The following is a 576,716-nucleotide window of genomic DNA, read 5'->3' as shown; positions in this document are numbered from 1 at the left end:
TTGTGGAAGAGAGAATGGGAGGCTGGCTGGCTGGCAGAGGAGCACTCCACGCTGCAACATTTTGTTACAGGAGCCATTTGTCCAGTCTAATTACCGTATTTTTTGCCCCATAGGACGCACTTTTTCCCCTCCAAAAATGAAGGCGAATGCAGGCTTTCGCTGAAGCCTGGAGAGCGAGAGGCATCGGTGCGCACCGACCCCTCTCGCTCTCCAGGCTTCAGGAAGCTATCCGCAAGCCTTGCAAGCCCAGCGGGAGTTCGTGCGGGCTCACAAGGCTTGCGGGCAGCAGCCTGCAGCCTCGGCGAGTGTCTGCAAGCCTTGCGCGCCCGGCAGGAGGTCCCGCCGAGCGCGTGAGGCTTGGGGTGGCAGCCTGTCGCCTGAAGCACGGGGAGCCCTCCGGAGGGTGCCCCGTGCTTCAGGCAGGTGTGCGCAAGGCTTGGGGCGGCAGCCGCGGTGGGGGGGGGAATAATTTTTTTTTATTCATTTCCCCCCCCCCCAAAAAAAACCCGAGGTGCATCCTATGGGCCGGTGCGCCCTATAGGATGAAAAATACGGTACAAACCTCATCCCTTTCCATATCCACATCCCCCTCAGCCTTTATGACTTATTTATTTATAAAAGATATATTTACAACAATGTAAAAACATAAAACCATACACCGTGTTCTGTAAGCCCTGCTTTTTATTTCCTTCCCTTGGTGCTCTAACTTGAAATGAAATACCCAGTTTTGACAACAGAACAAAGAAAAGCCCAAATGAATGGGACTGGAGCAAGATCTCCCTGGCAAATTGTAGCCCAAAACTGAGAAAACATGATAATGATTGTAAATTAAAGGCAGCTGTGCCTATTTAGCTATGCTGAAATGTTCTGATCTCAGAATGCAAGGGTAATTGCATTGATCATTTCATATGTAAAATTTTGTTTTCTGCTGAATTTGGGGCCATAGAAAGTATGGGGCACAATCTAGGTACTGCAACGGAGATGCAAAAACAGGCGGAAAACAAAACACAGAAATCCTCCTTTCATCTCTTTATTGCCTTTATTTGAAGCATTGATGACAACCATATCATCCAAGATCTTTGGTTGTTACATAAAAAGGTAAAGGTAAAGGACCCCTGATAGTTAAGTCCAGTCGCGACCGACTCTGGGGTTGCGGAGCTCATCTCGCCCTATAGGCCAAGGGAGCCGACATTTGTCCACAGATAGTTTTTCTGGGTCATGTGGCCAGCATGACTAAGCCATGTGGCACTTATTATAACATCTCCATGGTGATTACTGGCACCTTCCCCCCCCCCTTTCAATAAAAAAAGCCCAGCACTCAAGAGCATCCAGCGCAGAAGTAACCCCCTTTTCCTCCCTAGCCCCTTCCCCTGTTTCTCTTCCAGCCATGTTGTCCCTGTTGGAAACTTATCCCAACAGGGAGGCAGAAAAATACATTGAGGCTGGATTTTGCAACCGTTGCCACTTTCCTGTTTTGGTTTGCCTGTTTCTAGAACGCCCCGCTCCCCCCAACCAAAAGCCGTTGCCCTTTGCGTCTGGGAAAATCATTTCAGAAATTCCAGGGTTTGTTTCTGCAAGACAATCAAGCAGTGATGGAGCATTTCCACTAACTGGCACATGAGGCAGTGCAGACACCAGACAAGTTCCCAGTCCTCCATAAGGCTATAGGGGGCCTGTGGTGGCGATCCAAGGGAATTCTCAGGTCACTCCTTCCGCATTGGCGTGGCCACCACAGCAGATGGACTGTTCAGTTACGTCTCATGATGGGGAAGGGCCATAGCTCTCAGTGGGTTGAGCAAAGTAGCTGATAGGGAAGGTGGTCGTCAGAGAGCTGCTGACTGCCAGTCAATATAGCCAAATGGTCTGACCTGCTATACAACACTTCCCTTTGTACCCTATGATTTTAGTTCAGATGATCTACGCTGAAATTACGCATCTAAATCCCAGTTAAATTGTAGGGGGCGGAGAGAGTCTGTATTACAAAACGTTAACTCAGAAATTTGTTTATGATCTCGTTTAAACTGTTAAAACTTCACAGAATAATCACACAAGACAGACAAAGTTTGAAAGAATGGAAGTTATTTTCTTTAATACTAAAAAGAAGCTGGAGGTCAGCAGTATGACAAACTGTGGATTCTTTAATGCACATTTACTTGGGAGTAAGCCTCACTGAACCCAGAGGAATTTTCTTCCAAATAAATGCACATTGAATTGACCTACATGACAGAATGGTTTAACAATCAATTCCGCTTCCCAGGGAACTCTGGGTATTGTAGCTCTGTGAGAGAAATAATGGTCTCCAAACAATTCTCAGAAACCTTTGCAAGCTACCGTTCCCAGGATTCTTTGGGGGGAGCCATGGCTGTTTGAAGTAGTGTAATAGTGCTTTAAACATAATAGTGCAGATGGGGCCTCTCATACCTTGAAAGGAGGGCTGTATACCTTTTAAGGAATATATCACTACTTTCTCAAAACCAGTCAAAGAGGTTCTTTACAGACGTGTACAAAACAACTGTCTTCACTAGTGGTTCAGCATGTGCCTATCATCCCACCGATCATAGAAAATATTGGTAGGCCTGTGTTTTGCGTATAGGGGCTATATTTATAAATAATCTCTCACAGGTGGGACTCTTGTAAAGAGCTACAGATGTTTGAGCCAGCATGGACCACCACTGATGCCTGCTCTGAAGCCCCCTTTAAACCAACTTCTGCACTGGGCAGCTGGCTCTATGTTAATTTCCCACAATTCCCTAACATTACATCAGGGGCATTGTGGGAAATTAAAAAGATGGCAGCATCAAGGCCTTCAAGCCACCAGACAAGCCCACCAGGGAGGCCAGTTGACACAGAAAGGGGCTCAGCTGATATTACTTTGCCAAGGGACCCCAAAAACCTGAAGCCAACCCTGGGTGTGGGAGAGGGGTTATTTCTGTGAGGACCGTCTGCTTCTGGGAGCAGACTAAGTTCCCTAAGAAAAGCATGACCCCTATCATAATCCTCTGCCAATTCCATTCCCCCATTTTGATAAGGATTATATAGACCCTAGAGAAACCGCTTGATCTCCAAGTTGCGAGGAGTCTACTTTTTCCTCCATTTAAGGTTAATGCTTCTTGGGCTTCTGCTGCAAGAGGGGAAGGCGCTTTGGGTTTTAGGGAGCTGGTATCTGGAGGAGGCCCCATCCACCAAGTAGCTAAGACTCATGTGCATCAGTTGCAGCCACATTCCTCGATGATCATGTCGTCATGGTGGCGGACCCTCACTTTCCCTTTCTCGTAGTACATCATAGACAGCGGGCTCATTTTGACAGGGGCACAAGATGGGCAAGGCACCCGGTTGGGTTGGTATAACTTCAGCAAGCTCTGAAAGGGAAAGGAGGAAGAGGAAAACATCATATCCAGGAACTGGCATAGTGTAGTTAAGGGCAGTAGGGCAGGGCGCAGTGGGGCTACACTGGCCTCCCTAGCTGCTTCATACTACGACAGAGAGGGGCAAGTGAGGTGGTGAGGTCACTGCAGTGCAAATGCAGATTGGAGCACCAGATTGGCTCTGATGATGTGTTTGCACTGCGCTGAGCTCACCGCCTCACCTCTATCCATCCAGAACGCAGGAGCAACTCGGCTGGAGGGCAGTCAGGTAAGCAGTGCAGTCCCACCATGTCCAATTATGACCCGGCAGAATCTGGTGCACATATTTTGTGACACCCTACCCTACCCCACCCCAAATACATAAAAGAGTCTGGAATTTGACTAAGAGGAGGAGTGGCCAGCCCAATCAGAAAGACCAGTGCCATAAACTATGGAAGGGATTTGCCCCAGGCCCCTGATATTGAGGGCTTGTGACAGGCCCCCAAACAAGGAACCCCAGAGACAACACCCCCTAGGCTAGTTTCTTCTGAGGGACCAGCCTCTTCTACATCAAGGAAACCCAAGAGCAAAGAAGGAACCCAGAGGAAACTTGCTGATTGCTGACAGGGCTGGAGGACTTCCTCTTCAAGGCTCTCCATACTTCAGGAAGGAGCCAAGAAGTGCCACTCTGCCCCAAGAGGGATATAAAGCCTTGGCAGAGCTCCAGAGCTTATCGGAGCAAGCTGCTAACTTGGAGCTCTCTCTGGTGATGTGGCCATGCCTGCCTAGGGCATTCTTGTGCCTTGTTCACTGTCAAAACAGGATAAAAACACCTCCATTTTAGGGCTTGCAGGGCCAAGGAATGCACCAGCTCACAAGGAGCATTAATTTGCCCCCACTCAGAATGTTGTTGCTTAAAAATTAAAAATCCAAGGCTTTTAAAAAGCCAGTGAAATTTCTTCCTCAACAGTGAGAACCTCTTTATAGAATTGTGCGGGGGGTGGGGTGGAGTCTGTTCAAACCAATTTGTGACCTTCTAGAAGTTGGGACTCCAACTCCCATCATCCCCTGCCAGCACAGCCAACAGTGAGGGGTGAAGGGAGCTGTAGTCCAGCACCATCTGGAGGACCACAGCTTCCTCAACACCCCCCCCCCGCTGCTATATGTGCTCCCAGAGATGCTTTTGTTTTCTCTCCAAAAGGCACATTGGGGGGCAGATAGCCTTGGGGGCAGAGATGTGCAGTGCAATCCCATACCACGTCTATGCAGAAGTTAGCCCCAGTGAGTTCAGTGGAGCCTGTGTTGGGAATTCTATTCCACCTTTTGCTGCAGATATGTGGGATTGTTACATGTCACATGTCTGTTTACATTCCAGCACAGGTTGCTGGCCTGAGCGGAACTTCCGCTCTGTATTGCTTTTGTTTTTCCGTCTCTCTCTGAGAAGATGACAAGGGGAGAAGCCATGTTTTCTTTGTCCTGATTTATGTATAATAAATGTGTAGCCTTAGTATTGTATGTACACCTCAAGCTTCTCTGTTGCGTAGTTTACACTGCTGAGTAATGTGTGCTCAAGTATGCACTGCAGCTTGAGTCACTGACAAATGTCGGAGGAGCAGAGGTCGGTGGATCTCCGCAGCAGCTGAGAGGAGGGGCGCTCCAGCTGGGACCGAGCCAGTTGGCTTTTCGTCCCGAGTTCCAACAGCCTGAACTTAGGTAAATGTACAGTATTTAGGACCAAAGCCTTAACTTCTAGAGAGAGCTGGAGAAAGACAGTAATTAAAACAACAACAACCCACCACTAACAACATGTTAACAATTCATCCCAAAAAGCCAGTAGGGGAATAAAACAGGACTGACATTTCCGGATGGAGTGAGGGGACAAACAGTCAGAGGCTTAGGACACAATCGTAGCCCAGTGCAGTGTCACCCACTGAAATTCTTGGTAGGATAAGGCCTCCTTCTTATGGTCCCCCTGGAGGTAGCCCTAGGGTGGGACTCGTCATGCCCCCTCAGCCCTGCAGATTAGTAACAGATGGCTTTTGAAAATCATGCTACCCGCTGCTTTTTTTCTAAAAAAAAAATCTTTAGGGGTACAGTGGTACCTCTGGATACGAATGGGATCTGTTCCGGAGCCCTGTTTGCTTCCTGAAGTAAACGTAACACGCGACTGCGCATCTGCACACGCGCAGGTTGCGTTTCGCCGCTTCTGCACATGCACGTGACGTCATTTTGAGCATCTGCGCATGTGTGAGCGGCAAAACCCGGAAGTAACGCACTCCGTTACTTCCCGGTCACCACAGAGCGCAACCCGAAAATACTTAACTTGAAGCTACTTCAACCCGAGGTATGACTGTACTCTCATTATCCTACTCATATTGAACTGCTGCCCCTCAATGAGGCCAAACTTACATTCACAAAATGTTTAGGGGTATGCGTACCCCTGAATCCCGCCAGAAAAAAGCACTGATGCTACCTGTTGCCTTAGCTGTCCTTATGATCTTTTTAAATTATATCACTGCCAGTTTGTGCCAGTAATGCTGAGCTACATGGATCAATGGCCTGACTCCGTATAGAGCAGCTTCCTATGCAAATGTGTAAAAGGAGCATTTGCCGAATCTCAGTTTTTGAAAACCCAGCCTTTCCTGCACCTCCTCGTGCCATTTTCTTTCTCTTCATTTAAAGCCCTATACGGCCTAGGACCCTCGTACCTATGGGATCGCCTCTCCTGGTATGTCCCACAGAGGACCTTACGGTCTTCAAATAACACCCTGAAGATTCCGGGCCCCAGGGAGATCAGACTGGCCTTGACCAGAGCCAGGGCTTTTCAGCTGTGGCCCCAGCCTGGTGGAACGCTCTCTCACAAGAGACCAAGGCCCTGCGAGATTTGGCATCTTTCTGCAGGGCCTGTCAGACGGAGCTGTTCTGCCAGGCCTTTGGTCAGGGTTCAGCCTGACTCATTTTCTCTTTGTATAAGAACAAGCACAAAGGAGGTTCCCAGCCCGCTCATAGGTCCTTATAATATCAGTGGAAACAGTTGGTCCTGGTGAGTATTAACCGCTTCCAATTTTAACCTGAAGATTGCTACTTGTCCAGTTTTAATTTTAATTGTTGGAATTAATTGTGGGATGTATCTTAATTGATTGATTGCTTGTATTGTGCATATCGTCTTATTTATATGATGTTAGCCGCTCTGAGCCCAGGATACAAATAAAAATTAATTATTATTATTATTATTATTATTATTATTATTATTATTATTATTCAGTATCTATACATAAATGATCCCCAATGTTAGTTAATACAGTGTTCTATATGGAACTATGAGCTGAGCATACAAGCAACTAATGGATAGGAGAAAAAGAAAGGTTTTTGCAGGTGTATAGATATGGGCTTCACTTTCCACTGTTCTTAATGTGCTGTTTATAAAGCATATAAGACTGGACTGTGCAGCTGGATATACTGCATTGGACCCAGTTTCTGGTTTCCAAGACCCCTAAAATGCAAACATAAAGACAAACCTGAATATATGCATGATTTGTTGGTTTGAAGGTCTCATCAACAGGCAACGGGCACTCTCCCTCACACCGGTAGGCATTGTATTTCTTGGGGTGCACAATCCAACTTCCAAAGCCAGTCTGCTCAAAGTCCACAATCATATCTACCCTCCTGCACAGAGATCTCCCTTCTTTGCCAAAGTTGGCAGTGGAAATATTAGCCGCTTTAATCCTTTGCTTCTGCTTCCTGTTCCGCCGGTGCCGACGGCCCCCAGTCTCCTTGAAAGTGTTGTCCATCATGATGTACTTGGACATCTCCACCGTCCTGATGAGACTTGGACCCTGAGAGGGCTCCACCTGTTCCTTATCTTTGGAGAAGATAACCAGCAGGACTCTGTCAGTCATGCTATGGGTCAATACGTGGGCCTGTTGATCGTCATTGCACCCACATTTTCCCTGGAACCCACCAGCTGCTCTTCCATCATCGTCCTGAGATAGGTTCTCCTCCACCCAGTGCCGCTCCTGATCATCTGGAGCACCCATGCCAAATGATACCCCTTGGTGGAGCCAGAAGCGGAGTATGCTGGTGGCATTGAAGACTTTCCAGGAGGAGTGGCTGGAGTTCCTGCTAATAAAAGAACCAAGGAAGATCTTGTCTGTGCAGGTCTGGTTCCCATGACAGGTGCGCTCATGGCTGTGGTAGATGTTCAAAGTGACACTCCTGTACTGGGGGAAAGACATCAAGCAGACCCGGAACTCTGCCAGCCTCACATCAGAGCTGCTGGAAATGGAGGTCAAGTCAAAAGAGAAGTCCCAGTGGTCCTCAAACTGGAAATAATCTGGAAGGCAGAAGAATGGCACTGGTTGGGGTGAATGGAACAAAGGAACACCATTAAATATTAAAGGTTCTTAACTCTAAGACTCTCAAAAGGAGTCTTGGGGAGAGGGCAGGACAAGAGGACATGGGGTGGGAAAATAAAACAGCAACTATGAAGGCCAGGATAGAACTTTGCCCCCCATTGCAAGAGCATTTTCTTCACTCAAAAAAATTCCTCTGAACTTCTGTCTGTTGCAGCTGAAGTTGCCTGTGTGCAGTACTGATTGGCTAGCACCTCTCATGCCACTAATCTACCCACCCACTTTTCCCTGGAGTCTTTCAGCTTTTTCTTTAAAAAGGGGGGGGGGTTGTCATATTATTATTAAAGAAAAAAACAGCACAAACAAGTGAGAAACGGGTCCAAGAGAACTGAGGGGGACTATAGCACATTCGTTAAGCATGTGTTTTGGCATATAGTTCAGTCCTTGGCATCTCCAGTTAGAAGAATTATGCAGCAGGTGATCAGAAAAGATCCTCTCCCTGGAAAGCTGCTACCAGTCAAAGTAGATAACAATAAGCTAGATAGACAAATCAAATAACCTTTGTTCTTACAATGGGAAATTTGAAATGGACCTGTAATTCTTGGTATATTGTTGAGCGTAGCAGTGACTGAGCTGTTCTCAAACTGGGAAGAGGGGATTTCCAGGAGCAGCCAGGAACATATCTAGAAGAATAGGATATGAGCCAGCATGGTGTAGCAGTTAGGGTCAGACTACAATCTGGGATATTAGGGTTCAAATCCCCACTCAGGCAGGAAGTGCACTGGGTGACTTTGGGCCAGTTATTATCTCTCAGCCTAACCTACCACACACAACTGATGTGAGGATATAATGGGGTAATGAAACCTTGAGTTCCTTGGAGGGAAGGCAGGATATTAATGTACTAATTACTAAAAATTAGTAATAAAAAAATACTTCCCTTTCTTGCTGATAAAGAAAGACCATAGAAAATTAACAGACAGATAAATGAAGCTTAGATGCACAGGAAATGATCTGAATTCCATTAATATCAATGGGTGCTAAGTGAACTCAATTTTTTTGAAGAAAAATCTAGCCTTTACTGCCAGGTACCATGGAGCTGGTTTTTATGGTGGCAAAGAAAGTGGGATATGAATTAGTAATTTCCTTGCCTTAATGAAGCCACATCTATCCCCAGGAACCTCCCCCCCCCCCCGCAATATGGGGAAAATACTGGCCTCCCTCACAGGGTTCTTGTAAGTATTACAGGGCAGCTTATATGAATGGTTGTCGAAAACTGGAGTGGTATATAGAATAATAAAATTGTAGAGTTGGAAGGGACCCTGAGGCTCATTTGCATATACAACAGTGAGTATTATAATTCTCCATTTCTAAGATATGGGTATCTTAGAATCCTTACTCTCCTTAATGCGTGTCCCTAACAACATCACTTCCAGATTAGCTGCACAAGCTCCAGCTGTCCATGTTATCTTCCCCTGGCCCGGCTGTCTTGAAGACAGCTATTAACTCATTGCATCAGCTAGTTAAGTGGTTGATTGGGTTATGGAAGTTCAAAGACTAAAGGCACGTAGCTCATTAAACTTCATTGTACTCCTCACACCCATAGACCCTTTGATGCCCTCTCTTTGAAAGTGTTGATAACTAATTAGGACATTTAAAAAATACCTTTCTGCTTTTGAAGTGCTAACAAAAGACCAAGGGGAAACAGTTGGTATTGACTGTATAAAATTGTATTCCAACTCAAAAAGCTGAAACGGAAAAGCAAGAAAAGGAAGACAAATTGACCACCGCAGAGGCCATGACTGTTGCACATCATTTGCAAACATGCTCCAGGGGTTGAGGGGGGAGGGGAGGGTTGATATTGGGCTGAATGCACAATTAGTTTGACCTGATAAAAGGCACCTTCCTATGGTCCTACGTGGGTACAGTATAAATAAGTGGTGTTTCTAATCCCTAGAATAAAAACCAGCTATGGTGTACAAATGTATTCTAGAGTTCCTGAACCCCATAACCATCCACGGACTCAGCAAAGTGTGCAGCTGGGTCAGACAGAACACGCACAGCCATAATAGGAGAACAGTCAAGTCTGTACACAGAAATCTGTTCTCCCACCCCCACCCGTCTCTCTCCACCTGTTTTCCCTTTCTTTGAACGCAGCTCAGATAATAGCATCTCCCAGTACCCTTCCAGGGAAAGTTGAGGCGCCGCTTTCTCCTCCGCTGGCCATTTCCAGGTGCCTCACTCCTCCCCGAGTGTAAGGCAGCTTCTGGAGCATGGCAACCTCTAGCTGCACCCTTCCTGGGCATCATGCGACACCCCCAGCCTCGCTTCTGCCCCCTCCCCGCTTTCCCATCTGGTTCCTGCCAGATGTCCTTAGTACTAAGGGAAAAGGGATGTGGATTGCATCTCTCTTGGGGGGCTCCCTCCGTTGCAGACGTCTGGGGCCACAATCCACAAAAAAGAGACCCGGGAAGGAGAGGCGGGAGGCGGGAGGCGGGTTGACTTAAGGCCAGAAGGACCACCGCCGCCCTGCGCTCCCGGGGATGCTGATAAGCACCCATCCATCCATCAAGGATGTCCTTACAAACCCTAGGCAGGAAATCAGAATGGAAGTAACTCAAAATGGAAAGGGGTGAGGGGAGGCTTTTTGTGGGGGGACGGGGGACGGAAAGGGTCAACCGAGGCAAGGAGCAGGACTTACGTCGCGCCCCGAGGCTGAGGATAGTGTCGTATTCTCTCCAGGCGGAGGCTTCTGCGCTGGGCTGGCTCGGGGGGCTACCCACGACGAGGGCCCGGTACAGCTGCAGCATGTACACCGGGGAGCGGAGCGCCGGGGGCTGCGGGCGAGGGTGGGCCGGGGCTGCGGCCAGGCCGGCCGGAGAGGAGGCGGCGGGCCGGAGCTGGCCCTCGGCGGCCTCCTGCAGCAGCTCGACCGTCTGCGAGCAGGCTGCGCCCAGGAGGGCGAGCGCCCAAGACATCAGCTCCAAGAGCGAGGTGGTCCTGGGAGGCATCGCAGCATAGATTGCTCCGAAGTCTCTTTCCCTCTCTCTCTCAACTTCTAACCGAAGAGTCTGTTTTCTATCTTGTGTCACCTAAATCCCCGTTCTCTCTCTCCTGTGCTCAGATCCGAATTGACTCCGAATTCAGGGAACTTAAGAGGGTTGACTCGGGTCAGAATTGTCTCGCTCCCATTCTCCCTCTCTTTTTCACCCTCGTCTAAATGAGAAGTCTTCTTGCTTCTTTCTTTTCCTCCCTCTCCCCGGAGGGGGTGTCTGCTCAAGCCCCTTACTCCGCTTCTGCTCGCTCCGAATGCTCCTCTCTCCTTCTTCGAGATCAGCACTTTTATACCTGCGGCTGCCTAATCTTGCGAGTCTTTGATGTCAACAAGCTGTCAAACTTTCTCTTGCGTTTTTTCCTCTGGTCCCTATTCTCATGCAACTCCCCCACCTTCTCCCTCGCCCTCCAATGAGGAAAGAAACAGGCAATTAATGACCGCTCTCTCATTAGACATCAGCCTCAACGTGGAATGTGAGCGAAGTGACTCTTTTTCACAGATGCTTGAAAATAGCCAGATCCCCCTGGCGGGTGTTATTCCCCCCCCCCCTTATCCGACCCCCTCCTTCAGTCTTTGCATCCTGATTCTCTAATACCTTCATCTTTGACACTTGGCTGAGAAAGTCGAGATCTGGGTGGCAATGGATGAGTTCTGATCGTTTTTAATCGGGGGAGGGGGCATGTGAAATGAGGCGTTTGTCTCTACAAATCTTCATACGTTTCTAGGAATCCCCCCACCCACCCCGCCCAGTTTGTGACTGTGATTTCTTTTAAACTGTTTTTAATGTCGTATTCTAAATCGTTGCAATCTGCCCTGGGACCTTAGGGTGAAAAGCGTAGGGTAATAATAAGCCAAATAAATAAAATATTACTTGTTTTCCTTCCACCTTTCTATATGATTGCAGGACAGCTTGCAGTGGTGGTGTTGTTTTAAAAATAATTTTTATTAAAGATTTTCTTGGTTTACAAAAGTATGTGCATTGCCTCCTTTTTCAGGTTGTAAAGTCTTTTCTACAGCTCAGTTACATTTGTTATGAGACAGTAAGTGTTGAGTACAGTATGCACTGTTAAAACAGTTAACTTCCTTTCCTTCCTATACACTGCAAAAAGGTACAAGGGAAAAACCTGTATATTTTGACATTCTCCTCCAAAGGGAAATTTATTCAGGTAATGCAATCTTAAATCTCTGGTGACAACAGAAGCAGAATGACTGCCTTTGAAAGGGGAAAATAACCTATTATAATATATAACCTATTATATAATAACAGCAAATTCATCACCCCATGCTATATTTCTGCTTGGATGTTATGAAGAATGCAATAGACGGACAGAGGTTTTTGAGGATGCTTTTCTCAGCAACATACCACCAAAACTCCCACCACATGCATTTCTGTGTAGTGTATAGTGTACTCCTTAAGGCCAACACTTTTAAGGAGAATTAAATATGCCTTTGTTCTGAAATGCAAGGCTTCCTTTCTCTGCAACCTCATCCTGAGTTATCCACCCTTGAAGCTTGACCAGGAGTTTGTTTAGAACAGGAATGGGAACAGAGGTTGCCCATCACCCTCAGCTATTGGCCATGTTGACTGGGGCTGATGGGAGCTGGAATCTAGAGAGAGCCACAGGTTAGTCACCCTGATGTAGAGCAATGTGAGGTTAGAAAACTAGTATTAAAATATTAAATTTGACAAATTATTGCTTACCGTTAAACAATCTTCAGCACAGGATGAGTTACTTCCTTGAAGTAGCTCCCAAAGCCAGTTGTTGTTTTTTTGAAAGCATATAATGCAAACTTTTGTCATGTTTCACAATATTGTGAGGTGGGTTAGGCTGAGAGTTGATCACATTATCTTAGATCCCAGGGGTCATCTAGTCCAACCCCCTGCAATGCAGGAATCTCAGGCAATGACTGGCCCAAATTCGCCTACTGAACTTCATGGCCAAGTAGGGATTCGAACTCTAACCACTACACCACACTGGAGCTTAAGAAGGTGCCCTATAGGATGGCAGAGAGGACTGTGGTCATTCCTGGTTTGCCTATATGCAGATAACAGCAGAAGCTCTCGCAGCTCTTTGCTTCTCCCCTTCCTTACTGTTCTTCTCAATAAGAAGGTATCTCCCTTGTTTTAAATGTCTGGAAATTGACAGCACAAGCCTAGTCGATGTTCAGTGGGGTTTGCTCCCCTGTAAGTGTGCACAGGATTGCAACCTGTCACTTTGCAATCAACCTGCTCAACAGCTTGAAAGACCTTTCTGCCTCTTATTGGGACAGGTCCTTTCATCTCCAAAAGCAAAATCCCAAGGTGAAACAATGGATTTGCATTGATCTACTCTGTTGTCCTCCCTTTGATCCCAGCTGATAACATAACACCATCAGACCACCCATTCTGAACCCAGTCCCACCAACTGGAGTTGTGCTGTGCAAATTACTTATCTGGCACCCACAGCACACATACTCTTTATTAATTCATTCATTTTGAGCATTTTTATTACCCCAAGGGTTTCCCAAGAACCATTCCTGCACACAGGCTTTACAGTCTAAAAGGCATGACGCAAAAAGAAAAGGGGTTGGCAGGAAGGAGGAAAAATGCGAACTGGGGCACTAGCTCTGAGTTTCATATTTGGTTAGCTTCCAACAGATGAAGCACTTTCTCAAAAGTGGCTTCAGAGCAGATGAATATTGAGCAAAGATCTGACAATGTCTGGTCAGTTCCTCCAGGAAGTACTGGGGGGTCCAGGTGAGACCACACGCCCAGCCAGAACAGATGGGCCAGCTGTCACAGGCTGGTCCCAGTTCAAAACAGGCAAACCTCCAAGAAATACCCATGCATCACAAGCTTCCTGGGAGTGGCTGTGATGCAGCTGGAAGGTGGTGCCTTTGGGGGATGGGGGGGCAGGTGGGGACAGATGATGCCACCCACCCTAGAGCAGATGGTCCAGCTGCTCCCCCTCACAGGGCAGTTGGTTCCAGCAGCCTCTGTGAGAAAGAGAGACCCAGCCAAGTCTGCTGATAAAATCCTGTAGGCAGAATCAAAAAACTTTCAATATTAGAATGAAGTTGCTGAAAAAGAATGGGGGGGGGGGTGAACCAGGAATGGATATTGGTGCAGAAGGACTTGTGAGCTTCGTTCCAACACCGACCACAGATTTCTGGCCTGAGCATGTGCTCAGAGGCACACTGTTCCGTAAAGGTAAAGGTAAAGGGACCCCGTGACCATTAGATCCAGTCGCAGATGACTCTGGGGTTACAGCACTAATCTTGCTTTACTGGCTGAGGGAGCCGGCGTACAGCTTCTGGGTCATGTGGTCAGCATGGCTAAGCCGCTTCTGGCAAACCAGAGCAGTACACGGAAACGCCGTTTACCTTCCCGCCGGAGCAATACCTATTTATCTACTTGCACTGCGTGCTTTTGAACTGCTAGGTTGGCAGGAGCAGGGACCAAGCAACGGGAGCTCACCCCATCATGGGGACTTGAAGCACCGACCTTCTGATCGGCAAGCCCTAGGCTCTGTGGTTTAACCCACAGCGCCACCCGCATCCCTATACCCTGTGCCTTAATTCTTTGCAATTGTCTAAGCAGAGCTGGTGTTTTGCACCCAGATCTGGTTCTAGTAAAAATCAAAACAGGATACTTTGTCAAATCAAGGAAAATTCATCCATGGCCCATGGATGAATTGAGTGTTAAGGACATCGCTAAACCCTGTTTGGATGTTTCTCTGAACAAGTAAGTGCTTGAAACGTGGATGAGGACAGCTATGACCCCAATGCATTTATTTATTTATTTATGACCCTCACACATTTAGGCTTGTATCTGGTGTAGCATTTTAAGCACCCCATCAGTGCAAAGATTTCCACTTGCACAAGAGGCCTTCCTCTCCCTTCCCCTTGCCCATCCCTGTGCTACCTCCAGATCTAGCCTGGGTTCCCCGCTGAATCCATCAGAGCAGATTTGGGGAGGGTGTGGGGTGCACAAGGAGAGAGGGAGAGAGGGGAATGTTCTGTTGCACAAGCAGAAATGGCTGCACTGTTGGGGTGCTTACTTATCACTACATTGGGTACAAGCCTAAGTGCACACATCTGAAAAGATGATACGTAATCTGGTAAAGCTGGGACAAGTCATGCATACTCATAATGTAATGTGCTGGAGAGAATGTAATCAGAGAAATTCGTGAATTTGGTGGACTTATAAGCCAGTGGCACACAGTATTTCATGAAATTAATGTAACCACCTAAACCTAACAGACAATACCTTTCAGCTGCCTTAGCTGAAAAGAATGAGATTGCTACAGTAAACCCAAAGACTTAATAAGCTTTAGGATATCGGCAGCTTGACAGGTCACAGTGAAAAATTGGAAGATGCCTGACTGCTTAACTCTGACTCACAGGTAACAGGAATTATGGCAAGGAGCAATTACTGATACACGAGTGTTGCTCAGTCAAGGGAGAGGCAGATGATTTACATTTCTACACTGTATTGCATGGCTTCATAATCTTTTTCTAAACAAATAAAAAGCAGGAGTTCCAGCATTTTTCAGAGGCAGTACTGTATGCATCTGAATAACAGTTTCTGGAAACCAGAGGAGAGAAGAGTGCTATTGCGTTCAAGTCCTGCTTGCAGGCTTTCCCAGGCATCTGGTTAGAATCATAGAATCATAGAGTTGGAAGAGACCACAAGGGCCATCGAGTCCAACCCCCTGCCAAGCAGGAAACACCATCAGAGCACTCCTGGCATATGGTTGTCAAGCCTCTGCTTAAAGACCTCCAAAGTAGGAGACTCCACCACACTCCTTGGCAGCAAATTCCACTGTCGAACAGCTCTTACTGTCAGGAAGTTCTTCCTAATGTTTAGGTGGAATCTTCTTTCTTGTAGTTTGGATCCATTGCTCCGTGTCCACTTCTCTGGAGCAGCAGAAAACAACCTTTCTCCCTCCTCTATGTGACATCCTTTTATATATTTGAACATGTCTATCATATCACCCCTTAACCTCCTCTTCTCCAGGCTAAACATGCCCAGCTCCTCATAAGGCATCGTTTCCAGACCTTTGACCATTTTGGTTGCCCTCCTCTGGACACGTTCCAGTTTGTCAGTTGGCCACTGTGAGAACAGAGTAACGGCCTATCTGCAATGCAGCCAAGAACCATACAAAGGTGATACGAGGCAAACTCAGGATGGAGAAGGAAAACAATACTATAAGCAGTGCTTTTTTCTGGGGGGACACACAAGCCTCTTTCTCTACGAGACAGGAAGATTCAAGCTCAAATGGTACACAGATCAGTACTATTTGAGGGGGCTCTGTGGGTCCCAGAATATCTCAAAGACAGTTTGCAGACCCTCCTTCACACTCTCAGTTGTTCTTCTTCTTCTTCTTCTTCTTCTTCTTCTTCTTCTTCTTCTTCTTCTTCTTCTTCTTCTTCCTTTGAAACAGGAGCAGAGGTATTGTTATTTATGGATTATTTTTTACTAAAGGAAATTAAAAATAATAATAACTCCTTTGTGAAATGCATTTAGGGTTGTATCAAACTATCTTTTACTCAGAGTAGAGCCATTGAAATCTAATGAATTAGAAGTTGGCCATGTCTATTAATTTCGTCGGGTCTACTTTGAGCGTAACTAGTATGCGATGCAATACTTATACACCACTCTGGGCAGCTCACACCACAAAACATTGCACTTTTATAAAACAATTATAAAGAAGAGCTTTATTATTTTTTTAAAAAATGTTAAAAACACTGCTTTCTCATAAAATAAAAGCCATTCAGATTAAAAGGGCATGCCATGATTGGTGAAAAACAGTGAGGAAGGGGGCAGGGTATTCTATAATGAACTACTGAGAAGATACAATACTTTCTCTTTTTCCACTCAGCCATGCTTCAACTCTAAATATACAACCTGCTCCTGCTCTCACCCCTTGCACTTTCTGTATTCCTAGATCTAAACTTTCATGGGATATATGTTTACTGCCACCAAGTGGTTCAATAATTTCCTTCCTTTTCCTGGCAAAAATGTGTGAAGATTTCACCACTTCACCCCTAGACCAGCATGTAGTAATTTGCCTGAGTTGACCCAAGATCAACCACCCCCCACCAAAACAAACAAACAAACAAAAAAACACCCACCAAATATTTCCAGTCAATATTTGTGTTGTTGCTATTTCTGTTTATTAAATCTCAGTCCCATTGCCTCTGGGATGCTCTCTGGGGATGTTGTGTAATGTGATCAAGCACCACAATAGCTACTGACAACAGCTTTAACTACTCTGGAGCATGGAAGAGTTTTGCATGACCAAATGTGCTCACATGTGGGGTTAGGCAAGAGGAAACTGGTGGTGTTACCTCTCATGCTAATTTCTTTCTGTTGTTGAACATTTAAAACATCTTGATTATAGGAGTGTGCATAATCACTAGGTTTTAATTAATACTAGCAATATGCCAGTAGTGGAAAACTTATTAACAGTGACAAGTGGAATTCTAATAACTTTCTGGATTTTCTTCTTTGGAAATATTTATATTTAGAAGGGGGAATCTGTGGCACTCCAGATGTTGCTGGATTCAAACTCCCATCAGCCCCAGCCAGCATAACCATCATTCCTGACCATGAGCCACAATGAGAGTTAAAAGTCCAACAACATCTGGAGGATCAAAGGTTGACTGCCCTAGATCTATGTCAAAGAGAAGGCAGTCCAGTGTAGTACTGACAGTCAACCAATATGGGTCTGAGGTGCAACAGGAGATGGAGCATCAGGTACAAGGTTTGCAGGACCACGGACAGATCCCTGGCTACAAGGAACTTGATTCAACTCCAAATGATGCTCCATGTGCCTGGAACTGAGCCCTTTGGCTCCTATTTCTCACCCAGTGAGCTGCAGAGCAGGCGTTGGGCGGATTAGGAGGTGTTTGGCATGATGGGAATCAGTTCCTCTTGCTGAAGAGTAATTGTCTCTGATACCATCTTCCCACTAATGCATAAAAGACTAAAAGAAGGTGCATCTGAAGCTCTAGTGAAAACTTCAGAAGACACTTAGGGTTGTATCCAATGTTAACCCTGCTCAAAACAGACCCACTGAACTCAACAGATTTAAGTTACTTTTGCCAATTGATTTCAATAGGTCTAATCTGAGTAGAACTAGCATTGAATACAGCCTTGAATTAATGTGCACAGGGGATTAATCCTCTCCCCAGACCATTAACCTGCTGACAATTCCCTACCCAAGCTGCTATTTTCCTCTAAAGCATTGCTACTATCTTCTCCCCCTCCTTTCATTTTTTTTTTTTTTTAATAAAGTTTTATTGCTTTTTTCCAGGGTAAAAGAAAGGTATATCATCCATAGCACATCAAAAGCAGTTTTACAGAAAAGAAAAGAAGTTATAAGAGAAAAAAAAGAAAAGATTCACATTTTTCACATCCATTTTCATGATCGATCAGACTTCCCCATGTCCCCCATCCCCTGTTTTCTTTACAATAAAAATAAACAGCAAATTAATACCTTATTTCATATGTTTTTGTGTTTTCCTTTAGTTATATAGTCCACAATTTATACATTTCGAAATCTTAACTTAATTTTCAACATTTACCAAATTCAATACTGAAGCATGTTTTTCCAGAACATTTAGCAAATTCTCAACATTCATATAGCTTATAATATTTTTGTAAATAGTCCTTAAATTTCTTCCAGTCCTCTTCCACGGCGTCTTCTCCCAGGTCTCGGATTCTGGCTGTCATTTCAGCTAATTCCATATAGTCCATCAGCTGCAAGTGCCATTCTTCCAGCGTGGGTAACTCCTGTGCCTTCCAGTGTTTAGCTATAAGAATTCTTGCTGCTGTGGTTGCATATAGAAAGAAAGTTCTATCTTTTTTTAACACTCTCTGGCCCACAATGCCCAGGAGGAAGGCCTCTGGTTTCTTGTGAAAGGTGTATTTAAACACCTTTTTCAACTCGTTATAGATCATTTCCCAGAAGGCCTTCACCCTCGGGCATGCCCACCAGAGGTGAAAAAAGGTTCCCTCAGCTTCCTTACATTTCCAACATTTATTGTCAGACAAATGATATATCTTTGCAAGTTTGACTGGGGTCATGTACCACCTGTATACCATTTTCATGATGTTTTCCTTTAAGGCAGTACATGCCGTAAATTTCATACCGGTGGTCCATAACCTTTCCCAGTCTTCAGACATAATGTTGTACCCGATGTCTTGTGCCCATTTTATCATAGCTGATTTAACTATCTCATCTTGAGTGTTCCACTTAAGCAGCAAATTATACATTCTTGAAAGCACTTTCGTCTTAGGTTCAAGTAATTCTGTCTCTAATTTTGATTTTTCCACCTGGAAACCAATTTTTTTGTCTTTTTTAAAAGTCTCTAAAATTTGGGCATAATGAAACCAATCTCGCACCTTTCCTTTCAGTTTTTCGAAACTCTGCAACCTCCAAGTGTCACCATCTCTTTCAATTATCTCACAATATTTCAACCAGCCAGTCTCCATATTACGAAATTTTACGGCCTTAGCCTCTACCGGTGATAACCACCTCGGAGTCTTACTTTCGAATAAGTCTTTGTATTTAGTCCAGACAATAAGTAGAGCTTTCCTGACAATATGGTTTTTAAACAGTTTATGAGACTTTGCCTTGTCGTACCAGAGATATGCATGCCAACCAAAAGCATTGCTATGCCCTTCCAGATCTAGGACATCAGTGTTTTCTAACAAAAACCAATCTTTCAACCAGCAGAGGGATGCAGCTTCATAGTACAGTCTTAGGTCCGGCAGGGCAAACCCCCCTCTTTCCTTTGCATCTGTTAATATTTTAAATTTTATTCGGGGCTTTTTGCCCTGCCAGACAAACTTCGCAATGTCCCTCTGCCACTTTCCAAAACATTCCACTCTGTCCACGATCTGAAGGGTTTGAAACAGAAACAACATTCTTGGCAATACATTCATTTTGACTGCAGCTATTCTGCCCGACAAGGTAAGTCTCAGTCTCGACCATGTTTCTAAATCCTTTTTGATTTCCGACCAACATTTTTCATAATTATCTTTAAACAAATTCAAATTTCTCCCAGTCAGGTTAACCCCCAGGTATTTCACTTTTGGAACAACATTTAATTCTGTTTCCTTCTGAAACCCATCTATTTCTGAAGGTGTCAAGTTTTTAGCCAAAACCTTGGTTTTTTGTTTGTTCAGCTTAAATCCCGCCACCCGACCAAATTCAGAAATTAGTTCTAAGGCTCTTTTTGTACTAGCTTCTGGCTCCTGTAATGTCAAAACCAGGTCATCTGCAAAGGCCTTCAATTTGTATTGTTTTTCCCCGACCTGTATTCCTTCCACCCGCTGGTCCTTCCTAATCATGTTCAGCAACACCTCCAGGACAGAAATAAATAACAAGGGTGATAAGGGGCACCCCTGTCGTGTCCCTTTTTCAATTTTAAACTCCTCAGTCACCACGTTGTTTACTATCAATTTAGCTTTTTGCTCTGAATAGATTGCTTCAATACCATTTTGGAACGCCCTTCCCACTCCCATCCCTTCCAAATTTTTCTTCATAAATTTCCAAGATATGTTATCAAAGGCTTTCTCGGCATCTATAAATATCAGAGCTGCCTTCGTGTTCAGATTTGTCTGTAATAACTCCAAAACATCAATGATATTCCTAGTGTTGTCAGACATATGCCTGCCAGGGAGAAAGCCTGCTTGGTCTTTATGAATTACTTCATTCAAGACTTTTTTCAATCTGTTTGCCAAAATGTTAGCAAAAATTTTGTAATCCACATTTAGGAGTGAGATAGGGCGATAATTCCTGAGTTGAGTCTTTTCAGATTCCAATTTAGGAATCAAGGTGATGAATGCCTCTTTCCACGATTCGGGTGCCCCCTTTCCTTCCATAATTTGGTTACATACCTCCATTAATGGCTGAACCAAATATTCCTTCAATGTCTTGTAGTATTTGGAGGTAAGCCCATCTGGACCTGGAGATTTGCCTAATTGCATGTTCTGAATGGCACTTTCAATCTCCTGTTGTGTTATTTTGTAATTCAGGGCTGTTTGCTTGTCTTGTGTTAATTTTTGGAGGCCATAACTTCCTAGAAAATTATCTATCTCAGTCTCCACTTGGGGTCCTTGAGTAAACAATTTTCTAAAATATCTCTGGAAGCACTTTCTAATATCTTCTGGTTTCTGAATACATTCTCCCTCAACCTCTAGATTGGTAACAAAGTTCAACTTTTGTCTCTTTTTCAGCTGCCATGCCAGCAGCTTCCCACATTTATTTGCCGATTCGAATGATCTTTGTTTCATTTGTTTAATTTTCCATTCAACTTCTTGATTTATCAATTTTGCATATTGTGCTTGATGGAATTTTATTTCTCTTAAAACTTCTTTTGATTTTGGGTTTAGTCTCAACTTTTTCTCGCCATCTCTTATCTTCTCCAAGATCTTATCCTTTTTACCATTCCAGAGTTTTTTCTTGATAGAGTTCTGCTGTATCAGAAATCCTCTCATCACAGCTTTACTTGCGTCCCAGATTGTTTTCTTTTCCACCAAAGTATTCAAATTTATTTCGAAGTAATCTTTCAGCGTTTTTTGGGCCTTCTTCACAATCTCCTGATCTCTAAACAAATAGTCATTCATTCTCCATCTGAAGGATCCAGCTGGTGCCAGTCTTAAATCTATTTTCAAGGCGTTGTGGTCAGAGCAAGTTTTAGGGCAGATCTCGACTTTTTTTGTCTTAGGTGCCAGTCCTCTAGATGTCCAAATCTGGTCGATTCTTGTCCACGAAAGATGGGCCTCAGAGAAAAAAGTTCCCTCTTTACCTAGAGGGTTCTTTGTTCTCCAGATGTCAATCAAGTCCATATTGTCTGTAAGTTCAAAAAAAGTCTTTGGGAGTCTGCCATCTTTGGTCAAGTTCTGATTTTGAGACTTATCCATATGTGTGGAGACAACTCCATTCATATCACCCATCAGGATGATGTTAGTATAGTCAATATAGTCCAACATTGTCTCATGTAGCTTCTTATAAAATTCCGATTTCCCATCGTTTGGTGCATAAATTCCTACAATCAAAAATTTCTCTCCTTGTGCTTGAATTTCAATCGCCAAAATTCTTCCTTGTTCATCTTTAAAGATCAATTTTGGTGCTAGAGTCTCCTTTGCATAAATCACTACTCCTCTTTTTTTTACCTTATCTGATGAGATAAATTCTTGGCCTAGTCTCTTGTTAATTAGTACTCTCCTATGGAGCCTAGTCACATGCGTTTCTTGAAGGCAAATAATGTCTAATTGTTCTTTTCTCAAAATATGAAAAATCTTTTTCCTTCTTTCGGGAGAATTTGCGCCATTAATGTTCCAACTGAGAAGCTGTAGAGACATCTTGGACTAATTATTTACCTGCTGGGGTGTCTCCTTTTTCGTTTTTGTCTGGAGGTGGAACCGGATTCAATCCAGGCGGAGGAGGTGGCCAGGCACCTGCTATTCCTTTCCGAAGGTCTTCCCCGTGGTCGTTTAGGAACTTTTCTTGCTCCTCTGCTGTTCTGATTCTTACCCTCACCCCTTTCAAGGTAAAAGATAATCCTTGAGGGAATTCCCACCTGTATGGGATTGTGTTGTTTCTCAGTAAGCTTGCTAGGTCTTTATATGTGGCTCTTAAGTCCAGAAGTTGTTTTGGTATATCTCTAAAAATTTCTGCCTTTTTTCCCTGGATCACCAATGGATTTTTAAAATGCAAGCCGAGTATGGTTTCTTTTTCTTGCCTAGATCTGAAAATGATCAGGCAATCTCTTGGTTTATCCTTCCTAGCCACTCTTCCTAGTCTGAAAGCGGTGACAATTTTAAAGTCTTTTTCCTCTGCCACACCCCAGAATTTGGATAATTCTGTTGTCAAAAATCCAATCAAATCCTCCTTTTCTGATTCTGGAATGTTTCTAATTCTGAGGTTATTTTCCCTATTTTTCAGCTCTGCAAGGGACAGATACACTTGTTGTTCAGTCACCTGTCTACTCAGTGGTCTGACTTCGCCTCTTAATTCCTCTATCCTCTTTTTATTTTCGTCTGCTTTTGTATTTGCTTCCTGTGCCAGTTTCCGATTTTCTGTTGCAGTCTTTTCAATATTATCTATGGCCTGAGAGTTTTTAGAAACTTGGTCTGTCAATTTGTTAATTGAGGCTGTTACCTGGTCAAGTTTAGCAGCTTGTTCATCAAACCTAAGTGCTTGTTCATCCGCTTTCTTGTTCAGTGCTGCCAACTGCTCCAATATTTCTTTAGATACGGAGTCTATCCCTCCAGCAGCCATCTCTCCAAGAGTAGGCTGTATAGCTTGTCCTTCCTGCAGGCCTGTCACAATTGGGACAGATGATCTGCGTGGCTGCACAGGCAGAGTTAATTGCAAAAGTTCAGTTTGTTTTGCTTTTTTTCTTTCTGCAGCCCTTGTTTTTGCTGTGCCACTCATTCCACAGCTGTCCCAGTATCAAGGTCAAATTGTAAATCCCATGGGAAAGTTAATTCCAGAAAAAATAAACATCCGGGCAGGAAAATTCCAAGACTAGTAGCAGTTCTCAAATACTATTAAATCCACAATCCAGCAGGGGGAGCTCCCTAAAAATTAGGGAGAAGGATAGGAAATTTCCACCAAAAGTTCCCTTTACACACAAAAGAAAAATATTATCCAAAACAAGGGGGGGGAGCCCCTCTCCTTAAGCTTAAACTGCAGAGAATAAAGGTTCTTTACCAAGGTGCTTGCAACAGTTCCTTTTCCCGGTTACAAAGTAGCCCAATGTTACTTCTAACTTTGTCTACAGTTACTGCAGACCGATGTTACTTGTATCCAGTCAGACCGAGAACAGGGTTTCAAAAATTTGTAATCCACAAGGTAAAAGAAAGAGGAACATAAAATTGTCACTTATAAAACTGTTATGTCCTTTCTTTAACTTTTAATCAATCAAGGTCGAATTTGCAGATAAATTCCAACTCTTTTAAGATTCCTTTCAGCGCTTCAGCTTTAAAGGGGCTTTGCTCAATACTTTAAACAGAGCCGGGAGACTGACTTCCTTTTTAGCGTCTCCCGCTTTCAGCCAGATTTCTCCAAATTTAGTTCGTACAAAGCTTCAAATTTCCTACTCACGAGTAAGTTGTTTCAGTTCGATTGTTGAAGGAAGAAAGGTCAGCGCTGATCAGCAGCAGCCGCGCGGCTTCACTTCCGCGGAAAGAGCGATGGATCCACAGCACCGCTACCCCCTTCACGTTCCGAAACCCCTTACGGGGTCCCTTCTGCGTTTCGGAGGTCGCTCCTGGTGCCCGCCGAATCCCACGGCCACTGGCTCACTCTACCAGTGGTTTTTCTTCATGGGTCGTCGCTGTGCCGCAGCGCACGACCCTTTTCCGCGGAGCCCCTCTTCAGCAACTGAAGAGGACCGCCATTGCTGAGCGCGCCGCCTCCGGAAGTCTTCTCCCCCTCCTTTCAGAACAGTGCCTATTTGGACTGGAACCATCACAGCTATTATTATTATTATTTATTAGACTTGTTAGTCTTTTGTGACCCAAAGGTCTCCTAGCAACTTACAATGCTGTTAAAAACACAAATAAATAAACAAAATTAACCCGAAAACAACCCACCAAAACAGCCACAGGAAGTTTGAGCAGCACTACAGTGGTACCTCAGGTTACAGACGCTTCAGGTTACAGACTCCGCTAACCCAGAAATAGTACCTTGGGTTAAGAACTTTACTTCAGGATGAGAACAGAAATTGCACAGTGGCAGTGAGAAGCCCCATTAGCTAAAGTGGTACCTCAGGTTAAGAACAGTTTCAGGTTTTAAGAACGGACCTCCAGAACGAATTAAATTCTTAACCCAAGGTACCACTGTAATAGCAAAACAGCAGCATCTCAGTCGATCAAAAGCCTGGGAGGAAAGGTAAGTTTTTATCTGGTGGCAAAAGGACTTCAAAGAAAGTGAGGATGACATGACCCTCTCCCTTGTCACCACTCTCTGAGCCTCCCACAGAAGATATTGTTGATTTAAAAAAGAAAAGATACGGGACTCTTGGGTGCATTTAATGCCATTGTCCCACTTTACCCTCAGTCAGCGATAATCAATTCAATGCACCTCAGTAACTTAGTCTTTATAATGAATTGGTACTTCAAAAGATTCCTGCAATGTTCTAGACTCAGAAACAATGGTAGTTATCAGTAACTTCAAAGAGAAGCCTAATGTATGAATGAATTAGTGAAAATGAAGCAATTTGAAGACGAAAGCTGCTTTCAGAGGCAATACATTTGTTATTGGATGATTGCCTGCTAGTGACTGAATATTCCTAGTAAGATTATGAGACCAAGCTGTAGGGATGAGTCACTTCCCCGGGGGGGGGGGGGAGGTATCTTTGAAAATATAATTTAAAAATCCAAGCTTTCTCCTGCCTACATCCTAGAAACCGTATCTTCACATCTTGATACCATAATGGTGTATGGCTTTTCTTAAAAAAGGGAAGGCCATGGGTCAGTAGGGGAACATCTGTTTTGCATATAGGTGGTCTCAGGTTGAATCCTCAACATCTCCAGTTGCCAGTCGGTGTGTAAATAATATTGAGCTAAATCGGGTCTGATTCATTATGAGGTCGTTTACTGCATACCTTACCATATTCTATGTTTTTTAAAAAAAGTAAAAAAAGCAAAACGATCTATTTAAACATCTAAATATAAAGCAGTACAGAATTCCCAATTCAATAAAGACACAGCGTTGTATCTAATACTAGTCCTATTGAGAGTAGACCCACTGAAGTTAATGAACAAGGCTGCCTTGGGTTCCTTAATTTCAACAGGCAGACTCTGTGTTGGGCTAGCACTGGATATGACCCCAAACAACAATTTGAGTTACAGTTAGGCTTTGCTCTAAATAGGCCCTTCTGGTTGTTATTATTTTACTAAAGTGGTTGTGTTTTTATCAAGGCAGCCTTTAAAAACATTGTTATACAATCTCTGGTTTATGAAAACTGCAGGAAAATAAATGGTATTTTTTTTATTACAGCTACGTATTGATACTGGAACTGAATAAAATGCAGAGGTTCAATGAATCCTCTAATCTCTAGAAGCTAGAAGCCCCCCCCCCCCTTGATGGGAAGGAATGGAAAAGAAAGCAGAGGACTAGGAGATTCGGTGGGCAGTTAGCTGCTTCTGTTACCTGACTCCCTTGAAACTGAAAGGTGCTGCCTTAAGAGCAAAAGGCCTGCTCAGGAGTATGGGACATAAGCTAGAAAGTTTCTCCCGTTGTCCAGTTTTCTGGGTGGCAGGGAATTTTGGAGGAATGGGGAATGTAGAAAAACGTTGCATGTAGTGAGCCTGCATCTGCAATCTGAAGTCTAACACTGTGGTAAGAACCTGTCCAGTGCTGGTTGTTTGAACTTTGAAATCACCAGTGCAAAAATAAACTCTTCAAATAAATAAAAATAAAATAGATCACTTACTGGCCTTAACCACAGCCTAATATATATAGGAGCTACTTTGCTGACTTGTTGCAAGGTAAGGGTGATAACCTGTGGCTCTCCAAACAAACCACAGCTCCCATTCTTCTCAGATTGGCCATGCTGACTTGGGCTGATCGGAGCTGGAGCCCAAGAACAACTGGAGGACCACATATTCGCCTCCACTGTTGCAAGAATTACTGAGATAACGTGTAGAATCAGATCGCATTGAGTTCGAGCAGCAGGCTGAAAATTGATGGCACGAATGGCACTACTGGAGCCTGGAGCTGATTCCTTATGAATCAGCGCAATTCTAGGTAAGTCTACAGAAAATTAAGTCCTGTTGGGTTCAATGAGACTTAGACCCAGGATCAGGGGGAAAGTTTTAGTCACTGCATTCAGCTTCAGATGCAACGTTGAGGGGGTGCTGTTTTTATTGTAATTATTGGTATGGCTTTAATAGATTTTTTATATCTACAAAATACGTGCGCGTATGTGTGTAGTTTTAATTCTATGAATGTTTAATTGCTTTTAATGCTTATTTCCCCCCTCCCCTTTATGTTCAGATTGTTTTCTTTAAGCCGACTTGGGTCCCTAACAGGGAATAAAATAGGATATTAATAAATATATAATATTACTACATTCCCGCCCGCCCCCTCGCTATAGTTTAATTGCTGCGGCATCCCAAGTCCAGAGACTTCGCGGCAAGCCCGCAGTGGATCGCATCGCCCGTTTAAGAAAACGAGAGTGACATTGCCCCTTTAATATAAAGGGGGGAGGGAGGAAGCGTTTCAGTGAGAGAGTATCTCGCGAGAGTTCAGGCAGGAGTTCTCGCGAGAACCTGTTTCCAGCGGGAAGATGGCGGCGGCGGGAGCGGCGGCTCCAGCGCCGGACGAGGGAGGAGAGGAAGAGGCTACTCCTCCGGCGGCTCCGGAATCTACAACCGGGGAGGCCTCGGGCTCAGCGGAGCAGGGGACAGGGGACTCCGAGACCGGGTGAGGCCCGGCGATAACGGCTGAGGGAGAAAAGCGGGCACCGCCGCTGCTATTGGCTAGGGAGCCTCGGCTCCCGCCGCCTGCTCCTATTGGTCGGGGCTCTCGGGCCTGCCTCTCATTGGTCAGAGCAGTGCCGTCCTGCCCAATCAGCTGCGTCCGCCTTTCTGCCCGCCCCAACCTTGCAGCGATTCTCCCTGTGCTTTTCTCGCAGGCGCTGTTCTTGAACCCAGAACCCATTGCTGCTTCCCAGCCGGTGTTCATGCTGCCTGCAGGCGCCAGCTTTCTGCACTGCCTCCCCCCGCCCTAGGAATGGGGCTGTACCTGAGCAAGAGAGTTCAGTCATGGAATTGCAGGGTCGGAAAGGGGCCCCCAGGGGTCATCTAGTCCAGCCCTCCTGCAATTCAGCAATCTTAACGAAAGCATCCAGGACAGATGGTCGCCCAGCCTCTTGCTTAAAAGCCTCCAGTGAAGGAGCCTGCCACCCTCCTAGAGAGTTGGTTCCACATTGATGGAGCATCTCCTATGGTCAGAATGTTCTGCTTGGAATCTTCTTATTTGCAATTTGAATCTGTCGGTTCGGGTCCTGCCCTCTGGAGCAGCGGGAAATGAGCTTGCTCTGTCATCCATGTGGCATGTGCTCACCCTGCCATTCTCTTGGCCCTGTTCAGAGAAATAACAGTAAAGTTAATCTCCACCTATGGGTGAGAAAGTTCCTTCCACAGAAACCCGAAAAAGCCAGAGCCATTCATTCTAGATTTAGAAGTTATCTTAGCTAAGTGGGCCTGTGTTCTGATTCATTCTAAGGCCACTTGTTTCCAAGCGTAATCAAGTGTGATGTAATGGCTGGAGCATCAGGGTGGGGTAGGAGGTACCCAACTGCAAATTCCCACTTGGCCGTGGAGCTCAGTGGGGACATTGGGTTGGTTACTATAATTAATAATAATAATTTGTACCCTGCCCATTTGGCTGGGTTTCCCCTGCCACTCTGGGCGGCTTCCAACAAAGATTAAAAATACATTAAAATGTCACACATTAAAAACTTCCCTGAACAGGGCTGCCTTCAGATGTCTTCTAAATGTCAGGTAGTTGTTTATCTTATTGACATCTGGTGGGAGGACGTTCCACAGGGTGGGCGCCACTACCGAAAAGGCCCTCTGCCTGGTTCCCTGTAGCTTTGCTTCTCGCAATGAGGGAACCACCAGAAGGCCCTTGGCGCTGGACCTCAGCGTCTGGGCAGAACGATGGATGGCGACCGCTCGGGAGTCGCATAACTATCTCTTGTGTTGCCTAACTCACAGGGTTGTAAGAATAAAATCAGGGTGAGGAACCATATAGTAAGCCAGTTTATTTCACATTTTCCACAGATACTTTTGCGCTTAAAGCAGTTTGTAGAAAATAAAGCGGTAGTAGAGTAACACTAATAAAAATTAGTAAGGGAGGCTTGGAGGATGTTGACAAATCAGGGGGCCTTCTTAGTTGTGGTTCCCTGTGTGTGGAATGCTTTATCCAATGAAGTCCACCTGACACCTTCACCAACATTTTTTGACCCCAGGTAAATACTTCCCTTTTCCCCCCACCCGGTCTTTAGTGTGAGCAGTCTCTCCCCCCCCCCCAAAAAAAAATGTTTATGCCTAAACGCAGAAGATCAGAAACCCTCTTCCATTACTAGCTCTGTCCTGAAGGCTCCTAGTGCAGGAGGGTGCAGGATTTCAAGTGGAGCAGCCATCCTTGCATGACAGCCTGTTTTCTCCACTACATATATGCTGCCTTGAATGCCGTGATAGAAAGACAGGGCATAAACGTAATGCTGTTGTGCATGCCTGATTCAGCAAGTATGCGTGTGTAAAAGGAAGTTTGTGAGTGCAATTTCCCTTCCTAGATCAGAAGCAAGGACAAGAGATTTGATGTGCATGGGCAATTTTTTTTTCAGTGGAAGAGCACATGTTTTGCATGCTGAAGATCCCAGGTTCAGACTCTAATTCAGTTGATAGGTGATGGGAAAGACCTCCACCTAACACTCTAGCAGCGAGCTTCTGCCAGTCGTGGTGGGCAGTGCTGGGTCAGATGGACAAATAGTTTGACATGGTATAAGGCAGTTTCCTTTTTCCTATCCTGGCCCCTGTGTATGCTTACTGGCTCAGGAGGCAGCCAAGTAAACTGTACCAAGGTACCAAAGCTGAGTGAGACTCCTATCTCAATGTGCTCTCTGGACAAGCATCTGACTACTGAGTATGAGAAGGATCCTGATGACAGAGAAACTTGAGATAGCTCAAGATTTTCCTTTTCTTTTAAACTTCGTTGAAGAAGCTTTCTGTTCTAGGAATAAAGGCACACTTCTACATTTAGGCCTCCTTTTCACTTTGTGGACCTGTGTCAGGTCAGGGTTAATCTCTGGTTAACAATAGATTCAGGTCAGATAGGGTCAGCAAACTTTTTCAGCAGGGGGCTGTTGCCTAGACCTTGTGGGGGGCTGGACTATATTTTGAAAAAAATATATGAACAAATTCCTATGCCCCACAAATAACCCAGAGATGCATTTTAAATAAAAGCACACATTCTACCCATGTAAAAAAACACGCTGATTCCCAGACCATCCGCTGGCTGGATTTAGAAGGCGATTGGGCTGGCTCCGGCTGCCGGGCCTTACTTTGCCTACCCATGGATTAACTACACGGTTTTGAATGATGCAGAATGGCTGAATGGACAGTAGAGTGGTTTTTGTGTGTGCCTTGCTTTTTTAATGTATGTTCATTTTCATAGCTGTCCTGCATATCAACCTATCTTGGAGGTTTTAAAGCAGCGGTTGGGTGGCCATCTGTTATGGATGCTTTAGTAGAGATTCCTGCATTGCAGGGAGTTGGACTGATGACCCTCCAGGTCCCTTACAACTCTGTGATTCTATAATGCATAAAAAGTGTACAAAACATGATGATGACTTTCTGTGTCCTTCAGGGGGGAGGCATCCCTGGCCGATGTCACCGCCACCATGGAGACGGAATCTTCCAGTGGAAAGGATGCAATGGTACGTGAACTGAGTCTACTCTGCTGGGATACCACATGCATGGGGAGAGCTATGTGTCCTGTGAATGAGCTGTTTGGGGATTTGGAGGTAGTCTTTCAGTCCCTGGATGTCATATTGGGCACCACAGAACAGTAATGCATCCACAAAGCCTGTTAAAGGAGCCCCTGGCATGATTAAAGCGCCAGTCGTCATCATGTTTGTTGCTAGACTATTTTGTAGTCAGTGAAGGAAGGGAAGGCATGTTCTTCAGCTCTCCAAAAGTAAAGCAAAATATTCATGGCACAAATCTCATGCACTTCTTAGGCTACTTAGGGATTGCTGATGTGTTGTGTTGCAAAGGAACAACATGGTTATTATAAAGAAATGGGAGAAGATGAGAAGGTTTTAAAGGTGAGAATTTTGACTTATTGGCAGATTGCCTTTTAACCAGAAGGATAGCAGCATACTGGGGCGGGGGGAGGGTTTGAGATTCCACATTGCTTACCACTGGACAGATGAATCAGATGAATTATGCACTGTTCATGGTGGGGTTTCTAACACTTTCTATTGTAACATGCTTTGTACTGGTTTTTAAAAACCATCTGCCAAAAAATGTTTAACTCTGAAAACAGCACCCTAAGGTAAAATTTGGCCACCTGTCTATGAAGTGCAACGTCTTTGTCTTTTACTGCTCCTGGATAGTGGGCTAAAGTGGATCCATGTATTCCTATCCCAAGGTGGAAAATTATTTCAATGTGGCATGCTAATGCAAACCTAGACAAAGTGAATCCCTGAGCCTCTGTAGGGTTGGTGTGATCAAAGTTTACCCACAAACTTTTCTTCTCTTACTTCACTATATAGTTTGTTTTTTTATGTTTGTTTGTTTTCCATCCAATTTATACACTTATATGACTAGAAAATTAAATAATTGCACCTTAACACAGGGCAGTCTCTAGTCGACTTACAATTAATTTTTACAGTTACAAAGTTGTTAAAAACCAGAATTTAAACGATCAAATTAATACATAAAACAGCAGCTTTTATAGGGTTCTGAAAGTTTGGAAAAGGAAGCTTATTGTACCAAGATGTAGAAGTGATCTCTTTCTGTATCATGGAAAACTAATGTTTAAAAAACCCCCACACTTGTTTCAATTGTTCTTAAATGAGATGAATGTCATAACTTGTGTCTTCCATTCTGGCAAAACTAGCCTAGCAAAAGGCATTGAAATGTGTCCATTAGTGTTGGACTAGGACTGTAGAAATCACAGCCATACAGTTCATGAAATGTTTGGATCTCTCAGCCCAACCTACCTCATAGGGTTGTTGTGAGGATATAAAGCAGGGGAAGAGCTGTGTGTACCACTTCAAGTTCCATGGAGGAAGGGTGGGATGGAAGCATAATAGATGTTGTTCTTAGCTCTTCCTTTGGTACACTTGCACTGATGTTGTTACAGGAGGGTGTTGGTGACAGTTCTGAAGTTATGGATAATCAGACCGGCTCAGTAGATGAAGAGAACGGACGACAGCTGGGAGAAATAGAGCTGCAGTGTGGAATTTGCACCAAATGGTTTACGGCAGAAACATTTGGCATTGATACCACGTATGTAGTATTTGCAGTTTTCCCTCCTTTTTGAGCCATGTGATTCCCGTTTGTACTTGGATTCTAGTTTGGTCCTCCTAATAGACACATCTTAAATAACTTTATAAATGTTCTGTCAATTTCTGTATGGAAAGTTTTGTAATTCCAGAAGAGGGCAGTATGAGCTCAGCTACCTAATCGTTTTCTAAATGCATTTACTTGGAAGTCAGCACCACTGAATTCACTGGGGCTTTAATTTTTTATGACAGCACAGTGTTAGTTTTTTCTCTCAAAGCAGTGCTTATAAAACTGCTAGCCATAAAGAAAAATGCTACCTAAGGCATTGGGCAGGATTCACCTAACAGGTCTTGTGTGAGGACTTCTGCTTGCATCATAGGGCTTCCCCGTGGCTCTCATGCCCCCCCAATTGGCTCTGGGGCAGCTTCCCCAGAACAGTGCATGGGGGGGGGGGAGGAGGAGAGGGGAGATTGTTTTGTCTGGCAGGTTGCAATGCTTGTGCAGATGGAATGTTCATTATTGAAAGTGAAATACTTTATTGTCACTTGTACAACTTGTATACAGTGAGATTACACAAGCACCCCCCACTCAGCTCTCTTAGTACCAGTTTTGTGTGTGAGTAGGTGAAGTATTGGGAGCTCAGAGCCGCAGCGTATGAATGCGCCGCCAACTTGGAACAATTATAGTACTGCATGGAATACTGCTCATTGGCTTCAGTCCTATACCTACCTGCGAGAAAGCTCCATTGAAAATACTGATCCTTCTCCCAAGTAGTCATGCACTGAGTTATGCTGACTTTAGAAATTCTATTTCTGAATCTCTCTCTTGCTTTTTAGCCATATGCCTTTATAGCTTTTTTTGTGAATACGTGTGCAGCAAGGTATTCTTAACATAAACACCAAAAGACTAATATATGATAAATAATTTTTCCACTGTAAAAAATAAAAGGAGGGAACAACAACACAGTAGCAACTGATTTTCTACACAGAAATAATAATCCCTTAGACAAAACTTTGATTCTGTTTTGCTGAGTTTTGCATGTCATTTTCTTGATGTCCATGCTGAACATTATTGAATAGTTCATGGTACCAGTTAATAACCAGTGGTTAAACTGCAGGCTTCCCCAAGAATTCTTCCAACTCTCAGCTTGTGAAAGAAATACACAATATCCATTCTTTTATAAATTTTCAATTAATTTAACCTTAAGCTAAAACCTCGGTTTTATCTTAGCTGGCGTGTGATTTGTGAAGCGGCAAACGTTTTATAGGACTGCTGGGTAAAATAGGCATTAGTTTTATGATTTCTTTAAGTAATATTCTGCTGCCTAATGTACTTGCTGCATAATGAACTGTGGCAATGACCTTGCTTCTCTTGTGTTTGTGTAGCATCGAGCACACATAGAACTGAGAAGTGATAATAAAACAAATTGTGCCAAACACAACGCTGTGGAGCTGCAGTCCTTAACCTACTTAATTTGAGAAAACCCATCTATTTCAGTTATCCTGAGTATACTGTTTATGAATTACAGTCCTGGATGTTTACATTTTTTTGTAATTCCATGAAAATTGAATTTCTATTTGCTTGCTGGTATTTCCCTGAAATGCTGACAACCTTGGCTTAAACGGAGCGAGCAAAGGCTATTTTGCTGGCTCATTCTAAATAAAAGGATCCAAAGAGGTTGAGCTGAATTGCAACATTCCATGGAGTCAGTAAACAAAGTGGGGCTTGAAAAATATTTTTGTAGCTATGTGAATTTTAATGAACTGGTCTTAAAGCTGTGGTTTGTAGGCCATCTACTCGGCTCACTTGATCTGAAATTGAAAGATTGGTCCCACAAAGTTAGTATTTTCCAACTCCATCATTTGAAGCCATTCTTTTCCAACTTTGCACTGCAACACAGCAACTTTCATGCACCAAAATTGATGTTAACCAAGCAGGGGCTTCAGGTGGCTCAAGCGAGTGAGTCAGCCTGCAGGCTGTGTTGCAAGATAGCAACCCCCAAGGTACAGTCTCTCTTGTGGGGTTGAGGTGGGAATTCTTTGCTGCATTGAGACTAGGCACTTGCTTAGACCTGGAACACAGGAAGCTGCCTTTATACCATTGGGCCACTTGCTTAGTATTGACTATACTGGGTAGCAACACTCCAGGGTTTCAGGCAGGGGCTACGTCAGGAGTTACCGGGGACTGAAACCGGGATCTTCTTCACGTGAAGCAGAGCTTGTCACTGAGCTACTGCCTTTCCCCAATATCTGGTATATTTAAATGCAGGTACATTATCTAGATTGTAGATCAGTGCTTGACCTACAAGGAGATTGGGGTGGGGGCAGTCAGCCTATTCGCCTTTTGTGATGGCTTCCTTAGTTTTTAGAAGAATCTGGGGTTGGGATTACTTGGCTAAAATGGGAAGAGGTTGAATATGGGTCATAATTTGAAGAGCATTATGCATAGATTAGGCTATATCTCAGTGTCTTTGTGGGAAAGTTGCATGAAATTTTGATATATTTTGTTTCTTAGTTCTGCCTCTCTAGACACTTCAAACTCACCCTAGAACCCAAACTTCAAGAGTGGTTAAAAATAGGATGGGGAGGCTTTAAGGTAGTTTTCCATCTTAAATCCTTTAGTATTGTTAGCTCTAATTCTATAAAATTGATGGGGATTTTATTCCTCTGTCAGAAGCCAGTACTCATTACTTATTTTAAAGTAAGAAAAGGAGCACTGCATTTTTGTTTTCCAGAGCCTGCCTGCCTTTTATGACCAACTACAGTTTCCATTGCAATATTTGTCATCACAGTGGGAACACATACTTCTTAAGAAAACAAGCAAGTAAGCAAGCAAGGGGGAAATGTCTTGTCTTTTATTTGTTCCTATACTTCTAAATCTATAACCTTCAAAAGGTGGGATTATCATGATTTCACCTTTTCTCATTATGTATATGACAGTCTTCAATATAACTGTGAGAATATCCTCTTTCATGGCAGAATGCTAACCTGTTGAATCTCAAAAATCCTTGGCTAGAGATGATTTCAGTTAACCAGGATGAAAGGTTTTATGATATGAATCAAAGACCGTGTTGCTAAAAGCTGCTGATAACCCAATTCTAATATGCTACCTTGAAGTCTCTACCAAATGCAGCAGATTCTAAAATGCCTCATGCTTTCATTTGGAACCAGATAAAATAAGTTTCCAAATTCTTCCAAAGCTGTGCCACTAGAAACTCCGATTTCACTTAAATATTGAGTGTTTTGGTTACATTTTCTCTCCTTGTTGATTTTATATAAAAATTGTTCACAGGAAGAGTCAAATGAGCCATGGCCCTTATGTCCGGCCTTTATGCCATTTTGAACAATTTCGAATCTTCCATTGTGAGTTTTGTGTGACATTCTGGGAGACATCGAGCTAATTGCCAAAAGCAAAGACAGCTTGAAGCATTTCTCATCTGACCCGGCATTGTAGTTGCTGCATTTGGAAGAAATTCCAGAACTATAAGATGTGTAGCCCACCCGATTGCTCCTTTCCTGTCAAACTATTTCACCAGCTCTCTACATCTTTCCCAATTCACCAAAAGCCTTTTCATCACCTGATGCTTCCATAATAGTAGTATGTTTTGCTTGTGCAGGGCAGCCAAAGATAGCCTGCTTCATTTCTGTATCTGTTCTTTCCCTGAAGATCTGAAGGAAATGTGTCTTAGTGCGCTGGCAAACTTAACCTGGCAATCGAGGACCCAAGATGAACACCCGAAAACAATGTTTTCAAAAGATAAGGTAGGGGTCAATTGTCACAGTTGTAGCTCTTGGCATTCTGTATGCTTTGAAGCACGTGGAAGAATTTAGGGGACAGCTAAGATAGAACTCATCTCGCAGATACCAGAGGGAATTTTTGCCTGTGGAGGACGGTTATGCAACCCCTTATCTTCCATATGAAATGGTACAGTTCAAAACAGGGGTGCCATATCAGTGAAAACTAAACCGTATCCTTGTACAAGGGAACCTCGGTTTTTGAACATTATCCATTCCGGAAGACCATTTGACCTCCGAAACGTTCGAAAACTGAGAATCAAAGGGCTGTTCGCAAATTAAATGGGGGGGGGGGATGAGAAACATGCCTCAGAAGCCATTTGATTTCCGAGGTGCATTCAAAAAAGGAAGCATTCACTTCCGGGTTTTCAGCGTTCGGCTTCTGAAACGTTTGGCAGCCAAGATGTTTGAAAACCGAGGTTCCACTGTATTTGGTATGTACGTTTGCTATCCTCACAGAGAGCCTCAAATTATCTCCATTATTTTAGTTCGTGGAAACTGTCAAAGGCCTTGGTTCTTAACTGTGCCTTCATCAGTAATGTGCTTTTTGCATTGGAAAACACAGATTATACCCTGCAAGTTATGCACACTGCAGTAAGTTTTCATGGAACTGTACCTTGGTGAATTTAGTTCATGTTCTTTAGACTTTGCCCGCTAATATATTTTGTCCAGTAGCTTAAATGCTAGAAATAAGTAGATAATCATGTAGATTGGTGATTCCCAAATGGTGGTCTGTGTAACCCACCCAGGGGGTCTGTGGCACCAGTCACATAACAAAAACTACCATAGAGATATCAGAATTTTCCAAAGTAGGAGGTCCATGGCTTGACTTCTGAAAAACGGGGTCTGCAGTACTTAGCTGATTGGGAACCACTGGTATAGATTACCAAGTTTCTCCCCAAAGTCCCATTTTATCTGTTTAATAAAATACTCTGCCTTTTTGCCTTTGATTTCAAACAGGATATTATACCATTCATTGATAAGTATTGGGAGTGCATGACGACACGACAAAGACCAGGGAAGATGACTTGGCCGAATAATATTGTAAAAACAATGGTGAGTCATGATGATGATGATGATAATTAATACCCCACCCATCTGGCTGGGTTTCTCCAGCCACTCTGGGCAGCTCCCAACCAGAGCCGTAGCTAGGTGATTTTGCACCCCTGGCAGAACCGTCCAGATTGCACCTCCTAGCCATGGACAAATTAGCTCTTCTTTCTGCCTCTCCTCCAACCCCCCGCTCCACCCATTCAATTCACCGTCTATTTAAAACCATGTCTTATGAGGCAGTAATCAATATTTATATTTATGGACATATTTTTAGCCGATTTTGCTCCTGCGCCCCCCCCCCCCATCGCCTGCGCCCCTGGCGGGGGCCCACCTCACCATTCCCTAGCCACAGTCCTGCTCCCAACAGAAGATTAAAAACACGATAAAACATCAAACATTAGAAACTTCCCTAAACAGGGCTGCCTTCAGATGTCTTCTAAAAGTCAGATAGTTGACATCTGATGGGAGGGCGTTCCATAGGGCGGGCGCCATTACCGAGAAGGCCCTCCGCCTTGTTCCCTGTAACCTCACTTCTTGCAGTGAGGGAACCACCAGAAGGCCCTCAGAACCGGACCTCAGCGTCCGGGCTGAATGACGGGGGTGGAGATGCTCCTTCAGGTATACTGGGCCGAGACAGTTTAGGCTTTAAAGGTCAGCAAGAACACTTTGAATTGTGCTCGGAAGCGTACTTCAAACATATGTATGAAGTGGGACATGCACAATATTGCAAATTTCTTTTTATTAAAGCTTGGTTAAGAAGCTGGGGTTTTTTTTAAAAAAAATCATTTGTTTGAAAATATACCTGTTGCATTACTGTACCCTTTAATTTTTTAAAATCAAGTCATCAGTCAGCCTCTATTTTATCTCAGCCACCATAAACGCTTGTCTTTATGGCAGGAAAAACCCCACTACATAACATCCCAGGTACTTTTGACTATGCCATTAGCACATGATTTTGTTTGAATGTTCTACTCTAGTGTAAAGAAAGGGACGTGTTTTTGGTAAAAGAGCATCCAGACCCAGGAAGCAAAGATCCAGAGGAAGATTACCCCAAATTTGGACTCTTAGACCAGGTATGTCATGGGAATAAAGTGAGTAAGGTTTATGCATTTTTAAAGCACAGTATGCCTGCAACCTATGTGGGGGTTATGTTATGGGAATTGCTCCTAAAGCCAGAATTATGTATAGTCAAAATACACTGGCAAGTGGGATTTCCAAAGTCCCAGACGCATGGCCCCTTTATACCCCTTTTTAAATTTTGTGAATTTTTTTTGGCCAAGTTCATAAAACTGAATGTGTGCAAGTTAAATGTGCTCAAGTTGTGGGCTTGCTGTATCTTAAGATTTTTTAAATGCTAAAAAAATAGTCCCTGCGCACAGAGTGATAATCCAACTGATACAAGATGAAAGGAAAAACGGTTGGGGAGGGAAGAAGAAAGTGAGTCTTAGAGCAGCTGTGCCTTTCCTTGGTTGAGAGATACGGCCAGGTTGCTCCCCCCCCCCCCTTGCCATGATGATATTCCTGAGAGGCAGCCTCTCAGTGGCCCTAGGCTTCTGACTGGTGACAGAGGTCAGCATTGGCCCCCCTTCAGCTCTGCAGTTTCAGGATAGTGATGTTTGCTATCTCAGTTACTTGATCATTTCAAAATATTGCTGAATTATTATTTGTCAATGCTTTTGAGCAGGTTGCTTTAATGATCTATTGAACAACAGGAACTTGGACACTTGGGGAGATGAGGCCCTTTGTCGGACAGAAATCATTTGTATTGTTACATTTAACAAATTTACTTGGCACAGCTTCAGTCCTAAACATACTTAACCTGGGAATAGCCCCATTGAATACAGTGGGATTTCCTTCAGAGTCAATACGCTTGGTGGGATTGTGCTGTAAAAGACCTGCTTTATCTTTGAAATGCTCAGATCTTGAGCAGTGAGATTTGATCCAAACAGCCTAAGGCATGTAACTTTTAATGGTGTGTATTTGATTTTTCCTTCTTTTAGGATCTTGCTAATATTGGCCCTGCGTATGATAACCAGAAACAGAGCAGTGCTGTATCTACCACCGGAAGTCTGAATGGCAAGTTCCTTTTCTTTTCCAAGTGGGGAAATCTGAATGGCACATTTTAAATTCTCAAGCCCTAACAGCTTCTTCATTGCTCAAATGGCATCGTCTTTACATGGCATTCCTGTGCATGTTTCCTTGAAAGTGCCACTATATTCAATGGGGCCAACTCTCCAGTAGCGTCCATGGGATTGCAGCCATAACTAGCTTAATCTTGAGATACCCTAGAAGTCTTACTAACTGAGAGATACCCTTAGAATATTAAATTTGACCACTTGGCCCCCCAGAATTTAGCAAAATGAATCTGTGGTTGTATTTCACTGCATGCAGCTATGTTTTCAAGAATTTGTAAATGCTGAAAGCTAGAAATTTCTCAACTCGGATTTGGATTTTCTTTTTAAAAAATTAGCATGGCTGTGCTCTTGCACATCTCCCATTGATCCCAGAGCAGGCTGTGCAGGCAAACTTTCCAGAGGCTTGTGCTTCCTGTAAGCTGAGCCTAAAGTACTGCAGGTCTTGTTCAGGAACTTCGATATAGATGGGTGTCTTTTTCTGATATTTAGCAACTTGCCTGGTCACCGTAGCCGGAATTCTGTGCGAGCGAGTGGATGGGCTGCTGGGAGAGGGAGGAGTCACTCAACCTCTTGTCTGTTGCCTGTGGGTTTGCTGCATTTCCATACTGGCCACAGAGGGAAAGTGAACCCTTTGATTTGCTGCCTTCACAGAAACCAAAGAGGTTCTCGGTGCAGAGATGCCTCCCTCCTCTATCAGCTCACTTGGTAGAAGTTAGCAGGGGGAAATTGAAAATCAGGCAGATAGCTTTTGCAGACTGGTAATGTGCAGGGCTAATATAAGTGTTTTTATCTCCATTTCATGCTGTGGTGTTTTCTTTTTTCTCTCATTAAAACTTGACAACTACATGGTGCAACTTCTGTTCTTTCAGGTGGAGCCTCTTTGGGAGGTGAATATTTACTTTTCAGCTTCTTAAAACTTAAGTATTGTGGTTCACAAAATCTTTTCTTTCTCTTTTCCTTCCTTTCTTGTTTGCCAATCATTTTACATGCTAAAAATAATTAATCCCAAGGCTGTCATATACATTTATGGGAGTAACCGTTAAAAGGGCACATCAAATTACACATTAACGTGAAGCATCAAAAGCTTTAAAGGTCACATTCTGCCTTTCACTCGTCACTTAAACTACATTTTCTCCAAGTTTATTTTATTCTGCTCACTTGGCCTCTGTTGGGAGGCCTTGAGATGTTCCTGGCTCTTCAGCCTCAGCAACCGTAAAATAGGAATACTGATAATCTTCCCTACAGGGTTGTTTCAGGGCAAGGAAACGCTGATGCCCATTTTGAGCTGAAACAATCAAGCTGTAAGGATAAATAAATAAATAAGAAATGCATGGGGGAAATGGCTTTTAAGAAATTGATTTGAACATTTGCACCTTTTGGTTTTCTGCCTAATTAGAGGTGTTAAAACAATTACAACTAAAACCAAGTTTGTGCTAACACTGACTTTTGGATTCAGACCACCAGTTTTTACTTTACTTATTTGATGAGCTTTGCTATAATCACTGTAAACTAGGTTGTCCTGAGAAAGAGTTTGTTATTCTTAGGCTCAGGACACCTTGGTGAAATCACTGCTCCGTGTGACAAGTCCCAATTTCTCAGCCTAGCCGATTCCTCAGGATTGTTTTGAGGCTAAAATTCATACCCCCAGTGTTTCTTGCTCAGAGCTCATTGAAGGAAGGCTGGAGTACAAACCTGATGTTGATTCCAAAGTCCAGTTTGGGGTTTTTTTAATGAAAGCTGTTTTCACGGTTTTAGAATAGGAGCCAGTCATATGCTGGATAGTTACCTTTCTCAGAGGTTCCCATTCTGCCGTGCCGAGAGAGAACTGGTTCCCTGGTTTCACACTGAGAAGGGGCACTGTATAGATAGAAAATGGAAGGTCTCTGTTTTGATTTTTCACCCAAATTTAGAAAGCTAGAACAAGCATTTTGAGTCATGGTTGTGCAAAATATAATACAACCTTCAAAGGCCGCATTTTCTTTCATTTCTAGAGAGATACTGATTTCAAAACTTGCTACACTTGTAGTTATGGCAACTTATGCTACTGTTTGAAGGTGGTTGTCTGCACTACAAAAAACTTTTAGCTCTGGGTTCATCAGGAGCAGGGAGCGTACATAATGGAGACGTCTACTGTTGATGCTCATATTTTATGCACATCCCTTCAAATGAATCCAGAACAGTTCAACACTCATAGTCATCTAAAGTGAATTGGAATCGCCCTCTGAACATAAGCATGGGGGGGGGGGAACCTGGAGCAGTCACTTCTTCCATTCCAGTGACTCAGTACAAAACTGGTATTAAAAGAGACAGTCACATGCATGTGGCAACACGGAATTTCCTCCATGTGATGCAATAAGTGTCACGATTGTGACAAGTTTGGAAGCTGATGGCTTGATTCCCACGTCACAAACTTGCAGGGTCTCAGAGAGGAGCACATAGCTGCTTTTTGCGTCTTCACTGAGCTAAGCCAACGTTTGGTTGTTACGTTGTCCAGGCCTGGCCTTGTGATTGAGCTCCTTCCGGACTACTGTCGTGTACTCATGTACTTTTTGAGTCACGCTTTTGGGAGCACACAGGCTTGATAGCCTCACATAGAGGGACATGGGTTCTGTCTCATTTCTCATAAAAACCACCCCAAAATATGTTATGGTACAGGTAATCAACAGTTAAATAATTTTTAGTATGATTCCTTTGGCAATCTTCTTTGGCACCTTTCAGTTTGCTAGCAGCTTTTTGTAGTGTATACAGCTGTTTATACCTTCTCCAAGTCCTAAATGGTCTGAGCCCGCCATCTCCAGTATTGCTGCAAATGCTTCCCCCACAAAGTAGATGCTGTCGTTTCACTGGCACACACACAGGTGCATACATACCTGCAAGGCCCTTGGATAAGCAAGCACAAGAAGGGGCGGGGGGAGAGTCGCATGGACTATCAAGCAGTTGGTACCACCAACGATCGGCTTCTAACACTGCAGAGAAACATCTTGTGCTTTTGGTTTTTCTCGTTTGCTGTCTTTGAGTGGCGGGTGCTTATAGTTGATGCGGAGATTGTGTGTCCAAGTGTATCTTAACTATTTTGTGCAGTGCTCAAATTACAGGGGGACTTGAGCGGGTGGCCATCTTACCTTTTGTGTTGGTCCCCTTAGTAATTGTTTTTAGAAGATTGCCCAGGTCATGGGAAGGCTTTTTTGTCAAAACCTGGAAGGCGTCATGGCGTAAGGGTTGTGGGTTTCATTAAGGATCCCCTGACTTTTTCTCCCCATGATTTGAGCACTGATTTTGTGTAGTGTTGAAATGAATGACAATCTGATTGTAGCTTATTTATTCCTCCTCCTCTTCCCTTACTGACTCAATTCCCTTTTTTCATTTTATGTGTTTCGAATCTCCATGAAAGGGATGACAATGACTGGCTTTTAAATTAATACGTGCCTGGTGGCACTTGATGCGTTAAGGTTCTTCTGTCTTAGTCAAAATGCCGCTTTGATTGATGCTATACTTAGTACAGTCCAAGAAGCAAACAAAATGTAAAGTTTTAGATATGAAAATTCTGCTTCTGCTTGAAAAATGTCTGGTTTTGTTGAGATTCAAACGCATCCAGGGAATGTTGAATTGATTCATTCTCCCTCTCTCTCTCTCTTTGAGTTGTATCTTCAAATGACAGACATGTTTGTGGCATTTTCTTCCCCAAGGGGGTATTGTGGCAGGAACTAGTGGGAAAGGAAGAGGTGCCAAACGCAAGCAGCAAGATGGAGGGACTACAGGTGCAACCAAGAAAACCAGGAGGTAAGAAGGAAGGAGATTGTCTTTAGTATGCAGATAATCAGGGAAAAGGAATAACTTGTCCACATGGTCACCTTTTTAAATAATTTATTGACTACTGTTGTATATTACTTTTGTGCTAAACTACACAAGATGGTTCAGTTTAAACAGTAGAAAATAGGGGAAAGTCTGTGATAAAAGAAAATGCCAGGCATTCTAGCTGGTGCAAAATGCAGCCCCAAAATGCTAGTAGCAGGGACGCGGGTGGCGCTGTGGTCTAAACCACTGAGCCTAGGGCTTGTCGATCGGAAGGTCGGCGGTTCAAATCCCCGCGACGGAGTGAGCTCCCGTTGCTCGGTCCATGCTCCTGCCAACCTAGCAGTTCGAAAGCACGTCAAAGTGCAAGTAGATAAATAGGTACCACTCCGGCGGGAAGGTAAATGGTGTTTCCGTGCACTGCTCTGGTTTCGCCAGAAGCGGCTTAGTCATGCTGGCCACATGACCTGAGTGCCGCAACCTGAGTGTTCGCGACTGGACTTAACTGTCAGGGGTCCTTTACCTTTACCTTTAGATGCTAGTAGCAGCCAGTAGATTGAACATGTGACACTACTTTTGAACCAGTTGGACTGTGATAAGGCCAGATTCCCATAAAGACCACCTGCCATGATTTGGCACTGCCTATGATCTGGGTTAAACCTCAGCGCCTAGGACTTGCCGATCGCATGGTCAAATCCCCGCGGCAGGGTGCGCTCCCGTCGTTCGGTCCCAGCGCCTGCCAACCTAGCAGTTCGAAAGCACCCCCGGGTGCAAGTAGATAAATAGGGACCGCTTACCAGCGGGAAGGTAAACAGCGTTCCATGTGCTGCGCTGGCTCACCAGATGCAGCTTGTCACGCTGGCCACATGACCCGGAAGTGTCTGTGGACAGCGCTGGCTCCCGGCCTATAGAGTGAGATGAGCGCACAACCCTAGAGTCTGCCAGAACTGGCCCGTACGGGCAGGGGTACCTTTACCTTTACCTATGATCTAATATCTGCCCCGAGGTTCTTTGTATGCCCACTGGTAAAATAAATTGAGTTGGCAAGCCCACAAGAAATGGCCTTCTCAGTGGTGGCCCCACAGCTGCTATTGGGTGACAGAGAAATGGCAGAACTACTCAACACCTACTTTGCCTCTGTCCTCACCCAAAAAGAAAGCAATGCCCAACCTGGTGATAACACAATAAATGATGCAAGGAAGGAGCTGCAGCCCAAGATAGGAAAAGAGGTAGTAAGGGAACACCTAGCTACTTTAAATGTATTCAGATCTCCAGGGCCTGGTGGTGGACTCTCATTCCTTGGAGGTTTTTAAACAGAACGTGGATGGCCGTCTGTCATGGATACTTTAGCTGAGATTCCTGCATTGCAGGGGGTTGGACTAGATGACCCTCGGGGTCCCTTCCAACTCGTAAGATTATGTGATTCTAAAGATTGTACAATTCATTGCAAATTTAAAAGTGCCGTATATATTTTCTTAGGTGATCTTTGGGGTTTGATATGCTCTGTTTCGTGCCTGCCTTTGCTGCAGTTGTTTGCTTGGTAGTTTGGGACGAAGCATCCTGCAGTGTTGAGCATGCTTCTGAAACGAAAAGCCAAATACTTGATGATGCACTCTTGGGGGGGGGGGCTTCCTTCTTACATCTATATAAGTAATAGCAAAAGCAGGGCAGGGGCTCAGGGAAGAGAAATGTTGAATGACCAACTTTTTTTTCTTACTTCCCATCAGCTGTGCTTCCATAGATTTTCAATTCCTCTTTCTCCATTTCCCAGCGATCCTATGTTCTCCGCCCAGCGTCTTCCGCCCCACGGGTACCCGTTGGAACACCCCTTTAATAAAGATGGATACCGTTACATTTTGGCTGAGCCTGACCCTCATGCCCCTGACCCAGAGAAGCTAGAGCTAGACTGCTGGGCAGGCAAGCCTATTCCTGGAGATCTCTACAGAGCCTGCCTGTACGAACGAGTCCTCCTGGCTCTGCATGACCGAGGTACGGAATAGAGCTCTTTCCACACTTATAGGTCAAGGCTGCAGGAGATGTAGCACTGGTGCAAAACTGGGATAGATTTTCTACTTCTTTACCACTGTGTTACTACAGGCTACCAAGAGCTTTCTGCATAGACGTTTTTCAGACTTTGCGTGTCTGTGTGACATTTACAGGACGCAGGTGGCGCTGTGGGTTAAACCACAGAGCCTAGGACTTGCCGATCAGAAGGTCAGCGGTTCGAATCCCCGTGACGGGGTGAGCCCCCGTTGTTCAGTCCCTGCTCCTGCCAACCTAGCAATTCGAAAGCACATCAAAGTGCAAGTAGATAAATAGGTACCACTCCGGCAGGAAGGTAAACGGCGTTTCCGTGCGCTGCTCTGGTTTGCCAGAAGCGGCTTAGTCATGCTGGCCACATGACCCGGAAGCTGTACACCGGCTCCCTCAGCCAATAAAGCAAGATGAGCGCCGCAACCCCAGAGTCGGTCACGACTGGACCTAATGGTCAGGGGTCCCTTATGGCTTATATGGTGACATTTACAATGATGATGTTGATAATGGCAGCATGCCTAACTTGACTCCACATGGTGTCACAAGTCAGCACCCATCCCCTGGCTATTTCTGCTTCAAATATCCAAGCTGGAGAGGTGGTGTGGCCCACATTGAGAGGAAGCTGAAGGATTCAAAATGGCATCCTGTAACAGAGGCAAAGGTCTCCCTGGGATGTCTGTGTGCACACACATTACTTTAAATCTCATTCCACAGCGTCAGTCTACAGTGTGCTGCAGTTTAGTTTGTTACCCAGTGCAGAGGAATGGGTGCTGAGCTCTGTATCTGCAGCCTCCCTATCCGTCTGCAAGTAACAACAAGAATAGACTCAAGTTGCACAGATAAGACTGCGGCCTCAAACAGCCTTGCTCTGCACATAATTTTAAAAGCTGCTCTTGAAGAAACTTGAACTGGTCCAAAATACAGCAGACGGATTACTGACAGGAGGTCCTTTTGAAACTCATATAACCCATTTCTCTTCAGCGTTTTAAGCCCTAAATGACTTGGGCCCCAAATATCTGAAAGATAACATCCTTTCCTACAGACCCTCTCAGGTGTTAAGATCAGTAGAGGGGGCCTTATTGGTAATTCCACCACCCTCAGAAATTAAGGGGTTGTTGTGGCCCAGAAGATGGCATTTTCTGTGGAAACTCCTGAGGAATTGTGAAATTCCTCAGAGGGGTGTACCTGGCACCTTCATTATATCATTTCTGATGAATAGACCTGAGACCTGTGTTTTCAGAACCCACCTTACCCCTGTGACTGCAGTTGGTTTTCACTGAGTTTAATATTGAATTTATAATTGTTGTAACCCGCACTGAGACATCATGATGATGATGGTGCAGATGCAACAGAGAAGAGATCTTAGAACATTTCAGTCCTTGGTGCTTGCTTCACTTGCTCACAGTTGATAATTTAAACACGCAGAAGGCTTTAAGTATTCTTCCTCTCTCCCTAACTCCAAAAAGTGAAGATATAGGGAACCAGGCAGAGGGCCTTCTCGGTAGTGGTGCCCACCCTGTGGAACGCCCTCCCATCAGATGTCAAGGAGATTATAACCTTTAAAAGACATCTGAAGGCAGCCCTGTATAGGGAAGCTTTTTCATGTGTAATGTTTTATTATGTTTTTATATATGTTGGAAGTCGCCCGAGTGGCAGAGGCAACCCAGTCAGATGGGTGGGGTACAAATAATTTATTATTATTATTATTATTATTATTATTATTATTATTATTATTATTATTATTAATTATTTATAACAACTGCAGCTCCCCAATTGAAGATCTCAGATGACAGATTGACAGTCATAGGAGAAAAAGGCTACTCCATGGTACGAGCCTCACATGGGGTGCGGAAAGGAGCCTGGTACTTTGAGATCTCTGTGGATGAGATGCCTCCTGAAACAGCTGCCAGACTTGGTTGGTCTCAGCCGCTAGGTAAGCCCGCCGGCCCTGCGCTTTATTTACTGACATTTAGTACCTGGCCTTTCTCTCATAGAACTCCAAGGCAATGTGCTTTGTTGTTGTTGTTTAGTCGTTTAGTCGTGTCCGATTCTTCGTGACTCCCTGGACCAGAGCACACCAGGCACTCCTGTCTTCCACTGCCTCCCGCAGTTTGGTCAAACTCATGCTGGTAGCTTCGAGAACACTGTCCAGCCATCTCGTCCTCTGTCGTCCCCTTCTCCTTGTGCCCTCCATCTTTCCCAGCATCAGGGTCTTTTCCAGGGAGTCTTCTCTTCTCATGAGGTGGCCAAAGTCTTGGAGCCTCAGCTTCACGATCTGTCCTTCCAGTGAGCACTCAGGGCTGTGCTTAAGGTTCCCAAATAGTCTCCCATCTTGGCGCTTACCAGGCCTGCTGAGTAAGGTTGCTGCATCATACGCCTTCAAGCCTTGCTGTGGGATCCATTCTAGGATCTCCAAAGGGCTGTTGCATCAGCGCAGCTAACACAATGGCAGTCCTCTGGGGACTGAGGCATGACTCTTCCTGCATGCTTGCCCTCACAGCAGGGCTGCCATGGTACATCACTGCAGGCAAGGAAATCTGGGCCAGCACCGCCACCTCCCCCAGGTAGAAATTGGCGATAAACTTTTGTCCTCATTCCTTCTCCCCCTTCCCAGGAGACCTCTGACTATATATAGATAGCATGTAAGTCCAGGCAGGTACTTTATTGTGAACCTCCGGTTTTCTGCAGGAAACCTTCAGGCTCCCCTTGGCTATGACAAGTTTAGTTACTCCTGGCGCAGCAAGAAAGGCACCAAGTTCCACCAGTCAATTGGTAAACATTATTCCTCAAGCTACGGCCAGGGAGACGTGCTTGGTTTTTATATCAGCCTTCCAGATGAAACCGAAACTGCCAAATCGCTACCAGATACTTACAAAGATAAGGTAAGGAAGGGGTGTGCACTTTTAAAGGGGAGACTTGAGCCAAGCTTTGACCTTGATCACTGTGTGATCTGTCCTGAGAATACATATGCTATAATAAACTATTATAGTAGACTCCTCGGGTCTCTTACTAAGCTCTAATACATATTTGGACTAGGTAGTTCCAGTCCTTCCACTTCATGGCAAAAAGGCTGAATGGGAAAGGTACAGAAGGTAGCATTTTTTGGTGGTCCATCTCTTCAAGTACACACACTTTTCGTTTTTGCCTTGCCTTGCTTTTCTCACAGTCCCATTGTGCATTCCTGGTGTTACCACCTCAACCTCCGAGTCTGTCATAAACAGCAAGTACCATCTCACTGAAGTGTCTTGAGTTCCACACAGGATTTGGCAAACGTGGAGGTTTTCTGCCTCAATAGCCAGTGTTTGTGCTTCACTATTCTAGTTGCGTTTTTGTGCCTTGACTCGGTGTTTGTCCTACTCCACTGCTTACCTTCTTAGGCTTTGATCAAGTTCAAAAGCTACTTGTACTTCGAAGAGAAGGACTTTGTGGATAAAGCTGAGAAGAGTTTAAAACAAGCTCACGGAAGCCAAGTAAGTTGGCATTTGGAAGGAGAAGCCTGCATGCAAGCCCTGCCCAATAAAGGAGAACTGCAAGCCTCCTCGTGTGATCCCTGTCTGTCTCTTTTCAGATAATCTTCTATAAAAATGGTGCCAGCCAAGGAGTTGCATACAAAGATATTTTTGAAGGTGTTTATTTCCCTGCCGTCTCTCTGTATAAAGGCTGCACGGTATGTACCAGTGGGAGGCTGATCATGAGTTCATCTGATAACTCTTGGATTTGAAACAAAGAGGGTTGTTTGGATCCTTAACAAAAACCAGGCCCACACTGGCATGAACGTTAGCTGTGTGCTTGTGGTAAGCAGGTGTTTCCAGCTTTTCGCAGTTGACAGGTCCAGGTGCTAATGTGCAGGTGCCAGATTCTCCCTGGTCTCTCTTCCTCACCACCTGTTTACACCAGTGCCAAGGGCTAAGGGGCCTGGCCCCTGGGATACTCTCTCCTCTGGCTGCCCATTTGGTTTCTACACCGGTGGGAGGGCCCTGTTCCTCTACCAGCCTGCTCTCTGGCCTGCATGGAGATCTTTGTCACTTTATGGCTTCCAGACTAGCACTCGTTCTCAATTAGGTTTTTTCCTTCGGCATCCCTAAAGGAGGTATTTAAATTGTGCTTAATTGTCTACTTGCGTGCTCCCCCCCCCCCCAATTCTTCCTTTTCCTATTTTACTAGCAGTTATCCAGACTCACCGAGCCTGTTAAAATTTCTATAAAGTATCCTCATCAACTGGGTGTCTTTCATAGCACCATTTCCCCCTATAGCACTAAACTAATAGGTCCTTTTCCTTTTAAAGGTTTCTATAAACTTTGGACCCTACTTCAAATATCCACCAAGAGATATCAGTTACCGCCCGGTAAGTAGGAATATGAGAATGATTTTGACATGTGACTTTCTTGGGCAATGGAAACTTCAAGTCTTTGTGTGTTGAGAGTTTAAGAGTCTGTGTGTTAAAAAAAATAAATCCCAGATTCACTGACCCAGAAACCTAAATTTCAGCAGTAGGAGTAAAATATGTGAGTTAGACCAAGGATGTTGAGCTACAGGGATGAAGGAAGGAATATGTGATAAATGAAACAATATCCCGCAATATGTCGTGTTCCTAAGCATTTTTCATGAGAGCTAGAAACCTATAATTGGAGCTCGATTCCAAGGACTTGCGGCAGTTGCCAGATTCTGTAGACAGTAACTTACTCAGCCATGCAGAATTCCTGTATGTACATAAAGATGCAGTCATGCTCAGAGTAGACCCATGGAAATATATGGCTAATGTAGGCCTGTTCATTTCAGTGAGTTTTGCTCTGAGTAAATGCTAGTTGTATACAATGTATACTGCATTGCACTTCAGAAACACTGAGCAAAATTAGCTCTGGATAATGATTGAATTGCCACCTTGAAAGAAGCACAGATTAGGTGTTACACTCCAGGTCAGCTCTTCCCTTGACCCCAAAGAGCGTGTGTTTGTGACAGGCAGTTTTCATTTTAGGGTTAGGTCCCTCGTTGTGTTGCTGGACCTCAACTCTCACTGTCCTCAACTGCTCCAGCCAGCAGGAGTTGGGAGTCCAGAAACATCTGGATTCTCAATGCTTGTTTTAGAGCAGGGATCTCCAACAGGTCAAGCAGGATCTACTGGTAGATCCCCATGAGGTTTTGGTAGATCGCGGGTTGATTTCTGGCTCCCTTTCCTCAGCTCAACAACTTTGACCTGAACCGGAAAAAAGGGTAGATCATCACCAGATTTTAATTCTGAAAGTAAATTGCAGTCTCTCGGGAGTTGGCCACCCCTGTTTTAGAGGAACATTCATTGGATTCTGATTGTTTTAAGAATCCCATTTCAGTTACCACCTGGCAGGGGGAAAAGCTTGGGTTTTGCCTGGGTAGGTGTGCAACAGGCCCTCCCATCAGCTGCTGCCAGCATAACCCATTCATCGAGAAATGATGGAAGTCGCAAGATCTGCAGGACCACATGTTCTTTGCACCTGATACAGAAACTTGGAGCATGCAGGCCAAAATACTACTCGCCTCCATTACTCTTTCCAATCCCCATTGCAACGGGCCTGTTTCTCAGTCGTGGGAGCCACTTGCCCACAGAGCCTCCGTTTTCCTGGCATCCAAACTTAAATCTATTTGCCCTCTCTCAGCCAATTTCTGCATCCAGACCCTGGTCCAGGGCCAATTCTGATGGAGATACTGCGGCAGAAAAATAGAGCTGATAGTTACCAGGTGGTCCTTTGCCCCAGTTCTCCTGCTGATCACTTCTAGTGCCTGCATACAGATACTAAATAGCACTGGAAATGGATGGCCCATCGGTCTTCTGCTTCTGCTTTTTTATCATCTGTAGTTTCGCTTTCACCAGAACGTTTGGTTAATTAGATGTTGTTGGTGTGCAAGCCGCATTAGATGCTTAATTAACGGAAAGGCAGAATTTAAAAGTTCAAAATAAGCTATGGATGGGGAAGCTGTGGCCCTCCAGACATTTGATATCAACTTCCATCAAGTTTCAGCCAACATGGCTAATGGTCAGGGATGGTTGGAGTTGTAATGCAACAAGACAGGTCCCCTGAGATAGCTGACTCCTTCTCTCCCACCCCCCTTCCTTCTCCACAGATCAGTGACATGGGCTGGGTCGCTGTGGTGGAACACACACTGGCAGATGTCCTCTACCATGTAGAAACAGAAGTTGACGGGAGGCGCAGTCCACCTTGGGAACCTTGAAAGACATTGTATATATTGGGTTTTTTGTTTTTTGATTTGTTTTTTTGTTTTGTTTTTACAAAAAAATAAACAGTATCACTTGATGTAAAGTGGAAAAGAAATAAATTTTGGTTTGGGGGTTTTTTTAAATTTCTGGACTAATAGCTGCTCTCTAAAACCTCCAGTGGAATGCTGGCTGAACATGGGGAGGGGAGATGGAGTATCCTGAAAAGGGACATAGCTGGCTGGTGGGAATCTTGAACAGGAGCAGCACACAAGGCAACAACAACAACAATAATAATTTATTATTTGTACCCCGCCCATCTGGCTGGGTTTCCCCAGCCACTCTGGGCGGCTTCCACAGAAACCAAAAATACAGTAAAATCACACATTAAAAACTTCCCTGAACAGGGCTGCCTTAAGATGTCTTCTGAATGTCAGGTAGTTGTTTATCGCTTTGACATCTGATGGGAGGGCGCCACTACCGAGAAGGCCCTCTGCCTGGTTCCCTGTAGCTTTGCTTCTCACAATGAGGGAACCGCCAGAAGGCCCTCGGCGCTGGACCTCAGCGTCCGGGCAGAACGATGGGGGTGGAGACGCTCCTTCAGGTATACTGGGCCGAGGCCATTTAGGGCTTTAAAGGTCAACACCATCACTTTGAATTGTCCTCGGAAACGTACTGGGAGCCAATGTAGGTGTCAGAGCTGCTTGAAGATCCTAGCTCACAGAGGATCACGCTAGCCAGCGATCATTAAGTAAAAGTCTTTATTGAATTACAGTTTCCATTCTCACGCTGCTGCGCGCAAACTCTACGTCTAGTAGCTAGATCGGCGAAGCTCCGTCTGAGTCTCCGCCCCGTGAGCACCAACTTAATATCCTAGCCTTGCTCCACCTTTTCCGCCTGACTGTCCTCCTCTGGGTCCCTCTACCCCCCGGGGCCTCCTCCTTCCGGGATTCTTCTGACGCTGACCCGGACCCTCCTGCCTCCTTGCGCCGGGCTTTAGGACCTGGTTCCCTTTCGGGGCTGCTTACTGCGCCGCCTTCCTCTGCATTTGAACTTGGCGCGCGCGCCCAACCTTCCACCTTCCTCTTAACCGTTTCTTCGCTCCCCGATGGAGGTGTGGCCACTCCTGACTCATGCCCTCCCTCCTGTGGTGAGCTGCCCGCGCTTCCCCCCTGGCTCCCTTCCTCTTCCCTGCTTCCTGGCGGTGACGCTGGTCCCGATTTCCAGCTGCTCCCCCCTGAGTCCCTTCTGGCTCTATCTTCCTGGGGTGCCCCCCTTGCCCTGGCCACTGGTGCTCCTTTCTGTGAATCCTCTGATTCACTGGAAAGACTAGGAGATCTCGGGTCGTCGTCATCACTCATCTTTTCTTCTGCCTCCTCCCCTTCGCTCTCTGTTTCCTCCCTTGCCCGTGCCTCTGCTCCTAAACCCCTGACAGTAGGTCTTTCAAGACCGGTGTTATGTGGTCTCAGCGGCTGCCCCCAGTCACCAGTCTAGCTGCCGCATTCTGGATTAGTTGTAGTTTCCGGGTCACCTTCAAAGGTAGCCCCACGTAGAGCGCATTGAAGTAGTCCAAGCGGGAGATAACTAGAGCATGCACGACTCTGGCGAAACAGTCCGCGGGCAGGTAGGGTCTTAACCTGCGCCTCCATGGACAGCTGTGAGTCCAAAATGACTCCCAGGCTGCGCACCTGGTCCTTCAGGGGCACAGTTACCCCATTCAGGACCAGGGAGTCCTCCACACCAGCCCGCCCCCTGTCCCCCAAAAACAGTACTTTTGTCTTGTCAGGATTCATCCTCAATCCATTAGCCGCCATCCATCCTCCAACCGCCTCACACAGGACCTTCACCACCTTCACTGGTTCTGATTTGAAAGAGAGGTAGAGCTGGGTATCATCTGCATATTGATGGACACCCAGCCCAAACCCCCTGATGATCTCTCCCAGCGGCTTCATATAGATGTTAAAAAGCATGGGGGAGAGGACAGAACCCTGAGGCACCCCACAAGTGAGGGCCCAGGGGTCTGAACACTCATCCCCCACCACCACTTTCTGAACACGGCCCAGGAGGAAGGAGCAAAACCACTGTATAACAGTGCCCCCAGCTCCCAGCCCCTCTAGACGGTCCAGAAGGATGTTATGGTCGATGGTATCAAACGCCGCTGAGAGATCCAGCAGAACTAGGAAACAGCTCTCACCTTTGTCCCTAGCTCACCGGAGATCATCAACCAGTGCGACCAAGGCAGTTTCAGTCCCATGATGAGGCCTGAATCCCAATTGGAAGGGATCCAAATGGTCTGCATCCTCCAGGCGTGCCTGGAGTTGTTCAGCAACCACTCGCTCAATCACCTTGCCCAAGAATGGAAGATTTGAGACTGGGCGATAGTTGGCCATACTGGCCGGGTCTAAAGATGGTTTTTTAAGAAGCGGTTGAATGACCGCCTCTTTCAGCGGATCTGGGAATGTTCCCTCACAGAGGGAAGCATTCACCACCCCGCAGAGCCCATCACCCAGTCCTTCCCGGCTAGCTTTTATAAGCCAGGATGGGCAAGGATCAAGGAGACAGGTGGTTGGTTTCACGCATCCAAGCAGCCTGTCCACATCCTCGGAGGTAACAGATTGAAAGGCTTTGGTACGAGTCCCAGTTGTAGTGGGCAGTAGAGGGGTCCCGTTTATCAGACATGGATGCATGCTTCAGTCAGAACAACAGCGGTTTGCTCAGACATAAATTCCTGAGCTGCAAAGTGAAGTCGCAGTAGAGAGGAAAGGAGGAGGAGGAACTTGTATGATTTTAATACTACTCTTGAATGCTGAGAATTCCTGCTGAGAATCTGAGCGTCCTGCTCCTGCCTCCCTCCACCAGGCCTAGTGTGGGGCCTGACAGGCTACAAAAGGACTGCTGCTGCCCAGCAGAGCATTCTGTTTACTTTCCTTTAAGCTGCTTTTTAATTGTAGTTTTTCATTTTTAAAAAAATTGTTTTAAACTATTTTTACGTGTGTGTGTTTTGGCGGGAGGGGTTATTTGGCTGTTTCTGTTTATATTTTGATTATATATTTTGTGTTTTTATGTTGTAATTTTATCTTGTGAACCACCCTGAGACCTGCGGGTATAGGGCGGCATATAAATTTAATTAATAATAATAACACAAGCTATACAGTATGAACTAGCAGATAACATTTGAGAGAGGTTGCTGTAAAACAAGTTTTTTCACTCTGGCACAATATGCACTTTTACAAATGTTTAATTCTCTCTCACAGAGTGTTTGTTGTGGGGGAGGAAGGGAAAGGAGAATGTTAGCCGCTTTGAGACTCCTTAAAGGGAGTGAAAGGCGGGATATCAAATCCAAACTCTTCTTCTTCTTCCCTTTTACCACTGAAGTGTCATGGAGATGGAATTCTTTGCTTGCGTTGGGAGATTAGGAGCTGCCTGACACCGTGTACTCCAGTATTGCCCATTCCATAATGCTTCTCCATAAGCCTTCTTAGCTTACTGTTCTTTTAACTAGAGGGGCAGGGTTTGTCCTCTAGAAACTGCTACCCTCCAGGTGCTGTGGACTACAGCTCCCTTCGGCCTGGCCATCAGTCCTGGCGCCTCAGGTGATGTAGTCTAGAACATCTGGAGCGTGGCAGGTTGGGGAAAGCGTGCGCTAGAGGTGAACCTGCAAAGTGAAAGTGCCCTGCCACTGAGCTTTGGACCCAGATGGTACATTGGCCATCCACGTTCAGAAGCTGCAAGCTATAGAACAGGGATGAGGAACCTGTGGCTCTTCAGCTGTCATTGGACTCCAGAGCCCATCTTCCATGGCAGTTGTCCATGCTGCCAGGGGCTGATGGGAACTGGAGTCCAATAACATCTGGTTGGTCACAGATTCCTGTAGCATACAAAATAAAATTCATTTCTCCCTCTCTGTCCTAATTCACTGACTGGGTCGTCCCTGAATCAGGGGCAGACCTTTTCAGTTACATGAGCTTCAAAAGTCTTAATCCTGTAGGCAAAAAAGAGAGCAGTGACATGGAACATTTTAAATCATACTTTTATTTTCAGAAGTACATAAACTTTCAGCACAGTTTTCTGCTACTCTTGTTAAATACAATTTTCAGTGTCTCAGATCAAAGAAGCTGTTATTCATTTTCACCTGGCATTAGTGTCTAAACACACAAAATCTTCACACTGCACCATCTGCCAGTTCTTGAAAAGATGTTAACCGAGAATGCAAGAGTAAAACAGAACAGGCTTTTCATGTTTAATATACCTGACTTGAATAAATATTAAATAAACATTTTGTCCAACTGCAAACAAGGGAAGAAGATACCTACAGGTGTTTTTTAAAAAAAACAAAACAAAACAGGTTGTTATGAGTAATGGCATATTTAAGGGTTTTGGTAGCTGAAATAATAAAATCTGTTGTGAGGCTGGATAATGTGCCAACACCAAGCCTGAGGTCAGACTTTGGGGATTACAGATTCACAAAGTGAGTTTAGGAGCATACCTATCTTATTTTAAGCCTAACAACAAACAATATGGAATACATATTTGCATTGAAACTAATTTGTTTTTAAAGTAACTCATCAACCAGGGAGAGGCTGCTAGTTACTGAGATTTGTGTTTTTGTGTGTGTTTTTGTGTGTGTGTATTTTAACTGCTCGCCTGCTATGGTCCTGAAGAATATAGTAAGCTGCCTTATGCTAAACCAGACCCTTGGTCCCTCATAGCTCCATATTGTCAACACTGACTGGCAGCGGCTCTCCAGGATTTCAGACAGAAGCCTGAAATTAGATTAGATGTAGAACTATCTGCATGTAAAGCAAATGCTGTCCTACTGAGCTTATTGCTCTTCCCTTAAAACACAAGGGGGTGAATACAGTGCAGTCAACCAAAGCTCGTATATGTGGACAGGGAGGGGGAGAAGGAGGAAAGGCCTTGGCCAGAGAGCCAAGAGACTGGTGGGGAAACAGAGATGCTACAAATGCACTATTTTTATTCAGCAGGGTTTTGCTCCGTGGTGATCGTGGCTTTTAAGCTACAAAGGATGGTTAGCAGTTAGTCACTTGGTTTTAATGCATGGCCTGCTGTTATGGACATTAAACAAAACAAGTGCCTTGCTACCAAGCCCACTAAGATGAAGGGTGAGTTCAAACTGCATTGATCTACAGTGGTACCTCGGGTTAAAAACTTAATTCGTTCTGGAGGTCCGTTCTTAACCTGAAACTGTTCTTCACCTGAGGTACCACTTTAGCTAATGGGGCCTCCTGCTGCCACCGTGCTGCCGGAGCACGATTTCTGTTCTCATTCTGAAGCAAAGTTCTTAACCCAAGGTACTATTTCTGGGTTAGCGGAGTCTGTATCCTGAAGCAGCTGTAACCCAAGGTACCTTGCGTGTTGGATGTAGGTTACAGCCAGCAGTGTTTGGCTCATGCCCATGACCCATCCTTGGAGATACTTTGCCCTGCTGTTCCTGGTTGCTGGTGCTGCCTTTTTCCCTGTGAGAAAGCAGCAACCTCTGTAGGCCTTGTTCTGGTGCAGAAGGGCCTTCCCGGGGGGGGGGGGAGACATGGGGCGAGGCAGTAGTGACACTGGAGAAAGTAGGTGTACTCAGGGTGGGGGACACATGCAGAGACGGGGAGAACATCTTGCACCAGGTTCCCCTGGAAACCTGGAACAGGCACTGGCTCTTTTCTGATCCCATGTACAAAGGCTTTCCGATAGGCTGTCACTATGGGCACAATACGTAAGAGAGAGTTAGGAACATAGGCAGCTAAGATGGAGTTCCGACTCCACTGTTGGCAGGAGCATGCCTCTGAATGCCAGCTTCTGGGAACTGCAAGTATGGAGAGTGCTTTTGTGCTGAGCTCCTGCTTGCGGGCTTCCCAGGGGCATCTGGCTCGCCGCCATGCCAGCAGGATCCTAGACCTAGATGGGTCTTTGGCTGCTCCAGGAGGGCTTTCCTTACGCCCTTCCGTTGCACAGTAAGGCGGATAACTTGTCCAACTAGCCTAGCCTTTTTTCCTCTGGCTGGCAGTGCTTCTCTGAGATCTTGGGCAGAGGTCTTCCATGTCATCTGCTCCCTGAGCCTTCCTCATTTGGTTGGCAGGTCCAGGGACAGTGCAGGAGGCCTTCTGCATGCAAGGCAGCAGCTCTGCCACCCAGCTGAGGTTCCCTCAACCAGTCAGTTCAGCAGAGGCCAGCTGAGTGTAAAATAGGAGGTGTTGCATGAACAGACATTCACGAACTGGCCCAAGCATACTGATTCTAAATCAGGTATGGCGAACCAGTGCAGTGGGTAGAGCACTGCCAGATTAGGCTGCAGACACCCTGCTTCAAATCTCATGCAGTTCTGAGACACTCTGGTGGACCCTGGGCCAACTGCTACCTCTTGAGGTTTCTCCAGGCTGTTACTGTTTTGTAGGAGGGATTCAAGTGCACACCTGGAAATTTAGACTTGTTCCAATGAAGGGGATTAAATGAGGATGAATGCTGGCTGTCACCACTCCATAAACAAGTCTAGAGGAATCCTTGGTAAACTTTGTGTAAGCAAATCAATAGGCTGCAGTGGAGGAGCTCTTACTCAAGCCTAACCCACCATTATTAGGAGTGGGGAAATGGGGGGAACATGCATACCCCATGCTCCTGGAACAAAAGGGTGGGACAATAAATGCACTAAATTAAAATATAGATGGCACTAAATTCTACTGGTTTTTAAAAAGTAAGATCATAGCTTAAGTTGTTCTGTGAGCTCAATTAACTTGGCTCTGTTTTTGGGGTATTTCAGATACACCTTTCAAAAGGAAACCTCTTTAACAAACCCGGGGCTGCAAAATGTAGTCCTGCACTTTGTCATCAAAGGATCAGTGAAGCACCTAGGATGAATTTTTATGCTCTTCAATCCTTTGAACCTTCAGCCCATCTGCCTAATTTCAAAAGATTTCTGAAAGCAATCATTTTGAACCTCTGAGAAGAGTGATTTGTCCCTCCCCTTGCAAGCTTAAGAGAGAGATCACAGCTACGCCATATCACAGCTACTTTAATACTCAAGGAGAATCCTGGGAGCTGTAGTTGGTCAAGGGTGGTGGGAAGTCAAGTTCTGTGAGATCAGCGCCCTTAATAAAGCACAGTTCCCAGGATTCTTTGGGGGAAGCCCTGACAACGAAAACGGCGTAAGTGCTTCAATGTATGGTGTGGATGTGAGAAAAGAGAGGGGGGTGAAATGAAGGAGGGAGACAAAGGTGTGGCCTACTCTGCCCTTTGGCTCTGGCAATGACCACTGCTGAAATGTGACCCACAACAGACCACCCCTGAGCACAAGAACCACCAAGAAGATTTCCCACTCTTGCTTTGGGGAGAGGTTAAATAAAGCTGCCTCAGAGGAGCAGGCAGGAAGCTTGTTCTATTGGCAGGAAAGATGGATGTCCCTGTACCCATTTTCTGGAGCAGGAGCCTCAGCTGCCAGGGGAAGAGCCTTGAGCAAGTGGTCCATGAGCTGGGAAAGGGATTCATCAGCCACAAGGAGTGTCTTGCGTGTGTGCGGCCACTTCAACAGCGCACGGCCTGCTGCATGGAGGCAGAATTGCTGCTCAAATGGTTGCGCAGATGCTTAGCGAAATCCACCTGGGTTTGAGAGAGGACTTGGTTGATGAGGGACTTGGGCAGCCATCCCTGGGAGAGAAGGGGGGAAAGAGCAACATCATTATGTGTTCAACTTAAAGGGTTAATTCTGTGAAGGTCTCCCTGCTATACACAAGGTCTGGAGTAATAAAAAAGAGGCAAAACCTCTCTGTTCATCCCCCCCCCTCCCCCGGTCTCCTCAGTAAAGTGGTATCAGGATTTATTTTTCTTTCTGGACTCTGCGGGCGCAGCCCCTTTTACACTTTTCCTGCTTCTCCTGCTTGTCTGCACTTCCTAGGCATGGGTCCGAGAGGTTTTCCCATGGTTTGCCATAAGCATCAATCTACAGGAAGCCCAATTCCGCAGCAAATAGCAGGTTTTCGCAGGAAAAGTGGCTGAGCAAACGAAAATCCTCTCGGAACCAGGCCTAGACAGCAGAGACAAGCAGAAGTGTGGACAAGCCCTCAGAGCAGTTTTACAGTCTATCCCTCTTCCCAGGGAACTTTGGGAATAATAGCCCTGTGAGGGGTGTATGGGTCTCCTAACAACTGTCAGCACCCCTAACAAATTACAGCTCCCAGGATTCATTGGGGGGGGGGAGCCAGGAATGTTAAAGTAGTATCGTTGTGCTTTAAATGTATGCAGCCGCAATTCATCTTATCATCAAATGATGGAGAGTGGCAGGGGGGGAATGCAGGAGGAACCCTTGGCACAGCGCTATGTATCTTCTTGCACAGTTCATCTAACTAAAAAATACCCTCTTAAGAGCCCCAGAAAGTGGATCCCTCTTAGTGACACCTGAGACGACTCCCTGCAGAGCTGAATGCACAGCTGTTTATGAAAGTTGCACCACCCAAATCATGGCAAGAGGATGATCTCTGGCAAAACCAATGGATGCAGTGATTTAGCTCAGTCCACCGTGTGCCTGTACCTTGAGGTCGATGCTGAGAAGCCAGGTTAACTTGGTCTGGGACGGGTCACCAAGGAGAGGCCGAAGAACCATACACGTGGGGCCATTCTCAGCTCTGTGGGAGGACAGGAGAGCATCATGTTAGCATATTACACAAAAAACGGAGTACCCCAAATTCAATCAAGGAGAAAGCAATCGAGAGGGGGACGACTCTTTACCTAATAACCCCTTTCTGTTCAGGCATCGCTGCATAGGTGGTGGACATGCCAGCCAGGACACAGGTTGAACCTCTCCTCTTGGAACAACGGACACTCACAAAGTCTCGTGGCCCAACGATGTTGCCAGGGGTTGGGGCTGCAGTTTCGTGAGTGATCACCGTGTCGTTGCCGATCTTCTGCAAGATCTGGAGAAAGATGGCCAATGAAAACAAAGGGTTGTCATTTTTCATACAGGGATACTTACTGCACCTCCTTGCTGGTAGCTGATGCAATTCCTGCTATGGCCGACAAATTCCTTTCCTGCCTCACTTTTGGGAGGAGCGCAGTGCTGATTACTTTGGGGAAGGGAGAGACAAGAGGCAGAAGGAGACTTCCCTTTGTTCCTAACACGTGATCGGTGCTACCAACATGGGCAGGAAGCACACAGTGTAAAGGTCACCAGCCACAGCCGGGTGCGTAATGGTGGCCCACAAGATGTAGCAATGGCATCAACTTGGATGGCTTTAAAAGCAGTTTTGATGAGTTCATGGAAGATAAGGCTTTTAAGGCTACTAACCATGATGACTAGGTTCTGCCTCCAGTGGGAATCATGAGGGGGCCTTTCTTCTGTCCTTTGAAGGAGGGAGCAGGAGGGAGCCAATTCCCCACGAGCCTGCGTGGCCTATGAGCCTTACAATGGAGATACCCCACAAATACCATAATGCACCCATGTCTGCATGATTACAGATCTGAGACACTTAACACTAGAGTCTAAAACTGGCCAGAAGCGCTGCCCAAACACCTCATTAATGCTCATGTTTTACAGGTGTGGAACACTGAGATCAAGACATTGGTTAGCTATGCTGAGATTTGTTTTAAAGACTTGAGATTTTAATTTGTTGTCGTTGCACCACAAGAAGCAAGCAACGCTTGGTGATTTACTGTGAATCATCCAAGGAATCTTTCAGTAGATCCCAAACTTTCTTCAGACCACCCCTCCTCTACAATATACTTTTTCTACTAATAGCTACGCAAAAAATCACTGATCAGGCAAAGCAATGTGCTTTACAACTCGTTGCAGAGTTGAATGCGTAAGCCATTGGCACAGTCTCCTTTCGCCAAGAATGCGTTTCTGTGTGTGTTTACCTTGACTTCTTTGACATTCGGGTTCCAGTCTCCCATCTGCTCCATCCTTTCCACTAACTCGCTATAGACGCAGTCCAGGGGTTTATCAACCACCACCTCTAGCCGGAATACCTTCCCCACATCCGGGAGTACTTTGCTCAGGACTTTGTCACCATTGGCCTGCAGAAAAAAGCAGAAGGGGGTCTAAATTGTTAGCATTGCTGGCTTGCATAACCCAAAGCATGAGAGCTAAGCCCATTATTAGGTAGTATGTTGCATCCAGCCCGATTCCCACGTGATAATCTCACAACAGGGCTTTTCCAATGTGCTCTGTATGGGGCTGGCCTTGAAGCTACAACTGGCCCAGAATGTGCTAGCCAGGGGGATGGCTAATGTTAGAAAAGGGCCATAGCTCAGAGGTAGAGCACATGCTTTGCAGGCAAAAGGACCCAAGTTCAAGCTCTAGGTAAGGCTTGTCTGAAATCCTGGAGAGCTACCACCAGTTGGTGTGTGGACCAGGGATGGGGAACCCTGATGTCCTGCAGACGTTGAACTCCACCTCCCATCAGCCCCAGCCAGCAGGACCAATAGTCAGGAGTGATGGGAGCTGAAGTCCAGGCAGCATCTGGAGCACACCATGTTTGACTATGCCTGAATCAATGGATTAGGGTCTATAAAAGTTGCATCAGTAGGACCACAATATTTGCTCCTTTTTTAGGGTAGAAAGATGCAGGCGGGGTGGAAGAGTGAGCAGCATGAAGAAAATTAGGCCCATTTCGATGCAAAATAATGAATTACCACTAGAAGGACCAGCTGCAATAAGCCACCGGCTTGCATGACACACTTTTTTTCCTTTTACACTTGTGAGAAGATCAGAAGGAACCCTTTCCAGCTTTATATTAACCACAGTTCCTCCTAACATCCAAACTCAAAAAACAGTTGTTTGTTTAAACCTGAACCATGGAAAGGGATGAAGGGAAGTCATTGATATCTTAAGGATGTAAAATGTGTATTTGAAATTGTAAAACAGAAAACTTAATAAGAATTATTTTAAAAAATAAAAGATACCTTGGTTTGTGAATTTTAATTTTAATTGTGAATTTGAAATGATATTTTGACCCTAACTAAAATTCAGCTCTCCATCTGAAGGCTGCAAAGTTGGTGACCCCAACTGACATCTTCCCTGATCCTTTGCAAGCAAAGTAGAAGGAAACACCAAACAACGACCCCCATGAACAATGCAACATGCATACCATCACTGTCTCTGTTTTCCAGCCCTCCTGCTCTCCAAGAATTTTAAGTGATTTCTGAAGCGCCTCATCTCCTTGCTTGATGTAGGACATCTCCATTTCATTGAAGAGATTCTCTTCCAGTCTAGAACCTGTTGGAAGTTGGAGCAGGTTTTAATTTAATTTAATTTTTATTTAAAAAACAAAGCTTGTATTTTCAATGCCACCAAAAATTCAGCAGCCCCAAAATGCAAGGATAAAACATGCCCAACAAGAGCTGTGCCTCATTATACGTACTTAGCAAAGAGCTCCTTCTGCGCACATTATTGATCCACTTGCTGGGACCAGGCCTGGTAACTGCAAATTTATTCAGCTCCTGGACAATTGCAGCAGCTGCTTGTCTCTTTAAGCCTGAGGAGAGGAAAGCATAACAGTGGTATTAAAAGCCATATCTGAACCCGTAGAAGCAGGCCCTTTGAGGTCCAGAGAGGCCTGGGATACTTCCAGCTTTCAATGTTCCTAACCATCATTAAAAAACAACAACACAGAAAAATAAAGCACCCAAAAGAGTGAGCTGATCTGAGAGGACATGTTCAACACAGTCTACTCTTGTGCCACCAGAACCAATATATTTTTATTAATATTTATGAATATTTTAAACTCCTTAATGTGACAAGATTTGGACAGTTAACACAGAGAGAAATCTTTTACTAAGTCTAATCTCTTACTTGCTTAAATTTGCAGCTGTAAACTGAGGGCTGTAAATTGAACTGATGTACATACAGTAAAAGCAAGTTGTGAAACTTAATCAGAAGCCGAAAAATTAACTAGTGTACAGATTTGAGCCCTTTGAACTTGACTGCCCTTCCACCCACTCCAATTAGTCCTGAAGAGAATGACTGCCAGTGGTTCTTCATGCAACCCTCCTCCCCGAACCCACCTGCACCTCCAGCTGTTAAAAAAACCCTAAAACTAAATCAGCAGTGACAGCCTGTGTCAGGAGTCCTGTTTGCATTTTATTGTTTAAAACAGTTCTTGACTCCCCAGATGTTGTTGCACTACAAATCCCACCATCCCCAGCCAGCTTAGCCAGTGGTCAGCTCAGGGATGATGGTAGCTGTAGTCTGACAACATCTGGGGACCCAAGATTGTTTTAAACGCTGCTGGAACATTTCTCCATTTCCAAGTTCCTTTGTTGCCTTCTTAGCTTAAGAGGGGAATCCAGGTACAGTAGAAACACTACTCTGCTGATTTTACTACAAAGCTGCCAAACTGATTTCTCCTCTGCTCCATTTGAATGAGAACATTGCACAAATTCTGGTAAAGGCATGTTTACACTGTAAATTATGTACCTCTGTATCTCTTGCTTATTTCTTCAAAGAAAGCACTTAAAGTGCCTTTAATTTATCAGAGTTGTGCAAGAAATCAGGATGCATTACAAACATGCACACAGATTTATGACTATAAAGGCTTTTAGAAACAAGGAACCATCATATGAAAACTGACTCCATTGACCCCCTAGAAAAACCTTAAAGAGCGTGAACAGAATTCGTGTCAATATAAACCAGCGGTGGGGAACCTGTTGCCCTCCAGGTGTTTGTTTGTTTTTTCTTCCTCACCACTGATATTTAATTGCTAAGAATGCAGAAAATATACAAATAGTTGTTACCACCACATTTATACCAAAAGCCATTTTTAAAATTTCCTGCACTTTTTTCCCCTTCTCACATGAGCCAATGCTATCTATCAAAAGCTGCTTTTCAGAACTAAATATCTGCAAGATCAAACAGAGGAAATCTATTTTCTTTGCCTGAAAACGCCTAGTCCTGAAAGTCGCAGAACCCCTTCAAGTCTCAATGAAGTGAGGCCCTCCAGGTGTTAATTGACTAAAGTTCCCATCATCTATGATCATTTCCCATCCTTTTAAAATATTTTATTTATGACTTTCAGTTTTATACATGTAAATAATTTTACAGTCATTTTAACATTTCAAAACTTGACATCCTACCCCTTCTTTCTGCGGTTCCTTAATTTTTTAAAAAATATTTCCTGCATATCCAAATTAACTTAATTTCCTCATTTATTCATCTACTTTAAATATATACACTTATAGAACTGCAGGTTATTACAAGAATCCTGCCAATGTTCTTATCTGTTTACAGTTTGTAAATATTCAATAAACCATTTCCATTCTTTTATAAAAAGTTTGTTATCTTGACTTATTATTTTTTTCGGTTAAGTTTCACCATTTCTGCATATTTCATAAGTTTTTTGTAGCCATTCTTCTTTTGCTTGGACTTTCTTCCATTTTGGGGCAAGTAACATTATTGCCATTGTAGTCGCATACACGAATAAATTTCTATACAGTTTGGGTAGTTCTCTCCCTATAATTCCCAAAAGGAATGAGCATTCTGGCTGGGGCGATGAGAGTTGAGTCCAGCATTTAGAAGACATCGGGTTCTCCAACCCCGATTTAAACTCTCTACAGCTGGGGAGGGGAAAGTACGCCCTAGTTACATTCATAGCCCCCTTAGCTGAGATACTTTAACTAGACATGGAAGCTGTGACCTTCTGCATGCTGCAGCTGAGCTCATCTAAAACCCGTAGAGACTGGCCATTTTTTCGAGGAAATGGAGTACAGTACTTTCTCACCACCCTCAGCCTGCCCTTAGCCAATCTCTACCTGCCTGCTTTTCCTCCTCAAAACCAGTCCAAGGGTTTGCATGGCCTCTTTAGGGATGTACGGTAATTGGAGACAAAACTAGAATTCCTTGCTCTGCCTGTCATTGGCCACAGCTCTCCCTGCTGGTGGTTTCCCTGCTTTCCGCCTTACTTGTCTCAATGGGCAGCAGCCACCACTAGATTCCCCTGAACTACAAAATGTAAGGTTTCCATTTCTGCATGCAACAGACAGATGCATCTAAGGGCATGGCTGGGTTATTTAAAGGCACATGACACACATTTACATGAAATGTACATAGGCTAATGCACAAACATCAATGCCACTGGTAGATAAGGAGAGTTGCGTAGCTATGGTCAACATTACAGTGCACCCTCCCACTATAAGCAAAGTCCCCCCCCCCAAAAAAAGAAAAGTTCTAAAAAGAGGGAAAGGGCAAAAATCCGGGAGCTCACTGCAAAAGACCCTATGCTTCCCAGGCTAGCCATTAACAACATGTCAAGCAGCCAGAAAACGCGAAACATCCATGATAACTTTTTATTCGCTACAACAAAAATTGCTCTTTTAAAGTTATTTACACTTATACATCAATATTTCACCCACTGGATCCCAGAAGATGGCTTGCTAGAAAAGGTTGAAAAGCAACACAAGGAATGAAAAAGCTACTAGCTGCAGCCGTTCAGACAGGAACTGCAGCACCAGGGGAGAGGAGCCGTTCATCATTTCCTTGATTTCAATTCTGTTTGTGCCACAGTAAGAACATACAGAAACAACTTTTAAATCTGGAAAATAGCAGGGAGGCAAAGGGTTCAGCCCTTGCACAATGGATGTGATCTGAATAACCCCCCAAACACACACCAATAGTTGCTATTACCTTTAAAAGAAACTGTAGGAGATTCATCTGATCACATTTACACTGTGTACCCACTATAAGTCATGTTTGAAGCACATTTTCCCCCTCAAAAAGATTCTGATTCTGAAGATGATAGTAATGCTGTTTGGTTTGTACTCACCCATTGTGCTGTGCAGGTGTCTGTAGGAAATGCCGGCACACAGCTTGAAAGTCGCAGGCAGCATCACAGAAGTCTGAAAGAGTTGCGGAGGATCCTGGCTTCCCTGTGTCTCTGAGCGCCTCTGCTGCTGTTTTGCTGGTGTCGCCTCTCCCCTCTGCTCTTAAATAGCCAGCGAAGGATGCTGGTTTGTCAGCAGAGAGATAAGAAAAGACATCACTTACAGCAGGCTGGCTGACACCAAGGCCAAACCCATCGCCTCATGAGCTTGCGGTGGGGGCAAGCAGGTGGGAGGCGTGGATCTCGCAAGAGGGCAGAGGGCAGGCTGCACAATCCCCAAACCCTTCAAGCTGGTTTTCCTGCATTGAAGGTTGCCAGATGCCTTCCTGGCAGAGTTGCCATGCTTTTTAAGCAGCTCTGTGAAAAAGCCAATTACAGCAGCCAAAAGTTTTTCCTTTCTCTCTCTGAGTATCTTGAGCAAACTTTTTCAGCAGGGGGCCAGTCCACTGTCCCTCAGAGCTTGTGGGGGGCCAGACTATATTTTTTTGGGGGGGATGAACGAATTCCTATGCCCCACAAATAACCCAGAGATGCATTTTAAATAAAAGCACACATTCTATTCATGTAAAAACACGCTGATTCCCGGACCATCCGTAGGCCGGATTTAGAAGGCGATTGGGCTGCATCCGGCTCCCGGGCCTTAGTTTGCCTACCCCTGATCTTGAGCTTCTCAGGCAAGCGGGTGGACACAGTGCCCAAAGCAAAGCTGGCATCAGAAACAGCAGTAGGGACTGGTGCCCATTGGGACAGGTAAGGCAGAAAGCAAGGAGCCGAAATGCAGTTGGAGTCAGCGCCAAGTGCAGACGGGGCGGAGCAAGCCTTCAACAGGGAGATCCAACCAATGCAGGCTTTGTCCCCATCCTTCTCGCTGCTGAGCAAAACGACCGTAGGACAATTCCCTGGAATACTTGTAAGTAAGAAGGCAAGCAAGTTGAAGCAACTGAGGTAGCATCCCATTCCAACAGCAGGTTAAATACAGTGGTACCTCGGGTTAAGTACTTAATTCATTCCGGAGGTCCGTACTTAACCTGAAACTGTTCTTAACCTGAAGCACCACTTTAACTAATGGGGCCTCCTGCTGCTGCCGCACCGCCGGAGCACAATTTCTGTTCTTATCCTGAAGCAAAGTTCTTAACCTGAAGCACTATGTCTGGGTTAGCGGAGTCTGTAACCTGAAGCGTATGTAACCTGAAGCATATGTAACCCAAGGTACCACTGTACTTCTGCTGGAAGTACTGAAGCAGAGACTCTGGGCTTACCCACACTAACCTTTTGCCCCTCTCTTTCCAGGCACACATCTGCGCTTTAAAGTATCTGATGGCTTTAATTCTTTCTTTTTATTTTGCCCTGGAGCTTTCCCCATGAAAACCTGCCCTTTAGAGCTCGGTCAGAGCAAATGGCCATTCAGTTTTTCCATGGATTGCCATTTGCTCTTATTCAGCTTTAAAGAGTGGGTTTTCACAGGGGAAGTTCCGTGGGTGGGGGATGCACTCTGACATAAAGCTTTAGAGCTTGGATTGTGCCCGGAAAGAGTGAGGGAAGGTATGTGTTTATAAGCCCTCAGCTGGCCACCTGTCAAGGAAGCTGCAGCAAACGTACATAGGAAGCTGCCTTTTACTGAGTCAGACCACTGGGTCCATCTTGGCAGTGTCTCCACTGACTGGCAGCTGCTCTCCAGAGTTTCAAATAGGGTTCTCTCCCAGCTCCACCTCTACACAAGGAATTGATCCTGGGACCTTCTGCATGCAAGGCAGGTGCTCTTTTGCTAGGGGACCCCAAGTTATTATTAATATTATAATAATTTATTATTTATAACCCGCCCATCCAGCTGGGTTTCCCCAGCCACTCTGGGCGGCTCCCAACAGATTAAAAAAATAGTAAAACATCAAACATTAAAAACTGCCTTCAGATGTCTTCTAAAAGTCAGATAGTTGTTTATTTCCTTGACATCTGATGGGAGGGCATTCCACAGGGCGGGTGCCACCACTGAGAAGCCCCTGTGCCTGCTTCCCTTCAGTCTCTAAGATTCTACCTGTGGTGTCATGGACGGAGTGTTGAAGGTTGAGTGGGTGAGGCCCAGAGTTCAAATTCCTGCACAGCCATGAAATCCACTGGGTTTTACATGGTCAACAGAGGCTTGGGTCCAAATAACATGAGATGCTAAGGATACAAAGCACATTTTTCCCTTCAGAGAATTCTAGGTGCTGTTGTTCACTGTGGGCTGCTGGGAATTGTACCTCTGTGAGGGATAAACTGCAGAACCTAGAATTCTTTGAGGGAGGGGAATGTCATTTGAATGTGCTTTATTATTATTTTTTAAATAATATTTATTACTTTTCCAACAAATTAAACACTAAAAAGACAATACCATACATTAAGCTAACAAAACAAAACAAAAACAATAAAATAAATCAAACAATTTCATTATCCCATCTTTCATTCACTTATTTCCTCGACCTCCTCACACCTCCCTTTTTGTATTCCACTTCTGTTAATTATTTCAGCAATTCCTTTCCATCTTCCTCTGTTTTCTATCCTATAATTATCTTTACTCATTCTAACCTTATTTTTTCCTTTAATACTCTATTAATCTATTTATACTCAACTCCTTATAACGTTTCTACTAAAGGCATATAACTTCATTCCAACATTTTTCTGTCATTTGAATGTGCTTTAAAGGTATTCTTCTTCTTTGGCGATCACTCGTAGCCGAGTAAGATTGTCTTCCATAAACACGGTTTTAACAATGAGTCCTTAGGTGACTGTGGAGGCCAATTCTGGATCCACACGTGCTTCCACAGTGGGGACATTGGTTTCCTGGTGGGAGTTGATCACATTGTGGATTTGCCAAGCATGCCTTCCTCTTATCACGTTTCTCCCTTGTGTCTTGAGTTCAAGTGTCTTCAGCCTTTGGTAACTGGAGCGCTCGCAGGCCAGTGTTTCCCAGTTGTCAGCGTTTATACTACATTTTTGTAGATTTGCCCTGAGACAGTCGTTAAACCTCTTTTGTTGACCACCAGCATTACGCTTTCCATTTTTAAGTTCAGAATAGAGTAGTTGCTTTGGAAGACAATCATCAGGCATCCGCACAACATGACCAGTCCAACAAAGTTGATGTTGAAGAATCATTGCTTCAACACTGGTGATCTTTGCTTCTTCCAGTACACTGATATTAGTTCGCCTGTCTTCCCAAGTGATGTGTAAAAATTTCCGGAGACACCATTGAAGTAATCTTTCGAGGATTCCATATATTTAAAGGCATAGTGTATACACAGCCTGGATGTGTCACTTGGGAGATTGTTTTTTTCTAAACAGATTAATAGCGGTCATGGGGCCTCCCCTTCTCTGCGTTTCTGACAATAGTTCATACTCCTGATGGGATCTTCACCTCTCCCCACCCCACCAGGCCTAACAACTGCTTGGGGGGCTGTCCCTGAGTGCTCGTGTTATGAGAGAGGGAAAAGAGCTTTTCTCTGCTGTAAGAAGCGGAGCCAATTTTTGTTGCATAACATTCAGCCAAGGGCACTGCCACAGGCTGAGAGGTGCTCCAGCCGGGGCTCCAGCCCAAACTGCAACATCAGAGCCCCCGAGCTGTGCAGAGCCCCAGTTTATGGCAGGAAGGGGACAATAGAGAGGTCTTAACATGGGGAGGGGCAACCTGGTGCCCTCCATATGTTGCTGGAATACAAGTCCCATCAGCACCAGTCAGCATGGCCAGTGGTCCAGGATGATGGGAGCTGTAGTCCAGCAATACCTGGAGGCCACAGGACCCCCACTGCTGTCTTAACCAGTAGGGCAGAATAGAGCATTCTTGCTCAAGGGGAAGAGCTTGTCACTATTTTTATTGCAGTTATTTATATACTTTCCGAGAGTCATTTGTTTTTGTTTTTTAAAGCTGCTTGTCAGCTATATAATTTACAAAGTGGTTTACACGATCCAAAACAAAAGGACAATGTGATGGTGACTGTTGCATGATACATCATTAGAACTGCTGTGCCCATGAATAAGGGTTTGTTTTGGCCCAAAAAACTTCCATTGTGTTCCAGTGGTGACACGTTATAGTCATACAAGCAATGCAAATGTAGCTCACGAATTGCAAGGCGGATGGATGGGGGATTAGAATTACATCACAGTCCTACATGTGCCTACTAAGAAGTGAGTCCTACTGAGTTCAGTGGTGCTTACTCCCAGGTAAGTGGGTATAAGATTACAGCCTTAAACTTGGTGCAGTAAGAAGATAGGAAACTGCCTTGTTCTGAGCCAGACAGTTGGTCCACCAAGCTCAGTATTGTCCTACACTGACTGGTAGCAGCTCTCCATGTTTTCAGGCAAGGTTCTGCTCTAGTCCTACTTGGAGACACAAGGGATTGAACCTATGACCTTCCACATTCAAGGCAGGTCTTCTACCACTGAGCTATGGTGCCGTTAGGGCAAGACTTTGGGGCAGACATCCAGAGATCCACTCAGCAGAATGACCAGAAGCACCCTCAAACAAAGCAGAGTTGACTGGACACATTTTGCATTTAACCACATTGGGAGCCTTTTTTTGCGAGGATATTCTGCAACATGTCATTGATGCAATAACATTGCTTTGGTTGCCCATCCACAAATTGTTTAGTTGTGCTGCAATGCTCCCCCATGGTCACTGTACAACTGCCTCTGGAGGAGCTCTTTTGCACTACAGTGCAACAAAAACAGGACAACAAACCAAAACCCTAACTTGGACCATTTGGGGTATAAGCAACTATAGTGTTCCAGAGGGAAGTTAACTAACTGGAAATGAAGCAGTATGTCTTCCCTTAAACTTTTGCAAGTGCAATCATGGTTGAATATAGGATTGCAAATAGCCTCCTTCATTCCATCATGAGCACAAATCATCATGAATGCACCATAAAAGGACATATTGAGAATCCCATTGCCATCCAAAGAGGGAAGGGGGCCCATAAGACCATCATTTCACAGTGGCATATTCAGTCTGTGTAATAAAAGTTGATCTAGGCAGTCTTGTGCAGCAAAGCTTATTTCTTCTGTCTCAAAAGCCCCTTCCTTTTTTGCAGCAAGGAAAAAGGAAATGCACTGGAAAGTGTGGAATAACAACTGCTTGATGCAACGTTATATAACCTTTCCGCAAACAATTCAGTATGAATGCTGAATAAATAGCCAGTGTTGTTTAATTGGTCCACAAACTTTATGCCATCACATCAGGATGAATTCTCTTTTTTTTGGGGGGGGGGCATCTGTCATGGATGCTTATATATATATATATATATATATATATATATATATATATATATATATGATATTTATTAAGATTTTTAAGATATTACAAAATGAAAAAAGGAAAAAAGAAAAACACAAAATGAAAAACAGTTTTAAAAAACTCAATCTTTCCATTACTTATTTTTCATTAGCTTGTTTCCCGGACCTCCTCACGCCTCCCTTTTTTGTATTCCAGTTCAATTTGTTAGTTCAGCAAATCCTTCCCCTCTTTATTTATCCTAGTCTTTAATCTTAAAATATTGTAACATTAAATTTTTACCTATTAGTAATCCATTTTTCATATTCCCTTATAAAATTACAGCTAAAAACCACTTAATTTCTATCCAACATCGTTCTAACATTCATTAATTTTACAATATTTCTGTAAATAGTCTTTAAACTTTCTCCAATCTTCTTCCACCGACTCTTCTCCCTGGTCTCGGATTCTGCCAGTCATTTCCGCCAATTCCATATAGTCCATCACCTTCATCTGCCATTCTTCCAGGATGAATTCTCAAAGAGATCAGCTGGAAGCAAACTGGCTGCCCCTATGTCTTGACGTGCTTTCTTGTCTGGTATGCTACAAACTTTTCAATGGCTTGTATGGGTGATACTATGATGCACACACTCTTCCTTGTGTTGTTTTGCTTTTTCAAAGTAAATATCTGCCCACAAAGAGGACAGAGTGGTAAATGTGTCAGATACATTGCACCAGCTTGTTATAATGTTCCCATTTGCGTTTGTTTCGGTACATAAGCAGCTGGTACAATTGTGCAATTTGTGTTTGTGTAATGTTTTGTCTTTAGCTTCTTCTAGACTCTCTCCCCAACCCTCCAGCACAGGAGTTTTCAACTCTGGGACAGAAGAACCCAGATCAGTCACAACCTGATCTAAAATGGCTCACACCCAGAGCATCTTAAACTTCCAGGTCAGTCTTGGTCGGTCAGGGGGTCCAATATGGCCTACAATGCAATTTCCCCAAACCACACCCACCTGTCAATCAGCTGGTGTCACTGGGTGACCTTAGCCAATGGTAGAGGTCCAAGCCTGCTGGATGCTGTTTTGCCAGTGCCTTTCCTGCAGAGAACATGCTGGTGAAGCAGACCCGACCCTGGCGAGTCAACAATTGACAGGTACATTGATGCCTACTTCTTAGTCACCTGACATCATCATGACACCAGATGATTTTCATTAAAAAAAAAAATCTCTTATGGAACAATTGTTTCCATGCTAAATTTTAGCTGGCCAGTGGCTCTAGATATCTCTGTGTGTGCTGCAGGTGGGGTGGGGGCTGTGGATCACAAAGCAACAACGTGCCAAATGGGAGGAGAACCTCATCCTGCTTTTCTGCTTTGAATCCCACACGTGCACAAAATATCTGTGAAACGAGTGGGATTATCTCCCCACAACAGGCAAGCGAGATGCTGAAAGGGAGAAGATAACAGTCAAGGCTGAGTTGACATTTCGCAGATGAGTTACAGCAGAAGGGATGCTCTCTCCAAAGAGCCAATGAACCAACAGCTGCTTCCTTTGACGTCAGCATTCATGCGCTTTTGCTGGGAGCCTGACCTTCCAGGTCTCTGTCCCAAGAACTCTGGGAGTTGCCTAAGGCCAGCAGCTCCGTTTTCTCTGCAAAGTCAGAAAGCTGCCAGATGGGGGGATATGGTCTTCTTATGCAATTCCAGTATTAATTTCCCCAATTATTTTATCCCTTTAATTATTACTGTCCTGCTCCCATTTTGGTGGTGCAGACTTATCCCATCCCACTTTCCTATCAGCCTACCACATGTGTTACAGGAAGAAATGCATGTTCTCTTCTGCGTTGTGATGCTTTTGAAGGCTGCATTGAGCTTGCTAGAAGTATCCCCATCTGGAGGTACCATCTGCTTATTACTAGAGGAAAGTGATACAGAAATGCACTGAGAAGCATGGGATGAACAAAGGATTAATTGGGAAGATGTGCAAATACCACACAAGCAAATCATGATGAACACTCGTTGTCATGATCCAATCTGTAGGCCAACCGTTTCCCACTCCTGCTTGGTCATGTTCACTTATACAATATGAAGTGCAGTCAAAGTTTTCTGGACTGAGCTGTGAACGCTGTTTTGGCAGCTGGGCAATCCTGTGTGTTGGGCAGAGGGCTATTTTGGTCCCATTGACCTCTGTGGTTTCTGTGAATTTTAACAATCTATTGGTGTAAAGCACAACAAAGATAATTACAAAATTGTATTATTTGCAGACAATATCCGTTTATTTATTACAAAACCAGAAGATACAATTCCGAAAATTATGGAGAAAATAAAAACCTTTGGCAGAATATCGAGATATTCCATAAATTGGACAAAATCAGGGATTTTACCAATGGGGCCAAGGGCTACATTGTATAGAAATCATCAATTTCAGATGTGCAAAGACTTTATTAAATACTTGGGTATAATGATTTCATCAGATATAGACCAAATTGTAAAATTAAATTTGAATCAAATTATAAATGAGATTTCTTTTGATATTGAAAGGTGGGGACCTCTAAACCTCTCCCTTTGGGGAAAGTTAATGTCCTCAAAATGAATGTTGTTCCAAAGCTTTTATACATTCTTAGAGGATTACCAATATATATTCCCAAATTATACTTCCAAAAAATAAATAAAATAAATAGATCGTGCCTGTGGGGTACAAAGCCACCAAAAATATCACTACATAAAATGCAACTTCCAACTAAGCAAGGTGGCTTTGGGCTCCCAAATCTGGAATCATATCACCAGGCTTACCTGCTGAGTAAGACTAATTATTGGAGGAATCCCAACTGGGCTACTCTCGAATATAGTTTCTTTGAACCTCTTGTAGGGTGGACTAAACTTGGCTCCAATTTTATGAAATATCCTATTATCCTGGAGACTATTAAAGCACCTATAAAAAAATCGGATGAATATAAATAAAAATAATAAGGATGACCCCTATCAGCATGAGAGATTAACAATATGGGCCAACCCAAAATTAAAAATTGGAAATCAAGTAATAATTTGGCAAAATTGGATGAAAAAGGGTATTTTGACACTGAATAAATTAATTGATGAAAATTACAAATTTGTGGAATATAAGACTTTGCAAGTAAAGTACGGATTAACCAGTGAAACACAATGGCAATACATCCAATTGAAAAATACGTTGGAAAGGCAGTTTGGCCCTGTCACCATAGCAGTATCGGAAACACCCTTGCTGCTACAAGATTTAATCTCTGCAACAAAAACAAAAAACTCTACACTTGCACTATATAAAACCCTACTCAACAGGAAGAAATACGATTTAGAATATGATAGACCAAAATGGAGTGAAGAGTTAGGGGTACAGATAACAAATGATATATGGGAGTTAAGTATAAAATCAATAGAAATAGCCTCTCTGGATCTAAGACTAAGACTTATTCAACAGAAAATAATATTCAGAGTCTACTGGACTCCGGCAAAACTATACCAGAAGAAAATAACAAGTGCAGACAATTGCTGGAGATGTGGGAATAAAAATGCGAACTTAATACATATGTTGATTAACGGCCCGATGATAAGATCATTTTGGTGCGAGGTGAGGATATTTATAGCAAGAGTAATAAAAAGAAATTGTTATTTAGGGGAACTGAATTTAATTCTAAATTATATTCCGGAAACATGGGAAATTTCAAGGGGTAAAAAAAAATGGATGTACTGTGCTATATTAGAAGAAGAAAAAACTTGTTTTGATGAATTGGTAGAATGCATAACTTTGGTGGGATCATGCCTGACATTTTAACAATGGAGAGGGAAGGAAGACCTCTGGGTAGAAAGGGCTCCAGCTCCCACCAAGGAAGTCTGAATCCTGGCACCTATGATTGCAGGTACAGCAGACTTTTCCATTCCTACGTCTCAAGGTGGGAAATGCAGAATTTGCCCTAGAATGGTGGCATTGTTTTAGCTGCACATCACTGTTTGCTCAAACTTTAGGAGATGTCCATATGATACTGTGCCTAAGCATCTAACAGTTATCTTTTGTCTTTGTTTTTCTCCAGCATGCCTTCAACTGCCAGCCTTGCCTGTACCAAAGCTAAAGTACACAATGATGTCATCTTTACCTTCTATTCCATTGGAGCCATCATGGACTTAGCAACAGGAACATTTGTACTTATTTCCGTTTCATGGAATCTGTATTCTATACTGGCAAATGAAGGAATGAAGCTTCCTGAGTTTTGGGAGAGCCTCTCATCCCAAAGGGCCATCATGTTGGAATTTCAATTTATGTGGGGTTTATTGCTGCAGCTTCACAGCTCTTAAGTGGAACACTTGTTGCGTGTTGAGACCCCACAACCACCCCCTCATTGAAGAATAAAAACACACCAGGACAGAGACATTAGGTTAATGTTATTGGGCAAAATTTTGGCCACAACTTTATTGATTACAGAATGTGAGCGGTATTGGCTTAGGCATTGAATGGACCCAACTATATCTGACTCCTGCCCGTTGCGCAGGGAGTCCGGTAAGGATAAACCAACAGAAGGGGGAGTCCCATCAATGCAGACCAACTTGAGCTCCCCCAGGGGTTCCAAAGGGGGCGTGTCATGGCCCTAGCCCTGCCCCGGGCATCGGACAAGATCCACACCCCCAGATTCCTTTAACGGAATATGCTTAAGCTTGGAGGGGCAGGTGATGGCCACACCTCCCCTCCCCCATCACAAGGTCAAACAATGCCTAACCGCAAACCCTTAAAAAAGTTCAGATGATTGCTAAGAGGTAGGCAAAAACCAAATGGCCCATGCCAGTATTGCCACGTGGGAAAATTCCTACCAGGCCCCTCAATGGCAACCAACCAAGGCCCATAGCAAGGCCAATGAAGAAAACCTGCAAAATAGGGAGGGAGGGCTGGAGACTGAGGAAGTGAGCCAAGAGGAAGCCCTCCAGCTTGCACCTCCGTTTAAATGGGTCCCGGAGGATTGGCTGGCTGGTTACTGATGCAGCCAGAATCCCCCGGGTGAAGCGGAACTTCGACCCCCACACCTGGAGGAGAGTGGGTGGCCACGCAGTCCACTGCAACTCCTCCCCATGGTGAAGTGGAGCGGACTTCTAGGTGACAAATACTTTTGGGAAATCAGTGAAATAGACACTTCCAAGGAAAAAAATTTTCACCCACCCTGGGAATTGTAGTTCTGGGAAGGGAGCAGGGCTCTCCTACCAATTCTCAGCACCCTTAGCAAACTACTGTTCCCAGGATTCCTTGGGGAAGTCATGCCCGTTTAAAGTGGTATGATACTGCTTTACATGTATAATGCAGATGTGGTCTTAGTGCTTGTAAGGGTGCTTTCTAGTGTTCTGTGCACCTCGCTCAATAAACATTCTCCCAACATGTACACACACACACACACCTTCTTTTTTATCATTCCTAATATATGTAATAAATCAGGAGGAATGGAGAAGACAGCAGTGATGGAGCCTTCTGTGACGAGGGTGTGAAAGACAGGGCCATGGCGGAATAATCTGATGTCACACTCACATGTTTGCAGCAAGTTCGGTCATCTAATACATCATTACTCAGTGTCCAAAATTGCTTTCCTTTGGAACCCCTTTTTTCATGTGACCTCCCCTTTGACTCATACTGTTACTCATTTTCAACAAGCTTTCAATGTTTGTCAATACAAAAGATATTCCCCCGTGGGTATGAAATGGAGTTTTTACATTACAAGCAGGAAAAGATACATGCCAGTGTGTGTGTGTGTGTGTGTGTGTGTGTGTGTGTTGTGTTACATGTGACATCGTTGTTGTTGTGTATGGGGAAGACTCCATTCGAATAACAGGTGGGCTTCAAAGAGTAAAGACCATCAGACAGGAGCTGTTGCTGGAACCAAGATGAATTTGGCCTGACTTAGCAAGGGAGATCCTAGCACTGAAGGGGCTTCTTGGTGCTGTTGGATCAGGGAACTAAATCTTTGGGCACCTGTATAGCACTGCTCATTTACATGCAAGGCATCTAATGCAGTCTCCCACGCCCATTTGCCTGGCAAAGTGTGGAAGGGGGGGTGCATTTCATCTTGTGATAACGGGAATGTGCATCTTCCTTGGTGCTCTGAACGACTGCATGGGAGTATAAAAGGTGGACTTATACAGAATCCGACCATTGGTCCATAACTCAACACTGTCAGCTTCTACACTGAATGGCATTGGCTCTCCAGTCTTTTCCAGCCCTACCCGAAATTAAATAGCAGGGGTTTAACTTGGGACCTTCAGCATGGAAACACTTGCTTTGCTACCCAGCGACCATCCTTCCTCAGCAATAAGGGATGTAGAAAACTGCTTTATGTACTAAATCAGCTCAATGATCCATCAGCAATTTCTGAAGACAATATTCAGTGGTAGATTACCTGCTTTGTATTCAGAAGGTCCCAGGTTCAGTCCCTGGTATCTCTAGCTAAGGTTGGGAATGGCAAGATGCTGCCAGTCAGTGTAAACAATGCTGAGCTGGATGGACCAATGATCTGACTCTGTATCAGGCAGCTTTCTATGTTCCTATAAAAAGGTTGGCCACTCTGGGGGGGGGGGGGCGCCAGAGGGATCTTTGCACCACGGCGCCGGATATACTTAAGACGGCCCTGAATGGAACTTACTTCCTAGTAGACATGACCAAAAACATCCCATCACATCAATAATCAGCAAAAGGATGGCAAAACTCCCCCGCTGAAGTGGAATATTCCATCCCTGTTGGGGTTTGGGAATCATACTTCCAATCCTTATACACAATTAACCAACACCCACAGGCCCAGTTCCTACCTTTGAGTGATGTCAGTGCTGATTGCTCCCAGTGTCAACTGAAGAAGCCCTCAGGCTTATTCAATCCCTCACACCTGGCAAAGCTCCTGGCGCAAACAATATTCCCCCTGAACTTCTTAAGGCCAGTGTTGAATGGTGGGCCCCAGTGCTTGCTGCCCTGTTCACCAGCATAGATCAATCGGCTACCATCCCAGAGGATTGGGGACTAGCAATCATCAATCCATTATACAAGAAAGGGAGTAGATCTGACCCTGCTAATTACAGACCTATTAGTCTCCTAAACGTTATTAGTAAACTCTATGCTGCCCACTTTCGTAACAAACTTGAGGACTGGATGGAGCGAGAACATGTCCTTACAGAAGCACAAGCATCCATATCAACAAAGATTTCTTTAATTAAATATTGCCCCCCCAAAAGCAATTAATATCAGCAACGTTGCACCTGTTTCCTTATTTCTAAATGAGGAAAGGTTTTATTCCCCACGCTTTGAATTTTAAGATTGCCATCTCTTAGGGATAGAGGCTGTTAAACATGCAGAGATCTCCATATGAAACTTTCTCCCTCTCTTGCACTTGGCTCATTTGTCCTGTAAGGAAAGTCTAACAGCAGAGGCTTGGTCATGTGGGCTCAGGGGGCTCTGCCCCACCCAGCTCAGTCTGCCCTCAGCCAGCCCCCACCTGCCTGTCTTCTTTCTGACTACCAGAACCAGGAGTGGAGGGTCACCTTCCTCAGTCTCAGCCATGACCTTAGAGAACCCAGCAGGGAGAAGGACAGGTTCTGCCTCTCAATGGCTCTGCCTCTCTCTTATTGATGGTCTCCCTGCCTTTTGCACCACTGAGCTGTCACTGCCTAGGGAGTCTCAGTCCATTTTAAACAAAGCGTGTTCTCCTTCATGGAGAGCATGTGTTGCGGTGCGTCTAACAAGACACCCCCACTAGGTTACTGGGTTGAACCATTTGGATGGCCATGACTGTGATTGGGCCAAGTTGGGGAGATTTTGATGTTACCATTTAGAGGGTTGGCCCAAAGGTTATATATCCTTGGCATGCAGCTTTTTCAGCCTCTTTTGCTGCGTGCATCGGATCGCCTGCCCACCCTCCCAAATTTAGGGCTGTTGAGCTTGACCTTGCTATGCCTGTCATGGGGTCGTCTGCTTTGGGGGCAGGGGCCTGGTAGGAATTTTGTCCATTTGGCTGACTGGCTGGTGCTATTTGTTTTTTGCCTACTGTGTAGCAAATCGTCACAACTTGTAAGGCTGCGGTTAGGCATTGGTTAAAAATTGGTTGGTGGAGGGGTAAGGGCTGGCTGTGCCTGCCCCTCCAAGGCTGCTGCTGCAAGGTTATTCCAGTAAAGGAATCCAGGGGCTCACCATGCTTTTGTCCGAATCCCTGGCAAGGGGCTTGGGCCGCGCAAGCCCCTGGGAGCATGCGGGGAGGGGTGACGGTATGGTGCCTAGCCCCATTCTCTCCCCAATATTGTTTTCCCTTACTGGCTTTCGCTGGAATCCGGAAGTCAGTTCTGTCCCAGGGCGGGGACAGATAGTCATAACCATTGCCCAAGCAACCGCTCACATTATGTATTTTAATAAAGTTGTGGCCAAAATTATGCCAAAAACCTTAAACAAAAATTCTGAGTGAATTGTGATTTATTTAGGGGGGTGGCTTGGGGACCTCAACACACAACAGCATCCTGTTTGAAGGTACCATTCAGCAGAAGTGAGCAAAGGTTCTGCATGGTGGCCCAGGGTGCTTGCCTACTTGCTAGGGTGGCCACGTGTTCTGCATTTAAGAGGACAGAGAAGGTCTCTGGTTTTTTTGGGGGGGGATCCATAAGGGGAGGGCAGGGGTCTTGATGTCCCCCATCAACAGTACCTGGATGACAGACTGAGGACACTCGGTCACAGTCTTCGCCACTCTGCTGAGATGTATTTGTTTGCAAATTATAGTAGTTATTTTTAAATATTCACACACATACAAATTAGCATATACATGTAAGAGCTGTTCGACAGTGGAATTTGCTGCCAAGGAGTGTGGTGGAGTCTCCTTCTTTGGAGGTCTTTAAGCAGAGGCTTGACAACCATATGTCAGGAGTGCTCTGATGGGGTTTCCTGCTTGGCAGGGGGTTGGACTCGATGGCCCTTGTGGTCTCTTCCAACTCTTCTATGATTCTATGGTTCTATGTTTCGTGAAAATTCCTTCATTCCTTTTTATGAGGTGAAGGTGGCTGCTCTGTTTCTTGCAGAATATAGGACGTCACCCACCTGGGGTGAAAAAGGAATGCTATTTCCACTGAACCCGAGAAAGGAAAGAATCTATGCATATTTTATAAACATTAAAAAAACAAAACCCTGACAATGTGCTCTCATTCATGCATAAGGAATACAGTGGTGCCTCGCAAGACGAAATTAATTCGTTCCGCAAGTCTCTTCGTCTTGCGAGTTCTTCGTCTTGCGATGCACGGTTTCCCATAGGAATGCATTGAAAATCAATTAATGCGTCCCTAGGGAAACCGCCTTCAGACCAGGTCCGGGGACAGTCTGTCCCCGGACCTCTTCTGAAGGCTGGGGGGGGCAAGGGCTTTTCTTCCCACCCCCAGCATTTTAAAAAACCCCGGGACAGCGGAGGACTTCTCCGCTGTCCGGGCCATCTTCAAATGCTGGCGGGCGGCATTTTAAAATCGCCCTGGGACAGCGGAGGACTTCTCCGCTGTCCGGGGCAATTTAAAAGCCCCTGGGAAGGCAGGCAGGGGGGACAAAGACTTTCGCCCCCTGCCCGCCTTCAGAAGGTGTCCCCGCCCCCCCTCCCCGCTTCGGAACAGTGTTCCGAAGTGGGGCGGCTGGGGCAGGTGTCCCCGCCCCCCTCCCCGCTTCCGAACAGCGTTCCGAAGTGGGGCGGCTGGGGCAGGTGTCCCCGCCCCCCTCCCCGCTTCCGAACAGCGTTCCGAAGTGGGGCGGCTGGGGCAGGTGTCCCCGCCCCCCCTCCCCGCTTCCGAACAGCGTTCCGAAGTGGGGCGGCTGGGGCAGGTGTCCCCGCCCCCCCTCCCCGCTTCCGAACAGCGTTCCGAAGTGGGGCGGCTGGGGCAGGTGTTCCCACCCCCCACCCCCGCTTCGGAACAGCGTTTTAAAATGCTGGGGGTCGGCAGCGAACGCTTCGCTCCCGACCCCCAGCATTTTAAAATCTCCCCGGGACAGGGGGAGATTTTAAAATGCTGGGGGTCGGCTCCCGACCCCCAGCATTTTAAAATCTCCCCGCGACAGAGAAGTCTCTGCTGTCCCGGGGAGATTTTAAAATGCTGGGGGTCGGCAGCCCCCCAGCATTTTAAAATCTCCCCGGGACACGGGGAGATTTTAAAATGCTCCCGACCCCCAGCATTTTAAAATCTCCCCGGGACAGCAGAGACTTCTCTGCTGTCCCGGGAAGATTTTAAAATGCTGGGGGTCGGCAGCGAACGCTTCGCTCCCGCCCGCCAGCATTTTAAGATCGCCCGGGGCAGGCGGGGGGAAGGCAGGGGGGGAGCAAAGACTTTTGCCCCCCGCCGGCCTTCAGAAGAGGTCCTCTGGACGGCTGTGGGCGGCTGTGGGCGAAAGTCTTTGCTCCCGACTGCCAGCATTTCCCTATGGGCTTTCGTCTTGCGATGCAAGCCCATAGGGAAATTTGTCTTGCGAAGCGCCTCCAAAACAGAAAACCCTTTCGTCTTGCGGGTTTTCCGTCTTGCGAGGCATTCGTCTTGCGGGGTACCACTGTACAGGAATCTGTTTGGTTACCAAGTCAAACAGTTTGCCTGCCTAACCCGATATTGTCAGCACTGACTGGTGGTGCCCCCATCACCCAGGGTCCCAAGCAGAGGGTCTTTTCCCTTAACCCGGTCCTTTTGAGACCAGAGATGCTGGAAACTGGACCTGGGGCCTAGCACCTTTCTCGAACTTCCCCCTCTGGGTGAATCATATGTGCTTGAAAGCACACAACTGGCCTCTCAAAGCACAAAGGATGTTGCATCAAAAAACTAAATAATCTCCTTTCCTCTCACCACAGATAATTCCCTGCCAAACGTTTGAGGGAGCAAGTGCGCTTGGCTGTGCAGAGGAGGATAAAACGTTTTTAACAAGCAGATAAGAAAGCAGCCATTCTATTTGCCAGTTGCACAAGCACATTGCAGGAGAGGCCCATGGCGGATGGAGCTTCTTACACTATCAGCTCCTTAACTGTGAAAGCTGCAACGCTGGATTCAGCCTTCAGGAAGAGAACAGAAAGAATGTACAGTCATCACAAAATGCCCCCACATTGTCCAGTTGTGGAAATAGGCAAGCTTGGATCTTTCCCTGATAAGGACAATTCCTTCCCTTCCCTTGTATTTGCCTATGTGGGGATGCCTTGATAAAATTGCACAACTGTGGATTGCTAAAGCTGTCCTCCTTCAGAACAGAGTTCCCTCCTTAGTGCCTCTACACTGGGCCAGGGGCCACATCTAGAACTGAGAAAGCACCATGGGTGCCAGTCACAATATGGCCCCGGTGGGTGTGTGGCATCACACAAAATGGCTGCCTAACAGCTAAACATCTAACACAGCAAATCTGGCGAGAAACATGATTAAAGGTAAAATTACCAAACTTCTGGAAGAACAAAACTTCCTGTAGAAAAACCATCAAGGCTAATGACTTGGGGCCCAAGTATTTGAAGGAGCGCTTTAAATGTATGGTGCAAATGGGGACAAAGTCAGAAGGGCCTCCTCTGTTGGCCAAATAACCTTCAAATCCAGCAAAACAGCACAAAGGAAAGTTTGAGATTTCCCAATAGGCCTGGTCAGGGTAATTTGTCTTGACTGAGGAGGCAGCCAAGGTTGAGGTGCCTCAGAAAAGCTGGGCGGCAGGAAGCTTCTTTTTGCATCCTCTCCCCTGCCCCCACCCCCCAACTCATCATAGCAGAGCCGATCACTAAGGGATAACAGACCTGGGAAGTATGTTAGGGACATCGCTTTTTAAGATGTATCTACCCGGGGCTTGCCAACACCACCTTCCCTCCAAACCCTTGGCCAACCAACCTCCCCCCTACCTAGGGCTGCCATACATCTGGGGAAACCCGTACAGGTCCTCTTTTGGGGGGCCAACATGCCCATCTGGGGGTTGGGCTTGGGCAGCTCGGGTGACTCTGCATGCCACAGCTGCTGCCAGCCTGTTTTATCCTCCCTGCAACCTCATGATAATCATTGGCCCAGTGAGTTTCATGGTTGAATGGGGGCCACAGCAACACTACAAATCTGTTACTGGTGTTGACAGCTGTTAGGAGATCCTTATTCAGTGGTACCTTGGTTTACAAACTTAATCCATTCCAGAAGTCCGTTCTTAAACCAAAACCATTCTTAAACTGAGGCGCGCTTTCCCTATTGAGGCCTCCCGCCACCGCTGCTCTTCCACCATTCTTAGACCAAGGTAAAGTTCACAAAACGGGACACTACTTCTACTTTTGCGGAGTTCGTAAACCGAATAGTTCATAAACAGGGCTGTTCTTAAACCGAGGTACTACTGAAATGTTTCAATAGGGATTGATAAATGTGTCAGTTCTTTCCATTTTTTTATTTTTCCAATCTTAACTTCAGCTGTCCTATCTGTATCAATCTACATATTTTAATTTTAAAAATCCTCCTGAAAATTCATCGGCATCTTAGTGTGCAGTTCTCCTAAAATATACATTTTTGTATAGTTTTGAGTAATATACACATTTTAGTGAACCATTTCCCCCAATACAATGCATTTTGGTATGTTATTTCCATGACTGTATGCACACATCTTCCTAGTAAAGGTTTATTATACATTATTTGCTTGGAGAACTGCATTTAGAGAAGCGCAGATTTCATCATTGTGTTTCTGCTTTGCATAATGGTTCAAAAGGTAGTTCAGTTAGGCATTATAATGCCAGCAAAATCAAATTCCTCCACTATCCCTAGATATTACAAATAAATGTATGGCTGCTGTGGCTAAATGTTTCCAAGCACTTTACTTCCAAAAAAGCTGGGCCCTCGCGGCTGTAAATCTCAGCCTAGTGGACAGTTTGGCCTTGGCTGCTGAACTGACCGTCATCAGGAAGAACTTGACGCAAAAATCGGGAAATCCATAACAACAACAGCAAACCACATGAGGCATCACTCTTGTCTGTGCAAACAGCAATGCTGCTAGTTTTACCTCCAAGGCTCTGTGCCGCATCGCAGCCATTTTTTCCTACAAGTTAATCTATCACAGCCTCCTTACTACAGACTTCCGGGTGTCTTTTGAAGATCTCCTTATGCCAGCAGACCTATCCATTTATAGAAACTTCCTTGATTAGCCAGTCATTCATTCATTTACAATGACTATGTATGACTCCCCCATCACCCCAAGGTCCAGAGGCAGGTTGCAACAATCAAAACACAGCGCAGAAATGAAGATTGATGGATGACAACTGAACACTAAATAAGAAATGATGCAGCTGTGGGGGGGGAGATCGACATATGTTTGCAACAGGAGCGGGAAACCATATTTTAGGAAATTATATTAAAGTAATTTGGTTGGATTTGTAATAATTTGGAAAATTAATAAAAATAATTGGCAAAAAAAACCCACAATCGAAACACAGCATTAATGTGAAAACGAAATACTATACAATATAAAAAACCAGTTTCAAACAACTAAAAATTGCAGAAAATGGAGAGTTCCAAAACAACACGCCTCGTGTCAAAAGCCAGGGCATAGGGACACTTCTTCAGCACACCGGGAAAGCGGTTTCATGACAGTGCCAGACGTGCCTCTGAGGGGAGGGAGTGCCATAACTTAGGGGCTGCCACAGAATATGCCCTCTCCTTGCCCCCCATGCCCCTGAGGCTCTGAGGATGAAGGAACTACCAAGAGGGCCTCCTCTCTGATCTTGGCACTTGAGAGGGTCTGTAGAGAAGGAGGCAATCTGTGGATATTTGGGGATCTGAGTTGTTTAGGGCTTTAAATTTATTTATTTAGTTTGGTACCCAAAACCCCGAGGACACGGGTGGCACTGTGGTCTAAACCACTGAGCCTAGGGCTTGCCGATTGGAAGGTTGGCGGTTCGAATCCCCGCGATGGGGTGAGCTCCCTGCTCCTGCCAACCTAGCAGTTCGAAAGCACCTCAAAGTGAAAGTAGATAGATAGGTACCGCTCAGGCGGGAAGGTAAACAGTGTTTTCGTGCGCTGCTCTGGTTCGCCAGAAGTGGCTTATTCATGCTGGCCACATGACCCGGAAGCTGTACGCCGGCTCCCTCGGCCAATAAAGCGAGATGAGCGCCACAACCCCAGAGTCGTTTGTGACTGGACCTAATGGTCAGGGGTCCCTTTACCTTTACCTAATGATTTTGGACCCGGAGCAACCACCTGTGGCCCCCCTTTATGCCACTGGAAACAGCAGGATTCAAGGTTGGGTGTGGAATTCAGTTATTCTCCTTATTGCAAGCTTCTAGTCATCATAGATGCAAAGATATGCCTGGAAATGTGTAGGCAATGCCTCCTGGAAACCCAGTCTAGAGAATGAGCAGAGATTCAAAAGATCATAGCTTCAGTGAGCAAGGAGAGAAGGTGTGAATAGGTTGCCTGGTTGACTCAGCACACAGAACTCCGCTTTCATTGGTGCATTGTTTTATTTATTTCTTTTCAGTGCAGATTACACACAGCCCTGGGAATAAGTAACAAGGAGAACCCCCTCCCCAATAACCCTACTGTATATATTGTTCTGTAAAGAATTTTTAAAATCAGGGGGGGAGCCCAGTTCATTGATGTAATTTCCTTTCTCACCCCTTCCCTCCCCACCCAACTGGGATGAAGTGATACCCACCCTTCACTTAGAGAAGCTGAATCTTCCCCCACCCCCAACTTTCCCCCATTAAAAAGAGGGGGAAAAACATCCCTGCAACATCTGGGTAACATGACCACATGGCTTGGCTTGCAGCTTTTAAAGCTTAAAAATGTACACCTAGGCATTCAACATACAAATATTTACAACTGTACAAAATAAAAAGCCAAAATGTAAACCAAAATGCACCAGAATCAGAAATAAACAGTGAAAAAGGAAAATAATAATAAAAAAATAATATATCCTGCAACAACCAACCCTAAATACATGGATGCAAAAGGAAAGAGTGATGGAAATATAAGGTGGGGGGGGGTGTCAATGTCCTTTTGTGGAGATCTGTCCGGGGTGCAGAGAATCACCAGACCCACAAGAATTCCTTTTGGGGAGAGAGGAGATCTCATCCACACCACACAATTAAAGCTCTCCTGTTCCACTTCCAAGTGTTGTGGTTTCCTTCAGAAATCCCAGGAAGGGTTATGGGTGCTGATGACCTCACAGACCTACAATAGCAGCCTTAGCAACCTGCAGTTCGCAGGATTCTCCCATGATTTTTAAAGTGTGCTTTAAATGAGAGGTGCGGGTGTCACTCAAGGTTCTTTGTTTGACACGTATGAACATCACACGGTGGACCAGGATGGCTGGAGGAATGAAGGGGTGCCCCCCATAAGCTCCTGTTTGCATTCTTTTGGAGCATCTTCTTGTTCTCTTCCCACAGAGACCCACAATTTCCATTTTGGCAATTTAGAAAAGGCATTTATTTTTTATTTTTTTGGATGATAATCCCAATTGAAGTCTCTCTATCATATGTACAACCCACCCACCCACTCACCTCAAATCTGGCAGTGATTGGCAGAGAGGCGTAGAGGAAGTCTGGAAAGTTGCCCATTGGTTGGTATACTCTAAAATACATATCCTCACATTTTTATAGACACTGTATGGACTTCTATGCCCAACTTCTGACACACACTGAAAGATGCATTGTTGTTCTGTTGAGGACGGCATCCGACAGGTTTCGTAAACTATCCAGGCCTTGTCTCGGCCCAAGTGCACATGTGTGTGTGTGTTTATGTGTTGTGTAGAGGAATCAAAGCCTTAAGGAATACAAGGAGAAAGGAACTCAAAACACCCTAAAGCATCTACCTGCAAACACCTCTAACACTTTTTTTAAATCCTTAAAGCACCCTATCATAATCCCAAATCAGAGCTTCCCTTTTCTGTTATGTCGATCCACATTGTTCCCCGCTTTATTTCAGCCTAGAACCAGGGGGTGACATTTCCGGACCGATGCAGGAATCGCAGGTGTGCATGGTGCTGAAACCTCCAGGTAAAAGCCACAGGCTTGTTCCTCCTAGCTACAACAAAGGGTAATCTACCTGAGTTTAGGGCACAAAATAAATAAAAATCCTTCCAGTAGCACCTTAGAGACCAACTAAGTTTGTTATTGGTACGAGCTTTCGTGTGCATGCACACTTCTTCAGATACACTGAAACAGAAGTCACCAACACGGCTACCTACCTGTAACTAGAACTATGGAAGGCACCACATTGAAATATTGAAATACTTTATTGTCACTTGTACAACTTGTATACAGTGAGATTACATAAGCACCCCCCACTCAGCTCTCTTGAGCCGCATGAAATGGAAGAGTCCATCAACCTCACCAAGAAACTTGCACAGGTACAGACTGACATCTTCTTTCTGACTAAAGGCAAGAACCTGGACATTATACCTAAGGGTCATGGAATTAAGAACCCTCTACAACCCACTTATCCTACTGAATATGCAAGGAAACTATGCCGCACTTTCTCCACAGGTTTACCACACCTATCAGCCAATCACCCATTCTCACCACCCTTCTAAGTAATACCCCTCCCCACCCTCTCACTATATATAAGGGTCTGGTGACTTCTGTTTCAGTGTATCTGAAGAAGTGTGCATGCACACCAAAGCTCATACCGAGAACAAACTTAGTTGGTCTCTAAGGTACAGTGGTGCCTCGCAAGACGAAAAGAATCCGTTCTGTGAGTCTCTTCGTCTAGCGGTTTTTTCGTCTTGCGAAGCAAGCCCATTGACGGATTAGCGGATTAGCGCTATTAGTGGCTTTTAGCGGCTTATCGGTTTAGCGGATAAGCGGATAAGCGGCTTAGAAAAAGGGGGGAGGGGAAAAAACCCGCAGGAACTCGCAAGACATTTTCGTCTTGCGAAGCAAGCCCATAGGAGATTCGTTTTGCGAAGCACCTCCAAAACGGAAAACTCTTTCGTCTAGCGAGTTTTCCGTCTTGCGAGGCATTCGTCTTGCGGGGCACCACTGTACTACTGGAAGGAATTTGTTGTTGTTGTTGTTTCGACTATGGCAGACCAACACGGCTACCTACCTGAGTTTAGGGCAGTTATGCCACAATCTGGGAATGTGGGATCCTCTTACCACAACTCCTGCACTCACACATGCAAACTTTCACCCTGTGGTGAGTCTGTGTTGGAACCAAAAAGTTGGAAAGGACCTCCCAGGTCCCCTTGTCCAACCCTTGCAATTGCTACGGCATCCCTGGCAGACAGCCGTTCAGCAGGTGCTTCGCAGATGAAACTGCTTTTTAAACTGCAGAAGTTACATCAGGTGTAGGGAACCTCTGCCCCCCCCCCGATGCTGCTGAACTACAACTCCCATCAGTCCTGGCAAGTATGACCAACAATGATGGGCGTTGTAGTTCAGCAACATCGGGAGGAACAAAGGTTCCCCACACCTGCTATAAACTGACTCGTTTGAGAGCAAGCTACAAAACAGGGGTGGCCAGTCAGCTGGCTTAATGCAAATTTGCTTAATGCAAATTTTTCTGCCCCATACCCAGAAGACTGCACTGATTTTGGCAGGGGCAGCAAAAAAGGGGGGTAGAGCAGAGAACATTCTAGTGGGGATGCAAACAGCCCCCTCCTTTGATAAGTCAGGAGAGGGCAATAACCTGAATGCATCCTCATTACCTTTGGGAAACTAGCCAGAAGAAGGGGAGACATCCTTACTTTAGAGAGAAAGCCTGATTTCAAGGCACCCGAACTTGCACATTTTAATAACCACGCAAGGTTGAAGTCTGTTGCTATACCTCCAAGATAGAACTGCTGCAATAACAAAAATCCCTCCATGACGTACGGCTGCCAAAAGCACAGAACTGGCCCAGGCAATCAGCCTTAGGAGGGGGAAGTTTTGCTTGCAGGGGGTGTCATAGCACCCCACTGCCTCTGTATTTCCAGCACCAAAAAACCCCACAGGTGCCAAGACCTTTAAGATGCAAACTCTCTGTTGGGGTTTGCCATGGTGTGAGGTTTCAGTGCATATGTGTGTGATCTCTGCTTTTCTTATTTAAATAAAAAACTGAAAAGCTCAGTCTCTGCAGCACCCCAGCTTCCCGCCCCCACCGTCAGATAGTGATTCTGCCCCCCCATTTTGCAGCAGGGAGATAGTCACTCTGAAAAACCAGAGCGCAGCTCCTGTGCCCAAGGCTAACTGCCGGGGAGCTGGCACTTCTCCCTGGCACTTCACTCGGAAAGTCCTTCCTGCCCCAAGGCCAGATCTGTTGCTAAGTGAGTGGGGTGAAACCAAACTCCACACTTTGCACAGCAGGTCGCAAAACAGCAAAATGATAAGATAAAGAGGAGAAATTCTGGGTTTATCTGGGTCTAAATAGATCTATCTTCCCCCAGCCTTCGCAAAAATCAGTGGCCTCAAGCACAACGCGCTGGATCTGGCCCCCTTGCAAGTTGTTTTGGAAAGCAAAGGCTCTGCAGTGGCATTCAGCGTCAGAATGCCACTAAGAGCAGACCCATTAAAAATAACGGATATGCTTAACTTTGGTCTACTAATTGCAATGAATCTGGTCCACTAATTGGTCTACTAATTGCAAAGTCAGTGCTTTTTTTCTGAGGGGATGCAGGGGTACACATTCGCCTAAACATTTTGTGAATCTATGTTTGGCCTCATTGAGGGACGGCATTTCAATACAAGTAGGAAAATGAGAGTACCCCTAAACATATTTTTAAAGAAAAAAAGCACTGGTTAAAGTTATTTGGATACAGTGCTCTAGCTTTTTTGTGGGGGGGGGAGCACCTCAGCTTTTACCTCTAATAGAATCCATGCACTCTGTTGGCCCCTGGACTGAATTTTGTGGCCTCTTTCTCTCTATGGGCCCAACTTGCGCCCCCCACAGAGGGGAAGCAAGCGAGGTGTGTGTGGAAGGTTCGATTCCTTGCTTGGCTCACTGCTTGCTCACTTGGAGAGCAGGTCAGGTGGCAGGGTGGGTGGGGCACCTGCATCTCACACAGTTGTTTGCCCTCTTCTGAACACTTCCTCGCTCACTGATGAGCTAGCTTACTACATGCAGAGGTGGGAGAGAAGAGAAGCTGTGATCAGGTCCGTTGCACAACGCAAATCAGTTCCCAGGCCCATTTTAAACAGAACAAGCTGGTGGAATCCAGAGGTGGTTAAGTAGACTGTGCCACTTCAGATGGCATTGACTTATGTCCCCCTGTGGTGAAACGCCCCCCAACCCTTCATACAAGTAGAAAAGAAGCACATCTGAGACAATCCTCTTCCTGCTGTGCTAATTTTCTATTTGCGGGGGGTGGGGGTGCGGTATGTTTAATTAAATGTAGCACAGCATTCAAGAATATTATCACCCACCTGTCATTTCCTCCTCACCTCATCCCGCTACATGTTTAGAGTAGGCTTGTCTTCTGGGGTAACCCAGACAGGACTGGGCTGTAAAACACACACAAACACAATCACACTCAGCAGAGAACCTGCAATCAGTTAATTCATTGGCATTCAGATGTTGGGCTGAGACCCGAATCCAGGTGTGTTAACAAGCAGTATCACAACCTCGTTTTGACGGGAGACAGAGAAGGAGAAATGGGAGACAGTGAGAGAGACAAGAAGAAAAGAGAGGAGAAGGAAGTCAGTGGAGGAGATTCTGTAAGGAAAAATGAAAAGGGAGTCCTTTCGTGTTGCAGGTTGGGGTTAAAAGTGAGGTCTGGAAATGTTGACGGCCTGTTACGTTATCTGGCATGATGTACTGCCCACAGCTACTCTCGGCATGGTCTACCTCCACCAGTTTTAATGCTGATCCTTTGTTAATGCACTGATGCCTCCAAACGGGACTTGAGAGTGCTCTTCATGCCTCTTTGTCCCCCGCTGTCCTTTGGCACACAGCCCCAGGCTCTAGACTTGTCTCAAGAGGGTGGGATTCCTGAAAAATGCTCCATAAATGAAAACAAACCCGTCGTTTGATACACACACCTTTGTGTGTGTCTCCGTTTGGCATTCCGAGTTTCCAGCTCCACAAACAAAGGCCAGTGGAACAGCAAGAAGTCTTCAGCTTTGACCAGATGACGTTCCTCTTCTCTCTCACTCTTTCTGTCTGTCTCTCTCTCTTCCCATTTTTGGGCTTCACAATCTCCAAAGAACAGAAAACCCCTCCCAGGCACACCTGTGGTCTCTAATGAGTTGTGGTAGGAGCTGAGATGGAGAGAATGGAGCATGGGACAGGGATGGGTTCTCTAGGCAATCAGAGGGCGGAGGGCAAAGGGGGAAGACCCTGGTGGGGAGCAGCCTGGTTTCGGGGTAACCAAGTCATCCTCGGGGATCCCCAAGGGGGTGTCAGTCTGTGTCAGCACCAGGAGGCGTCGAAGGCTTGTTGCTGCTGCTCTGCCCATCCTGCCGGTCGGAAGGCTGTGTTGCCCCACCTCCTAGCCAGTAGTAGAGTCCAGCGCTATGTGGGGACGCCCCAGTGTCAGCGCTGTGCTGAAGGCAACCCTGAGAAGGCACAGGACAAGTGGTGGCTCCAGGGGCCCTCTGGGTCAGGAGGGAGCCTGTGCTGTGGGCCGGGCCGGCGAGGGAGCCGCTGACAGGTTGGAGTTTGCGTTGGCGCTGATGGTGAAGTCACTTGGCTGCGGGGAAGGAAGCAGAGATGAGAGGCAAGCTTTAGGGAGAGCCCGTGCTATTTTCTGGGGGGACGCAGGCATACGCATACCCCTAAACATTTTGTGAATCTAATGGGAGAAAAAACTAATTTTTTATAAAAAAATTAGTTTCTTCTCTAGCACGGTGAATTGTCAGTTCCATTGCTACCCCCGATGGCGGCCTCATTTCCTGTCAACGTGTTTCCTGAGTCTCAGACAGAATGAAGAAGAAGAAGAGTTTGGATTTGATATCCCGCTTTATCACTACCTGAAGGAGTCTCAAAGCGGCTAACATTCTCCTTTCCCTTCCTCCCCCACAACAAACACTCTGTGAGGTGAGTGGGGCTGAAAGACTTCAGAGTGTGACTGGCCCAAGGTCACCCAGCAGCTGCATGTGGAGGAGTGGGGAAGCGAACCTGGTTCACCAGATTACAGGTCTACTGCTCTTAACCACTACACCACACTGGCTCTCTGAGAGCACCCCTAAACATTTTTTTAAGAAAAAAAGCACTGGGGAGAGTCATTCAGGTACACCTGTGCCAACACTGGCAAAGGGTATCTCAGAATGCACAGGAATACTGGAGGGGTCTCTGAGGGACAGGGACCCATCCTGCCACTGCCATCTTCACCTTTACCCACTTGGTTTGCATCCCATATAATGAATACTACTTGCTAGGAATCACAAGCAGGGAAAGTGCTGGCTGCTCCACTCGGTTTGCATGCTGTTTCAGGAAGTGCTAATCAGGTAGAGTCCAGCTGAAAATGCAAACCAAATTTTTCTCCCCCGCCCCATCCCTAGTGGAGAGAGGTGGCAAGAAAAGAGCAAGGGGCCGGAGGGAGTGCAAGAGAGGTGGGCCTTACATTACGCCGGAAGAGCCTCTGCAAGAGGCTACGCTTGGGCGGGTCGGGGAGTTGCTTCCAGTCCAGGTCGGGGGAGCGGATGCCGTTTGGTCCAAAGGTGTTTAGATCTTTAAAGCATTCTGTCTCGATCATCTAGAGAGAAGAGGAAGCGGATGCCATTGGTGGAGGAGGTGGTCAGCTGAAGCAGCAACATCTGGAAGTGGAGACCGGGCTGGGCGACACCACACCTCAGGCTTATCTGCCAAGGCTCCCTTGGGTTAGCTTTCCCCAGACAGAGCTGGACACCCCCAACAGTGGGAAACAGCCCCGGCAGCTCTGCGGAAGAGCATCTCCTTTGCAGAAGGTTCCTGGTTAAATTCCTGACACTTCTGTATCCTGATCCCCAAAGAAGGGGTGGTAGCTTAACCCACCCTAAACCACCATTGTCCAATATATGTCACTGTCTTATCCTGAACTCACTTCATCAGCATAGGAATCAAGCTCAGAGAGCTTTCTCAGCCCTTTAAAAGGAGCGACTTGTAAAGTAAATGATTGCCAGATATAGTCCCCATGAACATGCATTTGGGGGAATAGCCAGTGGCTTTGGGAAGGCAGGCAGATGCCTGGCTTTAAAGACAATGTGACTGGGTGTTTTTATTTCACACCAACAGTCAGTCTTCTCTCTCACTTCTGTTATCGGTGGCTTCCATTCCTCTCCCACCCCCAGCCCAATTCCTCACCTCGTTCTGCCATGGAATGGAGACGCTGCCAGTGGCAAATTTGGCATAGAAGTCATTGTCGGTTTGGTCTAAGTTGACACCCTTCACAGTGGAAAATTGTTCAATGTCCAGCACGTCTTTGCAGTATACGGCTCGGGGCTGTTGGATAGAAAGATGGAGACTCAGCTAAGTTTCCAGTCTCAAGATCTTAAGTATCAAGATGTCAGTGGCTTGTGTGACATTAAATGGCTTAAGGTGTCATATCCCATGAGCTGCTGTGATGTCACAGAAGCCTGGTAAGGCAAGGCCAGAGAACCAGCTCTTAGGGAAACAGAGGCATCTTAGAAATGGAAGCCCGAGGTCTATAAGCAACTTCTGCTAAATTAAACGGTAGGGCTGTCCTTGACGACCAAGAGAGAAAGCAAGGCCCTTGGTGATAATCTTAAGGCCTGGGCAGGCGGCCCTTAAGATAACCTCATCAGAGGCCATTTAGGCCTAAATGTGTCAAGGTCAGGAGTGAGAGCAGCTGATGAGCACCTGCTCCCTCTTCCTCGCCGCAAGCTCATTCTTGGCAGAGCAGTTGTATGTGTGAACCAGCCATGGCCTACTTGGGCCTGCACTTACATCTGGCACAAAGGAGGGCTTCATGATCCCAGCTTCCAGGCGCTTGAAATTGATAGTCTTGAAGAAAGGGTGCTGCTTCACCTGGGTGGCCTCTTCTCCCTTCCCTCCAAGCCGCTGCTTGGGGTCCTTGGTCAGGAGCTGGGGAGGCAGAAAGGGGCCACAATCAGTAAGGGAAAGCACAAGAGCAGGGAGGGATGTGGTGTGCTGTGAAAGCTAGGCTGCTAAATCACACCTATGGGCTGCGGGGAGGCCACAGCTCAGGGGCAGAGCATTGGGTTTGCATGCAGAAGGTCCTGGGTTCAATCCCAGGTATCTCCAGGTCAAGCTGCAAGAGACTCCTGCCTAAACCCCTGGGGAGCTGCTACCGGTCAGTGTAGACAAACCTGACCTAGATGGACCAGTAGTCTATGTTCCTAAGGCTGGGTAGGTGTTTGCTTGCTTTGCAAAGGAGTGCTCCCCACCTCTTGACCAATGCTCTACTCATAAGATTGCGGAGGAGAAACTTTCCATGGGCTGTGAAAATGGCCAGGTAGCAGCTGTGGCTCTTGCCCTGTTGCCCTCCAGATGTTGCTGGACTACAACTCCCATTGCCAATGACCATTGGTTACGCTGGCTGGGGCTGATGGGAGCTGAACAATATGCAAAGGGCCAGGAGCAGCAAGGAACAGAAAGATGAGTAAGATGGCAAGATGAGTCTTGCTGGATCAGACTGTCTGTTGCAGCATCCTGCTCCTCCTCTAAGGCCTTTATGCTGCTTCTCGGTGCTCCCCACGCCATCTAATCTATTATCTCTTTAAAATGATTGTGTATCTTTCATTGTAAACTACTCTGATCATTTCCACTTGAAGGGCAATACATAATGTCAGGGGTTTAGGTGCAGAGGCACGGGCAAGGGAGGAAACAGAGAGCGAAGGGGAGGAGACAGAGGAAAGGATGAGTGATGACGACGACCCGAGATCTCCCAGTCTTTCCAGTGAATCAGAGGATTCACAGAAAGGAGCACCAGTGGCCAGGGCAAGGGGGGCGTCTAGGGAGGCACCCCAGGAAGATAGAGCCAGAGGAGACTCAGGGGGGAGCAGCTGGAAATCGGGACCAGCGTCACCGCCAGGAAGCAGGGAAGAGGAAAGGAGCCAGGAGGGAAGCGCTGGCAGCTCACCACAGGAGGGAGGGCAGGAGTCAGGAGTGGCCACACCTCCATCGGGGAGCGAAGAAACGGTTAAGAGGAAAGTGGAAGGTTGGGCGCGCGCGCCAAGTTCAAATGCAGAGGAAGGCGGCGCAGTGAGCAGCCCCGAAAGGGAACCGGGTCCTAAAGCCCGGCGCAAGGAGGCAGAAGGGTCTGGGTCAGCGTCAGAAGAATCCCGGAAGGAAGAAGCCCCGGGGGGTAGAGGGACCCAGAGGAGGACAGTCAGGAGGAAAAGGTGGAGCAAGGCTAGGATATTAAGTTGGTGCGCACGGGGCGGAGACTCAGACGGAGCCTCGCCGATCTAGCTAGTAGACGTAGAGTTGCAGACAGCAGCGTGAGAATGGAAACTGTAATTCAATAAAGACTTTTACTTAATGACCGCTGGCTAGCGTGATCCTCTGTGAGCTAGGATCTTGAAGCAGCTCTGACAGTAGGCTCCGTCTCTACATTGTGGGCATCTGCAGCCTCGAGGAGAGGAGAGAAACAGGCGCCCACTAGCGAGCTCACGAACGGCAGGAGACATGACGGCTGAGCAGCAGATAGAGGACCTCAGAAAAGCAGTGGCACAACTGAACGCCGAGGTTCTCGCATCCAGGAAGAGAGAGGACGAGGCAGCTGCCGCCTGCAGGGATCTCCAGGTCAGGTTAGACGTACTGGCAAAGCAACCACCCCGGCAGGAGGGAATTGGGTTGGCGAGACGGACAGGCGGGCTGCTCTCTCACTTCGATGGGAACCTGCAACAGTATCCCAACTTTAGAGCCGACGTACTGTGCGCACTGCAACTGTTGCATAAAGACTTTAGAGATGAACAGGAGAGAGTGGGGTTCATCATGTCCCATCTGCATGGGGAGGCGAAAGCATGGTTGCGCAATTTATGGAGAGATAACGATCCGGCGCTCCAGAATGTGGATGCCTTTATTAAAGCGATGGATGGGTGTTTCTTATCAAGTATTGACATTGATCTTGCACGGAAGGAGGTGCATGGGCTGAGACAAGGGAGGGCCAGCGTCAGACAGTATCATGCACGCTTTTTCGCCTTGGTCAGCGCCCTGGAATGGGACAGAGATTCGGCTCCTGTAAGAGACCTCTTTTGGGAGGGACTGCACAACTCGATTAAAGATGAGATAGCGAGGGGGGAGAGACCCCGAACCACCCAGGAGGTCGTTCAGAGGGCACTGGCCGTGGGGGTGAGGCTGGAAGGACGTCCGTGGAGCAAGGACGAAGGACGTGGAGGGCGCGAACCAGCCGGGGGCCCCTCCTTCTTTCCCAGAGAAGCAGCGCGAACGCAATCCACGCCTCCGCCAGGAGGAGGAGCCGAACCTATGGAGGTTGGAGGTGCAAGGGCTCAGTCAGCAACCAGAGCCCTAGCACCGGCAGCAGTGAAGGCGAAGCCTCCTAGAGGGACCAGGAAGTGTTACGTCTGTGAGCAGCCAGGGCATATGGCGAAAGAGTGTCCCCAGAGGCCCCACAAGCTTACTGCAGCCTCAGCAATGGTGACTGCAGCAACGCAGCAGGGAGGACCACAGCAGGGAAACGACAATGTCTGGCTGGAGGAAGAGGCACTGGGGCCCAGCCAGACGTGTTAGTGACGCAGTCCCCAGAAATTTTACAGCCAGTGAACCCCCTCCCGCCCAAACCAGTAGTGAGGCTCACAGCATCTCTCCAGCTGCCCAATGGAATCACCATGGACGTGCCAATCACCATCGACTCCGGCAGCAACGCGGACTTTATAGGGCAGGAATTTGTCGACAGGCACGCTGTGCAGTTGCTGCCGGCCACACTGCCCCTGCAGGTTGTCACGGTGGATGGCAGGGAGCTGCTAGGGGGGCAAGTGGTGAAGCAGACGCCACCAATGGTGATGCGACTTGGGAATCACAGGGAAGTCATCAGCTTCAACGTCACTCAACTGTCTGACACGCCCATTGTATTGGGTATGAGTTGGCTGGACAAGCACAGCCCAACGATGGCTTGGTTCCAGAGGCAGCTGGTCTTCGGCTCTTCCTTTTGTGCTGAACACTGCATCGTACCCAGGCAGGAAGGAGAGGAAGAGGAGTCACAGCTGCTGCTAGGCACGCTGCAAGCGATTCCCCACAAGTACGCAGAATTTCTGGAAGTTTTCTGCGAGAAGGAGGCGGACAGGCTACCCCCTCACAGACCATATGACTGCAAAATTGACCTGCTGCCGGGGGCGGCGCTGCCTAAAGGGAAGCTGTATTCCATGTCTGAGGACGAACTGCAGGAACTCAAAGACTTCATCGATCATAATTTGGAGCGCGGTTTCATCCGGGAGTCTAAGGCAGTGGGGGGCAGTCCTGTATTCTTTGTTAAGAAGCGAGACACGCCCCAAAAAAGACTCGTAGTGGATTACAGGATTTTGAACAGTGTGACCAAGCCGTCGGACTTCCCCATGCCCCGCATCGACGACCTCCTGGCGAAGGTACGGAAAGGAAAGGTGTTCACCAAGTTGGACCTGCGGGGGGCGTACAACCTCATTCGCATGCGGGAAGGTGATGAGTGGAAGACAGCCATGTTCACGCCACTGGGTACCTACGAATACAGAGTTATGCCTTTTGGACTACAAAATGGCGCTCACGTTTTTCAAGCATTTATGCATCACGTGTTGGCGGGACTTCTCTACAAGACGTGCGTCTGTTTCTTGGATGACATCCTGATCTTTTCGGAGTCGCAGCAAGAACATGACAAGCACGTCAAGGAAGTGCTGGGCAGGCTAAAGCAACACAGGCTCTACGCCAAGCTGGAGAAGTGCCAATTTGACGTGCCGGAGGTGGATTTTCTGGGCTACAAGCTGTCTGCCAAGGGGCTCGCCATGGACAGCGCCAAGGTTCGAGCGGTGTTGGATTGGAAGAGCCCACGCAACCGGAAGGAGGTCCAACGGTTTGTCGGCTTTGCGAACTTCTATCGCAAGTTTATCAAGGGCTTCGCGATGCAGACGGCGGCCATCACTGACACCCTTAGCTCCAAGAAGAAGAAGTTCATCTGGACAGAGCAGGCGGAGCAGTCCTTTCAGGCCCTCAAGCGTCTCTTCGCGTCGGAAGAGCAGCTGCTTCATGTCAACCCCAGCATGCCGATGAGGGTGGAGACAGACGCTTCGGACAGAGCAGTGGGGGCGGTCCTGCTGCAGAAGGACCCGCAGGGCGTGTGGCGGCCGGGAGCGTTTTACTCCAGGAAGCTCAGCAAGTCCGAGCAGAACTACACCATATGGGACAGGGAGTTGCTGGCCATTCATGCAGCGTTCAAGGCGTGGAGGCACTTTCTGATCGGCGCCAAGCACACGGTGCAGGTTTGCACGGACCACAAGAATCTGGAACACTGGCGCACGGCACAGTTCCTGAACCAGAGGCAGATACGTTGGGCTGAGTTCTTTGCGGACTTCGACTTCCGAATAGAGTATGTCCCGGGGGACACCAACATCATGGCAGACGCTCTCTCCCGCAAGCCACAGTATCTGGAGGACGCAACACCAGCGGCCGCCATGCACATCTTTGCACCGACAGTGTGGGCGTGCGCCGCGGCGACCGTGGACCTAGAGGCGGTGCGGCGAGCGTTGCAGGGGGACTCCTTCGCACAAACGAAGATGGCAGAGGTGCGAGGGGGCAAGGCAGCGGCCGACGGTTTCCAGCTACGAGATGGCTTGCTCATCCGTAAAGGGGCCATCTACGTGCCGGGTGACGAACTTCGAGCCAAGGTGCTACAGCAGCTGCACGACGCACCCACGGCCGGGCACTTTGGCAAGGAGAAGACGGTGGAATTAGTAGCCAGGGATTTCTGGTGGCCTGGAATGAGAGGGGAGGTCGCAGACTACGTAGCGAGGTGTGACACCTGCCAGAGGGCAAAGCCGGTGCACAAACCGCCGGCTGGACTGTTGGAGCCGCTGCAAACTCCGGTCGAACCTTGGGAAAGGGTGGCTCTGGACTTTGTCACGGATCTGCCCAGCTCAAGGGGCAAGACGGCAGTGTTGGTGGTGGTGGACCTGTTCTCCAAGATGGCGCATTTCATTCCGTGTGCTAAGGTGGCCACGGCGGAGCAAACCGCCAAACTGTTCATAGACCACGTGTTCAAGGTTCACGGTCTGCCACGGTCTATTCTGTCCGACCGCGGGCGGCAGTTCATCTCGAACTTCTGGCAGAAACTGATGGGCTTCCTAAACGTCAAGATCAATCTGGCGTCGGCGAGACACCCGCAGACCAACGGGCAAGCGGAGCGAGCCAATGCCATCATGCAGCAGTACCTGAGATGTTATGCAAACCAACAGCCTGCGACGTGGGTGGATTACCTGCCGCTTGCAGAGTTTGCCTACAACAACACGAAGCACGTATCCACGGGCGTCACGCCGTTCTTCGCCAACAACGGGCGGCACCCTAGAACCTTTCCGGGACTGGAATGCAGGGGAGAAGGGGAGCCGCAGTCAGCAGATGCGTTCGCGTCGGAGCTGCAGGAAGTCCACGATCAGCTGCGGCGCCACCTGGAGCTGGCTAAACACGCATACAAGGTACAAGCGGACAAACACAGAAGGGTTGGCGAAGAGCTCCACGTGGGAGACTGGGTCTGGTTAGCAGCCCACGCAGTGCCGGCCAGGTCGTTGGCCAAGAAGAAACTAGGGCATAAACAACTGGGGCCCTACCAAGTCGAAGAGCAGGTCAACCCGGTGGCTTTCAGGCTGGCGCTTCCGGAGGGTTCCAGAATGCATCCGGTGTTCCACAGATCGGTGCTCACTCCCTACAAGGCACCGCACAGGTTCCAGGAACCCGGAACGGCGCCGAGTCCGCTCAGAGAAGGAACGGGGCACGCGGGAGTGGCACAGGAGGAGCGCATCAACGAAGTCACGGAGATTTTGGACTCCAGATGGGGGGAAGAGGGAGTAGAATACTTTCTCGCCAGGGAGGGCACCCCGGCCAGTGCGAACAGCTGGGTGCCGGGCTACGCTTTAGACGAACCTCTGCTCAAAGACGAGTTTCATGCCCTCTTCCCACATAGACCTATGCCAGCAGACTTTTTCGACGACTGGCTTTTCACGCCCACGCTTTCGGACAGCACGTTCAGGGGGTTCGACTCGGACGAGGAACCAACACGAGACGTCCGTTCCCCGGAGGGGTCACCCTCGGGATCTGTCTCAGAACCCTCGTATTGGTGGGACGATAGGCCGGAGGAGCAGTTCCGCAGGAAGTGGCTGGACTGTTCCGGCCGAGCAACGCCGCCTGGAGGAAGTGCGGGAGAGACGGACATGGACATTTTCGGGGACGACCCTGGTTTCGAGCACGGCGGCACAGAGATGGAAGAGGAGGTGACTGTCGTCAACGAGAGCAGAGAGGAAGACCTGGAAGAGTTCCGCTGGAGGCCTGCCACGGGAAGCGACCGATATCCGACGTTCGTCCCTTTGCAACAGCAGCCCCCAGCTCCAGCACCGGAAGGAGGGGAGGGGGGACTGGGGGGCTTCGAGGGGGGGATGGATGTCAGGGGTTTAGGTGCAGAGGCACGGGCAAGGGAGGAAACAGAGAGCGAAGGGGAGGAGACAGAGGAAAGGATGAGTGATGACGACGACCCGAGATCTCCCAGTCTTTCCAGTGAATCAGAGGATTCACAGAAAGGAGCACCAGTGGCCAGGGCAAGGGGGGCGTCTAGGGAGGCACCCCAGGAAGATAGAGCCAGAGGAGACTCAGGGGGGAGCAGCTGGAAATCGGGACCAGCGTCACCGCCAGGAAGCAGGGAAGAGGAAAGGAGCCAGGAGGGAAGCGCTGGCAGCTCACCACAGGAGGGAGGGCAGGAGTCAGGAGTGGCCACACCTCCATCGGGGAGCGAAGAAACGGTTAAGAGGAAAGTGGAAGGTTGGGCGCGCGCGCCAAGTTCAAATGCAGAGGAAGGCGGCGCAGTGAGCAGCCCCGAAAGGGAACCGGGTCCTAAAGCCCGGCGCAAGGAGGCAGAAGGGTCTGGGTCAGCGTCAGAAGAATCCCGGAAGGAAGAAGCCCCGGGGGGTAGAGGGACCCAGAGGAGGACAGTCAGGAGGAAAAGGTGGAGCAAGGCTAGGATATTAAGTTGGTGCGCACGGGGCGGAGACTCAGACGGAGCCTCGCCGATCTAGCTAGTAGACGTAGAGTTGCAGACAGCAGCGTGAGAATGGAAACTGTAATTCAATAAAGACTTTTACTTAATGACCGCTGGCTAGCGTGATCCTCTGTGAGCTAGGATCTTGAAGCAGCTCTGACACATAAGTTTATTAAATACACAAAAGATGCTTTCCCCCATTTTAGGCAGCTTGTAAAAAACATTTTCTGTTTCAAACAGGCCCTTGCCTATGTTTGGTTTAGGTTTTTTTATTCCCCCGATGCCTCCCCATCCTGCCGCTCGCCAGGGAGTTATTGGCAGAGTCTGGCCTTAAACATCCAGATTGGAATGTTGCATCCCAGTAAACATCACTGCCGGTTGAGACAGGGTGGAGGGAGAGGACATCAAACAACAACAAAAATCAGAGTGTTTGTGCACACACTCCTAACAGGGCTCTGCCTTGCTTGAAGCGTAGGGCCAGAGACTGCCCCAACTGCATTCCAGGATCAGGTTTCTGATGTTTAGGTAGCAAGTGCCTATCTACGTGTAGCCAAAATGGCAATCTCCATGGACCAGAAGCGTTGGGGGAGCTTATAGGTTTGCAGACATACCCCCGCCAAAAAAAGAGTATTTAGGAAGCAAAGAAACACTTAAGGGGAAGTGGTCAACTCCCCCCAAAATAACCTAGTGAGGAGGACTAACAGGCTGTTGGGTGGGGGCAGAAAAAGAGGAATGTGCTGGAGTTGCTGAAGACCTGGAGAGAAGCATTCCATATGGAAATGTTTTGCTACAGTTCCCTCTCCTTTCCTTTAAAGTCCCTATAGAAACAAATGCTTCACACTGAAAACACCTGCAGGGTTGGGCTCTGGCGAGCATCAGTGGACAAACAGTTCCATAAGAGTAGGGCAAGCTGCATCCCTGCCTCCCACAATCCCTTGCTCCCACCCCAGGACATCTACCCTGATTCGACAGAGCTTTGCACAGCCTCTTGCTTTCCCCAGCTCACCGCCTTGCAGATGGCCTTGGCGTCTTCAGAGAACTTGTCCGAGTACTGCTCCTGGTCCTCCTGAACCCGCTTCTCCACTTCCTCCCTCTTCACCCGCTCCTTGCGGGCGCGGAACGGTGACTGGCCCTCAATCATCTCGTAGACAAGGCAGCCGAGCCCCCACCAGTCTGGACTGAAGGAGTAGCGCTCATTGTTGATCACTTCTGGAGCTGGAGAGGGAAGAACAGTCAGAGATGGGGACAAATAATAGAAGAGCGCATGTCCCAGATTCAATTTCTGGCCTCTCCAGGAAGCCAGTGATGGGGAAGGCCTTTGTCTGAGACCATTCTCCCCCTCAAATTGTGTTGACCAAACCCTGGATTCATGCAGGCCTTAATTAGGTCTCCTCAATCTCATTGCCTTAAACTGCAACCCACCCACCAACCCACCCTGGCTCCTAGTATAGTAAGACTGCCTTCTGCTTTCAGCAAAAAGGGGTATGCAAAGCTACCCCAAGAGGACTAAGCCAGCTCCTCCACAGGGCAAGAAGACCTGAGATTTTCCTTGACTACATACCCATGTAGCCAACAGTTCCAACACGGCCACGGATGGTGTCTCCCTCTGGAATCTTGATGGCCAGCCCCAGATCTGAGATCCGGATATGACCTATAGGGAATAAGAGGGAAAGGGGAGATAGAGGTCACGGTGTGAGCCACATGTGTCAGCAGCGAACAAATTGGGGCTCAGAGCCTCAGAGGGCAGCCTCAGCATCCAGTTCTCAACAAAAGAGGCTTAAAGACTCCCTCAAGGCAAATCTTTAAAAATGCAGTATAAACACCGACAACTGGGAAACACTGGCCTGCGAACGCTCCAATTGGAGAACAGCCTTTACCAAAGGTGTCATGGGCTTTGAAGACGCTCAAACTCAGGACAAAAGGGAGAAACGTGCTAAGAGGAAGGCATGCTTGGCAAACCTTCACCATGATCTATCCAGAAACCTATGTCCCCACTGTGGAAAGATGTGTGGATCCAGAATTGGCCTCCACAGTCACGTACGTACTCACTGTTAAAACCATGTTCATGGAAGACAATCTTACTTGGCTATGAGGGATCACAGAAGAAGAAGAAGAAGAAGAAGAAGAAGAAGAAGAAGAAGAAGAAGAAGAAGAAGAAGAAGAGGAAGAAGAAGAAGAAGACTCACCATCATCATCCAGGAGAATGTTCTCTGGCTTCAAGTCTCTGCAGCAAAGATACAGACACAACTCAGAATGAGAGGCAGGTAGACAGGTGAACTTCTAGGTTCAAGGTTCTTCAACCCTTTCAAGCACATAGGATATTTGTGGGGGGAAGGAGGAATGTACAAGTGGGTCCTAAACCAGCATATCTGATATAAGCAGCTGCTCCCATAATCCACCTGCTTCTGAGGTCCTACTCTTTGGGCCACCACCATGAGTGGTCAAATGAGTGAGCAGGAAAGATGGAGAGTTTTCAGCAATAGCACCAAGGCTGTGGAACGTCCTCACTCTGAAGATTCACCTGGCAATCTCCTCATTGTCTTTCGTTTGAGAATGCGGGTCCCGTCCCAGGTGGATGAGGCAGAGACTCACACAATTATGCCAGCTCGGGAGCAGTTTATTATAAGCTCTCCAGAAGAGATTAGCGTCCTGAACAGGGAGGGGAGCCCAAAAATGTCCAGCCCTTGTGGTACAGGAAGAAGCTCAAAGTTTCCAGGAACTAAGGCAAAATTTAAACACTGCTTTGGACAGAGGAAGCTTGATTCAGTAACTTACAGCTGCATACGGGAACAAAGTTTTGCTTATGGGTCTTTCTATTTCCACTGTTCAGTTTGTGATTGTTGTTACTAATGGAACCAAAATGGAACCACCATACTCTGGTTTCTCTTCAGATCGTATAAATTTTTCACTTTTTACAAAATGGAACCACCCATGCACAATAGGGAGGTTTCAGCAAAACTGGGGAAACCCAAAGTTTGCAGAAGTACCAAAAAAAAAAAAAAAGGCTGGGGGAGGGATCCCTAAAACAGCCCAATGAGGACTGACCACGCTCAGTGGGCACAGAACACTGACTGACTGTGGGAGAAGGAATGAAAAACTGGAGGTGGAGGAGAAAATTATTAGTAATATAAGTGTTAAGAACCCCTGACCTTAAGGTCCAGTCGCGGACAACTCGGGTTGCGGCGCTCATCTTGCTCTATAGTCCAAGGGAGCTGGCATTTGTCCGCAAACAGCTTCCGGGTCATGTGGCCAGCATGACTAAGCCGCTTCTGGCAAACCAGAGCAGCGCATGGAAACACCGTTTACCTTCCTGCCGGAGCGGTACCTATTTATCTACTTGCACTTGACATGCTTTCGAACTGCTAGGTGGGCAGGAGTAGGGACCGAGCAACAGGAGCTCACGCCATTGCAGGGATTCGAACCGCCGACCTTCTGATCAGCAAGCCCTAGGTTCTGTGGTTTAACCCACAGCGCCACCCGCATCCCTCAATATAAGTACTAGTATTTAGTATTTAGTATTTTTAAGATTTAGTATTAGTATACCGCCCTTCATCTGAAGATATCAGGGTGGATCTCAGCATAAAAATATAAAACACAAAATACATAATAAAAATCAGAACAAACCAAGTCAATAACATGCCCCTCCTCCCACAAACACATTTACAAGGACATAGACTGTTAATCAGGTTCAAAATGCAACCAGAGAGACACGGACCAATATGCCAGGCCTGCCACCCCTGACTGGGCTGACACTTTTCACCCTCCAGCCACACGTGCAAAAGACACGGAGGGTTTCTCCATCTTGCCCTGTGTCAGCAATGCTATGAGAAAGGCCTCTCCCACCCCTGCCTTCGCCCTGCTCCCAGGCTCTCCCTATGCCCCTCGCCTTCCTGGAGCCTGAGGAGCCTGACCGCTTCTCTCTCACCTGTACACGATGCCCTCCCGGTGCAAGTGCTCGAGGCCGCAGCAGATCTCTGCAGCGTAGAAAGTGACCCGCTCGTTGTCAAAGCCGGGGTTGCCCATGTTGTAGATGTGAAACTTCAAGTCGCCTCCGTTCATGATGGTGAGGACCAGGCAGAGGGCATCCTTGGTCTCATACGCGTAGGCTAAGCTCACCTGTGGGCATGCAGAAGAAGAAGAGCCTTGCTAGATCAGGCCAAAAACACCCCACCATCTTGTTTCATGCGGCAGCCAACCAGATCCCACCAGGAAGCAAGGCATGGAGGCAACAGCCCATCTTCGCTATAGGCCTCCCAACAAGTGGCTTAGGAGTAGAAGCTGTCTTGAGCAATGTGAGACCACTGGTCCAGCTAGCTCAATATTGTTGACACCATTTGTGCCCCTGGGGGGTAAAGCATCAGCAGGCAGTGGGTCAGAGGCCAAATCCAGCAGTGGGAAGCACCTGGCCATTCCCTCCCCACATACACAGTCTCGTCCCACTCGCCCTTTCCCCCATCTCTCCTGGTGCACTGAGATCACACTGTGCCTTGCTGCCACCTACTGGCCCAGTCAGGGGAGAGGAGGTGCTTAATGGGATCTCAGCGATGTGCCTCCTGCTGCTGGCCAGCTGACGGATACAGGAAAGAGTTGAGAGGTGCACAGATTAATGCGATCCTCAGCTCCTTCCAGTGGGGAGCCACTGTGGGATGTCAGAAGTCCCAGGACATCCATCCCTCTGGTTCCCAGCAGACTGATGATGGAAACAGATGTTGTCTTGAGAGACAATGGAGTGTGTCTCCAGGGATGAAGTATTTAGGGATGAAGTCAAACGGCTGCATGAACAGCATCGAAGTGACCAACTTTGGGTGCAAGCCTGGGCAGCGTGTATGGAGGTCCTGGGATGCCCCGAGGACAAGACCCCCCTCTCAGTCTTGCTGATGTGGTCCAAAGGAACGGAAAGCAATGCATTTGGCACCAGCTTGGCTGGAGTTGAACAGAAGGAGGTGTACAAGGCACAATCCAACCAACTTTGGGACTCCAAATTTGTGTAGGGTTTACTCCTTAGCCTTTCTTCTCCTGAAGATTAGAGTTCAGGTTCCGAGTTCTCCTTCTCCTAGATGGACCCCTTTCCCAGGCTGACAAGCCCCATCTGTCCCCTCTACAGCATGCCTTCTTGACCACTGGAACCACTCTTGGCCTTGTCCACTCGGTCCATGGGAGCCTGTCTTCGCATGCAGGAGAAGGTCCCTAACTCACCAAAGGTTTGTGGCCCGTTGGCTACCCTCACCTGATGTACTCAGCCAGCTGAAGCTGTTCCGTGGTGGGGCCAGTGGCCGCTGTTGCATGCTGACAGCTTCTAGGAGCCACAGGTCATTGCTGAGTGCAGGATGGGGACCAAAGGTGAACAAATTACCCCAGAAGGTGCACAATGTGCCCCCCACCAGAGGTCATACACCTCCCCTAACACCACATCCACACCCCTGGAATCAGCTGAGGAGTGTGGATCAGCTGTTTTCCAGCAGCATTCAGCGGAGGATTATGCCACCATGTTGCATGGAAGTTGGTCAAGTACTGCAAGCAGCTTGCAACCCCTACATGGTCTGCGTTGACAAGGAAGTGGCTCTCCAGGGTTTCAGATTGGAGTCTTTTACCCAGCTCGAATTACTGTGGTTTGAACCTCATATCTTTTGTAGGCAAAGCATGAGCCCTACCACCTTTTGCAGATGTGCTGCCTTGGAACTTGGGAGATTCCTCTTATATGAGGCATCCCCAGTGGGCATTAGCAAAGGACATCAGGGAAGCTCATGAAAACTGCAGGGCAGGAGTCGGAGGAAGGCGGCCTGCAAGCAGTCAGTCTTGGGCATGTGTGGGATATCAGCAGCATGCCAGGCACACACTCACCACGAACCGGCTGTTGACCTTCTCCAGGATCTGCTTCTCGTTCAGAGCCATGGCCTCCCCTTTCCGCTTCTTGATGCGCTTCTTCTCCAGCTTCTTGCAGGCGTACATCTTCCCTGTCGCCCGCACCTGACACGCGCACACCTGAGGACAAGGTGAAAAGTGGGCATGGCGGGGCAGACAGGTTTGGGTAGAGATCCATACGTGCTCAGACAAGGCACTATGATAGTAATAACAATAATTTATTATTTGTACCCCTCCCATCTGGCTAGGTTTCCCCAGCCACTCTGGGCAGCTTCCAACAAAGATTAAAAATACATTAAAATGACGCTTCTGGTCACTGACCGTATTAAAGATATTTGAATACATTAAAATGACACACATTAAAAACTTCCCTGAACAGGGCTGACTTCAGATGCCTTCTAAATGTCAGGTAGTTGTTTATCTCTTTGACATCTGATGGAAGGACGTTCCACAGGGCGGGTGCCACTACCGAGAAGGCCCTCTGCCTGGTTACCTGTAGCTTTGCTTCTCGCAGTGAGGGAACCGCCAGAAGGCCCTCGGCGCTGGACCTCAGCGTCCGGGCAGAACGATGGGGGTGGAGACGCTCCTTCAGGTATACTGGGCTGAGGCCGTTTAGGGCTTTAAAGGTCAACACCAGCACTTTGAATTGTGCTCGGAAACGTACTGGGAGCACTAGCACTCATTGAAGAAAAACAGGCAGCCGGGGAAACTCTGTTTACTCTTGAACCTCCAGAGTACAAGTTATTCCAGATGTCAGGTGGTCCAGGGAGACTCAGTAAGGATAAGACTCCTTCCCTCCTTGCAGATCCTTTCAAGGCACATGTGCAAACCACCAAGTCCTGCACTGGGACTCAGCGAACAATCCCCTTCAAATGTTGGTGCAAAGTGCAGGGGAGGCTCTCAGAAGTCTCCCCCCCCCCCGCAAATTTCACAGTCAGATGCAGCAAGAAACTCATGGCTCCCCTGCCCACCCACCAGAGTACTATCAGGCAAAACTGCACATTATACATGCAACTGCCGTGTAAGTGTAGCTTGATGAAAACCACTTCAGAAGCAAAGGGAGAGGTGGAAAGGGGCACACCCTTCTTTCCTTCCTCCGAATCAGCCCTCCAATGTTTCTGCAAATCTGCATTTTAAACCTGCAAGAGAGAGCAATTTGGAACAAGGAAATGGCAGACAGGGGAAGAATTGAAAGGAGCCCCGCTAAAACTGCTTTGAAAATTAAAGAGCTGTTAGTTGGCATTTCTACCTGCTGGCATACAGGTTTACCATACGTCTGGATTTTCCGAGACCGCAATCGGGAAAATCCAGACATATAGCAGCCCATGTTGGCAGTGCCATTTTTGCCATTTCTTGTTAAAAAAATGCTCAAAAACTTTGCAACAATTTTTCTGTCTGAATTTTCACTGTTTGAAATATGGCAACCCTAAGTTTTACCTTTGAACAGCCGTCAAGTTTCTACACGTGCTCATGCATCACTCTCTGTCCTCCATCTGAGTTTAAGGACACACTTCAGCCACCCTCCAGCTCTGCACCCTCCAGCTCAAGGGGGTGCAGAGCTGAGTCAGTAAGGTGTGTGGTCCAGGGAGAGTTCCAGAGTCCAAAGAGAGAGGCATGGGGTCCTTGGTCCTAGGCCTGAGGTTCTCCACCCTTGTCTTAGGCAGAGGTCTTCCCTGTCACCTGCTACCTGATCCTTTAAATGAAAGACATCAGGGATCGAACCTGGAACCTTCTGCACCGTGCCACCGAGCTATGGTTCCTTGCTATAGTCACTGCTACTAACCACCGTGGCAATTCGCCTTTTGACAGGGGTCTTAGCAGCCACTCCCAGACTTTGGAAATCCCTCCCTAGAGAAGCTCAGTTGGATTCCCCCTTGTCCTTCTGCCGGCAGGTGAAGGCTTTCTTCTTCCAACGGGCTTTGGGGCTGACTGACTGCTTTTAATGAAAGGGCTGGCGCTGTGCTGTTTTTATGGTAATTATTGGAATGGTTTTAATAGGTTTTACATATGCATATAGTTTTAATTTTATCAATGTTCTTTTTGTGTTTTAATAATTGGTTTTCCTGTGTTTTTAGGGGGAAAGGCAGGATATCAATAAATACATAACTAAAAGTAAGTAATAACAACACCAGTCAGATGGTCAGATATATGATAATCATGTATCCTGTGCCTTCGGGAGCCTAAAGCTTTCTGCAATGCCCCACACCAGAAGCAGCCCCTGTGGCTGCCAATCATCTCCCTACCTCTCCGAAGCCTCCCTTGCCAAGGATCCGGTATTGTCTGAAGGTGTCTTTGGTCACTGATTGTCTGAAACAACAAAGTACACGAAAACTCCATTCAGGTGAGCATCAGTTTGGCAAAGGAACAAGAGGGGTTTTGGGTGATGAAGAACGCCACCTTACCTCTCCAGGTACTTCCACTGGAGAAATCTGTCAAAATACATGCTGTCCTGGTAGTTCGTGAAAGGAGCTCCACTGAGGTACTCGTGTAGGTGCCTGTGAAAAAGACACAAATTAAGACTGGGCCGACTCTTCAAGGCTTGGAGATGGGCTGATGAAACAGAGTCGCAACTCCCAGAGCTGGTGGTACAGATTGTACCCACGTGTACATTTGCTTGGTGCTTGCCATCAAGATCAACAGAGCTCCTGCCCACCTTGGACTTAATCGGCAAAGAAATATAATTCGGTCCCTGCCTGTCTTGGCCTGCTAAGAAAGGTGAGGCTGCACTTATTAAACAGCAAACCCTGGTGAGTGCATCTGGGCATCACAATAAACCATGATATGATATGAACGTGGCCGTAGTACTGTAGTGTCAAGGAACGAAATTACCCGCCACTACCCACCCATCTCCCCAGGGCCTGGCACTCACTGCACACAGCTGCTGAAGAGGTCTTTGCAGGCGCTTCTCTGCAGATTCTCCGTGCAATGGTTCACGAGAGACTGGCTGATCTCTGCTATGTAGCCTGGGGACTAAATAAACAACAACACCAGCCATGAGTGACATACGCTTGAAGTGCCTTGAGTGCTGGACTTCATTTCTGCCTCCACCGCAGGCTCAGATCTGGAGCATTATCTGATCCCCACCCCCATTTGGCCCAGCTTCCACTCCTCCCCAGCTGATGTTCTTCAGGTGCTGTTGAACTACCACTCAATGGCAGAGAATCTGTTTTTGGGGTAATTTTCCATATTAAGTAGAATGCAAATGGATTTTCCCCCCTAGAAACAATTTGCACAGAAAGGCGTGCTAAGCTTCATGCCCACTGACCAAAAAAGGCTGGTAATCCTCAGTACAGATCCAACGCTGATCTATTTCATTTATGAATCACTTCCCATGAGTACATCCCAAAACAATTTACAATACAGCAACACGCACACACACTTGTGTGTGTGTTACATACATAAAAACAATTTTGTAAAACAATTAAAAATATAAAAACATTTTAAAACAGCAGCAGCACACACATAAACTCCATACAAATTCAAAACAGATATCAACTGGAATAAAGAGTTTGAAAGAGGAATGTATTTCGAAGGAGCCAGAAAGACAACAGAGGAGGCACCTGCCCGGTATGCAGTGGGAGGGAGTTCCAAAGGGCAGACCCGGTTCCAACATCAGCTTGATTATATCAGGACTGGGGCATGGAAAAGGGGCTGTAGTGAGTCAGGTCTAAAAAGCAAATCCTGATCTGTGATGGGAGGGCAAACTGGTGTCAAGAACAAAGAGCAAGGCTAGGTACACTAGAGCTCAGCATGGCCTTGTTAGCTCAGCAAAGCATTTACCTAGGATGCCCTTTTATACTTTTTCCTGCCCACGAGGAGTCAATGGCCGGCCTTGGTGGAATCAGCTCAGGAGCCAGCCCGTTTCCTGGGAAGCCGCAGTGAGGTGAATCACCACACGGGGGAGCCACCAGCAGTTCTCGACACACGCTTTTACCCTTGTCCCACAGAAATAATATACTTACCTTGCTGTTGAAAAAGTTGCGGATTATCTCTTCTCCCATTTCCTTCCGCTTCTCATCTGGGGAAACCTCATATTCTACCTGGGACAGGAGAAAAGGCAACAGGTTGATCAGACATGAGCTGCAACCTTGATTCTGGAGAACACCCACACATTCCTTTTCTCCTTCCTCCCTCTTTCCCCATGTATTTGCGTTCCTCTGCCCTGAATCCCTCCTCGCCTGCTGCTGGCTCTCTTTCAGCATTTTGGGTCTGGCACCAGGAGAATCCGTAGCTCAATAGCAGAGCACATGCTTTGCATGCAGAAGGTCCCAAGCTCAACCACCACCATCTCCACAGGCATGTATTTTTTAAGGAAGTGATGGGAGAGATCTCTTCCTGATGTCCTGGCGAGACGCTACCAGTCAGAATAGACAATACTGACCAAGATGAACTAACAGTCTACCCGATTAAAAGGATGCTTCCTCCGGCATGCCATTCCTGCTCCCATTTCCCTTTTGTTGGTCAGTTTGGCTGGCGCCCATTGGGACTGGTAGGATGGAAGGCAAGGAGGCAGACAGTAGGTGGCGCCAGACCCCAATGACAAACAGAACCAACTCCTAGTTTTGTCCCCATTCTCCCTGCTGAGATCTCCAAGGGCAAAACTGAAAGAAAGGGGGGGTAGCATGGTGGGCAGTGCCCCCCATGGGCTGGTTGTTAAGTAAGGAAGCAGGCAGGTGGGGGCTGGCTGAGACAGACTTGAGGCTGCTGGGGCACTGCCCTATTTGCTCAAAGAGACCAGCTCCACTGCTGCTGCTCTTCCCCTTATCATTTCAGGGCTTTTCTACACATAGTCCAGCGTTTGCAGACCTGGTGTCCTTTGTATGTTTTGGACTAGGCTTCCCATCACTCCCAAGCCAGCACAGTTGCCATCCAAAGCAGTTGGAGGGCACCAGGATGGCAAAGGCTGGCACTTATGAATGCATGCTATACATCAGCCTGGTACTGAACAACTCACCTGCTCATAGCTACTTTATGCTGTGACAGAGCTTTGGTGCCTCACAGTTTTTGGGTGCAGGAACTGGAAACCTTGCATGCAAGAGGTCCCCTTTATGAATACACACACACACACACACACACACACACACACACACACACACAACATGTTCTTTTCCCTGCTCTGGGGTCCACCTCCCTCCTTCCTGGCCCTTTTCCACAGGATGAAAGCTGTTTGCCTTGTACTACAGAGAGGAGCACACTGCTGCTATAAAAATCTGACCTGCAGCTCCCCTCCCAATTGTTTTGGAACACAGCTCAGTGCTAGGAGACGAGAGAGGGAGAGAAACAAGAAAACGCCCTCTCTCCCACCCACCCACCCAGCCAGCCTCCCTCTGCCACACACAGAAATGGCAGGGATGAGGAGCAGGCAAAGGGTTAATTGGCCTGGCATGTCCTGGACAGAACGGACCACAACGCAAGAGTGCATTCAAGTCCAATATGGAACTGGGGTGAATAGCCAGAGTTGAAGAGAGGAGAAGAGAGCAGCAGGTGTATAGAGTTTGGTTGCTCTTTTTTAAAACAACAACACAACCTTCCTCTTTCTTAAAAGCAGGACGTGCCCAAGCAGGAAGCATGCCAAAGGGCATATAGCCGGGATGGCTAAGGAGTCGTTGCCTTTCTCAAGGCTCAAGTGACATCTATGTTCTCCTTAATGAAAAGGCCGCAGCGTAGCAAATGGGAAGGAATGTGCAGCATCTCCTGTGGGCGTAGAAGAAAGCTCTCTGAGCTGACCCTGGGCTGCAGGGGTGCCTGTAAGGAGCTCCCTCTGTAGCCACGACGGAGCAGGGCCACCCACAGCTAGAAAAAAAGAGACAGGAGAGTACAGTGGTACCTCGCAAGACAAATGCCTCGCAAGACGAAAAACGCGCAAGACGAAAAGAGTTTTCCGGTTTTTGAGTCGCTCCGCAAGACGAATTTCCCTATGGGCTTGCTTCGCAAGACGAAACATCTTGCGAGTTCTTGTGAGTTTGTTTCCTTTTTCTTAAAGCCGCTAAGATGTTAATAGCCGCTAAGCCGCTAAGCCGCTAATAGCCGTGCTTCGCAAGACGAAAAAACCGCAAGACGAAGAGACTCGCGGAACAGATTAATTTTGTCTTGCGAGGCACCACTGTACAGTTGTTACTATTATCCAGTTGTGCCTATTCAATGCCCGGTGCTTCTCTTATTTAAACTCCTTGCTGTTGTGATGGGTTAATTCTGTTAGCAACAAAGTCAACTTCGGGGTGGGGGGATGTGTGGAGGTGTTGCTTAGGAACCAGGCAGAATAGCACGAAGTTTCCTGGGGCAGCGCACATCCTGATTGGCTAGGTAGCTCAAGAAGTTTTTCCTATGTGTGTTTGGTTGACTGTCACCCTGCCATGTACAAGGCCTGAAGTGAGAATGGCAAACCTCTCTGTTTATTGCTCTTCAGATTCTACACTGCTTTTGTGCAGTTTCCTTAGTAAAATGGTGTCAAGGATTTCCTTTCCCACTGGACTCTGTCTGCAATATTTAAGTGAATTCTTTTTTGGCAATGCTTGGGGGCACCCTAAGTTGTGTCCTTTTTTGAGAGCTCAGAAGGATAATTCACGTAGCACGCGGAGCACAAGGACCAGCTGTCTCTAAACACGTACAAGCGTTTGTTTGGAGGTGTGTACCCTTATCGATTTGTGCAGCTCAACTCTTGCAGACGCGGACTGTACACTTGTTCACAATGACCTACGAGTGTACCACTCAACCATTTGTGTACATGGGGGAACAGACTGTACATTCTTTGAATGTAGGTTGCGGAAAGGATCTCTGAACTTTGAGGAAGGTAAGCTGGTTCTTTCCAATCCTTCAAAGCCAAAGCATCCGACAAAAACTCTCATAACTTCCCTTGTAAAGAAAGGTCCCTGGCTCACAGCAGGTCTCCGAACCAAGTTTTTTAACACACTGCGAGTTTTCATCGCTAAGCCTTTTGCTAGCTGCAACCGTCACAGCCTTGTGGAGGATCGCTTTCCGAGCATGTGTTTCCCATTTAGCAGCCATCTGACCAGATCGGCATTCCTGTCATTCACAAGCAGCAAGCTTATGCAAATAAGAAAAAGGCCTAACTTTTGTGTTTAAAATTTGCTAGCAGGGCCTGTGACTTCTCCCTTTTACACGCTGGGACACAAACTGAAGTGGGTTCGACAAGCTGCCTTCAATGCGGACGGAGGAGGAGTTGGGGAGAGAGATGTTCAATTGCATAAACACAGTTTGGTAATGGGAAACACAGATCATTTTATGAGGCTTATGTTCCCTCTTAAACAGCATCCAAAAGTGCCTCTTGGCATCGTATAAGCTCAGAGTAGGAGCAAATGGATTTCAGATCAAAACTTTGTGTGAGCTAGCAAGAAGAAAGAAAGAAAGAAAAATAAATTTCCTTTAAGCTTAAAATGAGTTGACATGACCTGGAGCAATAGTTTGTTCTGCTGGATGCAAAAAATGCTTCCAGAACCAGCAAGCCTTGAAAAGAACGAAGGGGGTGGTGGGGCGAAGCTCATGAAAACACTAGGATATTATTTCGGATGAAGGGCTGACTTTTAAATTATACGTCATCTGAATGGAATTTTTGCACCGTTGACTTTAGAATGGGCGAGAAACACATCTCTCCCAGCGGGAAAGGTCGCTCTTCAGGAATTCATTTTTTCGCCTTCCCCTCATGAGCAAATCAGGAAGGCAGCAGCGGCGGGGAAGTGAATTTGGTGAAAATAACAGGGGAAAGGGGTCTGTGAAAAAAATCGAGATCTGAAAGAGTTGTGGCTTTCTATAGGCTCTTTTTCAAAACTGCCCATGGATTCTAGAAATGGAGGAACGATACACACATCCCAGGCAGGGGTCCAGAAATCCTACGAGTCTAGCAAAGTGGTTAGATTTAGGGCTGGCTCTACTGTTAGGCAGAGTGAAGCAGCTGCTTCAGGCAGCTTGATTTGGAGGCCATGAAAGAGCAGCAAATTGTATGTTATTCAGTTTATTAATACTGTGTTTTTACTCCAAATGAAATACAGTTTGGGGATTTTTCTGCCCCAGATGCCAACATAACCTGGTCAGCCTTGGGTAATACCCACCTTAATTCTGTCTGCGTTTTCTGTTTTCCCTCAGGCAGCAAAATATCTTGGGCCAATGCTGACTAGAATGTTATTTGCATGCAGGAACCTCAATTTCTAATCCCTGTTCACTATGAAACTCACTCAGCAGACTTGAAAAAAATCATTATCCTGGCTCAACCTACCCCATAGGATTATGAAAATATTTCATTCTCTTGTTAGTTGTGCTGTTTTAAATGTGCATTTTATATTTGACTTCATTTAGTAATGTTTACTTTTGAAATGTTTAAGATTTTTGTTTGTTAACTTTGTTGCGTTAAATGGGCATTCTGTAGTTGAACTCCTTTGTAATGTTTTCTTTTGAAATCTTTAAGGTAATATTTTGCTTTTCTGTTAATTATGCTGTATGTATATGTTACATTGGACTTTTTAAGTAATGATTCACTCTGGATCAATTGATTTATTTGATGTTTTAATGTACGTTGTAAACCGCTTTGAGATTCCCCCCCCCTTAAAAATATAAAGTGGTATAGAAATTAAATGAATGGATGATGATGTTGAAGAAGAAGAGGAGGAAGAGGAAGAGGAAGAGGAAGAGAAGGAGAAGAAGGAGAAGAAGGAGAAGAAGAAGAAGAAGAAGAAGAAGAAGAAGAAGAAGAAGAAGAAGAAGAAGAAGGAGATGAAGAAGGAGATGAAGAAGAAGAAAGAAGAGGAGGAGGAGGAGGAAGAAGAAGAAGAGCCCCTTGAAGAAAGGGTGTGATTAAAATAGAATAATACCTATGTCCTGAGGTGTACAGTGCACTACATATTCCACTGTGGTTAGGATAGGTAGAGCAGGAGTCAACTATCCTTTGGGCCCCCATTTGCAAACTGGAGAAACTGTTGTGGGCAACAGACACACCCTGCCATCTCGTCTATTCTATTGGCTAGTGCAGAATGCTTCTTCCAAGTCTAACTCTAGTGAGCAGAGGGAGCCCTGCAGATGTTGGGAGATGCAACAGCAGAGATCATTTCATGAGTAACTTAAGGGTTAATTCTCCTATCAGTAAGTCAGATAACCTAGAGGGATGGAGGTATCGCTTAGCAACAAGGCTGGGTAGCAAGATCTTCACCTGCTCCACTTGCTGTGTAGTTCTGAGGGAGTTTTTATTCTGTATGTTTGGCTGAATGTCTCCCTTCTATGTACAAGGCCTTACCTAAGAAAGGCAAATCCTCTCTGTTCCTTTCTCCTGAAATTATACACTTTTTTGCTCACTTTCCTCAGTCAGGTGTTAGCAACTTTTGTCTCTGGACTCCACCCATGCGCACAAGTGGGCACACAGCAACCCCTGAGTTAAGAGTGTGGGATCAAGACTGATTAAAAAATGCATGGCTGAATTCCCTACACCGTCATGGAGCACCATGCATGACTCCACATGGGCTTGTTGAGAAGTTAGAGGGGGAAAGCCATGTACAATGCATGAACTTCTTGGACGGGATATTAGCTACTTAATTCTCCTTTTATCCAGCTCTCCATCCAAGTAGTTCAAGGTGGCACCCATTTTAACATCACAACAACCCTGAAAGGGAGATCAAGCTAAGATATAATTTCCAACAAGATATAAATATTTTTAAAAGAAATAGTGGCCTCCCCAAGAACACCCACTGAGCATCTTGGCCAAGCAAGGATTCAAATCAGTTCTCTCCTCTCGGAGGCTGGGTTTGCATGTAATACTAAACCAAGCCATGGCTTAGCTCAAACTAAGACATGTGTGGGTTTCTAGAGCAAAGATTTTGGTCTTGGTATTCCTCCCTCAGTCCTGTCGCCACCACGCCATCAGGGGCTGAGCCACTCCGGACTGTGGTTTGTCTCGCTCCAGATAAACCATGAGCTGTGATAAAAATGGCTGTTTTCCACCTTCACGGTCAGAGGCAGATGCCAGGAATCACAAGTGGGAAGAACACTGTGGCACTCAGGTCTGGCTTGCAAGCTTCCCACAGGCAGGCGATCGGCTACCGTGAGAATAGGATGCTGTACGGCAAGAGTTTTGTTGGCCCAGAAATGGAAGCAAGAAGAAATACTGACGAAAGAAGAATGGCAGATGAAATTAACGGACTATGCAGAACTGGACAAAATGACAGGAAGGATTTGAAACCTGCGGGACCAGAGATTTACAGAAGATTGGAAGAAATATACGAGCTATTTGAAGAGCAACTGTAATCAACAAATAATGCTAGTAGGACTACAAGAAGTTTTGTAAGGAGGAATATACAAAATATTGGAAAGAAGAGAGATATTAGTTATGATATTTAAATGTACAGTGGTGCCCCGCAAGACGAATGCCTCGCAAGACAGAAAACTCGCTAGACGAAAGAGTTTTCCGTTTTGGAGATGCTTCGCAAAACGAATCTCCTATGGGCTTGCTTCGCAAGACAACAATGTCTTGCGAGTTCCTGCTGGTTTTTTTTCCTTTCTCTCCCCCTCCCTTTTTCTAAGCCACTAAGCCACTTATCATCTGATCTGATCAGTAGATAAGCCGCTAAAAGCCGCTAAAAGCCGCTAATCCGTCAATGGGCTTGCTTCGCAAGACGAAAAAAACGCTAGACGAAGAGAATCACAGAACGGATTCTTTTCGTCTTGCGAGGCACCACTGTAATAGTGAAAGTAAGAAATGTAAATTAAGTGAAAAAGATTGGAAATTTTTCAGATGTGATTGATGGAAGTCAAAAAATTGTATAAGATATAAAAGTATGTTTAATAATTGTTGAAAATGATATGCTAAAAAGCCTAACTTTATATATAGAGAGACCATATAAAGAATAGGATGCTGTAAGTTGGTCCTTGGCCTGATCTCGCAGGGCAGTGATGTGCTTAAGACCCTTTTAACCAGCAATATTGAGGATTGAACGTGGACCCTTCTACCCTAGTTCTACGCTCTACCCATTTCAATAGCCTTAAAAAGGTAAAGGTAAAGGTACCCCTGCCCATACGGGCCAGTCGTGTCCGACTCTAGGGTTGCGCGCTCATCTCGCTCAAGAGGCCGGGAGCCAGCGCTGTCCGGAGACACTTCCAGGTCACGTGGCCAGCGTGACGAAGCTGCTCTGGCGAGCCGGCACCAGTGCAGCACATGGAAACGCCGTTTACCTTCCCGCTATAAAGCGGTACCTATTTATCTACTTGCACTTTGACGTGTTTTCGAACTGCTAGGTGGGCAGGAGCTGGGACCGAACGACGGGAGCTCACCCCGCCGCGGAGATTCGAACCGCCGACCTTACGATCAGCAAGTCCTAGGCACTGAGGTTTTACCCACAGCGCCACCTGCGCCCCTCTTCAATAGCCTTATACAGTATTTAAACAGAGGCTCCCCAGAAAGCATCACACGAGCGAGCCCAAGGTGGACAGCTCTGAGCAGCAAACATGCCTCTGAGCCAGACCCGCTCTAGGCATGGCACTTGCCTTACCACAGCATCCAGGAAGTGGATACACCGGAGGAGCTCCAGCCGCGTCTCGCAGAACTGTCGGAAAAGCTGCCGGCCAATCGGTTGCTTGTCACACAAGCTGCTGTACTCTCGTTCTGCAAAGGAAGAAATGGAAGAATGGGGTTGTTGTTTTTTCACGGGCAGGTGGAAAATGACACATCAGCTGTGTGCACTGTTTTAACTGGAATACAAAGAAAGAAGCAGTTTCTCTACCCTCAAGAACCACTGTGATTTAGTGGGCAGACTACTGGGCCAGGAGCTACAATTCAGAACTTAACAAACTATTGCCCTCACAGAGCTACAGTTCTCTGAGTGGTTTAATAATCAATCTCTTTTCCTAGGGAACACTGGGAATTGTAGCTCTGGGAGGGGAACGGGGGCCTCCCAATTACTCTCTGTACCAGCGGTTCTCAACCTGTGGGTCCGCAGATGTTGTTGGACTACAATGCCCATCATCCCTGAGCTCTGGCCTTGCTAGCTAGGGGTGATGGGAGTTGTAGTCCAACAACATCTGGGGACCCACAGGTTGAGAAAGGCAGCTCTGCACCTTATGAAACTACAGTTCCCAGGATTCTTTGGGGAAAGCCATGCCTGTGCAGAGTTGGCGCAGCAATAAAACTGCTAGCACATTTGCAAAGCTAAGTGAGGTTTCAAATTGGATTCCTGCATTGCAGGGGGTTGGTCTAGATGACCCTCGAAGTCCCTTCCAGCTCTACGAAGCTGCTTAAATGCATAGTAAAGCCTTAGGGCAAGCCCACTGAGATGAATGAACACGACTAAGTTAGGGTCATTAATTTCAATGGCCCTGCTCTTAGTAAAACTTAACTGAATAGCATGCTATACATTTTGGGCCGTGAGTCAATCTGCAAACCCTGCTCTTTAAAGCTGCCCCGTGACTGTTAATGGGAGTTCTAAGGAATGGCCAGTCCCGAGGGGTGTGGAGAAGACAAACAAAATGTGAACTGTTAAGAAAGCGATAGCCCCTCCATCTCCACCCCACCCCACAAATATGCCCGCGTAAAGTCAGCGTGGCAGACGGTTCTCAGGGCTGCCTCCTCCTGGGTGTCGCACGGGGCAGCTGCATACTGTGCTCAGCTGCGCACTTGCGCATTCCAGGCCTGTGACCTCTGGCTGCCACAGGCATGACACGCTGCGCCTCCTTGCTGAGACCTCCGTTCCTGCTCCTCTCAGACCCCCTGCCCTCCCCCTTTGCCAAGGAGGAGAAGGGCCTCTGCGGAAATGCACGTCCGAGCCGCAGGAACATGCGCGCTCTCATATCCCAGCCCTGCGCCCCCCGCCTTGAGAACAAACTTCAGCACAGGGAGGGAGGCATGCGCAGAAGAAGTCCCTCACACTTCTCCAGAGCCTGGGAGAAGAGCAGGCGTCTTCGAAACACAGAGGGATAAAAACAGAGTCAGCCTAAGGCGTTTTGCTGCCTGAAGGGCAAGAGGGCACCCTAGGACCCATCTGCACTACACATTTAAAGCACTACAGTACCACTTTAAACAGTCATGGCTTCCCCAAAGAATCCTGGGGACTGTATTTCCTTTTTTTAAAAAAAAAATATATTCATTTTTCATTTTCATTCATTACATACATCTCAAATTCTTAATGTTCACTATATATTCCTCCCTCCCTCCCCTCCAAGATTTTCCCCAACTTGCATTTCTGGTTTGTTTCTATCTTCACCCGCTTTGCTATCTTTCAACAGAAAAGGTTATTAATAACGTAACATCAAACCTAAAAATGTAAAATTAAATACATCATCTTGTTTCACTATTTTCTAAACATTTTCTGATGCTAATAATGTGAATGTGTATTTAAATCCTGCCATCAAGTCTATTGCCTTTCTTTGTTTCTGCAAATATAATATGAATGGTTCCCACTCTTTTTCAAAGTCTCTGTTGTCTCTTTCTCTTATGATTTCTGTCATTTTTGCCAGTTCTGCATAGTTCATCAACTTCTCTTGCCATTGTTCTTTAGTTGGTGGGACTGTATTTCCTTAAGGGTGCTGGAAATGGCTGGGCGACCCCTTATTCCCCTACCAGAGTTCCCTGGGAAGAGGAGTTGATCATTAAAGCTGATCAATCTGGAACTGTAGCTCTGTGGGGGGGACAGGGGGGTCTCCTCACAACACACAGCACATTTAACAAGCTACACTTCCAGGATTCTGGCTGAAGCCGTATAAAACTGCTTTAAATGTAAAGTGCCGATGGGGCCTAGGATTCAGCACTGGTGCACTGAGTCCTCCACTACAGCAGAGGGCAGCAGGCTAGCTCAGGGGGCACAGAGCAGGCCATGTGGCAAATACAGCACCGCCTTGCAACACCTTGCCACCCCACCAATATCTGGTGCCTGAGGTGGCTGCCTCATTCTGCCTCTTGGTAGGGCCAACTCTCCTGGGCCCTTTGGGGTCAGAGCTGACATACATGCCTCATCTCCAGTTTGCAATGTTACATGTCAAACAGATGCCCAAAGACAGCTACGGTGGGCCTTACCTCTGAGTAGACAGGCTCTGCTAGTAGCACACCTTGTACAACATCCTCACATTAGCAAAGGCACTTAAATACCGTATTTTTTGCTCTATAGGACGCACTTTTCCCCCTTCAAAAATGAAGGGGAAATGTGTGTGCGTCCTATGGAGCAAAGACGCCATAGCCCCGTGACCCTCTCCCGGCTGGAGAGGTGACGCGCGGCTATGGCAGGAGCCTCTCCGCTGCGCCTTTCCGCTGCTCCCTGACCTGCTCTTTGGGGCTGGTGGTGGGCTTCCCCCCCCCCGCCAGCCCCAAAGAGCAGGTCGAAAGGAACCTGAAGCCTGGAGAGCGAGAGGGGTCAGTGCACACCGACCCCTCTTGCTCTCCAGGCTTCCAAGGTAGCCGCCTGAACGCACCTTGTTTTAGAGCGGGAAAACAAGAGGGGGAAAGTTCTCCCCCTCTCTGTGCAGCGCCTCCTGCTGCTTCGCTGAAGGGGCGCTGGGCAGAGAGGGGGAGAATTTTTTTTTTCTAGTTCTCCCCCCTCTAAAACAAAGTGCGTCCTATTGTCCGATGCGTCCTATGGTGCGAAAAATACGGTAATCCAGGCAGAGTCCAGAGGAAAAATAATAATCCTAATAATACTTGACTGAAGAAACTGAAGAAAAACGGCGTATGATTTGAGAAAAGGGAGGTTTTCTCTTTCTTACCTCAGGCCTTCTACATAGCATGGAGACAATCAACCAAACTACTGAGGAGGTCTCGCCTCAGAACTACACAGCCATCGGGGCATGGGCTACCTCGGCAAACATCATGCGCCCTATCGCTAAGCACCACCTCCACCTCTTGGCTTTAATGCTAACAGAATTAACCTGTAGGCTGCGTACAGAATGATCTCTGCTGTTGCACTCCCACCACCCTGCAAATCCTCTGGCGAGCAAGTCTGGCTGGTTCTTGCAGCACCCCTTTCTGCCACCCAGCCTCCATCTCCCAAACTCTGAATGAAAGCTCAGCTGGCTGGATGCGCCTGACTTTGCCACTTACCCAGGCCTTTCCGAAGGTCATCGCACTGACTGATGTGCGGGAACTTGAGAATCTCTCTCCATTTCTTACTTCTCCCTTTCCGCTTCCCTCCGCCTCCTGCAAAGATAGATGAGGATGATTAAGTTTTTAAAGGAGAAAAAAATATTTTTTGTCATTTTATTTACTGGAAATCTGTTATCTTCCCTCCATGGAGCCCAGAGTGGTGTTTGTCCAAACTCAACTTTGACCGGGACCATGTGGGTCTAGCTTTAGAAATGGGACTGCAGTTTAGATGGAGCCAGGAATGGTTTTCTTCTTCCGTACCAGCCTTTGCCAACCTCATGCCCTCCAGATGTCTAGAACTACAATTCCCATCAGGCCTAGCCAGCATATGCATATCATGGGTGTTATGCATCAGAACATCTGGAGAGGGCAGCTGGTGAAGCATCCTTTGCAAATCTCGTCCATCATTTGAGAGGCGCTTTCTGGGGTGCCTCCGTTTCAGAGGTTAATAATAATAATAATAATAATAATAATAATAATAATAATAATAATAATAATAATTTATTTATACCCCGCCCATCTGGCTGGGCCCCCCCAGCCACTCTGGGCGGCTTCCAAAAGAACATTAAAATACTATGATACATCAAACATTAAAAGGTTAGGCATACAGTTCCTGGAACTTGTAGATCTGTGGATTCTTAGCCAAACCCTATGAAAAGCCAGATTCTGTAACTTACAAAAATTATGGCAACAGCAAAGGATTGCGGGGGCCCCTTAGTGCTGTCTGGAAGCTTCAGTTTTCAGTTATCCACAGTTTAGCATTACATCAGAACCCTAAACTGTAGTTAATCTTACCTATAGTTTCTTGAAACAAGTCAGCTTCACAACTAGTGTTTTAAAATTGACTTTTTAAGAGAGAGGGGGGAGGAGGAGGAAGGACGGACGGACAGTATGTCAGTTTCGGGTAGTTGGCAAACTGAATATAAAAAGTAGAAGTGAAGTCTTTTGAACTTATTGAAGTCAGCCTGGAAAAGGAGAGGGGAGAGAGAGCATTTGAACCCCAGGTTTATTATGAAATCCAAATGCAGTTGTTACAGTGACAGAGTTGTCACTCATGAATTGATAGGTGTCACAATATGGAGGAGTCCCCTTTGAAGTAGGATCGTCCTTCCTCAATTGTTCGTAAACAATAGTACATTAGTGCTCACCCCCTTATATTAATTTCATATTTCTATCTTTTCCATTTTTTAAAAAAAAACATTCACTGCTTATTGGAATGATAAAATTACAGAAGCAACAAATCCATATTTATCAGGACAGAACAAGACAGCAGGCTTTTCAAACACAATAATTACAATATTTTTCTAATATTATTTTTATTATCAGTGGGGGAGGAGAAGAAATTTTGAATTTAAGGAAATATTTAATTTTTGAGCATTAAATATTAATGAATGGTTGGACTTTATAGGTAGATTATTTTATGCATGAAATACCATCACTTCATATTATTAGTAACACACACACATATAATGTGTGTATATAAATTTGAATAAATCCATAATATAATACACCCACAACTTATGCACATTTAACCTGTGTGCATCAGCTTGGCATTTTTAAAAAAAAGAATTTAAAAGGGGGCAGAAAAGGGATGGGCACCCAGGAAGAAAAGCTTTGGCAATCCTACCCGCCATTTAACCCAGTATGTTTTGACTATATGTGGGTTTGGCTTTAGGCGCTATCCCTGGAACATAACCCCTGCATAAGTTGCAAGCTTACTGTAATGTTTAAATTTCTATGTTACAATTTGTTCTCTGGTTTATATATTCAGTTAGAAATGTTCAAGATGGCATACATAACAATAGAATACAAGAGCACAACTAAAACAGACATGTAAATTGCCAAAACACACAAAGGATAAGACTTCAGTCCGGACGCTGTAGAACATATTCTTCTCTACTGTCCATTGTACAACCAGCTATGCAGACACGTGCTTTGCCCCTTTCTTGGATAGTCTAACATTGCGGCACAATGAAAATATCAGATCCTATCTGCCTGACACTAACCCGGACGTAACTGCAAGGGTGGTTGAGTTTTTGTCAATAGTATCTCTTAGAGCGGTGAATGGCACTATTTAGCGGGAAACCCTCATTATTACATATTTTACATGGCTGTTTATTTGTACATATTTTTAAAAAAATTATATATGGATGTTTTATGATGGACTGTATTTGTGATGCCTAATAAAGGTTTGGCGAAGCAAGTAAGACTTCAGGCAACAACACAAGGACACAGGGAGCTGCCTTATGCGGAGTCCGATCACTGGTCCATTTAGCTCAATATTCCAGACACTGACAGGCAGAGGCTCTCCAGAGGACATTCCCAGTCCTTACTATAGACACCAGTGGTTGAATCTGGGACCAAGCGCACCACCTTGACCCCATGACCGAGGGGGCTGGGCCTTTCTGGAACTGCAACAAGTGATCATCACCCTTTTGCTTTCAAGAGCGTTGCCTTTCGGTGACCTTTGGGGAGCTGCTCCGATGACAAGGGACTTCACTTTCACGGCTGAGCCTAGGAGTCAGAGATTAGAGGTGGTTCCCATTTCCTCTAAGAACAATGCGCCATCCTCTTCTTTATCTTGCTGGCTGCCTTGTGGAGACCCGGGGCTCGCCAAAGCGCTGCCTAGGAACTCACTGGCAACAATAACCCAATCCTAGCACTTAGTCACGACAGAGAGAGAGAGAGAGCAGAGACAGACTTATATTCAAATAACCCATACACATGTATATATTTACAAGACAGACATATATATGAAAAAAACACACCACAATAAAGTAACTGGGGTTTGCAGCACTGTAGGATTAAACAGCTCTCTTTCTCAATCTCTCTGTCTGTTGCCCCTTCTCTCTTTTTTTCATAATTGTATCTCCACTTTTTTATTTTTATGCGTTTTATTGGTTTTCTTACATGGTAAAGATTATACATTCCAAATAAAATAAAAAGAAACAACAGATTACCAGATAAACAAATATGTATAAAACCTTAAATTCCTAAAGAAGACTTGTATTATTTAAATCTTTTTCTTAATTCACAATTTCTTAATATCTCCATATAGGCAAACTACTATCAGTGTACTGGAAGAAGCAAAGATCACCAGTGTTGAAGCAATGTTTCTTCAACATCAACTTCGTTGGACTGGTCATGTTGTGCGGATGCCTGATCATCGTCTTCCAAAGCAACTACTCTATTCCAAACTTAAAAATGGAAAGCATAATGCTGGTGGTCAACAAAAGAGGTTTAAAGACTGTCTCAAGGCATTTCTAAAAAAATGTAGTATAAACACTGACAACTGGGAAGCACTGGCCTGCGAGCGCTCCAGTTGGAGAAGAGCCTTTACCAAAGGCATCATGGGCTTTGAAGACACTCGAACTCAGGGCGCAAGGGAGAAACGTGCTAAGAGAAAGGCACGCTTGACAAATCCACACCGTGATCAACTCCCACCCGGAAACCAATGCTCCCACTGTGGAAGGACGTGTGGATCCAGAATTGGCCTCCACAGTCACCTATGGACTCATGGTTAAAACCATGTTTATAGAAGACAATTTTGCTCGGCTAGGAGTGATCGCCAAAGAAGAAGAAGAAGAAACTTCAACCCTCCTTCCCCTCGGCAGCAGCAGCAGCAGCAGCAGGAGCTGACCGCTGGAGGCATGCTATGCTTGGCTCCACGCTGCTGGGACACTGGGCGGCCAGCAGAACAGATGCTTTACGACTGATCCGGGAATTGGTGTTGTGTTCTATGTGTGCCCCAGGATAGATGTTGCACCACTGAACTCAGGCGTTTCCCATAAACCTTGCCGATTCTCCTTCTCCTTCTTTACCTATTACCTGCCCCTTCCTTTCTGTTCCCCGCATCACCAGGACAACCAGCCAGAGGTGGTTTTAGGGTCAGGGCCATCTTTAGCATATGCACCACTGGGGTGCAAAGATCTGCCCTGCGCCCCCTTTTTTAGAGGGGGGCGAACTCAAACTTGTTGAGCTTTTTTAGGAGGGGGAAGCCAAAGTTGCTGACCCTTTTTTCAGGGCGGGATTGCTCTCACCTGTAACGACAACACAGTGGAAACAACTACTTTTGTTTGACACTACGGAGTAACAGGGCAACGGGGGGAGGGGGGGACTTTTGCTCCATTGCTTTTCACTGCCACCAATCGAGAGGGACCAGTATGCAGTAGGTATACCTTTTGCACCGCACCCCTTGGGTCCCCGGGTAAAGACGGCAGCTGTTTAGGGTAGCATGCCCAGTGTGGTCCATCTGGGTGCCACTCTGCAGGGGGCGCCACAACAACGCTGTAGAATGGAGTGGGGGGGCACCAAATTTTAGTGTCACCCAGGGTGCTGCTGAAATTTGAGGGCCCAAAGCAGCTGGATGTGTGTTGCTGGAAAGGTGTGGCTGAAACATGGGCAGCCATGCCATGTGGCAGGAGAGCAGGTCCATTACTCATTTCTGTGGCCTTCTCTGCAAAAACAATCAATCAATCAAACAAACAAACCCCAACCCTCCTTGAAGAGGGAGACGTGGGTTCCATAGGCTGCGTGCACACCATGCATTGGGTGGAAGACTGTAGCTCAGTCTAAGAGCATCTGCTTCCCCATGCACAAGGTCCCGGGTTCAATTCCCGGTGTCTCCAAGTAGGGCTCAGAGAGAAGCCTGCCTGAAAAGTGACTGCCAGTCAGTGCAGACAATAATGAGCTATATGGGCCAATTGTCTGACTCAGTATAAGGCAGCTTCCTATGTTCCTAACATACAAAGTGCACAACTTTCTCCAAGAATACTGGAACTGCAGTTTGTTAAGGGTGCTGAGAATTGTGGCTCTCTAAGGGGTAAACTGGGACGCGGGTGGCATTGTGGGTTAAACCACAGAGCCTAGGGCTTGCCGATCATAAGGTCGACAGTTCAAATCCCCGCGTCGGGGTGAGCTCCCGTTGCTCGTTCCCTGCTCCTGCCAACCTAGCAGTTCGAAAGCATGTCAAAGTGCAAGTAGATAAATAGGTACCACTCCGGCGGGAAGGTAAACGGTGTTTTTGTGCGCTGCTCTGGTTTGCCAGAAGCGGCTTAGTCATGCTGGCCACATGACCTGGAAGCTGTATGCCGGCTCCCTCGGCCAATAAAGTGAGATGAGCACCGCAACCCTAGAGTCGGCCACGACTGGACCTAATGGTCAGGGGTCTCTTTACCCCTTTAAGAGGTAAACTACAGTTCTCTCAGAATTTTTGTGGGTGGGTGTTTTAAATGTATGGTGTGTATGCAGCCTTAGTTTATTGATTTATTTTAAAGATCAGGAAATGGAAAAACCTGCCTGCTGGCTACGCCCGACCCAGGTTGATGTCACCATTTTTGTGCTGGGGCTTTTTAATTATTATTTTTATGTTTACTAGACGAGGCGACTGCTTGGGGGGAAAGGGGAGTGGGTGGGTGGCACCTTCCTACTTTCGTCATCGTTCTTCCTTTCCCCTTCTCTTATTCACCCCGAGGCCTAAATACTTCACATGAAGTAATCCCTGTGGGTAGGTGACATCAGCACTCCTCAGGAATGCTCAGGGCTGGTTGCCGGCCAGTAACAACCTCTCCCTTTGACCGGCTGCCATCGAAGGACCCGTGACGTCAAGGTAAGAAAACAGGAAGCGAAAGACCCCCGCCAAAGCAGACGCTGCTCTGCAAAATGACCGACGGTGCTCACGCCTGCCGCAGAATCCCTTCGCAAAGTTTGTGGAGAGCCCTTGTCTCTCCAGGCTCTCTGGGGAATTGACTGGGTATGAACTTCCTGCTGGAATCAATCCACTTCCTCCAGCATGAATAGGCTGAGCGTCAGAGCTGGAGCCAGCCCTTCTCAGTAAATACGTCTAGGAGAGCATTGTACACCCTCCGCTGATCTTGCTTTCAGGGCCTGTGCCAGTTCTGCCTGGTTAGAGGCAGTCATGTACCAAACTGGCATGGATGTAGCTATAAAGAACGTGGTGGCATGGGGTAAGAGAGTGCAGGGTTTTGGTGGGTGGACAAACAGATCAGTATCTGCCGGAGCCCTGGGCTCAGAAGGAAAGCTTTGTTGTTGTTGTTTAGTCGTGTCCGACTCTTCGTGACCCCATGGACCAGAGCACACCAGGCACTCCTGTCTTCCACTGCCTTCCGCAGAAGGAAAGCTTAGGCCTTACATATTAAGAGTCCTGTTGGATCAGACCAAAAGCCCAACAGCCTATTCTCAGAGCAGCTGCTAACCCCAAGCAGGGGCATTGGCAAGCAGCCACACAGCGTGAGACGGGGCTCGAGGTTCATGCTGGGCAACGGTCTATTGGTAGCACTATTGGTAGCATCGTGCCAGGCACTCACTAAGGACTAACACAAGCCTTGCTTGGCGCCTCCGGTAAAAGATCTTCACTAGCAAAGCTAGGAAAAGACCTTTGCTGCTAGTGGGAGTGAGTCATGGCAAGAACTCCTCTTTTTTGGCCAACAGTTAACATCAGCCAAAATATGTGGGCCGCTGAAGGTAAGCATAGCGAGGAGAGCAATGATCAGCACTCTTAAAGTGGTCCAATCTGAGCTCGCTGATCCACCAAAGGAGGGGGAAAGATAAGAAATTGCAGTCTGCAACAAATTGCAATCCTTTCAAAATATGACCAAGTGCATTTTGTACAATTCGCTGGGAAAGCAGGATCTGATATTGCTCTTGACGTCCACTCCTCCTGTGGTCTTTTCCTGCCCTCTTCATCTCCTCCCCACCCCCCACCCCATAGGCCCCAGCAGTGCCTGGCTCTTGGTTTATAACCTCCCACTCGTATGAATCAACCGCTGCTAACTCATCAAGGCAGATCAGAAGGAAAGAACAGCCTCTTTTGCCTGCCACGTTCTTCCAAATGGCTCCCATGTTCAGCTTTCCCTGCCTGACTGCCCCGGGGTTTGAATGTGCTCCATGGAGTAACTGATGAGGACATTGCCCAGTGCGCAAACCCTGCCGCAGAGGCAGGCAGACTTCAAGCTCGCAGGATCTACACTTTGTGTATGCATACAGGTATGTTCACACTGCACGAATATGTGCATTCAACACGGGATGCAGGTGCCTTTGGGGGGTAATGTACACATGGCATCATCCCCCATGTCATCGATGCACTTGTGCACATAGTGGTTTCCAACTGTGCACACCTTGGTGTGGTGACGGTATCCAAAGCGGCAGCTACTAGCCATGTTGTCTGCAACCACAGGTGGACATGTTTTCAGATCAGTGCACAGTGTTGTTCTCTCTTCCCCTCCACTCCTTCAGTGTTTTCACATGCAGTCTTTCAAAAGGCAGGGACTGGAAACCAGTGTGCTGATACACTGCTATGTGTCTCTCCATATAGATACGTTGGTATACAGAGGCAGCCAAATAGCTGCATCCTGTCCTTTTTTGCCTATTTCATTCATAGACAAGAGAAATATGGTGCGGAGGGGGAATGGCACAGCCCAACTGACAGTGATGGCATGGGCATGGTGCCATGTGAATTGAATTTTATTATTACGGTCACAGACCAGTTCCGGCTCACTTACAGTATCAGGAAAATCATAAAACACAACAGGAATTGAATTGCAATTGGGTATAACAGAGAAAATTCAGATACAGCAGCAGTTAAAAATATACATTAAATCTTGATCACTAAAATATAACCTAAAATTGTCATTTAAAACCTTAATCGTTTTGGTAGTACAGCTTGTTCCCTAAGTTTTTTGGCAGTCGCACAGAATTTGGCCACCCTTAGCGTGATCTCTAGATCCTTGTCCTCTACCAGGAGTTCTAGACATTGACATTCGGACCCATTTGGAGATTTTTGTATAACAGGAGTGATAAATACCGAGTGTATATCCCTGTAGAAATGGCAGCATAACAAGACATGAGAGACAGTTTCTACCTCCATTAAGCTGTAGGGGCATTCCACGTATGGCTTACCCTCAAATCTGCCCTGCAATAAGACAGATGGCAGCGCATGGAATCTAGCAAGGGTAAATGACCGTCTGTATTTGGGTATTTCTAATTTTGACAAATAATTGGTGCCATGTGTACCCAGGGTTGCCATACGTCCAGAATTTCCCGGAGATAGCTGGAATGCTGCAGTCAACAAATATGGACTCAAAAGAAAGCTCAATTCCAAAAGGTGCCTGTATCCAGCACTGAAGACACATTTCTCACTACAGTGGTACCTTGGTTTACAACCGTAATCCGTTCTGGAGGTCCATTTGTAAACCAAAACAGGTTGTAACCCAAGATGCGCTTTTGCCAATAGGGCCTCCCCCCCAAAAATTGTTCGTAATCCAAAAAAAATGGGTTGTAATCCAAAAAAAAGGTTGCAAACTGGGAAACACACTTCCGGGTTTGACGTGTTTGTAATCCAAAACGTATGCAAACCAAGACGTATGCAAACCAAGGTACCACTGTACATGCTTGAAAAAGAAAACCAGATGCAATAAGAAGGCACAATCCCTCTATCAGTAGTTATTATGTAGCATAAAATACATTGGTTGTTGCTGCTTTTTCATCCTAGCCTTATAAGCAACTCTTGGTTTGTTTGTTTGTTTGTTTGTTTGTTTGTTTGTTTGTTTGTTTTTTAAAAAAACCTCCCACCTTGCTGCAATTAAAAATCTAGGCTCTCTGCCTAAGTTTGCCTCGAAAACTATGGTCCACCAGAAATTGTTGGACTACAACTCCCATCATTCCCTGCCATAAGGCTCCATCTGCTACGGCTGATGGAAGATGCAGAGTCCAACAACATCTGGAGAGCCACAGGATTCCCCACCCCTGCCTTAAACTGAGAAGGAGAGAAAAACAACAACCTGGCCCATGTAGCACACCTAGAAATCAGAAGTGGGCCCTACATTGCTGTTGGGACCACGTGAGATTGAAGATTACTGGTTTGCGTCCACTTGCAGCAACAACAGAACAGCCAGCAGAGCTCAGAGGCCACAAGTCACTTGCATTTTCATATCTGCGGAACTGATAGGGAGCTGCACGGCACATGTGAGCTAAAACATTTGGCTGGGAAATCTGTGCCTTTGGCTTTCGACTCGACTTACGCACCACGAGGTTGCTAAATGGGCTTTTGGGTTTCCTTTTTCCTAACTTGCAACAATAGCAGGGCTTGTGCGTGCCAACTTTTCAGAGATCTCCTCTTCCCCCAGTCTCCCCCGCCCCATGCAAATGTAAAACCCTCAAGGCCCCTTCCTACCCTGGATCTTAATGGAAGCGCGATAAGGATCTTATTAAGGCCTATTCATACCTCATTTCTGTCGTAAGCACAGAGCCTCGATAAGAATGCAGACGTCTGGTGTTCTAATAAAACGACATTCTTCCATATGTTTTAAATTGATATTTTTTTTAATGGGAAAAGGGTGGGCATGGGTGGACTTTGCCAGGCCCACTCGCCCTTTCCTCCTCTTATTTTGATTTTAAGCATGCAGAGTTTTTAGAACAACACAGGACTTGCAAATTTGTTCCATTCCATAGGGAGGAGGTGGTGAACACGAGAACGACATACTGGGAAGGGGCTTAGACCATGGGTAGGCAAACTAAGGCCCGGGGGCCGGATCCGGCCCAATCGCCTTCTCAACCTGGCCCACAGACGGTCCAGGAATCAGCGTGTTTTTACATGAGTAGAATGTGTGCTTTTATTTAAAATGCATCTCTGGGTTATTTGTGGGGCATAGGAATTCGTTCATTTCCCCCAAAAAATATAGTCCAGCCCCCACAAGGTCTGAGGGACAGTGGACCGGCCCCCTGCTGAAAAAGTTTGCTGACCGCTGGTTAGACATTCATGGGATGAAAGGGGCTGTTGCAATTCCGCTCAACTTGCAGCCTCTGAAAGTTAACACAAGGTCAGCGTAAAGAACAATCCAGGAATTTAGGAAACTGTGGTGGCATCCATTTTATTTCATGCACATTTCTTCCCCCCTAAAAATCCAGGAAACTGTAGGGCTGCTGCCAGCCAGAGTGAAGAATACTGAGCTGTACAATAGTACCTTGGTTCTCAAACGGCTTAGTTGTCAAACAAATCGGCTCCCGAGTGCTGCAAACCTGGAACTAAGTGTTCTGGTCTGTGAACGTTTTTCCGAAGCCGAACATCTGACGTGGCTTCCGCTTGAGTGCAGGAAGGGCCTGCAGCCAATCGGAAGTTGTGCCTTGGTTTTCGAATGGTTTCGGGAGTCGAACGGACTCCCAGAACAGATTAAGTTCGAGAATCAAACTACCACTGTACAAACAAATAGGCAAGAATTCAATGTCACACTCTTATGTTCTTCAGTGAAAGCATTTCTGCTTGCCAGATGAAACAACCCCCCCCCCCACTTTTCTGGAGGTTCTCCCAACCCTCCAGAGCAAATTTTGGGGAGATCAGGAGGGGGCTACTGGGGGGAGCTGACTTAATCTGGTCTATAATCTGTTATGAGGCAGTTTATGATACTCCAAAGACACAACCAGAAGGCTTTCCAGACTTTCTCAAAATGTAATTTCCACTGAAATAGCCATGGGATCAGGCCTCACACAGGAAATTCACAGCTTAGCATAGACCGCTGCGAAACAGCAACAATTCATGCAAATGGACAATCTGTTTCTACGAGCCTTCAACGTAACATTGCCTACAAACTGGAGACCATGGTTTAAAATGGGCTTGTTTAGAAACCTGAGTAACATTTGTTTTGAACCAGCCTCAAACCATGGATTGTTAAACCAGCTTGTTAAACCCGCCAGAGCTCGCTTTAAACCACAGGCTCCGGTTCATATGAAAAAACAAGCCACATTTGCGGAGATGTGAAAGTAAAATTCTGTCGAAGTCCTTCTCCAGGCTGCATGGGAAGAAGAGAAGGAGAGGATAGCAGGGAGAACGAGTGAGGGGGTAGCTCCTTCCGGATTGTGCACCAAGTGTTAGGCCCTGGTTTAGTGTGATGGAACACTAAAGGAACAGATGTGCAAATGTAAAGTTTGTGTGGGCAACAGAGAAGTAAAACATGCATTCTAGAATTGTCTCCCAAAAGGACATCTTGGTTCATTCATGGGCCCCCAGACTTGGATTCTCTTTAACATCTTTCAACTCCCATTTCGTGTAACAGAAATTATATGTAACAGTTTTTCTGTTTTCTTTTCACTCGAAATCAGCAAAGGAAAAGGATACTGGTAGGTGGTTTTGGGTTTTTTTGAAGGAAAGAAAAACAGCTTTTATTTTCAAATCATATTTGCTGTCCCCACCCTCGGACCCCAAAGTGCTATTTTTGTCCGCTAAGGTAAGAGTAAATGAATAAAGAAATGTTGGGAGAGACTGATCACGGATCTTTCGCATCCTGTGTCGCTTCGCCCTGCAAGAAGAGGAAACTCACAAGGATGGGGACATATCAGCCACATTTCAAAAGATTTGTTATAATTTGGTAACAAGCAGAGGGGAGGCGGGGAAGCTGGTAAAAAGTAAAGTGGCGTCTGTGTTTGACTGCCTTTACGTCTCTCCACTGTGCCTTGGAGCAGGACAGGTTAATGGCCCATGTCAATGGCCTGCTGGCCACGTCAGTGCTGACGCCCAAATTTGCCTGTCCTGGACCAAATGATAGCGTGAGGAAGTCCCTTGGCTACCCTCCAAGTGATAGAGCTGCGTTATCGGCAGCAATCAGTGTCACAGCTAATTTGGCAGGATGCATAAAGGTAGAAGGCAAGTCGGGATTTCCTCCCCCCCCCCTCTCTTTTCAGCTGAGACTGCTTAATAGGTTGTGATTTCACTGAAGAAGTAAGAAAAGAGGAAACAGTGCTGTAACACTGAGCCAAAGGAAAGGACTTTGGATTATTATGGATCAGTCCCACCTGCCTGTCCTGCTGTGCCAAGCCAGAGTTTTAAAATCTTCCTTGCAACTCAACATGCTTTCGATACACATCAGAGCATCTACAGCAGAAATGGGGAAGCTGTGTGAGTGTTCCAGAGGTCCTAGGACTCCAACTCCCATCAGTCCCGGACAACACAACCAATGGCCAAGGAAGATGGGAGTTGTATACCCCAGCAACATCTGGAGGTCCCAAAGGTTCCCCAACCTCTGGTCCAAAGAGCCTTCCTCTTTGCCTTCCTCTGCAACCATTTCTCCCTCCAGCCTGGAGTTGGCTATCTTTCCAGAAGCAAAGGCCAACACAACATCCTTGGCCAACGGAAGTACCCAAGGCTAGAGCCTAACAGTGAAATCACAGGCTGGCACACAGGGTTCGTAAGGGCACCCCAGAAGGCCTCTGGTTATCAGAAATCACAGGCCAGATTAAGAAAAGAAATACTAAAAGGGCTGGATCCCCTCCTGAGAGGAAAGAGATCCTTCCATGTGCAAGATCAGGACATGGGCATGCCATTCGCAACAAACCTGTGCCCTGCCTTAGATTGGCAAGCAAGTCAGCAAAGTAGAAGTAACCTCACCTTCTGCTTCTGTTACTTTACCCGGAATATTTGAAAAGCACTAAACGTTGCAAAATACTGTGCTGCTGTACAAAATTAAAATGGAACACATAACAATAGATAAAACAATTCTCAAAAAGGAAATCAGATGTTTCCCACAAATCAACTCATTCTTCTGGGGAAACCTGTTCAAAAAAATTAAAAGCCTCTAGCATCCGACAAAAGTGTACAATGTTGGAGCCTGTCTACCTTCACTGGGCAGCGCATTTTACTGCCATAGAGAACCCTGGGAACAAGGAGGGCCCTGAAGATTCCTGCAGGGAATAGTCAGGTATATACAGGTGTCAAGTGTACACACACACACACACACACACACACACACACACAGGCAGGCAGGCAGGCAGGCAGCCTGGCCACTTATCCTGACCAAGCCACAAGCTCCCTCCGAGCAGAACACACTGGCCATTTCTGTGAAGCTGCTAACATCATGCGCAGAGTTAAGGTTTCCACACAGCACCACAAAAAAGTTTGGTTTTTGCTGCTGTTGCTGCTACATCTGCTAACCTTATCTCAGCATGTTATGAAACTGCCTCGTGGCCTTGCAAGTAAGTCCACAAAAGTTTTTCGCTTGCAAAACAAAACAAAATGCTAACCTGTTGTGGGCTGGCAAAAGAGAGGTGTGGAGTTCTGTCCTCCTTGCAGCAGCCTGCTTTTCTTATGCTGGCTAAGGGGGCTTCCCTCTTGGTTTCCACCCTGTCACACCTCCTCCAGCAGCTTGCTCGTTCACTCACTCACTCACTCACTCACTCACTCACTCACCTACAAGCAAATTCTTGTTGCCTTTAGCTGACAGTATAGAGTGGTATCTTGGTTCTCAAACGCCTGGTTCTCAAATGCTTTGGTCCTCAAACTCCGAAAACCCGGAAGTGTTTCGGTTTTCAAACGTTTTTCGGAAGCCGAACATCCGATGTGGCTGTCGGCTATTGTTTCTGGGGCACCTGCACCAATCAGAAGCTGTGTCTTGGTTTTTGAACATTTCGGGAGTCAAACGGACTTCCGGAACTGATTAAGTTTCACGCTTTTGTTTTTGCTATTTATTTTGCTTTTTTTTTTTGTTTTTGAGGCTTTTTCAATTAATTTGTTTTTGTGACTGTGTGGCACCCAGTTCAGCTACTGATTGTTTGTGCGGCTGCAGAAATGGATAAAAGCCCCCCATCCAAACAATGACTATCATCCGTGCAAGTAAGAAAAAAAAATAATTTAATTTTTATCATCTACAATACTGTAGTACAGTACATTGATTATTGCTTTCATTTTATGGATCAATGGTCTCGTTAGATGGTAAAATTCATGTTAAATTGCTGTTTTAGGAGTTGTTTTTAAAAGTCTGGAACAGATTAATCCGTTTTGCATTACTTTCTATGGGAAAACGCACCTTGGTTTTGGAACACTTTGGTTTTGGAACAGACTTCCGGAACAGATTAAGTTTAAGAACCAATGTACCACTGTATGCTTAAATTCAAGTCGGCCGACTGACTTCCGGTCGGTGCCAGCGCTTAATGGCGGTCCTACCTCCGAGCTCCGGAGAAGGACTGCTTCGCAAGTTCGGGTCTTACCCGCTACGGCAAGCGGGGGACCCCTAAAATCCCAGGCGCTGAAGCCTGAGAACAAGGAGACTCGGTGGGCACCTTCGCGCCCCCCGGTACCGTGAAAGAGCCTTTTTAAAGGCTACGGATCGACATCGGGAGTGAGCGCGGTGCTGAGAGTCGCTACCCAGCCTGCGAAGTGAAGCCGCGTCGCCATAAGCGGAGAGCGCCGATTCCTTCCTGAAAAGAAATTCGGACTGATTCCCCGTGAGTAAGAACTGAAAAATAACTGGGACTTTTTTAATTTTAAAAATTGGGCTAAAAACGGGGGAGATTTAAACAAAGGAAGTCTGCCTCCCCCCGACCGCATGAAAGTGAAAGCAACGGAGCTCTAAACCTGCATCCGTTTAAATTCGTCCTTTGATCAGCTAAACCGGACATTTAAACCTTTGATCTCCCCTCTAGCAAGCAGGGCAGAGGGGAGGCGAATCTGACCATTAACTGCATGACTTATTTGAAGGAAAAAACCTCTGCTATCTCATCTATTTGAAAGTCTGAAACGGTCTGCCTTCTTAGTACACTGAGCTGACTTTTCCCTGTGAAGTGACACCTTGATACAAAGTTTTCACAGTGCCTGACTTTTGTACATTTTAAGAAGAAACAGTATAAACAGTATACTGGGCAACTGTGGCAATTGGAAGCTATAAGACTTTAGTAACATTGATTTTGACTGGGTTAATCTCCTTTCTTTCTACATCTTGGATGGTCTCCTTTGTTCATGTATTTGGAAATTTCCTTCTATGGCCATTTTGATTTGCTCCCTCTAGAGGATAAAGTGAAGTTCAGCACGGCCTAAGACAGTGGAATTTTCCAAGGGAGAATAAATCCCGTGGGAATTGACCTTGACATGAGTGGGCCACAAGAAGAGATAACTACAAGAGCCAAGACCAAGCAACAACAACAGCAACAGCTGCAGCTGCAACAAGCAAAGAAAAGAGGTTCGATCTCAGGCGTAACAGCCGGACTAGCTGGAACAACAGGACAGGACAAAGGAGCAGCCGTTTCTATGGAAGCTGTGACAGAAGCTTTGCTTAAGATAAACCAGACTCTGGAGTCTTTGACAAAACAGACTTCAGAGAACACACAAAAATTAACAGAAATATCAACAAGATTAAACCAGAATACAGAATCTATAAACAAATTGGTCGAGGAAAATGCCACCACGCGTCAAATTGCCGAAGAGGCCAAAGCCACAGCTGGAGAGACGCAGGAGAAATTAGAGCCACTTGCCAAGAAGGTCTATGAGCATGATGCAACCTTGGCCTTGTGGGAGTTACAGAGGAAAGAGAGAAACTTAAAATTAAGACTGATTCCGGAGAATGAAAGTGACAACCTTGTGGAATATTTGACACGGGAGTTTGCGGATTGTTGGGACCTGGAGGAAGACGATTTCAAAATTACAACTGCCTTTAGACTGGGCAAAAAGCAAGATAGAAAGACACCAAGAGATTGTTTGATCACACTCAGATCTAAGGAGGAAAGAGATAAAATTTTAGGACTACACTTTGGAAAAGCCCTGCAAATTGGAAATTCAGCTGTACAGATCTTTAAAGACATACCAAAATATATCTTGGACTTAAGAAACTTCTACAAGGATTTGGTGCTTTTGTTAAAGAAAAATCAGATCCGCTTCAGGTGGGAATTCCCACAAGGACTGTCATTCGACTACAAGGCAAAGAAAGTGAAAATAAAGACAATTCAAGATAAAGACAAATTTCTGGCAAGATATCAGGAGGACCTACAGAAGGGGACTGTGGACGTACTTGCAGAACAGAGGAGAGCACTGGATATCCTGAATCTCTCGTTTGGACAAAAACCACCACCGTCAGAAGAAGAGCAACAACTTGGAGCTGTTGGAGGAGCCTTAAGAAAATAACAAGATGGCTCTGCAATTCCTTAGTTGGAATTGTAATGGACTGAATGGGCCTTTGAAGAGAAGACAAGTATTTCATATTTTGAACAGAGAACAATTGGATTTGATATGTTTACAAGAAACTCACATAACTAGAGCCCACAGGAGATTACTCACAAATAAAAGGTTAGGACAAGAATTCATTTCATCAGACAAAGTTAAGAAGAGAGGAGTGGTAATATATGTGAAGGAGAAATGGGCTCCAAAAATGATATTCAAAGATGAACAAGGGAGATATCTGGCTGTGGAGATACAAGTACAAAGAGAAAAACTTTTAGTTGTTGGAATTTATGCACCAAATGAAGGCAAATCTGACTTCTTTAAGGGACTTCATGAAACTTTGACGGACTATCTGGATTAGAAATTTCAGGAGGAAACAGGTTTGACAGTGGTTAAGAAAGTCAAATACCTAGGGGTTTATTTAACACCTAAGAATGTTAATTTGTATAAGGACAATTATGAAAAATGTTGGTCAGAGATTAAAAAAGATCTAGAAATATGGTCAAATCTGAAATTGTCAATGTTAGGCCGAATTGCAGCAATTAAAATGAATGTATTGCCTAGAATGTTATTTTTGTTTCAGACCTTGCAGATTCTTGACAAGATGGAATGTTTTAAGAGGTGGCACAAAGACATTTCGAAATTTGTCTGGCAGGGCAAAAAGCCCCGAATTAAATTCAAAATACTGACTGACGCTAAAGAAAGAGGGGGTTTTGCCCTGCCGGACCTAAAATTGTACTATGAGGCAGCAGCGTTTTGCTGGCTGAAAGAATGGATGCTCCTCGAGAACACGGACATCTTGGATCTGGAAGGCTTCAATAATGCTTTTGGTTGGCATGCATATCTTTGGTATGACAAGGTTAACAGTACCTTTAAAAATCACATTGTTAGAAAAGCATTAATTAATGTTTGGATAAGATACAAAGATTTATTGGAAAATAAAACCCCTAGATGGGTGTCACCAGTGGAGGCTAAAGCAGTGAAGAAACTCAATATGGAGGTCGGATGGCCGAAGTATTGGGAAATTTTAGAACAGGATGGAGACAAGTTTAAACTACAAAGTCAGGAGAAATTGAAGCACAAAGTAGAAAATTGGTTTCAATATCGCCAAATAATGGAATTTTTTAAACAGGATAGGAAAATCGGTTTCCAAGTGGAGAAATCAAAACTAGAGACCGAATTGCTAGAACCCAATACTAAGAATTTATCTAGAATGTATAACTTGCTGTTGAAATGGAACACACAGGATGAAACAGTTAAATCTGCTATGATTAAGTGGGCGCAGGATGTTGGACACAACATTATGTCAGATGACTGGGAATGGTTATGGAACACCGGTATCAAATTTACGGCATGTAATGCCTTAAAGGAAAACATTATGAAAATGGTATACAGGTGGTACATGACCCCAGTCAAGCTGGCAAAAATCTACCATTTGCCCGATAATAAATGTTGGAAATGTAAAGAGACTGAAGGTACTTTTTATCACCTTTGGTGGACATGCCCGAAGATAAAGGCCTTCTGGGAAATGATCTATAATGAAATGAAAAAGGTACTTAAATGTACATTTTCTAAAAAACCAGAGGCCTTTCTCTTGGGCATTGTCGGCCAATTGGTGACAAAGAAAGATAGAAATTTCTTTATGTATGCCACAACAGCAGCAAGAATACTCATCGCAAAGTATTGGAAGACACAAGATTTACCTACTCTGGAAGAATGGCAGATGAAAGTGATGGACTATATGACACTGGCTGAGATGACAGGCAGAATCCGTGACCAACGCAAAGAGATGGTGGAAGAAGAATGGAAAAAATTTAAAAGCTACCTTAAGGACTACTATAAACTCAACGAATGTTAAAATGTTGTGGTTGCTAGAAGTAACAGGGTACAGGGATATAAGGTTAGATAATAAAGGAGGACTAAGACGACAGAGATTAGAAAGTAACAACTGGGAGTTGCTAGTTCAAATATGGACACTGGGATGCAGAGAGGGGGGGTATGGGGAAGTCCAAGAAAAGAGGTTTATGAAAATATATTTGAAATTATTTTGTATGTTTGTTTTGTTTTTTGTTTGTTTGTTTTCCTTAAAAATGCTGTAAAACCAATAAAAATTTATTAAAAAAAAAAATAAATAAATTCAAGTCGGCCTTATATTAAATCGGACCATTGGCTCACCTGGCCAGGCCTCTCATCAGCCCCAGCCAGTGGCCCTGAAGCTTGAATTGTCCTGGAGGCCCCTTTGTAACTGGCACTGAGGTCCAGGTAACCACTGTTATCTTCTTCATTGGAGTTGTTCCACGACAGATCACCACACCTGTACAACATCTGTGCTACTGACTCTTAAACTTTGGGATTCTTGAAACATGTACAACAAAAAATTAATCAATTTGAGTCGTACCATTCAATCTGGGACTAAGGTAAAGGTAAAGGGAGGGAGCCGGCGTACAGCTTCCGGGTCATGTGGCCAGCATCACTAAGCCGCTTCTGGCGAACCAGAGCAGCGCACGGAAATGCAATTTACCTTCCCGCCGGAGCGGTACCTATTTATCTACTTGCACTTCGTGCTTTCGAACTGCTAGGTTGGCAGGAGCAGGGAGCGAGCAACGGGAGCTCACCCCGTCACGGGGATTCAAACTGTCAACCTTCTGATCGGCAAGTCCTAGGCTCTGTGGTTTAACCCACAGCGCCACCAGCGTCCCATGGGTCTACTAGACCCCAAATTTTTAAGCTATGTGGTTTCTGGGGCCCCTCTGGGTTTAGGGGCCTGGAAGTTTAAGCTTCCTTAGTTTTATAGTAGATCTGCCCCAGCCCTGCGCTATAAGATCTTTTTGGATATAGATACTAGAGAGATTGAATATGGGATCTTTGCCATGCAATACATGTGCTGAATCACAGAGCTCATGCTAAACTCAATCAATCCTGTCTGGATCTCATATACAAAATAAAATGACAACAATAATTACCGGTATTTTGATTTCCCCACCACCATTTACCCAATGTTAACAATTTAAAGCACACCAAAAGCATTTCAAAACAAATTGCAATCACAAGAACAGGGAGAGTCCTAAAAATATACAGCCCACCTGTCCAAGGCAAGGGTCAAGAGGTGCATCTTCAACATATAATGAAAACTGCACAGTGAAGGTGCCAGGCACACCTCTCTGGGGAGGGAGTTTCACAACTTGGAGGCTGAGCCAAAGAAAAACCCCTCCTGGCCACCAACTTCGGAGCTTCGGCTGGGAAGGCAGCCTTTTGGGGGCCTAAGTCATTTAGGGCTTTAAACACTAGGGCAAGCACCTTCCATAAGACCCACAAAGGAACTGGCAGGCATTATGGCACCTGTCAGGAGACCACTACATGACAATCAATTCAATTGCAATCAGCCTTTATGCGCAAATCCTTAACGACATTAATAGAAATAGCAACAAACAGTAACCAGTCCGTACAGGAATTGGAAGACATTTGCATATTACTAGCTTTATGCAGGGGAGAGCAGGAATCTACTAGCAAGATCTGCCTCTTCTGCTGCACCAGAGGGAAAATGTCTGCAAGGGGGAAATGTCTGCTGCACTTCTGGAGACTCTCTGCAATTCTGTACTATGATCCAGCAGAATTCACAGCCCTCCACAAGTACAAAAAGCCTTCCCCAACGTGATGCTCCCCAGATGTTTTGGATAACAAACCCCCCATCACCATCCCTGAGTATGCTGCCTATGTTGGCTGTGGTAGATGGGAGCCTTAGTCCAAAGCATATGGCGGACACCAGCTTGGGCAAGGCTGCAGCAAGCTCACTCCTCGTTTGCGGTGGAACATGTGGATGGCTGGTGGGGGGCACGACAGAAGGGGCAGAGCCAGATTATGTACACATTCTCCTCCCATTTTACTGTATGTGGAAAGCATCTGAACAGGATTGCTCATTGCAAATAAGCCTTGTAATAGTAGTCAACAACTAGGCCAGTTCCCCCCCCCCCATATTGGTGTCCTCTAGACATTTTGGACTACAACTCCCATTATCCCTAAGTGCTGGACATACTGGCTGGGGCTGATGGGAGTTGCAGTCCCGCTGCCATCTGGGAAGGCGAGCAAGACCGACTATAGGACCAACTTAAGATAGAAAACAAGGGTGAAAGATGACCAGCCTCATCTTCCTGGCACCTCTTCCTTTCATGGGAGGTGGAGGAAGACTTCACAGGATGTGTCCGTGGGTCTGTCCATGTGTTTCCAGCTCAGTTCTCTCCTGCTTGGGGCCAAACGAAAGGAGATTTTTGGCAGGAGCTAAAAAGCTCCTTTTAGTTATTACCATCATGAGACGTTACCACCCATTACGAGGTGCACTTGAAGGCCTCGCCTTGGGCAGTGAATTCCAGATGCAATTTAAGGGTAGTGAATTTTGCACAGGGCTTGCCCAAAATACGTCCCTGCTTGGGATCTTGTGTCACACAGCTCCCAGTGCTGACGGTGCAGAGGAACAACAACCAAATGTGAACTCTGTGAGCAGATTTCTTGGAACGGTTCCTGTGTCCAAAAGGTGCTGCTGCTAAATGGCAAGTTGCCTGCTGGATGAGCAATCGGCACTCGTGATCTTTTCAGAACAGAATTGTGGGGTTGGAAGGGACCACGTGGGTCAAAAAGCCCAACCCCTTGCAATGCAAGAGTCTTTTGCCCCAAGTGGGGCTAAAACCCACAACCCTGGGATTACTAATTTTATTATTTATATACCCCACCCACCCGGGTGCTCACTTTACCCACCCCACCCCACCAGTTCCTATGGACACATTTACCCAAAAGTGGTGGTAGGAAGAGGTCCAGTGTCCAGAATGGTTTAACCATCATTCCTCTTCACAGGGAACTCTGGGAATTGCAGCTCTCTAAGAGGGACGCGGGTGGCGCTGTGGGTTAAACCACAGAGCCTAGGGCTTGCTGATCAGAAGGTTGGTGGTTCGAATCCCCGCGATGGGGTGAGCTCCCATTGTTCAGTCCCTGCTCCTGCCAACCTAGCAGTTCAAAAGCATGTCAAAGTGCAAGTAGATAAATAGGTACCGCTTTGGCGGGAAGGTAAATGCCGTTTCCGTGCACTGCTCTGGTTCGCCAGAAGTGGCTTAGTCATGCTGGCCACATGACCCAGAAGCTGTACGCCAGCTCCAACCCCAGAGTTGGTCACGACTGGACCTAATGGTCAGGGGTCCCTTTACCTTTAAGAGGGAACAGGGGTCTCCTACAACTCTTGGCACCCACAGCAAACTACAGCTCCCAGAATTCTTGGGGGCAGCCAAGGCTTTTGAAAGTGTTATCACAGCACTTTAAACGCACGATGCACATGTGGCCATAGAGCTGGGGTCGGGGAAAGCCAGACGATGATCTCATGTCTCGTCCACCTCTGAAGTCTCCCCGCCATGTGGGGCCCCCACATCTGCTCCTGCTTTGCATCCTCCTCCCATGGGAGGCAGACTCGCTTGCTCCTCAAATGTGTGCCCTTAGACGCCGGGAAGGCCTACGATTCCTCCTCCTTCGTGTGGGAAAGACGGAGCAGCCAGAGCACAGACCACAAAAGCCACATTACTCATCCACACCCACTCGGGGGCCCCCAGCCACTAATCTCGGTCGCTGGAGAACCAAGATTCCTCTTAGAAGGTCTGCAGGCACCTCATGGCAGGGGCGAGGGAGAGCAGAGGTGACTGAAACAGGGAGGGCGGCAAAAAAGAAAGGCCTGTCCTTGCCCAACTCTGTCCCAGGAGCTGCCCCGGCAGGCTCCTTTGGGTGAGTCAGCCTCCAGCTCCTTCAAGCCACGGAAGGAGGAAGTGCAGAAAAGATCCCTGGCTGCTGGCTGATGTATTCCCAAGCTATCAGGTCTAGGCTTGGGAACGGCATTTCCTCCTCAAAAGGCAGTCAGTCAGGAATCCACCAGGGTTGTTCTGTTTTAGACTGCCTTTTTTGTGACGTAGGTGTGATGTATCTGAGTGGTGGTCTTAGGTTATACCCCTTCTGTGATGTATGTATGATGTTTCTGGGGGTGGGCTTGATCTACAGGGTGGCAATTTCAAAAGTCTTTATAAGGCCTTGCACACCATTTTTCTGGGTCCTCCTCCTTTCCTGCGTGTGAGGGGAGCACCCTGTTGCAACAGATCAATAAAGATCAGGCTTGCTAGCTGCTTTGCTTCTAAATATTCTCTGGTTGGCCTCTGTTATTTTCTCCTACCAATAGGGAACCTATGTAAGGACTCTATATGGGCTCTTGGATACCCCATAAGGGAAAAGGGGCAGATTTTGTTTACAACAGTGGCAGGAAACAATATTTGGAAGGAGATGTAGGACTGCGGTTTGTGAAGGGTGCTGGGAACTATAGCTCTGTGAGAGATAAACTACAGTTCCCACAATAAAAAAAAATTGGGTGTGTGTGTTTTAAATCTATAGCATGTAATGCAGTCCCAGGTTTGAGGGGCAAGTGGGCATCATCCAGGTGGCACTGCTATCGAGGGGCAGATTTCTACTAACATCTGCTGGGATATGAAGCCAGGGCATGGGCGCAAGATGTGCACATGCAAGAGTTTGGGCAAGGAGCAAAAATGCACGGGGTTTGGATTCACGTGCCAAACAGAACTATAAAAAAATGCATTCTGTTCTTAAAAACATGTGTAGGGCTCCTCACTTCACTCTGGCGGCATTTTGCACTTTTGGCTGACACGCAACCCACCCACCCCTCCCAAAGTTCGTCACATATAAAGAGAAACGCCTCAGGTAGCTCAATAAATAATAGCTGCAGTAACGACCTTTTACTTTTTAAACAGGCAAGAGAGAGAAAAGGTCGCGCACACATGTTCTAAAAGAAAACAGCAAAATGTCATTTTCCACATGAAGAAACATGAAAGCCAAATCTCTCGCAGAAAGGTAAAAAGATGCACCGTGAGTTACACAGCCCATTAATTCCCTCCAAGGATGGAGGGAATCTCTGTGGTGATGTGACATCAGACCACACGGCTTGTTTTCATGCTCTTAAGAATGCAGCTCCCCCCCATTCCTAGTGTGGGAGAAACCACCTTCACAACCCGAGAGCCAGGATGCTGAGTTTCTCTATGGCAACCACAATGATCAGGCAAGGGGGCAGCCAGGCAAGCACTTGCTCCATGTTATCCCACGTTTATACTTTGTTTCTAGAGACTGATCTTTATATGTTTCCCGTCCATGCACCAGATCCCCTCTCCTAGAAGTGCAAGTTCATGGCGTGTTGCACACACCCACTGCATTTCCACAAACGCAACAGCAGCAAAAATGATGATAATGACAATATAAGTGATATCCACTTAAATAATTCTGCTAGCGCAAACACATCTGGTGCCCAGGAGAGCATACGCGGTAAGCTCTACCTCTCTTTCAAATCAGAACCAGTGAAGGCGGTGAAGGTCCTGCGTGAGTGCCTGGAGGCGGCTGGAGGTTGGATGGCGGCTAACAAATTGAGGTTGAATCCTGACAAGACAGAAGTACTGTTTTTGGGGGACAGGAGGCAGACAGGTGTGGAGGATTCCCTGGTCCTGAATGGGGTAACTGTGCCCCTGAAGGACCAGGTGCGCAGCCTGGGAGTCATTTTGGACTCATAGCTGTCCATGGAGGCGCAGGTCAATTCTGTGTCCAGGGCAGCTGTTTACCAGCTCCATCTGGTACGCAGGATGAGACCCTATCTGCCTGCGGACTGTCTTGCCAGAGTGGTGCATGTTCTGGTTATCTCCCGCTTGGACTACTGCAATATGCTCTACGTGGGGCTACCTTTGAAGGTGACTCGGAAACTACAACTAATCCAGAATGCGGCAGCTAGACTGGTGACTGGGAACGGCCACCAGGACCATATAACACCGGTCTTGAAAGACCTACATTGGCTGGGGAGGCCCAGCCAGATGGGCGGTGTATAAATAATAAATTATTATTATTATTATTATTATTATTATTATTATTATTATTATTATTAGAGCAGGCTGGATCAGGCCAATGGCCCAACTAGTCCAGCATTCTGGTCTCACAGTGGACAAGCAAATACATTTGGGAAACCTGAAAGTGGCACATGAACACAAGAGCTCTTACTGCTCCCAAGGCTCCCATCAACTGGTATTCAGAAGCATTCATGCCTCAGACCCTGGGTAGGGAAACTAAGGCCCGGGGGACGGATCCGGCCCAACCTCCTTCTCAATCCGGCCCACAGACGGTCCAGGAATCAGCGTGTTTTTACATGAGTAGAATGTGTGCCTTTATTCAAAATGCATCTCTGGGTTATTTGTGGGGCATAGGAATTCATTCATTCCCCCCCAAAAAAAATACAGTCTGGCCCCCCACAAGGTCTGAGGGACAGTGGACTGGCCCCCTGCTGAAAAAGTTTGCTGACCCCTGCCTCAGACCATGGAGGAAGAGCTAGCAGCCAATGACATCATCAAATTCTTCCATGAATTTGTCCAAGGCTCTTTGAAAGCCATCTAAGTTGGGGCCATCACTGCCACCCTGTGGGAGCAAGTTCCATAGTTTAACCATGCGCTGACTGAAGAACGGCTTTCCCTCCCTCCCTCCCTCCCTCCCTCCCTCCCTCCCTTCCTTCCTTTCTTTTATCTGTCTTGAGTCTTCCAACTTTCAGGTTCATTGGACGCCCACGGGTTCTAGCGTTTCTCCGTGCCACGCATTATTTTACAAACTTCTACCGTGCCACCTCTCAAACGCTGCAGCCTTTCCTGGTAGGGGAGCGGCTCCATCCTCCGAATAATTTGGGTTGCCCTTTTCTGAACCGTTCAAATGCAGCTGCGCTATATATTTTGATAAACGGCAAAATGGTATTGGCGGTCTTATTGCACTGCACCATGTGACCTTTCTAACACAGCTTGGCTTTTAGTAACTACCAGTAGAGGGACTTCTTGGCGGCTGCTCCCAGGCTCTGGAAACCATGCCAAGGGAGACTGATTACCTTCTGCCAGCAAGCAAAGGTAGTTTCGTTTAGACAGGCTTTTGGACCATCGGCAGACTGACAAAGATGCCGAATCTGATTTTTCTAACAAGCTGTTTGCGTTATTTGGACTGATGCTATGGTTACCAGATATTTTTCAATGAATCCAGTCACACTTTTTTTTGAAGCTGAGTAGCAACAGGGAGTCAGTAGTGGGGATGGTGAGGCAAAAGACCCTGGGCCCAAGCACACATGCATATTGTATAAAGGTGCAAAGCCCTTCTTTTGCACCCTGTGAAACATAAATGCGCAGAGTTTTTAAAAAACTGGGCAACGGCCGTCCGCCTGCAACTCCCGAGCCTCCCCCAAGCAGTCAAAACAAAGGGGGAAGAGGGCAGGAGATCTGTACTGCCGGACGTCCCCAGTTCCCTTTCGGCAGTGGTGTCAGCAGTGGAAGTCATATGGGGACTTCCAGCAAGGGAAAATGGCGGGCGCCATGGCAGCAAGCAGCTCCTGAAGCCAGCCAGAGCCAACTGCGCTACCAGGCTGGCTCCGGGCTGCTGAGGCTGCCACTGCCATGGTTCCCAGGGACAGATATGCAAATCTGGGGACTGTCCCCAGTAACTGGGGACATCTGGTAACCGTAGCTTTACCTGTGCGTGCGGGGGGTGGGACTCCATAGTTTAACTGTGCCCTATTTGGGGAAGTACTTTCTTACAAAAGTGTTAGCCACCTTGAGCAAAGTACTGCAAAGAACTGATTCTTCAGTTTGGCAGCACTTGTCCTCTGGAACTCCCTGCCCATTGATATTAGTCAGGCATCTCTGTGGTGCCTGTTAAAAAAATATATTTAGGCAAGCCTAACCAGACAAATAATGTCTGTGTATTTGTGTATATGTGTGTGTAAATAGTGTGTGTGTGTGTGTGTCTGTGTGTGTGAACAAATTTAAAATGCTGATTTTATTTATATTTTGATAAATGTTATGTCAATCCTTTTTTAATGTGTGATTTTATTGGCATACTCTCTCTCTCTCTCTCTCTCCCCCTCTCTCTCTCTCTCGTGTTAAACGCTTTATATAAATAAATGTTGGTGGAAAGCTGGGATAAGAAATTAACAAACAAATAAGATAGCCGCAAACAGTTAGAAACTCAGAGCAATTAAGGACAACCACAGTATTTGGACCAACTAATGTCGAGGAATGTATGAAACAAGCTCTCTGAAGTCACACAAAAACAAGATTAACAACGTAGAATCCAGTATCTGTTGGTTTTAATTTGAGCGTGCAGAAGCTTGGCAAAATATAATCTGATTTATAACCGCAACGTTCAGAAAGTCAGAGAAAATCTTTCTTTAGAAAATGCCCCCCATGCATTCCTCCCAAAATATCGGCGGCGGCTAATATTCACATATTCTCAGTTGATGTGCTGATACAGAAGAATTGGGTCAGACCCAGGAGACACGCACACCATACATTTCCCCCAAAAGAGTCCAGGGAGCTGTTGTTTGTTAAGGGTGCTGGGAACTCTGTGACGAGAAAATGACAGAGATATGACAACAGCCAGTTTTCAGCAAGAGACCTCTCTGGCTTCGCTCCTCCTTGGGTCCACCTCACATCCTACGTTTTTCTGGCTTTGCCACCAGGTCTCAAAGTGTGGGGTCCCTGCAGTTGGCGCTGCACCCACCAGAACTGTTCTGCTAACTAAGGAAGCAGGAGAGCCAGGGAATGCTTGGGAGTTTCTTACGGCAGCAGGGAAGCTCTGACTCAGAGTCAGCTAAGCCGGTTTTGTGGATCAATCAGGCATCAGGTAGTAAAAGGGAAATAGGCAAGAGGCAAATCATTCCCTAATAGCAAACCTGGGCAGCTGAGTGCACATCAGGTTCAAAACAAAATAGGGAAAGTGACAAAATAAGGTAGGGAGCTTCCAGGATGCATGGAATGCCAGCAAAAAGGGGATGGAGAATAGGAGTTTGCAAATAGAGAAGGAACTGACCTGCTCAAGTGCGTAATAAAGGTAAAGGGACCCCTGACCATTAGGTCCAGTCGTGGCCAACTCTGGGGTTGCGGCACTCATCTCGCTTTATTGGCCGAGGGAGCCAGCGTACTAAGCCAGCATGACTAAGCCGCTTCTGGCAAACCAGAGCAGCGCACGGAAACGCCGTTTACCTTCCCACCGGAGTGGTACCTATTTATCTACTTGCACTTGACATGCTTTTGAACTGCTAGGTGGGCAGGAACAGGGACCAAGCAACAGGAGCTCACCCCGTCACGGGGATTCGAACCACCGACCTTCTGATCGGCAAGCGCTAGGCTCTGTGGATTAACCCACAGCGCCACCAGTGTGCCTAATAGCTGATAGTAAATCTCCTGAGGTGGAAGGTAGGGAATTAAAAGATGGGACAGAATGTGTAGTTTGCCCAACACAGGGACATTTCAGGAAGGAGCACACACACACACACAGAGAGAGAGAGAGAGAGAGAGAGAGAGAGAGAGAGAGAGAGAGAGAGAGAGACTTCCTTTTGCTGCTGGGATACAAATTAAAAACCCAGCTGGTGCCAAACATCTTGCTCAGACAGACAGATGCCAACAAAACAATAGTCTGTTTGGGGTGCTGAGAGTTGTTAGGAGACCCCTATTCCTCTCACAGAGCTGCAACTCCAATAGTTCCCTGCTTTAAATGAGCACTGCAGATGTTTCCTTCGAGAATGGATGGGGAAGCTGTGGCAGTCCAGGTGTTGCTGCCACGACAGCTCCTATAGTCACTGAATCTGCTGGCTGGGGCAGAGTCCAACAACATGTGAAGAGTTCCAGATTGGGGGATCCCTGATTTAGGGCTACTCCCAAAGAGCCTCTACAGACCCCTGAATTCAACAGGCACAAGCTACGTCATCTCTGACCATTTCAAGGGGCCTATTCTGAGAAAGACGAGCACTTCGACAGGATCTGGATTAAGCTTGTTGCAGCTCTTATTCAACAGCAGAAGCCTGGTATTGAACAAGGCCAGGGAGGAGTTACGCCTCTATAGCAAGAAGGAAGATTAATCCATGTTTGCTGAAAAAGAGCAGGGAGGCATCTCTCGACACACCCTTGCGGACTCTGCATGCCCAAACATGCCAGCTGCACAACCTTTATCTTTATGAAGAACACTTCACAGTCCCTCCTGCCTCAAAGTCGCAACAGAGATAGATATTTCCTGCTCATATAGTGCTTAATAAACACAAGCTGTCGGGGGTACTGTGGTCCGACCCGTGGCCCCCCAATGCTCAGCCCCAGGGCATATTTAATGCCAAGACCTCAGTTCTGAAGTGCTAATAACAAAGAGGCCCCAGAGCATGTGCAGAAAGTCTTCCTTCAGTGTTCTAGTTTGCATGTAGCCCTAAGACAAAGAGAAGTTCGGGGCCACTGCACCCCTCCCTCAGCCCTGCTGCTGCTGCTGCTGCACTGCCTGGGAATAGACTAAGATGTCTTACTCAGACCATTGGTTCAGCATTGCCTGCAATGTATTCCTGCACTGCAGGGGGTTGGACTAGATGACCCTTGGGGTCTCTTCCAAACTCCACAGTTCTGTGATTCTATGCCTACACTGGCAGCAGCCCAGTTGACATTCACCCATGACAGCGTGCCTGGTGAGCTGCGTCCTTCTCCCTCCTTATTTACTTTCAGGAGGAATTTTAAAACATTCCGGTTTACCCAGGCATTTTATGGCTGTAAGGCACTGTTCCTGGTAAGCTTGAGATCACTGGTCAAGATAATGTTCTTGCTTGCTGCGTTGAGGTGTTTGGTGCCCTGGGCTCCTAAAGGAGGGAGAGAGAGATATAAGCTTCCTGCAAGAGTCTCTCCCAGCCTTGCCTGTAGATTCAGGGATTGTACCTGAGACCTCCTGTATCTGCTACTGAGCTTATGATCCTGGGGCTAAGTCATGATTTGGCTTAACATTACAGTGGTACCTTGGGTTAAGTACTTAATTCGTTCCGGAGGTTCGTTCTTAACCTGAAACTGTTCTTAACCTGAAGCACCACTTTAGCTCTCTCTGGGCCTCTCGCTGCCGCCGCACCACCGGAGCACAATTTCTGTTCTCATCCTGAAGCAAAGTTCTTAACCCAAGGTACTATTTCTGGGTTAGTGGAGTCTGAAACCTAAAGCGTATGTAACCTGAAGCATATGCAACCAGAGGTACCACTGTACATTCAAACCCAAGTTCCTCTCCTGCAGACAAATAGCACATGGTAAGCCAAGAAAAAACCTGGAAACAGCTGGTTTGCTTTGTTGTCCTCAAGATTCTGGAAACACTTCTCAAGATTGTGACTTTTTTTTTATAAGTAGCAAAGTTTCTAGGCCATAAACCTAAAGCTGTCCACTACTGGAAATGAAAAAGGGGTACCTATACGAGGTCTGAGTCGGATCAAGAAATGGGACAGAGCTGGTTTTAGGTGAGTTCGGAGATGGTGGAGTCCAGGGCAAAAGTGTCCTTTCACCTAAGCTGCACACTTCCCTGGGAGCTAAGACCAGCCAGCATAGGCTGGATCAGTGGGAAGCAAGCAGCACTGCCTCTCATCACTGGAGTGAGCGAGCAACTGAATGAGGCTTGTTTGAAGCAGCCAGTGCTGTTTGGCACCAAGGAGGGAACACCAGGAGAAAGTCCTATCTTCAGAATGGGGCTGGTGCTCACTGCTCAAAGAGAGCAGGGGTGGGTGGGTGGCAGGGTCTGCTGCTTTGTGGCAACAAATAAGGAGTTAGCAGCAGCCCACCTGAGGGCACTGGGACCTCAGTGGCTGCCCAGGTATACTGATCTCTGGCACCAGCCCTGACCCTGCACTGTTCTTTAAATGAGTGCTAAGCCCATACCACCGCACAGTGTTCCCGATCCAAAGAGGAATGACCTACGTTGCCTGCAGAAGGCACCAGGTTAAATCCTAGGCATCTTCAGGTCCCCTAGCCGAAACCCTGAAGAGTCGCTGCCAGGCAGGAGTAGACAGCACTGAGCATGATGCACAAATGGTCTGTTTTTGTATAAGGCAGCTTCCAGTTTGGAATTTTTCAACACTGCTCAGTTGGCAACTAGGATGAGGCAACGTGCATCTTTCTCTTCATTTTGAAAGATGATTGCAATATGCAAGGCGACTGGGTTAAGACACAGTTAGCCAGAAGAGTTAAAACTCCACTGAGCTGGCCTGGCGGTGTCACATTTTGGAGCAGCTTCCACATTGGCAAACCCTGCCAAAAGGGCTGGATCATTAGCTGTGTGTGGCACATAAGGAAATGATGCCGGAACAGTTTCCCTCCTCTTGCCACCCTTCATTCTCTGCCCCTCCTCTGATTTGATTTTCAGTTCTGAACAGGAAGATCCTGGTCAGGCCTTTTCCATGCGAGAGGGAGGGAGGGAGGAGCTACGCATGTGGCGCAATGTACAAACAGAACACACACACAACTGCTCTCTCTATCACTCTTGCAGGGACAGCGGCTGCAGAGTAAATTCAGTGGCTTCACACGGGGAAATGGAAGCAGTAGGAGCCACAGGCCTCTTCACATCCATGACAATTTTCAGATAGTCACATTTATACAGAGCAGTTCTAGACTTGTTTACTTGGGGGAACAGCCTCCCAACAATATGCCCAGAACTACCATCTTTTTAAAAATTGTGTTGCATCATTCCTGTTTCCTTTCCAGAGCACCTGCGGACCTCAGGATGAGGCTCCTTCGCCCTCCTCCCAGCCCAGATTAAGGGAAGCTTTCTATTTACCCCCACTTCTTTACACTTGGGTAAAACGCAAGCAATTGGCCCATGCAGGGCTGTGCAAAGAGTCAACAGAGCTGCCAGCAAACCTCTCCCCACAAGCATAAACAGCCACAGGTGCCTCTGCCCAGCTGGCCCATGCAGTGTTTGCCTTTCTGATGTTTGCCTAAGGCAGGCACAAGACCCAGTTGGTCTCCACAGCCAGGTCTGAGCGGCACAACTTGGGGCACACATAACAAAAGACCAAAAGGGAGGAAGCAGGAAAAGCCCAGCCGACAAGTTGGGGCAAAGACCGTAGCTCAGAGGTGCACGCTTTGCGTGGAGAAGATCCCAGGTCCAATCCCTAGCACGTCAAGGTAAACCTGGCACATGGCAACCCTCCATGTTCTAAGGAACGCCCCAGCATCACCCTGAGAACTGAGAAGGAGCCAGAAGGAAGGACAGCCTCCACCAAGCTTGATGTCAGCAGAGAAGGAGGGTCCCACTGCAGACAAAACCTCAGCCAAAAGGATTGAGTTTCAGTTAAAAACCAATAGGCAAGCCTTGGCTTTGGTGTCTTGAAGAATAGGCAGCTTGTAACCATAGCAGCTTGAATCTGTGGTTGTGCATATGCCATACATTTGAATCATGGGACGCTGGTGGCGCTGTGGTCTAAACCACTGAGCCTAGGACTTGCCGATCAGAAGGTCGGCGGTTCGAATCCCCAAGACGGGTTGAGTTCCCGTTGCTCGGTCCCTGCTCCTGCCAACCTAGCAATTCGAAAGCACATCAAAGTGCAAGTAGATAAATAGGTACAGCTCCGGCGGGAAGGTAAATGGTGTTTCCGTGCGCTGCTCTGGTTTCACCAGAAGCAGCTTAGTCATGCTGGCCATATGACCCGGAAGCTGTCTGCAGACAAACGCCGGCTCCCTTGGCCTGTAGAGCGAGATGAGCGCCGCAACCCAAGAGTCGTACGTGAATGGACTTAACGGTCAGGGGTCCCTTTACCTTTACTTTAACCATAGCAGCTTGAATCTGTGGTTGCGCATATACCATACATTTGCATCATACCCCCCACCCCAAGCAACTTAGTAACTGGTAAAAAGTAAAGTTAAAGGACCGCTTGACGATTAAGTCCAGTCAAAGGCGACTATGGGGTGTGGCACTCATCTCACTTTCAGGCAGAGGGAGCCAGCATTTGTCCACAGACAGCTTTCTGGGTCTTGTGGCCAGCAAAACTAAACCAGTTGGGATGCAATGGGACACCTTGACGGAAACCAGAGTGCATGGAAAAGCCATTTACCTGGAACAAATAATGAATGTTTGTTGGAGATGCAAAGCATCAAATCTGGGTATGTTTCAAACTCCCATGTTAAACAAATGGAATATCAGATTACAGGAAGCAATAAATGTGGTCAAATTAAGTAGTATAATTAAGGTGAGAGCAGGTAAACATTTTGATATAATTGTTATCGCAAAATGAAGTATGTTTATCATCTATTGGTATAATAAATCACAAGTCATATACACTGTAAATGCTGGAATGCATAACCATGGAAAACTGGGAGCAATAAGCAGGCAAATGTATTATTTTCTTCTTTCTCTTCATTTTATCTTCTTATATATTTATGTTTTCATTTACTACTACTTATATGATTTATTTTTATTTACTACTATTGTATGAATACTCTGATATACTTGCATTTTTTGTTTTCCTCCGATACAGAATATTGTAAATAACTATATATTTTGGAATAAAAAGCTAAAACTGGACGAAAAAAGGGAAAGAAGAGGAAAGTGTTCCTATTAAAAGCAACATTGCTGAAATTTGCTCCTTTATAAAACTGTTAAAGGTACAGGAGCCCCGTCCTCTCTTTCTCTTGGCCAAACTACTGCAGAGAAAACACTTTGGGTTTTAGCCAATTCTGGTCTTACTCAGAGTAGACCTATTGAAGTTAATGGGCAGGACTAACTTAGGCTTATTCATTTCAGTGGGTCCACTGTGAGTAGGACTCAGTTGGATGCAGCCTCTTTAACTTACATGGTCTTCCTAACTGGATTATCCTTTCTATGAATTCTGGAAACATGACAACAACAAAATGCCCACAAATTATCTGCCACATTCCAGAGTGGGATAAAGGGAAGGGCCTCAGATGAAAGGCAGGCATATGCGGAATACTGTGTCTCCCAGTTGCAAAGATCAACATCATGGGAGAGGTGTTTCGAGAAACAAGGTGAAACTGTCAAACTCCTTTGCTATTTTTTGCTGTTGGATGTTGCTAATGCAATCTTGTTATATTTATAGCACTGAAATGTTGTTGCTGTATTTGCTTTTGTGTTGCTTTATTACGCTGTTCTGCAATTGTTCTAAGGGGTTTGATTTTGAGCTGCATTTCTGTTCCACAGAATCAAAGAACTGTAGAGTTGGCAGGGACCACAAGGATCATTTAGTCCAACCCGCTGAAAGGCAGGAATCTTTTGCCCAACGTGGGGCTCAAACCCGCAACCCCGTGATTAACAGTCTCATGCTCTACTGACTGAGCTCTTCCAGGTTTCCTTTGTTCTAAGCTGCTTGGAGCATGATTTCTTTTGTTGAAAAACAGCATACAAATAAAATGATGAATGAATGAAGCAGACTGTGCTCGATTTTGGAAGACACGTTTTAAGAGTGAGATTGATACACTGGCATGTCCAGAGGAGGATGCCCAGGATGATTAAGGTCCAGAAATGAATGTCTGAAAAAGCTGGGTATTTTGCTTGCATAAAAGAAGATTAAGGGGAAGGACATAATAGCAGTCTTCAAATATCTGGTGCACGGTCAATCAGAAGAAGCAGCAAACTTGTTGCTCTCTGCTGCTTTTCCTTCTTATTTTACTGCATTACATAGAATTCAGATCAAAATACAATATAAGAAACAAAAGAAGCACTAAAAATATAATTAAGAATCAGTACATGAATAGTTCATGTATTTTTAGTGTTAGATTTTATGACTTATGTGGAAATTGTTTTCTGTTTGGTTGTGTACCTTTTGATGTGTTTTATTTATTGTTTATGACTTACGTTGGTAATTACAGTATGTAAATCTTGTCATGTTGTAAGCCACCTTGAGCATTGTTTTAACTATGATAAGACGGCATGCAAATTAAATGATGATGATGTGGACGTGCAGCAGCTCACAGATCACAGACCACAATTTGGGAACCCCCTTCCCGAACTTCCCGAAGTTAAGAGCAGCTCAACAGTGGAACAGACTGCCTTGAGAAGGGATGGGCTTTCCTTCACTGGAGGCATTTAACCAGATGCTTCAGGTCCATCTCTCAAAGGGTGCTCCGGGGCCAGCCGAACCATAAGGCCAGGTGAGGCAACCACCTCAGGCAACAGGGTCCCCCGGGGCAGTCAATCTCGATGTCAATTTCTCTTCCCCAGCTTGTCCTGATGTAGATCTCCACCCACCCCTTCTGCCCAGCAGGGAAGAGGAGCACCATTTTTTCATTCGCCTCAAACACCAAAACGCCAGCGCTGCTCCGGGGGTGCAATCCCCACCTCCTTGTTTTCCTGACTGGATGTCCATCTGCCTAGGGCTTTCGTGCTACAATCTGCATGGATGTTTAAAGGTCAAGTCTCGGAGGAAGGAATCTGCCAATGCAACCACAGCATGATTTCGCGACAGTCGAGGCCCCAATTTGGTTTGAGCCCTGCAGCCTCCTTAGCCGTACAGTTCATCCAGCCTCAATCAGAGTGATGTGGTGGCTAATTGCTTGCTACAGTTACCAAGGATTTATTGCCTCCTGCATCAAGTCAGGCAACCCTTCCCCATTGCAAATGTGAAGCAAAACACATCCGGTTGCCAAGATCACCCAGGCCCACCCGCCAGAGCGTAGCTGATAAACCGGCGACAGGAGAGGATCCAGTCGCTTCCCCTGCACTCCACTCCCACGAGCCAAATGGTTGTTCCACTGCCTGTTAGAGCAATGACTCGCATGCAGAAGCACAGCAGCCAAGAATGCCTATGACCAAGAACACACCCATGGAGCAGATGGGAGCTGGGAGGTGACATTTCACATCGTCACTTCTCCAAGTGCTGACTATGCTAGAGGGCGGCTTTCAGTTGCTCCGATCCAAAAGTGCTGTGAGTGCCCAGTAAAGCAGGGGTGCACAACCTCTGGCCGAACTACAACTCCCATCAGCCCTAGCAGGCTCACTAGGGCTAATGGGAGTTGTAGTTCAACAATATCTGGAAGGTCAAAGGTTCACAGGAAGGATTCGAAACCTGTGGGACCAGAGATTTACAGAAGATTGGAAGAAATATACGAACTATTTGAAGGGCAATTGTAATCAAGAAATTACACTAGTAGGACTACAAGAAGTTTTGTAAGGAGGAATATATGAAATATTACAAAGAAGAGAAAGAAGAGAGAAATTCGTTATGATATTTAAATGTAATAGTGAAAGTAAGAAATGTAAATTAAGTGGAAAAGACTGGAAAATTTTCAGATGTGATTGATGGAAGTAAAAAAAAATTGTATAAGATACGTATGTTTAATAATTGTTGAAAATGATATGTTAAAAAAACTAATAAAAATATATATTAAAAAAGGAAGGCCAAAGGTTCCCCCACTAAGGTAGTGACGCCTCAGTTCAAAAGGGGCCATGGACTAGAGGAGCAGGGTTCCTGACACACATTCCCACCTGCAATATCTGCAATATCTGCCCAAGCCCTGACACACATTCCCACCTGCAATATCTGCTTGCTGTTCAGTCTGTGTGTCATTTAAATACTTAATGGGGGGAAAGGAAGGGAATGGGGAGAAATCCACAAAGCCTATAAACACTTGAAGCCGCTTCGTCTCTTCCTGCCAAAGATGATCATAGAAGCAGACAGGCTGTTGAATGTAAAATAAAACTGTCACTTGGGGAAGGAGGTGAAGCCCACACATGAAACAGCAAGGCCTAAGTATTCTTCCGTTGGTTAACATCAGCAAACCTGCTCACGATAGCGAAGCTCTCTCTGACTGCGCTTTGCATTACCGGTGCAGCTGTGCACGCAGGGCCACGCTCGCGTTCAAAGCTACCACAAGACAGGAAGTGCTGCAGAGACAAACCCTTCCTCCGTGAATCACACACACACACACACAACCTGCTCAGCCTCTTCAAATGCTCAGAGATGCTGGGAGACACAAGGTTCAGATTCTCTGGGAGAAATAAAAAACCAAATCAATGGCTTACACCAGGGCGGTGCTTCGCTGTGATGTTGCTGGACTCCAGCATTCATGGCCAATGGCTGAGGATTATGGCAACTGTGGTCTAACAGCATCTGGAAGGCCACAGGTTCCCCATCTTTGCTCTAGTGCCAGGGTAAAGGTAAAGGGACCCCTGACCATTAGGTCCAGTCGTGACCGACTCTGGGGTTGCGGCGCTCATCTCGCTTTACTGGCCGGTAAGTAAAGCTTCTGGGTCATGTGGCCAGCATGACTAAGCCGCTTCTGGTGAACCAGAGCAGCGCACGGAAACGCCATTTACCTTCCCGCCGGAGCGGTACCTATTTATCTACTTGCACTTTGACATGCTTTCAAACTGCTAGCTGGACAGGAGCTGGGACTGAGCAACGGGAGCTCACCCCGTCATGGGGATTCGAACCGCCAACCTTCTGATCGGCAAGTCCTAGGCTCTGTGCTTTAACCCACAGCGCCACCCGTGTCCCTTAGTGCCAGGGTGGTGGCTCCCAAATATCTGTGAGAAACAACAGCTCAACTCTCCATGCATGTAATTGCTCATCAGCCCCAGCCAGCAAGGCAATTGATCAGGGATCCTGGGAAATGCAGTTCAACAACATTTGGGGAGCCACCACCTAGGAGCCCCTGGTTTAAGACCTTAGCTTCAAACGAAGAGCTCTGCTGGCTCAGACCAAAGGTTGAGCTTGTCCAGGAGTCTGTTGCCCTCTGTGGGCAGCCAGATGCTTTCTAGGAAGCTCCCTGCACAGAGCGTGAAAGCAGACCTCTGAAGACGCAGGCTGCTCTCCAGCAGCTGACCTCTAAAACTGGAGCTCCTTTCAGCTAGAGGGGCCAACTTTGTGAGCATTCAGTCCATGCACTAAACTGGGACAGAGGCCTTTCTCGCGCTTGTGGAACAGGGATAGAGAACCTCTTTCCACCCAAGGGCTGCATTCCCTGGTGGGCAATCCCTGGAGGGCCACATACCATAATCCTTTGGGGCCGTAGGCTACATTCAATCTGCACAAAAGTCCCAAATTTCTACTCTCACACCTTGCTTCCATCAAGGCAAGCATCACAGTTCCCCAACACAGTTAAAGGACACATGACAGCCAGGCAAAAGAGGGGTTGCTGCTCTGTTTCAATATAACTATACTAAACTGTGGAAAGAGATTAAGGAGGAGGTGGAAGTATGGGGAAGGATGAAGCTTTCCCTAGTGGGTAGAATCTCAGCCATTAAAATGAATGTATTACCTAATATGTTATTTTTATTCCAATCAATCCTGATTGTCAACAGGTTGCCTCAAAGAATGGAAAATAGATATCTATAAATTTGTCAGGCAGGGGAAAAAGCTGCAAGTTAAACATAAAATTTTGATTGATACAAAAAAAGAGGAGGCTTTGCCCTGCCAGACTTACAATTGTACTATGAGGCTGCTTGTTTATGCCAGCTAAAGGAATGGCTTGTATTGGAAAACACATATATTTTAGATTTAGAAGGACATAACTTAAAGTTCTGGCTGGCATGCATGTATTTGATATGGGAAAGCAGAAATTTATAAAAGCTTTATGAATCACATTATTAGGAGAAATCTGTATAGAGTCTGGGAGAAATACAAAAATTTGTTGGAAAGGAAAACACCTTTATGGTTATCCCCCATCAAGGCAATCAAAATTAAGAGAATTAATATGGATAGGAAATGGTTGACATATAGAGATTTATTGGAATTTACAGATAGTGAACCCAGGTTGAAACCAATGGAAGAAGGAGCCAAGTTACAGATTGGTTACAGTACCATCAATTATATGATTTGTTTAAAACAGGGCAAAAAAAAAAAAGATTTATGGACCAAAGCTCACAATTTGAAAGAGAGTTATTATGGAATAAGGATAAAATATTGTATAAAATGTATAACCTATTACTAGAATGGGAAACAAAAGATGAGCTAGTTAAAGTTTCTATGACACACTGGGCAATGGATATAGGGCATAACATAGATTTAAACCTCTGGGAGAAACTTTGGAAGAATGATTTAAAATTCACTGCATGTTATACACTGAAAGAGAATTATATGAAAATGATTCATAGATGGTATTTAACCTCAAGTAGGTTGGGTAAGATGTATAAAGCAGAATCAGATATGTGTTGGAAACGTAAAGAAATGGAAGGAACCTTTTTTCATATGTGGTGGACGTGTAACAAGGTTAAGGAATATTAGGAGATGATTAATAAGGAGTTGAAAAGAATGTTCAAAACAACTCTCCCAAACAGACCTGAAGCCTTCTTGTTAGGAATAGTTCGAACTGAAGTTCCCAGATGTCACAGAAATCTATTTACGTACACAACAACAGCAGCCCGAGTTTTGCAAGCCCAAAGATGAAAAGTGAGGGAGGTCCCAAGTAAAGAAGATTGACAATTTAAGATTACAGAATTTGCAGAATTTGCAGGTTTAATTTATAGATTACGAGAACAAGAATTCTTATCTAAAGAGGAGTGGAAAACCTTTGCTGATTATTTAGCAAATAAGTGTGCACAACTGAAAATGGTGGCAGCACTATGATAAATTGAACAGCATGATTAACAACTGAAAGATGTAAATTGGAGAACTGACTAAAATTGTTACAGTAAAACATGTAGGAATGATAGATAAGTAAAATGACCCATGAAAGGAGAAGAAGGGAAGTCAATGGATATATAGCATTGAGCAGAATGTTTATTTTGAAATGCATAATTTGAAAATTTAATAAAATCCATTAAAAAGAAAAAAAGAGGGATTGCAGCTTGGCTGTTTAGGGACATGTCCTAGAGTTCAGCATTGCAGGGGGGTAGTACTGAGCGCCTGATGGTCAGGCCTGGGGTTCCAATGTGTTTATGCTGTACAAATATGATTTGTTTCTTATAATAAAAGTTAATAAAGATAGTAAACATTCAAAGCTGAACAGTTTTCAGGGCTACGTGGAGCGAGGTGGAAACCTGTTAAATGCCAGTCCAGGCTAGAACGTTTGTCAGTTTGCATTAAGCAGACACTGGCATTTTAAGGTCATTAGCTATCTTACTTGTATTCTATGCATCTCAATACAGTATCCGGCCAAAGCCCTCCGGAGAGGGCAGGATATAAACAGAAACTAGGTGAGCGAATTGATCAAAAGGTCTGGAAGCAACTTGACAGAATGGGACAGGGATGTACTAGCAGAAACTCTATTGCAATTTTGCCAGGGAGCTTTTCAAATTCTAGGTAAACAAATAGATTGATTCACCAATACTTGGGAAGCCAGAAAAGAGGGATGCAGGAAAAGAGGGATGGCAGCCATTCTCATGTCAGCGTAATATAGCAATTAGAGTGGTGGACTAGAACCTGAGAAACCAGGGTTCAAACCCCCACCAAGCAGAAATTCCCCGCCGGACCCCTACACTAATACTAGCAAAGCGTGCTTTGCTAACTTTGCTTCTAGTCTGCATCAGTGGTGGTTTCCCCATAGGACTCGGTCTTATCTAATATCTGCAATACAGCGATGATTCATTTATGAACCTGCTTTAGTTCAGTAACTAACAGGTGCAAAAGAATTGAGCACTATAAGGGTATTTACAGGTGTCCTGACAGAGCATTACTGCCTGAAGATGAAGGTGAAGAAGAGGTTCCAGCCCCAAATAAAATGTGGTTATTATGGTTTGGGCAATTCGCTTTATGCATGGAAACTGAGCGCATTCTTCCCTTATATAATCTGTGTAGCTGCTGTCCCTGACATTGCCTGCCATTAAAATGCTTAATAAACACATATGCCTAATGTGTCAAATTTCCCATTTTTCAAATTGCACATTGACAGCTTTCCAACGGCACATTTCCCCCCTGAACTCTGTGTTTTTGTGCCGAACTGCACACAAAAAACCCCACCTTCACTCAGTTATAAAACGCACTTGGCCAGTCACTATTTCGGAACCTAACCTACCTCGGACGGTTGTTGTGAAGGGGAAAGAACCACACACGGCGCTGTGAGACTCCATGGAGAAAAGGCAGGATTTCAATGCAATAAGAAAAACAAAATAGAAGTTACAAGGTATGCATGACTCTGTCTCTAGGACTATTCACATGACATGCAGCCTTTAGTCTTTAAAGCAGAGGAAATAGAGAGGGGATTTTTCTGTTTATGTGTTCTGAAGGATGATACTTCCTCTTGGGCCGTCTATCCAAAAGCAGATGGAAAACGGGAGGCTCAATATGGACTTTGAGCTAGAACAGAGAGAGGACAGCTGGCAGTGCCATCCTATGAAATGCCAGCAGTAACAGCACCCTGGGACACAGGCAGGGCACCATCTTGAGGAGTTTCAGGGCTGGTCTACGGACCGCAGCTGGGGCAGAAATTTAAAGGCAAATCTACCCATCTCCCACTTTCCAAAGCAATACGCAAACCGAAACACAGCCAGCCTTCAAAATTCACACTTCTCCAAACTTTGCAGTGCAATTCTCCAGCCAAGAAACCAAACAGCACATACTGAGGTAAATTGTGCATAGGAACATAGGAAGCTGCCTTACACCAAGTCAGACCATTGGACTGTCTAACTCAGTATTGTCTACACTGACTGGCAGGCAACTTTCCAGGGTTTCAGACTGAGGTATCGCCCAGCCCTACCTAGAGATGCTGGGGGCTGAACCCGGGACCTGTATGGAAAGGAGATGCTCTAACCATTGAACTATGGCTCTTCCCCAACTGCCTTATGCACAATCACTGCAACAGGAGCCAACTCCTATGCGCCAAGGTCCCTTTAGCCCCACATTAAAATATTTGAGGGGTACAGGGCCCCCAGTTGACGGGCATTGCCTTTCAAATGGTGTGTTTGCACTGCATCTTGTGATCAGTTATGGGGTTTACCTGGCCCGCAATTCAAGTTGGCACCCGTGAACACCACATCTGAGCTGTAATCAAGACCAGGGCTTTTTCATTTGTCTAGCAGCCCCTTTCCACGGATTTAGACAAAAGGCTTCCTAAATCAGGTAACACAGAGTACTGTATATCAAGGTTGTTGTTTTCTTAACCAGTGGTGGAGAACTTAAGACCCTCAAAACCTTGTTGGACTCCAGCTTCCATCAGCCTCAGTCTGTGGGTCCCCAGATGTTGTTGGACTACAACTCCCATCATCCCTGAGCTCTGGCATTGCTAACAAGGGGTGATGGGAGTTGTAGTTCAACAACATCTGGGGACCCACAGGTTGAGAAAGGCTGCATTAGAGTGTTCAAAGCACTCAAACATCATTCTCCACATCCCTTACATCCACCATGACAGGTAGGCAGGTATTATTGTCTGCATATTATAAAAAGAGAGGCTTTCCTGAAGCTACCTAGTAACTTTGCAGCACAGGTGAGAGTCAGGCCAGAACTTTCAGCTACACAGCTGTGTCTCAAAGCTCATCTGTTTGCAGCTGACGGTTTCAAGAGATCTGAGCTCAGAGGCGTACCTAGGGGTGGGCAAAACCAGCCCCCACTGGGGACGCAGGCCCACAGGTGCGTGTGCAAAAATTTACCTTTCTATCCCATTCCACCTGCTCTCATGCCCATCTGCGAGTAAGTGCCAACCTTTCTAAGCATGACGTTGAAGAAGCAGGTTCACTACGGCATAAAATAAGCACAGTTACATGTGTGTGTTTCACACCAGTGAAGGGGAAACTCCAGCCCAGGGGCCGAATGCGGCCCTCCAGGTCTCTCTACGTGGCCCTCGGGCCTCTTCCCTGCCACAGCCCTTCTCCCCAGGCCACAACCCTCACCAACTCTCTCCTGTGACTGTTTTTTCCTGGCCAGAATGCTTCTCTGAACTCTTATAATGGTTCTTGCTTGCCTAGACAGAGAAAATGGAGGGGAGAGGTAAATTAACTAGTTGCTGCACCCCCTTTTGCTCCTGGCTGCACCCACCATGGGCCTGTGTCCCTCAGAAGGTCACCTAGCAAGCAATGTGCCCCTCAGGCTGAAAAAGGTTCCCTACCCCTGTTTGACACCATCACAATCTAAAAACTCCCCTTTATTGGGAAAGGTGTCTGTATGCCACACAAACAGCTATTGATATGCATGAGATGCTCAATAAAAGAGTTGTTGTATTTTGCTGCACGGTGATCTCCTGATGCCTTCCTCTCCCACCCTAAAAAAGGTAAAAGCAAACCCCAGAAATCCTCACTCCAGTTATGCTGCTCTGTACAGATATTTGCAGGCCACCAAGGGAGCAGAGCTGAGAGTGCTCCTCTGGGAAGAATATAACTCACTACTATGAATAAAATGGCAACGCAAATTAATTAACGGAATTACATCTAGGGCATTGGAGAGTGCATGTCTTTTTCGATCCTTATCTGAGTCAGCTTCAACAGAGTAAAACCCTCGCTTAGCACAGGGAGGGGTCGCATCCCACTGCTAACACCAGGGGGCTAGGAGGGGGGTGGGGGGGGAAGAACGAATATTGGTGGGAAGACGGCCACAGAATAAAACAAAGGTGAAAAACTTCCAGGTTCCATTTGGAATCAGTTCAGCAGACCAGACTTAAGGAACATAGGAAAAGCCTTCACACCAGGGCAGACTATTAACCCAGTAACACAAGAAGATCCTGCAGGATCAGGCCCGTGGCCCACCTACTCAGGATCTTGTTCTCCCAGTGACCAACCAGTTGCTTGTGGGAAGCTGGGAAGCAGGACCAAAGCGCAGCAGCATTCTCACCACTTAACCTGAAACTGTTCTTAACCTGAAGCACCACTTTAGCTAATGGGGCCTCCCGCTGCTGCCGGAGCACAATTTCTGTTCTCATCCTGAAGCAAAGTTCTTAAGCCGAGGTACTACTTCTGGGTTAGCGGAGTCTGTAACATGAAGCGTCTGTAACCTGAAGCATATGTAACCCGAGGTACCCCTGTATATATTCATATTCAGCTCTGACAATCAATCGCCACATCTAGAAGAAATGTGAATTGCTTTGACAATCAACATTGTGTTGTGGCAAATAAGTACTTCCTTCGGTTGTCCACAAGCTACTGCCAACCAGTTTCAACTTTATTCAATGTGGGGGAGCTACTCCCTTTCCTTTTGCCATGGGGGGGCAACAAGTGAAGCAGAACAGTGACACCTGGATTCCTGCAAGGACAGGACTTTGCTGCTGGACCCAACTTGGGAGTATTATTTTTATTGATTGATTTATATACCGCCCTTTATCCAAAGAACCCAGGGCAGCGTACAACATTAAGCACATAATTTACACAGCATAATAATAAAAAAACCATAATACATAGCATAATAATAAAATAACCATAACAACAGTCCAGATTTACCAGGCCATAGATTATTTAATAGCCAAAGGGCTGGGTAAAGAGGCATGTTTTGGACTGGGGCCTAAAGACAAGTAACAGTGGTATCAGCCAAGCCTCTCTGGTGACAGCATTCCACACACGGGGAGCCACCACTGAAAAATTACTGGCTTGTGGAAAGGGAAGGGTGAACATACCTGGAAACTTGTGTTAACTTACTCCTGCACATGTCCCTACAAACCTTGAAAAGGCTGGGGTAGACCTTGCTATAAAGAGCCTGGCATAAGGGACAAGAACCCACACAATTTGTTGTCCAAAACTGATGACTCCTAAGAGGAAATTACACTGTTTTGCTTTACTGCTGTTCGTTTCCAGCAGTGGAAACCTCGGTTGTCGAACGCTTCAGAAGCCGAACAATCCGGAACCCGAACACCAACAACCCAGAAGTGAATGCTTCCATTTTTGAATGATTTTCATTCTTTGCCCACTGACTTTGCAGCCAGCCCTTTGATCCTTGGTTTTTGAACTTTTCGGAAGCCGAACGGTCTTCTGGAACGGATTACGTTCAAAAACTGAAGTTCCACTCTGATTCTTAAGGCTGTGGATATAGCAAGAGAGTGGCTGGGTTGCGCACACACACTTATTTAAAACCAGGGGTATCTAACTTTCTGCCCTCCATATGATTTGGGCTCTCAATTCTCATCATTCCCAGCAAGTAGGGTCAATGGTCAGGGACCATGTGGTCCAGAAACGAAAGACCCACCCCATATGGGTTAGCCCTGGTGTAACCTAATTCCTTGAGGAACGTCTGTCCCTGTAGCAGCCTGTCCATGGCTTAAGATCTGCCAAGAGGCTTTTCTCACTTATTATTATATCAGAGCAGACCAGCCAATGGCACTGAGAGTGACAGGATGAGCAGAGAGGAAAAGAAAACATCAAGAATGACCACGTTCTGAGGCTACTTCATGAGAGAAGGGGAAATATGCAGCTCTGTGTTCCAATGGAAATTTAACGATTTGCTTTAGTTAAAAGAAACATGCCAATAGGTGCTAAGGAGGTCATATTAGCAGAGTGACAATTCCCAAAAGTCCCTGGGAAGAGGGATTGATAAACTACTGTGAGAACTGTGAGGGAAACTGGGGTTTCGTAACAACTTGCAGCACCCTTAACAAACTATACTTCCCTTTGGGGGAAGCCAGGACTGTTAAAGTGGTATAACAGTGCTCTAAATGTATAGAACAAGTTGGGCAGTGAGGAAACAGCTAAGGCACAGCTAAAAGCTGGCCAACTCAGGAGGCAAATTCCTTCCAGCAACTCTTTTGCACAGAAGTATTCACTAAATACCTCAAGAAAAAAACTTCCCTATTCAAAATTCTGTTTGCAGCTGCAGGCATACATGGCGTATTCATTTTAAATGAACCGAGAGGGGGAAAACATACAGTTTTCAAAATATGAAAGCAGAAAGCTCCATCCTACAGCCGATGTGTTTGTAGCTTTCCATCACCAAGGAGACAGCTAAGCACATTCATTTCAGTGCATCCTTGGGATAGTTATCGAGGAACTAAGAAAGCAGACTTGGCTGGGTGTCCTGCTCCACGTTATCCTCACAACCCCCCACCCCCCTTAAGTGGGGCTTGGCTGAGAGATGGAGACTGGCCCAGTATCATGCAGTCAACCTTCTGAATCCAGCACTATTCCCTCTGCCACAATGGCTTTCTTAAGACTAGATTTAAATGCAGGTTTGGAGAGAGTGGAATCCAATCCTCTGATTTGCAAGGCAACACGAGTGTTAGCCAGTGGCAGCCTCTAGCATGTTGGCACATAGACCCATTCCCTTTCAGGACACACTCTTGTTTAGGAAGATAGAAGCTGCCTTGTCCCATTGGTTCATGTAGCTCAGCATTATCTACACAGGTTGGCAGCAGCCCTACCTGGCAATGTACAGGATTGAATTTAGGACTTTCTGCATATAAGGCAGTTGCTCTACTTCTGAGCTACAGTCCTTGCAGCTTTCTTACAGGTCTTTGATAACCTCCCAACTACACCACTTCTCCCTCCAAAGGTGGTTGAGAAGAAGACTTGGCTGCTTTCTTGCAACTACAATTTAGCTCCCTCCTTTCTAAGACTGGCTAGAATGGTTGGGAAGGTTGGGCCTGGTTGTATCACTTCAGGGGATGAAACTGCACCTGGTGCATGTCTTTCTCTCTCACACACACATCCATTTTACAATGTGTACCTATTGTGTGATCTTTGCTGGTCAAGGTTTCCCACTGTTTGCATATTCAGAGAATCAGCCACATTAGCTACAGCAATTTCCTCCATGGAAGTGACAGCTGCATAGGAAATGTGTTGCGCATGAAACATTCTTGAAACAATATCGCCCATTTGCCAAATGGGCGGGCATGGAACAGCCTTACCCACAGTCCTTTGAAACCTCTAATTTGTGTAGAACAAATAAGGATCGGTCCATAGCTCAGTGGTAGAACATCGGCCTTGCAAGCGGAAGGTCCCAGGTTCAATCCCTGGTGCCTCCAGACAGGCCTGAGAAAAATCTGTCTGAAACACTGGAGACTTGCTGCCAGTCACTGTGGACAAGGGGGAGATAACTGTGGCCTCCTGGTTTTGGACCTCAACTCCCATCAGTCTCAGCCAGAATGATCAAGGGTCAGAGAAGATGGGAGTTGTAGTCTAACAACATCTGGAGGGCAAAAGTGTGCCGCGGGGCAACATAGATAATACGGGACTGGATGGCTCAGTGGCCTGGCTTGGCGCAAGTCAGCTTCCGTCATTCTCTGTTCATATATCTAACTCAGGGCAGGACCCCATGGCAGAGGCTACCACTTCCAATCGCTCCATATGCTGCCAACATGCTTCCCACCTGGATTAAATTTTGGCTTTCCAGGAAAAGTGCCCTTCAAACCTGGAAAAAAATGTGTTCCTTGTTTCAGAAACACTGTAACCAGACAGAACTTATGGCTCTGACTCCCAACAAAATTAGTCATTCTAAGAGGCCTGAAGCCCAATTACAAAACCTTTAGGAATTCTGGAACTGCTTTATATTCTGTTTTGTAAAGGTTATGTAGGGACAACCCTTATTTCAGTAATGAGTTACATTTGCATCATATGCCCCATTCATTCCAATGGTCAAGAAAATGTTCTCCTTGAACCAGAGGGGTGGGCTTCCTCCGAATTTGCCCTGAGCATCCCGAAAAAGAACAATCCCGACAGACCCGCCACACATATCAACATGGCCAATGCAGCAAGTTTGCTGAAGTAGGGATACTCGGACCAAATCAACATGCTGGTGTTGCTGCATCTTGGTGGAGATTAATACCAATGTTGAGGAGGTGAAGATAAAGCTTGCAGCACCTGTTTCCCTGTGATTTAGGTTTTCTCCTTTATCTTGGAATAATCAAAGGGCTCTGCAAAGGTTACACACACTCTCTTTCTCTCCCAATATGCCAAGATTTTAGACAGAGCTGTGAGCATCAGGTAAAGCTTTCTAATTGCCATGGTAGTATTTAGCTCACTCATATAAGTGGCAGCATAGTTCTGACCTGCAGAGCTATGTGAAGTCTCCATCCCTAACCACCAAATGGCCATATAGATATATATATATATATACACAGTATTTACTGTGTTGGATGCAATTTATCTGAGAAATTTAGAATTTATTTTCATTGCATTCATCAGCACCAGTTTGAAGCATCTGAAGCACACCTCATCTGTGTAAAGCATGTGCCCTGCCTATACCCAATGTCATTTAAACCCTGGCAGCATGCGTGAACATAGGAAGCTGATGGATACTGAGTCAGACCATTGATCCACCTGGCTCAGTATTATCTACACTGACTGGCAGTGACTCTCCATGCCTTCTGGCAGGGTTCCCTCCCACCTGGAGGTGGCAGCAATTGCTTGAACCTGAGACCACCTGCATGCAGAACAGATGCTCTATAACTGATCCAGGAATTGGTGCAGTGTGTTATGTGGGCCCCAAAGTGAGATGCACTTTCTTGCTCTCATTTGCAAAAGGTGCCCAGTAAGGGCACCAATGATGATGATGATGACAATGATAATGTATGTCCAAAGCATCTTGTAGTAGTAGTGGTAGAAGTGATGAAGATGATGATGTATGCTTTCAGTGTCCAAAGTCTTTAATTTGCACATCCTTGCAAAGCATTATAAGACGATAGACTATGTTTAAAAGTCCCATTTTACAGATGGGAGTACAGAGGCTAAAAGATTGCACTTTAGCCTAAGGCCTACACACAGGTCATTGGCTGCAGTGGGATTTGAACCCTTGGGCAAATTCAAAATTTTGTCTATCCCCATTAATTTAAAAAAAAACCCTAATGAGGGGAGGGACTGGAATATAAAACAGAGTCCACCCCCATTTTTAAAGGCTGCTAAATTACCATAATGGTCACAGTATTGAGGCTATGATTCTGCACACACTTATTGGGAATAAGCCCCACTGAACTCCAGGAAGCCTGCTTCTAATCTAAAGAAGTATGCTTAGGGTCATACTGCTAATTTAAGATCTCACTTTCACAAAGAAGGCAGTGGCTCCTTTCTCTGGTCGTTTTCATTTGGGAAGCAAAATAATTCTTGCTGGTCCACCATTCTGGACCTGCTCTCTGCAGATGCCCCCTGGGCTCCCCCCTCCTTCCACTTGTTGGCCTAGGCCTGAGTTCAAATCCCTCCAGCTCCACCGGGTGCCATTGGACCAGTTCCCACCTCTGGGCACGACCTACCTGCACCGACACAAAGTTACACCCACGGGCGCACACGCTTTCTCTGGGCGCTCCGGGGAAACCCCCATCGCCACACAGGAACGGCCGGAGACAAGAGCCCAACTTTCTTTCTGCTAAAACCATTATGCCAGTTCTGGGTTGGGGGAAGAGAGAGGGAAGAGGGGAGGGGAGCGCCCCCCCTCACCCAGGAGCAAGACCCACGCCTGTACCACACGCCCCCCCCCATCTCTTACCTTCTCTGGCTTTGAGCAAGACTGTGTTGGCCACAATATTCTCCAGCTCCATAGTGCTCCAGCTTGAGTGATGCTGCTGCGGCAGGGTCGAGGGGAAAACGAGGCAGAAGGGGCAGCTGGTTTCTTCGAAGATCCTCTGCAAGGTGATTTTCCCCGCCTCCCGATTTTTTCCCCTTTTAAAAAGAGGCCGCCAGCATCCGAGTCCTCAAGGCAGCATAGTCATTCATATATATACATATATATTCCTTTTCCTTCCGAGGCGAAATCGAACAGATGATTAAAATGAAGAAAAAAAAAAGAGCGTAGAGGAAATGGGGAAGGGGGAGGGGGAAGGAGTGGGCAAAGGCTGGACGAAAAGGAGCAAAGCCTTTCTTTTCCTTCCTCCTAGGAGCAACAGCCGCAATGCAATGCGATCCAGGGATCCCTTGCCTCGCGCACCGCCCCCTCCCCTTGGAAGGAGGCTTTCCGGCGCCGGTAAAACCCCTCCCGGGGTAGGGATGGGGGGGCGGAGGGGGTCAGCAGCGCTGAGGAAAAGCCCCTTCACCCCCCTCCCCAGCGCACCATGCCCAGATGGGGGGAGAAGGAAACAGGAGACGAAGAGATCCTAAATCCAGTCCTTGTGATGCGGAGGCGCAGCTCAGAGGCTCGGTCCGTCGTTTCCCCCGCAAGCAGGATTTATTCTTGTTTAAGGGGATCAGGAATCCGGGGCCCCCCACGCAAGAATCTGGGGGGTTGGGGGGAGACGGCGAGCCAGAGCGCAGGAATCTTTCCACCCCCCCCCCCAGCGGCAGCAGGAAATAGCGTGGACGCGAGCGCGACTGTAGCAATCTGAAACTGGCTACCAAACGTTCCACGAGGGCGGGGCTCCGGGCCGGTGACGTCGCTCCCGCGGGGGCGGGGCAGCGATGTGTCAACGTTCTGGGACTTATGTAACCTCCTCTACCCACCTTCTTCCAAAAAAGAGAGAGAGCGTGCAAAAGTTTTGCGCTCCAGTGCATCCTGGGAAATGTAGTTCGCCGCCGTTAGGTTGAGCGCAGGGAGCATCCCGCATGGAGAACAGGCAGGCAGTCGCCAGTGAGGTCACACTAGTCAGGTGTGGGTTGCGGGGAGGGAGAAGCTCGGCACACACACACGTACAGACACACGTGTCTCAAATGTAAGCCCCTCTGTCTGGTCCTCAAGAGATTCCCCAGGACCAGTGGCGTAGCGTGGGGGGTGCAGGGGCGCAACATCTGGGGGTTAGGGTTAGGGGGCGCAAATCCACGGGTTAGGGGGCGCAAATTACTTGCCTTGCCCCGGGTGCTGACAACCCACGCTACGCCACTGCCCAGGACACATCCCGCCTCACCAGCCCTGATCCTTCTCCTCCTCAGGTGCTCTTGTCTAGCTGGAACATGTCCTTGAAACATAAAGTCTCTTGCTTGCTTGCCTGGATGGAGGGTGGAAGGAGATGGAGATGCAATTACAGGTGGGCCTGGAGGACTGGGGACCAGGGTTGGTGGGGTAGAGCCCCATTTGCCTCAATGGATCAACCTCCACCGTGTCTTCCGTTCTGATATATCACAACAATTACATTACAGTGGTACCTGAAGTTACATACGCTTCAGGTTACAGACTCCGCTAACCCAGAAATAGTACCTTGGGTTAAGAACTTTGCTTCAGGATGAGAACAGAAATCGTGCTCTGGCGGCGTGGCAGCAGCAGGAGGCCCCATTAGCTAAAGTGGTGCTTCAGGTTAAGAACAGTTTCAGGTTAAGAACGATTTAAGTACATAACCAGAGGTACCACTGTATTGTATTGATTCCAGATGAAAGTTTTCCTTTTATTCTCTGCCGTCCATTGTAAAGGCCTTTGCACTAAAATTGACAGACTATAGTCTTCTTATCACCCACATTTTCCAATCAGATGCTCCTCCTTTGCAGGGCATGATGAAGATGGTCCTTATTTTGTCACTGGCTTCTGGTACTCCTATTGTTCCCAGATGTGGAGGCTCATTTACATCTCTGAAGGGTAACAGTTGCTGCTTGAACTCTCCTTTTTTAATTCAGGTAGGTATCCGTGTTGGTATCTGAAGAAGTGTGCATGCACATGAAAGCTTATACCCAGAACAAACTTAGTTGGCCTCTAAGGTGCTACTGGACAATTTTTTTAAAAAATTCTCCTTTTTTAATGCATAAGACTTGACTTTTGCTAAAGCCACCTAAGCTAATAGCTGCTACTTAGCTTATTAAATTCACCCCCCCAAGACTACTTTTGTATTGCCTGGAGAAAGCCATTCTGTTGTGCTGAAGCTATTGGCAATAAGTGTCAGCGGATATCTCAGTCACTGGAAGAACATCACTTTTAACATCATGAGTTTTTTTCTCCGAATACATGGAGCTACTAGGTAAAATCTCACGCAGTACAATCCAGTTCAAGTTGAGCTATTTTAAGTTCCCTTGATTTCACTGCTTATAATTCTATCCTTACAACCAGTGGGAGAATTATTAACTTGACATAGGTTGTGTCCTGGCATGTAAGCTTTGCAAACTTGGAACTCTAAGCTAGTTGGCCTAATAGAAGAGTGTGAATGTATCACTCAAAAAGTTTAAATTCTATGTCTACCATGGAGAAAAGTAATTTTCAAAGCGTCTAATTACCGGTCCAGACTGGTAAGGTATGCAGATGCCTTCTTTTTTCTGTATCATCTGTTCAACTAGTGCTACTTCTGAAATGTTAAAATGGAATAGTCTGGGGTCATTAAGAGGTTCCAGCAACACCGAACAGTTACTCCAAGTTGTGACAACCTTACAAAAATCCTGTCAGAGTTCCTCTGCACAATCACATGAGTTTCTTATCTTTTTTCGATTGCGGCAAAGCTCATTCCCCACTGCTCCATTTATCCAGGAATAAAAAGGTCCAAGAACAAAATGCCTTAGATGGATTAGATGAAGAGCCACTAGTTTTGGGGTGCAAATTTGCTGATCTGCAACCACTGGCGGAGGAAGAGGAGTGCAGGGGGAGCGCACTGCCCCCGGCAGCGTGAACCTGGTGGGGTGCCATCGCAGCTGCACCCTGCCCGCGCTGGGCGACATGCCCCCATAGGCGGCATGCCACGCCCCCAGGTTGCGCACCACACCACCCCCGGGACATGCGCCAGCTCCGCTCCCACCTGCTCTCCAGCCCCGGTGCTGGAGCATGAAACTCCGCCACTGTCTGCAACACCCACAACTTGCGTCAAACTTTCTCCCTACAATTTGTGTGGTGTGGATGCCTTATAAGAAAACTTGGCATTCCACTTGGGTCCTACACCCTGAAAAATGTGCCTTTTCTGCGCTCTGCCCCTGTGGTCGTAAGCAACTGTTAAGGAAGGTGCAACTTCCTGTGCTTGCGGGTGTGGTGCCAGCCTGCCCCAAGTCAGGCCTTGGCTTGTGCACATACATACTGCCTGGAATGGCTGCCATTCGCTTCCCTCTGTGACAGGTGTAAATAAGTAGCAGCAGAAAAGTGCACAGGACAAAACTAGGTGTGTTTGTGATTAATGTGTCTGATCTTGCTTGTGTCACATTAGATGCAGGGCTCCACACCTTGCGCCTTTTTTAGCCAGTCTTTCTACATGTTTCCGTACACCCTGTTCCATCTCCCTCTTTCAGAAGATTGCCCCAGTTCAGACACTGGTCTCAGCACTGCCCGTGCTAAGGCCAGCTTAGCTTGAACAATGTACTGGCATTCTATGGCTCTGGAGTATAGTGGGTATGTTTTCTGCATTGTGGCTTCTTTCACATGCCTACACAATTGCTGGATGTGGATCACTCAGCCTTCCAATGGGTTGAAGGAGTGTCTCCACCCCCATCATTCAGCCCGGACACTGAGGTCCAGTGCCGAGGGCCTTCTGGTGGTTCCCTCGCCGCGAGAAGCCAAGTTACAGTGAACCAGGCACAGGGCCTTCTCGGTAGTAGGGCCCGCCCTGTGGAATGCCCTCCCACCAGATGTCAAAGAGAAAAATAACTACCAAACTTTTAGAAGACATCTGAAGGCAGCCCTGTTTAGGGAAGCTTTTAATATTTAATAGGTTATTGTATTTTAGTGTTTTGTTGGAAGCTGCCCAGAGTGGCTGGCGAAACCCAGCCAGATGGGCGGGGTATAAATAATAATAATAATAATAATAATAATAATAATAATAATAATTATTATTATTATTATTATTATTGAAGCCAATGCTAGCTGTACTCAGAGAAGACTCACTGAAATTAATAGGCATTGCTAACTTAGGTCCATTAATTTCATTGGGGCTATTTGTCAAGGTCCGGTCTACAGGCGATCGAAATCCTGGCTGAGGACGTCGGGACCAGGGGCAAGATGGCGGGGTGGGAGCAGGAACGAGAGTCCAGAAGCCAGGGGTCCAAGGGTCAAGAAGCAAGGAGTCACAAAGTCAAGGGTCCGAGGATCAGGAAGCAAGAAGCCAAACGCAGCAAGGCAGGAAAAAAGGCTGACCTTATATCCCTTCCCGGCTCTTGCCACCAGGTGCAGTGAGTTACCAAGCGGCCGCACCTTGCCTCTCCAGAACAAACTTAGGAAGGCCCCAGTCCTGCGAAGCCCTACCGGTCACAGGGCCTGGCTCCAGCACGCACTCCTGACACTATTATGAGTAGGAAACAACCCATAGCTTGGCACAATAGTAAGAGGTTTGTTTGTTTGTTTGTTTGTTTTGTATGTGGGTCATGTTTGCATTGCTTGGGGTCAAAAATCTTTGCAAAGATCCAGCCACTCCCCAAAGTTGGTTGGTTGTTGCTGCATCTATCTGTCCCGGGAGATAATGGAGGAGGAGTAGACCTTTGGGAGTGAAGTCAAACTGTTGAAAGGTTGCAGCAGCTGCTGTGACTGTAGAGACCAGCATGGAAAAGTTGTTGGTGCACAGCAATCAAATCATGTTTGTAAATACTAAGAATGTAATGTATATGAATCACAGTACATAAAAGCCAGAATTAAGGATGATTATTTTAAAAGCAGTAACATAAAGAATAGGAAAAACCAACTCAAGCATATGGCAAAAAGACAATAAAATTACCATGAAAGCAAGGCACCCCTTTGGCACTTTGGCACAGATCCTTGCAGTAGCTAGAGCAAGAGGAAAAACTGCAAGTCACAGAAAAGTCAGTATATTTTTTCTGGGATGGTTTTTGAGGGTAAGCCTAATAAAATAAAAAGAAGAAAAATTTCCAAATCCACAGTTGGGCAATACATTTATTGGGAGCCAATGAAATGTCACAAAAGTGTGACAAGCTTTCAGGTTCTCAAGAACTCTTTGCCAAGTAAGATGATACACAAAGCAGGAAGTGGGGCAGGGAGTTGATGTAAAAGTGGGTGGAGGGAGTTCAAGAACTAGTTCTGTTTTGTAACTGTCTCTCCAAGTTCATTTTTTGATTTTTAAGATCTTCCATCTCAGGATTTCTGTAAACCTATCTTTGTGGGCAATAAGGAGTATGACAATATCAACTACCAGTCATTGCCAATGACATAGTCTCAGAGGAGATAGCCACAAAGGCTTACATTAGCTTAAATTAACTGACTAGGAAATTCTGAAGTTGCAATTTTAATGCTGCCAAAAGGACCAGGAACACTTTGAACTTATATCAGAAAATGTGCTTTGTACATCAAGCCTATCTCTTGAGCTTAACATATGCATTGGGGTTGACCAAATAATGTGCACACACAACAATACAGTGATACCTCCGGTTAAGAACTTAATTCGTTCTGGAGGTTTGTTCTTAACCTGAAACTGTTCTTAACCTGAAACACCACTTTAGCTAATGGGGCCTCCCACTGCCGCCGCACAATTTCTGTTCTTATCCTGAAGCAAAGTTCTTAACCCGAAGTACTATTTCTGGGTTTCTTCAGGTCTGTAACCTGAAGCGTATGTAACCTGAGGTACCACTGTATTGGGAGTTTCTTATTGGTGGAGGTACAGCAGCAGGGATCATTTTGTGTACAACTTAAGGGTTAATTCTGTGTTAGTCAACTAGCCAAGAGAAGGAGGGGTGTGGTGTTGCTTAGCAAGCAGGCAGAATGGCATGATCTTAGCTGATATAGCATACTAGGTAGTTTTGAGAGTTTTTCCTCTATAGGTTTGGTTGAATGTCTCCAAGCTACATACAAGGCCTGGAGTATGAAAGACAAAACCCCTCTGTTCCTTTCTCCTTGAATTAGTATACTGTTTTCCTCAGTAAAGTGTTTTCAGGAGTTCTTTTCTCTCCACCTGCACAATATAAGTAACTTCAAGTAACAACATTTAGAAAACAAGTTTTCCAGGTTTCTTGAACCCTGGTCTCCCAGGTCCTAGTCTGACACTCTAATCACACTAGGGGGCAGAATTCACAACTTTCCCAAGAAATTATCCTCTAAGATTCCTCAGGCTGGAAAAGGTTTATTGCCCCTTATCTTTAAAATAACTTCCGAGATAAGTACTTAAGATTAAGTCACTTGGCAAACTGGTTGCTCATCTGTTGACTGTCTGAGTCTCTGGTGTTTCTTCCCAAAGATCGCAAGTTTGGTTTTTGAGCAGGTGATCTTTACACTTTCCTCTCTACTATATTCACCAAGCCTAGACAAATGCTTTTTTGAACTAACGCAGGCAAGAGATAGAACCATTTCAAATGCTTATAAAATATTAGAAGCTTCGTGGGGACCGATTCCTTAATATTTTTATACTCAATCTCTCTTCCATTAGGAAACTCAAAGCTGTGTATTTTGGGTCCACAAGCAGTCTCCCATTCTGGCACTGACCAGACCCAAACCTGCTTAGCTTCATTACTATATACGTAGATGATTGGGGTGGAATGTTCTGGCAACTTCCAGATTAATTAGTGAAATGAGCTCTAGGTGGGTCTTCCCTTAGGTCAGCTGTTCCCCAAAACACACACACACCATTGCCCAGAGACCACTTAAAAATGGTGTCTTGATGAACCACAAATATTTTTTGGCCTGTTGTAGCAATTTTGAGGGGCAGATGGGGCTCATCAACTTGGCCCATGTAGAAGGAAAACACTGTTCCTAAACCTGCACTGCCTTGCAGAACATCTTCAGAAGGAAAAGCTAAGGGGTGAAGCCTACACACTGGTTGGATAGCACCTTGTACTCCTCCTTCCAGCAACTCCTGCAGCCAACCTGTGCCAAACATGTTGCTCTGCTTTCCATTGGACCACATCTGTGAGGCCAAGAGGGCTGGTCTTGTTTGGGCAGCCTAGGACTTCCATACGCATTGCCCAGGCTTGTGTCATGGGAGGTCCCTTTGGTGCTGCTAATGAAATCAATGGTTTGACTCCACCCTTCGAGGCACACTCCATTGTCTCTTGAGACAGATGCCAACAAACAACAAAAAGGGTAGCAATTGTAATGCGCTGTGCTGGATGCTGCATGATTTTTGTGTTTTTATTGCTTATTTTGTATATGCTCTCTTAGCATTCAAATGTCATAGACTTCAGAGACACAGTGTGGACCACTAGAATGATGCTTGGGAACCCTGCCTTAGGCTCTACCCAGAATCTGTAGCCTGTGCAGAATACAGCAGCTAGGTTGCTGGATGGGCTTTTCCGACACCATGGAACACCTCTGCTGAGGGAGCTGCATGGGCTGCTCTGTGCATGTTTTGTGTTTAGCATTTAAAGCCCCAAGCAACTTGGGCCAAGGATAGCTAAGGGACGGCCTTGCCCTATGCCTGCCCAGCAACTGTGCTCCTCAGATGGGGCACAGCAGAGAAATCAGGCTCTTAGTGTTGCAGCTCCAGCCCTCTCAAATTCAACAACCAGCTGAAATCAGACAGGGTCTTTAGACAATACTGAAGAGGGTTTCGTTTTCAGAAGGCTTTCCCCGAGATATGACCCAATAATTTCTGAAATACTAACTGCACATTTGTAGGAATGGTTTTGTTTTTTGTTTGCAGAAATGGTGTTAACAGTTGTGGGAATTTGTCTTCTCTCTTGTTGATGATCTCAGGCTGTGAAGCCATTTATAAATTAGTTAAATAAACAAGGATAAGTATGAAATGAAGTATCTTTCGTAAGCTACTTTGGGACCACACAGGTGGCACCTAATTGCAAAGTGGGAAAGAACAAGCATCACCTACTGATGATGTTCCTCTTCTAACAAGCCTTTTAAGGAGAGTTTTTGTCCAGTCTGCATCTGTACTGGAGCCATTTTAGATGGACCGCTTTGTTTCCAAATGATTAGACTGTTATTGCATTTTTGTTGGCATTTTGAGCTGCTTCGCGTACAGTGGTACCTCTGGATGCAAACAGGATCCGTTCCGGAGCCCCATTCGCATCCTGAAGCGAACGTAACACGCAACTGAGCGGGTTGCGTTTCGCCGCTTCCACGCATGACGTCATTTTGAGCGTCTGCGCATGCGCGAGCGGTGAAACCCGGAAGTAACACGCTCCGTTACTTCTGGGTCGCTGCAGAGCGCAACCTGAAAATATTTAACCTGAAGTGTATTCATCCTGAGGTATGACTGTACATTCATGTGGAAAGGTAAAAGGTAAAGGTACCCCTGCCCGTACAGGCCAGTCTTGCCAGACTCTAGGGTTGTGCGCTCATCTCACTCTAGAGGCCGGGAGCCAGCGCTGTCCGCAGACACTTCCGGGTCACGTGGCCAGCGTGACAAGCTGCATCTGGCGAGCCAGCGCAGCACACGGAACGGTGTTTACCTTCCCGCTAGTAAGCGGTCCCTATTTATCTATATGTGAGGGCGATCTGGCTGCGACATCTGTCACCCCATTGATTGCCAGGGTTGATATCTACTTGCACCCGGGGGTGCTTTCGAACTGCTAGGTTGGCAGACGCTGGAACCGAACGACGGGAGCTCACCCCGCTGCGGGGATTTGAACCGCTGACCATGCGATCGGCAAGTCCTAGGCGCTGAGGTTTTACCCACAGCGCCACCCGTGTCCCACTCCACAGCGCCACCCGCGTCCCACTCCACATGTGGAAAAGCAGTGTACAAAAGGTAAATAAATAATAACCGCCCGCTTAGGTAGCAAAAATCATGCCCAGGGAGAGAACAAGGGCATGCTTCTCAGGATACCCTCCTGTTGCCTGTCACATGTTTTAAAGGCATCTTCTAAAGCGGGAAGCCTGTTGTAAAGCATCAGGCACCCTATGTGGTTTAGAGTTTGGTTGCTTGCAGTTGGCTCTCTGCTGCCACATTTATCCTTAAAGCCTGTGAGATACTCACAGACCAGGCCACAGTGGGACAATGGGAGGCTGGCCCAGGAAGTGTGACTCCACTTTCCCCCTCTGAATGATTATAATTGTGTATGGGAGAACGCAGCGCAGAAGGTCCCTTGTAGATATGCTATGTATGGTGCATGTAGAGGAATAGAAGCCATTTATCTATCTCAACCAACAAAAAGATTAATGCCAATACCAATGACTGGGAATTAATATTCAGAGATTCACTTAGTTGCCTGTTATTAAGCCTGCTCAGTCCCGACTGACAGACGGACATCTTTAAAGCGAGGATGGGGAACCTATAGTCAAGTCCTCCAGATGTCTTTTCGTACCACGATTCCCATCAGCCCTAGCCAGGGCTCAACTGTCAGGGGTGATAGAGTCATAGGCCATTGCAATGTTTATGGCAGGATCCATTGCTTGATCCAGACCAGGATGCCCAGAATGCTCTGGGTTAAGCGTGGACCCAGGATGCACAGAGAGCTCTGAAAGGAACACCACCATATGGAACTGTGAGAGAGGAGAGGACTCTAAAATAAATGTAACAAACATAGCCTGAGTCCAGGTTCTTATTTCTAAGTCCCAAGCTTCTGAACACAAGTTACCAACCTCTGGAAGGGCACAGATTTCCCACACACCTGCCTCCAATTCAGGCACCAAAATCTCCACCAGCCCAGTTTTTAAGAGGCAAAGGTGCCTTCACTGAATTCGCTTTACACTTTTAGAGAAAAGCTAAAAGTTGAAAAGGCGAGCACAAAACTCTCAAAGGGTTCTAGCCTAAGCAAGACCCGGGTTCGCAGAGTCAGTTTTTATTTACATGTCAGGGGAGGCTTAATTCCACCTCCTCCAAAGTCACAAAAGGAAAAAAGAAAGAAAGAAAAAAAAAGTTTCATCCCTAGCCAGGATTGTTGACAGCTGCTCCATCACCTTGGATTACGTAACACTGGGATCTTTTCAGGTCTTCGGCAACAATGATAAATCATGATTAAATTGTGTTTCGCACTCAGGGCGCAGGGAAAGGGGGGGAAAAGAGGTGTTGGTGGGGAAATGCACATCGCGAGGGGGCCCTAAATGCTAATTCAATCTTGGGGGCTGCTGTGATTGTCTGGACTGAATGCCTAGTATTCATCTAGTGTATCAGCCCGTGGAATGGAGAGGCCCCGCTCCTTCAGCGCTTGCACTTTCAGCTTCTCCGACTCCTGCTTGGCTTGCTGCTCTATTCGCTGCACTTCCAGGATCTCCTCAATCGACACTTGCTGCAAAGGTGTGTCGCTTTCCTTCTCCAGGTCCTGCAACAGAAAAGGAAGGCTCAGCTGCCACTCAAATTTGTCAACCCACACCACCTTTTTTGAGGTTGAGGAGAGGAGGGTTAAAGTATCTCCACCCCACTTTCAGCAGCGTAAGATTCTGGTGGGTGCACCACTGCCGAGTTTGCGTCGAGCACACAGCAGGAGTGACAAAGCTCAGGCCCAAGGGGCTGGATGTGGACCCCAAGACCTCGACACCTGGCCCTCGGAACTCCCTGCAGGCAACACTGCTGTTGTTTTGTTTCACAGTTTTGTTTCACATCCTGATTTAGTGTTTCTGCCTGTCTGGAATGTGTCTTTGGACTCTGACAATCCCTCTTGCTTGCTTGGCTTGGAGGATAGAGAGGGCTGCCCACTGTACAAAGGCCAAATGTACATGACTTGTTCTGGCCACTTTTGCCTCTGGCATCTAGCATGTAGCTCATGGGCTGGAAAAGCTTCCCTTCCCCTGGTACAGAGAATGGTAAAATGCCTAGAGAAGATTTTTCATTTCCATGAAAAGGACAAAAGGCAAACCACGACGAGATGCCTGGCTAATGAGGAAAGGGCCATTGATGCCAACACTGTGCCCTCCAAAGCTGCCAGCCACCTGCCAACCAAGTGATCAAAAGCAGAAGATGAAGACAAGGGACGTCTCCAATATCTGGTCCACAGAGATATGTTCGCTCTGAGGATGAAGGCTTTATTGAGCCATGATGGATAACAGCTGTTTGCAACAGCTCTTTTTAAACACTGGGCACCTCATGGGAGGAAGTGGGGCTTATACATTCTAAACAAACAAACAAAATGACCGTGTAAGTTGTCCAAGGTGTTTCTGTTGCTGCTGCTACAACAGATGACACTTTAGCAATGCATGAGATGGGGCGGGGGAGAATGAAAATTGCTAGTTGTCTCAAGGGCCAACCTACAAATGGGATAAGAACTCTGCCCTACATCCCAAATCAAATGAAAATTTTACACACACAACAGCCCAACTCCCCTTAAAAAAATGAGATAAAGGAGGAGGGTCTTTGTGGGCCCCAAGGGGTGTCTGAGGGAGCCATGTACCCAAGAGGTATCAAGTTGTGTCCCGTCCCCCCTTGAAACAGGATATAATCTTCCTGTCTAGCAATGAAATTGACAGGTTGTAAGGGAGTCTAGACACCAGGCTGCTCTCCACCAGGATAACATAGTAGATAGAGACTGAATGCAAGCAATCTGCATGGTTTGAGTAAAAGGCCTCAATTTGATTCAAGGCACCAAAATGGTGCAAGAATGTCAAAAAAGGGTTCTTCTGTTATGCTTAATGCAAAAGTCCCAGGGGGGAGGTAAAGAAAGATAAGAACCCCACGGCTCCTTGCCACTCCAAACTTTGCCCTTTGTCTGTTGAGATGAACTACAATTGCCAAGTCTCTGTGCTGACAGAAGAGCAAACAATTACAAGGACCCCCCCCCCTTAAACAGGGGGAGCATCATTCATCACAGTGGTTAAGGCGAAGCAGAAAAGAGCCTCCCAAAACGAATGGATGCAATGTTCACATGATTTGGTCATCCCTCATCCAGAAAAAAATGCAAGACCATCTAAAACTTGTGTGAAAAGTGCCTATGCCTTGGTTGCAGATGGGATCAGAGCTCGGATTTGAGAATGTGACGCATTCCATCAGACAAGGCTTTTGAATCAGGGAGGTTGCAATCCTGTGTCTTGTGCAACTCATAACAGGAATGCATTTCTTCACTTTAAAATAATATCATGCGCCTACAAAACTAACATTACCAGAGAGATGGCTAGGTAAAGGTAAAGGGACCCCTGACCATTAGGTCCAGTCATGATCGACTCTGGGGTTGTGGCGCTCATCTCGCTTTATTGGCCAAGGGAGCCAGGGTACAGCTTCCGGGTCATGTGGCCACTTCTGGAGAACCAGAGCAGCGCACGGAAACGCCTTTCACCTTCCCGCCGGAGCAGTACCTATTTATCTATTTGCACTTTGACGTGCTTTCGAACTGCTAGATGGGCAGGAGCAGGGACAGAGCAACGGGAGCTCACCCCATCGTGGGGATTCGAACCGCCAACCTTCTGATCGGCAAATCCTAGGCTCTGTGGTTTAACCCACAGCGCCACCCGCGTCCCTTTTAGAGAGATGGCTAGCCTAGAAGTATTTTCCCCTATTTTGGCCATATCTGCCCCATACATTTAAATCACTATGATACCACTTTAACAGCCATAGCTTCCCTCACAGAAGCCAGGGAATTGTAGCTTGTTAAGAGTGCTGAGAGGAGAGGAGAGTGTTGCTAGGAAAATCCTATTTCCCTCACAGAGCTACCATTTCCAGAATGGTTTAACAATCAATCAGGGAACTCTGGGAATTGTAGAATAGGGGAATAGGGGTCTCCTAACAATCCTCAGGACCCTTAAAAGACTGCTGTTCCCTTTTGGGGGAAACCATAGCTGTCAAAATGACATCAAAACACTCTGAAAGTATTGTGTAGGTGTGGCCTATGCTCGCCTCCAGCATTTGGAAGGTCCTGGAAGCCCATATTTCACAGGCATTCATAAACAGCCATCATTTTAAGTGGCCCTCTTTTGCTTGCATGGGATCACCTGGTCTCAGTGTTAGAACAGCCTTACAAGTAAGCCTACTAAAGTTACTAACCTGCCAACACACACACACATCTTCTGGTGAATGGCAGAGGAGGGATTGAGAACTGAATTTCTGTTTTGGTGTGGGAAAGGGGGCTCCACCAGCCTGCTTGGTTTCTATGCAGGGCACAGAGGACTCTCTCCTTCCTCTACAAGCCTACTCACTCGCCTGCACGCAATGCCTTGTGGCTACCAGGCTGGTGCTTATCGCGAAAGGAGGAACCTCTAACAAACCAAGAGAAGGAATTAAGAACAAACTGGAACCTGAACTTCCAAATGATGCAAACTAACATAGGACTCACATTAATAAAGCACTTTACATAACCGATATAAACAATTTTATAATTACCAGTTCTCTATTAATTTGGTTAGCATCATTTTCAAGTTCGGGTCGCAGTTTATTCTTAATCACTTGCTAGGCTAGTGTTTAACTGCAGGGCTGCACGAGAAGGAAAAATGGCATTTAGGACAAGCCTTTCTCCACCGACAAAACTGAGCACGGCAGGAGATACCACTGCCCAATAAGCCCCAAATAAAGTCTATGCGACAGGGTTTACTTACAATTTCTCCCAGAAGTACGACGTTCTCGCCTCTCACCACAAAGATGCCCCGAGGGATGTCACCGTACTTTTTGCCCACATGAATGCGCTCCACCGTCTGGTGCAACACCAGGTTTGCTACAAGGTTCAGGGAGAGACAGAGAGGAATGGAGATGGAAAATCAGACAGAAATTTGTGGCAATACAGGCATTGAAAACTGAATGTGCAGCTACCCGCCTTCAATATGATTCAAGCTTCTAAGAACCATCTTCTCTCAAAACGCCCCTGCCCCCGGTGTGGAATGGCACTAGAACCAAAAGACATAACCCCCTCATTTTCTGACAGCAATTTGTCAGCAGTCTTGTGAGTGCTCTGAGAGGGCCGTAGTTTGCATGCAGAAGGTTCCAGGTTCCACCCCTGTCCTCCCTCAGACATCCTCTAACTGGAAAGGCTCCTGCAAGGGACCACAGGATAGAGTACTAGGCAAGTTGAGCCAAAGGCCAGACAATCAAGGAGTAATGCCATGTTGATATCCCAAGCACTAATCTCCTCAGAGTATTGCGGAAGAACGATGTCAATCAGCATCTGATGATCTCCTTCTACCGGTCAATAATAGAAAGTGTCCTTTCATACTGCATCACGGTGTGGTACACTGGTTTGACATCAACTGATAGGAAGTGCCTACAGAGGGTGGTGAATACAGCACAAGATATTATGGGCTATTCCGTGAATCCACTGGATGAAATAGCGGAAGGTCGTTGCCTCAGGAGAGAGGAAAATTCTCAGGGATGATTCACACCCTGGCCGGCACTTTCTTGATCTCCTGCCCTCAGGCAGAAGATATAGAAGCATGATTAGTCACACCAACAGGGTAAAGAACAGCTTCTATCCATGGGCTGTTAGGCTGCTGAATGAAAAGATAACAACAGGGCAACTGACTTTCGGGTTTGGTGGGTGTGCGTCAGTAAACGAGGGGAATTAAGACTAAGAGAGCTGAGTGGGGGGTGCTCGTGTAATCTCACCGTATACAAGTTGTACAAGTGACAAAGTATTTCTAATTTCTAAATCACATTGGTGACCTTGAAGACAAAGTCCATGCAAGTCGGAAGCCAAATAAAATATATAGAGCCCTTCTAGATCACACCAAAGGTCTATCTCATCCAGGATCATGTTGACCAACAGATGCCTATGGGAAGCGTATGAGCAACGACACTCTCTGTTCTTAATCAGTATGTGCCAAGACCCATCAATCTCAGTCATTTGTGAAGTTAACATCAACCCCATGAAGGAACCCCCATATGGTTCCCCCAAAGCTCTCAGGCCTGGTGACCTGAAGGAGATGGCTGTTTGCCTTCCGAGGTTACTTGACAACTTACAGGACAACCATAAGTAAAGGCCATCTTGCTTTGGACAGCTTCAAAACTGGGGTGGAAGCTATATGGGGTTTGAATTTTACTGTCTCTACGTGTGTGTTGGGGAGTGAACATACTGAAGTGCTGTTGGCTTCACCTATGTATGTGGCACTTTGCGAAGAACAGGTACGGCCTTGCCCCAATCAAAGCAGATGCAGATCAGCTGCAGAAGGGGAAGGAAATTAAGCGAGGGGTAACACTACAAAGGGACGCAGGTGGCGCTGTGGGTTAAACCAGAGCCTAGGACTTGCCGATCAGAAGGTCGGCGGTTCGAATCCCCGAGATGGGGTGAGCGCCCGTTGCTCAGTCCCTGCTCCTGCCAACCTAGCAGTTCGAAAGCACCTCAAAGTGCAAGTAGATAAATAGGTACCGCTCCGGTGGAAAGTTAAACGGCGTTTCCGTGCGCTGCTCTGGTTCGCCAGAAGCGGCTTAGTCATGCTGGCCACATGACCCGGAAGCTGTACGCCGGCTCCCTCAGTCAATAAAGCGAGATGAGCGCCGCAACCCCAGAGTCGGTTACGACTGGACCTAATGGTTGTTGTTGTTTAGTCGTTTAGTCTTGTCTGACTCTTCGTGACCCCATGGACCAGAGCACGCCAGGCACTCCTGTCATCCACTGCCTCCCGCAGTTTGGTCAAACTCATGCTGGTAGTTTCAAGAACTACCAAGAACATTAGTGGTTCTATTAGGAATCCCTAATGGTTAGGGGTCCCTTTACCTTTACCATTCTACAGCCTTGTCCAATTCCCTTTTTTTCTTTCTTTTTAGCTTCTTCATTCTTTAATGAGACTTGCAAATACAAATATATATATATGGATAGATAGATTAGATAGATAGATAGATAGATAGATAGATAGATAATAATTAAAATTTAAAAACAGTCGTAAGAGCAAGATGAATAAAAATGCACAGACAGAATAACAATGTCCAGCTCTTCAAGGGAAAAATGCAAGTAAGCCAGGCAGCCACAATCTTCTTGGGAAGGCCCTTTCCCAGAGAAGCATCTTATCAAACATTCTATTCCATAGTCATGAACAACACTGCTTATTCTAGAGCAATGGCCTAGATGGTGTGTTTTTTTAATGATCGGGGATGGGAGGGGGGAAGTGTGTAGAGAAGAGAACTATTTCAGTCCTGTAGCTCTAATGTCACAACTGGCAACAGTATTTTTTTTTAAAGAACCAAAAAATCACGAGGACCTATTAGGCAGCTTTCAAGAGGTTTTAGCCGGCCAGAGAGTACATCCTGACACTATCTCCAGTGTTTACAAGGGCTTTTAAAAATTACTGAGCAATGTTCTTATGCGCTGCATATGACTAAAAACCCAACTATTTGCCAAGCAAGGCCTTAATTATAAACTAGTTTATCTTGAAGAAAGCCAGGAGCTCCCAGCGTGTAAAGTGAAGTGGAAGATTATTCAGATAAGAACGTTGACTGCTGGTTCCTGGCTACAGGCACACAGGCACTCATTCTGGAGACTTAGGGCACCCTCTAGATCAGGGACAGAGGACCTGTGGTCCTGCGGATGATGTTGGACTACAACTCCCATCAGCCACAACCAGCAAGACGACAGTGCTCAGGGATGATGGGAGTTGTATTCTAGAGCACCACAGATCCCTCATCTGTGTGTAGATACTCAGATTTCAAGATGTTCCGGGCCTGAGATTATTTCGAGGACTATGTCACAGCCCTGCTGCTGTGGGCAGAAATCAGTAGTCCAGCTCCTGAATTTATTTCTTTTCATAGGAATAAAAGAGGAGCCTGCTGAATGTTTTTGTGCACTATTTAATGCTAGTCCTACTCAGAGGAGACCCAGTGGAGTTAATGGATATGACTAACTGAAGTTCATTAAGTTCATTAATTGGTGTACTCTAGAGTAGGCCTTAGCTGAATGCAACCTTTGGATTTAACAGTTAAAACATTTTGGCATATATTTTGTCCCAGGAACAATGCAAAACAAACCCCACATGCTCCCCTTAGAAAAGGCAAGGTTTTATGCAGAATTTCCTCGGGAAATTATCATACATCTGTATTGTAATATTTGGATTTTTGCATATTAGGATTTTCTGGCAATGTGGCAGGTCTTCAAGTAATGAAGGGGCACGGAGCAATAGCCGGCAGCAGAGAAATTAGGTAAGGCAAGGACAGAGGACGCTTGCGCTCATGTCTGTGCCTTGGACAAAGCTTCATCTGGCACACAGTTGCCCATAGATTTCAAAACTTTTCTGAAAAACTAGGTGCTGCACTGGAACTGACAGCTGATCTTCAGGAATCCATAGCTCTCCAGGGTCTAAGGAGTATTTCCCAACTCTTCCTGGAGATGCCAATTATTGAATCTGGAAGCTTTTATGTTCAAAGTACGCATTCAGCCACTTCTTCAAAGCCCTTCTTCAAAACTAAAAAGTTTCAGGATGTTATTCATGTCAGGACAGAATGGGAAAGTATTAAACCCTTGTTCCCTAAGGAGGAGGATGACTGGACATCATGAGGCGGTCCATTTCAACTGGATCTCCTTCACATGTAAGGTCTGTAGCACAGTGGCCAAGTACATGGATACTTGTAGAGGTCCCCGGTTCAATATTCCTGGTATAAGTCCCAGGCAGAGCTGGGAAAGACTTGCTGAAAAAATTCTGGAGAGCTGCTGACAGTCAGACAGTGAGTAGTCTTCAGCCTTTCCCAGGACCTATCTATAGCCCAGCATAGACATGGAAGCTTCATTCCTTACTTCTTTTGCCATATATTTGTGTTGTGATAATGCTTCTCTTACGACCCACCTAAGGTCAATTTGAGACACAATATTGAGTTCCCTGGACCCGCTAGTTGAAAACCAATGATGTAAATATTAAGCAAAATGGACCAAATCTTCGGACTTCGGATTTTTAAAGCCAGATGTCATAATCCCAGTTTTGCTTTTCCTAGTGTAGACAGAAAACAGCCGTATGCAAATTCTAATACCCCCAAAGGAGCAAATGCAATGACCAAGATGCAGTAGAGACCTTACCAAAGCTGGCATCTATTATGGCTTTGCATTAGTTCAATGATACAAGCTTCTTTAACAAAGAAAGAGAACCCGTATTGTGAAATGATAAATATAAAGATGGCACAAACCTTGAGATTTTTCCTGCAAAACTCTATTAAACACCACAACATCACATTCGCCTTCCATTTCTGATCAAAATCAAGTTGGCTGGTTTTGTGAAGTCCACCATAGTCCATGACTTTGATTTCTATTTTTGCAGGGACATCCAATGGCTTTCTTAAAGTCATGATGCCACCCCTATGTTCTTATATGCAAAAACTGTTCTTCAAATTCCTTAGCTAAGTGTTGTTTCACATAACCCAACAAGACAACCAAAGGATTCACTGGCACAATATGACACATGATGTCTCTTATTAGTTCTATTACATTTGCGCATGGTAATCTGATTTTATAGCATGATGAGCAAGGCTGCATGAAGCCAGCATTAAGACAACACATTAAGACTAAACCCTTCCAGTTTAGTACTGAGGGATTCTATTCTATTATCTTCACTGTTAATATCATCAGTCAAATGCAATCAAAAAGGGGCATTTCACATTTGAAACTATAAAAAGGAGTTATTCAACATTCTGTGATGTATTGCTCCTTACTTTTTACACCAGTGCTGCCAAGGCCCAGCTCTCATTTCGTCTCCTATTAAACATCAACAGAGGCAATTCAAGAAAGCTAGTTGCTAAGGCATATAATAAATTGTCCTTAGAAACGCCTTAGTGTAATTGTTTTAACGTCATACAATAATTCAAAAATCATGGATGTATTGCAAGTCTATTTTTATATATTTATTCAATTTATTCAATTTGTATCCCACCCTTCCTGTAGCTGATCTAAGTAGTTCCTAGTTTATAAGTAACTGAGAAGATTGTGGAGGATCCATCCGAATAGGAATTTCCCTGTAAATTAGTTTCCGCTAGGCACATTCTGTTCAAACTTTGTTCATTCAAAAAACCCAATTTCTAAATTGCAGTGCTGGTATAAAGTTTGTATTTTGAACTGAGCAGTACAATGGTGGAAGAGAGGTTCTAAAAAACCAACAAGAATGAGTAATAATAATGATTTCTTCATCAACCTAATGGCTCTTGTTCAGCAGGAATTCAATGTGTTCTTAGCGAGAAATCTAATTTTCTGGCCCAGAGGAAAGAAGATGGGGACACAACAGGGTACAGAAAGGGTCCTGCGAGTTGTTAAGGAGACCCCTATTCACCCCTCACAGAACTACAATAACCAGTTCCTTGGGAAGAGGGATTGACTACTAAACCACTCTGAGAATCGTTGCCAAGTGATGGGAACAGCTCTATGCACTGTTAGCAAACTACAGTTCCCAGAATTCTTTGGGGGAAGCTATGACTTTAAAGCCGTATCATAGGGCTTTATAAATGTATGCTGTGAATGTGGCCGTAATATGCCTCTAAACACCAATAACTGGAGGCACTCCGTGAGAAAGAGCTATTGCCTTCAAGCAGAGCTTCTGGGCTTTGTGGAAGCATCAGACTGGCCATCATAGGAACAAGACGCTGGATGAGGTTCTCATATGGCTGATCCAGCAAGACTCTTCTTACCTCACCTTTCCTTCGGACAAAGGAAGCGGGCATAATATTATTTTACCGCCATGAGGGCTGGGCTAGGTTAGGAAGATGGAGCCGGACTTGCTCAAGGACAACCAGCCGCCTTTGTGGCAGAGCAGGGATTTAAAGTCAAGTCCCCTCAGCCCCGAACCCAACATCCATTGTGCTGGCTCTCAAGATGCAACTTTCACCCTTACAGGGAAGGAAGGCCTGCAGCCGAGTTTCTGAAGAGAGCTAGAGGACTGCATCTTAACTGCATTGTGTCAAGCTTTTAGAAGGGCACAATGCTAGTCCTGCTCAGAGCAGACCCAATGATTTGATCTGTTAGCTTAAATGGAGCAACTCTGAGAAAAACTCAGTTGGATGGAGCTTCATGGTTCCACTTCTTAAAAGGCCTACCCAGATATCTTAGGGCTGCCTAGTACAGTCATACCTCATGTTACGTTTGCTTCAGGTTGAGCATTTTCAGGATGAGTCCCGCGGTGACCTGGAAGTAACAGAATGGGTTACTTCCGGGTTTCGCTGCTCGCGCATGCGCAGGCACGCAAAATGACATCACACGAATGCGCAGAAGCGGCGAATCACGACCCACACACACGCAGACACGGGTTGCGTTCTGTTCAGGTTGTGATCCCGTTCGCAGCCAGAGGTACCACTGTACAAGGATTTAATCTAAAAAAGAGACTCCTGTTTTTCCCTGTTTTTTTCTTGAGTCAAAAGCTCCTTTTTAGGCATAAGGCTCCCTCTAGTGGTACAGGCTGACAGAGATCTCCATGGCTGTGGCACTTTTGTCCCCGGGTTCCAGTGTGGCATAGTGGCTCAAGTTTCAGACTAGGAGCTGGGAGACCAAGGTTCAAATTCCCCCCTCAGCCAGGTCACCTGCGGCCAGCCAGAGCCTCTCAGCCTGACCGACCTCACAGGGTTGTGGCAGGGATTAAATGAGGGGTTAACCGCATATGTCTCGCGGAAAAAGTTGGGATAAATCAGTAAGTGCAATGAAAATCTAATACAGTGGTACCTCTGGTTGCGAACGGGATCCGTTCCAGAGGCCCGTTCGCAACCTGAAAAGAACGCAACCCACGTTTGCGTACGCGCAGGTTGTGATTTGCCACTTCTGCACATGTGTGTGATATCGTTTTGCGCGTCTGCGCATGCGGCGAAACCCGGAAGTAACCCATTCCGTTACTTCTGGGTCGCCGCGGGACGCAACCTGAAAACACGCAACCTGAAGCAAACGTAACACGAGGTATGGCTGTAAAATAAACACAAGGTGGGAGCTGCCTTGCAACAAGTCAGACTACAGGTCCGCCTCATTTCTGACTGGAACCAGCGCTCCAGGATTTCACACAGCCATCTTCCATAACGCTTGACCCCTCTAACTAGCAGAGGTTCAACCTGGGACGTTCTTCATGCAAGCAGACTCCCCACCAGGGAATTCTAGCTGATCCCTACACATCCTGCTAAGCTTCAGAGGCAGTTTAGGCACCTCCAGGTCCTTGCACAGCCCTTGTGTTCTGAGTAGCTGTCAGGGCCTCAACCCCTCAGCTGGACCCACCAGCACCAATGTCTGTTGTGGGCTTTTCTTGGCTTCAGGCTTTCCTGGAAGCAGCAGCAAGCCGCTGTCATTTTAAATCCCCCATAATGCCCCAGGGCACTTAATTTAAGATGGCAGCTTCATGCATCCCTGCCACTGGCACCACATAAGCTCACTTCCTGGGAAGGGGGGCAGGCTATAGGAAAACAAAACCTTGTGTTTTTGTTGTTGTTTAGTCGTGTCCGACTCTTCGTGACCCCATGGACCAGAGCACGCCAGGCCCTCCTGTCTTCCACTGAAACCCTGTTTAACCTTGCATTAAAAATCCTGTTTAACCTTGTAGCCAGCCTTGGGAAGATCTGATCTCTGCTGAAGGCGCCACGTGAGGTTCAAGGATTCTCTGACCCTAATCTGATCGGGGGGTGGGGGTGGAGAGACACTCTCCCAGGCCTCAAGCAGTGTTTAGAAAGCAGAAAGCTGGCTTTTTCTTTCCCTAAAGAATGCATACACATACAAGCAGCACCAGGCTTCGTATTGATCATAATTAATTGAGGGAGGACAAACACACAGACCGCTCAGGCAAAACAGCAGCTGCTCAGTCTGACCTCCAACTCCATCACAACTGTGCAAGTGCAGATCTGAGTGTGTGGGCATGCTTTTAAGACAGGGGTGGAGAGCCTCAGGTCCAGGGGCCAAAGTGGCCCTCCAGACCTTTATACTTGGCCCTTGGGATTTCCCCCAGGCCACACACCTCCACAGTCTTACCCTACACCTTCCCTGAATGCTTTTAATGATTGGAATATGTCCTCAAACCATGAGAATGCCTCTTTGCCTGGATGGCAAAAGGAGAGATGTGGGAGCCTGGAGGGAAGAAGTGTGCAGAAACCTGACTTTTGTGGGGCTAAAATTCAGCCTATTGCTCAAAGCCATATCCACTATTATGACCACTTCTCCCTCTGGCCACACCAGCAGGTGGCCCCTGGAAGGTTCCCCAGCGCCCTGCTCCTAGATCAGAGTCTGATCTGCCATCTTTATTTAGCACTCCCTGGAGACTCCGCAAAACTTCTTACACAAATGATGAAAGTAATGTGTCATGAGAAGAGAGTGAAAAAGCAATGGCTTCCCATGCAGGGTCATCATCACACCTGCCACCTGGTCAAAACCCTCCAATACTTTCTAACATTCCATGAACTGCCCTACAAAAGATCAAACAAACCACACTCCATTTTGCTAAAGTTTAGTTTGTTTTCCAGCTGCTTTCATCTCATGCCTTGGTAGTTTGGTGAGTGTTTGGGGTGCAATAGTCAAGAAAAACATGGCTTCAGATTGTTGGCAGTAAACAAACCCCAGTTAAGCTAGGTTCACGTCTAGAACACAAAGCTGTGATTTAATAAACTGTAGTTTAATAAGCAGAAATTTTCTGCGATTTGTGAACTAGACTAGGCAGGGGACCTTCTCGGTAGTGGCGCCCTCCCTGTGGAACACCCTCCCATTAGATGTCAAGGAAATAAACAACTATCTGACTTTTAGAAGACACCTGAAGGCAACCATGTTCAGGAAAAATTTTAATGTCTAATGTTTTACAATTTTTAATGTGCTGTAAGCTGTCCAGAGTGGCTGAGGAAACCCAGCCAGATGGGTGCGGTATAAATAATAATCATCATCATTTTATTATGCTTAATGATAACACTAAGATAAGAGATTACTTTGACTTTATGTGACAATGGGAAATGGGGCTAAGGAAAGAATGGAGTTTTACTAAGTCAAACCTGATGTGTTCATGGAAAGGATGAGAGTCTAATCAGGGACCTCTTGATTTGTATCTCAAGTCTTCACAACTATTCCATAGCCACTCCCTTTGGGGACAGCAACTGCTGCAGTCCCCACTCAGCCATGAAGTTCACTGGGTGACCTTGGGCCCCTCGCCGTCTCTTATCCTAACCTACCTCACAGGGTTGCTGTGAGGGTGAAATGGGGAGGGGGAGATCAATGGATGGCACCCTGAGTTCCTTGGAAGCAAAAGGTGGCATATACAGTGGTGCCCCGCAAGACGGAAAACTCGCTAGACGAAAGAGTTTTCCGTTTTGGAGGTGCTTCGCAAAACGAATTTCCTATGGGCTTGCTTCGCAATATGACAATGTCTTGCGAGTTCCTGCTGTCCCCCCCCTTCCCCCCTTTTTCTAAGCCGCTAAGCCACTTATCAGCTGATCCGATCAGCAGATAAGCCGCTAAAAGCCGCTAAAAGCGCTAATCCGCTAATCCGTCAATGGGCTTGTTTCGCAAGACAAAAAAACCACTAGACGAAGAGAATCACAGAACGGATTCTTTTCGTCTTGCAAGGCACACTGTACATGCAATAAATAAATCAACACAGTCAAGTAAATCAGAATGCAAAGTTCTCCCTCCAAACACATGCATATTCCGTTGCTGGATTCCTGGTCATGGTCAAATACAGCCCACACAATGGGGAATGAAACAGGCTAGCACCCAAAAAGGTAAGTTTACGTTGGCATACCAAACTGATCAATGCTGCGTAAATATCCAATCAGCGTCCGACCGTCCCGGAGGAGAACCAAGTGTTTCTCTGGGAGAAAATAAAAAGGGAAAACTTCATTAGTGAACATAAGAATGTAAGAGGTTGCTGGATCAGGCCAAGGGCCCATCTAGTCCAGCGTCTTGTTCTTACAGTGGCCAGTGAGATGCCTGTGGGAAATCAGCAATCAGAACACAAGCCCTCTCCCCCCCATAAAAGGTAAAGGGACCCCTGACCGTTAGGTCCAGTCATGGATGACCCTGGGGTTGCTGCAATCATCTCGCTTTATTGGCCGAGGGAACCGGCGTGCAGCTTCTGGGTCATGTGGCCAGCATGACTAAGCCGCTTCTGGTGAACCAGAGCAGCGCATGGAAATGCTGTTTACCTTCCTGCCAGAGTGGTACCTATTTATCTACTTGCACTTTGATGTGCTTTTGAACTGCTAGGTTGGCAGGATAGGGACCGAGCAACAGGAGCTCACCCTGTCACGGGGATTCGAACCGCCAACCTTCTGATCGGCAAGCTTAGAGGCTCAGTGGTTTAGACCACAGCGCCACCCTCCCATAGTTTCCAGCAATCAGTAAGTGGAAGCATTAATGCCTCCAACTGTGGAGGCAGTAGCCACTGATAGCCCTCACTTCCAAGAATCTGTCTAACCGTCTTTTAAAGCCATCCTATTTGGTGGACATCACTGCCTCCAGTGGGAGCAAGTTCCATCGTCTGACTATAAACTGTGAGAAAAAGAAGAACCCACAAGTTCAGCTTTGCAGTAGAAGCAAGTTAGTGGCGGCCAGCGTCACCCACTCTGCCAACTAAAGGTTTGCTTATTAGATCACTGAAGTTTTTCCCACGGAAAATGCTGAAACGCCCGTTGTTGGGGAACATAGGTGAGAGAGCCGTATGCCCTGCTTTGGGCTTCCTAAAGATCTCTAGTTGGCTATGGGGAAAACCAGGTGTTGGGCCGGAAGTGTGATCCAATAGGGCAGGGTTATGGAAGCTGTGGCCCTCCAGATGTGGCCGGACTGCAGCTCCCATCGGCCATGCTGGCTGCAGCTGATAGGAATTGGGAGTCTAGCAACTTCTGGAGGGCCACAGCCTCCCCATCCTTGCAGAACTGATGCGTAATGGGGGGGGGGGGAGAATTGTGGATCAGTTGACAGAAACGCTGCTTTGACTATAAGGCAGCTTCCTATGTTTGGGGGAATGGGCTGATCCAAAGGAATCCCCCCAGCATCTCTACATAGGGCTTTGAATGTTCCCAGCCTGGAAGCCTGAGAGCGGCTGCCAGCCAGTGTTGGCAACACTAACCCAACGTGGTTGGGGAGGCTGTGTGCGTACTATACCACTGGTCTTTGGCTTGGTGAGTCACGGACTGATCTGAGGTACCACCTGACCAGAGGAGGAATGACTGCTGGGAGGAGTGCAGAGAGAAGCGCCCTGGTACCCCTTGCAGCAGCAAAGTGGGATGCCTTCATCTGCCCCACATGCAACAAAATGTTTTTGCAGCCACAGCAGGCGCTGTAACTCTCCAATGGTTTGACTTCACCCCCAGAGGCACACTCCTCCATTGTCTCCTGAGACAGACCGATGCCAACCACCCATGGGGTTTGAAACGGGACCCCAAACACGCGTTTGCAGTTACAGTGGTACCTCGGGTTAAGTACTTAATTCATTCCGGAGGTCCATTCTTAACCTGAAACTGTTCTTAACCTGAAGCACCACTTTAGCTAATGGGGCCTCCTGCTGCCGCCGCCGCGCTGCCAGAGCATGATTTCTGTTCTTATCCTGAAGCAAAGTTCTTAACCTAAAGCACTATTTCTGGGTTAGCGGAGTCTGTAACCTAAAGCGTCTGTAACCCGAGGTCCCACTGTAAACGAAACAGTGTCTGAAAAGGCTACTGCCTTATACCTCTGAATCGCATTCTTTCCCTCAAAGAATCCTGGGCGCTGTAGTTTGCCCCCTCACCTAATTACAGCGCCCAGCGACCCTTAGCGAACTACAGTACCCAGAATTCTTCGAGGCACCAGGAGCTGTGCTCCGAAGGTGCAGCGTGCGTGCAAAGATGTATTAGGCAGCCTCTGTGTTGTTTCCAAGCTGCGGGTGGGGTGGGGGGCCTGAGAAAGGAAAAAGGGGTCGCGAAGGGGAAAGGGGGCATAACGAAAGCGGAGAGCCAGGAGGGAAGAGGAGGCGGGAAGGAAAGGGCGGCGCTTGGCACGGCTTCCCGAGGAGGAGCCGCCGGTCTCGGGCGGCGGAAAGGCGCCCAGGCGCCTCGGTCGCGGCGCGGTACTCACTGTCGATGTCCTGGATGAGGCTGGCGGTGCCCGGCATGTAGTTCATCTTCCCCGCAGACGCCGCGGATGCTCCGCCGCCGCCGCCCGCAGCATCTGCCTTGGGAGAAGCGGAACCTCCCCGCGCCCTGTCCCCGCCCGGGCCGGAAGCGCCTGCTCCGGCGGGGCGGGGAGAGACGAGGAGGAGGCGGCTCTCGCCGGGGGGCGGCTGCATGCTGGCGGGAGAGGCTGGGCCGAGGCCGGGCCCAGGCTTAAGTACGGCCCCGCTGGAGCGCGGTCGGAGCTGCGGAAGCGCACGCAGCCGAGGGGAGAGGAAGCGGGTCGCTGGCAACCCTTGCAATGGCTTAGTTGCTCCTCCCGGCAGCCCTGAGTCTATGCGGGCTTACTCAGAAGGAAGCCTCCCCTGACACACACGCATACATACGGAGAGGGTCGCCGGTTCTCCCATCGTGGTCTAGCCTAACCCATCACGGGTGTATTTACAGTACACACAGAGAGAGCCGGTGCCAGACTGTTTTGCGCCCAAGGCAAGGCTAACTGCTCGCACCCCCTCATACTGGTAACCTCAGTTTTCAAAAACAGATGTCTTGTAGGAGAAATGAAAATATTATCAGAAAGTTGTAACAAAAACTAATTTGTATAAAGCTGGCCCTCAAATGTCAGTACTGCACCTCTCTGAGGTCTGTACTCTAGGCGGGTGCTCTGCAACAAAAATAAAACCAGTTTAAAACTATGCAATCACAGGTGTCTGTTGCTGGACTCGTCTTACCAGCGCCAGCCAGCCCTGTCTGTGAATTTGAAATGCTGGGAGTTGCAGCTCAGTAACATCTGGAGACCTGCAGATCCCATGCTCCTGAATTAGGCTTGTGGCCAAGAGGGCCTAGATTTGAAGCCTTGCAATCTTATGCCTTTGTTTACTCTGCATTTAATCTGTAAAATTTATTCCTTTTTATTGTGACAATATTTACTTCTCAAACAAGGTCTTCTGGACTCTACACAAAACCATTGAAAAGTGCACTCAGAGCATGTATCTTCTCTGCTGATATGGTTTAGCTTGCTTCTGGGTTTTGTATATGCACGTATGTGAGAGCTTGTCTTCATTTATTTATGTAAATGGTTTAGTTGCTAACATTACTGCAAATACTGATGGCAAATAAACAGTTGTGTTGTGTCGCTATTATTATTAGCACTCTTAGCATCATAACTCTTTTGAGGACAGACATGCTAGTCTCTTGCAGCAAAGACTAACACATTCATAATGGCAGAAGATTTCACTGAGTACAGTCGTCATTCCAGTAGCCACCTACATCCCCCCCCCCCAAACTATTTCAGGCTTGGTATTTTGCAGGTGGGATTAAGTTGCATATTCACAAACTGAGGTTCTACCATTAAAGCTATTGGAAAGGATGAAACGCCAAGGATTCCCACTACATTGTTACAGAGGGGCTTATTTTGGACTTAGAAATCATCAACTGACCTTCATAAGTATATGGACTAGATCAGGTGTGGGGAATCTTTGGCCCTCCAGATGTTATTGAACTACAACTCCCATGAGTCCTAGCTTGGCCAATGGCTAGGCATGATCAGAGCACATCTGGAAGGCAAAAGATTCCCTACACCTTGACTACCTGGTTAAGATACTCAAAATTGGTCTGTGTGTAATCTGTAATTTCTGAAGGGCTGAACAGCTCCCAAAGGTTTATTGTGTTTATATATGCTATACATTCTAAAACTTTAAGGGAAGTTTTAAGTACCATAGTAGTAGCAACACCTGCAGGGAATCTGAAAATAGAGCTTTCCAAGAACTTGTTCTGAGTCAGCACGGACTCCAGGAAAGCTCAGTACTTTCTGATGAAGTCTGGCTAATTTTGGATGTACGGTATGCATTTGCAGAAATAAACTTGCATTCCACATGCTTTTTATATTTAATACAGTGTGGTAGTTTCACTTTTATGCTCCTTTAAAGGTCAGTTTACTGCTTTTGAATGCCTGTTTTGGCATAATTGTAGGCTAGAATCACCAAAGACCGCAGATCTGCCCGTGTCTACTGGGCAGCAAAGCAAGCTCCTTTGAAGTAAATGGAACTTCCTCCCAAATAAGGTGTGCACTGCTGACCCATTCCATTTCTCTCCAGGTTTTCAAGGGTTACCCTAACGGGTTGAAGGAGGCGAAAGCTTTCCTGATTGGATGCTTTCGCGCGGGATGCTTCTGCGGGTCTCGTTCGCAAGACGTCAGCAACGGCTGGTGACGTCGCTCAGAGGCAAAAAAACAACAACACCCCCCACACAAATCTTTCAGAACTCCCCTCATCCGGGAATGCTATAGCTGGCGAAACGCCTGTTTACGATAAGGCAGGGAGGAGGAGGCGTGTCTATGACAGGAAGGAGATGCGCAGGCGCACTGCTTTCTCAAGGGGACTAGGAGAGAATTAAGAGCGCTTAATGGCGGCGGCGCTGAGGAGGCTGTTACACGGGGCGGAAGTGGAGCGGGCCCGGCCTGAGCCCGAGCCTCCTCCGCCACCGCCGTGGGGCGCGGAGGGCCGCAGGTGCCCGCGGCATCGCGGCGGCGGCGGCAGCGAGAGAACAGTTCGGTCCGGCTATGGCGGCTCTCAGGTAACGGCCGAGTCCCCCCCTCCTTTTTATGAGGGTCTGTGACGTAGGCGCCCCCCCCGGTGTCCTCGAGGCTTGAGCGTCGCCACGTGCGCCTCTCATCTGTTACGTCTCCTCTGCTGCTTTGGCCCCCTTGGGGAGGGAGGGGGAGCCAAAGCGGGGCGAGAGGGAAGGAAGACTGGTCCGCCCGGGCCGCCCCATCGCCGAAAGGAAAATGTGTGCTGGTTAATGCAGGGCAGATGCATTGGGTTTTCCTCGTTTCACGCTCAAACTGAACTAGGGACAGGCGACCTGGCTGGGTCCACATAAGGGAAAGAGGGGAGAGAAAAATAACAACAATCCACTTGACACTAGTAAAATGGTAAGTCTTGTACTGTATAACTGTCTTCTCAATCCAGGCGATTCCCCCCTCCCCTCCCCCTCCTCACGTACTTAAAAATTTGATTTGCCCTGCACTCCAGTCCAGAACAGATAACTGTTATTGACAGTTCCTGCCCCTCGGGATTACAATCTAAATGGCATGGCACAAAAGGAAAAGAAGTTGGAAGAGAAGTGGAGGAGGAGGAGGGTGAGAAGCAAACCTGATGGCTGTAATAGTGATACTGGGTCTATGCTGCTTTCTGTCTCCTTTGAATTATGTGGGGTGTCCCATCCCATCCCCTCGCAAGCCGTCATTTTAATACAGTGGTACCTCGGGTTACATATGCTTCAGGTTACACACTCCGCTAACCCAGAAATAGTACCTCAGGTTGAGAACTTTGCTTCAGGATAAGAACAGAAATCGGGCTCTAGTGGTGCAGCGGCAGCAGGAGGCCCCATTAGCTTAAGTGGTGCTTCAGGTTAAGAACAGTTTCAGGTTAAGAACGGACCTTCAGAATGAATTAAGTACTTAACCCGAGGTACCACTGTACATTGGAGCCACTTGTGTGCAGGTGGGAGAACTGCAAAAACTGATTAACAGTTTGTAAGGGCAGAGCTGTGCTATGGTGTGTGAAATTTGGCACAGAAACTGCTTTGGTCGTCCTGTATGATGGCCTTTGTCAGGAGACAGGGGCAATATGTCCTTGTTAATTCTCAGCATCTCAGCAGCTTTCAATACCATCAACCAAGGTATCCTTCAGGAGTGGTTCTCTGAGTTCGGGGTGGTTAGGTGGCACTGCTTTGCGTCTGCTCTGGTCCTGTTTGGATGGTTGCTCCTAGAGAAAGTTGCTTGGGGAGTGCTTTTCAGTCCCATGGAGTAGAGTTCCTCAGGGCTCAATTTTCTTCCCCGTGCTATTTAACATCTACATGAGTGGGGTCATTCAGAGTTTTGGAATATGTGATGACACACAGCCCTACCTCTCCTTTACATCTGCAGATGAGGCAGTGGTTATATTGGACTGTTACCATGCCTTGATAATGAGAGCCAACAAATTGAAGCTCAATCCAAATGAGACTGAGGCACTGTTAATGGGTGCCTCCCAACAGACTAGGTGGTTGGAAGTTAGCCTGCTCTTAATGGGGTTACACTCCCTCTGAAGGAGCAGGTACACATCTTGGGAGAACTCATGGATCCTCTGCTATTGTTTAAGGCTCTGGTGGCACGGAGTGCCTTCCATCAGCTTCAGCTGGTGACCCCGTTGCCCTCCTAACTTCTGCTGTCTATACTTCGGTAACCTCTAGGCTGGATTACTTAAAAGGGCTGCCTTTAAAGACTGTTTGGAAACTGCAGCTGCTGAAGAATTTGCCGGCCTTGTTGCTCACTAGGGCAACATGATTTGAGCATATTACACCTATCCTAGCCTGACTGCTCTGCCAATTACGGTAGCTTCTGAGCTCAATTCAAAGTGCTGGTTTTGACCTATAAAACCTTAAATGGCTCAGGACTGCTATACCTCAAGGACTGCCTCTCTGCATCTAAACCACCCTGGACTCTGCATTCATCATCTGAGGCCCTTCTTCATGTGCCTTCTCCACAAGAGGTCCAGAGGGTGGCAACACAAGAACAGCACTTTTCTGTAGTGGCTCCCCATTTGTGGAACGCTCTCGCCAGGGAGGTTCGCATGGCGCCTTCATGATATATTTTAGGAGCTAGGCAAAAATGTTCCTCTTCAACCAGGCCCTTGGCTGATTAATATTCTACAGCCTTTTAAATGTCTTTGTGGGAAAGGGGTATTGCTGTTTTTGTTTTAACTGCTTACTTGTGTTTTTAGCTTGTATTTTATTGTTGTCAAACCTGCAGTGAGGAAAGTGCATAAGGCACCAGTCCTATTTAGTTTGAAGATGTGGCTGAATCTGAAGCTATTCATTATATTCAGTTGAGTGTATGATATCCTTCAGAATCTTTATTTTGCTCTTGGTAAAGAAGTAATATTAATGTGATTGTGCACATTGCTGGAATTGTGGGCTCCATTCCTGTCTTTCCTAGGCTGGAGTGGGAGGGGTTGGAAACAAACAAGAGGCTGGCTTCACATTACATATGAACAGCACTTGCTGTTTCTCTCCTCTCCTCCCATGAGCAGTAAGCCAGGATTTGCTAGTGGTTTCTTGGGAGGGGAACAAACCAAAGACAGTAGTTTGTATGTAATATGAAACCAGTCTCTGGTTTGTAATTTACCTCCAGACTGAGAAAACAAGTAGGAATAATGGAGCAGTGATGAATGCATTCACATTAAACCATAGTTTATTTGACCAAGAATATTTACGAACCAGGAAGCAAATATTTTACCTGTAACCAGAGCGCTAGTCTCAAGCTTGCTATGACTTGTTCTCATACTGCTCAACTACCCTTTAGCATTGTATCTGAAGCAACCTCAAACCAAGCTAGTTTTCCCTTATTAAAATTTTAATTGTAGTTGTTAGCCTATCTTTATAGTATCATAATGATACAAGGGTGCTGTATAGGCTTAATTATGATCAGTGCTTTGTATATGGTGTTAAAAAACCCAAAACTGAGAAATCATTTTGTTAACAGGCAGTTGCTACAAAGCTTTCTGGCAAGATTGACCTCTAATCTTGATTCCTTCCATTACTGTGTGTGATTCTTGTACAATGGCTATTTTGGAAAGACTGCTTTGTGTCTGTATTTAAAGCTACTTTGTCACAGCAACGTTTGCTGCATACAGGCCTTGGTTGCTGTAACTTTCTACAATGATGGGGAATATAATCACTGGAAAGATGAAGTTTTTCTCTACTGGTTTGAGTATATTTTCCCCAACCCATATTCCTAGTTAGGTCATCTATACTTAGGAATTAAAAGTAAAGGGACCCATTAGGTCCAGTCGCGGACGACTCTGGGGTTGCTGTGCTCATCTCGCTTTATTGGCTTAGGGAGCCAGTGGAGGAACTATGACTAATAAAATAGTGAATTGTATTTGGGGTATCTCAAGTACTGCAAAAAGAAGCCAGCATGAAATTCAACAGTGCAGTTTTACTCACAGATTTGTATGTTGCTGTTTAATTACCAAGCTCTGATTACCTCCAGGTTCTACTCCTGCCGTTCTTTGTATGTAGGACTGCATCTGAAAGCTATCCAGAAACTGCACTACATTCAAAATACATTTGCTAGGTTACTAACTAGAAGTGGATGTTGGAAACCCAATTTGCCAGAGCTGAACTGGCTTACAGTCTGTTTTTGAACACAAAATTGCTGATGTTTAAAAGCCCAACATAGCATGTGACTGTATTCTTGAGTGAACATCTTCTGCCATATCAAGATACCTATATACAGAGATCTTCCCCAGATGAGGTTCTCCAGTTGCCTCTGCTATCTTAAGCGAAATGGGGTGGCAACAGTGGAGGTTACAGTGCCAAGCTTGTGGCTCATCTAGTGTCAATGTTGATGTCTTTTAGGAACATAGGACAGTCCCTTATACAGAGTCATGCCATTTGCCCTTCTAGCTTAGTAGTTTTCACTGACTGGCATTGGCTTTGCAGCATTTAGGTCAGCAAATGTTTTCAGCCCTCCCTCCCTGGCAATACCAAGGATTGAACCTGTGACCTCCTGCATGCAAAGCAGATTCTTTACCACTAAGCTTCCACTTTTTTAGGGGCCAAGCAAAGTCCATCTTATTTTCCCAGACTTTTAACCTCAAAGGTATTTTATCTGCTGAGATTGCTATTAATACTGTATATTATTGTTCACTGTTTTACTGCTGTTTGCTGCTTTTGTGTATCTTGTGAAGTCTTGTAAACTGCCATGGAAAAAATAAATTTAAGGATTATACAAAATTGTGTTAATATTTTGGGATTTTTGTACTTGGACACCTTTGAGGGGGTAGCTAAGCTTGCTTGACCCAACTTAATGCCATAGCCATAATAATATATTGGAATTTTTAATGATTTTTTAGCTTTCACTTAAAAACAAAATGTATCAAGAGGTGTACAAGTAAGCTTTTCTGTAATTGCTCACTGAGATGTGAATATGCTCCTGCATTCCAATGTTCTGGTGAGTGAATACAGAATTACTGGAAATGAGAATCAGGCCCTTATTTTAAAATTTTATAGAAGCATTGGGGTTCCTGCAACAAAACATTGTCATATGAACAGTCTGTTCTGGTTCAAGTCATACCATTCCTGCAACTGTCAGTTAGCATTCTGTGCACTGAAGCTGCTTGGTTTTCTTTTTTCTTTAAAAACTTGAATTTCTTCATTTGTGTAGACTTTTTTTCATCCTTGTCCCTGGGAATATTAAAAACAAAGTTTCTTAATGTGAACCAGAAGTTGTTTATTTGGACAATGATACGATTCTGTCTACTATTTTTATATCTATATACCATAAATGCAAACAGCAGTGTAAGAAGAATGATTTCTGTCACAACCACAGCAGAGCAGAAAAATTATAGCAGCCTGGCAGCTGCTATTTGCATTCACATCTAGTTTGACCCTGAATTTGAAGTTAGAATAGCATCATTCCCTGCATACTAACCGGTGCCTGAAATAAAGTTTGTTACTCTTTAAACTGCACCATTCACCACAAATTTTTAGTCAGGTTCCACCTGCCCCTCCACTGGGGCTTGGCTGATAAGACTATCTAAGAGGCTGGCCCAGCTGCTTATTGGAAGAACTGGGCTTTACAGTTGTACCTCGGAAGTTGAACAGAATCTGTTCTAGAAGTCAGTGTGACTTTCGAAATGTTTGACTTCCAAAGCACGGCTTCTGATTGGCTGATGTTCAGCTTCCAAAAGAATGTTCACTTCTGGTTTTTGATCATTTGGGAGCCGGAACATTCAGCTCCCAAGGTGTTTGGGAGCCAAGGTACGACTGTATTTGCAAGAGAAAGAAGGAAGCAAAACCTCCTATTACCAGAAGTCTGCTGAATTTAGCTCTGTTGCCATGGATTGGCAGAAAATAATTTTTGACTATGCATAGGTCTGTTGAAACCCTCATTAACAGTTTCTACATTCAGAGTCCTTTTAGGCTACATACAATAATTCAAGGAACTAGAAGATTCTAATATTTTGATACATTTTCAAGACATGTTGATGATTTTCAGGAAGTGAATATCTTGTTTCTTTCTTTAGGAGCACCCCCCTTATCATGGATATGGTTCGCATTACTGGAATTCATCTTCCAGAAGTCCCTACCCAAGCCCATATTCTGTTGGACCAGAGCTTCAAGGCCAGGTATAGTCATAGGACAATTTTTCTGAGAAGTGGTGTCTCTTGGAAATATTCAGTTACTGAATAGAGAGTGAATGGCACTCCAATGTTAAAATAATGTTAGTTATTTTCATACTGACAAGTGGTGATCATAATAAGGCTTACTACTTGTGGAAGACCTTGTAAACTACAGTTGTACCATCCTGTGTAGCTGCAGCATCCGGGTGTGAAAAGCCATGACCCATCATGTTGCAGTGATGAAGGAGGACCTTTACACAAGTTCCCTTGCCTTACACAGCAGCCTGTAAAGCTCATTAGATGACCTGTCTCAGATTTCCCACTAAAAGATCTGTCATACAACAGTGTAGTCTGTTCAGAATAATACTGATACAAGGCTGTTTGCTCTGTACAGAAAAAGTTCTTCCTTATCCAAAGTACCCGTGTGGTTCTAATAAACCCTTCAATTGGTTCAAAAACATCTTGTTCCCTTTGCTACTAAAGGCAGCCTTGCTGGAGACTGGTGATATCCTCGGAAGCAACTATATCTTAGTTTTACTTCTTTAGAATAATACTAGTATAGACTTTGAAAGGAGCATTAATAACCGATTCTTGGGGAAATAAGGATTGTAAAAAAGTGAGCATGCCTTAGCAGTGATTAATACCATTAAGCTTTGTCTTTGAAATCAAGACTTTGCTGCTATCATCTTCTACATACATTCTGATAGGATAAATTAACCTGAAGGCCCAAGCTTATAGCGCCATGTACCAGTAATATGCCATTCTCCTCTAATAGTCCTTTCAAAGTGCATCCCTAATTATAAATATTTCATTTGTTGCCACCTCCCAGATGAAGGTTGTTATCTGATTACTAAAGAACTTGCTAGAGTTCAGTTTGTAAATGTGCACTGAAGTTTGCTAATTATTGCTGGGCTACAATAATAGAGAAATGCTACTTAAGGGCAATTGTGGCATAGTGGCTTTGATCTGGAGATCTGAGTTCAGACCATGCTCAGATCTGAAGTTGAACTAATGGATTTAGGCAAAGTACACTCCTGTTACATATTTCTGTTGCACTGTTGGGTGTTCATAGTGTTTTGTTTACTTTTAAAAATATGCTATATAAATATTGTATACATACACATATTTATGTAAGCTGTATTTGTAACTTGTGCACTAAATCATGTTATAAATGTTTCCTCAAACATTTATTTTCCATTTGGATTAAACAAGTGGGCCTGATTTTAGTACAGATCTGAGGCTATAACATAATAATAATAATTAATAATTAATAATAATAATAATAATAATAATAATAATAATAATAATAATAATAATAAATTTATTATTTATACCCCGCCCATCTGGCTGGGCCTCCCCAGCCACTCTGGGCGGCTTCCACAGAAACCAAAAGCACAGTAAAATATCACACGTTAAAAACTTCCCTGAACAGCGCTGCCTTAAGATGTCTTCTGAATGTCAGGTAGTTGTTTATCGCTTTGACATCTGCTGGAAGGGCGTTCCACAGGGCGGGCGCCACTACCAAGAAGGCCCTCTGCCTGGTTCCCTGTAGCTTTGCTTCTCGCAATGAGGGAACTGCCAGAAGGCCCTCGGCGCTGGACCTCAGCGTCCGGGCAGAATGATGGGGGTGGAGACGCTCCTTCAGGTATACTGGACCGAGGCCGTTTAGGGCTTTAAAGGTCAGCACCAACACTTTGAATTGTGCTTGGAAACGTACTGGGAGCCAATGTAGGTCTTTCAAGACCGGTGTTATATGGTCTCGGCGGCCGCCCCCAGTCACCAGTCTAGCTGCCGCATTCTGGATTAATTGTAGTTTCCAAGTCACCTTCAAAGGTAGCCCCACGTAGAATGCATTGCAGTAGTCCAAGCGGGAGATAACCAGAGCATGCACCACTCTGGCGAGACAGTCCGCAGGCAGATAGGGTCTCAGCCTACGTACCAGATGGAGCTGGTAAACAGCTGCCCTGGACACAGATTTGACCTGTGCCTCCATGGACAGCTGTGAGTCCAAAATGACTCCCAGGCTGCGCACCTGGTCCTTCAGGGGCACAGTTACCCCATTCAGGACCAGGGAATCCTCCACACCTGCCCGCCTCCTGTCCCCCAAAAACAGTACTTCTGTCTTGTCAGGATTCAACCTCAATCTGTTAGCCGCCATCCATCCTCCAACTGCCTCCATACACTCACGCAGGACCTTCACCGCCTTCACTGGTTCTGATTTAAAAGAGAGGTAGAGCTGGGTATCATCTGCATACTGATGAACACCCAGCCCAAACCTCCTGATGATCTCTCCCAGCGGCTGCATATAAATGTTGAAAAGCATGGGGGAGAGGACGGAACCCTGAGGCACCCCACAAGTGAGAGCCCAGGGGTCTGAACACTCATCCCCCCCCACCACTTTCTGAACACGGCCCAGGAGGAAGGAGCGGAACCACTGTATAACAGTGCCCCCAGCTCCCAGCCCCTCAAGATGGTCCAGAAGGATGCTATGGTCGATGGTATCAAACACCGCTGAGAGATCAGCAGAACTAGGAAACAGCTCTCACCTTTGTCCCTAGCCCGCCGGAGATCATCAACCAGTGCGACCAAGGCAGTTTCAGTCCCATGATGAGGCCTGAATCCCGACTGGAAGGGATCCAAATGGTCTGCTTCTTCCAGGCGTGCCTGGAGTTGTTCGGCAACCGCTCGCTCAATCACCTTGCCCAGGAATGGAAGATTTGAGACTGGGCGATAGTTGGCCATCGTGGCCGCATCTAAAGATGGTTTTTTAAGAAGCGGTTTAATAACCGCCTCTTTCAGCGGGTCTGGGAAGGCTCCCTCACGGAGGGAAGCATTCACCACCCCACGAAGCCCATCGCCCAATCCTTCCCGGCTAGCTTTTATAAGCCAGGATGGGCAAGGATCCAGGAGATAGGTGGTTGGTTTCACTCGTCCAAGCAGCCTGTCCACATCCTCGGAGGTAACAGATTGGAATTGATCCCACTCAACTTGACTAGACAGAACTCTAGCACTCTCCCGCCCCAGTCCTGCTCCCACGGTGGAGTCTACTTCTTCCCGAATCTGAGCGATTTTATCTGCAAAAAACTTTGCAAAATCATTGCAGGAGAACATGTGGCCCGTACTGGGCCCCGATGTTGCAGGTGGTTCCGCTAAATTGTGAACCACCTGAAAAAGTCTCCTGCTGCTGTTTTCTGCAGATGCAATAGAGGCAGTGAAGAAATTCTTCGCCGTCGCTACTGCCACTTGGTAGGCTCGACGTTGAGCTCTAACCTGTGTCCGGTCAGATTCAGAATGAGTTATCCGCCACTGGCGCTCTAGCCGTCTCAACGATTGTTTCATTGCCCTCAGATCCGTGGAAAACCACGGGGCTGTCCGGGCTCCATGCAATCGGAGAGGGCGCTTCGGAGCCAAACAGTCAATAGCCCTGGTTAACTCCACATTCCAGCGGGCCTCCAGGGAATCAGCTGAAAGGCCATCAACATGGGATAAAGCATCCCCTACCACTCTCTGGAAACCATTTGGATCCATTAAGTGGCGGGGGCGGACCATCCGAATCGGTCCCACCTCCCTGCAGAGGGGAAGGGTCGCAGAGAAGTCCAGTTGCACCAGGAAGTGATCTGACCATGGCACTTCTTTCGTTTCACTTTTACTTAGTGTCAGATGACCAACATCCATAGAGGTAAACACCAGGTCCAAGGCTATGGGTTGGGCCAGACTTATTCAGGGACAGCCCCATGGAGGCCATGCTTTCCACAAAGTCCCAAGCGGCCCCTTGTAAGGTCGTGTTGGCATGGATGTTAAAATCCCCTAGGACGACCAAGCTAGGTGTCTCCAGGAGAACATCCGCCACGACCTGAAGCAGCTCGGGCAGGGAATCCTTGGTGCAGCGGGGAGGTCGGTACACCAGAAGGAATCCTGTACTGCCCCTATTGCCCAACTTCCAGAACATGCACTCAGAAAACTGGGTCTCCCCAATAGGATGCCTGGTGCAAGATGAGCATTGTGTCATATTTAAGATGGGAAGGGTTTAAGGTGAAGTTTGGGCATAGGCAAGAATTTAAACCAGGGTCTTAGTCACTACTTTATACCAATTCTCAACCTAGCCAACCACATCAGCTTGTTAATAAGAATAAAACCATGCTGCCCCACCTGCCACATTAAGTTCTTTGGAGGACAAGCAGGGTGCATTTTTAATACATTTTAAAAAGCAGAACTTGATTCAGAGCTGGAGAACGTGTGAGTTGAAAGCAACCAACCAAAATAGGTGGGAAATTGTTTCCAAAATGGTTATGCAAGCTAGAAATTGGGTGATTGCAGAGAAAATCTGCAACAGTGCGCAATCTCTTGCAAGTAAGTGTTGTTCAAACATTTCCAGAAATCACTGATGGAAAGATGGCAAATCTCTTCTCAGAGGCACTAAAACTTCTAATATATTCCCACTAGAGGGCACTTGGTGGTTTACTATCTCTTCGGCAGAGCGACCATTTCACATTTATTGAGTACTGCAACTCTGCAAGGCAGAGTACCAGGAGATGAGGTTCCATCCTTTTGGGTTTACAATATGAATAAGAGAGCTGTGGATTCATTAAGCTCAGATAACAAACCCTATGAATATGTGTGGTCTAAATGACCAGGAATGCAGACTTCTCAGGATCCCTCGGCACTTGGCAGAAATCTGACAGCCAATTTTCGTGTTGCTTAGGTAAGCAGAGTCTGTACTAGCCGCTGTTGGAATAGTATTGCTGCCTTGCCTGGTTCCATAGGGAATTCTTGATGACGAGGGATGCAACAAATTCTGCATTGAAACAGGATTGTGCATAGCAGGGCCCACACAGCATTCTATGCTACCTGTAACTGAAGGCCTGCATGGTCAAGAAAAAGCTCAGTGGATGTGGCTTCTACATTCACTGCAGAAATGACACCTACTGAGCTTTATTTGATAAAAAATAAAGGAACCATCTTTGGCCCAGGAATTGATAGCATAACTAGCTCTTGTCCAGGAGTTCCTGAGACATAATACTTGATTTGCTGTGCAATCAAGGTTGGTTTTAAATAATTTACCCTCTTATCTTCTAGAGAATTGATCCTTCCTACACAAATGGTGTTTATGGCACTCCATACTCTACTTCTGGGACTGGACCACCATATTCCAATATCCCACAATCAAATGCCTACTATTCCTCAGGGCATCCTCATGCACCATATTCCACAGAGTCTCCCAATGTATATAGATCACCATCACCAGCTTCTAACTGGAACTACCCACCACCAGACTGCCCAGCTGAAGGTTCCATGGTGAGGAGGCAAATGCCAGGATATTCTCCTCCACAGGTAAGGATCTAGTGTGGGCTGGTGACATAATCTCATATAACTGATTGGCTGCATCCTTCTACCATTGACATACAGTGGTGCCTCGCAAGACGAAATTAATTCGTTCCGCAAGTCTCTTCGTCTTGCGAGTTTTTCGTCTTGCGATGCACGGTTTCCCATAGGAATGCATTGAAAATCAATTAATGCGTTCCTAGGGAAACCGCCTTCAGACCAGGTCCGGGGACAGTCTGTCCCCGGACCTCTTCTGAAGGCTGGGGGGGGGGGACAAGGGCTTTTCTTCCCACCCCCAGCATTTTAAAAAACCCCGGGACAGCGGAGGACTTCTCCGCTGTCCAGGCGATCTTAAAATGCTGGCGGGCGGCATTTTAAAATCGCCCCGGACAGCGGAGGACTTCTCCGCTGTCCGGGGCGATTTAAAAGCCCCTGGGAAGGCAGGCAGGGGGGACAAAGACTTTCGCCCCCTGCCCGCCTTCAGAAGGTGTTCCCGCCCCCAGCCCCGCTTCGGAACAGCGTTCCGAAGTGGGGCGGCTGGGGCAGCTGTTCCCGCCCCCCCTCCCCGCTTCGGAACAGCGTTCCGAAGGGGGGCGGCTGGGGCAGATGTTCCCGCCCCCCCTCCCCGCTTCGGAACAGCGTTCCGAAGTGGGGCGGCTGGGGCAGATGTTCCCGCCCCCCCCTCCCTGCTTCGGAACAGCGTTCCGAAGTGGGGCGGCTGGGGCAGCTGTTCCCGCCCCCCCTCCCCGCTTCGGAACAGCGTTCCGAAGTGGGGCGGCTGGGGCAGCTGTTCCCGCCCCCCCTCCCCGCTTCGGAACAGCGTTCCGAAGTGGGGCGGCTGGGGCAGCTGTTCCCGCCCCCCCTCCCCGCTTCGGAACAGCGTTCCGAAGTGGGGCGGCTGGGGCAGCTGTTCCCGCCCCCCCTCCCCGCTTCGGAACAGCGTTCCGAAGTGGGGCGGCTGGGGCAGCTGTTCCCGCCCCCCCCCCCGCTTCGGAACAGCGTTTTAAAATGCTGGGGGTCGGCAGCGAAGCGTTCGCTGCCGACCCCCAGCATTTTAAAATCTCCCCGGGACAGAGAAGTCTCTGCTGTCCCGGGGAGATTTTAAAATGCTGGGGGTCGGCAGCCCCCCAGCATTTTAAAATCTCCCCGGGACACGGGGAGATTTTAAAATGCTCCCGACTTCTCTGCTGTCCCGGGGAGATTTTAAAATGCTGGGGGTCGGCAGCGAACGCTTCGCTCCCGCCCGCCAGCATTTTAAGATCGCCCGGGGCAGGCGGGGGGGGAAGGCAGGCGGGGGGGGGGGAGCAAAGACTTTTGCCCCCCGCCGGCCTTCAGAATGCTGTGGGCGAAAGTCTTTGCTCCCAACCGCCAGCATTTCCCTATGGGCTTTCGTCTTGCGATGCAAGCCCATAGGGAAATTCGTCTTGCGAAGCGCCTCCAAAACAGAAAACCCTTTCGTCTTGCGGGTTTTCCGTCTTGCGAGGCATTCGTCTTGCGGGGTACCACTGTACTATTAAATTATCATTGTATTCAACATTCATAGACCTTAATCTTTTATGCCAGATGCTTATCCAATCATCTCTTAAAGCTCCAAAACCTATAAGTTACTGTTTTTCCTGGTAACTATCTCCATTCCAATCCTTTGCAACCTTACTCGGAGTTCATGTGGTGATTGAGGTGATGGGACTTCCTTCCTGGCATTCATGTCTTAAGTTACAGCTTATTTTGTACTCTCAGTATCCAGCATGATCAGATACTTTTAAAACTAAACTCTTTTTGCAAATTCCCTGCACAGGACAATACTATTGTTGTTGTTTAGTCGTTTAGTCATGTCAGGACAATACTACAGTTTAGTAAATACAGTGATACATCGGTTCTCGAACGTAATCCGTTCTGGAAGACCGTTTGAGTTCCGAAACATTTGAAAACTGAAGCACAAAGGGCTGTCTGCATATTCAATTGAGAAATTGAAAAATATGCAGTGGAAGCCGTTTAACTTCTGAGGCGCGTTCAAAAACCGAAGCATTTACTTCTGGGTTTTCGGCGCTCAGGTTCCGAAATGTTCGTCAACGGAGACGTTCAAGAACCAAGGTATCACTGTATTGTGAAAAGCAACATATTCTTGCTGATATAGTGGTGGAGGGGAGCAGGGGCTTGGCTAGGTGTCATATAGGCACAAACAGCACTGTCTACACCCAGTGCCCAAACAATATTCCCTAGCCTGTCTTCAGTTTGGAACTGGTTAGAGAAGTAGGGTTTCCCTCCCATTGTTTTATTGTACAGTGGTGCCTCGCAAGACGAAATTAATTCGTTCCGCAAGTCTCTTCGTCTTGCGAGTTTTTCGTCTTGCGATGCACAGTTTCCCATAGGAATGCATTGAAAATCAATTAATGCGTTCCTAGGGGGGGGGAGGCAAGGGCTTTTCTTCCCACCCCCAGCATTTTAAAAAACCCCGGGACAGCGGAGGACTTCTCCGCTGTCCGGGCGATCTTAAAATGCTGGCGGGCGGCATTTTAAAATCGCCCCGGGACAGTGGAGGACTTCTCCGCTGTCCGGGGCGATTTAAAAGCCCCTGGGAAGGCAGGCAGGGGGGACAAAGACTTTTGCCCCCCACCAGCCTTCAGAAGAGGTCCTGGACCTCTTCTGAAGGCGGGCGGGGGGCGAAAGTCTTTGCTCCCCCCCGCCTGCCTTCAAAAGCCCTCCGGGACAGCAGAGAAACGCGCTGTGTTTCTCCGCTCTCCCGGGAAGGCAGGCAGGGGGGAACAAAGACTTTCGCCCCCTGCCCGCCTTCAGAAGGTGTTCCCGCCCCGCCGCCCGGCTTCGGAGCACCGTTCTGAAGCCGGGCGGCGGGGGCGGGTGTTCCCTCCCTGCCGCCCGGTTTCGGAGCATCGTTCCGAAGCCGGGCGGCGGGGGCGGGTGTTCCCTCCCTGCCGCCCGGCTTCGGAGCATCGTTCCGAAGCCCGGCGGCGGCGGGAGGAGGCGTTCCTGCCCCACCGCCCGGCTTCGGAGGAGGTCCGAGGACAGTGGGGAAGACGCGCTGCGCTTCCCCGCTGTCCCGGATATTTCCCTATGGGCTGTCGTCTTGCGAAGCAAGCCCATAGGGAAATTCGTCTTGCGAAGCGCCTCCAAAACGGAAAACCCTTTCGTCTAGCGGGTTTTCCGTCTTGCGAGGCGTTCGTCTTGCGAGGTACCACTGTACCCTCAGAAGCTCAGGCCAGCTACAAGGACATTCCTTGCCTTTATTCATCAGCTCTAAGTTGGAGACACAAGGCTTGATTTTTTCTCGCCACCCTCACCAAAACGTGTGAACTCTTGCCTTGACAAGCCGAATTGTGGATCCCTGCTTCTGCAGTTAACTGCCAGCTTAGTCTTATTTGGTGGGTCTCAACATTTAATTAATCAATGTGTTCTCATAGGCTACATGAAGAAACCATATCTCATTTTTCCTTCGGCCTGCAGACACCAAACTTTCCAGTCCCACCCTATCCGTATGGCGACTGCAATCACAGCATTCCACAACAGAGGCCCCCGCCACCTCCTCCGCCAAGACTTCAGGATACAAACTGGAGACCTCCTCTCCAGTATGGAATGCATCCTCCGTATGGTTGGTCTCCTTCATCAACAGGACATGGGAATCAATATGTTGCAGAATCCTCCCCTCCATGGCCTCCTAGTGGAGTATCTGCTCCACATGCTCCAAATAACAATGCAAAGGTAATTTTTGAGGGGAGGCAGTCTCTCCCCAATGCTTGTCCTCTGTTCATTGTTGGGAAGCTTTTTGTATCAATGGCTATTATATAAAATCTGCTTCCTAACTAAAGAAACAAATAAGTTTATCCTCAGTATTAGCTTATTTAATGGGTTATCTTTTGAATAAATTTGTATATGGGTAAAAGTATTGCTGTAGAAAACAGGATTCTTTGTTTTTAGATAAAAATGTATTGTAGCAAGCATCATATTTAGAAGAGCAATTCTGCCTAAGTGTGAGGGAAGAGAGAATATTTCTTAGGATGATGCCTGCCACCTGCAGTTTTTAAGGCATCTGTATTTGGGAAGTGGGGAGAGAAATGGTGCCCAGTTAATTGACACTGTTTTGGTCAATTCATAGGCTTTTTTTAAATCTGCTGATCTGATTATGTTGTAGCCCAGTTCCAGACCTCCGGAACGAATTAAGTATGTAACCAGAGGTACCACTGTAATGAGAAGTTTTCCCAGCTAAAGTTCTTCATGAAACAACATGCTTTGACCAAACCCATAAAACCATAAAGTTTCAGATTTTATGAAATTCAACCAAGAGTGTTCCACAGGGTGGATGCCGCCACCACAAAGATCCTACTCCTTGTTGCCACCCATTAGGCTTCACATGGTTGAGGAATACAGAGTAGGGCTGATGGAACAGATATGAAGGGAATCACTCTGGAAGAAGGTACCTACATCTCATACCTTTCAGGCCTTCATACATGAACAAATCTTGAAGTTCTGGCATCCTTTGCTTAATGCAAGTAGTGAAGGAATAATTTGGTGCTGCTATATTAAGCTTATGTTCTTTTCTGTAGATCACCTTTCACCTCTAGCAAAGCCTAAAGTGGTAGGTGCTAGCTTAGTCCAGCTCCACCTTAAGCCATCTGAAACGGGAATATAACTTTCTCCTCAAGTGTCTCCTAAGCTTGGAACCCACAGGCAAGCTTTCCAGCCCTTAACCCTCCCTGTGTACTTGCTTATAGGCAGACAGATGTGACCTTTTGTCCGTTTCCAAGAGCTGTGAATTGTTACCTGGACCTTCTTGGAAGGGCTGTGCTTTCCCCCTTTGCTTGTTATTGTAAGGTACACAAGAACAGTCTACATCATTATCCCGTGGCCAACTTGTACCCTTGTTCCTTTTATCAGCCAAGGGATTTTCTCAGCTAGGACATAGGCCCTCTTATGCTTCTGTAGACATTATAGCATAGACAGATCTAGTTTGCATTTTCAGTAGGATAGGAGCAATTTCCCCCTTGGCTAGTGAAGCCACCCTTCATTAATTACAGGAGTGGGCAACCTTCAGTGCATGAGCTGGATGCAGCCTCTTGGTCATTTCTTGAAGGTCCCACTTCCCTGCTGCTGAGCTGTTTCTTGCTATTCAGTTGAGAGAGAAAAAACCTCAAGAGCCTAGTCTGCCAAGTATCTAGTATTCTCTCCCCCCCCTTTTGGAACTGTTTATGGGTTGCAGGGCCTATGCAGGTCACCTGGGATTCAAGTTATTATGTCATTCCACATTGTGATGTCAATCTGACAGGCTCAAAGTGCAAGTCCTGTCCCTAGTGTCTTTCAGTGCTTGGACCTTTTTGCACTGACATCCTGAGCATGCAGACCTTACTGATAAGCACAGAGGCAGCCTGGCAGTATTGGCAGCCCAAGGATCTGTGTGCACAGCACCTTTGCTTCAGGATGTGGGGTAATGGGATTGTTAGAGTTGGACACCATGCTGAAGGCTCTTGTTTTCTTCTTTAGGACTCTTATAGCCAATTGGAGCAAGGAAGTGACCAGCAGGGCTACTTTTCTGAAGCCAATAACCTGCCTTCTGGGACCATGAATGACTACAAGCCGGCGCAGTTTGATACTAAGCCATCTGCTTCCAACCCCAAAGTGCAGTATAGTGCGCAGCCCCAGCTGTATGATAATGTACATAGGAAACCATCTGTGACTGCTGACCATGGACCAGGATCTAAAACCAGTATTCAGACTCCATCAGAGATACCAGATGTGCCATCAGGCATACAAAAGGTTATGCAAGTTATGGAGGGCGTTGAGCAGTTGGAGGAGGAGGTGGACGAATTTGTAGGGAAAAAGACAGACAAAGACTACTGGCTGCTGGAGGAAATGCTGACCAAGAAGTTGTTGGAGCTGGACTCTGTGGAGACGGGTGGTCAGGACAATGTACGGCAGGCAAGGAAAGAGGCCGTTCACAGAATCCAGGCCATACTGGAAGAACTGGAAAGAAAGGGGCTTTAATGTAGGTAATAATCCTCAGGCCTCCAGTCTTTGAATGCCCAGAGATATCTAGCTTTGTCCGATTCTCAGCCCTCTTTACCACCCAAAGCAATAAGTGGGGACTTGCATTTTAATTTTAAAGTAACACCACTGGTTAGTTGGTTGTGACTAAATGATGATTTCAAACCCAAAGTTTTGGTGATCCTACCAATGAATGCAGGAGAAGGGATGAAGTGCTGACCCTGGTGACTGAAGACTTCAGCTATAGCAGCCTCGATGGATATTGCCACATTTTTCCAGCCGCAGAAGGAAAACACTCGAGTAAAAGACATTTTGGTACCAGAGCGTGCATCTCTGAAGAGATCTCTTGGAACACCAAGGACTTCAGCTGCTCAAGTAACATGCCAAAATTTGTAAGGTACAAAGACTTTTCAGTCACAACCCAGCGCCAGTAAAACCAAGACTTCGTCTCCCTAGCTGCTGCTCTTGTGTATTATTTCCGCCTTCCTCACTCCTTGCCATATAAATTGTGTAGTGTTTGGTAACTTTTCGGGTACTTTCTGTTAAAGTGCAACCATACAGTATGGCAGCCAAAACCAATAGATGTTTTATGCTATATTTTCTCCTTTATCATGCAGATATAATCCACACTGCTTTTTCATAAGGTAGGCAGAAGGAAATGCTTTGATCATTGCAAATAAAAGACTGATTGTAGGAACTGTGGGCCGGAGGCATTTCAGGACAATTGTACTTAATTGTGATGTCACTTCATATGTTGCAGTTTTTTGTATTCCACTTTTAATCTTGTAACTGATTGAGTATGATCAACTCTATCTATAGTTGGCAGGGAGGGCTACTGCTGTGAATCTTTTAACTCCTCACAAAGTGGTTGTTGCTCCAAACACAAGAAATAAACCACTTAGTTTTAAAACATACACTTATTGCAAGGCATCTTCAAGTAAGAACAGTATTGGTGTATCAGATCATTAAAAATGATGAATTGGGTATTAAATGGATTGTGCAGTGTTCTGTTTTGAGTGGCCAATTTTATGAGCGAATGCCTGTCTGTATAAATGAGAGGGGCATTTATAATGGCACAATGGGATTACACCCTGGATACACTAAAGTTGTTTCCTGTGGCATGATACTTGGGACGTCTTTCTTAAGAGAAAGTATGGCCTGGTATTTAATACTTGGCTACTGAACTGCGCGTCTATGAATTTGTGTAGTCCTCCATAATGCCCAGTTGCACCATTGGCTGTCCTGGCAGTGAGTTTATGAAGTGTCAGAATATTATGTTTAGATTCATTGGGTTTTATTTCAAAAGGTTGCACCACCTTTCTTCTACAAGTAGTGTTTGAGGGGACACAAATTTGTATGTGGCCTTGGTAACACCAGCATCATGAAAAACCATCAGGTAAGCAGTGTGGGTGGCAAGAGATCGAGACAAGCTGTTTAGAGGAGAGTAGGAGGTGCTTCAGAGAGCAGGTTGCCAAACTGCTCTCTGAAGTGCCACTCATCATTTAAAAGAGGTTGGGTGAGCTGTGAGAGGATAGTTGACAGGGTTGGTCAGGTGTGTGGGGGAAAGGGGGGTTGGCAAGCAGGGGCATCAAGCCCTACTGTGTACATAAATATGTTAGCAACTTGAAGGTTTTACTACGAGGAAGTACAATAAGTGGTGTTAGTGATAAGCAAAGATGTTGATGTATAATGATGGCACTAAAATGAGCTGTGCTTGTTCTTACTGCTTCTAGATGATGGGTTAGAGCAGGCATGGGAGAACCTCGGACCTATGGGCCGGATTAGGCCAGCTGGGCTCCTAATTTGCCTGCAAGGTTGTTTTCCTTACCAGGCCCACATCTCATGTCAGCTCTGGGACAAGAAAAGTCATGGTTGCAAAGGAATTGTTTCTCTGCAAGCAGGGCTTACAGCTGGTGCCAAATTTAAATTTAGTGCTGAATGCAAGCCTTCTGAAGGTGGCAGATCCCATTAAGAGTCACTTTGGTGTACTAGGAAATAAGTCTTGGCTTGAAACGGCAAAACATGGTTTCAGTTCCCTGAAGCTTATGCCATGAAACTTACTTAATGACCTTGGGCCAATATAATCTGTCAGCCTCACCTGTTAGTTAATTGAATTCTCTGTTGTGTGCCATCAAAGTTTTTGGAAAACATCAAAGAAGAAATTAAAGTAGCTATTAGAACAAATAAGATTGGAATTTCTTAACAGGTTTAGTAAAACAATTAAAATGAACATACATTTCACGATCTGTCCTTCCAGTGAGCACTCAGGGCTGATTTCCTTCAGAATGGATACGTTTGATCTTCTTGCAGTCCATGGGACTCTCAAGAGTCTCCTCCAGCACCATAATTCAAAAGCATCAATTCTTCGGTGATCAGCCTTCTTGATGGTCCAGCTCTCACTTCCATACATCACTACTGGGAAAACAATGGCTTTAACTATACGGACCTTTGTTGGCAAGGTGATGTCTCTGCTTTTTAAGATGCTGTCTAGGTTTGCCATCGCCTTTCTCCCAAGGAGCAGGCGTCTTTTAATTTCGTGACTGCTGTCACCATCTGCAGTGATCATGGAGCCCAAGAAAGTAAAATCTCTCACTGCCTCCATTTTTTCCCCTTCTATTTGCCAGGAGGTGATGGGCCCAGTGGCCATGATCTTCATTTTTTTGATGTTGAGCTTCAGACCATATTTTGCGCGCTCCTCTTTCACCCTCATTAAAGGGTTCTTTAATTCCTCCTCACTTTCTGCCATCAAGGTTGTGTCATCTGCATATCTGAGGTTGTTGATATTTCTTCCGGCGATCTTAATTCCGGCTTGGGATTCATCCAGTCCAGCCTTTCGCATGATGAATTCTGCATATAAGTTAAATAACCAGGGAGACAATATACAGCCTTGCCGTACTCCTTTCTCAATTTTGAACCAATCAGTTGTTCCATATCCAGTTCTAACTAGCTTCTTGTCCCACATAGAGATTTCTCAGGAGACAGATGAGGTGATCAGGCACTCCCATTTCTTTAAGAACTTGCCATAGTTTGCTGTGGTTGACACAGTCAAAGCCTTTTGCATAGTCAATGAAGCATGGAATACAATATTCCTTTGTGGACTTACTGTTGTGTGATGTGGTTTATGAGTATGTGTTGTGTAAAACAATGTCTTAAATATCTTGCACTAGCTAATGGGTCAAATGATCATTTCTTCACCCAACACTTCATGGCAGTCCATTTAGAACTCTGCTGAGACTGTTGAGCGGAAAGATTGTGCAGGGTCATGCAATTCACGGACTTGATTCTAACAAATGAAAGAGCAGCAGGGTTGCCAAAAACTGGTCTGAGACTGATTTGTTTTGAAAGCCATGAGCCTTTGTGAATGAATGGATGGCAGTGAAACATCTTAGCACTAACTGGTACCTTTTATGCAACAGCCCTGTTGCAGTAACCCTAAGTGGCAGTACAGTGAAAAGGGCATGAAAATTGTGCATTGTTGGCTGGTCTTCAGTTCCTTGTACACAAGGGTTTTATGACATCCTTTACATCAATTCCATGCCAGTATGTATTGGTACAATGAGTTTGCCACTCATTGAATTTCTGTCAAGTAAAGACCCATCTTGCCTTTGGGTGTGTGTGGAAAGAAAATGGATTTATTTCCTGCCTTTCCTCTCAATAACTCAAGGTGGCTAACAAGGGAAAACCATAAATCAGCAGTGTAAAACAGCTTACAATGGCCTTCCCCCACTTGGTGCCCTCTAGATGTCTTGGAATACAGCTTTCATCAACACACTTGGTGAGATTATAATAAAGGATATAGCAGACCATGAGAGAAGAGATGAGATGGGCATTGGGAGTTCCAAAGTCTAGGTGCAGCTACAGAAAAAAGTCCCTGCCTTGTTCACAACTAAGCCTGTTTCTGGGAATGCTGGGAACGCAGTTGCCTTTAACTACAAACTGAATCTCATTTCTCCTCTGTCCCTGGTTGGGATACACAAGAGGGCATCTGAAGATAATCTCAAAAGGTAAGTAGGCTCATATGTGAGGTGGCCCTTTGAATATCCCAGTCCTAAATGGTTCAGACCTTTAAAGCTTCTTACCAGCACTTTTCACTAATGTCCAGAAACATGGGAAGCCAGTGCAGCTGCTGGACAAGGGAATTACATGCTCCCTATTTGCAGCTCCTGTTAACAGCTTGGCTGCCACATTGTTTTATAATTTTAAGTTTTCCATTTTAACAATCCAATAAAAACCACATTAAAACATTCCAAATTATGATACAATAAAAAAGCCAGATATTCAATGCCAAATTATATATCTCACATTCTGGACAAGTTATTTCTGAGAATACTTCAAAGGCTATATGTAGAGCGAACTGCGGTAATCCAGATGTGATGTAACTAAGGCATCTGTCATTGCCATGGCCAGATTTGAAGGCTGTTTATCTCCTGCCTCCATGTTGCAAAATAATGCAACCACTGCTTGTAAATGTTGCTCTTTAAGAAGCCTTTGACTGATCTAGAAGATGTGAGGTACAAATATGCTTCCTTTTTCCCTGTAGCTCCTACTTCTTAAAACCCCTGTTATTCACTTAGCTGGACGTGAAGTGTATGTATACTCCCAAGTCACCAGCCACTGCACAAACATTTTAGAAATCAACCTGTGGTGAAGGACAAAATCTAGCATCCCATGTTGATCAAGCGATTCACAAGACTGAGTGGCAGATGCAACTTTAGATAGGATGCATCGGAATAAAAAATACAATGGAAGAAAAAAATGGGCATCTTTTTGAGTATATCTGCCACTTTGGTCTTGGACACTAAGAATCACAAGTTGGGCAAATATGTTTTTTGCTGAGTAATAGTTCCAGTATTTTAACCGAGAGGGCAGATCCTTAGTATTCTCCATCTTCTCAGAGTATTGTGAAAGAATGATGTCAATCAACATCTGATGAACTCCTTCTACCGGTCCACAATAAAAAGTGTCCTTTCATATTGCATCGTGGTGTTGTACGCTGGATTGATATCAACTGATAGGAAGTGCCTACTGAGGGTGGTGAATACAGCACAAGATATTATGGGCTATCCCATGAATGCACTGGATGACATCACGGAAGAACATTGCCTCAGGAGAGTGAGGAAAATTCTCAGGAATGATTCACACCCTGGCCGGCACTTTCTTGATCTCCTGCCTTTGAGCAGAAAATATAGAAACATGATTAGTCTCACCAACAGGGTAAAGAACAGATTCTATCCGTGGGATGTTAGGCTGCTGAATGAAAAGATAACAACAGGGCAACTGACTTTTGGGTTTGGTGGGTGTGCGTCAGTAAACGAGGGGAATTAAGACTAAGAGAGCTGAGTGGGGGGTGCTCGTGTAATCTCACTGTATACAAGTTGTAAAAGTGACAATAAAGTATTTGAATTTCAATTCTGCTTTCCTAAATTGAGGTGGGGTTTTACAATAATAAAAAGTAGACCAGCAACTTAAAATCGTAATTTTTATTTCAGAGAGACAGAATACCACAGCCTACAGAGGGATGAGGAATTCTTGGTCCTCCAGATGTTGGACTCCAGCTTACATCAGCCCCAAGCAGTGTTGCCAGAGGCCAGGAATGATGGGAGTATAGTCCAACAGTTGGAGGACTAAAAGTTCCCCACCCAGCCTAGTCAGAAGGCAGTATCGCTGAATTTCAATGCAACTCTGGCACTACTTATGCCACCTTTGAAACACAATTTAAGTACAATTATGTTTTACGTACAAGACTCCAGCCAGAGACTCAAAGGGAAGTCTGCCTAGCTACGTATTTTTAACTTGCTGCTTTGCCCTTGACGACCTGTAGAACTCTCCAGACCGGGAAAGTAACTATCCCCATTAGGGTGCTTTAAATTGGGAAACACCTCAACAGTTCTCCTCTTTGCTTCAGTCACCTAGACTAGTTAATCCCCATAGGGTAATGAGCTGAGCTGAGAGTTTTCAACATCTGCCCCCTGGATGTGTGCATGTGTGCGTGTGACTTGTGCTTGAGAGTTTCCACACTCTCTTTAGTCTTGGTCTCACCTTTCACTGACAAGAGGCCAATGGCGGGTTAGCCAAGAACAAATGCAGCTTTTCAGGCCCCAAAAGACTAGCTACCTCTGTCCAAGGAAGGGACAGAACATTTCCTGTCAAGTTATTCTACTCAGGTTCAGTCACTAGGGAGGGAAATGTTCAGAGCTCTGCTACTAAGACTTGCGATGGTAGAGGCAGGCAGTGAGCGGTTATGATTGGGCTTAATTCCACCCAACTACATTAAAAACATCTTGTACATGCAAAGGTAGAAGAAAGGTATACAACTGCTACTCTCTACCTAAGTTAGCCATGTACAGTGGTACCTCGGATTACATACGCTTCAGGTTACATACGCTTCAGGTTACAGACTCTGCTAACCCAGAAGTACCTCGTGTTAAGAACTTTGCTTCAGGATGAGAACAGAAATCATGCTCTGGCGGCGCGGCGGCAGCAGGAGACCCCATTAGCTAAAGTAGTGCTTTAGGTTAAGAACAGACCTCTGGAACGAATTAAGTACTTAATCCGAGGTACCACTGTGTATTAATTTCAATTGGGTCTACTCCAAGTATGACCAGTGTTGGATACAATCATATATCAATATTTTAATGTATCACACCTTAAGTAAAACTAATGTGTCCTTTTTGTTGACTATTTCTGATGATTTCAAATAATCTTCTAATGGAGGATGTGTGTGCATGGGGTCCCCGATAATATCCACCTTTCTGAATTTCAGAGCCCCCTTTATATGCCAAGGATGCGGATTAGCTGGAGTTGGGTTCTATCCCCAAAATATCAGGAGCTCATGAAAAAATTCTGTATAGGCAATACGTAATAGTCTGGTTAGCCATTAACTCTTCTCTGTCTTTGCAGATAAGCTCCAACACAGTTGTCATTGGTAGGACTTTGGGCTGAGACGGTAAAATGATCTATTTTTAGAAGGGTTGTGAATTGTCTTGTGGTTGGAAAAGGAAGATTAGCATCAAATTGCAAAGCATTTCTTTCTAAAATGGGCTCCACGGATCAGAAATAACAATGTGTGGTGCAAGCTGTATTTGTCAGCAGTTTAAAGTGTATGAAGGGTCAACAATGAGGTAACTAACTTAATGCAGTTATTTTTTTGAAACTTTGAGGGAATTTCCTAAGAGAAGGGTGGTGGTGATATTAGGGATTATGCTGATGTTGGACCAAGCCTGTTTTAGCCTATCTGTTCTTGTCAACAGATTGTGGGTGTTGGTACCTTAATCCTGTCGTAACTCTTTAGCTAAGAATAAGTCCTGATGGCAAGAACCAGACTTTGCCTCTGACTCCCAAGCTGTCCTAAAATTTAGGGAAATAGGCTTGTACCCAATGTTAGTTCTACACAAAGTAGACCCATTGAACTAATGGACATAACTAATTTAAGTCCACAAATTTCAACAGGTTTACTCTGAGTAGAACAAACATTGGATAGAACCCAGAAGATGCCATATACCAAGTCAGACCTATTGGTCCATCTAGGTCAGTATTGTCTACAGCAGCTCTCCAATGTTTCAGGCAGGTGACATTCCCAAACCAATCTGGAAATGCTGAGCATCGAACCTGGGACTTTATGCATCCAAAATAGATGCTCTACCACAGGGTTTTAACCCGTCTCCAAATCTGCATCTCCGATTTGGGATGGAGTTTTGGTTTTCCACACCGGGCCAATGAAAGCCTATGGCAGTACATGAAAGCAACAGCTGCACACCACCCCAACATTCCACAAAAATGGGGATGTGATTGCAACATCTCACTTTCTACACTAAAATTATTGCCTAGGCTTCTCCCTTGAATGCCATGTTACAGAAAGTGGTTCTCTGCCTGCTGTATTGGTTTACTTGGAAAAAACGCCTTACTGTAGCATTCAGATTACACATGGGTTAGTGTAACATGGGTTATCTGTAACATGGGTTAGTGTTAGGGTAAGGAGAAATTTGATTCAGATCATATTGAAATATGACTCTACCAAATCTGCACAGCAGAACCAAAACAGAGCCATCCTCTGAAATTCACACCTATTCAAATTTTGTAATGTACGTCACCAACCAACCAATGTTTATAAAAATGCCTTTATTAGAGGAAACTGCATTAAAATGGATATGTTTAGGAGAATTTTGCACTAAAATGATACCAGTTTTATGAGGATTTCTTTCTTTCTTTAGCAAATTGCTGCAGAAATGTGGAAACCGAATTTAAGATGGGAAAAATGTGAAACTGACAGATCCTTCCATCCCTACTTATGTGCAAACAATCATACAAACAAGCAAGGGAGAATCGGGGCATACAGCTAAGCCCCACCCTTTCCAAAGCATGACCATCATCCATCCTATTTACAGCTCTGCACAAGTATAAGGGCAAAGGTCCAAAATGCAATCAGGGCCCCTCTATGAGTAAAGGAGACATTCTGTCACAGACCTTTGCCCTGAAAGTCATAGAGGGCTGTAAACTTGATGGTGATATGCCAGAGGACACACACGTTCCTTGTCCATTTGAATGCCCTCAAATGGTTCCTGTCTTCCATGGATTTAAAAGCTCAGCAAGTGAAATGTTCTTTTGGTCAAGCAAAGAAAAACAGACCTGCTGGTTCAGCCCAAAGGCTATTCTGTTCCCACAATGGCCAGTTTTTGGGAAGCCAATAACCAACATATAAGTGACCTCTGAAGCTGTAATAAACTGGTTTGGACACAATATTAAACCATGAACAAGCCTGTTCTTATCTCCCTCCTCCAGAGTGACTTCGAGGAAGCAGTAAAGGTATCTACTAATGTTTTCAACTGAGTGCAGTTTATTTTGTCTAACTGGGTCCAACTGTGGTTAGTTTTAACTAAGATTTAGCTGAAACAAGTAGGACCAGAAATCACATTTTGTTACAACAAACCAGTGTACATTAATCATTTTGTCCTGGTTCGGATGAAAGGACAAAATGTGGTTAGTTGAAAATAGAGATGTTCCAGCTCTCTTCCTTGAAGCACTGAAAGGGAAGTGGAATACACAAGTCTAAGTGTCAGTCACATAATGTTTGTTTAGTATTAGGGCTGCTCAGTCTCTATGTACAATAACAGGCTGTGCATACACATGCATTTTATGTATAACAGTGCAGAAGTGGGGAATCTGCAGTCAGTCCTCCAGCTGTTGGGGCTCCAGTTCTGATCAGCCCCAGCAGTCTCATCAACATTTGGAGGGCCAAATGTCCCCCTCCCTGGCCCATGCCAGAGACAAGATGCACACCCTCACAAAGACTTAAGTGAGTCAAATCCTGCACCCAAGTCTAGCAGCTCTTACAATCAGCATTTTAACAATGAATTGTCCAAAGGGCAAAAAAGTAGGACCGGAATTTCTGGAAGCAGAAGTATAGGTTGTCTTTGGGTAACAGGACTTGTTGGTTATGGAACTTCCCCAGTTCCATATGGTTGTATGCTAATTTTGTGCTGATGCAGCCCTCTGCATTGTTTCAGCTGTCAATAGCTTGTATTTGTATTTGATTGCTTTTAATTTGTGAACTGCCCAGTGGAGAATGATTAACTGGATGGTACCCCCATAAAAATATGTTGCCCTGAGCTCCTTGGAGGGAAGGATATAAACATAAGACTGAAGTCCTTTATGCACTTCCAGGGAGTAAAGCTTATTGAATGAAGAACAGCAATTGCAGAACACAGCAGCTTCCCAGGTGTCTATGCAAAGCTCCAGAAGCAGGATGGGACCATAACAGCACTCTCCCACTTGTGAACGCCAACAACAAATATTCAGAAGCACCAATACAAGAGGTAACATACAGCCATGACTATGCAGTCATCGACAGCTTTATTGTCCATAAAATTGTATAATCCATCTAAGTTGGTGGTTGTCACTAAATGCTGTGGGAGCCAATTCCATCCTTTTAACAATGTGCTGTATGAAGAATTGCTTCCTTCTGCCAGTCCTAAATGACTCTCAGTTCTAGTATTAAGAAAAGAACACGATATCCTTTTCCACTAAAAACCAGTAACAGGGAAAATGCACAGTTTACTGTCCCTCTTGCCCTTTTATTCTTAAGGCTCTTGGTGGCTACCTGAGTGTGTCTCTCCATGTTAGGGACTGGGAATCACAAGTTGGGAGTGTTATTCCGGGCGCAGGTCCTCCTGACAGGCTTCCCCATATGCGCCACAGGACCACTGTGGCGCAGTCAGGACCTGGGTTCAAATCCCCACCTGGACGGGCTACCTCAGGCCAGCCTACCTTTCAGGGTTGTCTGTGAGGGTCACTGCGCCACCTTGAGCTCCTTGGGATAACAAAGGCGGGGTCTTAAAACGGTCCGTCTGGCCACGGCGAGAGCGGCCTTGGGCCTCCTCTTGCGTTCTCCTCCTCCTCCTAGCAACCCTGTGAGGTAGCGCGGCGGGCGAAGGGAGGCTCTGAGCGCGGGGCTCCTCCGCGGCCTCTCACAGACACCCGAGGGCGGAGGCGGGGCCTTGCTTTCTCCCCGCGCTCCTTCTCCGAAGAGCCTCCCCCGCCGGGCGCTGGCGAGGTGCGAGGCCCCTCAAGGCTCGCGGCGGAAGGCGGGCCAGGCCGGCCAGGCCCGGCCCCGTGGGAGGCGGGCTGCGAGGAGAGCCGGCCTGCCTCGCGCGCCCCAGGCGGCCCCGCCTCGCCTCAGCCAGCCTCCTCCTTCGCCGCCGCTGTTGTCCGACAGCTCAGCCGGCCGGGGAAGCGGCAAGGCGAGGACACGTCGCGGCCTGGGCGCCCGGGTCAGTGCGAGAGGAAGGCGGCGGGGAGGACGGGCTGGGGCTGCTCGCGACAGGCGAGCCCGGGGCGGAGGGCCGAGCGCGGTGCCTCTCTGAGGCGATTCTCGCCAAGCGGCGGCGGCGGCGGCGCCGTGTTTCGGCGGAAGGGGCGGCCAAGGGGATGCTGCTGCTGCCGCCTCCGCCTCCGCTGGACATCATGGAAAAGGAGGGGACTTTCTGACCTCCCTGATGTCAGGAGGAAGAGGGGCGGGCGGGGCGGGTTTGGGGGGCAGATCCGCAGCCTCCCGTGGCTTGTGGAACGATGAGCCCCGTTCGGACGTTCAGCGAATGCGTGTCGGCAAGGGCGGGGACTCGCGGTCCGTTCTGCGGTCGCTGCGCCTGATGTCCAGGCGTGTTCGCCAGCAATGGGTAAAAAGGGACGGGGGGACGGGGATGCAAAATGTCATGAATTCCTGCGGGGAGTGACAGGATGGAGAGGGACGTGTGCGCGTGTGTTTCTGTGGGGCTGGGAGGTCGTCGATGCCCATGTGGTGGCAGGGGAAGGATGTGCCCCTGCGCACGCAGATAGACGCAGGTTTACCTGTGCCCTGCACCTGCCGCCCCAGGTGTAACGGACAGGAGGAGGTTATCAATACCTGCCCAGCCAGCAGTGGTCTGGGGGGAGGGGGCTGCCCAGTGTCCAAGTGCCCATATTTTATTTTTATCTGTGGGAGGGATGGTGTCAGGGGACCATCAAGTGGATTGCGATTGGTTGGGTGTCAAGAAGCTGAAAGACAGCCTTCCTGTAAGGTGTTCTCAAAGGCTGGGTACCAGGTAGGAGAAACCTTGGTCACAGATGGTACAGGGATTAGGTAGGAGGTGGCGGGTGCTGCGAAGGTGCTGAGGAGGACAGGGTGGCCTTTAGACTAACAAGGGCAACAGTGGGTTACTGGATCAGGGGGGCAGCAGGGCTTGGAACGTGGCATCCGTAGCGTCAGTAATGGCTGGGAGCAGCTGCGTGCACAACTCATTTTGTAGCGATGGTTGTTTATCCAGCCTCCTCTTCTTCCTAAGGGGAATCTGTCACATTTGCTGTTTGTTGCTCGGCACAACCAGTATTATGAAACTAGAAGCATGTGCTGAAATGATTGGTTAAGCTTGTGGCTTTTGTATTTGGTATCTGGGTGCTTAGTAGTAAATACCCTGTGATTAAAAGGAGATGGGGTCACTGACTGACAGGGACCAAAGTGTTGTTATTTTGCTGACTTAAGAATTTGGAGCAGTGTTTGTATGTCTAATTCGTACCCTTCTGACAATTTTCTGCAAGGACTAGGATCATTATTCATATTTTTGCTTAGCTTACTGTTTTTGATGCTGAAAGCACCAGTCTAGTTGTCACTGTCCATATGTGCATTGAAATCATTGTCTCTATTGGAGATTTCTGGAGAAATATTTTTGAACAATTGTCTTGTGACAGGTTAGTGTGTTTTGCCATGTGGAGGCAAAACCATCACAAAACTGAATATGTGAAGGCATCTATAGTTCGCAACTGCAAGAAGTCAAAATGTCTTAATATTAGCTTATTCAATTATCATTATGTATATCCAAGACTGAAATTTAATGTGTTAGCAAGCACCTAGGGTCTCTTTAAAGCAATAAAACCTGTTCCCCACCCTGTAGTAGAGTAAAGACTGAGCAGTTAGGATTATGTGGCTGTAAGTATCTTATTTAAATTATCGTTTGGGGGTACATTTTCATGTCAGTTAGGTGGGGATTTTTACCTGTCTGCGAGTGATGTAGTTCTTTTTATTTTTATTTTGATTCAGTTAGCTATTTTCATTCATTTATCATTTCTCTTCTGGTTCTCAGATGTGGAGGTGTAATCCAAAGGGATAGTAATATGCCTGTCCATGAATTTTAGAATGATGCATTTAAAAATATTTATAAAGCTGCAGAAGGGAAAATAGTTCTGATGCAGTTGTGGGCTTTTAGATGTTTAGTTAGTGGTCCCACTGAATTGCTTTGTGCTAAAGTTGCAGTCCAAATTGTAAGTTTGATTTGGTTTGAGAGGCTTGATGTCTGTGTGGTTGCTGTTGGCTCATTTGTAGCAATTTACAATTTTATCTTGCTTATTTTCTCAGAAACTGTGCTGTCTGGGGTCATTTTTATTCCTACGTAACCTTTTCATTCATTGCTATCAAATAAACTGTAGGTATTTTAAACCATATTCTGTTTCCTGTCTTGTGTTCTTCCAGGCAGTGCAATGTCAGCAGCAGAGCATCAACCGACAGAGCCTTCTCCATTGCCTAATTTAGCCAGCTCATCTGAAGCACTGGAAACAGATGCAGCCAATAAATATGAGGCAGTTTGCCCTCATTGGTTTTATTGCAAGGTAGTAGATTCAAGAGAGAGGTGGATTCCCTTCAGTGGACAAGATTCAGAGAAGTTAGAAAATGCTCATAAATCCAGTAAGTTGAAATGCTGGGGAGGTGGGAGCTATCCTTTAACACTAAGCCTTATTAGTTAGCAATCTTTCCCAGTATCCTCTGTTGCATTAGTGGTGTTCAGAGGTTTCCTACAATATGACTATATCCAATTCTAAGTCATCTTCCCTTGAAAATAATCTCTCTAACTGGTGTGGTTGCATGGTTCACTCAAATACTAAATCATCTTCCCTTGAAAATAATCTCTCTAACTGGCGTGGTTGCATGGTTCACTCAAATACTAAATCATCAGATGACGACTTGAAACTGGGTTTGAAATATGAGCGTTTCCAGCCAGAAACCCATTGTCATGGCCACCCTTATAGTACAATCCTATGTATGTCACTACTCATACATAAGTCCCATTGAGTTCAATGAGATATACTCCCAATTAATTTGATGGCTATTTTGCACCTAAGATTATAAGAAGTGCCCCACTCGATTAGGCCAAAAATCCCCTAGCCCAGGATTCTGTTTTTTACAGCAGCCAATCAGATACTCCTGGGAAGCCCAGAAAGCAGGGAAGCATAAAAGTCAGAGGTAGCCTTCATAAATTTCCCCAACTCCTTATAGTCATTGCCATATGTTGTGGCAGTGCATGCTATAAATTTTGTGTTGTGCAAATAAGTACTTTTCATTCGTCCATCATAAATCTATTGCCAATCAATTTCATTGGATGTCTCAAAGTTCTTCTGGTATAGGACAAGGAAGAAAGCCAGTGATTTACTAATATAGTGGCTTATTAACGAAGTGACTCTGAAGACTTTGATCTGCAGTATAATTATGAATACCAAGTGATCAGAGGGAGTGTTTCAAAAGCAGGGAATTATAAAAAATGACCTACCTTCTACAATTGTACTTCATTGCTAGTGTTGGTGGCTGGAAGTACCGTCTTTTTCGCTCTATAAGACGCACCAGACCACAAGACGCACCTAGTTTTTGGAGGAGGAAAACAAGAAAAAAAAATATTCTGACTCTCAGAAACCAGAACAGGAAGAGGGATCACTGCGCAGTGAAAGCAGCAATCCCTCTTGTTGTTCTGGCTTCTGGGATAGCTCTGCAGCCTGCATTCGCTCCATAAGACGCACACACATTTTCCCTTACTTTTTAGGAGGGAAAAAGTGAGTCTTATAGAGCAAAAAATACGGTAAGTGTGTGAGAAATGAGTGGAGACATTTAACTGCAGGTCCCTGGGGAAGGACAGGAAAATATGCTGGACATACAGAATTTATCCACAAATTGTTGTCATTTTGTAAACATTATTTGGTATGCTATTTTGTCAACTACAAAGATAATGCACTTGCTTTAAAGAATAAAGCTGTAGTCTTCTGAATTCTGCATTAGATACCATATTTTGTAGGAAGCAAAAAAATAAAAAAATAGGCTACTTATACTTTTAGAATCTGGTTTTAGCCTTGCTTTTCCTTTTTACAAAGTTCCGTTAATAATGTGTGGCTGTGGAAGTCAGGTGTCCCCTTATTTTGGGTTTAATTCCTGCTTTATAGTAGTCCTTTTGTTCTGCAGGCAAGTACTGTGATGAGCTAGTTGTTCCAACAGAGGGGGGAAGATACGATGTACATCTGAAGAAGAGGTTACGCTATGCTGTTTACTGGGAAGAAGATGAATCTGAAGTGAGGCGCTGCACTTGGTTTTACAAGGGAGACAAAGACAACAGATATATCCCATACCCTGAAAGCTTCAGTGAAGAGCTAGAGGTAACCGTAAATTATAACTGCTGTCTCCGGCAGGCACCAGTCATACCCTGATTGAAATGTTTCCATTTTTGGCAAGTCTTTTTGATCTTGGATATGCCAAGTTTTGCAACTTTGCAAAACGACATGGGAGCTCAAACTTATATGTATGATACCAGTACAGTGGTGCCTCGCAAGACGAAATTAATTCGTTCCGCAAGTTTTTTCTTCTTGCGAGTTTTTCGTCTTGCGATGTACGGTTTCCCATAGGAATGCATTGAAAATCAATTAATGCGTTCCTATGGAAACCGCCTTCAGACCAGGTCCGGGGACAGTCTGTCCCCTGACCTCTTCTGAAGGCTTGGGGGGGGGGGACAAGGGCTTTTCTTCCCACCCCCAGCATTTTAAAAAACCCTGGGACAGCGGAGGACTTCTCCGCTGTCCGGGGCGATCTTAAAATGCTGGCGGGCGGCATTTTAAAATCGCCCGGGACAGCGGAGGACTTTTGCCCCCCGCCCGCCTTCAGAAGAGGTCCTGCCTTCAAAAGCCGTCCGCGATAGCGGGAAGCGCTTCCCTGCTATCCCGGACTGCTTTTAAAATGCTGGCGGTGGGGAGCAAAGCCTTTCGGCCCCCGCCGGCCTTCTGGACCTCTTCTGAAGGCCGGAGGGGGGGAAAGGCTTTGCTCCCCACCACCAGCATTTAAAAGAGGTCCCCGGAGATTTCCCTATGGGCTTTCGTCTTGCGAAGCAAGCCCATAGGGAAATTCGTCTTGCGAAGCGCCTCCAAAACAGAAAACCCTTTCGTCTTGCGGGTTTTCCGTCTTGCGAGGCATTCGTCTTGCGAGGTACCACTGTATCTGTAAATTTTCACCTACAAGTCAAATGACCAAGGTGATGGTGTGTGTGGAGAAAGGCTACCCCCCCCCCACCATTCTACATTTCTAATCATCTCTCCCCTCAGTTGATAATAATGTCATTTACAGCAGAAGGCCTAATTTCCTGATGCTGTATTTTGTTTGGCCCTCCAGATTTATATTGTAAGGACATAGACATGTATTCTTGGTGATTGTTCCCTCATTGCTGCCTCACCATCTCCCAGACAATAAAATACCTACATATTTTGCTTTTTCTCTTAATAGTCTCGATTGAGGTGTCCCCCCCCCCCACCAAAGGCATGTATTGAGAGGCTAATTAGGACTTTATTGGCTTGGTTCTTCAAACTATAGCTTTGGAACTGATTCTAGTCATTTAATTTTGTATATTGTGCTCTCAGAATAGTAGTCCAGTTAAAGATGAGTAAATATGCATAGGATTGTGCTTTGATAGATTTTTTTATTTTTTTTAAAGACATATATTTGACTCTTTAAAGATTTTCGTCTTCTTCTTCTTCTTCTCAGGACACCTATATGATCTGTGTCACCTTAGATGAGTGGAAAAAGAAACTGGAGTCTCCGACCAGAGAAATCATCATATTGCATAACCCAAAGGTATAGTGAAGCTTAAAAGTTTGCTCTTTGCGCCTCTCAAGTATTACAAGCATCGTTTATCTTTTAATAAACAGTTTTGACTCTGTTTCAGGAAATCAGGAACTTGTGAAAAGAAAAGTTCATTTCTAGAGGGGAGAATAGTTGAAGTTTTATTGCCTGGTCAGTTAGAAAATTGCAGAAAGGAGTTTCTATATTCTACCCATTTTCTGGGTCTTATGCGTGTGGGTTGTTTGAAGGTGTGAGATTGAATTATGCCTGTGGTTTCTGAGTGTGGAGAGTATGATTTGAGGGAGTGTCAAAATGGTAGGCATGCATATATTGGTATATGCTGAATTGATGTGAGCGTATTGATCATGAAAAGGTGTGCTTGAGAAGAACCAAATGGAAGGCATTTTTAGCTGTAATTTATGTTGTGCTTATTGTTGGGAATTTAATTGCTTAATTATATGATCAATGGGGATATGGTATTTTGCAAATGGGAGGTGGTTTTTCTTTTGTCTAGCTGTCAATCATGCTGTTTTAAAATGTGGAATTTATATATTTTTAGTTGGTTTTCATTTGTAATATTTCATTTCCTATGTTCAAAGGGTATTCTTATTAGCTATGTACTGTATTCCACAATGTGGCATTTTCCTTCTATTTTTGTAGCTAATTTTTCTATGTAATGCTTATTTTGATGCTAAAGAAGATGCTCTGCTTATTTCTTAATTGTCTCTGATAGAATGCGGACATTTTCTGGCAATCTTTGTATTTGTCATTGGAAAAAAATGTTTTAATCTATGTTGTAAACCACTTAGAGATTTGTGTAAATATGAGCAGTATATAAAGTGTCCAAGTAAATAAAATGGGAGAGGAGAATGTCTGCCTCTCCTCCAGCGTTCCTGCATGTCCGTATTTGGGAGTTGCATTTAAATTATTACCAACCTTTGAAATTGATTATCTCTGCTTTGTGGTTTGTTTCTCCTACTTATGTAGTGCTAACATCTTTTATTTTTGTGGTCCTTTCAAGTTGATGGTACATTACCACCCAGTAACAACCACTGATGACTGGGGCGCAAGTCCCACAGAGCAAGGCCGGCCAAGAACTGTGAAGAGAGGAGTGGAAAATATTTCTGCTGAAATTCCTAATGGTAATGACATGCGTTCCCCCCCCCCCCCCGCTTATTTTAAACTTATGTGCTTTTTCTTTCTTGATATGATTTTACGCAGGGATTGTTCATTAAACAGGATAAACAGATGTGACTAAAATGATTAGAAAACTGCCTGGTACTTCTGCCCTTGCTTCAAACCAAACCAAACCAAACCCAAACTTGAACATAATTCTTAAAGATGTAATACTATAGGCACGTTTATAATATATATATATTATCTATTAATTATTTTATTATTTTTGAAAAATTAGGGAAGCCAAAGCATAAGCAAATATTTGATTTAGCTCAAGTATAGAATCCATAACTTTTCTTTGAAAAATGTAAGCTTTTTTGTGGGGGGGACGGGACCAAAACTTACATTTTGAGAGAATGTCACTCCCATTTGAAAATAGTGTCTTGATAAGTATGCAATTTCTATTTATTTCAGGGGAACCTTTGCAGATAGACCATTTGGTTTTTGTTGTTCATGGAATTGGACCTGCATGTGATATTCGGTTCCGGAGTATTGTTCAGTGTGGTAAGTCTGCAGTATAAAAGATACTTGTTGGTTCTGCATCTCAGGAGGTCCACAAAATATGTGGGTCTTTTGTACAGACAGAGTTATTGTGATGTCTTATAACCATTTTATTCCATTATATATTATTTAATTGTATTCCACTTTTCAGAGAACTATTCCCAGGACAGCTTTACAGTTAAAATAGAAATAGAACAATACAGCAGAAACAGTAAAATGAATACAATAAAACAAAAGCAGAGGAATCTAAAACAGCTGATGTCAGAGCCCACTGGTTCAGTGAATATCAGCTATATGCTAGAGTGTAAGGCTGAATATATGTTTTGTTCATATGTTGAGGAAATTAACTGATGACTGTATTTGACTAGAAAATCAGTCTGATTCTGTTTGAGATGTAGAAGCAAGTTGTCCACAAGATCAATTGGCTAATGATTCTAAGGGTTATATATACATGTAGATCTCACAGAGATTGCCAAGGAATATATATCCAAACTAAACTAGTACAGTAGTTCCTCCATATTACAGCAGCCTTAAATTATATATAATTCTCTTCCCATCAAGGTTGAAACAGGAAAATTACAAGGCTTAGTGGGCCAAAACAGTCTCTAGAGAATGTCGTTTACAGATGTTTATTACATATAAGTCCTCATTGGCACTGGGAATTACATTGGAAATTCAGATGCTTTCAACAGAAACTGGTGATGGTACTAAAAGAGTAGACTATAGATGCAAAAGTTTTTCAAAATCCTTTCATCTTAGGGCATTTTTTTCCCTGCAAGTAGTACAGCTTTGCCTTACCTTGCTTTGTAATCAAGGTGGATGCAAAAGTTGCATAAAACACAAATGTAGTTTACAGATGTAACAAATCACTGGGGCTTACTGTGTCCTAGGTTGCTTCTGCACTAGGGGTTTTTCTAGAAGTGCCAACCTTTGCTCGCTTTCTTTTTATGAGAAATCCAGTTGTCATCATTGCAAAAATGCTGAATTCTTGTGTTTTCTGCATTACCCATTGTGTATTTGCAGACTTGATGTGTGGCTTTTATTTTTCCTCAATAAAATACAGTTGCAGTGCCAGCCTCTTCGGTGTGAACAGGCTACACTCTGTTGAGCCTTTTTAGGTTTATTATTTATTTAATAATAATTTAATATGGCCAAGATTCCATTGCTGCTGTTTTGTTGTATTCATTTTACTGTCTTGCTGTGTTATTGTATTTCTATTTTAACTGTAAACTGCCTTGGGAATGTTTTGCTTGCCCCTTATGGTTCCAGCAGTCTCTTCCCTGTAACAGGACTTGCCTAGCAGCAGCTCCTCCTTGGTCATGATGAAGGACACTACAGTGCTTAAATGGCCTAACCCAGGCAGGTTACAACAGTGTAAAACTACAGTATTAAAACTGGTTAAAACAATTTAAAATCCAAAAAGGGTGGGTCCTAGAAACATATAATCTTGGGTGTCAGAGACCAGGGTAAAAAGGTGCATCTTCAGTGAAATGCTCACCTAACACGTCTCCCTTTTAAGTTGCAACTCAAAATGCAATAAGGTGTGATTCAATATGCAACCAAACTAGTTTTAGGAAAACAAGAGAGTATATTTTTTCAGAAGTTAACCTTGGGTGCAAAGCTGTCTGTCAATGTTTGGTTTCCAGTTCATCTTGGTTTGCAATATAAGATGGATAAAATGCTTCTTGGAAGGGCTATATCTCAAAAAGTATGAAATTACCCTGTTACAATTACAGGCCAAAGCTATGATTCCCAAATGCTATGCTCCATGAGCTTTGTAAGCTGATTGCAGTATATGTAGAAACACGAAATCAGGAAATGGATTAACACACTGAGTTTCCACATGTGAACTGTTGAATTAAATATGTATAAACTTAATAAGTTCCTTGGGTACATATCAGATGAGATGCTGTGGCATCCATGATCAGATCTCCCATCCTTCATCTTCTTTTTCTAAAGATAGAAGCCCTGACATGAGGCTGGGCCTGAGGGGTCGGGGGTTAGCCCCTTTCTCTTTTTCTGCTTTCCCAATCTGAATCCCCTTCCTAGCTGCTATTTGACCCACTGATAGGGGGATGTACAAGTATAATATGATATTTGTGTATCTTCCTTCTCCTCAGTCAAATAGCAGCTTTGGGGTGCAGTCCAGATTTGGAAAACAGAGCAGGGGGAATTTATTAAATACTCCTTCCTTCTTTTCCACCCACCCCCGCCCCCCACAATGGATGTTCCTATTTTGGAAAAACGTGGGAGATCTGTTTATCCATATCCCATCATTACATCTAGTCGGCCCCTCAATGTGGGGTGGTTGCTCTGTGCCTTGATGCAGAATTGATTTTTTTTTCTTACAGTCAATGACTTCCGCAATGTTTCATTGAGTATGCTGCCTGCCCACTTCAAGAACGCTCAGGAGCAGCAACAGATTGGCCGAGTAGAATTCCTCCCAGTGAACTGGCACAGTACTTTACATACTGGAGTAGATGTGTAAGTGAACCAAGAGTGTTCCCAGCCAGCCTGCCAGTCATTGTATGCTGATAGCCTAGAGTTTGCCAAAGTACAAGAGATCTGGAGGGTGGCAGCACAAGAACAGGCCTTTTCTGCAGTGACTCCCCAACTGTGGAATGCTCTCCCCATTCATTGCATATATTTAGGTGCCAGGCAAAAACATTCCTCTTTTTCCAGGCCTTTGGCTAATTAAACAATCCATGGCCTTTTAAACTGTTGGGGGCGGTTATTGTTTTTTGTTTGTTACTATGTTATTTATTTTTGTGTTTTTATATTGCAAACCACCCTATAATCCTTGGGTGAAGGGCAGTATAGAGATTTATTAAATAATGATAATACTCCTATTTCCTACAGTGTGTGAGCTGTCATGCCTGGTAATAATGACAAAGCAGTGGAGACAGAATGGGAAGTGCATGTTATGGGCATACCCTAATCCTGTTCAGCGTGTCCAAAAATGGTGTTTTAAGTTTGCTGTTGCTACTTTGCTCTAGAACAGCCTTGCAAATAAGGAATCAGAAGATAGTTGCCCCCTATTCAAATTTTTTACATGCCCAAATTTTTTACATCCCACAATCTCCTAGATCAATCTCTGTATTGGCAACGGTTATGGAGGCACTTGCATTTATTTTCAGCGAATGAGTGCCTAATTACAACCCTCCTGTAGTAAATTAGCACCGGAACAAGGGAGTTGTTTGTAACTTTTTGCTTGAAGGGTCCAGCAAATCCTCTTTGGTAAACTTTTTGCCAAGTATTTCATCTCCCATTCGTGCTTTAATCCCCTGGAGAAATAGAGCTGCTTTCAAAAACCCTGTTCTGCCTGGAGGATGGAAACAAAACACTACACCTTATAATCAGGTCTTGCAATCTGTCTGCCTACCTGCCCCATGCATATGCTTAATCAAGGGTTAATTGGAAAACTGGGCAGCTCCCCAGGCTTCTTTGTTCTAGTATTAGACAGCCTGTATTGGGAAACATTGCTTCAAAATAGGGACCGGGGAACCCCCAGCCCGGGGGCTGAATGGGGCCTCTCTGACCTCTCTGACCTTGGAACTCTCTTCGGTTAGAGACCCTTTCTCCAGGCCACACCATGCTTTTGCACCATCCATTAGTGCTTATGCTGGCTGTTTGCCATAATAAAAATTGATTGATTGATTGCTTTTGCCTGGGTAGAATATATTTTTGAACTCTGACAATGTTTCTTGCTTGCCTGGATGGAGGATAGAGAGGGATGTGTAGAAATTAGCCTACTGTACAAAAAGTAGAATTCACACTTGTTGCTCTTCCCACTTTTGCCTCTGGCCTTGCCCACAACTAGCTACGTGCTCTGATATAGCTCAGTCTGTAGAGCAGGAGATTCTTAATCTCAGGGTCGTGCGTTCAAGCCCCATGTTGGGCAAAAGATGCCTGCATTGCAAGGGGTTGGACTAGATGACCCTAGTGGTCCCTTCCAACTCTACACTTCTATAGTTCTCCCTGGAAGAATGTGGACCTTGGGCTGGAAAAGGTTCCATACGCTGCTTTAGATGCAAAGGAAGGTCTTTCAAAGATCATTTCCATCTTACTTTCATTGACATTGTGTTTGCTGAGGATTTTAACATCAGGTTAGTTGTAGCCCAATCTTGTGTCCTGGCAATCCACTGAATTCAACGGGGCTTGCTTCTGAGTGAGCAAGTGTAGTCACTGAAGTACAGAGTACAGCACTTGGATTTGTACTGTACACAGGCAAACTTTTTATCTGGTTTCTAAGATCAGGTATCTGTGTAGGATAACAAAGCTTCAGTGGAGGCCAAGAACACCTGGAAGGCTACATGCCCTTCTCTGTTTTGTTTACAGAGACTTGGAGAGAATCACCTTGCCAAGCATCAATCGCCTGCGTCATTTCATCAATGACACCATCCTAGATGTTTTCTTTTATAATAGCTCCACCTACTGCCAGACCATTGTGGACACAGTTGCTTCAGAAATGAACCGTATCTACCTGCTCTTCTTGGAGAGGAACCCTGATTTTAAAGGAGGAGTCTCAATAGCAGGTCACAGCTTAGGTATATATACCTTTCTCTTATTTTGATGCATGCAGACATGTTTATTTATTTATTATATTATTATAATCGCATCCTTCCTCACAGAGGTGTTCTTTCTGTGGGACCTGACCAGGACACCTATCCCTGAACAACATAAAGGGATATGGTCATAATTCCCTTTTCCCATTTCCTTTTCTAGCATCTTAATTGAATGGAGACATTTGCGTCTTGGAATACAACATGTTTTGTATCCTTGTAACCTGTTACTCTATTTTCCCCCAGTCCTATAGTTTCAAAGTGTAAGGTTTCACTCCCATTTAAAGATAGGTTGCCAATCAAAGCAGCCATTCACAAGCAAATAACTCATTTTGTGGCTATTGTGACTAAGTGTCAGATATATCAGCTGCTGGCTGCATACAGGTTTGGGAAGGCTGAATTACATTCAAAATCTGTCTCAAAAATCTGCAACCAGAACTACAACATTCTATACATGGAAATAAATAAAATGTGAATATATTTCTGTTTAGTATCTTTCATTGCAATATCCAACTTCTTCGCTCTTCCACTTTCCAACAACAACAATTTTTAAATGCATTTCCCCCCATGAGGTCATGGGATTGAGAGGGTTTGTTAGTACAGAAATCAGACTTCCAGAGCAGCTTCCTCTGGCTTTTAATTCAAATGTTTCAAAACCTTTATCATTTTACAGTCTAAAGTTTAAACTTTTTTTAAAAAATCTGATTAAGAGCAGAGCTGCATGTGATGTTTAGTTCCATGATTATTTTAACAGACTTCTTTTTAAATATAAAATGCATCCGCTGAAGGCCAAACATGACATGCCATAGTGTTGTTGCTGTTTTTAAGTAATGGCTACCATGCATAGTGTAAGACAATTTTCATTTGGAGCACGATGGGAGAAACAGTACCAGAAGCTCCTAGCTTTCAGAAGTCTCAGTGGAGGAGACTGTTGGAGGTGCTGAGAGTACAATGCTCTAGAAATGTTCTCTTCTCAGCCCTCTTTTGCTGTTTTTTCGCTTGGCAGATCCTCAGGGGCTACAGAGGAGTAGCCCACCTGCCCTGTGTTACTTACATCAGTACATCAGTCCCAACAAACACAAGATGTTAGTGCCCAAAGAGGGCAGGGGCTCCTCCTACTTGATAACATCTGACCAACATCTTGCCTCAAGGAATTTAGAGGCTAATAGGAACACTGAATAAAGCTTCAATAAGCTTAATTTGTTCTCCTTTTTTTGAAGCCTTGTACCTCTCTCAATTTTTAATAAGTGTAGCTCCCCTTTTATTCTTCTTTTTGTACTCAAGGTGCAAATATAATGATTTAATGAAACAAACTACACTGCTGTGGTTGCAATTCAAAGGGGAAAGAGAAAAAGAGAAAGAACACTGCCACATATTTTCCTCTGGGGGAGAAAAAGCAGCTTGGGGGTAGGATTTCCGGTGGTGAAAGGTATACAAAGGCAGTTTTCCCTGTCAGTCTCCCTCTTCCTAATCTCAGCCTCAATAATTGCATTTTATTTAAAAAAGGTGGGCGGGGAGTGAAATCACAAGCTTACAGACAATAACTAGCTCCATCCTAGAAAGGGAAGACGAGACATTTGCGGTGCCCTAGATGTTATATTCATGACCTTTCCTCCAAGACACTGACTGTATTCTTTTCTTAGGATCACTTATATTGTTTGATCTTCTCACGAATCAAAAATGTACATCTGATGGAGAGGAAGATAAAAATGAGGTATGCGTTAACATGATTCAACAACTTCCTGAGTTTAAAGCTGGCCTTGTAAGTTCCCTGTGTTTTGGGGAATCTTTGTTGCTTTTGTGCAGATTAGCCTGCTATTCTTCAAAGCTCAGCACTCTGTACTTATTCAAAGGCTAGGTGACTCCACAAAAAGTGCCCCTAAGCTCCTGTGTCAGGGCTGGCTATTTTCCTATTTTGCATGTTTCTCAGAAAATGGGGGGAAATGTCTGCACAGTCTAGCCTGAGATGGCAAGCCTGGTGCCTCCAGATGTTTTGAACTAGAACTCTCATCAACATTGAATGGGGTAATGAGTTGGAGTCCAACAACATCTGGTGGGTCACAGGTTCCAAATCCTTGGTATAGCCAAAGCTAAGGACTTTTAAGATGTTGATTTTAATAAAGAAGGATCACGTATGTGTTTGCTCTTTTACAGCAGGTAAGTTAAGCAAATGCCTAAAACCACCCTTTGATAATATTATATCTTACAATGAAGGGAGTATATAAATCTAAGAAATAAATAAACAAATAATAAAATATAACATTTATAACAGTAATAAAAGAAATGTACACACTGTGATACAATCAGTACTCTAGCAATATAGTCCAGTAGCTATATATTGGTATCTATCCTGTCTTAAGTGTTTTATCAATGCAAATGAAAAGCTGTACAGAAGTGGTATCTATTTTAACAGGAGTCACAAATATCAGCAACTGGCCAAGAAGGTATTGGATCTGTTACAGACATTTTGACGGAGCTTGAGCTTTCTGAATATTGCTCTGTATTCGAGAAGGAAAATGTGGACAGGCAAGCACTGGTAAATATAGAACTTTTGCATTACTTGCTTTGCTCCTGTATGTCTATTTCTTCAGCTTCTAGGCTCCTTCATGAAGATCAATAATGGTAGTTTGTGGGGGAATGGGGAGGGAACAAATCCATTCAGGTCTTTGTTCTGATCTCTTGTGAAAGCGGCTTGCAAGGAGTGGTCACAAGACAACTGCGTTCAAGTGTGGTATCAGCAGCAAAGCTAACCCTGTGTCCAGATGGTGCCAGGAAGCATTTCCTGCCCTCATTCTTGATCTTCTCTGGTGTTGCCTTTTGACAACTAGACAGCAGGTCCCACTGAAGTCCTCTGAAGCTACGGAGTGGGATGAGCAACTAGAACTTGCTCAATCTGCGAAGGAAGCAACTACTTGACAACAGTGTTACAAGACAGAGCTAAGTTGCTGCACAAGTCTTATAGATGGTTAGTGGTGGAACAATATTTGCATGAAGAGTTTCTGAAGCCACATTTACCAGTATTGCTGTATTTTTTATAAGGGTGACGTGACCATATTCAACCCTCTGTGTTTCTCAAAGGATAGCACTGAAACACAAGTTACTAAGGTCCAAGGGCTCTTTTCATTTAAGTCACTATCTATTGTAGAACCACAGCTCATATATGTGTGTCTGATTCTTACTGTAACAGGCCTTGTGCACAGAAAAGGAACTTAAAGACATGGGAATTCCCCTGGGACCCAGAATGAAAATTCTGCATTATTTAAGGAACAAAAGCAACAACCAGGTATGTTTGGGGTAATTGTTCAAGTGATTTAAATCCATACCTTCAGTGTTAGGGATTGGGATACTTCCCCAAGATGGCGCCGAGGTAAGACGCTCTTATCGGAGCTCAAAGAACTTTTTAACTAAATGCCTTTGTTGCCGGCTCTCCTCCTTCTCTTGGATTTTATTTCCTTTCGCTACTTCGCTGGGCTTTTGAACATCTTATCTTATCCTCCTCGGTGCCGGGACTTAGTGAAGTTAATGAAGTTTTAACGAAGGCTCTCAGACATTCCCTCCCGGGCATTAAGGCACTCCCTCCCAGTTTCTCGTTGACTCCTCGTGACAAACTTATCCCAAGGATCTTTAAGGACCTCTAATGGGCTTCTAACCCTAAAAACTATAAATTTATAAAACCACAAATTTCTCCCACTACCTCTAACTTCGTGGACCCCCAAACATCTCAGTTGTTTTAACAAACTGAGAAGAAGGGGGGGGGGATACTTCAAAGGAGTGCTCTAATTGGACCCAGTTTTAAACTCCTCGCAGCAGCCCAGCCAGGACTGAATGAGAACGGAATGAGATTGCGACCTGAGAACTTTAACACTCTATCACTCCGTTTAGAAGTCTGATCTCATTGATTTAAGAAGAATCTAGCAATGAGAAGAGCCAAAAGACTCAGATGTTTTGATACAGAAACTGACGCAGAGCCCTCCGGTTTCAAACAAAGTAATCTAGATGATTACCTGCTACCTCAAAAACAGCACATATCTCCTCCCAAAACCTTCCTCAACTCTTTACATGGAAAGACAGCTGAAGAGATATCCCTAGGAATAAATGAGGACAAGGCTACTACTCCCATAATCGAGGCACAAGTGCTAATTGATAGAAAGGTGGAGCTGCTGGAGGAATGCTGCCTAATGACTGCTCAAACAGTTCAAAAAATCTTTGAACAATTACAAAACATCTCCAAGAAGCTGGATAACCCAGATGAAAGGAGGCAACTCACTCCCTTTTTGCCATCCTTAATAAGCCCTGGAGACAAACAGAACAAATACAAATTTATACCTCTAAACCAGCCAAAAACCAGAGGAAGCCCCCCTCACTCAGTCAACCTGATACTGAGGCCATGTGAGATTGTTCTCCACATTTTTCCATATAGAGGGCCCCTACCTTACTGGGAGTCATCCTTCTGGGCCAGACACCATCTAAATCTGCTCCTAGGCCTTGAGGGTGGAAGCATCGACCTAAAAGCAGTCAAGAGGCTCACTAACGATGGACATTCCAAAAAAGTACTACTAAAATTTGGTAGTCATAGAATTCCAACCAAAATCCTAAGGGTAAAGGCTTATTTAGCCCAGAAAGGAATTATTCCGCGTCGACACTTTGAAGATATATCACTCAGACCATTGATTGCATCTAAAAGACAGAACAAGATGAATAAGGCCATTTTACCAGAGGCCGACATCTGCCCTACTCCCGTGGAAGAACCCAGTAGATGGGAGAAACCGCAGCCAGCTACCCGGGAAATCACACAAGAAAAATCCAAGCTCTCAAACCAAGCGACTGTAGCATCAAATAACAGCCTCGCCCTTGATACAATAGACTGGACAGTCCCAGAAGAAGTAGATCTGCTGAGTAACTTTACCAAGCTACCAGACAAAGAACAAATAAACATACTCAGTAAATTGACGAAACTACAGGCCAGATTGACCGAAATTCACCAACAAGGGCAACAAAATGCAGTAGAAACAATACACAATCAAACTTTACACTTACCAGCCCTCTCCCCTAAATGCATAGTCAAAAAGAAAGCCACCAATGGAACTTTCAAATGTATAGATGCAGACCTCCAAATCCAGCCTCCTTTAGAATATGAAATGGCAAGGAAAAACTCCAGCAATGAGACCACAAATTCCTGGCTGAGATATCAAATACTAGCTCTAAACGAAATAGGTACCCCTTATTTAAGTACTACAAAGGACTCTAACATTGCCGAACAAAAGATGACCTCCAACAGACCTGATTCACTGAGCCCAACATCAAATGAGGCCAAAGAAATGGAACTAGAGACTGAAAACAGTCCTACTGTCCACAACAGTCTACCAACCACAGAAATTTCTCAGGAACAAGGAATAGTTAAGGAAGAAAACCAAGAAAGGGAGGAAATTTTAATTTCCCGCACTTTAAAAAAGAATCTAAAAGACCCACCATTATGTTCCCCGCCGAAAGCAGCGACAAATGGCTGTATCTGCACAAGACAAAATCCCTCGCTGGACTCAATAACAGAACTAGAATGACTAAATGCTGTCAACCAGCCATCAACTCAAAAACGGATCCTACGCTTGCTGTCCTGGAATATTGCAGGGTGGGGAAACAAAGACGGAGACCCAGACCTAATGAACTTCCTTAAAGATTTTGAATTAATACTTCTACAAGAAACATGGTCAACTAGAGATATTAAAATCAATGGATTCACCTCCTATACGAAACCCGCAGTGAAAACAAACACGAAGGGCCGGCCGAAAGCAGGGTTCTGTTGCATGATCAAAGACAACTTAGGGTTTGAAATCAAGCAGCTAGAAAAATGCTTACCACTTGCACAAGCTCTACTTTTAACCCAAAAAGACGATACTTTGCTACTTGTAAATGTCTATATCCCCCCAACCAAAAACAACAGCAGCAGTGAAAATTGGTCACAACTAACCTTTTATATAGAAAATTTGACCGATAAATACCCAAATGCCTCACTGATAATAGCAGGTGATTTTAATGCCAGAGTGGGAACCAACAATGAACAACTATGTAGCAAACTAAATTGGAATACTGATAATGATATCGCACATGCCCTGAAAATAGGACGATTCTCCAGAGATAGGGTTGTAAACAACGAAGGCTTACGCCTACTTGAATTATGTAACAACTTTAATTTGCAGATTGTGAACGGTTCAACAAAAGGCGATAGAAGCGGGGAGTTTACATACTTCTCCCCCCGAGGATGCAGTGTCATCGACTATATTCTTGTCCCTTATAATATTATAAATTCAATCATGGACCTCAAAATTGGAACGCGTACTGAAAGCGACCATCAGCCATTATTGTTGTCTATTAACTTAAAGGACGAAACCAAAATAACCAAGTACAATATCATAGAACCTTCTCAATACAAACAAATGACCCAATTAAAATGGTCCCAGGAAATGAGTGCAGCAGTGGGGCAAAAACTTACAGCCAACCTGAGAAAACAAGTATTATCCAACTTAAAGACCACTAATCCCTACAGTGATATTCCGAAAATTTATAATGAAATCTTCCAAATGTTCGTAGAGCTTAGTACTCCACCTAAAGTTTGGGTACTTAAACATAGCACTAGCCCTTGGTTTGATGATGAATGTTTCCAGCTAAAAAGAAAGCTGCGCCAAACATTTAAAAATAATCGCGCTAAACTAGAGCCCTCTTATCTTGATGAAAAAAGACAATACCATTACATTCTGGCCGAAAAGAAACAGAAATATGCAACCCAAAAATGGCTACAATTACTCGACTCAATTCAGAGTAAAAACAACAAAGCGTTCTGGAACCTGGTGTACGGAGGATTGAAAGCCGAAAACCAACTAACTCTACCACCAATTGCAGAATCCAAATGGTCCCAATACTTCACATCTGTATTTAACAATCTACACAGTGAACTCAAAGGAAATGAGACCACTAAAAATAAAATCAATAAACTCCAGGAGTGGCCAAGGGTAGAAGAAGAGGAAATTAGAGAGATAGTTAAAAATTTCAAATCGGGGAAATCTCCTGGGCCAGACGGTCTACCAATAGAATTATTCAAGACCTATATAGATTGGTGGGCAGAACCCTTAGCTCAATTGTTTACTCTCATAGATAAATATGGGATCATACCTGAGATATGGTTAAGATCAATAATTATCCCAATCTTTAAAAATGGCGACCCAAAAGAACCAAGGAATTACAGACCGATAAGCCTATTATCAGTGATAGGGAAAATCTACGCTAAGCACCTTTTATCTAAACTTCTTACCTGGATGAAAAATCTAAATTTACCAGGGAAAGAACAAATAGGTTTCTCCAAAGGTTGCTCTACATTAGACCACTGCCTTATACTTATGCATTTGGTTGAAAAATATAGATCCCAAAGGCAATCTAAGATATATGCTGCTTTTGTAGACTTTCGTGGTGCATTCGACTCAATTGACCGCCCAAAGCTGTGGAGGAAACTCGCAGAATTAAAAATTGATCAGCGCTTATTGATTCTAATACAAAATCTTTACTCTTCCAATACCTGTCAAGTCAAACTTAACACCAAAGGTCACCTTTCATCAGACATCCCAAACTCGAAAGGGGTAAAACAAGGGTGTATTCTCGCTCCCTTTCTATTTAATTTATTTTTATCAGACTTGCCAGATCACCTCCAAAAAATAGAATCACATGCCCCTAAACTTAATCAGAAACCAGTTCCTCTCTTATTATACGCAGACGATGCTGTCCTACTATCATTAACGAGCTTGGGTCTGAAACGTCTTATATCTTCTCTGATCCTTTACTGCGAATGTAACAAACTCTCTATAAATTATGAGAAGACAAAAATTTTGGTCTTCTCGAATGGTTGGAAATTAGAGAAATGGAAAATAAGAGGGCAAGAAATCCAACAAGTGAAAATCTATAGGTATCTGGGAATCTTATTCCAGAGCAATTTAGGGTGGGCAAATCATCGCACAAATGCCATAAAACAGGCAAAGTGTACCTCATCAGCAGTTGCCCGTTTTTATTATCAGAAAGGTAATCAATTTATTCCTGCGGCCAATCAGATATTTCAAACAAAAGTGCAATCCCAGATATTCTATGGAATCCCGCTATGGGTCCAAGCATATAACAATGATTTAAAAAAGATTCACTCCAGCTTTCTGAGACGTATTCTTGGACTCCCAGCTGTGATCAAATATGAAACAATGTGTGCAGAAATAGGCATACACACAATGGAATATTGGGCATGGTCCACCTCAATAAAGTACTGGTTACGCTGCCATTTTCGCTGCCCTCCATCAAGTCTGCTCGCTGATTTGCTCAAAGACTCCTACAAATCAAGATGGTATCAGTACCTCGAAAAAAAGATTGAATCTTTAGGCATCGAGCTGGAGCCCCTGTACAATTCTAACGAGCAATACATTTTCCATAATATCCTAACTAGACTAAAGGATGTCGAGAGACAAAATATTATGGCAGCTGTAAACAAAATTTGCTCCCCCATATTCTATGATTTAAATATCTTAGATAGCAGAGCCAATTACGTCACTAAATTAATAATCCCAGCCCAACGTAGGGCTTTTATGCTGGCCCGTTTGAATGTCTTTCCCTCAGCATTTGTCTGGGGAAGATATCAAAACATCCCTAGAAACAAGAGATTCTGCAGATGTTCTATGAATGTCCCGGACACTGTAGAGCATATTCTCTTCCATTGCCCATTGTACAGTATCCCACGTCAACGCGTGCTGTCCCCTCTTTTGGGTGGTTTGGAACCCCAGCAAGGTGAATGTGTGGGATTCTGCCTATCCGACGTCGACCAAAGGGTAACGGCGGGGGTAGCCGAGTTTTTGGTAGCAGTTCTCCAAGGAGCAGGTTAACAACGAAAACCACTGATTTTATATGTATATATATATATATGTATGTAGCCAACTGCTGCCTTTTATATATATTTCAAAGCTTTTATATGTTATTTCCTCTTTTATGGTTTTATTTGCACAATGCCTAATAAAGGTTTGATAAGTAAGTTAGGGATTGGAAAAATGCAGAATGCGTTGAATCTCCTTGTACTATAATTTTGTGGATATTGGTAATATTTATTGACTTGAACCAAATGGAACGTCCAGCCCTTTGCTCTCTCCCCACCACCACTTTTGGCAATCGTATATTCTCTGTCCCCCTTCTGTCTGTCTATTCTGTTCTAGTTCGTTAGCAGGCAGGCAGCTCCAGAGCAAGGACATTTCATAATCTCTGGGGTAGGATTGGGCAGACCAGCCCTATCCAGTTCTATTCCTCTTTCGCTTGGTTTCCTCCACGCTGCCATTCGGTCCTCTTTCTTCATAAATATGTGTGTGTTTAATTCTACACACACACACACACACACACACACACACACACTTTTTTTCTTTTACTTTCATTTCTGCAAGGTGATCTGAGCAGGCTGCCTTTTACATATATTTCCTGCTTTAAACTTAAAATCTTGGAATGGTCAGGAAGCACAACTGGTTGAAAAAAGCTGCAGATGGCTCTGCATTGACCTGCCATTGTTCTCAGTGCGGGGGTGGCTGGGGCGACGGGCGCATGGGTTTGTATACATACGTAAGTTGGGCAATACATCTTTATGTCCAAAAAATTGTCCAGTAGCACCTTAGAGACCAACTAAGTTTGTTCTTGGTATAAGCTTTCGTGTGCATGCACACTTCTTCATATACACTGAAACAGAAGTCACCAAACCCTTATATATAGTGGGAGGGTGGGGTGGGGTTTTTCTACCCCACCTACCTGAATCTATCTCTGTGTGTTTTTTTCGTTATTTCTTTATTGGAGAGGAAGTGGAAATTGAGAAATTTCTGACACCTTATGCATACATACTTAGGATGTGGAGGGGACTAAGTTTTGCTGGTTTTATTTCTGTTTTGGACTACCACTTTGGAAGGGAGACAGTTTTTCTTCATGTGTGTGCTACTACTGATGTACCTTGGGACAGACTACATGTTATACAAACAAGCATGCAGGAAAGTCCCAGTGTCTCCTCCCCCTTTTGATTTCTCAAATGAAAAGCTGTTAGGAGGCCAAACTTTGGAGTGAGTGGTAAGATGGATGTGCTTAATATTTCCCTGTCTGCTTTGTTTTCCTTTAAAAATTGTCTCTGCCTCCAGTAGCTTTTCCAGATGAGATGTTCATATTGGGAAATAGCATAAAAATTGGTAGAACTAAGGTAGAGGCATTTGCATTTGTTACTATTGTATTTTTAAATTAGAGATTGATCTTGAGCGCATGTTTGTGTGGAAACTGACCCAAGCCTTTGAATGTCCTGGGCAAAAAGTAAATAATACAATAACTTGAGCAACCAGTGACATTGGCAAATGCATATTGTTTATACTGTAGAAATGCTAAATGGTAATTATTGTGCAACACTGAAACCTTTTTGCAAAGTGAGCTTCTGCTTTTGCAGTAGCCTAGTGGGTTGGGCAGTTGTGCCAGCAGTGTGCTTGAAAGGAATGCTACAGGAGATGGCTGTCTGATTTTTGTTGCAGAATTCTAAAGGGCAGACACCTGCAGCTGCTGGGGAAGGTGGAAATGTCAAGCAGGAGGTACCTGTAAAGCCTACAAATGCAGAGACAAGTTGCCGGCGTCTGGATGTTGTGACAGGGCAGGTAACCCCCACCTCCCACACAACTCTGTGCCAGCCTCAATTTAAGAGCATAATAAATCAACAGATGACCTGTTGGGCTTTGAGTGACTCTTGAACTGTTTTAAGAAAGTATTACTTAAGTTCCCCAAGTCCAGGCCAAATTTGTTTTGGATTTACCTGGCCCAGTCTCACAGCTAGGTTGGGAAAACTTCTATTATTCTCCTATATTATGTCAACAAGCATACCCAATTGACACTGTGTGCTTAGTCTTTCAAAAAAGCTTATTTCAAAGTACCTTGTGAAAGAAGCCTGAGTAAGCTTAGCAGTCATGGAATAAAAGGAGAGATCCTCTTATGGATTAGGAAACTGGTTCAGAAGCAGGCAAAGGGTAGAAATAAATGGATAATTCTCCCAACGGAGGGTTGGTGATAATTAAACCCTTCACTAGCTGGTTCCTAGGTGGATTACCACAGCTTAAAATTTAGAAATAAAAGCTGTTAAATCACTGTCACAGGTATATGGTGGGTTCTGTAGAAAGTGGAATCTTCCAAGGATTAGTATTAGGCACTGTGGTTGTTACCTTGCTCATAAGTGATTTAGAGTTAGGGCAGAGCCATGAGGGAGCCTGGTTTGCTGGTGATATGGTTCAGGGTGTTTAAAACAAAAAGGAATTAGGATGGGTTTGTCTCCCTCAATATTTACAGTACTAGAACTTGGAGACATCCGATGACACTGAATGTTGGAAGATGCAGAAGAAAGTGCCGTATTTTTCTGTGTATAACACGCCCCCATGTATAAGACAACCCCTATTTTTGGGACTGCAACAATCGTCAGCAGGCCTTGCCGCAGCAACCAATCACACACCCAATCGCCACTGCAAATCTCCTGCTGGCTGCTGCCACCAGTCGCCTGTCGCTATCCGTGTATAAGATGACCCACCATTTTTCAGTTATTTCTAAAGAAAAAATATCGTCTTATACACAGAAAAATACGGTACTTCTTCACATAGTTAAACTATGGAATTTGCTCCCACAAGAGGTAGCGAGGACCACCAATTTGGTTGGTTTTGAAAGAGAATTAGACACATTCATGGATGGCTATATTCCACCTCCCTTGCTGGAGGCTGTATGCCTCTGGATAGCATGTGCTGAGAATCATGGGGAGGGCACTGTGGCACTCAGGTCCTGCTTGCAAGCTTCCCATAGGCATCTGGTTTGCTACTGTGAGAACAGGATGCTGGACTCGATGGGCCTTTTGCAGTAGAAGTCGTCTTATATTCTCCTTCAGTATCTTGGTTTGAGGTTTTCAGTACTGGTGATTTAATAAGTTTTATGCTTCTGAGTCTTTAAACATCCCAAAGGATAACTCAGGTGTTTAGTCTAACAAATATTTGTCTATCCCAGATAATATGTAACCTAGAGAGCCATCTGAAGCTTCCCAAGCTAGTTAATATCTGAAGCTTAAATTGTTTAAGCTTGGAGAAGAGATTGCCTGAGAAGCCACTCAAAGGTCATTAGAAGGAGAGTAAAATAAATACCATAATGTCCTGCAGCAGTGAGTTCCACAGGTCACCTGTGTCATGTGCAGGGAGGGATTGCTTTGTGCTTAATTTCAAGTAATACACTCTCATAAATTTGCCGCATGAAGTTTATTTCCCACAAAAACAGTATGTTGTATTTAAACTCCATTAGGTCTCTGCAAACTATCCTCAGCTAATCTACAAACCAGAGATCTTCTTTGCCTTTGGCTCCCCTATTGGGATGTTTCTCACTGTGCGAGGGGTGAAAAGGATTGATCCGAACTACAGCCTGCCTACCTGCAAAGGCTTCTTCAATGTATTCCATCCTGTATGTATGAGCAGCAATGTCTTGTTCTCCCACCCCCTCCAGAGGGTCAAATTATTGGGTGCCGTCCCAAGTTATTCACACATCTATTTTTGTGCAATCTCTATAAAATTCATAATGACTAAATTAGGTCTCATTAATTCCAATGGGGCTTAAGTGCAATTAACTTGGTCTGATTCCAACTCAAGATATTTAGATACCCTGCAGTGGCTTTACTGCATAATGTGGAATGTGAACTTAAATGTGGAATGCACTGCTGTCATGGGATCCACAAAGCTTCCATTAAAGGCAGGAATCTGGAACTGGTTGCTCCTTTCATCATCCCTGATCATTGGCCATGCAACTGGGGCTGATGCAGTTTGGAGTCTAACAACATCTGGAAGGCCACATGTTTCCACCCAATTTAAGTGGATTGTAATTGGAAAATATACTGGTACTTGGCATTAAGTGTAGTATATAAATTATTAAATGAAAACAGAAGAAAACAAAACCACTAACAGATACATACCAGTTCTGTGCCCAGTTAAAGATAAGGTAAAGGGACCCCTGGCAGTTAAGTCTAGTCGCGAACGACTCCGGGGTTGCCGCGCTCATCTTGCTTTACAGGCTGAGGGAGCTGGTGTTTGTTCGCTCCGCAGTTTTTCCGGATCATGTGGCCAGCATGACTTAGCTGCTTCTGGTGCAACGGAACACCAACACCAGAGCAGCGCACGGAAATGCCGTTTACCTTCCCGTCGGAGCGGTACCTATTAATCTACTTGCACTTTTTGGGGTGCTTTTGAACTGCTAGGTTGGCAGGAGCTGGGACCAAGCAACCATCGCGGGGGTTCGCAACTCTGACCTTTTGATCGGCAAGCCCAAGGCTCAGTGGTTTAGACCACAGTTCCACCTGCGTCCCTACTGTGCCCAGTTAAATACCAAGTATTCAATTCATTGAAAATAACATAAAATGTGACCATTTTGGACAATTTTGCCTGAAATTCATTTTTATTTCATTATCTTAATAATGATAAGTGAATTTAGGAATCCTTCATTCTTCTAGGTACTCAGTGTAGCACCAGCAAAGGTTGGGCAGGGTGGCATCACTAGAAATCCCATCTTCTTTGCTAGGAGACCCGTCCTCTTGCAGACCAGATACTGATGCTGCACCAGAGGGACAGAACTGGGTTTCTCTTGGTGTACTTATTGTGCTATCCAACAGTCTGTTGTATGGGGGACATGCTGAAGCTGCCTTGTCAGCAGCAATTCAGGATTTCATGGATGCGAGGGCAGCTCTGCAGTTTTTCCAGTACGTTGTTGGCCTAGGAGCAGTCTAGGAGTGGAAGGGCTTTCTATAAGCTTTCAGGTGCTATGACGAAAGAAAGGTGGGGTGTAAATGAGAGAAAAATAAATAAATAACCCATTTGTCATGTCCCATCTCTGTTTTTGGACTACAACTCCCATCATCCCTAGCTAACAGGACCAGTGGTCAGGGATGATGGGAATTGTAGTCCTAAAAACAGCTGGCAGGCCAAGTTTGGCCATCACTGTCCTAACCAAACATACACCTGAACTGAACTTGGAAGAAGGTCTTGGCAGGCAGGTTCAAGCCAAGAATGGGGTCCTTCAGAAATCCTAGTCCTGAACCTTTTAGGGTTAATATGCTGCTGCTAGATATTATTTTTTAATGCAATGTGATTTATATATTTATATATTGCCACTGGTTTTGCTAGTATATTTTAAGAATGATTTTGAATTTAGTCATTATATTGTTTTTAGAATTGTTTATAAGCCACCTTAGTGGTCATTTGGAACCAAAAGGTTGGATAGATGTTATATATAAATTAGAATGAAGTGTCTCTGCTTGCTTTCTTCTGCAGTTTGATCCAGTAGCATACAGAATTGAGCCCATGATTGTCCCTGATGTGGAGTTTGATCCAATGCTGCTCCCGCACCACAAGGGGAGGAAGAGAATGCACTTAGGTAAAACAGAGAGTCTTCCTTCTGCTTGCATCGCCCTTTGAATCTAAGTACGCTCCCAAAAAACCTCCTTATATTTCTGGCTAGTGATTGAACACAAGACATACAGATTGTCTTCTGCTCCCCTTGGGGCAATCATAACACCTATCCTGAGACCCAGGTTTCATTTAGAAAGTTGTGTGCTAGCCCTTCATGATTAAAAAGCAACTATAACAAATCCCTAGTCCATACAGGGAAATGTTTTATTTAAAAACATAACAATATCTAAATAGCTCAGTTAAAGAAATAATTTTCAGGAATTATTGAAGGTTATTTTGTGGAATGTGGAAATTGATCAAATATTATATACCTGGAGACATTCAAGAGTTGGGTCTAAAAATATTTTATTGTCTAGCAAACTTGATAAATTATTTATAATTATACTAACTCAGATCAAGTGGGATTTGTAACAAAATAATAAATTTTAGACCTAATTAGAAATGTTTTGAATGTTCTTTCCTATAGGAAATTGAACAAAACGAAACACCAATTACCATTTTGACACTTAAAACATTCAAAGCTTTTGATAACTTAGAAGAGAATTTTGTAACTGAGCTTATGCAATTAGGTACCAAAACTGAAGATGCTCTTTCTGCAATTTATCTACATATGCTACAATTCACATGCTACAATTCACATGCTACAATTCAGACTAATAATTATGACATCCTGGGCATCAGTGAGCTAAAATGGACGGGAATGGGCGAATTCAGTTCGGATGACTATCATATCTACTACTGTGGGCAAGAAACCCGTAAAAGAAATGGAGTGGCCCTCATAGTCAACAAAAGAGTGGCGAAAGCTGTACTGGGATGCAGTCTCAAAAATGATAGAATGATCTCGATACGAATCCAAGGCAGACCTTTTAACATCACAGTAATCCAAGTTTATGCACCAACTACTGGTGCTGAAGAAACTGAAATTGACCAATTCTATGAAGACTTACAAGACCTTATAGAAGTGACACCAAAGAAGGATGTTCTGCTCATTATAGGGGATTGGAATGCTAAAGTAGGGAATCAAGAGATAAAAGGAACAACTGGCAAGTTTGGCCTTGGAGATCAAAACGAAGCAGGGCAAAGGCTAATAGAGTTCTGCCAAGAGAACAAGCTGGTCATCACAAACACGCTTTTCCAACAACACAAGAGACGGCTCTACACATGGACATCACCAGATGGGCAACATCGAAATCAGATTGATTATATTCTCTGCAGCCAAAGATGGAGAAGCTCTATACAGTCAGCAAAAACAAGACCTGGAGCTGACTGTGGCTCAGATCATCAGCTTCTTATAGCAAAATTCAAGCTTAAACTGAAGAAAGTAGGAAAAACCACTGGACAGGTAAGATACAATCTAAACCAAATCCCTTTTGAATACACAGTGGAAGTGAGGAACAGGTTTAAGGATTTAGATTTGCTGGACAGAGTGCCTGAAGAACTATGGGTGGAGGCTCGCAACATTATACAGGAGGCAGCAACTAAAACCATCCCAATGAAAAAGAAATGCAAGAAAGCAAAGTGGCTGTCCAACGAGGCCTTACAAATAGCGGGGGAGAGAAGGCAAGCAAAATGCGAGGGAGATAGTGAAAGATACAGGAAATTGAATGCAGATTTCCAAAGAATAGCAAGGAGAGACAAGAAGGCCTTCTTAAACGAGCAATGCAAAGAAATAGAGGAAAGCAACAGAATGGGAAGAACCAGAGATCTGTTCAAGAAAATCGGAAATATGAAAGGAACATTTCGTACAAAGATTACCATAATAAAGGACAAAAGTGGTAAAGACCTAACTGAAGCAGAAGACATCAAGAAGAGGTGGCAAGAATACACAGAGGAATTATACCAGAAAGATATGGATGTCTCGTACACCCCAGGTAGTGTGGTTGCTGACCTTGAGCCAGACATCCTGGAGAGTGAAGTCAAATGGGCCTTAGAAAGCACTGCAAATAACAAGGCCAGTGGAAGTGATGGTATTCCAGCTGAACTGTTTAAAATTTTAAAAGATGATGCTGTTAAGGTGCTACACTCAATATGCCAGCAAGTTTGGAAAACTCAGCAGTGGCCAGAGGATTGGAGAAGATCAGTCTACATCCCAATCCCAAAGAAAGGCAGTGCCAAAGAATGCTCCAACTACCGCACAATTTCACTCATTTCACATGCTAGCAAGGTTATGCTTAAAATTCTACAAGGAAGGCTCAAGCAGTATGTGGACCAAGAACTCCCAGAAGTGCAAGCTGGATTTAGAAGAGGCAGAGGAACCAGAGACCAAATTGCAAACATGCGCTGGATTATGGAGAAAGCTAGAGAGTTCCAGAAAGACATCTACTTCTGCTTCATTGACTATGCAAAAGCCTTTGACTGTGTCGACCACAGCAAACTATGGCAAGCTCTTAAAGAAATGGGAGTGCCTGATCACCTCATCTGTCTCCTGAGAAATCTCTATGTGGGACAAGAAGCTACAGTTAGAACTGGATATGGAACAACTGATTGGTTCAAAATTGGGAAAGGAGTACGGCAAGGCTGTATATTGTCTCCCTGCTTATTTAACTTATATGCAGAATTCATCATGCGAAAGGCTGGGCTGGATGAATCCCAAGCCGGAATTAAGATTGCCGGAAGAAATATCAACAACCTCAGATATGCAGATGACACAACCTTGATGGCAGAAAGTGAAGAGGAATTAAAGAACCTTTTAATGAGGGTGAAAGAGGAGAGCGCAAAATATGGTCTGAAGCTCAACATCAAAAAAACGAAGATCATGGCCACTGGGCCCATCACCTCCTGGCAAATAGAAGGGGAAGAAATGGAGGCAGTGAGAGATTTTACTTTCTTGGGCTCCATGATCAGTGCAGATGGTGACAGCAGTCACGAAATTAAAAGACGCCTGCTCCTTGGGAGAAAGGCGATGGCAAACCTAGACAACATCTTAAAAAGCAGAGACATCACCTTGCCAACAAAGGTCCGTATAGTAAAAGCCATGGTTTTCCCAGTAGTGATGTATGGAAGTGAGAGCTGGACCATAAAGAAGGCTGATCGCCGAAGAATTGATGCTTTTGAATTATGGTGCTGGAGGAGACTCTTGAGAGTCCCATGGACTGCAAGGAGATCAAACCTCTCCATTCTGAAGGAAATCAGCCCTGAGCGCTCACTGGAAGGACAGATCGTGAAGCTGAGGCTCCAATACTTTGGCCACCTCATGAGAAGAGAAGACTCCCTGGAAAAGACCCTGATGTTGGGAAAGATGGAGGGCACAAGGAGAAGGGGACGACAGAGAATGAGATGGTTGGATGGTGTTCTTGAAGCTACCAGCATGAGTTTGATCAAACTGCGGGAGGCAGTGGAGGACAGGAGTGCCTGGCGTGCTCTGGTCCATGGGGTCACGAAGAGTCGGACACGACTAAACGACTAAACAACAACAACAATTATGACTCATTACATGCTACCAGGGACAAAACAAGAGCTAGGTGCCAAGTTCCCATATCACATTTTGCCTCCCAAAGCTGCTCTTCAGATATTTCTACTTTCTCAGAATGTTAGCCACAATCCTCTGGCAACCTCAACAAGCGATACAAATGATTCTTGAAATAATGTTTTCACTTGTGTATGAAGATGAATAATTCCAGCCATCCATCTTCTGGAAATAAAACAATATGTGAGAAATAATCCAGGGAAACAAGAGAATTGGAGAAGAGTTGAGGAAAGTTCCAGTGGGGCAGGGAGGAAGGGGTGAGAGAGAGATGGTGGAATTGTGAGAATCAAGGATAGGATTGAAGACACGGTGGAAGAAAAAGAAGAGGGTGTTAGGAACTGAGTGGTGCTGAAGCTATGAGGATAAGCCACAAGGGGTCCACGGGTAAGAGAGATGTATTCTGACCTGTTGATGACATATTTTTAATTGCAGGCTTTCAGAACAGGCTGGTTTTTTAATTGTAAGGCTGTTTTTACCTTCTCCTTTTCAGAACTGAAGGAAGGCCTCACGCGAATGAGCATGGACCTCAAAAACAATTTACTGGGCTCCTTGAGAACAGCTTGGCAGTCATTCACCAGGACTTCACTTCCAGCTGTGGAGGCAGGAGCCACTGGAGATACGGAACAAGTATTGGAAGCTGAAGCCAGTTCAGAGAAACAGACTGGTGAGCAGGGGCTTAATTGTAGTTTGTAAACGGAAGAACAAGGTGCAGAATCCAGCAGAACCCACCCATTCTTCCTGTTGCAACCAAGGGAAAATTTTGCCTGTTGCTCTGCACAAGTCCTTGCAAGATGCTTCCATTGATGCATTTATACAAGTTCTGTTCTGCCCTTCATTGTCAAGTGATCTTAAGCTGGCTAAAACAAATATCTGTACTGCCCTGCCCAGATATACAGTAAAAACAAATGTATACATCAGCATTCAAGATAAGTATGTTACATAAAAGTGAACAACATAAAACAGAATGAAAAGCAGCTCACTTAACCTGCTCCTATTCAGTGTTAAAATAAGTAACCTCAATCATGTCCGACTCTGCCCCAGCCAGGTGACTAGTGGTGAGTCTTTAATTGGCACTGGAAGTTAAGCAGTGTCACCACCAGTTGTATATTAAGGGGAAGGATGTTCCACAGCTGGGGTTCCACCTCTGAGAAGGCCTTGTCTTGAGCCAAAGAGCTACAGACTACAGGCTTCACACAGAGATGACATGACCAGTACATCCCCAACAGATTTTAATTCCTTGGCAGGGCAGGGAGAGATGCTCCTTAAGTTAACTGGGTTCAGCTTCGTTCAGGGTTACATACAGCAGCACTAAAACCTTGTATTTGGCTTGGTAGCATATGGGCAGTCAGCGCAGACCCTTCACAACCCATGTTATATGCTTCTAGCTGGCTGAGTCAGTCCAAACTGGCAGCATCCTTGTGTACCAGCTGCAGCTTCTCAACTGTTTTTAAGGACAGCCCTATGCACATCACATTAAAGGCAACATAAATGAGGTTCCTGGGTTTCATCCATTCAAGCGCTGACCTGACCCGAACTTGCTCAGCTCTCTGCAAGATGGTGGTCTCTTACTCCTTAGACTCTCAACCATGTTAGAGTTTTGAATAATTTTGTCAATTCATTTAGGTATCCTTTGGCCAGATACTGATGACTTTTGCTCCCTTTGAATTTGTGCTCTGTAATATTTGGGCCTGCACATGGACTGGTATAACTCTTGCCAAAATGTCAAATTAGTTTTGTTTTGGCAGCAGTCACCCCTTGTTTTCTTTTTTAAAAAAATATATTTATTAACTTTTCAAAGTTTATACAAACAAGACAAAAAAAATTTCAAAAATTAAAAACACATATAATTCCATTCACTTGTTTTCTTTTAACTTATTTCTCGGACCTCCTCATACCTCCCGTTTTTGTATTCCAATTCAAATTATTCATTCAGCAAATCCTCACCCTTAATTTTCACTTAACTTTACACCTTTCTTTCTTCTTTTTCCCCCAATTATCTTAATCATTACAGCTGATAACCCCTTATTCAGTCCAACATCAATCTAACATTCACTAATTTTATAATATTTCCCAAGATAGTCCTTAAATTTCTTCCAATCTTCTTCCACCGTCTCTCTTCCCTGGTTTTGGATTCTGCCAGTCATTTCTGCCAGTCCCATGTAGTCTATCACCTTCATCTGCCATTCTTCCAAGGTGGGTAGATCTTGTGTCTTCCAGTACTTTGCAATAAGTATTCTTGCTGCCGTTGTTGCGTACATAAAAAATGTTCTGTCTTTCTTTGGCACCAATTGGCCGACCATGCCCAGGAGAAAGGCCTCTGGTTTCTTCAGGAAGGTATATTTAAATACCTTTTTCAGTTCATTATATATCATTTCCCAGAAAGCCTTAATCTTTGGGCACATCCACCAAAGGTGAAAGACTGTACCTTCAGTTTCTTTACATTTCCAACATTTGTTATCGGGCAAATGATAAATTTTTGCAAGCTTGACTGGGGTCATGTACCACCTATATATCATTTTCATAATATTCTCCCTTAGGGCACTGCATGCCGTAAATTTCATACCTGTGGTCCACAACTGTTCCCAGTCAGCGAACATAATATTATGTCCAACATCTTGTGCCCATTTAATCATAGCAGATTTTACTGTTTCATCCTGAGTATTCCATTTCAACAGCAAGTTATACATTCTTGACAAATTCTTAGTTTTGGGTTCTAACAGTTCTGTTTCTAATTTTGACTTTTCCACCTGGAAGCCAATTTTCTTATCCAAATTATATGTCTCCATTATCTGATAGTAATGAAGCCAATCTGGTCACCCCTTGTTTTCAGTTGGCTATGGAGATGCTTGCAAAGATGTCTGCATCTAGTGTGTGACAGAGCATCTTACTCCTCCTTAGGCAGGAAACATGACTTGCAATACCTGTTAGCATTGGACAGTCATGCCTTCACCAACCCAGCCTGGTAACCAATTTTAGCTGTGTATATTAATGCTGTCTGTCTTTCTTAAACAATTCAGATAGGAAACCTGAGGAACCAACCACACCAGTGAAAGAAGAGTCTGCCCCAGTTAACGTGGGTATGCTCAATGGTGGCCACCGCATTGACTACGTGCTTCAAGAGAAGCCAATCGAAAGCTTTAATGAGTACCTATTTGCACTGCAAGGCCATCTCTGCTACTGGTAAACAAGTTTTTAAAAAATGTGTCTTTAAATTAGTTAGCCATTTCCCTCATCTTCCAAGAAGCTCAGAGCGATATATATGTCCTCCCTTACTGGGGGCAAGATCTATCAACAGGCAGAACAAGGTTCTCTGAAGACTTTCCAGTAGGAGCCAAACAAGGGGTTTCCACCACTTTCAGCCAAGGAGGTGGGGTGGGACAGTCTCATAACTTTCCAGCCACTTCAGGAGTAATAACTTCTGGGAGGACATAGGAAACTGACAAGAGTAATGCAAACATCCTTATTATTGTCCTGAACACTTCATTCAAAGTTGTGTCTTCAACAATCATAACTATAGCTGTGGGATGAGATGATTGTGTGTGTGTTAAGTGTTAGGATTGTCCTTTTTCCTGGTGCCTAAGTAAATCTGCCACTTGGGCACACTTGCTCTATATGTAGTTCTAATAAGTAATTCATTGTATAAATATTTAACTTCCAGGGAGTCAGAGGACACAGTGCTGTTGCTGCTGAAAGAGATTTACCAAACAATGGGCATCGGCATGGACCAGCCCCTTCCATAAAGCCAGATTAACCAGCTGCACCAAATGTAAGTTGCCCTGTCTTTCTACTCATCACCCAGTTGGGAAAAGTGCAAAAAACTATTTTGGCTGTGGTGTGTGCACTCAACTCACAATGAATGCTGTTTGCAGATTTTGTGGGTTGTTGGTAGTGCTTCAAAAACCTACCGAGCCGGTTTGGCCAAGCATGACCCTAGGACTCAATAAATGAATGTGTAAGCCACAAATTAATATGTGTTTCTCATACCACCTTCAGCGTTCTTGTTTGTCCACAGCTAAAGTGGCTCAGAGTCAAATGGCCGTGAAGGAACAGTAACAGCCTTAATTCCACAATCCTAAACAATACAGTGAAGTAATGGTTAATTCATTACAGTGAATCAAAATTTTTTTGATTGCAGCAAACTTTATTTTCATCATACTGTACTGATGTTTAGCTGGTGTAGGGGCATGTCTATGTACTTGTAGTTTTTTGTTTTAGCGGGGTGCACCCATTATCATCCAAGAAACATGGTAGGAATAGCAGTGGCTGTCTTGAGTTGTCCTCAGAATATAACATGATTGAGTGAAATCTCTTTTTCCATTGATAGTACAGGAATAGTACAGTATAGGTTTCTCCAGACCTATTTCCTGCTTTTCTGATTGCTTACTGTTTGTGAAAGAAGCGTAGACAACTGCCACATAACCTCCTCCCAAATGAATATACTTTGTTTAAACAATGCAAATTTAATATTTTAGCCAAAAGTCACTAAAACAATTCATTATCTTTTGTTTTTCAATTTTTTTTGCAGTCTAAGTTGCACTGTTGAATGCTACTGTATTTTTTAGAGATTTCTCATAGAGCTACACGATGCATTCAGTACTATCGTTTTCCTAATTGTCACTTATGTTGACTCTTAAATGTTTTTTTACCCAGTGTTTGCAGTTTTGAAATAGCCATAACGTAGTTCCCATCCCGCTTTGATTTCTGCATCCATCCATCCATCCATCCATCCATCCATCCATCCATCCATCCATCCATCACTGGCCTAGCTAATCTTTACCTGTTGCTTCCTTAGATTTGCTCCATGTTGAAAACTCATCAAGGCTCCTGTCCACCTTCCTCTTGTCTCCTCTGTTGCTGCTGTGCCCAGCATGCTTCACCCCCACTGCCTGGAGCTCTGGAGGACTCACCACCCAAGTCTTATTCCATGGGAAGTGCAGCAAGCACTTTGACTCTCTGGGCTGTGTCCTCTGGCTAGAGGCTAGCGTGTGTCAAGTTGCAATACCACCCGCATCAGGTCTAGTGGTGCACTAGGCGGGGCCAGGAATCGGTGCTAAAACTTCACACCTCCTCTTGAGTTGGAAAGCCATGATACAGGACGTTGATACCAAACTGGGGAGATACCACACTTTGCTGAGTAAAGCTGTGAGGAATGTGGGCATATGGAAATGCTTGTTTTGTGGCTGCACTGGACACCCAGCACCAGATGTTTTTGAGTAGATTTTTGTTCCTTCAAACCTTATTGCTGCTGCTTTGCCCAACAGGTGGAGCTACAGACCAAAGCAAAAAGGCCAGTTCCTGTCCCTACCATAGCAAGCGCTATTGTGCTGGTAATTCCCATGTACCGTCCTGTACCAACCTTGCTACAACAGGAAAAGCACATAGGCACTCACTTAGGAATAAACTAGACAGGTGCTTGGAAAAACCCTGTAAATCTGTATCTGGCTCAGGTGACTCCTCAGATTCTGAAATTGTCTCTGTTGTCTGCTTAGTGTAGTTCTTATCCAAACAGCTTTAGCATACTGGAGAAGCTCCATTTCATTTGTATCTTTGCTGTCCATGCTGTGTTAAGAGCTGCAATGATCCAGCAGCTATGCAATAAGGAAGAGAGCCTGAGCTGCTGGCAGGCTCTTCCTCTGAGCTAGGTTCAATAAGAATAGGGTGCCCTACTACAAGTGTTTGGAAAGGATTATGCATCGCAAAGATGGTGCCTGTGACTGAACATCCACTCACTTTACAGCTAATTCTGATCTCATTTGTCAGCGGGTGAGTGGGATAAGTCTGGGTCAAGGGGAATCATGTTTCCCAACCCCTTAAACCTATACCTACTTACCAAGAGATCCTGGTGGTGAATTAAAACTATGCCTGTGCCCATTTAGTAGGTTGTGTTTTAAAACAGAGTAGCAGTAGCTCTGCACCTGCACTTTTCACACAGGAGATCATATTTTTTTCCTGACAAAACATAGGAAGGTGGTTGGCCAACTGCTCACCAAGTTGATATGCTGAGCTGTATATTGAATACAGGAGGCCACTAATATATTTACTCACCTCCATTTTCTCCTTGCTGCCAGTTCTTCAAGTCCTGTAGTAAGCAAGGAGAAAGGCGAATTCTGCTTCACTTGCCCTTGAAGGTTGAGTAAGGAAAGAAACAGTGCTGTTTCTCTAAGCTGAATGCGCTGCTGGGGGTGGGTGGTCCACACTAGAGGGCAAGGGGAACTTACTTGCTGCTGGAAAAAAAATGTGGAACTGTAACCTGAAACAGGTAACCGTCAGGTGAGTCCAGATGCAGCAGGGGCTCACTTCACCTGTGTCTCAGCATGGCCTCAGAGGATTTGCTCATATTTTCAGAAAGCCCCTTCTACAAAGGCAACAGCAAACAATGTGTCGTGCTATTATTCTCTCTGTATTGTGTATCAAAACTCTTTGTCAGTATCCAGTTTGGTTATTCATCCTATGTATTTGCACTATTTGTTTCTGCATTGTTCATCATCTCACCCACTTGTGCTGCAGCTGAGGGCTCACCCACTCTTCACCTTTTGCCCTGTGCTTCCTAGGTACAGGTCCCAGCTCCCAAGCCCACCCCCACCACTGCTTTCCCCAGGAAAACCCACAAACAGCCGTTCAGATTTTCTGCGGAATTGTTTTCAGGGGTAAAGAGCAGGTTTTCACAGGGAAAGTGCTGGGGCCAAAATAAAAAGCACACTTTGGAGCTTTAAAGCATGGACCTCTGCCTAGGAAGCACAACACAAAAGGAAGTCTGGGTGACCCTGAGTGATGCTATTTGACACAACCAAGTTCTGGATTAGAATCTCTAGCAGCAGTTATAGGAAGAGTCCGGCCTCGGTCAATCAATTCCCAAACAGCTGTTGAAGTTTATGCACTTTGTAAAATATGTCTATTTAAAAAGTTATTTAATTCTTTTTCCAGTAAATATCTGACTTTGGTGCATTTATTGGCCTCTGTAAGGAGAACCTTGGAAGTCTGAGGGCCTAAGGACACTTTATTGTGTTCCAAAATAGGAACCCAAGCAAGGTTGGAAAAAAGCAGTGAATATGCTTTTCTCGTGTAATTAGAGAATGTCCACAAGTGATTATAGCTTACTGCTTAGCCAGATACCTGACTTCTGTCATTCTGTGCACTGTGACAGAAATCAGCAATTCATCCAGCAATTGTCAACTTGCAAAAGATGCACATCTTTTCCCCCAGCATGTTCCTGTGTTGGAAGATAAATACCACAAGGAGCAGCCCCCAAATACAGAACTTGCCTGAATTTCCTATTCCCTTTTCCCACTTCCCCTCTGTGAGGCCAAATACCATAGCTCTAGACTTGAGGCAGTAGTTGATGTTTGCTCTGTGTGCATCTTGTCTGTGTTGTAGGAAAATCTGAAGTGCAAATGACAGAAATGGTCCTTAAAATTATGAATGTTTAAGGATGTACATCTGTAAGTTTCACCACTCACTACAATCTAAGTTGCCATATTGTAGATGCTTCATACATCAGGAAAACATTCTGAAATACTGTGTCTTTATCATAGACATTAGCTTGATACTTGCAGAAGTAAAAATTCTTGCTTTCATTCTAGGACTGTGCTACATACCTAAACCTTTTTGTCACACTTTTTATACCACAGTGCAGTTGTACTGTGCAATAAGTCAAAGCAGTAGCACTTCTCTTAGAACCATGGTTTGTATCAAACCAATTTTTTTCTCAGAGTAGACCTGTCAGGGAACTGCCATCAGAGCATCAGGTGGTGGAGGGACTCAGGCAGGATGAAAGAGACTCAACTGCGGAAGCAGGGACCAGCAGGGGGAGGAGTGGGTCTCTGAGGGAATGCGAGCAGGAGGGAGGGCTCAGGGAGGCTTCCAGCGAGAACAGTGGGGAAGTATCGGAGTCTCCCATAGGGAGACCCATACCTCGCAGGAAACTGTCACGCCGTGAGTCCAGGAGACGCGTTTCCGTTAAGGAACTTCTTTGCTGGAAACGCTTCCGCAGACAGCCACTGTCGGACTCTACTAGTGACTAGAGCAGACATGTCTGAGGAGCTCCGTCACACACGGAGGTTTGTGGGGGCGCACAAACTCTGAGGGAGCACGTTTTCACGCACAAGCAGCTAATCAAACCCTCACAGCAGTCCGACAGTCTTTGTACGCTGCCTGTGCAAGAGAAGGCATCATGAGCGAACCAACCGGAACCGGAGGAGCAGGGGCTGGAGCTGGTCCAAGCTTGGAAGATAGATACCGAGCGTTGGAGGTTCAACTGGCCCTGCAGACGGCGAGGCTGGAGGAGAGAAGGGCTCAGGATGCAGACAAGAAGGGGAGAGCCACTCAATTCCCCAGAAAGGTACCAGGATTGGTGCAGAAATTTGGGGGGGACCCCAAGGACTACCATGCTTTTAGGACAGAGATGCAATATGCCCTTAATGTGCAGTTCGATGAGTTCCCTGATGAGGAATCGCGAGTTGCTTTTGTAATTGGGCATCTTGAGAAAGGGGCTAGAGACTGGGTTCGACCCCTAATGGCAACGCACAATGACATACTAAAGGACACAATGAAGTTCTTTCGTGCAATGGATATCATGTTTTCCAGCGATATTGAGGAAGGGGTGGTGCGCAGACAGCTAATGGCTTGTAAGCAGGGGAGTCGATCTGTCCGTGAATATTGGACTGAGTTTACCATGCTGATTCACAGACTGAGTTGGGATTTATCGGCGGCACCCGTTCAAATGCTATTTGAAGAAGGTCTTTCTTCGGGGGTGAAAGACGAGCTGGCACGGAGCCCCAGGGCGGAGTCTATGGATCAGCTGACCAAATCTGCGCTGACCATAGGAGCGCGGCAGGAGGCAAGAGCCTGGGAGAGGCGGGAAGGGAGAGGGGAACGTTGGAAGGAGTTCCGCATTCCAGACATTCCTGAGCCAGCTTTCCCGCCGGCAGAGCCGATGGAAATCGGAACAGCGCGCGCGCGCGCATTTTCAAAAACCAGCGAGGGAGCTAAGAAGGAGGGAAAGGGCCCCCGGAAATGCTATCTCTGCCAACAGCCAGGCCACTTTGCCAGAGTCTGCCCCCAGAGGAAGGAATGGCAAGGGATGGTGGGAGCTGTTGAGGGGGGAGAAGAAGGGGGAGCGGAGCAGGTAAAAGCCAACGCCTGGTTGCCACAATTGGGGCACTGCAGCCAGGCCAAAGAGCAGTGAAAGTGCCCGTGCCAGAAGCTCCTCGACCTGCTCTAGTGATTGAAGTGTCGCTAGAGCTGCAGAATGGGCACCCCCTAAAAATAAAGGCGTTATTGGACTCAGGCAGCTCCTGCAATTTTATGAGCAAGGAGTTTGCTGCTGAACACCAGATACAGACCATCCCTTTAAGCAACCCCCTGCAGGTGACCACGATTGATGGCAGGGAGTTGTTGGGAGGAGGAGTCCGCTTGCAGACTGTCCCAATGATAATGAGGGTGGCAAGGCACACAGAACTGATAGCGTTTAATGTGGCCACCCTGGGAGGCGCTCCCATTATTTTGGGAATGAGCTGGCTAGCTCTACATGATCCGCTGGTTGGCTGGCATCAAAGAGTGGTGTCCTTTGGTTCTGCACATTGCCTAGAACACTGCAAAGGGGAGAAGGGTTCAGTAGGGGCCCAAGCCACCCTAGCAGGGACTGAAGTAATGGGGAAGGTGAAGGTACCACCACAGTATGCAGATCTCAGCGACGTGTTCAGCGAGAAGGAAGCTGACCAACTACCACCTCATAGACCCTTTGATTGTCAGATCAATTTACTCCCTGGAGCACAGCTTCCCGTGGGCAAGTTGTATGCCATGTCAGACAGGGAAATGCAGGAGTTGCGAGGGTTCATTGACAAGAACCTGAAGAGAGGCTTCATCAGAGAGTCCAAAGCAGCAGGGGGGAGCCCAGTGTTCTTTGTGGACAAAAAAAATGCGGACAAGCCGAGACTTGTATGTGATTTTAGGCGGCTGAATGCAGTGACTGAACCGGTGGCGTTCCCTATGCCCAGAATTGATGATATTTTGACCATGGTGAGGAAGGGAAAGATTTTCACAAAGCTGGATCTAAGGGGGGCGTACAACCTGATACGCATAAGGAAAGGGGATGAATGGAAAACCACCATGTTTACCCCTTTGGGGGCGTTTGAATACCTCGTTATGCCATTTGGATTACAAGCAGGCTCCGCGTGTTTTCAATCTTTTATGAACCACGTGCTGGGCCCTTTGCTCTACAAGAATTGCGTTGCCTTTCTAGATGATGTGTTGGTGTATTCTGAGAATGAGGAGCAACATGTGAGAGACGTCAGAGAAGTGTTGAGCAGACTGCAAGCCAACAGGCTGTGGGTCAAACTGGAGAAGTGTCGGTTCCATACCAAGGAGGTGGAATTCCTGGGGTACCGCCTGTCAGACAAGGGATTGGCCATGGATCCCGGCAAGGTACAGGCAGTGCTGGAATGGAAAACACCCAAAACCAAGAAGGATGTGCAGAGGTTCCTAGGGTTTGGAAACTTTTATCGTAAGTTTATCCGCAACTTCGCCCATCTGACGGCGCCCATCACTGACTGTCTCAGCAGTAAAAAGAAGTTTGTATGGACGGCGGAGGCGGAGCGAGCGTTTGAGGAACTGAAAAGGGCCTTCGCCTCTGAAGAACAACTTCTGCATGTGGATTTACGAAAGAAGCTAAGGGTTGAAACAGACGCATCTGACAGAGCCATAGGGGCGGTGCTTCTTCTGCAGTCGGGGAAGGAGGAGTCGGAGTGGCGTCCGTGTGCCTTCTTCTCGCGGAAGCTGAACAAATCCGAGAGGAACTACACGGTGTACGACCGAGAACTGCTTGCTATTCATGAGGCGTTCCGGAGATGGAGGCATCTGCTAGTTGGTGCACAACATAAAGTGCAAGTGTGCACGGACCATAAAAATCTAGAGTACTGGAGAACGGCGCGAGTGCTCAACCAAAGGCAGTTGAGATGGGCCCAAGAGTTCTCCAAATTTAACTTTGAGATTTGTTATGTGCCAGGCCCAGAGAATGTTAGGGCGGACGCTCTCTCACGCAAACCTGAATATTTGGAGGGGGAGGGAGCACCCGAAGAAACCCATATCATTCCAGAGGACCGCTGGGTGTGTGGGGCGACTTTGGTGGGGCAAAGGGAATTGGTAGAGGGTACGGTGCAGGATGCATACGCCCAGGGGAAACTCAGGGATCTCAGAGGGGAGGAAGACAAATCCGGTGGTTTTGAGGAGAGAAATGGGGCATTGTATTATAAGGGAGCGTTATATATACCTGAAGGGGAATTGAGGGAGAAAGTACTCAAGCAGCTGCACGATAGCCCCACAGCAGGGCACTTTGGGCAACACAAAACCATGTGGCTGGTTACCAGGGAATTTTGGTGGCCCAAGGTCAGGGAAGATGTGCGGGAGTATGTGAGAGGGTGTGAACAATGCCAAAGAGCCAAGGGGGAGAGGCAGGCGCCGGCTGGTTTATTAGAACCACTGCCCACACCTGAGAGACCGTGGGAAGCAGTGGCAATAGATTTCATGACTGATCTGCCAAGGTCTAGAGGGAAAACAGCCATCATGGTTGTAGTAGACCTGTTAACTAAGATGGCCCACTTCATAGCCTGCTCACATGCGGTTACAGCAGAAGAAACCGCCAAATTGTTTGTAGAGAATGTGTTTAGGTTGCATGGCGCCCCCTTGAGGGTGGTTTCAGACCGAGGGAAACAATTTACTTCCAGGTTCTGGAGGAAGCTCATGAGCTTACTGCATGTAGAGGTTAATTTCTCAACGGCCCGTCATCCTGAAACCAACGGGCAGGCGGAAAGAGCAAATGGGGTTCTCCAACAATATTTGAGGTGTTATGTTAATGACAGAGAGAATGATTGGGTGGAGAAGCTGGCGTTGGCAGAATTTGCCTACAACAATGCAGAGAACGTGTCCACGGGGATGAGCCCCTTTTTGGCTAATCACGGGTGCCATCCCAGAGCCTTCCCAGGGGGGGAGGGGGAGAACTGGAGCGTTCCAGCTGCAGAACAGTTCGTGGAAGAAATGGAAGCGATCCATCGCCAGCTCCAACTCCACTTAAACAGGGCTAAGGAGGAATATAAGAGGCAAGCAGACAAAAACAGAAGGGAAGGTGAAAGCATCAGGGTGGGGGACCAGGTGTGGCTGTCAACCCAAGGGTTGCCATTCAAAGGAGGTTGTAAGAAATTAAGACCCAAAAGGCTGGGCCCGTTTGAAGTTACGCAGCAGGTCAATCCAGTGGCTTTCAGGCTCCGGTTACCGAACCACATGAAGCTGCACCCAGTTTTTCACAGGTCGTTGCTGTCACCGTATAGAGGAGACAGTGAGGGGAGGGTCACTAGGGGACCAGCAATGGAGGAGAAGGAACACAGCTACCATGTAGCGGAGATCCTCGATTCCAGGTGGAAGGGAGATCAAGTAGAGTATTTGGTAATGTGGGAAGGGGAACCGGAGTCGGAAAACACCTGGGTTAGGGCAGAGGATGTCAATGACGAGGTTTTAATAGAGACTTTTCATCAGAGGTTCCCACGTAAACCTCAGCCTGTAGCGAGGTTCCGAAGGGAATACTTTGCCACCACCGACGAGGAAGAGGAGTTGGAGGGGTTCCCAGATTCTGAAGAGGAGGAGGATTCAGCTGGCCAGGACGACGATCGATGGAGAGAATTGTTCGAGACGTCAGAAGATGAGGAAGATTCGTTTCGGGGTTTTAGCCCTTCACCTCCCAGGGGGGAGGAATTGGGAGGGGGTGAGGGGGGCCCTGGAGGGGAGGTGGATGTCAGGGAACTGCCATCAGAGCATCAGGTGGTGGAGGGACTCAGGCAGGATGAAAGAGACTCAACTGCGGAAGCAGGGACCAGCAGGGGGAGGAGTGGGTCTCTGAGGGAATGCGAGCAGGAGGGAGGGCTCAGGGAGGCTTCCAGCGAGAACAGTGGGGAAGTATCGGAGTCTCCCATAGGGAGACCCATACCTCGCAGGAAACTGTCACGCCGTGAGTCCAGGAGACGCGTTTCCGTTAAGGAACTTCTTTGCTGGAAACGCTTCCGCAGACAGCCACTGTCGGACTCTACTAGTGACTAGAGCAGACATGTCTGAGGAGCTCCGTCACACACGGAGGTTTGTGGGGGCGCACAAACTCTGAGGGAGCACGTTTTCACGCACAAGCAGCTAATCAAACCCTCACAAGACCCATTGAAGTTCATGAAACTGTTTGCCATTTTAGTGGGTCTACTCTGAGTATGACCAGCTTTAGCTGCAAGCTTGCACCCCAGTGTTAAGATCTGCTGGTGCTAGTGATGAGAGTGTCTAATTTCTGTGATTGCTTGTGGGCCAAAAAGAGTCTTAGTAATGAAATGTGTGGATGATGAATTTAGTTTTTCTTTTGTATAAGGAAACACAACTGTTCTTCCAGAGATTACACATAGGGTTCCGTTTAAGCTTGGTAAATGCAAAAAACATGTTGAGCACAATGTGAAAAACAGACGTCAGTAAACAGGTTAGGAGCAAGCTATAAAGTCTCATTTAGTGCACTCTTCTGATGCATGTTTGCTCAGACTTAAGTCCTGCAGTGTTCTGGTGTAAGTGTGCAGAATTGTAACCTTATAGTTAATCTCTCCTTTGCCAAATCCAATCTCTGCCATACACTACAGTCTTAACTATCTGAAGGGAAAGCCTAAAATGAAGTAAATATTTTCTGTGAGCTCCAGTTTGATAGCTTCCGAGTTTATAGCACCTTGCAGTCATTCAGGAGTAACATGAAAGACAGACTGCAAGTACTTCTACTTTACAGAGTGCACAAGGTAAGGGAGAACGAGAAGTTAGTGTTTCACATTCAGCAATGCCTCGCATGCCCCATTTAGTCCTAATCTGAGGACCAAAGAAGTGATACAGCAGTGCTTTTTCTTTTGAAGTTTTAGCATTTTTATTAAGACAGTTTTAAAAACAAAACCATGAAACAATGAAAACACAACTCCATTGATTTGGCCTCTAAAAATGTACAAAGTGTGAAAAATGAAGGTAAAATAATCTTTATCTCAGCAACAATCCTTCCATACCTACTAATGGTTCAGACTAGCCCAATCTGCAAAGCAGGCACAAAATTAACTGCCCGAAAATGCCCCATACCAGGAATGATAGTGGTTTAACTATGACGGGAGCAAAACCTTGAGATTCCCACATGGGTAAACACAGGAAAACTCGCCATTCATTATAAATTGTTTTGAGTATTCCTGAGACATCTGCTTGGCCACTATTTTGTTCTGCTCCCCTCCCCCTTTTATCACATTTTTATTCTACCTCCTAGGAGCTTACATGATCCCGGCTGGTTTTATCCTCACAACCACCCTTTGAGGTAGGTTAGGCTGCTAGTGGCTGGCTCAAGGTCACCCAAGACTGACTGTTGGAAACAGGAGGCTGGTTGAGCCAGACTTTCCTGTATTATTTTAATATTACTCATCACCTTTCTAAAATACCATGACTGCTTTCATTAGAGACACAAGTTGTCTTTTTTCCTTCACTGTGTCCCCCAACATTAGTTCTGGGGCCTCCCTTTAACCTCCAATTGCTGGATGAAACTTATTTTTTATTAGCTAGATATATGCCTGTCTTTTCTCCCCCTTCTCTCTCTCTCTGTGTTCTGCCTTTTTGCTTGTCTCTTTGCTCTTAAAAAGAGGTTTAAAATAAAATGAAGACTGTGTCCCCTTCATTTGCCCATGACCCAGTTTTGGGTACCAAACCACAAGCTGACAACTGATGTGCTAGCCTATGTTATGCGTAGTTGCCATTTTGCACAGAAATACCGCCATCTCCCTGCCACTGTTACCTTGCTTAAACCAGAAGTAGCTTGTGTGCTTGCCTCCTGATGTTGTTGGGGTGCAACACCCATCAGCCTAAGCCAGCCTGACCAACAGGTCAAGGATGATGAAAGTTGTGGTCCTGCAACATCAGGAGAGCACAACGTTGGCTATTCCTGCCTTAAATAGTCTTTTGAAGCCACAACCATTATCACCCCTGTAAAAAGAAAAGAAAAGCACTTGGCAATGCTTGAGGATGTGCCCCACATCCAGAATTCAACAACATCTGGGCAGCCAACCCTGCTGTAGTTGGGCTTCCACCAGCCTCAGCCAGAAAGGTCAATTGGCATTGGGAGCCTGCCACTCCTGATGTAGGTAAATGCCAGTTATGGCCTTCTGCTATCCTATTTAGGGGTATGCGGGGACCATTTTATTTGGGTGACAACAAGCAGAAAATGCGGCACATCCAGTATGACAAAGAGTAGCAAGGTGACATTCTGCTTGTGGAACAACTTCTGTAGAGAAGGAGGGAAGCCTCTCCCCCACCCCTTCTATGGGGGCACTCCAATGGATGCCCACCCTGCAGAAAGGGCTGTTTATGCTGTGGGGTCTCTCCCATGCCATCCCAAGTCCCCTGAAAGTAAAACACCTATTGGGAAACCTCTCCAGATTTAAGGTCCCAAATCCCAGAGAAACAGAGTTGAACCAGCCTGTGGTCACAGTGTGGCCATCTGTTCTCAACATTAAGAAACTTCTGACTGTCCCAAGCACACCAACTTAACAACAGCGGAATCCTAGCACAGGCACCAACCAACAAAAGCTGTGGGCATGGATGAAGGCCAGTGCATCTTTGAAGAAGGACAAGCTCCAGCACTGATAGAGCAGGGGTCACAAGCAGTTAAGTCTACAGCTATATACAGCTCCCCCTAAACTCCACGGAAGGGGAAAATCACCAGTGTGATGGCACATGCACATGCAAAGTAGACAGCTGGCCACCTAAGAGCTGCTTTTGCGCAAGGCGGTTTCAAAGGGGAGGAAGCAAAAGTCTGAGAGTGAGATCTTGCAGCAGAGACCTCATCACAGCCGTGACCCAAACCACCTTGCAAATAGTGCAAGCTGCAGAAGGTGAATTTGGGAGCTCACAGCAAATGTGCACCTCCTGAGGTTTGCTTCTTAAGCTGATTTTAAACAGTAGCCTTGAGATACCTTGTTAAAGAGTCTTTTGCAATGCTACTGTTGGGTTTATGCCCCAGTTCCACAAATCCTGGTGCAGAGAGCAGCAGGTTGTATACATGCAACTGTGTGTGATGTTTATGTTGGTTAGTGATTTATTTGAGAGGTAGTTATTTTGGGGCACTTCTTTGCAAAAGTCTACTATAATGGGTCAATGGGTTTCATTTTTTGCAACCTGCTAAGGTCTAGAATCAGGTTTAGTCAATCCTAGTCCTACTTAAGAGTAGACCCACTGAAGTTAACGGGCATGATTAACTTAGGACATTGATTTCTTTTTTTAAATTTCTTTTTTTAAATAATATTTTTATTCATTTTCAAAACAATTTTATACAATCAATCCACATTTTGTCACACACTCGTCTATTTTTGACTTCCCTCAGTTTCTCTGCCAATCTTTCGTTTAAATTTATATTGTTAACGCATTTCTAAACTTAATATTGCCTTTAAATATCACTTCTCCCTTCTTACTCTCTTTTTTACAATATTTCTTAATTTTTCACAGAGTCTCTTGAAAACCAACAAGCGTTATCTGTTCATCACATATGCTTTTCAGATAATCTGTAAATCTCCCCCAGTCCTCGATGAACTTTTGGTCTCTCTGGTATCGAATCTTCCGTTAGTTTGTCCAATTCTGCGTATTCAGTCAATTTCGTTCTCCATTCTTCCACCGTTGGAATTTCTTATTGTTTCCATCTTTGAGCCAGAAGTATTCTCGCTGCTGTTACTGCGTATTGGAAAAGTTTACAATCTTTCTTATTTATTTCATTACCTACCAATCCTAGTAAGAAGGCTTCCAGTTTCTTAACAAACGTATATTTCAACATCTTTTTCAGTTCATTATATATCATTTCCCAGAAGCCTTTCACCCTTTTACACTCTCACCACATATGATAGAATGTTCCTTCTTTTTCTTTACATTTCCAACACATTACATGTTTTATACATTTTGGCCAGTTTTACCATCTATATACCATTTTCATTATATTTTCCTTCAAGGCAGTACAGGCCGTAAATTTTAACCTTTCATTCCATAATTTCATCCAATCATCATATTGTATATTGTACCCAAAATCTCTGGCCCAGTGTATCATTACCGATTTAACCTCTTCATCTTTTGTATGCCATTCCAGCAACATTTTATACATTTTTGATAAATTTTGATACTCACTATTCAGTACCGCTGTTTGAAATTTTGAATCTTTTCCTTCATATCCACACTCTTTACAGTCTTTTTTAAAAATTTCATTAACCTGGTAATAATGCAACCAGTCATAAACAAATTCTTTCACATCTTCATAAGATTTCATTTTCCATCCCCCCCCCTCTCACTATCAAATCTCCATATGTTATCCATCCCCCCCTCATGTTAATCTTTTTCACACTCAATACTTCTAATGGTGAAATCCAGTGGGGGAGTCTTGGTTCCAACAAATTTTTATACCTTTCCCATACCTCTATCAGTGATCTTCGAAAGATGTGGTTTTCAAGCGCTTTATGAATTTTCTTCTTTTCATACCATAAGTATGCATGCCAACCAAATCTGTTGTCAAACCCTTCTAAGTCCAACAACTCCCCATTCTCTAGTTTAATCCATTCCTTTAACCAACAGAGGCATGATGCTTCGTAATATAATTTCAAGTCTGGCAGAGCAAAGCCACCTCTTTCCTTTGCATCTGTTAGTAACTTGAACTGAATCCTTGGCTTCTTGCCCTGCCAGATATATCTTGAAATTGTTTTTTGCCATTCTTTAAATACTGATGCCCCCTTGATTATCGGTAGTGATTGAAATAAAAATAACATCTTTGGCAGCACACTCATCTTAATTGTTGATGTTCTCCCCCAAAAAGATAACTTCAATCTTCCCCACACCTCCAGATCCCTTTTTATTCCATTCCACACAGGTAAGTAATTGTTTTGAAACAAATCAATATTTTGGGGGGTTAACCATATTCCTAAATACCTCACTTTATTCACCACTTCAACCCCGTCTGTTGTTGCATTACCTCTATTAGTACTTGATTCATATTTTTAGCAATAATTTTGGTCTTTTTTTTATTTAAATAAAATCCTGCAACTTGACCAAATTGATCTATTTCTTCTAAAATTCTTTTAACACTTCCCAATGGTTCTTCTACCGTTATTACTAAGTCGTCCGCAAACGCTTTAACTTTATATTCATTTTTTCCTACAGACACCCCTTTTATTTCTTCATTTTTCCTTACTGATTTTAGTAAGACTTCCAGTACCAGAATGAATAATAGTAGCGATAATGGACATCCCTGTCTTGTATCTTTAGTTATTTTTATATCTTCTGTCGTAGTATTATTTACTATCAACTTTGCTTTTTGCTCTGTATATATTGCCTTTATTCCGTTGAAGAATTCCGTACCCACGTCCATATATTCTAATTTTTTTAGCATAAAGTCCCATGATATATTGTCAAAGGCCTTTTCAGCATCCACAAAAATCAGCATAGCTTGTTTCTCATTCCTAGCATTCAGATATTCTAATATGTTTATTGTATTTCTTATATTATCTTTCATCTGTCTGTCAGGAAGGAAACCCGCCTGATCCTTATGTATAATTTCTTGCAATACCTTTTTCATTCTCTTTGCTAGTATGCTCGCAAAGATTTTATAATCAGTATTCAACAATGAAATAGGCCTGTAATTTTTTACTTGCGTTAAGTCCGAATCTCATTTTGGAATAAATGTAATAAAGGCCTCTTTCCACGTTTCTGGAATTTCTCTGTTTTTCAAAATGTTATTCGTAACTTTTTTCAGGGGTACAAGCAGGGTGCGTCTCATTTCTTTATAATAACTAGCTGTAAATCCATCTGGACCTGGAGCTTTTCCTTTTTTCAACTCTTTTATCGCCTCTTTTATTTCTTCAATTTCAATGGGGGCATTCAGATTATCTTTTTTTCCCGTCGGGATCTTCTGCACTTCTTTTTCCTTTAAAAATCTTTCTATTTTTCTCGTGTTATTCTTTTCTTTACTTTTGTACAAATGTCTATAAAAGTCCAAGAATCCTTTTCTAATCTCTTTCGGGTTTTCTATTTCTGTACCTTCAACTTAGGACATTGATTTCAGTGGGTCTACTCTGAACAGAACGTAATTGGCTATAACATACAGAGTTGGCTAGGCCCTCAAATATCATCTATGGTGCAACAACAGCCATCCCAGGAAGCCATCCAGCCTCTGTTGGACAACCTCTAATGAATGAGAGTCCACCACTTTCTGAGACAGTTTGTTCCACTGTCAAGCAGCTTGCAACATCAAGAAGTTCTTCCTGCTAGCTGGTCAAAAACCCTTCTGAGAATTTGAGCCCATTGGCCCGGGGCCAACCCTTTGAAGCAAAAGAAAGCAAGCACATTCCATCTTATACATCAGGAGTGGGAAGGTTTTGGCTCTCCCAATGTTGCTTGCTGAACTACAACTCCCATCAGCCCCAGGAAGCACAGCCAATCACCAGGGATGACGGAAGCTGTAGTTCAATTAACACCTGGAGGGTCAGAGGACTCTCCTCTCCCTTGTTCTATGAGATGGCCCTTCAAGTATTTATTAATGGTTCTCATATTGCCTCTAAATAGTACTGTCCAGAGAGTAGGGGAAATATACTCAACTTCTTCACCCCTTTCTCAGAGGACTAGATATCCAGGACTCTTATCATCTTTGTCACCTTGCTTTGAACATGGTCCAGCTCAACAATATCCTTGTTAAACCCCAGAACTGGACACAGTACCCTAGCTGACGTCTGAGCAAATCAGATGTCACTGTACAATTCTGTTAGAGAATTGTACAGTGGTACCTCCGGTTGCAGACGGGATCTGTTCTGGAGGTCCGGTCGGATCCCGAGGTTTCTGCAACATGAGGACCACTTCTCCACCTGCGTGCATGGCGAAGCCCTGTCAAATACTTCTGGGTTTGCCGCTTTCGCATCCCGAAGTTTACGTAACCAGAGGATTACGTAACCGGAGGTACTACTGTATTAGCCTTTTTAGATACCGCACAACACTGGGGGATCACATTTAGTTTCTGGTCTACTAAAATCCCTGAATCTTTTGCATTTTTACGAGGCATCACCCATCTTGTATATGAGTGCCTTAGTCCTCCTAACTTAATGCAGAACTTTACATGCAGCTCTGCCACCTGCAAATCTGATAAGGACCCTACACTCCTTTGCCCAACTCATTGATAAAGGTGTCAAATAACAGAACAGGACAGAACCCCACACATCACATCTTCCCAGATGAACGAGGAGTCATTGATGGGCACCCTTTGGGTAAAGTTTGTCAAGCAGCTACAAATCCACCCAACAGTAGCATCATCTAGCCCACATTTTACCAATCTGTCAACAAGAATATTATGGGGAATCTTGTTGAAATCAAGATATGCTACTAGGAAGATAAAACATTAACAGATAAAGAACATGATTTTCTCACAGTAAAGTTCCACACATCACTACAAGCCTGGAGTCCACAGTCTGCAATGACCTGATAAAAGCAGGATTGACTCTACACTTAAAAAGTGCACATTTGACATTTAGAATAAATTACCCACATTCTATATAATAAGTTAATGTCGCTAAGACTCAGGTTTTCATAGCCTAGATTTTTCAGGGCTGGGATCAAGGGAAGGAAATGTGGAAAATCAGAATGGATGGTGGAAACACTCGTCACAGCCTAAAGCAGGAATGGGGAGTCTGTGGCCCTCCAGATGTTGCTGGACTCCCCTTGGCCCTGGCCAGAATGACCAATGGTCAGGAATAGTGGCCAATGTAGTCCAACATCTGAAGGGCTACAAGTTCCCCACCTGTCTAAAACCAGGAGTATATTGAAGCCCTGCCCACCTAAAGGCCACAAGGGGCACTGTTTGATTTTCTAAGTGGACAACAGATAAAAAGCTTCTATGCTTTTCCTCCTAGCTCTAGGGACACAATTGCCTTTTTCAGAATAGAAGCTGCAGTTCTCAGGGCGCTAGGCTGCATCTCTGCGCACCCATCCTCTGGAATATGCACATCCATCTAAGGAAGAGCTGGTCTGCACAGCACAGAACCTGCTTTTGCAGGAGGTCAAAGGAGCAGATACTTCAGAGTGGCAGAGGGGCAAACGGGGCTTATCTGCTGCAGCAAACAAAAGGAGAGAGAGTCTTCTGGTACCAAAAACGGTATCAAATGCATCATGGCAGGAACTTTCATTCATTAGTCCATTGCATCATACATGCATTAGCTGCAACTCTGCCCAAAATTTTTCTTGCTCTGCTCTCAACTGCAATCCTAAACACGCTCACTGGGGAGTAAACACCTGTGAACTGGGAGGGACTTCTAAGTAGACATGCTTGAGGTTCAAGTGACAGGCTCTCATATGTATATATGAGAGAGGACTATAGAAACACTGGAAGCTGCCTTATACCAAGTCAGATCATTGGGTCCCTCTAGCTCAGTCTTCACTGACCCGCAGTGGCTTCCCAGGGTCTCAGGCAGGTGCTGTTTCCCAGCTGCACCTGGAGACACCAGGAGCTGTTCCTGGCACCTTCTGCATGCAAGGAAGATGCTCTCCAAGTAAGCTGCATGCCGCTTCCCCAAGAACCGTACACCCCATCAGCCGAGGGTAACATTTCATGCATCTGATGAAGGAGGTGGGCTCAGATCCACAAATGCTTCCGCTCCCACACGCTTTTAGGCTTGCTAGGCTTCTGAACATAAAAGCCAGCCGACCTGTGTGGGGAATGTACAGGTTGAATGGGGAAAGCCTGGAGGTAGCTGAAAGGGCAGAAAACCGACCAGGGACCCTGTCTACGCTAAGGAAGAGGTCACCAAACCTTCAGGGCCCAGTGAGCTCATCTGAAATTTTTGCAATGTGCCACCAACTCTAGTCCCAATATGGTTGTCACTGGGTGTGGCATAATGCAAAAGGGCAGAGAAAGAGGCAGGACCCCAAAATCGTGTTGGTTCATCCGTGAGGGGGGGAAAGGCATCACCACACCCTTTCACAGAGAGAAGCTCTCAACAGCTCTCCTCCATCCAGAATAAATGGGAGGGAGTGTGTCCTACTGCTGGTCAATAAAATGTGGGTCATCTTTAAGGGAGTGGTGTTCAGTGTAGGAGACACCCTGGCTGGGACGGAGCTCTGATGATCTGTGTGGAGGCGAGCGGCAGGTGATGGTTTTGCCTTACAGCAAAGGACTGGACCAGGTTGCCTTTTGGCTTAGGGCAACTGCATTATTAAGAGTGGCATGGGCTGGGCTGGAAATGCGATTGGTCTAGGCCCTGCTGTCTAGTAGGAGAGAATTGCCTCCAGAATTGCCATGCAATGCCCAGCACTGTTCCCTACAGACTGGTAGGGCCAGAGCAGATCTCAAAGCCCCCCAACTGGACTGCCGGCATTTAAAAATGGTGTGATCCAACCGCACTCCTCCTCCAGGCACAAAGTAACACCGAAGGCTGTGGCCTCCCTCCTTTTCCAGCACCCAGGACATGCAGGTGGGGATCCTGAGGTCTTTATACATCGAGGCTGAAACCAGAGACTGTCAGCTTTTGTCTCTCTGGGGCAGAGAACCTGGATTTGCGCTGCAGCGGCTGATGGCACTCGGGATCCGTCAGAGGAGGGTAATGCTGTCTGTAGCACAGGTAGGCAAATGCAAGGCCCATTCCTGAACCAACCAGCACATCTTGGGAAGAAAACACAAAGAGGAGAGAATACAAAGATGGTTTCAACTTGGAGCTGGCTAGCAACAGCACAGAACTCTGCTCCTATCCTCTCCATGTGTAGGGAGAAGAGTAGGAAATTGCCTCATACAGAGTCAGACTCCTGGTCTATCTAGGTAAGTATTCCTGACCCTGACTGGCAGTGGCTTCCCAGAGTTTCAGATGGGACATTCCCTGTCCATTGCCAGGGATGGAACCTGGGACCTTCTGCATGCAAAGCAATGCTCTTCCTTCCTCATATGGGAAGCTGCCTTATACCGGTTCGGCCCATTTGTTCATCTAACCCAGAATTGTCGACTCTGACTGGTAGAAGCTCTACAAGGCTTCAAGCAAAGAGAGGTCATTCCTATCACCTGCTACCTGCCTTTTAAACTGGAAATACCAGTGACTGAGCAGGGAATGTTCTGCATACAAAGCCATGTGCTCTGCCACTGGCCTATGCTTCCTCTCCAAATGAATGAATGGAAAAATACAAGACGGCAGCATGCTTGGGTCAGATATGCAGCTCATCTAACTGGGTGCCAGGGAGGGAAACCCCAGAAGTCCAGCAGTGGCAAGAGCAAATGGCTGCTGCTCTAAGAACTGGTGCCATAGTTTGCTTCTCCCCTCCTCCCTCCCAATCACTTTTCCTTGTGTGCTGCGTCTTTTACACAGTAAGCCTGAAGGCAGGGACCAAGGGAATCCTGACATCTGTCAGCTGGTTTTTTCCAGAGGAATATGTGGAGTAAAAATCCTGTAATGGGCAGGAGGGGATTCAGCCCTCTATCCTGTTCCAAACCCTGGCTTGGACGCAGGCATGCACTTAAGTAGGGAGTACAGCCAACCTCCACCCATTACTCCAGGGTTGGGGGATCCTGAAGCCTTCCAGGGGTTGCTGGACTACAACTCCCATCCTCCTTGACTACTGCCCATTGGCTACAACTGATGGGAATTGTAGTCAAGCAACATCACAGGTTAGCCACAGGAAGACAGCCACTTGCCGTCTTCGTGGCTCACTTCTCCATCAACTTCTCACTCACCTTGCCAGTGATGCTTGTAATCGCAGGTGCGGGATAAAGCAATGAGCATCGCCACAAAGAGGGGCGCCAAGAAGGCACAGAGGCGCCAGGACTGCCCACGCCCGCCAGGCGCAAAGCAGTGGAGCTTCCCTGCGATGTAGAAGGAGCCGAAGGCGAGGCCGGCAAAGGCAACTGGAAGAGAGGAATGATCACTGCAAGACCCAGCAAGGCAAAGAGTCCCCGCTAACATCAGCGACAGATCCATAAACACCTGAGGAACTAATAGTCCCTGATCTCTCGGCAAGGTATAGCAGAGGCTGAGCTCAGATGGTGGGCAATGCCTTTGCAAGGCAACACTATACAAGAGGACTCAAAAGTTAGCCCTGTAGACTTCAATGGTACAGGCTCTCAGGTGAGCCACATTGGGGGGAACATTCAGAGCAGCGGAAGCCAACAGGGAGACCAGCTCCCAGCAGCCCCAGTCAGCATGGCCAATGGTCAAGCACGATGGGAGTTGGAGTCTGTAGAGAAACTCTCTCTCTATGTGGTTCATTTTGCTCTAAGTTTTGAAGAAACATTCTGTGACTGCAAAGAGCTGTGGTGACAGGTTCTAACAGAGGAAATGTGATCGCTTTAAGATTTTACTAGACAGGGCCTGGATCAGGTGTATTGGTCTGGTGGTTGGCTGCAGGTTCCGGTCAGCTGAGAGTTCACTGTCAGTGAGGGAGATGATTAAGTTGTTCCAGTTGCAGAGAAGGGGGTGGATGAGGGAGGAATAAAGACAGAGAACAGTGGAAGTGGAAACTCAGGCCTGTATATTAATAGGCATGTTGTGTGGGGTGGGGGTGGACATCAAGCAAAGGAGGGGTCTTTGGGGATTGGAGATCAGGTGAAGGAGCAGACGACAGAGCAGATTTTGGAGATTGCACTGCACAGATTGGGGGACGAGGGTGGTGCTGTGGTCTAAACCACAGAGCCTAGGACTTGCCGATCAGAAGGTTGGCGGCTCGAATCCCCGCCACGGGGTGAGCTTCCGTTGCTCGGTCCCTTCTCCTGCCCACCTAGCAGTTCGAAAGCACGTCAAAGTGCAAGTAGATAAATAGGTACCACTCCGGAGGGAAGGTAAACGGCGTTTCCGTGCGCTGCTCTGGTTCGCCAGAAGCGGCTTAGTCATGCTGGCCACATGACCCGGAAGCTGTCTGCAGACAAACACCGGCTCCCTCGGCCTATAGAGCAAGATGAGCACGCAACCCCAGTGTCGTCCACGACTGGAGCTAACGGTCAGGGGTACCTTCACCTTTTTACTGCACAGATTGGGGAGTGTGTGTGTGGAGCTCAGGCGAAACAGCAGTATTTGGGTATTGTGTGGGTGAGGGGTTGGTGATTGGACATAGGCGTATTCTTTAGATATCATGATGGGGGGTGGAGATCGGAGCAATATTTGGGGATGGCACATGTGGGGGCTACAAATGGGAGCTGTATTTGGGGATTGCACTTGTGGGGACTGGGCAATCTTTGGTGATCAGGTTGGTGGGGGGATGGGCGAAGAATTGTACGGGTGAGGGTGGAGATTGGGTACAGCAGCAACTTTGGGGATCGCATGAGTAGGGGGATGTGGACTGAGCAACTGAACAGTCTTTTGAGATTGCATCGGTGGGGTAAGGATGAGCAAAGGAGCTGTCTTTAGGGATTGTGCCAGTGGGAGGGTGGAGATGGAGGAAAGGAACAGTCTTTGGGGATCTTGTGCATGCTGGAGATTGGGTGAAGGAGCAATGTTTGGGGTTTGTGTGGGTTGGGGATCGGGCGAACGAGCAGTCTTTGGAGATAGCATGGGTAGGGGTGGAGATCAAGCAAAGCAGCAACCATGAAGATCACCTGTTTGCAGGGGTGGAGATGGGGCAGAGGAGCCGTTATGGGGATTTATAATGCTGCAAGTGTATCATATGGTTGTAGCCAGGACACTCTTCTGCTCACAAAAAAGTCTCTCTGCAGATGCACCCTTGAGAGATCTGTGCATGGCTGACTTGAACTCACCCTGGATCCATCCCATCTCCCCATTTGGTGCTTCCCATCCCCGGCTGCAGCCCCCAAACGAGACAGCTTGCGCACTCACAAGAAGAATGTCCACTGGGGAAGCTCTTGCGCCCCTCGGTCACTATTTGCGCGTCCCCCGTGCACAGCAGCTGAAGGGTTTCCCGGCCATCTGGGAAGCAGCGGTAGAAGAAGTCCGGTCGAGGCCTGGAGTGAGGAAGAGACGCAAAGCGTGGGGCTCTGAACGATAAGTGCGGAGAGGAAGAAGCAAGGCAAAATCTAACGCTGCGCTCCACAACCTGACCATGCAGCTCCTCTTGCAGACTCCACAACTACTGGTCCTTCCATAACCCACCCTGGCGTCTTGCAAGTAAAGGCCTTTGCTTGGCTGAAAATTGCTCTGGAGAAGGCGGCAGCAGCAGAGGACATAAATCCCAAATCCCAACTCCTATCACCTCCAGCTGGCAAGGACCATGCTGACAGAGAATGAGAGCTGGAGTCCAGCAACATCTAGGAGACCCCTGCCCAGCCCGCACCCCCAACCTTGCCTTTTCATTCTCTAGTCTCCAGGCAGTAGCCTAGAAGCAGCTAAGAAAGAAAGATGAAAGAACAGAAGGCAAATGGGATTTCAGGAGCCACGTTTACTAGGAAACAGACTGCCTGGCTTGCCCTTAGAGCAGAACTAGGTGACAAGTGATAGCAGAATCCTGAGGTGGCCTGCTGGACTGTTAAGATTTCAGATTGACAGTGGAGGAAAATTATGGATTGTATCCAATGTCAGCCATGCTCAGAGTAGACCCACTGGGTCATATTCAGCTAATTTCTACTCAGAGTAGACCAATCTAAATCCAGAGTTGTACCTAAGTTAGCCTGTCTATCCATTTCAATAGGCCTACTCAATGTGTCTGGCTGTGAACCAGAAGGTTTGTGGTTTGGGCCCACCCAGGGATAGCCATGGAAAGAATTTCTCCATTGCAGGGGTTTGGACTAGAGGGTCCTTTCAAACTCTACAATTCTTTGATTCTATAGTCTGGGTAGAAATTAGTTGGATACAACCCTTTTTTTTTTAATACTCCCCCATAGAATCAGTGGTGGTGGGAATGTCCCTGCAAGTAGAAAACTAGCAGGACAGGCCCTGTGCTGTGCTGCAACCTTTCTGCTCAATATGAACCGCCATGGTACCACTTCTCATAATGAAAGAGGGCATTATATACTGTGTATATATGTGCAGAAAGAGTTGTAATGAATAGATAAATACGTAAATTGTGCCATGTTCTCTAGCACCAGGGAACTATTCCACATTTAGGATGGGCATTCAAAAATGGCAGAGACAAACCCATTGCAGTCTGAAATGTTACTCTGCCACTCTCAGGATATTTATGCAATCCATTCGAAACGCAGAAAGCCCGGTCCAACCTTCTGCAACCGGCAGTCAAAATGCAAAAATACACTCTCTACAGAAAGGACTAGAACAAACAAACACACACAGAGAGAAACAGGATCTCACCTGCCCACGGCCAGCTTCACAGCATTGGTGAAGACACCATTCAGGGTAAGAGCCAGGCTGGCACCTGGAGGAAAGAAGAAGGAAGAACCCATCGTTTTCATCATCTTTACTGATTCAGCCCTAGTCAGGCTCATTGTCAGAAATGTTGTGGCGGGAGGGCTGTCTTAAGGGGGAGAATTATTGCAAAGGTAAAACACAATCGTGGAATTCAAGCCATGGTCTTCCCATCATTCCATCTGCACAAGCATTGAAGTTTGTCAGAGAGAGATTCCCCCTCTCCTCCTGGGAGGAATGGATGGGGGTGGGAGGGAAAGCCCCATTGCACAAATTTTAGCTCAGGACTTCCAGTGATGGGGCTGGTATAAATAATAATAATAATTTATTATTCATACCCCATACTTCCCCAGCCACCCTGGGCAGCGTCCAACAAAATATTAAAATACAGTAATGCATCAAACATTAAAAGCTTCCCTAAACAGGACTGCCTTCAAATGTCTTCTAAAAGTCTGGTAATTGTTTTTCTCTTTGACATCTGGTGGGAGGGCCTTCCACAGGGTGGGTGCCACTACCAAGAAGGCCCTCTGCCTGGTTCCCTGTAACTTGGCTTCTCACAGTGAGGGACTCGCCAGAAGGCCCTCGGCGCTGGACCTCAGTGTCCAGGCTGAATGATGGGGGTGGAGACGCTCCTTCAGATATACTGGACCCCACCCAAGAAGGTCGATATGTTTAAAGTGGTTGAATTGTACTCTATAGAAATAAAGTAAAATTCTATTTTGTAACATTAAATAAGAAGCTACTCTTTCAAGTTATCCCAGTGCCTTTGCACCCCAGACAGAGTACATGGCTATTCTTGGTAGCTGCCCCCAAGTTCTGGAACTCCTTCTCAAGGGAAGCTCAGCCAGCCCCCTCTCTGAAGCATCTTCCACTGGCAAGTAAATACATTTTTATGTGGACAGGAAGCTGTCTTGGAAATACATTGCAATTGGCTTGTGTGGGTTGCATGGAATAAATGAATTCATTCATCTTATTTAGCAGGATTTATATACTGCTTATTATCCACCATTCACCCTAAGGTCCTGGGACAGGTTTCTACAATATAAAAATACAATGGTAAAATCAGTTAAAACAATTTTACCATCAGAAGATTGACTTTACTGATGTTGCACCTGCTGTGCTTTAATTTTTTTACTTTATATTTTACTGTTAATTTATTTTGTTTGAATTATTGCTTGTTAGTCGACCTCGACCACCATTTGGGGGGAATACAAATTAAACAAGCGATAAAAGTCTACTTCTTTGACTGCTTCAGGGGGCAGGTAGGGGTTTAGGGCCTGATCCACAGTATACATTTAAAGCAATTTATTGTAGGACTTTAAATGTCAGAGCTTTCCACAAAGAATCCTTAGAAGTGTACTTAAGTGCACTGAGAATTGCTAGGAGACACCTTTCACTCTCACAGAACTGCAATTCCCAGAGTTTCCTGGGAAGATTGTTAAAGCACTTTAAATATGTGGTGCTGCTGTGCCCTAAGAAGAAAACAGAAAAGGCCCATCCGGACTGGACTGCATGGTTTATCTGAACACTCAAATCAGTTCTAAGTTTATAGATGATCCTTCTTTTGGTTCATTGATGTATTCTTGCATTCTCTGCTGTGGAGGGGGTAAGTTGGGCTCAAAGCTTAGAATAGTTTACAACAACAACAACAACATTAATAATAATAATAATAATAATAATAATAATAATAATAAATTTTTTATTTATACCCCGCCATTCCCAGTTCAAAAACTGGGCTCAAGGCAGCTAACAATAAATTTAAAACACTTAATTATAAAAGCAGCATAAAATACAGTATAAAAACATGAATAACAATAAAATTCAAAAATCAAACATTTAGGGGAAATAAGCCTTAGATAATCCCCAGGGATAGCTGGCTGAATTGGTCCTACTTGGGCCAGCGAGGAGGCCAGGAGAGAATTAGCTGTGGGGTCTCAGAGCAGGTGATCTTCATAAAAAGGGAGGGGGAGGGAAGAGAAGAGAAGAGAAATAAAAGATCAGGCTGAATTCAAATTAAAGGCCAGGCGGAATAGCTCTGTCTTACAGGCCCGACGGAAGGAGGTTAAATCCTGAAGGGCCCTGGTCTCATGGGACAGAGCATTCCACCAGGTCGGAGCCATCACTGAAAAGGCCCTGGCCCTGGTGGAGGATAGTCTGACTTCCTTAGAGCCCAGGACCTCTAAACTATGGCTATTCCTGGACCTTAAGGTCCTCTGCGGGGCAGACCAGGAGAGGCGGACCCGTAGACAAGCGGGTCTGGAGACTTGCTAAATCAGACGAAGGACCCCTCACATCTAGCATCCTGTTTCTGCCCATCCAGATGTCAAAGGGAACTCATAAGCAGGATATGAGCCCCAAAGCATCTCTCTCTCCTGGCCCAGAAACTAGAACTGGGTTTGACACTGCAGGCAATACAAGGTCCTTGTGACTAGCAGCCACATATAGCTTTATCTGCTGTGAATGTGTATAGTCCCCCTTTCAAAGCTGTTCAAGTTGGTGGCCAGGGCTACATCTTGTGGGAGTGAACCCCATAGTTCAACTGCGGTGCGCAAAGATGTATTCACCTAAGCAGGCTTCCCGTGTATCCTCTTGGTCCGCGTTCATGAAGAATTTCGCCAGGAGAATCAAGATCAGGGGAGACAAAAAGGAAATGATCTGGAACGAGATAGGAAATAGAGTCAGCAGCGCTGCAAGAGCAACAACAAAACTATAGGGTTGTATCCAGAATCAGAACAGACCCATTGAAAATAATGGACAGGCCTAAATTATGCTCATGAAGTTCACAGGGTCTATTCTGGGTAGATCTTCATTGGATACACCCTATCAACGAAAAAGGTGCTTGCCACCCACAATTTTTATAAGTACTATATTAAAATTTATGCTGCCTGATAAATCAAGAGAAAACAGTTCATTTTAATCAATTAAACATTGCGATCGTAGTCAATATTCAGTATTAACTAAATTACTAAGGTATTTAAGACTCTCCAGTTTATAGGAGATCCTTGGAGCAAAGATCCTTGGAGATCCTTGCTGTGACCCTGCATTGCAGGGGGTTGGAATGGATGACCATTAAGGTCTCTCCCAACGCTACAATCCCATGGTTCCACGAAGGGTTTTGGACCCTGTCTCCCAGCCACAACAAGCAGCATGGCCGATGGTCAGGGATGACGAGAGTTCTAATCAAGCGACTTTGGGAGGGAGACAGGATCCCCACCCCTTACCTATGTCAGCATCGCCCTAGAGCCAGTGCACCAACTGGACTCTTGCACCTCAACCCCGACTGGGCTAGGCGAGCTGGGTAGCACCGCCAGAGACCTCCTTTCTCACAGGAACAGGTCACAGTGCTGTGGACTCACAGCTCAGAGCTGAGAGCACCGGATTCACTGTCTCAATAATACAGTCGTTGCGCAGCAGAGTTTTGCAGAGTCTTGCAGAGTATAAACCACTCGGAGAGCAGCTCTGTAGAATATCTTCCTTTTATTCTATAACTACAACTATGATACAAAGCTATATACAGAGCTGAATATTCTAAGCATAAATCAATGCTACACTGAGAGTCTGCAGCTGCTCTTAGCAGCAATCTTATCTCTAGGATCTCTAACACTCTCACTCTCTCTGATACACTGACTGACTGACTCTCTCTCACACACACAGACACGTTGCTGGGCAGAATAAGTAGATAGGCAGGACACGCCTCCTGCTCTCTGTGGAGTCAGCAGCATAGGCGCCGACTCCATGGGGCTTGAGGGGGCTCGAGCCCCCTCAAAAAAATTTTGGGGGGGGCTCAGCCCCCCCAATAATCTCAGGCGCCCTTCCAGCAGAGCGCCGCCGCCGTCCCCTGCCTCCTCCCCACCTGCTCCTTCGCCAGCCAGCCAGCCAGCCGCGCGCCCTAATCGGAGAGCCCCGGCCGTCCCCCGCGAGATTAGGGAATCCCCGGGGGGCGGGGGCTCCTGCCTTGCTGCTTCGCAGCACCACCGCCACTGCCAAGGCACTGCCGGAAATCCCACGAGAACAGGGGAATCCCAACTGGCCACACCTCCCAGCCAGCCAATCGGCTGGCTGGGGGCGTGGCTTGCCCTATTTAGGGCCGGAGCCACTTTATTTGCATATCCATGAGCTTATTTATTATTCATGAGCTTTCCCGCCCCCCCCCCAATATTTTTTATAAGTCTGCGTCCCTGGTCAGCAGAGACCATCAGGAGATGGTCAGGAGATTCTTGGGTATGGGAGGGGTGAAATCTCCTCAACCTATTGGGAAAAGACCTTGAACGTCATTGGCTCCAGTTAGGAAGAGTTCCTAGATTAAGGCTGTAATCCTATGTCCAAAGGGACTAAGAGGAGCTCCTATCAGTGCCAGTCAGCTTGGTCAATGCCCAGGGATGATAATGATTAATTTTATTAATATGATTACTATTATTATTTTATTTATTATTATTTTATTTATGCTTTTCATTTCATTTTACAATCATTTTAACATTTCAAAACTTGACTTCCTTCCCTTGCTTTCTGTGGTTCCTTAAATGTATTTTTAATATCTTCTGCATGTCCAAATTAACTTAATTTGCTCATTTATTCATCTGCTTTAAATATATACTCTTACAGAACTGCAGGTTATTACAATAATCCTGCCAATGTTCTTATCTGTGTACAATTTATCTGGAAATATTCAATAAACCATTTCCATTCTTTTATAAAAAGTTTGTTATCTTGATTTCTTATTCTTCCAGTAAGTTTCACCATTTCTGTATATTCCATTAAGATTTTGTATCCATCCTTCCTTCGCTGGGACTTTTGCTTCTTTCCATTTTGGGGCGAGTAACATTACAGTATTGCCGCTCTAGTCACATACATGAATAAATTTCTATACAGTTTAGGTCAGGGGTCAGCAAACCTTTTCAGCAGGGGGCTGGCCCACTGTCCCTCAGACCTTGTGGGGGGCTGGACTATATTGGGGGGGGATAAATGAATTCCTATGCCCCACAAATAACCCAGAGATGCATTTTAAATAAAAGCACACATTCTACTCATGTAAAAATACGCTGATTCCCGAACCGTCCACAGGCTGGATTGAGAAGGCGAATGGGCCGGATCTGCCCCCAGACCTTAGTTTGCATACCCATGGTTTAGGTACAGTGGTGCCCCACAAGACGAATGCCTCGCAAGACGGAAAACTCGCTAGACGAAAGAGTTTTCCGTTTTGGAGGTGCTTCACAAAACAAATCTCCTATGGGGTTGCTTCGCAAGATGAAAATGTCTTGCGAGTTCCTGCGGGTTTTATTCCCTTCCCCCCTTTTTCTAAGCCGCTAAGCCGCTTATCAGCTGATCCGATAAGACGATAAACCGCTAAAAGCGCTAATCCGCTAATCCTTCGATGGGCTTGCTTCATAAGACGAAAAAACCGCTAGACGGAGAGAATCACAGAACGGATTCTTTTCGTCTTTCGAGGCACCACTGTAGTTCTGTCCTTATAATTCCCAAAAGAAAAGCTTCTGGTGATGATTATTACATTTAATAAAATGGTGATGATGATAGGAATTGCAATCCACAACATCTGGAGGGCATCCCACTGACTAACCCTTACATAGATGCGTGCTTCACTGAACGTACCACGCACTGGAGACAAATCTGAAGCGGCATCTGCCTGCAAAGGACACGTAACTACAAGCGCAAGACGGCTGGCATGAACGAATACTTACAAACATGGGCTTAGCGGGTACATGGTCGGACTCCACATAGGGGTTTTTATAAAGCCACATTTCTTCCGGCTGTATGACTCGCTGGAACGGAGGCAGCAGCTCAGTGAACCTGGAGAGGAAGCACAACCCAAGGAGTAAAGGCGCGGTTGCACAATACACTGAACACAGGTACAAGCCGCCTCCACGCACGCGTTAAGTGTGTACAACCCTTGTCCATGCAGACTGTGCACCCCTTGGGTGCCATGTGTGAACACCTCTTGGGTGTTGGTGATTTTAAAGAAAAAGCAGAAGGCCAGTACTGGGGTTTCCTCCCAATATGGTCACAGGGAGATCTGAGGAACAAGAATGATGCAACCATTTCCAGCAGGCATTTTCAAAGCGGTCTACAAATATCACTTGAAATATCAAATTGTTTTCATAAAGAAACCAAAATTCCAAATAACCACAAATAATACAGGAGCTCCAGTCATATGAGGAACAGGCAGCCAGTCACTGAGTTGACCTCCATTTGGCTCCCTGCGACCAGAGGACTGGATTCATGGAATGCCAAACCAGGCAGGATGCGTATGGAGAGGGAGGAGAGGAAAAACCAAATGTCTCCAGCGTGGCAGAGGTGCCCCAGTCCTGGAACACCCTCCTCCTCTAGGCATGGACAGCCATGAGTTTGTTGGGAGTTCACTGCCCTTTTGTTTTGCTGCAGGTTTGGTAAAACTGATTCTGAATCTTGAATCTGCTTCGCGGTTTTAGTACTGATATTGATGTTTTACCGTTATCTTAATTGTGCTCTGTGATTTGGAATCAGTATGATGTTTTTTTAATACTGCTTTGAGGTCACCTGTGACAAAAGTCAGCGTGTAAGCACATTACATAAAGAAACGATAAATTTCAAGGCGCGCTTTTCCCACTGTATGCACACATATATAAGGGACTCTGCCTCACCTCTGACCTACACAGTGGTTGATAAGAGGGGAATAACCTGTGCAAGCTCTAGAGCTGGATTTCTGCAGGTTATGAACTACAGATTTCAGCAGCCTGGAGGGTGTATTTATCTCATCTAAGTCAGGAGAGAGGATGCCCTCTGAAGGCAGGGAGAGTGGCTATGTTTCTAAGCAATGAATTTTGAGCAGGCTTGATATCCCTGATCATGCAGAAACCTGCAAGCTAGCACTGGACCGTTCAGCATTCTCAGGCCTGTCTGAATGATAAGACTGTGTGTGCACATGCACACATGATCAATTCCTATTTGCTACTTATTTGTTGCATAGGGTCTATATGACTTCCCCTTGAAGCCATGCATTTTGTGTTTTCCAAGTCAGGAATGAGGAGAGTTGCTGAGTCCAACTCTGACCACCTCTAAGACAGCACAGCCAATGGTCAGGAATGATGGGAACTGTAGTCTAAGAGCAACAGAAGAGTCACAGTTCCCCATCCCTATTCTAAGTGAAGAGCAATATTTTGTATATGTGAAAATGTGATTCTCTCCTCACCCACCCTGGCCAATCCTTTGCTCTTAAAACTGGTGCATGCAATGAGATTAACCAAGTTAACATGGGCTCCTCTTGGCTATTCTCTGCAACAGGACTATTAACAATAATGATGACAATGATGATGATTATAATAATTGCCTGCTCTTCACCATAAGGCCCCAGGTCCTACAACAATGTAGAAATACAAATTTAAAAACAGTTAAAACAACTGAAACGAACAACAAGGGATTCTTTTCATCTCTCCCACTGTTTTTGAAATTGAGTTTTAATATGTAAAATAGTGTTGGACCAGAGGCTTGAGAGTCATGTGAGGGTTAAAACATGTACTTTGTCCTAGCGCAAGGAAATGCCCTCGGAGTCTGCTCTGATTCATTGCAAAATGGCAACTCCTCTCTCTTTTCCCGTGGGCATGAACCCATTTTAAAAATCGAGGCATCTGTGAGATTAACAGGAATACGGGGTTCATTTTCAACAGCCTAGCTAGAGAGAAAAGATGGGGCTGCTTGGAGAGGCAGGCCTCTCCCTACAGTAAAAGCCTGGGCTGTGAGAACGCGGCAGAATTATTTAAACAACGGTGAGTGGAACCATTTCAACATTACAAGTGCAGAGCAGAACAGCCCTACCCCTACGTCTCTGGAGCCGAATCCAAAAAGAACACATCAGCCTTGGACTCCTGTCAGTCCAAATGTCAGACAAGCGGCAACAGCCCTGCCAAAACACAGGAGCAGCTACTCCTCTCATTGTGTCAACACAAGGGGTGCGGGAATGTCCGCTGACCTGCTGCTGCCAGCAGGTCTTGCCATATCAGCTGCTCGCCACTGGCATTTTCTGGGGAGTTGTTGCCAGTCAGGGTCGGCAACACTAAGCTCAATGGAGCTGTGGTCTGACTCAGTATAAGGATGCTTCCTGAAGACCCCTGTGTTATACTCACTGCGAAGGAACCATGTGGAAAGGGGTGTGTCAGACAGAGCCTCTGATGATATTTCCCATGCGCTGGGGAAGTATCAAGAACAGCAGGAATTAGAGCCAGGAGCGCGTTGTAGATATAAGGAGGCTTTTCCTGAATACAGTGGTACCTCGGGTTAAGTACTTAATTCGTTCTGGAGGTCCATTCTTAACCTGAAACTGTTCTTAACCTGAAGCACCACTTTAGCTAATGGGGCCTCCCACTGCTGCCGTGGAATTTCTGTTCTCATCCTGAAGCAAATATTACCCGAGGTAATATTTCTGAGTTAGTGGAGTCTATAACCTGAAGCGTCTGTAACCTGACGCATCTGTAACCCGGGGTACCTCTGTACTAGTATGGCGTCCACCTTGAAGGGAGATTCCCCATCATCTCCAGCCAGAGACCCCTGCCTGAAAAGCTGGAGAGCTGCTGCCAGTCAGGGTTGGCAAACTGAGCTGAGATGGGCCAAGGGCCCGATTCTGCAGAAGGCAGCTTCCTGTTCCTCGTCTTTCCAGGCCCTTATGTTACGAAACCTGCACCAGAGGCACGTAGACCTAGAGATGGAGGAGGACATCGTCTGGGGCCCTTGGCCCATACAATGCTCTCCTCGCAGCAGGGCAGACATCTATGGGGCGCAAAGGGGCACGGCGGGTTTTCTTTCCAGCTCCTGCACAGGCAGATACCGACGACCAGACGTGCCAGGGTGTCCTCCGGGGGCCGCATATCGCGTACCACCCCATGCCCCAAACGAGGCACCAACAGGCCTGGCTCTCACCTCCTTAGGCGAGGAGGGGCGGAGGGAGGCACCTCTCCTGCGCATCGCCCAGCTGGCCTTTTGCTGCACCGCCGCGTTGCTTTCAAAAGGAAGCTCCCTGCTGCGTGCATTGCGGCAGAGAGAGAGAGCGCGAGAGAGATCTCCCCGCATCCTCTTTCCCGGGGGTGCCAGGCCCGCGCCTTGCGCGCCTCCCTCGCGACACCCCCCCCCCATCCCGGCCCGCTTTTGCACTCACAGGAAGAGCCCCAGCAGCGCGGCGCGCACCCCCACTTCCAGCAGCAGCAGCGCCAGCCCCGCCCGCGGGACCCGCCGCATCTCCGCCGGTGCGGCCCGGGAGCCACGCGCCGCCCTCCTGCCCGGCCAGGCCCCGCCTCCTCTGGGGGGAGGAGGAGAGGGCGGGGCGCGCAGGGGAGACGGGCCGGGGGACTTACTTCCGAGTAAGCCCAGCCGCACTCTTCCGGCAAGCCTGCGCGGGGGTGGGAAGGGAAGGGGCGGCGCAGGGCACGATGCTCCTTGCTGCAGCTGCTGCTGCTGCAAAAGCCCATGTAGCTTTATGGGCGTGGCCAGGATTTAGGTAAGGGGGGGCAGGCTTTATGTTAGGGGGAGCAGACCCTCACATGGTTAAGTGTTTGGTATTGATTTAATTGATTTGGAGGGAGCTGCCCATGGGCGTGGCCAGGCTTTTGTTTGGGGGGGCAGGCTTTTGTTGGGGGGAAGGAACCTCAGATTTATATTGATTTTTACTGATTAGGGGGGCAGCTGCCCCCCCCCCCGGCTATGCCCATGTGCCATTTCTCACTCCATCAGCGGAAGCCTTGGGACCCGATCGCCTAACGTTGTCTTGCGCTCTGCGCTGGTGGTGGCGACCAGCTTCACCTGTGCTGCGTCCGGACAGGGCTGGTGCACCCATAAGCATAGGTGCTAGGGGTGCCGGGCACCAGGACGAGAGCCCAGGGCCCAAGAGTTGAGTCTGGGAAAGAGCCCACCCGTCGGAGTGCTGGGCCTCAAGTTTGGGGGCAGCCAAGCCAGCAAGACGCTGAGGCGGCCGGCCGGCTCCACCCTCCTGTGTGCCCGGGACTGGGCAACTGGGGGGGGGGGGCGCCAGGTGGATCTTTGCACTCTGCTACCACCTATGCTTAAAACAGCCCTGCCTATAAGGCAAGGTGAGGCCACCGCCAGGGGCAGCAGAAGCAGGTCTCTGTCCCCCCACCCTCATGTTCCAGATGTAGACCTTAGGTCACCCCGTCTTCCTTGGAGGCATAGGCACCAACTCTGGGCTGAGCCCCCCCCCCCCAGTCTTGAGGGGCTTGGCCTCATCAGGTGGTGGGGTCCTGTTGGGCCGTGCGGGGCCTCCCTGCAGCTGTGGTGGGCCTCACAGCCTCCTCCCACTGCGTGCATGCGCATCATGCATGTGATGTCACACACGGATGCCGCCCCCTTCCAAAGCTCGGCAGAACCAGGCGCCTGTGCCTGGCAGGGAAGCGGAACTGCCGTTTTGTGGTTCACTTCAGGTGCCATTATGTCTTGGGCTGGTTCTGTCTGCCACATTTTATGAAGAAAAGGGAGCATGTCCGGAGTATGCTATGGCAGTGGCGTAGCGTGGGGGGTGCCAGGGGTGCCGGCAGCACCGGGCGCAACATTTGGGGGGGCGTGTTTGGCCGGCCCTCCTCGAGGAAGCAGGAACCCCACTGTCCTCGGACCTCCTCCGAAGGCTGGCGGTGGGGCGGAGAGACCTCCTCCCGCCGCCAGGCTTCGGAAGGATGCTCCGAAGCCTGGCGGTGGGGCGGAGAGACCTTCTCCCCGCGCCAGCCTTCGGAAGGCTGCTCCGAAGCCTGGCGGTGGGGCGGAGAGACCTTCTCCCCGCGCCAGCCTTCGGAAGGCTGCTCCGAAGCCTGGCGGTGGGGCGGAGAGACCTTCTCCCCGCGCCAGCCTTCGGAAGGCTGCTCCGAAGCCTGGCGGTGGGGCGGAGAGACCTTCTCCCCGCGCCAGCCTTCGGATGGCTGTCCTGAAGACTTGTGGTGGGAGCAGTGGCGTAGCGTGGGGGGTGCAGGGGGGGCCTGCTGCACCTGGCGCAACATCTAGGGGGGGCGCGGAAGAGACTCGAGTGCTAAAATCCACGGGTTAGGGGGCGCAAATTACTTGCCTTGCCCCGGGTGCTGAGAACCCACGCTACGCCACTGTGCTATGGGGTCTCAGAACCAAGATGAGAAACGGTTGAAAGAGTCAGGTATGATTAGCTGGAAGAGGAGAAGATGAAGAGACTTTTTAGTAGGTTTTCAAATGTTTGAACGGTTGTTACGAATAAGATGGAGTGGGTTTGTTCATTTAAAGCACCTAGGAATTGTTGTTCACCTATCACAGAGCACCCTTAACAAACTACAGTTCCCAGGATTCTTTGGGGGCAAGCAGTGTGGAGACAGCCTTAGGAAGCTGGACTACTGCAGTATGGGGTCCATGGGGACTGGCCATGGGGTGGCACTGTGCATTGGTCAGGTTCCTCCTCCTTAGTCTCAGTGACCTCATGGGCACCAGCAACTGCTGCTTCCGGCTTCTAAAACCACATGATTCTCCATGTGAGGGCAAGTAGTCCTTCAGCTATTCTGCTCTTAGGCAAGTTGAACAGAAATTTTACAGGGCTTCTGCACTTTGGAGGTATCAGTGGGTTCTTAATGCAGTTGCAGCCCTATTAAAAAAACTGGGGAACTCCAGATGTTTTGCAGGAGGCATTCAAGCACATGCCAGACGTCTAAGCATGTGCAGTTAAAGTGGTTGAACATGTACAGCAAATTCACTTTTTAAAAGAAAATGAAGAAAGGAGGGGCAAATGCTCTGAAAAGTGTGGGATGAACATATGATTAGTGGGAAGATGTATAAACACCACAGATATAGATCAAGAGGAATACCCGTCGTCGTGTATGGCAGGACAAATACTCAGTAAATACCAGATATAGTCTAACCAGCATGTAAGCTTCCTGATAGCAAACCGGGAGGAATGATCACTAAACGGGTTTCTCTGGAGGAACTCTACCACAGGGGCATGGCCTTGGATCAGTAGTGTAGGGGCAAATTCAGATGTGCATTGTTCCTTCACACTCACAGGACAAATCCTGCACAGCCACCCACCCTTCTAAGATTATCCAACCTTCTAAAAGCATACAATAATCTTATAATTAGACAATAATAATTAGCAATGCATTGCAAAGTTCAGTGCAGATGTCAACGTGCTGCTTTTAAGCAAAATCTGCTATTTCCTGCAGTAATGATTGGGCAAATGATTTGGAATGCTCCAGTATCTTCTTTCGGAGTGATTTAAGTTGTGTTTTCCTTGGCGCTTCTCCTGAAGCTAACGTACCTTGTGTTTTCAGTGTTCCTTAATACTTAGCTTTGGAGCATACAGAAGCATAGCTGTCAACCGCCCCTTATTTCCTTTATCCGCATTAGCTTTGACTCTATGCAAGGGACCAATTGCCTCCTTGTTTCGTCTTTAAATACCCTCACTGGGCGGAGAGAGTGGGACCACCATAGAGTATCCTTTATCTCCATGAGTCGAGATGGGAGGGTTGATGACCTAAAGGTCATAAATAGGCGCATGGTGTTTCTCAAGGTAGGCAGGAAGTGGAAATTTTCTAGATCTACATTTCGGTAATGGTAATTCAAGAGCTGAGACAAGGACATAGTAATTTGTCTGCGGGATTATTTGGCGGGACAGTCCCGCTGCTGTCCCTTATTGATGATGTCCCTTAAATTTTCTGGGTTTCAAAGGAAGCAGCTCCTCTCCAGTGTGGTGTAGTGGTTAAGAGCGGTAGTCTCGTAATCTGGGGAACCGGGTTCGCGTCTCTGCTCCTCCACATGCAGCTGCTGGGTGACCTTGGGCCAGCCACACTTCTTTGAAGTCTCTCAGCCCCACTCACCTCACAGAGTGTTTGTTGTGGGGGAGGAAGGGAAAGGAGAATGTTAGCCGCTTTGAGACTCCTTAAAGGGAGTGAAAGGCGGGATATCAAATCCAAACTCTTCTTCTTCTTCTTCCCTCCCTCCCTGCCAGCCAGGGAGGAGGGAGGCTCCAACTGTGTTTTTTGGCTGCGTTGCTCACCCAATAAGGAGTCTAAGAACGACTGGGGGGTGGAGTTTGTATGCCTTGTGCCGATCAAATCGGCCGCGTTGCCTGGGGACTCGCCTTTGCTCAGCGCTTCCCAGCGGAGAGGTGACGGTGGTTTTCCTTGAGGCTTGAGGCCTCGTTTGGCTGCTGGCTGGGCTTTCTGCCTTTGGCTCGGAGGGCTCAGAAGTTGAACATACCTGTGCTCTGAAAATCCCTTATTTTGGCTGCTGATCCCTTATTTTCGAGGCTGCTTTTCAAATCTGTAAGTTGACAGCTATGTACAGAAGGACTTCTCGGTGTCCTTCCTGCGCGTCTTCTCCAAAGTGACCCTAGGAGTCAATACTTTATGGCTGACTCACTTCCTTTCATCATCATTGACTCCAATCAGCAGAAAGGGTGAGAGGGCTTCTCATTCAGTGGTTAAAAAGCTCTCCTTTCATGCCGGCCTGGTGGCTCTAGGATGCTGGAAACAGGGCCCCTGCCACAGAAATAGAAATGGGACTTTAAGCCCATCCCACAACCCTGTGGCACTACACCTCAGCCTAAGATTATATGTCAAAGGAACATACATCATCAGACACTCTGTTCTAGAGGCAACTTCCCAAAGGTCCATTTGAACCACATTTGCTTTGCTCGTCGCTTTAAGACATACACTGCTTTCCATCTCTGCTCAGGGTCTGGAAAATATTACATGTTCCTTTTTGGCAGTGATGAAATAAACAACAATTCACTCTGGACTCAGTAGCTGCTTAATTTCGCTGCAAAGCAATTATGGAGGCTAATGGATTCCTTGCAGGGTTTGCACTCTTAGGATCTGTGCTGTTAACGCCAGTGTTTGAGGTTTGTCTTCCTGTCTGTTTGACCTCATAAGAAAAAATCCTACCAGATTTCATCATGTTTAATTATTAAAGTAACCCTTTGGGATGCCAGTTAGGATTTTGGACATGACTTTGGGTAAGTGCTTCTCTTGGTGTTAATTAGAAAAGCTGATTGCCAAAGAACCTCCAGCACAAATAGCTACTGTTTAACAGGCTGCACATGGGATTGATACTTATACACTGAAGACGACATACTTTTCCATCTTTTGCAGGTTAGGTCAGAATGAGGCCCCACTGAATCCTTTCCTCCCTGGAAAGGGTGCATAGAACGGCAACCTTACAGAGCTGCCCTGCCCCTTTCTTCCCAAGCACTTTGTCATTGAGTCTCTTTTCCACCTGTTAAATTTTAGAGGGTCTGTTTCTGTTTGCATTGGGGCAGGAAGCCTTGCAGCACCTGTGGCTTTGCTAAAGAGGTACAAAGCTCCCTTCCTTTTTTTATTCAGAAACTTTGTACTTGTCTTATTATGTAAGATGACTTTTCTGTGTGGTATCTGAAGAAGTGTGCATGCACACGAAAGCTTATACCCAGAACAAACTAAGGTGCTACTGGACAATTTTTTATTTATTTCGACTATGTAGTATGGTTACTGGCCAACCCAATCTCTGCTGAGCAGTGCACAAGATACCAGGGGTATTGGCACTTAACTAGGGTTTAATCCATGGGTAGGCAAACTAAGGCCCGGAGGCCGGATCAGGCCCAATTGCCTTCTAAATCCGGCTCGCGGACGGTTGGGGAATCAGCGTGTTTTTACATGAGTAGAATCTGTCATTTTATTTAAAATGCACCTCTGGGTTATTTGTGGGGAACAGGAATTTGTTCATTTTCTTTTTTCCCAAAATACAGTCCGGCCCCTGCTGACCCCTTTAATCTTCAGAAGATTAAGGCACAATAGAGGCTATAGTGTCTTTATGAAACATGGTGTATTTACACATATTAACAACCTGAAGCCTCCAGTGAAGGGGCGTGCAGAACACTGCAGCCAAAGAGTGTTTCTTGTTGCTTCTCCCATAACTCCAGCCAACTGGAAGCAGAAGCCAACCATGCTCCCAGTCTCTCTTGAGTATGGCCTCTCCCAGCCAACCCACATGGAGTTCTCCCCTGCTGCTTGCCAAATGCAAATCCCGCTTCCGTTTACATCATTGCTTTCTGTGAGCCTGGAAACCTCCTCCTCCTGTCTCTGCCTGCTAAAAATTTGCGTTGTCAATTGCCCAAATACTTCCCTTAATACTCCGAATATTACTCCTAATATTTCCCTTAATACTCCAAATATTAGTTACATTATATAATATTAGTTACATTTAATAATTTAGGGGGATTCCCCCCACCAAAGCTCATAATAGTATGCTACAGGAAGGAAGGCATCCTCATGTCTTGTGGAGAAGGTTGCTTGCTCTTAGAATAAATGGCAAAATAGTGATATACCTAGGAAGCTGCTTTAGCGAGTCAGACCATTGGTCAGTTTAGCTCAGTATTGTCTATAGTGACTGGCTTTCTATCTCTGGGATTTCAGATGGTCTTTCTTTCCTAGCCCTACCTGGATATTAAAATGGTTTTTTTCCCATGCAATGCAGGTGCTCTACTACTGAGATATGGCCCTTCCTCTAAACCTGGGGTTTCGGCTATGTGTAAAAGGAGATTGGAATGCTCTCCCTTTAGAAATGTTGCTTAATGAAGAATATCCTTACTTGTTAGAGAAACAGGGACGTGAAAATGGAGGGAGACATGGAAACAAGATGGAACAGCAGGCCCCTAAAAGTTCTGAAGAAACATCCATACTCGGGAGGAACAAGGCACCCTGCGCAGGTTGGTGGGATGTCAAGGTAACAGCGACTTGCCTTCCTTTGTGACATCTCTTGCTGCCGTCTTAAAATCCACTATCCCAGGGGTGTCTAGGGTGGGAGTCTGAGTATGTGTCAGAGAGGAGAGAGCAGAGGAGGCTTTTGTTTATTTTATTTATCTTGGTGCTTATAATCTGTTTAGATCTTGGTTTACTTTGTTACTTATACCTTGTTTGTTCATGTTTTTGTCCTTTCTTTTAGATAGATATTTAGAGATGAGGTCATGTTACTAAGGTATGTATTTTAGATTAGAGTCTTGCAAGTAGTCGGGGGGGGGGGGGGGAAGGACGACTCCCACTTTGTCAAACTGCTGGAAAACAGAAAGGAAAGGAAGAGTGTGGTCACTGCTTCCCTGGAGTTAGACCGTGCATTGCCAAAGTTCTTGTGCACAACAGGGTCTCATGGAACTGGCAGATCATGCAGGAGGTTTCTGCATAGTGAAGTGTCTGAGGAAGAGCATAAAGATTGAGAAGGCATTCCTGGGGGAGTGAGAATATGGAGAGGTTTGATCAGGTTGATACAGTAATGCTAAAAATCCGTAATCTGTTCTCTCTCCCTCCTTTCCACATCCTCTCCTGAATCTACAGATCCATCTCTATGAAAATGACCTTCGCCATCAGGATCACCAATAAATCTTTAAATTGATGCTGAGGGGCTTCCTTTCAGAGGCCCCAACCATCAAGACATTACCATGCATGTTGAAGTGAATGTGTTGATGGCGTGACATTATGTCTCATTTCAGCAGAGCGGCTCACCCCTCCAACCCGTGTTTTGTCAGCAGAATCACCCACTGTTCACCCCTTGGGTCCTTCCACTGCCGGCAGGCAAGCTGAACACCCCGGAGACTTCGGGACAAGCATGCTTCGTGACGGGTTGTGGTCTGTGCTCCTGTTTTCTCGAGACAGACGAAGTTGCAAGATGAGAGAAAAAGGGGGAGCAGCTGAAGGCGAAGTTGCTCCAACGCCCAAGTGGAGATCTTGGGAGGCAAAAGTTCCAGGTGGCGCAGCAAGGGGTTTCCCCTCCTCAAATTTGAACAAAACTGAGAACTGAACAAAGAGTAGAGGAGAGAACCTCAGCGCTCTGAATGAAAAGCACTCTCACTTACCAACGCCTTGAAACCCGAGCGAACAGCACTGGTCTACTCTGCAAAAATAGGGAATTAAAAATCAACCAACTGCATCCCAATAACAAGCAGAAATCAAGGAGCAAAGAGGTACGTGAAGGGGATGGCAGCAACCACGAAATAACAACGAAAAGCGTGAGGGAAGGATTAAGGGGGTCTACCTCAATGCAGTTGTTAAACTGTAAAACTACGCTGTGAAAATGCCAAAGATGCTTATGCACTACTGCAGGGGTCGGCAACGTGTGGCCCATGGGCCGGATGCAGCCCACGAAGACCTTTTTACCGGCCCAAGAGCCTCCCCCAAAACGAGCCGCCCACCTGGCGAGTTCCCCTGCACGCTGCGCTAAACCAGTGCAGCGCGGGGACTCACCGAATGGTGCCAGAAATCACGTCTGTCGCATGTGCAGATACCAGAAATCGTGTCTGCACAGAAGCAGACATTGCACTGTGCCAGTCTGGCCACGGACAATCTCCGTGGGAGTGATCCAGCCCATGGCCGGTAAACCTTGTTGACCCCTGCACAACAGGGTCTCATGGAACTGGCAGATCATGCAGGAGGTTTCTGCATAGTGAAGTGTCTGAGGAGGAGCATAAAGATTGAGAAGGCATTCCTGGGGGAGTGAGAATATGGAGACGTTTGATAAGGTTGATACAGTAATGCTAAAAATCCATAATCTGTTCTCTCTCCCTCCTTTCCACATCCTCTCCTGAATCTACAGATCCATCTCTATGAAAATGACCTTCGCCATCAGGATCACCAAGAAATATTTAAATTGATTCTATGGGGCTTCCTTTCAGAGGCCCCAACCATCAAGACATTACCATGCATGTTGAAGTGAATGTGTTGATGGTGTGATGTTACGTCTCATTTCAGCAGAGCCGGCAGGGAGGCTCACCCATCGTTCAGTCCTTGGGTCCTTCCACTGCCGGCAGGCAAAGCTGAACACCCTGGAACAGCACTAGCCCACATATCTGGCAAGGGATCTCTCTCTCCTGGTGTGCAAGAGGGATGGTGGTCTTGATTCTGAGGGGCTTTTTCCTCCTATAGAGCTGAGCCAAGCTGAGGAGAAGAGGGGCCTGGCTGTCAGCAGCCTCCAATATCTGCTGGCATGTGCAGGGAAGTTTCCCAACCTGATCTTATGCATCTCACCTTCATTCCCTTATTTCAAATAGTTTGAGGACAAATGACACCAGAGGTGGGTGTAGCATGGTCTCCCCGTGGGGCCATGATGGTTCAGGTGGCATTTTTTGCCCTCCCTCTTGGACAACTCCCATCATCCCTGACCACTGGTCCTGTTAGCTTGGGATGATGGAAGTTGTAGTCCCAAAACATCTGGAGGGCCGATTTTGCCTATGCGTGCCATAGAGTTTCCTTTGAGGTAAAGGAGTGGAGCTGAACATCTGGATCTCACTTAGTTCTGCTTTGGATTTCTCTTGTACCAACTCTCTGGGTTGGGATGTACGTGTCCAAAAACAAAGGACCCGATTTTCTTGTCTCAGCAGTTGGTATCCATTAAAGATACCTTCTTTCCAGAACTGGCCTGCCTGTGCCCCTGAAACAGAAGCTAAGATCCCCATGTGGAATTCAGAATGAACTGACAGGCCTCACTTTCCACACTAAAGCCATCACCTGTAGCTTAACTGGGACCTGAGGACAGCCTGCTTCACAGCTGTAACATGGAGTCTTGAAATCCCAGTCTTTTGCCATGGCCAAAAAGCAGGAAGGGGATGGAGAGGCAGTTGCCAGCTGCTGTGTTGATGTACAGGTTTTTGTATGAAAATACAATGAACTCAGTTCTGGTGTTGCAAATAATTCATTGGGCTGAGCAGGTGCTTAGAGGCACTCTGTTCTTATAGCTATCTGTGTATGTCTGCTCCCACTCTGTGTGTCAGTTTTGCACCTGGTTTGGGTTGGAACGTGGGGGGGGGGGAGTTACAGTAAAATGCAAAGCCAAGGCTGAAGTCTGCCCATCCCTGTTAGGAAGAATAAACTGTTTCAAGTGTTATAAATAGCAATATGCTGTTTGACTCATCTGCTTTTGTGTGCCTGTATAATTAGTGGTGCAGACACTCTGAGGGTCTGAGCTTGGGAAGCCTAAAGGAATAGAACGTCGTGAGGAGCAACTGGATGAGGGGAAAAATTGAATACCACAAATTGACTTGCAATAACAAGCCTCTGAAGAGTGGGAGAGGCAAAGCCCAGGGTGAGCAGGCAGATTTCTCCTTTTTCCAGTCTTTGAGTCCTCATTAAAAGTAATCAGCATTTAAGTGCAAATTTCTCCTCATATCCACATTTTTGCAAACCAATTCCCTCTCATGCATACACATTTGTGGGCTTTGCTGGGCGTTGCAACGGCAGCAGATCTGACAGGGCCTCCTGGCAGCAGGTCTTGCCAGGCTGCATGTTCAGTTTGGGTTTTTTTGAATGGGGCTATACATTTAAACAAAGTAAACAAACAAGCCACACCCCACCAGCAGTTGCTTCTGAGCAATTCCAAATAAAATGAACGGGAGCCGTGCAAAAGCCCAGTCACATGCCTTGGGGGTGGGGACTTCATTTCTTTCTTTGTGGTTCTGCTAATGGAGGCTGATCTGGCGATTACTTAAGAGAAGTGGCTCAGGTTAATGGGAAGGAAAGTATTGGCTGGGGAAGAAGAGATTGATGAGAAAGGCAAGATTAATTCTTGCTGCGCAGTCTGGGGTCAGCAGGATAGCGAAGATATAGTGCATGGAAAATTGAGCGCTGGTCTTTCCATTACTGATATTAAAAGGTTCCAGGCAAGCATTAGACATGAATCTGGAAATAATCTGCTGTTTTGCACAGGGAAGTCTCTCAGGTCTCTGCTTGAGGCTTCTGCGTTCATTCCTCCCCCTCCTTTCTACCACAGGTGCCCAAATTAGGAGGGGCACGAATCATTCCATTTTGGTTTCTCATTAAGTTCAGTTCTCCACAAAAGCTTGAGATTTTTAAAAAAGCCCTCATGAAGATTTGTCAGCATTTTTGTGCATGTTTCTTCCAATATACATATTTTGGTGTGCTATTTTGCCCAACATACAAATTTTTTGCAAGCGATGTCCCAATCATATAATTCATTTTTGTTACGCAGAGTTGGCAAAGTTAACAGATAAACTTCGTGAAAAAGACAATAGTGATTTTGAAAAATAATGGGAACCTTTTACTTCATATTTGCAGAAGCAATACAATATACAAATTTTGGCAGGATTTTAATAAACATTTGCAACTTTATTTATGAAAAACAAGAAACATAACAGTACGACAACATAGAAGTATATACAAACAGCAGAATGTAATATGAGATGCAATAAATCAGGGATGGAAGTTGAGGGAAGTAAGCAGGAAAGGGGGAAATTGAAATTTGAATGTAATGTAATGATTATAGATATTGTTATAAGAGAAAAAAATCTAATAAAAATGAATTCATTTTTGTAAGTTTTTTTTAAAACTAATATACGCATTTATGCACACTTTCTTCTGGTATGTGTATCTTTCCACATACTATTTGGTTGACAAACGGGCTGACCTTGGATCAGTCACCATCTCTCAACCTGTCTCACAGGTTTGTTGCAAGGATAAAAAAGGGTGGGCAATGTATTCTTTGGAGGGAAGGCAGGGGGAAAAAGAAGGCAGTAAAATAAATTGTGAACAAAAGGAGGTATGTAATACACAAATCTTGAATTCTACTATAAGTGAATGCTTAAAATACATAAAAGATATGCTAAAACAGATGGCCAATGCAATTTTGACATTTCACAGCAGGAAATACAGACAATGATGGACTTTGAATAGCTTTTTTAAAAAACACCACTACCAAGGATCATTGCAGATACATGTATATGATATACACCACTGAACATTGCTGAAAGCTCCTTTCAGTTATTGCTCAGAGAGCACAGCAAAAGGAATGTGTGCACTGCAGGGAATGATGGTTTTATAGTAAGCAGCTCCAAGCAGCCCTTTGTAAATCTGTCATCTGTGCTGAATCGGGGAGGACTGCTCTCACTCATCATGGGAAGATGTCAAAAGTCACTGAGTGAGCAGCAAACATTCCATCCAACTGGCCCTGCGCTTCTTGTTCTGTGCGGCAAGGACCAAATGCAAATAACTTTGACTATTGTGGCTCCAAATAAGCCAGAAGTTCAGCACTGTGCTGCTCTAGCAATTTGCATACTTCAATTGTGCGGGGCATAATGGCAAAACTGATGGCGGGGGTAAGATCTGACTCATGCATACCTACAACTAATATAAGTGGTGCGCCTGACGCAGTAGAAATTCAAGCATGGAAAATGGCAAGGTTATCAGAAGCCTTTGCGGCCTGCTTGTCTCCTCTTTGGTTTCTACTAGGGCTGAGCAATTAATAATTTTGAATTATGGTGCTGGAGGAGACTCTTGAGAGTCCCATGGACTGCAAGAAGATCAAACATGTCCATTCTGAAGGAAATCAGCCCTGAGTACTCACTGGAAGGACAGATCCTGAAGCTGAGGCTCCAATACTTTGGCCACCTCATGAGAAGAGAAGACTCCCTGGAAAAGACCCTGATGTTGGGAAAGATGGAGGGCACAAGGAGAAGGGGACGACAGAGGACGAGATGGTTGGACAGTGTTCTCGAAGCTACAAACATGAGCCTGACCAAACTGCAGGAGGCGGTGGAAGACAGGAGTGCCTGGCGTGCTCTGGTCCAGGGGGTCACGAAGAGTCGGACACAACTAAACAACAAAAAGGGCTGAGCAACAGAACCGGTCAAAGCCCAGGTCCTGAACCATATCATGCCAATTCTGGGGGATCTGGGCTTTGGTTAGGTTGGCTGTTGGGACAGCCCTGGATTGCCTCATGTCGGTCCAGCTGGAGTGATTCAGGGCTGTCAAAAGGCAGGGCAGACAGACAGTTGTAGGAAAGGAGGAGAGGCTGGCAGCTTCTCCAAGCTCTGCTCTTCTAGCACATTCCCTGTGGAGCAGCTCCCAACTGCATTGAAACCTCCGCTCATCAGCTGATGTGCAGAAGGTTCTCTGCACTGCGGTTGGAGGATGGAGGAGACACAGTGTCTCTTCCTTCCCCCAGCTCCCTACAGATCATATTTTTAAATTAGGGTTTAAAAAATCTCATTAACGCAGCGGCGCGGGCGGGAGGAGACGCAATGTTTCAAGGACTTGAGACCCTAATTAAGCATTAGGACTCCCCACCCCAGAGTGATGCCAGACCTGTACCTGGGTTAGCCTTGGGTCAGCCCAGCTCAGATTGGGGACGATCCAAAGTGCTAGATCTTGACTGGGGTGGGGAGAGGGAACTACCCAGCTCTATCTTCCACATCAGGAGCTTGGACCCTGCAACTTTATTTTGTGGAAAGAACAGAGTGACCAAGCAGGCCAATAATCAGGGCTTGACTGGAAAAATGGAGAGCTCCAGCGTTGGAGCGCTGCGGACACGGCTGACTGCATGTTTCGTTGGCACACAAGTGGTTAATCACGAACCACATCACTCTCTGCTTGGGGTCATTTGCATCCTTTCCTAGAGACAGGTTCAACTTGGTTGAAGGCGTTACAAAACTGACACACTCGCCAACCAGGGCTTCTTTGCTTACGTTAGGCTCTCGATACAAGGAGCAGTTGGGGTAATAGAGTCCGTCTGGAAAATCCTTCCAATTATCCCTGTAATAGTCGGTGTCGTTCGGCTGCAGTTCCACACCGTCAATCATTTGACCCCCATGGCACAGGTATTTCTGGACAGGCGAGGTGGTCCTGCTGGGCCGCTTGGTGTATGGCTTCTTGTTCCGCTTAGATGGGGAGACGCCCACTTTCCGGCAGAGACAAATGCACAGGGCTGCAAAGAGGACGGCTGCCGCCAGTTTTCTCTGCATCGTAAAGTCTTGGAAAGGAGAAAAGAGGTTTCCTCCATTAGCGTCAGATCAACAAATAGGAAGCAGCAGCCACAGCTGAACTAGGCAGCAGAGTGAATGCGCAGCTGCCAGCTCTAGATTTTGCAGAGTGTTGGGCAATATGTTCTCCGGGTATGAACATCTAGCTCAATACTGTCTGCATCGACATATTACATTACAATACAGATGTACCAAAGCCAACACCATTTCTTCCTCATCCCCCCATACATTTACATTTATATTTCCTCTGTTCATCATATTATTCTTTTCTCCTTCCTCCCACTTCCTTCCACCCCCACTCAATTTCCTCCACATTATACAATTTACAGTAATCTTTGGATTCCACAATCTTCTCAAATCATCTATATATTCTTATTATCTTTCCTTACTATTTTTTCTTCCATCCAGTACTTCACATTTTAATCTAGGCATATTAGCATATCTTTTTTTGCACAATATTTTGCCATATATTCATCAAAACATTTCCACTCCTTTTTTCATTTTTGATTCGACTGATTTCTTATTATAGCAGTTAATTTTGCCAAAATTAAATATTCATTTAGTTTACAAATCCATTCCTCCTTTGTGGGTATAGTTTGTGACTTCCACCTAGCAGCAATCACTATTCTAGCAGCTGTACTTGCATATAGAAAAATTCATCCCCCCCCCCCGTGGTATCTCTTCATCTATCAATCCAAGAAGATATGTCTCTGGTTTCTTTGTTATTTATATTTCAACATCTTCTTTAGTTCTTCATGTACTACTATCCAAAATTTCTTAATTTCCTCACACCTCCACCACATATGCATTGTTGTTCCTATTTCTCCACCACTAAAAAAATAAAAAATAAATAAATACTGTCTGCACTGACTGGCAGTGGTTCTATGGGTTTCAGGCAGAGTTCTTTCCCAGTGCTACCTGGAGCTGTTGAGGATTGAACCTGGGACCTTCTGCATGCAAAGCAGATGCTCCCCCACTTCACTTGAGAAGTGCAAATTAGGTAGTTTCTCTTTCAAATGCAAATCCCTCGCTGCCGCAGCTGCTTTTCTTCCACCTCATGGCTACCACCCAGTTTGCTTGCTAGGTAGAGACTCATTGAGCAAGCAGACAATGGCATTCATTGCTCCTTGTTCTCACTCAAGAGGCAGCTGAAAAGGCAGGTTGCCATGATGACAGAGAAGAGCAGGTTCAGGGGGGCTCTTGCCAGTGCAATTTTAGTGAATATTTATTCTAATATACATCTTTATCTATGCAAGTCTGCATAACGTATCCCTTCTGGCAAAGCAGTTTTCTCTAATATAATGCACTTTAATGTTATCTTCACTATTTATTTTTGTACGTGTTACTTGACCGGAGAACAGCATTGCAAAATTCGGAGGATTCAAATTTCAAAGGATGGCTGTGTTTTGCTTTGCGTATTGTTTCAAAAAGTGGAAATTAGGAAGGTTAACCTTTAAATCCAAACTGAATCAAATTTCTCCACCATCTCTGCCTGAGGTTATTGGCTATTTTCTATATAGCTGAGCTGTGGTTACACTTTTTTGCATTCTGTTTCGGTTTATTCTGGACTGTTGATCCTAAGAAACTGATGGTGATGAACTGGTTAATTGCTGTGTTCCTGAAAGGAATAATGCTGTAATGGGGTGTGGGGTGTGGGAAATCATAGGTAGTAGGTGAGAATACAACAGGAAATATTTTAAGTTTGATTTAGACAGTTTGTAGTCGAGCATTTAGAATATTGGACCGGGACTGTGGAAATCCATGTTCAAATAAACACTTATACGGTGGTCTTGGCCATTCACCATCTCTCAGGAAAACTTACCTCACAGGGTTGTTGTGGAGATAAAAATGTGCTTGTGTGTTTGGGGTGAACCAAGTACCCCACCCTGACCTCCGTGAAGGAAGGTTGGGATGAAAATATAGAACACTTTGTGCAATATGGCGACACCTCAGTGTAAATGCATCAGAAATGTGTTTCTTGAAGACTTAAAGAAGGAAGTCTGCCACACTGGTACCGAAGCATACAATTGGCAGTAAAATAATAAAGTTAAGCAAGTCTTGTTTTCGTAAGATTAGGATTAATCTAAGAAGACTGTCCAAATTTATTGTGACTCATCCTTCCATGGGGGTGGATGTTGTATAAATCCAAGCAAAAGGAATTTTGTCAGCCAGCATTTTGGTAGCTCAGTTATTCTTATAGTACAGTTCGAATTGGTTTGCTTTAATTCCTCTCTGCGGAGAAGCTCTAAGATCAAGATTATGCCTTGTTTTCCAAAATCGCTTGGATTCTATACAGACCTTCTGCTTGTACTCCCTATGCAAAAAATGTTTAGAATATTCTGCACTGAGATGAAATCGGATTTATGTAGGGGTTTAATGACAATTACTGGTGTAATTCTGCTTGAATGATATAGCTCACATTACTGGAAATGCCTACCCATTATGTATGAAGCACTGGAATGACTGTTGATCAACCTGCAAGGTATGACTGGATAAACTACCAGTGCTTTTTCCTTTCCTTTTTTTAAAAAAAGAAAAAAGGGTGCTAGGACCCACCATAAGGTTGTCACAGTAAGTGCCACACTTTTAACACTGGGGTGGGGGGGGTACTGCTACTGCATACCCATTAGGTACCCCCAGAAAAAACACTTTATATTACCATTAGATCCATTAGCCATGTTATTTTGGCATGTTAAATCATTAAATTTAGCAAGCAATAGACAAAATCATGATATATCTTCTCACTGCAGCTAGAATTATTAGTCAAAACTGAGAAAGAGATTCAGAATTTTAAGTTCACTGTGGTTTTACATATTTTTATTCAGATCTGCATTTAATCATCAATTTAATCATCATAATATTTGTTAAGGGTAAGAACCGTTCCACCTTTAATGTCTAAGCATAGGAATTTCAGCATTCTACATTTGTTCACTTGTAGTTTACCTTTGTCTAAGTTAGTTTCTATTTCTGCTACCTTGCCTTACTTTTACATTGTTAAACTTTGTTTTGGAGTAGTCTAAACAGGACTATAAACCAATAAAGGAATCTGAAACTACTCAATTGAATAAAAACAGTTTTAAGTTGAAAAAAAAAAAAATTTTCAGGATATGTATTGTAAAGAGTCTTGTCTCTCGTTTCTCTTCAGATCGTATAAATCTTTTGCCTTTTATTAAGGATCTTTTTCTTTTTTTAATTGCACTTGCAACCATTTAAAAACTTCCCCAGTGTTATAGCCAAGACCTCATAGGTGAAACTTAACAGGTGGCTTATCTGTTCCATTATCAAATGAAATGCGGCTCCCACAAGCAGAAGCCAAGGCTATTCCGTTTGCCTCCATTGCTCATTAGGATCCTATGAGATCTTTAGCTGACTTTGCGTCTGGCATCCTGAATCTAAACATAGGAAAAGTAAATAAAAATGGACTGGCATGACCCTGAACTGCAATACAAAAGAATGACTTCTAAGCAGTGCAAAGATTCAGGGTTCCTCCAGACAAGTTGAGCATTTGCCCTGATTCACTTGCACAAAGCTTATGCAGAGGTTAAATTATACAGTTTTATTAAGCATTCATCCCGATTTATTTGCAGGGAGGGCATATGACAAATGAGCATGCATCCTGCATCCATCCTGATTTGCTTCCCGTTAATCATTCATTTATCCCACCCTTTCCCTGCCAGTTCCAAAGTGCAAAAAGTCAAACCCTTGTTTTTAAAAGTGGATTTGTTGTGCTAGGGGAACAGAGCACTTGAACTCACCTTAACGGCGCAAACCTACATTTACAGTATGCTCTTGAATCCCTCCCACGAAGCAGTGACAATCTGAAGGCACCCTTAGCAAACATGGGAGTAACTTACTCTTCTGTAGATGGTTTCTGGTAGGCTTCTCTGAGGCTCTGTTCTTTTTGAGGAGCAGGTGTCTCTAAGCTCAAAAAGCCTGTGCTCCTCAGAATATATAGCAGCAGGAGGGGTAACCTTCAATGTCAAGTTTAGCCAATCCTTTGTGTCTGAGCATACACCATCTCTCAACTTTGCGGCCACTGTTCTAAATGCATCAGGAAACTTTCCCCAGGGGTCGCTCCTATACTGTGGAAAAAGGAAAAAGAAAGAAAGAAAACAACCACCGAAAGCCTCACTAGCTGACCACAGGCTCCAAGCAAAACTTGTGTTACTTTCCCTGTTAGCTTCTCTCTGGTACAGATTGTATAGTTCATTCTAAAAATAGGATGGAAGCAGAGGGCAGAGGACCATCACTGGCTGTGGCTGCTGAAATAGGAACACTGGCAGTACTGATAAAAATATTGCCCGCCCCATATATCTTTGGAATGCAAGAAGCTGCCTTATCAGGAGTCAGACCATTGTTCCATCTAGCTCTGTGTTGTCCACACTGGCAGCCACACTCAGAATGGGTTCTTTATCAGCCCTACCCAAAGATGCTGGGAATTGAAGCTGAGGTCTTCTGCATGCAAGGCCGTGGCTCTACTACTGAGTGACAGCTTCTTCCCATTGCTTTTGCGAAGTTTCCATGTAGGGATCTGGTAGAATTCTACATAACTCAGATTAATCTGGTAATTATTGGAGCAAGCACAGGCAGACTTCAGTTGTTATAGAATCATAGAATCATAGAGTTGGAAGAGACCACAAGGGCCATCGAGTCCAACCCTCTGCCAAGTTCTGGGCCAGCAGGGTGATACTGTAGATAGTTCAGGTCCACATATGCAAATAAGGGATCAAAAGTGATGTTCAGTGACTGGATAGTTACAGAAAAGGGTTACTGTTGCGTTCTAGTGGAGCGGAGAGAATGGTGCGCTTGGCAAAAGAGGCACTGGCACGCCTGGACCAGGGAGACTGACACAAGCGGGTTGCCGAATACTTTTTCGTGCAACACATCACCCCTCATGAGGCCACAGGGCGGAGTCCTGCCGAACTGCTTATGGGCTGCCGCCTCAGATCTCCACTTGACCGGCTGCACCTGGACTTTGCCGTGGCCGAACCCCCAGGCTGTGCCAACGCGCCACGGTCCTTTGTTCCAGGAAACCAGGTTTTGCCCGGAATTTTGTGGGGGACATTCCTTGTGTGCCAGCCACAGTAGTGGGAGTCACTGGACCTCGCTCATACCAGGTGGCACTCGAAGACAGACGCTTGTGGCACGGGCACATAGACCAGCTTAGGCGCAGGGTTGGGGACTTGGACACTACCGTGGTGCCCCCAACTGCGCTCGTGGCTCCGGAAGAGACACTTACAGATGGTGAGACTCCACCTACACCTCTCTCGCAAACTGCTGGCATGGAGCCGAACCAAGCCACTTCAGAGGGTCTGCCAGACTTACCACAGACTCAGACCACTGCCGTGCCTGACATTCCGCCAACTCCACTTGTGGAGGTTCCACCCACAGCAGCGGATCCAGGGGACTTGGTTTCAACGCCACCTAGGGTCGCGCCACAGCCTCAGCAAGAATCGGGTGGTCCTCCGGACCTGGGTACCGCTCCCTGGCGGTCTGGCAGAGTTTCCAAGTGCCCAACTTATTTAAAGGACTATGTTGTTGGACATGTAATATTGTCGGTCTAATGGAAGTAGGTGAAATGTAATTGATATGCTTTTGTGCCTAATTGAACCATTATGTGTAGTACTGTATATAAGGAAACCATTACGATTGTAACTAATGCCTTATCTCGGTGGGGAGGGGTGTTATGTACTGAAGTTCTCACCCTGGGCCAGCAGGGGGATACTGTAGATAGTTCAGGTCCACATATGCAAATAAGGGATCAAAAGTGATGTTCAGTGACTGGATAGTTACAGAAAATGGTTACTGTTGCGTTCTAGTGGAGCTCTATATAAGCAGGCTGGCTGAACCCTTCAGTTCAGTTCTGTTCTGGCCTGTGAATAAACAAGAGCTGTGTGAAGAATCGCTGTGTCATCTGATATGTTCACCCACAACTTAACATCAGCGTTCCTGGAGCTACCTTATTTGGGGGGGGGGGGGTTAGTAGAACCGCAAGATCTACCACCCAGTGCAAAAGGCATACAGTTAGAATTAGAAAAGGGGGGTTCTCTGTGAGCACATTCTGGGACTAGAGGCTTGTTTTCAGTACCCAAATCAAACTGATTGTTAACAGGGTGACTTGAATAAAGCAGATGGAGTCCAGAGAGAAAAGAAATTGACCATACTTTATTGGGTAAACTGAACAAAAAGGGTAGATAATATGAGAAGAAACAAACAGAAATGTTTTGTCTTTCTTAGCAGTTCAGGCCTTGTCTACAGCAGGGCAACATATACCTACTCATATAGTGGAGAAACTCTCTCAGATATACAGAGCCAATCAGAGCACAAGTTATCCCAGCAAGGATCATGTCATTCTGAGTGGTTGCTAGGCAACACCTTCACCCCCACTTCAGTTGGCTCAATGTAAACAGAATTAACCCTTAGGTTACTAACTGATTGATCCCTGTACTTCCAACACTGAGGGAGGAACCATTTATGAACAATTTTCATCGAGTTTTCTATAATAGAGGCTGAGACTGAATAGAATTGTTTTGTGGACCATTTTTGTGGATCATCTTATCAATTTCTTCCCACAAATCCTGTTCATAATAATATAATAATAATAACAATTTATTATTTGTACCCCGCCCATATGGCTGGGTTTCCCCAGCCACTCTGGGCGGCTTCCAACAAAGATGAAAAATACACTAAAATGTCACATATTAAAAACTTCCCTGAACAGGGCTGCCTTCAGATGTCTTCTGAATGTCAGGTAGCTGTTTATCGCTTTGACATCTGATGGGAGGGCGTTCCACAGGGCGGGCGCCACCACCGAGAAGGCCCTCTGCCTGGTTCCCTGTAACTTGGCCTCTCGCAGTGAGGGAACCGCCAGAAGGCCCTCGGCGCTGGACCTCAGTGTCCGGGCAGAACGATACACACAAATCCTGTTCACATACTGACTTCAAAGCAGTCAAGGAATAATTGAGAAAGGAGAGCTGTGCATATTTGAGAAACTTGTCCTTTGATACATGATGTTGGCAGAATTACTGTATCTTCAAATACAAAGGTCTAGAACAGCAGAATACGTATAATCAGCAGAGGAAATAAAAATATTTGCTGAATGTGTTTGGTGTCCATTAATCATGTGGAATCAAAGTATTTAATTAAATCTTGCAACTCCAAACAGTTCAGTTAAAGAAGCTATCAATATTTTTAAAATGTTTAAGGGTGCAATCTGATATGCATTTACTGTAGCTGGGAATAAATCCCATTGGGTTCACATTTCACTGTAATAAGCACTCTAAACACCAGGGGGTGATGTGGACCAGCTGAAAAAAGCTGGTCTGCTATGAACACTTGGATGTAGAACAGCCAATTTTTCAAAAAAAGTGGGCCACAAGAATATTTCCACATAGAATCCATGGGCCACATATTGAACAACAACAACAACAACAACAACAACAACAACAACAACTGTATAATAAAAAATTTTATTAAATTTTTATTATAAAATACACACATATTGCAAATATACAAGCATACAAACATACATTTCATACAATCCTTCAATATATACAAACATACCTACATTCAGTCCCACAGATAATTCCTTTTCCCATCACCATCCACCACCCCTTCACCCCAGCTTTGTGTTAGACTTCCAATCTACTCAATTGCAATTTCTTTCCACTTCTATTACTTTCTTTCACACACCTTTAACCTAATTTCATGCTTCTTTTTCTATTACACATTGTTATCCATCTTTTTTTAGTATTTCAGTATTTAAAACGGAACTTGTTTATTCTAATAGGAGTTCTGATTTTTAAATATGGTTTTGCAAGTATCCTTTAAATAGATCTATTTCTACTATTTTCTGCACACATATGTGGACAAATGATTTGGAGTGCCCAATACAGAGCAACCTTGGATGTCTGTGCTGGTGTAATTTGGCGCTTCTGCGCATGTGCGAGCAGCAAAGCCCGGAAGTAACCCGTTCCGGTACTTCCAGGTTTCCTGCGGTCCACAACCCAAAAACACGTAACCTGAAGTGTCTGTAACATGAGGTATGTCTGTATCTTCTTGCAGAGTGACTTAAGTTGTGGTCCCGTCCCCCCGATGTTCCATAATATACAACCGAACTTGCACACCATGCTCTTGAAATTGAAGCACCTTGTGTTTCCATTGTTCCTAAATACTTAGTTTTGAAGCGCATAGAACAATTAAGTGTTCTCCGCACACACCTTCTCCAGAGTGACCCTAGGAACAAATTATCTGTGGATGACTCAGTTCCTTTCACTATGACTGGCTCCAATCAGCACAAACTGCACTGCAAAAATAGTAACAGATATTTGACCCCCCTTCAACCCTGCCCACTATATCTCTGCTCATTCTCTGATAACAGCAACATGCAGCCAAAGGGGCAGATCATTGGCAGCAAATTCATTCTTAAAAATGTCAGATCAAGCAAGCAACTACAGTGGTACCTTGGGTTACATATGCTTCAGGTTACATACGCTTCAGGTTACAGACTCCGCTAAACCAGAAATACCGTATTTTTCGCCCTATAGGATGCACTTTTTCCCCTCCAAAAATGAAGTGGAAATCTGGGTGCGTCCTATGGGGCGAATGCAGGCTTTTGCTGAAGCCTGGAGAGCGAGAGGGGTCCGTGCGCACCGACCCCTCTCGCTCTCCAGGCTTCAGGAAGCTATCCCAAGTCTTGCAAGCCCGGCGGGATGTCCCACGGGCTCGCAAGGCTTGCGGGCAGCAGCCTGCACCCAAAAGCTGGGGACAGCGGGGAGGCGCAGAGCCGCCACCCCGCTATTCCCCGACCTGATCTGGAGGCTGGGGGTGGGAGAAGCAAGCCTGCTTCTCCCCCCCGCCAGCCCCACAAGCTCGGGGGATAGGGGGATGGCGAAGCGCCGCCACCCCGCTATTCCCTGACCTGATCTGGAGGCTGGCGGGGGGAGAAGCAAGCCTGCTTCTCCCCCCGCCAGCCCCACAACCTCCAGATCAGGTCGGGGAATAGCGGGATGGCGGCGCTCCGCCACCCCCCTATTCCCCAACCTGATCTGGAGGCTGGCGGGGGGAGAAGCAAGCCTGCTTCTCCCCCCGCCAGCCCCACAGGCTCGCGGGATAGCGGGCCAAGCTGTCCCTGAAGGCAGAAGAGGGAGACGAAGTGCTCTGTCTCCCTCTTCTAGCTTGGTTCTTAAAGTTTCGGGGCCTTGCAGAGGGGAGAGCCTGAGGGATTATCCTAATTGCACAGAGGTAGGTAACCTTGGCTCATATGGTGGCAGCTGTCTGTTTACTGAGCACATGCAGAATTAAAGTCAGATACACCAGTGGATTATATCTGCAAGCCCCCTTTTTGCCCAGCTGTGGCTGTGCCTTTACTTGTAAGGCAAGTGGGGGTGGCTTGGCCAAAATAGCCTTGCAGGCCAAATGTGGAGGTCTGGTGGACCTAATTAGACCCACGGGATGGAAGTTCCTGACTTCTGCTTTAGAACAGAAGCAGCTGCAAAAACAGATCACATTTCTAACTTTTTGTTGTCAGGGTTGTTTGTTTGTTGGTTGGTTAGCGAGACCAGCCATCTTTCTGAACCATCCCCAAATAATCTGAGCCTATGTTTCTGGCATATATTCCTTTAGGTTTGGGAGTGTATATACCCAAGCAAGCAGCATTTAACAATAATTTGTGGCGATATCAACTAGTCCTTTATTTGATTTGTTTCTGCTTGAAGAAAATGCTGGTGGAACAGCTATCTTCATGATACTTAGTGCCTTTTCTATATAATATTTCCCCTCCTACAGACATACTACTAAAGACCTTTTACTTGTTTTTAGCTACTGTTACATGTAATTATTATTATTATTATTATTATTATTATTATTATTATTATTATTATTATTATTATTATTATTATTTATACCCCGCCCTCCCCAGCCAAGACTGGGCTCAGGGCGGCTAACACCAAATATAAAAACAATTGATTGAAATACTGCTTAAAAAACAAGATTAAAATACAGCATTAAAACATTAAAATGCAGCCTCATTTCAGTGGAAACTCAATCAAAAACTTTTTTGGGGATAAAAACGTCAAGTCTTCACCAAGGCTAACTATCTAGACTGGTCCTACATGGGCCAGAAAAAAAGCCAGGGAAGTCCCCAAATAGGAGTTCCAACACAGAAGGAGAAAGGGAAAAAAGAAAGAGGGGGAAGGAATCAAATTGATTCCAAGCCAAAGGCCAGGTGGAACAGCTCTGTCTTCCAGGCCCTGTGGAAAGAAATCAGATCCCGCAGGGCCCTGGTCTCATGAGGCAGAGCGTTCCACCAGGCTGGAGCCAGTGTTGAAAAGGCCCTGGCTCTGGTTGAGGCTAATCTAACTTCCTTAGGGCCCGGGACCTCTAGGGTGTTGCTATTTATGGACCTTAAGGTAAAAAGAAAGAAGGGACACGGGTGGCACTGGTCACATGACCCGGAAGCTATCTGCGGATAAACGCCGGCTCCCTCGGCCTATAGAGCGAGATGAGCGCCGTAACCCCAGAGTCGTCCATGACTGGACCTAAATGTCAGGGGCATCTTTACCTTGACATGCAAAAAAAGCTAAAGGACCTCTGGTTGGTTAAGTCCAGTCAAAGGTGGCTATGGGGTTGTGGCGCTCATCTCGCTTTCAGGTCAAAGGAGCCAGCATTTGTCCACAGACAGCTTTCCGGGTCATGTGGCCAGCATGACTAAACCACTTCTGGCGCAACAGGACACCATGACGGAAACCAGAGCACACAGACATGCCATTTACCTTCCCGCCACAGCAATACCTATTTATCTACGTGCGCTGTTATGCTTTCGAACTGCTAGGTTGGCAGAAGCTGGGACAGAGCAACGTGAACTCACCACTGTCGTGCAGATTCAAACAGCTGACCTTCTGATCAGCAAGCCCAAGAGACTCAGTGGTTTAGACCACAGCGCCATGTAAAAGTGGCTAAAAAACTGTAAAAGCAACTAGAACCCCAGATATTACTGTTAAGTGCTATTTTAAAAATGTTTTAAATGTTTAAATGTTTTAAAAGTAATTAGAAACTTTAGAACAACAAAGTCATTTGGGAAACATTAGTTCATATTTTTTTTTAATGAGCAGAATGAACATGAGTTAATGGGCTACCAATATATGTCAGTTAAAGCTGGAACTTAAATGTCAAAGTTTTGTTTTTTAAAGAGCATTGGAAAGCATTATCTGTATTTAACACTCACCAGATTGGCAAAAATGTATAAAAAAGAAAAAGGTATATGTTGGAAGTGTAATGAAATGAGGGTTCTTTTTTCACATGTGGTGGTCCTGTAAAATAATTAAGGAATGTTGGGAAATTATATATAATGAATTAAAAAAGATATTTTAAAAAAAACTTTCCCTAAAACACCTGAGATTTTTCTCTTAGGAATGGTAACAACGAAGGTCCACCAAAACAAAAAGGGTTTATTACTATATTGCAGCTAGAACCTTATTGGCACAAAAGTGGAGAACGTAGTACCCACTAAGGAAGAATGGCAGTATAAAATGTTTGAATATGCTGAACTGGCTGGTTTGACGAACAGGATAAGAGAAAAAGATAAGGAATACAAGGAGGAAGGGAAAATGTTTATTGAATATTTTAAAAACAAATACCGGTACATAGCTTAGCAGGTCTTACGTAAATCCAGCGGAATTGAAATAGATAGAGTTTTTAATAGGTAACAAATTGGATGATTAAAAAGATGTGGATTATGCAGAGTAGTAGAAAAGCAAAGGAACCAGGAAAAGGGTGGAAGGGAAGTTATATGGTATATGTATACAAGGTGTATTTGGTACAAAGTTGTAAGTAGGACAGGAGGAGGGGAGGGGGTTAAATATGCTCTGTTCCTGTTTTTGAAAATGCAAATAAAAAAATAAATGGGAAAAAGGAAAGCATTATCAGTCTGGAAAGTCCATCCACAATGGTCAGCCTCAACGGTCAGCGCAAGGGCTTCTGGGATTGCACTTGCAAAGTATCGTGGGATTGCTAGGCACTGTTTTTGTGCCCTTTTGCCCTTTCTGGGCTCTTTGAGGGCCATTTTTAAAGTGACTTCTGGATTTGGCACAGTGCATGCAGTCGCAGTTGCATGTCAGTTGGACCTGCGTAAATCAGGAGTTGCCTGTAATAATAAACAGGATCCACTTGGCTTAGTATTTATTGCTGCTGAAAAGGCATTTGACTGAGTCAACTGGGAATAACAGGTTCAAATTAAGCAGAACTGGGACTGGGACCTACTTTTGTTATTTGGGTTAAGTTAATACACAGGAATCCAGTTGCTACTGTATGTGTAGACAGCAGAAGATAAAAAGGCAGTCTAGAGTAGCAATACAGGGATGTCCATTATCCCCCCTGGTTGTTCAATACTATGATAGAGTCATTGGTAGAGAATGTAAGATCTAGCTAAGAGAAAGAAGGCCTTAGAATAAGAAGCAACATCTGTAAGGCCAGTCTTTATTGCTGACAATGTACTGCTAATAGTGAAAAATCAAGAAATTTATCTTGAGAAAACATTAAAGGTTTTTCAAGACTATTGTAAGATCTAAGGCCATAAGATTAATCTATATGAAATCTGAATGGTTCAGTTATAATGCACAGCGGAATTTAGACTCAGCTATACCAATGCCATTCAGAGCTGTTAACTCTGTCATACACTTTTATGTGTCAACCACTATAAGCTTATGCAGGAAGGAAACAATTATTTTAGCTTGCAAGTGTGGTGAGAGAGATGTGAATGCTGCCAGAAGTTTTTGCACCATACCAGAAGCAATGGGCGGCAGCTAGCAGATCTGAACATCCTAAATCACTCCTGTGTGGGAGACAGGACACTTCAGAAATTACTTGCTACTGTTCACATTCTGCAAATACACCACCTTTCCCTGGGAAAAACTGATTGCACAAATATATATATATATTATTAAAAAAATGCATACAAAGATGTGTTTTGAAATATACTCAGAGTCGAGAGTGGATTTCATGCTCTTTATTCAGCTCATAGTGGTGAGGAGGAATACAAGTTTCCCCAAAGTATCTGCCTTATATACATTATTTACACAATGGGCTGCACGTGATTGGCTAGTTCCGGAATTCTCCTGTAGGCCAATCAGGTTGTGGATTCACTTCCATCTGGAGCTGGATTGGGTGGCTCCTGCAGACCAATCATACTGCTGCATTGTTCTAGGACCAATCAGACTGCTGCATTTCGGATCCTATTGTTCTAGGACCAATCAGACTGCTGCATTTTGGATCCTATTCAACTCAGTACATAACATGTTTCCTTGGAAAATTGCACGCAAAAATGCTGACAAAAATTCATGAGGATTCTCCCCCCCCCCCCCCGCTGCCGCCCCAAAGCTCTACTACAGTAATGTGGGGGACTGGATTTAAGACTGAAAAAACTGAGAAACCAAAAGGAACTGAAATGGACACATACAGTATATCCATTTCCTACCCACCAATCACAGTGGTGATTTCACTTGTTGACTACAAACAGGCCCATACTTAGAATGGCTTCTGCCCATTTTGCTTCAGAACTGTAATTCTCAGAGGATGTGGGAGGAGAGGATGGCAAGGGTGGTGGGAAGATTCAACAACAATCAAAGAAATATTTAAACAATATAAAGTATTTGTGTACTATGTTATAAATCAAGCACTGCTAGTGTTGTTTCTTTTTGTTTTCCAGTGTTATTCATTATCAATTAGAACACCGGTGTGGCACAAGCAAATCTTTATTCTGAGTGTGTGGCCCAGAGGAAAATGTTTGAGAGCTCATGGAATAAAATATCCTAAGGACCACCAATGGCATGTTTTGACAGTGGTCAGCTGTGAACATTCTCCCTATCAGACTGAAACACGCTTCTGTTTAAAACTTACCACCAGAGGGGAGAAAACATCCATTTTTAAATAGAGGAGGAATCAATCTGAAAAAAGGTAGAATTCTACCAGAAGCTGATAAGAGTGCAAAGAAGATGTCCACAATCAGTGATCACACACTGCATGGAATATAGTCCTAGTTTTAAAATCCTGCTAGAAAATATGTACCTTGTTCAACTTCATGTTCGAAAGTTAGAAGCTAGTTCTGAAAGCACAACTTTTTCCTGACGCCTGAGTCTGACTGGGCAGGTTTCTGCTCCCTCCCACCATCCAGAAACTCTAATTTCCTAATGCATTTACTGGTAGAAGGGTGGGCTGACTCAGAGGCTGCTCTCAAGTGACGCATCTCCCAAGAAAAACAACTGTTCTTGTTAGGCGTTCAGCACGCCCCACCTACTGCTCCTTATTTTGAGAGACGCATAGATTTCCGGACACACAGAGAGACCTGACGTACAAAAGAAGAGAGTCTTTGAAAAGCTCGTCCAAACAGTCCAAATAAGGGTAAGTTGTTTCATCTTTTAAAATGAATTTACAGGGCTTACAGCTGCTCAGTCACATCCTGGCTACTCTTAATTTCTACCTCTTGGATACTTACAGTTCAGTTGTCAGCAGCGTAAGAGGGCAATATTCTAGATGCTGTGGTTTTCTTTCTTCCTTCCCCTCCCAAATGCCATCTTCAACATTCTGCTGTCATTCTATAGGTCCTGAATGTTCATATTTATTAAATCTGCTTCATTAAATTAAATTGAGTCCTTGCAGCTGCTATGTTGCATAAATCGTAGACACGTCTGCCAATTTCCTTTTATTTCTAAGCTACTCTGAATGGAGACGTTATTTGCAAGGGTGTCCGTTCATGTCAGGATCAGAGTGCCGGGTTGCCTAATGATCTCATAGCATCTGAATGAGCAATGGAGGCAAAAGGATTTCCCTTGGTTTGCAGTTTGAGGCGGTCGTATTTCATTGCATAACGCAACAGTCTGGGGGTTTATTCTGTGAGTGCTCTGCATTTACAAAGCTTTTAAGGCAGCTGTTGACAGGATTTTTAAATCCTTTGCTGTCTTCACCAGCCATTATAAACATATCCCAAAATAACAGCATATATGGGGTGCAAGACATTTCTGAAACAATGTCGGATTGTAGAGACTTCTCAGCAAAGAGGAACTCCTTTTATATCAAGGAAAAAATGGAAGATAAGATAGAGCATGACATATAAACATGACCACAAGGTTCCTTCAGTTTGGGTTTTTAATGAAACCTGCCTTTGTAGCTGCTTCTAAACTCAGGGGAAGGAGCAGAATTCTACACATTTTATTTCCCCACCATTTTGAGATATACAGTACATGCCTGCATGCACACACATTCCAAATAGTTTCAGGAAAATTTGATTAGATTAATCCTGGTTTTGTAAAAATGGGAGGAAATTGACCCCACCCCTCTGCACTGTTATTACACGCCAAATCTTACTGCTTTTCCACCAATTGTCTGCTACGCAATTAGGGCACCAGTGTGGGGTTGTATTCAATGGCATGCTTGTATTGCTTCTAGACACAGTTTATATTTGATGCATTTACCTTACAATATATTCACCATACCTTCACCATCCCCACTGCCCAACAATCTGTCTCCAGATTATGCAAAATGAGCTTCTATAATTCCCTTCTTGATTGTCATCTTAGCTCTTAGGAACTACAGTGGTACCTCTGGTTATGAACTTAATTTGTTCTGGAGGTCCGTTCTTATCCTGAAACTGTTCTTAACATGAGGTGCCACCTCTGGCACACGATTTCCACTCACACCCTGGGGCAAAGTTCGCATCCAGAACCAGAAGAATTCTAATAATAATAATAATAATAATAATAATTTATTTCTACCCCACCCATCTAGCTGGGTTTCCCCAGCCACTCTGGACGGCTTCCAACAAAATATTAAAATACAATAGTCTATTAAACATTAAAAACTTCCCTAAACAGGGCTGCCTTCAGATGTCTTCTAAAAATCTGGTAGTTATTTTTCTCTTTGACATCTGTTGGGAGGGCGTTCCACAGGGCAGGTGCCACTACCGAAAAGGCCCTCTGCCTGGTTCCCTGTAGCTTTGCTTCTCGCAATGAGGGAACCGCCAGAAGGCCCTCGGTGCTGGACCTCAGTGTCCAGGCAGAATGATGGAGGTGGAGACGCTCCTTCAGGTATACTGGACCGAGGCCGTTTAGGGCTTTAAAGGTCAGCACCAACACTTTGAATTGTGCTCGGAAACGTGCTGGGAGCCAATGTAGGTCTTTCAAGACTGGTGTTATGTGGTCTTGGCAGCTGCTCCCAGTCACCAGTCTAGCTGCCGCATATCCAGAGGTATCACTGTATATATCTTCATCTGAGGGTTCAGCCAGTAGCCACAGCTACAAAGCATTAACTGGCCAGAACATTAGCCAATGGGTAACAAGAAAGAAGGCTGTGTGCAGACTTTTGGCATCTATAAGTGATCTATGGATCAATACAGCGCCAACAAACTTGTTGATCCTCCCAGAACAATTCTTTACAGGATAACGCTTGCTCACTGGCGGAGGAAGAGGGGGGCGGGGGGGAGCGCACAGCCCCTGGCACCACGATCCCGGTGGGGTGCCATTGCAGCTGTCCCCCCCCACGCTGGGCACCATGCCCCTGTGGGTCGCGAGCCACACCCCAGGACACATGCCATGCCCCTGTGGGCAGCATGCCACGCCCCCGGGACATGCGCCAGCCGCACGTGCGCCTGCTCTCATCCCCCAGTACCAGAGCATGAAGCTCCGCCACTGCTCTTGCTCTCCTGGTTTCTGTCTCAATGCGTTTCTTCTCTGCCTGTGGAGTTATTGATACAAGAACAAGTGTGGCCGGCTGCAACAAAATGGTGCAGTGCATTGCCAGCTCCTAAGAGGAGTGTTCCTGGAAGATCTCCAGCCAGCCTCAGACAGAAGGCACCATTTGGGTTGGTGTTGCTGCTGATGGTGGGAAGAGTTCCAAGAGGAGGAATAGACGCCCTCTTTTCCTCTACCATCCTCATGAAACCTTCCCTTTCTCTGCTATGAAGCGTGAATGGGATCAGTTTTGGAGTCGATTACCAGCCCTGAAACTTACTACTTTATTGGGTGCAAGTGGCATGTGGGAAGTTTCAAAGACTCACCAGATTATGCAGAAGGGTGGTGGGAGTTTTTAATTTCCTGGTGGGCAACCCTTTAATTATGCCTCCCCCCTAGTATGGCACTGGTGGTCACCATGGCACCCGCAATTATCACCAGTGCCCTCTGCCCCTCCCCATTTTATAAATCAGTTTTTTTGGGGAGGGGATGTTCTTGGTGGTTTGTGTGCTGCCTGCCTGCCTGCTTTTTTGTGGGGTGGGGTGCATAGGTGTTCTGCTTGCTTTGGAGCAGGGGTCAGCAACCTTTTTCAGCCGTGGGCCGGTCCACCGTCCCTCAGACCATGTGATGGGCTGGACTATATTTTTTGGGGGAAATGAACGAATTCCTATGCCCCACAAATAACCCAAAGATGCATTTTTAATAAAAGGGCACATTCTACTCAGGTAAAAACACGCTGATTCCCGGACCGTTCACAGGCCGGATTGAGAAGGCGATTGGGCCGCATCCGGCCCCCGGGCCTTAGGTTGCCAACCCCTGCTTTGGAAGAAGAGTTCTGAGCATCACATTTTTCTTCTGTGAAACTGGTATTTTTTGGTTTTATGACAGTTTCTTGGCTTTCCAAAAGGTAGGGAACCTCTGCGAATTTCTACCACCTGAACACTCACTGTACGTTGTTAAGGAGTACTGATAACCAGTCCCTATTTTCATTTTCATCTGCCATCCTCAACAGGCTGTGCCTCTACTGCTGTCAACATTCAATAGGTCCTGGAAGGTCCTTGTCAGGCTGTTGTGGTGCGCGTGTTTCCCCTAAAATCTCTTCTTCTTTGATTTTTACAAACTAATACACTTGTCGTTACCTGGGAAGATCTATTCTCTATAGAAGCACTTTATTTTTACTTTTTTTTGGTGGCTCCATTTTGCTTCCAAACCTAAGTGCAGAATTAGATGGAAATGCTATTATTAATCTAGCTCTACTGGTGCAATTTCCAGAGCAACATAAGCAACAAACAAAGTCAAAACGAACCCTGAGGTGCCTGCAATCTAATTTTAGACAGTGGAGGAGACAACATGATTTCGGGGAACTGGGAGGCTAAACCGATTAGGTAACATTTGATGGTGTGGCTGTCTGGGGAGCTGATTTGCTGCACTCCCCTTTTGCTTGGGTTTCTCCCTCATCACCTCTCTCCTCATGACAGAGGTGCATAAAATGGCATAAGGAGTGGAGAAAGGGAACAGATAAATGTTTTTCTCCCTCTCTCACGCCACTAGGATTTGTGGACATTCAACGAAGCTGAATTTTGGAAAATCCAGAACAGACAAAAGACAAATGAGAAACGGAGAGAACTAAAATTAACAGAGCCATCCGCCCCTAACATGCCATAAAAGGTAAAGGTAAAGGGACCCCTGACCATTAGGTCCAGTCGTGACCGACTCTGGGGTTGCGGCGCTCATCTCGCTTTATTGGCCGAGGGAGCCGGCGTACAGCTTCCGGGCCATGTGGCCAGCATGACTAAGCCGCTTCTGGCGAACCAGAGCAGCGCACGGAAACGCTGTTTACCTTCCCGCCGGAGTGGTACCTATTTATCTACTTGCACTTTGACGTGCTTTCGAACTGCTAGGTTGACAGGAGCAGGGAACGAGCAACAGGAGCTCACCTGATCATGGGGGTTTCGAACCGCCGACCTTCTGATCGGCAAGTCCTAGGCTCTGTGGTTTAACCCACAGCGCCACGCTTTCAAATAGGATCTGACAAATTCATGGAGGATCAGGTTGTCAGTGGCTACTAACCCTCATGGCTATATGTTGGCCCTCCACAGTCAGAGGCAGTATGGTAGGAATCACAAGTGGGTAGAGGGCTCTTGCACGCAGGTTGTGCTTTGCCCATGGACTCAAGAAGGTTGGCAATCCGTAAATCTAGGGTTTCGTTTACCCTTTTAGGTATCAAGTTTAACTTAAAAAATAAAATAAAAATCCTCACACATCACAATAAATGACTTGTTTATACACAACATTCATCTTGATGTGCTTGCACAAAACTTACGGGATGCTTAGATTATGTCCAGTCCTTAATGAGCATTCATTCTGGTTTGTTTTACATGGTGGTTGTACCACAGGATAAGAATTTGGCCTGGTTTGCCTGCAGGGGATTCACATGTCTTCACATTAATCCTTAGTTCATCCACCCATTTTTCTCGCATTTCCCTGTAACTTTCATAATTGCAAAAAGCTGGTTCATCGCACTAGGGCAACAGGGCACTTTAATCCACTTCACCTGTGCAAACCTAAATTTTTATTTTAGTTTTATTTATTAAATTTCGATGCTGCCCTTCATCCAAGGATCCACGGGTGGCTCACAATATAAAAACACAAAAATACATCACATAGTAACAAAGAAAAACAACACACACACCCCCAGTTTAAAAGGCCATAGATTGTTTAATTTGCCAAAGGCCTGGGAGAAGATGAATGTTTTTGCCTGGTGCTTAAAGATATGTAACAACGGCCATATGTAACCTTGCAAGCCATACTAAAGTTCCATTTGATCCCATGAATGCCACTTAGAAAACCCTGCCCCGGATCACTCTGATTGTGAGCGATCAAATCTACGGTTTTCATCTGGAGAGCTGGGTGGAGTTTCTTCTCCTTGGCTAAAAAGCAATTCAGTTATCTGAGCAAAAGCCAGACTTCTGGCATATCTGTATTGTACGTATCAGCTATTAGTGTTCATGTTTATATTACAGTGACAAGCAGACCTCATGGATCTTGCTGCTAAGTCAGCACAGAGGTGCTTCTTGCAGGTTTATTCTATGGTTCCTCCAAAACCTCAGTAGAGTAAACAAAAGTCAGGTTTCTACAGAGTGTGGGCAGGGCGGAGTATACATCTTGCAGCTGGTCTAGAAACTCCTGTCGCAGGTTCTTCTTTTGCATGTTTTGAGACTTTAAACAAGTTTGGCTTGCACAGATGGTTTGGATGGTTATGAGCTGGTCGTTTGTTGGAAAGGCGTGTCCATTCAATGGGATTCTGTGGATTTGTGGTCAGTTGTATGGCTGAGGGGTAAAAGTAGGACATGTGAGGGTGGCTGGATGAGGGTGGCTGGTTGAGCATTAGGTTGTGGCTGTTCACAATCAATGCCCTAATCTTGCTGGGGAATGGCGAGTTTCCCCATCTCTAAAAAAGAGACATATTAATTCACATTTTGGGGGTTTTTTTGTAAACTGTTCCCTCCATGCTTTCCAGTAAAATGCTTTTCCACTGTTCAACACTCTTTGCAGAGTGATTTGGAGTGCAATTTATGTTCTGGGTTAATCATCGCTTGGCATATGGAGCCATAACAGGAATGTCAAGGGCAAAGTAGAAGACCAAGTGGCCCTCCTTCTATAGGCAAGGAAGATAAGACAGTGCTGTGGGGTTTTATTCTAGACAGCAGGGCGTCCCTGTATCATCTTGGCATTCCAACTTCCACTCAGAGTAGCTGTCAGGAAGAGCTTGTTTTGATTGCATAATGTTCCCTCCTTCCTATGCACTCTTGCTCTCAATCCGCTGTTTCTCCCGCTCCCTCGCCCCCCTTTCTTTTCATTCGCACCCTCCTAACAATGGGGACACTGTATTCCACTAAAAGTTCCTCCAGGATTGCCAGCAGGGCAGATATTCTGTTTTCTGGTCATGCCTCTGCTTGCTGAAGAGAGTCATCCATTCTTGGTAAACATGTGCTGGGGCTGGATGGGGTGAAGGGAGGGCCTTTGGCACTTAGCACTAAAGAAGTGTCTAAACTGGAGCAGAGGCAAACAACTTTACCTTCCCGTGGGCTGTGGATGGTTCCAAGGAATTGCAAGTCGCCTCCAGCCTTCTAACTAGCCTGAGCTAGTCAAACCCAAGACAAAGTGTGTGGAAAGGTCTAATGAGAGGCTGTTGAGTTGAATTGGCTTCCAACTCGCCCTCATGGAAATTCAAGCTGATATGCTAGGCTTTTTTTTTTTGGACCAATGCCTTCAATGGAGACAGAACTTCCTGGGCTCTTGCGGGATACAGGCCCCTGGCAAATGTGCTGATTCTGAATCAGCTTGTGGGCTCTGAACAAAGCAATAAAGGATCATGCCAAATCATGCTAAATAATAATGCAGTGGTACCTTGGTTCTCAAACTTAATCTATTCCAGAAGTCCATTCCAAAACCAAAGTGTTCCAAAAAAAAAGGTGTGCTTTCCCATAGAAAGTAATGCAAAATGGATTAATCCGTTCTAGACTTTTAAAAACAACCCCTAAAACAGCAATTTAACATGAATTTTACTATTTAACGAGACCATTGATCCATAAAATGAAAGCAATAAACAATGTACAGCAGTCAATCAATCAATCAGTAGCTGAACTGGGTTCCACACAGTCCCAAAAACAAAACAAAAAGCCACAAAAACGAAAAATAGCAAAAACAGACAGACCTCAGCGTAACACTCAAAACGGAAGCGTGGCACTCAAATTAGAAGCGTAACACTCAGAATGGAGCACGTTCGGCTTCCGAGAAAAAATCACAAACCGGAACACTTCCAGGTTTTCAGTGTTTGGGTTCCAAGCTGTTTGAGTACCAAGGCGTTTGAGAACCAAGGTACCACTGTAGATGTGAAGCAAAGCTGTGAACCTGCTGTGGCCAACAGTGATTGCGTGCATCTCATTGCAACTTGCAGTTGAGAAAATCAGAACATCAGAAGAGCCTGGCTGCAGGATCAGACCAAAGGCACATGCAAACCAGCACCCTGTCCACACAGGGGCCAGATGCCCATGGCAAGCCCACAGCAGGGCCTGATTGCAACAGCACGTTCCCCCTAGGCTTGGTGAGGTGGTGTGAGTTCTCTGTAAAGCATGCTAGGACTTGGAAAATCCCACTTTGAATGCCGGAAAAGTGTAAGCTGATTATGGTGAATCTGTGGGAAAGGGCAGTTTGCATCAGCTCGTTGGCACTGGCCCCAAAGCCTTTGGAACCATTTAAAAGGTTGGAAGGAGAAGAGGAAGGGAGCTTTGTTTGTACGCTAAAACACGCTGCCTCAGAGCAGGGGGCTTTGGTCTTTCTGAGCATTAGCGTCTTGAACTGTATTTTTCCCCCTTGAGAGGATTCTCCAGGGCTTAATTTCTAAGGCGAGCACGCGTCTTTCCAATACAAATATGGGTGGGCATATTGTGATTGCTCAGGGGTAAGGGAAATGCACTTTGCACATGCTTAAGGTATCTCTGTTATACTTTATTTACCAAGCCTTGATTTTCCAATGGGTTCAACGTATTTTTTAAATTATATTTTGGTTCCCCTGTCTGTGGATGCATTTGCAATTCTGTAAAAGGACCTCGTTTCACAGCCTGCTTCTAACAACGAGAGACGGAGGGTAGTGAGTTTGAGACACTTGATCCATTTGATCGCCAGAGCTGCCTTTTTGCCAACACATTTAATCATTTGCACTATAATCCATAGTGGTTCATATGTGTGTGCACTCAAATGTTGCGAAACTTTGGGATCTATGTACTTTGGGATCTATGTGGTGTTTTTCTAAAATAAAATTCTGCTACAGCTTCAACAGGAATTTATATAACTGGGAGATAGATTGAGCTGGATGACTTTGGGGAAAGGATTTACTATGGTATATATTTTGGTAAATGCAGTAGTGTTGGAAAACACCAGATTGGCAAGTTGGTGGTTTTCACTGGGCTATTGATGCTGGAATGTGCAAGTTTTCAAGTGACTCAGAATTATTCATCAAAGAAAGTGGCACAGTTTTTTAGAGCTCCTAACTGGCACGAAAGTGAGAAGTTTGCTGCTTATATATAGCTGAAGTGGAGCTACCTTCTGACTTCTGCCTGATGTAATTGTGTCCTGTAAGTCAAGTACTTAAACACCGGGGCTGTTTTATATTCCCCGCCCACCCAAAAAACCTGCCTTGCAAGTTGTATAGACTTTTGTCAGCTGGTGCAGGCATCAACTTGGGAACACAGAAAGTTGCCTAATACCCCATCAGAGTATTGGTACCTCAAGCTCAGGATTGTCTGCACTCAAACAGGGTCCTTTCCAGAGATTGACCCATGGTCCTTCTACATACAAAGCGTGTGATCTTCCATAGGGTTACAGTCTCTCCTCTTGTTGGACAGTTGTCAGATTCACATTACTGGCACATCCAAAGCCTGCTCAACATATAATGTGAGAGAGAATCATTTTGGAAATACCACCACCATCTACTTGCAATTATATATTCTGCATTTTGTGTTATATCCTCCCTCTCTCTCTTTTTTTTCCTTAAAAAAAACAACTTGATTCTTTTACTTTGTTTTACAGAATAGCCATTATGGGGAAGTACTTGGTGACCTGCGCGATAGCAATTCTCTTTATTCTTCTGCAAACTGATGTCATTGTCTCTGTTGCGGGAAAAAGCTCGTCCAGTAGAAGTAGTAGAAAGCCTAGCAAGCCTTCACATCGACCTAGCAAGCCTGTGGAACACCATCGACCTAGCAAACCTGTGGAACATCGACCTAGCAAACCTGTGGAACATCGACCTAGCAAACCTGTACATCGACCTGGCAGACCTGTACAGCATCAGCCTAGCAAACCTGTACACAACCAACCTGTACACAATCCTGCTCCCCCACAACACAACCCTGTTTATCCCCCAGTAAATCCTGGTAAGCCCCCAAGCAATCCTGGCAACCCTCCTCCATATAACCCTGCTTACCCACCACAAAACCCTGGTAAGCCCCCAAGCAATCCTGGCAACCCTCCTCCATATAACCCTGCTTACCCACCACAAAACCCTGGTAAGCCCCCAAGCAATCCTGGCAACCCTCCTCCATATAACCCTGCTTACCCACCACAAAACCCTGGTAACCCCCCACGCAATCCTGGCAACCCTCCTCCACAAAACCCTGCCTATCCACCACAAAACCCTGCCTATCCACCACAGAACCCTGGTAACCCTGCTTACCCACCACAAAACCCTGCTTACCCACCACAAAACCCTGCTTACCCTCCACAAAACCCTGCCTATCCACCACAAAACCCTGCTTACCCCCCACGCAATCCTGGCAACCCTCCTCCACAAAATCCTGGATACCCACCACAAAACCCTGGCAACCCTGTCTATCCACCACAAAACCCAGGTTACCCTCCCCACAATCCTGGCAACCCACACAATCCTGGTTATCCACCACAAAACCCTGCTTACCCTCCCCACAATCCTGGCAACCCACACAACCCTGGCTATCCCCAACAAAACCCTGGATACCCTCCCCACAATCCTGGCAACCCACACAACCCTGGCTATCCCCAACAAAATCCTGGCTTTCCACAAAACCCTGGTTACCCTAGGTATGGAGAAGGAGGCAGCTGGGGCAAATATGACAGTAAGCCATGGAAGCCTAAGCCACCCAAGCCCAGTATGAAACATATGGCAGGATCAGCTCTGGCGGGAGCTGCAGCAGGAGCCGTGGGTGGCTACCTCTTAGGCCGCGCCATGTCCAATGTCAATTTTCACTTTAACAACCGTGATGACGAGCGGTGGTGGTATGAAAACCGCAACCGTTACTCCGACCAGGTTTACTACCCACAGTACAACCAGCCTGTTCCGCAGGATATCTTTGTGAGAGATTGCACGAATATCACTGTGAGCGAGTATACGGAGCCCAGCGGAAACCAAACGGCAGATGAGATGGAAACCAGGGTTGTGACGCATGTGGTGCGCGAAATGTGCATAGAGCAGTATCGCACCTACTCCAGCCACGCGGGAGGCGACTTCAGACGTCCCGGGAGTAGGCCAGAGGGGCCTATGCCGGCCAAGATGGAAGTGAAGCCTGTGGCGGAAGAAGCGATAACAGGCGCTGTGGTGAAAGACCAATTGGGCAGCTCCATGTCTAACATGCGCCTGCATTTCAATGACAGCGATGAGGAGCGATGGTGGAGCGAAAACCGCGATCGTTTTACCAGTTCTGTTTTCTACCCAAACTACAGCCACCCTGTTACGAAGGATGTCTTTGCGAGCGATTGTGAGAATGCCACCACAAACTATTACATAAAGCCCACTGGAAACCAAACGGCAGATGAGGTGGAAGCCAGGGTGGTGGCGCAAGTGGCGCGGGAGATGTGCAGGGAGCTGTACAGTGATTTCATCCGTCACATGGAAAGAAGCAAATATGATCAGAAGCCAGAAGCGCCGATGCCAACCAAACTCTGGCTGAAGCATGTTCCAGAAGCAGTTAACATCGCCCCTGGCGCAGGAGCCACCGGAAGCCATCACAACAGTGCCACGTCTCTCATGCGTGACAACACTTTTGCCAAGTCTTCTGTGCTTTTGATTATGGTCACTTCTTTCCTGATACCTTGAGGCCGGGCAGCCTCCTTAAGCTGCCATTTTGTCACTGAGACAGGAAATGTCCAGAAGGAAAGAGATGTGTTTATATAAAGGAAATGTTTTGTGGAGAGAGCATTGTCGCTTCTGCATCTGTTTGGTGGGCTGTCTTTAATATCTGTTACGTGTGCTAATTCTTACTCCTTCAGAGCCACCTTTGGCACTGCCACTGTTCCAAAATAGTTCCCAGGGAAAGAAGCCAAGGGTAAGCTTGCAATGAAGGGAACCTCCCCACCCCAGCCCACGTGAATCAAGCCGTGTCCTTTTTCATAGCTAGTCGAGCATATTCAGTGTGTAAACATGAACAAGTTAATGGAAACACGGAGAAAAACACACCTTTTGCCAGACTTCTCCTGTTACATAGTCTCTTCAGTGAATCCTGCATAGCTTTAACATATCCTGTGGCAGACTCCTCCCAGTACACTGGCCCTTCATGGCAAGCTGCTTAGCTTGAACAGAAAGCTTTATGGTGCAGTAAGCCATTATACAAAAGTCTGGCTTCAGGAGAAAGAAAGGATTTCCAGTTCTTATGTAGCTTCACTGAGAGTGACTTTCAATGCTATGAAATGGGGTGGGGGTGGGAGCACAAGCAGCTTACGAATAGGGATGGCAGAATCTGTCAATGTCAGCTTCTAATTTTTCCAGTTCTACGCTCAGTTCTTCACATTCCACCTCCGTTTCTGATAATAATAATAATAATAATAATAATAATAATAATAATAATAATATTTATACCCCACCAACCTCATGAAAATTCATTAGCCTTTTAGTGCAATTTTATCTGCATATACACATTCTGTATGCAATTTTGTCTCAGATACACATTTTTTTTGCAAAGCAATTTCCCCTAACATAATACATTTTTGCATGCTATTTTCAATAATATATGCATTTATATGCACACTTTACCCTAGTATATGTGGTTTTTTAGTGTGAATTTTAAAGGATGAATGTATTCTGGTTTGTGCATTGTTTGAGAAAGTGAGAATTAGGTAGGTTTGCCTTTAAATGTGAACTGAATCAAATTTCTCCTCCATCCCTTTGTGTACCATGTGCGCCACACTGAAGTCCAAAGTGACATTTTTCACATTCACCTCCGTAAACAAGGTGCCAGACTGGCTCCACATTGGGAGTACCTCACTGGAGGTGTGAAAATTCCACATGAGAAACTCCTTTGGGTTGTATCCAATGTAGGACTAAGTTAAAGTGACCTAGTGGTACTTGTTCCACAGGTGAAATGTTTTGCATCCATGCGCCATGGCTGCAGAAGAGAGGCTCTTAGTTAATTTGTCGCACAACAGATTGCACAATGAGGTTCCACTAGCACAACCTTTGGGTTAGGTTCCTCTCTAGTGCAACATAAACCACTTAAATGTATTATTATTATTATTATTATTATTATTATTATTATTATTATTATTTACAACCAAGAAGTATATAAATTTTATGACATAAATAAGTAAATGAACATTAAAACTCACCCACCCACTTGAGTTAGCAGACAGGGAACACTGGACACAGTCCTAAATGCAGTGAACACTTTTAACATTTTAAAATGTCTTGAGATTCTGGTGGGGTGGGTGGGGAGCAGAACACAGAACATACAAGGGGACATTCCCTCCCACGTATCACAATGTGAAGTCTGTGGGATGCTTCTAGCTCAACAAAATACTAGGTGTAGGTTCATGTGAGGGTGTTTCCATGTGGGTGCTTTTTGTGGGTCAGGTGCATACACGTTTTGTCGTGTCCAAAAGTTGCCAGCATCCCAAAGCCAGTCCAGTTCATCAGGTTATTCTGTTTCTGTGCAAAATATTCTCTCTTTCTCTCTCTCCCTCTCGCCTGTTGCCTGTGACCTGTTTGCAGGGAAGTCTCTGTCTCGAAGTACCTTTAGCCGGACAGGAAGAAGGCAAAATGTGATTAGAATGTCAAGGATGGGGAGGGACCAGGGAGATGTCTATCCCTCAGAAAATATGTTGCACTCTCATTTTAGTGTCTTTGCAAATGTGCCTGCCTAGTGAGGAATGGGATGCTCTGCTGTGGGTTCTTTATACTTGCCACAGAGCTCCTGTCAATGGAGGAGGGAGTCCTTCTACATGGCAGCTTGTTGTGGAAGCATGCGTGCAAGTTTTGCGCAGCAGCCACATGACTTCACACTCATCAAAATGCTGTCCTACATTATCTTCCAATTTAATCCAAAATTAATGTTTCTATGGAAAGTCTGTTAAGTAATCCTTTCCCTCCAGACAGATTAAATGGGGGAGGGGGGGGAGAGAAATTATGCATTTTGAGACCGTTATGTGAATGTCATAAAAAAATAGTGCATGCATTAGTAGTACCAACTCCACAATAAATTTCTGTGTGAAAGTGCCTTGGATACGCTGGAACAGCCTGCACGAAAGCCTTAAAATCTGTAGGTGGACATGCCTGAGTTTTTCATTGTCTTTTGCCTACACAGAATAAACCTGTTGCCCAGAACCCACAGTTGTTACCTTTTCATGTTCATGCTGCTCTGGATTTTACAATCATACAACACTTTCTGTCCTTTAGAAGCAAAGCCTGTCATCATGTGTTGGGAAAGTCAATCCCTGTGAAAATCTTCCTTACATCATAACACTTCAGCACTTAGTTGTGGTGCCTGATCTAAATTCCTCCAGAGAGGGGATTTCCAGGCCTATCTTGCCCCAGCAAAACCGCCTGAGGAGGTCTTTCCTGGGTTTAAAACTGCCAGCTACTTTACTCTTTAATTTTAAGATACTAGTAGAGTTGGGTTTTTTAAAGCCACTTGTGATAAGGACCGCTTTCTTTATTGTAAAGTGAAGCTAGAAGGAACTTTGCCCAGTGGGATTGTGGGCGATTCCAGACTGGCTGCTAATTGAGCACTCATGTTGATAATGTTTGCACCAAACTTGCATGGATCTGATACATCATCAGTTTATTGAGCATTCATCCTGATAATCTTGGGTAGAGGTTTCATTGCATTGCCAGTTAGTAGTTATTATCCTGCACTTTCTAGCACAATTTTCCATCTCTTTTCATATTGGACTTTTTGCAGTTAGAAAAAAAATAACAGGATAACTGCACAAAAAGTGTGGAATGGCTGTCAGATTTTGTGCCAATAAACAGCCCATCTGGAAGCACTGTGTCTGTTTTCTGTGGCTTCAGTGTCATAAGCCACATAAACAGCACCACAGAAGGAACAACAGCTGGAGGTGGTCATGTAGCAGCAACATACAATTCTTAACATTCCCAGCAGTGCTTCTTTTTAGTATGTTTTTGCCAATCTGTTCTGCAAGACTGTGGCATTGACATGGTCTAAAAGACTGATGACCAAACTATGATTGGCTCTCCCCTTTTCTAATAAACAGGTTAAAACCAGCTGCCGGTGTGTGCAGTGAGCAGATGGATTAGCTCTGGCTGCAGCCCCAATTTTGTACCAGATTTTGTATTTCTATTGCCCCTGCCTCCCCCCGCACATCGGTGCTGCTTCCAGAAGCACATTCTAACGACAGAACCTCCCTCCTCAAAATTGTAATATGCAGGGCAATGTGATTACTGGAAGCGGGTTTGTATGATATGTGTGAATGCAGGGCTTGTGTGGGCAGGAAATTGGGAGCCTGGTGACCTTGTTGGGTGAGCAGAGAGAGATTTTGCAGGAGACGACAATAAAGACCAATTGGGGGGAAGGAGAATTCAAACCATACACCAATAACTTATTGTCCAGTCTAGGTTGCCATTTTTCAAACAGTGAAAGTTATTGAGCTTTTTGAGCAAAATCGCAAAAAAAAACCCCCCACCCCAAAACACTTTTTGAGCTATTTTTATGAAGAAAGGGCAAAAACGGCCCTGCTGACATGGGCTGCCATACGCCTAGATTTTCCCAGATATTTCTCCGGTTTCTGCCCGGACACTGCTGCCAACTGCAGTATTCCAGGCTTATGGCAACCCTACTGGATGGGTGGGGAGGCAGGTCCTCCCGGACTCATTCCTACCCTTCAACATGGCCTGGCATGCTTTGGGAGGTCACTTCTGATTCACGGGAATGGGAAGGATTCCCGACCCCTGGACCCCAGCAGATATTTGGCTCATGGATGTGGTGTCAGCCTATTTGGCCTTCCTCACTTCGCCTCCTGTCATCTCTTTAAGCTTAACGAATGCACTGTGAGTTTGATGCAGCTGCTGCTTCGTGCTCTCTGCCAAGCTGTTCTGTGCCTTGACACACCAAGGGCCTAGAGACAGGGAGAGACGGGAAGAGAAGGGAAGCCGGGTTCGAATATGGAAACCGAAGCACTAGAATCCGCATGCTGATCCCAAGTGTGGGCCATTTTCTGAGCAGTTCTAATGTGTAGGATGGATCCAGCTCTTGGGAAACCCACTTGGAGCTTGCATTTCTCCATTTCTGAAGTGAAGGTCCTATGCAGCTATCCTCTTAGATCAGTGCAAATTCTTTAAAAAAAACCAAACCTACAAGTTGTTGCTAATGGCATCTGGGGAACAGGGGGAAAATATGTTGGATGAATAACCAGTTACAGTGGTACCTCTGGTTACGGACTTAATTTGCTCCGTTCTTAACCTGAAACTGTTCTTAACCTGAGGTACCACTTTAGCTAATGGAGCCTCCTGCTGCTGCCACACGATTTCTGTTCTCATCCTGAAGCAAAGTTCTTAACCCAAGGTACTATTTCTGGGTTAGTGGAGTCTGTAACCTGAAGCGTCTGTAACCCAAGGTACCACTGTATTGCTCCTGACTTGCTAACCTGTACACCTTGAACCCTGATGCTCCTGCGAAAGCCTCAAATAAAGCTGTGCCTGTTTAACACAAAAACCATGTATGATGGTCTTCCTTTCCTGTCCTGCACACTAGCCAGTTTGGCCAGCTACATTGACCAGCTCCGTGCTTCTGAGGCCTAAAACCACCTCAGTGTAAACAGCGTTTTTGCTTGGACTTGTGCCACATGTACTCTTTCAAACCCTCCAAAGCGTCCCTATTTCCCAGGGACAGCCCCAGATTTACAGAAGCCGACCAAGTTTTTGATTTGATCCAGGAATGTCCCACTTTTCCTTAGGATGCCCCCAATTTCATCAGAGAAATGTTGGCGGGTATGGAGTTAAGTGACCCCTGAGCCAAGGAGATAAGTAACTGTGCAACCTTTAGAAGACAGCTAAAGGCAGCTCCATATAGGGAAGGTTTTTTATAAAAAAAAGTTTTATGTTTTACTAAGTTTTTTTATTTGTTGGAAGCCACCCAGAGTGACTGGGGCAAGCCAGTCAGATGGGTGGAGTATAAACAATAAATTTATTATTATTATTATTATGGAGTAGGATGTCCCTATTTTCATCAGGACGAGATGGTTGGACAGTGTTGTCGAAGCTACCAACGTGAGTTTGACCAAACCGCGGGAGGCAGTGGAAGACAAGAGTGCCTGGCATGTCTGGTTCATGGGGTCACAAAGAGTCGGACACGACTAAATGACTAAACAACATTTTCATCAGAGATATATTGTGAACTGGTCTGTCACTCACATAGGCAGACAGCTCCCAACTGCCCCCTTCATCTTGTTAAATAAAGGATGTCAATAGGTGTGGCTGATGGTGCACTTGGGCCCGAAGGAATGTCAGATATAATGACCACCACAGTGTGGGATGCGTGAAGCCATCCTAATGGGCTAGCACTGCATTCATTCTGGCCCCCTGTGCTTTGACTGGTCATCTCTGGCTGGTTTAATTCTCAAACATAGCGATGCCTGACAAGGCTTGTCCCAGGTCCAAAAGTGTGCTTACACTCCCACCCCTCTGCCTGCAAGAATATTTCTGTCCATTAAAAATTTGAGGACTCTCCCGCTTACTCCTTAGAGCAGGGCCCTGGACTTTTGTTCCAAAGTTCTGTCCTGATTAGAAAGGGACAAATGTGACAATTTTGGTTTCTGTGTTTCTCATTTCTTCCAATCTTAGGTTCAGTTCTCCACGTTTCCACAAGTTTGCAGTATTATTATTATTTTTAATTCCATTTCATTTTTATTCCATTTTATTTCATGGAATTTCAGCATTTTAGCATGAATTTCTCCTAAACGTTTTTGCAAAAAATAATAATTGCCAAATAAAATGCATTTTTGCAGGTTATTTTCAGTAGTGCACATTTTAACCCAGTATTAAGCATGTCTGTACACATTACTTGGCAGAAGTGCACATTTTGAAGGATGCATTTCTGTTTGCATACTGGCTTGGAAAGTAGGCAAACTAGGTAGGCTCACTTTTAAATGTGAACTGGATCACATTTGTCCTCCACCCCTATGGCTGAGTGAATTGATCCATGTCAGCTTGCAAATGCACTATTTATTTATATCCAGTCTTAACTCCCCACAATTAGGCCCCATTTGCACTGCACATTGAAAACAGTATTATACAACTTTAAAAAGTCATGGCTCCTGCTTCCCGCCCCCAAAGAATCTCAGGAACTGCAGTTTAAGGTTGCTGAGAATTATTAGGAAGCTCCAATTCCCCTCCCAGAATTACAGTTCTGAGTTGTTGTGTTTTTTGGGGGGGTGGGGGTGGGGAAGAGGAATGGTTGTTAAACCACTCTGAAAAATGCAGCTATGTGACCACTGGGATTTCTTAACAACTGCCAGTACCTTTAACAAACTATGCTTCCTACAGTTCTTTGGGGGGAACCCATGTCTGTGGTATGATACAGCTTTACATGTATAGTGCAGATGGGATGAGATTTTATTCTCCCAACACTGCAACACTCGGCCAGTTCTCTATCATGGTATGACTGAGGAGTGGAGTTGAAGTTTGGATTCCCTGGTCCCAGTCCAACATGTCAATCCTGGGGTGGGGAGCCTGTGATGTCCCACTACACTTGCCACTCCCTGACCACTGGCCATGCTAGATGAGAGTTATAGTCTTGAGGGCGTCATGTTGAAGTGTCTTGTCTGTCTGTCTGAGGCATCAGGCATAAGCCTGCATTTTATTAATGTTTGATCAGGACTTGTATATTAAAGAGGGCTTAATTTTCAAATGTTTCATGCCAGGCAGAGAAAACCTTGGCCATTCTCCTAAGACAAGGGGCCCCTTGATTGATAGCAGAAAACAATTCTCAAAGTCGTAAAAGCTGAAAATACAGACTAAGAGCAGGACATTGACCCTACATGTTACAGAAGATAACAAAGGCAGAGATAAATAATTAGGAATGGGCAAATAGTAAAATGATACCATGGGCCTCTTTTAAACCTTGAGCTGACAGAGAAAGAGAGGCTTTTTGGGAAGTCTTTTTAAAGCATCTAGCTGGGAAGTCTTTTTAAAGCTGTTTCTTCCTTAAACAGATAATGGGAAAAGCAGCTTGCTGAAGGGGGGGGGGATGTAAACTGAAGAGCCTTCTTCTGAAACTGTTTTAAACTGAGTTCTTCTTTTTTTCTCTTTCTCTCTCTACTTTAAAAAGGCCTTATTCCTTTTAAAAGGTTACCTATGATAATGTATGAAATATATTAGCTTAAATATATTGGCTTAAATGTAACTATGCAAAGGATTTAGAAAGTAACAAATTTAGATGTTAGATTCTTATTTCATAGAATCATAGAGTCCTAGAGTTGGAATAGACTACAGGGGCCATTGAGCCCAGCCTCTTGCCAGACAAGAAGACGCCATCAAATGCTGTCCTGATATATGGCTGTCAGACATTTGTTTAGAAACCTTCAAATGAAGGATATCTTTCAATGTTGATGTGAAACTCAAGATCCTTGACATATGTTTAAGATAAAAATTTAAGATTAACCATTTGTTTTAGAAGGCAATAGGGCAGGGAGGGCAAGAGGTGAGCTGGTAATTAAGATTCCTTGTTGAGACACATGTAAGATATATTACTACTTATTTGTCATTTATAGATGTAACAATATATAGCTCTTTGTCCTCCATATAAGGACAGGAGGATGTGGGTGTATCTTTTAGGATTGGTTCTAGCAATCAGCCAATAGGAAATCCAACTAGGCTGATTGGACAAAGGCAGCCACAGGAGGAGCAAAGGGGGCTGGATTAAGGGAATATAAGGGCTGGCCATAATGGCAGGAGCCAGGCCAGAGCTTGGTAACCATATACCACTGTGCCTCTCATTTATTTGTCTGACAAATAAATAATTATTTTAATTTCTCTATTGCTGCGTTGAATATTTCATTCCAGCTAAGCGTTAACCACAAGCAGGGTGCTACATTTTATGGTGCTCCTGTGACTCGGATAAGTGGTCTGCTGGAACGCAGCCCCTTCGCTCTACTGAGCAGGGTACAAGAGAGAGGATCTCTAAACTGCTTACCCAAGCGCGCACTGGTAAATTTTTCCAGGGGGAACGCAGAAGTCTCGTCTGTCTGATACCCTGCTCACTGGCGGCGACGGACCGGGGGGAAACGGAACCAACCAGGGGTAAGTGCACAAAGGGATTTTTGGCCCTCCAATTAACTGGGAGGAAGAGAAGTCTTGATCAAACTTCTGCGTCTCAGTAAGTGGGAACTGAGTACGCTAGGTGGTTGGATACATCAGATGGTGATCTGGTGGGGGAAAAGGGAAGAATGGGAGGTAGTGTGTGGTGAAGTATCTAACGCATTGTATGTGTGAGAAAGTACAGAGCAATCTGTAGCTGACCTGAGTGTGGAGTGGGTAGTACTTCGGTTCCCAGTGAGGCGACTCCATCTGGGCAAGGAAACCCACGAAGCGTGTGTGTGAGTGACTGAGTGGATACTTCACAGGGCCATACAATGGGAGTTGGGGGTTCAAAAGGGGAAAATACACCTCTTGAATGTATGTTAAATAATTTTAAGAAAGCCTTCTCAGGGGCGTATGGAGTCAAAATGACGCCAGAGCGCCTGAGAACGTTATGTGAATTAGAGTGGCCGAAGCAAAATACTGAATGGCCATCTCAAGGAACCTTTGATATAAATTTAGTAAGCAAACTTTGGTCTAACATCGCCAAAGAAATTGGAGGGTGCCCAGAACAATTTTCATATATAGATTCCTGGCTGAGCACATTAAATAAAAATCCTCCATGGATAAGGGAATGCAAAGTCCAACGATGCAAATTATTGGCTGTAAAAGCCGAAGCTAGGAAAGGAATCTTGCCAAATAAACTCAAACCCATTTTTGAGGGACCAGAGGAAGAGCTGCTTCCACCTCCACCCTATGCTCCACATCGAAGGGAGCCTAATCCAAACCCTCCACCAGTTGTAACCCCAAGGCAAGAAAGTGGAATGAATAATGGGGCTGGAGTCACAGAACTTGATTCCTTGATAGATTATGATAAATATCTTCAGGAGGCATTGGAGGCCTATAATAAAGCCCAAGCAGAAGTGGTTATTCCATCTGTGAGTCCCAGTAGAACTCCATCTACAGTCTCTTTTAGTGAAACAACTGATTGCCTACCCCAAACCCCTGTACATCCAAGTCCTAGAGAATTATTACAGAAGTTACAGGGAGACCTTAATCGGTCAGCAAGCAATACAGCCAGGCGTATAAAGCTGCTAAAAGAACGCCTTGGGACAAATACCATCCCCTATGATTTGAGGCCCCTAGAGCAAGGCGAAGAGAAAGATCACGTAGTAGCCCCTCTCAGAAGAGTATTTGATGCACTTGAGGAGCCTGTGCTGGTTAACGGGCTACCTGGACCAAGGCCACCTCGAACTTCGACCCTGCAATATATTCCATTCACGACTACAGATCTGATGAATTGGAAAACACACACCCCATCTTTTGCAGAAAAACCTCAGGCTATGATGGACTTGGTGACTTCAATAATAAATACTCATAGTCCTACTTGGACAGATTGCCGCCAGCTCCTGAATACTCTGTTCACCACTGAGGAAAGGAGAGACATAATTGAAAAGGCACAGATATATTTGCGTGAGCAGGCCAGAGTGGGAAATATTTATAATATTGACCGTCATCTCCAAGACAACTTTCCCTTGGAAGATCCTAATTGGGATCCAAACAATGTAATTCACCTGGCCAGACTTACCACCTACCGCCAGACGCTTGTGCAAGGTATCCGCAGGGCATGCCAGAAGCCCACTAATATGTCTAAAGTCTCAGAAGTAGAACAGAAGCCAAATGAGAGTCCAGGAGACTTTTTAGAGAGGCTGCAAGAAGCCTATCGTATATGGACTCCTTTTGACCCTGAAGCCCCTGAAAACAGCAGAATGATTACTGCTACATTTGTGGCCCAGTGCGCTTCTGACATTCGTAAGAAAATTCAGAAATCCGAAGGATGGGAAGGGATGCTGATGAGCCAAATTATGGCCATTGCACGCCGAGTTTATCGGAATAGGGATGAGGCTGAGAAACAAGAGAAGAAGAAGTGGCAGAAGGAAAAGATGGTAATGCTAGCCACAGCAGTGAAGCAAGACTACCGCCCCTTAAATGGAGGAAGAGGGCGGGGAAGGAATCCACCACTGGGAAGGAATCAATGTGCAAATTGCAAGAAGGAGGGTCATTGGAAGCGGGAGTGTCCTGAACCCCTGAGGTTGGAAGAAGTACGCCCAGGCCCAGGCCCAGGCCCAGGCTCCGGCCCAAGAAACCAGGGACGGGGACGGGGAATGATCCGAGATGGAAGATATCAGAGACCTGGACAAGGACGGAGTAGGGACAATGTCATTGGACTGGCAGAGGAGGATTTTACCCAAGACTAGGAAAGACCGGACTCCATAAAGTTAGGCTTCCAGGAGCCCACGGTCACGATCCAATTAGGAAGCCATTTAATAGACTTTATGATTGATACTGGGGCTGAATACTCAGTACTCCCAGAACTATTGCAGAAAAAGGCATCCAAAAGTGTAGTCATTAAAAGTGCCACTGGTCAGTCAGCTAAGAGGTCTTTCCTCCAACCTTTGGAATGCCAGATTGGGGGACATCGTTTAACCCATCAGTTTTTGTATATACCTGAGTGTCCAATACCTCTCTTAGGTAGAGATATGCTGTCCAAATTGCAGGCCCAAATCACCTTCACTCCTCGAGGTCCAGAAATGAAACTGCCATCAAAGGCAGCAGGAATAATTTCCCTCTCAGTACCTAAGGAACAATCATGGCGCCTAATGTCAGCCCTGCAAGTCCAACCCACATTGGATACAGAGTTAAACAAGCTCCTCCGAACTCTACAGGTGCCACCAGGAGTATGGGCCGAAAATAGCCCACCAGGAATGGCCAAGAATATAGCTCCAATTGTAGTAACCTTAAAACCTATGGCTACCCCTGTATCTGTAAAGCAATATCCTTTACCCCGGCGAGCAGCAGAGGGCATCCAGAAACATTTGGACCGCCTATTAAAATATGGTCTGCTTAAGCCCTGCCAATCAGAATGGAACACACCCCTTTTGCCTGTTCGAAAACCTGGGACAGATGAATACAGGCCAGTGCAGGACTTGAGGCTCGTAAACCAGGCTATCGAGACCTTGCACCCAAATGTACCAAACCCATACACCCTGCTGAGTTTGATCCCACCAGAAGCAACATTTTTTACTGTATTGGACTTGAAAGATGCATTCTTCTGTTGCCGGCTGGCACCACAGAGCCAACCTATATTTGCCTTCCAGTGGGAAGACCCTTTGACAGGAACAAAAGGCCAGCTAACCTGGACGAGATTGCCCCAGGGATTCAAAAATTCCCCAACTTTATTTGGTACTGCCTTGGCGAAGGATCTAACAAGTTACCCCTCAATACCTGGAGAAAAGGTGGTTCTGCAATATGTAGATGACCTTATACTAGCAGCAAAGGATTTTGATACCTGTAAAGAAGGTACAGAGGAACTGCTCCACTTGCTCTGGGAAGCTGGCTACCGAGTTTCCCAGAAAAAGGCACAGTTATGTTTAGAAAAGGTCAAATATTTGGGCTTTGACATCTCACACCAACAACGAGCATTGAGGCCAGAGAGGAAAGAAGCTATTTGCCTTATCAAGGAACCTACCACAAGGAAACAACTCAGAGGATTCCTGGGAACAGCAGGGTTTTGTAGACTATGGATACCTGATTTCAGCAGTCTGGCCAAACCCTTACATGAAAGCACTCGAGGTGCAGAAAAGGACCCATTCGTATGGGGACCTGAGCAGCAACAAGCCTTTTTAGTTATCAAACAACGACTTATGGAGGCCCCAGCCCTTGGACTGCCTAATTCGGAAAAACCCTTTCAGCTGTATGTACATGAACAGAATGGGATTGCAGCGGCAGTCCTGACCCAGAGATTAGGAAGTTGGAACCGTCCAGTAGCTTATTTGTCAAAACAATTGGACTCAGTAGCAAAAGGATGGCCTCCATGCCTAAGGGCAGTAGCGGCCACTGCCAGCCTTGTCAAAGAAGCTGATAAATTTACCTTCGGCCAGACAATGTATGTGAATGTACCTCATGCTGTTCTGACACTCATGGAATATAAGGGTAGTTATTGGCTAACGAACCCAAGGATGGCTAGGTACCAAGGCCTACTGTGTGAAAATCCCAGGATTAATCTACGAGTAGTGAATATGCTCAATCCAGCGACTTTGCTGCCCCTACCAGAGGTAGATGATGAAGAATCACATGATTGTCTCCAAATAATGGATGAAGTTTATTCCAGTAGACCCGATCTGAAAGATGAACCATTGAAAAATCCAGATGTTGTATATTATACTGATGGTAGCAGTTACCTGCATGAAGGTGCCAGACGAGCAGGATATGCTGTGGTCACCAATGAGGAAGTTGTGGAAGCTGAAGCTTTGCCTGCTGGCACCTCAGCACAAAAAGCTGAACTTATAGGTTTAACTAGAGCTCTGCAATTGGCAGCCGGATGTAAGGCAAACATCTATACTGATTCTAAATATGCCTTCTTAACCCTGCATGCACATGGTGCTCTATGGAAAGAAAGAGGTCTAATAGGAGCCCACGGGAAAGCCTTGAAATATGGACCTGAAGTAGAAACCCTGTTAGAAGCAGTATGGGCTCCAGAACAGATTGCTGTAATGCACTGCAAAGGTCATGGACGAGGAAGGGATCCAATAACCAGAGGAAATCATGCTGCTGACAAAGCAGCTCGAGAGGCAGCCCAAAAGCCTGTGGGAGGATTTATAGCAGCCCTCATACCAGAGGTAGTTCCAGAAGAAGTTAAACCTCACTATACCCCAGAAGAGAGGAAGTGGGCTGAACAGGAAGGAGCAGTTGTGAAGGACGGTTGGATGATCCTGCCAGACAATAGGATTTATGTACCTCATCATCTAGCAGGCACAATTGTAAGAAATTATCATGAATCTACTCACCTTGGCGGTACTGCAACCAGAGAGAGTCTCAGTCGGAAGTTGTATATTATTAATCTATCACAATTAGCAACTTGCATTTCACAGAAATGTGTTCTTTGTGCTAAAAACAATCCCAGGCAGGGACCGGTACAACCTCCTGGAATCCAACATGTGGGATATGTCCCCATGGAAAGCCTAATTGTGGACTTCACAGAGCTGGTCCCTTCTAAGGGATTCAAGTATCTCCTTGTGTTTGTAGATACTCTTACCGGATGGGTTGAAGCTTTTCCCACCCGAACTGAAAAGGCACGAGAGGTAACTAAGAGACTCCTCACTGAATTGATCCCGAGGTTTGGATTACCTAGATGCATTGGAAGTGACAATGGGCCAGCGTTCATTGATCAAGTAGTACAAGAAGTATGTCGAGTCCTACAAGTGAAATGGAGACTGCATGCAGCCTATAGGCCTCAGAGTTCAGGGAAAACTGAAAGAATGAATCGGACTCTGAAAACCCAATTGGCAAAATTAACCCAGGAAACGGGATTGGGATGGGTAGATGTGTTACCCATAACACTGTTTCGTGTTCGGTGTGCACCCACAAAAAGACTTAAGTTGTCACCTTTTGAGCTCCTGTATGGGAGACCGCCCTCCTTTGTTCAGGATATTTCAGCTGATCTTAAACAAATAGGAGACCATGTGACACAGGGACAAGTGCAATCTCTCTCCCGTGTTTTTGTTTCTCTTAACAGGTGGGCCCTCGAGCGCACGCCGTGCAGCATTGCCGAGCCGATTCATCAGTTCCAGGCTGGCGATAACGTATGGGTGAAAGAGTGGAAACGTGATCCACTTGCACCTAAGTGGCGTGGACCTTACACCGTCTTGCTCTCTACTCCAACAGCGGTGAAGGTAGCTGAGGTGACCCCCTGGATTCATCACTCCCGTTTGAAGAAGTCCGAAGGCAGTTGGACGTGCAAAGGTGACCCCTCTAATCCTCTTAAACTGACTCTCTCCAAAAACCCCTGTATCTAGCCCTACCGGGAACGGGCTAGGTCACGGGCAACATTTGACGACCGGCCTGCTGCAGCCACAACCTGGAAGCTGGCTGACCTGCGCACGCCTGAAGCTTGAGGAGCATCTGAACCAGCGATTGTGAAAGGACAGATTCTCTTATACAATTGATTGACTGCCCCCCCCCTTGTGGAACAATTATCAGAGATATTACTCATTGGGGATCCTCGGGATATATGTTTTGGTCTTGGTGGTTCCCCATTCCTGTCACTGGGGGAATTATATTGGGACTAATATTTATTTGCTATCACAATAAGGTAATCTTTTGTGGGAGGAATGCATATGCTAGACATCAACATGATTCTATTAATCCTGATCCCTTGGGAAGGGGAAGGGTCCTTGAATCTGGCCAAATTGACTAAATATGGATTCCACCATGACCACAATATGTGGGTAGGTTTAGCTGAAATGGTAGCCAATGTTGCAAATAGGACCAATTGCCTTGTTTGCTCTCTCGGGCCAGATGATTCAGAGGGAGGTATGCCCTTATTACCGATACCATTAGATGCCATTGGTATGGTAAGCGAAATACCACACCAGACAGAAGTGCAGAATTTCCCCGGATGGAACTCAACTAAACCATTACGAGTTATACCTGTACAAGGGGAATTCTGTGTACATAGATCATCAAATGCAGCTGATTCTACCATGATAGGCTCTTCTCATTGTCACTATACTTGGGATAATATTAAGAATACCTGGGCACACGATACTACCTATCGAACTCGGGATGCCTTGCCCTGTGCACCTCCTTTTATTCATGCATGGAAAGTGGTATGGAACATAACTGTGACAGAAAAAGGCAATCTAACATACTGCACTGTGAACTCTCTACCTCTTTTGCTATTTCGCCTTCTGTACTCCACGTACCAAAGACCTCAGACACGATGGTTGTGGTGGATATGTGGAGAATGGGCATACAAGAAACTCCCCTCCAAATGGAGTGGGACTTGTTTTCTGGGATGGGTATTACCACCAATGTGGATTATGCCCACTAATTTGCCCAAGCGTACACGAAGAAACGCTGATATTTCTCATATAGCAGGAGGAAGTACCCAAAGTTGGAGCGGTACTGATGATTGGCCACCAGAGCGCATTATAGCCTATTATGATCCTGCCTCCTGGAATCCTGGTGAGCTCATACAAGGGGCACGGGATCCTATTTATAATCTAAACAGAATAATTCGATTGCAAGCAGTAGTGGAACTTGTAACCAATGCAACGGCCAAGAGTTTGAGACTTATTGCACAACAGTTGGATGAAAGTAGAGCCGCCATTTTGCAGCTGAAAATGGGAATGGATTATGTACTTGCCAAGCAGGGAGGCCTATGTGGAGTCTTGAATTTGACAGGGAATGCCTGTTGCTTTAACATTTCAGATAATGGTGAGGCAATCCGTGTGTTGGCCACAAAGATGGAGAATATAGCACATGTCCCAGTACAAACATGGGAAGGATGGGATATGGGATGGCTCACCAATTGGTTACCTAATGTCACAGGACTCAAAGGGATATTATTGTCTTGCTTGTTTTTCTTGACGGTAGTGGTAATGGTTTTATGTATGATGCCATGTATCATTTCATGTTTTAGAAGTACAATTAGCAAGATGGTTTCAAATGAAACTCTACCTCATATCATGGCCCTATACAGAGCTTTACCTCAGGAATATGATGAAGGTCAAGCTATCAAGGACACTTGGGATGAAGGTCCTTGAGCTTGAAAGGGGGGAATGAGGCATCAGGCATAAGCCTGCATTTTATTAATGTTTGATCAGGACTTGTATATTAAAGAGGGCTTAATTTTCAAATGTTTCATGCCAGGCAGAGAAAACCTTGGCCATTCTCCTAAGACAAGGGGCCCCTTGATTGATAGCAGAAAACAATTCTCAAAGTCGTAAAAGCTGAAAATACAGACTAAGAGCAGGACATTGACCCTACATGTTACAGAAGATAACAAAGGCAGAGATAAATAATTAGGAATGGGCAAATAGTAAAATGATACCATGGGCCTCTTTTAAACCTTGAGCTGACAGAGAAAGAGAGGCTTTTTGGGAAGTCTTTTTAAAGCATCTAGCTGGGAAGTCTTTTTAAAGCTGTTTCTTCCTTAAACAGATAATGGGAAAAGCAGCTTGCTGAAGGGGGGGGGGATGTAAACTGAAGAGCCTTCTTCTGAAACTGTTTTAAACTGAGTTCTTCTTTTTTTCTCTTTCTCTCTCTACTTTAAAAAGGCCTTATTCCTTTTAAAAGGTTACCTATGATAATGTATGAAATATATTAGCTTAAATATATTGGCTTAAATGTAACTATGCAAAGGATTTAGAAAGTAACAAATTTAGATGTTAGATTCTTATTTCATAGAATCATAGAGTCCTAGAGTTGGAATAGACTACAGGGGCCATTGAGCCCAGCCTCTTGCCAGACAAGAAGACGCCATCAAATGCTGTCCTGATATATGGCTGTCAGACATTTGTTTAGAAACCTTCAAATGAAGGATATCTTTCAATGTTGATGTGAAACTCAAGATCCTTGACATATGTTTAAGATAAAAATTTAAGATTAACCATTTGTTTTAGAAGGCAATAGGGCAGGGAGGGCAAGAGGTGAGCTGGTAATTAAGATTCCTTGTTGAGACACATGTAAGATATATTACTACTTATTTGTCATTTATAGATGTAACAATATATAGCTCTTTGTCCTCCATATAAGGACAGGAGGATGTGGGTGTATCTTTTAGGATTGGTTCTAGCAATCAGCCAATAGGAAATCCAACTAGGCTGATTGGACAAAGGCAGCCACAGGAGGAGCAAAGGGGGCTGGATTAAGGGAATATAAGGGCTGGCCATAATGGCAGGAGCCAGGCCAGAGCTTGGTAACCATATACCACTGTGCCTCTCATTTATTTGTCTGACAAATAAATAATTATTTTAATTTCTCTATTGCTGCGTTGAATATTTCATTCCAGCTAAGCGTTAACCACAAGCAGGGTGCTACATGTCTGTGTGTACACATACCTGCACAAAGTTACATCATCAAAAAAGAAGCTCATAGACAAAAGCTGGGGCCTTTGGCCTTTATTTCTACTAGATATCAAACACTTACTTTAAAAAAAGCACACACAAAATTGCAAAGTACAAATGTGCTTGTCTCTCCAATACTCCCTGTAATTTTACTACTATTGTGTGCTTTCTACTTGGACCAAGTCACCAATATTTAAAAGTGTGTCTGTACAATAATCGTCTTCTAGCAAAATGCACAGAATATATTAAGATATACTCAGAAGGATAATTGTGTACTCTTTACATTTTGACTACACTTAAAAATATATATCTATACCCTTGAACAAACATGGAGTTGTCAGCAAGTCGACTGAAATACAGGTTAGCAAAAAATGTAGCCGTTACCAACGCTGCAGGCCAAAAGCGGTAGGACAGACAGAATTAGTACCACCCAAAATGTAGTCCTCAATTATAATGTCTGCCTTAAGGTTAAATGTGGCATTTTCGAAGCCAGCTACATTACTGGAATGCATAAATCCTAGTGACTATTTGTGTGCTCCCATCCCCACTGCCTGCTGCATAAATTGAAACCAAGAAAATGAAGCACACGAGCTCTCTAACCAGAAGAGCATCGCAACAGGTGTTGTGGCATTGCACCCTTGTTTCTTGCACACTAACACAGCATCTCTGGAAGGAGAAAGGGCCTTGCAGAAGCCCGAAGTGAGCAAGGGGAGGGTGTGGCAGAAACAGGATGTGTGTGGCGTCCCTCCCCAACTGCCAAGAATTGGCTCTTCACAGTAATTCATAGGACTGCAATTCTGAACACACTTACTTGGAAGCAAGTCTCTCAAATTCTAGGGACTTGCATTAGTCTACAGGCTGGAATCCAGTTTAAGATAGAGGGACGCTTAACCCCTGTATGGAGAGCACCACTGGCTTTGACAACATGGCTTTCATGTCTGAATATTTTGTGAGTTATTGGCACACAGCTTGAGTCTCCCAACGGACTGAGAACCTGCTCTGAATTTTATAAGACTGCCTTCAAGTCACATTTGCCACCAGTTCACCCAACAGGTTTCCTCACAGATGAAACTTTGGAATGACTCTGGTATCTGCAGTTGAGCCTTAAAGTTAGTTCCAAAATTCAGCAGGGTCAATACAATTAACACCCAGTAATTTTGAGGACTCAAGAGATCAAACAAGTGAAGATGCTCAACAACAGCAGCAGCTTAATTGTTAAGGTTAGTTCAGACAATAATCAGGAACTTCTACTCTTGTAAGAAAATATGCAATTGCTAATAGTCACCAGAAAGGTAATGTCTGTGCATCACAGAGGGTTAAAAATTCCTGATGAATGGTGTACTTATATTCTCATGCTGCAAAACCAAATGCTTTTCTTTGCAGCCTAGAAATTCTAAGTGCTATTGGGACAGCCAACACCATTTCAGAAGACCTGCCCCAGATTTATCAGTTCCAGTAATAAGCCATTATTTCTCCATGAAAACGATACTTCACTGAGGTTCGTCTTTCATTAAAAAAAAGGAAAGCAAGAGATTTTGGTGTCATCAGCAGTAATGCGCCTGTGTAGGCAATAACTGTGGTTCATAGGCAAACAGGTTTATTACTGCACAGACAAGTACCTACAGCATGTTCATGGTACAATGGATAATGAAGGGAATGATTCGCATGCATCCCATATGGGCTGCTCTGGTCTGCCTAATGGCCACAAACCCCAGATAATGTGCAAAAGAGCCCACAAGGCCCTACAACTTTCCACATGGACAGCACTAAATCAGGAACGCAGGGTCATTCTTTGCGGATGTGTCTTCTTGCTTCGTGAAATTCTAGGCACTATCCATCTTCTTTGTTGTGAGGTTAACACGACTCGGTTCCTGGAATTGTGTCCAATAAGACACACCAGAGTCTTCTCACCTTGCATAAGGTAGGAAGGGATGCGCATGGCCTTTCCTCTTTTGCTTGTATTCATATATTTAACACCCTGCTGGTGTGTTTCTTAACCCCAACCACACTCTCAAGGCAGTTTATAATATATAAAAGTGTTTTTTGTGTTTTTTACAGTGGGATTTCCATAGATCTCCTACAATATACTGAGATAAATATCTCAGTATGTATGTGGGTCTAGAATGAGAATCTTACTGCATGGTGGGGTGGGATTTTTTATTTTTAAACAATGTACAGTGGAGAACCTAAAACCTGATTCACTTCAGCTTCCTGCCTCTCATCATATAATGTAGTTTCAAATAACAGCTGGAAATATTTCCTTCTCTTAAAGGCAAGAACAGTTTACTGCAGGGGCTCCCAAATGCCCTCCTTCACCCACGAAGGGCCACTTGAAAACTGCTGAAGTTCTTCGCAGGCCACTTAAATGATTTTTCTGTCAGCTATTGCAATTGTAATGTGCAGTGGTAGATGCTGTAAGATTTTTTACTGTCTTTCTACTGCTTCTTTTATTTCTTATATATTGCATTAGAATTTGAATCCCACACTAAGAATAAAAATGCAATATATAAAAAAATTAAAGCAGCAGCAGAAACACAATTAAAGACCAATAGGACAATAGTTCCACCGACACACCGTAGACCACCTGAGTGAAGCCTGCAGATCACTGGTGGTTTGCAGACAATGATTTGGGGACCCCTGGATCGCTGCATTACAGAACGTGTCAATTTGGTTTCTGCGAAGAGCCGGTGTAATGAGGGTAGGCAAACAAAGGGCTGTGGCAGCTCAAGATTTTACAGAGCCTGTGGGCAAAGACATCCTCCACAGGCCTCCACCTCACTGCCATTATCACCGACTTCTCCTCTTCCCCACTAGAGCTCCCATCTCCTTGTTTGCCAGAGAGCCAACAAGCAAGTAGGCTGTGGCACTTGACTTCTCTTCCTCACCTCCACCGCTGTCTGACCGCTGTCTAGAGGCGGGTGAACAAGCAAGTTTCAGCACTGAAGAGAAGAAAAGTAGGTGCCCTTCTCAATTGTGGGCTCTCCGACAGAAGCCCAGTCACATCAACTCTGAATGCAGGCCCTAGCAAACAATTCGTTCTTCCATGTGGAGTCGCTGTGTTTCTATTTACAGTTCGCGTTACATTAGGCTCGACTGAAGGAGGGAGGGGTTTGATCTATGACGAGTTCTTCCTGCCCTCTCTTCATTACAAAATAAGACCTTATGCTCTCCCCACCCCACCCCCCCAAACGTTCGTACCACAAACGACAGAAATCAAAGATGGCTGCAAAAGGAACAGGTGCTTGGCAGAAGCTTGGGTGTTCATTAATATGTAGCAGATGTAACAGCTTTGAAAGACACTCCACCAAAGAGGTGCATAAGCGCGAATGTCATCTCCCCGCAAGCCGTCGCTCTGTATAGATCTCATTCCTTCTGGGCGTTTGCTCAATGAACAGCGAGGTGCAGGCCTGAGGGGGACCTCAGGGGATAAGGAAACACGTGACCAGCATGAGGAAGAAAAGCACGGAAGGGCTGGCGAGAAGCAGAGCTGCCGCGGATATCAAGCGGTACTGCTCTGTGCACATCTCGCGCACCACATGTGTCACGACTTTCACTTCCATCTCATCTGCGCTTTGGTTCCCTTGAGGGGTGATATACTCCGTCAGTGTGACGTTCACACAGTCTCTCATAAAGACATCCCTCGAAACACGCTCCTTGTACTCTGGGTAGTAGACTCTGTCGGAGTAGCGGTCGCGGTTTTGATGCCACCACTGCTCCTCGCTGGGGTTGCGGAAACCAAAGTTCATGTTGGACATGGCACTGCCTAAGAGGTAGCCGCCGAGGGCTCCTGCCGCCACCCCTGCGACAGCTGCTCCGGCCACGTGCTTCATCTTGGGGGGCTTGGCCGGCTTAGGCTTCCACGGCTTGCCTCCGTAGCCCCCACCGTAGCCAGGGTTCTGTGGGTATCCAGGATTGCGCTGAGGATAGCCAGGGTTCTGCTGTGGGTAACCAGGGTTGCGTGGCGGGTAGCCAGGGTTGTGCTGGGGGTAACCAGGGTTTTGAGGATAGCCTGGGTTGCGTGGTGGCGGGTAGGCAGGGTTCTGTGGATAGCCAGGGTTCTGCGGGTACCCAGGCTGGCGTTGGCTTCCTGTGTTCCAGCCACCACCGCTGGGTTTGGGCCTTTTTTTGGAAACGGAGACATCACTCTGCAGCAGGATCAAGAGAACTGCTACCCAGCAGGTCGCCAGGTACTTCCCCATGACGGTCATTCTGCAAGCCAAAAAGGAGGAAATCTCATTAGATAAAGAACAATGCTTCTGGCACAAAGTGAAACGATTCTCTATAGCAGGGGACGAGAACCTTTTCCAGAGCAAGATACACCCTCCTTTCTGAGCAGCCTTCCAGGGGCCGTATGCAGATTTCACCTGTGGTGTACCCTAGCTTTACAAATACTCACCCCACAATCCTCCCTCCAGGTAAGCAAGAGGCATTACCAGAATTCAAACGCACATTCCAGTCAGGAAAAAACACTCAAGGTGGGTATGCAGCTAGGCCATTGAGTGGGGTAGTCTGGGGAGGGGAGTAGCCTAATGTGGGGGAGGGGTGTCCCTAGGGCCAGACAGAGAGGACAGTTGGCCCCTCAGCTAGAGATTCCTTACATATTTACAAAGCAATTTCCCCCTATATAATGCATGTTTGTATGCTATTTTCATTAATATATGCACTTCTATGTATACTTTACCCTAGTTTATGCATTTTTGCACGTTTTACTTGGCTGGAATACTGCACTGCAAAATGTGGAGAGGTGCGCATTTTGAAGGATCCCTGTGTTTCTGTCCGTGTATTGTTCACAAAGTACAAATCCGGCAGGTTCATCTTTAAATGAAGACTGAATCTAATTTCTCCCCCATTTCTACTATTTGACCATTGTGCTAAGCTGGCTGGGGATGATAGGAGATGTATGTATGTATGTATGTATGTATGTATGTATTAATTACTGCATTTCTGTACCTCCCTTCAACCAAGGATCACAGGGCAGTTTACAATATAAAAACACAAACATACCATAGTAACAAACAAAACGATACCCCCCCCCCCCATGTACAGTTTTAAAGGCCATAGACTGCACGGGAGAAGAGGAATGTTTTGTCTGGTACCTTTGGATATGTAATGAAGGCACCAGGTGAGAACATTCCACAAGCAAGGGGCCATCACAGGAAAGGCCTGTTCTCATGTTGCTGCCCTCTGGACCTCACGGGAGGAGGCACATGAAGAAGGGCCTCAGATGATGAACAAAGAGTCCAGGTAGGTTCTTACTGAGGCACTGCAGTCCAGAGCCATTTAAGGCTTTATAGGTCAAAACCAGCACTTTGATTTGGGCCCAGAAATGAATTGGCAAGCCAGTGCAGTCAGGCCACGAATGGCATTATATGCTTAAACCAGGCACCCCCAAACTTGGCCCTCCAGCCAAGTTGTGACTACAACTCCCATCATCCCTAGCTACCAGAACCAGTGGTCAGGGATGATGGGAATTGTAGTCCCCAAATAGCTGGAGGGCCAAGTTTGGGGGTGCCTGGCTTAAACCATCTTGCCCCAGAGAGCTACCTGTCTGCTGAATTCTGCACCAACTGAAGTTTCCAAACCATCTTCAGCCCTACGTATAGCACGTTGCAGTAATCTAACCTAGAGGTTACCAGAGCATAAGCGACAGAAGTTAGGTTATCCCTGTTCAGATAGGGGCGCAGCTGGGCCACCAGCCAAAGCTGATGGAAGGCACTCCAGGCCACCGGAGCCTCAAGCGACAGCAATGGACCTGAGCTGCGTACCTGCTCCTTCAGAGAGAGTGTAACCCCATCAAAAGCAGGCAACCATCCGGTCTAGGGAACCACCTCCTAACAGTGCCTCAGTCATATCTGGATCGTACTCCAACTCCTTGGGATCTAAGGCTGAAGAACACGGCAGCACAGAGAGCTGATCCTCTACAGAAATTAAGATGCCCACCATATCCCCAGATTTCTGAGTGGCCATTGAGAGCAGTAACACTACGTTTAACTGCACTTTATCTAGTTGTAAACAACATACAGCAGTAACTTTCTAAATAGACTATGTGACTTCAGCTGTATAAAGGAAGAAGTTGCAAGGTAACAAAAGGCACTTCCTTTTATAAATGCAATTGTATTATCAAACTATCCACCCCACCCCACCCCCAAAAATGTTGGTGGCACAGGAGCCAGAAAGAGGATATATATGAGCTATTGTCTTGGAATGGCTAAGGTAGAAATCCATTTTTCACCCCCAGTTTTGGATCTATGAAAGAGCTGAGGCACCTTATTTTTTTAAACTGATTCTTAATTCATCAAATGCCACATCTTCCAGTGGTACATGAACCACAATGCGAACTCTCCATAGATCTGTGCATGCAAGCCACAGACAGCAGGTGGCAATCTATTACAATACACAATCTATTATGCAAACAGCCACCAACTCATTTCCCCTTGTTGCACAGGCACAAGCAGAACATGTTTGTGTTCTGCTCACCGTCAGCTACATGCGGAGAAATCAGAAGACATCAAACCCAGAAAACAATCTGAGCTATTGGAACAATGCTATCACTAGGCTGCAGAATTACCCAGAGAGAGATTCAGTCCCTTGAAACCTCGGAGGTAAGACCAGACCTCTGCTGGCAGTGAACCTCCCAGGTACCGTATTTTTCGCTCTATAACACGCACCTGACCATAACACGCACGTAGTTTTTAGAGGAGGAAAATCCGTAGGCATGCCACCCGTAGGCATTTCCTCCATAACACGCACAGACATTTCCCCTTACTTTCTAGGAGGAAAAAAGTGAGTGTTATGGTGCAAAAAATACAGTAATTCAGATCAACAGGTGGATTTCAGCCACTCTGCTTGGCTCTCACGTAGCGTTGTGAACTCACAGGGCCTAATGATAGGAGAGGTTGTAACTGGGAGAACTTCCCTTTCAAGCGGTTCTGAAAGGCACATGAACACTCTCAGATGCTACTCTTTGCCAACATGGCTTCTTGGCTTCCATGCACATAGTGTCTGGCTTCTAAAACCTCAATTTCTGTTTATTCCCCTCTTGTTAGCAGCATACAGACTCCTCCTGGGCCAAGTGTCCTACTTTACAGAGGAGAATACTCAACTTGAAGAGCTGTCCAGTCCAGATCCTTTTAAGAGTAAAGAACAAATGGAGACCAGGGGCATCTGCAGCACTGGACAACAGACTGAGCTGGTACACAGTCACCTGGTCATATCTTTCTCACTATATTGAGAGGAATTGTATTTCTATTCAAATGGTAGTAGTTGCTTCTAAATTTGCATCTCATCCAGTCATCCAGTTTTGGATCTATGAAAGAGTTGAGGCACCTTATTTTTTAAACTGACCATTTCTTCAGAAGGAAACCATCTGCACTATACATTTAAAGCAGGCACAGGCAAACTTGGCCCTCCAGATGTTTTTGGGACTACAATTCCCATCATCCCTGACCACTGGTCCTGTTAGCTAGGGATCATGGGAGTTGTAGTCCCAAAACATCTGGAGGGCCGAGTTTGCCTATGCCTGATTTAAAGCATCATACCACTTTAACAGTCATGGTTTCCCACAAGAAATCCTAAGAACTGTAATGCGCCAAGAGTGCTGAGAGCTGCTAGGAGACCCCTGTTCCCCTCACAGAGCTACAGAGTGGTTTAATAGTCAATCCCTCTTCCCAGGGAACTCTGAGGAGAAAGTGCCAGGAACTGAATCTGGGACCTTCTGAGCAGAAAGCACAACCTCTTCCTCTGAGTGACAGCTATGGGATAAGGAAGAACCTTAGCCATCACATGGTATGCTATTAAACAGCACACAGAACGGAAATCTGCACGAACACCAAAGGCTAAAGGGCCTAAATACTACTCTGTGAAATGGTATCAATAAACGCCTGTAACACGAATACAGTGGTACCTCTGGTTGCAAACAAGATCTGTTCCGGAGCCCCATTCGCAACATGAGCAGAACGCAACCCGTGTCTGCGCATGCCGTGATTCGCAGCTTCTGTGCATGTGCATGACGTCATTTTGAGCGTCTGTGCATGCGGCGAAATTCAGAAATAACCTGTTCCATTACTTCCAGGTCGCCGCAGGACGCATCCTGAAATAACGTAACCTGAACCGAACATAACAAGAGGTATGACTGTACGTCACCTAAACGGACCACCACACAATCCTTTCAAAGCGGATTGTTATTTCTCAGGTGTTGGTTGGATAGTCAGCTGCATAACTCAGCAGGGTGCCTGTGTAGACATCACCTCATGCAAAAAAATTACAGGGCAAAATGTTCTTAATGCAACTCTACAGCACACCATGTACCGCAGAGCATGAACAAAGACATCTCTCTGGCAGAAATGGTAGCTGGTTGGAAGCCTTGACTTATACAGTAAAACGGGCAGCTAGATTTCACCATCATCCCCTCTGCCAAGGGAGGGAAGGGATTTTAAAAATAGCTCTCATGACTTGCTGGATTTTGCAACAGGCCCAAAGCAGATGGCAAATCAAATGTGTGCTAGAAGGGCCATTTCTAAAAAACAACAATGCTTTTCTCTAACTGCAGCTTTAGTATGCATGACATTTAACTGAAGAACGAACCCTTTTATCAAGCAACCCGTGGTGTCTTTGTTTTCAATCAATGAGTGCCATTTTCTTTGTTTAAAATGGAAAAGAAGAACTATGAGTTATGTTAAATGTTTTCAGGCATTTAATGGGACTGTATTCTAAAACTAATCCCCCTTCAAAAAAGGAAAAAGAAAGCCACCCCAGATATGTGATTTTATCATGCAATATTATTATTATGCATATCTAATTTGGAAATGCTGACTTCTATGACAACCCACTATTGTGATGAATTTTGGACCTTAGATTTTTGGCAGCCATCTGTTTTGTGCATTAAACTGCAAGCCTGCCTACATTATAACCGTTACTTGAGACACCCAAGAAAAAATTTGCTTAATGCTCCTATTAAAGTGGAATTTGTTGAAATATTTATAGCACTTACAAAGTTAGTTAAAGTTATGTTTATGGGATGCAAGATCACCACCCACCTGATTCCACAATATTGCTTCATAGGCTATAAAAACCCATTCTAAAAACATTTGGTTTCTTAAGCAAAGCTGGATATAATGAACTATGAACGTTTTCAGTAGTTTTATTCCTAATGAACTCCATTATGGCAAATATCAGTGGGGTGGATGAGCTTGCATTTTGCTCGTGAGTAGGTCAGTGCATGATGGGCTGACAGCTGTCGGACATAGTCACAGATCATTATAGATACATGGGGTAAATATTTTTTTTCTTATGTTGATGAAGCACACTTCAGACCATCCTTGGCTTAACCGTTAACTAAACCTGCCAGCAGATCCAGTGACCGGTTGCCCCAAGGTGCTCATATTGCAGCTCGCCTGGGAAGGTGAACGCCTCCTGGCAAACTGTTGCTGAATCGGCCCCTAGAGAGAAGTTCCCAAATGTTAAAAGGCTGGAGCCTTTCTGATGTTTGGTTGCAAGTGCAAACACGGCATTAAAACACGGCAATGATTAGATGTGGTGATCTTTGTTTTCGTGTGTGGGTGAGGTGGGTGGGTGTTTTGGATCAGGTTACCCCAACCTCTCTCACCACCAAAGGAACACAAGTGAACCACACAAGCAACGCTGACACCAAACTCTACATACATTAAACATAATAGAAACACCGCCACCCGACCCCACCCCTATCCATCTTCCCTCTCTCCACCCCCCCTTTCTTTTTTCTTTTCTTCTCCCCCTAATGCCTCAACAAATGAAACGGATTTGTAAAAATGTTACATGGAAAAAAACAAAAAACGAGGCACTACACTTCTGTAAAACAAGAAAATCCTGAATAAAATATATATTTAAAAAAAACAAAACACGGCAATGAATCAAAAGAATTGCAAGAGCCATTCATCATACTAATGGAGGATTAAAGGCAAAAACTATTTAGATTTACTTATAGAGCCAGAGACCCACTTGCACAGGCAACATGACCCACTTGCAGGCTGTGATAAACTGCTTCAGAGGTTTTTGTTGATTAAACCATGTACAAATCCTGGTAAACAAAAGAGAGCAGGATGGACAGTGAGTTTAATTAACACCTGGCCCTTAGTGTGGTCCACTTTGGTACCAATGACAGTTTCGCTCCCAATACAAGTAGCAGGGAGGGAGGGTAGATGTGATTTTCAACAGGACTGCAGTGGGGGAGGAGGGGTTAATCTCCCCTCTCCCTGCCCAACACTGTCCTGATCAGATCTCCCTTTGGCACCTATGCTAGCTTCTAAAAATATATCCGCCATATTAAATGCAATTAATGTAATAGGTAGTATTTAGAACTTAGCATTTGTGGGCTGCAAAACTTGGGAGCGTCCTAGAAAAAAACCTATTTCTCCAAAAATGTTTTAATACCGATTTTCAGTTAAAAAGGAAATGCCAAAGTGGTTTGCATGTTAAAATGGTAGGGAAAGCCAGTTAAAAACGTGAAAAAAACAACACGGAATCCAAGATGTAAATGCTGCTGGCACTGAATCTCAAAGAAAAAAGAAAACTGAGAACTGCAATTTACCCCTCATGAACTACAACTCCCAGCACCCTTAACAAACTGCAGTTCCCAGGATTCTGTGTGTGCTTTAAATGTATGGTTTGTGCACAGCCTTACTAGTCTCAGGCATAGCTTTGTAGCGTAAAAGTTATTTTAGCTGAAGCCTTGCTTTTAACTTATGTTAATTTTAGCTGTATTATATCAGGGCAGAGTTTCTTTTACTGCTGCTACTACCACCACTATTAAGCAGCATCTATTTAGGGTTAACACTATGCAGAGTTTAGAAGCCCAGTAATCCCTAGTTGGATGGCTTATCTTGACCTTAATATCTCTGTAAAGTCGGGTGTGGGGAGATCAGAGATTGTGAAATGAGCTGTAAAGATGGCAGCAGAATTAAGGGTCAGGAGATACAGAGAAGATACATTTCTACTAATCAGGAGTGTCAACAATCTAAAGCAATGTTTTTAATGAAAAAGCAGGCTTTTATAATGTTAATTTATTTAGGCTACTCCCAGTATTAGGGCTGGGGTGGAACTTCGATTCTGTTTGCATTTAAAGGAGATCCTACCTGATTCACATTTTCCAGAATTGTAATATGTGGACCAAAACATTTCCAATTTTGCAAGGCAGTTCTCCAGTCAAGCAATGAGTTCAAAGATGCATACAGGTGATTCCTATCTTACGCAGGTGTTGTGTTTCAGGGACGGCGTGTATGGCAATAGCTGAAATCTCATATGGTCAAAACAACCCTTTAAAAACTGGGAAACGGCCTGTGACGAGCCCACAATGGCACATGCTAACTGCTTTTATTTTCCCAGACCTGCTTACCAGGCTCTGGGAGGCTCTCGCAAGATCTTGCAGGGCCTTCCAAAATCTTGTAAGAACCCAGTAAGCAAGTCTGTGAGCTTTTAAGCTCTCCACCTTTCAGGAATTTAATTTGTGCGATCTCGGCTGGCTGGCCTTCAACTGTGTAAAGCTGAAACTGCACATGTCAAACACGTGCAAGTTGTGAGTGATCTGTATACACAGGTGAAATGTGCAAAAACAAAACACAAAAATGTGTGTATTAGGGGAAACGTGCACCAGAATGCTGAATTTTCATGAGGAGGATTTTTTTTGAGGGAAAAAATAACAAAATGATGTGGAAATGTGGAGAACTGAACGTAAGATAGGAAAAATGAGAAACAAAGAAATGGAAATTGGCAGATGCATGCATCCCTAATGACTACGCACAGACTTGGGAAAAGGGCCTGCTGGACTCAAAAAGACTTACTTCTGAGTATTCATGCATTGGATTGCACTGCACTGATAACTGATGTAAACAAACATGTTTTTCCCCAAAACCTCAACTAAGGGGCATTGCTGAGAATCATGTAGTAATACCCAGCACATTCTCTGTGGATCCTTAGGAAGCCAAAACAGCATCATTCACATGCAAGAGAAAGGCACCAGCAAGCTTGGAGGAAGTGCAACTCTCCTCGCCAAAAAGTGGGGGGAAATCCTTTAAGGGGGCAAAAGCTCTCAAGGAGTTCTGGGGAGAACCCAACTGTCCCGTGAGAACAGGGCCGGATTGAGGTTTGATGAGGCCCTAAGCTACTGAAGGTAATGGGGCCCATTATATGTCCAGCTGTCCTTTGTCAACAACCAATTGTTGCTGTTTTTTTGTGTTGAATATATGCTATATGGTAATTTATGGACCTAATATAAGGTTACCAGACAGACCCCAGATTTACAGATCAGTCCCCATACAAAATCCATTAAAGCTGCAAAGTGTCCCCGGACTCACTGAAAAAAAATCTGGTAATCTTAACCTAATAGGTATCTAAAGCCATTTGCACATAACAAAATATGTATTTTATCGAAGTAATTGTTGATGTGAAATACAATTAAAAAGTATATTAATAGTGAAAAACAATTAATAAGTATATTTACAGTGAAATAATTATTAAACAGGCGGGGCCCATAACTTCCATCTTAGGAGCCTACACAACACAAAACACTGCTGCTCTATGTAGGATCTACTTCATTTCTTTTTTATCTTATATTTTTGAAAAGTACATCCAGGTTTTTTCCCTTTAATTTTTTTGGGGGCCCCCAAGAGAGTGGGGCCCTAAGCTATAGCTTGTTTAGCTTACACGTGAATCCGGCACTGCGTGAGAATCAAATATGCTCAGCTACCATGAAATGCTGACTGAATGCATGGTGGGTGGGGAGGAGTGGAATGGAGTGTCTTGGGAAAGGGCCTGGCTGGCCTGGCACCCTGCACAAGAGCAATCCATACTGCAACATTTTTCGCTGGCACAAGGGAACTTAATATTTAATAAATGAAGTTGCTAGCCTTTTGCATTTCCTTTGCCATCACCATTACGGAGCAATCCCATGTTTACTCAGACGTAAGTCTCACTGGGCCCAAAGGTTGCATTAAGGCCTTGACCACACAGGACTGCCAAATTACAGAACAGCATATAAAAGCTCAATTCCCATCAGTATTAGGAAAGCTCAAAGTGAGGAAGATGTTTTGCAACAGCAGTGCTGCCACCAAGTTACTTATGCCTCTTATTGTTACAGGAGAACCATTGCCCTTTCAGCCTGCATCAATGCTATGTGCTAGTGTTATGCACAAACTTAGGCTGTATACACATTATTACATGCTGGCTACCCCTGCTCTAACCAGCGCCTCTGCCTCTACTAAATTCATGATTTGGAACAACTGTAGAGAAATATTTGTAGAAAATTACAGAACCACCTCTTTAATCTGGACTGCTCTCACCAAACGCTCATGTTTTTTAAATCTGTGGTGAATGTTATTACTTGACAGATCAATCTGAGCAAAGCTTTTCTGACCTCATTTTAAGCATGGCACAGTTATGATAGCAAGAGAGTGTTTTGGCAAAGCCCTGGGGATGCTCTCTAGGGCAGTGGCTTCCAACCTTTTTGGTATGGTGACCTACAAGTCCAACTTTATTCGGTATGGGGACGCATCATTTTACTGTCACATGAATTTTGGACCTTAGGCCTTTGGCAGCAATATGCTGCATGAATTTTAACTGCAGGTTTGAGTGTTTTATACCTTTCATTTGAGGCAACCAAACAAAAATTTACTTAATGCCCCTATCAATGTGGAATCTGTTAAAGTATTTATCGCACTCACAAAGTTATTCAGTTTTGTTATGCAAATATAAAAAAAACCCCAACCATCTGATTGCAGGATATTGCTTCATAAGCTATACACATCTATTAAAAAAATACATGAGCACTGTTAGATATAGCAAACTATGACCTTTCTAATCGTAAAGCCCATTAGCGGTGTGCCTGAGCTTGCATTTTGCTAATGACTAAATAAGTGCAGGATTTGATGGTTGTCATAGAAACCATAATGGACCCTGCTTAGCTTTGCAAAGGTGTTAGCTGGTGGTTGTTTTTTTTGCTGTACTCTCAGATCATTATTGATACACAAGGAAAATACATTATTTCTTATTTTGACTTAGCAAACTTCAAATCATCCTTGTCTTAACTATCAACTAATCATGGCAGCAGATCTAGTGACAGTTTTGCCACAAGGTGCTCATACAGGGAGTTGCTTTGAGTGAGGATGGCAGCCAATCTTCAGTGGTTGGAAACCTATGGGGAATGCTGCTCAGGGGAATCACCAGGCATTGGCAGAGTGACAGGAGCTCCAGTTACAAACCAGGGTTTCTGTGGAGCCAGAAGACAGGCAAAACTACTGGCTTGGAACTGCATGTCTTTTTAACCCTGTAACTGCTGCTGCGTGAGCAGGATTCACTTCTGATGCCCAGAGAGGTGAAGAACGATTGCAAATGCATTTATTCAATGAACATTTCATCCCTTGCAAATTTCCAAATTTCTGAGATGATCCTGACAAAACATTTTCATAAGCAAATGTGCATGGCACCTTAAAGCTTGCTATGGCATAATCCTTCGCAGGAAAATGCCTAACCTTTAGGGGATCTTTCTCATTCCTCCTACAAGCAATCTCTGGGAGCGATGCAAAATGATCCAAAAGCAACATTCTTTGCTCCAAGAGGGCTGTACAACCAACCAAGGTGTTCGTGGTGTCAAAGGTTGTTATGTAATGCCCAGAAGCATGGCTGACATGCTATAAGCAAGCAAAGATTTCTTGCCATGAGAGAGAAAAGCTAAGATGCAGAAATGAAATGTTAGAAAATAAGTCTGGAAGGTGGGGAAAGGGGGCAATTCCATGGTATGTTATCCAGAAAAGGGACCACAATAGAAGGGGAACCACCATAGTTCAGTAGCAAAGCAGACACTTTGCTTCAGTGATTCAGTACAGTGGTACCTCGGGTTACATATGCTGCAGGTTATAGACGCTTCAGGTGACAGACTCCGCTAACCCAGAAATAGTGCTTCAGGTTAAGAACTTTGCTTCAGGATGAGAACAGAAATCATGCTCCGATGACGCAGTGGCAGCAGGAGGCCCCATTAGCTAAAGTGGTTCTTTAGGTTAAGAACAGTTTCAGGTTAAGTACGGACCTCCGGAACGAATTAAGTACTTAACCTGAGGTACCACTGTAGTAAGGAACATACAAGGCTGTAAAATAGATGCTGGGAAAGGAGTCTGCTTAAGACCTTTGCGAACCACTGCCAACCAAAGCAGACATTGGCTGTGCACAAACCCTTGAAGCACCCCCCACCACAAGAAACCTGGGACCTGCAATTTACCCCAGAGCTTCCATTCCCAGCAGCCTTAACAAACTACAGTTCCCAGGATTGCTGGCTGTGCGCTTTACATGGCGTGTATACAGCAAAACGCCAGGGCAGATGGGAAAACGGTCTGACCCAGGGCCAGATTTAGGTTTGATGAGGCCCTAAGCTACTGAAGGTAATGGGGCCCTTTATATGCCCAGCTGTCCTTTGTCAACAACCAATTGTCACTGTTTTTGTGTGTTGAATATATGCTATAATAATAATAATAATAATATAATTTATGGACCTAATAGGTATCTAAAGCCATTTGCACATAACAAAATATGTATTTTATCAAACTAATGCAACCAGTCCATGCAGAATGTAGTCACCCTATACATAAAAAAGAGCAAACTAGTGAGGGAGCAGGCTAGCAGGCTGCTTACATCATAGGAGCCTACACAACACAAAACACTGTTGCTGTATGTAGGTTTTACAGTATTTTATTTCTTTTTTATCTTATATTTTGGAAATGTACTTCCAGTTTTCCCCCCTTAAAATTGTTTTGGGGCCCCCAAGAGAGCGGGGCCCTAAGCTACCCCTTGTTTAGCTTATAAGTAAATCCGGCCCTGGTCTGACCCAGAATGTGTGGGGCAGCTTTCCTCCCTTCTCCACAGCAATCTTTAGGCCCATCGCTCGGCCGTTAAAGCAGCATCTCCCGCATCTTTGCTAACACGGCGAGGGGAGAGGCTGGTGTGGGTTTGGAGGGCGGAGAGGAAAGCTGGTGACGAGGCAGAATTCTCCTGCCCTCGAACCCCATTTCCAACCGCCTCCCCGGCCGCCAGCGAGCCCACCCTTCCAGAAGGTTGCAACGGTCTCCTGGCTTTCCGGGCCCCCTCCGCGTCCTCTCCATTTTGACGTGCGTAAAAGCGCACGCCAAAGCCCTCCCTCGGCCAGCGCGGGAGACACCTGGACAACGGGAGCATTGAGTCGGGGGTGTCGCCAAAGCCCCGCCATTCCGGTGCCCCCCAACCCACCTCTCCGGGCTAGAGAGCGGCCAGCTGGGCCAACAAACCGACGCTTCTGGAGCCCGGAGCCCTCCCTGCGCTCTCTCCCCCCACCGCCAGCATCCCCAAGCGCTGAACCCACCTGCGCGCCTCCTCCTACGAGGATCCCAAGGGCCGAGGGGACCCTGCCTGCGGCGCTCTCGCTCTCTCGCTTTCCGCCTGCCTCGCTCTCCGGCTCCGCGTACGCAATTAGACACACGCGCACGAGCTGCGCTCGCCTCCGCTCTGCCAGGCGCCGCTGCTCCGCGCTGGCGAGGCAGAGATTGGCCACCGCGCCCGCGTGGCGGAGAAAACGCGGAGGGAGGGCGGAGCTATGGCGCAGAGCCGCTCATCTTCGCCCGCACCCATCCAGCTGCTGATCCCCGGGGCGCGCCCGGGGTTCCTCTTCTTCATCATTATCATTATTTGTTTTCTCCCCAGATCGGGAATTCAAGGCCGCTTGCAGATAAATTTTCGTTGTTGTTTAGTCGTTTAGTCGTGTCCGACTCTTCGTGGACCAGAGCACGCCAGGCACTCCTGTCTTCCACTGCCTTGGGAGTTTGGTCAAACTCATGTTAGTAGCTTCGAGAACACTGTCCCACCATCTCGTCCTCTGTCGTCCCCTTCTCCTTGTGCCCTCCATCTTTCCCCAAATCAGGGTCTTTTCCAGGGAGTTTTCTCTTCTCGTGAGGTGGCCAAAGTATTGGAGCCTCAGCTTCAGGATCCGTCCTTCCAGTGAGCACTCAGGGCTGATTTCCTTAAGAATGGATAGGTGTGATCTTCTTGCAGTCCATGGGACTCTCAAGAGTCTCCTCCAGCACCATAATTCGAAAGCATCAATTCTTCGGCGAACAGCCTTCTTTAGATAAATTAGAGAAAGGCTAAAAACATTGCATGGCACATAGTTTTATTTGTACACTGCCTTGACATAGTGAAAAGCATGCTCAAGGCTGCACAAAACATGGAGAAAAAATTGTAGTTGCAAATGCAACGAAAGTCAAGCAATAAAACATCAGGACGTACACAACCAACTTGAACAATTTCCACATAAATCATAATAAGATTTAAAATAAAGGGACGAAAAATTAATATCAAAACCAGAAATAACCCCCTCCCCAAAGCCCTAGTGGAAGTGTCTGTTCAGCAGCCTCAGCTTTTGCAGTTGGAGTCACTCCAGCCCTGCCCTCCCAGGCCAGTTGGGTAAAGGCCTGTAAGGCAGGGAGCGGGTCTTTCAGGACCCTTAGCCAAGGTGGTTTAGTATTACTCAACCTGGACCCTGGTCTTGCTCCCCTGGCTCTTAAGATAGTTGCTTAAGAGCCAGATGGCGCTTGACATTGATGATGGTGGTTGGTTTGCAGCCAACTTAAGTTCTGTTCAGAGTAGACTGAACATTTCACTGGCTTAAAACGCAGCTGTTTGATTAGTTTTCTTTAATTTTGATTGAAGCTGATTTAGTGGTGGGGTGTATCAAAGCATAGTTTTTTGTGAAAAAGAGAGAGAGAGAAAGACAGGCTAGACACAGTTTGCCGTTGATGTGTGTATGCCAGTTCTCAAACCAGTAGCAGGGGTGGACTGGATGCAGAATAAACTGGAGTGTGTACACAGTCTTAGTCATGGGTCTGCTCTGAGTAGGACTAGTATTAGATCAGGGGTGCCAACTTGAATAAAATAATTTATTCATAACTGATCCCATGTTGTGGTGCACAAGAATGGCAATGTCCATCAACTTTGGGGGACCGGGCCTCCTCAAATATTTTATTGGAGGGGGCTGAAGAGACCTTGGCCCCTAGGAGTTGGCTCCTATAATAATGGGTGGTTGGGTGGTTTTAAGCACAGTGAAACATCAAACATTTAAAACTTTCCTATACAGTGGTAAAGGTAAAGGTAAAGGTACCCCTGCCCGAACGGGCCAGTCTTGACAGACTCTGGGGTTTGTGCGCCCATCTCACTCTATTGGCCGTGGGCCAGCGCTGTCCGGAGACACTTCCGGGTCACGTGGCCAGCGTGACAAAGCTGCATCTGGCGAGCCAGCGCAGCACACGGAACGCCGTTTACCTTCCCGCTGGTAAGCGGTACCTATTTATCTACTTGCACCCAGGGGTGCTTTCGAACTGCTAGGTTGGCAGGCGCTGGGACCGAGCAGCGGGAGCGCACCCGCCGCGGGGATTCGAACCGCCGACCTTTCAATCGGCAAGCCCTAGGCGCTGAGGCTTTTACCCACAGCGCCACCCGCGTCCCCTACCTCGGGTTAAATACTTAATTCGTTCCGGAGGTCCGTTCTTAACCTGAAACTGTTCTTAACCTGAAGCACCGCTTTAGCTAATGGGGCCTCCCGCTGCTACCATGCCGCCACCATGCGATTTCTGTTCTCATCTTGAAGCAAAGTTCTTAACCTGAAGCACTATTTCTGGGTTAGTGGAGTCTGTAACCTGAAGCGTATGTAACCCGAGGTACCACTCTACAGGGCTGCCTTCAGATGTCTTCTAAAAGTCACATCTCATTCTTAATTTAGCACTTATAATACACCTATTTTCCCCCCCTAAGTGATGTACATAGTATATTAAAAGACCGCAGGCTCACAATCTAAAAGGCACAATATGAAGAGGAAAGAAGCAGGGAGAGGAACAAGGTTGGTTTTCGCTCTTGGCCTTATGAGCTCTGTCTGGTTCTGCAGTCCTAGAGCAACGCGAGTAGAGTGCAGATTCATTTAAAAACACACAGTTATTACATTTATAATTCAAACTTTCTTTCTTGGAGCTCAAGCTGGCCAACGTAGTTCTCCCCCTGCCTTGACGACAATCCTGTGAGGTAGAGAAAAAAACAGAGGTATATGTGTTCCATGCTCCACATGAAAAAATCAATAAAAAAAAATCCACAGGAGACCAAAATCCTTATTAGAAAAGATGAAATGCCCACAAAAGAGTAAGCAAGGTTCCTAGTCTTTCCAGAATTCTTCGTCAGGCTGGGTGTTAAACAAAGCAGGGAGATGGGAGGGTAAAACTCAGGGCTTGATGTTAAAGCTGGAAGTCTGTGTTGGTATCTGTTTTGGGTGAGAGCAAAGGTGGTAGCAGATTTAAGAGACTTGCTTGTCTGGGCAGCTCAGGACCTCCATGCCCCAGGTCACCTCACGAGGCTCACACCATGGTCTCTTAAGACAGAGAGATTCCAACAACAATAAGAACTCGAGGGTAAAATAATAATAATAAAATTTAACTACATAGCAAACATTTATTTCATGTATAGATGATGAGAACAGTATTCAAATGCCTCCCTGCTGTTTGGAATTCTTAGTAATTTTCCAACTTCAAGTAAGACCTCAAGGACAATATCCTGATATTTGTAAATAAAACAAATCTTTTTTTCTAAAAAAAAAAAGAAACAGGAAATGTTACTGCCCTCCAACCAGTGGTGTAGTGTGGGGTGGGGGGTGGGGGGGACCATGGCCCCCAGCACAAATTTCTGGGGGGCTGCTGTGATGCCAAGATGTGTCCTGCCTCTGGGCTAGCCCAGAGGGAGGGAGTGGGAGAGCTCTGCTGCTACCAAGGAGGGAAGAGGGAAGAGGAAGGTGGGGAAGCACTGCTGGAGGAACATGTGTTGCCCAGAGCGCCTCCCTACAAGGATAGGAGGGCGAAGCTGCTCCTGGTTTCACGTTTCTTTGCCTTTTCTCTGCTCCCAGTTTGGGGCTAGTTCCTTGATTAGATGCTGGCCGGCAAAGGGACTGACCACTGCCCAGTCCTCTGTCTCCAACGTCAATAATAACAACTATTTCCCCCATAAATGGTTAATGAAACAACCTACTTTTGTGTGTGTTTAAATTAGAATCCGTGTGCAGCTTGCAGGCTATGAGGCTTCAAGGATGCTGTCCTGGTATGTGCTGGAGCTCTGCCAGAACCAGAGTAATTACCATAATTAAATAAATGGGGAAGTTGCGTCCAGATTCCTGAGTGCTTTCATGTCACCTTTTCATTGCTTCCGCTTATGTTTTTCTTCTGCCAAGCCAGAGATTAAACAGTGGTGTTTCTGAAACATGTTTCTAAAGGATGCATAAATCCCTTACTATTGCTTAGTGTAAATTTCAACTACAAGTTCTAAATGAATCCTGCTAATGAATTTAGTTGTTTACAGTGATTTTTCAAATACGGTGGTACTTCAGGTGACAGATGCTTCAGGTTTACAGACTCCGCTAACCCAGAAATAGTACCTCGGGTTAAGAACTTTGCTTCAAGATGAGAACAGAAATTGCGTGGCGGCGACAGCGGGAGGCCCCATTAGCTAAAGTGGTGCTTCAGGTTAAGAACAGTTTCGGGTTAAGAACAGACCTCCAGAATGAATTAAGTTCTTAACCTGAGGTACCACTGTACATTATATAGTATATGATGAGGAATATTTTCACCTGGTGCCCAAAAATGTACAGTGAAGGTGTTAGGTGAGCCTCCCTGGGGAGAGCGTTCCACAAACGGAGCCGCTGCAGAAAAGGCCTGCTGTGGTGTTGCCACCCTCCACACCTCTTATGGAGGGGCACATGAAATAGGGCCTCAGATAAGGAAAATATTATGAAAATGATTTACAGGTGGTACATGACCCCAGTCAAGCTAGCAAAGATTTATCATTTGCCTGACAATAAGTGTTGGAAATGCAAAGAACCTGAAGGTACTTTTTATCACCTTTGGTGGACGTGCCCAAAGATCAAGGCCTTCTGGGAAATGATTTATAATGAAATGAAAAAGGTACTTAAATGTACCTTTCCCAAGAAACCAGAGGCCTTCCTCTTGGGCATTGTCGGCCAATTGGTGCTAAAGGGAGACAGAATTTTTTTTATGTATGCCACAACAGCAGTAAGAGTTCTCATCGCAAAGTATTGGAAGACACAGGATCTACCCACTTTGGAAGAATGGCAGATGAAAGTGATGGACTACATGACACTGGCTGAGATGACCGGCAGAATCCGTAGAATCATAGAATCATAGAATCATAGAATCATAGAATCATAGAGTTGGAAGAGACCACAAGGGCCATCGAGTCCAACCCCCTGCCAAGCAGGAAACACCATCAGAGCACTCCTGACATATGGTTGTCAAGCCTCTGCTTAAAGACCTCCAAAGTAGGAGACTCCACCACACTCCTTGGCAGCAAATTCCACTGTCGAACAGCTCTTACTGTCAGGAAGTTCTTCCTAATGTTTAGGTGGAATCTTCTTTCTTGTAGTTTGGATCCATTGCTCCGTGTCCGCTTCTCTGGAGCAGCAGAAAACAACCTTTCTCCCTCCTCTATGTGACATCCTTTTATATATTTGAACATGGCTATCATATCACCCCTTAACCTCCTCTTCTCCAGGCTAAACATGCCCAGCTCCCTTAGCCGTTCCTCATAAGGCATCGTTTCCAGGCCTTTGACCATTTTGGTTGCCCTCCTCTGGACACGTTTCAGTTTGTCAGTGTCCTTCTTGAATTGTGGTGCCCAGAACTGGACACAGTACTCCAGGTGTGGTCTGACCAGAGCAGAATACAGTGGCACTATTACTTCCCTTGATCTAGATGCTATACTCCTATTGATGCAGCCCAGGATTGCATTGGCTTTTTTAGCTGCCGCGTCACACTGTTGGCTCATGTCAAGTTTGTGGTCAACCAAGACTCCTAGATCCTTTTCACATGTACTGCTCTCAAGCCAGGTGTCACCCATCTTGTATTTGTGCCTCTCATTTTTTTTGCCCAAGTGCAATACTTTACATTTCTCCCTGTTAAAATTCATTTTGTTTGTTTTTGCCCAGTTCTCTAATCTGTCAAGGTCGTTTTGAAGTGTGATCCTGTCCTCTGGGGTGTTAGCCACCCCTCCCAGTTTGGTGTCATCTGCAAATTTGATCAGGATGCCCTTGAGTCCATCATCCAAGTCGTTGATAAAGATGTTAAATAAGACCGGGCCCAAGACAGAACCCTGTGGCACCCCACTAGTCACTCTTCTCCAGGATGAAGAGGAACCATTGATGAGCACCCTTCCGTGATCGGGGGAAGGAGACGGCGGAAGAAGATTGGAAGAAATTTAAAATTTATCTTAAGGACTATTATAAACTTGATGAATCTTAAAATGTCGAGGCTTTGAGAACGAAAGGGTTACAGCGATATAAGATTAGATTCAAGGAAAGATTAGGAAGACATATTACTGATAGAACTATTTAAAAGTTGCTGAAAAACTGGACTTCCGGGGGCGGCGCGAAACTGTAATGGCGGTCCTCTTCGAGTTCTGAAGAGGGGCTCCGCGGAAAAGGGTCGTTCGCTGCGGCATAGCGACGACCCATCAAGATAAACCACGGGTAGAGTGAGCCCGTGGCCGTGGGACTCGGCGGGCACCAGAAGCTGCTCCGAAAACACAGAAGGGACCCCGTAAGGAGACCCGGAGTGAAGGAGGGGTAGCGGTGCTGTGAGTTCATCGCTCTTTCCGCGGAAGTGAAGCCGCGCGGCTGTTACAGATGAGCGCTGATCCTTCTTCCTAAAATCAACACCAAACTGCAAGCAACATACCCGTGAGTAAAGGGGTTTAAAATTTGGCAAAAGAATTTCGTTATTTTGGCTGAAAGCGGGAGACGAGAAAAGGGAAGTCCGTCTTCCGACATTGCTGACAAGATCAAAGCAAAGCTTTAAAAAGCGGAAAGCGCTTGAAACGGGACTGTGGGAAGCTTCAACTTTTTCGTGCTATCAGATCTGCTTGTTTTCTTCTTCTAAACTGAAGGTGGAAATGGACATTGACTAAAAGAAGTAGTAAATGGGGATCTTCCTCCTAGCTTTTTTCGTCTTTGGGCTGTATTTTTAAGGAGCCAGATCGTCGGGTTGCCAGAGAGGGAGACTGTGTCAAACTGCGGAAACAGTTGCAAAAACTTTGTTGGAACGTAACTGTTACATTTGAGCAGAAAAGACTGGATGGGATACTGTTGCAAGCACCTCTTGTGAAACTTTGTTGAACTATAAAAGGTGCCTGGGGAAACTTTGAGTTTTTGAAGGGACTGATGGACTATTGGATTTATTGATTTGAAATAATTTGGAACTTTAATGGCGGATTACTTCCTTCTTTGTCTCTGAAACCTGGTGGCACTCCCCCTACAGGGCTTTCGGATTATAAAATCCTGGGAACTGACTTTTGTTTTGAATTCCACTTTACTGGTTGTTTACTTCTGAATTTGTCTCTCCCATGGAACAATAGACAATCTGACCTTGAACACTGACAGATGTGTAATGAGTGGTGCAGGGAGAACAAGAGCATCTAAAGCTAAGGAATCTAAAGAGGCTAAGGAAAAAGAAAGAGAAAGAAAACCAACACAATTTGTACAAACAACATTGACCCAAGGACGCCGATCGTCGGTTCCAGCTGTACTGGTATCTCAGAGGGAAGGGGAAATAACAGAGAAGTCCACTGAAGAAGTTATGGCAGCAGGTGGGTCAGACACATTATTAAAACAAATATTGGAGCAACTATCAAGTTTAAACCAGAAAGTGGACGACCAGTCTTTGAAAATAGATAAAGCGACCTCTTCGATTCAAAAACTGACTGAACAAGTTTCCCAGCACACACAGGCTATTGAGAATTTGCAAGGAGCAACAGCGGAAAATCGGGAATTAGCTGGAGAAGCAATTCAGAAAGTGGGAGCTTTACAAAAAGAAGTTGAAGAAATTAAAGGAGAAGTCAAGCCCCTGCACAAACAGGTGGGTGAACAACAAATCTATCTGTCAATGGTGGAACTGAAAAATCGCGAGAGCAACATCAAATTGAGAGGCATCCCGGAACTCGAGCAAGGAGACCTGATTGGATACTTGACGCAGGAATTCACGAAGTTCTGGGGTTTAAAGGAGGACACAGACTTCAAGATTGTCTCGGCATATAGACTGGGAAGATTGGTAAGGAAAGACAGATCCAGAGACTGCTTGATAATTTTAAGATCAAAGGAAGAGAGAGACAAGATCCTAGGTCTACACTTCAAAAAAGCAATTGAAATACAAGATAAAAGGGTGGAAATTTATAGAGATATTCCGAGACAGTTGCTGGACCTCAGAGCCACCTACTCAGAACTAGCAAAATTGCTGAGACACAACGCAATTCCCTATAGGTGGGAGTTTCCACAAGGATTATCCTTCACTTACAAAGAAAGGAAGGTTAAAATTAGAACACCTGAAGATAACCAAAAGTTCCTTCACGACCACGGAGAAGATCTCCAAAAAGGAGTGGATTGGCTTCCAGCCTTACCAGTACCAATACTGCCTGGAAGCGGGCCAACGCCTGCACCCTCGGGATCTGAGCAAAAGGAAGACACCTCATCCTAAGAACATCTGAATTAGAACAGGATGTCTCTGCAGCTACTTAGTTGGAACATAAATGGCGGGAATTCTCCGGAAAAAAGAAGGAGGATATTTCATATCCTGAAAAAAGAACAATTGGATGTAATATGCCTTCAAGAAACACATGTGACTAGGCTCCACAGGAAAGTATTAATTAATAAAAGACTTGGCCAGGAATTTATCTCATCAGATAAAGTTAAAAAAAGAGGCGTTGTAATCTATGCAAAGGAGAACCTGTCACCAAAATTTCTATTCAAAGATGATCATGGAAGAATTCTCGCAATTGAAATCCAAACACAAGGGGAAAAGATTTTGATATTAGGAGTTTATGCGCCAAATGATGGAAAATCAGAATTCTATAAGAAGCTGCATGAGACAATGATGGACTATTTGGACTATTCTAACATTATTGTGATGGGAGATATGAATGGGGTGGTGTCTACAAACATGGACAAATCCCAAAATCAAAACTTAACAACAGACGGCAGACTCCCTAAAACCTTTTTTGAAATGACAGACAATATGGACTTGATTGACATTTGGAGGACAAGGAACCCCTTGGGTAAAGAAGGAACCTTCTTCTCTGAGGCCCACTTGTCATGGACACGAATTGACCAAATTTGGATATCTAGAGGGCTGGCCCCGAAAACAAGAAAAGTGGAAATCTGCCCAAAAACCTGCTCCGACCATAATGCCTTAAAAATGGAATTGAGACTTTTTCCAACTGGATCCTTCAGGTGGAGAATGAATGACACCTTGCTAAGAGATCAAGAGATTGTTAAGAAGGCCCAAAAAACGTTAAAGGACTACTTTGAAATAAATTTGAACACTACGGTGGAGAAAAGAACAATCTGGGACGCAAGTAAAGCCGTAATGAGAGGGTTTCTGATACAACAGAATACAATAAAGAGGAAATTTTGGAATGGAAAAAAAGAAAAATTTCTAGAGAAAATAAGTGAAGGAGAGAAAAAGTTGAGAACCAAACCAAAGTCAAAAGAGGTGCTAAGAGAGATCAAATTCCATCAAGCACAATATTCGAAACTGATCAATCAAGAGATTGAGTGGAAAATTAAACAAATGAAGCAGAGATCGTTTGAATCAGCAAATAAATGTGGAAAGTTGCTAGCTTGGCAGCTGAAAAAAAGACAAAAGTCAAATACGGTTACAAACTTGGAGATTCAAGGAAAAATAGTTCAGAAACCAGAAGAAATAAGAAAGTGCTTCCACAGATACTTCAAAGAACTTTACGCACAGGGGCCTCAGAAAGAACCGGAAATAGATCAATTTTTGAGGATAAATGGACTACCTAAAATAAGTCAAGATAAAAGATCAATTCTTAACAGCAAGATAACTCAACAGGAAATTGAAGGTGCCATCCAGAACATGCAGCTGGGCAAATCTCCAGGCCCGGATGGACTTACCTCCAAATATTATAAGACTTTGAAGGACTTCTTGATACAACCGTTGTTGGAGGTTTGTAACCAGATCATGGAGGGGAGAAAGGCACCGGAAACGTGGAAAGAAGCATTCATCACATTGATTCCCAAGTCAGAAAGGGAAAAGACTCAGCTTAAGAATTACCGTCCCATCTCACTCCTGAATGTGGATTACAAAATATTTGCAGACATTTTAGCAAATAGACTTAAAAATGTACTAAATGAAGTAATTCACAAGGACCAAGCAGGCTTTCTCCCTGGCAGACATATGTCTGACAACACTAGGAACATTATTGATATACTGGAGTTGTTGCGAATTAGAAACACAAGGGCCGCTTTAATCTTTATTGATGCGGAGAAAGCATTTGACAACATTTCTTGGATGTTTATGAAGAAAAACTTGAAAGGGATGGGAGTGGGACGGGGGTTTGAAAATGGACTAGAAGCAATCTACTCAGAACAAAAAGCTAAATTGATAGTGAACAATGTGGTATCGGAGGAACTCCAAATTGAAAAAGGGACACGACAGGGGTGCCCTTTATCCCCTCTGTTATTTATTTCTGTTCTGGAGGTACTGCTGAATATGATCAGGGAGGACCAGTTGGTGCAGGGTATAGTGGTCGGAGCGAAACAATACAAACTGAAAGCTTTTGCAGATGACCTAGTCATTACAGTACAGGAGCCAGAATCTAGCACAAAAAGAGTTCTTGAACTTATTTTGGAGTTTGGTCGGGTGGCGGGATTCAAGCTAAACAAACAAAAAACTAAGGTTTTGGCCAAAAATTTGACGCCTACAGAGATAGAGGGGTACCAGAAAGAGACAGAGCTAAGTGTGGTTAAAAAAGTGAAATACCTGGGGGTATCTTTGTCCACCAAAAATTTAAATCTATTCAAAGATAATTATGAAAAATGTTGGTCGGAAATTAAAAAAGACTTGGATATTTGGTCAAGATTGAAACTTACCTTGTCAGGCCGAATCGCAGCTATAAAGATGTGTGTTCTGCCAAAAATGTTATTTTTATTTCAAACCCTCCAGGTCGTGGACAGAATGGAATGTTTCGGAAAATGGCAGAAGGATATATCTAAGTTTGTCTGGCAGGGCAAAAAGCCCCGAATTAAATTCAAAATACTAACTGACTCAAAAGAAAGAGGGGGGTTTGCCCTGCCGGATTTAAGGTTGTACTATGAGGCTGCAGCCTTCTGCTGGCTGAAGGATTGGTTTTTGTTGGAAAACACCGATGTCCTAGATCTGGAAGGGTTTGACAATGTTTATGGTTGGCATGCATACTTGTGGTATGACAAGGCGAAGGTTCATAAATTGTTTAAAAACCATATTGTCAGAAAATCAATTTTTGCCGTCTGGATGAAGTATAAGGACTTATTAGAAAGCAAGACCCCGAGGTGGTTATCACCAGTGGAAGCCAAGATCTCTAAAAAAAGGCCCAATATGGAGGCCTACTGGCCAAAATATTGGGAATTGATTGAAAGAGTTGGAGATAATTGGAAGCTCCAAAGCCAGGACAAACTAAAAAATAAGGTGCGAGATTGGTTACATTATGCTCAAATGCAAGAGGTATTTAAAATGGATAAAAAAGTGGGTTTCCAGTTGGAGAAATCGAAACTGGAGACGGAGTTACTAGAACCAAAGACTAAGGTACTTTCGAGGATGTATGACTTGCTGCTTAAATGGAACACACAGGATGAGACAGTTAAATCTGCTATGATAAAATGGGCACAGGATGTAGGACACAACATTATGTCTGAGGACTGGGAAAGGTTATGGAACACCGGTATGAAATTCACGGCATGTAGTGCCTTGAAAGAGAACATTATGAAAATGGTATACCGGTGGTACATGACCCCAGTCAAGTTGGCTAAAATATATCATCTTTCTGATAATAAGTGTTGGAAATGCAAGGAGGCAGAAGGGACATTCTTTCACCTCTGGTGGACCTGCCCGAAAGTAAAGGCCTTTTGGGAAATGATACATAATGAGCTGAAAAAGGTATTTAGATATACCTTTTCTAAGAAACCAGAGGCCTTTCTTCTGGGCATGGTGGACCGGAAGGTGCCAAAGAAGGATAGAACCTTGTTTATGTATGCAACCACAGCAGCTAGGATTCTTATCGCAAAGTTCTGGAAGACACCAGATTTACCCACACTGGAGGACTGGCAGACGCAGCTGATGGACTACATGGAGTTGGCAGAAATGACTGGCAGAATTCGAGATCTGAGCGAAGAAACAATGGAGGAGGACTGGAAAAAATTTAAGGACTATTTGCAAAAATATTATAAGTTGTTTGAATGTTAAGATTGTGCACGATTAAGAAACGTTATGCTTCTGCAATTTATTTAAGTAAATGATAAAGTAAGTACTGATGGAAAAAAAACGAGACAAATTAGAAACAAAATATTATGTTTATTAAGAGTGCTAAAACTAAATTACAAATTTTCAAAATTGGTAACATAATAAATTTAAAGGTATAACAAGATGGGAAACAAGATAACAAATTGCTGAACTGGCTAGAACAATGAATGCAATGCCGAGAGGATGCGAGGAGGTCCAAAAGCGAATTGTCAAAAGACGTTATGAAAATTTCTTAACTTTTTCTTCTTTTTCTTTTCTTTTCTTTATATATAAAAAATGTTTCTTGCATGTTGTTATGTAAACAAATCTGTTAACCTATGGAAAGAAACGCAATAAAATTATTTTTTTTTAAAAAAAAGTTGCTGAAAAACTTTGGACATTGGGATGCAGAAAGGGGGGGTATGGGGGAGTCCGAGAAACAAGGTTTATGAAAAAAAGGTTATGAAAATTATACGTGTTTGTATGTCTTTTTTATATGTTTGTATTGTGTTAATTTTTTTTTGTAAAACTAATAAAAAAATTTATATATAAAAAAAATGAAATAGGGCCTCAGATGATCATCACAAAGCCTGGGTCGATTTATATGGGTTTATAGGATGGGAGTTGTAGTCCTGCAACACCTAAAAGGTCACATGTTTCCCATCCCTGTTCAAGAGGGAGAATAATGTGTTGTAGTTTGTTGTTGTTGTTGTTTAGTCGTTTAGTCGTGTCCGACTCTTCGTGACCCCATGGACCAGAGCACGCCAGGCACTCCTGTCTTCCACCGCCTCCCGCAGTTTGGTCAAACTCATGCTGGTAGCTTCGAGAACACTGTCCCACCATCTCGTCCTCTGTCGTCCCCTTCTCCTTGTGCCTTCCATCTTTCCCAGCATCAGGGTCTTTTCCAGGGAGTCTTCTCTTCTCATGAGGTGGCCAAAGTATTGGAGCCTCAGCTTCAGGATCTGTCCTTCCAGTGAGCACTCAGGGCTGATTTCCTTAAGAATGGATAGGTTTGATCTTCTTGCAGTCCATGGGACTCTCAAGAGTCTCCTCCAGCACCAGAATTCAAAAGCATCAATTCTTTGGCGATCAGCCTTCTTTATGGTCCAGCTCTCACTGTAGTTACTTTGGACTTAATTGTGTTAGGACCCCGTGTTTAGACAGTAACACAAACTGTACTACTTCATGCTGTGATAAGCCAGCAGTGATGTGTTTTGTGAACCTCCTGCTCATTCCCTAAACAGCTCCCCCAAAGTCCTGGACCACTGGGAGAACATGGCGTAACACCCTGATTGTTGCATGTGCCACATATTTAGCGGTATTCAATACTAGTCTTACTTAGCATAGACCCACTGAAGTTAATGGGCATAACTGTTAGGCACATTCGTTTTAATGGGTCTACTCTGAGTATGACTTAGCCAACTACAAGCCCCATTCTTAAATCATCTAGAACGAAAATCACATTTACAACAGCATCAGGCACCCCCTCCCCTTTTGCGACACTGAACACAAATATTTCCTGCAATTCTTTGCAAGGTATGATGTATGGATGCTTTTTGATGTACTGCCAGCAAAGCAGCTTTGACTGGAAGAGAGCTTTCTGGATTCCCTATAGACACTGAAGCTGGATGGGAAATGTATATTCAAGAAGATGAGAGATGGGTACAATTCCCTGCCCTTCCTCTCCTGAGTGGATAATTGCTTGAAGGAAGATTGCCATGAGACAGATGTGTGCTTTCCCATTGAGGACACATTGTGCTTAGCACAGTTAGGTAGAAAACCTGTGGTAATAAATCAGGATTCCTACCAAGTAAACATCGCTAAGGTCAGGGGAAGGGCCATAGCTCGTTGGCAGAGAGCTTGGAAACAGGACTGAGAGAGACCCTGATCTAAAACCCTAGAGGGCTACTGCCAGTCAGTGCAGATGATACTAAACTCAGTGGACAGTTTCATTTCATTTTCATTTCACATTTAATTTGTATAACGCCTTTCTATTTTACTACACCCAAGGCGGTTTACAAGCTGAAGAAACAAAGAATGCACACCTTATAACAATCTAATCCAATACAAAAATGTGATAATAAAACATAACTTTAAAATAAGCAACAAATATCAAATAAAGTAATATTCAACAATCCATTAGAATAGTATAGTTGAGTTGGCTTATTATATAGCAGCTCTCTAGGTTTGTTCCAGGGGAAAAAATAGTTTGAGGAAGTAAAGTGGTATCATAGACCACTATTGGAAGAGGAAGGCATGCTGTGATACGCATTTAATATAAATACACTATCACTAAAGGATGGGAGTAAAAATGGGAAAGAGCAGGAAACATTTTTGGGAGAGTGCCTGCTCCCCTCATTTCCCCTTGGAATAATTCCTGGTTAAGATAAGGCTGGAAGTCTCATATTGCTGTTACATCAGAAATAAATACTGTTTAATGGTGACTGGATTCCAAGCAGAGTAAACCCCTGCCACTAACTGGATAAGTCCCTGCCCCCCGTCTCAGTCCCTCATATGTAAAATTAGCATTTCCAGACCTCTCCCCACATCCCTAGCTTTCCAACTGCACACATTTTTCTCCCCTAATCTCGCATTTTTATGTGCAACTGACCACTTGAAAAGCAACAACAACTCTTGTCTGCAAGCAAAACAACCTCCACTTCCATCAGGCCAAGCTCAGGATAAGCTACAGAGATGCCCCACCATCTCTAACTTAGGGAGATTTGGGCAGGATCAAAAATGCAAGGCGATATCAAATAATTCCTGGGTTAGCGGAGTCTGTAACCTGAAGCGTATGTAACCCGAGGTACCACTGTACCTTTCACCCACTCTTTCAAGGTGTGGTCTGCACGTTAAACCTCTGTGTCTCAGTGCCACTTTTAAAACACAGGAGTATTCCTCGTGAAAACCTGCTCTTGAAAGCTCAGTTGGAGCAAAGAGCGATCTGCAGAAAACCCAAATTGATGTTTGGTCTGACTGAGCACTAAAGAGCAGGTTTTTGCAGGGAAAGCTCAGGGCAAAAACCAACAACGCTCGGACACAGAGCTTTTAAGCACAGACCTGTGCCTGGAAAGACTGGGGCAAAAGGTCAGTGTGGATGAGCCCTAAATGTCAGGGGGACTTGGGTACAAACCCTCTCAGCCCTAAGAAGGATGTCAGGATGCCTTTGGGTCAGCCATGTAAATCTCTCAGACTCTCTCAACCTACCACACTAGGTTGCTGTTTGGATGAAATAAAGCAATCACTGTTTACGCTGCTGCCTAGAGCTCCCTGCAAAAAATGCAAGCCACCAATGTATTATTACACACCACCCCAATCTCCGAGTTGTGTGAGATTCCTGGGATACCAGGCACACTTATCAGAATTCCTGACCAATTCCTGACCATTAGCCCTGGTGGCTGAGGCTGATGGGAGCTGGAATCCAATAGCATCTGTTTTTGTGTTGCCGTCCTCTGCACCTTCCTTGGAGACGGCACATGTAAAAAGTGATTGATGCAATGTCTAGGTTGGTTCATGTGGGGGAGAGGTGACCCTTAAAATGTTGAGGTCCTGAACTGCATAAAAGCTTTATAGGTCAAAACCAGCACTTAAATTAAGGTCAGAAACTAATTGGTAACCTTTGCTGTTGAGTCAAGATTACACGCTCAGAACAATTTTCTGTGGTCAGTGATCTGGCTGTTGAATTCTAAACCAGCTGCAGTTTCCAAACAATCTTTAAAGGCAGCCCCACAAGCCTCACAAGAACCTGAACTAGTGCATAGACTACAGAAGGATTAGAGTCCTGGTCTGGTTCTCAACAAAGAGCCTGATTCTGAAAGCTCAAGACAGGCTAGCAAAAAAACCCCACAATTATTTCCCAGCATAATGGAATAAAATGCATTCAAATAGACTGAAACTAGTGCACACCTTTCTTATTTAAGACCAATAATATTTGAACCTTGAAGTGTCTGTTGGTCATGCTGTGGAACTGCCCAGAAACAAAACATTTGATTTCCAGGAATGCAGCAGCAAAACTTCCTTTATTTCAATGGAAGTGGAGTGTTCCTTTATCTTTGAACTTGTGGACAAATGGCAACACTCTAAAAAGAGCCCCGAGTGCTCAAATGGTACATTAGTCTGCATGCTAAGTGGCCTGCAAAGCATTTGGCTCTCTTTTGTTGCATGCAGGACTCCAGCATTATAGAAGATAGGAAAGGAGGTCAACCACAGAAACCTCTCCGTGGTGCAGATGGAGGACAATAATGTATCATATTCATGATAAGAAAGATGATGGAAACCCAGGGAGGAGGAAATGTTTGTTGAGGAAGTGATTGCTTTCACCACCGCAAAGCACTTGCTGGAGGGAATTTCCAAAGAAAATGATCATTACTCAGAAACTTTGCTCACAGAAACAACAGGTATTAACTATGGAAACCATGATTAATTGTCACTGGCTTTCAGAATGTTTTTCTAAGCCCTATGAAATAGTAGTAAATTCATAGCCACTGACTCAGTGAGTCCAGAGCTGCTGTCTGCATGTATATAACCGATTTGGACCATAAAGTCCCAGAGAGCAAGATACATACTTAAGACTGTCAAGATATGTTCCACGCAGCAGGCCCCAGGTGAATTACTTGCCTGCCACAACCTGAACTAGCTGAAGCGTCCACAGTCTTCCAAGTCTTTCATGTTGCAGTAATCCAACCAGATTTCTGAATATGAAGAAGGGCAAAGTACTGGCACCGTTAAAGTTGCCACTTGGTACTCATCCTGCACTTGTAAGAAATCAATCTTTTAGTGTGGCAGCACCTAAACTCCCTGCCTACTGTCATGAGGCAGGCACATTCACTGTTCTATTTTTGGTGCTTGCTTAAAAACATTTTTGCTTAGCTAAACCTATCCAAACATGTGGAGGTTTCATGTGTTTAAAATTCTTTTTAAAGCACTGTTGATTTTCACGATCTCTTGAATATTTTAAAAAAACCTGTGTGTGTTTTTATTGATACTTTTAGTTTAATTTTACCGTATTTTTCACCCTATAGGACGCACTTTTCCCCCTCCAAAAATGAAGGGGAAATGTGTGTGCGTCCTATGGGGCGAATGCTGGCTTTCGCTGAAGTCTGGAGAGCGAGAGGGGTTGGTGCGCACCGACCCCTCTCACTCTCCAGGCTTCACGCAGCTCTCCGCAAGCCATGGGAACCCGCACTGGGCTCCCGCGGCTTGTGGAGAGTTGCCTGTTCTGGGGGCTGGGGTCGTGGGAAGCTCGGGCTTCCCCCGCCCCAGCCCTGCGCCTGGGGGGGGAAATAATTTTCCCCCCTTTATTCCCCCGCCCCCCCAAAAAACTAGGTGCGCCTTATGGGACAGTGCATCCTATAGGGCGAAAAATACGGTATATTTTTGTAAACTCATTAGAGGTTATCTTACGATCAAGTAATTTGTTTAAATAAATAATAAATAAATCTGCTGAGCAGCATTTGATCTATGGAGTCAGTGTCTCATCCATGCTTTAACTCCCCTTTCTAGTTAACCTACAAGATTTTTAGTCATTTGTCCCACTCAGTCATCTGTTTATGCGCACAGGTGTGTCTTGTTCTGCCATGACTCAAATGCTGTTTCAGGAATGAAGATAAACTGCTTAAGGATACAGCTTAAATCGTCTTCATTTAGGTCACAGAAGAATGATGCAATAAGAATCCCGTGGCTGGCTGCCCAAACCTGCGCCGCTGATGTCTCTATGGGAACTGCCTTAGAAACAGAGTCCTGCTGATTAAGACATGGTGTGTTGATTAGCTTGCTACTGGATTATTTTTCCATAGTCAGTGCTCTGCTGAGAATTGTCTTTCCTGTAGGAACTCCTGGAAACCAGGATGATATGCACACGTTGTTCATGATTTATCAATAACTAAGTAGGCCGGCTTCTTTATGTGATAGTGAACTATTCATTCATTCTTCATCCGATCAAAGCATTCCTGCTGTGTTCTTCACCCAGAAAAGCTCTCACAGTGGCTTGCCGTTTAATTAAAATGACACCATGCCTGCCCTCAGACCTTCAACCTAAAAGGGAGATGACACAAAAGGAAATAAAGGATCAGGAGGGAAGAGGGAAACGATTGGCTGTTGCATTGCTACAAAGCACAAATGAGCAGCCCAACATATTCGAGAACTCACATGCACCTCGTCATGCACACAAATTGTCAGGGCCCTTGAATCCAGCTGCAATCCAGACCCAGAGTTGGGGGCTGCAGTTTTATAAGAGTATGTATTTAAAGTAGATGAATTAAGTTCATTTGGAATATGCAGGAAAGCATAAATAAAATAATAAAATAATTATAAGCATAATTATAATAAAAAAACAGAGTTGGGGGCTGTAGCGGTACCAGCTAAGCAGCTTGATTAAGCTCAGGGCTCTGAGTTGGTTGCAAGAGATCAGGGGATCACTGTGTCTGAGAATGACAGATGGAAACTCCCCCACCCCGCCCGAGGGATGTCCCAGACCTTTGTGGATGCCTTCTACTGAGCCTGAGGAACCAGATGTGTCCCGTCCAGCAGGGAATCGCCGATGATTCGAGTGAAGCCAAACTGAGATATCTACTAAATGATGAAGACCCCCTAAGATCACTCACGGTTGCCAGATTCTTGATCAGCGTCCTATCCCTAAAGAAGAAAAACGGACTCCTGTGTGGCTCGGATAACCCTTTTAAACCATGATCTATGTTTTAGGATGTAACTAGGTGATACCACCACTGATGTCTTTTTTTAACTTATGAGCAGAGGGCGATGTTTATGTTGCAAATTTATTGTAATGTATGTTGTCGGTCTTTTGCTTATTTTGCTTTGGTTCTTGTCTGTTTTCTGTAAGTTTTTGGCTGTTTTAAATTTGGAGGTTTAAGTATATATATGTTGGTGGGAAACTGTCGTGTGACAGGCCAATGGCCGTAATAAATATCAATCAATCAATCAGTCAATCAATCAATCAATCAATCAATCCCGTCCAGCAGCACAGAGAGAGCACCAAGAGGGAGGCTATGGGGACAGAGGCTTCAAGGGCTTCAGTCTGCTCTCAATCCTTGTTCACTTGGAGCTGTCTGTTATCTTTCTTGCAACTTCTGGCCAGCCTCACCTTGGCTCAATCCTGGCTCTCCCTGTCAAATGAGAGAGAACACCTGTACAGGACTCCTGGCACCCTCCAACCTTGTCCTGGCTTCCCTCACCTCCAGCCTTGCCATCTTTTGTCGGATCTGGCCCTGGACTGGTAGGTGAGAGATACAGGTCACACACACACCTGCACCTCTCTCTCTCTATTTTGTTTTGTCTCATTATATGGCAGCTTCCTATGTTCTGATGGACACCCACAGGAATTCTTCTGAAGGTGTTTGAGGAGATAAAACAGCGAAAGGGCTGAACTGGCTGATTTCTCAAAAAAATTGAGGGTATCTATGTTTTGTCTCGTATCTCAGGTTCTACAAATACTACAAGCATTTTTTTAAAAAAAAATAACCAGATTTTATTTCATTTTATTTATCTGGGGGATATGATCCATTCAAGGGTCACCAAGAAGACGTTGGTGACCCCTGTGCTTTTGGAACAGGCTGTCCTTCTGGTCTTGGAGTCTTGGCAAATGTTCAACATTACAAGCGTCTGGAACCAGCCCTGCAAGGAGATCACAATGTTACACACTGTTTTATAATGCTTTGGCGTCCCTTATTTTGATTTGTGTTATGGGAATTGAAGCATGAGATTGAGCTGCTATTTCAGACATTGAATGGCTTATTGTACGTTATTGCATGACCGTTTCCAGAAAGCAGCAGCTAAGCAGACTGTTGCCAGCTGACTTCTTTCTTTCTTTTTCATGTAAAAAATGATGAAGTCAAGGTGGCTTATATCTAATTAATTCTATACTTAATGCACAGGGTTGCATTATAAGGACACAATCCTATACACACTTATCTGGAATTAAGATCCATTGGGCATAGAGAGCACAGAAACTTAACCTTTTGGGTCAGCGAGTTCCACATATGGGGTATCACCATAAACAAAAGCTGCATTCAGATGGCACTTTATTCCATCTTCCTGACATTTCCTTACCCATTAATTTCAATGTTTCATGTCATCTTTCAAACAACAGAAAAGTCACAGAATCTTATATAAAAAAGAGAAAGATGATGAAGGAAAAATAGAAAAATTTCTGGAAATGAATAGGCTGCAGAAAATTCCCACAGAGAAAAACAGCCAGCTCAATTCTTCTGTAACGATGGACGAAGTGAAAACAGCGATAAAACAAGCAATAATTGGGAAAGCACCAGGACCCAATGGTTTGACAGCCAAATTTTATAAGAAATGTGCAGAACAGCTGTCAGTTCCCTTACTGGAAGTAATGAATGACATTTTAATGGGAAATATATCAAGATAAATTTTTTGGGAAATGTACAGAGAAGGAGGGGAATTTTCTCCATATGTGGTGGGCATGTACTAGGGTGAAAACTTATTGGGACATAATTTACAATGAATTAAAAAAGATCTTTAAATATAATTTCTGTAAAAAACCAGTGTTATTTTTGCTAGTTCTAATTGGAGACAATTTTTTTTTAAAAAGATGTGAATCTTTTTATGTATGCCACAACAGCCGCAAGGATACTTCTGGCTCAGAAATGGAAATCACAGGAGATTCCAACATTGGAATAATGGCAGAGTAAGATGGTGGAATACGTTGAGTTAGCAAAGCTGATGGGGAAGATCCGGAATCAGCACAGCAAACTGTTTCAAAAGGACTGGAGCAAATTTATATTATATATGAAAGAATATTGTAAACATCTGAAAATGTTTGTAGCTTTGAGTTGAAATGTTTTGTAATGACAATATAAATAACTGATTTACATTTAACAAGGGGAAATATAAAAATAAGATAGAAGGTAAAAGAGTGGTTATAGAAATGCTAAGATTAAAGTAAATATATATGGAAGTCTGGAAGAGGGACGGAAGGAGGTTGATGCTCTGGTAAGAGCGAGGTTTGAGTTTATTGATGTATGTATGGATATTGTGATTACAAAAATTGAAAATGTAATAAAAATTATTTAAAAAAAAGAAAAGTCACAGAATCTAACAGAATCTAGCACATGTTTAGCACAAATTTTCTGTGGTTTTCATAGATGATATCCCCATCGCTCATGTAATAGCATTTTGGGTGGTATTCTGGATAATCAGGGAACAGAAGGGGGGGCGGCGGCAACATGTCACAAGACACTGGTTGTGTCACACCGCACACGCCCGTGTGCATGAAATTTAGCATGCCACAGTGGTATGCGGACTAGGACCCATATACCTATGGGACCGGCTCTCCTTGCATGCCCCACGCAGTACCTTAAGGTCCACAAATGACAACATTTTGGAGGTCGCAAGGTGGTTAAATTGGTCTCAACTAGGGCCAGGGCCTTTTCAGTACTGGCCCCGACTTGGTGGAATGTTCTGTCACAAGAGACTAGGGCCCTGCGGGACTTGACATCTTTCCGCAGGGCCTGCAAGACAGAGCTGTTCCGCCTGGCCTTTGGTTTGGACTCAGTCTGACCCTTATGTTTCCCTCCCTTTATGGTTTTGATATATGGGCTACTTTTAAAATGAAGATGCATTTTAAATTGCATTTTAACCTGTATTTTAAATTATGTTTTTACTGTAATTTTACTGGTGTTAGATGCCCTGAGCCTGGCTCTGGTCGGGGAGGGCGGGGTATAAATAAAATTAATATTATTATTATTACAGTGGTACCTCGTGTTACATACGCTTCAGGTTACATACGCTTCAGGTTACAGACTCCGGTAACCCAGAAATAGTGCTTCAGGTTAAGAACTTTGCTTCAGGATAAGAACAGAAATCGGGCTCCGGTGGCACGGCGGCAGCGGGAGGCCCCATTAGCTAAAGTGGTGCTTCAGGTTAAGAACAGTTTCAGGTTAAGAACTGACCTCCAGAACGAATTAAGTACTTAACCTGAGGTAACCACTGTATTATTATTATACTGTAGTGATAAAAAAAAACAACCACCACATTTCCATAATGCAACAGTTACTGCCGTATAAAAGAGATGTTGGAAATTGGGACAGAAGTGCTAGCATTATAAACAGTGGAACTCACTATCTGGTCATTATTTCCCAGTCTAGCCCACCTCACAGGGTTGTCATTAGGTTAAAATGGAGAGCGGGAGAAGTGTTGCTTGAGATGCTTGGAGACAATGTGGGATAGAAATGTAATAATAAATAAGAAGCGCTGTGAGGGAAACCGGGGTCCCCCCTCCAGATCTTTAATGTACAGTTATATGGCAATATAAGAGTGCCTTAAATGACTCATTCCGATGTGGCCTAAGAATCTGACTCATCGTGAGCACACTTCCTCAAGATGCACAGTGTTTGTGTAGATGCCTCAGTGCACCGCAAACTTTTGCCTAAGCCCTAAGAGTCTTTCCCAAGCCCCACCCTGTATAAAACTCATGTAAACAGAGCCCCACAGTCAGGCATCTCTTCCTCTTCTTCCAGTTGCTTAGCAACACTTCCTGAAGGCTGAAACAACCCCACTATTTTTCTTTTCAGCAATAAACTTGAATATTCTACTGCTCTCTCAGCCTCACATGAAAGCCTGACTGAAAAAGACTTTTAACCATTCCCTTCCTGACTTTTTCACATTGAATATTTCACCCCATTTATTAAATACCTCCAAGTGATTGAACTCTCTCTCTATATATATGAGAAACCTTTTTGTGGACAGGGTCGTATTCTTCCTGAAGGAGAAGGTCCATAGTTTTGGGCTTGCTTCTGGATCCAGCTCTGTCACTGAAGGTCCCGGTCGCTTCAGTGGCTAGAAGCACCTTTTAACAGCTCTGAGCATTCCTGGACTGGGAGAGCTTGGCCACTGCAGTTCTGCATTTGGTGACTTTGAGACTAGATTACTGCAACGCATTCTATGTGGGGGTTTGCCTTGCACTTGATCCGGAAGCTGCAGTTGGAGCAGAGGTGGAGCAAGGCGGGGGCGGTGGGGGTGGCTCACCCCAGGTGTCATTCCTGAGGGGAGGTGACATTGCCACAGGCGCCCCCCCGGATGCTCCCTGCCACTAGCTCCACAGTGTGGTGTAGTGGTTAAGAGCAGTAGACTCGTACAGTGGTGCCTTGCAAGACGAAAAGAATCCGTTCCGTGAGTCTCTCCGTCTTGCGGTTTTTTTGTCTTGCGAAACAAGCCCATTAGCGGCTTAGCGCTATTAGCGGTTTAGCGGGCTTAGCGGATCAACTGATAAGCGGCTTAGCGGATCAGCTGTTAAGCGGCTTGGTGGATTAGCTGATAAGCGGCTTAGCGGATCAGCTGTTAAGTGGCTTAGCGGATCAGCTGATAAGCGGCTTAGCGGCTTGGGAAAAAGGGGGGGGGGGAGGAAAAAACCCCGCAGGAACTCGCAAGACATTGTAGTCTTGCGAAGCAAGCCCATAGGAAATTCGTTTTGCGAAGCACCTCCAAAACGGAAAACCCTTTCGTCTAGCGGGTTTTCCGTCTTGCGAGGCATTCGTCTTGCGGGGCACCACTGTAATCTGGTGAACCGGGTTCACTTCCCCGCTCCTCCACATGCAGCCGCTGGGTGACCCTGGGCTAGTCACACGTCTCTGAAGTCTCTCAGCCCTACTCACCTCACAGAGTGTTCGTTGTGAGGGAGGGAGGAAAAGGAGATTGTTAGCTGCTTTGAGACTCCTTAGGGTAGTGATAAAACGGGATATCAAATCCAAACTCCTCCTCCTCCTCTTCTTCTTCTCTGCCCATCCCTATGGGCGTAGCACAGCCCTAGCCCCTATGGGTGCACACCACCCTGAGTGCCCGAGAGGCTTCCTCCGTCGCTGAGTTGGAGCAGAACGTTGCAGCACGGTTGTTGACGGTGGCGAGACCTTGCCAGCATCGAACATCTCTGCTCAGTTATCTGCAGTCATTTGAATAACAACCAGAGGACTGTTAATGATAATTGCGGAGGACTGCAATTAGGATCATAGCTTGCAGGGTGGGACAGTTAACTATTTTAACTGATTTTAATATTGTATTTTAAAATGGCTGTAACCCGCCCTCCTAAGACTTTATGGTAATGGGCATGCAAGAAATCAATAACAATCACCATCTGTTTTATGTCCACTTCTTTTCTCTACTCGTCTCTCCTTCCAAGCTCTTGTTGTGTGTCAGACAGTCTCCCGATTTCATTCTCTGGAGAAGCTTATTAGTCCTTTGTGTATATTTATGTAATCAGCTTGTAAATCGCTTTGGGATTCATTACCGTAAAGCTGTACTTAATTGTACTTTCCTTATTGCACGTCTTTGTCCTTAATGAAACCCAGAAGATGTCCTCATCCCATTTCAGCTAATTCAGAAAAAATGTAGCCATGAGGTTGCTAGGTGAGACAAGGTGTTGGGGAAAATAGCTCACCTGTTCTTAAACACTTGCACTGGTCTCCAGTCCATTTCCAGGCACAACGGAAAGTTCTGGCATTGTCCTTTAAAGCCCTTCACAGCTCAGTACCAGGATACTTGAAAGCTCATCTGCTTCCCCATCAGCCTGTCCATGCACTGAGGTCATCTTCAGAGGCTCTTCTGTGAATGTCCTCACTGACCAAGGAGTGATTGGCAACCAGGGAGAGAGCCTTCTTAGTGGAGGAACCATGAATGTTTTCTCCAGAGAAGCTTGCCTGGCCTCTACACTCTTCTCTTTTTGGTAGACAATGAAGGCCTCCCCCTCCCCAACTTGTAAGCAGCACTTTTGTACCTTAGGGTTCATCAACACTTCCATTTGCTCCAGCTTTCAGCTTTCCACATTTCTATGTCAGTTTGAGACATTTTTTTTAAAGTCCTTATGAAAGTTCACCAGCATTTTAGTGTGAATCTATCCTAAATATACACGTTTGCATTCAATTTTGCCCAGTATGCACATTTTTGCAAAACAAAATTTCCTTACACAATGCATTTTGTATGTTATTTCCCTAGTATACGCTTCTTCTTTTTCTGCCACACTTTGCCTTGCTGTATGCATTTTTTGTACACTTTACTTGTCTGGAGGACTGCATTTCAAAATTCAGAGAAATGTGAGTTTTGAAGAATTGGCTCCGTTTCAGTTCTTGCATTGTTTTGGAAAGCACAAATTTTGAAAGTTGGCCCTTAAATGCAAATGGGACGGAATTTCTCCTCCATCTCTGCTGCTATCCTACATGTGTTTTTCCATGGAAAAAATGCTGGGAGACTTTGTTGTTTTATTTTGCATGTATTATGAGGAGTAATATGCTTTGGTTTGGTAGAGCAGCCCCGTCTTTCTGACTCTGGAGTCACTGCAGTGTAGCGGCAGTGAGATCGAGGGTGCACAGATACACAAGCAGGAGAACTGGATTGGTTCTGCCAGGGCATCTTTGCACCCCAAACTTATTGCTGCCCTGATCTGGACACAACCAGGGGCTGGGTGAGGGCTTATATCTGACTGCAGAAGATAGGAGAGAACATTGTGGCAAGAACTCTCAGAGGAACCTCCCAGACCACCAGGGCCTCTTTAGATCCAGCACTCTGACCAGCCTTGCCTCCATCCCTGCCTCTTTCACCTGTGGGTTCTGGCATCAGATCGGTACATGACACCCTCATCCTTGTGATCTGCAGTGATGCCAGTGTCAGGAAAGTGCCATTATTGTTCCTCAGGGCAGGCACGACAACTTCAGTGGGCCAAGCACCTTTTATTATATGTGGTGGAACTGTAAGGTAGTAAAAGGATGTTAGGAAATGATATATAATGAGTTGAAAAAAATGTTTAAAATAACCTTTGCTGAAAAAACCTGAAGCCTTCCTTTTAGGAATTCTAAGTGACGAAATCCCAAGGGAGCAGAAATGACTATTTATGTATGTGACCATGGCTGCACAGATGTTATTGGCCCAGAGATGGAAAGAAGATAATGTTCCTATCAGAGAAGTATGGCAGATGAAGTTGATGGACTATGACGAAACGGCTCAAATGACCGGAGGAATCAGAAATCAGGAAGACCAAAATTTTAATAAGGAATGGGGAAAAATTGTAACTTATCTTAAAGACCATTGTAAACAGTTAAAATCGTTAGTAGGATTGGAATAACACTTGTAGTTTAAGGGTGAATTCTGGACACAATGGAGAAGTAAAAGATTTGGATCATTATAAAAGATGTGGGAGGAAATGATTAAAATAGGAGCCACGAAGGGGAGGATGGAAGTCCAGGAGAGTCCTTGGAATCTTGTTTTTATGATTTATGTTTGATATATATCTGTAAAAATTTAATTTGAAAAACCAAATAAACAAATTTATATTAAAAAAATATATTCAGGAGACCAAGGTGTCTTGTCCCCTCAGAATTTCTGGGCAAGGGGTCAGGTTCCCTCAATGTTGAGGGGGTGGAGGAGGCTCCCAGTGGTCAGCCTTCCCAACTGTCAACCTCCTCCAGTTGTGCGTGTGACACTCATCTGCCAAAGGTCTGGCACTCTGGTGTGACTTCTGCCCAGCCTGGAGTGCCAGAGCCAAATGGGAAAGTGCGCTGAGCTCATTAGCAGGGGCACACCAGAGTACCAAAGCACTCTGGCATGATCCTCTGAGGAGCACAATGTGCCATGTGCTGCATGTTTGTGACATCACGTGTCAACCTCCCCCGCAATGTTGGGTTCAACTTGGCGCCTCTGCCTGAGCATATAGGATTCCAGAAGATCCAGTTGCTGAATTATTTATATGGAGTGCTTGAGATGGAGGACATTGATGCGGTTTCTAATTTCCCAATAGCACATAAGTCTACTGCTTGCCATTTGGGAAACAGGTATTTCTCTGAATGCATTGGATTGGTTTTATTTATATCACCAGGGACACTGCAATCATTCTACCTGATTCTAAGAAGACAGGATGATGCTGAATAAATGTATACAAAGATGGCTTCTGTTAGCTACCTTTTGGAATGACAGGTTTCAGGATAATTTGACTGGATTCATGCATATAATGTAGACTAACTTTTTCTTCTTCTGTTGAATGGGTTATGAAATGCAACAAATCCTGCTGTAATTCAGATGCTCTGCTTCTTCATGCGCTGGGGGCTGTGAGAGTCATTATTTGCTTCTGTTCTCATGAACAGAAGTAGCTAAAAGAGATAAGGTGATCACAAGGTGGACAATAAATCCTTGACGTATTCAGCAGCCCCAGCTAGAGATGGGGGAATCTGTTTATTTCAGTTTCTCTCTGCTTCTCATTTTCTCAGTCTTAAGTTCAGCTCACCACATCAGTCCTCGTGAAGATGGAGCAGCACTTTAGTGCTTGTTTCCTCTAATATACACATTTTTGTATGCAATTTCCCCTAATACACACATTTCTGTAAAGCGATTTTCCTAATATAAAGCATTATTGTGTGCTACTTTCACTAATATATGCACTTTGGTGCACATTTTCCCTGCTATATGCATTTATGTAAACATTACTTGGATGGAGAACTGTATTGCACATCTGAATTAGATAGGTTAGCCTTTTAAATGAAAACTGAATCAAATTTCTTCCCTACTCTAGCTCCAGCCATCAAGGACAATGGAGACAACAGATTCTCTATCCCTGGGCAACGGGCTTTCAAAATCACACCAGTTAAGCTTGCCACAATTGATTCCAACAGAGGGGCAATTTCTCTGTTTGCGCTACAGGTGGAATCTGAGCCTTTAGTCTACAGGCCACCAGTTTCTTTTGCCTTCCTGCTCTCCTGTTCTAATCTCTAAAGTCCCTGTTTCCCTGCCCACTATCCAGTTCTTGCCTCTATCCAGTGATAGCAGTGCTTGGAATGAACTAGTTTAGTTGAATAAATCTCTGAACTACACTTGAAATTGCCTAATTGCCCGGTGAACTAAAGGCAAATTAAGTTCATTTTGGGGTAGATTCCTAGTTCATCCTAAAGTTCATTCCTTTCTCCTGTCCCCTGTTTTCATTTTTTCTATATAAGAAACAGTGGCGTAGCGTGGGTTGTCAGCACCCGGGGCAAGGCAAGTAATTTGCGCCCCCTAACCCATGGATTTGCGCCCCCTAACCCCCAGATGTTGCGCCCGGTGCGGCCGGCCCCCCCTGCACCCCCCACGCTACGCCACTGATAAGAAAGGTGAGCCAATAGGACATCCACAGAGGACATTACAAAGCAGAATGTGGAGGCAAAATTGTAATCCTTATTAGGCAGATACAGAGGTGCTAATGTTGCTAAGGATGATTAAGTCACTGGTTCACTTTTGCTAAGCAACCAGAATGAAGGAATGTGAGGCTTTTCCTGCATCTTTTCTGCTGAGGAGATTCAGGAGGAGCAACTTGCAGCAAGAAGTACAGGTACAGGAACAAAGCAAATGATTCTTTTGCCTTTAACAGCTGTGTGTGGCAGGCGCAAATTAAACAGGTTAAGCCTTTTATGTTGTAGAAATAGAATTCTCAAGAAAGCTTCACTAGTTGACATTCTATCTGTCAGACACCTTATTAGTTGTGTATGTTCCCTGATTCACCTTTGGACACTATACTAGTGTACAGCAGCTTGTAACATTCTGAATGCTTACTGTGTGTGTGTGTAGAGAATGAACGGGAACTGAAATAGTTTAGTTTGCAAAAGCGTGAACTTAAATGTAAACTAGTTCCTTTTTGGACTGGGTTTCGGTGAGGAGGAACTAGAACTAGTTGCTTTTAAAAATGAAACTTCTAAGCACTGAGTGACGGGGTATTAGGAATTGCACTTGAAATATTAGGTTTACAGTTCTGGGATGTTCTGGACATGGTATTGTTCTTGCAATCCCAGATGGCGTCTGTGCCCAGAAGTGTTGTTGTTGAATTTTAGGCTGGTGTATCTGCTGCACCTAATTCTGAGGAGGGCATACTTTGCAGGATTCACCCATGTCTGTGCTACATCTAGATTGGGTAATGCAATGCATTTTTATGGGGCTGCCCTGGACAACCATTCAACTGTTACACCAGGCATGTGATGCACATGTGAATGTTTTAACCAATGCTGGTTTAATGCCACATATTGTTCCATTCTTATACCAAGTTCACTTGGTTTTTTTGATCTGTTCCCAAGCACAATTCAAAGTGTTGATTATCATCGTTAAATCCCTGAGTGATTTAATGACTAGGGTAATTAAAATATCATCCCCATATGAAGCTGCCTATCCACTGATATTGGCTGAGAGTGTGTTTTTGTGTGCCCTATCACCTTCTGAAGCAGAAATATATGAGAGAACTACTATTTCTTCTTTCCCCCGCCCCCAGTGGTACACAAGATAACTTGTTGTTCTTGGGGGTTTGGGTCAGCTGCCTTGCTATTTATTTTTTAAAGTCAGCTGGTAGCTTGTTGGATCAGTGAGCCTTTGGTTTATCTGTTGCTTTAATGCGACTCTTTATTGCTTTGATACTTTCTGTCAGGAGTGGGAAACCTCAGGCCTGGGCGGACAGAGGCAGCTTTCCAGCCCTCTCCTCTGGGGCATTTGGCTCCTGGACGGTTGCCCACAAAGAAATGTGGCATTTGGGCCGAAAATGTTTCCCAGCCTCTGCTTTATGCACCGTTTTCATTATATTTTGTTATAATTACTTCACGGTCGTTGTTGGGATTGCTTTATTGCTCGTTATTGGCATGAATTGCCTGCACGGTTTTTGCTGGAACGGGAGAGGCCTGAAAGAAATCTTAGAAACGAACATCCCCAGAAATGTCATTTTGCTTTCTGTGCTTCAGCCGCTTGGCAATGAAGCCACGGGTTTGTCCCTGCCTTGCCTCCAAACTGTGGTCTCAGTAACTCCATGCCCATTATACAAATCAGCTGCATCCCTGGCGTTCGCATTGGACATTGCTGTTTGGTGGATCCTGCTGAAAGAGTTCTCCTTGTACCCTCTTCAGTTTCTTAATCTGTAGATTCTGGAGAGGAACAGGAAAAATGAGGCCGCAGTTAGAAGCTCAGTGAAATGAGGACAATGTCCCAAAGGGAGCTTCCTTTTGAGTAGACATATTGGATTGCTTTGCGAATGCTGCATCCAAAGGTCTGGAAAGGCCTACTCTATTCCATGGTGCATTGAGAACTTCTGCTGTCTCCCTTCTGTTCCTCCCTTCCAATACAGTACAGTCTGCATTTCTATGGCAATGCTGACATCTATAGACAAGCATGGGCATTGCAAAAATTAGAATAAAGTAAAGCTTCCAGCTGCATTCAGCTGGCACAGATCTGGGACTGACAACCACAGCTGTTCTGTCCATGTGTCTCAGGATGAAGACAGACAAAACCTTTATAAAACAATGAGGTCAGTCCTCTTACTGCATTTAATTCACACAGACCTCTCTGTTTGCTATTTAATGCTATGAAGAAAACATAATTAGATGCTGGTTGTGCACATTGTTGAGAGGGTGGGAGATGGTCTTTAATCCTCCCAAAATGCAGATGAATTTTAAAAATAACTTTTTAAAAACAACCACAACAACACAGCAGATCCATAGTGGCAGGAGTAAGGTAAAAGGTATAGGACCCCTGTATGGTTAAGTCTGGTCAAAGGCGACTATGGGGTACAGTGTTCATCTAGCTTTTCAGGCTGAGGGAGCCAGCGTTTGCCCACAGACAGTTTTCTAGGTCATGTGGCCAGCATGACTAAACTGCTTCTGGTGCAACAGGACACTGTGATGAGTGCCAGAACACATGGAAATGCCGTTTACCTTCCCACTGCAGCAGTACCTATTTATGTACTTGCACTGGTATGCTTTTGAACTGTTAGGTTGGCAGAAACTGGGACAGAGCAATGGGAGCTCACTCTGGTCATGTGGATTCAAACTGCTGACCTTCCGATCAGCAAGCCCAAGAGGCTCAGTGGTTTAGACCACGATGCCACCTGCATCCCTTTGTGGGCAAAGTAGCAGAGCAGGGGTGGGGAAACCTGCGACCCGCCATATGTTATTGGACTCCATCTTTTATCAACCTCAAGAGAGTTGTAGTCCAACAATATCTGGAGGACCATAGGTGCTCTGCACTAGAGTCCATTAGGGCACTTCATCTTAAATAAAATTTCTATTCTAGTCTAGTCTTCTCTAGTCTAGTCTATGTTAATAGTGCATGCAAAGAGCAGGACACAATCTTACTGGAACATGGTGAGCAACATTGAGAAAACGGAGGTCTTATTTTCCCACAATAGGTAACGGTAAAGTGACCCCTGACCATTAGGTCCAGTCGTGACTGACTCTGGGGTTGCGGCGCTCATCTCGCTTTATTGGCTGAGGGAGCCAGCGTACAGCTTCCTGGTCATGTGGCCAGCATGACTAAGCCGCTTCTGGTGAACCAGAGCAGTGAATGGAAACGCCATTTACCTTCCCGCCGGAGTGGTACCTATTTATCTACTTGCACTGGCATGCTTTTGAACTGCTAGGTTGGCAGGGGCAGGGACTGAACAACGGGAGCTCACCCCGTTGCGGAGATTTGAACCGCCGACCATCTGATCAGCAAGTCCTAGGCTCTGTGGTTTAACCCACAGTGTCACCCGCGTCCTTTTTCCCACAATAAATTGGCTTTATACATGCATAAATGTTCACACACAAATGTTCCAGCCATTAGGGAACCTGGAAATAATTCAGGAGATTCACCTTGATGATTAATTGCTGAACCAATAACATTAATTCTTGTATCTCTTCGTAAAGTTCAGAGTAGTAGGCAGTAATTGGGAAGTTAATTCTGCACATGGGGGCTTCTGTACTGGTGCTTAAACCCTTTCCCAGATGATCAATCTTTGCAGGCTCCAAGCAGTGTTTTCCTTCCTGTGAAATATTAATGTATGTTGCTAATATTCCAGTATATCTACATGTTGTCCAAAGGGAATGTTCCATTCAGTGGCAACTCTAAACATCCTTGCCAGGCAATAATCCCCATTAAACATGGAGCTTACTTTTATATGGATTGCATTTCCTGCACAGGGAATAGTGCTTGCTCTGGGGGACCAGGTTTGTGTTTTCATTTAACCGAGTGTAGGCAGGCTGCATGTTTTAGTGCAAGAGGGGGGAGAGCAGCTGCCCGAGGAGGCTGAGGGGACAGACTGCACAGTGGCTGCGAGGGAGGGATGAATCTGACAACGTCTGTTTCTGCGTTTCACATTCCCCCCCCCCAAATCATAAATTAAGTTTGCCACATTACCACATCAGTTTGCAAGTTTTTGAAATAAGAAGTCAACAGTCAAAGGCAGCTTGCTTCAGAACATCAGTTGCTGGACATTCCAGGGGTGGGGGAGAAGGCTGTGGTGCTCAGGTCAAGCACCAGGAAAACAGGATGCTTGATTAACTGGGACACTGGCCTGATCCAGCCGGCAATTCTTATGTTCTCATGGATATCCGTCAGCATTTTATTACACATTTCTCCTAGGTTTGTGCACAATTTCCCCTAAGCTGCATGTTTCCCCTGATGTAATTAGGGCAAGCAATTTCCCCTGATATAATTCAGTTTTGTATGTTATTTTTATTAATATATATACAAATAACACACACACAGATCTATCATCTATCTATCTATCTATCTATAAAATTTATTAATTTTCTATTCTGCCCTTCATCTGAGGATTACAGGGCGGTTTAAAAACACAAAAATGCATAATAGAGTAAAAATATATATATACAAAAAACACCCACCAGTTTAAAAGGGCATAGATTGATTAATCAGCCAAAGGCTTGGGAGAAGAGGAATGCTTTTGCCTGGCATCTAAAGAGAACATACCACAAGCAGGGAGCAACTGCAGAAAAGTACTGTTCTCATGTTGCCACCCTCCAGACCTCTTGCGGAGGCACATGAAGAATGGCCTCAGATGATTTCAGTGTCCCAGTTGGTTCATATGAGGAGTTATTGCAGTCCCACACTTTGTATTGGGCCCGGAAGCTGATGAGCAGCCAGTGTAGTTGGGCCAGAAGTGGTGTTATGTGCTCATACCGCCTTGCCCCAGTGAGCAACCTGGCTGCTGAATTCCAGATGAAGTTTCTGAACCATCTTCAGAGGCAGCCCAATGTATAAAATGTTGTAGTAATCTAACGTAGAGGTTATATGCATTTTGATGTTTATTTCCTCTAATGGTTGCATTTGTACACTTTTTTCACTTTTAGTTGGAGATGTACATTGCAATTTAAAAATAAATAACTGTGTTCTGCTTCATGTATTAGTTTCTATATGGATTAGGAAGGCTCATGCTTAAAAGGTGAGCAAAAACCTCAGGCCTGGAGCCTGAATGCAGCCCTCCAATATTCTTCCCAGGACCCACCCCTCACTGGCTTTGCACACTCCAGTTGTTTTTACTTAGTTGGAATGCATGTTGAAATTAGCCTACTGTATAAAGGAAAAGTTTTCATTTGTTGTTCCGTCCATTTTTGCTTCTGGCCCTGGCCGCCACTGGAAGGCTGCCCGAGAGGAAATGCAGCCCATGGGCTGATAAAGGTACCCGATCCACACTGCCTAAGACAGCGTTGAAGACTGCCTGGAAACTACAGCTGGCTTGAGTTTTGCATAGCAATTTCATATGATGAAATTTGGGGCAGTATCCCAGCATACAGTTATTTCCTGCCGTTTAAAATTTAGCATGACATGGCAGTATATTGATGGAAAAGCCACAGTTCCAATATGCAACAGGTAGTGCAGCATATAAGGAGTGTTAGAATCCAGGTTAGAATTGCCAGCATTATAATCAGGAAAACTAGTGCAACAATCGCCATGTCCGAATGCACCCATGATGAAAAACATCTTCACATCCAGTGCTTTCAGGGTTGCCAGGAACAGTGTCTTTCAGCCATCAAATGCCTGGGTAATCAGGAATGCTTTCTAGCTCCTCCTGGAAGTCAATAATGGCAGAGACAGATGCAACTTTCCAGGGAGGGCATTCCAGAAATGGGAAGCCACCACTGAAAAGGCCCTGTCCTGGATCAACACCAAGGACTGCCACCTCACCTGCCAATAGTAGTGCCCAATGATACTGGGTAAGAGGAACACATCATCTGACCTAGTATAAGGAAGTTTCTACTTGTTATATTCCTTACAGCATCACAAGATGGTGTAAATGTGCAATACTTTATTAAGAAAGAAGACAACCTTTATCTTGCAATAAAATTGAAGTCACACAGAAAACTATGTGGGTTGGTTTTTTCTTTGGCACTCATCTGTTATTTTTGGGAATGGAATGTGTGTGTGGAGGGGTCTCATCCCCCCATGGGCATAGCTAAGGGGGGGCAGCTGCCCCCCTAGATCAAGTAAAACAATTGTTGTTGTTTAGTCGTTTAGTCATGTCTGACTCTTCGTGACCCCCTGGACCAGAGCATGCCAGGCACTCCTGTCTTCCACTGCCTCCCGCAATTTGGTCAAACTCATGCTGGTAGTTTCGAGAACACTGTCCAACCATCTCGTCCTCTGTCGTCCCCTTCTCCTTGTGCCCTCCATCTTTCCCAACATCAGGGTCTTTTCCAGGGAGTCTTCTCTTCTCATGAGGTGGCCAAAGTACTGGAGCCTCAGCTTCAGGATCTGTCCTTCCAGTGAGTACTCAGGGCTGATTTCCTTCAGAATAAATAGGTTTGATCTTCTTGCAGTCCATGGGACTCTCAAGAGTCTCCTCCAGCACCATAATTCAAAAGCATCAAAGACAACAAGTAAAACAATAGAAATACTTAACTGACCAATTAGGTTGGTTCTGCCTCCCCTATCATAAGTCCCCCCCCCCAACAAAAATCCTGGCTACCCCCAGGTGCTGCTGATCTTAAAATGGGTATTTTAAGTCCCTCACCTGCCTTTGCTGGTTGTGCCTATGACATGGGAGGCAAGAAATAGAAACATCAGAATTGCCTTGCACTCTGTAACGAAGCTGGTGGCCCGCAGATGTCAGCATTCCCTTGCATTTCAATAACAAGGAAGCCTGTCAAAGAGTGAAGGTAGATGCTGCTACTTCATTGTTCCAAAGGGTTGAAATGTAATAACACTGGCTCCCTCACAACCATGGTGCGGCTGCAGGGGGCAAATTAGGATGCGTTATCAGTGGAGTCATAACATGCTGAGAGAGGTTTAAAAATAAAATTTTAAAGTGTGATAAGAAACACATGCTTTCCTCTCAGTCCTGCTTAATAAAGACACAGCTGCTTCTTCGCTCTCTCTCTGGATCACCTGTGAGGTTTTCAGAGCAGGGGGCTCTTTTGAGTGAAGCTACACAATGAGACGAGAAAAATGTGTAGATTTGACGTTGTATGTAAGCAAGGGATGCTGAGTTGCAGTGGAGGTAACAGCTAGAAGCTTTTATTCCCTGCCCTCCACTTCATTCACAACTAAGTAAGAAGGCAGCAATTTCCATTATGACCTATATCCATCACAAGCAGCTCTTTCCATTAAGAGAACAAAGGAAAGGGGGGTTGGTGTGAGATGGAAAATGGGTGGGTCCCTTAACTCAGAGATAGAAGGACAAAGGCTGAATTTAGAGAGTTTGCAGAATAGCTCAGTTGGTAGAGCATGAGACTCCTAATCTCATGGTCATGAGTTTGAGCCCCACGTTGGGCAAAAGATTCTTGCATTGCAGGACTAGATGAAGCTCACGGTCCTTTCAAATCCTACAGTTCTATGATTGTTTTTATGAATGTGATCTAGAAGCAAAGAAGCAAACACCATGCTAGAACTCTGCTTGAATCCAAGGCTGTGGTTATGGGAGAAACAAGACCCTCTTTGGGTGCTGATGCTATGAACCCCTCCATTGTAGGTTCAGGTTGTACAGTATATACAGTGGTACCTTGGGTTAAGTACTTAATTCGTTCTGGAGGTCCATTCTTAACCTGAAACTGTTCTTAACCTGAAGCACCACTTTAGCTAATGGGGCCTCCTGCTGCTCACACCGCTCAGAGATTAGGATGGTTTGTAGCAATATATATGATTCATGTGCGAACAAGAAATGTAATTCATTGTGTATGTTGAGACAAGCCACTCCAGTTTGTTGCAGCATAGCGCACATGGCCTCGGGTCATTGGTCCACTCATGCCTGCACTGCAGGGGGTTGGACTAGATGACCCTTGGGCTCCTTTCCAACTTTACAATTCTATGATTCAACTGAGTTCCTTATTGATTACATTGACTGGAAGCAGCTCTCCAAGGTTTCAGGGCTCGAGGGCACTTTCCCCCAGCTCTGTATGGAGATTCTGGGGGATTGAACATGGAACTTTGCCACTAAGCTATGACCTCTTCCCAATGTGCATGCAGGAGGAATTTGTAAAACCCATCCCCAAAATCTAACTGAAAGGCAAAAGTAGAGATGGCATTGATTAACCCAGAATAAGAACTGCTGGAGCATATAAATCTGTGAAGGGCGAGTGGCATTGTGGTCTAAATTGGGCTTGCCAATAGGAAGGTCGGCGGTTCAAATCCCCACAATCGAGTGAGCTCCCATTGCTGTGTCCCAGATCCTGCCAACCTAGCAGTTCAAAAGCATGCTAGTGCAAGTAGATAAATAGGTACCCACTGCAGTGGGAAGATAAACAGCATTTCCATGCACTCTGGTTTCTGTCACGGTGTTCCGTTGCACCAGAAGCAGTTTAGTCATGCTGGTCACATGGCCAGAAAGCTGTCTGATGAGCTATGTGGTAAAGTTGACATACAAACTACGTGAGAAGGACAACTGTGACTTCAAGGAAGAATGGGAACTTTTTACAAATTACCTAAAAAGACAACAAAATGATCTGGACTCCTTGGTGGGTTTTGAATAAACACCCACAAATTTATTAGTAGAATATATGATAGATAAGGTGAGACGCGGGTGGCGCTGTGGGTTAAACCATAGAGCCTAGGGCTTGCCGATCAGAAGGTCAGCGGTTCAAATCCCCGCGACGGGGTGAACTCTCGTTGCTCGGTCCCTGCTCCTGCCAACCTAGCAGTTCGAAAGCACGTCAAAGTGCAAGTAGATAAATAGGCACCGCTCCGGCGGGAAGGTAAATGGCGTTTCCGTGCGCTGCTGTGGTTTGTCATGCTGGCCACATGACCCACAAGCTGTCTGTGGACAAATGCCAGCTCCCTCGGCCAATAAAGCGAGATGAGCACCGCAACCCCAGAGTCGGCCATGACTGGACCTAATGGTCAGGGGTCCCTTATCTTTATGATAGATAAGGTAATTTTACAACATGCAGAGAATAATATGTGCAAATAAATCAGAGAGGGGAGCTGAGGGAAGTCCTTAGTGGGTGGGAGAGGGAGGGATGGGGGGAATAAAAAGGGGGGAAATGTAATTGGATATATTGACTGATAGGTTGCTTTGTTAAAATTGTTTAATAAAAATATATTTAAAAGAAAGAAAGAAAAGAAAGCTATCTGTGGAGAAATGCCAGCTCCCTCAGCCTGAAAGCGAGATGAGCGCCACAACCCCATAGTTGCCTTTGACTGGATTTAACCGTCCAGGGGTCCTTTACCCGCCTCCCCCGCCCCCGTCTGTGTCAGAGGAGAGCATCACCTTGAGCAATGACTGTCACATTCTTCTCTGGCTGGTGCTTTTCATGGGTTTGCCTAATCTCTGAGAACACAATCATTTTTACCAGTGACAGGGCCTGGCAGAAGTGTTGCAAGCGCAAGCTTTGAAACTTTTCTAAGCTTCCTGCTGTTGTGATAGCTGGGGGAGCGTTCTTCACATTTATATTATGAAGTTCCCTGCGATAACAATCCATTGCAGGCATTTTAGTGGTTGTTTTAAAGTATGGGGGGAATGCAGAGGCACGCTGCTCGGTGCTTTGGCAATTAAGGCACCATGTGTACAAGAGCTGCTCTGGCAAGGGAGTGGGGATTTGTAATGACAAAAACCACTGTTACATGCAGAGAACTCTGAAAATCCGCTGCTTCCTAGAGGGACATCAATGCCATTCCCTGAACCCATTGCCTGGCATTATCACATTTCACAGTTGCATGAAAGTATCTGAACAAACACAGCCAAGAAGCTTTGAAAAATGTTACGAGAGCCACCTACACCTTGCGTGCAAATGTCAACAGAAATCAAGGGGTTCATTTCCTATGCAAGCAAATTGTTCAAAGTGAGCATCCCTGCTGTTTAAACCGGAGGGAAATCATTCTTTGCACTGCTACAGGATCTGCAAAAATGAGCACAAAGCTGGATGAACAAAGGGATGTAGACTCTGAGCAGGTGTCTCGTAAACAAAATTTGCCTTTGCTTGGCTGGTGGGATCTTTGGCTCATGACTAAACTGTTCCAAATGCTTTGCTTAGAGTCAGTGGCGTAGCGTGGGTTGTCAGCACCCGGGGCAAGGCAAGTAATTTGCGCCCCCTAACCTGTGGATTTGCGCCCCTAACCCGTGGATTTGCGCCCCCTAACCCCCAGATGTTGCGCCCGGTGCGGCCGGCCCCCCTGCACCCCCACGCTATGCCACTGCTTAGAGTTGAAATATTGGGGGGTTAATTCACTTTCCATTGAAAGATGCATGTGCCCCATGATGGACTATGCAGAGTATGATGGTGATAGATGGAATAGCCCATTTGGTTATTTCAGCTGTGCATTGCAAAACTGTATTATAGGGCAGTGCTTCCCAAGTAACTAATTACTGAGGACCCCCTATTTTTCAAAAGCCAAGTCACAGATCCCCTACTTTTGAAAATTTTGGTAACTCTATGGTAGTTACCTGAGCAAAGCAATTTTCTGAAGAAAATTTGGGGTAGTTCCTAATAAGCCATGGATTTTATGTCTACTAAAAAAACACACCAAATAATTTGTGATATTACCAAGCAAAAATGACAAAGATTTAGTTGGGGGGGAGACAAATGTAATTTAATTAATATATGTTAATATACAGTATACTACAAGTGAACAAATTATGACATGTCTAGCAGCTACTATTTTATTTTTATTTATCTGCCACCCATCCGGCTGGGTTGCCCCAGCCACTCTGGGCGGCTCCCAACAAAATGTTAAAAACAAACTCTACCTCAATGCGATGGGAGAAATCATGCTTCTTTTTGTCCTGAACAATCCCTTCCACATCCTGTTCTCACAGTGGCCGGCCAGAGACCTGTGGGAAAACCACAAGGAGAATTCAAGCTCAAGACCCTTCTTCCCTGGTGCTGTTTCAAGCAACTGGAACTGAGATAGCGTTGCTGCCTCTGACCATGAAGCAGAGCACAGCCATTAAGGGTAGGAGTCATCAATAACCCTCTCCTCACTGAACTTATCTAATCCTCTTTCAAAGTCATCACTGCCTCCTGCAGAAGAGGGTTCCACAGGTTAACTACGCTTTGTGCGAAGAAATGCTTTCTTTTGTCTGTCTCAAATCTTGCAACCTTCAGCTGTGTTGGGTGTTTCCGAGTTCTTCTGTTATTAGAAGGGACCTTTCGTGTCCCTCCCAACTCTGAAATTCTATGATACAGAGTAAAACTTTTCACACACTTCTATCACGTCTCTCCCCACCTCTAAACTTAAAAGCCCCAACCTTTTTTCATAGGAGGCTTGCTCCTACAATCATTCTGGTCATCCTTTTCTGAACTATTCCAATATCATTTTGGAAGTGAGGCTTCTAGAATTGAACAGAGTATTCCATGTGTAATTGGATCGTAAAATTGAACAACGGCATTATGATATCAGGAGTTCTATTTTCAATCCCGCCCCCCCCCCCCAATAATCTCTAGCATGGAATGCATCTTCATGGAGCAATCCGCTATGACTCCAAGGTTTCATTCCTGGTCAGTCACTGCCAGTTCAGACCTCATATGAAGACTTTTTGCCCCAGTGTACATTGCTTTAGACCTGTTGACATGGAGTTGCATTTGCAATTTTACTGCTGGGTGGTGGTGTATTGCACATTCCATCAGCATAAACAGGGCTTCTGCCATATCCTATAGTGAAGTGGTGGGGCACCACTTCTCTCCCAGTTTCACCATAAAAGGTAAAGGGACCCCTGACCATTAGGTCCAGAGGGAGTTATGAGGTGTGGGGGGTTCGGCCCGGTGCAACATGTGGCAGTGGGAGCATCGGATTGTGTACTCCACCAGGAGATACTCCACCAGATATCTCAAGTCTAGGACTGAATCTTAAGGCCCATCGGCATCATCCCTGCAACAGGCTGAATGCTGATGATAATTCAGAAGGTTGGGATAGCAACCGCTAAAAGCAGCTTCCTCGAGCGTCCACTGTGCAATTTGTGTTTTAATTGAACTGGGCAGAAGAGGATAATAATCCAAATATTTAAGTATTGTTCAAGTTTGCAACATAAATTAAAATTAATTGGAAGCTTTGTTTGCTAGTAAGGACGAAGCACCTGGCTGCTATTTACCTAAAGAGCCTTTCTAATCAGGCAAACTTTGTCTATAATGCTGTTATTTCCCGGGGGAAACACATAATATCTGAGGAAATAAAAGTCAAGTTTCATTTTTGATCCACGGGGCCAAATTAGATATTTGGCACAGTCCCGTAGCCAGGATGTTAAGATAAGGGAGCTTGAGGAAATACATAATGACATAATGATTCTGGTACACAGTTCACAGGTAGCCTAATAGATTAAATGTGATTCCATTGTATTAAATATTAATTTCAAAACAATTCATTATTTCTTTATGCAAAACATCTTGTAAATAAATACTGAATATTTAAGAATCACATATCACAACCAAATCATTTTGTAAATGGCAAATACATGAATAATAAACATATAATAAATAATAAGTCTGTCCCTTATTTTACCTCTTCTAAGATTGAATTTGCTTATATTACATTAACATATGATCTGCTCCAATCCCAGCTATTCTTTTCTTATATTTTGGGCTCCTGGTCTCCAGCCACTCAGTCTCTTTATAATCCCCATGTTTCTTTAACTGCCATCTGCTCCGTAAACTCAGTTAGGCTGTAATCCTATCCTTAATATTGTAAGGATTCTATCCTTTTAAATTTCTGTAACCTGCTCTTGGACTTTGTCGCTAAGAGAGGGTAAGAAATCAAGTCAATGAAAACAAATAAGCTCCAATGAGTTGGGAGTAGGCTCCATTCAATTAAATAGAATTTACTTCTGAGTAGACACAGTTAGGCTTAGCTCTGCGATTCCTCCTTCTTAGGCTTGCAATTATCATTCTAAGCTTTCACAAACGTGATTCTTGCTAATATTAATATACTACAGGGCTCTGCCCCCCCCCCCCCAGTTCACTCTGTTCACCAACCTCTCATTCGCTCACATTAAGCCTTCTGGAGTTTCCACCCCTGGGAAAGCCCTTCTTTTCACCTTCCCAGCTCTATTTTTGAAGCCACTTCTCTCTTCTCTTCTGGATCCCTGCTCTGTGGGCCTTCTTTCACCTTCACCTCCATGCTGCCCCCTGAGGCAGTCATGAAATCCTAGCATCATGGAATCAGAGTTGAAAGGGTCCCAGGGGTCATCTAGTCCAACCCCATGCAGGCGCAGACAGAGGGGGGGGCATATGGGTCACTTGGTCCAGGCCTCTGATTCCAAAGGGGGCCTTGGTCAGCATATTCACAACTGTATATCTATATTTTCCATTTTGTCTTTATATGCTGATATGGTTCAAGCCGTGAAATAAAATTATATGTCAGCATAACTTTTGTGAAAATTATTTATATACTTACTTATTTATAAGACTTCAGTTATCCCCAGGGTAAAAAAAAGGGAAGGGGCACATTATCTACCTGGCCCGGGCCTCTGCCTGGCTCTGCAAGGCCCTGGCCCCATGCAATACAGGAATCTCAACTAAAGCATCCATGACAGATGGCTGTTGAACCTCTCCTTAAAAACCTCCAAGGAAAGAGTCTGCAACCTCCTGAGGAAGACAGTTGCCTCACCTTTTCTCATAGATGGGCTGGCCCCATGGTCAGCTAGGAAGTCACCCTCTCTTCCTCTTCGTCAGACCCTTCTATGCCCCAGGTCCTAACCCAATTTCCATGCCTCTTCCACCTTCCTTTTCTGCCCCCTCCCATTTTCACCTTCCCCCGCTTCCTCTTCTCCCTTCCTCCTTTCCCTCACTTTCCCTTGCACACAGAACACTCCCATTTCCATGCCTCTTTTTCTCTCCTTTTCTGCACCCTCTCTGTTGATGGAGCTCAACCAAAACTCTCTGCTACTGGCTGCTTAGTCTGTGTAGTCCAGGATGACGACTCAGGAACATAACTTGCTGAACAGTAATTTGATTTGTATTTGCTTTTACAGTGGTACCTCGGGTTAAGTACTTAATTCATTCCGGAGGTCCGTTCTTAACCTGAAACTGTTCTTAACCTGAAGCACCACTTTAGCTAATGGGGACTCCAGCTGCCACCACACCACCGGAGCATGATTTCTGTTTACCCTGAAGCAAAGTTCTTAACCCGAGGTACTATTTCTGGGTTAGCGGAGTCTGTAACCTGAAGCGTATGTAACCCGAGGTACCACTGTATTATATACAGAGCATAGCACAGCTTTCTACAAGTTACTACAGTCATGCCTCAGGTTGAAGTTGCTTCAAGTTGAGCGCATTTGGGTTGCGCTCTGCGGCGACCCGGAAGTAACAGAACACATTACTTCCTGGTTTTGCCGCTTGCGCATGCGCAGACGGTCAAAATGACGTCACACGCATGCATGGAAGCGGCAGATCGCGGCACGCGCAGGCGTGCAGACGCGGGTTGCATTTACTTCAGGATGTGAATGGGGCTCCAGAACGGATCCCATTCGTATCCAGAGGTACCACTGTATATACACAGACTCGATTCAACTCTATACACCAACCTCTGAACTCCAACACCAAACTACTGTGTCATGCTGCTTATAAGGGAAAACTCTTAGCCAATCACCACCTGTTGCTAGGTTTCCCTATCTCCAAGCGGACTTTCTCAAGTACTCTTACTTAACTTGGCTTCTTGCCAACTCACTAATTGTCCACTTCAAAGCTGCAGTTTCTCACAAACCTCAACACTCTCTTGCACACATGAACACCCCCCAACCCATGATGATATACATTACTGTATCTTTAAGAGGCATAGAAACTTAAGAGCAGGCCCGTCGTTTAGTTTGTTCACTTAAAGAAGGCTATATTTTTATATATATGCTTTACATATATGGGTGTTTGCTGTTAATGAAACAACTGTTCTAAATTAGTACATTAAATCTGGAACTTCATGTTGAAGACAGTACACAGTACTTGGAGTGAAATACATCATGTGAAGGTACTAACTATAGAATATTTGAGTGCTCTGTGTTCTTTATCTCATGCAAGGCAGCTGAAGAATGGAGGAGGGAGATGTTTGAATGTAGTGAGAAGAGAGAAACATTGACATACTCATTTCCCCCCAATGGCTCCTCTTGCTCTTCCACATCATTGCAAAGACCCCCTTTAAACCTCCCCACTTCCACCTGCCTCTTCCCCAAGTCGTCCGCCTCTCCAGATTTCTTCCCCCCTCACCAGAGCCCTAAAACTTTGTCTCTCCCATATATATCTCTCCCTCCCATATTTCCCCTAATTCCTCCAAATGCCACCTTTACTCCCACCCTTTCTAACCCGCCCCTTCCTCAATTCCTCTTTTCTCTTCCCATTACCAAAGGACTAAAACTGTCACACACAAAGAGAGAGACCTTTCTCCCATCAATGTCTCATCTTACGCCCCTCCCATCATTTACTGTAGACCTCAGTCCCCTCCTTCCTACCCCCTCCTTCTTTCCCCACCACTGCTGGTGCAACCTTGGGAAACAGCCAATTAAAACAGTGTGGTGATGGACAATAGCCTGGGTAGGCAAACTAAGGCCTGGGGGCTGGATCCAGAACAATCGCCTTCTAAATCTGGCCTGTGGACGGTCTAGGAACCAGCATGTTTTTACATGAGTAGAATGTCTCCTTTTATTTAAAATGCATCTCTGGGTTATTTGTGGGGCCTGCCTGGTGTTTTTACATGAGTAGAATGCATAGTTTTATTCAAAATGCATCTCTGGGTTATTTGTGGGGCCTGCCTGGTGTTTTTACATGAGTAGAATGCATAGTTTTATTCAAAATGCATCTCTGGGTTATTTGTGGGGCATAGGAATTCATTCATCCCCCCCCCTATATAGTCTGGCCCCCCACAAGGTCTGAAGGACAGTGGAGGGGCCCCCTGCTGAAAATGTTTGCTGACCCCTAGCCTATAGCATAGAGAGATACAGCACCCGAGTAAGAATGCTCCACATAATTCAAAAGGCACAACAGCAGATCATTGGCCAGTCATAACTTTAAAAAGGCCATTTATAACTGAAATTGCAATCTGTGCATTAGCGGGCAGACACAAAAGGGTTTAGGATTTCTGTTTGCCTGATGTGGGTGGGAGGAAAAATCCCTTGGAGCCTGTCAGCAGTGACTAGCAAGGAGTCGGGGGGGAGGGGGGCTGACTGTGACAGGCTGTAACAAAGAGACAAAGAGCATGGCTGATTTCGGTGCTGTGGGTCCAAATGCAGCTGTGCCAACAGGAGAAACAAGAGAGCCTTTTGGAGTGTAATGCTGGAAAGTCTCTCCACCCAGATTCAAGTTGTATATATGTGTAAATGAACCATATATCATAAAGACACTGCGGTCTCTACTGTGCCTCATTTCCAAAAGGAAACACGGACCTTGAGTAGGCATCTGGGACCCCTGGAATTTCATGCACTGCTTGGAAGAGATTATTGGAGTGGTGTGTAACAATATCAATGGAGTTTGGCCTAGATGGCTGGGGAAATCTTGCAGCTGAAACCCTACCCTTGCCATAGTAGGAGAAGCTGTGAATCTGGCAGATTCCGCAAATGTTCATGTATCTGAAGGAATTGCGTGGAGCAGGGAGAAAGAGAGTGTTTCGTGAAGCTCAGCCACCGCTGTGGTTCTCAAAGGCAAAGGTCCTCATGTTTTGTGTCTGACATTCAGAGCTCGGCAGGATGGCGGTTTAGCAAAGGCTGCTCTGGCAGAAGTTCTGAGGGCTGAACTCTCTGGCAGCCTTCCGGAGAGAGCAGCAGCCAAGCAATTTTTAAAGTGCAAATATTTGTTTTGATTTCACATCCGTCAGACTTGGGCAAGGGATAAGGGCATCTCCAGCCACTCCTTTGATTAAATTGCTGGCAGAATTAAAGAGCAGAAAAGATGATTCTGTGGAGTCTGTGTACCTGAATTCTGAGTAATCTCAGGATGATGAGAGGCACCGTGGAGCAGAATTAATCTGGATCCTAAGTAAATTTTATTTTACCTGTGAAACCAGGGGGTGCTTTTCTTACCATTATCCTTGCTCCACTAGAGTTCTTAACTCCCACAGCAAAGCAGTTGGGACATGGCTGAAGACGAATGCCTTGGAAACATAAAGTGCTATTTATACACATATAATGCTCTTTATGAAGGCTGATCGCCGAAGAATTGATGCTTTTGAATTATGGTGCTGGAGGAGATTCTTGAGAGTCCCATGGACTGCAAGAAGATCAAACCTATCCATTCTTAAGGAAATCAGCCCTGAGTGCTCACTGGAAGGACAGATCCTGAAGCTGAGGCTCCAATACTTTGGCCACCTCATGAGAAGAGAAGACTCCCTGGAAAAGACCCTGATGCTGGGAAAGATGGAGGGCACAAGGAGAAGGGGACGACAGAGGACGAGATGGTTGGATAGTGTCTTCGAAGCTACAAACATGAGTCTGACCAAACTGCGGGAGGCAGTGAAAGACAGAAGCGCCTGGCGTGCTCTGGTCCAGGGGGTCACGAAGAGTCGGACACGACTAAACGACTAAACAACAACAACAAATGCTCTTTATACATTACATTCAGGGAGTGCCCCATTTGTGTACACAAATAATTGAGCCATACTCTTGTATAGCAATTCATATGTAATGTTCATTGAGTATACAGTCTGTACACACAAGAGCTGAGCCTTGCAAAGGAACAAGCACACCCTTTCACACAAACACTTGCACATTTATAGAGGAAGTTTGTACCTGTGTTCAGTGTAACATGTGGACAGCATATAAATAATCTGACCCATGTTTGGCACAGGTGGAGATATCATCAACATTATCATCTATTTATTTGCACGCCACTTTTCCACAAAAAAGTGGAAACCTCAGCACCTAGGGCTTGCCGATCGCATGGTCGGCGGTTCGAATCCCTGCGGCGGGGTGAGCTCCCGTCCTTCGGTCCCAGCTCCTGCCCACCTAGCAGTTTGAAAGCACCCCTAAGTGCAAGTAGATAAATAGGTACAGCTTTGTAGCGGGAAGGTAAACGGCGTTTCCGTGTGCTGCGCTGGTGCTGGCTCGCCAGAGCAGCTTCGTCACGCTGGCCACGTGACCCGGAAGTGTCTCCGGACAGCGCTGGCCCTTGGCCTCTTAAGTGAGATGGGCGCACAACCCTAGAGTCGGACACGACTGGCCCATATGGGCAGGGGTACCTTTACCTTTTCCACAAAATTGTGCCCAAAGTGGCTTGCTCACAACCTATCAAATGAACAATTAGGGATAGCAATTCTAAAAACGTATATTAGAAACAATCTGAAACAACACAATCAATAAATGCAGAAACAACCAACCCACACAAGTTTGTATAAAACAAGACAAATAAGCCAAACTAAGTTGACAGCTTTAAACAGGAGAGAGAATAATGCCTAACACAGAAATAAAAAATAATGTACAAAACATCATTGAATTATAAAACTGGAAGGGAGTTGGAAGGGACCCCGAGGGTCATCTAATCCAACCCCCTGCGATGCAGGAATCTCAGCTAAAGCATCGATGAAAAATGGCCCTCTGCTTGCTTTGGCCCACTCTTCCTTCTGTGAGCCAAGGATATGCATGGAGGGGAAGGCATGAAGAACATATGTGGAATAAGTTTATTTGCCACAATGTGCCTCACCTTCAAAATCCCCCATACTGGAGCATCTGTATCTTGAGCTCTGAAAAAAATCACTGATGCAGCTTTTAAAAGAAGAAAGAATAATGAGAGACCTTTCAGAAGGTGCATGCTGAGCAGTGAAAATGAATTTTTATCAGACATTTCCCAGTCTGATAAAACTTGCAGTGGTTACTTCATATGGATAATTGATTGCCCCTCCATTTGCTGTTTCCTACCAGCCACAAGCTTGCTGTGAGATGCAGCTCCCTGTTGTTCTCATCTGCAGATAGGAAAGTAAATCCGGAAGGAGTATGAAATAATCAAATAAAAATTCAAAACATGTGCATGTGCAGCCACACACACACATGTGGAAAGGGGTGCATCTCAGTGGCAGAGCATCCATTTTGCGTGCAGATGGTTCCATGTTCAATCCCTGGAATCTCCAGAGAGGACTGGAGAAGACTCATACCTATTTGCCATAAAAATCTGCTGGTTAGTGGCCGTAGACCATTTCTGCTTTTGAATAGTAGTCAAGCTGCCTGTGAAACTGCAATACTGCATAGAACAAAATTTAAACCCAATTTATTTATTTAAAAAGGGACCCTGCACCACCAGAGTGTCAAAGCTTCCCCACTTCAGATAGCCACCTGGCAAGAGTGGAGTGCAGAGAGTCTTGTTTTGTCAAGGGCAGGGCTAGTGGTGTGGCCCTGTAATCTATTTCTGAGGCATCAGGCATAAGCCTGCATTTTATTAATGTTTGATCAGGACTTGTATATTAAAGAGGGCTTAGATTTTCAAAAGTAGATTTTCAAATGTTTCATGCCAGGCAGAGAAAACCTTGGCCATTCTCCTAAGACAAGGGGCCCCCCCCTTTGATTGATAGCAGAAAACAATTCTCAAAGTCGTAAAAGCTGAAAATACAGACTGAGTAATGACACTGACCCTACATGTTACAGAAGATAACAAAGGCAGAGATAAATATAATTAGGAATGGGCAAATAGTAAAATGATACCATGGGCCTCTCTTAAACCTTGAGCTGTATTTTCTAAGGCCAGAGGCAAATGGGGAAAAGCATCTAGCTGACAGAGAAAGAGAGGCTTTTTTTGGGAAGTCTTTTTAAAACTGTTTCTTTCTTAAACTGAGAGAAAAGGCAACTGGCTTGGCTGGGGAAAAAGAAGCTTCTTCCTATTTTATTTTGAGGCTGGAAAGGAGGCTGAAGGGGGGGGGAATGTAAACTGAAGAGGTTTCTTCTGAAACTGTTTTAAACTGAGTTCTTTTTTTTTCTTTCTCTCTCTACTTTAAAAAAGGCCTTATTCCTTTTAGGAGGCTACCTGTGTTGTGTATTAAGTATATTGGCTTAAATGTAATTATGCAAAGGATTTAACAAATGCTAGAAGAGTTGTATTTATCCTGGAATTAGGTCAGCCAGCAGTTTAGCCCCCCTGCCAGACAGGAAGACGCCATCAAATGCTGTCCAGATATATTAGCTGTCAGACATTTGTTTAGAAACCTTCAAATGAAGGATATCTTTCAATGTTGATGTGAAACTCAAGATCCTTGACATATGTTTAAGATAAAAATTTAAGATTAACCATTTGTTTTAAAAGGCAATAGGGCAGGGAGGGCAAGAGGTGAGCTGGTAATTAAGATTCCTTGTTGAGACACATGTAAGATATATTACTACTTATTTGTCATTTATAGATGTAACAATATATAGCTGTTTGTGTTCCATATAAGGACAGGAGGATGTGGGTGTATCTTTTAGGATTGGATATAGCAATCAGCCAATAGGAAATTCAACCAGGCTGATTGGACAGAGGCAGCCACAGGAGGAGCAAAGGGGGCTGGATTAAGGGAATATAAGGGCTGGCCATAATGGCAGGAGCCAGGCCAGAGCTTGGTAACCATATACCACTGTGCCTCTCATTTATTTGTCTGACAAATAAATAATTATTTTAATTTCTCTATTGCTGCGTTGAATATTTCATTCCAGCTAAGCGTTAACCACAAGCAGGGTGCTACATTTTATGGTGCTCCTGTGACTCGGATAAGTGGTCTGCTGGAACGCAGCCCCTTCGCTCTACTGAGCAGGGTACAAGAGAGAGGATCTCTAAACTGCTTACCCAAGCGCGCACTGGTAAATTTTTCCAGGGGGAACGCAGAAGTCTCGTCTGTCTGATACCCTGCTCACTGGCGGCGACGGACCGGGGGGGAAACGGAACCAACCAGGGGTAAGTGCACAAAGGGATTTTTGGCCCTCCAATTAATTGGGAGGAAGAGAAGTCTTGATCAAACTTCTGCGTCTCAGTAAGTGGGAACTGAGTACGCTAGGTGGTTGGATACATCAGATGGTGATCTGGTGGGGGAAAAGGGAAGAATGGGAGGTAGTGTGTGGTGAAGTATCTAACGCATTGTATGTGTGAGAAAGTACAGAGCAATCTGTAGCTGACCTGAGTGTGGAGTGGGCAGTACTTCGGTTCCCAGTGAGGCGACTCCATCTGGGCAAGGAAACCCACGAAGCGTGTGTGTGAGTGACTGAGTGGATACTTCACAGGGCCATACAATGGGAGTTGGGGGTTCAAAAGGGGAAAATACACCTCTTGAATGTATGTTAAATAATTTTAAGAAAGCCTTCTCAGGGGCGTATGGAGTCAAAATGACGCCAGAGCGCCTGAGAACGTTATGTGAATTAGAGTGGCCGAAGCAAAATACTGAATGGCCATCTCAAGGAACCTTTGATATAAATTTAGTAAGCAAACTTTGGTCTAACATCGCCAAAGAAATTGGAGGGTGCCCAGAACAATTTTCATATATAGATTCCTGGCTGAGCACATTAAATAAAAATCCTCCATGGATAAGGGAATGCAAAGTCAAACGATGCAAATTATTGGCTGTAAAAGCCGAAGCTAGGAAAGGAATCTTGCCAAATAAACTCAAACCCATTTTTGAGGGACCAGAGGAAGAGCTGCTTCCACCTCCACCTTATGCTCCACATCGAAGGGAGCCAAATCCAAACACTCCACCAGTTGTAACCCCAAGGCAAGAAAGTGGAATGAATAATGGGGCTGGAGTCACAGAACTTGATTCCTTGATAGATTATGATAAATATCTTCAGGAGGCATTGGAGGCCTATAATAAAGCCCAAGCAGAAGTGGTTATTCCATCTGTGAGTCCCAGTAGAACTCCATCTACAGTCTCTTTTAGTGAAACAACTGATTGCCTACCCCAAACCCCTGTACATCCAAGTCCTAGAGAATTATTACAGAAGTTACAGGGAGACCTTAATCGGTCAGCAAGCAATACAGCCAGGCGTATAAAGCTGCTAAAAGAACGCCTTGGGACAAATACCATCCCCTATGATTTGAGGCCCCTAGAGCAAGGCGAAGAGAAAGATCACGTAGTAGCCCCTCTCAGAAGAGTATTTGATGCACTTGAGGAGCCTGTGCTGGTTAACGGGCTACCTGGACCACGGCCACCTCGAACTTCGACCCTGCAATATATTCCATTCACGACTACAGATCTGATGAATTGGAAAACACACACCCCATCTTTTGCAGAAAAACCTCAGGCTATGATGGACTTGGTGACTTCAATAATAAATACTCATAGTCCTACTTGGACAGATTGCCGCCAGCTCCTGAATACTCTGTTCACCACTGAGGAAAGGAGAGACATAATTGAAAAGGCACAGATATATTTGCGTGAGCAGGCCAGAGTGGGAAATATTTATAATATTGACCGTCATCTCCAAGACAACTTTCCCTTGGAAGATCCTAATTGGGATCCAAACAATGTAATTCACCTGGCCAGACTTACCACCTACCGCCAGACGCTTGTGCAAGGTATCCGCAGGGCATGCCAGAAGCCCACTAATATGTCTAAAGTCTCAGAAGTAGAACAGAAACCAAATGAGAGTCCAGGAGACTTTTTAGAGAGGCTGCAAGAAGCCTATCGTATATGGACTCCTTTTGACCCTGAAGCCCCTGAAAACAGCAGAATGATTACTGCTACATTTGTGGCCCAGTGCGCTTCTGACATTCGTAAGAAAATTCAGAAATCCGAAGGATGGGAAGGGATGCTGATGAGCCAAATTATGGCCATTGCACGCCGAGTTTATCGGAATAGGGATGAGGCTGAGAAACAAGAGAAGAAGAAGTGGCAGAAGGAAAAGATGGTAATGCTAGCCACAGCAGTGAAGCAAGACTACCGCCCCTTAAATGGAGGAAGAGGGCGGGGAAGGAATCCACCACTGGGAAGGAATCAATGTGCAAATTGCAAGAAGGAGGGTCATTGGAAGCGGGAGTGTCCTGAACCCCTGAGGTTGGAAGAAGTACGCCCAGGCCCAGGCCCAGGCCCAGGCTCCGGCCCAAGAAACCAGGGACGGGGACGGGGAATGATCCGAGATGGAAGATATCAGAGACCTGGACAAGGACGGAGTAGGGACAATGTCATTGGACTGGCAGAGGAGGATTTTACCCAAGACTAGGAAAGACCGGACTCCATAAAGTTAGGCTTCCAGGAGCCCACGGTCACGATCCAATTAGGAAGCCATTTAATAGACTTTATGATTGATACTGGGGCTGAATACTCAGTACTCCCAGAACTATTGCAGAAAAAGGCATCCAAAAGTGTAGTCATTAAAAGTGCCACTGGTCAGTCAGCTAAGAGGTCTTTCCTCCAACCTTTGGAATGCCAGATTGGGGGACATCGTTTAACCCATCAGTTTTTGTATATACCTGAGTGTCCAATACCTCTCTTAGGTAGAGATATGCTGTCCAAATTGCAGGCCCAAATCACCTTCACTCCTCGAGGTCCAGAAATGAAACTGCCATCAAAGGCAGCAGGAATAATTTCCCTCTCAGTACCTAAGGAACAATCATGGCGCCTAATGTCAGCCCTGCAAGTCCAACCCACATTGGATACAGAGTTAAACAAGCTCCTCCGAACTCTACAGGTGCCACCAGGAGTATGGGCCGAAAATAGCCCACCAGGAATGGCCAAGAATATAGCTCCAATTGTAGTAACCTTAAAACCTATGGCTACCCCTGTATCTGTAAAGCAATATCCTTTACCCCGGCGAGCAGCAGAGGGCATCCAGAAACATTTGGACCGCCTATTAAAATATGGTCTGCTTAAGCCCTGCCAATCAGAATGGAACACACCCCTTTTGCCTGTTCGAAAACCTGGGACAGATGAATACAGGCCAGTGCAGGACTTGAGGCTCGTAAACCAGGCTATCGAGACCTTGCACCCAAATGTACCAAACCCATACACCCTGCTGAGTTTGATCCCACCAGAAGCAACATTTTTTACTGTATTGGACTTGAAAGATGCATTCTTCTGTTGCCGGCTGGCACCACAGAGCCAACCTATATTTGCCTTCCAGTGGGAAGACCCTTTGACAGGAACAAAAGGCCAGCTAACCTGGACGAGATTGCCCCAGGGATTCAAAAATTCCCCAACTTTATTTGGCACTGCCTTGGCGAAGGATCTAACAAGTTACCCCTCAATACCTGGAGAAAAGGTGGTTCTGCAATATGTAGATGACCTTATACTAGCAGCAAAGGATTTTGATACCTGTAAAGAAGGTACAGAGGAACTGCTCCACTTGCTCTGGCAAGCTGGCTACCGAGTTTCCCAGAAAAAGGCACAGTTATGTTTAGAAAAGGTCAAATATTTGGGCTTTGACATCTCACACCAACAACGAGCATTGAGGCCAGAGAGGAAAGAAGCTATTTGCCTTATCAAGGAACCTACCACAAGGAAACAACTCAGAGGATTCCTGGGAACAGCAGGGTTTTGTAGACTATGGATACCTGATTTCAGCAGTCTGGCCAAACCCTTACATGAAAGCACTCGAGGTGCAGAAAAGGACCCATTCGTATGGGGACCTGAGCAGCAACAAGCCTTTTTAGTTATCAAACAACGACTTATGGAGGCCCCAGCCCTTGGACTGCCTAATTCGGAAAAACCCTTTCAGCTGTATGTACATGAACAGAATGGGATTGCAGCGGCAGTCCTGACCCAGAGATTAGGAAGTTGGAACCGTCCAGTAGCTTATTTGTCAAAACAATTGGACTCAGTAGCAAAAGGATGGCCTCCATGCCTAAGGGCAGTAGCGGCCACTGCCAGCCTTGTCAAAGAAGCTGATAAATTTACCTTCGGCCAGACGATGTATGTGAATGTACCTCATGCTGTTCTGACACTCATGGAATATAAGGGTAGTTATTGGCTAACGAACCCAAGGATGGCTAGGTACCAAGGCCTATTGTGTGAAAATCCCAGGATTCATCTACGAGTAGTGAATATGCTCAATCCAGCGACTTTGCTGCCCCTACCAGAGGTAGATGATGAAGAATCACATGATTGTCTCCAAATAATGGATGAAGTTTATTCCAGTAGACCCGATCTGAAAGATGAACCATTGAAAAATCCAGATGTTGTATATTATACTGATGGTAGCAGTTACCTGCATGAAGGTGCCAGACGAGCAGGATATGCTGTGGTCACCAATGAGGAAGTTGTGGAAGCTGAAGCTTTGCCTGCTGGCACCTCGGCACAAAAAGCTGAACTTATAGGTTTAACTAGAGCTCTGCAATTGGCAGCCGGATGTAAGGCAAACATCTATACTGATTCTAAATATGCCTTCTTAACCCTGCATGCACATGGTGCTCTATGGAAAGAAAGAGGTCTAATAGGAGCCCACGGGAAAGCCTTGAAATATGGACCTGAAGTAGAAACCCTGTTAGAAGCAGTATGGGCTCCAGAACAGATTGCTGTAATGCACTGCAAAGGTCATGGACGAGGAAGGGATCCAATAACCAGAGGAAATCATGCTGCTGACAAAGCAGCTCGAGAGGCAGCCCAAAAGCCTGTGGGAGGATTTATAGCAGCCCTCATACCAGAGGTAGTTCCAGAAGAAGTTAAACCTCACTATACCCCAGAAGAGAGGAAGTGGGCTGAACAGGAAGGAGCAGTTGTGAAGGACGGTTGGATGATCCTGCCAGACAATAGGATTTATGTACCTCATCATCTAGCAGGCACAATTGTAAGAAATTATCATGAATCTACTCACCTTGGCGGTACTGCAACCAGAGAGAGTCTCAGTCGGAAGTTGTATATTATTAACCTATCACAATTAGCAACTTGCATTTCACAGAAATGTGTTCTTTGTGCTAAAAACAATCCCAGGCAGGGACCGGTACAACCTCCTGGAATCCAACATGTGGGATATGTCCCCATGGAAAGCCTAATTGTGGACTTCACAGAGCTGGTCCCTTCTAAGGGATTCAAGTATCTCCTTGTGTTTGTAGATACTCTTACCGGATGGGTTGAAGCTTTTCCCACCCGAACTGAAAAGGCACGAGAGGTAACTAAGAGACTCCTCACTGAATTGATCCCGAGGTTTGGATTACCTAGATGCATTGGAAGTGACAATGGGCCAGCGTTCATTGATCAAGTAGTACAAGAAGTATGTCGAGTCCTACAAGTGAAATGGAGACTGCATGCAGCCTATAGGCCTCAGAGTTCAGGGAAAACTGAAAGAATGAATCGGACTCTGAAAACCCAATTGGCAAAATTAACCCAGGAAACGGGATTGGGATGGGTAGATGTGTTACCCATAACACTGTTTCGTGTTCGGTGTGCACCCACAAAAAGACTTAAGTTGTCACCTTTTGAGCTCCTGTATGGGAGACCGCCCTCCTTTGTTCAGGATATTTCAGCTGATCTTAAACAAATAGGAGACCATGTGACACAGGGACAAGTGCAATCTCTCTCCCGTGTTTTTGTTTCTCTTAACAGGTGGGCCCTCGAGCGCACGCCGTGCAGCATTGCCGAGCCGATTCATCAGTTCCAGGCTGGCGATAGCGTATGGGTGAAAGAGTGGAAACGTGATCCACTTGCACCTAAGTGGCGTGGACCTTACACCGTCTTGCTCTCTACTCCAACAGCGGTGAAGGTAGCTGAGGTGACCCCCTGGATTCATCACTCCCGTTTGAAGAAGTCCGAAGGCAGTTGGACGTGCAAAGGTGACCCCTCTAATCCTCTTAAACTGACTCTCTCCAAAAACCCCTGTATCTAGCCCTACCGGGAACGGGCTAGGTCACGGGCAACATTTGACGACCGGCCTGCTGCAGCCACAACCTGGAAGCTGGCTGACCTGCGCACGCCTGAAGCTTGAGGAGCATCTGAACCAGCGATTGTGAAAGGAAAGATTCTCTTATACAATTAATTGACTGCCCACCCCCTTGTGGAACAATTATCAGAGATATTACTCATTGGGGATCCTCGGGATATATGTTTTGGTCTTGGTGGTTCCCCATTCCTGTCACTGGGGGAATTATATTGGGACTAATATTTATTTGCTATCACAATAAGGTAATCTTTTGTGGAAGGAATGCATATGCTAGACATCAACATGATTCTATTAATCCTGATCCCTTGGGAAGGGGAAGGGTCCTTGAATCTGGCCAAATTGACTAAATATGGATTCCACCATGACCACAATATGTGGGTAGGTTTAGCTGAAATGGTAGCCAATGTTGCAAATAGGACCAATTGCCTTGTTTGCTCTCTCGGGCCAGATGATTCAGAGGGAGGTATGCCCTTATTACCGATACCATTAGATGCCATTGGTATGGTAAGCGAAATACCACAACAAACAGAAGTACAGAATTTCCCCGGATGGAACTCAACTAAACCATTACGAGTTATACCTGTACAAGGGGAATTCTGTGTACATAGATCATCAGATGCAGCTGATTCTACCATGATAGGCTCTTCTCATTGTCACTATACTTGGGATAATATTAAGAATACCTGGGCACACGATACTACCTATCGAACTCGGGATGCCTTGCCCTGTGCACCTCCTTTTATTCATGCATGGAAAGTGGTATGGAACATAACTGTGACAGAAAAAGGCAATCTAACATACTGCACTGTGAACTCTCTACCTCTTTTGCTATTCCGCCTTCTGTACTCCACGTACCAAAGACCTCAGACACGATGGTTGTGGTGGATATGTGGAGAATGGGCATACAAGAAACTCCCCTCCAAATGGAGTGGGACTTGTTTTCTGGGATGGGTATTGCCACCAATGTGGATTATGCCCACTAATTTGGCCAAGCGTACACGAAGAAACGCTGATATTTCTCATATAGCAGGAGGAAGTACCCAAAGTTGGAGCGGTACTGATGATTGGCCACCAGAGCGCATTATAGCCTATTATGATCCTGCCTCCTGGAATCCTGGTGAGCTCATACAAGGGGCACGGGATCCTATTTATAATCTAAACAGAATAATTCGATTGCAAGCAGTAGTGGAACTTGTAACCAATGCAACGGCCAAGAGTTTGAGACTTATTGCACAACAGTTGGATGAAAGTAGAGCCGCCATTTTGCAGCTGAAAATGGGAATGGATTATGTACTTGCCAAGCAGGGAGGCCTATGTGGAGTCTTGAACTTGACAGGGAATGCCTGTTGCTTTAACATTTCAGATAATGGTGAGGCAATCCGTGTGTTGGCCACAAAGATGGAAAATATAGCACATGTCCCAGTACAAACATGGGAAGGATGGGATATGGGATGGCTCACCAATTGGTTACCTAATGTCACAGGACTCAAAGGGATACTATTGTCTTGCTTGTTTTTCTTGACAGTAGTGGTAATGGTTTTATGTATGATGCCATGTATCATTTCATGTTTTAGAAGTACAATTAGCAAGATGGTTTCAAATGAAACTCTACCTCATATCATGGCCCTATACAGAGCTTTACCTCAGGAATATGATGAAGGTCAAGCTATCAAGGACACTTGGGATGAAGGTCCTTGAGCTTGAAAGGGGGGAATGAGGCATCAGGCATAAGCCTGCATTTTATTAATGTTTGATCAGGACTTGTATATTAAAGAGGGCTTAGATTTTCAAAAGTAGATTTTCAAATGTTTCATGCCAGGCAGAGAAAACCTTGGCCATTCTCCTAAGACAAGGGGCCCCCCCCTTTGATTGATAGCAGAAAACAATTCTCAAAGTCGTAAAAGCTGAAAATACAGACTGAGTAATGACACTGACCCTACATGTTACAGAAGATAACAAAGGCAGAGATAAATATAATTAGGAATGGGCAAATAGTAAAATGATACCATGGGCCTCTCTTAAACCTTGAGCTGTATTTTCTAAGGCCAGAGGCAAATGGGGAAAAGCATCTAGCTGACAGAGAAAGAGAGGCTTTTTTTGGGAAGTCTTTTTAAAACTGTTTCTTTCTTAAACTGAGAGAAAAGGCAACTGGCTTGGCTGGGGAAAAAGAAGCTTCTTCCTATTTTATTTTGAGGCTGGAAAGGAGGCTGAAGGGGGGGGAATGTAAACTGAAGAGGTTTCTTCTGAAACTGTTTTAAACTGAGTTCTTTTTTTTTCTTTCTCTCTCTACTTTAAAAAAGGCCTTATTCCTTTTAGGAGGCTACCTGTGTTGTGTATTAAGTATATTGGCTTAAATGTAATTATGCAAAGGATTTAACAAATGCTAGAAGAGTTGTATTTATCCTGGAATTAGGTCAGCCAGCAGTTTAGCCCCCCTGCCAGACAGGAAGACGCCATCAAATGCTGTCCAGATATATTAGCTGTCAGACATTTGTTTAGAAACCTTCAAATGAAGGATATCTTTCAATGTTGATGTGAAACTCAAGATCCTTGACATATGTTTAAGATAAAAATTTAAGATTAACCATTTGTTTTAAAAGGCAATAGGGCAGGGAGGGCAAGAGGTGAGCTGGTAATTAAGATTCCTTGTTGAGACACATGTAAGATATATTACTACTTATTTGTCATTTATAGATGTAACAATATATAGCTGTTTGTGTTCCATATAAGGACAGGAGGATGTGGGTGTATCTTTTAGGATTGGATATAGCAATCAGCCAATAGGAAATTCAACCAGGCTGATTGGACAGAGGCAGCCACAGGAGGAGCAAAGGGGGCTGGATTAAGGGAATATAAGGGCTGGCCATAATGGCAGGAGCCAGGCCAGAGCTTGGTAACCATATACCACTGTGCCTCTCATTTATTTGTCTGACAAATAAATAATTATTTTAATTTCTCTATTGCTGCGTTGAATATTTCATTCCAGCTAAGCGTTAACCACAAGCAGGGTGCTACATTTCCACACACCTCTTCATGTGAGCACAATCTTCTGCTGATTGATATTCCGTTCGAGAATTGGTCTAGTCTTCTTCTAAAGCCATTCAAGCCTTCACCATTCACCACATCTTGTGTCATTGAGTTCCATAACTTGTTTTGTGTGAAGAAATATTTCCATTTGTCTGTTCCTGAATCAACTGCTGATCAGTCATTTTCACTGAGTGCCACCTCAGTGAAATTCTAGTATTACAAGAGAGGGAGAAATTATTATTTTCATATATTTTCTCCACCATTCCTAATAAACCCCTCTTTTCTCATCTTTCTCTCCCCCTCCCCCAACTAAGAAGGTTCTGCCTCCCCATGTTTTACTATAAAAGGTTGTCTTTGGAATTTAGGAAATAGCGGGTGTGAAACACTTGGACAGTTAGTTAGTAATCTGATTACTAGTCCAATGCAAAGATTGCATACCAATGCATTGTGTTCTCTGTAAATCATTCATGCCCTTGAGTTTCTTATTGCTGCACTCTTCCTGTCTCAGCTGCCTGGGCGATTTCAATCAAGGAGGAGGGAAGCTTGACAAATGGAACTTTCTGTGCAATTGTGGCCAACCAATCTGATGTGTAGCTACCTGGAGACCCACCAAAAGCCATCCAGCTTTGGAGAAATTAATGCTTTGTGGATTTACACTCAGCCAATCAATACTTCCACTTTCTGAAGTGATTTTACATTTCTCGTTCCACTGACAGCTTCTCCTGGTCAAGCTTTTATGGATGAGTCTTTGGGGCCATTTGATTTAGTAAGAGTCAAAATTATAACCCTCCCCCATTTTTCATGGCTCCCATGTCCTCTCACATCAGCAGTGAGAGCTGATTTTCTGCGCTTGTCCCATGGCATGACTGCATGCTCAGTGACATGCTAGGGCTGACTGACCGGGTATTACTTTTAGAAATGGCTTCCAACAAAGGTCCCTGTTAAGCAGAGACAATCCTCAGTTTCTGGTCTCTGGTAAATCACTGTCTCTATTTTGTCAGTGGCTACTAGGGTGGTGCTGTGGGTTAAACCACAGAGCCTAGGACTTGCCGATCAGAAGGCTGGCAGTTCGAATCCCTGCGATGGGGTGAGCTCCTGTTGCTGGGTCCCAGCTCCTGCCAACCTAGCAGTTCGAAAGCACGTCAAAGTGCAAGTACAGTGGTACCTCGGGTTACATACACTTCAGGTTACATACGCTTCAGGTTACAGACTCCGCTAACCCAGAAATAGTACCTTGGGTTAAGAACTCTGCTTCAGGCTGAGAACAGAAATTGTGCTTCAGTGGCGCAGCAGCAGCAGGGAGCCCCATTAGCTAAAGTGATGCTTCAGGTTAAGAACAGTTTCAGGTTAAGAATGGACCTCTGGAACAAGGTAACCCAAGGTACCCAAGGTACCACTTAACCCAAGGTACCACTGTAGATAAATAGGTACCGCTCTGGCGGGAAGGTAAATGGCGTTTCTGTGTGCTGCTCTGGTTCGCCAGAAGCGGCTTAGTCATGATGGCCAAATGACCCCGAAGCTGTACGATGGCTCCCTCGGCCAGTAAAGAGAGATGAGCGCCGCAACCCCAGAGTCGATCACAACTGGACCTAATGGTTAGGGGTCCCTTTACCTTTACTAGGCATGGTGACTATGTGCTGCCTCCAAGATCTGAGGCACCATGCTGAGGAGCAACAGTTGGAGACAGCTATTGTGGTCCTGCTAGGGGGCTTACCACAACCATCAGATTGGCTACTGTTGGAATGTGAAGCCTACACTAGATAGGTCTTTGGCCAGATCCTACTGGATTATTCTAATTTCTCCATCCTAGCACTGGCTTGAGGAATCATAGAATCATAGAATCATACAGTTGGAAGAGACCACAAGGGCCATCGAGTCCAACCCCCTGCCAAGCAGGAAACACCATCAGAGCACTCCTGACATATGGTTGTCAAGCCTCTGCTTAAAGACCTCCAAAGTAGGAGACTCCACCACACTCCTTGGCAGCAAATTCCACTGTCGAACAGCTCTTACTGTCAGGAAGTTCTTCCTAATGTTTAGGTGGAATCTTCTTTCTTGTAGTTTGGATCCATTGCTCCGTGTCCGCTTCTCTGGAGCAGCAGAAAACAACCTTTCTCCCTCCTCTATGTGACATCCTTTTATATATTTGAACATGGCTATCATATCACCCCTTAACCTCCTCTTCTCCAGGCTAAACATGCCCAGCTCCCTTAGCCGTTCCTCATAAGGCATCGTTTCCAGGCCTTTGACCATTTTGGTTGCCCTCCTCTGGACACGTTCCAGTTTGTCAGTGTCCTTCTTGAATTGTGGTGCCCAGAACTGGACACAGTACTCCAGGTGAGGTCTGACCAGAGCAGAATACAGTGGCACTATTACTTCCCTTGATCTAGATGCTATACTCCTATTGATGAGGCCCAGAATTGCATTGGCTTTTTTAGCTGCCGCGTCACACTGTTGGCTCATGTCAAGTTTGTGGTCAACCAAGACTCCTAGATCCTTTTCACATGTACTGCTCTCAAGCCAGGTGTCCCCCATCTTGTATTTGTGCCTCTCATTTTTTTTGCCCAAGTGCAATACTTTACATTTCTCCCTGTTAAAATTCATCTTGTTTGTTTTTGCCCAGTTCTCTAATCTGTCAAGGTCGTTTTGAAGTGTGATCCTGTCCTCTGGGGTGTTAGCCACCCCTCCCAGTTTGGTGTCATCTGCAAATTTGATCAGGATGCCCTTGAGTCCATCATCCAAGTCGTTGATAAAGATGTTGAATAAGACCGGGCCCAAGACAGAACCCTGTGGCACCCCACTAGTCACTCTTCTCCAGGATGAAGAGGAACCATTGATGAGCACCCTTTGGGTTCGGTCAGTCAGCCAGTTACAAATCCACTGAGTGGTAGCATAGTCAAGACCGCATTTTACCAGCTTCTTTACAAGAATATCATGGGGCACCTTGTCAAATGCCTTACTGAAATCAAGGTAGGCTATATCCACTGAGTTCCCTTCATTTACCAGGCTTGTAATTCTGTCAAAAAACGAGATCAGGTTAGTCTGACATGACTTATTTTTCAGAAATCCATGCTGACTATTGGTGACCACAGCATTCCTTTCTAGGTGCTCACAGACTGTTTTCTTAATGTTCTGCTCCAGAATCTTCCCTGGTATTGATGTCAGACTGACTGGGCGGTAATTATTTGGGTCCTCTCTTTTCCCCTTTTTGAAAATAGGGACAACATTTGCCCTCCTCCAGTCTGCCGGGACTTCGCCTGTTCTCCAGGAATTCTCAAAGATGACTGCCAGTGGTTCTGAGATCACATCTGCCAGTTCTTTTAATACTCTTGGATGCAGTTCATCTGGCCCTGGAGACTTGAATACATCTAAACTAGCCAAGTATTCTTGTACTATCTCCTTAGTTATTCTGGGCTGTGTTTCCTTTGCTGAATCATTTGCTCCAAATTCTTCAGGTCGGGCATTGTTTTCTTTATCGGAGAAGACTGAAGCAAAGAAGGCATTGAGGAGTTCAGCCCTTTCTGTGTCCCCTGTTTGCATTTCACCATCTTCTCCTCTGAGTGACCCCACTGTTTCTTTGTTCTTCCTTTTGCTACGAACATACCCATAAAAGCCTTTTTTGTTGCTTTTAACCTCTCTAGCAAGCCTGAGTTCATTCTGTGCTTTAGCTTTTCTGACTTTGTGTCTACACGTGCTGGCTATTTGTTTGAATTCCTCTTTGGTGGTTTCCCCCCTTTTCCATTTTTTGTACACATCCTTTTTTAATCTTAACTCAGTTAAAAGTTCTTTAGATAGCCACCCTGGCTTCTTTAGGCACCTTCCATGTTTCCGTCTCATTGGTATTGCCTGACGTTGTGCTTTTACTATCTCCCTCTTAACAAACTCCCAGCCATCATGAACTCCCTTTCCTTTTAGTATTACTGTCCATGGGATCTCACCCAGCACTTCCCTAAGTTTTATGAAGTCGGCTTTCTTAAAGTCAAGAAATTGAGTCCTAGTATGCTTGGCTGCTCCTTTCCGCTGTATAGTAAACTTCAGAAGAGCATGATCACTCGCGCCTAATGATCCTTCCACTTCTACCCCACTAACCAGCTCATCAACATTGGTTAGGACCAGATCTAAAATGGCTGTTCCTCTTGTTGCTTCTCCCACTTTCTGGACAATGAAGTTGTCTGCAAGGCCAGTGAGGAATCTGTTTGACCTTATGCTCTTGGCTGAGTTTGACATCCAACAAATATCCGGGTAATTGAAGTCCCCCATTACTACTATCTCCCTTCCTTTTGCATGCTTGGCCATCTGTTCCAGGAAGGCATCATCTATGTCCTCCGTTTGGCTTGGGGATCTATAGTAAACTCCCACAATGAGGTCTCTGCTATTCTTCTCTCCCTTAATTTTGACCCAAATGCTCTCACTTTGGCTTTGAGGTTCTAAATCTTGGATCTCTTCACAGGTATACACATCCCTAACATATAACGCCACTCCTCCTCCTTTCTTGTCTGGTCTGTTTCTCCAAAATAGATTGTATCCCTCCATTATTACATTCCAATCGTGGGACTTATCCCACCAGGTTTCAGTGATGCCTATTATGTCATATTTAGTTTGCTGTACCAAGAACTTGTGGCCCTCCTGATTTGATGGCCTAGAACTCCCATCATCTCTAAGTATTGGCCATGCTGCCTGGGAGTTGGAATCCAACAATATCTGAAGGGTCTCAGGTACCACATCTCTACTCCCTGACTTTGGACCTTGATCAGAACTTGGCTTTCGGATTGCCCCTGTGGACGGTTTTGGAAGTGCTGGATTTAGTTTAATCGGAGTTCCAAATAGATAGTACCACCCAGAGGCGTAGGAAGGTCAGGTGGTACCAGGTGCGGAAAATTTCTTGTCACCCCCCATTGATTTATTTATTTTTTTGCCTGCAAAAATGGTTTTATGTTATTTCATATTTTCTCACATTCTGGGCCTCTGATAACAAGTAGGCGAACTCTGGACAGATACTTAAACTTACAGGATGGATTGTGTTTTGGCTTGTGTTATTTTATTTATATTTATTGTTTGTTTAATAAATTTTATTTTAAAAAACCTGCAAAGTGGTTTACCAAAACAAAAAAACACATCAGTTAATATCTTGACCCTGCTCCACTGAATTGAAATTTCAGCCTTCACGACATAGGAAAATGGCCAAGTAAACAGCTATTTTCGTGGGGGAGGGTCAAGATATTAACTGATATGAATGACATTTCATATATAGCTATATAATCCCTAGTGTAGTAAGATAAGATCTTTGGAGCAGGCATTTTAAAAAAAGGTTTTTATGAACCGCCCTAGTAGGGCAGTAATTGTTCCTTGATAATTTGTCACCCCCCTCCATGATGGCACCTGGGCACACCGCCCCCCCTTTCCTATGCCCTTGGTACTATCACACTGAGCGACTGGTTCATTGAGAAGCATGTTTGCCCAAATCCAAGCCAAAGCATCCAGTACATTTTTATGGAAAGTTTAAAACAAATTTCAATGAATCTTCCCCTGACCCAATTTAATATCTATTTAATGAACCTGAACGACCCTCAATTTAACCACTAGGCCCTACACTGCATCACTGAAAAGCTCTGCCTTAGGACAATTTACCTGACTGCTGTAGCCTTTTAAAGATTTTTTTTTTTACAAGTTAAAATAAACATTTAGACTGGAGTTTATTGAGGTTATCACACCGTAATGTTCACATGATTAAAAGACCATATTTTGAGTTTTCATATTTATGAGGCATTAGTCAAGTGGGATCATAATTAACTCAAAATTAAAGGTGCAATAAAGGTGTAATTACAATCTTCACCATTGATTAAAGCGTCAATGTATATTTAGGCTCTAAAAGCAAACACCAAGGCACCTGTGGCAGGTTAACAGGAAATCAATTAGCTGAACGTAGGTTAATTGCCGTACCTGTCTTGTTTTATTTAAGTAAAATTCAATTTCAGGAAGATAACCCTTTTTGAACAGTTTTAATACATTGACTGTTGTCAATAGAAATTCATTTGTTATGCAAATGTGGAACCTAGAAGCAGATCCTGTGGCTGTTGTCTGCATTGGGGCCTTTATAGAGGCTCAGTGGTTATTTTCTTCCTCTCAGATGTGGTTAGATATCATATTACATAAGTACCGTATTTTTTGCTCTATAAGACTTACTTTTTCCCTCCTAAAAAGTAAGGGGAAATGTGTGTGCGTCTTATGGAGCGAATGCAGGCTGCGCAGCTATCCCAGAAGCCAGAACAGCAAGAGGGATTGCTCCTTTCAATGGGCAGTGATCCCTCTTGCTGTTCTGGCTTCTGAGATTCAGAATATTTTTTTTCTTGTTTTCCTCCTCCAAAAACTAGGTGCATCTTATGGTCTGGTGTGTCTTATAGAGTGAAAAATATGGGTACTTTTTATACCAACTGGTACCAATCAGAAGCTGGGATGGTTTCTGTAATTCTGGGATGTCTCACTTAAATCAGGAGGGTTAAGTGGTATGGAACACATTTGTAACAATTCAGTTCTTATGCCAAAGTCGTTAGGGGTCTCTTAAACTCTTAGCATGCTTAATAAATTATGGCTCCCAGTCTTCTTTGAGGGGGAAGACATAAAGCATCATAGTGCTTTAACATGTATTGTGTGAATGTGGCCAAAGTTACTCAAAGGTGATTTCTTTTTTGGCTAAAAAATACCTTAAGAGTATGCTTTAATGAACATTCATCAGTGCATTTAAATGTAGAAAACCAAAACTGTATCCCAGCTGTTACTGTGTCTTAATAGCTTAGAGGGTTTTTCAGAATTATTCCATTATGCTTATCTGAACACTGATTTAATATTTAATTAGGCTCCCCGGCCTAATTGCCAGGGAAAGACACCTCTGAGTCATAAAATGTTGTTTCTTTTGAAAAACAACTTATAATGAACTAAATTTATTGTCGTGGTAATATGTAGACTGTATAAATGTCTGCGTTCTGTCTCATTAGGTTTAAAACAATATATATTTTTTCAATTAAAGTTGAACAAAGGACAATGTTTGCTTTCAGAGGCAAGACTGAATTCTGAAAACAGTAATTTATTATTATTTTAGCTCTGACAGGCTGGGTGTTAATTTGGTGTTTATTCAACCTGCACTGTGCATACATTAAATTCTCCCCACCAAATAACAAATGAGTTCAGACATTCTGCATTAGGTGCATCGTTAATTTCTACGGCAAATTTCTGATTACCTTCCAACATTTACTCCCTTCAACGTATATCTGGCCTCCAGCATTCAAAGATCAAGTTAACAGGACTGTTTGGCTGAGTCCAGAGAAATGGATAAGCAAATCTTTATGCTCAGCAAGGCTTTCCCTTCTTTCAGGACACCTATACCTCTCTCTCCTCTGTGACCCATAGCTTTAATAATGGGTCCTACCCTAGGCTCAGATAAGGCAAGTGATTCACCTCCTCTACAAATCAATAAATAGCTCAACAACTGTAAACCAATCCAAATCACTTAGGACCCATTCAGGGCCCGATCCTTAGCTTTCCCCCCTTGCCCCACTCCTTCTAGATGCCTGTAGTCCTTGGGGAAATTACCGTACATTTCCTGTCACAACTTGTTTCTGGCAGGCCAGATAAGGGAGCGCTGACCCAGGGCTCCAGCATAGGTCAGCCAAGGGCGAACACCTGAGGTAGGTGAAAAGCCCGGTGTTAAGTTGTGGGCGAACATATCAGACGACACAGCGATTCTTCAAACAGCTCTTGTTTATTCAAAGGCCAGAATAGAACTGAACTGAAGAGCTCAGTCAGCCTGCTTATATAGAGCTCCAGAACAATGTAACTGTAGCAACTTTCTAAAACTATCCAATCACTGAACGTCACTTTTGATCCTTCATTTGCATACAAACTATCCAATCACTGAACGTCACTTTCGATCCTTCATTTGCATGACTATCTACAGTATCCCCCTGCTGGCCCAGGGTGAGAACTTCAGTACATAACACCCGGGAACAGACTCTGTTCACTCCCCAGATGCTCCCCTGGGGTCAGGCACGGGCACAACCCCCCTTGCCCACTATCGTTGTTCTCGCACATCTGTCTGTCCCTTTGGTTAGAGCTCAGATTACAGCTGCTCTCCCCCTGCTCTCTGCTTTCTGCTGTTAATTGTCCTCTCCCTGTGCCTGCTTCTTCTCCTCCTGTCAGCATCTGCGCTTTGCTGACATCTGGCTCCTCCAATGTCCTGACACAACATTGGGATGTCACACACACAAACTCGCTAACAAGTGGGCGCCTCTGTCTACCACCATTGCATTCTCTCTCTCTCTCAAATTACAGCATTACCTCAGTTTTCGAACGTAATCTGTTCCAGAAGACTGTTCGAGTTCTGAAACATTTGAAAACCAAAAACTCAATAGCCGACAGCTAGGCTTTGGGGATTTGCAATCAGTGGAAGCCGCATCTCCTGTTTGACTTCTAAGGCGCGTTCGAAAACCGAAGCATTTACTTATGGGTTTACGGCATTTGAGTTCCGAAATGTTTGTCAACAGAAACGTTAGAAAACCAAGGTACCACTGTATTTAATTTTCAGATTTTGAAATTTACAAACAATTTTCAAACAACCAAAACAGAAAGAATTCCATAAATTCCCTTTCTTCCTGCATCTTCTCTATTACGTAATTCTTGAGAATGCAATGGTGGATTAATTGGATTACCATCGTTGCTTTTCTTTTCTTCTTTTCTTTTTAAGTGCAACATTTATTATTTGATTTCATTTAATAAGTTATGTAGGCAAACAATGAAAAGCAAAGGTATATAAATTGCAATCTTTTCAACTATATCTACTACACCTGATATTCAGTGTCATAATACAATTCAATTTTACATTATAGAACCATGAACACAATTTGTCTGCACAGTTCCCTCTATTCTCAATCCTAAAAATATACTTAATGAATTTATAATCTTAACAGAAGAGAAATAATGATAATTGTTGCTCAAATTTATATCATAATGATTATATTGATTCTGATTGCAAAATGGTTAAATATTCTGATTAAATATTCCAATACAGAATGAGGTGTATGACAACTACCACTTAATGACAAACAACCGCTTTTGAGGTAAAGTGGTTGAGAGAATGGTCACCAAACAGTTTCATAATGAACAGATTAGCTGAACCCATTTAAATCTGGATTTAGACCTGCGTTGCCTTGTTTGATGACATGTATTGGGAGAGAGACAACCAAGGTGTGTCTCTGCTAATGCTCCTTGACTTCTCAGTGGCTTTCGATGCCATTGACCATGGATGGTATCCTCCTAGAGTGACTTTGCAAGTTGTACATTGGAGGCACAATGATGATCCCACTCCTATCTGCAGAACTGCTACCAGAAGTTGGTGAACTTCTGCCCGGCCCTGTGGCAATTGCACTGTGGGGGGTCCCACAAGATTCCATGTTTTCTGTCCCCCATGATCTTTAATATCTATGCTGCGTTAGGTCATGATCTGGAGATTTGGAGTGAGGTGGCCCCGATATACAGTCAGCTCTCTCCCTCCGTATCATCTGAACCAGGTGGGTCTCTGCAGGGGCTGGATCAGGGTCTAGAGGTGATAATAGCCCAAATGAGGACCAGACCAACAAACTGAAATGGCCTCTTGACAGGGCAGATGTGTCTAGGAAGTGTGGAGATGGCCTATTTCAGAGGGAATTGCAGTGAAGGAACAGCTTATCTTGAGGATCCAACTTTTATGGACCCAACATTTATGGCCCAGGTGGCCAAGGTACCAAAGAATTTCTATTTCCAGCTATGGCCATTCCTCAGCTAGTCACAGTGACCGATGCTTTGGTCCACATTACCTGCGAGGCTGCCTTTGATGGGGGGGAGGGAGGGATAGAGAGATTGCATGCTGGTTAAGGGGTGGGGGAGGAGAGGGAAAATTCTGCAGCCCAGCTGGTTTGAGGGGAGAGAGAGCTGTTGGGGGGGGGGGGAGAAAGGACTGGCTGATTCCATTAGACTGGTCATTTGACCTGCTTCAGCTGAAAAAACCTGGGCCTTTGATTCTTCCAGTTGAAAAGGTCAATGCTGGAGAATGGGACATGAACCCAGGTTAGTTGTGCCTGGAGACCTGCAGCCATTTGCCTCAGAGGGTAAAGACTCTGTGGAGCTGATGTCAGGCCTTCTTCTTTCTCATGCCACCTTTTGAACAACCTGTCTTCTTACATCAACTAAGGCTGTTCCCAATTCATCCCCATCCCTCACAGGTGAGCTCTGTGTTTTTCTTTTCACTTGCTCCAGATGAGCAAGGCCTCTGCTCAAATCCTCTATGCTGCAACCCAACAGGGAGATTTCCATCTCATTGGCCTCCCCAAGCTCTTCTTCTTTGCCTACAGCACCCAATTCCCTCAGCTTGTCCAGGGGACACCCAGAGGAGCCATGTTGGGTTGTCCTCCCCCCACTCGCAGGGTCCTCAGGATGCTGAGACCAAAGAAATGAGCGAGTCTGATATGGGGACCTTCTGCCTGAGGGTGCATCTTGAATTGGGGATGGTGCCAGGTCGGGGTGAACAAGAGTGTGATTGACAGGGACAGGATTGGGGTGAGACACATAAGGGGGACGGTCCTCTTCTCAGGATCAGAAAGTACCAGGGGCAGGGGCAGAGGGTTTATGCAGAGGAACCTTTTCTAAGACTGGCGGAAACTTGCAAGGCTTCATCAAAGCAGGTTTCAACGTCAAATCATTCAACAATTCTCCATAGTCATGTTCATCCCATTTCCCAGTGTTCCTAAGGAACTCCAACAGTTTCAAAGTTCTGCCGCCGTCTATCATTCCGAATTCAGGCGAAACAACAAGTTCACCAAGGACATAAAGGGGCCATTCCTGCTGGCAAAATTGCCTTACTTTTTGGTTGGTCCAGTTGCCCCCCAGCCCTTCCGCCAGGACGGACCAGTTCTTTAGGACTCATCCCAGTGGACTACAAAGGGGCACCTTCCTAGACCCAGAACTCATCCTTTCTCTTCTCTTTTCCCCCTAGGTTTTTAGTTATACTTTTAAAATCTATAAATTTCATAAGTTTTACAAGCATTTTAACATGTCAATGCTTGACTTCCTTCCCTCTGTTTCTGTGATTCCTTAAATTTATTTTTTAATATCTTCTGCATATCCAAATTCATCTACTTGCTCATTTAATTATCTACTTTAAATATAAACTCTTATGAAACTGCAGGTTATTACAAGAATCCTGCCCATGTTTTTTATCTGTTTGCTATTTACCTGTAAATGGTCAATAAACCATTTCCATTTTTTAATAAAAAGTTTGTTATCTTGATTTCTTATTCTTCCAGTAAGTTTTGCCTTTTCTGCATATTTCATTAAGTTTTTGTATCCATTCTTCCTTTGCTGGGATGAGTAGCATTCTTGCTGCTGCAGTAGCATACATAAGTAAATTTCTATACAGTTTACGTAGTGCTGCCCCTACAATTCCCCAAGGAAAAGCTTCTTGGGTTTTTTTTACAAAGGTTATTTCAAACATCCTTTTCAATTCATTGAAATTCATTTCAATTCATTTCCCCGTAAGCTTTAACCTTACTACAAGACCACCACATATGAGAAAAAGAACCTTCTTTCTCTTTACCTTTCCAACACTTGTTTGATTTAGGTTTATACCTTTTTATAGTAAGAGAACCCACACAAGCGACACTGACACAAAACCCGCCCCCCACATAGACTAAGTAGAAGAATAGAAGTATTCCCACCCCACCCCACCCCACTCACCATTGCCCCTTTTTCTTCCTAACCTAACACGGTATGTAACACTAATGTCTCACAACAAATGAAGCTGATCTGTGGAAACCACAACTTGAAAAATGAGACAATGCACATATGTTTCAAAACTAATAATTCTTTAATGACAAATATATATATATATATATATAAAGAAATGAAGCAAAGGGAGAAGGACCCTGGAACCTATTCAGAAAAAGCTGTCCTGCCCATGGGAAGGTAGATAGGGGAGACCTGGCACACCTAACCCCGATAAAGAGAACCTCCCAAAGATAAAATCCTATGAGGCCCAAAAGGAAGCCCAAAAGATAGAGAAAGGGGGCATCCAAGGGAACAAAAGCACCTTTGAGGAAAGGCCTAAAAAACCCACCCTGAAGTCAAACCTCCAGTCCACCCCATCAGGGGATGAAAGACACATGGAGCCTCCGGAGGAAAGGAGAACATCGAGTCAGGGGATGACATGCTCCTGAATGCCATTTCTGAGTGCTTGGAGCAGTCGTGGTACTCTTGGCCACTTTCACAGTTCAGCCCCTCTGCAAAGGAGGGGTGGGCGTTGTAGAGGGGGCAGTCGTCGTGGCACCAGACTCCTTGATACACCTCTGCCCATTTCCGGTTCTTGGGCTCCTGCTGTCTGTCCTTGGCTGAGAAAGGCATGATAGGAAAGCGAATCGCTGTGAGGAAGAGAACAAACTCCAGTCAAAGTCAGACCAACTTTGCACCTATGTGCCAATCCCTCCCATGCCAATTTGTAAGGCAACAGAGGGGAAAAGCCAGAGATTCTGGCTACACACCATGGAGGCAAAGGAAACTGTTGACCTCATTTTTCCTCTGCTACAGCGTCACCTATATAATGGCCAGGGAGGCTGGTTTAGTCACTTGGAACTGTAAGGGAGGGAGGGGGAAGCTGGACCCTGTTGCACTCCCAATGACATCACCAGGGGGTGCAACAGAGTCACCGAAGGTCTATTACCCTTTGTAGTTAAAAAAAAGGGGGGGAGGCTTGTAGCGACACCTTGGGTTGCAGATTCCAAAGCAGCAGCTGCAATACCCCGCCCCCCCGCAAAGTGTGACAAAGAAGGTTAAAATGGTCTTTAAAGGGTGTCACACAAAAAACCAAGCGCCCCACCCCTGAAGGGTCTCACCCTCCTTGCCTACTTCAGCTGGCCGTAACATTTTCACAAGTCTGGGGGGGAGTCACGCTGCCTGCTGCTTCTCCCCAGCCCTGCGATTCCACGCCACAGCCACCCTTCCTCCCTAGAGGGGGGTGGAGGATGGCTATGGAAGGAGACCTAGACACAGTCCCAGTCCGGCAGGAAGCTTCTCACATGTGCACTAGGTGACTCTTGCACCACTGTCTTGCCATGAGATTTGAACCCGGGTCTCTCTGGGTCTAGTCCAACACTCTAACTGTCCCACACCATCCTGCCTCTCCCACCTTCCCAAGGAGGGGACCCGGGAGATGGCAGTGAAATAGAAAGCGGTGGTCGGAGCAGAAGGACCTGAATGAAGAAGGAGAGCCAATTACCCAAGGAGCTCAGCAGGTGAAGGTGGTCATTTCCCAGCCAGAATTGCATCAGCTGGCTTTGAAAAGCTCTCTTCCAAGAATCCCAGTCCTGGTCAAAATCCACAGAGCCATCACTCCGCCTTGGGAACACCTGCAAGGACATGATGACAAGGTATCTTTTAGGCCTTCATTTGAATCTTTTACATTTCACTGAATACAACCGTACATTCTTTCCTTGACTTCCCTTCCCCCTTCCATGGTTCTATTTCTTTCTCCATTAAGACTGGATGTGGCATTTGCCCATTCATTTAGAACATGTTTGAACAGGGGGGAGAGATAGGGTTAAAAATATAGACCAATAGGAAAGCTGGAGGCAGAGCCTACCTGTGTATAAAAGGGCGGGCTTAGCCTGAGGTTTGAGTGAGTTGTTGGGAGTTGTTGGTGGGTAGTTGGTTGGTTTTAGTGGGTTGGCAGGTTGGGAAAGGCAGTTGGAGGAGCAGTTGGCAGGCAGTTGGAGATAGACATTAGGGCAGTGGGTTCTTGATTGAGGGGAGGTAGAAGATATAGAAAGAGGAAAATAAGACTAAGAAAGTAAAGAGTAACAACGTTTGGAATACCGTAACAGTTTGTTTGTGTCTCAAATAAAATACACTCTTCTTTATTAATTGAGAAACTGACTGAGGCTGAAGTGATTTTACCGGGGAGGACCTGGTTGGTGGCAGCGGATTAGTGGTGTATGGGTCAATAGTCTGAGAGACGACCGGGGGCTCCATACGAACGCCACAAAATTGGCGGCAGTGGCGTGATAAATAAATACACCCGTGGTGGAATAAATGAATACGTCCGTGGTGGGAGAAATAAATACACCTGTGGTGGGATAGATTTATACGCCCGTGGCGGGATTGGTTTATGCGCTCGTGAAGAGGAAGTTGGATCTGAGAGTGAGGTTATTTTGGCAGAGGTATTGGACTTGTGGTTGGAAGAAGTGTCTGTGCAGGGCCAGTGTGAAGACCCAGTGCAAGCTCCAAGGCCAACGTCTAAAAGAAAACCTAGCCAGAAAGAATAACTTTGGGGGGGGGGAATCTCTGAATTGACTCTATTTCGCTGTCAGACCACAAGTGCTCAATATGCCACCTAAAAAGTCAAGAAATCCTGTTAGGGAACCAACCTATGAAAGCTCTGAGGGAGAGGAAAATGGGAATCCTCAGGGAGAATGGCAGAGTTTAGAGGAGATATCAGAAATTCCTTCTGAGGCAGTAGAGTCTAGACTCTCTTTAGAATTTGAAAAATGGAAGTTGGAACAGGAATACAAATTTAAATTAGAGAGAGAAAAACTTAAGACAGAACAAGAAAGAGATAAAATGAAAGTTGAACAAGAAAAAGAAAGAGATAAAATGAAAGCTGAGTAAGAAAGAGAAAGAGAAAGGGAGCAGTACCGTCTGAAGGAAAAAGAGATGCAATTTCAGTTAGAAATGCGGAAAATGGAATTGGCATCTGTGGAAAACCAAAATAATAATAATAGCACAAATGATCAAAGTCAGGTTAAGATAGACCTCAAGCGTTTTCCTGAGTTCAAAGAGAAGGATAATCCAGAGGCTTTTATCGTCTCATTTGAAAGAGCATGCAAAGATTTCCAAGTAAAAGATGAGGAAAAAATGATAATATTAAGGGCTAGAATTAGTGGAACCTTAGCCGAAATATATGCGCAAATGCCAGTAGACCAGTCTAGAAATTTTGACATGTTTAAACAATGAATTTACACCCGATTTGGAATCACCTCAGAACAGTTAAGAAAGAAGTTCAGGAGTGTGACAAAAGTGAGGGAAGAAACGTTTGCTCAACTTGGAGCCAAAATTTCAAATTACCTCACAAAGTGGTGAGGCATCTGATGAAGACCTGCATTTTTAAAATGAGCTTAAAAATATATTTGTAAATGTTTGTATCTCTCATTCTCTCATGCCAGGCATAAAGCAGCTGCCTGAATACTCTGGCAGCTGTTTATCTTCCTGTTTAAGGGCCCCTGTTTAAGCAAGTGCCTCAGGGTTGTAAAAGGAAATTACAGGCTAGGAGCAAAAGGTCACACTGACCATACAAATTACAGAATACAATCAAGCTGCAAAGACACAATTAAGAGTTGGTAAATAGTAAGTTTTATTGTTTAACAGAAGACTCAGTCATATTTTCATAAGGTTAAAAAGGGCAAGAGCTAATGGGAACAGCAGCTGGCTAAGGAAAGAGGCTTCTCTCTGAAGCTGCTTTGAAGCTTCAGAGAACTTAGTAAAAGCTAAATTCTCTAAGTTCTCTAAGTTCCTTTTCTTCTAAAAATCTATATATGTTATGTATGAAATATATTGGCTTAAATGTAATTATGCAAAGGATTTAGAAAGTAAGAAATGTTAGATTCTTATGTTAGATTCTTATTTCATTGATGGTGTGTGAGAAGGTGAACCCAAGATCTCTGTTTAAAATGAAATTAAACTATCTGCTTTAGCCATCTGTTTTGCAGTGAATAGGGCAGCAGGGGCCAAAGGTTATCTGGTAATTAAGGTGCCTGGTCGAGGCAAATGTAAGATATATGGCTACTTGTCTGCCATTTATAGATAGAAGGAAATATAGCTCTTTGTCTCCCATAAAAGGTAATAGGAAATGGGTGTATCTTTTATGATTGGTTCTAGCAAACAGCCAATAGGAATTTCAACCAGGCTGATTGGACAGAGACAGCCAAAGGAGGAGCAAGGAGGCTGGGCTGAGGGAATATAAGTGCTGGCCATCAGGGCTGGAAGAGCAGAGCATTGGTAACCATATACCACTGTGTCTCTCATTTATTTGTCTGACAAATAAATTATTATTTTAATTTCTCTATTGCTGCGTTGAATATTTCATTCCAGCTAAGCGTTAACCACAAGCAGGGTGCTACAGTGGCTAGAGCAGGAGGGTGCCGATTCAGTTCAGAAGATCAGGGAGATTATAGCGCTTGAACAATTTTATACAACCATCAATGAGAAATTGAAATATCTGGTAAAAGAATGACATCCCAAAACTATACAGGAGGCAGCCACTTTAGCTGACCAAATTAATGAAATTAGAGACCATGGATTGGATTGTCTGAAATTTGGCGGGAAAGTGTGGGAGTACCCCAAAAACAAATTTCAATATGCCAAGGAAAGCCCTACCTCAGTGACAAATAAGGGAAATATGCCACAAACTAAAAGTCCAACTGACAAGGCCCAGACTAACATTGGTCCCACTGAAGGAAAAGGAAATAAAACTAATTATACTGGGTACAGGGAAATAAAGTGCTGGGTGTGTTGTAAACTAGGCCACAGGAGTTTGGACTGTGGGGATGGAAAGGGTAAAACTGTGAATTCGGTTTCTCAAAAACAGACTTATTGTAGCCACTCAGTGGAGCAGGAAGAGGCTAAGGAGGTTGCTAAGAAAACTGAGGTTTTAGCTAGGCCTGAGCCTGAGGAAAATTTTGAGGCTCGTGTGGTACAATGTTAGTTGATTAAACAGGATAGTTTCCTCTTGAGAAATGCTGGGGAAAACATCTGGGTTGATGACAGAAAGTATCTTGGGTTAAGAGATACCAGCTCACAGATTACAATCGTCCATCCGGACATAATTTCCACCACTAAATTAATACCTGAGAAAACAATAAAAGTAAAAGGAATTGCCAAGAAACCAGTGATCCTAAAAGTAGCTGAAGTGGATATTAACTTCCGTGTTTGGTCTGGGAAGGGGCAGGTAGCCATTTCTGAGGAAGTTCCAGCAGCAGTTCTGATCGGCTGGGATCTCCTAGAGCATGTTAAGAGTGCATTTGTAGTTACTCACTCAAAGGGGGGCCAAGAATCACCCACTACTGAGGAATCTGAAACAGTTGCCAGTGGAAGCACGGCTGGGAAACCTCTCTTGGAAGGTTTGGGCAGAGCAGAAACTGAAGCCGTTATAGTTCCTTTTGACAACATCCATAAGGCTCGTTTCGCTCAGGAGCAAAAAGGGGATGTTGGGTTAAGCAGTTGTTTTGAGGCGGCTAAGTCTGCTGCTCCTTGAACCCCTGAACACCCAGAGAGATTATGTGAAGAAAACTCCTTGCCACACTGTATTGGGGGGGGGGGGGGAGGAATCCGTAAACAACTGGCAATCCCTCATACCTATAGAGAAAAGATTTTGCAACAAGCCCATAATAGCATTTTTGGTGCACACATGGGAATAACACGCACTAAATGAAGGGTTGTGCAGAACCTCTACTGGCCACGCATGGGAAAACAAATCAAGCTATATTGCCAGGCATGCAATATTTGCCAATAACTCTGTTCAGTTATCCCTCCAGATCAAACTTCTTTAAGGAGGGAGGGATGTGGTGTTTGCCCGTTCATTTAGAAAATGTTTGAACAGGGGGAAGAGATAGGGTTAAAAATATAGACCAATAGGAAAGCCGGAGGCGGAGCTTACCTGTGTATAAAAGGGCTTAGCCCGAGGTTTGAGTGAGTTGTTGGTGGGTAGTGGGTTGTGGGTTGGCTGGTTGGGAAAGGCAGTTGGAGATAGACAGGGCAGTGGGTTCTTGATTGAGGGAAGGTAGAAGAGATAGAGAGAGGAAAATAAGACTAAGAAAGTAAAGAGTAACAACATTTGGAATATCGTAACAGTTTGTTTGTGTCCGAAATAAAATACACTCTTCTTTATTAATTGAGAACCTGACTGAGGCTGAAGTGATTTTACCGGGGAGGACCTGGTTGGTGGCAGTGGATTAGCGGTGTACGGGTCACTAGTCCATGAGATGACCGGAGGCTCTGTACAAACGCCACACTGCCTATTTTAATTTCACCATATATTACTATTTCTCCCTTCCCACTATATCTAGCGTACTTTACACTACTGAATTTACAATAACCCTGCTAACGTTTTAACCCGATTAACAAACAATGGTGGAAATCTGTGGGGGCCCACACCACCAGGGAACCTAGAGTGGGCCAAGTTTGGCCAACAAGGTCTTTTGTCCAAACCAGGCCCACCTGCCCCACGCCTGACATCCGCTGTGCCCTGTGGAGAGTGGGATTGAGCTGCCTGAAGCTCAGCTGATGGGTGATGAGTTCAATCATTCCTGCTTGGCATCCATGAGAGAGTTCCCCGTGGGACTTGGCCAAACCCTGCAGGAAGCAGGACTGAACACACCCAGTGCTGCCCCTCATCAGCTGATTTGCAGGGACGCTTGTTCTGTTTGCTTCTTCTCAAGCCCCTGGGGGCCAACTCTGAGAGATGGGCGGGACCATTTGCCCACCCACAGGGCAGGGAGAGATAAAGTTCTTCCAAAACCAGGACACCAAGGTGTCCCTACCACTATTGTCTCCAGGGTTTCACAAACTGGCAATGGATCTCCAAAGCTCTCCTTGGAGATTGAACTTGTGACCCTTCTGGATGCAACAAGTGTGTTTTACCCACCAAACTACAGCTTGTCCCCAGCAAGAAACCACAGCTCCCCTTCTCCCCATCCTTCCCCCGCCCCTCTAGCTATGCCACTGAGTAGTACCCCAGAACCAAGAGGGCACTGCTGCTTCCAGTTGCCAAGGTATCTCTGGGTGCTCCTGCTTTACCTCTAGCAAGTTTTCCTTGGCTTTAGGTGGCTTTCACTCAAGGTAGAAAACACGGCTCCTGTGTCTAGTTGGCAATTGGACTGGTGGCCATCTAGGTGCATTTTGCCCATGGGGTCAGTGGCAGAGAGGGTTAAGATGGGACACAGGAGTTCTGAGTGGATGGGATTAGTTGTCGTTATTCTCCTATTTGACTGCCAGAAGGTTTTGGAGGTGGGGCAAAGGCGGCAAAGGCACACACCACCCCTCTTGGTTGGAAAAAGGATTAGTCTGTTGATGAGGTGCCTCGCCCCTCAGAGGATGCTCTTGCAGGCATTTGGGAATTAAATTTTGCCACGTCTCTGAATTCTTTGGGTTAGCATTGTTGGCTTGTGGGCCAAATCTCCTCTAATGTCCTACTTTGCTGTACTGGTATCACTCCTTAGTTGGGCAAGACCCTTCCCTCTGGGTCCAAGCTGAGAGGTTTACCGAGCGGGCACAGACTCACCTTGGTCAATGGAGGGAAGCTCTCATCGCCTGATTGGATGTCTCCAATTTTCTGGAGGCTTCGTATGTATTTCAGCTCCGATGGGCTGGGGTTAGATGGGGTGGGCTGGAGGGGCTACTTCAGGGGGCTGGGTGTCTGGACATATGCAGGGTTGGGACGGGGGTCAAAGGTGATGGGTCAGGTAGGGGGGTACCTTAGCCAGAAATGCTGGACAGGGGTCTCCAGTGGGTGGGGAGGGAGAGGGGTGCCAGCCTCCGCTGAAATGGGGCTGATGGCTTGGGCAGGGAGGAGCGCTGGGGAGGGGGCACTGGGTCAAAGAAGTTTTGGGAATGTTTTTTAGGCCTTTCCTCTAGGATGATTTTGTTCCCTCAGATGCCTTGGAGGAGGCCCCCTTTCTCTATTTTGGGGGCTTCCTCTTGGGGCTTTTCTATGTTTTTCTTTGGGGGGGGTTCTCTTTTTTGGGGATAGGCATGCCTATCCCCTTGATGGCCAGGCCTCCCCTATCTTGCTTCCCACGGGTAGGCGCACTTTGTTCCAGGGTCCTTCGCCTTCTCTGGTGTTTACCAAAGTCTGGAAGAAAAGAAATGGAGGTAGAATCATTATTTTCAATGACACTAGTTTGTCTTACACCTCTTAAGCTCACCCGTTTCTCTAATTCGGTGAGATAGGGGTTACAACAGGGGTTGCAACAGCAACAAAGATTCATCTAAAGAACAATGGCTATGTCAGGCTCTCACACAAGAGCAGAATCTAACCAAACTGCTTTTGGTGCTCTACAAAATGCAGTGTAGAGGGACAGTAGTACCGTTAATAAATATTTGATTTTGAAGGCACCTCAGATTTTATCGACACATCGAGTGAAAGATAGATTCAAGACTAAGTCCCACTGAAGGCCATTGAATGGGCCTTAGTCATGGCTTATCTAAGCCCCATGGTGGGTACTGGGACCTTGACTAACTGGAGTAGATTTTTAAGGCAATCTGCCTTTCTCCCTTTTTCTCTTGCTGTCTATTACAGCATCCACTTGCATGTATGATACCATCTCTAAGTTGTCCAAAGATTTCATCCATTCCCCAGCTATAAATCCTTACCTTCTCAGCTGGCTTCTCTGTCTATTTCATGGGACAATGAAGCAGAACAGGTGAACATCTAGATGGCACAATTTCCTACCTGCCATGTTGATAATGCTGACGCAAAAAGCACAATTTTCGAATCGAGAACGCCTTGAACTCCTTATCTGAAGATATCCAGTAACGGAATAGTGATGATGCAAAGTTGTTTCTTGCTGTCTCTATGCTAACCCTGCGGAATGTGAGGAAGGGGCTAGGAGAATATCAGAATCAGATGATGCCATCATGGAAGGTGGAAGAGCAGCAGCCCAGGAGTGAGAAAAGGGTGGTCAGTTCATCCTTCCTGCTTGACCAATCATCTTCACAAATGCTCCCTACCTATTTTTAAACATAGTCATCTGAATTTTCCTATGCACTTTGGCGAAGGCTCAGAAAAAACTTAATATGGAGGCTAAATGGCCAAAATATTGGGAAATTTTGGAACAAGGAGGAGACAAATTGAAATTGCAGAGTTTTGAGAAATTAAAAGATAAAGTGCGAGACTGGCTACATTACTATCAGATAATGGAGGCATATAACTTGGACAAGAAAATTGGCTTCCAGGTGGAAAAATCAAAACTAGAAACAGAACTGTTAGAATCTAAAGCTAAGATTTTGTCAAAGATGTATAACTTGCTGTTGAAATGGAATACTCAGGATGAAACGGTCAAATCTGCTATGATTAAATGGGCACAAGATGTTGGACATAACATTATGTTTGCTGACTGGGAACAGTTGTGGACCACAGGTATGAAATTTACGGCATGTAATGCCCTAAGAGAGAATATTATGAAAATGATATACAGGTGGTACATGACACCAGTCAAGCTTGCAAAAATCTATCATCTGCCCGATAATAAATGTTGGAAATGTAAAGAAACTGAAGGTACATTCTTTCACCTTTGGTGGACGTGCCCAAGGATTAAGGCTTTCTGGGAGATGATATATAATGAACTGAAAAAGGTATAAATAAAAAAAAATTCCTTCCTGTAGCACCTTAAAGACCAACTAAGTTAGTTCTTGGTATAAGCTTTTGTGTGTATGCACACTTCTTCAGATACTTCTTCGTATCTGAAGAAGTGTGCATGCACACGAAAGCTTATACCAAGAACTAACTTAGTTGGTCTTTAAGGTGCTACAGGAAGGAATTTTTTTTATTTTGACTATGGCAGACCAACACGGCTACCTATCTGTAACTGAAAAAGGTATTTAAATATACCTTCTTGAAGAAACCAGAGGCCTTTCTCCTGGGCATAGTCGGCCAATTGGTGCCAAAGAAAGACAGAACTTTTTTTATGTACGCCACAACAGCAGCAAGAATACTTATTGCAAAGTATTGGAAAACACAAGATCTACCCACCCTGGAAGAATGGCAGATGAAGGTGATGGACTATATGGAACTGGCGGAAATGACTGGCAGAATTCGAGACCAGGGAGAAGAGTTGGTGGAAGAAGATTGGAAGAAATTTAAAGACTATCTACAGAAATATTGTAAAATTAATGAATGTTAGAACAATGTTGGATAGAAACTAAGGGGTCTTTAGCTGCAATGTTATAAGAGAATACGAGAAAATGGTTATTAACAGGTAAAAACTTAATGTTATAACATTTTAAAATTGAAGATTAAGATGATTGAAGAGGGGAGGGATTTGCTGAATTAAAAATTTGAATTGGAATACAGAGAAGGGAGGCGTGAGGAGGTCCGGGAAATAAGCAAATGAAAATATGTGATGGAAAGACTGAATTGTTTTTAACTATTTTTATTTTGTATTTTTTCTGTTTTTTTCTTTTTTCTTTTATATTTGGTAACTTTTTTGAAAATCTCAATAAATATCTTTAAAAAAAATAAAGATGAATTTTCCTATGCACTTTGTTCCTCCCTTCCATGGAGACGATGTTGGAGAAAGAGAATTGCACTCTGGAGATGGCCAGCCGAGAGGAAGTTGTAGGAAATACTCAAACCGTACGGTTCTTGCCTTTGTCACTTATCCCCACGATATGAAAATAAGCGGGGAATGCCTAGTGATGCTCTCTCTTGAACCAATGAGCTTCTGCAGGCAAAGCAGGTGCTCTGCCATTGAATTATGGCCTTTCACATTGTTATAATGTCTCATTGTGTTCAGTGGCACTTGCTCCCAGGCAAAACAACATGGTTCCAAACAGCTTGACTGAGATTACATACTGCTCACAACTGAGGCAGACTGACTCTGAAATCTTGCAGAGAACACACAGAGAAAATGGCTGCTAAGTCCCGTGTCAGAGTGACTCAGCAGTTAGCAGTTAGCCCTGAATAACTTTAGCAGGCCCAAATGACTGTGCAGTCCAAGCACTTCCCAGCCTGCTTTGCGGCTTCTGCTCTCACGTGTCTTTGTCACATGACACTATTGGGATCCACATCAGCTGCGAGGCTCCCTTTGACCAGGGAGGGAGGGAGAGATCACACGCTGGTTTGCGGGGGGGGGGGGAGGGAGGAGAAGCATCCCCCTGGACACCTCTGCAGCCCAGCTGGTTTGTGGAGGGGGAGAGAGAGAGAGAACTGTTTGTGTGGGGGGGGGGAGAGAAAGGGCTGGGTTGAGGGAGAAAGAGAGAGCTGCTTGTGTGGAGAGAGAGAGAAAGGGCTGCCTTGGTGGGGGGGGGGAGCTGGGCACCCACCGGGCCCCCTTGGTGGAAGCAGCCAGCGCCCACCCTTCCACCCTGCGCCCACCCCTGGGTGGTAGATTACTGCCTGCTTTTTATATTGGATCATAGATCACAGGCTACTTGAAGTTGGACATGCCTGTCGTAAAGCAATTCACGGGAGACCAGCAGCTATGGTTAGCATTGTTTTACTGATTGAAAGTGAAATAGGAAACAGAAAGAATACCTATAGTAAAGTGAAATTTACAAGGAACAGTATATCAAAACAGGGATTGAACTGTGCAAAGCCAAAGTTCCACTACGGAGTAGTAGCCCCTCCCCTCTTGCAAACCTGTAAAAGCATCCTCCTGCTTTTGATAACCTCACTGCTCCATTTTTTTTTAAAAAAAACTCCAACAAAACAGAGACTTCTGCTTTCTATGCCTCTCACAGCAACCCTGAGCTCATTCTCCTTTCTGCAATAATTTGGAAAAGTGGATTATGATGCCCATTTTATTATTCCCAAGGGGACGCTTTCTGACTACAGGCAATTTGCTTCTAATTCATCCTTTCACCCTCTCTGATCACTTGAGCCTAGAGTTAGACCAACTACCTCAAGTAGTCTTCAGTGTCTTTCAAGAAGCATTTGCAAACTGTAAAACATCCATCTACCTTGCCTCTGGGTCAGGGAGGTTGTGCTAGTAAATATTAGAGAGAGAGGAGGTCACCCAGCAACAGAGCGGCATTCAGTATATGTTATTTTTTCTCTGAAACCTTGTCATCTAATACTACATTTTCAAATATCTTCTGACCAGGGAGTCTATGGAACATCTATCTATCTATCTATCTATCTATCTATCTATCTATCTATCTAATCAGTCCTTTCATAAAGCCAGGGTTTTAAAACACTGATTGATTCATTAAGTGTCTCTAAAGTCGAACCATTCATCTTTCTATTTTATCATCTTAGTTTTCTCATGGCTCTCACTTGGTGCCTCTCTCTATGTTTATCCTCTAAATTCCATGAGAGTTAGTGTTGTGCTGAAGTGTTTAATCATATACAGCTTATCTTGTAACAGTATAAGCACTTTCCGAGGGCAAAACCTTACCTGATGAAGTTACTTTATTGATATGTCCTGCTTGCTTTTTTAAAAAAGCTTCCTTTGTGGAATCTATTTTATTACGATTGTCCAAAATTGTCCTGAACATTCTGTTAATTTTTTTCCAACTGCAATAATGTGCTGCACACTGTCATTGTTCTGTGTTTCTTTGTTTGTCTTGTATATATGTTGTTGTTTTTGGAAACTCAATAAACATTTTTAAAAAACCCCAAAATAGTTGCTTTTTAAAGTGGTAATTTCACCGTTTTACTCTTTTTGTAGCCTGGTTGAGGTTTTGTTATAACCAAGCAGCTTAAAAATCTTGTGAAACAAATGAACAAGCAAATAAAAATAAGTACTACTCAGAGTAGATCCATTTAAACATATGAACCTAAGTTAGTCATGGCCATTAGCTTCAATGGGTCTTCTTTGTGACTAACATCGGGCACAAAGCTTTGTCGTTTGCCATTCCTAGATTGCTTTTGGTCATAGAAAACGTGATAAAAGCTCTGAAACTGGTGGGCATTTTTACTTTTTTTCCCTGACAGGCAAAAGATCGAGTCTGCTTATAAATAAGTACAAAGTTCCTCTGGATGTATTGAAACCAAACCTATAGTTACTTTGCTTCCTTTTCATATTCTGTCACAGAGCCTGCATCACCAACCCATTTAAAATGGCAGGGCTATGCAACAAAAAGGAGGGGGGGAATGGAGAGAGGGGAGAGAAATGTTGGCTCTGGAAATGCGACAGACTCATTGTGGCTTTCTATTGTGGGCTTTTTTCTTTTGAAAGAGAGGCTGGTTTTTCTTGTTGCTTTTGTATTTCTGATGAATGTCCTTGCTTGGTTCATTCTACAAGCCCTTGCCAGCATTTTTGGCTCAAACAGCCTGGATGGAAGGCTTGTGTTCTCTTCAAACATTTCAAAGGTGGCTTTGAAAACACCCCAGGGGAAAAAAAGACGTTTGTATTACAACTACAGTTGCTCACCTCCCATTATAGGGAAGAAGCTTCTAATATGATGATGTTCTAAATAAAAAAAAAGGCCAGAGTTCAATCATATGGATAAAGAGAAGCATGGAAACACAACCAGAGCAGAGCATCAAAGCATTTCTTAGGCCCACAGATGCACCAAAAGTGCTAATGAATTTTCATGAGGTCTACTTCTTTTTATGGATCAAACTGAAGAAGAAATCTGGAGTACTTCAGATGGGAAAAATGAGAAAGTGAAATTGATATATTCATCCATCCCTAGCAGTGTGGTGCCTGTGGGTTATTGAGGACTTACCATGGCACACACAAAACCTGTAAGCAATTCCTTTCCTTTTTTCCTTGAAAAGTACATGTGAAGGACAAAGCTGGAAGAGGCATTCCCCCCTCTCTTTGATTGGTTAGGGGTGAAAAGAGAACAATTAAGAAGACTGTGGGGTGGGGGAAGGAAAAGTGAGTGACCAGCAGGAGGTGGGGGGGGGAGAAAATGGGGTACAGCAGGAATCGGAGAGAATGGGGGGGGGGAAGAGATAGGTTTAGAACAGAGATGGACAAATTATTAATTTCAATGCCAATTTTTCTCATTTTCCCATTCTCCAGTTCTTTGTGTTCCTATATCAGTTTGCATTTTTGATAAAGAAGGTCCTCATGAAAATTCATTAGCATTATAATGTAAATTTCTCCTAATGTACACATTTTTGCAGAGCTATTTCACCTAATAACACGCACTTCTGCATAGTTTCCACTATCATATACACTTTTATGCATACTTTACTCTAGCATTTGCATTTTCATACACAAAACTTGGCTAGAGTTGCAGAATTTGGAGAAGTGCAAATTTCAGATGCCGGCTGTGTTTTGGTTCACATATTGTTTTAGGATGTGCAGATTAGACAGGTTCTGCTTTAAATGATAACTGAACCAAATTTCCTCCTCATCCCCCCACACACAGGTTCTGCTGAAACCCACCCCTCAACCTGCCTCCATTTCCAGCCACCATCAAATCACAATTACATCTGTCTTCATTGACTGAACGATTAAAAACGATGAATCTGATGTGCGCCCAGAGATGCATCCTGCTGTGATTTGCTGTCCTGATGCATCCTGCTGTGATTTGCTGATCAGAGTTTGTAGGGCAGCAGTTGAAGAAGGAGCAAAAAGGGTTTTCTGGTGTGTGTGTGTTTCTTGTGGCTGATTAGCTCTTTTCCCTGTGTAAAGGTCAGAGGGGGCAGGGTTTCTGTTGAGGCAGGGGATTAGCTGTGGGAGGAGCTTATCAGAGTTTGTAGGGCAGCAGTTGAAGAAGGAGCAAAAAGGGTTTTCTGGTGTGTGTGTGTTTCTTGTGGCTGATTAGCTCTTTTCCCTGTGTAAAGGTCAGAGGGGGCAGGGTTCTGTTGAGGCAGGGGATTAGCTGTGGGAGGAGCTTATCAGAGTTTGTAGGGCAGCAGTTGAAGAAGGAGCAAAAAGGGTTTTCTGGTGTGTGTGTGTTTCTTGTGGCTGATTAGCTCTTTTCCCTGTGTAAAGGTCAGAGGGGGCAGGGTTCTGTTGAGGCAGGGGATTAGCTGTGGGAGGAGCTTATCAGAGTTTGTAGGGCAGCAGTTGAAGAAGGAGCAAAAAGGGTTTTCTGGTGTGTGTGTGTTTCTTGTGGCTGATTAGCTCTTTTCCCTGTGTAAAGGTCAGAGGGGGCAGGGTTCTGTTGAGGCAGGGGATTAGCTGTGGGAGGAGCTTATCAGAGTTTGTAGGGCAGCAGTTGAAGAAGGAGCAAAAAGGGTTTTCTGGTGTGTGTGTGTTTCTTGTGGCTGATTAGCTCTTTTCCCTGTGTAAAGGTCAGAGGGGGCAGGGTTCTGTTGAGGCAGGGGATTAGCTGTGGGAGGAGCTTATCAGAGTTTGTAGGGCAGCAGTTGAAGAAGGAGCAAAAAGGGTTTTCTGGTGTGTGTGTGTTTCTTGTGGCTGATTAGCTCTTTTCCCTGTGTAAAGGTCAGAGGGGGCAGGGTTTCTGTTGAGGCAGGGGATTAGCTGTGGGAGGAGCTTATCAGAGTTTGTAGGGCAGCAGTTGAAGAAGGAGCAAAAAGGGTTTTCTGGTGTGTGTGTGTTTCTTGTGGCTGATTAGCTCTTTTCCCTGTGTAAAAGTCAGAGGGGGCAGGGTTTCTGTTGAGGCAGGGGATTAGCTGTGGGAGGAGCTTATCAGAGTTTGTAGGGCAGCAGTTGAAGAAGGAGCAAAAAGGGTTTTCTGGTGTGTGTGTGTTTCTTGTGGCTGATTAGCTCTTTTCCCTGTGTAAAGGTCAGAGGGGGCAGGGTTCTGTTGAGGCAGGGGATTAGCTGTGGGAGGAGCTTATCAGAGTTTGTAGGGCAGCAGTTGAAGAAGGAGCAAAAAGGGTTTTCTGGTGTGTGTGTGTTTCTTGTGGCTGATTAGCTCTTTTCCCTGTGTAAAGGTCAGAGGGGGCAGGGTTCTGTTGAGGCAGGGGATTAGCTGTGGGAGGAGCTTATCAGAGTTTGTAGGGCAGCAGTTGAAGAAGGAGCAAAAAGGGTTTTCTGGTGTGTGTGTGTTTCTTGTGGCTGATTAGCTCTTTTCCCTGTGTAAAGGTCAGAGGGGGCAGGGTTCTGTTGAGGCAGGGGATTAGCTGTGGGAGGAGCTTATCAGAGTTTGTAGGGCAGCAGTTGAAGAAGGAGCAAAAAGGGTTTTCTGGTGTGTGTGTGTTTCTTGTGGCTGATTAGCTCTTTTCCCTGTGTAAAGGTCAGAGGGGGCAGGGTTCTGTTGAGGCAGGGGATTAGCTGTGGGAGGAGCTTATCAGAGTTTGTAGGGCAGCGGCGCGCGCCTAGTGGCGCGCGCAGTTATATCCATCTTTTAGATTTAGGGGAGCTAGTCTCAAACGTTTGTTGGGGGAGACCTAGGTTTTTTTTTTTGTGGGCGAAGTTATTTGTCCTGTCTTCAAGCTTTTTATGATGGAGGACCTCTGTAGCCACCCCCAACAACACGATCTCAAGCTGGAAGGGGAGGGAACAGCTGCAGTCGCCTGCGATTCCTGCGCAATGTTTGCCATCTTGCCAAAGGTTGCAGGCAGCTTCACCTGCAGCAATTGCATGTTGATTGCCCTTTTAAAAGACAAAGTCCAGCAACTGGAGGAACGTGTAGCTACGCTCCAAAGAATTAGAGAGCTGGAGCTCTTCTTGGAAGCAACAGAGCACACCGTCCCCACCAAGGAGGAGACAGGGGACTCCCCTGAGAAGGAGGCTAGTTCATCAACACAGGAGCCACATATATGGAGAAACGTGACTCAAAGAAGTAGGAGGCCCAGGGTTCACTCTGATTGTTTAGAAATACACAATCGCTTTGAGGTCCTCTCCCCTAGCATGGAAGACGAAGAGCAGACTCCATTTGAGGATCTCTCCCTCATTACAGTCGATCAGGTATATGAAGACGAGCAGCAAAGTCAGTCCTCAGGGAATGTGCAGGCGACCTTGGAACGGACAGCTCACGGAAGAACCCCGACCAAACCCAAGAGGAGGCGTGTAGTGGTGATAGGGGATTCCCTACTGAGGGGAACAGAAGCAGTGATCTGTGGGCCTGACAAGATGTCTCGGGAAGTGTGCTGTCTCCCCGGGGCTAAGATCCAAGATGTAACTGAACGACTGCAAGGAATCATAAAACCCACTGACAAATACCCCTTCCTCTTGGTTCATGTGGGAACCAATGACACTGCAAGCAATAGCCTCCAGAAGATCAAAAGAGACTACGAGGCTCTCGGCAGGAAATTGAAGCAACTAAATGCACAAATTGTCATCTCGTCTGTCCTCCCAGTTGAACGACGTGGCCCAGGGAGAGAGGGGAAAATAGTGGAAGTGAACAGCTGGCTTCGCAAATGGTGTAAACAGGAACGGTTTGGATTCTTAGATCACGGACTGCAGTTTCTTGAAGATGGACTTCTGGCAAGTGATGGGCTGCACCTCACAACGGTTGGGAGGAATGTTTTTGCCAAAAATCTCAGAAACCTCATCAGGAGGGCTTTAAACTGACTAATGTGGGGGAGGGAGACAGTGCTCCTGAAGGTAGGAGTCTATCAATTAATGAAGATGATCATCCAAATGTCATAGACCAAATGGAGCAAACAGCACGCGGACCTAGTGGTGGGAGGAAAAAATCCTTAAATAAGAGACACGGGGGAATGATTAATGGACTTCAATGTCTGTACACTAATGCGCAAAGCATGGGAAATAAACAAGATGAGCTTGAGCTCTTGGTACAGCAAACTAAATATGACATAATAGGCATCACTGAAACCTGGTGGGATAAGTCCCACGATTGGAATGTAATAATGGGGGGATACAATCTATTTCAGAGAAACAGACCAGACAAGAAAGGAGGAGGAGTGGCATTATATGTCAGGGATGTGTATACCTGTGAAGAGATCCAAGATTTAGAACCTCAAAGCCAATGTGAGAGCATTTGGGTCAAAATTAAGGGAGAGAAGAATAACAGAGACCTCATTGTGGGAGTTTACTATAGATCCCCAAGCCAAACGGAGGACATAGATGATGCCTTCCTGGAACAGATGGCCAAGCATGCAAAAGGAAGGGAGATAGTAGTAATGGGGGACTTCAATTACCCGGATATTTGTTGGACGTCAAACTCAGCCAAGAGCATAAGGTCAAACAGATTCCTCACTGGCCTTGCAGACAACTTCATTGTCCAGAAAGTGGGAGAAGCAACAAGAGGAACAGCCATTTTAGATCTGGTCCTAACCAATGTTGATGACCTGGTTAGTGGGGTAGAAGTGGAAGGATCATTAGGCGCGAGTGATCATGCTCTTCTGAAGTTTACTATACAGCGGAAAGGAGCAGCGAAGCATACTAGGACTCAATTTCTTGACTTTAAGAAAGCCGACTTCATAAAACTTAGGGAAGTGCTGGGTGAGATCCCATGGACAGCAATACTAAAAGGAAAGGGAGTTCATGATGGCTGGGAGTTTGTTAAGAGGGAGATAGTAAAAGCACAACGTCAGGCAATACCAATGAGACGGAAACATGGAAGGTGCCTAAAGAAGCCAGGGTGGCTATCTAAAGAACTTTTAACTGAATTAAGATTAAAAAAGGATGTGTACAAAAAATGGAAAAGGGGGGAAACCACCAAAGAGGAATTCAAACAAATAGCCAGCACGTGTAGACACAAAGTCAAAAAAGCTAAAGCACAGAATGAACTCAGGCTTGCTAGAGAGGTTAAAAGCAACAAAAAAGGCTTTTATGGGTATGTTCGTAGCAAAAGGAAGAACAAAGAAACAGTGGGGTCACTCAGAGGAGAAGATGGTGAAATGCAAACAGGGGACACAGAAAGGGCTGAACTCCTCAATGCCTTCTTTGCCTCAGTCTTCTCCAATAAAGAAAACAATGCCCGACCTGAAGAATTTGGAGCAAATGATTCTGCAAAGGAAACACAGCCCAGAATAACTAAGGAGACAGTACAAGAATATTTGGCTAGTTTAGATGTATTCAAGTCTCCAGGACCAGATGAACTGCATCCAAGAGTATTAAAAGAACTGGCAGATGTGATCTCAGAACCACTGGCAGTCATCTTCGAGAAATCCTGGAGAACAGGCGAAGTCCCGGCAGACTGGAGGAGGGCAAATGTTGTCCCTATTTTCAAAAAGGGGAAAAGAGAGGACCCAAATAATTACCGCCCAGTCAGTCTGACATCAATAGCAGGGAAGATTCTGGAGCAGATCATTAAGCAAACAGTCTGTGAGCACCTAGAAAGGAATGCTGTGATCACCAATAGTCAGCATGGATTTCTGAAAAATAAGTCATGTCAGACTAACCTGATCTCATTTTTTGACAGAATTACAAGCCTGGTAGATGAAGGGAACTCAGTGGATATAGCCTACCTTGATTTCAGTAAGGCATTTGACAAGGTGCCCCATGATATTCTTGTAAAGAAGCTGGTAAAATGCGGTCTTGACTCTGCTACCACTCAGTGGATTTGTAACTGGCTGACTGACCGAACCCAAAGGGTGCTCATCAATGGTTCCTCTTCATCCTGGAGAAGAGTGACTAGTGGGGTGCCACAGGGTTCTGTCTTGGGCCCGGTCTTATTTAACATCTTTATCAACGACTTGGATGATGGACTCAAGGGCATCCTGATCAAATTTGCAGATGACACCAAACTGGGAGGGGTGGCTAACACCCCAGAGGACAGGATCACACTTCAAAACGACCTTGACAGATTAGAGAACTGGGCAAAAACAAACAAAATGAATTTTAACAGGGAGAAATGTAAAGTATTGCACTTGGGCAAAAAAAATGAGAGGCACAAATACAAGATGGGTGACACCTGGCTTGAGAGCAGTACATGTGAAAAGGATCTAGGAGTCTTGGTTGACCACAAACTTGACATGAGCCAACAGTGTGACGCGGCAGCTAAAAAAGCCAATGCAATTCTGGGCTGCATCAATAGGAGTATAGCATCTAGATCAAGGGAAGTAATAGTGCCACTGTATTCTGCTCTGGTCAGACCACACCTGGAGTACTGTGTCCAGTTCTGGGCACCACAATTCAAGAAGGACACTGACAAACTGGAACGTGTCCAGAGGAGGGCAACCAAAATGGTCAAAGGCCTGGAAACGATGCCTTATGAGGAACGGCTAAGGGAGCTGGGCATGTTTAGCCTGGAGAAGAGGAGGTTAAGGGGTGATATGATAGCCATGTTCAAATATATAAAAGGATGTCACATAGAGGAGGGAGAAAGGTTGTTTTCTGCTGCTCCAGAGAAGCGAACACGGAGCAATGGATCCAAACTACAAGAAAGAAGATTCCACCTAAACATTAGGAAGAACTTCCTGACAGTAAGAGCTGTTCGACAGTGGAATTTGCTGCCAAGGAGTGTGGTGGAGTCTCCTACTTTGGAGGTCTTTAAGCAGAGGCTTGACAACCATATGTCAGGAGTGCTCTGATGGTGTTTCCTGCTTGGCAGGGGGTTGGACTCGATGGCCCTTGTGGTCTCTTCCAACTCTATGATTCTATGATTCTATGATTCTATTCTATGATTCCTCTTATGTAAACATCCTGAAGATTCATGAAGATCTGTGTATTGGGTCAACCCTTTTGCAGTGCTGGCAAGCACCAGACCTGAGATTTACAAGACAATTCTGCAAGTGAGCTGCCCTCAAGCTTTATATACCAATGCTAACACCTTGAACTTGGCCCAGAAACAAATCATCAACCAGCAGAGCTGCTGCATGCATCCTGACAGTCTCTCACTCCAGTCAACATCTGTGCTGCACGAGAAAGCGCCAGATCATTCCCAGACTTTATACTTGCTCCTTCATGGGGAGCGCAACCCTATCCAGGTCAGGCAATTGACTAAGTTGTCTGACAGAGGACCCAGTCACCCACAGTCCCGCAGCTTATTTTTTCTCATCCACCTCACCACTGTGTCCAAGCACCAGTCTAGGGGCCACACCACCTCTCCTGATTGAGATACTATGGAATAATAGAGCTGTGTGTCATTAGCATATTGATGGCACCTTCTTCCCAAACGCCTAATGGCCACTCCCAGTGGCTTCATATAGAAACTGAGGGACGCGAGTGGCACTGTGGTCCAAACCACTGAGCCTCTTGGGCTTGCTGATTGGAAGGTTGGCGGTTCAAATAACTGCAACCGAGTGAGCTCCCGTTGCTCTGTCCCAGCTCCTGCCAACCTAGAATTTCAAAAGCATGCCTGTGCAAGTAGATAAATAGGTACTGCTGTGGCAGGAAGATAAACGGTGTTTCCATGTACTCTGGTTTCTGTCACGGTGTTCCATTGCGCCAGAAGCGGTTTTGTCATGCTTTCCACATGACCTGGAAAGCTGTCTGTGGACAAACGCCAGCTCCCTTGGCCTGAAAGCCAGATGAGCGCCGCAACCCCAGAGTCGCCTTTGACTGGACTTAACCACCCAGGGGTCCTTTACCTTTTTACCTATATAGAAATTATTTAGCATTGGGTATAAACAGCGCCCCGTAGTCCCCCATAGCCAGGAGTACAAAAAGCACTCTCCCCATGCCACTTTTTGGACTAGGTCCTATAAGTAGGACCATGTCCACTGTAATACAGGGTTTCAAGTCCCAATTCCCGGAGCTGGTCTGGGAAGATACCATGGTTAATGGTATCAAAAGTAACAGAGAGATTGAGAAGCAGGAGCAAAATCTCACTCCCCTTGTCCTGCCCTATCAGTCAGGGTGACCAAGGCCAACTCATTCCCAGGCCAGGCCTGAACGCAGATTGGAATGGATCTAAATAATCTACCAATCTAAATAGTCTACTAGTATGAACTGAATATTGTGTGTTTGTGGTGGGGAGAGACCCCATGTAAAACAGAAATTCAAGATGATGATTTAATGCTACTGGATTTGACCTTTACCCAGACCTCATGGAAAAGCAAATGATTATGTCTGTGTTTTTTCTCTCCTTCTGTCTACTGGGGGCAGAGGGAATAAGTAAGAAGAGGCTCTCACAGCACTCTGGAAATTCCAAATATGCCCACAGACCCCCTCAAAATTTGGCAACCCCAGAATTTGTCTTGGGGGAAAAATAAAACAACCTGAAAGTTAAGTCAAGCATAAATATTTATTTTGGCCCAGAAATATACAGCAGCATATATAACGCAATAGACTTTTATGCTTCAGGAGGTTGAATATTTTTCAAATATGGGGTTAGTTGCTTAATAATGGAGTCTTTCTTTATTCTTTTCTGTTTTAAAATTGCCAGGTCCCCTTTAGAAAGAATTCTAAGAAGGATGAGGATATTAGAATAAATAATAAATATGTTACAATGTGAATTTGGGAGATTCATTATGTATTATTTCTCCCTTTTAAATCTTTAATTATAAAATAAAACTCTTGGGGATTCTTTTTTACCCAGAGAGCATCCTTTTCTTAACTTTAATACCATAGAAAACAATTTGGGTTTGGCTTCCATGTGATGGAAGATCGATCCGTCACTTAATCTGTGCAGTTTTGGTTGCTGTGTCGATTTCTTGACACAGTGAGTTGCTTAGGACTCTGACTGGGATAGGTTTTCCAATATAGCTGTGTGATGGAAATCACCATGAAATGTTTCAGAGATTGTTGGTGCTGTGTCTGAGGAGACAATACCTCAGTACAATATAGGGATGACCTTTTTATGTGACGAGGAGAATATGGATCAAGATTCCTGCATGCCCTATAAAGGACTTTGGAACTTGGATGATGATGATGATGATTTAGACATGTAAAGACAGGTTCTGGTGGATTGAGTGGTCAAGACCAAGAGAGAGGGTTTCTGCACGTGCTGTAGAGGAAAGTGAGGGGCAGATGGGGCTCATCAACCTGGAAAGGCAGACCATCTAGGAGAAGGAAAACTCTGATCCTAAACCTCCGCTGTCCTGTGGGATATCTTTGAGAGAAGAGAAGACTAAGGAGCAACCCTACACAAATCCAGAGTGGAGTCCCTAAGACGGTTGGATGGCACCTTGTACACCTTCTTCTGGCAACTCCTGCAGCCAAGCTGGTGCCCAACATATTGCTTTCTCTTCCTTTGGAGCCTGTCAGCAAGACTGAGAGGGGGCTCTGCTTGTCTAGGCAGCCCTGGACCTCTATACACACTGCCCAGGCTTGCACCCCGGGGAGGTCACTTAGGTGCTAAAAGTCCAAGGAGAATGTTTGTGTGCAGGGAGAAGTAAGTTGTAAGCATGCACATTTTATGACATTGCACAACATCACTGCTCATCATGGGCATGCCTGTTCTGGCATCAGTAGCTTTGTGGAGCTAGTCTGGCTTTAACTGGAGATGCCAGGGCCTAAACCTGGGATCTTCCGCATGCAAAACATTTGTTGTTTAGTTGTTTAGTCATGTCCGACTCTTCGTGACCCCCTGGACCAAAGCACACCAGGCACTCCTGTCTTCCACTGCCTCCCGCAGTTTGGTCAAACTCATGCTGGTAGCTTCGAGAACACTAGCCAACCATCTTGTCCTCTGTCGTCCCCTTCTCCTTGTGCTCTCCATCTTTCCCAACATCAGGGTCTTTTCCAGGGAGTCTTCTCTTCTCATGAGGTGGCCTAGATACCACTGCTATTTGGAGTGGCAGCATGTCTATGCAGCCTCTCAACAACATAATGGACTTGAAGTGTCCAATGTAAAAACGCTCCCAATATCACCCCCCCCCCCATTGTAGACTAATGAGTGAAATGAATACCAAATATTTGAATTACTAGTGGGGTAGCTATGCTAGGCTACAATCACATAACAGTTTATTCTGTTTTGATTGACCATTCTGTTTGTGCTTCCCCATGATTTCAAAGTCATTTCCAGAAATCTATTGGAATATAGTGCAAGTTTAGTATTCGCATCCATGTAATTTGCAAACAGATTCCCCCCCCCCCCCCGGAAACAAATAACACAGAAAGAGTGGCAAACTTGCACTATATCCCACTACGTTTCTGGAAGTGGCTTTTAAATCATAGGGAAGCTCAAAAATAATAAACTGCCATGTGATTGAAACTTGATCTAAGTCTTTTGCAGCAAAACGAACAAGTCTGTCAGCACTAGATGGCACTAAGGAACCAAATGATCACCCTGCTTTTTCTCTCTCCCCCTATATTATTACAGTGGTGTCCCGCAAGACGAATGCCTCGCAAGACGGAAAACTCGCTAGACGAAAGAGTTTTCCGTTTTGGAGGTGCTTCGCAAAACGAATCTCCTATGGGCTTGCTTCGCAAGACGACAATGTCTTGCGAGTTCCTGCTGGTTCCCCCCCCCTTTTTCTAAGCCGCTAAGCCGCTTATCAGCTGATCCGATCAGCAGATAAGCCGCTAAAAGCCGCTAATAGCGCTAATCCGCTAATCCGTCAATGGGCTTGCTTTGCAAGATGAAAAAACCGCTAGACGAAGAGAATCACAGAACGGATTCTTTTCGTCTTGCGAGGCACCACTGTATTATTATTATTAGTCTTGGAAAATGCAAATTACAGACAGTTGGGGGATTTTTTAATTAATGGAATGAAAGGACTGTAGCCATTTCAATGATGCAAGTAATCTGCAAATCTATACCACTTAGTATTTATCGTGGTATAGTTTCTGGGTTTCTTTGTTTGCTTGTTTTGCATGCTGCCACGTCTTGTATTTTAAAGGTAAAGGGACCTCTGACCATTAGGTCCAGTCATGACCGACTCTGGGGTTGCGGCGCTCATCTCGCTTTATTGGCCGAGGGAGCCGGCGTACAGCTTCTGGGTCATGTGGCCAGCATGACTAAGCCGCTTCTAGCAAACCAGAGCAGCGCACGGAAACGCCGTTTACCTTCCCACTGGAGTGGTACCTATTTATCTACTTGCACTTTGACGTGCTTTTGAACTGCTAGGTTGGCAGGAGCAGGGACCGAGCAACAGGAGCTCACCCCGTCACGGGGATTCGAACCGCTGACCTTCTGATCAGCAAGTTCTAGGCTCTGTGGTTTAACCCACAGCGCCACCCGCGTCCCTATTCAGCAAGTCTTTATTCAGTCATTATTTAGCAAGTCTTTATTATTCAGCAAGTCTTCCAGAATAAGCTACTCATCTTGTAGTTTATGCAGTGTCAATCCACAGGTCAAGGTTCTGATCTGCTCATGGGCCTGAGGGAGGGGGCAAAATAGGAAAGTGTACACCAAATCACAGCAATTGTTTCATGGTTTATGAAATTACAATTTATGCAACCATGGTTTATGAAACCAGAATGAGTCATTAGTCACAAGGCAGTAGTCAACAACCAAATTGGGGCCTTGGCTGGATTTTCAAGGGTTTGGGGGAAAGATTTAGGGCAGGGCATAGGTGAAATGCAATGGAAATCATGGCTTTTGGCCCTAACAAAAATCCATCTCTGCATATATTAGAGAAAATACTGTACATTGAAAGTTCAGCCATGAAGCTCATGGTGATGTGGTACTAAGGGGACTTATTATCATGTATGTAGGGGTTGCCCGGAAAAGCAGGCATTTTGAGGACTGGTGTCCTTGGAAGTATCAAAAATAATTTGGGAGCCCAGGGATTTCTTAACCTGATTTTGTTCATTGCCCTTCTTTGAATGCCTATACGCTGATAGAAAGACTTCGGTTTTATTGACTTTTCTTTTAGTGGCCACTCGGCTCTCTATAGCTCAAACCTGGAAGGAACCCTTGACTTACGATATAGAAATGTCTAGCGAAAGGCTGTCACTGAGAAAATAAAAGAGATAAAAGGAACAGAAAAACCAGACAAATTGTATGCACTATGGTGGCCATTTATTCAGTATACAAATGAAACTGGTCTTAAAGATAAGCTTCCTAAAGCATGTCTGCAGATACGGCTGTACTGAACAGTGTGACTTAAAGTACCATATTTTTCACTCTATAGGACACACTTTCCCCCCTCCAAAAATGAAAGGGAAACGTGTGTGCGTCCTATGGAGTGAATGCAGGGTCCTTGGCTTCAGCGATAGCAACACAAAGCCTCCAAAGTGCAGAGGGAGCGCTCCCAGTCCCACCAGGAGATGCTGGGGACTGAACCTGATGCCTTCTGCATGCTAAGCAGTTGTTCTACCACTGAGCTATGGCCCTAGCTCACAATATTGCTGTCAGGATAAAATGGAGGAGGTGGAGGCTGAAGTGTGTCTGCTCTGTGGAGGAAGGGGCTCCGTTTCTCCTGCCGCTTCGCTGAAGGGGCGCTGAGCAGAGAGGGGGAGATTTTCCCCCCCTCTTGTTCTCCCCCTCTAAAACAAGGTGCATCCTATGGTCGGGTGCGTCCTATAGAGCGAAAAATACGGTATATTCTTCCCAGGGAATGACTATCTGTGATGGATTAAGTAACTTGTGTGCTGTCCCCGGGCCATTATATGGTGGATTTTATGGATTAATAAGGATTATTTACGTTGATGGACAACCTGATGCCTATTATTGGGGCTGGGGTTGCTATGTTATGTATCTTTTTAATCATCATCATACGAAAAAGAAAATAATTAAAAAAACCAAAACCATGATTAATGTTCAAGCCCTCCCCTAGCTAGTTTGTTTGCATATGTAAGACAAGTGTACAGCCTACCATCAATTTATATACTATTTCATTCTATGTGTGGGAAGTTTGTCGTGTTTGATGCGATTCTTTGTTGGCTTGTTCTGCCCTTGCTGCACAAATACAGTGACAACAACCAGGCTTCCAAACAGCGGCGTCTGCCTGCAAGCAAAGATCCCTGCAAAATTTAACAATTCGTTGCTTCCTCATTTGTTCTGTAAGCGTGAAACGCTTAATGAGGTGGCTTAATGTTTAGCAACGTGCATGACACAGGCACACAGAAGGGTTCCCCCCTGCTGTTTTCAAATTGCTCTGTGATGTAAACATGAAAAATGCATACCAGCGATGCTTCCAAATGCTGAAGGACTTTGGTGAGGGGGAAATGCATTGTGCCCTTTCATGTCAACCCAGCAGGCTTTGACTCTGCTTTCGTACTGCATACATGTACACAAATCCTGCTCTATTATTGATTATTTATGAAATGTATATCCCGCCTTTCCTCCCAAAGGAGCCCAGCGCAGCAAATACACAAATGAAAAAGCAATGAAAAACAATTCCAATGTAGATACAGACTGGGAAAGATCTCTGCATTCACATGGCAGCTTATTCTGTTTCCCCAAAATTTCCCTGTTAATCTCCACGTTGAGTCCCATGGACTGCAAGAAGAACAAACCTATCCATTCTTAAGGAAATCAGCCCTGAGTGCTCACTAGAAGGATAGATCCTGAAGCTGAGGCTCCAAGACTTTGGCCACCTCATGAGAAGAGAAGACTCCCTGGAAAAGACCCTGATGTTGGGAAAGATGGAGGGCACAAGGAGAAGGGGATGACAGAGGACGAGATGGTGGGACAGTGTTCTCGAAGCTACCAGCATGAGTTTGACCAAACTGCGGGAGGCAGTGGAAGACAGGAGTGCCTGGCGTGCTCTGGTCCAGGGGGTCACGAAGAGTCGGACACGACTAAACGACTAAACAACAACAACAAATTGAGGCATCAGGCATAAGCCTGCATTTTATTAATGTTTGATCAGGACTTGTATATTAAAGAGAGAGCTTAGATTTTCAAAAGTTTCATGCCAGGCAAGAAGGATAGCTGCTTAAGAAAACACTGACAGTGTTTTCCTCTTAGACAAGGGGCCCCTTTTGATTGATAGCAGAAAACAATTCTCAAAGTCGTAAAAGCTGAAATTACAGACTGAGTAAGGACACTGACCCTACATGTTACAGAAGATAACAAAGGCAGAGATAAATATAATTAGGAATGAGTAAATAGTAAAATAATGCCAATGTGCCTCCCAGTAAAATGAGCCAGATCTTCTTTCCAAGGTTAAAGGCCAAATGGAGAAGCATCTAGCTGGCAGAAATTTTGGGAAGTCTTTTAAAGCTGTTTCTTTCTTAAAGAGAGAGAGTTTAAGGGCAATAAATGTTGGGAAGAGCTAATGGAAACAAAGCAACTGGCTGGAGAAGGGGGGGGGAAGATGTAAACTAAAGAGGTTTCTTCTGAAACTGTTTTAAACTGAGTTCCTTTTTTTACAAAGACCTTATTCTTTTTAAGAGGCTACCTGTGTTGTGTATTAAATATATTGTCTTAAATGTAATTATGCAAAGGATTTAAGAAATGCTAGATTTCATATAGTTGTAAGAGTTGTATTTTGAAATTAAGTCAGCTACCAGTCTAAGCCCCCCTGCTAGACAGGAAGACGCCATCCAAGCTGTCCTGATATATTAGTTGTCAGGCATTTGTTTGGAAACCTTCAAATGAAGGAGATCTTTCAATATTGATGTGAAACTCAAGATCCTTGACATATGTTTAAGATAAAAATTTAAGATTAACCATTTGTTTTAGAAGGCAATAGGGCAAGGAGGGCAAGAGGTGAGCTGGTAATTAAGATTCCTTGTTGAGACACATGTAAGATATATTACTACTTATTTGTCATTTATAGATGTAACAATATATAGCTCTTTGTGTTCCATATAAGGACAGGAGGATATGGGTGTATCTATTAGGATTGGTTATAGCAATCAGCCAATAGGAAATCCAACCAGGCTGATTGGACAGAGGCAGCCAAAGGAGGAGCAAAGGGGGCTGGATTAAGGGAATATAAGTGCTGGCCATAATGGCAGGAGGCCAGGCCAGAGCTTGGTAACCATATACCACTGTGCCTCTCATTTATTTGTCTGACAAATAAATAATTATTTTAATTTCTCTATTGCTGCGTTGAATATTTCATTCCAGCTAAGCGTTAACCACAAGCAGGGTGCTACAAAATGATGCAAAAGCCACTTCCAAAAATACAGCAGAATATAGCACAAGTTTGGTGCTTATTTCCATGCTAATTGTAAATTGATTTTTTCTGGAAACAAGAAACCACAGAAATAAGTGCTCAACTCGCACTATATTCCACTATAGTTCTGGAAGTTGCTTTTGCATTGCTCAAATATAATGTGGAAATTGCAGACCCACTTGCAGTGACCCTCGCCCCCAGGGGAGCAGGGTCAGGATGTCGATAGTTTTAACAAACTGTACGAGACAAATGTTCTGGGATTTAAAATTGGCCACAACCTTTATTGATTATAGTTGTAGGCTTTGGCTCAGGAATTGGGTGTATATCCATTCTCAACCTCTTGATGGAGGGCTGATGCCCGGGTTTAAGGAACCACCACAAGATGCAGGTCTCCCTAGGTGGCCTCTCTGCCACCACGCTTGGCTTCTGGACAGAGTCTTCCTAATGCACCCCTCCAATGGGGTACCCTGCAATCGCACCTGTTTGGGATAGGGGTCTTGCACCACTTCATCCCAACCTCATACTAAACTAGAAGCATTCCATCCAATGCCTTATATGCCAAAAGTTGTGACTATTGCTATGAGGAAGGCGAAACCTCCAAACGGAGCACAATTCAAAGTGTTGGTGCTGACCTTTAAAGCCCCAAACGGCCTCGGTCCTGTATACCTGAAGGAGCGTCTCCACCCCATCGTTCAGTCCAGACACTGAGATCCAGCGCTGAGGGCCTTCTGGCGGTTCCCTCATTGCGATAAGTGAGGTTACAGGGAGCCAGACAGAGGGCCTTCTCAGTAGTGGCGCCCACCCTGTGGAACACCCTCCCTTTGAAGGAAGGTGAGGACAGGTGACCCCACCTAGGCCCGAAGTCACCCCCCCCCAAAGCAGGCTCAAAGCTTCTCAAAGCTTTTCAAAATCATTTTCTCAGCAGCTAAGCATCTGCTCATTTGCTCTGCTCTTGCAAGGCAAAATGTTACTTTTAAAGGCTAATGAATAGGCTCTGTTCAAAGCAGGCCTGAGAAACGAATCTTATCTCACTCTAGTTGCAACTTCTTGGCCATGCTGAACTGCTTCTCATTCCCCCTTTCCTGGGAAGGATGGCAAGAGTCCACAATAGTCCCAAGAAAGCTTTCTCTTCATGCTCAGAGGAACTCATGGGCAGGACTCTGGAGAAAGGGGAGGGAACTGGAAGGGGTATATAAACTCTGTGCACATGACTGTGAACTCGTGCATGCTTTTTGTGAACTATCACACTTGCTCCTTCTACCAGTTCATGGATGGTAGAAATAAAAGCTTTTTCTCCGAAACTATTCCTTGAGTGTCTGTTGACTCCCATCTCCCTTTCCCGGGCGCAATATTTTCCCCACCCGAGGGCAAAGCCTCATAAGGCTACACCTTCAGATGTGAAGGAAATAAGCAGCTATCCTGTCTTTAAAAGACATCTGAAGGCAGCCCTGTTCAGGGAAGTTTTTAATATTTAACGCTGTACTGTTTTTAACACTTGATTGGGAGCCGCCCAGAGTGGCCGGGGAAACTCAGCCAGATGGGCAGGGTATAAATAATAAATAATAATAATAATAATAATAATAATAATAATAATAATAATAATAATTTATTCTGTTTGCAGGCTAATTCCTTCCTGACTCTGAATATGGCAACCATTCGACCTGTCATTTGAGGCACAGGGAGAACCGTATAGCACCTCTACAGAGGGAGCTGCACTTGCTGTCAAGATGTTACCATGCATACTTCAATGTTTTGTTAACCCACTTTTAATTGCACCAATCTAAATTTCTGGTATGTGCTTGAATCCCTCCTGCGAATAAATGGCAGTCTGGAGGCACCCTGTAGTACATTTAACTCACCAATGGAATAATGTAAATTCCTTCCATTCCATTCCATTCCATTCTAGCAACGGACATGTTCAAAAATTGTCTAAATGCTGCAGTTTTAGCAGCTGAGACTTTCCAATCGTTTCTAGATGTGCGAAATCAGTACAATAAGCCAGCAGTTTAAAGGGTGATCAGGCGAAATAAATATTTTCATATACCAAAAAGAGGGACTTCCGGGGGCGGCGCGAAACTGTAATGGCGGTCCTCTTCGTTCTCTGAAGAGGGGCTCCGCGGAAAAGGGTCGTTCGCTGCGGCATAGCGACGACCCATCAAGATAAACCACGGGTAGAGTGAGCCCGTGGCCGTGGGACTCGGCGGGCACCAGAAGCTGCTCTGAAAACACCGAAGGGACCCCGTAAGGAGACCCGGAGTGAAGGAGGGGTAGCGGTGCTGTGAGTTCATCGCTCTTTCCGCGGAAGTGAAGCCGCGCGGCTGTTACAGATGAGCGCTGATCCTTCTTCCTAAAATCAACACCAAACTGCAAGTAACATACCCGTGAGTAAAGGGGTTTAAAATTTGGCAAAGAATTTCGTAAATTCGGCTGAAAGCGGGAGACGAGAAAAGGGAAGTCCGTCTTCCGACATTGCTGACAAGATCAAAGCAAAGCTTTAAAAAGCGGAAAGCGCTTGAAACGGGACTGTGGGAAGCTTTAACTTTTTCGTGCTATCAGATCTGCTTGTTCTTTTAAACTGAAGGTGGAAATGGACATTGACTAAAAGAAGTAGTAAATGGGGACTTTCCTCCTATTTTTTCTTCTTCTACGGGTTGTATTTTTAAGGAGCCAGATCGTCGGGCTGCCAGAGAGGGAGACTGTGTCAAACTGCGGAAACAGTTGTAAAAACTTTGCTGGAACGTAACTGTTACATTTGAGCAGAAAAGATTGGATGGGATACTGTTGCAAGCACCTCTTGTGAAACTTTGTTGAACTATAAAAGGTGCTTTGGGAAACTTTGAGTTTCTGAAGGGACTGTTGGACTATTGGATTTACTGATTTGAAATAATTTGGAACTTTAATGGCGGATTACTTCCTTCTTTGTCTCTGAAACCTGGTGGCACTCCCCCTACAGGGCTTTCGGATTATAAAATCCTGGGAACTGACTTTTGTTTTGAATTCCACTTCACTGGTTGTTTACTTCTGAATTTGTCTCTCCCATGGAACAATAGACAATCTGACCTTGAACACTGACAGATGTGTAATGAGTGGTGCAGGGAGAACAAGAGCATCTAAAGCTAAGGAATCTAAAGAGGCTAAGGAAAAAGAAAAAGAAAGAAAACCAACACAATTTGTACAAACAACACTGACCCAAGGACGCCGATCGTCGGTTCCAGCTGTATTGGTGTCTCAGAGGGAAGGGGAAATAACCGAGAAGTCCACTGAAGAAGATATGGCAGCAGGTGGGTCAGATACATTATTAAAACAAATATTGGAGCAACTATCAAGTTTAAACCAGAAAGTGGACGACCAGTCTTTGAAAATAGATAAAGCGACCTCTTCGATTCAAAAATTGACTGAACAAGTTTCCCAGCACACGCAAGCTATAGAGAATTTGCAAGGAGCAACAGCGGAAAATCGGGAATTAGCTGGAGAAGCAATTCAGAAAGTGGGAGCTTTACAAAAAGAAGTTGAAGAAATCAAAGGAGAAGTCAAGCCCCTGCACAAACAGGTGGGTGAACAACAAATTTATCTGTCAATGGTGGAACTGAAAAATCGCGAGAGCAACATCAAATTGAGAGGCATCCCGGAACTCGAGCAAGGAGACCTGATTGGATACTTGACGCAGGAATTTACGAAGTTCTGGGGTCTAAAGGAGGATACAGATTTCAGGATTGTCTCGGCATATAGACTGGGAAGATTGGTAAGGAAAGACAGATCCAGGGACTGCTTGATAATTTTAAGATCAAAGGAAGAGAGAGATAAGATCCTAGGTCTTCACTTCAAAAAAGCAATTGAAATTCAAGATAAAAGGGTGGAAATTTACAGAGATATTCCGAGACAGTTGTTGGACCTCAGAGCCACCTATACAGAACTAGCAAAATTGCTGAGACACAACGCAATTCCCTATAGGTGGGAGTTTCCACAAGGATTATCCTTCACCTACAAAGAAAGGAAGGTCAAAATTAGAACATCTGAAGATAACCAAAAGTTCCTTCACGACCACGGAGAAGATCTCCAAAAAGGAACAGATTGGCTTCCAACCCTACCAACACCAATACTGCCTGGAGGCGGGTTAACGCCTGCACCCTCGGGATCTGAGCAAAAGGAAGGCACCTCACCCTAAGAACATCTTAATTAGAACAGGATGTCTCTGCAGCTACTTAGTTGGAATATAAATGGCGGGAATTCTCCGGAAAAAAGAAGGAGGATATTTCATATCCTAAAAAAAGAACAATTGGACGTAATATGCCTCCAAGAAACACATGTGACTAGGCTCCACAGGAAAGTATTAATTAATAAAAGACTTGGCCAAGAATTTATTTCATCTGACAAAGTTAAAAAAAGAGGCGTTGTAATTTATGCAAAGGAGAACCTGTCACCAAAATTTCTATTTAAAGATGATCATGGAAGAACTCTCGCAATTGAAATTCAAACACAAGGAGAGAAGATTTTGATATTAGGAATTTATGCGCCAAATGATGGAAAATCAGAATTCTACAAGAAGCTGCATGAGACAATGATGGACTATCTGGATTATTCTAACATTATTGTGATGGGAGATATGAATGGGGTGGTGTCAACAAATATGGACAAATCCCAAAATCAAAACTTAACAACAGACGGCAGACTTCCTAAAACCTTTTTTGAAATGACAGACAATATGGACTTGATTGACATTTGGAGGACAAGGAACCCCTTGGGTAAAGAAGGAACCTTCTTTTCTGAGGCCCATCTGTCATGGACACGAATCGACCAAATTTGGATATCTAGAGGGATGGCACCGAAAACAAGAAAAGTGGAAATCTGCCCAAAAACCTGCTCCGACCATAACGCCTTGAAAATGGAATTGAGACTTAACCCAACCGGATCCTTCAGATGGAGAATGAATGACACCTTGTTGAGAGATCAAGAGATTGTTAAGAAGGCCCAAAAAACCCTAAAGGACCATTTTGAAATAAATTTGAACACTACGGTGGAGAAAAGAACAATCTGGGACGCAAGTAAAGCTGTAATGAGAGGGTTTCTGATACAACAGAATACAATAAAGAGAAAATTTTGGAATGGAAAAAAGGAAAAAATTCTAGAGAAAATAAGTGAAGGAGAGAAAAAGCTGAGAACCAAACCAAAGTCAAAAGAGGTGCTAAGAGAGATCAAATTCCATCAAGCACAATATTCGAAATTGATCAATCAAGAGATTGAATGGAAAATTAAACAAATGAAGCAGAGATCGTTTGAATCAGCAAATAAATGTGGAAAGTTGCTAGCTTGGCAGTTGAAAAAAAGACAAAAGTTAAACACGGTTACAAACTTGGAGATTCAAGGAAAAATAGTTCAGAAACCAGAAGAAATAAGAAAGTGCTTCCACAGATACTTCAAAGAGCTTTATGCACAGGGGCCTCAGAAAGAATCGGAAATAGACCAATTTTTGAGGACAAATGGACTATCCAAAATAAGTCAAGACAAAAGATCAATTCTCAACAGCAAAATAACTCAACAGGAAATTGAAGGTGCCATTCAAAATATGCAACTTGGCAAATCTCCAGGCCCGGATGGACTCACCTCCAAATATTATAAGACTTTGAAGGACTTCTTGATACAACCGTTGTTGGAGGTCTGTAACCAGATTATGGAGGGGAGGAAGGCACCGGAAACGTGGAAAGAAGCATTCATCACATTGATACCCAAATCAGAAAGGGAAAAGACCCAGCTTAAGAATTACCGTCCCATCTCACTCCTGAATGTGGATTACAAAATATTTGCAGACATTTTAGCGAATAGACTTAAAAATGTATTAAATGAAGTAATCCACAAGGACCAAGCAGGCTTTCTCCCTGGTAGACACATGTCTGACAACACTAGGAACATTATTGATATATTGGAGCTGCTGCGAATTAGAAACACAAGGGCAGCCTTAATCTTTATTGATGCGGAGAAAGCATTTGACAACATTTCTTGGATGTTTATGAAGAAAAACTTGAAAGGGATGGGAGTGGGACGGGGGTTTGAAAATGGACTAGAAGCAATTTATTCAGAGCAAAAAGCTAAGCTGATAGTGAACAATGTGGTATCGGAGGAACTCCAAATTGAAAAAGGGACACGACAGGGGTGCCCTCTATCCCCTCTGTTATTTATTTCTGTTCTGGAGGTATTGCTGAATATGATCAGGGAGGACCAGTTGGTGCAAGGTATAGTGGTCGGAGCGAAACAATACAAACTGAAAGCTTTCGCAGATGACTTAGTCTTGACAGTACAGGAGCCAGAATCTAGTACAAAAAGAGTTCTGGAACTTATCTTGGAGTTTGGTCGGGTGGCGGGATTTAAGCTAAACAAACAAAAAACCAAGGTCTTGGTCAAAAATCTGACACCTACAGAGATAGAGGGGTACCAGAAAGAGACAGAGCTAAGTGTGGTTAAAAAAGTGAAATACCTGGGGGTATCCTTGTCCACTAAAAATTTAAACCTTTTCAAAGATAATTATGAAAAATGTTGGTTGGAAATTAAAAAAGACTTGGATATTTGGTCAAGATTGAAACTTACCTTGTCAGGCCGAATCGCAGCTATAAAGATGTGTGTTCTGCCAAAAATGTTATTCCTATTTCAAACCCTTCAGGTCGTGGACAGAATGGAATGTTTTGGAAAATGGCAGAAGGATATCTCTAAGTTTGTCTGGCAGGGCAAAAAGCCCCGAATAAAATTTAAAATACTAACTGACTCAAAAGAAAGAGGGGGGTTTGCCCTGCCGGATTTAAGGTTGTACTACGAAGCTGCAGCCTTCTGCTGGTTGAAGGATTGGTTTCTGTTGGAAAACACCGATGTCCTAGATCTGGAAGGGTTTGATAATGTGTATGGTTGGCATGCATACTTGTGGTATGACAAGGCAAAGGTTCACAAACTGTTTAAAAACCATATTGTCAGAAAATCAATTTTTGCCGTCTGGATGAAGTACAAGGACTTATTAGAAAGTAAGACCCCGAGGTGGTTATCACCAGTGGAAGCCAAGATTTCTAAAAAAAGGCCCAATATGGAGGCCTACTGGCCAAAATATTGGGAATTGATTGAAAGAGTTGGAGATAATTGGAAGCTCCAAAGCCAGGACAAATTAAAAAGTAAGGTGCGAGATTGGTTACATTATGCTCAAATTCAAGAGGTATTTAAAATGGATAAAAAAGTGGGTTTTCAGTTGGAGAAATCGAAACTGGAGACGGAGTTACTAGAACCAAAGACTAAGGTACTTTCGAGGATGTATGACTTGCTGCTTAAATGGAACACACAGGATGAGACAGTTAAATCTGCTATGATAAAATGGGCACAGGATGTAGGACACAACATCATGTCTGAGGACTGGGAAAGGTTATGGAACACCGGTATGAAATTCACGGCATGTAGTGCCTTGAAAGAGAACATTATGAAAATGGTATACCGGTGGTACATGACCCCAGTCAAGTTGGCTAAAATATATCATCTTTCTGATAATAAGTGTTGGAAATGCAAGGAGGCAGAAGGGACATTCTTTCACCTCTGGTGGACCTGCCCGAAAGTAAAGGCCTTTTGGGAAATGATACATAATGAGCTGAAAAAGGTATTCAAATATACCTTTTCTAAGAAACCAGAGGCCTTTCTTCTGGGCATGGTGGACCGGAAGGTGCCAAAGAAGGATAGAACCTTGTTTATGTATGCAACCACAGCAGCAAGGATCCTTATTGCAAAGTTCTGGAAGACACCAGATTTACCCACACTGGAGGACTGGCAGACGCAGCTGATGGACTACATGGAGCTGGCAGAAATGACTGGCAGAATCCGAGATCTGAGCGAAGAAACAATGGAGGAAGACTGGAAAAAATTTAAGGACTATTTGCAAAAATACTATAAGTTGTTTGAATGTTAAGATTGTGCACGATTAAGAAACGTCACGCTTCTGCAATTTATCTAAGTAAATGATAAAGTAAGTAATGATGAAAAAACGAGATAAATTAGAAACAAAATATTATGTTTATTAAAAGTCTTGAAAACAAATTACAAACTTTTGAAATTGGTAACATAATAAACTCAAAGTTACAATAAGATGTGAAACAAGATAATAAATTGCTGAACTGGTTAGAATAATGAAAGCAATGTTGAGAGGATGTGAGGAGGTCTAAAAGAAAGTGAATTTGATGATATTTAACTTTTGTCTTTTTCTCTTCTATTTTTCTTCATATATATATAAAAAAAAAATGTTTCTTGTATGTTGCTATGTAAATTAATCTGTTAACCTATGGAAAGAAACGCAATAAAAATTTCTATAAACATATACCAAAAAGAAATTCCTGTGAACTTCTGCAAATCTGCAAGATATGACAGAATGGTAAGAACAATGATTTCTGGGGAGCAACGGATCACTGAGCCGTCAAGCAGTTTCTCGCTATAATTCATTATAGGACGGCTGCTCCTCAGGTTCCAGGATGTGTAATTCTGGGGCCCAACCAGACTGGCGTTTTTATTGCAGGTGCATTCTGCAACATGTTATTGATACAGTAACAGTGCAATAGTGGTGGATTTATTCAGCTTTAGTTTGTTCTGCAAAGCTTTCCCAGTGCTACCACAATTTTCCTGCTGGGAGGAGCTGTAACACAGCAAAAACAAACAAAAATAAACTAGAACATTGGTAGTGTAAAACATTACATAGAACAATAGAATGGTAGAGTTGGAAGGGACCACAAGGACTATCTTGTCTAAAACCCTGCAATACAGGAATATTTTGCCTAATATGGGGCTTGAACCCATGACCTTGAAATTAAGATTCTCAGGAAGTTATGGGATATGCATTGACTGGGAATAAAACTGTGTGACTCCCTCTCCTCAAAAACTTTTGCAGGTGCCCAGAGTATTGAAATCAGGATCATGTGTGAGCTCCCCCAGAACATCATCAGCACAAATCATTATCAATGCTCAATAAGAAGGATGCATTCAGGAAACCCTTGATTGAGTAACTTTCAACCCCCTTGACCATTAAGGACAATTTCTGAAAATTTATTGCAATAGCAAATGCCCTGCACCTGTAAAGGAATGGGGAAAAAGTCCATCTCCTGTCCACTTTCCTGGTATCTGATGCTCTGACTGCTAAGCAGTCTGCCCTTTGGCAGCGGAAGGCAGAGCTGTGAGCAATTTATAATGTGCATAACATTTTTGCAACCATTGGGGTGGCAATCAAACCCCCGCCTAGCGAACACAATAATGGAGAATCTGGTTAATCACCAATTAGTGGCCATTCCCTACTAGGACCCTTGAGGGAGAGAAGGAGCCCGCAGCCTGAGTCACATCACGGTTTTTCCACATTAGACAGACAGGAGCAGTATATTAAAATGAGCGGCAGGAAGTCAAATGCCACCCACTTGTCTCCCATGCAAGTTTTAATTATAGCACTAGATTTTCTCGAGACATGTCATCAGTCTCCCTGTTAAGTTGCCTCCTTTGTAAAACAAAAAATTGGCCTCCGAGGAGGAGGAGAAGCATGTAGCCAGCAAGCAGCTGCAAAGCCAGCAACCGGCACGTTTAATTCTGCCAAATTAAACCACAGCTCATAAAAACGAAGTGGGAAGAGGAGAGCCTAACGAGGCAAGTGACCTTGCTCGAAAGGTAAATAAAACGAGAAAAGGATTTCACTGGCTTCACTTGCTTAGTGAATTAAGTTCAGCTGAGTAGAAAGAAGGCATGGAAATAACTCATGAGCTGAGCGCTTACCGCTGCAAACTTCAGAGCTGAGCTGGTGATCATGGGCCCCCTGATTCATTCTTCTGTTTTTCAAGATTTGGAGAGCTATTAGCATAGTGTAGTCATTCTTGAAAGATGAGGAGGCATCCTTCAAGAGCCATCACTTGTGGCCAAGAGGAGACCATTGTAAGGCTCAGTAGTAAGTCAGAAGCTATCACTCAGGTTAGACCAGGGTAGGGGGACCAGAAACCCAATGCAGCCCTCCAGGCCTGTCTATCTGTCCTCTGGGCCTCTCCCCAGATGATGCCCCTCCCCCTAGGCCACAACTCTCACCTGTCCTGCTCTACACTCCTGGATGGCATGTGTAATAATCATGTTTTTTTGTCTGGGTGGAGGATGGAGTGAAGTGTGTGTGTGTAGAACATTTGACTTTTGCATGGCTGAAAAGCAGCATATTGTCTCAAGGTGAGAGTTGTACCTATTGTTCTGCCCACACTGGTCTTTGGTCTGGCATGTGACCACTGGAAGTTACCTATGAAGTTATGCAGGCCCCGGACTGCAAAAGGTTTATGATATATTGTTAGCTGCCTTGAAACTTTGAGTGATATTCTCAAGACAGGGTATAAATGCATTCAATTAATCAATAAATTATATTCCCTGAAAGGTAAGAGGTATTTTCAAAGACTCTGAAAAGGCAATGTTTATTGAGGCCCAGCATTTCCTGGATCCCTTTTCTACTGCAAAGGCCCAAACTAGACAGTACATTATGTTCCTAATTGCTGGGGTGAATGTGCATATACATGTATGCTTGTAATGTGTGCATAGTGCCCATGACACCAGCTCCTAGTCAGTAAGACTAGTACAGAACAGTACAGTACAGTAAGATGCAATAATGACTCTCTAAGAGCGGCAGACCCTTAGGCAGGCTGGTGCAGCTTGGAATGGGAGAGACACACAATTTTGGTTTTTGGAAGAAGTGAAGTATATAAATTCAATAAATAAAAATAATAAAGTTATTTCTTATAAGTTGTTGAACCTGTGCTGGATGTGCACAAGATCTTATAGAACTCTTTGGTGGTAACATTTTCTGTTTTCTGTTCTGTTTTGAAGGAAGTTCTTCAAATAAAGCTTTGACTCAAACTTGTGGGCCTGGTCAAAGCTTTAATCTACTGTAAAAGGAGTCAGTTTTTTATGCATCCAGGCACTTCAAGCTGCAAAATGTTTACATCTGCCATATAAAGGCTAGCAATCCCCATGTTAAATGTATGAAAGAAATATGCCTATATTTCCCTTTAACAGTAACAGTCATGCATGGACAGGAGTTGTTCAGGATTGGGACCAAAGCACCCAGGGAGCAGGGGTAACTCTCTCTCCCACAATGGTGCAGTGCAGTCCCATTAAAAATTAACCCCAGCTGCTATTTCTCCCTGGAGAGAAGAAACTGCCATTGCTGCGAATAGCAACTTACTTCTGGGGGAATAGCAGCTTTGAGGAAGGGGGTGGAGAATCACAGTGGAATGGGAAAGGGTTAACCTCCTCAGATGTGGATTGTAGTAATATGGTGCTATGTGCACGGCCAAAAGTTGATCCCCACAGTCCTCACAGTGCCTTCCCAAAGCCAGGTATGGAGGTGCCATGCTTTGGGAAGGAGGTGTGGGGCTCTGGCAGGCTCCTAGAGCCCTCCTACCTTCTTCCCAAAGTTGGGCAAGATCTAAGTAGGCTTTGAGAAGGAGACTGGAGGACTCTAGGACCTTCTAAGAGCCCTCCCGCCTCCTTCCCATAGTCCAGTGCTTACTAGGATTTGGGAAGGGAAGGCACCCCCCCCGGCCCATATGCTCTGTGCGGAGGGACCAGTCACACTCTCTTAAATACGCTTCATGAATGATGGTGACGGAAGCCCACAAATTGCTTGTTCCAGAGCAGTCTTCCAGCAGTCCCACTGCAATTCGCCAACGTTAGCTATTTTTTTGCCCGACAACTTAAAAGCATTAATGAATGGATGTGACATATAGGTAGCCTTTCAGTGTTGGATGAAATGGAGGTCAAAGCAGGAATGCAGCCTGAATTATACCACTACGACTCTCAGTAGAACATGACATTCCTTTGCACTTTTCAGCAGAAAATTGAAAGCATTTCCACACAGAGAAGCCCCACTCCAATTATTCTACTTGCTTGGGAAAAATAAAAACTGAAGGACTTACGATTTCATATTTTCAGTGAAATATACATATACACCATTTAAACAATGGAGCGGCTGCATACCGACTCTGGTCCGATCCAAGATCCTGAACCGAATCGGTCCAATTTGGTTCGTCTTGGGATTTGTCTAGAGTGGCTTGAGGCAGCCTCAGATCATCTCAGGTCAGACTAGGTCCACCCCAAGCTGTCCAAAGCAGGGGCAGTTGGGCAGCAAGGAGGGGTAGGAGAAAGTGTTGTAAGTAGGCAGCCTCTCTCTCCCAATCACATGCTGAATAAGAGTTTTAAATCTTAATAAAAAGTATGCATGGTCCCCAATTTGGTTTGGATGCAAAAATCTGGAAGCAGTGCTGTTTGTGACTGTCAGGGCTGCCTCAGGTCTCAGCTCACAAAAGACCAACGCCAAGTTCTTCTTATATACAAGGATGTTTATTCCAGTTCATTATTGGTTCCACAACCGAGGCGCGCAGCCCCGCGTCTCTTCCTTAGACATTAGAAGTCCCCTCTGAATCGGTCCCTCCCCTACACCAGTTTAATAAGCTAACGCTGCTCCACCTTTTTCTCTCTTTCCTTTTCCGCAGGGTCTTTCTGCCCGCCGGGGTTCCTCCCCTCCTGCTTTCTCCTGAAGCGGAGTCTCCAGACTGCTCCTGCCCCCTCCTGCGGGCTTTGGGACCTGGCTCCTCCTCCTCCGGGCTCCCTGTTCTTCCGCGTGCCTCCTCATTTGAACTTGGCACGCGCGCCCAACCTCTGACCTTCCTTTTGACAGTTATGCTACTCCCCTCACTGCCTTCCTCCCCTTCCGGGAGAACGGCTTGCTCTGATCCTTCCCCTTTCTCTGTCGCCGGAGCTGCTCCCTCTGACACACTGGAACCTCCCCCTCCCTCGCTGCGCTCTGGTGGGGAGGCTGGCCCTGATTCCCAGCTGCCGCTTTGGGGTCCCCTGCTGGCCCCCCGCTCCTGACACTTTCCCCCTGGGGCTCCCCTTGTCCTTACCACAGGCGCCCCCTTCTGGGAATCCTCTGATTCGCTGGAGAGACTCATGGAATCCCCTGCGTCATTGCTATCCTCTTCCTCACTATCCTGGGATTCCTCTCCATCGCTCTCCATTTCCTGCCTTCTCTGTGCCTCTGTCCCTGTACCCCTGACAGTGACAAACACAGGATGGGGCATAATTGGCTGCCTCCTTACCTTCCTGGTCAGGAGACTGGGATAGCTAGAGGATCTTTTGGATCCATATCTTCTCCTGAGATGTCTCTGGCATGCCCCCCCAACATCAGTGAGGGAAGAACTACAGAGGTGTCCATCATGGGGGTGGGCTGTACAAGGTAAGATCACTATGCCTCCAAGGTGCGCCCTCTCTCTCTGGGGTTGGCAACCCAAGGCCCATGGGCCACAAGCGACCCATGGGGGTCGTTTAACTGGCCCATGGACCCTGCCCCACACTCGGCCCCCCCCCATGCTCAGCCGACTCCTGTGCACCTCACTAAACCAGCGCGGAGCAGAGAGGGGACCGCCTTCCGCGACACTGGCTGGCTTCCCATTGGCTGCAGGAAGCTGCGGACACCTCCTCCACACCGGAAGGAGTGCTGGAAATAGCATTTGCGCATGCGTGCGTGTGTGCGCACACACGCTCTGGCCCACCCCAGCATCTGCGGGACCATGAACTGGCCCAAGCCACAAAAACTTTGCCAACCCCTGTCATAGGGGAAGATCTGAAACATCCCATGACCTCGGAGATGTGTTCCCAGCCACCTACAGCCTGAGCAGCTAACATTCTGCTCCTTGCCACCACATGCTTCCAAGGCACATAGAACATGCCTCTCTGGAAGTGATGGGTCATGATGGCTTTCTATCATTCCCAGGGGGTTTACATGGGGACAGTCATCCCCTCCCCCCATGCAATTTCCCCTGGGAGCTACAGAAAATAATCAGCTCTCATCTTGCCCAGGGAGACTTGCTCTCGGTGCATTGAAAGCGCATGGAAAGAAGCCCAGGCTTAGGCTGGCTGGCTGCTTATACAGCTTTATTAAGTTTAATACATATTTTAGAAAAGGGCCACGGTGGAAACAGCACAACACCCTCAAACCATCTTGTAAGCTATTTAAAATGCTTGCTTTAAATGTGTCTTTCGAGGTGGATTTTTAAGGATTTCCCCTTAAATATCTGCCTGATACCAGCATGGGAAAGAATTATCCTGCCCCTTCTAAGAACTGGGGCAAACTAGACTTTAATGGGTCCATCCATCACTCACTTCAGTCATGTTGCTGTGGAGCAAAATATCACTCTAGCGTTTTTGTAGAGTTGGATAGATAAAAGCCAATCAAGAAAGATAGCGTACATATTTTACACTTAAGGTGTATTCTAGGGAACATAAAGCTTGAATCATTGCATAGGCTTACCAGTTGTTTGGAAGGTTTGTAGACAGTAATAAAGGGGATTGGTTGACATCTTGTTCCACTGGGACAGACAAGAAGACCTACAGCCAAATAATTGGAATATAAGTCAAGACATTTGCAAGTCAAGAAACTAAGATGTCAGTCTTTGGGTGCAATTTTCTCCTTTTGAAGTTCTTGCAGGGTGGTAGTGAAAGACAAGTCATGTAAATAAAGACACAAGACAGCCTGTGCAGAGAGAATTGAAGGGGAAAAATGATGTTGCTAATCAACTTCCCCTCTTAGCAGATGCCCTGCCTGAAGAATGAAGGACAGATCTCTACAAGGGGGAGGTGGGTGGTGACAATGCCTGTTTTTAAGGTACAGTTGGATCTGGTTCCCAATGGTCAGATGGGACTCCCACTCTGAAATGAGTGCTGACAGAAGTCCAATGGAGATCAATGGATTTGATCCAGGAGATCCTCAATGGCTTGGGTCTAAAGTTGGTTTTGCATGAATGGAAGGAACTGCTGCTGGTGAAGGATGGTCATTCTGAATTCACACCTTCCACTGCAACACACTATGTCCCATCCCACACCATTTGGGTGAGATCCCTGGTTCTCAGGAGCAGCTCAGGAGGGCCGTTAGCAGAGCACATGCTTTACACAAAAAGGATTCCAGATCCAGTCCCCCAGCATCTTCAGATATGCTTGGGACTGACTCCTGTTTGAGAGCCAATGCCAGTCAATTTAGACAGGTAACCAATGTGGTGCTTTCCCAAGTGTCCATACAACTGATGTCAGGGACTGGGCAGATGAGGAATGGTGGAGACCGCCTCCCCATCCTGCCCCCCCCCCCAGGGAGGAGGAAGAGGAAGACAGTATACATTCACAACAGTGGTTTGAGGGAGTTCACAGCTCAGAGGTAGATGAGGGGAAAAGCTGGGAAATAATGGGAGAGGAGGAGGCATGACCGGAACGGCAGCTGACTGACACAGTGTCTTTAGAAAGCATTCCAGACCCTCCATCTCCTAGAGCTTGGCAAGCCTTAAAAGTAGGAGAGCAAAGAGCTCAAAGACAGAGGGCACGTAGCAGCAGCCATAGAGGAGATGATGGGAATGAGGAATGAGGAAGTGGGAGAGATGGGGATGAGAGGTAGGGTGGAGATTCACTTGGGACAATGCCATTATCCAAGAGGCTGGGCTCTATAGCCTCTCTCTTGTCGTTATACTTTCCTGGGCAACTACCACCAAGCCAATGACAGCATCCTTACAACTCCCAACAGCCCCAGACAGCAAGGCCAATGTCAGGGATGATGAAAACTGTAATCCAAAAACATCTGGATGACACCACTTTGGCTATCTCTGGTCTACACAGAGCTGTGTAGACTAGGGGTGTGACTTGGTAAAAGGCAAAGTCCTGGGTGTGTGTGTTTTGGGTGGTGGTCTCAAAGGATGAACAGGGAGAAGAGTTGCCAAAGCTCTGTGGTTCAAGTGGAATTCCACTTATGAACTGAATTGAATCTGTCTCCTATCCTTAGCTGTAAGTCGTACTCTGAATGTGCACAAGTTTGCCAACTTCTCCCTTCACATGCAAGAAGTGTACACCTGTTGAGTACCTGCCTAGGGCCGCAGCCTGTAAAAACACTTTGGGTTGTATCCAGCAACTTAGACCCTAAGACAGTCATCTCAGTAGGTCTACTCTCACTATGAGTAACATTGGATACAACCCTCTTTGCTATTCTGGAATTAAGCGAAAACATGGGCTAATAGCATAAGAAGAGCCCGGCTGGATCAGGCCAAAGGGCCCTTCTAGTTCAGCCTCCTAGTCTCACAGTGGCCTATAGGAAATATGTAAGGAGGACAAGTACTCTCCTAGCAGCTGGTATTGAGAGTGATGCTGCCTTTAACAGTGAAGGCAGAGAATTGCCCATGATGCAAAGTTGATCCAAAAGATTGCCATAAATGAGCATTGGTTTCCTTTGGTTCCAGTTCTTACCATTTGCCAGCAGGAGTAGAATCAAAGGGGATGAAAACAAGCAAGAAAATGCTAGTTGCTGTAATTGCATGAATGTTGTTGTCAATACAGTGGGAGCTGTAACAATTTGTGGGACTCCCTGTGGATCAGACCTCAGACACCGACTAAGCAGTGGGTCACCTGTACCTCTCTAGGCAATCTTTTTTGGGGGTTTTTTTTTGCTGTAGCAGCTCCAGCGTGCCTGTTTCCTTCTGCCTGCTTCTCTCCTGCACTTGGGAATAATGGTTCCAAAGTTATTCATCCAAGGTATTTTGCAGAGGTTAATTCGGGACAAAATCTCGGCAAGCAGAAAGCACAGAAAACTGCCAACATATCCTCTCTCTTTTTTATTGCTTCTGACAATCAGTAGTAAAACGTGCTGCCTCTATCCAGGGAGCTTGCTGCAGCATTACTCATTAGATGTTTGGATCTGCAGGAATAAATCACTTAAGAGCTCCTTCTGGCATTCAACAAGGGCCTAAGTCAAGACTTGTAAAGGTAACGTATTAAGTAGCCATGGGGAGGGAAAAAACCACCACCCACAAGTGAGTGTAAATGATGGGAAGGTGAAAAATGCACAACATATAAAAATCATTGTTTTCTTCCCAATTTCACAAATACTGATATGGTAATAGCAGCTTCCCACCTGCTGATAAGAGCTGTTGGGGGGCTGCTTTGTTACTGACACATGCACATAACAGTGTACTAATCTGCAGGAAGGAGCTAAAGAGCATATGAAGAGCTCTGCTGGATCAGGCCCGCCAGATGCCTGTGGGAAGGACCTGAATTCAACAACACTCTCCCCACCTGAGATTCCCAGCATCTGGTCTTCAGAAATACATTGCCTCCAACAGGGGAGGTAGAACATAGCCATTGTGGCTAGTAAGCACTGATGGCATCGCCCTCCACAAATTTGTCTCTTTTAAAGCCTCTTTTGAACCCATCCAGGTTGATGGCTATCTCTGCCTCTTATGGGAGTGAAGTCCATAGTTCAACTATGTGCTGTGTGAAGAAGTACTTTCTTTGGTCTGCCCTGAACTCTCCAATATTCAACTTCATGGAGCTCTGCATCTACTTTATCCACCTCATGCGGAATTTTATACACCTCTATTATTAGGTTGAAGAGAGATGCATATCACTTGAACCTGTTGTGGATCTCCATGCACCTCTTTTTGGACAGAAAGGCAGCATCAGGGCTCTCCCCCAGCCCCAGTCGGAACTCACTGGAACTCAGTGGGCACCATTCAGGTGGGCACCATTGCCTCTCAGGTGGGCACCTCTCAGGTGGGCACCATTGCCATTAGAAGAGAATGAGGGAGGAGATCATGATGAGTTCTGTCACCACTTTTTCTAGAAAAATAGCACTGGGAAACAACCAGCTCATGAGGAGTGGTGAGCTCTCTGTGTTTCTGGGAAAATCCAGCAGTAGTGGGTGTTGATTGACTAACTAACCCTTTTGACTATATATCATGGAACTACTCCCCTCCCCATACTTAGAGCAATGTTTGAAATTGAAGGGGCTTCAGACAATTCCCCTCCTACATTGTGGGTGGCTTATCTCCTGCTACAGCATGTAGTGGTCCCACCCTAACTACCCACACATTATGTTAGCATGTGGAGGAGCTCTCTACACATGTCCACTGGGGTCTGCCTTGCATAGAGGAGCTCTACGCATGTACTGATACAAGTATCTAGAGATACTTGGCTTGTGGCAGGTGGCATGGCCACTGCATGTATCAGTGGCAGGGAATGGGGCTGGCCCATGTGACCCCATGACTTCCTAACGTTGGGAAGAGGGTTTTATTTTTCATTCTGAGGGCTGCATTCTCGTGCGGGCAATTCTCTGGGGTACTTCACACAGCTGCAATTCCCAGAGAGGTTGCTCTTTCCAGGATACTCTGGGAATTGTAGCTGTGTGAAGGGAATAGGGTATCCTAACAATGCTCAGAATTCTTAACAAATGACAGTTCCCAGGATTCTTTGGGGGAAGCTTAATAAATAACAGACATCATCTAACCTCCCCACAAGCATTGGGCAAACAAAGCAGGGGGGATGCTCAATGCAACCACATACAGACTGTTTTCAGAACAATCAGAATTCATCATAATGCATTTCTGCCTAAGCACAAAAAGCGAAGAAAAGTTTATACTGTGTTCAAGTTAACATTTCAGAACTCAAAGAATTGTTGTTTCATCTCTAATAAGCAGACATGAGAGAACATGTTATCCTTACAGGCTACAGGGTTGAAAGGAATGGATGAATTCTTCTAAAGCAAAGGGTTCAGCTGTAGTTTCTATCGATCAAAGAAAGAGGGGGGGGGGCATTGGAAACTGCACATTCTTTGTTTCAAAATTCAAACCCAGGAAAACCTGTATCACCTCCTGGCCCGTGTTGCACAAGAACCTCTCACTGTGGCGCAGATGTTTGAGCAGAAATTACAAAAATCAAATTGTCTGTGTTCACCAGACTGAAAGTAAGTGAAAGCCAAGCTTGCTGTCAAGGTGGAGGAAGGGTACAGCCGGAGACAGGTCAGGACTTTAAGCAATCTGATGGAAGATCAAGGGCCCAGGAACAATTTACTATACAGGCAAGTAAGATGCTGAGAGATACATCCTGAATTCAACCATCCTTGATGCCACAAAGAAAATGAGAAAAAGGTAGCAGAGCAACGTGACGGGGTTGCAGTGTTGATCTCTTAAAAAAAAAAAATACAAATCCCATTCACAATATTTAACTGTGTGTAGACACTGAAGGTTTTCCTAACTCAATTAAGCAGGAGAAAGGAATGGAGCATAATTGTGGAACTGAAACAGATGCAACTTCCAAAAAGATAATAACTGTAATTCTTTTTAAAAACAAGTCTCATAAAGCAACATTGTGCAGTATCAGAGTCACAAGAAGTACCACATGGAGGCAACTGGTGATGTTGCAAAAATTCACCACCATTTGATTCAGCATACACTGTAAATTTGCCAAATTTGTCATACTCTGCTGTTCTGTTTTCACTGTGGGTCCTACAAGACCTGCATCCTACTTTGGCCTATTTTTGCCTCACCTTGATTGACTCCAGTTGCAAAGTGGCTACGGAAGGTACCAGAGACCACCTTGCTGTGAGTCCTGCAGGGCCTGTCCCCAGCTTTGTTGGACCTATTTCAAGCTGGGGCTGCAAAGGGAAAACAGAGAATGTATTCCTGATCCTTTTCAAGGTTGATTCATCTGGTATCACATGGCATCAGGTGATCAACAGGTGGGAAGTTTCTATCCATCCTTCCTGCCACATCCATTCACAACTCCCTTCCTGAGGGGACCCAGTGATGACCAAACTGGATATGGTGCCAAAGATATATAATTCTGATGACCTACAGGTTCCCCCACAAAAAACCCAATTAGCAGCCTCATCTGGATGCTTTGGAGATTTAAAAAGACTGAAGAATTGGTACTGGGAAATGAATTGTTTACTCCTTTCCTGCTTCACCATTTTCCTGATTTAAGGGTTGCTAAGCTACACAAGATATGGGAATTTTGTGATTGGAATTTCCACTGTATTTTTCTTTTATAAAAAAGCAGATGGAGTACTCCATCCTCCAATTTGGCTGGTGTCGTGGAGAAGAGGATGGAGGTGGGAATCTAACCCTTCACCCCAGACTGGTTCTCTAAATTCAAAGGGATTTCTGTACCAAGAATATACTTTGGCTAAAGAGATAATTCAAATGCAGGTTAAAAACAGAGGGACTAGAAGACATACTTGTCTTAACCCACAGGTTGTGGTAAGAAGGAAATGGGTTTCTGAAGAAGAGAGGGATGATCTGTGGGTCTGCACTTTGTCACTGTTCCCTTTTTGAGAGCTGAAGAGCTGTGTGGTGTAGTGGTTAAGAGCGGTAGACTCGTAATCTGGTGAACCAGGTTTGCTTCCCCGCTCCTCCACATGAAGCTGTTGGGTGACCTTGGGCTAGTCACACTTCTCTGAAGTCTTTCAGCCCCACTCCCCTCACAGAGTGTTTGTTGTGGGGGAGGAAGGGAAAGGAGAATGTTAGTCACTTTGAGACTCCTTAGGGTAGTGATAAAGAGGGATATGAAATCCTAACTCTTCTCTTCTTCTACAGAAGGTGGCTCACCATTGAACTGTTGCTCCTCAAGAAACTTATAAATATTGGCTAGGTTTGTGGAAATGAAAAAGATTCTTAATTAACACCGCTTCAGTAACAACACCAAAAATACAATGTAAACTTAGGAGGGCTGGGGGGTGAGGAAAGTGCAGTAACATAATGAAGATGCCTGACCGACATTAATGTTCGTTAATGTTAACAAAATGTTAATGAATTTGAATGAGTTCACTCCAAGGAAGGTTCATCTCCGGTAGCCACCAGCATCTAATAAGCCTATGGAGGGATTTTCTTCCAATCCATTTGAGCTCTCCAAATACAGGGGAAAATGTGGCCTGATGCAAACCCATTGAGTTGATTGGCACTGCTGAGTCGCTCCAGTGGCAGCCCCTCTAAATCCATTCAGAGCCTATTTGTGGAGGAAAACAGATATAATATCTGTAGGTGACACTGCATTATGTCACATGGCCCTTAACACAACACAACAGGATGGTAAAGCATTGTTCAGTGGTCAATGGAGCAGATGTAATGCAAAGGTTTTGCAAGACCTTTGCATGGTACTTTATCACTTATGATGTGGTGCTAATTCACATCAAGTCAAACCGACCTTTCTACCCTGATAGTCCCAAAGTAGAAAAAGTTTACATCTAACTGTAGTAGCGAGATAATGAGGCTCTGATGTGAACACAGGAAAAAAGCAACCCTATTCATTTAAATCAATGGGTTGGGTGCATTCCATGCTTGAAGCTTTTTAATATAGAAAAAGGAGCAAGGAGCAAGATAGAATATAGAAAAAGGAGCAAGTAAAACACAACAGGGACATGGAGGAAGTTTATACATCCATGGATAGTGTAGTTAAAGTGTAGCTGAATGTGGGGAGATTCAGGCTAGACCAAACAAAGTACTTCTTCACACAATACACAATTAAACTATGGAATCTGCTATTGCAAGATGTGATGATGGCCACCAAGCTGTAGAGCTTTAAGAGAGGGTTAGACAAATTCACGGGTGATAAAGGTATCAAGGGCTTTGAGTCTGGTCTGAATCCCAGAGACATCTATTTAGCCACTGTGAAAACAGGATGCCAAATTAGGTAGATCTCTGATGTGATTCACCAGGCCTCTTCTTACTTGGGGAAGGGTCATAGCTCAGATGTAAAACATCTGTTTCATATGCCGAAGGGGTTCAACCCCCAGCATCTCCAGGTAGGTCTCCTTTAGAAGTCTCCTAACTGTAAAACATCTGATGTAAGGAATGTAATAGACATCTTGGAAAAGCTGGAGGTGAATATAAACACTAAAGCAGTATTGATCTTTGTGGATGCGGAGAAAGCCTTTGATAACATCTCTTGGAGTTTTATGAGGAAGAATCTTCATGGGATGGGGGTAGGCCAGGGTTTTGAGAATGGTATGGCTGCAATATATTCTGAACAAAAAGCTAAACTGATTGTAAATAATGTTGTGACTGAGGAACTTAAGATAGAAAAAGGAACACGACAGGGGTGCCCAATTTCCCCATTACTTTTTATCTCGGTTCTGGAGGTGTTGCTGAATATGATAAGAAATGACCAGCAGGTCAAAGGTGTGCAGGTCGGAGCTAAACATTATAAGTTAAGAGCGTATGCAGATGACCTAGTATTGACTTTGCAAGAGCCAAACACTAGTACGAAAAGGGTCTTAGAAATAATACAACAATTTGGCCAGGTAGCTGGATTTAAGTTGAATAAGCAAAAAACTAAAGTTTTAGGGAAAAACCTAACAGATATGGAAAAGGAGAAATTCCAGGAGGAAACAGGTTTGACAGTGGTCAAGAAGGTGAAATACCTAGGGGTTTATTTAACACCTAAGAATGTCAATTTGTATAAGGACAATTATGAAAAATGTTGGTCAGAAATTAAAAAAGATTTAGAAATATGGTCAAATCTGAAACTGTCAATGTTAGGCCGAATTGCAGTAATTAAAATGAATGTATTGCCTAGAATGTTATTTTTGTTTCAGACCTTGCAGATTCTTGACAAGATGGAATGTTTTAAGAGGTGGCACAAAGACATTTCGAAATTTGTCTGGCAGGGCAAAAAGCCCCGAATTAAATTCAAAATACTGACTGACGCTAAAGAAAGAGGGGGTTTTGCCCTGCCGGACCTAAAATTGTACTATGAGGCAGCAGCTTTTTGCTGGCTGAAAGAATGGATGCTCCTCGAGAACACGGACATCTTGGATCTGGAAGGTTTCAATAATGCTTTTGGTTGGCATGCATATCTTTGGTATGACAAAGTTAACAGTACTTTTAAAAATCACATTGTTAGAAAAGCATTATTTAATGTTTGGATAAGATATAAAGACCTATTGGAAAATAAAACCCCTAGATGGGTGTCACCAGTGGAGGCTAAAGCAGTGAAGAAACTCAATATGGAGGTCGGATGGCCGAAGTATTGGGAAATCTTAGAACAGGATGGAGACAAGTTTAAACTACAAAGTCAGGAGAAATTGAAGCACAAAGTAGAAAATTGGTTTCAATATCGCCAAATAATGGAATTTTTTAAACAGGATAGGAAAATCGGTTTTCAGGTGGAGAAATCAAAACTAGAGACCGAATTGTTAGAACCCAATACTAAGAATTTATCTAGAATGTATAACTTGCTGTTGAAATGGAACACACAGGATGAAACAGTTAAATCGGCTATGATTAAGTGGGCGCAGGATGTTGGACACAACATTATGTCAGATGACTGGGAATGGTTATGGAACACCGGTATCAAATTTACGGCATGTAATGCCTTAAAGGAAAACATTATGAAAATGGTTTACAGGTGGTACATGACCCCAGTCAAACTGGCAAAAATCTACCATTTGCCCGATAATAAATGTTGGAAGTGTAAAGAGACTGAAGGTACTTTTTATCACCTTTGGTGGACATGCCCGAAGATAAAGGCCTTCTGGGAAATGATCTATAATGAAATGAAAAAGGTACTTAAATGTACATTTCCTAAAAAACCAGAGGCCTTTCTCTTGGGCATTGTCGGCCAATTGGTGACAAAGAAAGATAGAAATTTCTTTATGTATGCCACAACAGCAGCAAGAATACTCATCGCAAAGTATTGGAAGACACAAGATTTACCTACTCTGGAAGAATGGCAGATGAAAGTGATGGACTATATGACATCGGCTGAGATGACAGGCAGAATCCGTGACCAACGAAAAGAGACGGTGGAAGAAGAATGGAAAAAATTTAAAAGCTATCTTAAGGACTACTATAAACTGAATGAATGTTAAAATGTTGTGGTTGCCAGAAGCAATAGGGTACAGGGATACAAGGTTAGACAATAAAAGAGGACTAAGATGACAGAGATTAGAAAGTAACAATTGGGAGTTGCTAGTTCAAATATGGACATTGGGATGCAGAGAGGGGGGGTATGGGGAAGTCCAAGAAAAGAGGTTTATGAAAATATCTTTGAAACTATTCGTGTATGTTTGTCATTTTTTGTGTTTGTTTGTTTTTCTTAAAAATGCTGTAAAACCAATAAAAATTTATTAAAAAAAAAAAACAGATGTAAAACATCTGTTTCATATGCCGAAGGGGTTCAACCCCCAGCATCTCCAGGTAGGTCTCCTTTAGAAGTCTCCTAACTGAAGCCATGGCCCATGGCCCAGAGAGCCATAGCAAGTCATTGTAGACAATATTGAGATAGATGGACCAATGATCCGACTAGGAATAAGGCAGATTCATATATATTTATGTCCTTTCTGCCCACTTTCATAGGAAATAAAAATGGACACACGTGGAAATTTCTACATATGTGTCTGGTGCTAGGAGAGCATGTGTAGGTAGGACACTCTCCAAAGAGAGTGGGTCACAGCCACACCACACATTTAAACCACATTAAACACATAACTTCCCCCAGACTCCTGGGAATAGTAGCTTACTCTGCACAGAGCTACATTTCTCAGCCTCCTTAGCAAGCTGTAGTGACTAGGATTCTTGTGGGAAGCCCTGTGCTCTAAAGGTATGGGGTGTATGTGACCCCAGAGCAGGGTTAATGGCTGATAGGGTTCAGCTAATAAGGACGCTAATGCACATTTAATGCACAAGCATGATTGCATGGGGAGGCCCTGAGCTGCTACTGTGCTGAGATGGGGACAAAAGAAGGAAGGCATCCTTTGTCATTGATGGACTTGATAGCTTAATGTTATGTTCCACAGGTGTCTTCCTCTCCCCATCACTTTTTCTCATATTGGAGCTCTCAGTGGAATCTCCTTTTGTGAAACTATCTATCACTCAATTTCTGAAGATAGATCTTCAAGCTAAATGCTCTCTTTGGTGTTCTGAGAGAACACTGTGCTGACAGCTGAGACATTTGCTTCCAGAATCCACTTTCTCTGGGTTTATTCAGATTTATGAGTGTTTCCCCCCTCAGTGACAGATGTGTACCTGCATGCACAAAAGAAGCTGTGAGATCAGGCCAAAATGCATCTTTCCAGAATAAATGCTATGAAGGTTTAGTGCCATAAGACAGGAGTGCATTTCACTTTTTGAATTGCAATTTACGTTATAGCACATTTAGATTTGCAATAATGAATGGAATAGCCCAGAGGTAAGCTACTGCCAGTGGATGCACAAAATACTAGCAGAGGAAAACAACAGCAACTAAACTCAATTTATGTCAGCTTGATGCTTCGGGGATACATCAGCTCAGTAGGCAGATTATGGTGTATAGCAGAAATTGTTGAGATTGTTTGGGACGAGTTTGAGCAACTTGATATATAGGACGACAGACTGATTTATAGAACTACTGTAGTTGATAAAAATGGTTTTCTCCCGTCCAACAGAAGGAGAAGGATTGGTTCTTCCCTCTGGAGTAGTGAAGGCTGGTCCATAAGGGCAAATGAGGCACTGTTCCATCAACCTCAGTCAGCCCCCAAATGCCTGTCTCCTTACAACCAGTCCAGGGTGGCCCTGCCTGTCATGTTCTTCCTCAGTGTTGCTGCAGAACTCAGCAGTGAGGAAGATGTGGAAGAAATCTAGAATTTCTTGGCTCTGCCTGTGATTGGCTCCACCTGCCATTGGCCTCCCTGCCTTCCCCTCTATCAGTCCCAATGGGCACCAGCCGGCACATCCTGCTTTCTCACTTTTCTTCATCCCACAAAGCACCTTGACTAAAGCTTATGCTGAAGCTTATAAGCCTTATAAGGACATAGGAAGCTGTCCTATGCTGGGTGAGACCTTTGGTCCATCAAGTTCAGTATTGTCTACAGTAACTGGTAGCTGTTTCCCAGGATTTCGGGCAGGGGGCATTCCCTGTCCTACTTGGAGGTGCTGGGGATTGAACTTGGGACCTTCTACATGCAAAGCAGAGGCTCTGCTACTAAGGTACAGCCCTTCCCCTCAAGCTAAAGTATTGTAAGTCTTACAATACTAGTCCTGTTACCATTTCCAAAGGCTTTGTTAAGAGCTGCTTTTAACCTGGAAGATTCCTTCCCGGCTGTACACATCTCCAGAAATGTCCTGTGACAGCAACACCACTCTCAAAAGGTTGATACAAGGTTTTTATATTTGGTTTATCCATTCCCATTGTGCAAAACAATGAAGAGTTTAAGATCCAATATCCCACCTGTCCTTTGTGTTGCTCAGTTTAGGAAGACAAAAGGAGATGAAAATCACCAGAAGTGTTGGGAGTAACATGACAAGAGCTGGCATTTCTAGGTTGTCGAGCATCCGCAGTAATAGATGGTTCTGTGATAACAGTCACATCCCATCATTGTCTTCTGTAACAAAGCTTATTCCCAAAGATGTTGTGGGAGTTCTTGAAGTTTTGTCCTTTAGCTACTGCTGTGATCAGAGGTTTTTTTGTTTTTTCAAAAATTCTTCTATTTGCTTCTTATTGGTGGAGATGCATTTGCTAGGTCACTGTGCCAGCATGGAAAATTCTCAATAATTTAGGAGGTGGTGAGAAAGAAGTATAGTTTGGTTTGCCTCCGGAAGCCTTGCAGTGGTTAGGTGTGTTGAAGGAGTAATAAGCCAGCTTACACTGACTGTTTCAGTCTGAAGGACGTGTGGAAAAGTCAAAGAATAAAGTGAAACCTTGGACCAGGACAATGCAGAGAATGTTTAATATAAAATGGCAAGAGCTGTTGGCCCTAAATATGCCAGTTAGGGAGGGAAGAGAGAACAGTCAACCTCCCATCCTCCCATATTTCAGACCAGATGTGATTATTCTTCGGGAACAGCTAGATGTTGATGATGATTTTCAGCAATGAATTGTTTCTCATGAAGCATCCCAATACAATTAACAAATTATTATTACTATTAGTAGTAGTAGTAGTATTTCATTAATGAATATTATTGTTCTTATTTTTATTTAAGGCATTTTTTATACCACTTAGGGATGCGGGTGGCGCTGTAGGTTAAACCACAGAGCTTGCCGATCAGTAGGTTGGCGGTTTGAATCCCAGCGACAGAGTGAGCTCCCATTGCTCAATCCCTGCTCCTGCCAACCTAGCAGTTTGAAAGCACGCAGTGCAAGTAGGTAAATACGGTAGGTACCACTCCAGCGGGAAGGTAAACGGTGTTTCCGTGCGCTGCTCTGGTTTGCCAGATGTGGCTTAGTCATGCTGGCTACATGACCCGGAAGCTGTACGATGGGTCCCTCGGCCAGTAAAGCGAGATGAGCGCCGCAACCCCAGAGTCATCCATGACTGAACCTAATGGGCAGGGGTCCCTTTACCTTTATACCACTTACTCATGAGTGTATTTTATATTATACATGTAAAATTATGTTGCTCAATTAATTTGAAATGCTTTTGTCAGCCCCCCCTGTTTTTCACTGAAAAATTCAAATGAACTGAAGACTAGGGAGCCAATAGCCCTCCAGATCCCATTAGTCCTCACCAACATGGCTAATGGGCAGGCACCCTTGTGGTCCTGCCTCATCTGAAAGGTCACAGGTTTACCCATCCTTGGCTTAAATAATTGATTGACTGATTAAACATGTCAGCCCTAGAAATGATGTTTTGGCTTCCCACCCCAAATCATTTCAGCATCTTAAGTGTACCATTTTCCAAAGTGGTCTAAGCAACAGAAGCCTGTACTTCTTTGCCTGTCATCAGGAGAACAGAACATGAAAGAGTGAGGGATGCCTTTGGGGAAAACTAATATGCAGATAACTTAACAGAAGAGATTTATAGAGAATGTAATGAGCAGAGATAGATGCTTTGCCAGTTAACGTATAAATCAGTCTCTCTTGGTACTGATAATATTGCACATGCCTGCTTGAAGTTTATAATACCATCAGCAGCTGGAGACTGATTTACAGTCAAGCACAGTCTATCCATTATTACTTAGCATTAATAGAAAAGATTTAGAGGCAGATTTTCAAAGGCACATACGGCACTTAGACACCCCAGTTGGCACTGACTATCAATTGTCCTTCAGTGTCTTAGGAAATTCAAGGAAGGGAGTTTCAAAGTGGGATAAGTGAGATAAGAATCAACAGCTGTCTGCTGATATCCAGGGATGGGGGAAACCGTAGCTCTCCAGAGGTTGTTGGTTTGCTGCTCCCATCAGGCCCCTCCAGCACGGCTAATTCTCAGGGATGATGAGAGATGTAGTTCAGCAACATCTGGAGGGCCACAGACCCCTCATCCCTGATGATGTGCACAATTCCTGGTGATCCCTCCTAGATGCTGTTTCTTAACATCACCTCCTGCTTGGCAGAGACATTTACATTTTGCAACAGAAACTTCAATTGCTTCTTTTTACTTTGATTACCAGAGCTGTTGCTCATTCACGCTCTAGATATTATATATCTATGGAATCTGAGGTCCTCCAGATGGTTGGATTCTATACCTCTAACATTTCTCCGATAAAAATAGGGATGTCCCTACAAGACAAGGGTGTCCTTTATCACCGTTGTTATTCATATCAGTCCTGGAAGTCTTACTAAGCTCAATAAGAAACAATGAACGGATAAAAGGTGTGTCAGTTGGCCGTAATCAATATAAAGTAAAGGCATTTGCTGATGACTTGGTTATAACGATAGAAGATCCCATAAAGAGTATTAAGAGGTATTAAAAGAAATAGAAGAATTCGGACAGGTGGCAGGTTTTAAATTGAATAAGAAAAAAACAAAAATAATGGTGAGAAACATAGACCAAGAAACTAGTGAAAGAATACAGCAACAGACTGAGATTGAGGTGGTAAAGAAAGTGAAATATTTAGGGATTGTATTGACTCCCAGAAATATTGACTTGTTTCAAAATCATTATGTACCAGTATGGAATAAAGTTAAACGAGACTTAGAGGTGTGGGGTAGAATGAAATTATCATTTTGGGGAAGAATTGCAACGATAAAGATGAGTGTGTTACCGAAAATGCTGTTTTTGTTCCAAGCAATTCCAATAATTAAAGGAGTTGCAATATTTAAAGTGTGGCAAAAAGTGATTTCAAGATATATCTGGCAGGGCAAAAAGCCGAGAATAAAATTTAAGTCGTTAACAGATTTAAAAGAGAGGGGAGGCTTCGCCTTGCCAGATATGAGATTATATTATGAAGCATCATGCATATTTTGGTTGAAAGAATGGATGAAATTAGAAAATACAGATTTGTTAGATCTGGAAGGATATGATAATAGATTTGGTTGGCATGCATATTTATCGTATATAAAAAACACGAGTGCATAAAGGTTTCGAAAATCATATTATTAGAGGATCTCTGACTGAGGTATGGGGTAGGTACAAAAACCTACTTGAACCAAAAATACCACACAGGTTATCACCATTAGAGGTGATGAGTGTTAAAAAGATCAATATGACTGGGAGGTGGATAACATATGGGAGTTTAATTGAGAAAGAGGGTAGTAAGTGGAAAATGAAACCATATGAAGAAGTGAAAGAATATGTAAACGATTGGCTGCATTACTTTCAGATTAATGAAATGTTTTGAAAAGAGGTCGCAGAAAGAGGCTATTTTGAAAAAGAATCTAGGTTTCAACGAGAAGTATTGAATAATGAAGTTAAAAAATTATCTATGATGTATAAATTATTATTAGAATGGCATTTGAAGGATGAAGAGGTTAAATCAGTTATGATTCAATGGGCCAAAGACTTTGGATATAACATTCAATTTGATGATTGGATAAAATTGTGGAAGGAAGGGATGAGATTTACGGCATGTACCACAATTAAAGAAAATGTTATGAAAATGATATACAGTGGTGCCTCGCAAGACGAAAAGAATCCATTCCGCGAGTCTCTTAGTCTTGCGGTTTTTTCGTCTTGCGAAGCAAGCCCATTAGCGGCTTAGCGGATTAGGGATATTAGCGGCTTAATGGATCAGCTGATAAGCGGCTTAGCGGCTTAGCGGATCAGCTGATAAGCGGCTTAGCGGTTTAGCGGATCAGCTGTTAAGCGGCTTAGCGGATCAGCTGATAAGCGGCTTAGCGGATCAGCTGTTAAGCGGCTTAGTGGCTTAGGATCAGCTGATAAGCGGCTTCGTGGCTTGGGAAAAAGGGGGGGGGGAGGAAAAAACCCCCACAGGAACTCGCAAGACATTTTCGTCTTGCGAAGCAAGCCCATAGGAAATTCGTTTTGCGAAGCACCTCCAAAACGGAAAACCCTTTCGTCTAGCGGGTTTTCCGTTTTGCGAGGCATTCGTCTTGCGGGGCACCACTGTATCGATGGTATATAACACCAGTTAAATTAAGTAAGATTTTATAAGGTGAGTAATAAATGTTGGAAATGTAAGGAGAAAGAAGGGACATTTTATCATATGTGGTAAGAATGTAAAAAAATGAAGTGCTTCTGGAAAATGATATATAATGAGATAAAGAAAATACTGAAATATACATTTGTTAAAAAACCAGAAGCATTTCTATTAGGAATATTAGGTGGTGAAATAAAAAGGAAGGATCAGAAAGTATTTCTGTATGCAGTAACAGCAGCCACAACTCTTTTGGCCCAGAAATGGAAACAAGAAGAAATGCCTATGATTGAAGAATGGAGATCGAAATTAATGGATTACGTGGAACTGGACAGATTGACAGCGAGGATTCGCAACCGACGAGACCAAAGATTCACTGAGGATTGGAGTAAATTTACAGAATATATTAAAAATATTTGTGATAATATAACGTTTGTAAGTTTTCAAGAAGCTATGTAAGAAGATTTGGTAGAAATATTGTTTAAACAACATGGTAAGATAAGATATATATAGTGCAATATAAATTAAGAAATGTGAAGATTTGTGATAATTACGGAAAATTATCAGACATGTTGATGGAAGTCTAAAAGAAAAAAAGATGTGTGATGAGTTTTTGATGTTTAATGATGTTATAAATTTGCTTTTATTGGAAAATTAATAAAAATCATTAAAAAAAGAAAATAGGGATGTCCCATTCCATAATGATCACTTTACTATTTAATAATAATACCTTTATTGCCATTGTACAACCTGTGTACAATGAAATTATACCCCACACATCTTAATGGGCTGCCCCAGCCACTCTGGACAGCTTCCAACTTATATAAAAACATTAAACATTTTTTAAAACTTCCCTATACAGGATTGCCTTCAGACGACTCAGGGGTTGGATAACACCATACCCTCCAACATTTCTCCAGTGAAAATAAGGACATCCTAAGGAAAAGTGGGGCATTCTGGGATCAAATCAGAAACTGGGATGGCTTCTCTAAATCAGGGACATCCCTGGAAAATAGGGACACTTGGAGGGTCTGCAACTCCCATTAACCTGCCTCAGCCAGCATGTCTAGTGGTTAGTGCCGATGGGAGTTGCGGTTTGGAGGGCAAAAAGATCCCCATTGCTGATTTACAGATTTGCCTGGATGTAGGTAGGAGAAATTTCACAATAATATAGAACATCGGTGCCTTTAGAGATGTTCCTGGGTTTCATCTTTCTTGGGCTGGAAATGCAACTCATGTGGAGGTGAGCATTTTGGCCTCAAACATTTGCCTCTGATTAATGAGTGTTTATGTAGGTCAGTGATTAACCAAAAGTGATTTGCGATAGGCTTTTTGAGCATCGGCAGAAAAGGCACATCTTTCTTTGGACATCTATTTAAGATGTTGCAAATACAAATATGGTACATAGTAGTAATAAAAATCACTTATGGCATTGTGAATATAACAAAAAACATTATACTAATTTTGAATTTGTCCAAATTAACATTTAAGTTCTGTCCCATAAATGTTAAGTCCTTGATTCAGGATAACAGCTTCTGAGGAATAAACTCCAACACACCTCTGGCATCCTTTGCTGAATCAAAAAGCTGTGGGCACATGCAATTTCACCTTCCTTATGTATTCCTTTTTTCCTTCCAGAAATCTTCTGCTGCAGTTCCAATTGTCTCTCTTCTGTGTCTTGTTGACAGGCTTGCTGAAACAAAACTGGCATTTCTTCATAAAACGAAGGAATAACATTGGCTGCTCTGGTTTAAATGGCTTGCAGGCAGGCTCCCAAGTCCTAAAACCTCTAACACAGTGTGATGTACACATTCTATGTTTGTTCTCTGTCCTGCCCCCAGTCCCCTGCCGCCCTTAAATCTCCAATAAGTTTTGCTTTACATTTGCTCCCGCCTCTCCGCCCCCTGGTGCGAGGGTTCGGTTGTTGCTTGGAATGTAATGGACCTTTGTCAGGCTTTTAAATCACTAGCACTGTGCAAAGAGCAAGGCAAAAATATATTCAATATGACTTTGAGGGTCTCCATGCCAGAGATCCCCAACCCTTTGGGCAACAGAGTTAGAAAATGAAAAATGATTCTGCTCAGATGTATGAAAACATCCCCCTTCGGTTGTTTCTCTTCACAAAGTGAAAAATCACATGGAGAGAAGGCTACTGTCTCTGACTCTACCCCAAAGATAGCTCAGTTGGTAAAGCATGAGAATCTTAATCTCAGGGTTGTGAGTTCAAGCTTCACACTGGGCAAAAGATTCCTGCAGAGCAGGTGGCTGGACTAAATGGCATTTCTGTGCCTGGTACTTGGCCATTCATTCTAAATGGTGAATGGCTGTGAGGAAGCCACTGAGAGAGAGAGAGAGTTTAAACTTGCTGCAGGATCACTGTTCCTTGAAATCTGTCCACAAAACTCACCTTTTCTGCAAGAACTTTGGTTTATCCCCATTTCCAGTGGAAATGAATGTCATTTAAATTAATCTCAGCTAGATGGTAATTGGTCACAAGGTGGTTCCAGACTGTTCCTATTTATGGGTGGGATTTTGGATGCAGCCTTGGTGTCTCTTCAGCCAACATGTCGTTCAGAACATCTGGAGGACATCAGGCTGGGGAAGGCTGGCCAAGATAGCAGTGACTCGTTCAAAGATCCACTCCCATGATGGTCATATTTCTTTTCATGGTCTGTTGCCGCTTAGCACTTAGACGCTGCCTGATACTGTGAAATATGTTCAGTCAAGCACTGATGGTCAGCACTGTAAACTTTTAATTCTGTTACTTTCTTCATCCCATCGCTGTGCTTACAGCATTATAATTGATGGAGGCTGTCCTATGAAACAATTAATGATGACATTATTAGCTTATTAATTATCTCTGTTCAGCCGTTGCCTTTTGCCGAGGGGACCACAGCCATATTTAAATTATGCTGGTTGACCTTCTTTTACATATTTAGCAGGTAAAAGGTTATTAAAGTGCTTAAGAAGAATTACTGTGCCTCTAGTTGACCTGATAATTGGTATCATTGTTGCCATAAAGGTTTAATTGCGCTGGCTGACATTCAAATACATAGGCTTGTGCCTGAATTGCATATCTCTACATAAAGTGTATGTGTGTGTGTTTGTAATATATACATTACAGAGAATCTCCACCTCTGTGAGCAAGTAAACACTAACAAAAGCCAAGAGATAAACGTGAACAGGAGAGAAAATGGATGAGGTTGCTCTTAGATGACGTCAGAAGTTTCCTTTGGAAGTTTCTAGAACACCATTCTGTGGGTGATAGTCTGTAGACTTTCAGCCAAGTCCAATTCTCCTCAGACCTGGTGGTGTAAATCAGGATGAACTTATAAAGAAGTTAGTGGAATTTTTAATTTATATTAAGCTTAAAATCAGTGGTCACCTTTCCAAATATTTTCTTTCCTCAAGGTGGTTAAACATAAAATACCGTCTTTTTAAAAGGGCAGACTCACACATTATGCAGCAGATGGGTTTGCCATTTCTCCACTGAGTGTTTTCCTGTAAAAACCATGAAGCTGAAAATGAAAGGCATGATTGTAAACTCAGGGGAACATAGTGTGTTGTCTGCTGCTTCCAAGACCATTGGGTGAGACCTGTGGGTGTGTCACCACACCTGGAGCAGTGATACACCCCATCTACACACACACACACACACACACACACACACACACACACACACACACACACACTTAAAAATGAGGTGCTGATACTCATATCTTCAGAAAAGTGTTATGAGTACCATCACAGAATGGTTGCCACAGACAGCAAAAAAAAGTGCTGATACAGTGAATACTGTCACAAATATGGACATTTCCACCTTTATAAGCTTTTAGAAGTCTAAGGTTGTTTCACACACATTAGCTTTTTAATAGATATAACTGAGGAAGAATGAAATGATTCAGACTAAGCAATGCTGTGCCCATAGACAATTGTGTGCCTGCCAACGCAAGGCCTCAGCAAAAGTCCCCTGAGAAATCCATACTGAAGGAAGTGACCATCTTTTCTTCCTATTCAGTTCCTCTTTGCCCTGGCTTAGCTTCTCCTCAACATGTCCCCTTAAACATCCACGTTTCGTAGGATTCCAGAATTAGGCACACATATATTTTGAAAATAGGAGAGAGATGTGCAAAGAGCTTCTCTCTGTGAGTGTGGTCGCTGAGGCAGATATTAATATTGTGCAGCTTGAAGAGACTGTATGCATAAAAAGCTGAGTCCTTTTGGAAATAAACCATTGTCATCAAGGCCCATAAATTTAATCCAAAACTTTACTTGCAGAACTTTCTTCAAAACAGATTAAAAATATCAAAGATACATCCAAATAATTCCATGCAAGAACTCAGGCTCAGCATCTAAAAAATAAGTTTACACAGCGAAAATCACATGGAGAGACGACTACTGTCTGAGGCTGTGTGCTCCCGGAGTCAGTCATTTGATGAATTTGCAATTCAGTACCCTCCCATGTGATTTAAAGTTAAATATTCATGACAGAGCTATCAGAGGACAACAGTAGTTAATTATCAGCTAGCTAAAGATGCTCAGAGAGCTCTTCTTGCCTTTCTCAAGCTTCAATGGGATCTTCCAGGAATACACATAGGCATTCTCTATTTCAGTGTGAATTAAACAATTATACTTAACTCATTGATGGGTTGACAAATGGGCTGTGTGTCTGTGTGTCACCAGGGGTGGCCTGAGGTGTTTTGGTGCCTGAGGCAAAACACCCTGCTGCTGTGTCCATGAGGAGGGGGTGTGAGGTTCTGCAAGGGCTTCTCCTCAAGGAAAGGGGCAGTAAATTCCACAAGGACTTTTCCTCAAGAAGAAGCTCTTGCAGAATCTCCTCTTCCTTGCCTGGCAGTGAGCCTTTTCTCCTTAAGGAGAAGCCCTTGCAAAGTCTTGCCAACCCCCTGGGCTGGGGGAGGGACTCCCTTCCCACCTGGCAGCAAAACTGGGCAGAGGGATGCCTCCCCTCCTTCTGGGCACAAGGATCCTGGGGGAATGGATTTCTTGCAGTGGCAGGGGAATGATGTCCTGTGACATCCCTTTTAATTTTATGTTCCTATTATTCCTTATCTCATGGCTAGAAAGCAGTTGGCAAATGATCTCCTGAGTTATGTTGCCTGCGTCCTAGGTCCCATCTGCACTACACATTTAAAGCAGTATCATGGCTTTAAACAGCCATGGCTTTCCTCAAAGATTCCTGGGGAGCTGTTTTGAGATCCCCTGTTCCCCTCACAGTGCTACTATTTCCAAAGTTCCCTGGGAAGAGGTATTCATTGTGCCCTCTGTGAGTTCCCAGGATTATTTGGGGGAAAGCAATGACTGTTAAAGCTATGGTTTCCCTACTAGTGATGTATGGAAGTGAGAGCTGGACCATAAAGAAGGCTGATCGCCGAAGAATTGATGCTTTTGAATTATGGTGCTGGAGGAGACTCTTGAGAGTCCCATGGACTGCAAGAAATCAAACCTATCCATTCTGAAGGAAATCAGCCCTGAGTGCTCACTGGAAGGACAGATCCTGAAGCTGAGGCTCCAATACTCTGGCTACCTCACGAGAAGAGAAGACTCCCTGGAAAAGACCCTGGTGTTGGGAAAGATGGAGGGCACAAGGAGAAGGGGACAACAGAGGACAAGATGGTGGGACAGTGTTCTCAAAGCTGCCAGCATGAGTTTGACCAAACTGCGGGAGGCAGTGGAAGACAGAAGTGCCTGGCGTGCTCTGGTCCAGGGGGTCATGAAGAGTCGGACACGACTAAACGACTAAACAACAACAAAACAACAATGACTGTTACAGTGGTCTTATACTGATTTAAATCCACAGTGCAGATGGGATTGTGATTCACCCTGCTTTGTCTTTCAAAATACAATGGAGAGGAGATATCCAGTTAGCAGGACTGAGACTATTGTCATGAGGGATTGGGCAGAGCAATTCTGCATTGTTCTTCTGGGTGCATGCCTGCCAGATTAAAAACTTGCCAGTAACTCCAATTACAATTATGTAAAACATACCTTCTGAATTACAGCAATAAAGAATTGGACTGCAGGCATTGTCCTTCTGCCCTTTAGGGTTAAGTGTCTTCAGAGCATCAATCTGTTTAACTGACCACAGATTTTAACTAGAACAAGTGTGTCTGTGTTTTGCAGCAAGGCCATAAATCTGTCTGCGGTTATGCTCAGGTCCCCACCTCCAATGGGAGGTAATTTGCTTTTTATGTTAGACAGTCTCAAGGATATCACCGTAATGGGGTTCTAGAGAGCTATTAGAATCTATGGTGCAAAATGGGATATGGACATGGTGATATGCTGAGTGTGCCTTCCCTAATATGAGCCATCCTTGGCAGAATGGAAAAAAACAAGAACTAAGGCTTTTTTCTTTTCTTTTGGAAGTAAAAGTACTCATTTGGGCACATCTCCTCTGCCAGGGCATTTTGGCACCTGAGGGGAATCACAAAATGGCACCTCCTTCCTGCCAGGAAAGAATGGGTGAGGAAAGATCTGCATCAGGAATGAAGGTCTACACTGGGATCTGCTGCCCCTGTGGATTTTGCCGCCTGAGGCAGTCACCTCTCCTTGCTGCATGCGTGCGGTGGCCCTGCCTACCAGGCCCTCCTGGTTAGCATCTCAATTTAAGGCCTCATCGGTACCACACTTGTAAAGCACCATCACACCACTTTAACAGTCATGGCTTTCACCAAAGAATCATGGGAATTGTAGTTTGTTAAAGGGACCCCAATTCCCAGCACATCACCACTATTCCCAGAGCTCCCTGGGAAGAGGGAATGATGGTTAAACTATTTTAAAAAGACATCTGAAGGCAGCCCTGTTTAGGGAAGTTTTTAATATTTAATGCTGTATTGTTTTTAACACTTGATTGGGAGCCGCCCAGAGTGGCTGGGGAAACTCAGCCAGATGGGTGGGGTATAAATAATAAATTATTATTATTATCTAAGCTCTGTGAGGAGAAAATAGTATCCTAAAATATGCCCCAATTAATTGGACAACAGGTTTAGATAGTTCATTTTCAGGACAAGTACTGACAAAAGCCACGGATGGTAGGCATTGTCATAAAAGAGGCATGCCCTTTTTCTTGAATATCAGAGGGAGTGCTTCTTCTCTGAAGATGCCTGCTATGACATAAATGCATTTAAGTAAACTATGCTTCTTGATTCAGGAAGTAAATTTATTTAAACGGATTAATCAACTAAAACCCAGCTGATAAAAGTTCTGAAACATGTATTTTCTTGTAAGTTGTAACTTTATTTGTTTTATTTATCGTGATGATTGTACCACTCAGAGACATGCCTAGAAAGTTTGGGTCAAATGGAAAATCACTGCTAGGCATGGGACAAGTGTGGACCAGCCCTCAGAGTAGACCCTTTGCAATGAATGAACATAAGGTGGTAACAGCCATTAATTTCAATGAGTCTGATCTGAATATGCTTAGCATAATGTACAACCCAGTGAGTGGTATCAGTGTACTTGTTCCCTTAGTGAAAGGAATTGTGTGTGCACAACAGAAATCTTCCCTTCTGCTTCCTTGTCCACCTCACACCTTCCCCAAATCTGCTCTGGAGGGTTGTGGCGAGGCCCAGAACAGATTTGGGGGGTGCATGGGAGGAGGGAGGGGACAACGTTATGTTGCAAAAAATGTAAATCCTTGTTCTAATGGAATGAGTTACTTAGTGCTACATCAGATACAGCTTATTGTGTTTACATCTGGAAACACCAAACAGATGTAACAAATCCAACTCAGCAATGGACGGAGATCCGTTCTCCCTGTCCTGGCCTTGGCATTCTTGATAACCTTATTGCCTTAGGGTCTAATCTTAAGAAACCTGATACAATCAATTTTAATAATCTCTGAGTCCAAAAAGATATTTCATTGGCAAATACATTTTTCTGTCCACAGTGTTTGGTTCAGCATAATTAACATGAATAATGCAGGACAATTTCCTGATAGTTATTATATTAGAGGCCTCGGCTGGCTCATAACTGCCCCCATGACATATCTAGAATATAAATTACTTAGAGAGAAGAAGGGGTAGGCCTAGGTTTAGTTAAAATGTAATACATATCTTAAAATTTTAGAATATTCAATGTCATGTAAAAGTGACCTTAACTCTATTTCCCTCCTGTAAGAAATCTGCATAATTCTTCCTTCCACCCGCTTTTCATTCTTTGTGTATCAGTGAGATGGTTATTGTTTCTTCTTTTTCATATAAAAATAAACAAACAACTTTTTTTTGGCAAAGAAACTGGATTTTTATTTATCCACTCTTAGACACAGCCACTGCACCACCACCCAAATATTCATGGGCCCAGGTTGTTAGCATCAAAAGGTTTTCCACGGGGTGTTCAAGAAACCTGAACTTCACATATATCAGCAAGGGTGCTGAGAACTCCTGAGGACTAGCTTGAAGAAGAAGAAGAGTAGTTTGGATTTGATATCCCCGCCTTTCACTCCCTTTAAGGAGTCTCAAAGCGGCTAACATTCTCCTTTCCCCTCCTCCCCCACAACAAACACTCTGTGAGGTGAGTGAGGCTGAGAGACTTCACAGAAGTGTGACTGGCCCAAGGTCACCCAGCAGCTGCGTGTGGAGGAGCGGAGACACGAACCCGGTTTCCCAGATTACTTGACTCTTAACCACTACACCACACTGGCTCTTACCTAGAGTTCTTTCCTAGCTAAGCAACCAATAGTCTCAGTTCCATGCCTAGATCCCATTTTCAGTTTTTCTCACTGGCCTGGCTATTGGAATCCACTGTTTGCATTTCTCCAGCAGAACCAACAACAACACATCAAAAATTTCTTCCAGATTCCATGGAATTATACAGTTCCAACCATATGTATCCCTTCCTTTCTGGTCCTGCTGGATCCTTATCAAGCAGCAAATCTCTGCTGGATTAGTTTGTATCTAAGCAGTTCTGGTTTGGAAACAGACAGCTGCAGCCTTGTTGCTGCTTATACAAAGTCCTCCATGAGTTAGGTCTGAGGTCTTTGTGTCTAGCCCTTCCTCTATCCACGCCACTTTTCTTTTGATAGCAGACATCATGTCATCTGAGCAGAGTGCATATATGTCAAGGATACCAAGGAGACTGACGGAAGGATCCAGCTTAAATAAACAAACAAACAACTTATTTAGTTGTATTTGATGGGGCATAGGAAAGCACAGAATAGGAAGGTGCCATTTTTGTCATTGGAAATAAGCCTCTGCTTTCATTAACAAAATGAATGTGCCAGGGATGTTCTCATTCTCGATGAGAACTCTTGGCTTCAGGATGGAAGATAAAGGGAATATTTTTTTTTACTCCTATAGCACATGACCAGACTGTTGGAAGTACAGCAGCAACTATTTCTGTTAGCATGAAGGTCAAGTAGCCATGAAAGGAGCAATTGGAGGGCGGTGTTGCTTAGCAGCCAGGCAGAATGACATGATCTTTGCTGAGGTAATATGTCCTGTGAGGTTCTTCAGGAGCTTTCCTCTGCATGTTTTATTGAATGTCTTCTTGTTACACACAAGGTGTGAAGTAAAAAAGACAAAACTATTCAATTTATTACTCCTCAAATTTTGCAATGTTCTTGTTTGGTTTAACAGTAAAGTGTTACCAGGATTTCTTTTCTTTCTAACGTTATTGATATGGCTTAGCAAACACAAACTGAAGACACTGAACATGTGGAGTTGGGGAGTGGGAGCGTGGAAACCAGGGGGGTTGTATCCAGCAAAGTCATTGTGCAAGCATCCAACAGAACTTTCTTTGGTCTGGGGTTTTCCCCAAACTCACTGGAGCAGATTTAGGAGCACATTGGGGAGCAGGGAAATTCCATTGCATCAGCAGAAGTTGTTACACAAAAACACACAATAGTGTAACTTCATTGAATTCAACCCATGGAATATGGGGTGGGGGAAAGAAGAATTGCACCAGCAGACATGACCCTGATCTCCATGCATGTACATGTTCTGTACAGAAGAATCAAGGAACACGAAGAGGTCCAGGGTGTGTCCATGGGCATGGTCAGGGAGGCACAACTGCCCCCTAAATCAAGTAAATAAATAAAAATACCTAACTAAAATTCAAAGAAAGATTCTGACAGATTTTTCTGAGTTTCTTGGGGTCAAAAGAAAGTCATTTAAAACAACTGTTCTTGAGACATTTCATTCTGAAACTGCTAGACAGAGCCATACAGACAATGATGAGAGGTGGGTGTCCTGCACCCCCCAATATAAATCCTGGCTACACCCATGGATGTGTCTGTCACTGCAACCCGGCTTGGGGCTTTCCAAAGGAATTTTGCTGCCATAGAGACAGAAGCAAATGGAACTCTTTCCCCAAAGTCATGTTGCCTTGGGTTGTATCCAGTGTAAGTCATACTCAGAGTAGAGCCACTTATATTCTCAAACACGTATAACTTAGATCCATTAATTTCAATGGGTCTGTTGAGATTAGTGTAAAGTTTGTGGCTACAACCTAAAGTAATTCAAGACTGGTTGAGATATTTTGGCAGAAAATCCCACAAGCTCCTCTCTCCTCCTCGTCACATGAGATACAACAGTCATAAATTAAAATAACTAACGATCGCTTGCCCTTACATGACATCCAAAATCCATGACCCAAGGTCATCACCTCACTCTGCCTAATGGTCACCACTGCTTTTCCAATCCAATCTCTGTCTTCATCTGCCCCCAAACTCCCTAAATTCTGAAGCCAGATCTTCTTACATTGCATCTAGAGGGAAGGATGCAAACCTCACCAGTGGCCCCATAAACTTCCATGCAGTGCAGGTTGTTCCCTGCATGGTCTTCTCTGCAGTGTCCCCTAGACTAGGTATTTGATGAACCCAATGACTCCTCGCTTTGGCTAGGATACTCTACAGTTCCCCAAAGGACCCATGAACTAGAGTATCACATTCCCATTTGAGAATCTTCACAAACGCTTATATTAAAGAATAATTTGAGAGTGCAGTTTGGGGTAACAATCCTTCACCATCTTGTCACATAGTTGCCTCATTTTCTTGCAGGCCATTGATCACTAGACTTTGACCCAAATGAGTAGTTTGCACTTGTAAGATGTAGTTTTCTCAGGCTTGTTTTTTTTTTTTTTGCAGCTCAAAGCCTAGGCTTTTTATCTCCTTGTGCTCCATCATTCATATTAGTGATGTGACAATTCATACTTGTCTTTTTGATGTTTTCCCGCCCCACCCCTTTTCTTTCTTTTTGTGCATGAGCAAAAAGCGACATTCAAAGAAGTGTATGATGAAGAATTTTTAAAGTCATCATTAAGATGCGTTTATTTCCTGGGGTACTGTTTTGCCATCAGTTAATTTGAGTGTGTGCCCACGGCTATCTGATTGTACTCAAAATATTTATTATGTCTCATTTCATCATTTCTCCCTCGTTTTATCTCTTTAACACTTTAGAGTATTCTGGCTTCTTCAATTTCTGGCACAATAACAGACTTAGGTGGTATTTTTTTCTAAAAAAATGTTTAGGGGTACTCTCATTTTCCTACTCATATTGAAATAAAAAGGTAAAGGGGCCCCTGACCATTAGGTCCAGTCGTGGCTGACTCTGGGGTTGCGACGCTCATCTCGCTTTACTGGCCGAGGGAGCTGGCATACAGCTTCCAGGTCATGTAGCCAGCCTGACTAAGCTGCTTCTGGCGAACCAGAGCAGCTCCTGGAAATGCCGTTTACCTTCCTGCCAGAGCGGTACCTATTTATCTACTTGCACTGGTGTACTTTCGAACTGCTAGGTTGGCAGGAGCAGGGACTGAGCAACGGGAGCTCACCCCGTTGCAGGGATTCGAACCGCCAACCTTCTGATCGGCAAGTCCTAGGCTCTGTGGTTTAACCCACAGCGCCACCTGCGTCCCATCATATTGAAATACTGCCCCTCAATGAGGCCAAACTTAGATTCACAAAATGTTTAGGGGTATGCATCCCCCTATGTCCCCCCCCCCACAAAAAAAGCACTGGACTTATGTCACCAGGGCAAATAGGGTATGCGCTTTCTCCTAGTGCTTAGGATTTATGAAAGCTTATTTTGAGAGAAAATATATTCAAAGATACATATTTAAGTGCATATTAATATACAATTTTTGATCCCTTTGTGAACTTCCTGGGGATCTTCAGATGAAGGGTGGTATACAATCATCATCATCATCATCATTGTCTGTCCATGATTAGGCATTAAAGTATCATAACCTTCATATATTGGAACTCTCAGGCGAATGAGGAGTTATGTGAACCCTGTTAGGATGTTGGAGGCAAAGCTCTGTGAGGAAGAGAAGTAGAATTTGTTGCTGTCTCTTTCTCCCCTTTTTCCCTTTTTCGGCTGGGTTTATATATTTATCATCCTTCTGACAGGCAGAAATTCAGCAGGTGGGGAGGATTTCCTTTCAAAATTGTTGTTGTAATGTTTGTAGTTACTGATAGCTTCCCTTTGATCATTGTAATGGATTGATCTGAAGTCATTTCTTCATCAGGTAAAGTAATTTTAGCCCCTTAATCCCTGCCCCCTTGACCTGTCCTTTATTTTGCCCAACCAAAGGTGGCAACCCTATATGTAATTCAATCACAATTGTTCTTCGGAACTAATTCCATCATTAACACATCAGTGCTGTCATTCCTGTATGTACCTCCTCGGAGGGATAATTTACAGGTGAAACTCAGAAAATTAGAATATCATGGAAAAGTTCATTTATTTCAGTAATTCAACTTAAAAGGTGAAACCAATATATGAGATAGACTCATGACATACAAAGCAAGATATGTCAAGCCTTTATTTGTTATAATTGTGATGATTATGGGGTACAGCTGATAAAAACCCCAAATTAACAATCTCAGAAAATTAGAATATTGTGAAAAGGTGCAGTAGCTATTCAATCCATAACACCTGCAATGGGTTCAGTAGGAAGCACAATCATGGGGAAAGCTGCTGACCTGACAGTTGTACAGAAAGCCATCATTGAAACCCTCCATAAGGAGGGAAAGCCTCAAACAGTAATTGAAGAAGAAGTTGGATGTTCCCAAAGTGCTGTATCAAATCACATTAATGGAAAGTTATGCGGAAGGAAAAAGTGTGGAAGAAAAAGGTGCACAAGCAGCAGGGATGACCACAGCCTGGAGAGGATTGTCAGGAAAAGACCATTCAAACGTGTTGGGGACTTTCACAAGGAGTGGACTGAAGCTAGAGTTAGTTCATCAAGAGCCACCACACACAGACGGATCCTGGAGATGGGCTTCAAATGCCGTATTCCTCTTGTCAAGCTGCTCCTGAACAAGAAACAACATCAGAAGCATCTTGCCTGGGCTAAAGAAAAACAAAAGAACTGGTCTGTTGCTCAGTGGTCCTAAATCCTCTTTTCTGATGAGAGCAACTTTTGCATGTCATTTGGAAACCAAGGACCCAGAGTCTGGAGGAAGAATGGGGAGGCACACAATGCCAGATGCTTGAAGTCCAGTGTGAAGTGTTGATTTGGGGAGCCATGCCATTAGCTGGTGTTGGTCCACTGTGCTTCATTAAGTCCAGGGTCAACGCAGCCGTCTACCAGGAGATTTTAGAGCCCTTCATGCTTCCTTCTGCAGACAAGCTTTATGGGGATGCTGACTTCATTTTCCAGCAGGACTTTGGCACCTGGTTCAATGCCCATGGGATTACTGTGCTTGATTGGCCAGCAAACTCGCCTGACCTGAACCCCATAGAGAATCTATGGGGCATTGCCAAGAGAAAGATGAGAGACTTGAGAGCGAGCAATGCAGAAGAGCTGAAGGCTGCTATTGAAGCATCCTGGTCTTCCATAACACCTCAGCAGTGACACAGGCTGATCGCATCCGTGCCACGCCGCATTGAGGCAGTAATTGATGCAAAAGGGGCCCAAACCAAGTACTGAGTACATATGCATGCTTCTACTTCTCAGAGGTCCAATATTGCTCTATTTGCAATCCTTGTTTTGCTTATTTCATTTAATATTCTAATTTTCTGAGATTGTTAATTTGGGGTTTTTATCAGCTGTACCCCATAATCATCACAATTATAACAAATAAAGGCTTGACATATCTCTCTTTGCATGTCATGAGTTGATCTCATATATTAGTTTCACCTTTTAAGTTGAATTACTGAAATAAATGAACTTTTCCACGATATTCTAATTTTCCGAGTTTCACCTGTAGAGTTGTTGGGTTTCCTTCCTCCTCTGCAATACTGACAGATGCAGCAATTGTTCGTTAAGCATTTGTATATTTGGCAATGTAAATAGCCCATATGATTTTTAAGGAGTGGGCTGCTATTTCTGGACAGCCTTTACTGCACTTCAAGTGCTGCAACATGCAGGAGCTTTTCAATTGCACAGAAATGGCATCTGAGGTCAGGGAGTTGGATACTTTGGGGCATAATTCTCATAATCAAGTGGGGCTTGCCTTGTTTCGATTGTGCATCACTCCGGCATCCTAATGGACCAAGGGTGGTTTTTAGAAGTTGAATGAATGAATGAATGAACAAATAAATACAATAAAATATCTGCAATGACATTATTCATATGGAGTATGCCAAACAATGGACAATCCATGCTTGAAATTTTATCATTAAAATGGCGTAGGAGATTTATGCAGACTTATGCTCTTTGTTCTTAACCATTACAACTAGGGTGGCAAGTTTTAACCAACACCTAAAGAAAGGACACCAATTCACATAAAATTTGTGTATGCTAAAGTATAATCGGCCCTCCAGATGTTTTGAGACTACAATTCCCATCATCCCTGACCACTGGTCCTGCTAGCTAGGGATCATGGGAGTTGTAAGCCAAAAACATCTGGGGGGCTGAGGCTGAGGAAACCTGTGCTAAAGTATATATGTGGATATAAATTTAGAAAGAATTACCATAATTTAAATAGAAATACATCTCACTGTAGTGGGGAGTGTAACCAAACCGCTCAGTCTCCTCTCCTGTCCTTAACTATCACTGGGTAACTACGGACTTCAATTCTCATACTCTCTGAATACCTGCTACTCTGGCTGGGGCAGATGGGAATTCTAACATAAGATTACACGGGCACAGGTAGGTTTTATTTATTTGTATTTTAACTGTTTACCTTGTTGCTAATATGCAAGCAAGCATAACTTGGACACCAACTGTGGCCCTTTCCCTGACATGTACACTGGTGTTAACTGGAGTGTTTTAATACTTTCTCCCACTTGGCTTATATCAGATGGTCTGCCTGGGCATGTGCTGACTGTCCCTTCCACCAGGGACCAGCATCCATCAAGCTGAAACAATTATGGTTTTTAATTCCTGAAGAGCCAGAGGACAGACCGAACCTCTTACCACCTTCATAAAAGAGGATTGTAATATATGATCCAAGACTTTAACTGCTCAAGACAATGAAAACAGGGATGGGGAGCCTGTGGGGCTCCAGATGTTGCTGGACTCCTGTCCCCATCATCCCTGACCACTGGCTGTAGGAGTGCAAATATCCAGAGTGTGGGGTCAGGTGGGATTACTATGAGGAATTATAAAATATGCATCAAGCCATTGTGTCCATGATGAATGCATTGTGTTGACTGGGTTTGATACAGTGACAATAATTTCTGATCAAATCCCACAACCCTCTGCATCTCTGGCCATTTCCTCTACTGCCCATTTATCTCTCTTCACAAGTCATGTGAAGACTTGTGAAGACAGCCCAGTTGCTTACACAGGCAGGCATCCTGGGTCATTAAAGATAGTGGGCAAGCTTCTTTGAAGTAGCTTTCTGATATGTTAATCTTAGGGCCAGGAAACAGATCTCACATGAAGGTGATAATGATCGCTGTCCTCCTGGCCATCCTTCTTATCATATGTATTGATTGTTTACCAAAAGTATGCACGCCTAACTAGTGTTTGTAGTTTAACTTGTCCCCACGTGGGGTTTGTTGAAATGCTCAGAAGAAATCTGATTGGTTCTTACGAACTCTCTGTAAAAGTTCTTTTGTGAATAAAACGACCTGGGCCGAGGGGTGGAGAGAGACGGAGAGAGACAGAGATTATTATACACACCCTTCCCAGAGTCTTGCTGGTTCAAGCCTCTGTGTGTATTCTTATTAATCAGAGTTCAATCCTTCCTTTACTTTGTGAATGCCTCAACTGGCCACATTGGCTGGGGCAGATGGAGTCAGCCACATCTGGAGGGCCACAGGTTTCTCATCTCTGGTTTAAAACATCAAAGGCAATTCCTACACCCTCCTCTCCTATTTTATTTGTAATGAGGTTGTTACAAGTCCCATTCCATGTCAGGAGTTTAAAAGCTTGTCCATTATTTTCAGTCCAACTTACTTTTTATTTTATTTTATTGTGTGGGACATTGAGCGAAGGTTGATGTGCAATCAGCATTCTGGAGACAAACTGAATGATGTCCCCTTGTTCAGTGTTATTTTCACTCAAAAACCTTTTCTTTATTTCCCACACAGCCCAATTGTCTTTCGATTATCCCAACAAACCCTTTGTTGGCTCGGATAATGCATCTTCTCAATTGCTGCTGTTGCTTTCTCTCCACTACTCTTTCATTTGTGATGGCAATTAACTGTTTGCTGGGTGTCGAGAGCAACAAGTAGTAAATGCCAGTTCTGTCACTAGCGCTGGTCCAAAGGAGACATACTTGGAAGTTTGCACTCCTCTAATATTAACCATTGTCACCTTGCCAACAAAGATCCGTATAGTTAAAGCTATGGTTTTCCCTATAGTGATGTATAGAAGTGAGAGCTGGACCATAAAGAAGGCTGATTGCCAAAGAATTGATGCTTTTGAATTATGGTGCTGGAGGAGACTCTTGAGAGTCCCATGGACTGCGAGAAGATCAAACCTCTCCATTCTGAAGGAAATCAGCCCTGAGTGCTCACTGGAAGGACAGATCGTGAAGCTGAGGCTCCAATACTTTGGCCACCTCATGAGAAGAGGAGACTCCCTGGAAAAGACCCTGATGTTGGGAAAGATGGAGGGCACAAGGAGAAGGGGACGACAGAGGACGAGATGGTTGGACACTGTTCTCAAAGCTACTAACATGAGCTTGACCAAACCGCGGGAGGCAGTGGAGGACAGAAGTGCCTGGCGTGCTCTGGTCCATGGGGTCACAAAGAGTCAGACATGACAAACAACAACAATATTAACCATGTTGGTCAACTGGTTAAGCAAACTCAGAGTATGACCAAATATTGTTCAAAGGGAGATTATGAGTGTTGAATGCATTTTGGGGATTACATGTTGGTGCTGACAGGTCCAGCATTAGCACTAGGGATCAACAAACAATCAATATCGGTTTCTCTCAGGCCCTGTTTGCTACAGTTGCCAGAGTGGTTGGTTTTTATATATATATAAATGCCTCTTCATAGAAAACTCTGGGAATTCCAGCTGTCTTAGGAGAATTTCCAGAAGGAGTAAAGAATTTGCATTTGATTTGGAGAAGTGAACTCAGTGCTGGGGAAATGAGCAAACAGAACTGACAGATTTGCCCATCCCTACCTGGGAGGGCAGGGATTGGCAAATCTGACAGTTCTGTTTGCGGGTGGCACTGTGGGTTAAACCACAGAGCCTAGAACTTGCTGATCAGAAGGTCAGTGGTTCGAATCCCCACGACGGGCTGAGCTCCCGTTGCTCAGTCCCTGCTCCTGCCCACCTAGCAGTTCGAAAGCACGTCAAAGTGCAAGTAGATAAATAGGTAGTGCTCTGGCGGGAAGGTAAATGGCATTTCCGTGCGCTGCTCTGGTTCACCAGAAGCGGCTTAGTCATGCCGGCCACATAATCCGGAAGCTGTACGCCGGCTCCCTCAGCCAATAAAGCGAGATGAGCGCTGCAACCCCAGAGTCAGTCACGACTGGACCTAATGGTCAGGGGTCCCTTTGCCTTTACCTGGGAGGGCGGGAATTTATTTTCCTCACAATGATTGCCCCACATTGATGCCCATGTGGGGCGTATAAGGAGCCACTTCTGGAGAAGTCCTTCTCTAAATTGGCTTTCCCCTTCCATATTCCTAGCTCTCATGAATGCATTGTACACAGCACATTTGCTCATTATTCTAAAAGTGCTTCCTAATTGGAAACAGGGATAGAAATTCTGCAAGAGCAGACTAAATATGTTGGCTTGTTTTAAGGCAATCAAAATGTTTGTGATAGCCATTTGTTATTTCAGCTCCCAATCGATTGGATTGTGTCTAACAGATTGACTGTTTATGTATAAAGCTGCTGGATCCCCAGACTGAGTGCTAAAAGCTAATGATATTAAAATGTCATGGCGTAATTCCACATACTATAAAGACTGTTTTTTGTCCCATATTTTGCCCTCATAGTAACTAAGAAGATGGTTCTTTTCCTCATATAATAAATGAGAAATGGACAAATTTAAAATGCAAAATTGATAGCAGATCTTCTCTAAATGCAAAGATATTTTTAAAAAAATTACGAAAAATGAGGCAGAATATTCATTAGCACATTATGCTGAGCAAGCAAGGACTCATTTATGTCACAATGACTAATCAATCTTAAGATTACACTGCTTAGCATGGGCTATGACCTTCATGTGGGCAATTCTGTGAATGCAATTTCCCCACATCTTAGGCAGAGCTGAGGCACACCTCACCAATGCCTATGGAGAATGGCAGATGCTTATGAAAAAGAAATACTTTTTCTCTTCCAGAAACCTCAAGCCGCTCTCTCTTTCTCCTCCTCTGTCTGTCTCTGTGTAAGAAGTTAGCATTTCATGGATAAAAAGGTAAAGGGACCCCTGACCATTAGGTCCAGTTGCGGACAACTCTGGGGTTGCGGTGCTCATCTCGCTTTATTGGCCGAAGGAGCCAGCGTGCAGCTTCCAGGTCATGTGGGCAGCATGGCTAAGCCTCTTCTGACGAACCAAAGCAGCACACGGAAATGCTGTTTACCTTCCCACCGGAGCGGTACCTATTTATCTACTTGCACTGCGTGCTTTTGAACTGCTAGGTGGACAGGAGTAGGGACCGAACAACAGGAACTCACCCTGTCGCGGGGATTCGAACCCCCAGGGAGCTCAAATGAGGAAGATTTCTGAAGCCTCATACAGATTGTCATAGCCTTTAAGTCCTAAACATCTGCATAGTAACAATGAACTTCTAGAACATTTTTTCTCTCCATTTAGTAGGGATGGGAGAGAAATGTGATTCAGTTCCCAATTACAGGTGACTAATGTTATATGCAAACCAAAAGGCAGAGATCCTTCATTCTTAAACCAACAACAACAACAACAACACAAAAGTGGAAATGTGATATGGAAATGTGAGAATTGACTTGTGGGCGGAGAGAAAACACCTCATGAGGCAGGACATCGGCAGGCTTTCAGAACCAGAGAAGGACAAACTTAGCATGATGATGTTCAGTCAGTTATCACATGCATGAATTTTAAAGAGTGGCTGATAGAAAATGTGAGGGGTGTGATCCAGATCAGGAACTTGGCAGCGGAAAGAGGGATTTCTCCCCACCCCATGAGTTAAATAGGTAAAGGCCCCTTCCCTCCCAGCCAAAGTACAGATCTGGATCCTGCCCATCCCTTCTCTTTAGTCTTTAGGAAAACTCATCTGTTCACATAAATATGGGTGTGAGTGCATGAATGCAAAAACCAAACCATAAGGAAGACATGGGGGAAAGTCATGCTTGAAGCCCAGCATGAAGATCAATGGATCTCAATTTCACCCTATCCCTTAATCTCTCCCTTTGGCATAATTAAAACGACTGTCTTTGAGGCATGTGTTTGAATACCTATTTGGACATATGGCTATTCATGTGGATGTTTTAGTTAGGATCAATAGGATATTTTTATTGTTAATGTCAGTTGATGTTTGTGATATTTGCAAAAATTGTATCTATATACCACCTTGAACTCTGTTCTGACATCTCAATGCCAACAAATTTTCCATTTTGTTGATATGGTGGAGTTGCTCTATTTTTATTTTTATTTTTAAAAACCCCCACTCTTGATATTTTGGCATGTCTTGCTCACAATCGTTGCAGAAGAAGCATGGATGCTGACTAAATCCTCACCACCTACTTTATTCTCTCCGGAGTTTCATTGCATCCGTTTTTTCTGGATTTCTGAGTTCCCAATTACCGGTAGCTGATTTTGTTTGTAAAGCAGCACTGGTGCCTTAAGAACTCACCAATCTTCTTTTTTGATACCCACACTTTGTAGAGTCAACAGGACATACAGAGTTTGCCAGAGCTTAAATTGCCTTCCGTTGTTCTCTTTCCCTCCCCTCATTTCCCTCTAACTGTGTGCAGAAACAATGTATTAAAACACAGCACAAATAAGAATCTTGATGCACTCACCTCATGTGACGGTAGGTTCTTGAGCTTCCATGTCAGGGATATGAAACCTGTGGCCTTCTAGATAATGTTGGACTCCAGCTCAAATCACCCTTAGCCATTGGTTACACTGGATGATGCTGATGGGAGTTGGAGTCCAACAACACCGGGGAGAGTGGCACAGATTACCCACCCCTTCCTTAAAGCAATACATGTTGAGAATACGGGATTTGACCAAATAATGCCAGTACTCCAGAAAGGGTGATCATTGTTTTCTGAGTGGGAACTGGTTGGGATTTCATTGGAGTGGTAGCCGTCAGAACATCAGAAGGACCATCTCCATCTAAGGGGAGGGAGCTGACTTGTGTGTGCCTGAAAAGAACAAATCAGCTCCCTCCGGCTTTCCACTGAAGCAACTGGGACTATTGGTCCTGCTAGCTAGGAATGATGGGAGTTGTAGTACAATAACAGCTGGGGATCCAAGTTTGAGAAACACTGTGAAGGGTTAAATCATCATGTAAGGGGGGCAGTGGAAACAAGCATGATAGCTACTCTCTCATGACCACTGTCATTGCCTTCCAACTCATGGAAGGTGACATTCTGCAGTGGGGAGTCTAGTAAGACTCAGATGAGTCAGCAACAACTTGATCCCTACCTAATTTAAAAAGGGGGATGTTTGGAACTCTGCTAGAATATGGAACTTGCTAGCGCAAGTTAGGAAGGGTATCATTAAATAATATATCCTCTCCTGCCTCCCTAATCATCCCCACACCTTCGGGGGTGAAGTTAAATCAGTGGAGAATTACAGAGACAGATATGGGAGTGACATGTTTTATTGCCGCTGTGGCAGATGAAGCCATCGGGTTGTGCTGATGCAGATTCTTTTCTCTGCATTCCTCCCAGTAGTCATTCCTCCTCTGGTCACTGCTGTGGATACACAAGCTGACTGATTGTTTCCAGACACTGTGATTGTCTGCAAGGGATTCCCACATGTCGGAGCTGATGTTCCCAGCCTTCATGTCATGACATCTTTGTAACACAGGGTTGGTTTGTCAGTTCCCCATAGAGCATGGTCTTGAGGGTCCTGCCACCTTCCTTTCTATGTACATAGATGTCACTGAGACAGGAGTGTGAATGCACTGGGAATATGGGCTTGCCAGAGCACATCTTTGTTTGAGACCCTGCCCTGATATGTGATGCCCCAAATCTTCTTGATGCAGCGCATGTGGAAGGCACTGAGGTGTCGCTTCTGGTGGGTATAAGTTGGCCACATCTCACTGCCATAAAGCAAGAGGGCTTATGTTGGTTGCCACAGCCTGTGCACAACTTGTCAATGAATAAGTATTTTTAAGACGCCAGCATGGCCAATGGCTAGAGATGATGTAGTCCAGGCTTCCTCAACCTCAGCCCTCCAGATGTTTTGAGACTACAATTCCCACCATCCCTGACCAGTGGTCCTGCTAGCTAGAGATCATGGGAGGCCAAAAACATCTGGAGGGCCGAGGCTGAGGAAGCCTGATGTAGTCCAATCACACTGGGTTCTCAATGTCTACCATAAATCTTCAGTGTTCTCTTCCAAAGGAAGCTAAACCCTGGAAGCGACATGCTTTAAACTTCTTATCACTTGGGAAAGTGGGTACCATGGTAACACTTTTTTAAAAAGCAATTTACTGCTGTAATTTTTCATATCTCAAAACATAAGGACCTGCCTAACTGAAAAGGCCAGAAAAAAAGAATATTTAGAGAAGTTCTCCACATGTCAGTTGTTGTTAGCATCATAATTTGTCTTGGTCATTAACCAGGGCAGGAGATCCACTTAGAAGAATAAAATGTAGTCAGTTGTGGTTTCCTCCTCTTGAGATCATTTATAAGCTTACTTTGTTCTGAGGGCAGCATGTGATGGCCCATAAATTCCAGATCTATAGACATAGATTGAAGAAGCCTTAATGCAGGGATTGGGAATCTATGACGCTCCAACATCTGGAGGGCCACAGGTTAGCCACTCCTGGATTAATGAGACAGGATTTATCAACATGATTGTTCATCATACCCATCCTTACTAGAGGAAAAAAATATGGAGTGGGCAAAATGGAAGCAAATAATATTTGTGCTTGTATCTTTGTCCCCAAAATTAGATTTCTGAAACACAGGTAATGACACTTTGACCACGCAGCAGCTAACAGAAATAAAATAAAAATGCTGCACTTATAAAATACTAAAACCAACCAACACAGCAGCATAAAACCACTGAATAAAGACCAGAAATCTACACGAAACATAGTGTAAAATAATAAATTATGGTAGCTTAAAAATCCAGCCAAACATCATTAATTAAAATTGATGAGAACAACAACAAAAGCATTTAACAGCCATTTAAAAACAGCCAAAGAGGGGTCCAAAAACACCATGAGGGCATATATATATTCTACAGAAGCACTCCTAGCTCAAAGTTCCTACACTGACCGGCAGAGGACACTGCAAGCCCCACCTGGAGATGCTGCAGATTGAAGGAAAAGCAGATGTTCTCCCCCTAGTTCCAGAAAAAAGGAAACTACCACTAAATAGGCTTGTAAGTAGGACCTCTGGAGAAAAAGGCAGGTTGATGTGGGTATATGGCATTTCAGCCTTCTCATCCTGAACATAATTTCTATGAAGCCATTTTCATGGAATTAATTTTCAAGTTAGCGTGCTTACAACTGCAGCCTTATTTGAATTTCCAGCTGGTGATCTGATTATCAGATGTATGCAAACAGTGGCATTCTTTAAAGGAATCACAGGGGACTAGCAATGGGGTGGGAAGAGGGGAAGAGTAGGGATGGACAAATCTGTCCGTATTGGTTTCTCATTCCCCCCCCCCCCTTCAGTCGTTGTTCAATTCACCTGATTTCTGTATCAACTTGTGAACTTTTTTATATATATAAAAAGAAAGTCCTCATGAAAATGCATAAACATTTTTGTGCATTTACCCCAATATAAGCATTTTTTGAAAACAATAATGCATTTTGTATATTTGTTTTACTAATGCATTCTTGCGCACATTTCCCCCAATACGTGCCGTTTTGTACATGCTTCTTTGGGTTGGAGATCTGAATCATAAAATTTGAAGAAGTGCAAACTCTCAAGGATATGTGAGCTGAATTTTGGTTCATGCATTGGTTCGGGAACTGTGGAAAAGCCAGATTCACATTAAAATGCAAACAGAACAAAATTCTCCCCCACTGTTAGGGAAGAGCTGTGAGTGAGTGTGTGTTTGAATGATTGCTGCCTTTTTGTCCTTGCAAATAGAGATTCTTGGAAGTGCTAGGACATGAACTTTTAAATTGTTTGTCCAGGCTTTGTCTTTAAACTTCATGAATACTGCTCATTCATGAGGAAGGTCAAGAAAATCCTCAGCTGAGCAGGAGGAAAATTAGTCTTTTGACCCTGTCCTTAATTGGATTGCTGCATCTTTCGCTCCTGGAGGTTAGGAATCCTTTGTTATTCTGTAGAACTTGGTCTTTGGGCATGCAGCAAGCTAGAATCACTAGTCTTTCTTCTTAAGGAATGGATGCTTAGGCTGAAATCCAGTACACATTTACCTGGGAGTAAGTCCCATTAGACTCAGTGGAATTTACTTCTGAATAGCCATGAATAGAATTGCATTTCTGCTGATCCTATTTCTTTTCCCCTCCTCTTGAGATCCTGATGTGTTCTCAGCAGAAGGCTCTTCCTTCAGACTGTTGCTCCCCCTCACCCCTTGGATTCTTCTAGCAAGTTTAATGGGTCTCTACCTGGTGTAAAACAAGTCAGCTGATATTTTCCTCTATCAAAGTATCATCTTCTTCTTTTGCTATAGACACCAAGGCTGGATGCATACAGCAATTTAACATAAAATAAACAAATAGGTAAATAATAAGTTTTGGAATCCCCTAGAATGCACATTTGAAATACAGGATATTTAGTGTGTTGCATGCCTGGAGTTTATAAACACAGATGTAAAGCTCTGCTATCAGGGATGGGGAACCTGCAGCCAATTTTTTTTCTTACAATTTTGTAAGAGAATTTGTATTTAAATATGTATCTTGAGAGGCATACTTTTTTTTTTTTTGAGGGAAATCCAGATTAATGCTGAAGCCCAGTGGAAGTTATCTGAGGATAAATGCACATGAAATGGACAGATTTGTCCATCCCTACAAAAAAATCAATCGCTTTCAGTTGCCATATTTCTTCTTCTTTTCATAAGAGCAACAGCAAATTAACCACTGGCAGAGCAGCAGGGATGGGAGTGGGGAATCCCAGCAGGTTGTTCTTCTCCCCATCTCCATTGAGAACTGCCCTTTAAGTGAGTAAAATGTTTCATCAGGGAAAATAAACAAAACCTTCAAGATGAAATGTCAGCCCACAAAAACATCTTCTATTCTCAAGTCAATGAAGCCAAGTTAGAATGACAGCTGGCAAAGCGGCTGTGTCTGTGGGCATATTTGCTGTGCCATGTGCAATCTGATCTCCAACATATAATTTGCCTCTTGAGAATCTTGACCACTATGTGCAAATGCTAGTTCTGCATCACTGCCAAAGAAAAACCTGCTGGGGTGGGAAGTAGTCTGGCAGGTTTGCAGGATACGTGCTTGTGTGTTTCAGTCAAAGCGCCCTGTCCATTGCATCTTGGTCAGCTTTTCTGCTAGTGGCAGTGCAGTGCGCCATTTAAGATTTCCCACAATTCTCTCAATGTAGCATCATTCCAGGGTGTTATGGGAAATTCAAATGGCGGCTAGGTCCAGCTATCCGGTGCTGCTTGAATCAGGGTTATTATTGTCATTATGATTTTTAAAAAAGGAAGTTCAAGGCAGGCATCAGTGATGGGCCATGTAAGAGCTCTGAGATGAGAGCAGTTGGCCAAAGATGTCAGGAATTGATGCTGGCCCTGAGTCCCAGTCAACTGACTTTTGCACTCACTTGAACAAAGGGGCAGGCCTTCTTTCTTTCTTTCAAATACTAATTAATTGCCTATAACTTCTGGCACTCCTCCTAAACCACGGCCCTTCTCTGCCTCCCCTCCTCATTGCACAAGGAGCTGACTCTGCAGGAGGACCTGGCATCACTGTTTTCATGCTCCCCCCCCCCCACAAAGAGAAAACGCAGCAAACGGGCATTGCAGTACAATTCTAGTATTATGTGTTTGTGTTTCATAAGCCCAAGACAGTTTTTAAAAAGCAAATATTGTTTTTTAGAAGTTTTTAAAAAACAATACAGTTTTCAACACTGGCCCCGGCTTGGTGGAACGCTCTGTCTCATGAGACCGGGGCCCTGCAGGATCTGATTTCTTTCCACAGGGCCTGTAAGAAAGAGTTGTTCTGCCTGGCCTTTGGCTTGGAATCAACTTGATCCCCTTCCCCTCTTTCCTTTTTCCTTTCTCCTTCTGTGATGGAACTTCTATTTGGAGACTTCCCTGGCTTTTTTCTGGCCCGCGTATGACCAGTCTGGATAGTTGGCCTTGGTGAAGATTTGCCGTTTTCATCCCCAGAAAGTTTTTGATTTGAGTTTCTACTGAAATGAGGCTGCATTTTAATGTTGTATTTTAATCTTGTTTTTAAGTTGTATTTTAATCAATTGTTTTTATACCTGGTGTTAGCCACCCTGAGCCCGGTCTTGGCTGGGGAGGGCAGGGTATAAATAAAACAACAACTACTTCTTCTTCTTCTTCTTCTTCTTCTTCTTCTTCTTCTTCTTCTTCTTCTTCTTCAAAAAGCAGATATTGCTATGTGCCTGCCTAAAAGAATGTGCAATTCAACAGTAGATGGCAGCATGGCAATGCAATTGCTTCAACTGGGGCTCTGCCTTGGGACAAATCTAAATCATGTTAAAAGAAATAAGTTGAGTCTTGCTCAAGTTAAGGGGGGGTGTTGTAAGAAATAAATATGCCGAAAACCATGCAGATGATATAGTTAAAATGCAGATGATTTAACTAAATGAGAAGCTTTGTAAATGTTAAATTAAATTGTTATTACATCAAGCGTGGTTTTAACATTGGGTGAGAATCATTTGGCTGCATAGGGAAGGAATGTGATGATGGTTGAGGCTATTTGCTGTCTATGATTGGTTGCACGGCTCTGATATAGCAGAGAACATTTAGTGCAATGATTAGCAAGTTGCAAGTCCTTCGATTCCTCAAAGCATGCTTAACATTAACCTATGTCCAGAAACTGATTGAGATATCGTGCTTCTCCTCTCCTTGTTTAGATCCTTGCCCACATCACCCTGCTCCTTCTTTCATTAAGTCAGGGAATCTCAGAGCTGCGAACCAAATATGCTGCTCCAAGCTTCTCTGTCTGCCCTTCAGGACTCTTGCAATGCCACGTGTCTCACCACCCTACTTTTCCATCTCCTTGAGTGTTCTTGCCTGGCTGGAATATGTCCTAGAACTCCTTGCCTGGATAGAGAATGGAAGAGTGTGTGCACACATATAGAAAGAAATAATGTACAAAAGGACCCCCCCCCCAAATAATAAAACCATATTGATTTCTCTGCTTCTTTTTTCCTCCAACCCTGCCCACCACTGGCATGTATCCCCCCAGAAAGTTAACCGGAAGGAAATGCAGCCCTTCTTGGACTAAGAATGTTTCCCCACCATTGGATTAGGTTGTTGTTTAAGAGAGGAAGAAAAGAAGGACATATTGTGGTTTGTTGCTTGCAACAATGTTTGGTGGGAACACAGGAGAGGGCCTTCTCGGTGGCTGCTCCCAGGCTTTGGAACGCCCTTCCTCTAAGAAGGCCTTTTGTTTGGACAGATGGAGGATAGAGAGGAAATGCGAGTGTTTATGTGCAAAGGCAAAATCCACATTTGCTGCTCCACCGAGTTTTGCCTCTGGCCCCTGAAAGTATGCCCTAAAGGGGAATTTGGCCATCCATCTGAAAAAGGCTTTCTGCCCCTCCTCTAACACTTCCCACTTGTAATCTCCACCCTTGATTTCTGCTTTAGCCACCTCTCCGAAAGTGTGATCCTACACATCTACCAACAAATAAACTCCATTGAGTTCAATGGAATTTACTCCCAGCCAAGGACATATACCCACAATGTCTAAGTATAGAACAGTTTCCTTCGTTTTCACACTCTTTTCTCCCTCGTTCTGTGCTGAAAATTCCTCCTGAATTTCGGACTGTTCTCTATTAACGGACGTGAAAAGAAATTTCATCAAAAAATTAAGAAAGGAGAGGGGGGGGATTCCATTGATATATAGGTAGGTACCAGGGTTTTAAGTATGCTTGCCTTACTTTTGAGGAGCTTGCACTCATCCTTTATTTCATTCTACAAATCCTCTCTCCAGTGGCCTGCACTTTGCAGCCTTCCTGGGTGCTTGCATTTCCTGAAAACATCACTCCATCCCCAGTTGTGCTATCCTGCAAGGAAAGGGAAGTTGGGAGGCTGTGTAATGCTCACCTGATAACTCTCTCTCTCTCTCTCTCTCTCTCTCTCTCTCTCTCTCTCTCTCTCTCTCTCTGTGTGTGTGTGTGTGTGTGAGAGAGAGAGAGAGAGAGAGAGACAGAGAGACAGAGAGAGACAGAGAGATTGGAGGACAGATTTCAGTGTGCTGCCTCCTTAAGAGCACGCCATGTCTGGCAATACTGACCTCACCCCTCCATGCACTGGATGTGCATTTAGCTCTTACAGAACATGTGAAAAATGGCCCCTACCTCAAAAAAACATTTAGTTGCTCCACTTTGCCAAGAAGAAGAAGAAGAAGAGGAGGAGGAGTTTGGATTTGATATTCTGCTTTATCACTACCCTAAGGAGTCTCAAAGTGGCTAACATTCTCCTTTCCCTTCCTCCCCCACAACAAACACTCTGTGAGGTGAGTGGGGCTGAGAGACTTCAGAGAAGTGTGACTAGCCCAAGGTCACCAAGCAGCTGCATGTGGAGGAGTGAGGAAGTGAACCCGGTTCACCAGATTACGAGTCCACTGCTCTTAACCACTACACCACACTGGCTCTCTAGGATTCGACTGACACAGGGGCAGCGTGTCCCATTTCACCACTTGAGGCAAAATGGGAAAGTGCTGCCCTCCTCCATCTCGCTGCACTGCCCCTGGCAAAGCCTCTCTTGCCTGGGTTGTGTGGTGGTGCCCAGTGGCATGTTTCATCGGGATCTCACTGGAAACTGGTGCTCCTGCTGCCAGCACTTCTCCCAGTTCTGGCCTTTGCGCACCTCATGGGTGGCCTGGCCCTAGATTGACAGGTGGACTTGGTTCAGGGGAAATGGCATCCAGGGCCAACTTGGACCACAGGTTGGGGGGCTTCGCCCCTCCCAGCCTAGGGAAAGGCAAAAACTCCATTCAGACCTTTCCTGCTCAACATGTGGAGGATGGTGACTGACAGGTCCATGTATATTGAGGGCAGAGCCAGCATGCATGACCTCTGCCCCAACAGGTGAGGAGGTTTTCTGTTTGGGAATAATTCCAGAGCAGTTCCATAGTTAAGACCAAAACTAAACTAAACTTACTTGGCTAGGGAATTGTATAGAAGGTACCCTTTGTGCTCAGCTGAGACCTTGTGGCTGAAGGCATTTTTTCTTATTTGTTTGTACAGTCAATTTCCCCTTCAGTATCAATTTGCCCTGAAGTCTTGTAAAGCTGTTTGTTTCTTCTATTACACTAATGCCTCTAAGCTAGCAAAACAGCTGAATCAAGTCATTCAAAGTATATTTGTTCTGGCCTTAGCTATGGGCTTTCCTTCGAAATGAATTAGGCAACTAACTACATGTATATCAGTTGGAAAACTGACCTCCCCTGCTTAGAATGCAAATGGCTCCTTCCCCTGATGTAATATATCTTAAGTGGAAGGTGGGAATATGTTTCTAAGGCAGAAAGAAAAACCCATTTTCATTCACAAGATCTCTCTCTCCCCCCCCCTTTCTTTTTGCAAATTTGCAAAGCAGCATTATGTTCTAGAGAGTTTTATTATTGTCAGCCTGAGATTTTTTTTACAGAGCCACCCACATGTCTTCCTGAATTAGACTTGTACGGATGATCTAGAAGTAGAAACAAATAACTAAATCAGTGATGGACAAACTTATTTAAACACAAAGGCATGGAGCCAAAGTAGTGCTAATTCTTTATTTCCATTAGTGTAAGGGGTTATTCTTGCAGCATGAATCTTTCACCCCATCTCATCTCCCTGAGTACCCCCTAAATCTGTTTTGAGGTTTTCTCCAACCTCAAAGAGCAGAGTTTGGAAGAACGCAGGACATGCGCAGAGGGGGAGAGAGGGAAAACGTTCCACTGGGTAAGCATAAATCCTTGTGTTAGAGAACAAGGACATTGGATGCCTTCCTTATTTATTCCAGCGTTCACTTTAACGTAGCGAATAACATTTTAGAACCGTAAGTTTATTTAAATAAGCAATACGAAGACAATTACAGTGATACAATGCTAGAAGATATTCAACCAACAACCTTCAGTATCAGGCAAGCAGGATAAGTTGGGTGACTATGAGGACTACCTTAGTACTTCATGGAGAGTATTTATTTCTGAGCAGCTATGTATAAGTGGGCCTGTAAAACTCATACAGTTAACTAAGTAAGTTAACTTCTGTAACTGGGTATGTGCTTACGGATTTTAACCCACCTCAAACAATTTTTATTTGTTTATTTTAATATTTAATGCTTGTCTTTTCCTTATCTAAAGATTCACCCAAAGAGGCTTAGATCTTAACTTCAATTAAACCCCCACCCAACCTTAATAGAGTTGAGAAGGAAGTGACAACATACAAAAACCCAACAACAGCAAAATCCAATAGAATACTATTCTACAGCAGCAGCAAATTATCACCAGATTCTGTGGGGCAGTGGGATATAAAGTCAAATGAACAAAATGCAAATAATTGAATTAATCCAATTATTTGGGTGGCTTATTACAAAAGCAAATGTCATCTGTGGTAACAGAGGACTGAACGGTTCAGAAGTTTTACCTTAGTAGCTTGTTCCCAAGTGTGCCATATTTATTAATCTGACAAGCCTGTATTAATAGCTGCTTCCTCAGCTGAAGGTAAATACTGTATAAATTGTCACTTCAGCATGTCACCCTCTTTTGTAGCATGCTGAATAATGAATTTGAACAACCCGTCATGATGTACCTGCTCCATGCCAAGCACTTGACATCACATCTGCCTGTTAAATCACCTGCACCCTGCCAGAAACCACTGTCTCTGAACACAGCTATTTGTTAAGAGGGTTAGGGTAGCCATTGGTGAGCACTGTCATTTTCCTTCTAGTTGCCGAAGACTAGGATGGATGAGACCAGGTTGTGAAAATGAGCTTTGGGAGGATCCTATAAATAAAATGGAAGGACTTTAATTGGGTACATTTCCTGAGATTTTTGAAATTGGACCCAGAAAAGAAAGAACCATTGAGTATGGGGGCTTAATGCTCAGTTTAGGAGCATCTCTGAAATGGATTTTGAAGATTTGTTTTTACACTTTCCAATATGATGGCCCAGGTCAAAATGCAGTTGTGTGTACCTAAAGCCTCTTTTGTACAGGTGGAACTTCATCTAAGCAAAGTCCTCCCTACATTTCAAAAAGGATGTTGGCAACCTAGAGTGAGACCAAAGGATGGTGAGAGGGGTTTCAAAACCTAATCCTATTAAGAACAGTGGAAAGTGCTTCTTACGTTTAGCCTTGGAGAAGATAAGATTCAGGGGGAGACATGATAGTGGTCCTCCAATATCTGAAGGGCTGACCTGCAGAAGACAGAGAGACTCGTTCTCTGTTGCTTCAGAGCTGCAGCTCAAACCAGTGGGCCTAAAGAGCAAAGAAACAGATTTTGGCTAAATATTAGGAGAAGGATCCACATGGTAAGAAGAATACAGGAACCTGCTTTCTATTGAGCCAGACCATTGGTCCATTTAGATCAGTATTGCCTACACTGACTGGGAGCAGATCTCCATAGTTCCAGCCTGGGTATCTTTCCTAGCCCTATCTGGAGATGCTGGGGTTGAGACTGGGATCTCCTGTATGCAAAACAGATGCTCTACAATTGAGCGGTGGCCCTTCCTCTTAAAGAGGTGATGCCTCTCCTTCACTGGAGCATGATGGGCAGGGATGCTGTGGTTGCCTCCTGCGTTGCACCCCGTTGGACTAGATTACCTCCATGCTCCTTTTAATTCTATAATTCTTCTATTGATTTTAGTGAAGAGAATGTGTGCCGCATGCAAAATGGGTGCACACTTGTGCATTTACCCAACACTGAAACGCACAAGAAAGGCCCTGTGTTCAAGAAGCTCCATGCTCCCATCGGAGCCCATGGATTACTCTGTGTACCTAAGGAGATAAGGAGAGCCTGCTGGACCAGGCCAGGAGCCCATCAAGTCCAGATTCCTGTTCTCACGTGATCACAACAGCACTCTCCCTGCCTGCAGTTTCCAGCAACTGGTACTGAAAAGCACACTGCCTCTGACAGTGGAGGAAGGGCATCCTAGTTAGTAGCCATTAATAGCCTCACCCTCTCTGCGCTTGTTGGTGGGGATGAAAAAGACGAGGCAGTCTGGGTAACCTGTAATTGTCTCATTTGGAATTTCGTTTGTGCAGTAAATAAAGGAAGCATCTTCTCAGCCATCTGCCCATCACTGGGTTTTGTGCCGAAGGTTGCACATTCTGTTCCAGCATATCTGGCAGAACTGAAGTTCAAGGCTGCCTTCCAGAATGGAATGTAAAGTGCATAGGAGCAATTAAGAGACCATTTCAGCTGGTCCACGAACTATTGGCTGGCATCAGGGAAGCTAACTCTGTTCGGCCACCAGCGCCCCTCCTGAAACCCACCCCCCCCAATTCAAAATTAGGTGAGTTGACTGTTGATTAGTTTCAGATAAATCTCTCCAAATGTTTCTAATTGCAGTGGTTTGTGCATGAGATGGTTTGGGTCACTGCTGCCCTGCTCACTCATGGGGAGTTTTTAAATGCCAGGTTATCTGGATAGACCTGATTTAGCAATATCCGCCTCCAAGTTGCACACTGAGGTTGAGTGCCAGTTGGAATCATTGTCATTCAATTGCTTCTTTCCCCAATCATGTTATAAACAGAAACCAAACAGGAAAATAAGAGTGGATTAAGTTGCCTGCTGAGCTCACATTTTGTGTGAATGTTAACATATCCAGAATGGCTCAGGACTGTTGCATTCGGGTGAGTTTGACCTTGCAGCCATTGGGGTCATGTAAAAGCTCTGCCATACACCTGTGAACATTAAAGAAACATCCATTGATTTATATTTAATCAGTTTCTCAAGTCAGTCACTTCAAGGCTGCAGTCTCCACACATTTCAGATACTTCAGCTTGATGGTCCATCTAGGAGAGCTCAGTGGCATTTTATTTTCAGGGACAGCAGGATCAGTACACATTTTGGAAGGTTGGATGCAGGGCCAGCAGGCACGCCAGAGTAGACATCCAGCCTTTCCCAGTTACCTGAGTTCTTGCTGAGGATAGCAGTAGCATGTAAATTCCTTTGCTACTCTGCAGCTAAGATGATATTGTGGTATAGTGGCTAGAGTTTCAGACCAGGACCTGGGAGACCAGGGTTCCAGCTGCTTTTCAGTCAGAAAATTCAGTGCGAAATCTTAGACCAGTCACTGTATATCTGTCTAATCTAGAATTAGAATCATAGAGTTGGAAGAGACCACAAGGGCCATCGAGTCCAACCCCCTGCCAAGCAGGAAACACCATCAGAGCACTCCTGACATATGGTTGTCAAGCCTCTGCTTAAAGACCTCCAAAGAAGAAGACTCCACCACACTCCTTGGCAGCAAATTCCACTGTCTACCTCATGTCTTGCCTAGTAGCCCTTACAAGGTACCAGACATGGAGTCTTCAGATGATTAACCAGACACCCCACAGGTCAGGGACCTTGAGGAGCAGACAGGGCTCCTGAATCCAACACTGAGGATTACCTTGAGTGGCTCCCCAGGTTGGTTCCAGATAAATAACCCCTGCAGAGGCAGATTTAGAGCAGTGGTGAGTACTGCACTGGGCGCTTTCTCAAAGACCTATAAACTCTTGTCCGGCTTTGGGAAGGAGATGTGAGGGTTCTGGCAGGGTCCTAGAGTCACCCTTCTTCTTCCCCAAAGCTGGGCAAGCACTTACTGGGCTTTGGGACGGAGCTGGGAGTGCTCTAGAACCTTGCTAGAACCCCATGCCTCCTTTCCAAAGCCTAGCTTAAGCCAGTGCCATAAAGACCGGGGGGGGGGGAGAGCATATTTCCAAGGGCATATTACCCTGGGACTGTCCTCAAGAGCACTGGAGCGTTGGGTCAAAAGCCCATTGGACCCATTGATTTACTCATGTATAAGGAGCCTATTTACAAAAAAAATACTAAAAGATAAACTATATTAGAAATTATCAATAAAAATGGTTAAAACAGGTATTTTTAAAATATTCAGGAGATCATCAGATCCACGGTAGCTAAAAAGAAATAAAAAAACACAAAACTTCCACATGTGTGGATAAAGGTAAAGGTAAAGGGACCCCTGACCATTAGGTCCAGTTGTGGCCGACTCTGAGGTTGCAATGCTAGGTTTGCCTTAAACAAACAGGTTTTAAGCAGGTGGATAAAAGTGCAGTACAGTGAAACTGCCTGTCTGATGTCAACAGGCTGAGAGTTGCAAAGTACAGCACGGTCACAAGTGCAGAATGAGTACTACGTAGCACCTATAACAGTGTTAGTTCTGCAAAACAAAGCAAGTAAACAGGTTTTAGGGGGAAAGCCATCTGAACGTGGTTTCCCTCCACAGAGATTCAGCTTGCCTCAAAGTATGGAACTGAACAGCTTACAGTTCAGCCTTCACCACTCGGGTTCCTTCTCGATCAGGGGTCAGCAACCTTTTTCAGTCCACCATCCCTCAGACCATGTGGTGGGCTGGACTATATATATATTGGGGGGGGGGATGAACGAATTCCTATGCCCCACAAATAACCCAGGATGCATTTTAAATAAAAGCACACATTCTACTCATGTAAAAACACCAGGTGGGCAAAGGCTGGTCTAGAGCATATCTAGAGACACAAATAGAAAAAAATATATATCTGCAGACCATAAGCAACCACAGAAGAAGGTGACCGTGTCTGTAGCATCACAAAGTCATATTACAGATGAAGTCCCCCCCCCCACTCCATTTAGTATTTGCAAGGTGATTTATTTCACACAGTGAGAGAATTAATTAGGGATTCTAGAGCAGTGTTTATCAGACAACAACTCAGCACAGGCAGATTGGTTGCCTATATAATTACACATTTGCTTCTATTGGGCACTAAAGTGTTTTTGCATAATAGTTAATTGAAAATGTAATATTCCTTTTCCCCCTTTTTTTAAAAAAAGCAAAGTAAAACAAAGGTACAAAGTTTACGTATTCAAAACAAAAGTTAACTGTGGAAGATCTGTTGGATTGTATCCAGGTCTGCTTCGAACCAAATCACATCAACAGCTTTCCCCCCACTCATATAAACAACGCTTTTTTCTGGGGGTACGCGGGGGGGGGGACGCATACCCCTAAACATTTTGTGAATCTAAGTTTGTCCTTGTTGAGGGGCGGTATTTCAATATGAGCAGGAAAACGAGAGTACCCCTAAACATTATTTTTAAAAAAGCACTGCATATAAACACCAACAAGTTTTGTGGGAGGAGTGGTTTTTGGGTGGCGGAGTGCCAGGTTGGGTAGAAGCAGAAAAGAAGAAGAGTATTCTGGATCAGGCCCAAGGGCCAGTGCTCAGTCAGGTGCCCATGAGGAACCCACAAGGAGGTCCGGAGCGCAAGAGCTTACAGCTTCCTTCTTGTGGTTCACAGCTGCTGGTATTCAGAAGCACACTCTCTCCCACTGTGAGGGCAGAATACAACCACCAAGATACCCATATCCTCCATGAATTTGTCTAATCCTCTCCTAAAGCCGTCCACATTGGTCGCCCCCACCACTGCCCCTCCTGGGAGCAAATTCCTTAATCTATGCTCTGTGCAAAAAAAGTGCTTGCTGTGGTGCAGTCAGTTTATTTCTGGTGTTTAATGGTCCCAGGTGCTTGAGGGAGCTCTTCAGATGGCAATGGGTATTGACTCACTTCCTCGTGTGGAAAGCTGCCCCTGCTGTATTTTGGGACCTCCTGCGCTTTCCCCTGAGCCCTGGACATCTGCCCCAAAGTTCTTCCCTGAGGGCACCGCTGAGTGCTTAAGCCTGTCCCTACTATCTAATTCTGCCCCAGATTCTCCCGCATCTGCTTTCCACCCCCTTGAATTCAAGATGCTTATCCACAGTCACAGACCCTGTGAGAAGCAAACGGGTGATGGTGGCGGCAGCAGGGACATGCTTTGGAAATTTCTCCCAGCCAGAACTGCCTGTTCTCTGGGATGCTTTTCAGTTAAATAATGTGACCTTCTTAGCTCCTGATTGCTTGTAATGGGTAGTTTGCCCCTCTAGTTCTTATTAGAAGCCCGAGGCTTTCCTTGTCCATCATGGCTGTTGCAAAAGTCTCCGCTTGGGATCCCTGATTCCAATACCTGAGGGTGCAAGGTGGCCAGGAAGGAAGGGACTTCCTCAATTTAAATATCCTTTGCATCAGATCAATAGAAAATGCCAATTTGAGGCAAAATATGGGACACAGAGGGACGTGGGTGGCACTGCGGGTCAGAGCATAGGACTTGCTGATCAGAAGGTTGGCGGTTCGAATCCCTGCGACGGGATGAGCTCCCATTGCTCAGTCCCTGCTCCTGCCAACCTAGCAGTTCGAAACCACGTCAAAGTGCAAGTAGATAAATTCCGGCGGGAAGGTAAACGGCGTTTCCGTGTGCTCCTCTGGTTCGCCAGAAGCGGCTTAGTCATGCTGGCCACGTGGCCCGGAAGCTGTACGCTGGCTCCCTTGGCCAGTAAAGCGAGATGAGCACTGCAACCCCAGTCATCCACGACTGGACCTAATGGTCAGGAGTCCCTTTACCCTTTACCTTTTTATGGGACACAGCTATGTTAGTAAAAAACAGCTATTTGAATAAATTATAAACATGCAACACCAGATGGCGTCAGAGAGCACAAAAACTTTCTATAGTGTTTTAACATAGGTTTTTTATTTTGTTATAATTTAATTTCTGACTTATTTATACTGTGTTTTTTTCCTGTGTATAGATCCATCCATGATCCCCCCCGAAGCATTTATAAGCAGGAGATCCCCGCCTGCTGTTGTTCAAATCTTTCATATTTATTTCTTCATCTGCTTATTACATTTATATCCCAACTATCCTCCAAGGAGTTCCAGGGGGTGTACATGGTTCTCCCACTCCCCATTTTATCCTGAGAAAAACAACTGGGAGGCAGGTAGGAAAGTTTCAGAGATGTGGCCCCAGGTCACCCATGGAGCTTCATTGCTGAGTAGGGATTTGAAGCATGGTCTCTAGTCTGACACTCTAACATGGGAGTGGCTCACCCAGTGGCCTGCAGCTGCAGCAATGACCTGCTGGTAGCAGTGTTGCTGCCACTTACTAGAAGCAGCAGCAGCAGCAGCAGCAGCTGCTGGAGGTACAAGACATCAGCAAAATGCAGCTTCAGGAGTGCACCAGAAGGAGCCCTGATTGGCTCTCACCTTACAACTCTTCTTTCCCAGAGCTTCTGCTTGGAGGCTTTTGCTACAGCTCTGCCCACCAGGCAACCTCCTCCTCCTCCTCCTCTTACAATAGCAACTACAGCACACTGACTTTCTTGTGAAATCCATGTAGATTCTGCATTCCCTCCATAAGCATTCCTCAGTAAAACCACGAACAAATTAAAAAACAACAACCCACCAACCCACTGCTCAGGAACCAGACAGTATTCCTCTACATGGAAGGTTTTTAAACTGCCAGGAGTAGTTTTAAAATACTAATACCCCAGTACAGGTGCCTAAGATGTGGCAGTGTTTCTATTCATAGAAATTAGTTTTTAATTCAGCTCCCAGAGTTCCTGACAAGTTAGGGATGGCAGCAAAATTTTGATTCAGTTTGCATTCATAAGGGAACCTTCCTCACTTGTGGTTTCCAAAACAATACACAGCCCAAAATGCAAAAAAAATAATGCATGTACTAGGATAAAGTATGCCTAAAAAAATGCATACATCAATGAGAATAACATGCAAAAACCATTACATTATGGAAAATGGCTTTGCGAAGATGTGTACATTAGGAGACATTACCACGGAAATGTTGCTGAATTTTCACGAGGACTTAAAAACACACAACTGATGTAGAGAACTGATTTAGGAATGGGAAAATAAGAAACTAAGAGAAACCCAAATGGTGAGGTATGCCCATCCCCACTGCCATGTTATTCAGAGACACCCCTGACCAAGGTTGAATGTCAATTAAAAATGTTAATTGTCTGGAAATATCATTTCCCCCCTTACTTTGACAGTTAGTGCCAAATAAAAGGGAATGTTTGAAAATGGTGTCAGGAGTTCAGCCTACATTCGAGTAGGACCCTGGTAGAGACACGTGCCCAACTGGCATGTTCTCTCCCTCCTGATCGATCGTTCGGGAGCTTCAAAAGCTTTTTTCTGCCCAAACATCACAGCAACCGATGCCAACTGACACTGGCACACTTAGGGATCCACAGAGTTTGCACAACTTGCGTGACAGACCTCAGCAACTCAGCATTTTGGCTAATCTACTTTATTTACATATAAACACACACGGAGCACTGCAACATGGCTCCCTCTCTGTCTAGCATCAGACAGCATAGAGAAAAAGAACAAAGGACAATAGTCCCACTTCACGGAACACAGTAACACAAACATCCTGTTTCCGTCACTTCCCACTCTGTGGAGTCATAACATATACCGTTGTGTGATAGACAAAAATCCCATGACTGCAATCATGGAGCAGGAATTCTAACAAATGGTGGGTGTCCTCTAACAAGCGTGGTGGCTATGCAAGCTGTGTTTGTTTTAATGAGCCTTGTTCAAGAGCCCTTTTGCAAGGCTCACGGAAATAAATGGGAGCTCTGCAGCAGCAAGGGTTGCTGGTTATTACCTTGCATTTCATAAAAGAAAGAAACACACACACACACACACACACACACACACACACACACACACACACAAAGAACAAATAACCATTGGTGTTACTAGTTATGGCTAATCACTTCTGTCGCCTCCACTTTGCTCAAATGCTGTCAAGACACAAATCTCCTGCAAGGAGCTGCTAACAAAATGGGATGGAAAGAACAGCGGGGGCTCTCTTAGAAGGAAATGGGGATTTGTCACTGGGTCTGCGGTGCCCTACTGAGAGATGGCAGAGAAATGCAAGCACTATGAGGCAGCAGAAAGATGAGATGCAGGCACGCTCTGGAATGAGAAATGAGTAAGATGATTGATACGAAATGGTAGGAGGTATTTGACCCTTGTGAATTCCAATAAAACTTGCTGGAGTCACACATCCTGAAAATATGTGCCGATTGGAACATAGTTAGGAACATAAGATCACAGGAAGCTGCCTTTTCAATGAGTCAGAGCACTGGTCCATCAATCTCAGTATTGTCTGGGTTGAGTGGCACTGGCTCTCCAAGGGACTGAAACTGGATTCCACATTTCTCCATGTCTGCAATACAGTTCTCAGCTCAAAACACACACCAAATTGCATTTTTAAACATGAATATTTTAAGATAAAAATACATTTAGAAATGTGTGTTTTGAGATGTTGCATTTAGAAATGCGTATTTTCTCAGAAAAGATGCTCAAAAATATGTATTTAAATGTGAGTTTTCATGTGGGTTTTGTACATTAATGTAGTAACCTGACAGAGCACTTTTATGAATGAACACATGTGAAAGTGGAACGGATCAGAAATAGACTACACTCTGTTCATCCCTCATAGACAGATGCTCTGCTCCACAGCTGGACAGCTGGACATGCCTATAGATACGTTTTCTAAGAATAAGAAAGAAATTCCATTGCAGAGATATTGAAGAAAGACTCCCATCACTAACTGAGAGGTTGGGTAGGTCAGCAAATAGTTTCTGGTGTGAGGGTGTTCTTAGGATGGTTTGCTTGTGGAAGAGACTTTCACAATTTGAATCCACGGTGGGCAAAAGTAATGCAGGGTGGGCAACAGTTCCTCCACCAGTTAAAAATAAACCTGGACAACCATAGGAGAGGATTCTTTCTGGATGGGTTTGCTGATTATTTATATCCCACTACACCTTTGCTCCAAGGATCTCAAAATGGCATAAATTGTTCACTTCTTCTGTTTAAACCTCACAGCAACTTTTGTAAATTATATTGGGCTGGAGACATTGATTAGTCCACCCCGTGAGCTTCATGGCTGAGTGGCGATTAGAAACAGCATTTCTCAGGTCCTAATCTGGCACACCAAGACTTTTTGATTATGGCACCCTGCAGTCAAAGATCTGAGTAGGGCCTGGGGCTGTAAGGTGCCACTATCTGGGCAGGATTCTGGAAAGTGATGCCTCTGAAGTTGTTCAAGCTAAGTACTACCCTACAAAATTTGTGGGCTTGTGAATACTGGCCTGAAATCAGAATGTTGTTTTTGAAGGCCCAGAAATGTTCTCTGGCATAAGTCTTTCTCAGTCTGGATGTTTCCTAATTTAATATATATACATTTTAGCTATCTGTGTACCAGTCTGGGTCAATTCTAATATTAGTTGCATGGATTTACTGAAATAAAAATACAGTCCCTTTTCCTCAGGGAACTCTGTGAATTGTAGCTCTAAGAGGGGAATATGGGGTCTCCTGACAAATCTTAGTACCCATAACAAACTACATTTCCCATGATTCTTTGGGGGAAGCCATTGCTGTTTAAAGTGGCGTGATACTGCTTTAAATGTATTGAGCAGATGGGGCCTATTGATGCTGGTTGCGAATGAGTGGGGGCATTTACCCAAGCACTGAAATTGGCTCAGAAAAAAACATCTCTGCATCCCTCCAATTCTCTTCCCCACCTTGAAAAACTCATATCTTTTCTAAAGGTAAAGGTAAAGGGACCCCTGACCATTAGGTCCAGTCATGACCGACTCTGGGGTTGCGCGCTCATCTCACTTTACTGGCCAAGGGAGCCAGCGTACAGCTTCCGGGTCATGTGGCCAGCATGACTAAGCCGCTTCTGGTGAACCAGAGCAGTGCACAGAAACACCGTATATCTTCCTGCCGGAGTGGTACCTATTTATCTACTTGCACTTTGACGTGGTTTCGAACTGCTAGGTGGGCAGGAGCAGGGACCGAGCAACGGGAGCTCACCCCGTTGCGGGGATTCAAACCGCTGACCTTCTGATCAGCAAGCCCTAGGCTCTGTGGTTTAATCCAAATACAGCCTTAAGGAGCTCACCCTTCTTTGTTTCAGGAACATTTCCCTACCTTCCAGGTACACTATTCTGTTATAGATTTGCTGCATTCTGCACACCAAGCTCCATTGCATATTACCGTTCTCCATGTATTTGATTGGTTTGGTAGCTTAAAGTGGAAGACTTTTGAGATTTCCTCCATGGATGGATGCAGTTGACTTGACACGATCACACGGTATGGTTCAGGCACTTGACAGCAAATTAATTGAAATGCCCAATCAGAATCTGAATTCTGGTGTTTGTCAGTTCCTCCCCCTGCCCCAGCCATGTTCCACTGGTTCACTGGATGCCCAAGAGACCCTCACTTTGTGAGAACTGCAGAGACATTCATATCCAAATTGCAGGCATTCAGCCTTCTACTTCCTGATGGATGTGAACTTCATAAATCTCACACCTAGCTTTCCATTGGGCATTGAAAATAATTTATTTTCACATTTGAAAATGTTGCCCTGAGTTTTTGTTTAATGAGTTATCACCAGAGCTTGAGTGTGTATCAAAGGCTCCCTGGGATACAAATGCTTTTCAGGAAGCAATTTTTTTTGGGGTCTAAGAGATAGTGGAAAGTTGCTGAGGATCACTGCACAGCAATATATTAGCCAATGTAAAACCCTTCCAAATGTAACGGGGGCCGCGGTGGGGGAAACAGAAGAGAGGGGAAGAAAGCTGCTATAATTTCCTGTCCGTCATCATCAGATTTGTCTAGAATATCTATCATTTTCACCTGAAATGACTTCTGTATTTGAATCGCTTCTACAGGAAAGGCATGCATGGCCCAAATCAGTGGACTTTGAAGGACGTTTCATTGAGTCAACAGGACTTGCACCCATGTAAGTGTGCACAGATCACAACTGGATCTGTGTTGGGGGCAATTTTAGAAAAAAACTAGTTTCAGGATGTAAAGAGGTGGGAAAGACCATTTGTAGGAAAGCATTGTTTTCCTTATCTGCATTGTATAGGACCTGTAATAGACTGTAGCAAAAAGTTGAGGGTGGGAGAGCTCAAATGTTGCAGTAGCAATTTTTTTATTAATGGAAGGGGGAATATCCACAGCCCAAAACATGGATCAGTGTGGTATCTCACAAATCGCCTTTAAACTTAATGGAGCAGTGAGTTAGAAATATCACTGTAAAAAGAAACTAAGGCTGCAATCGTATACTCATTTACCTGGGAATATGTCCCATTGAAATCAGCAAGACTTTCTTAGTGGACATTTATAGGATTGCATTGCAAGAAGTTTACCTGTTTTAAAATAATGACTATGCAAGCTTTTAACTCCTGGGCATTTTTGTTTCATTCATACTTTAACTAGAAAACTATCTGAATGATCTAAGATCCCCTATCTTTCTAATGTATCCATGCAACCAGGTTTTCCAATGGTATGTACTGTATTTACTTATTTTTTTTATTAACAGTAGTTATGAATGCAATAAAAAAAAACCTAGTGCCCTATTCCACATCTTTATTCAAGTTTTGATGTTTCATAGTGCTGGATCCTTGCTTATATGCCCTGAATTTAGGAAGAGATAAGGTGGTTTGTTTGTTTGTTTGTTTTAAAAAATATCCATCTGCAGAGTCCTGTATAATTAGATCTCATGGGCGACTGCAACCATTAAACTTCACTTAAGTGAGCTGTGGGAGTTGTGGCTTGATGCATTTATTTCACCTGCGTCTTTCAGTTATAGCTTTTTCTAAATTCCCTTTCCAACGCCTGAACTAAATAGTGGTTCCCTTTGCTGCTTTATTGCTGATCATGTTGCTGGTGATTATGAACCTGTTAAAAGGAGAATGGTGAAGGGTTACCGAGCTGAGAAATAAAGTGGGGCATGGTTGGTGTAATAAAAGCGCTCAGGTAGAAATGAAAGTTCACCGGGGGTTGCTTGGTAGAGCCCCACATGCCCACTTACAACTATAAGTGAAGGAAGCAGATGGATGTGGAGTTTGCCTTGCTCTCAGCTGTTTTCTGAAGCCTGGAATTAAATTGCAGCTTCCTAGATGTGCTAAGGAATCCCACATCAAACATTGCCATGTTACCAGAAGATTACCTAGGAGTGGCTGCTTAGCAAATCTGGCACAAAGAATGAGTGATTAAAAAGACAACATAAGGCATCTCCTCAGCATCCAAACATTCTTGGCACTGCTGGCCCATTCAAATGTTACAGCTCCCATATGAAGGCAGGCAAATGTAGCTGTATCTGAACCAAATGCTATAGTCCACACCATGCATTTAAAGTCTATTTAAATATATTGAGATCTTTAAAGAATCCTCGTTACCCCTCACAACTACAATCTTCAACATCCTTAACAAACTACCGTTCTCAGGATTATTTTGGGGGAAGCAATGTACTTTAAATCTCAGGGATGGGGAACATGTGGTTCTCTGGACCTTGTAGGATTGCAGCATGCATGCTCAGTGATCAGGGCTAATGGGAATTGCAGTCCAGTGACATCTGAGGGCTACAGATTCCTGTGCTGTATCTATTATTTAAAAGCCACTAATCACATTATTTGACCTAAGCTCCATACCAGAGGAACATCTGCAATAGACTGGGTGATAGAAGAGCAAAATATCAGTTTCCTGGCACACACTATTCTATTTGGATCCATCTTCTGTCGTGTGCTATGTATTTGTGTGATATTTCACCCTGGAAATGCACAGTTGAAAGTTCTTGCTGGAGAGGTGTTTTGAGTTCCTTTTTTGGTAGGAACCGACAGTGGGGCTCCACTCCTAAGTGGTTAAGCAGGTGCTTTGCACATGGAGGCTCCAGTATTTAATCCTGAATATGTCCAAGGAAAATAATTCCATGTAGTAGAGCTGGGGAATAGACCTCGGAGAACTGTTATCGCCAATTGAAGCAGACAGCAGTGGCCTAGATGAAGCAACGTTCTGAAACGGCGAAAAACAGCTTCAAATGAGATGTTATCGTTTATTACAAGTACATATTAGTATTCTGCCCTTCCACTGCAAATACAATGATCAGGGCAAATCATAGCTGCAACAACCAAAACCACAACTGATTACTTATCATTTAATCAGATGTGCAAACCCAACATCAATTACCATTTGAATAATCTCCTTGAAGGGGGTTTGGGCTATGGGCTATCCTAACAACTCCTTGTCTCAATGGAGGCTAGTTTGTTAGGGTGGGTAGGGTTCTGCCCTACCAATCTCCCCTGCTCTCAACTGCTCCCTACCTGTCTGCCTCCCACCTTACAGCCAGTTCAGAGAGTGGCACTGCCTGTCAGATTCCTCCTTCCTCTTTTGTCTCAGTGTTGCTCTTATAGAACTTAGCAGGGAGGAACATGCTGCAGCAATAACATTGCTGGTATGGTTTCAAATTGGATAGGGGACCGCGTGTTGAGATTCTTGCAGGGTTGGACTAGATGACCCTCAGGATCCCTTTCAACTCTATGGTTCTATGAATTGGCTCCACCTATCATTGGCTTTAGTGCCACCTACTGTTTGGGCTTCCTGCCTTTTGCCCTACCAGTCCCAGTGGTCGCCAGCCATTACTGCCTGGCCTGGAACATGCTTTGACTTTTTTTCTTGACTTGGACAGGGTCATAAAAGAACTGCATCACCATGTGATCTTCAAAGGCTTCCCTGAAATGAACTGCTGGCAAGTGCTTCAGACCTACAAGTGTTTCTCTGCAAGACCGAGAGCTAGACAGGAATTACTTCTGCTTCACTCCATTGGTTCAGCTTTTCTTTAACAGACCATAAACAATTTGTTTACATCGATGGATTTTCATCTCCAAGAGTGAATCACTACCGTGGACTCCCAAAGGACCAATTCCTGGTCCATTTGTTGCCTTTCATATTATATACCAGTGCTGGTTGATTTAGCCCATCAGTGTTTCAATCTGCGATCAAGGGCAGCTGCTTTGAATGTGTTTCAAAATGGGCTTCTAAAGGCACAAGTTGCACTAGGAATCCAGTATTTTTCTTTCTCACAGAGTTTCTGGGTTGCTGGGTGTATGTGTGTGTGTGTGTCTGCAGTCTGAAACTTATTTTCACCAAAAATGAAAAACAGAGTTACCATGCTCTCAGATTCCACACAAATGCCTTCTCCTTAACATCAAATAGGGATGGAAGAAACTGTAAATTTTGGTTTCCCTCTGTTTTTCATTTTTTCAGTCCTCATGAAAATTCATCAGCATTGTAGTTCTAATTTATCCTAACTTAAACATTTGTGTATGCAATTTTGCATAATACTGACATACTTGCAACACAAATTTCCCTAGTATAATGCATTTTGGGTATGCTTTCACCAATATATGCATTTCTGTACACATTATTTGGATAGATAACTACACCGCAAAATTCAGAGAAGTGAGAAACTTTCAGAAAGTGTGGGTTAGGTAGGTTCACCTTTAAATGTTATCAAATTTCTCCCCCACCCCTACCTTCAAAGCCTTCCATGATCTTAACCTCCTAGATTTCTGCCCTCATACCCATAAACATACCTGTGCCCATGATCTCCACTCCTTGAGATCCACCACTTTTCAGCTGTCCAAGCTCCCTTCCACCCCACAAACTTGCCCCTCGGTGGCTGCTGCCACAAGTTCCCAAGCGATGGCACTGCTGCAGTCCCCTCACACTTTTGTGATTTTGCCCAGCAGTAATGTGATGGGCCAGGAAGCCAGTGGTTGCTCTGTTCCGTGGTCCATTACAGCACAATTTTCACTAAGTAAACACACACACACACACACACAAACACACAGAGGATATGTGGCCACCAGCCACCCCCTCATGTTTATAACCTGGTTTACTCAGCTCCTCTCCTAATAGGTAAACATGCTTGCTTGCCAGCTCAAGGGGCACTAAGTAGTCACTGGTCCCACAGGGGTCAAGCAAAGTATCCCGAAGAGAAGGCCACAAAGAGATGCACAAACAACTCTCTAATGCAAATGGTTTTGGGGGGGGGGACAAATGGTGCAGCAGGCAGCTGCTTGCAATGCTAGAGACACAGTGCCTAACAGCTGGATCAGGCACTTCCTGGTATGGCAAACAAGGAGGACCAATAAACTGTTTGTGCTGTTGTTTGGCTTGGTTCAAAGGTCTCCTGGTTAAGGATGGGCCAAGAAGGGGAACTTGAGAACTTTAAGCCAAATTGGGTGGGGTGGGGTGCGAGGGAAAGCAGGCTCCTTGAAATTTTTACTGCTTTTGCAGAAGACCTTAAGGGAGAGGTTACAACTGAAACCTTTGGGTGCTTCAAACTCTTCTATCAATGTTTTGAAACTGGCTTTTCTCTCAGAACTGGTCCCAGGCTGCCAATTTGCTACCGGGCCAAGTTTAAATTTTATCTAAAGCCCTAAATAGCTTAGGACCTGGTTATTTCAGAAACCGTCTTCTTTTATTTGGTCATCAGAAGAGATCCTCCTGGTGCTTCTGCTGCTGGTCCTCAAGGTTTGTTTGACAACTACTTGGGCCATACGCTGTCTCTCAACCTAACCAATCTCACAGGGTTAGTGAGATAATATAAGATGGGGAGTGGGAGAGAGATGCAAGCCACCTTGAGGAAAGGTGGGGTATAAATGCAAAAAACACCCCACCAAAACTTGGAGGACAGCCTTTGTCCATAAGGAAGTTATTCCAATAATTCTTAAAGAGAGCATTATTGATCAATGCCAGTCACATTATCGGCCATATCCTTGCTCCTTCTTTCTTCTCCCTCCTCCTCCAGCTGCTCAAAACTCAAACTTATAGGGAAAAGAATACAGCAAAGGGCATTAATGGCATTCACTTTAGGGAACACTCTCCCTCCTGATATACGGCATGCGCAGATGGCTGTTTGTTTGGGGCATGACTGTTCAGGAAGTCTTTGGGGAGGAGTGACACTGCCTTTGATTTTGTAGGTCCTTCAGATTTGTGCATCTCACTTTTGTTATCTTTTCGTCCTCTTTTTTAAAAATACAACCCATGCTACTTGGAAACTTCTTTTGTGCCGGCTGTCTATAAATTATCGTAAACAAATAAACTAAACTAAATAAATTAATTAGTGTGCTTGTTTGTGCATGAAAGAATGAGTACACTGTAGCTACTAAAAATGGAGTACTGTTGATGCAATAAAAGGGATTCTCTTCTCAGCAATTGCACAAAAATACACTTAGTGCAAATTAGGTTGTGGAAGTTATGACTTTGCCCTGCCAAGTTGTTTATTCAAAAAATTACCCTCGTACGAATAATTCATTATCTCACTGCCTTATGTTTAATGACCGCTCTATAATAAGAGTCCACTCTTCAGCAGTAGTTGCCTTTCCCTTCATTACATATACATAGACCCAATGAACCTTTTATGCTCCAGTAATCATAATTTGTGTTGCACATCATGTTACGACTTTCTCCTTGTGTAAATGCTTTGAAAAATGAATTTATAAATAATTTTTATGGTTCAGTGAGAAAAACCATTAAAGGGTTTGAAATGTGTGGAAGGATAGTAGTCAGAAGGGCAAGCTGATATTTACTGTGTGTCAGGAAAGAGGTACCGTTAAAAAAAAGAAGACTGCGCTGAGCTGTATCAAAGAGAAACACTTAAAGACAGGGATTGAGCTACGTATTGCTGCAAATATTGATTTCACATAAACAGACAAGAATTCACTCAAAGGCAACACACACACACAGAGTTCCATACTTTCAAATATTCCTCAACATGGTATTGAGTGTCTGTTATTGTTGGGAGAGAGTTGTAGCTAGAAGCTGCCAAAGCTGGACTGGGGGAGCTCATTGATCTGCGCACGTCTGCCCAGCCTTAAACTGCGGAGATTGCTGCCATTCAGAGTAGACTGTCGACAAAATGCCTTTCCACTGAATAATTGGCTTCTTATTTGGTTTGGTGCTGGCAGTTCTCCACATCATTGGTGCATAGTGCCCGCTGAGTCTGGTTGGGCAGAAATGCCAAAAAGAAGTGGGACAAGGGCTGGTGACTGGTGCAACCTACTACTACTAGAATTGCCCACTTCCTTTTCCCTGCTGACAGCTACAGGAGCAACACTGAGACCCAGGATGAGGAAGCTAACAGCCTGCACTGCACCTGAACTGGTTGTAAGAAAGTAGGCAGGTGGGAGCTAGCAACAAGGAGCAAGTCAATTCAGTTCACCTTTAAAATTGAATCTATGTAATTCACACTTTTGAGATTCACACATCTCCAAATTTTGCAATGCAGTTCTCCAGTCCTGGAATGTGTGCAAAAATGCACATATGAGGATAAAGTGTGCATAGAAATGTGTGTGTTAGTGAAAATATGTGAATAGTAGGCAAAATTGTACATGTATATTAGGAGAAAGTTGCACTAAGATGCTGATGAATTTTCATAATAACTTAAAAAAAATAATTCACAAACTTATTTGGAAATGTGGAGAGCTGAATGTAAGGCTGGAAAAATGAGAAACTGAGACAAACCGAAATGGAAGGATTTGCTCATCCCTGGAGGTGAGCCACCAGACTTGCAGGTCAGAACATTGGGTAGTAAGCAGTTAGTCCTACTCAGAGTAGACTCATTAGAATTAATGGACATGACTATGTGAGGGCCATTAATTTCAAGACGTCTACTCCACGGGACGCGGGTGGCGCTGTGGGTAAAAGCCTCAGCGCCTAGGGCTTGCCGATCGAAAGGTCGGCGGTTCGAATTCCCGCGGCGGGGTGAGCTCCCGTTGCTCAGTCCCAGCGCCTGCCAACCTAGCAGTTCGAAAGCACCCCCGGGTGCAAGTAGATAAATAGGGACCGCTTACTAGCAGGAAGGTAAACGGCGTTTCCGTGTGCTGTGCTGGCTCGCCAGATGCAGCTTGTCACGCTGGCCACGTGACCCGGAAGTGTCTCCGGACAGCGCTGGCCCCCGGCCTCTTGAGTGAGATGGGCGCACAACCCTAGAGTCTGTCAAGACTGGCCCGTACGGGCAGGGGTACCTTTACCTTTACCTTACTCCAGGTAGGATTTGATTGGATACAACCCAAAAACTTTGGGCTTACAATATCTACTGTGTGTGTGTGTGTGTGTGTGTGTGTGTGTGTGTGTGTGTGTGTGTGCTTTATGAGAGCCAGAAAGGAGGAGAATGGTGGCTCAGGAGGGCAGACCCAGATGTGAAATTGTGACTCAGGGTGGAGTTGTACATGGGGATAACCTGTAAATACCAATGCAAATTTACACCTGAGCAATTACTGAACATTTAGAAGCCTAGTTCAAAAGTGGGAGGAGGAAGGGCTTTTCATTGCATTTGTTGAAACAATTTGGAGCTGGAAACAATTTGGAGCTTGCGTATTATAAACCATCCATCAATCTAACAGTAGATCCAAGTCTTCTTCTGCTCTTTCTTGCCCAAGGCAGCAGAGGGTTATTGGACTCTGGAGTGACCCTTGCCCCACCTGGCTTTGGCACGTGACCACAAATATCCATTAAAAAAATTCTGTTCAGGCCTGGCAGCAGCAACGTTGTTTTTCACTCCACGTGATTCTTAGTTCCTTGTTCTCTGTTGGCAGTGCTGACAGATGGACAGCAGGTCGAGTGCTTTGTACCCATCTGATTCTTCATGTTCTGACAGCTTTTTACACTGCTCTGGAGACCTGGGGGTGGCGGCACAGCAACCACCCCATGGATATGTTCAATATCTAGATAGAAGGATTTCAGCCTGCAGGAGATAATGGTCAGACTGCAACAGGGCTGATCATTAGCTCCAGGGTCCCACCCAGCTGCACAGTCTATTAGCCACAAATTTCCTCAATGTGAAGAAGACCTGCCTATGTGATCCCTTTAACATTCCCTGTGCTGTATCGCAGTACGGGAGGAACAGTGCTCATTTTCATACCTAAAAAGGGCAATGCAGAATGGTGTTAAGCCTGGCCTCTTCATGCAATTCACAATTAAGTTATGGAATTTGCTGCAGTGTGGTGATGGCCACTGGTTTAGGAGGCTTTAGAATGGGATTAGAGAAATCATGAAGGGCAGCTCTATTAATGATATAACAAAAGAAGGTTTTCACACAGCACATGATTAAACTATGGCATTTGCTGCTACAGGATGTAGTGTTGGCCACCAATGAAGATAAGAGGATTAGACAATGTCACTGAGGAGAAGGCTATTTGCCATGATGACTGTAGTCTACTTCCACTCTTGGTGGCTGCATGCCTTTGTGCTGAATATCACTTTCTGGCAGTCGCAGGATGGGATGAATAGGAGCTTCATTAAAATTAAAAGTGTGTTTGGCTAAATACTGTGCTGCTAAAAGAATCTTTTAAAAATGGGACATGCAACAAAATACTGCAGTGTAGAGAGCTTCTGTTCAGGATACTCCATTCCATCTCCTCTTCCTCTTGGTTTTCTTTTCCTCTCTACTTATTGGTCAATCAACATTTTATGGCCACTGAGCACACACGATTCTGGCTAGGCTGTTTGGGGATTCCTGACAAGTAACCTTCAACTAGGGAGTTGCATACATTCCAGCTGTTGTGAAAACAGAGCTTGTGAACTGGTTGCTGGCAGTACCACCTAACTCTTTGAAATTGCAGTGGCCTTCCACATGTCCACTACAGAACAGTGTCCTGCACCACAGCTGTGAGCAGCAAACTAGCTTAAGGAACACATGACGCACACAACATCTTGCCACTGTTCCCTGCTTCACCTGCAACTGCTGCCTGGTCAAACTGCTTCACTCTGCTTAATGACAGAGCCAGCCCTTAATGGCACTGAGTAGCAGTAATAGTGAGGGGTAATCTGTTGAAATCCCCAACCTTGTAACTTCTGGGTATCATTAAATATAGCTGAAAGTACAATATGCTGAACCTCTCTTTTTCATATCTGCTAAGAAAGAGAGCCTGGATCCAGAGTCTAGGTTGAACCCCATCGCAATGGGAGTGTGTGGGTTGTTCCTGAAAGATTGTCTCTAAGAATAGTCCACGTTACAGAACTTGGGAGAGATTTCTATGGCAACAGTACATTGTGAATTATAGCACAATTGTGTGGGTTTTCATTTAAAAACACACACACAATCCTGTGCATATAAATTATTGCCACAAGGCAGACTGTAATATATTCTTATATTTAATTTACTGGGTCAGTCACGTTAAATATTGGAAGGCTGCAATCTTAGGCAATCAATAGAGCTGGGACCTGAGCGAAGGTGCTTAGAATTAGCACTGAATACCAGTGCAAAATCACAGATGCCATTGGAATGATGTCATGCCAATCCCACAGGACAAATACTGCTGAAATATTAAGAAAGCAGTTATTTCTCATGTTTGGAAGCTGTGGCACTTACAACAAGGTTAGGTCATGGCTTTTTAGTCTAAGCCAGGTAACTTAAAACCAGGAGAGGAGCTGGTGTCATAAGCCCTACAGTGCTGTTGGGATTGGGTTGGCAGGCTCTGACAGAGGACAAGGAGGAGCAAGAAATGGGGGCAGGGGCTGAATTGTGGGAACCTGGGTTGGAGAAGGGGGAGGTCTCTTCTTTCCATCTTGACTTCAATTGCTTTGGAAGAGGGAGAATGGATGTTGACTCTCCCCTCCAAACATTCTGTGGAGTCTGGATGGGCTTTCTTAGCCAAGGGAGAAGACGAGCAGGAGATGGCATTGACTAAACAGGTGCTTGATCAAGAGTGTGCAGTCTTGTCACCTAGAACCATGTGCCACTTTTGCAGACCAGAGCAGCTCCCCCAAGCCCCCGTGGAGCACACACTTGCGATGTCGATATTCCCACAAGGCAAAAAGAGTCTCATGAGCTGGCATGACACATCTCATATTTAAAAGTTTGGTGGGAAGGGCGGGGGGAAATGTTGGGACATCTTTGTCACTTCCATTCAGTTCTGAACTTCTTGCCCTGCTCCTCAACTCCTGGATCATAACTCCTAAACACTGTGTCTGCTGCCCAGCTTGTTACATGCCTGAATAAAGATATCTTGTTTACTCCTAAGTAAGAGCTCTCTCTATGTATGTTGGTCAGGAGCCAAGAGAACTGAAAGGAATTCAGAGTTATGTGCAAGCACTAGTGTCAATTATTTTATTCATCCGATGTTCCCACTGAAAGCTTTGAATTCTGCTTATCATGGAGTGAGTCTTTGGGCTTGTTGTTGTTTTTGAATGTGGTATTATTCTCTTTGAACTATGATGGGTTCAGGTGATCCACCTCATGTGTTGAAAATCATGCATGAGAAGCCATTGGGCTCCCCCCTCTGCCACAGAAGCACCTGCTGGACATGTATTCTGTGGCCGTGAGAAGAGGCATTACCTGTATATTGGAGTGTCCACAGAGAACTCTTCTAGAAGAGGTAGTGGTGCCCACCAACTTAGATGCTTTTACATAGGATTAGACAAATTCATGGAGGATAATAATGATAATGGCTATATTCTACCCCGATAGTTCTGAACACCAGTTGTTGAGAATCACAAGTGGGGAGAGTGCTGTTGCGCGCAAGTCCTGCTTGCTGGCCTCTTTCACCAGTGAGTCATGATAGCAAGCCACCACACAACTGGAACATGCCAAGCTTGAAAGCCATTGAAAGACCAAAAGGAAGCAATTAAGCATTGTGTGGACATCTAAAACAAAACCAAGCCTGCTTCACTGTATGAAAGGGATGAGATCTTGCCCCAAATGAACCATTAAATGGGACCTGTTAAATCAGATCCTGCCAGGAATGCCATGGTCAATGGAACAATAATGTTAGTTGACAGGCTAAATTCAGCCAGTGCAAAGCAATGTGGCTGGCCAAGCCTGAAAATAATTTCTGATTACAGTTTCGGCTCCTTGAGAATCTGAAAGCAATTATTTTTGGAACCCCTTTTGTAAGCACAAATTATTTGGCTTCTGGCTGTGAGACCCTTTGCAGGAAGGTTTCTGGCTGCTGTGAGTAAATGGAGTATAACAAGAATATGCAGCTTGAAAAGACCCCGTTTAAGTACAGCTGGCCAATTCCTCTTTGATTGGCTTTTTGTATGCTCGATTGATATACTTTTAAAACTTTAATTAAAAAAAAGTATAATGAAACCCATTCTAAGGCTCCAGCGTTAACTGGGGGTTGAGGTGGGCAGAATATTGGCCGAGCATTGCTCAACATCTCAGGTGCCAGCTATTTCAATATTTAGTGACATTATTTCAAACTCACACCACAATTCCTATTCAAAAGATTGATTCATTCTGCAAATCCCTTGGACGTCTTCTGTCTCATCTGCTAGAGAATGTGTTTGAAAAAGTGATTTAACTTAAACACACACACACACCACACTTTCTTTTAGTGCTCTATAGGAAATGGCAGCAGAACTGTAATTAAAACAGGTAGCTCTGCCACAAAGCCAACCCAGCAGTGTTTAAAACCATTTTGATGGTGCTCTCTCTCTCTCTGTGTGTGTTGATGGTGGGAGTGGCCTAATTTATTTTAATGGTTTTCACATTTATAAGGTTGCATTTGCATGACAGTTAACTCTCTTTACCCTATGTTTCCCTAATGGTTAATTTCTGTATTATATTGGAGCTTCCTTATGGTGTAAAAGTCACTTCTGGAAATATCGTGGAATATAATAATAATAATAATAATAATTTTTTATTTATACCCCGCCCTCCCCAGCCAAGGCCGGGCTCAGAGCGGCTTACAAGCAATAATAAAAACAAGATGAGTGATTACAACTTAAAAACAAAAATAAAATACAACATTAAAATAATGGAACATTAAAATATTAAAATGGAGCCTCATTGCAGGAGAAGGAAAAGAAAAAAGAAAAAGGGGGCGGAGGGAATCAAATTGGCTCCAATCCAAAGGCCAGGCGGAACAACTCTGTCTTACAGGCCCTGCGGAAAGAGATCAGATCCTGCAGGGCCCTGGTCTCATGAGACAGAGCGTTCCACCAAGTTGGGGCCAGTGCTGAAAGGCCCTGGCTCTGGTTGAAGCCAATCTAACTTCCTTAGGGCCTGGGACCACTAGGGTGTTGTTATTTATGGACCTTGAGGCTCTCCGTGGGGCATACCAGGTGAGGCGGTCCCGTAGGTACGAGGGTCCTAGGCCGTGAAGGGCTTTAAAGGTCAAAAGCAGCACCTTAAATCTGACCCTGTACTCCACCGGGAGCCAGTGCAGCTTGAAAAGCACTGGATGAATATGCTCCCATGGCAGAGACGCTGTGAGGAGCCTCGCTGCAGCATTCTGTACCCGCTGGAGTTTCTGGGACAGCTTCAAGGGCAGCCCCGCGTAGAGCGAGTTACAGTAGTCAAGCCTGGAGATGACTGTCGCATGGATCACTGTGGCCAGGTCGGGGCGGGAAAGGTAAGGGACCAACTGCTTGATGCGGCGAAGGTGGAAAAATGTCGCCTTGGCTGTTGCTGTGACTTGCGCCTCCATGGAAAGGGAGGCGTCAAGGATTACACCCAAACTCTTAACGGAAGGCAATGGCACTAATTGGGCCCCCGCAAGAGAAGGGAGTTGGTCCCTCATCCCCATGCTATCCCGACCTAGCCATAGGACCTCTGTCTTCGAAGGATTTAGTTTCAATTGGCTCCCACGAAACCATCCAGCCACAGCTTCCAAGCATCTGGTCAGTGTGTAAGGGGCCGAGTTGGTGTGGCCATCCATCAGTAGATAGAGCTGAGTGTCATCAGCATATTGATGACAGCCCAGCCCAAAGCTCCGGATAATCTGGGCAAGGGGGCGCATAAAGATGTTAAAAAGCATTGGGGAGAGAATTGCGCCCTGCGGCACTCCACACACCAAGGAGTGGCGTGACGACATTTCCCTCCCTAGTGCCACCCTCTGTCCCCGACCAGAGATAAAAGAGCACAACCAGTTACGGGCTATGCCCTGTATCCCCACGTCTGCAAGGCGATGGTCCAGAAGATCATGATCGACCATGTCAAAGGCTGCTGACAAATCTAAAAGGATCAGCAGTCCTGACCCGCCTCGATCCAGTTGTCTACGGATATCATCTGTTAGGGCAACCAGAGCCGTCTCCGTCCCAAAACCAGGACGGAAACCGGACTGAAATGGATCTAATGCCGATGTTTCCTCCAGAAACCTACCAAGCTGTTCAGCAACCGCTCTCTCAATTACCTTACCCAGGTATGGAAGATTTGAAACTGGGCGGTAATTGGATAGGTCTAAGGGATCTAATGAAGCTTTCTTTAAGAGTGGACGCACCACTGCTTCCTTCAGTTCCCCTGGGAATGTCCCCGTGTCAAGGGACAAATTGATAATTTCAACCAGGGGGGTCCGCGCAACATCTGGACACTCCCTAATCAGCCAAGACGGGCATGGATCAAGGAGGCAGGTGGTGGGCCTACCAACTTGGAGGAATCTATCCACATCAGTAGGGAGTATCCGATCGAAATGTAGCAACATAGTGGAATATATGCAAACAGATTTCCACCCGCAGAAGCAAGTAATACTGAAATAAGCGCTAAACACGCATTATATTCAGCTGTCCATTCTTTTACTTCACGTGAAGGCTCAAATATAATGCAGAAGTTAACAATTAGGGAATGGATACCTCATTGAAGTAAATTTTATTTTAGAACTCAACAACAAAGCCATCAACTCTTTGCTTGCACTAGGCATGGGGTGGTGGTGGATTAGGCAAAGGTGCTCCTCCAGGGCAAAGCCTTTCCATCTACCTGATGAACACGTGGGGGTGTGGAGTGCCAGTGGTGGGGAATCCCCAAAGGTGGCTGCTAGTCAAGGACCCGAAAACAGGACATTCTGGAGGCAAGGAGGGATAAAAGCTGAACTGGCTTTGAGAGGTCACTAGATGTGCCTCCTTGGGGAGGGCATTCCAAAGTCATCCCAGAAAGGCTCTCTCCAGTTACTGTGTCCTGCACTTCACCTGATGGGTGCACCCAGCAAAAGGATGACCAGGTGCACACAGGTACAAAGGACAGCTCCCTATTTGAAGGGCCACCAGGGGGCAATCCTCTGCTTGAAAGAGTCTTATATCTGAAAGGCGCACCTGGACAAAGACTGAGGAGGCACACCATCTTCCTCACTAGGATGAGTTTTGTGCATTTCTATTTTAAATTACAGTAATGACTTCAAAATCTCTATCCGGACATAGAATTCAGCATATGCAATTTTTATACAAACCTGCATCCTCCTTTGTCCTCTTATTTCGTGATGCATTTTCTCTTTTTTTGGTAATGTGGAAGGGGTTATGTTCGTCTTACTGGATGGAAGGATCCATTATGGGGAGAAGGCAATCCATGCAAGATCTAGGTTCTAAGCCATGTAGAGCTTTAACAGTAAAAACCTGTGCTTTCAGCTGAGCTTGGAAATTCAATGGGAGTCAGAGGCAGGATATGATATCTTCATCTGTTCCCTGTTGCCAACCTGGCAACAGTATTCTGGACCAGCTGTGGTTTCTGAATTGTCTTCAAAGGCAGTCCTGTGTAAACCACATTGCAAAGACATTGCAAATTTCAAAATGCCAAGTTTAATTCCAACTCTCAAGGCATTTGAAAAGCAAAGTTTTCCTCCGCATGTCTCCTCCTGTGTTGCAGCAGTTAACAGGGCGAACAATTCTTCCTGCTGTCACTTCCATACCTCTGAGTGTGTTGGAACCAGGTCTCTGCTCCAAGTGCAGCACAGTTTGGTGGTCATGGTTTTGCGTAGCTTATAATGCATGGTAATTAACCTGACAGAATAAATGGGAATGTGCAGTGTCTTTTTGGAAATATATTATAATGTGGAAGCACTTATATGAAACCCAAGGTCAAAATGTGGATCCCTGCCAGTTTAATTGGATGTGGTGCTTCTGTAATATTGCAAATCCCCAAATGTGGATGTCACACACAGCTGGGCCAAAACTGTTCCTTGCTGAATAATAACACATTTGAATGGCAGATATTCAATAGGAAATTTTTGCAAATGTGAGAAGGATGGATGTTTTAGAAAGAGCCAAGTATTCCAAGGGCAGGTTATTGCAGTCATAAATATATTATTAAAAAAAGAAAAAAGAAACTGTGGCATGACAATGACAGGCTGGTGAAGGGTAAAGGGGACAATTTTTATCTCTGCATGCATTTTGCAGACACAGAGCCACTTCATATTGCCTGGCTAGTTGGATTGTTCATGGTGCTTTTCCGAGAAAAAGTTGATTTGCCTTCAAGCACCACTTAAATATTCTATTAAATTGCAAAGGCTTTGCTTGAGCTAATATCGAGCAGGGGTAGCCAAAATGGTGCCCTACGGATGCTGTTGGACTCCAACTCCCATCAGCCCCAGCCAGAATGGCCACTGGTGAGGGATGATGGGAGTTGCAGTCCAGTTACATGGAGGGCCACAGCTTCCATATTCAAAGAGGTAGACATAGACGGTACTGTAAAGATTCCAGTAGTTAAAATGCTGTCCATTATCCTAGTGCTGAACTAGAGCTTAGATTTGCCAAGGAAAATATGAGATGGCTTGGAGATACACCAATGTGCATGCAAATTCCCATCCACAATACTCTTTCCAGCTATGGCCACAGGACAGAGGTGGGAAACCTTTTTCAGTCCAGGGACCACATTTCCTTACTGGCAACCTTTCAAGGGAAAAAGTGGGTGGAACAACAAATGTGAAATGTTATCTTTGACAAGCAAGAAGCATTTTCAGAATTCAAGGACACATTCCAATCATGTCAAAACACTAAGGTTGTTAAGCAGAGCAAATGAGGGATGCTTACTGGGAAGAGACTTGAGGGCCACGTAGGGAGACCTGGAGGGCCACATTCAACCTCAGGGCTTGATATTTCCCACCGTTGACCAAGCAGGTAGAGCGGTGACAGCAGTCACAGGCAGTTTCTCTTTTCTTTGGGAAAAAGAGCATTAAAATGGAGAGGAGGCTTACATCATCCACTGCTTGGGGTCTTTGCTATGCACCTGCAAGTAGTAAGAGCTGTTCAGCAGTGGAGGAGCTTTACGTTTAGATCAGGCCTGAGTTTTGCCAATTTTGAAACAAAACTATCCCACTTCCTTTCCCCCGGTTCCCACTCTGAGCATTGCCCCATCCAAAATCACAGCAACTTGTTTTTTATTCTCTTTGCTTACAGCCTTGGTCTTGATAAAGATGTAGCTACAATATACCTCCAAAAACATAACATCCTTTAGTGGGCAAATAAAGCCAAGAATTTACCACAATCTGCAATGGGCTGTAATTCTGAGACCTTCTTTAGCAGTGCAGACACATAAAACCCTGCATGCAGCTTTACTGGGACGATTATAAATGGTTCCTCCACTGTTGTGCATAAACATCTAGCTCTGAATGCAGAGGCAGAGAGAGAGAGACAGAGAGAGAGGGAGGGGGGGAGGGGGGGAGGGAGGTTTGCTTTAATGTTGCAACCAGTCTGACTATCCAGGGTCTTCAGCAAGCCTAACCTCCCGTCTTACCCCACTGCAAAGCAGGCTCTGTAATATTCTTGGGGTGAACTGAGAGTGCTGATTGGTGGCCCCTTGCAGTACTCAGGAGCTTCCTAGATCTCCATGTGGAATGGTGCACAATAGAACTTCATGGCTGGAGAAGAATAACTGCATATTTATGAACCCCTGCTCATCTTTAAGATGCATGTCATGCACTGTAATTTTGTAAAAATATGTGTTGAAAGTTTTTAAGGGTCTCTTGTATCTTCCACTGCCCTAAGGGCTCATGTTCAGCCCTGCATAGATATTTGAAAATAGGAGCAATTCTATTGATGACATTTCTCTTTCATCTAGATGTGGGTATCAGGAGGGTGATCATTTGCAAAAGAGAACAAGGAAGCCTGGGATGGGACAGCTTGTCATGTAACATTGGGAAGAATTATGGTGATGAAAATTCCCTTTTCTTACACAATAATGTGTGTGTGTGTGCACGCACAAAAATCATATTTCTCCAGCATTTTAAAGCTGGAACCAGGGACAGTATTCTCTGATCGAGGATCACTGTCACCCAGTCAAGACTAGTACACGAGGACAACCAGGGCTCAGCCACAGCAAGTGAAATGGCTAGCAATATTTTTAAAGCCTCCCCCCTCCCATATCCAAGAATCTCCTGAGGAGTCTGCTGATTCTCCAGAGAGGAGGTGTGTTCTGCTCTCTACTTATTCTGCTCCAGCACCAAGTCAGTCAGTCAGTCAGTGTCGGAGAGAGAGAGAGAGACTGAGTGTTAGAGATCGTGTGTAGAGATAAGGTTGCTGCTAAGAGCAGCTGCAGACACTCAGTGCGGTGCAGCATTCATTTATGCTTAGACCTATTAAGCTCTGTATATAGTTTGTATAGTTGTAGATAGAATAAAGAAGATATTCTACAGAGCTGCTCTCCGAGTTGTTTATATACTCTGCTAGACTCTGCTGTACTCTGCTGTGTGACGACTGTCTTCTTGTGGAAGTGAATCCGGTGCTCACATCTCTAAGCTGTGAGTCCACAGCACTTTGACCTGTTCCTGTGCAGAAGGTGGTCTCTGGAAGTGCTACCCAGCTCGCCTAGCCCAGTCGGGGCTGAAATGGATGAGTCCAGTTGGTGGCACTGGCTCAAGGGCGATGCTGACAGTGTGTGTGCACGCACAAAAATCATATTTCTCCAGCATTTTAAAGCTGGAACCAGGGACAGTATTCTCTGATCGAGGATCACTGTCACCCAGTCAAGACTAGTACACGAGGACAACCAGGGCTCAGTCACAGCAAGTGAAATGGCTAGCAATATTTTTAAAGCCTCCCCCTCAAATCTCAGAGCTACAATTTTTCCTGTTCCATGCAACCTTCCACGATCCATTTCAATGTAGAAAGAGTCCTGGATACTTTTCTCCCACTCTCCAGCCAAAATTATTGCTATGCCCAGGACAGGGGTGCCAACTTGAATGAAATATTGGGGGAGGGGTAAGTAAGCCTTACCGTGCATAACTGATCACATGACATGGTGCACACACACCATTTGAATGGCAATGCCCATCAACTTTGTGGGGGCCTGCCCCCCCCACAAATATTTTATTGTTGTGGCCCAAGCCCCAGCGGCCCCTAGGCTCCAGGGCAATGCCAGCACCGCAAGTGGCTGGTGCAGATCAAGCCCCCAAGGAGATTCTTCAGGGCAGGAGGCAAAGCTCTTGGTGGGAAAAGATACTTCTTTGTTTCAAAGCATGATGGCTAGGGAGAGGCAACTACTGGAACAACTTCATCTTCTTGTGCAGTTTCAGATCACAGCTCATGATCCTGGAATGCTAACCCCTGCCTTGGTCCCAGAAGTGCTGTTGGTGGACTATGGTGGATTTTCTTCAATTAACCACTCCAGTTGTAATATTTAAGACAGCTTTTATTTGGTCAGAACAACAGTGGCCGCTGGGGAACCCATAAAAGTGAGGTCCACCAGACTATAAGTTACACAGGTTTATACAGGCATTCCCTCCCCTTGGCTTTACACATGAGTAGAAATCAAGTCGCCTTCTCGGAGGAAGAGCATGTCTGCATTATCAGAGCTGGTTGCCTGGTTCAGTGAGAAGAACAGGGTGCCTGCTCTGAAGGCCAGGTTTTTCTTGCACAAGCATCCTTCAAACAGCCTGAGTAAGAAGATTCTCCCAACAATATCCTTTTTTACATCTCTTCACATGTAAGCTGCCTATCAATGTATACATAGATATGTTCACCTACTAGAGGACGTTGGTTTCATCCTTGCATCAGCACTGGTGCCCAGGAGTGTCTGCACTAATTTATGCTCTTCTCTTGTTGCTGAGTTTACACTGCCAGAATAAAGCATGGCTTGTAAGAAGAAAGCACACACTCTGTTCTTGTGTAGGAACCAGGGCAATAATAAGATTACTCCTCCTATGGGACTCTTTCAGATCAGGAAGTGTGGGAAGCTGGGGTGGGGGAGAGAGCAAGAGCTGCAAAGCACTGGGTAAATGTTTAAGGGAGACACATCACTCGTGGTCACCTCCCAATAAAGTAAGCTAAATATGACCCTCACTGAAATTATAAAGGATTCTAAAGCACTCTGGGAATGAGAAAGAAAAAACAGGATTCACTTTTCATGGGAGAAGAGGGTGCTACAATAAATCTGTTAGTCACCAGAAGGCTCTTTCTTATATCTAACCAGGTGATTTGTAACCAAGGAGGTTGGTAGATGAGTTTGGATTCCTCCAGCCTTTTAATAAACTTGCATGAAAGCATTCCGCTAATATTATATGAAAAATTGTTGCAGACTAATTAGCATGGCATGCTATTCCCATCACTAGCTAAGATTAGAATCTCTTCTTTCCTTTGTTTATTTTCTAGCATTTATTTTCTGCTTCTGCCTTTTTAGAAAACAACACAGATGGCTTTTAATAAAAGAAAAACAACACACAGCAACAACAATTAAAAATCAGTGAAACCAACAAAGGAGCAGTCTTTGAAAAATACATTTCCATCCACCATGGGGGAGTGAAAAAAAAAATCACACCTTTTTCTCTCACACATGAACCACATTTTAAGCTACTATTTTGTCCAACACTTATATTGAAGTCCTCTTGAACATAATGGGACTAAGTGCAATGTGTGGAATTACACTCTAAGTGATTGTGGGAAGACTTCAAAGATTTAGTTTCCAAAGCACCCTATTGGAACAAGCTTCGTGTATTCCCACAGATCTTATTCCACACTCTGAGCTGGCTCATTCTATGAATGGACTAATCTGTCAGTTGTGGATTCTCTGTTTCACACTTTTTCAATCTTAAATACAATTCTCCACATTTTGGAAGCAATTTACTTAATTTTTTTTTACAAAAAACCCTGTAAAAAATTATCAGCATTTGAGTGCAAATATCTCATAAAATGCATTTTTAAAAAGCAGTTTTGACTATTTTATACATTTTTGAAAACAGGTTTTTGTTCTATAATGCATTTTTACTAATGACTGCATTTTTATGTAAAATGTGAAAACTGGAAAGTGTTTCTCTGTTTCACACAGAATATTTTGAGGATGAGATGGCAGTAATCATCTGCCCACCCCCCCCACCCAGGGCTGGGGGGGGCAGCTTCACCTGCAGATTGCCCAACACCTGCCCCCAATCCAGAAGGAATGAGGGGGCAGGGGGTGCTGGGTGGAAAGCACCATGAGTCTCTTTGGCAACTCTCCGAAGTCACCACCATGAGCAACAAATACCTGTTTTTTAAGATGAAAATTCAGACTTAATTAACGGGCATGCTCTGAGCAAGGGGAGATAAACTACTCTGCTAACTGATTCAGCCACTGGGGTGCCAAAGGATTCAAGTGGAAGAGAGGATTACCATCAGTATGGGACTGGTATGTCGGAATGGAAGAGGGGGTGAACCTCCTTTGTTTCTTTTTGAAATATTTCGTATTTGCTATCTTACTTGGCAAATCTCCCTGGAAGGACTGACTGCCAGATTGTTTATGTATGCAAGCGGGACTGGAGAGTATTTTATTATTGTTATAATTTTGGTCTAATTATTAACTGTGTGGAAATGATTTATCAATTTGCAATTACCTTCAAAGGATTGTTAATAATAGAAAATGGAAATTAGGGTTTCTAGCTAAAGTACAGTCTTATTTGTTTTGGAATGAGATAAAACAAAGAAGTTTGGACATATGCCTGGTACAATTGGCAGAAAGCCAGATTTCCTCTATTTTGGGACGTATCACAGTGGATAATCACAGGCGCAAGGAAGCAAAAGTGAAATGCCACGGAAAGACTCGGAGTACAAGGAATATAAAGAGAGAAAAGAAGAAAATAAACACCTACTCAGAAATATACTGTATTGGTCTAATTCGCTTTCCAGATGAACTCAGAGGCTGTTAAAAAAAATGAAGGACTAATTAAGAGAAGCAGCATAAATGTGAGATGATCATCACTCCCTGACCTCAGAGCACGGGAAGCCAACCAAAGATTTATAATCTGGCATAACATTTGGATTGTTTGATTATTTTATAATTTGGAATGTTTTTAATGTGGTTTTTACTGGATTGTTAAAATGGAGAATTTAATAAAAATTTTTTAAAAAAGAATTTCTCTATCATCCTTAATTCAGAAACCATAGACCAAGATTTACAGAAACCTTTTACCTGAGCATGGAGCCGCTTCTCCTTTGTATGACCTGCAAGTAAAGCACAAAATCTCTAATTAGCCTTGATTGCTCATTCCATCCAAACAGGAGAACTATGGTTTTACCAGCTTTGGAACAAGTGAGAATATTAAACCAACTTCATAGTGTGGCTTACTATTCTGGTGCATTCCAAAGCTGGTAACCACAGTTTTCCTATTTGGAAAGAATGAGATCTATGGTTAATTAGGGGCTGCGTATGCAGGCAAAAGACTGAGACATATCTTGGTTTGATAAACTGAGATATGATCATCCAAATATGGACTATACATCAGACACTGTACAGCTTCTAACTGAATTAAACCCAAACACCCAATACTTACATTCTATCTCACCCTATTACCTCCCAATTATCTTCCAGCAGCAAATCAAGCACAATCCATCAGTGATGAACAGTGTCTTTTCTGGAGATGAAAGGGTAGAGAGAGATTTAGGGTCCAGAGTGTTAACTTTCCTCAACACAATAATCCGGGCAAAGCTGCTGAATGAAACAAAGATATATTTTAGACAGTAAATAAAAATTGAACATGTACTAGTCCATAAAAAGTTGTCACTGTTCTTCACTCTGGGGTTGTGAAGAATCCTTACCTAAGAAAACTCTCTCTCTCTTTCTCCCTTCCCTCTCTCTCAGTAAACAGAAAACTGATTTGAAGCATCACTTGCAGATAACTGATTAGATAGATTAAGTAACCTACCTTCCAGAGACCAGACTGGAAACATGATTCAGAATGCAATTGGCTGTACACAATTCCATTTCCTACAAAAAAAAATCTGTGGTTATGCGGGCAACTGACTTTACTGAGCTGCTGCTGATCGTGCTGTGCGATTTGGGCCAGATGAATTAACCTCTGACATTTGCTCCCCATTATAGAAAGTTGCCAAACCACTATCCTTTGAATTCAGCCTTTGAACACGTGTGTGTGTGTGTGTGTGTGCTTGAGGGGTATATCCAGTAGTTTGGGACTCCTGTGCAGAGGGATGGCAGGGTCGTATAGAACCCCTGTTGTTTTAGACACACTAGCACCTCTGATTTCTACTATATATTTCCTTTCCACAAAAAGGTTTTGGATTTGGGCTATAACTGAACCTGGATTGACTCATGCTTGCATAGCAATCAGTTGGGAATGAAACCAATAGAACTAACTGTATTACTGCAGACAACAGTTTTGACTTTTTAAAAAAATATATATGGATGGGGGTGGTGTGCATGCAAGGTTCTCCGTGCAAGGAGAAAATCAGCAAAGCAGATAGGAAAATAGGAACATAGGGCATTATAATACACTGAATCCCATGTAGCTGAGCATTATCAATACTAATTGGCAGGAGCTCTCCATGGTTTCAAGTGACAACTTCATAGCCCTACCTAGAGACGCCAGGGATTGAACTTGGGACTTTCTGCATTCAGTGGTATTTCTACCACTGACCGACTTATGGCCCTTCCCCAATGAAGCTTTTGACAAGGTAACTCACCAAAGACTCCTAGGTAAGCTTAGCAGTCATGCAATAAGAGGAGAGATCTTCTTATGGATCGAGAATTGGTTAAGTAGCCAGATGCAGAAAGTATGAATAAATGGCAGTTCTCCCAAAGAAGTCATGTACAAGGCGGAGTCCCCCAGGGACTGGGATTGGGACTTGTGCCTTTTAACATGCTCAGAAACTATCTAGAGTTAGGAGTGAGCAGTGAGGTGACCAAGTATACTTATTGTACTAAATTGTTCAGGGTCATTAAAACAAAAGATTGTGAAGGGCACCAAAAGGATGTCTCCAAACTGAATGAATGGGCCATATACTTGACTTCCAAGCCCTTAGGTGGATGACATCTGGGCTTGGTGATTTGTCAGTTTTTATTTTGCCTTTTAGACCTATAGCTTCAGCTCTCGTCATCAATATTTGCCTCAGTTTCTCAGACTTCCTTCTTGCAAAAGTTAATTCAGGCAGTGGGATCTGCTCCATATCTTCTGTTGTGAAGACAGATGCAAATATTTCATAAAGCTTCTCTGCAATTTTCTTATCCTCCTTTAGCACACCTTTGACTCCATGTTATCCGTGGGATCCTAGACAGTCTCTTGCTCCCACTGTATTTAAATAACTTTTTGTTAGTCTTAATATTTTTAGCAATATGCTTCTCAAATTCTTTTTTTACCATCCCCTACTACATGCTTGCACTCTTCTCACACACTTTTTTGGGGGCCAAAATTTGTTTTTCTTTTTGTTCTCATTTGGACCAGATTTCCATATTTTGAAGGAAGCCTTCTTGCCTCTAAAATCTGCTTTGACTCTGATCATTAATCATGCTGGCATCCTCTTTGTCCTCATGGCACCTTCCTGATCTGTGGGATACACTTCAGCTGAACCTCTAGTCTTGTGCTTTTAAAACAACTCCCAAGAGCTTGGAAGTGATTTGACCCCCTTGACTTTGCCTTCCAACTTCTTTTTTACCAATCCCTTAATTTGGGGGACGGGGGAATTTTGACGTCAAATGGGTTGGATGTGCATGGCAACCAGCCATTTATATGCATGATTATTGTAATAGCACTATGGCCTGTTGGCGCAACAACACATATATCTGCTACTGAGTTGTATATCAAGAGATGGAGCCAGAACATGTAACATTTAGGTTAAGAGGCAATGCTTTCTCTTTTTGGACATTAGGGGGTGTAGTGACTCTATATAATGTTCAACCTGAAGCAGTTCTTTGAACAAGTATTCTTGAGTAATTCTCCACAAAACAGGTGTTGATAATGGTAATGAAGGGTCATCAAATTATTTGACACCATTTGAACAATAGACCCAGATTGTAAATTAAGTTCATGGCCAGTAAATGTCTTTTGTGTGCTAAAGAGTCTAGAGATATACTACTAATATTGGATAGAGAAAGTCCACCTCCCACTGCCAACAATCACTATTTGGGGCAGGGAGAGAGTTTGGTGGCAGTTAGTGAGTTTATGTCTTAATTGGTTCTGATGTCTGTCATCCTACAGTGACATTAGCCAGCAGCAACTGAAGCGCTGGTCTTCATGCACTACATGGGAATACTAATGGGATATATTGGCATACAGTCCTAGATTAACTTTGCTTTAAATATATTGATAACATAAAAATCATAGGAATTTGTGCAATGGGAGTTTCTCCATCACTCCTCCCTTCCCTTTGTGCCTACTAAATCTGTTCTAGGTTTCTCCCAACCTCCTAGATCAGATTTGGGGAAGGGGCAGACTGTGCACAATGGATAAGCCCTTATCTCCAGGTTTATGAATATGTCACATTGCAGGCAAATATGATTATTTCCATCTGTTTAGAAGCCAGCTCGTCACTTTCCTACTTACAGACCTTTAAGTTCTGGTGAACCCCCATTTAGGGGTAGTGAATGCCTTCCACAAAACTATGGTCTTCCCACTTTCAGTCCTGAGAGCTTCTGTCTGGATTCCCTAACCTCAGCTGTCACTGCCTTTCCCCTACAATTTATTTTAACTAGTGTTTCTTGTGTTGTAAGAAGACTAGACTGCTGTCATGTCACCAATCTCATTCCATCTTTTATGCCACTGAACCCATTCTGAGCCCTCCAATTTTCTCCATGTTCCACACTGATAGCTCAGAGTTGGTTTGCAGAGCATTACCGGTAACTTGGAGAACCATTTTCTAGATGTGTGTGTTGAAATGAAACATTGAACTGAATGGCCTCCATTCTGTTCAGTTTGCATTTGTTATGATACCTATTCATTACTCATGGCATTTGCATGAATGGGCACAAAATAGTTCATTTTTATTATCCTGTACATCACTTATTTGGCATTGGTAGGGCTTTCATACCTTTCTCCAGCAGCAGACTCAGAGTTTGGTGACTGCCTTTTGGCAGCTGCCATTTTATTCCCCCCTGATTGCTCCAGATGATGCATCATCCCAGAACATTTTGCGGAATGGGGTGGCGTGTTTAAGTTGGTGCTGCCATTTCTTTGGTGTGATGGTTACCATTTCCCCCCTACCTCCACTGAAAACCTCAGAAAGATGCCTGGGGAAATTCAGAATCAGTTTGGCTGCCACAGTCAAAGAAAGTAAGAAAAGACAAGACAAGACAAGGAATCAAAGTGAATATGGGTAATAGAAGATCATTCAGCAAAAAACAAATGATGAATGAACCAACTGCAATTCAAATAAAGGGCTAATGAAACAAATTTCTTTTAATAATATAAATAAATGCAAAACCGCTTGCACACACCTAATATTTTCCTTATTTTGTTTAGCACTTTGCAAATTACTCTAGTAAGGAAGGGAAAGGTGGTCTATAGTCTCTTTAGCCAAGTATGGTTGTTTGTCCTAAGTATTGCCCCACACAGATGGTGTTAAAGAAGGCATAGTTTCTGATCTTTCATTACTCTGGAATTAGTTGGGCAACTAAAAATGCCCACAGAGGCAATCTTGTTTATGACTGAGAACTGGCAGCCCTCTTGCCCATGTAGAACAGACTTGCTAAGTTTCTCCTAATAGATGTGCATCAAGATGTGAAGGGGTCTGCCACAAAGCAAGAAGGAATCCTTTGGGAACCAATATGCAGACGGGAAACCTTTTTCTTCAATGTGTGCTTGCCTGCAATTTTTTTTTATAGTTAGTGGAAAATAACCCTTAATTGTTCAGGTTTGATTGCAAAGCTTTGTAAAGTCAGCCAGCACAGTTTTGCTTCCAGAGATGCAATCTTGGTTTCTTAGCACCAGCCAGCTGGATCGGTGTAAGGAAGCTGGGGAAAAAAAAAAAAACTAGATCAAGGGTTTTTTGTGTTTTTTTTGCAGCTGAATAGGAAAGTTTTCCATTTGCTGACTGTCAGTATTCTGACACAGACAGAAGCATCCAGGGTGCAACATAAATAAAGGACTTGTTGCTAGAGCAACAATCTATTTCCACAGATACTGGCCTAATTTGTTTAAATTCTGGGACACCACAGAAAACTGTTTTTCTCTTTTCTGATTCATATACATACCTATCAGCTTTCTAGTCCATTTCAGGCACCTCATGAAATAGGCTTGACAATGCATCCTGAACATGTTTGCTCAGAAATTAGCCCCACTGGAATTGATGGGGAATGCTCTCACTAAGTGTTCATGCAGACTACAATAGACACAGAAGTCTTTTAAGGTACCCTATTGTGCTGGTAATGGTATTTAAGAGCCTTTTCACAAAGTTTGACTGCTGGTTTTAATCTGCTATTATTACCCTTGCAGTTTTATTGTTGGTAATCTTGAAGGAGGTTTTTTCGGGTGGGGTGGGGGGTGTTGATTGTCTTTCATGGGTTTTATTGATTGATGCAAGGCACCTTGAGGGCATTTGCATCAAAAGGTGGAGTTCAAATCAATAAACAATAACATAGCAGAAGAACCCAGCTGGATCAAATCCATCAAAGGTCTGTCTAGTCCTGCAACCCTCTTTCCGCAGTGGCAAAGCAGGTGCTTCGAGAAAGCTGACAAACAGGGCATGAAAACAATCACCATCTCCTCTTGTTGCTTCTCCTCAGAAATGGGTATTTAGTGGCACACTGGCTGTGAACATGGAGGTGCCAATCTTTAAGTTGTGATAGAGCTAATCAGCCCCATGTATCAAGTGTCTTTTCACTCCTCTGGAAACTTACTCAGATCTAAGAAGACTGGGCTTACTAGAGGGGTCAGCCCCAGATCATTCCAGGTCAATTAGGGTCAGTCCAAAGTGCTGGATCAGGTCCCCAGTTTAGATCAGGGTGTCCTTTGGACATACTTTTGTGGCTGAAAAATGACTGGTCAGTCATTTTGCCAGAGACTATCATGCACAGCATAAGACTCTTGCAAGGAAAAGAAAACTCTCATGCCTTTTACACCACTGGGAGGATATTTATTCTATATGTATCTACTAACAATGTGCTAGAACAATCAACAACAAAGAGTACTTTGCTGAGTGACATCAGGTAGGGTTATTTGATGTGTGATTTATTAGGCTCCAGACTGGGGATTGCTGATGTCTTGTTTTACGTTTTGAACCATCAATAAAATAACATTAAAAATGGGATATGCTAAGTGCTTTCAAAAGCTTTATCACTAGTTCCATTGCTGTTATTTTGTGGTTTTGCTGCTGTTTCATGTTGTATTATTTGCACTGGATTTTATTGTTTATACTGTAGTTGCAAACTGTCCTGCTCCAGGAGTTCCCACAGGGACTAAGGACCTAGTCCTAGAAATAGCAGCTCCTCATAGAAGTACTTACCTGTACAGAGAAGGTTTCTGGTGTAGCACATTCAAAACATAGGGAATCTATTTAGGTCAAACCAGGATCTGGAATCAAGGTCAAGAAACAGCTCAAGGTCAATAGCACAGGTAGTACAGAAGATGTAACAGAACAAGGAGTAATAATGAGTGTTATGAGCAAGGAGCACAGCTACAGGGAACAAGAAGCCAGATCGTCCAGCAACTGGAAGGCCTTACATACTTTGGCCTTCTAAACCATACCCTAACTACAGCTGCTGCCAGTGAAAGAGCATCAGGGATGGGTCATTCATGAGTAGCCTGCCAACTCTGGGTCCATAGATGCATACTGTACTGCTGCTCTTTGGCCTGGACCCAAATCTTCTGGCACCAGAGTTCTCGAGGGGTGGAGGGTGGTTCCACCTCCTCCTCTGATATGTCCAGAGGGTCTTCCTCGGGTATTAGTCCAGAAGGCTCCTCCGGGGGATCCTTGACATTGGACCCAAAAGGGTCCTGCCTCAAGGTCCTCAACCTGTGGGCTAGGCATGACATCTGCTGCCTTGAAGCCTCTCACTATGAAAGGTGGGGCATACCCTTTTCAAATTAAGACATTTCCTTCTCCCTCACAATCCCCCTTTCCTTGTGTGTTTCATGTCTTTTAGATCATAAGCCTGATGTCAGGCGTAGCCTTGCTACTAATCTTGTAAACTGCTCTGAGAGACTCCCCTCCTTTTTGGCAAAAGAACAGGGGAGAAAAGGTTTTAAACAAATAGACGCCCCCAAATTAGGTTAAGAACTATGGGTTGTATCCAGTTCTGTTCCACTGTCCACAGAAAGCTCTTGAATCCAGCAGAGGCTTCCTTAAAATGAAAGGGTGAAGGCAACACTTGCTGATTCCCTTTTCCTTTCACAACCTCTTGGGTCCTCTTAAAATTTGCTCCAGAGGGTTGGAGGAGTCTTTGGAACAGTGTGTTCCAGGGGGTTGCAGCAGGAAGAGAGAATTTGGAAAAAACAAAAAAGCAAACCCACCCATTTGCAGAAGCCTCCAGTGGAGGAGCACAATTGAATACAACCAAGTAAATTTTGTTTAGACAGTATGTGTGTGTGTGTTAATTTCATAGCACACCCCCTACTTTCTCTGTTATACCGGAGAGCCATCAACCTATTCACTGACTGCTCTCACTTCCCTTTGAAAAAGGCAAGAATGAAAACAAAGCAGTGGCAGCTAGTTAACAGGCATTGTTCGATGGCAAAAACATGCATGTATCTATGCCCTGTTGCCTACATCTATTATTGCATTACCCTGTGATAGCAATATGCTTTCATTTGACTGCACAAGCCAAGCCGCCTAATACGCTTGCTATTAAATGGTTCCTTACATCTCTCAGCACAATCCATCACTGTGTAAACCCCAGATGTAGTCAAACAAAATCTTAAGTGAGCACATCTGAAAGCAACGAACTGTGCAAAACGACAGATACAATGCAAATCCAACCCACTTTCCTTCTCCGGGCACCAAATTGGTTCTTGATTTGATGGCTTAAAAAACAAACACAAAAACACCCAGCAGATCATGGGAGGGTTTTCTGGAGTCCCAGTGAAGAATATATCCTGCTTTGCTCTGCAATTTGAATACATGTCATTTACAAACAACGACAAACCAAAGTTTTAGTTGCCTTTTTCTCCTGCTGTGAAATCAGGTGTGCTTCCTGTTGTTGCAGCAGCTCACCATCACACGGGTTGAATTATTCATAAATGTAATCTAAACAATAGGAGGAGGAGAGACTTGGCAGGGAAAATAACCCTCTTTTGAAGGCCCTTGTAATTGTTTCAAGTGCCAATGGGATTCCAATTATGTTTTCTCAATACTGTTTTAGCATATCAAACTGGAAGAGGAGGGGAATGGGGAAAGAAAAAAAAAGGGGGGGGGGGAATCAGATGCAAAGCCAGCAATCCACATAAAGATTTTTCTTTGTATTATCTTTAAATTACATTCCCTCTTTCTTTCTTTTTTTTATCACCACCCTGTAACCATTTCTATTGCCTTTTAAACAGAGGATTAGGTGCACAATAGCACCGGCACTTTGGAATAATGAGTATTTTGTTGTCGAAGAGAGATGCTATCATGTTTACCACTCTGCAAACGAAGGCACATAGAAGCAGAAGGAAGCCGGCTCAGAACAATCCATGAAGTATCTTAAGGAGGCTATAGAAAGGAATCGAGAGCATGACTTTCCACTCTTCTAAGTGGGTTTTGCTTGGCTGAAAGTTCACAGTGGGCGGATTTAGATCAGGGGTGGATCACAGAATTGTAGAGTTGGAAGGGACCCTGAGAATCTGGGGAACCTGTTTTGGCCCAAGAGCTCCCTCTGAGCAACCTTCTGGGGGCACAAGTCAGTTATTGGTGTGGAAATAAAAAAAAGTGGGTGGAGAAACAAGGTACAGTCAGCTAATTTCTATACCCCCCATTCCTCTATTTAGACAAGAAAGAGGCATTATCAGAAGACAATGACAAGACATTTGGGGTGTGTGTGTGTGAAGCAGGGCAGGCGGGATGGGTCCTCTGACTTGCCTGCCTGCCTGCAGGAGACAGAGCAATGTGTGAGAGCATAGAAACCAATGTACTGTGCAAAGGTAACACTTCCCGTTAGGGAACGCGGGTGGTGCTGTGGGTTAAACCACTGAGCCTAGGGCTTGCTGATCAGAAGGTCGGCGGTTCGAATCCCCGCAACGGGGTGAGCTCCCGTTGCTTGGTCCCTGCTCCTGCCAACCTAGCAGTTCAAAAGCATGTCAAAGTGCAAGTAGATAAATAGGTACCGCTGCTGCGGGAAGGTAAACAGTGTTTCCGTGTGCTGCTCTGGTTCGCCAGAAGCGGCTTAGTCATGCTGGCCACATGACCCGGAAGCTGTAAGCCGGCTCCCTCGGCCAATAAAGTGAGATGAGCACCGCAACCCCAGAGTCGGCCATGACTGGACCTAATGGTCAGGGGTCCCTTTAACTTTAACACTTTCAGTAATTGCTCTGCACATTTTGCCCCTGGCAAGTGGCCCCCAGAAGGGAATGTGGCCCTCAGTCTGAAAAAGGTTCCCCACTCCATACATTTTGAATTCATTTTTATACCAAATGCATACACTGCCACCGATAGCCAAATTCACAGTGATTTGGAATTATTAATGTATTCATACTCGGGGTTTAATGATGTTTTTTTTTATATAAAAAAAAGCTATTCATGTTTCTCATTAGTAATGCAGCCCAATCACTCTTTGCAGGGGGAGAAATGGTAACGCAATATTGGAAAAGATCAAATGCTCATACAAAATGAATTAATTCTGTGCTGTATAAATTGTGGCGCATTAATAAAAATGCCAGTAACGTCTCCAACTCTTACATGCAGACAGAAAAATACCTTAAGTAGGAAAAGATTTTCATTTTGACCGACCTGTTTAACTTTTTAATGAGCTGAGTGGCGCTAAACAGTCAGCAATTGCAACAATCATAATTATAATATAAATAAAGGCTGTTGTCTACAGCGTATGGACGTGGTTTTCCCCATTGGTCTGTAAAAAACAGCAGGGTTTTAATTCCAGACCTTCTTACTGCTTATCGTTATTATTATTATTATTACAACACTTTCAAACAGTAAAGTATTTGGAAGTCCTTACAGTATTCAGAGCAGCCTGACTTGCCAAATGTTATCAAGTGTGGATCCTTTTATACAATCTGATAGTGATCCACTCTCTCTTTCTCTCTGCCGTAGATCGGGGTTGAGCTCTGCCTTGATGCAGAAGGTTCCAGGTTTGATCCTCAGCATCTTTGGGTGTTGTGAGCCTGGAGTCAGATTACTCACGAGGGCAAGGATTTTGAAGCAGAAGGGGAAGGCCAGACAGGGCTATCTACAGAAGGGCTTCCACAACGTGAGCCACTGCTGAGTACACAGGGCCAAGTCTCAGCTTAACGCTTGCTGAAACAACATCAGAGCTCTGCTCTCCTATAGAGCAGCCTGAGCCCATTTTGCCTGGTCTTGCTTGCCTAAGATCAGTGTTCACTTCACAACACCAGGCAGAGCTGGGAAGGATTCCAGCCTGAAACCCTGGAGAGCTGTGGCCAGTCAGTGCAGACATTACTTAACCAATGTGTGTTGGGGGGGGGATGGCATTCCCCACAGACAGCTGCTATTTCATCCATCCTCAGAACGCCAGCACTGTTGGCAAAATAATAATGGCTGCCAGCAGCAGGGAGGCTGAGCAATGCAATCTTAACCACGTCTATGCATAAGCCCTATTGAATTCAGGTAAGTAGGTTTAGGGCTGCAGCCATAGTTAGTCAAAAGGAGGGACCCATTTATTCCAATTACAAATCCTACCCCTGTTGCTGTTAACATAGAGAAGCACACATTGACTGAAAGACGGGTAGAGAGAACCTGTGACCATGTTGGACTACAGCTCCCATCCAGTCACCCTTGATCATGCTGGCAGGGGCTGATGGGAGCTGGAGTCCCATCTGGAGAATCGCAGGTTTACCTGCCCTGGTTTCCTGCAAAGCACCTTCTTTTCTGCTTGCCAGAACATCTGGAAGTGACACATCCTTGTCTAAAGTAAGGCGTTTAGTGCTATTTGTGGTAGCTGGGTGAAGACTGCCTCTGTGTCACGAGGGCCCCACTGTCAAACGCTTAAGCCTCCAAAGGCTTCCCATGTTTATTTGCTGAGACGTTGCTCTGTCACCCTTTCTCTGTTGCATCGCTTGGCCCACATTGCCTCTTCGCTTCGTCATCTACATGTTTAAGCCATAAGAATCCATTACCAGAAGCAATAAACTGTGAAATTGTATTTGGAGCATAAAGAGGCCACCCGCATGCAATCCTTTACGATGAGAAAACTTTCACTGAACTCGGTAGGAGCTTTGCCAGCATCAAGGCTAGAGGCCAGAGCTTTTCATTTCCAACCAGAAATCCCTTCAAGCTCTCTTCTGAGGGATCTTCTTTTCCCCACTGGTATTTTCTCCTCTATACATACAAATTGGATTACCAATCTGCTTTGCAACCTCTCTCATGTTAAAGCTCTCGCAGAATGGGAGCCTTGAATGGAAGCAGTTCTTGCCAAGATCCCCGCTCAAATAATATTCATTTTGGTGAGTCAGAGGTGGTGGTGGGGGAGGCGTTCACACATTACATTCAGTGAGTGTACAAACTGAAGAGCAGTTCATGTGAAATGACACTCACACAGACACAGTAGATGAATGGCTTAGAGAGGCAGCTCCCATTCAACTCTATAGCATCTAGATCAAGGGAAGTAATAGTGTCACTGTATTCTGCTCTGGTCAGACCTCACCTGGAGTACTGTGTCCAGTTCTGGGCACCACAGTTCAAGAAGGACACTGACAAACTGGAATGTGTCCAGAGGAGGGCAACCAAAATGGTCAAGGGCCTGGAAACAATGCCTTATGAGGAACGGCTAAGGGAGCTGGGCATGTTTAGCCTGGAGAAGAGGAGGAAGAAGAAGAAGAGTTTGGATTTGATATCCCGCCTTTCACTCCCCTTCAGGAGTCTCAAAGCGGCTAACATTCTCCTTTCCCTTCCTCCCTCACAACAAACACTCTGTGAGGTGAGTGGGGCTAAAAGGATGTCACATAGAGGAGGGAGAAAGGTTGTTTTCTGCTGCTCCAGAGAAGCGGACACGGAGCAATGGATCCAAACTACAAGAAAGAAGATTCCACCTAAACATTAGGAAGAACTTCCTGACAGTAAGAGCTGTTCGACAGTGGAATTTGCTGCCAAGGAGTGTGGTGGAGTCTCCTACTTTGGAGGTCTTTAAGCAGAGGCTTGACAACCATATGGCAGGAGTGCTCTGATGGTGTTTCCTGCTTGGCAGGGGGTTGGACTCGATGGCCCTTGTGGTCTCTTCCAACTCTATGATTCTATGATTCTAACTCCCCTGGCCCCTGCTGGTTCAGATACGGCCATTTTTGTAAGAGTAGCCTCAGTGCAGTAGACAGAAGGAGAGCGTACAGGACAAGGCAGAAGATAGGTCTCACATTCACAGAATCTACTTGTTGTTTACAGATGGGGAGAAGAGAGCTATTGCCCCCACCATCAGCCATACAGTTTCTGTGGCAATAGCCTTGATTCAGCATTGCTAACCTTAACAATTGTCCAAATAAAATGGACAAGGGGAAGTCGGAAAGGAAGGTAAAGGGAAATGTCTGTGCGTCTTATGGAGCGAATGCGTGGTCCCTGGAGCCGAATTGCCCAGGGGCGAAAAGCTTTCTTTTTTTTTTGAAAGCAAAAAACTGCTCCAGCTAAGGAAAAGACACTAAGGCAAACAAGAGGGAAGGGAGTGTTGAAAGGAAGCAGCTGATCGGCAAGCGATCGGGGAGGGAGATAAGGGACGCTAGAGATAAAGGGGGCTGCCTGGGAGGGAGGAGGTAAAAGCCCATGGATCCTCAGGATTTTTGCATTGGGTCACCCCAAATTCACCATCAGATCACATAGCATGTCCATGGCTACAGCCTGCACACACACAAAAATCACGCACCCCCTGTTTCGTGGGGCCGCAATGGCGCAAAAATGTGGTTACAAAGCACAGATCCACATGGATTCTCAGGATTTTTGCATTGGGCTACCCCAAACTCACCGTCAAATCACATGTCTGTGGCCACAGCATGAACCACAAAAATCATACATCCACTGTTTCGTTCAGAATATTTTTTTTCTTGTTTTCCTCCTCTAAAAGCTAGGTGTGTCTTATGGTCAGGTGCGTCTTATGGGGCAAAAAATACAGTGATGTCTTCTGAATACCAGTTGCTGATAATCCTAAGTGGGGAGAGTGCTGCTGTGCTCACGTTTTTTGCACATATGAGGAACCCATGGCCCTCCAGATATTATTGCACTCCAAGATCCAGCAGCAGCAGCCCACATAACCAATGTTCAGGGATAATGGGAGCTGGAGTCCAGCACATCTGGAAGACCACTGGTTCCTCCATTTCTGGTATTCATATAATCATAGAATCTTAGAGTTGGAAGGGACAACAGGTGTCATCTAGTCCAACCCCCTGCAATGCAGGAATCTCAGCTAAAGCACCCATGACAGGCGGTCATCCAACTTCTGCTTAAAATCCTCCAAGGAAGTCGAGTCTGCAACATCCCAAGGGAGACTCTTCCACTGTTGAACACCTCATAATGTTTAACTGGAAAACAAATAAATTAAATGCAGATTTTATAGTTTTGAGCTGCCGCCCGAATTTATTTAATTTATGGAAAGGTGTGGTATTAATAAATAAATAAAACAATCTAGATAATTCACTTAATCCAAATGGGATAGCACTAGACCAGAGACAATCTCAGGTCAAGAGGGCCCCAGCTGATGAAAGGCGCTTTACCTAACAGAAACTGTTATGTCCTGAAGTTCTCACCCTGGGCCAGCAGGAGAATACTGTAGATAGTTTTCACTCAGGTCCGCATATGCAAATAAGGGATTGAAAGTGATGTTCAGTGATTGGATAGTTACAGAAAATGGTTACTGTTGCGTTCTAGTGGAGCTCTATATAAGCAGGCTGGCTGAACCCTTCAGTTCAGTTCTGGCCTGGCCTGTGAATAAACAAGAGCTGTTTGAAGAATCGCTGTGTCGTCTGATATGTTCTCCCACTACTTAACAGAAACCACGTGAGCCTCCGAAGATAAGAGTTGCATTCAGTGCTAGTCCTATTCAGAGCAGACCCACTGAAGTTCATGAACAGGATGGATCTGAATGGAATGGAATTGGATACAACTCTAAGACTGGCTCTATTAGCACCCTACTTTTGTGAACATGATTCTTTAATGGAAGGGCAACATAATCCAGAGTGGGCAGAACACCACCTCCTAAGGCAGACAGACTACCCACCAACAGTATGTCGATCTTGTCTGGAATGAGCTTCAGTTTATTGATTTTTTTTTTAACAGTTCATTCCTGATTCCACACAATGGTTCGGTACCCCCCACAGCTTCAGCTAAATTAAAAGCAGAGACTGGTTAAGTTCAGGATCAATAAAGAGAACAGTACCTGCCACTTTCAGTATCTATGCCCATAACTCATTCCTGAGCAAGTGGCATAGCCTGACAACACATGGTGCAAGATGTCTGGCAACTTCTGCTGCCTTTGGATTGATTTACTCAATCCATCCCTCCAGCCACGAAGAAAGATTGCCACTCCGCTTCCAGTGAGTGCATGCCAAATATGTAACATAGTCATTGGGAAAAGTATGCGCGCATGCACACACAAAATTAATCACACCTTTACAGAATTTGATTTACACCTTCACTGCTTTGATTGATAGGTCTGGACATTGAGAGCTACAGACAATCCAGATGTTAATAGGAATGGTATGTATGCACTAGGAATCTGAATTTAGAAGAGATGACATAGTTAGGTATGGTAACATTATCAGCAGCCTAGTATGTGATTTAGGGCTGTGCACAGCAACCCTGGCCTGATCTTGGGACTGCATCTTGGGTTTCTGTTTAATTAGAGTGTTTTTAAAAAAATAAAAAAATAAAATCAGGGTTTGCTTTCTCTGACTCCTTTGGCAATGGCATCATAGGCATCGCTCAGTCTAAAGCAAAAATTGACAAATACTCCTGGGGCAAATGTAGAGTTCCAGCTGAGTTGAGTTCTTTGATAATATATCATTTCATTGAGAAACTGTACATTTTTTAATCTGTGCAATTTAGATGGCTGGCAGAAGAAACTGGATACTCTCTCCCAAAAGATTATCATGTGCCACACTGAGACATCCAGGAATGCTTCTCCCTTGTCTATTCCTACCTCGCTCTTTTATTTTCAGATATCAGCCACCTCAGATCTACAATTAGCAGGTGAGGCCTTGGTGGTGGTACTACCACTGAAGGGCCACAGAAGGTCCTTTTTGGTGGCAGCTCCCTATTTGCAGAAAGCCCTCTCTGGTGATGTGTGTCCACCTCCCTCATTAATGACTTTCAGGGGGAACTTGAAAACATTCCTGGTTACCTAGGCATTTGATGGCTGAAAGACAAGATTCTTTGCAACAATGAGGTCACCGAATAAGAGAATATTTTAAACATTTTTAAAAAAGAATGCTTTTAAATTGTCTTATTAGTGATGTGTTTGCAATCATGGATTCCTCCAGGAGGAAGGATGGGATATAAATTGAATAATTAAGTTATTATTATTAGCAGTAGTAGTATTCTTTTACTAAAAGGGAAACAAAAAGGTTCCAGCATATTAAAACAAACAAACCCCAAACCTGTAATAACATCTTGTTGTTTAGAAGTGACAAATTAAAAGATAAGAAAACAGCAGATAACTCAAAGAAGCCATTTATTCTTCAAGACCAAATAACGTCAACTTAGCAGGGTGTAAACCAAGGCCCCTGCAAGACGGAAGAAGGCCAGAGAGGTCGGCAAAGGGCTCCTCACTCCAGAGCTACATGAACAAATAGTCTGGCCTGGAATAAAGCAGCTTCCTCTTCATGTTCTTAGCACCAAAGGTGAAGGTGAAGAACCTGGAGAGCTGAGGGCGAGCAGTCATGAAGTATTCATCTGAGAAGGTGAAATTGATGGGCCTGGTTCACAGACCCAAATAATGAGGACAGAGAGGGAGGCATTAAATTTGAGAGCCTAATTCGCCAGCTTGAAAGTGCTGTCTCCCTTCAGCACTGAATCCAGGTCTTTGAATGCTCTGTCTGAAGGGTTCCAGCAATAAAATACAAAAGACCCATTGTAAATATGCCTCCTGTGTCAATGCGGTGAAAGGAAAAACTCCTTGAGGAAAATAGTGTTTTGGTCTCCCTCGTAAACATGTCATGTAAGTCGCCGAGATCATCCAGATATACACGCTTCCAAAGCGCAGGCCTTCCTGATTAGGGCCACTTCCATGCCGGTGGAACTGGGCTTCTCGAATGGACTTGCATGGAGAACTAAATTGGCCAGATAACCACAATCAACTTTCCTTCTGCTAGATCTATGGCTCAAAGAAACAAAACAAAGCAGGAGAGAATTGTGGTCTGCCAGGCCCTCAAAACTCTCTCCAAAAAGCACTGGTCCTGAGTGGTTTTGCCTGGCTAGAATGTATCCTTGAAGTCTGATAATGCCTTTTTATTGTATGGATATTGTATGGATATTATTTAGTGGGTTTACATACTGCCTTCCTGACAAGGCACTCAGGGCAGTTTACAATTTAAACACTAAAACAACTGCACTATATTAAATGAAGATTGGCAGAGTCCTCTCATGCCAACCAGGAACTGATGGTATGTGTGCTAGACTGGCCTCTCTTGCTTTTGCCTTCCCTCAAGGCACACAGGTCTTCTACAGCTCCAGGGGAAGGTAGGGGAGGAGCTGCCCTATACAAAGGTAAAATGTACATGTTAAACAGTTAAACACCCACTCTTCCCTCTGGCCCCATCTTCACTGGCATGCAGCCCTGAGAAGGGAATGTGGCCTTTGTACTGTGAAAGTTTCCCTGCTCTAGAAGGAGGCTGGGCAGTGGTGCTTGCAATTGCTTGTGCCTCTGTTCACTCACTTGCTCAGCCCTGGTGGTGAAAAACATAGGTAAAGGTAAAGGGACCCCTGAACTTTAGGTCCAGTCGTGGCCGAGTCTGGGGTTGTGGCGCTCATCTCGCTTTACTGGCCGAGGGAGCTGGCGTACAGATTCCGGGTCATGTGGCCAGCATGACGAAGCCGCTTCTGGCAAACCAGAGCAGCGCACGGAAACGCCGTATACCTTCCGCCGGAGCGGTACCTATTTATTTACTTGCACTTTGACATGCTTTCTAACTGCTAGGTTGGTAGGAGCAGGGACCGAGCAACGGGAGCTCACCCCGTCACAGGGATTCGAACCGCCCACCTTCTGATCGGCAAGTCCTAGGCTCTGTGGTTTAACCCACAGCGCCACCCGCGTCCCTTTTTGAACTGGTAAGGTACCCCTGCCCGTACGGGCCAGTCTTGCCAGACTCTAGGGTTTGTGCGCTCATCTCACTCTAGAGGCTGGGAGCCAGCGCTGTCCGTAGACACTTCCGGGTCACGTGGCCAGCGTGACAAGCTGCATCTGGCGAGCCAGCGCAGCACACGGAACGCCGTTTACCTTCCCGCTGGTAAGGGGTCCCTATTTATCTACTTGCACCCGGAGGTGCTTTTGAACTGCTAGGTTGGCAGGCGCTGGGACCGAAAGACGGGAGCTCACCCTGCTGCGGGGATTCGAACCGCCGACCATGCGATCGGCAAGTCCTAGGCGCTGAGGTTTTACCCACAGCGCCACCCGCGTCCAAGGTAGGTGACCCTAAAAAGTGGCAGCTTCACTTGGTAATGGGCATTTTCTCCCTTACAAAAGCTACAAATTCTGGGAACTCTGTGGGCAAAATGGTGACCATTTGGAATAGCACTGCCACCCAGAAGCACCAACTTGAGCAGAAGATTGAGGGAGGAGGGGGTGGATGACGCACAGATGATGCGTGTGTAACACAGGGGTGCCAGGAGGAGCCAGGGGGCGTTGTGTATGTGGCAGAAGCATGGCTTCAATGGCTGGTGGCTCCTCGTCTCTGATGCTTGGCCTCCCCCTCCTTTTCCTTTTGCTGCCACCGGTCTGGGGTTGCTTCCTCCCCTTCCCTTCTACAGCAGCAGCAGCAGCAGGAGGAGCTGCTAGCCTCTGAAGCCATGCTACACTGGCATGCCACACATTCGGCCTCCTCCATCCCCTGATTGTTGCCAACATTAGCATCCCCTGCCCCCCAAATATTTTATTGGGGGGCAAAGGGACATGAGTCCCTTAGAGTTGGTGCCTATGCTGCTACCAATGTACAAAGTTAGTCCCTCACGTCCCTAAATAGCCTGAATGGTAAACATGGCTAAGAGTGGGATTTCCAACTCGAATCCCATTTGGTCTTTTCCATATCTGTCTTGGAACAAATGAAAATGCAACTGAATGAAATGAAAGTGAAAGAATGGCGCTTGAATCAGATGAAACATACTGCTGTTAATGGGTAGTTGGTCAACATATTAAGCCAGCTTGCACTGAATCAGACTATTGGTCCATTTAGCTCAGTATTGTCTCTCTAGATTTCAGGCAGGAGACATTCTACATCCATCACAATAATGCGATTTAAATGCGTTTTAAACATGCAACACCGGATGGTGCCAGAGAGCGAGAATTGTTTAAAACAGGCTTTCCCATTGAATTTTTTTCTTTTGGTAAAGATGATCTAATATCTGACTCATTTACAGTGTTGTATTCCTGTGTTTTGATCCACTCACTGCCTGCCCAACTTGAAGATGCCATGGATTGAACCAGAGGCCTTCTGCATGCAAAGTAAATGCTTTGCCCCTGAGCTGCCGCCTCTCCCCATAGCAACTGATGGTTTGCTTTTAGAGTTATAATCAAGTCTAGGGTCAGTTGCACCTGAGATCTCTACTGGGTTCTGGTTAGATAGACAGATAATTTGCTCTAAGATTCAGGCTGAGGTAAAACAAAGAAAACAGCATCCGAGTCAACCTTGTGTCCACGGAAGGCTTTGAAGTCCATCTCACTGGAGGCCCTCCTGCTAAGCTGTAATTTATATTTAAGAGATGCATGGTGTACACAGTTAGGCAAACACCTAATGGAAGACTCCGTCAAGTCATAAAACATCCGAGTGTTTTAAAAAACCCAAACTTGTCACTATTTTAATTAATCAGCATGTTAATGTCTAATGACTGCCTTGTTAATTTAATAAACCTGTTTAGGCTACTAATTGGTGTGTAATGGAGAAGTGGCAGCAGTTTTATGAGAAGGCATAAAAAGGCACCAACTGATGTATTGAAGGATTTTTAGCTCTTGCAGTTCTGAGGGAGCTGAGCTCATCTTGTCATTCACCACCTGTGCAGTTAAAAACATTACTTGACAATAAAAGCAGAAGAATGCCCCCCTCCCATTTGCCTTCCAACCTCCATGGCTTATGCTGGCAAGTGCCAATATGTTAAAAATGATCAAAAATAAACCTTCCCCTGCCCAGAAAAATGGCAAGAGGGAGACAATCCAGTCATCTCCATTGGTTGTAGTGGCTGGTGCCCATTGGGACTGGTAGGGCGGAAAGCAAGGGGACCAACAGTAGGTGGAGCCAGAGCCAATGATGGGCAGAACTGACTTGTTCTAGTTTTGTCCACATTGTGCTCCCTGCTGAATTCTACAAAGGCAGCACTGTGACTAAGGAGGGCACAAGTGACGTGCAGTGTCATCATCTGGACCAGATATAAGCACCACCACTCCTGTCTGAGACTCATCTTGTTCACAGATTCTAGAATAAACCATGTTGATCTTGTCCCTTGACAGCAGGAAGTTGAAACCTGAGAAGCTCAGTGTCTCTGTGTTGTGGGAAGCCAGCAGAGAGATCACCAGCTCTGTGTGTTGGGAGAAAGAGCATAATGGAGTCTCTCTCTGGGATCAGAGAGAGAAGTTCATGGACAGTATTACAGAACTTAAAGGGCTGAACTGCATTGCCTGCTACTTTGAATTTTGTTCTTAGTAATGTTGATATGTAACTAGTTTAAAGACTGTTCTGCAGTAAAAAGCTCCAGAACTCATTACTGGGGTGGGAAGTTCATTTATTTCTACACAAGGTCCAGATCAGGGATTTTCACTCAACCACTCTAGCATCCCCTGCTTGCTGGGACAAGCTTCAAGAGCCAGTTATCATGCAGGCACGTATTGACGAAGACAACAGTTCTGTCATTAGATGTTTGTACCAGCTCTGACCTTCACAGAAGTTGCGCTTGAAATATGTGGTCTTCTGTGAATTGCATTTCCTTCTTCCTCTTCCATCTGTCTCCATTTTGCAGGCTTCTGCCCAACTTTTCTGTCTTGTTATAGCTGTTAAATTCCCAACTGTGATCAGTATCATCTACAGAAGCCCTGATTGTCATCTTTTAATATCACCAGTCATACTTGACAGCTCCATGAATACACAACTTACCTAAAAGAAGATATTATATAAGTTTGGGCTTTTAATCAACTCATTTTACTGTATTGTTTCCTACTGTCTGCGGATATGAATGGCATGGCTATGAATGACATACACAATCAAAGACCTATTGAAGCATCGTCCCTGATGAGAGATGGCTGTGCCTTATTTAACCACTCAGCACCTAAAGCTGCTTCTGTTCACTGCACGGATGGTGTGTGATCGGAGTAAAAACATCTTGCAGCCAAGCACAAAATATCTTTATTTGTAAAATGAATGAATCAAGTTTCAAGTCATATGGACCTTGCAGCTTTTCATTTAGACCCCTCAAAAAAATATAGAAAAATCATTTTGCCTTATACCCGAGTATCCTTGCCTTACTAGAATCTGTTCTTGAACTCTGATAATGCCTCTTGCATTTCTGGATGT

At 44.9% G+C, this 576,716-nt stretch overlaps 11 protein-coding genes and 6 long non-coding RNA genes across 32 annotated transcripts; 6 read left to right on the top strand and 11 right to left on the bottom strand.

Moving 5' to 3' along the window:
• Positions 1-644: 644 nt before the first annotated feature.
• Positions 645-11,228, bottom strand: NODAL (nodal growth differentiation factor). Its single transcript, XM_081172298.1, has 3 exons — positions 10,395-11,228; positions 6,863-7,677; positions 645-3,359 (listed from the first exon to the last, which is right to left on the bottom strand). The coding sequence occupies exons 1-3, from the start codon at positions 10,702-10,704 to the stop codon at positions 3,207-3,209; spliced, it is 1,278 nt and encodes a 425-aa protein (XP_081028424.1). The 5' UTR covers positions 10,705-11,228; the 3' UTR covers positions 645-3,206.
• A 15,784-nt stretch (positions 11,229-27,012) lies between these two features.
• On the top strand, positions 27,013-50,914 carry ASH2L (ASH2 like, histone lysine methyltransferase complex subunit). 2 transcript variants are annotated; one of them, XM_081171680.1, is made up of 17 exons: positions 27,013-27,181; positions 30,134-30,203; positions 31,637-31,782; positions 34,514-34,602; positions 35,446-35,540; positions 36,534-36,629; positions 37,604-37,699; positions 38,627-38,702; positions 39,631-39,648; positions 42,448-42,541; positions 44,325-44,542; positions 46,353-46,520; positions 47,276-47,469; positions 47,965-48,057; positions 48,156-48,254; positions 48,873-48,932; positions 50,684-50,914. In XM_081171680.1, the coding sequence occupies exons 1-17, from the start codon at positions 27,045-27,047 to the stop codon at positions 50,789-50,791; spliced, it is 1,857 nt and encodes a 618-aa protein (XP_081027806.1). In that variant the 5' UTR covers positions 27,013-27,044; the 3' UTR covers positions 50,792-50,914. The 2 variants fall into 2 exon arrangements, with proteins under 2 accessions (XP_081027806.1, XP_081027807.1); XM_081171681.1 differs by lacking the exon at positions 39,631-39,648.
• A 3,872-nt stretch (positions 50,915-54,786) lies between these two features.
• Positions 54,787-65,674, bottom strand: STAR (steroidogenic acute regulatory protein). Its single transcript, XM_081172249.1, has 7 exons — positions 65,528-65,674; positions 62,132-62,245; positions 61,859-61,986; positions 60,627-60,785; positions 59,502-59,686; positions 59,305-59,398; positions 54,787-58,424 (listed from the first exon to the last, which is right to left on the bottom strand). Exons 1-7 carry the CDS (start codon positions 65,589-65,591, stop codon positions 58,302-58,304), a joined length of 867 nt encoding a protein of 288 aa, XP_081028375.1. The 5' UTR covers positions 65,592-65,674; the 3' UTR covers positions 54,787-58,301.
• Positions 65,675-90,264: 24,590 nt separating this feature from the next.
• Positions 90,265-170,647, bottom strand: LOC308574159 (G protein-coupled receptor kinase 5-like). 2 transcript variants are annotated; one of them, XM_081171696.1, is made up of 16 exons: positions 169,794-170,647; positions 121,729-121,824; positions 118,196-118,308; positions 110,672-110,749; positions 109,579-109,679; positions 109,112-109,204; positions 108,953-109,016; positions 106,689-106,829; positions 104,773-104,963; positions 103,034-103,071; positions 102,409-102,498; positions 101,854-102,062; positions 93,605-93,742; positions 93,002-93,139; positions 92,283-92,414; positions 90,265-91,409 (listed from the first exon to the last, which is right to left on the bottom strand). In XM_081171696.1, the coding sequence occupies exons 1-16, from the start codon at positions 169,843-169,845 to the stop codon at positions 91,320-91,322; spliced, it is 1,764 nt and encodes a 587-aa protein (XP_081027822.1). In that variant the 5' UTR covers positions 169,846-170,647; the 3' UTR covers positions 90,265-91,319. The 2 variants fall into 2 exon arrangements, with proteins under 2 accessions (XP_081027822.1, XP_081027823.1); XM_081171697.1 differs by lacking the exons at positions 121,729-121,824; positions 169,794-170,647 and having other exon boundaries at positions 110,672-110,745; positions 118,187-118,308.
• LOC308574270 lies at positions 170,177-190,129 on the top strand. The gene is made up of 3 exons (XR_014002422.1): positions 170,177-170,267; positions 171,716-171,841; positions 186,933-190,129. It is a non-coding gene; the product is annotated as an uncharacterized lncRNA (long non-coding RNA).
• On the bottom strand, positions 179,791-196,058 carry LSM1 (LSM1 homolog, mRNA degradation associated). Its single transcript, XM_081171878.1, has 4 exons — positions 195,833-196,058; positions 193,524-193,592; positions 183,483-183,598; positions 179,791-180,286 (listed from the first exon to the last, which is right to left on the bottom strand). The coding sequence occupies exons 1-4, from the start codon at positions 196,041-196,043 to the stop codon at positions 180,116-180,118; spliced, it is 567 nt and encodes a 188-aa protein (XP_081028004.1). The 5' UTR covers positions 196,044-196,058; the 3' UTR covers positions 179,791-180,115.
• A 2,060-nt stretch (positions 196,059-198,118) lies between these two features.
• BAG4 (BAG cochaperone 4) lies at positions 198,119-215,803 on the top strand. Of its 2 annotated transcripts, none has more exons than XM_081171755.1 (5): positions 198,119-198,441; positions 203,940-204,041; positions 209,112-209,366; positions 212,817-213,071; positions 214,848-215,803. In XM_081171755.1, exons 1-5 carry the CDS (start codon positions 198,271-198,273, stop codon positions 215,346-215,348), a joined length of 1,284 nt encoding a protein of 427 aa, XP_081027881.1. In that variant the 5' UTR covers positions 198,119-198,270; the 3' UTR covers positions 215,349-215,803. The 2 variants fall into 2 exon arrangements, with proteins under 2 accessions (XP_081027881.1, XP_081027882.1); XM_081171756.1 differs by lacking the exon at positions 198,119-198,441 and adding an exon at positions 198,570-198,799.
• On the bottom strand, positions 201,083-225,896 carry LOC308574258. Of its 4 annotated transcripts, none has more exons than XR_014002394.1 (3): positions 225,445-225,896; positions 203,502-203,679; positions 201,083-203,097 (listed from the first exon to the last, which is right to left on the bottom strand). It is a non-coding gene; the product is annotated as an uncharacterized lncRNA (long non-coding RNA). The 4 variants fall into 4 exon arrangements; XR_014002396.1 differs by lacking the exon at positions 201,083-203,097 and adding an exon at positions 203,105-203,414 and having other exon boundaries at positions 203,447-203,679; XR_014002395.1 differs by lacking the exon at positions 203,502-203,679.
• Positions 224,439-262,886, top strand: DDHD2 (DDHD domain containing 2). 2 transcript variants are annotated; one of them, XM_081171667.1, is made up of 18 exons: positions 224,439-225,160; positions 228,346-228,558; positions 230,098-230,288; positions 231,661-231,750; positions 232,760-232,880; positions 233,329-233,418; positions 235,767-235,899; positions 237,754-237,962; positions 239,621-239,691; positions 240,391-240,513; positions 241,165-241,260; positions 248,537-248,656; positions 250,326-250,481; positions 252,338-252,440; positions 256,432-256,605; positions 258,959-259,121; positions 259,600-259,707; positions 260,734-262,886. In XM_081171667.1, the coding sequence occupies exons 2-17, from the start codon at positions 228,354-228,356 to the stop codon at positions 259,679-259,681; spliced, it is 2,127 nt and encodes a 708-aa protein (XP_081027793.1). In that variant the 5' UTR covers positions 224,439-225,160; positions 228,346-228,353; the 3' UTR covers positions 259,682-259,707; positions 260,734-262,886. The 2 variants fall into 2 exon arrangements, with proteins under 2 accessions (XP_081027793.1, XP_081027792.1); XM_081171666.1 differs by lacking the exon at positions 224,439-225,160 and adding an exon at positions 226,376-226,519.
• Positions 262,887-269,840: 6,954 nt separating this feature from the next.
• Positions 269,841-292,538, bottom strand: PLPP5 (phospholipid phosphatase 5). 3 transcript variants are annotated; one of them, XM_081171826.1, is made up of 9 exons: positions 292,407-292,538; positions 288,964-289,072; positions 285,832-285,922; positions 283,214-283,277; positions 281,789-281,913; positions 279,697-279,867; positions 278,529-278,640; positions 273,138-273,219; positions 269,841-272,693 (listed from the first exon to the last, which is right to left on the bottom strand). In XM_081171826.1, the coding sequence occupies exons 1-8, from the start codon at positions 292,484-292,486 to the stop codon at positions 273,141-273,143; spliced, it is 831 nt and encodes a 276-aa protein (XP_081027952.1). In that variant the 5' UTR covers positions 292,487-292,538; the 3' UTR covers positions 269,841-272,693; positions 273,138-273,140. The 3 variants fall into 3 exon arrangements, with proteins under 3 accessions (XP_081027952.1, XP_081027951.1, XP_081027953.1); XM_081171825.1 differs by lacking the exon at positions 292,407-292,538 and adding an exon at positions 292,172-292,386; XM_081171827.1 differs by lacking the exon at positions 292,407-292,538 and adding an exon at positions 292,172-292,385 and having other exon boundaries at positions 273,138-275,317.
• A 104-nt stretch (positions 292,539-292,642) lies between these two features.
• On the top strand, positions 292,643-303,931 carry LOC308574252. 4 transcript variants are annotated; one of them, XR_014002385.1, is made up of 5 exons: positions 292,643-292,745; positions 297,358-297,558; positions 298,839-298,949; positions 299,572-301,558; positions 301,842-303,931. It is a non-coding gene; the product is annotated as an uncharacterized lncRNA (long non-coding RNA). The 4 variants fall into 4 exon arrangements; XR_014002386.1 differs by lacking the exon at positions 297,358-297,558 and having other exon boundaries at positions 292,649-292,745; positions 299,572-300,483; positions 300,515-301,558; XR_014002387.1 differs by lacking the exon at positions 297,358-297,558 and having other exon boundaries at positions 292,649-292,745.
• On the bottom strand, positions 303,533-321,708 carry PRND (prion like protein doppel). 3 transcript variants are annotated; one of them, XM_081171881.1, is made up of 3 exons: positions 320,488-321,708; positions 309,854-310,081; positions 303,533-305,989 (listed from the first exon to the last, which is right to left on the bottom strand). In XM_081171881.1, exon 3 carries the CDS (start codon positions 305,979-305,981, stop codon positions 305,457-305,459), a length of 525 nt encoding a protein of 174 aa, XP_081028007.1. In that variant the 5' UTR covers positions 305,982-305,989; positions 309,854-310,081; positions 320,488-321,708; the 3' UTR covers positions 303,533-305,456. The 3 variants fall into 3 exon arrangements, with proteins under 3 accessions (XP_081028007.1, XP_081028008.1, XP_081028006.1); XM_081171882.1 differs by lacking the exon at positions 309,854-310,081; XM_081171880.1 differs by lacking the exon at positions 320,488-321,708 and having other exon boundaries at positions 309,854-310,203.
• LOC308574147 (uncharacterized protein) lies at positions 320,234-331,443 on the top strand. Of its 2 annotated transcripts, XM_081171674.1 has the most exons (3): positions 320,234-320,393; positions 329,309-329,995; positions 330,038-331,443. In XM_081171674.1, the coding sequence occupies exons 2-3, from the start codon at positions 329,319-329,321 to the stop codon at positions 331,344-331,346; spliced, it is 1,986 nt and encodes a 661-aa protein (XP_081027800.1). In that variant the 5' UTR covers positions 320,234-320,393; positions 329,309-329,318; the 3' UTR covers positions 331,347-331,443. The 2 variants fall into 2 exon arrangements, with proteins under 2 accessions (XP_081027800.1, XP_081027799.1); XM_081171673.1 differs by having other exon boundaries at positions 329,309-331,443.
• Positions 331,444-331,937: 494 nt separating this feature from the next.
• LOC308574279 lies at positions 331,938-368,114 on the bottom strand. The gene is made up of 2 exons (XR_014002433.1): positions 367,176-368,114; positions 331,938-335,905 (listed from the first exon to the last, which is right to left on the bottom strand). It is a non-coding gene; the product is annotated as an uncharacterized lncRNA (long non-coding RNA).
• PRNP (prion protein (Kanno blood group)) lies at positions 348,722-365,183 on the bottom strand. The gene is made up of 2 exons (XM_081171832.1): positions 365,037-365,183; positions 348,722-352,891 (listed from the first exon to the last, which is right to left on the bottom strand). Exon 2 carries the CDS (start codon positions 352,888-352,890, stop codon positions 352,102-352,104), a length of 789 nt encoding a protein of 262 aa, XP_081027958.1. The 5' UTR covers position 352,891; positions 365,037-365,183; the 3' UTR covers positions 348,722-352,101.
• Positions 368,115-394,613: 26,499 nt separating the features above from the next.
• LOC308574265 lies at positions 394,614-442,350 on the bottom strand. The gene is made up of 2 exons (XR_014002416.1): positions 442,308-442,350; positions 394,614-394,925 (listed from the first exon to the last, which is right to left on the bottom strand). It is a non-coding gene; the product is annotated as an uncharacterized lncRNA (long non-coding RNA).
• On the bottom strand, positions 434,831-436,719 carry LOC308574253. The gene is made up of 3 exons (XR_014002389.1): positions 436,617-436,719; positions 436,254-436,383; positions 434,831-435,369 (listed from the first exon to the last, which is right to left on the bottom strand). It is a non-coding gene; the product is annotated as an uncharacterized lncRNA (long non-coding RNA).
• Positions 442,351-576,716: the final 134,366 nt, after the last annotated feature.

Source organism: Podarcis bocagei, assembly GCF_964188305.1.
Source record: "Podarcis bocagei genome assembly, chromosome: 15".
Taxonomy (NCBI): Eukaryota; Metazoa; Chordata; class Lepidosauria; order Squamata; family Lacertidae; genus Podarcis; species Podarcis bocagei.
Note: the sequence above shows the minus strand (reverse complement) of the source record. Positions and strands in the feature narration are given on the sequence as shown.

Bases quoted from the DNA above. Each gene is read 5' to 3' on its own strand.
- LSM1 (XM_081171878.1), bottom strand. From the start codon at position 196,043: ATGCAGCCGCCCCCCGGCGAGAGCCGCCTCCTCCTCGTCTCTCCCCGC. The intron at 193,593-195,832 runs GTGAGTACCGCG...ATTTTCTCCCAG, and splicing joins CCTCATCCAGGACATCGACA to AGAAACACTTGGTTCTCCTC. The intron at 180,287-183,482 runs GTAAGTAAACCC...TTTCTGTTGCAG, and splicing joins TCGTACTTCTGGGAGAAATT to GACCTGGAGAAGGAAAGCGA.
- PLPP5 (XM_081171825.1), bottom strand. From the start codon at position 292,281: ATGCACGCAGCAGGGAGCTTCCTTTTGAAAGCAACGCGGCGGTGCAGC. The intron at 283,278-285,831 runs GTGAATACATCT...TCTTTCCTCCAG, and splicing joins TACACGGGAAGCCTGCTTAG to GTGCCAGCCTGGCTCTTACC. The intron at 273,220-278,528 runs GTTCTCTGCCCC...CATTATTACCAG, and splicing joins CCGCTGCAGCGCAAATCCAG to GTTAATGAAATTTTTAAAAA.
- ASH2L (XM_081171680.1), top strand. From the start codon at position 27,045: ATGGCGGCGGCGGGAGCGGCGGCTCCAGCGCCGGACGAGGGAGGAGAG. The intron at 46,521-47,275 runs GTAAGCCCGCCG...GGTTTTCTGCAG, and splicing joins TGGTTGGTCTCAGCCGCTAG to GAAACCTTCAGGCTCCCCTT. The intron at 48,255-48,872 runs GTATGTACCAGT...TTCCTTTTAAAG, and splicing joins CTCTGTATAAAGGCTGCACG to GTTTCTATAAACTTTGGACC.
- LOC308574159 (XM_081171696.1), bottom strand. From the start codon at position 169,845: ATGGAGCTGGAGAATATTGTGGCCAACACAGTCTTGCTCAAAGCCAGA. The intron at 102,499-103,033 runs GTGAGTCTTCTT...TATTCCCTATAG, and splicing joins CATTCTCCTGGATGATGATG to GTCATATCCGGATCTCAGAT. The intron at 92,415-93,001 runs GTGAGGAATTGG...TCTTCTCTCTAG, and splicing joins CCATTCCATGGCAGAACGAG to ATGATCGAGACAGAATGCTT.
- PRNP (XM_081171832.1), bottom strand. From the start codon at position 352,890: ATGACCGTCATGGGGAAGTACCTGGCGACCTGCTGGGTAGCAGTTCTC.
- STAR (XM_081172249.1), bottom strand. From the start codon at position 65,591: ATGCTGCCTGCGACTTTCAAGCTGTGTGCCGGCATTTCCTACAGACAC. The intron at 62,246-65,527 runs GTGAGTACAAAC...TCCTCTCCTCAG, and splicing joins ACACCTGCACAGCACAATGG to GCTTAAAGAGACAAGCAGCT. The intron at 59,399-59,501 runs GTAAAGAGTCGT...GTCCTCCCACAG, and splicing joins GAACAGAAAGGGGTTATTAG to AGCTGAGAATGGCCCCACGT.
- NODAL (XM_081172298.1), bottom strand. From the start codon at position 10,704: ATGCCTCCCAGGACCACCTCGCTCTTGGAGCTGATGTCTTGGGCGCTC. The intron at 7,678-10,394 runs GTAAGTCCTGCT...TCTGCCTTCCAG, and splicing joins CCTCAGCCTCGGGGCGCGAC to ATTATTTCCAGTTTGAGGAC. The intron at 3,360-6,862 runs GTTTGTCTTTAT...TTTCCCTTTCAG, and splicing joins CAAATCATGCATATATTCAG to AGCTTGCTGAAGTTATACCA.
- PRND (XM_081171881.1), bottom strand. From the start codon at position 305,981: ATGCAGAGAAAACTGGCGGCAGCCGTCCTCTTTGCAGCCCTGTGCATT.
- BAG4 (XM_081171755.1), top strand. From the start codon at position 198,271: ATGGCGGCGGCGCTGAGGAGGCTGTTACACGGGGCGGAAGTGGAGCGG. The intron at 198,442-203,939 runs GTAACGGCCGAG...TTCTTTCTTTAG, and splicing joins CCGGCTATGGCGGCTCTCAG to GAGCACCCCCCTTATCATGG. The intron at 204,042-209,111 runs GTATAGTCATAG...CTTATCTTCTAG, and splicing joins GACCAGAGCTTCAAGGCCAG to AGAATTGATCCTTCCTACAC.
- LOC308574147 (XM_081171673.1), top strand. From the start codon at position 329,319: ATGGGGAAGTACTTGGTGACCTGCGCGATAGCAATTCTCTTTATTCTT.
- DDHD2 (XM_081171666.1), top strand. The intron at 237,963-239,620 runs GTATATATACCT...TTCTTTTCTTAG, and splicing joins AATAGCAGGTCACAGCTTAG to GATCACTTATATTGTTTGAT. The intron at 256,606-258,958 runs GTGAGCAGGGGC...TAAACAATTCAG, and splicing joins CAGTTCAGAGAAACAGACTG to ATAGGAAACCTGAGGAACCA.